We start from the raw sequence: 496,246 nt of genomic DNA on the forward strand, positions 1-496,246 counted from the left end.
CCTTACTTCAGATTACTCTGCAGGAAATACGTTAAAGCATCGGTTCATCAAATCCCAAACTGATTACTAGCAAACAAATCAGTGAATTCGTCGTACCAATCAATGGGTAACAAAATTAAATATTATTCATTTCAAAGTTTTTTTATCTTAATTTTTATTGTCCACAGATTGCCGTGGTATTTTGGATCAGTAATGCTTTTATTTTGCTGTAAGTGGACGCAATCACAGGTTACGTTGAACACAATTGAATCGCGACGACTGTTTTAAAAGCTGTTGCATGGGAATTTCGATTTTGAACCCAAGAGAATCCTGGCTGCGCCCCTGTTTTTGCCTTTCAGTTTTGTCGAAAGTTGAATACATTGAGATATTTGCAGTGTTGGAGCGACAAGTTGATTTGAAAAAATCTCAATAAACAAATTTCCACACTCATGTTTTATTTTCCCTGTTACTGAGTTCACCGGGCCATTTTATTCCCTTCTAAATCCTTCTAAAAAACTTTAACGTAGAGGTAGATTTGTATATGGAAAACAATTTATTCAAAAATTTAATAAAATATGTCAGTCTTAGAATATGACGTCATAAATAGTGCATTTTTGTTCAATAAATTGTCTCACACAATGAGAAAAATGAAACAAAAAATTAAAATAATGAAACCGGATACCCGAAAATATTCGGACGCAAAGTTGAATCGCTCGTTTCACAAGAAAAGAATTTTGAAACAACCCGGATATTCAAAACATATCCTGTACCATATCCGGACTCATTGCAATTCTTTTCTTCTAAAACAAAATGGCGAACATGAGATTCAACTGCGCCTGTATTGGATTTTGTTTAAGACAAGTAACCCACTTTCAGTTTATCTGTCATTCATGTATAACCAAGCTCAATGATGCATGATGTCAGCAACAGTGAATAACAAACTTCGTTGCTATAGCTCCACCAGATGGCGCCAGTCGTATAGTGCTTACTATGATTCAGCGTTACAACGAGTTTCGATTTTTTAAACAATTACTTTATAACAAGACACACCCAATAAACCAATTAGTGAATTTTTAAACATTTGCGAATGATAGAAAAAAATAACTAGGTGCGTGGAACACAAAAACCACTTCATGCACATGACCTTGTCATGATGTACTGGATTGGGTAGAGCAGGAATGCGCAAAGTTTTTTTGCAAGGGCAGCATTGAGAAATTTGCTATGAAATTGTCGAATTGAATGGTGGCTGACATTGTTGAATCGAGGACGAAAAATATAATAAAATGATTTTAATAATTCATAGTTCAGACATTTTAAATAAAGTTTAGGCATGAATCTAAATCTTGTATGTAGTTGTAAGAAGTTTTTACAACTTTCTCCGAGAGCAGAGGGCCACACAAAATTTGTGGCGGCCCACCATCTCTAGGGTAGACTATATGCCAACTGAGATAATCGGTGCTTGAAAAAAGTAGTGTCATTTAAGTATACATGGGTGCTTATCTGAAGCGTTGTTCGGAGAAAAAAGTAAAAATTTCGTGATATAATCTATAATATAAATTATATGCAATACTTTCAATCGACTTAGTTATGTTATGTCTGGTCTAAACAATAATAAATTTAGCAACGAGAAGGCTGATAACGGATACAAATATGATGCTTGATTTGATGCTTCCGGCACTTGAATGGGTTGCTGCTGAATCTGCTGCTGCAGTGGTTGCAGGTGTGATGTCAGCTCCGTTACATCCATCTGAATGAATTTAAAAAAGTTTCAACTTTAAATTGACATTTCATCTTTCTATTTATTTGGATATGGATATCGCAGGTTGAATGTGATGCATGACGTAATAAATTGAGTATTCGATACAGAGTCGGAAAGATTTCTTTCCTTCAAACAATTTTAATTCGTATGTGACTTACTGTTTGTCTAGAACACGTTTAGGAGTGAAGTCGTGATATCTCATAGAAACAATTTTATAGTAAGAGTGACAGCGATGAAATTCAGTGTTTCTCAAACTGTGTGACGCGGCAAACTAGTGCGCCGTGAGAGATTCACAGGTGTGCCGCGGAACTTTTTGGAATCTTAGAATATAAGCTATTCGTTTACGAAATGACCTGTTTTTCAATCATTGTTTCCCAAAAAGTTTGTACGAGTTTTGGCTATACGCTTACAAATACTATTCAATCATCGGTGCAAAAGCCGTCAAATTAATCTTTGCATTGTCATTTGCACAGATTTTTTACTCTGATTGAACTTAAAAGCAAAAAGGAAGCGACTTTTTGGAATTGACGATGAAATGCGGGCGTGATTGGCAACAACGGAACCTTGTTTCAATGTTATTTGTTCCTGAAAACAGGCGCTCCCATCGCATTAACATTTGTAGAATAAATTTGTTTAAAGCTAACTTCATTTTTTTACAATTGTGCCGCAATTTTCGTTTATTTGTCTAGTGCGACACAAGCAAAAAAAGTTTGGTAACCACTGGCTTAAGGCCACGTTTCCCAGCGAGGAAGTAATTTGAATGAGAAGGAAATATTACTTTGTATTTGCGTGTGGCATTACTAGTATTTCATACTTATTTAGTCGATTAAAAAATGAAAAGTTGATTTTACCGAAAACGAAAAACTGTTTAGCTAACATGATCTGTCAAAAAAGATATTCTTTCCGGTTTGAATGATTTTGGATAGGATTCATAATTGTGTGTGCCATTACTAATATTTTATACTTATTTAGTCTTACTGTATTGTATTCAATCTATATTTATGTAGACATTATAAACTATAGAAAATGTTCGGTGCTTCCGTAGTATGTGCACCAAGATGGCGCACAACCTGAACGTGGTATTGTATCAGGTGAGGGTTATAAGGTTGTGCGCCATCTTTATACACAAACCACGGGAGCGTTAAATGTTCAGGGGTCAGCGTACAAATCGCATGTATCACAACCAAATGTTTTGTTATGGATTGAATGACAAAGAAGAATAGAGTTTTAAGCGTAGTAAGGGAGGAATTCAGCGCTTAAAAATAGACCAAGGAACTGAAGGAAGGGGTTTGTCAAAAAAGATTGAGAACCACTGGTTGAAGAGTTGGACTTGTACATGTAGACTATGCCCACTACATTGCATAGGGTGTAATAAACTGTGTAGGTAATGCCGAATCAAAAAAAGTTACATTGATTCCGAGATATAGCAGCTTCCTTGCTCTGATGGAAAGGCGTATAGAAGTATACAAAAAAAAAAATACTAGAACTTACCCTTATTGCAATGGCACGTTTTCGAGGTTACATTATGCTCAGTGGTTGTTTTGCAGCCTGTTGTAGTAGTCGAGTTGCTGTTACATGATCGCGCAACAATCCCTGTAAATAATAATACGACAAATTAAAACAATTGAAGTTTTAGACTAAAATCGAAAGTAATTGTGACATTAAATCAACAATTCGTATGAACAAGAGCCGAAGCTTCAAATGTCTATTCACCGATTCTCAACCTGTAGGCCATGGCCTACTGGTGAGCTATAGAAACATTCTCAAGTGGGTCACAAATTTATAAAATTGCGGTACTCCCGAAGCATGTGACCCAAAATGGCGGACTCCGGAACGTAGTATGTGTACCAGGTTGGGGTTAGGCCATAAGTTCAGGTACAAATACTATGCAAGTCACTTGGCTAGTCCACGAAATTGTAATAGAACTAAAATAAGAAAAATTTGAATGAAATTATGGCCTTAACCTAACCTGGTACACATACTACGTTCCGGTGTCCGCCATCTTGGTTCACATACTTCGAGAGTACAAAATTGCTATGGTCATTGAAACAAGTTCTTTCATTTGCGTCGCAATAGTTAAATTTTTAGTGTAGTAGCAATGAACGATGATGCAGCTTTTTATCATAATTATTAAAGTAAAAGTGTTTATTTTTTGCAAGAGATTCTTGTTTTCACGTAGTTTTTCCATTGCATGAATAATTCAACGGGCCTATATATTTCCAGACCACGAATAAAAAAAGGTTGAGAACCACTGGTCTATGCAGTGAGTATTGAAAATTTCAAAAGCGTTGTTTTATCACTCGTATGCCGTTCAGATTGAAAATGAAACCAGGCTCGGGTTTTATTATTGGACATATTGAATTGTCACCTGGATCGTTTTGTTATTGTCGTCGTTGATTTGTAAAAAAAAGTATTCGTGCCGGTTTGTTTTCATAATTTTAACGATTAGGAATAGTATTTTTCCGTAACGCTTTATAATGGATGTCATAAAATAACCGTTTGGTAAACTGTCGGTTTTATAAGGATAATGTTTTAAGACTTTTATAAGCAATGTGTGAAGCACTTACCCTTCCAAGAATCCCACCGACAAGTCGAGATTGAGCTAGGGCAATTGATGAGTTGAGAAGAAACTAGCTCTCCGGCATCGTTGCAGTTCATACAAATGTAGCATTGAATAGCGTAACCTTAATTACAAGAAATAAAATGAATAAAAAGACAGTATGCACAGATATATGGACACGAACCCCAAAACCGAATTCAAAGCTTGTGCAGTAGCGGGAATCTTCTTCTCTGACATGTGATTACGGATCCGCCACATGGTTGATTACGTTGCGTAATTTTGATTACGTCATCATACAATACTTCGAGGTAAAAAGCGAATTCCATACAAATCACAATTTTTTTTTTTAATATTGAAATTACTAGCGACAACAACAATTTTTACCCCGTAAAAATTTCAAAGCAATTGGTCCAGTATATAAAGAGAGAAGCAAAGTAGAAGAAAGCTGACATCATCAACAATTTAACAAATTTATTCATAGGTCCACTCCGTGAACGAACGATTTAGAAATCGCAAAACACTTGGTTTGCTTCAATATAATAACTTATTTACAGCCTTGTTTGGAGCCAAACAAAAACCATAATAAAAAATAGCAGAAATACGAACCTGTCGCGACGAACATGTAGCACAAGCATGCGATCAAGAAAATCTTCATTTTGAGTGATATCGAAGTTTACAACAGCTTAACAATGAGTAAGTAAATACACTAAAATTAAAGTATAATATTTAAACCAAAGCTACAAAATCATTTGTAAAAGCTATTGAATCATAAATTATTTCATATTGGAAATCGAATGGTAAACGCGTTGCAGAGTTGTTAGCGATGACACATACGATATGCCATGCAGGTTTGCGGACTCAAATTTCAACGACTCCGCTCAAAGCCTGAATCCAAATCATTCACTATTTTTGTCGTCACTTCATCTATACGTTAGCGGTTGATAGAGTCGAAATACTTATATAAACGAGGAAGTCAAAATAAATTTTACTCAATAAAACTAAAATAAAATTCAAACGCTTCAGAGTTGTGAGTTCTCGCCCTTTAATGCATTTTTCAAGACTGCAGCGCTCGAGACTGATTATTTATGAAATTTTGTTGACTCGGACTCGACGCGAACGCTTCAGGGTCGCAGTCTACTGTTGAGGTTTTCGAGTCTTTAGCTCTTTTTTTCGGCAGCGACCACGACGACACGATGGTATGAGTGTGATATCGACAGGCGAAACTGGCCTTTCTATAGGCCCTCAATTATTTTTGCTTTCGCTCTTTCGGTCCAGAAGAGTATCAAAGAAAAAATCCGCACATGACGCTGTAATAATATGAGAGAGCATTACGATATTGCAGTGTTGGTGCGAAACAGAGAAAAAATACTCGTTGCCTGTACTGATATGTGCTTATTTGCTTATATGAAATTCTTTCAAAGACAAAAAGAATGCTGGGCCAATAAACCTGAGATATATCTTGTAAACGAAGGCAGTGGTTCATGCAATCTTCTGAAAATCTCCCGAATTTTTCAAATTCACGACGCATTACGGTTCTATATTACAATTACAAACCATCGCGCCTGGGAAGAAAAATTTAATTGATAAGCATCAATATATGGTGAAGAAAAGGGGAATATATCCACATTTGATCAATGCGATACGCGAGCTTGTGTTTATGGACTTACACGATTATACCGCTGCTGTTTAATAGCTCTGGCTGACTTTTGTACAGTTTTACCTGTCTTCACGCTGTAAAACGTCACTATAAATTTGCATTTATGAATTGCGCATCTAGCTAACTGAACAAAAATTTCACTATGCTAATGTTGTAAAGCAAAGTTTGATTGCAAAACTCGATTGTTACATTTATGCTGACACGTATTTTGTTGATTGATATTTTTGGAAATGCATTTTGGCGATACCAGTGTCATCAGAAGTAGGAAAGCGCTTATTTAATGCGGCCGGATTGTAGTTGAATGCAAAAACAGATGTTACGCGCTTTTGTTATAAACTCTGTGAACATCAAATTTGCATGTAACATGTAAATTAAGGAAATGATTCAGGAATTATCCGGATTAACTGCATTATTAGAAACAGTCGATGAACAGAAAATTGATAATTTGATGAATGAGCAGAGTGACTCAGAACTAGACAATACTTCTTAAATTTAAAGTTAAAGAATTCAATAAAATTTTGCATGTCTTCTTCTACATGCAGTCTTATTTAGTAGACACTAAACCTAAATTTTTCTAAATTCAGTAGTTTTTATTGAATTTTATTCCTATGGGAATCCCATAGGATGGGACAGGTATGGTGGCCCATCGTTGTCGCGCGTAAAATTGAAAAAAATGAAAATAAAAAAAAAATAAAAAACTTAAAATAAAAGTAAATTAAGAAAATAGTTGTGAAAAAACATAAAAAAAATGCAAAAAAAATAAAATGCAAAAAAAATGAAAACGAAAATAAAATAAAAACGGAATAAAAAAAAGCAAAAAAAAAAAATTAAAAAAAAAAAAAACGTGAATAAAAAGAAAATAAAAGGGTTGACAACGAGGCCCGCCTCGTAGCCCATCGTTGTCACGCGTTTTTATTTTGAGAAAATTTGCTTCTGCTTGGGACCAACGTTGTCATGAATATTCCTACGCGCACAAACGGTGTTCCCTGGGTTTCTGACTCACTAGTAGGGCTGGGAATGGTTAACCGGTAAACCAATTTCAGATGGTTAACGGTTATGATTTATTTTAACCGTTAACTGACATCTCAGGTACAAATCATCTTCATACCGTACAATATCGTCAAATATTATTACGTCATTGCAAATTTATCTCTTGCGGCGTTTAATTAAAAAAATATTACTAACTGTGTGGGTAAGGAATCAATATATGTAAAAAATAATGGAAGCACCAAGGTTGCTAATAATAAAAATTTACAATGATAAATTCAGAATCAGTTTTCGGTCGATTTCGAAATATATTGTTCACGATTTCATTGCAAAATCGGATATTCAATGTCATACAACAAGTGTGCAGTTGATGCCGTTTTCTCTATGAAATATATCTCGAAGTAGAATTTGCACATCGAACACTGAAAATTTGTCACATAAATGACGTTTAAGAACGGAATCGGGTTTTCTAAAATATTTCCACATGCCCGAACCACGCTGCCTATCTTTTGCAGCAGAGGAATCATGAAATTAACTCGATTCGTGAATAATTTTGAGCGATACCGGGATAGGAACTCGCGAAATTGCATTATAACCATTGCGACGTAACAAGCTGAAATTATAATTATTACGTCAAACGTCAAGCGGCGTTTACCGGTTAACCGGTTAATTTTACCCGGTTAACGGTTAAAGTGTTTCCCTGAAATTCCCAGCCCTACTCACTACTGATTTTTCTGAGCAATATTCAATAAATTCAAAACGGAAATGTTCTATAAGTTCTTCATGCTACAAGTTCAACTAGAAGTAATATATTTATAATAATGATAAGAGAATATAGAATTAGGTACGAAAGTTCGGGAAATTTGTTTATACGTGTAGAAGGTAATTGAATTGGAGAATGCTGCTCAACTAGCACAGACTTGAATTATAGAAAAGGACTGTGTGCATGAAGTAGCCTAGTTAGACTCGTCCGTCGGCTCTGGCCACTACTGTCTGATCGTTCAACTACGAGGCTGGAAGGCGATTATGGTTAGACCTGATTTCAATGGAATGTGCATGTCGGCATGTGCATACGGTATGACATACCGTGCACTGGGCTGGTAACGTACCGATCCAGACGAATGATAAATCGCGCGGGCTCAACCATTTATTTCAATCCACTCATCGATTCACCATATTCTACTAGACTGGCCGTATCTCCCGCTCGTTTCATGAGTGACTATATGGTGGGTATCGTGTACGATCAGACGGGTATCGGTTTCGCACGAGTGTCCGGCCAACTGAGCATTTAAGCAGCATTCTCCAATTCAACTAACTTCTACACGTAAAAACAAATTTCTCGAATTTTCGTATTCAATTCCCTATTCTCCTGTCATTATTTTATATATATTAATTACTTCTAGTTTAACTTGTATCATGGAGAGTTTATAGAACATTTGCAAATTAAATTTATTGATTATTGCCCAAGAAAATCAGTAATGAGTTAGAAACCCAGGGAAAACCGTTCGTGCGCGTAGGATTATGCATTTTTTCAATTTTTTTTTTTTATCATTTTTTTTATTATTTTTATTTCAAATTTATTTATTTCAAATTTTTTTTGTTTTTTCACAACTATTTTTTTATTTTACTTTTATTTCAAGTTTTTTATTTCATTTTTTAATTTTTTTTTCAATTTTATGCTTGACAATGATGGGCCACCATAGACAGGCATAAATTACTAAAAGATGGTATGAGACAGATAGTTATGTCCTATGGACAAGCACTCCGCAGTGGGTTCCCAGGTGTGCACTGAAGCATTCTGAATTGATAAAAAGGCAATTGTATTGAGTTTGATTCAATATAGCATTTAATATTTAGAATGTAAATTATTTTGTTTTTCCATATCGGCATTTTATAAACTGACACTATTTTGTCAAATATTCTCGACGTCTTTTAACTGGCATTTCTCGCTCGACGTTGTTCTCCGAATTTATAATTCTTTGCGTAAATTGAGAAATCATAAAAGCAGAAATCTTCAAATATTGCTCACACAAACGAAATCATACCACCGACGTTATCTCTCCCCTGACAAGGCAAATGAGTCAATTGTCACAGTTTGAGAATTTTCTTGCTCCCTTAAAACAAATATTTTCATTCAGGAAGTTTGCTTCAAGCGAAGTCGCTAGACTTCAACTAAGCTAGCGTTTCCCAACCGAAGAGAAACTATTTGTAACTTATCAAAAGAGTTATGTATTTGTAGGACCGTTTTCACTGGTAAACGCCATTTTCTGGATATTCAAATACAATTATATTCAAGTTAGGAATTCAACCGTAGTTTCGCATCTCAAAAACTTAGGGGGGGGGGGGGGGGGGGGGGGGTGTTTACCGCCTACAGCGTAGAGTGCGGATAAGTGATAGAAGAAAACTTGAAAGTCTCATTAAATGCTAAACCACCCAAAACTACCGCAATACCCTTCATGTTTATGTGAGGACAGTTATTGTAATAAAAAATTTTATTTGGTCAAAATCACAATGAGAATGCAATAAATAAATAAGCAAAATTGCACAAACATAATTTACAGAAAATTTTACTAAAGTGCATTGTTGTGCGGGGAGTTTGAGGAAATTGAATACACACAATCATATGGCCACCAAGACCTCTAATAAGATTCATATATTTATTCATGTCGCTTATTAACCTTGCATGGCAAATTAACCTAGGCTTGCGGGTAGGGATATACGTTTCAGAATTTCAAATCGATTCGAAGAAATTTAAGAAAAAATGCTTGATTCTATTCAGAAAGAAAAATAGATACCACAAGGCAACTGCACGACACAGCAGCGCTACCGTTATATCGACCGAAAGCGTTTATTATCCTTGCGTTTACAGCTTTCCAAAGCCGTGACACTCCCAGAGTCGTTATATTTCATATTGGTAGCAGCTTTCGAGGGACCAATGGTTTCGCTCAATTTTGTTCGACTACTTAAAATGTTACAAAGTTTCACAAATATTTGGAACGTTCCTTCAAATTATCTACATAATAATATTATAATAAAACATCATTGCTTCATACCGTATGCCTGCGATGCTTGCCTCGTTATCATTGGTTCTTTTAAAATCATGGCGCATACGGTATACTAACTATAGCGATTATAATTTGGATGAATTTTGAAGGTCAATTTTAGAAGAAACAATCGCTATAAATCCGATATTATTTGCAAACATAATTGTATGTGAGTAAATATGTAACTGAGTATAGCTTTATGTAATAAAAAATAAATCTTAGCCGTAATATATTTGGTAGTTGATACATCCATGCAGTGTGTTTTTCTGGTAACTTTCTTAATTCTTCAAGCTCATTATTGTTATTTTATCAAAATTTATACTATATTTCTTCCAAATTTGAGAAAAGTTGACGATAATATGATGATATACTAAATAGAATCAGATTCGGAAATATTCGAATCGAAACATTGTGATTCGAAATTCGATTCGAAAAAAAATATTCGGAACTTACATCCCTACTTGTTGGAAGTGCTGATCATCTCTGATTATTTAAACGTTTGATTGTCGCCCATATACTGGAGCGTAGCCATTAATTCTCATGGGGCTTAGACCGTAACAGACAGCGGGAAAACGTGGATTTCCAAGAGATTTAAGGATCCAAAATGCGTTTCAAGGAGAATGAGAATAAAAGGACACCCCTGCCCCCAGCACAAAAAAAAAATAAAATAAGGATAAATTAGGCCCGAGTATTATTTCTCGCAAAAAAATGAAATAATTGTCTTATTTTCGGAGACAGAGTACATGGACGAGGTGGCGGGCATCGAATTTGTACACGAGGTGTGTACCTGCTATATATACCAGATGTGGGCAAGGTTTTTGAAAAAGTGGGCCAAAAATTTTGCCCGCTTGGATTTACGGGCCGCGTAAGTGTGACGTAAAGAGTTACATTTTATGAAAAATATTTACAGTGTTGCGAAAGAAAAAGTAGGAAACAATAAATTCGAGATAAAACTCAATTTAATCGCAATCTCAACAAATTCCTTGAGCTGTTTTTCATTTGAAACATCAAAATTTAATTTTAGTTTGTGGTTGTGGCAGCATCAGGCGGGACAGATTGAATTACCCAATCACGCGGGCCGAAGTTTGCACATGTCAGCGCTACCATTATAGTCAAACCTGAGGCATACGATTCATAAAAGTTCTGTTCGTCACTATTCAAATTTCTCGATAATATAGGCATATAAATATCACGTCCTTGTTACTGCCATATTTTCTTGCACATCTTCGACGTTATCCTCATTTTTACCTTTATTTTTTCTTTGAAGATACCGTTCGCTCAATTTGGCTTCTACTGCTGTTATGTGAGGTGGAGGGGCCGGCAAGACCCAGAATGCAAGGTACGAATATTAGTCCGTTCCAGAGACCGTATCCAACGACACACACGAATACCTGAATTATAGAAAATTGACTTTGCTATTATAGTATTAATAGTAAACGTTTTAAGCGAGTCGACTGCTAAATGGTAAATGTTTTAACAAGTTTTGAAGCAATCTATAGACCAGGGTTGTGGATTCGGTTTTTGAAATGTTGACATTCTGAACTGAACTTGAAATCCCAACAATTTTAAATAGCACCGTAAAATCAATAAGAAAAACAAGAGAACTATGCTCAAATATATGGACACGTAGAGCCACATAATTTTGATGACGTCATAGCGAAAAAAAGAAATAGCTTCCTGGAGAAAAAATTTTATCTTTAACGACTGAAAATTTCAAAGCAATTGCTCCAGTATTCGACGAGTAAAAGTAACAACCTTCTGGCGACCTCTTCCGTTATTGGGTACTGGAAACTTATATCAATAGATCCATAGGTTGCAGAGAAAAGCTATTTTCCCAAATAACAATAATCAAGACAAAACATTAGTACATTTCGTGCACAATATGAAAAATATTTTTAAATAATTGTATGATTATTTTTAACAGTTAAATTACGCTGGTCGAGAAATTGATTGTGAAGTGGATTGGAAGTTTAAAAGTTTTAGACTGACGTGGGATGCAAAATGTCGGGACAAATTAAACCCATCAATTATGCATTTGTGTGGAGGGTATAACAGCGATGTTGGAGCCTGTGAAGCTTCCTTTTCGTTTTTGATCCAATATGGCTCCGATATTGGAGTTTATCCAACTCCGTGTGATCGTGGCAACTTTGTTAAGTCTTGTGTTCCCCCTCCGTAAAAAAATTGATTCAAGTCCATTTTGTGTGTTTTGAGAGCGATAAGTTGATTTTTTTTTTCGTTTATTTTTTTTTTATGTATTTTAAAATGAATGACTAGAGCAATGTATTTCTTGAGAAAATATAATTTGAAACCTCATTCATCCTTTCTCTTTCACCAGAGGCGAACTTATTTTTCATGAGGCGCCCTCAAAAAATACTCAAAGCGCACTTACACGAAAAAAAATTACTGCCTTCAAATAACACTGAATTTTGTGATCTCTTTAATGTATACATCATGCCATTTGAAGTTTGAAAACACGTTGGCCCAAAGACTGTCAACTATTCTTCCTCACCTTTGCCTGATTTTCCACTCGCTACCCTCGTTAGGGCAGATAAATTAACTCCAGCTCACGAAAGTCCGGCCTTATTTTGTGAACCCTGTCCTACATTAAACCTAAGAGTACTGTAAAATTCCAAATAACAAATATCTCTCTATCTGTGCGTTCATTCTATTATTGTGCTGAAAACTCGAATGTTTTATTGAAATTTGCTTTTTTTAGATGCATTCAATTTATTTTTCTCTCAATTTTATCTAAATTCCAAAAGTCAATAACACAATCGGATCTACACGACAAAAAATTACGTTCTTCATATCAATTTCGATAAACATCGACAGCGATGTTCTATAGCTTTGGCCCATTATGACCGTCATTATCGGCTTTGTTTATTTCCTATTTATTAAGCTTTATTTTTTATTTTCACACGTTATCATATGATATTTCATAAATAAAAAACGTACTAAAATAAAATAGCAGTTTCTTACATACCAATATCAGTTTGTACAGAGGGTTATATGTACGAAAAGACGTAATGAGACAGAAAAAAAGCAAAATCACCAGCGAATTACTGTTGTCCACGGGTGTACGATATTATATATTATTTGTCGGTTGGCCATACAACCAACTTCACACATCTGACTAGATTCCACAGAAAATTAAGTTTTTGCAATGTACGCAACAAGTTATAATTATAAAATTCCGCATCAACAAAATACATTACCGAATAGGGCCACAGTAAATGGCTTGGGAGAGACGGGTCGCGGCCCAGGGCCACATGTTGCACAAATGCGAACTGTAGGACAATACATATATATACCTAGATCAGAAGAGTATTGACGACAGCACAATAAATTAGGAAATTTATTTTTTCCTTGACTGACTTCGATTTACGAATTTACTCCAAGTTAAATGCTTTGAAAAACAGTTGGGCGACAAGAGGAAAGGCCGACATTAGGGCGCTCCAGAAGTGCGTGTACCAATATGGAGGTAACTAATTTCGTTCGCCTACTTTACGTCAAGTTGCGTAAAGAACTGAAACCTATGAGCAGAAGGTATATTTATTTGTCTAGTTTAGGGGAAAGTGGAGAAGGTTGGGACACTTTTTTCTTTTGCATATTTTGAGCCGTTACCTCTGCATATTCACTTAAGTTTGCGAGACTAATGCATAGAGGGGTAAATGTAGTTTTTATTCAGCAACAAAGAAATTCCTTTGCGACACACATCTTACTACCAAAATGCTTTGGAATACGTCTGTCAAGTGTCCCACTGTACCCCACTTGTGGGGCCTATTCGGACAGAATAGTCTGTCGAAATTCAACGAAGTATGCCCTTAAAAATAAGCAATTAATCAGCATAATCGTCTAAAGAACAGGGAGACTTCAAATTTGAAGATTTAATATTTTTAAAATCAATGTTCAACTGAAATACTTCAGATATTTTGGCAAAAAATTTTGCAAACAAATTTGATTATTTCCTTCCTCGAATCTAAATCTGGAAATATTATTGAATCTCGAATATATTCCATTTTGGACCATGGGTCGAAAAAAAACCATAATATTACACAAAATATAACGCATCTCTAGGTCTCTAAGGACTTATTGTATCAAACACTGTCGAATTGTGCCCGGTAGGGCATGTCCCACTAAACCCCGGTCCATTGTCCCCCATAGGAAACAAATATTTTTAGACCATCCCACGGCGGAATTCGGAAGGCACATCCACTCGCCAACGTTATGAATATTTTACAATGCACTATAGCTGATAAATATCTGACGGTGGTTTGTCATGTTGAAAAGGCTAAAGTAGAAAAAGAAAAAAAATGGGATGGTGAAATTTTAGTTTCAACCTCCCAAAACCAATTTCACCCCATATTTCGCGCCGCTCTACCCGTTCGCGGGGACGTTGTAACTCACCAAAGGTCGGATCGAAACATCGAACCGTGGACAGGATTGCGGATATAGTATCAGTGGGAAAGCTGATTTTGAATAGAACTAAAATAAGGAAAGTGGGAATAACATTATGGCAAACCCTAAACTGATACACATACTTCAGGACCGACATAAGAACCCCGATTTGGCTTAAATTGCAAAAGCGCAAGATACCGAGACAAATAAACCAATTATTTAGGTTCAGCTTAGGACGAAAATTGGTTAACAATCACCATATCTAAATAGGTAGGCTACAAATCGAGCGGGTTACCCGGTAACTCAGTATGTTCCATGGATTTTTATTTTAAGGAAGGGGTTGGGAGCAAATTTGCTGATATGTATTCTTGTTATTAATGATAGAAGTATTTGTAACTTATAAAAATGTGTTGACTTATCATCTTCACCGGCATATAAGTTACTTTTTGAATTCAATTTTATTTACGTTAAGAAATAAGGTCAAGTGTCACACCTGAAAATTAATGGAGGGAGAGTGTAAATCAATGCCCGGTGTTAATATCAAAACGGCAATCAAAAATATATCATAAACAAAAATCATTACTATTTGGAAAATACAAAAAATCGATGTCACTTAAAGTTTCAATACCTTTGGTGTAAGAAGTCAATATCGATTTTAAGTAAGTTTATAATCATTGCCATAATAAACGAAAAACACGACTGCTATCGCTTCAGCGAAGTTTGTATTTTAAGTAAATCCTACGTGTATTATCGTGACCCACTAATGCAAGGCCCTTTATAAGCAGCATCTGATATCTAGCGGTATGTAATGGATACTTCCGTAGTATGTGCACCAGTTTAGGGTTAGGCCATAATTTGATTCTGATTTCCCGTGTTTTAGTTTTATTACGAGTTTGGGGACTGTCTGTATTAGCAAAGTGAATATACCCACTGACCATAGGTTTCAATCCCTCTACCTACACAACGTAAAGTAGGCGAGCTCAAATTGTTTCCTTATTGGTATATACACGGCTGGAGCGTCATCTAATGAGCTACTATCATTTGATAGGATCGGAATCATTCTCAAAAAATTACCTAATGAACACAATCTCGGGTGTGTCTAAACTATAATACAGCTATAGCAACGAGGAGACTGATAACCGATCCAACTATAAAGCTTGATTTGATGGATCCGGCGCTTGAAGTGGTTTCTGTAGCAGTTGTAGAGGCGGTATCCATTCTGTTGCATTTATCTAAATAAGTTTGGAAAGTACTATTAATTTCTGAATTATAATAACTAGCTTTTCACGTTCTGCAGCTTAAAGCTTTTGTTTAAATCTTTCCAAGATCAAAGCATTTAAAATCCAAACTCACCTTCTTTGCATATACAGACTTCCCTCATCACATCACCAGCCAACCTTTGTTTGCATCCAGTTTCATTGTGTTTGGAGCAAAACAGACTAACAGTACCTAAAAACGAAGTTGAAGATTGACTTGATATTAGCGTATCGTATTTTAAGGACATTAAGGCCTTCTTCAAATACTTTTTTTTCTCATAAATCGATCGCGCGCTTTATAAGCCTGTGCGCCTAATATATCGATCAATTAGTGGCGCAGCGGTGTGGCTAAGCGTTAGGAATATGCTCGCCACCGCAGTGACCGCACCTCTGATTACGCTGCGTGGGTTCGCAGGTTCGAATCCCATGCGGGGATAGCTATGTGCGAGAGGATTGCTGGACTCCTCGCCGTCTTTGGGTGGTTCAAGTAACTGCTGGTCGGTTACGGCTTCCTTCACCATCAAGTCCATGCTTTCCAAAACAAATAACTAACTAATCCCATACCCGACATGGAATGGTAACCGGACGAGATGCCATGGTTCGCCATATGGTTAAGCCGTTTTATCGGCTTTCCACCTCCCCAGGATAGATATGTAAATCCTATCCTATCTTGGTTTCTAATTCTTTACTGCATACTGTCGAAACCAGCACCGGTTGTACTTAATGCACGTGAACAGCCCTAGTCCGAGCATTTACTGACGGTGCGCATTATGGTCCGTAACATACGGTAACTGATTCATCATTGGACACGAGATGAACATTTTGCAAAAAAATTCTCGTTGTTTTTGGGGTGATTGCTGTTGCCGTGAAAAATCCAGTACTCGGGAGTGGTTGAAATCTTTGAAAGGCTTTCGCTGTTTGATTTACAAAAAATTATTTTTGCCGTTTTTCAGTTAAAATGGGGATCATTTTTATTTCTTTGCAGCAAACTCGGTGCTCGTTAATGACCTCACCGAGCAGACGTCCATAAGTGGTCATTGTATCCAGATACCTGAACATTGCCTTTTTTTTCTTATTCGTATTGCTCAAGATAGCTGAGATATTTGTAAAGTTACATGAAATATTTAGATCAATAAAGTATCTGCGCGATATGAATAAAGTGCACACCATTTTCAGTTTCTTTGGCACATGTAAGGAATTCATCACGGCAGTCCACCACCATAAGAAATGTTGTCAACTTCTTATCGTTGCAATGGGAGCAAACGTAGCACCTGATTGCGTAACCTGGTTAAAAAAAAAAAAAATTTCACGTGTTCCAAATATCATCCTTCTTTCACGGGGAGTAGTGCAACACGAAACAGATGGTTTTGAGATTTGAAGATCAAATAAACTATGCTCGATGCTACAAGAAACAGCAAAAGTAACAATTTTTATCCACAAACCTGTAGTAGCAATCATCAAACATAAACAAGCAACCAATTCCGAATTCATTCCGAGTGATTTTCTTAATTAAAACAACGAAAGTTAACTTGACAAATAAAGTATCAACACCAAAAGTAGGTGCTGTCTTCTTGCTAGCAAGTAGGTCTGTAGGTCTGTAGGTCAAGTAGGTCTGTCTTCTTGCTAGCAAGGCACCGCCTATAATAACTCTAAAATATATAACGGACTTCTACAGTATATAGTTTTTTATTCTGATTCACTCTTCCGTTTGTATATACTATTGAAAAAATCAAAAATTTTGGTGCGACTACTTGTAGAGTTTCGTCAGATCGTAAATGCAAAATACCTCATGAAAGAAGTATTACGTCCATGCGAATAAAATCGACTTGGATAAAATTAGATATGCGAACGGTGTAAATGCTTCCGTGATCATAAGTTATTACAACTCAGCAAAATTGTACATTTCACTTAATCATGTGAACTATATTTTTATACAGTCATAACGCCTTAGCATTGAATAAGGTAATTAACGAATCAGTAACAAAATAGCACTGTAACGGAAATACATAATATTATGATAATTTATACTTTATCTGGTACTTTACTTCAGATTAAGCTGCATGAAATACATTAAACCATAGTTTCATTAATTAAATCACCGTGTGACGACGCAATATAGTAACCTTTCTGTTTTTCAAAATCATCTCTTACTTTTAATAAAATTCAGTTTCAGTTGAACCATGTAGTTCAATTAGTATTGAAAAATAAAAAACGTTTAATTTACTTGCCTGTTGCAGAAATAACTCGAAATAGGCCGTGTTGAAGGACGAGTCAAATGTCGTCAATACTTGATTTAATCCTATTGCAAATTTCAAAATAACGTTGTATGGTTTGGAAAAATATTTAATCTTATTGTCATCACACTCATATTTATCCATTTCACAGTTGTTTATGAAATCAACTATGATTCGATCATCAACTCGAATTGGAATCTGGGAATTCAGTGACTCGACTTGACTTCAAATCGAATTTTGAAATTGCTGCATATAAGAATTGATTCAAAACTGATGGGTATAATATTTATCATGACTCGTACTCTAATTGTGACTCAATTCTGTCCAAATTTTTTGAACTCGGTTGACTTATTACTCGGACAAAATCGCATCAAGCAAAACGTCGAACTTATTGGACACGTTTTAGTGGCCATAATGATCGTTTCAAAATTTTGTTGTTATTGTTATTATTGTTATTTGTCTCCGTCTCCATTTTTAAAAAATCGCTTTTCTCTTCGAATACTGGACCAATTGCTTTGATATTTTCAGTGGTTAAATATGAAATTTTTCTCCAGAAGGCTTTTTACTTTTACTTTTATTTTTTTTCCTTTTTACTTTATTACTTTTTTCTCTCGCTATGACGTCATCAAAATTATTGTCACTGGGTGGCGCCACGTGTCCATATATTTGAGCATAGCTCTCTTGTATTTTATATCCTTCCTTGTCACTTCGTTCACCGGGTCCCTTTATCACTTATTCTCTTTTAAATTCTTCTAGAAAGCTCAGCATAGAGATAGATTTGAATATTGAAAACAATTTATTTCACAATGTAATAATATACCTCAGTCATAAAATATGACGTCATAAATAGTGAATTTTTGTTCAATATATTTTTTACACGAAATAAGAAAAATGAAACATAAAATTGAGACAATGAAACCGGATATCCAAAAATACTCGGTTCTATATCCGGACCAAAAGCTTTGTTCCACAAAGAAAGAATAGCTATATCCGGACTCTTTGCAATACTTTTCTTTTGAAACAAATCGGTGAAACATTAGTTTCAACGTTGCACTAATTTGGTTGAGACAAGTAATTTATATTCAATTTATCTATCGTTCATGTGTAACCAATCATGATCATAAAATAAGTCAACAACAGACAAACGTTTCAGTTTCTTTTCCAAAGCTCCACTAAATGACGTTTGTCACAAAGTTCTTATTATATTCAGTATTTTTTGAAGCATTTCCTTATAACATGTCAAACCCAATAAACCAATTAGACAATTTTTGAAGATTAACAAATTATAAAAAAGAAAACTGCGAGTGACGCAAAAAATGCCCCATGCACCTCGTCAGGACGTAATGAATTAGGTAGTTGTGTAGGCTAGGGGTGGACAAAGTTTTTTTTTTTGCAAGGCCCGCATGGAGAAGTTGAATGTGACGCCACAGCCACTGTGTTTGCATTCGCTTCGAATTTAATGGTGGCTGAAATGGTTGAGTCAAAGACGAAAAAATATCGATATTCATTTTTAACAATACACAGTTTAGGTTTTTCAAATAAAATTTGTATGTAGTTGTCAAAAATTTTCACAATTGTTTCCAGGAGCACGGGGCTCGCGCGAAATGCTTAGCGGCCCGCGCGCCCCAGTTTGCCCATTTCTAGGGTGGACTACAAGTCAAAAAAAATATTCGGGCCTTGAAAAAATTGGTTTTATTGAAAATGTGAATTAGTGCTTATCTAACGCTTTGTTTTGAAAAAAAAGTGAAATTTTGAAAAGTTGAAATTTGAAAATTTGCGATAAAATCTATAATCGGAACCATATGTAATACTTACAATCGACTCAGTTTTGTTATTTTCTGTATAAATTATAATACATTTAGCAACGAGAAGGCTGATAACGGATCCAACTATTTTGCTTGATTTGATGGTTCCAGCGCCTGATGTGGTGGGTTCAGAGGTCAAAGTGGTGGGTTCATTGGTGCCAAATTCTACGAATCCAGCGTTTGATGTGATTAGTTCAGCGATCGAAGTGATTAGTTCAGTAATCGAAGTGGTTGGTTCATTGGTCGAAGTGGTTGGTTCATTGGTCGAAGTGGTGGGTTCATTGGTCGAAGTGGTGGGTCCATTGGTCGAAGTGGTGGGTTCATTGGTCGAAGTGGTTGGTTCATTGGTCGAAGTGGTTGGTTCATTGGTCGAAGTTGTTATTGCAACGGTTGGAGAGTTGGTATCGAGTCCGTTACATCCATCTTAATAAATTTAAAAAAAAAACTATTCACTCCTGAATTTACATTTAATCTTTTTACTTATTTGAATAGGAAGATCGCAGATTCAACCCTATGCATTATGCAGGGAAAGGTAGGGCTGTAGCCATTCCTAGTATCGAATCGAATCGAAGAAAGTATCGAATTACGAGATTTCCAAATATACTTACTCACTTTTTATTTTAAATATCTGCTAGATATAGATTATCATTCATTTGGAACGCGTATGTGTCTTGCTATCGAATAGTTAAAAAAAAATTGCGCTATCGACTAAAAAGGGGGGTCCTATATTGAATTCATTTTAAAAATCCAGGCTAGATCTTATTTTCGGGGAAATACGGTATGTACAATTGATATCCACTTGGTTTTTATGTCTGCATTTCAATTTTCCTATTATTAAGTCTCAATGAAATATTTCAGACATTCAAAATCGGAAAAATGACATTTTGATACATTATTCTGCCAAACCTTCAATTTCATTTTAAAAGACTTAATCTTGCTACTAGCTTCAAAAATATCACATCCTTTCCTCTCGATAATTTTACCTGATTTGTGTTTTTAAACATGATTTGTGATTTTGAATATGGCTCTTAGATGAGACAATTTTACAAGTCGAAAGATATCTTGAAAACTAGCAACCATCGAAAGTTTTTCCTGGGTTAGAAGCATATCGTGTGTACCTTACAACATTCGGCACGGTACACCCCTGGTACACCCTATCGTCGTGGTACACCCTTCAAACTTTTAGGTACTTCCTGGGGTGTACTATACACCCGGTTGATGAGCACTGTTTTAGACTCCCCCAACTTTCTCTCTTGTAAATTCCTGCCTACGACCCAGTAAGTAAGTATCATAATAGTAATAAATAACTAAACAAAATTAGTAATACAACAGACAAATAAAAGGCAAGATTCTTCTCTAAAAACGACAAAATTCGTCTATGGGAAGAAGGTCGCCCTAATAGGTATGTTTTTCATCGCACCCCCTAAACTCGGGTTCAAATCAAAGATCCACCAATGGTTATAATAAACTGGGTAGACTAGGGGGGGGGGGGGGGACCCCTGGCACGTGTGCCCATTTATTCGGCACGCGAGCGAGGCCTCAGAAATGAGATCATTCTCTTTCAGATAAAAAGTTTCGAGGCTCTGATTTATCTGATGAAACTCGGTGTTTGTTCATTCTTATCGTTTGTTAACAATCTGTTATTCATTTAAAATTTTAAACTCTTTTTGTCTTTTCAAGACATATGGCTACAGAGAAATAGATATGACGTAACAGCTGAGTTAGCTCTTGACGAATTGTGACGACACACAGCATTCATTGGAGGTTCATTGCTACGTAATATATAGTTCGTCTGTGCCACCATTTTTCTTCATTTCTGATTGATTTATGAAGTTGTACAGCTCATGTAGGTTAGAGTAACTTGTTAACTTACTGAAATAAATTGATTTCGAAAGAAATATAACCAGTAGTTCGTATATTTCTTTGAAAGTTACAAAATATAATCCCAATGTAAATCTCTATCAACTGTAATGCAGCAGCAGAAGTCTCACTTATATAGAATAAGAAAAGTAATCAAATCTATTTGTCGGGCTGATATTTTCCCGAATAGTGAATCTGTCTGTAGCTTACATGTTTAGAAGGTTTATTATTGTGTATTTTTGCTTTAAAAGTAACAAAGCACTGTTTTTAATTTTGGTCGGCACGCGGAAGAATTCTGTCGTTAAATTTAGCCGATTTGGGCACGCGAGCCGAAAAAGGTTGCCCACCCCTGGGGTAGACAATGTCGAACCGAAGACGTTTCAGTCCTTCCAATTATATACTAGTTTCCTGCCTAGCAGTGGCTACCTCTACAGATCCTTGTGTGGGAAGAAATGCGTAAAAAAGAATGCAAAAGTAATACTTACCCCCTTCGCAAACGCAAACTTCAAAGTTGAGAGATCCGTTAGTGACTGTATTGCAGCCAGTCGTTAAATTGTGGTCGCCACATGTTCGCACAACATACCCTGTAATTAAGGTTTCAAACTAAACAATCAAAGTATCCAAATGAAATTAAACGCAACAGACATTAAATCAACTTAGAGAGTCATAGGAACAGAAGCTCTGAAGGTCTATGTAGACCAGGGGTCGGCAAACTTTTGTCGTTCGCGGCCCAAAATTAAAGGTTGCAAGTCATTGGCGGGCCGCACATATTCGAAGGAATGGCCAATAAATCACATTTTTCAATCAGATTTCAGTTATATTTTAAGCAGTGCGCGAAGAATGATTCTTTTGAACTTTTTCTGCGCTATTAAACCATTTGCACTCAGCATCAACTTTTTTACGTTCTGTTGCCTTTTGTCTAATTATAATCAATTTATAGGCTCATTTAACGAGTGATTTTGAATTATATACTTGTTAGGTTATTTAGTGTTTCAAAACAAATTCTGTTACGTATAGAATATAATTGTCAATACAGTTGTTTTGTTATTATAATCCAGTGAAGCGTGGCGGGCCGGATTATATTGTTCCGTAGTTTGCCGAGCCCTGATCTAGACAGAAGCCGGTGGAAAATCCAAATGCGGTATGTTATGTATGCCGTTTAGATTGACAATTAAACTGGGTTCTGAGTTTTATTATTGGACATATTGAATTAGACATATGTATCGTTTTCCTATCGTTGTTTTGTGAAAAAAGACATTCGTGCTTGTGTTTTGTTACCATAATTTTAATTTGATTTTAGGAAACTGTCGGTTAATCTGTTGAGACTTTCAAACGGAATGTGTATGATGTGTACTTACCACGTGTAGTATTCGTCTGACAAGTTGAGTTAGAGCATTGAATGAGTTGAGAAGCATTGAGCTTTTTGTTATCGCCGCAGTTCTGACACTGGTAGCACATAACCGCGTACCCTGGATTACAAAAAATAAAATGAATAAAAAGCAGTGAACGATTTGTTTGCAGAACACTTGGTTTATTTTAACATGAAAACTTAATTACAGAATTATTCATGACCAAACAAGATAATTTTACGAACCTGTCGCGAAGAACATGTAGCACAAGCATGCAATCAAGAATAATTTCATTTTGAGTAATTTCAAAACAGAACAGTAAGTAATATTACTAAAAATATAACAGAATAGAATAAATCATTAATTACTTTGTATTATAAATCAAATGGTAGATGCGTTGCAGAGTTGCTAGCGAAGAAGAATGCCATGCAGGCTTGTCGACTCAAATTTTACTGACACCGCCCAAAGCCTGAATCTAAATCATTCAATATTTTTGTCGTCGCTTCATACATTAGCGATTGCTTTGAACTTTTCCATCCGTTCGCGTTTAAGTCAATGAGTTTAAGTGTCTTCTGTGATTTTCGAAAATGTTGAAATTATTCATATTATTTAGCTGGATATGGCATTCTTTCTCACGATTTTAGATTCTTTCATTTTTCTATGCAAATAGGATTCAATGACAATATGTTATTATTGTTTTTTGAATAATTGCAAACATCATTTTTAGTTGAAGTGTCTCGAAAACAGAGCCGTACTTCTAAATTTCCCTAAGTCAAAATATCTTACTTATAAAAACGAAGAAGTTGATTTTTTTAAATGAACCTAAAATAAAATTCAAACGAGTTGTGAGTCCTCGATTCATTTTTTTGAGACTGATTGTTTATGAAATTTACTAAACTTGACTTCGGATTTGGAATTTTAAAATTTTCTGAAACTCGGAACATACTCAAGACTTATTTTTAATGAAATCTCCTTATGATTATGACTCGATTTGACTTAGAGCTCACAATCAGTGACTGGACTTGACCTGTGACTTCCTTTTCCTAAACTCGTAATTGACCCGAGACTGACTGTTCATGAAATTCATGGTACTCCCGAAGTATGTGAACCAAGATGACGGACACCGGAACGTAGTATGTGTACCAGGTTAGGGTTAGGCCATGATGTTATTCCAATTTTCCTCATTCCAGGTATATTACTAGTTCGGTACTAACCAAGTGACTCTCGTATAATTTGTACCTGAAATTATGGCCCAACCCTAACCTGGTACACATACGTCTTTTCGGCATCGATCAAGTCGATTCTCTTAGTTGTGATTCCATCAGACAAAACTGGCCTCTTTATAGGCCGTATATTGTATTCGCTTCAGCTGCTTTGGTCTATAAAGATATTGAGTAAAAATTCCGAAAGCTGTAATAATATAACAGAGCATCACGATGTCGCAATGATGGTGCAAAACAAAAATACCCGTTCCCTTTGAGAGACAATTCTAACTATGTGCATGTATGGGATTTTTGCATAGAATTTTTTTTTGCAATTTTTATTTATTTCATTGACAATGATGATATATTTCCGATTTCCAGTCGAAAGATTTGGAAAAAACGATAAACTTTGAAAAACATTTTTTTCTGTACATAAGGATAAGAACAATTTTTCACCAACGATAAGAGAGGCTGTGGTTAGTGAGAACCGTCTTATCGGCTCTCCTCTCCCCCTGGATGAATATATATATAAAAAATTATAAAGACTAGATGATCTAACTGCCGCGGAGTTTTTGCCTTTCACATTTTCAAACGTGACTTTGCATCTATGAATTTCACATCCGGCTAACTGAACAGAAATTTCCCGGCGTTAATGTTGCAAAATAAATTTTTATTGCGCATTTAGAATCCCCAATTGTTACATCTGAGCTAACTCTATAGTTTTCCGATTAATACTTCCTGAATGCAATGATACAGCATAATGTGGACTTTCCATGACTGACAGTAATTGTATTTCATTTCTGTGATGGTCACGATCAGGGGTAGGAAAGGTTTTTGAACCAAAAGCCAATAATTGTGCCCAACTAGACTGGCGGGCCATGTAAGTGTGACGTAACACTTTTGGAACAATATTTGCAGTGTTACAAAAGCAAAAGTTGAAAACAATAAGCCTCGTACCAAAACTAAATTTAATCGCAATCTCAACAAATTCCTTGAACATTGTTTAGCTAAAACCTCAAAATTCGGTTTTAGTATGATTGTGTTAGCTGCGGGCGGGCCAGATTGAATTACCCAACGGATTTGCGGGCACGGGCACGACGTTATTGTGATAACTCTATTGGCAAGCTTCAAAGTCTCATTAAAAGCCAAACCATTCAAAAATACCGCAAAACCCTTGAAGTTTACAAAAAACACAGTTATTGCAATAAAAGTTTTTATTTGGTCAAAATAACAATGCGAATGCAATAAATAGAAAAAGCAAAATTGCACAAAAATAATTTACAGAAAATTCTACCAAAGTGCATTGTTGTGCAGGAAATTTGGGAATATTGACTCACTCACACACCCAGGATCTCCATAAAATTAAGATATTTATTATGTCGTGCGAGAAACGCGCACAATTAAACAGAGTTAAATATTAAAATATTTTATACAATGCTGATTCATGCCTTTCGTTCCGAATCAGGCCCTGTACAAGCTTTCACTGAATATGAGGTTACGTAAAAAGCTATTACTTTTGAAGTGCCTGGGCATTGCCTACTTATTTTTTTACCGTGTTTACCCTAACCCCCCCCCCCCCCTAAAAAAAAATAAGACCGAGTGTTATTTCCGGCAGGAAGATTGAAATAAGACCTTGACCTTGTCTTATTCTCTGAAACAGGTATCTGGACGAGGTGGCGGGCATCGAATTTGGACACGAGATGTGTACCTGCTATACCAGTTTTTTTTGAAAAAGACTATAAAAATTTTGCCCACTTAAGACTTGCGGGCCATGTAAGTGTGACGTAAAAAGTTACATTTTATAAATAATATTCACCGTGTTACGGAAGAAAAAGTGGGAAGCAATAAACTCGAGGCAAAACTCAATTCAATCGCAATCTCAACAAATTCCTTGAGCTATTTTTCATCTAAAACATCAAAATTTGATTTTAGTTTGGTTGTGGCAGCATCAGGCGGGCCAGATTGAATTACCCAACGGGCCGGATTTGGCACGCGGGCCGAAGTTTGCCCATGTCAGTGCTATACCATCATAGTCAAACCTGAGGCATACGCTTCAGAAAATTTAACTTCGTCACTATTCAAATTTCTCTATCATATAAGCATATAAATATCACGTCCTGGTTACTGCCATATTTTCTTGCACATCTTCGACGTTATCATCATTTTTAACTTTATTTTTTCTTTGAAGATGCCGTTCGCTCAATTTAGCTTCTACTGCTGTTATGTGAGGTGGAGGGCCGACAAGGCCCAGAATACAAGGCAGGAATATTAGTCCGTTCCAGAGACCATATCCAACGACACACACGAATACCTGAATCATAGAAAAATTGCCTTTGCTATTATAATATTAATAGTAAACGTTTTAAGCGAGTTGATTGCTGAATAGTAAATGTTTTAACAAAAAGTTTAGAAGCAAGCTATATACCAGGGTTGTGGATTCGGATTTTGAAATGTTGAAATTCTGAACTGAACTTGAAATTTCATGAACCTGAAACGGTCCCAGAAACAACCAATTTTCAATTTTGCAAAAATTTAACTTACAGTGAAAAATACTTTGTAGGAATAAGTATTCGATCCGCTCAGTAACACAAGAGCTAGGAAAGTGCTGAATCCTCCATTGAATACAGCTGGTCCTATCTGACCCAGAGTGACGCGAACTCTCATTCTTTTAGTCCCACGTAGAGTGAGAAACTTATGGGCAACGTGAGCAGCGTAATCGACAGCAAGACCAACTGAGAGCAGGAGTGTGATAATTGTACTGGTTTCAATTGTGAGACCTGTAAATAGTGAATGTGAGCATGTATAAATACAGAAACTTCACCGAGCATCGACTTCCTTGTTAGTTTCCGCAACAACGTCTAATCAGCAGGAATTAACGGTGACGTAAAATATGAAACTTTAGTAATCGATCAGACGCATTTCCAAGCATGTTTGTAATAATTGTAGCTTTTCGTATAGTTTTGACTGTTATTTGCCAGTTTTTATTTTTGTTTCCAAATTTTGGGAATAAATTCAGTTCTTAGAGGAACTTTGTCGAGGTGTTATCTGGATACTCCCGTAGTATGTGTACCAGGTTAGGATTAGGCCATAATTTTATTTCGATTCTCCCTATAAAGTTCTAGTACTCTTCTATTGAGCTCAGGGGCTGTCTGTGTTAGCCAAGTGAATATACACCCTGTCCATAGGTTTCCGTCCCTTTATACAACTTGATGTAAAATAGGCAAAGAAAATTGGTACACATATTTCTGAAGCGCCGTTGTTTGGTTGCAGCAATGTAAAACGACAAGGAAAAGCGATTAAAAAGCGATTTATCATTACGTCAATATATCCCGCCCACCATCAACAACAAAACCATTCTGCAAAACGATCCATTTGTCAACTTTGCATTCAATAACTAACCCACCTGTGAAGTACATGCTTCCGGCAACATCAATAATGGTGAACACAACACATATGACAACCCAGAAACTCATTTGTAGACTCGCTATCATTGGCAATACCATCACAAATACACATAGTAATGTGATACCAAGGTTTCTGTAAACTTCTGATCTGATTATCTTCATGATACTGAATTGGAAGTAGGATCTGCAAATGAAAACGATAGTTGTTACCTTGTTAATTGAACAACAGATGTTATAATAAAACAGAGAATACGCGATCAAATACTATTGTTAATAAACGAGAACGCGACGCTCACATATAAGGACACGAAAGTCCAATAACAACTTACCGCAGTGCCTGTATGTAGCCATAAGCAGGCTTAAGCAGAAATGTGACCGAGCGCTAAACTTGTAAATCAAAACCGAAGACAACCGTGACGTAGCCAGTTAGGCGGGAATAAAAACAAAAAAAAAACATCGATGTAATTGGTGAAATATCGAATCTCACGGGACTAAGAGGAGACTTGATAAATTTCCTAATATCGAGTTGTGACACCATACTTCGGTTCTTGACGTGAATAAAATTGTTTTGAATATCCAGAAAGTTGCTTATATGCCGGCGCAATCAGAAAAATATATAACACATTTTTATTAGTTTCAAATAATTTTATTCTATAAACAAAATGTCTACCACCCCCTGAATTTGAAGACACCCCGCGGCCCCCCTTAAATAGAAAAGATTGGTAACATACTGATGAAAAGGTAGTTAGTCGGTACTTCTGTAGTATGTGAGCCAAGATGGCGGACACCGGAACGTAGTATGTGTACCAGGTTAGAGTTAAGCCATAATTTCAGGTACAAATAATACGGGAGTCACTGAATTAGTCGTCGAACTCTTAATAGAACTAAAATAAGGAAAATTGGAATAAAATTATGGCCTAACTCTAACCTGGTACACATACTACGTTCCGATGTCCGGTATTTTGGTTCACATACTACGGGAGCGCCAGTTAGTCTCGCGTAGCCCCAACTGATAGAAAATGTTAATCACCTATGAAATGGAAATGCAGAGTCGCTGAATCCCACTGAATCACAAACTTCATGCAAACTATCCATGATATCCACATTTTGAACATTTTCTTCAACTGCTATGTGTTGAACGCGGAACCGCGATCCAACAATCTTCCCAAATCGCACTGCAACTTCCTACAAAATATAGGTCATTATTGATAAAGCTGAGTTGGGGTCAAAAGTTAACATGGGCAAACTACGGCCCGCGGGCCAAATCCGGACGGTTGCGTAATTCAATATGGCCCGCCTGATGCTGCCACAATCAAACTAAAACCAAATTTTGAGGTTTTAGATGAAAAATAGTGCAAGGAATTTGTTGAGATTGCGATTAGCTTTAGTTTTGGCACGAGGCTTATTGTCTTCCACTTTCTCTTTCGTGACACTCTAAATATTGTTCATGAAAGGTATTCTTACGTCACACTTACATAGCCCGCCAGTCTAGATGGGAAAATTTTTGGCCGCTGGTCCAAACGAATAACTAGTTAGCTATTCCCATAACGGACATAGTAAGGGAACGAGAGGCCGTAGTTTGACATAAGATTGCTTTTCGTCCCGCGGAATAAATATGAAAATCACATCTTATATGTCATATTCTATCATCACAAGGTGCTGAATATTCCACAAAGTTACAAAGGTTATTTAGAACATGAACTTACACTTGCATAAACTCTTCCTTTTCCAGTTAAATATTCCATGACAGACCCAAAGAACTGCTGGGAGTTAACATAAGCATCGTCTTTGTATATATCGGTTACATTCTTCTCTGTTGACATCCAGTACACGTAGTTCTCAAACCAACTGTATGAAACATTTCGATTTAGTTAAAAAAAAAATAACGTATCTGGCCTAAGGGGTATATAACAGTGATATGATTTAAAATTAAAAAAAAAGGTTTCGACTTTTTTATCGAACTCACTAATAACAGGCCTCTCATTACAGAAAAAAAAAAACATAAGATCACATGCCAATAACAACACGCTTCCTATAGTCGTCATCTGCGTTCCACGTTACCCATTTGTTTCGGTTATCTAACGTCTCAAATTAGGAACTAGAACAGATTCGCTGATTATCAAGATCGTACATGCGAGTTTATGCGAACATGTGGATTCCTACCACTGGTGCATATAAAAAGCTTATTTCATTAGATCTTTGCAGAGGCGGGAACAGAACTTCTCAAAGGGGATGTCCTGAAATTTCTATTTGCCAAGTTTGATTGAAACAGCTAGCGGGTCCAGCTAAGGGGTCGTTGTCTTTCGAGGCGTCCCGATTTGAAGTCACAAAAATATGGTAACCCTGGTTAAGTCCAACTACTTGACCGGCATGCCAAAGCTCCAGCGCCGTAGCCAGGGTTGGTATTGGGGGTAGGAACCCACACCCCACCCATGAGCCTTGAGGGTCTAAAAAGCGTATATTTTTAAAATGTGGTGGGGTGTGGGTTCCTACCCCCAATACCAACCCTGGCTACGGCGCTGGAGCTTTGGCATGCCGGTCAAGTAGTTGGACTTAACCAGGGTTACCATATTTTTGTGACTTCACATCGGGACGCCTCGAAAGACAACGACCCCTTAGCTGTGATTTTGTAACTTCACATTTTCCGATTTTACTACATAGGCCTACATTCCTCCTACATTTAAAGCTGTCTCGGCTAGTCGGCTGTCTTTATTGACCATATTGTTATCGAAATTACATGCGCATATTCTCTGTCCAAATATCGGGTTCAGTTCGAAAAATAGGAAGGAATTTACGTTAACGATACCGGTACAAATAATTCGAACTTAGACTAATTAGTATTGGTTTTACATGCGATACGCTCGCCCTCAATGGGAATCAGCGGGGAACGAACGCATTCACCTTCAGTAAGTAGGCTAGCGCTGCGCTACACAGAAACAACAGTAACGACAACATGTTTGTGTATTATGCTGGAAAAGCAGGACTTTTGGCTAACTTATCGGGACGGCGGGACAAACGCTGAAAAGCGGGACTGTCCCGCCTGAAGCGGGACGTATGGTAAGCCTAGACTTAACCATATTGGGATTGCAGGTTGCATCTAGCGGCTTCAAATCATATTCCCACAATCCCACCTTTTAATTAAGGGTGCAGTAAATTGGATAGAGAACGCCGAACCGTTAAGATTTCGGTCTGTCAAAATATTGTGGCATAAATGACTAGTAGTCGGATGAAAGACATAAGCAACGTGCGGGGTTTGAAATATTATAGATAATGAAATCAGTGGCGATATAATACTCTTAACGTATAGCGCAATTGGGCGTCGTGTTGACAGGAAGTTTGATTTTTAAGTGAAAGAAGAAGTGGGCCAGTCGCTGGAACGGAAGCTCTTAACAGCTTACTATTCCAGGTTACTGCCGTCAAAATTGTTAACAATTGTGGTTTAATCAAATATGTTTAATCAAACATGTGCTGAATAATAAATACCTTGTTAAAGTTGTCGGGTCTATGTTAGTGTTTTTCTTCAATTTTTCGTACAAAATATGAAGTTTTTCTCTTTCTTCATAAAAATCTGCGTCGATGACAAAAATGGCGGCATCTTGCCCCGGAGCAAAGTACTTGTCGTATTCTTTGCCGAATGGAATCAGGTAACTGAAATGAAATTGACTTGAAATTAGGCTGTGAAATCAAGGAGTTAACCAGCATTTGGCAGCATACTAGATAAACATCAATGAAATATCAAAAAACAATGCTCGAATATATATATATATATATATGGAAACGAAGGTTGCGCACCGGGATGGTGTGGTCTTAAATGAGCAGTGGGTTTGATTAAACAATCAACCGACGTGCTGACGTGGTGTCAAAATAAACGAAAACAATCGAAACTTGGATTAAATATTGAGACCAATAGGACTCGGATTATAGTTGAAACAAGAATAAAAAGAATAACCTTCTAGGTCAGATATGACAAACTACGGCCAGCGGTACAAATCAGACCCGTTGGGGAATTCAATCTGGCCCAATTAAAATAAAACCAAAATTTGAATTCAAGAAATTTGTTGAGATTGCGAATAAATTTTGTTTTGGCGCGAGGCTCATTGTTTTCCCCTAATCCTTTGTAACGCTTAAAGGTTGTTTATGGAATGTAAAAAACTTTTTACGTCAAATTTACATGGCCAGACAGCCTAGGTGGGCATTTTTTTTCACCCCCGGTCAAAAATCTAGCTACTTCTTCCATATGTAAATATCGAAAATTAGTCTCCCGTAGCAACGCTCAGAAATCAGTCTCGTCAACTTATGAGCGGTTCCCCGCGACCTTGCTTTGAGAAAATGTTCTTAAACAAGAAAATAGAAATTTCATTTACCTTTCTTGTGGAAGATACCAATCGGGATCGAAGCTGACTTTTAAGAGAGTGAAACCCCATCCCATGAGTGCAGTCAGTCCCAGGGTTGCCAGAATTACTGCGATCTGTACCGGAAACATCTGAACAACTTTTCCGATGACGTCTTCAAAGAACGTTGCAAAGAACTGAAATTTGATGTAAAAAATATTTAGTATTAAAAAAAAATCTAATTTCTCAAATAACATAATAAAAAAACAAAAACCATAAACAAGTTTATTTTCAAAACTTCATAAAGAATTATCAACTTTTATATAAATATAAAAAAGAGAGGTCAAGAGTATTCCAGGAAAATGATTAGATTCTTTTTCATGATACATGGTCCTCGTTCGGAGAACTTCCAATATTCCCTCTGCTCTTATATAAATAAACATACATTTGTTTTTAGTGGTTCCATTACATTTGAACCCACGTACATTTGAACCCGTAATTTGAACCCACGACAATTGCATCTGCATACTATTGTACCTATGGAATTTATTTACGGATATTTGAACCCATACTAACCCTAACCCATGGATTTTAGCACCCTCATATACATTGAACCCGCGGATATACGGGTGCAAATGTATTGGTTCAAAGGTACGGTCACCGTTTTTAGCGCATTTCCATCAGTAATGTTATACGCATGCTTAAATACCAAAAAAAGAAAATAAATAAATGTATTATAGGCAACCAATTAATAAATAAATTACAGTCAATTTACTTTGAATTGAATGTAGTCATGGAGAACGGTACCTAGCGAAGGCTTAGTTAGTGGCACTTACGAGGGCCGGGGCTCAGATTCGTTTAATTTCTGACTAGAAAAAAATAAAAGGAAAAATATTGGCGATTGCGGTCTGACACGGAGTGTTGAGAGTCTTTGAAAGGGGCTGACGGAACTTGAAAGTTTGAGAAGCACTGCCAAGTAGATTCACTTTGTCAGGCTGTGAAATAACGACATTAACTTACTTCTCGTTGGGAACATTCACTTTGCTTGTAATTTTCATCATGTTTGTAGCAACAGGCGAGGCATGCGTCATAATTTTCTTCTCTCCTTCGTTGATCAAGAACGGTGCATGCCAGGAATAATGTGCACTGAATAGTGTGAATACGTTTGTTTAGTTCGTACAAAAATATACAGAAATAAGTTAATTCAAACATATATATGAAAATGTGTGGTGTTTTGCTAAATTTTCTTGTTGTTGTTAGCCTTTATTGTTGTTGTTGTGGCAGCTTTTTCGGTGGGAATAAAAATCCCTCCTTTCGGTAACTAATGGACCAATCAATTTCAAATTTTTAGTATCTAAGGATGGAAATAGTCGCCAGACGGCTATTTCATGTTTATCATATTTATTAATGTACAAAGAGTTGATAATCGCGATCATAATCATTGAAATAATAATCTGACGTATTGAGTGATGGCATAGTGGTTTTAGCGGTATTTTGCCATTTCAGATTACACGTCTCATCTTAAAATCCCATGCCGCCATTTTACCTAGAGTGTAATAAATTAGGCAGTCAAAGTTAAAGCGGAAAAATCCCGGTCTTCCAAAACAAATTGCTCTTAAGATATTGTTAGATGTTAAAAATGCTTGTAGCGGTAGTTATTCTGAGCGAATGTCGCGAATGAGCGTTTCATGAACAGAAAAACAAATGTCTTACTTGTAAAAAGAATAGCAATATAATGCAGACAGCAACATAAATACTGAAGGAAGCAAAGGAACCGAGTTCGCTTGATGACCCAACCGCAAATGCAACAAGATCAGTCACCGATGTCACAGTTATAGAGACTCCTGCAGACTAAAATTAAAACAGATTGATAAATGCAAGAATCGGAGTTTCATCTCGTATAATTCTGAGTGAGCGAGCGTAAGTAACGTACCGAATGTCCTTAGACTTGAAACTGTGAATGCTACATAACTGTATTTAAAAAAAACTTTGGGCATGATGATAGAGTGAATGGATGAGAGCTCACAATCAACCTAGTTTGGTAGAAAGTGATGTTACCGTGGTGATTTCAACAGCATGCTAACTGAAAATTTTAGAAAAGTCATCGTATTTCAAGAAAATCTCCAGTGGAAGCGCAATAATTAACTATTTATTATAAGTGTTACCTTCATATTTAGTATTAAATAAATTGTCTTCGTTTTCGCTAAATATTTAAAAAATGTACGTAGTCTGATTTTGGGGGGAAATTGGAATTTGTATTTATTTGTACAGAGCAGATTTAAATAAAATGCTAACCTTCAATGCATGCCCAGATTTCTTCGCTAACGGCAGTTTTCTAAGATGTGGATCATCGTCAATAGTATTCCAAGATTGAATTAAAATAAACATGTCATCCACTCCTATTCCAATAATGAGAAACGGGGCAACAAGGTGAATAACAGACCATTCGAATCCAAAGGAGGCGGATAAACCAATGCCAGCTCCCATTGACAAACCAGCGGTGACGATTCCCATCATGGCGATGTATGTTCTGAAATACGAAACTATGTATAATTTTTGTTTCGATTTATATTTTATAAGTCTGTCTGTCCAAAGTCGAACCTTACATATTTCGTTCTTTTGAAAATATTAGCTTCTTATATATCATTAGATATCAATGAATGCTTGCACAGGGCATTGTTCGAAGGCGTGAATAATCATCGTATAAAATAACTCACCTGTGTTCTAAGAGCGAAAATTTTCCAGTCATGAGTATGATGTAAACAAAAATGAGGGCAAATCCAGCAAATAATAGAGGCAAATCTTTCCGGTAACCGGTCCCTGCTTCGAGTGACCGACTTCCGCGTGATTCTACGTAGACTGAAAAACCTTCGTATTCGGCGTTTCCCACTTCAATGAAAGCTTTTTCCCAGTCGTCGTCTTTACGTCTGGAATAAGTTGGAATTTATTGCAAAATTTTTTCATTGACATACATTTTACTTACATGTATTTCGTATGGCTTAGTGGTTATATTACGTTGCTTCCAAAAAGTCGTGTCCAACTGTCCCCACATTTTATAGCCCTTCAATCTTTATAGAACACATACACCACTTGTCCCACTTTGCTACACTTGTCTCAAAGTTCCGAGTTAGGGTACATATATATTGGGGCAAATGGTTAAATGTAAGTGAATGGTGTGTGTATGAATTTCGTACAGGTTTATATTACTGCTGATGTTACGGTATCTTTAAAATATTGCCCCACACTTTTCCACACATTAACACACTTGTCCTACCAGTCCCGTACTTGTCCACACATGTAGCACTTGTACCATTGTTCTAAGTTAGGTTAAATAATTATTGTGTTAAAGTAAACATATGAAGTGGAATTCATGCTATTTCTGATTTAGAAGAGATATAACCTTTAGAAACTGATGAAAATCACTATTCAGCTATTTTCGCAATAAATATCATAAACAACAATAAACTAAGCGATTTGTTTTACTTACGACACGACGTAATACATTCTGTGGGCCTTTGCTCCTATGATATCTCCTTTGCCATCTCTTGTAATTCCTCCTGTAAAAGCCACAAGTATCATCAGTGAACTTTTGAATAAATAAAACAAATGTCAAACGGTGTATATTTACGGCATTTTATGTAATATTACTGGTATATTAAAATTTTAACTTTGATAATGGACTTTTCCGTCTTATTGAACTTAAGTATATAAATTTCTGAACTGAACTATAAACAAATAAATAATACAATAGATCCATTTGATATGATAGAAAGTCAGTCAGGTTTTGAAAGTATCAGTTGGTCTCAATAGTTGCACATCAACTTGCGCTCTTAACAAAATGGCGATTCCCTTTTATACTTATTTTTGGAAACGACGCGTCGATGGGAATCTTCTAAACCAGGGGTGTGAAACCTTTAAGACAAAACCTTCTGTTCAAATCCGTGGGTTTCTATTAGAAAATAACTATTTTTTCTGCATCACGAGGTTACCAAATCTAATGTATGGTTTTTTCAGCACCTGAGTCTCACAATTTTAGCGTTCAAAGTGATAAGATGGGGAAGGCATTAAATTTTTTTTCAAGGCTGGAAATAATTCACTGGAAATGGAAGCTGAAAATATAGCACTGGCGAAACGAAATACACAATTTCTTATGTTCTGGAATATTCGTTCTCATATTAGTCAACTTAGAAGATGAGACGAAAACGCTTGATTGAAAATTAAGATGAGATTTATGCCGGTAACTTCATTTTCGCTATGGCACTCGACATTTCGGTGTAGTCTGCCTGCTCTTATCAATCAAAATGGGAAAGCAATTTATCAGTAACCAATCAATAGAAAACGCATCAACATTTAAATAATCAAGCAAACAATTAATCTTTAGTCTCGGGCAGTATGTCAATTAACAGAATCTCAACACAAAAACAGGTATCTGGACCAGAACTTAACTTCAACTCTTTCAGTTTAAAGCCCGAGTTAACGCTCGTGTATTTTTATTTTCCAAGCTTCAACGCCCGAATTCAACAATTCGCCAATATATACTTTTCTTTCTCAAGAATCAACGCTCAAACTCTTCGAATTTGTGTCTTATTATCAATGTATATATTAAAATTAAACGTTTTGTGTGCCAAACAGATCAGATGATACATGGTTTATATACATTAACTGTGAATCTTAATGATGAATTCGGGGGGAGCTGACTTTGATGACCATATGGTCGTATCGCTCTCTCCAGTCTATACCGAATTAACTCGCTTATTTTGTATATATATATTTTGTTGTACCATTGGTTGACGAAATAATAAATCTCTCTCTCTAATACAGAAGGGCCAAATACAAATAACTGGGTGAAACCTCACGCCGCATCTTTATTTAATAATATAAGCTACCTAGTAGTTGCAAGCACAAAAATTTTGGATAGAGATCTTATGACATGCGTTGGTAAAATTAAACTTTCCTAATTTTCGCGAACAGTATGTGAATGACAATTTTTATTTTATTGTCAACAATAACATTACGATTTTTCCACTCACCTATCATCGTAGTTATATCGACTTCATCTCGGAATACTGGACTCACAAGATCGCCGTTGATTTTTTCTTTTATTTCGTCGGTTGTCACCATAGCCAGAGCAGTCTCGTTGAAACTCCAAAACTCAAACAATGAACGTTCCTTACATTGTCCTGCTGACTTTGTGCAAATCTGAGAAAACGTTCTTCCTTTTGTACCGTTGAGGCTTCTGATTCTGAATTTAGATTAAGATCACATTTTTTTTGTTTCCATTTCAAACCTCATTGTCAAAATATGGTTTCGATTAACAAGTTGCGAAGTTCACCTCGACTTTTGACAGGAAAAAGAAGGCGGCGATTCCAAATTTGCGTCTGAACCGATTTGAATAAGTTAATTTTCGATTCGAAATGCCCAGCTCTGGGCGGGAGTCGAATACGATTGTTAGTTTTCACAACACCGAATCAGGATGCTCATCGTCATGTCTTTTATGGACAACAAATGGATACTCCCAAAGTGTGTGAACTAACATGGCGGAAACCGGAACTTAGTATGTGTACCAGGTTAGGGTTAGACCATAATTTCAGGTGCAAATAATACGGGAGTCACTTGGCTAGTCCCCAAACTCGTAATAAAACTAAAATATACGTTCTACTACGTTCCGGTGTCCACCATCTTGGTTCACATACTTCGGGAGTACCAACAAATCACTATGAGCCATTGTTAGGAGGCTCGACTTATTTGCTTAACTGGACTTAAACCCGAGTCACCATTTATTAAAGACTTGAAGTGACTCGAATCATCTAAATAGAATGACTAGGATTCGTCAACTAACTGCCGAACGCGACTCAGTGATTGATTGACTCGACTATTATCCGTGACTCAACCTGACTCGGAATACTTTAACCCGACACTGCTATAAACCACACCAGAACTTACTTTGCGTCAATTTTTGCCATTGCCCTGAACTTATCTTCAGTAAGCAAATTGTCTTCAGCGACAATTAATATTGTTTGATCTCTATCTACAACGGGGAATGTCTGTCTGTATGCAACATATTCCTTTATTATTTGCGCGTCTTCTGGCAAAAATCCACTGCTACCCGTGGGTTGTTCTCGGCGTTGTAAGAGGCCAATGAAAAGAGTTCCTGAGAACATAAAATAAAAGTGTTATAGTTTAGGGCAGGGGTGTGCAACCTTTTTTATTGGCGGGCCAAATACAAGTAACTGGGTGAAGCCGCGGGCCGCACCTTTTTTTAGTTTAGGCCTTCTGGTAGTTGCAAGCACAAAAATTGCCTATATTTGCTATTGATCTTACGGCATTATTAGAGGTTCTTGCAGAAATAGTAGATTTAAAACGCATAAACTTCTGGAGTAACTGCTATTTAAATTTTTTGTCACACCGACTTCAAACGAATGCAGTGAGAAACACGTTTTTGTAATATAAATCGTGTATTTTGCAACAGAATTTTGCTAGCTTGTTTTGCTAATATGACTGGTATGGACTTTGCGACGTAAAAGAATAAATACTCGTTTTGCGGGTACACCATTCGAAATTGTTATTTCTCCGCGAGCCGCACAACTTCTTCTTGCGGGCCGCTTTTGGCAGTTTGCACATCCCTGGTTTAGGGCATTGGTTCTCAATCTTTTAAAGCCACGCCTCATTTTTAGAATTTGTCCAGTTTTGCGCCCCACCTCAAAAATAACTAGCTACAATAAGCTAAAAATATCAGATAGTAAAGCGAAAGTACGTTCAATTCAAAAACACGTTAAAAGACGTGGATGGAAAGAAAATAATGGAATAAGTGAAAATTTTTGAAATGTAAACATCGAAAATAAGGAATCCGATCAGAAATAATGGAAATACTCAATTGGACTCGAGTATTTGATGAATGGTAACAAGTGCACAAGTGGACCCGTATACGTATAACGCAGGGATGCTGTAGCAAGAATAAAGATGACTACATACGACTACAAATTTCTAATACTTAAGATACAGTGAATTTGAAATAATTGAGATACAGCACTCAGTCGAACTGTTTTGAGTCTTGTCTCAATCAGCATTTTGTAGCGTGTAATCCGACATCATATATATATCCATATAGTTTCAGTAGATCTTGGCATTTCAGGGGTCGCCCATATTTTTGCTCAGATTTGAGTTTCCTTCACTTTTGAGTGAGTGCGCGTGGCCTTGCTTTGGGGGATTTTTTAAAAAAAATACTCACCTGTAAGAATCAACGAGAGTAGTATCACCATCTTCGGGTTGCTCCCTACTTGCACTCCCAACCAGTAAAATCCATTTTCCAGTGTCGAAGAAATCGCGTCAGGTATCTTTGCATACCACTTCTTTTTTGTTTCCTCTTTATCTTTCGTGACGTCACCAGTTGATGACGCATTATCCACTACTTTTGACATCGTGATGATGGCGGTATCAGGTGATTTGTCTACTCCGTTTTGTTGATTTTCTTGCTCGGACTCTAGCGCCATCTCGTTTTGGTAAACTTGCGCGTCCTTGATTGAATTCTTTTTCGAGTCATTGTCCCTTTCTTGTCGTTTGAGAATGCCGGCCATAAATATTACAAACATAATGAAGTCGATGAACACCAGGACGACAAACGGCAGAACGAATGCAAATAGAAAAACGTGTAACGTTGACTTGTCTTCAAATGTTAAAGTGTCTCCGTCCGTGGTGTTGACTGTAGGCGTTGGTAATGATTGTGATGTCATTTTGTCATAGCAACCATCTGGCCAATAAATGCGAAGAGTTTCGTTGGCGTAACAAGATGAATCTTTCAATCGATATTCGTCAGGAGAATCGAAACCACAGCAAGAGTACTAGAATGAAGAGAATAATACGTGTTAAATTTTTATTTTATATATAAATAGATGATAATCTTGTCGAATTACCGTTAGCCTGCCAGTATTCAACGTTAGTATGTATTAATTCAGACTTTCATGAGTTTTATTCGCGTTATCATTCCTCGTGGATTAGGTGCAGAAATAGATACGGCATAGGATGGGGGTCCATCAAAAATAAGACTCACAAACAGAGGTCCGCCGCCCAAATAGTTTGGGAAACTCTGCTTAGACAACTGTGCAGGTTACACAACTCTCAAATCTTATGCCCACCACCTTGGGTATCAGTAATACGGCAGGGAAATAAGGAAATGTTAAACAAACGGAAAAGATTCCGGTCAAAAATATTAGCCCCTTATATATCGTTAGGTACTAATCTGTCAATCAATCAAATAAATCGATACGCTAACCTCTAAGACTAAGTAGAAGACTTTTCCAACTTAATGCTTAAAGTTACGATTTTCAAGGCTTAGTTGAAAAGCCTTGCTAGAGGCGAAAAGACACATCGAAGAAATATCCATAAATCGCAATATTGTTGCCCAAAAGATTTTTTTGAATCTAGTACAGTCTTACGTGATTTTGTATCAAGTTTTTCGTTCTCATATCAGCTTCTTTCCAGACTTCGCCAATATATTCTTTTCTGGCATCAGTGGGAATTAATCCCCAGATAAGCAATGCTAGAGCTAAACCGGTGTTAATGATTAGAAACACAGTGACCTGGAAAAAGAGAAATGTCATATAAATTAAATATACAAGAGAATACTATAAAGCGAAATGAATTTGTGTCAAGATGTTAAAATTCTGAGCTGAACACAGACATATATATATTTTGTAGAGTTTCTTCTAACCAAGGTCAGACTATTACGTTCACGATCAGCTAGTTGAATCAAATTTTTCTGTGATTGATTGATATGTCGACCTTCTGAATGAATCGGCAATTTTTTGACTTTGTTTATTTATTTAAATTATAGATACATGACGAAATTTGAGGAAAAACAGTAGTTTATCATTATAACAACGTTGTTACCTCGCTAAGCACTCATTCTTTTTTATTTTTGAGTGAATTCGCGTGACCATAAAAAATATCAGGGATTCAATAAAAATAAGATAAACTTACGAAGATATGATAAAGTCGTTTATGTGCAAATGTAGCAATCAACGCAAGTGTGCATGCCAGAAATGTGATTCCGCCCATTCCTATTAGCCAGTGAGAGAGAGGCTGAAATAAAGGTAAATATTGTTACGACTTAAAATATAGATAATAGGTTATATATATATCTATATAACGGTGCTTCAGAAACCAACACTAACCTGGTACACACACTACGGGAGTACCGCTCAATCAATACCTATATACTATGGCTGCTACTGCAGTGCGAGGTGTACCGTCATATGTCGCTTCATTACCCTTATCAATTGTATATGTAGTGGCGTATCCAGGGTATGGCAACCATGGCTCGTGTAGTGGGAGCCGTTTAGATTGGGGGCGCAAAATGGGTAAAAAGTTTCAATCGCAAAATGTTTCAATAAAATAATTTCAAGTTGGATATAATTTAAACTCGTATTTATTCTTAAATATTAACGTATAAGTTGTTCAATTTTAACCATGGTTGTTAAAAATTTTCAGTCAACGTTCAAGAATGCGACTTTTTCAAACTTTGCCATAGGCGCCATTTAAAGAAGATGCCCCACTGTGTATATGTATCACTATCGTCATAATATATTTGTTTTATAAAATATAATTGACACAATGTACAAGTGATGTTGAAACAACTCCGAACTCAAAAAGGTTATACAAGCAGCCTGACAAGTGTATACCGTAGTTGTTTTAAGATAACGATTACTTTGTAACCGCCATCTTTATTTATCATAACACAATAATATACAAAACGAAATGAAAAATATGATTAGTAATGAGGGCTACCGCGAGTTCGTACATCGACCAAATGTTACCTCGGACAACTTTGGCCTCCTTCACACAGGGAAATAAGTAGAAGTTGAAAACAGTAGAATTATTGATATTTGCTCGCCAAGTGGCGCGTGATCTGGTGTATATATATTTAAAAAAAAACGAAAATTTAATCGACGCCAGACACGGCTAACCCGCCAAGCAAGTCACAAATATATACAAAAATTAACACATCGTTGATCGTTGCGGAGTGCTGGTCTACGCGGCGATGTGACCTAAATCTGGTCTTCCCGAACTGGGAGTCGCGTCCCCACAGAGGCCGCGAAATGAATTTTAACAAGCCATGTTCTAAATAATACACTAACAATATGGTGAGAATGAACAAAATATTACAGATTAAAATTTGTGTAAAAGTGATGCAATATATCTAAACCACTCAAGAATCTGTTATTCCGGAAATAAGGAGATTTTCAGCTTTCTTGGTAACTAAGAAATCGCGCCCAACTTTCTACTAAATCTTAGTATTGTTGGTATTTAGTTTAAAACACAACACTAATTCTATGAATAACACGGTGACTCATTACTACGGTGATAACGTTGCGATGATGTTTACTAATTCAGTTACTGAAGACTAATATTGTTGAAGGTTCCAAGAAACGATAATCATGTAATAACATTAAAACAGGACAGGAGCGGATTAGCTTGTAATTATACTGAGTTGTTAGTGGTAAAAATGGGAGAAAGGCCTGGAAGTTTACATTCAAAGTGAGTATAAAATTCCGTAGACGGTTTGAAAGTGGGTTTGGTTTAAATAAATTTATTACTAGAACAGAAACGACCTAAAGAACGGTCAAATTGCGTCACCCGAGAAATGATTATGACGCCATCACTTTCGTCATAATAATTTTCTTCTTTCATGAGCGTTTATTGCGTCGGATTAGAAGAAATGCTTTAACTAATGAGTTTACAACAGATGAAAATTGTTCCTACTTTCATTACAAACAAGTCTCTCCGTGAGAAACTATTGTAAGAAGTTAATATTTTTTTAGGGAAAGACCGAAATATTTTTCGCAACTAAGCAATTGAAGCAATTCTCATTTTAGAATTTTCTAATCATTACCGAAAAACAATTCTAACATAATGAATCCTGCCTCGATTCCAGGAATAATAGAAATTGAGTTTACAAGATTTCGACCAAGCGCGAAGAATGGAAACATGAAGGAAGACCAACCATGTAAATTGATTAAAACCAATGTTCCGCTTGAGAACAGGTTTCAAATTTTTTTTGCTGTGGTTATTTTAATGCTGACCACGCTTCACGCTTTCAATTTTAAAAACGTACGCTTGATAATTGCACTTTAAGGCAGAGGTGTGAAACCTTTATTACGTGAGGGCCAGATACAAATAACTGGATGAAACCGCGCGCCGCACCTTTACTTAAACATAGGCTCCCCCTGGTCTACTGATAAGATCGTTTGACAAAACAATGAAGGCGTTGCAGATTAAATGTACCGGATTTCTCATTGTCACCATCTCATTCGTGTACCGTATTTCACAGATCAAAAGGCAGACCGGGTAATCAATAATGTGATTAGATTGGGTTTTTGTTCATACACAAGGCGTACCGGACTATAGAACGCAACGGATTTTCATGTATAAAACAATAGTAACGGTACTGGTTTTGAGTGTGAGCAATATAGCATGAATCATTGTCTGAACCGTACATTAGCCGCACCTGACTATAACACGCAAGCGGTAATGGTGCTAGTTTCGAGTGCGAGCAATAAAGCATAAAGCACCATACATTAGGCGCATCGGCTTAAAAGACGCTCGATCGATTTTTGATAGGAAAATAAGATTTAAAGTGCGCTTCATTATCTGTAAAATTCAATAATAAATCAGGTAAGCAATGGCGAAGCAAACGGTATGATCGCGATACACCATTTTGAAATATTATACATAGGAATTCGCGTGCAAACAGCTGAAATAGTAACCTCGTTATTAAATTTCATCAAGTTTAAATTACACAAAAGTATCATATAGGTATCAAATAGGTATTGTGCTCAAATATGCCAAAAATATGCTGTACTCCTGTAGTATTTGTACCAGGTTAGGGTTAGGTCATAATTTTATTCCGATTTTCCTTATTTTTGTTCTATTACGTTTTCGGGAACTGTCCCAAACTGTTTGAGCAGACATATTGAAATAAAATTCTGTTTTTTTCTCTCTGATTTATATCAGATTTCATAACATAAAAAATCTCTAAATATCTTACGTAGAATGAGTCTCTTTCTATTTATTGAATTTTGAACTTTGATTCACCTGATTAAAAAACTTTAGCTAAATACTTTGCGGTGTTATCGATTAGGGTTGCACGTTAATTATCCTGACAGTTCTACCTCACCAGTATTTAAAATGTGATTTTCCACGTCATTTTGAGTTTTATCTCACATTCGAAGTTACATTTTATAAATTATATAACACAAAGCAAGGTCATGTACTCTCGTTTGATTGAAGGAAAGAATTGTAATCCCACTGGCATTCTAAGAGATTCACAAAGATAGGGTTTATCAAACTGTGCGCTCGGTCCTTCAGGGCATGGCTACGCAACTGGATACTCATATATGCACCTGACTGTATATGAAAAGGTTTGTAACCCAATATTAAACAATCTTTTATTTTCTGGAAAGACCGGACCCTATTAGTTCTGAAGTTTTGTATGCAGATCTATTCCTGTCTACGCCTCTGCATCAGAAAATTTGGTTCGAGTAAACACTGAGTTAAGTCTCACATGGCGGATAGTTCGAATCTTTGATGAATGGTGACTGGATCCAACTCGAATGACCCAAGCCTATGTAACCTAGTAGGGTAAAAATCTCTAAACCCCAAGTCTTGAGTAGAGTCAATCAATGAATGTACCGGCCATGATTTTAAACAGTGACCACTCTTATTGTTCTGCCTATGTAACTGAACTGGCTACGGTAACTTTAGGAATTAAATCTTGACCATTTTGGCGTTGTCGTGAGCATCTTGGAGTTAGGGGAGGTAGGGCGCGTAAATTTGTATCTTAATCAATCGGGGGGAGGGGGGCCGCAGGAAATTTCACCGCATGGAAAAATTTGCCGCATGAATAATCACCGCAAGAGCATTTTGATGTAAAACAAGTATTTGTGATCAGAACATTGAGGTTTATAGAGTTAGGGTATGCTCTTAAATAACGAATCTTTAAAAAAAAAAGTTACTTCAAAAACCTAACTGTTTTTATCACAAATATACACTTGTTTTACAACAAAATGCTCTTGCGGCAATTTTTCCTATGCAGCGAAATTTCCTGCGGCGAGACTTCCTGCGGCGAATTTTCTTAGAACCGATGACATTGCTTGATTAGACAAATTTTTATATAATCTCGTTGTTGCGATCACATTCGTTTATTCAAGACCTACGCAACAAAGGTTACATTTACGAACAAAATGCATGAACTTTTATATCTTATATAGGTGATATAACAAATCTTAGATCAAAGAAGCTGAGTTGAATATTTACATTTACAGGTCGCCACGTTTTCGACGAGCCGACCCTACCTGCCCGGCTGCGGTATCACTTGCCTATCAAAATTGCTTCGTTGATGGGACTAGATTTGCAAACTTTGATTCGAGGCTTTTGAGTGATCAGAATAACGTATTTAAATATAAATCACGCAGACTACCGGTACTGTGGTTAGTCATTGAAACCTAGTGCAAATACTTGAGCATAAGTGACGAGAGGCCTTGTGATTAAACCGCCCTATCGACTTTCCTCTCCCCGGGATAAATATACAAATTCAATCTCATCCCAACTCAAGTCGCATTGGCTACCGGTACTGCGATTAGTCATTGACTTCAGCATAAGTAGGCTAATTGGACGAGAGACCGTGGTTGCTATGACGAATAATATTGCAACATTAGTGTCATGTTTATGTTTATCATTTCACAATGCTTATGTTTCCAAAATATCAGCTAATTTAGCGGTGTTTTTTATATAAATCAACGGCCGTAGGAAGGGATGGGCGTTTTCGAATACTTGATGTTTTTAAAAACGAATCCGGAACAGGTATGTAATTGTATGTGATCGTGATCTTTTTATTGTTATGTCCTCCAGACACGTAAATTACTAAAAAAAACATAAAATTCACCACTCCAAACAGTCTCTGAGCGTTCAAACATAATAAGAAATATGTTTCATCAATAACTCACTAGGTAAAAAGAGTCCTATTACAAAAATGCATTTTACAAATATGGCTTAAAAAAAGATGATTCGAAATTTTCGTCTAATTCCAAACCGATTCAAATAATTCACTATTCGATTTGAAATGCCCAGCTCTAGCCATGAGAAGACAACTCAAATTCAGCAAAGAGTTGTCATAAATCCGATTCTCACACCGCAAATTTGTTTGTTGCTTGTTTATATGAAACTGTTAAATATATGTAACAGTTGTCTGATTTGCCTTATCCGGATTTGTACGCTTTATCTTATCAGTATCACAGCTTTTAAGACGTTGAAAAATATTTCTTAGAAAGGATTTACATATTTTTGAGTTGTATGTACGATTGACCTCCATTATCTATATTCTATAGGACCGCATATTGGTTTACCGGGATGCAGAATGTATGACTTGAAAGTCTTACAATAATGCGACTTGCGAAAAGTTTATATAGTTTATCTCTAATACTTGGCAACTTTTGGCGTTATACTTTGAAAAATTTTCAATTCGTTGAAAAAGTTTTCTGTCTAAACTTATTAAATACATTGACCTCAAAACTTTGAAGAAACGATTATTGATAAAATAGGATCTACGATAAAAATACATCCAACATGTCAAATCTTATTCCATATTTAACATTTACGCTATATGGATAAGGGAGTAAACCTGAATTTCAAGAAAGACTGGCTATTGCACGAAGTTATGATTCGTCAATTTTTTGAAAGTAGCTATTCAATGCGATGTCGCGTTGATATTGTTGTACGCATTGGGTCACCAATTCGACGCCGAATTCTTTTCAGTAAAGCGGTACATAACAGGTAAGACGATAGCAATATGAGTGTGTTTTAGTATTATTAAAAAATGTGATTTTTCTTCGGGCTTATTTAAATATTGCTAAAGCCAAGCTCAATTTCTAATATGACATACCCTAATTTCCTTTTGTTTTAATGTTGGGCATATTTGTTCATGTTTAGATGAGTTACATGAGGTTTGCTTAGTGCCACAACTTTCTATGTTTAACACAGGTAAAGATGACCAAAAACTTCAGTTACCATGACTCATCCTATTCTAGAATATTATGATCCTTCGTGTAATATATACGCTTTCACCTCGTGTCAGTGCTTTGTGTAATCTTACATCAATCAATATGCCCTTTAAGTATTCTGATGGAGCAACTGTGATTTTCAAATATTATCTCAAAGCCACTTTCGACTGGTTTATTTATAAAACAAGTTTCTAATGTGAGATCTAAGTCTGTGATAACAAATTTTCGACCAGATTCACGTTTAGACTTCGTGTATATTACATGATATATAACATGAAATAACGATAAAATTCATCAAAAATGTTATCAGTCAAATGAAGGTGACTCATGTAAGTTTTATAATCAAGTGGTTTTTATTGGGAATCCAGTTTTATCATAACAGCATTTATTAGACACGAAATAGACATATATTGCATGAAATATGACATGGTGTGCGGCTAAGGGCAAATGGATGAAATTTTTATTAAAAATGTTATCAGGTGAAATGAAGGTGAATCAACAACCATTTAATTTTTATAATAAAGGGTTTTTAATGGAAAACCGGTTTCATCATCCTGTCATTTACTGGACACAAAATATGAATCGTTTTGATGTTATTTATCGATCTCGATCGGTAAGTATGTTGATAGGTATTTGTCTGTTTGTCTGTTAGACACTTTCGTATGTTACGCGATATCTCACGAAAGCGAGGTTGAATCTGCTCAAAATTTTGCATGTGTATTCATCACATCTCGGACCAGAATCGATTTTGGATGAATTATGTCGTATAATTAGCGAGTTAATATTTAATTGGTAATGGGACACTCGGTGTCGCTATTGAGTCAAAGCGAAACCGCAGATCGCTGTCGGCGGTATTCGATCGATATCTAGTTATGCTGTTGTTGTGAAAAAAAACTCGTTTTTCTCTTTAACTACTGGACCAATTGCTTTCAAATTTTCAGTGGTTAAAGATTGTTGTTGTCGCTAGAAAGCTAATGCATTTATTTATCTCAAAAATATTTGTGGGTTCTATGAGATTCGTTTTTCACTTTGAAGTTTTTTGTGATGACATCATCGAAAGTAAAAATTGTTTGCCGTGGTTTCGTGATCGTCTTAGTGATCTGGTGCTAAGGTACTCTATAAGATTTGATACTACTTCGTGTCCATATATTTGAGCAAAGCCTTATACAATCTTTACGATATGCAATAGCGACCAAAAGAGATTTTTAGGCGTTGGACTAACAATGCGGACATCGCAGGTTAAAAATCTCGTACCGCTGCCACCACTGGTACCGCGGGGCTGTACTGTGATGATGTGTAATTTTCCACCAAACACTCCTAATATTATTCATGGATTGCGGAAAACGAAAGATAATTTAACCATATTGAAAAAAAGCGTTCAGGCAAAATGTATTTTGAGCTGTGGTCATATTGTTACTTATCGATCTTAAGATCGGTAAGTATGTTGATAGGTATTTGTCTGTTTGTTTGTTTGTTTGTTTGCCTGTTAGATACACGCAATATCTCACGAAAGCAAGGTTGAATCTGCTCCAAATTTTGCATGTGCATTCATCATAGTTCGGAACAGAAGCCTATTGATTTTCGATGAATTATGTCGTATAATTAGCGAGTTATTGATTAATTAGTGATGGGACACACAGTGTCACTATGGAGTAAGAGCGCTGTTTTGGGGGATCCCCTAACCTCCGATATATAAGTCTTCGGTCTCCGATCGATAAGTCTTCGGTCTCCAATCGATATTCTCGTTTCAACTTTGATGCGTTACTAAACAGCCCAGCTATGACATAATGATACTAATATTACAATTGTAGCGATGATTGTTGGAAAATAAGATTAAAAAGGCGAGGTTCATGTACTTTCATGTTTGGTTTTGACGTCTTTAAGCCCCGAGGTTGTGGCTAATTTTTTTTTTGGAAGAATCCGACAATTGTCTCGTCAAATATTTGAACCGTCATTTTTGTAGATGTTATCAATGACTGGGATTTCAAAATCGGTTTGTGTCAGCCAGTGTATGTGTGTGTGCTCGTATGTGTGTGTGTGGAGCTGGCTTGAGTTGTTGTCATTTTCTATTTGTGACTGAGAATATTCCCCGACGATTTAAATATATATTTGAACTCGTTGTGTGTGTGTGCGTGTGAAGTTGTTGACTTGTTTTTACTTTTGCTATGCATGACTAAAAATGTTCATCGGTGATTGTCAAACTCGCTATACGAGTACTTGTATGTATGTGTATGTGTGTGTTTATGCGTGTGTGTGTGTGTGTGTGTGTGAAGTTGACTTATTTCGATACTTTTGCTATGCATGACTCAGAATATTCATCGGTGATTATTATTTTTCTACCTGGTATGTAAGTGTGTATGTGTGTGTGCGCGTAAATTTGACTTATTTTGTTACTTTTGTTATGTATGACTGAGAATATTAATCAGTGTTTGTTATTCTTAAACTCGCTATGTGAGTGCGTGTGTGTGTTTGAAGTTGAGTTATTTTGTTACTTTTGATATGCATGACTCAGAATATTCATCAGTGATCATTATTTCTTTCCTTGGTATGTGAGTGCTTATGTATGTATGTGTATGTGCGTGTGTGTAAAGTTGACTTATTTTGTTACTTTTGCTACGCATGACTCAGAATATTCATCAGTGATCATTATTTCCTTCCTTGGTATGTGAGTGTTTTGTATGTGTGTGTGTGAGTGCGTATGTGTATGTGTGTATGCAATAAAGTTGACTTATTTTGATAGTTTTGCTATTCCTGACTCAGAATATTCATCAGTGATTATTATTTTCTCACTCGACATGTGTGTATGTGTATGTGTAAGTAAGTGTGAAGTTGACTTGCATTGTTTATATCTGCTATGCATGACTGAAAATATTAATCAGTGTTTGTTATTTTCAAACTCGCTATGTGAATGCGTATGTGTGTGTGTATGTGTGTGTGGAGTTGGCTCGAAATTTTGTTATTCAATATGTGTGACTCAGAATATTCAACAATGATTGTTATTTTCAAGCTCGATATATGAGTCCGTTTTATGTGTATGACGGGTGAATTACATTCAAATCACAGTGATATGTGTTTATTAAACAATTACAACACTTTAAAGAAAAGCAGAGTTTATTTTTATTTTAAAATCATTAAAATGGAAAAGTATATCTCAAACTCATTCTCAGTCAAACCTAGTCCAATTCACAACTCTTGACGAAACTATTGGTTTTTACCGATATCAATCCGCATAATCTTGAGAAACCGGTATCGTGGGAAACTCAGTTATGCTTTCAAGTTGGTATAAATTTATGATGATTATTTTGAATCATTGAGAGAATAGGTACATGCGGTTTAGCCGATACATTAAAGGAAACATCGAACGAGAGATAAGAAAATTGTCGCACGACCTGGCCCGCTTTGTTAAGTTTACTTCACTTTTATCTCACTGGTTTCGCAGAAATACCTTCATCTTTCTGTTTGTGTACAGGTTGTTTCAGCTCATGTAAATAAATAAGCGTTACCGCGATTTTTATCGTAACGTTTCCAAAAATGCTAACGACACGATACATAAAAATTTCTTGGAAGAACAACGTGGTCCCCACGAGTAAATAAACAATGTTGATTGTCGATATACTTATTACGCGTTTATATAAAGAAAAATGATACAAACTGACTGGCGAGTTCAACTACAAAAAAATATAAAAAGCTCAAAAATCGAAGGGTAGAGTAAGCCTTCAGACAGTGGTTTTGGGGGAAAAAACGCAAAAGAACGATAAGCTGCAGAAACTTTTATTTACATGGTGTTAAAAGTAACACAAAATTAACAGAAGTTAAGATGAAATGCTACTTCAAACATTTAACTACTGACATCTTTTAACAGTATTGAATTACGGCAAAATGCCATTTAAACATTTCATGACTGACACCTTTTAACAGTATTGAATTACGGTGAAATGCCGTTTTAAACATTTCACGACTGACACCTTTTGACAGTATTCAATTACGGTGAAATGCCGTTTTAAACATTTCACGACTGACACCTTTTAACAGTATTGAATTACGGTGAAATACTGTTTTAAACATTTCACGACTGACACCTTTTAACAGTATTCAATTACGGTGAAATGCAATTTAAAACATTTTACGACTGACATCTTTTACCAGTATTAAATTACGAAGAACTTCCATTTAAACATTTCACGACTGACACCTTTTAACAGTTACTTTTTTACCGTTGTCATGACGAAAAATTGAACCTTAATTTTTAACACCCTGTATTGTTGATATAATTTAATTGATCCTTTAGAATTAGATCATGATGGTCCAAATCCATAACGTTAAGTTCATAGAATTTTCAAACCGAACCGAGCATGGCACTGAATGCGTCTGCGATTTGTTGCCATTTGTCGAATTATAATTAAATTATAGGCTCATTAAACGAGTAATTGTGAATTATACTTGTTAGAATATAATGTAATTTAGTCTACACGCGTCTCACAATGAATTGTGTAACGTGAAAAATATAATCGTCAAAACAGCTGTTTTGTTACTATAATTCAGTAAAGCGTCGCGGGCCGGATTACGTTACTCCGCGGGCCAGACCCGGCCCACGGGCCGTAGGTTGCTGACACCTGGCCTAAACGTTCACAAAACAACGCAATGGTGTCCAACTAAAAGCTAGAATGCATGGTATTTCGGAAATTCGGGTGGAAATACCTAGGGGCTCCACCCACCTCCTCAGAAACGAAACTTCTACAAAAATTTTGTGCCATTGCGGTCCCTGAGTAAAGTTACTTTTTTACTCTTGCAGCGTCATATTTGTAAGACAACGAAATAGTTCGAAATATTCTTAACTTCAAAAGCTTATAACTTTCTAACAACTAAGCAAGTAGGGTATTGAGACATTTCAAAGAAAAGCAGATGTGATCGTGAAATCAGAAAATAATATCATATTTTGTACATACATTTGATCAAAATATGTCCTAAATACAACTAAGTTTTCCATGGACATAATGTCATCAAATGAAGATGTTTAAAAATTAAGCAAAAATATGTTATTCAAAACACGCAATAAAACCTTTGCTAACGATTACAAATGATATGACTGTAGTAGAACATCTTAAAATAGAGAGAAACAGCCAGAATAGATAGATTATTTGCAAAACTGTAATCTTATTTACCCCATTGCCATCAAACTATATCTCAGACCGATTCAATAAATTCAGTACACCAAACCTGTACACAAAAAAATTAAATACTTCTTACCCTGAAGGATGCACAGTTTTCCGCAATTTCTTCGACATTTGTTTCACCCATGGTAATGATTGCTAGAGGTATAGTTGCGGTTATGAGGATTGCACCCATATTCTGAATAAATTGTAATAATTAGATTTTTTTGACTTTTTTTTTTTGTACGGATTTCATATAGCACAATAATTTACGTTAACTCTGAAGTATTTCAACGACTTGCGTACTTTTACCATATGACTCTGATCACGAATAAATTGCCTGCCTAGATAAAGCCTTATTGTAAGCAAAACTTGAATAAAACATATCTCAAAAGTTTGGTGAAATGCATTTAATGTCGAACTAAGGGGTTGTGGCATAACTTAGAGCTGGGTTTCCCTAACTGGGGGTCACGATCCCGCAGGTGGGCGCGCAATGGATTTTAGGGTCGCAAAGAGTACACTAATTTCACACAAGTTGTACATTTTTCAGACAATTCAGCAAATGAAACCTATTTTTGCTTTCACAGTCTCGCAGTAGCGTCTATAGTGCTTATTATCATTATGGCCATATTTTATTAGATTTACTACCATTATTACATTCGTTGTTTAACATTATTTCAAATATTACATATAGTCATATATACAAAGGTTTAAAAACATACTATTTGAATGTTTTAGAATCAGTGGTTTTTGAGGGGGCGTGAAGCTGATTAAAATTAAAATATTTGTTAGATTTGATCTTGCCCGCCTTATATGGATATTTACATTTCAAAACTTTTCATTTACTTTATTAATTACGTTCCATTCACGTATTTTCAACATGTTTTTTGTTTAAAACACACTTTACTATCTGTTATTTGTAGCTTATTGTTAGCTAGTTATTTTTGAGGTGGGACGCGAGACTTGACAAGTTCTAAAAAGGGGCCAAAAACGTTTGAGAACCACTGCATTGGATTGTGAAAAGGAATTTGCTTTTCGCGTTCCCCAGCAATTTTGCATTAAATTGACCAGCATTTATGTGCTTGTATTACATGCTATCGTGTTATCTTTGTGTTAGTATTTATATTTCTCATTCAAATCTATATGATACTATAAAAGCTGAAAAATGCCGCTATATTAGGGTTTCGTGAGTTAAAGCTTTTAAAAATGCCACAAAATAATGCAGTACCTCATTAAACGTCGTTATATGTTGAAAAATGAATTTTTGAATGATTATAAGTTTATTATAAGGCGGAAATGTTAGATTACCCATTCTAAATTTTTCAATACAGTAGTCCGAAACCGGTAGAATTGTCATCAAAAGTAAATTAGACGAATTGAATATTAACTAAATGTTTTTAATTATGAAAGTAAAATTGATAATTGATAATTGATTTTTGATCTAAGATAATAAACATAATTGTACTAAACATAGCAATTGAATTTGTATCGTCTGCGTCAGTCAAAGTGACATAATACCACATTCGCTTAAAATTGGTCTTTGATTAGAACTATGTAAATGTTTTTACTTTTATGTTTCGATATCAACAAGCGATAAAGTCTAAAACGTTCTTACTCATTTCATGTTCACGCAGAATTAAGTAATGTCAAGCTACGTACTTTTAGAGAAATTGGCCAGGAGAATTGACTTTCAAACTTGAATCAGGAGTTTATAAACATAAATAAATAATATGATTTAACTTAAAGAAACTCTTAAATCGTGTAGTCTTGTTTATTTTTGGTACAGTATACTTGCATTATACATTGCTTACGGATCTACAAGCGCAAAGGCATATAGGGAGGATAAGTAGACAGTCTTGCTTGACCACAGCAACTGATATTTAATTGAAATATAAATTAATAATTGTTTTTACAATTAATATAATCAATTTCCGTCAAGCTGTGTTTTAATGGATGATTCAAAATCTCACGAAAGAAGTTTTTGATATTTCCAAATAAAGTTTTTTGCTTGAGTTTAATTGTGGAATACTGTACAGAAAAAGTAATAACATGGACAGTAATAAATAATTTTTAAACAAAAAGGAATAAGCTAACTTCAAATAGTAACTTCGTTTTACAAAAGACAGTATACTTTCAGCAATGTGTCTATATTTCCTCTTGTTTTATGTTTCATATGCCACACTTGTTGACATATTTTAGGTAAATTTTGTTTATGGAACAACATGCAGATACGTTGCATGTACTCAAATAAGTCAGTTTCGACCGCCATATAAGCATCAAGTTCATAGGTATTTATATCCACAAAAAATTGAATAGACTCTTTTATATCCATATTATATTTATCATAACAAAAACCCGCGTATAGGATGCTTGTGGTTATGTTTGACATTTAAGGTTTTAAGGTCGATTTTGAAAATGAACTTGATAATTTAATATACAAATACATTTAGATAAACATTCTTTCATAATGGAAAAAGATTTGCGCGTTCATTTAGAGTTCAACGTTCTCGTTAAATTGAATTGCGTTGAGCGTTGAACGAGCGCTCTGTATAAAAAAGCGGTCAAATTTAGACACAGATTTTTGGTGGGTGTTGATTTGGTTGATATAGCGCAACTAACCACGCCTCATTACAAGAAACGGGAATATAAAGTCATTCCATATTTGTATTCATAGTGTTGGCCATCTGCTGCTTGATATTAACGTTTCAGTGTAACTGACCATTCGTATAGCAGTTTATATTATATTTAATTTGTAATATAAAAGGATTAAAATTAATGATTCGTGGTATTTTATTGTGAATTTTCATGACAGGCGAACGAGCAAAGTACAACATTATTTAATCACTATATTCTCATTTGTTGCTCACAAAATAAGAATAGTGATGTAACCCTATAGAATTTGAATATCAAATAAAAAAAAATTGGACGAGACTGCGATTGCATTCGTCACTGCATTCGTCACGGAGCAAAATTCAGATGATAAACAGTTTAAAGACAGAATAGGAAAACATTTTTCAGAATGTGCAAAACCATATTAGCAGCAAATTCACTAAAATGGCATATTCAAATGAAGGGAGGAAAAAATCAATTTAAAAATATCATATTAAATCAAATTACCATGCCAACAAAACTGAAAATAGCTCCCAACTTCCAATCTTGAAAATAGAACTTTCGTTCCATCGCAGACATCGTCATCGCTTTTTGACGCCAAAGCTAGCCGTGTAGGTCGACTGAAACTAAACCAGCAGGATGGTATATCCGACAGCCCTAAAGCTTAATTACAGGTTCAGGTTTCTAGGATAATGAAGCAATGCTCATATACTGTAATTAAGAGAGAAATGTTAGGTTACGTTTTAACATAATTGCACTTCTATGAAAACGTTTTTCGAAGTTGTCTGACTCATATTTTAGTAATAAACAGCCTTAAACTAAATTATATTCGGGATATTCAATAATTGATGAGTTCTCAAATTGGTGCATTGTTTGCTTCAATTTAAAGCCATTTGATACAATCAAATACTTGAATTGTGTTCTATTAAGCCTGTAAATTCAGTCATGTGAACATAATAATATAATAAGTTTGTATATAACTATTTATAAATAGTCAGCTGTTACTATTATTTCACTGGTACACTACGTAAATTAAAAAATGTTCGGTGTAATGGTATATCTTTGTCGGCGCTCCAGAAGTATGTGTACCAATATGGAGGTAACTAATTTTGTTCGCCTACTTTACATCAAGTTATGTAAAGGGACTGAAACCTATGGACAGGGGGTATATTCACTTGGCCTACAGCGACAGTCTCCGAACTCGTAATAGAAATAAAATAAGAAAACTAAAATAAAATTATGGCCTAACCCTAACCTGATACACACCATTTGTCTGTCACCTCGCCCAGACCGAAAAGTAAAACACCCCCGAAAACGATTCATAATTTCCAACAACTTGCAAACACCGAGATTACAAAAATTTCTTTTTCTATTATTTACATTAAAACATATCACAGTTCTACTTCCACGTGGTATATAACAAGGTATCTGCTAAAGTTGACTTAAGTGAAAATTATTATTATATAAGTTAATTTACTAAAAACGAAATCTATTTAACTATACCTCTTATTAAATGAAGATTTACCACCTCTAGTCTGCTACATTTCCGCAATGATTTGTTCTTTTATTGGAAACTATTTTGAATTTTTCGAGAGAATTTTTTGTCGCAAATATGAGAGTTATAAGCACTTTTTTGCGAAATTTTAAAATACCGTTAGAGCTTAAGATGAACATAAGAGTTTCGTAAAGTCGTAAACCGCAACATGACGGATTATATTATGCACAAGCTGATGGAATTTGTGTAAAGTCATAATAATTTTGTATTCAGTTTAGGTCATGGAAAGTCAGTGAATTTTGGATATGAATAAATTACGGTGACATGACAAGAAAGGGTTAGCATATCCTTCATAAGACATACAACGGTACTGCACCAATAAATTATATATATGAATATATAGCGTGCGTATCAAGAAAAGTATTCTAAAACCCTTCTAAACGGCAGACACAAAAGGGCCGGATCAAACACTTCGGTAGGCCGGATCAGGCCCGCGGGTCGTGATTTTCCCACCACGAGTTCCAACTAATTAGCTTAATACTAATCGTAGTAAATAGTAAAAATTTTGTGAATCGATCTCGCCTTATATTGACTTTATATTAGATAACAATCTTAATCTATATTATCAACGAATTTGACACCTATTTGCAGATCATTACAACAATTTATCAACCACAAGTTGCGATATGATCAGTCTTTGCAAAAATCTTTGTGTATTATTACAACAGTAAAAGATCGGTGACTAAACAACCTGCCGATTTGTGTGTTATGCTATCCATACATATTATATTATGTATTTATTGAACACAAAGAGGATTGTCGCCGTTGGGAAAAAAGGAACAAATGGGACTATCATTTTCAAATACTGAAAAAAGATGAAGGAGTATGCTGGAAAGCTATTACCACTTTCTTCAGTCATCCTCCAATTCCCACGGGCCTCTATCGGTAACGTTAGCATTATCCTATTTCATTTCGAACGAACGGTTTACATTTCTGAATTCACTTTCTCAACATTCCTGTTCAACTCTCATTATAAATCGGTCGATGTTTCAATATTACTCCTACATTATTTTTCCAAAAAATTCTATCGTGGTAGATGTACGCATAATTTAGATATTGCTTGCGTGTAAACTTTGTCATACTTTCACTTCTGTATTTTTTAAATATGCGTTTCTTTACGTAAATACGTAAAAAGGTATTCGGTGGCGAAGTATAAAAACAGTACGCGAACTACAAAGTTACATGCCCACTGTTTTGCTGCCATATTTCATCAAAGTTTGAAATACTTATATACTGCGTTGCCTTACAAAAATACGTAAAATCTAATACGTAAAAAATAATATGCGAACCATCATGGCGGACACCGAAACGTAGTATGTGTACCACGTAAGAATTAGGCCATAATTTTAATCCCAGTTTCCTTATTTTAGTTATATCACAAGTTCGTGGACTAGCCGAGTGTCTCCCTGTGCCTGAGATTATGACCTAATCCTAACCTGGTACACATACTACGTTCCGGTGTCCGCCATCTTGGTTCACATATCACAGGAATACCATAAAAACAGTACGCACATCATAAACTATAAAGTTACCAGTGTAATGTTACCATCGAAAATACTGACTGAGTTCACACCGACATAACTGCACCATATTGTCTCTAACTGTGTCGTAGTTCACAAACATACGCGGAAGTGAAGCTATTCTAGCCCACGTATTGTTAATTCGTGATTATACGTCACAACATTATACAAATGACAGGTATACAGGCGTTCAAAAAGTTATGTAATAAATTGGGCTGAGGAATTTTGATTCGCTTCGTGCAACTGACGGTGGGAATATGAAAGTTTATTAAGTGAAAATGAAAGAACATATTCAAATAAAACAAACCTGGTTAAGATATTTTGGGAACTGACTTCATAACAAAATTTTGATTGTAACAGGACTTTATTATCAGTTCGTATATATATACAATAGTATACCAATATTTGTAACTTAAATTAACTTTTTCCGAGCTTTCGATATTTCTAAACCAAGCAGTTATTTACTTTAGGATTCATATAGTAAGTACCATGTCTCAGTCATTCATATAACTTATAATATTCTTTGCGCTGTATTAGCTTATGAATTTACCATGAAAAGCACTTGTGAATACTTTTTTTTTTACAGTATATATACTAATGAATGAGTAAAGTCATTTACTAGTCGGTGCTGGAAATGTTACTCCACAAATTTGCATGGACTGTCAATTGTATCATGTCCTATATCACCTTTAAAAAAGATATTGCACAGTTCCACTGTGACGTGAGTAAGTTCTCACCTACTAAGGTTAGAGTTATAAATAAGTGATAACTAGAAATGAAATTCAAAATTTTAGGAACGGCTCTCTTTTGCGTCAAATTCGTTAACAACGGGTTCCCTCATTTTAGTAAATGTATGTATGTCACTAAGTAAGCATCATTAATATAATACGCTTCACATAAATCTAAGACATAAGTTTCGAAACGCAAAATATATAGCTAGTCGTCAGCTGTGATGCACGAAACCCATTTGCTGCGCCCGTCCAACCTCTAAAACTAAGAACAACGGGGTCGCTCTTGAGCACAACACCCCAAGAACGGTTCTTGCGAACCCACTGTACCCAATCACTGGCGATGACCCTTAGGGATATAAAAATGCACTTTATAGTACCAGCTCAATGCAGATCACACGCTAAAGTGTGTTAGACCCCAAGCTATCATAGTGGATCTCACATTATAGTACTGAACCCATCTCACGCTGAAGTACCGGCTTGTGCACGATATAATAGCAACCAATTACACACTGATTCTCGCATACTGTTAACCTGTTTTTTACGTATCTCATCATAATCTATAGTTTGCTCCGTTAGACGATTTGTCAGTTGTCTTATAAAACCTTCGAATAGTTCAAATTGGGACGGCATCTTCAGTTATAATAATCAGGTACTATTTCAATCAATGCATCAATTAACTGGTATTATATCAATTACGACCATTTGATTTTGAAATCGATCTACACATATTACAAAGTTTAAAATAGAAAATGGAGTTTTCGCCTGTCACGTATAATGCCAAATCTATACTAGGAGATTTAGAAATACTGCACACTAACACAAATGAAATACATTTTTGTCTTCGCAAGGTTTTGTCTGACCGAATTCAGATTTCCCTAGACTGGCAGTTCACAACAATGACAACACATGAACAGTCTCGCAGTACATTATTCATATCCATTTTTAGCATAGCTGGAAAATGCATAGTGGTGCTGTACGAACGTCAGCTATCTTCTGCTTAGTACAATTACCTGTATTGTATCGCTAGAGATGTTGATATTTTATGAGCTGTTTTGCTTCTTTGCTTTACTGTAGATGTGGACAAATAAGTAGCTATTATTGAAGGACTGCAATTTTTCTGCTTCGGTGGCAGCCTGTTGAATAGCCTAGTCGAATTTGTTGAGAGAGGGTGATTGATGGTCATGAGGCTTTAACCCAAGAGATCACAAAACTAACACAGTAAGTTATGAATATCACCAAGTAAAATAAATACGTCATTTTTTTGCAATTTTACAACTTCAATTCCGCAAAGATACATCCATTTTTGATACACCCGTAGTATGTGTACCAGGTTAGGGTTAGGTCATAATTTTATTCCGATTTTTCTTTATTTTAGTTTTATTACGAGTTCGGGGACTTTTGTGTCAGCCAACTTAATATATCCCCTGCCCATAGGTTTCAGTTCATTTACACAACTTGATGTAAAGTAGGCGAACAAAATTTGTTACCTCCATATTGGTACACATACTTCTGGAGAGCCCTATTTACACAACTTCAGCTACACAAGAGATTTGTCAATTTTAACCATAATAGAGATAAAAATACATAGTGGCGCTGTACAAACTTGAAAAAGCTTCTGCTTGCTACAACTACATTTATGCTATCGTTAAACTTTTATTAGCTAGAGTATGACAACATTAATCCCGGCATTATTTATATCAGTAATACCAATTTAATTATGTTATGGGTGTGAATCATATACACGTAGGCTGTCATAATGCGTTATGAAGTTGAATGAAATATTTTAAATGGATATCACAATTATTAGAGGCGGGAAGTATACATAACAACTAACATACAAAACCATCTAACCAGTAACGATCAACCGTTGAACTAATAATCTAATCACTGTTATAATTGAAAAAAAGATTACCGCACAGTTAAACTTTGATCTACATAATATTGAATGATATCAAATTCGTTGAATTCAGTTCTGTGTAATTTAAACCCTTTGATCGTCTTATCGCGGCATACTTCTTATGTTTCATTGTGCTTGCAGTATAGTGCTGTACAGACTTAGAGAAATATATATGAAATGATATAAAAATTTGAAAAATTTAGTTCCATCTAACAAATTTGAGTCTTTGATCATTTTTTCCACTAAATCTTTTAACCTTTTTTGAGAGTTGATAACGTAAATCAAGCTCCATATTTTTAATAAACGCATTGAAACTTTGACGTTCCAATCGATGATGAAGTATTTATGACCAATACGCCGGACAATTTTAATTAATCACGCACGCCACGTCAACTGTGCGTCATTTGATGCCGCTATCGATTTGACAAATTTGCAAAATTACTGAGAAATGCACGTTGCTTTACCAAGAATAAAAAGGCAGATTCATTGTTTCTCTTTAGCAAATATTTTTACCTTACATCAGAGTGGTCCAAGGTTGCTAGATTGAAGGGCCGCATTCCGAGGAGACCTTGCGGGTCGCAGTCGGCATAAACCAAAAGTGATCAAAATACTGCGAGTTTAGTTACTTCAAGTATTTTAATGGACGAGAGTTTACCGCTCTCATCAGCGTATTATTGCCTTACGTTGTTAATTGATACAGATGACCTGACGTGGAAACACGACGTAATAAAATTATTACAACTGTATCTCCGAATAAACTGATACTACAGAGGGTGACCCTAAACAGAACACATCAATGTCATGATTGCTTCTACAAAAATTAATAAAATTCACTAACACTTGAACTTCTGTTTGTGTATGATTATACCCAAAAGCTTCAGTAATCTAGGACGCATTGCAATGAAGTTATGTTATTTCTAGAATATGTCCCGAATGACCGAATTCCTGTTATTTTGAGCTACCTTGCACTAACTGATATTGTCTGACTTCATTTGCACTGTACGTTTTCGGGAGATGTCTATTTTAAAAAATGTTCAGCAACCTAGGACGATTTGCACAAATGTTATGTTCTTTCTAGGATATCTCCCAAATGACCTGGCTTCTGCTAAATACCTTGCTTTTTGAAATTTGGCTACAAAAAGGACAACCGTTGTAACCACAAAACACCTGTGGCATCGGGTTAATATTTCATTATATCAATTACCAACTCTCCGACGATTTAAAACGCCAATTTCCAACGAAACCTGTTACATCGAATACCAAAAGCCGTAAACTTATCCTTTCATTAATTTGAAAATTACACGTTGTTCGTCAGCATAGTAACCATAATTTAAACGCTCGACTACGCTTCTATTGAACTTCTCTATATACAATAAAGGGTGCTCCCGAAGTATGCGAACCAAGATGGCGGACATCGGAACGTAACATGGGTAACAGGTTAGGGTTAGGCGATAATTTCTTTCCAATTTTTCTTATTTTGGTCCTATTATCAGTTCGAAGACTAGCCAAGAGCCTCCCGTAGTATTTATACTTAAAATTATGACCTAACCCTAACCTAGTACACATATTACATTCCGATGTCCGCCATCTTGGTTTGCATACTTCGGGAGCCCCCAATAAAGACTAACTAATTGAAACCCCTACATATTCTCATACAACATAAAGGATTCGTGACAGTATACAACCGACTATATATCGATCAAGTATTTATTATTTATTACGTGCCAGGTGATATAATGTGTTAGGCCAACAAGTGGTTACCTATCACGTCCTTACATCGCAGTGCGTTTATGCAAAATACTTAAAGCATCTGAAAAGGTATATTATCTTCTGAATGACTTGTTACACGGTATATAACAAGATGTAAACAAACTTCCCATTCAAAAGTTGCTTATTTTGAAATGATAATTGCGAAGACGTTTATATACACACCTATTTCCAATTTATGCCTAGTCTATTTTCATACCTTTCTATATATAGCATTAGAAATACAAATTGAAACGTTGTACTTAGTTATATAATGTCCCGAAAGGGATATAGTTCATGCACACACCTTCATTGCTATAATGTGATAGGCCAATAGGTATTTAAAATGGTGTCTGGCCTATGAATGTTTACCACAAGGTGCATATGAATATGTAAACAAAATTTTCATTTATCAAAATTGTTTATTTTAAAATGATAATTGCGAAGATATAAAGAGTTTCAGTTTTGTATACCTATATATGTATTTACCTATTTCTATACTAACTAGTTATATAACTTTTATATATAGAAATGAAATACAAATTTAAACTCTGTACTTGGTTATATAATGTCCCAAAGTTTAATAGTTAAAGCACACACCTACTTTGTTATATAGAAAGAACCAGACAAGACCCCTCCCGATGCAAGCATTCTCTAAAATGTAAGAAGCTACTCTGTTGGTACTCCTGTAGTGTGTGAACTAGGTTAGGGTTAGGCAATAATTTTATTCCGATTTTCCTTATTTTGGTTCTATTACGAATTCGGGACTGTCCGTGTTAGCCATGTGAAAATATCCACTGCCCATAGGTTTCGGTCCCTTTACACAACTTGATGTAAAGTAGGCGAACAAAATTAGTTTCCTCCATATTGGTGCACACACTTCCGGAGCGCCGAAAACATTACCAATCTAAAACCTCGACGACCGAAGGTGGCTCAGCTTATTGGTCAGATTACAGGAAGTTGTATCGAAACTTACCGAAACAGCACAAAATTAAAATTATAATCGGTTGCTACCATTGTATTTTTTTAATTAAACAATACACCTGGCACCTCAATGTGATTTACCTGTACGTAAAACATGAACTGAGGTTATATAATAAGAAAATCTTTTTTCAAAATTGACATAAAGCTTTGGTAATACGATTTTATGTTCAGATTCTAGTTTGAAGCAAATGGCAAATGAGTTTTAATTTCGAGGATTTAAGAAAAAGGGGCGAATTTAAAAATTCGAAAAATTTCCGCTTAAAAATATTACAAAGATATAAATGAATTTCAAGTTGTTTCTGTCATGAATTGAAGCACTATTCATCTAAGCATTCCAAAAAAATACTACAGAAGTTTAAAAACACAAAAATATTTTTTATCATTTTCTCAAACGGGCTTTTTAGAGATTCGCTCTTCAGGGATGAAGTCCCCAGTTTGGTCAAATTCAAGTCAATGATGAATTAGGGAATAAACAATGCAGGCTTACATCGTCATTTCATACTAAGAGACTTAAAATTAAAGCCAAGAATTCTTTCGTTTTGTTACTAAGATTATAACATATTTCGTTCCTACTCAAAAAATTTAATGTGCTCATTACGGACACTTTTCCTGTGATCAAACAATAGTTAACAAGTAATTCGTACTCGGATTATTACGCACTTAACATACCATTGTTCCACAAAAAGTCCTGAGGCAATGAATTAACAATGACGTCGTTTTTCGAATGATAGTTTTTGAATGCAACTTAATTTCGAGAATATTAAAAATTTGGCAAATTTAACTTTATATTAGGGTATTTAATCCAGCTGCTGTATTGTAAAGGTTATCCATAAAGTCTTGAAATTTTTGAAATTCAAAAGAGGGAATTTTTTATCGATACTATATATTGTTTTGGCTCTCACAGATATAATAAATGAAGTAAAAATACTTGAATAATTACTGGTTAAAAAACAACAAACTTGGTTAAAATATATTGAAAACAGACTTCATAACAAAATTGAAATTGTTAAGAGACCTCGTGGTTATTCTGTATATTAAAAATAGGTAAATTCGAGTTCATTTTACAGTAATTAGCATATAGTCACCATCAGTTGCAGCATATGTAACAAGAGTTGAAACAAATTGCTTATTGTCTGGCCTTAGTTTTCAGTGAATGACACCGTCTCGTTGGGCAGTCACATGACTTATGGAGTTTTGCTTAATTTCCTGTTGTGGGTTTCTTTAGGGTTGATGTAGTTATTGTTAAAAATTGCTGATCTTCACCACTAACGGACCAATTGACTCCAAAGTATGTAAGTATTTTAGTATTTAAAGATGAAGGAAGACACTAGCAAGTTATTATTTTAGTTTTGTTTGCTAAACAAAACATTTGGAGGCACGATATTCTAAACTAAATTTTGATGTTTTATTTCAATTCCGTGAAAATTGTTTACATTTAATTCTTGTGTCCATATACTTGAGTGTTGCTATCTTGTTCCCCCGAACATGGCTACAAACGAGCACAAGAATCCATCGATACATGATGGTTTAATAAAGAGGATTAATATTCTGTGCAAAATATTTATCTCTGATTACAACATTTTAAACATAATCGCCGTCGTAGAAATGGCACACCGGTTTGGATAAAGTATGAATTCCGGAATAAACTAAATATGACCGGATAAAACAAAACGCACATTTTGAAATAAAATTTAAATAAACTCGCTTCAACTCGGTAAATCAAGGATTTTGAAACTTGATAGAACGAAAACAAAATGATCGGATGTTAAATGTGGATTATACACAAAATCAGCGAGGATTTAAAAAGGAGGAAAATTCTCAAAACCTTCAGAATCGGATTAAATTGATAAGTTGTGTTGCGGCTCCGTTTTACGAAAGATTTAATTCTTTTATTGTTTACATTTCTTGTCATTACATGATTATGAACTTATCGAAAATATTAGTAAGCAATATTTAAGCTTATTAGTTTACTCGTTAGTCGACATCGCCTCGCCGTGATGGAATTTCAGGTTAGAGAAGTAGTTTCGTGATTCCCACATCCAGTCAAGAAGTAATAACATGTGGCCGTATGTAGTGGGGTATCTAAAGCATTGAATGAATAACTTCGAAACAAAAAACGGAAAAGCTGGATTTGCCATGGAATGAAACTGACTGTCAAATTGTGAAAAAACTAATCGACGATTCTTAAAGAAAATGAAACAAAACTAAATATATACCCCCACCCTTTTTTGGGGGGCAATAAAAAACATTCTCAGTATTATACACAGCATTTTTTCGTACATTGTAACGCTTTTTCGTAGCTTGAAACCCGCTAACTGATAAGATCCAACTCGACAATTAGAGATATTAGACTCCAACTGTTTAAAATTATAGGCTACCTAACCCTATTGCGTGAAGCACAACGTTCCGATGTTTCTATTACTCGCAGCTTTCTACATACTCCATGCAAAAACACAATCACAAGCAAACAAGTACTACATCTGTCGAACATTTGCTATACTGATAATTGGTAATCGCTATAGAGAACGTTCCCTGGTCTGGTCGTGACCTGACCTAAACATGAAAAATAAATGAAGTTACATAACCGCTTGTCAGGCGTGTCAAACGTAGTCTAAGAATACCTTCATGAAATGAATATTCCCAACGTTTAAATAAGTTAATTTATTCATTAGTTTCGTCCACGACAGCACGTGTTAATCTTCCCAGTTCTTATTTATAGACTGCATTCAAATAAGGGCGCTCCAGGAGTATGTATACCAATATGGAACTAATTTTGTTCGCCTACTTTACATCAAGTTGTGTAAAGGGACTGAAACCTATGGGCGGGAGGTATATTCACTTGATTAACATAGACAGTCCCCGAACTCGTAATAAAACCAAAATAAGAAAAATCGGAAAAAATTTATGGCCTAACCCTAACCTGGTACACATACTACGGGAGTACTCAAATAAGCATTAAACAAACGGTATAACTAGTGGCGTATTGGAAGTTTCCACATGAGGTGACCAATATTTAAATATAAGCAACATAGTGACGCCATATTATCAAAATGTGACGTCATAACGACAAAACGTGACATCATATTATAGGTTTAAGTGGCGAGGTTTGCATAACCAAAAGAATTTCCAGTACTAAATATCATAGTGGGTATGCTATGTGTATTCAAAAAAGTAGAGTACTGCAGAAAAACGTTGATCTTCTGCGCAATTCCAAATTTTTCATCATATATATATATATTTAATGGATTCATTCTGATACAAATTACTTTAGAAACTCCCTTTATATATACACCCTCTGGGCCGCTCACACGAAACGAATTTTGTAGCATTTATAGAAATAGACTATTTGCGGCGTTGCATTATCCCAAGCACAATAAACCTAACAAAAAAATTATTCTTATTTTTACGCAGTGCTGTCTTTTTCTGACTCATTTTTAATCTCAAATTTGACCTGTCTCCAACTAACGTTACAACCTTCTGTGCCGCAGATGTAAGTTACCGCAATACGCCCTTTTATGCTAGACAGGGTATATTATCCTTTCACAAGAATAAGAGTTACATAATGTGCCACAATTTGGGTTATGCATAATTTAAGGACATAAATATACAATTGTGTAACACGAAAGAAATGGGTGAAAGGTTCCTGCAATGCGATATCGTTAAAGTAAGCGTAATTCTAGTCTCACACGCACGGGTGTTTCGCTTGAACACATTTGCAAATGTATTTATCTGCTTCATTATGCAATTCATGAATACATTTGTGTTAGTGTGCAGCAGAACTCTTGAATTGCATAATATAGTTTTTTTTTTCTGCTACAGCATCCTTGCATTATACGCATACGGATCAACTAGTGACTAGAGCAAAAGCATTGAGGAAGGATTGGGAGTTAGTCTCGCGCAACCTCAACTGATAGTATTTTTCTGCGTCCGCAATTTTTTTGGTTGTTTGGGGTTAGTAAGGGGGTCAAAATTAAAAAAAAAAAACGACTAAAATAAATTCGTTTTAATTTTTATTGATGTCATTGAGTCGTGGTTACTGACTTCTGGCTATAAGATTAGTTTCCGAAACTTCGCAATCGAGATTAAATCTACCGTTACCAAAAATCGTGTCAACTCGATGTCTTTAAATACCAAAACAACTGCGCTTTTGGCAATCAAAATCTTATCGTTTAGCCTTCGTTGGAGATAATGGATTCTATTTGTACTTTACCACGAAAACGTACTTGGGCAAACATTTCTCAGAACGCAAGTTTGACAGAATTCAAGTTTGTAAAAAATCCTACACGGTAAAAATTTGATAAGTATTACTTTACTTTCGAAGTAATGAAACTATATCTAATATTAAAAATTACCTCTTGTTTACATGACAATTATGGTTACTTGTCTATGGGTTTATTTAAAGCGAACGGATGAAAAAATCATCAAAACTACTTTTAAAATACCTTGTCGTATATTCGAAAGCTTGTCGCTTTCGTCGGACTCTTCTTTCACACACAAAATAAAAACAAAAAAAAAAGAATAAAAAAACTTTTAAATTTGAGCATGGCATTGAAATACAAACAATTGTTTGCCAGCGGAAAACTTTCATCGCAGATAATCAGAATCCCTAACAATATGCACTTTAGTTCATTAAAAGAACGGCAAGGTGTTCCACACAAGAAAAAGCATAAATTGTGAACATTTAACTATCTTAAGTGATTCAAGAGTCTTGCTGCACACTAACACAAATATATTCCTGTAACGTTTCGTCTGACCAAGATCAGATTTCTTCAGACAAGCATAGCAATTGCATGCATATTTAAACAATCAGTGTAAACCTATGGGCGTTACGCATGTTAAATAATCGAAAAAAAAACGCAATGTAGCGTTAACTATTGATTAAAATAGTTGGGTAACGGGAAACTTTCCACTTTGTAGATGATCAGATTCCCTAACAATATTGACTTGACTTGACGTCTATGCAAAATTGAACTCAATGTGTTATTAAATGTAGTTGAATACTTACACGAGCTTAAAAGAAAGAATTCTTTTGTGTAAGATTTCAGAAAATTTCTCAAAACGTTTTGTTGTCACGATCGTGACGAACCATCAGTCACGTTTATCTGTTTGTAATTATCCGTGATAACACTTTACAAGCTCTCAAGTGTTTTTGTATAAAAACGAGTTATGTTAGTTGATCATACAAACAAGTAAGTGGTGTTCGGAGTCTCATTTTTGAAAATTCTAAATCCGATGAATAAATGTTAAGTGCGGTCCATAGAACTTTAACTTTGGGAATTTTAAATTATGGTACAAAGAACATGAATGTCAAATTGTTACTGGCAGGCTTTGGTATAAAATAGAATTCCCACTCATACAAACAAAGCAAGTGGTGTTCGGAATCTATTTAATATAATAATCCTAAATCCGGTGAATAAATTTTTAGTGCGGTTCATGCAGTTCTAGCATTAAGAATTTCAAATTGTGGTATAAATTACGAGAATGTCAAATTGTTACTGGCAGACCTTGGTTGAAGATAGAATTTCCACTCTTGCACACCAAAATGCTTTCGTCCGACGTGCTATATGAAATCAGTTGATTCAGGGTTATCAGCACAAATATAACGATTACTTTGATGAAAAAATAAAATCGGTGATTCGAGTGTATTTCAGTGTTTCTCTATTTGAGGTCTGAGATACCTGAGCAGTAGTTCGAGGGACGCAAGTAAAGATGTACATGAGTGTTTTTCAGTGTTTCTCAAACTGTAGTTTGATACCCTTTTTGGGTCAATGAATCAGTTATAGGTACCATTCGCGAAACCTACATAAATTCAAAGTATATTTAGCGCGGTTTCTTCAATCCCTTGACTGTATTTATTTACATTTATTTGTTTTGTTTGAACGTGGTTCTTAAAATAACAGATGAAAGTTCGTTAAAAGGTAAATTGGTTTAAAAGATTTATTTGTATTGAGGAAACCGACGTCCGACGTGCTTTGATATCAGTTGCACACGGCAATTAACAGTAATATAACGTTACAGTAATACAACATTAATCCTGTAACATTAAAGTTGGTATTCCTAATCATAGTCATATGCTCTGAAATATAATTAAACGGTATGCAAACGGCCCATATTTGAATATACAGAGTGTCCATGAAGTTCCACTTGAAATTTTAATTCTAATTTCGCCATTCATTAATTCATCACTATACAGGGTGTCCATAAAGTCCCTTTACAGTTTCAATTTTGTTATGGAGTCAGTTCTAAATATGTCTTAAACCAGGATTGTTGTTTTTTAATCAGTATATAATTGTTTTAGTATTTTTACTTCATTTAATACATCTGTGAAGGCCAAAACAATATATGATAACGATAAATTCCCTTTTTCCTGAATTATAACTGAACGGTATTCTATCGACTTAGAGTTGAATGTATTACTGATTAGTTATAACATTATATTTAGATTTATTCGGTTTGAATAATGTTTCTAAAACCTAAGACAGCTCACTAACGAAAATATCTTTTGCAAGTGTTTTGAAACCTAATTACGGAAATCAAAACCGTTTTAAAATTTGAATTTAATATACATTTAACTGAATCACTCGATTTACTCAGTTTGAATAAATTTTAAAAACCGTTGTACTCAATTGTATAAATTGTATGTTTTATTGAAACGATAAATTTAATGTTTTAAAAAGTGGATTAATGTGAACTGCAATTTCATTTCCAAATACCCCACACACAAATTTGCAAATGTGTTCAAGCGAAACGTCCGTGCGTGTTATACTAGAATTACGTTTTAAACGATATTGAAGGCAGTTTAACACATTCTAATAAATGTTTTTCGCTTTCACTTTTGAGCTGATGTAACTAAAACCAGTTTCAAATTCAATATTCTAAACATTGCACAACATTCACTGTTGTCATTCTGCGTAATAGTTACCATGCAAATTGATCTAATGCGCGGATATGACAAATAACAAGCGTAGCGAAATTATCTTCTTTCACGGAAAAATTTTCTATGTTAAAATATATGACAAATAGTCAGTAACAACAAGGGCTGACGTAATAATGCGGATACAGATTAACAATCATAACGGCATTATCTGGTCATTATTTTTCTTGTTCCTTTTATACGACACAGTGGTTCTGAAACTTTTTAGGCCGCTGCCCATTTTTAGAATTTGTGAAGTCTGGCGCTCCACCTCAAAAAGTAACTAGCTAACAATAAGCTACAAATAACAGATTGTAATGCGAAAGTATGATTTATTCAAAAAACATGTTGAAAAAACGCGAATGAAACGCAAATATCCAAAATAAAAAGATCCAAATATACAAAATAAGACAGGCAAAATCAAATCTAACAAATATTTTTATTTTGAATTAGCTTCACGCACCCCCAAAAAAATTGCCTACACCCAGTCGTGTGGGGCGCGTCCTATCGTTTGAGAACCATTGCGATAGACCAACGTTACCAAACCGGATAGAAATCCCTTCTCCGGGAGGAGGATTGCCGTTTTCGGGAGGAATTTTGATTTGTGTTTGCTGTAGTATTACTAATATCCTTTATATTATATATTATTTAAACTTTACAAAAAAGGGAGACCTATCTGCGCATGGAAAACTAGTCCCCGAACTCGTAATAGAACTAAAATAAGGAAATCGGAATAAAATTATGTCCCAACCCTATCCTGGTACACGTACTACGGGAGTCTCTCCAATGATATACTTGAAAAAATAAGAATGTTTTGGGAAAACCTTCATCTCGGTTTCGACCTGATCTTTCGGAGTATCAGACCGGATGTTGAACGTGTGGTTCCCAAAGGGGGGCTGGGTGTAGGGGAATCGCCGTTATCGCACACATTCACAAAATAAACATAATTGACTTCATCTTCTATAAATTTTTATACCATCAGAATAACGTAATTATTCGCCATTATGGTAATAATCGCAAAGATACCAAGTTCAACTTAGTTTAAATAAAACAAGACAAGCTAGTGTGAATGTTTACATTTCCTAACGTTGATGTCACAGCGTGATAATTGATTTATTTACAAAATTCCGTATAAGTTTGTGTCGCTTATACAATAAGTATTTTCATATTTATGACACATAACAATGTTCCTGTTATTCACATAATCAAATGCAATTATTCTGAGGACGATTTTACTTTCGAAACTTCCGAACTGACAATCAGAATTACGTTTTTAGTAAAATAAGTGATAATCTCAAGAATATATACTGACATGAAAATTGTTTATTAATAAAAAATAGATTAAATAAACTTCTTATTTTAACACTGAGAGTTTTCACAACCGTTGTCAACGGGTTCTTTAAAAAATTATGGCTCTTTACATATTCCTAGATATGCGTGGTTTCTTGTACATGGCAAGGACGTAGCCAGGATTTTTTAAAGGCGTTGGGCAGGGTGGTCCAAACCCAGGCCCGCGGGCCGCAAGTGGCCCGCCGCTCCATTATCTGTATCCGCGCCGCATTCGGAGCGCAATCAAAATATCGTATTTTAAATTGCTCATAAAATAAATCAGAAAAATCGTTTGACATATTGTTGTTATCACTACTGTGACTGAATTAACTAGTATGATGGCTAGCTGAAGCAACCAGCGAAGTTGAAGTTGTGATGGGCAGTCTAAATTGTTACCTGGATTTCTATCCTTTTGGTTGGGAATATATGCTAACAATATAGGCATGATAGAAAACTAAACATCGGATGCGGATTCCATTAGCCTATAGGGGGCAATGCCTGAAAGCTATGTGTTAACACAATAAAAGTGCTTGTTTTGTATTGAACTGTTCACCTATTCTTGGTACTATTGTGGCCCGCGAACAATGCCAAAATAATTTCGTGGCCCGCGGAGCCCAAAACCTTGGACCAGCCTGGGCTAGGGGGTCTGGCATTTAGCCACTTAGACCGTGCCAGCCAGCGGGTACAATCGGATGCCGGAAAATGTGGGTTTTCATGAGTCTTGAAGGATTAAAACGCGTTTCAAGCTACGGAGAACTATTATTTATGATATACAGAAAAATGCTTTTTTACATTTCAAAAAGTGGAGTCCCGCAAACCCCTCCTCCCTGGTAAATGGCCTTGTTTGGAGCGTAAGGCACAAATAAGCATACTTTATACTGTTGCTTGTGTCGCCCTGATAGACTATTGCATGTCTCTTAGGCCGATCAGTGATTTTTTGTAATTTTCTCTCTCTCTCTCTACTTTACTCGAAAGCGCTAAATCCTGCTTAAAATAAACTTGCATAAAATGACTGGTGAAATTATTGAAGTTATATTATATCAAGTAAACAACATTTAATTGACACACATGCACATTTCAAATTAAAAAAGTGCAACACTGACATGCTGACTGAACAAAACCAAATAACCTTAAAAATAATCAAATCATGAAAGATTAAGGAAATTGAAATTAATCAATAAGGATTACTTGATTGCAGATAGCCGATTCACTTTTTTCGGTGAAGTTACAATTGCCTGTAAATATTATCAATGATTAAACCATTAACTTGAAGAATAATTTCGCCACTTTACACACGTAAGGCAGTCTGGTTTGCGTTTTTAATGCTTAATTTTATGAGTTCACATTTTCGACCAGAACGAGAATCCGTGCAAGCGGTCACGTATGGAAATATCAAATACATCAGTAAAACATGACCCTTTCTGTTTCGACATGTATGGGGACAATTTATTACATTACCTGTGATCAACCTGGGCTCTCCAAGGAAACACAGAGCAGTTGGTTGGGAAGGAGGCATGCTACTAGGCGAAAAACTGATTTTACTTTTCACATGGCAAGAAAACTTCCCGTTCATTCCTCAATAAGGTTATTTTACAGGATGTTTTCACTTTGTTGAGCTTGAAGTGAACATAATGGGATTTGGAATCTGCCAATCAAAATAATATTATGAAAATCACTGGAATGGCAAACAAGGGGGGCCACGAGGGCTAAAAGCCTCTGGCTAGAGGGCCATTAGTCATAAGTAGGGCTGGGCATTTTCGAATACCTGATGATTTCAGAATCGGATCGAATATTTTTTTCGAATCGAATCGAATCTCGAATACTTGGGAGATATATAATTGTATGTAACTTTTTTCTTGTATTTGGTCCTCCAGACACATAAATTACTGGAAACGTAAAATACATCACTCAGACAGATTGCTTAGCGTCCACACACAATAAAAAACACGTTTTCATCAATAACTCAATACAGAAAAGAGTCTTATGTCAGAATTACCTTGAAAAAATATGGCTTCAATAAAAAAAATTAAAAAATTTATCTCGATAATTGGCGGAAAGGAAAAAAACAAGATGGTGGCGATTCGAAATTTCGTTCTGAACCGATTCGAATAATTTACTATTCGATTCGAATATTCGATTCGAAATGCCCAGCCCTAGTCATAGTTTGGGGAGGGGGGCGACCGTAACACACCTTGGGTGATTCCTATTCTTAATCTCAAACTCTAACTTAAATAGCTAACCACATTTGATAATTGTAAAAATATTGGTTTATACACTCACCACACGAGTGCTGGCTCTTCATCACGCCAATTTACAGAAACAACAGAATATGTAATATTTGATTATGTGAAAAAGAGCTAAAATGTCATAACTTCAATTCAATGATTATATAAAATGTAAGAAACGATTTCAATAAAACATAAATGGTGAATCAATATTAAAAATAAGGCACTCAAGTAGTATGTGAACCAAGATGGCGAACGCCGGAACGTAGTATGTGTACCAGGTTAGGGTTAGGCAATAATTTCACGTACAAATAATACGGGAGTCACTTGGCTAGTTCCCGAACTCGTAATAGAACTAAAATAAGGAAAATTGGGATAAAATTATGCCATAACCCTAACCTAGTACACATTCCACGTTCTGGTGTCTGCCATCTTGGTTTACATACTACGGGAGCCACTAAAATAATAATAAAGATAACGAACACTCTTGCTAGAAAATTAAAAAATACTGCAAAGTGTGAAGCTATTGCAAAATGATCGAATAAAACAATTTTGATTAAACAATAAAAGTTTTGTTGCTTGAGTGAATGAAATTATCTTTTCCAAGTACCAGTCGATTCAGGCTGAAGATTGCATGTTGTTCCAATAAAAAATAGTTTCAAAACATATTTTAATATTTATGTTATTATCAAATTTTAAAAAGTGTGTTAAACACTCAGCGTGCAATGGTTATCATAACTCCCAAAATGTGGCAACAGTGAATTATGGCTTTCAGGTAGTGTACATGTTGATTTAGTATATCGTGCATAGGCCGGGCCCAGTGATTTCCCTACCCCCCCCTCCCCCCTCCTAAAATAAAAAGCTAGGGAACATTCTAGGCCCGCACCCGATCAAGCAAAAGTCTTCGCCAGGTACCATTTGTAATGAATACATTGATTTAAAGTAAATTGATTGTGATCTGCTTAATTCTTTGGCCGTAATGCTCTTATTATTGGACACGAAATGAGCCTTTGGATCTTTTTCTTGTTTGTATTTTTCTTCCTGTTGTTGTGAAAAGAATGTATTTTTCGCTGGCAGGTTAATACTTTATTCAGAGCGTCTCTGAGTTGTCACGACCTGAGAGGTTCAATCAGTTCCCGTCCTAATGCAGCTTTGCGTATAGTCACCACAATAAAGTTCGCTGTCTATGATTTGAATTTATTTTACCAAGATGTGACCACTGTATCATGGAATTGCTAGAGAGCGGTGTCGTTGGTAGCTTTGTTCACGTGAACATCTGGTGATGGTCCTCGTATTAAATCGATATAATCTGGATGTGATGGGTCGGCTTGACCGATTTCGTTCTTTAATATTTCTCCTCCGTATGAAATAGGCTCGTCCTAAGAATGAATGATGATGTTTATCACAAGAGTGTTATTGAAGAATGATTTGAAATATATATAGAATGTTTTTATCATTTGTGTTTAACCAGACAGTCTGGCAGACAAACAGGTATAAAATATCAACTTCATGCATTTAAAATTAACTATATATATGGAGAAGCCATTTATATATAAATTTGGGTTTGTTTAAACTTAATTCAGTTGGGTAGATTAAAATGTCGGTGCCACTTGGATATGCAATCTCAATTGCCTAACGTGATCTCAACCGCATACGAGATGCCACTTTGATATGCGTTTCATGCCATAAAGATATTCTCATAGAATTCAGTTCCTAACCCTAAAACTAACTAAATCACTGTGATCACGCAACCGTTGAGATTGCATACCAAAGTAGCACCAAAATATGTTTATTCGTTTTCTGCAACGACTAAAGCCACTGAAACGCAAATCATTTTTTTTTTTCAAAATTTATCTGCCATATGGAGCCCGAAATTTAACCTAAAAGTTTGCTGTTTTATTTAATCCACGGAAAATCTTCTTATATTATATGGAAGCACTTTATTACGCCTGGCTTGTCCGTCGATTTTTGAGCAATCTCAGTGTTCTGATAAGGCCCTTTAATATAGCTACTGATGCGCGATATTCGTTTTCATATATATATATGAGTATTACTTTCTCGTTTACCTGATGAAATGCTATTAGTTGTTCCAATCCAGGATGTCGAATCTGATCGTTACCAAAGAAATGATAACAATTCGGTTCAGAAGCATCGATGAGAAAGTGTTTCACTTTGCATTCATCTCTATAAATTGAAATGAGCGAAGTTTAGGGATTAAATACGTTGGCCGCAAGTTGGTGCTAGAGAATCATTCCTGAAAATTTATTACATTTTTCTCGAAATAAATTCTACCGTTAGTAGGCGGTGGCGGGCAACATTCGAAATATTATTCAAGTATGGTGAATTATCTATATTAAGGTAAAAACAAAAGACCTCAAAATTCCTAGTAATAAGCAGTACATAGATAACATCTTGCAAGGAATAACTTACTTATAACTTAGAGCATAACCCCAGATTTTTTCACTGATTCGAATCAAGAAATCTCCCTGATTTTTGTTTGCTAATAGCGCCTCTGCTTTCACTCTTGGTATCATTCCTAAACAAAATGGTAAAGTTGAATATTATTGTGCTACCGACTCAAAAGATTGATATTTTGATTTAATTTCATGAGAAATCTAACATTCCCAACGTGGGTACTAATCGTAAGATTTTTTGTGATTTATCCTGGACAATAACTATTCCATCATGCAATAAAATACAATTTGGTTGAACAAAATCAATGACGTTACAATTTTGTTTGACCATTTCGTCCCCATGTAATTATCAAATTAAAATCTTTTTTCACTCATCAAATATAATGATTAAATGAAAATGTATTCGGATGGTTGGTGAAATCGAATCAACATACATACAAAGAGTGAAGTAATGCTGTAGAACTAAAAAAAGACCAAAGAAATCGATCTGAAACGTTCTACTCGAGCAACATACCATGGAACCACGTTGGCATTGCATTATTATCGTCAACAGAAGCCAGTATTTCTGCAGTTTGCGTTTCTTTAAACCATTCTTCCACTTCTGAGCGATTAGTCGGTCGACGAGCTCTACCAGACCTGCAAATTATAATTGAAAACAGTTCCTAAATATGCTAAATTTTTTATACTCGAAGACAAAACAGAACCCAGGAATTCGGAACATATTCTAGAGAAAACATAACTTCCGTGCGTCCTTGATTAGTAAAACATTTGGGTACAGTCATACACAAACAGAAGTTCAATTTGTAACATATTCTAGAATCTAGAAAGAACATAATTTTTGTTCAAAGCATCTCAGAATACTGAAGTTCTATTTGGAACATATTAATCACAGAACATAACTTTTGTACAAAGCGTTCCAGATTACTGAACCGTTTGGGTATATAATCATACACAAACAGAGGTTCAATTTGTAACATCTTCTAAAAATAACATAACTTTTGTACAAAGCTTCTTAGATTACTGAACCTTTTGGGTATAGAACCATACACAAACAGATGTTTAATATGGAACATCTTCTAGAAACAACATAACCTCAGTGCAAAGAGTCATAGATTACTAAAAGTTCTGTTGGGTACAATTGTACAAACACAGAAGATCGAATGTTAAATAAATTTTCTTCATTTTCCTGGAAGCGATTAAGACATTTATGGGCCTCCATTTTTTTATGAAGGGTCAACTCTGTGTAAGTTTATATTTTAGATGAATTTTCAACTCATTTCAGCATTACAGTAAAATTGGTACTCTTGTAGTGTGTGTACCAGGTTGGGGTTAGATTAGACCTTACTTTATTCCAATTTTCCTTATTTTAGTTCTATTACGAGTTCGGGGACTGTGTGTTAACCAAGTGAATATACCCAGTGGTGGGATTCAAATTTTTTGTCAGCCGGTTCCATCACACAAATGTCATATTTTCAGTCGGTTCTGTTACAAAAAGTCATGTTTTTTCAGTAATGCTAACCGGTTTGCTGATCTCATATTATTCCGTGAGACGGTTAGATAGAACCGGTGCAAACCGACTGAATCCCATTACTGAATATACCCCCTGCCCCTAGGTTTCATTTCTTTTACACAACATGATGTAAATAAGTTACCTCCATATTGATACACACACTTCTGGAACGCCGTAAAGTTATCCAAGAACCATCGAAACCCCCTACGCTTGTTTTAGGCATGTGAACACGAGTACTCACTTATTTATGTCAATATTTACCAACTGATGCTAGCATCAACCATGGAATAGAATCACTGGTATTCCAGCGTAGTAATTAGAATCTAAAAGGCTTTTGAAAAGAAATATACCCTATTCCTCCAAACACGGATACAGACCAGCAGCCAATGATGTAAATGAAGTTACTATATTCTTGGAAGAACATATCCTCCTCACTATATTAATGAAGGCAAGCATATACTTTGGTGCTGACGTGGTTTGGCTTTAAATTCCTTGGTTTCCGAGGTAATAAAAGCCTTGCTTATAGTAAGTTATATAGGCTACTCACATATTACACGATGAGAACGCGCATCTATAATATGAAACTAAATAGGTATACACAGCGATGGGACTCAAATTTTTTGTCAGTCGGTTCCTTCACAAAATTCATATTTTTCAGCCGGTTCTGTTACAAACAGAACATTGACAGTAACCAGTAATGCTAACCGGTTCGCTGATCTAATAAAATTCCGTGAGACGGTTCTATAGAACCGGTGCGAACCGGCTGAATCCCACTACTGGGTATATATATACTTTGAAGCTAAGTGTTTCAACTCTGAATCACTAATGTAGGCCTTCGCCTGGACTCTTCCAGTACGTTATGTAGCCTACCCACATATAACACCGTAAGTAGGGACATTCCTAATAATATTAAATTGTAGGAAAATCGAACATATATACTTTGACGCTGGATATTTTTGGCTTAAATCGCAGGTTTTCGAAAAACCAAGGGCCTTCATCTTCGTGGCTACTCCAAGTACGATATATATCGACTATGTACGACTATGTAGATATCACTTTGTAATCGAATCCAGTACAACTATAATGACGTTGAAATGCAGAAAAATGTAACATATTTACTTTGGTGCTGGGTGTTTTGGCCTTATATCCGTTGGCTTCGGAGGCAAAGCAGGCCGTCGTGAATTAGGTTTCATTTCTCGTTGACTTCTTCGCCTTTCAAATCGTTTCTTTACGTCTTCTAGTTTTCGTTCTTGTACAATATTCTGTTGAGAAAGACGTTTTATTTGCATACTTGCACGTCGAGCATTCATGGATCTTCGTTTGTCAGCAGCTTTGAAGCGTTGCACTGTGGAATATTAAGTTTTTGTTAGACTTTTCAATTACAATTATTCGACATGTAAATATCTAAATATGTAAACGTCTAGAACAGAGCCACGTTTCCAATTGGAGGCAAATTTTGTCGTTCTTGGGGGAAATTTTGTTTCGTATTCTTTAGTTCTTTAATATTAAAATAAAACTTATTTGTGCATACATTAGAAACTTCTCAAACTGAAAACTTAAACTTGAAAAATCGGTTAATGTGAGAATAAATTTCTACTCTGGATAAAGCTTCTAAAAGGGAAACAATGGTTTTGAAAACTTATTTCAAAAAGAAACGTATTTTATATATTTTGTTGCATCGGGTTATTTTTCGGAATTTTCCGGAATATTGTCATCTATATTTTAGTGCCCTTAACAAGTAAATATTCTTATGTGTTTGATAATACTCATGGATTTATAACTGGACAATAATAGCCGGTATTCGGTCAAATTTATAACATTTCGCATTTTGTACTATGTGAGGCAAAAATGTAATGCATGAGAACTAAACTTACACTGCGTCTCCCATTCTTTGTCACCAAGTTCTTGCTTTGGTAAAGTATCCGCCAGTTCAGCCATGTCTTGAATTTAAAAATAGGTTTGAGGAATTCAAGCAATCGTGATAAAGAACTGGCTATGTACTCATTTGCTTCGACCATTTTTTTAGGTTCATAATATCAAAGTTAGAAAGTTTTACAGGTTTCATTCGAATTTTATTTTCCGTTTCGAAATGCGTTACAATTTCACATTTTCTAGGAATATTACATAAAAATAAAGTATTTTTTATCTATCAAATGGCTTGTAACCTATGCTGAATGTAGATCACAAGCCGTGTCTCAAAATATCGTGCCCTACACTTGCCTCTTGCTCGTTCCACCTGTCCTAAACCATTACCACTGTTATAGCGTTATATATATACATATTTCGGGGCAGTAAAGATATAAGTGAGATTCATACTATTTTTTGGATTCAGATAGATAATACTTTGGGGAGAAGGGTATATGTAGCAATAAGCGTACGAAGTTTATAATATGGCACAAGTAGAACAAATCTGTAACAAGTGTGGGACATGACATTACTGATACACCCCAACAGAAACATATAAATCACGGCGCTCTAGAAGTGTGTGTAACTAATTTTGTTCGCCTACTTTACATCAAGTTGTGTAAAGGGACTAAAACCTATGTGAAGGGGGTATATTCAATTGTCTAACGCAGACAGTCCCCGAACTCGTAACTTAAATGAGGAAAATCGGAATAAGATTATGCCCCAACCCCAACCTGGTACACACACTTCAGGAGTACGTAAATCACATTCCACAATGGCACAAACAAGGTGGTATAACATTTTCTCTTACTTTCATAATCGTCTTCGTCTGAATCAGAATCTTTTGCAATCGGAGTTTTTTTCATAGGCTTCGACAATACCACTGGTTTCTGAGCTGGCGGCGGTTTTCTGGCAGAAGAAGGCGAGGCAGTTGGAGACGTTCTATGGGCTGATGGACTTGAAGATGTCGTAGGTTGGAGTTGTTGAGGTGAAGAACTAAATGATGTTTGCTTCGGAGCCTGTTGAATGTACATTGTTTTATAATAATTGAGCGCGATGTTAAGGGGAACGCTTTTTATTTCAGCGTGCCTGGTCGCATACGTAACGCTTGTCCACCAGTCTTTTCAGTAAAATATTGGAATCGATTGTCAATTTTTATTGAAAGCTTTTGAATGATCAGATAACGGATTACAATGTAAGTCGCATATAGTCTACCGGCCCCGCGTTTAGTCGTTGGGCTGTCGTGTCCATATATTTGAGCATTGCCCTAATATACTATTAAAAAAAGCTTGGGGCGTGGTAAATAAACCTTTCCGGTAAATAAACTTCTCTATACTTGAAGTTATTACCTGATTTGCACGAGGTATTGCCATTGGCCTTGAAGTTGCTTGTGGTGGCGTTATTGGCTGTGGTTTTACCGCTGATACTGGAGGTTTTGCAGGTACCTTAGCGGAGTCGGGTATTGTTCGTTTCGGTTTTACCGGTCTTATTGGTTTCGGAATATTATTGTTTGTATTCTCAGTTTGAATACTTTTTCCGTCAATTTCATTTTTATGGATTTCAGGATTCTTTTTATCCGGAGTTGCAAAATTTTGACTGTGTTTGTTCTTGGCGAATATGATTGCTTGTACTTTCGAAACAGGTGCTTGGTTTTCTTTACGTGTTGATGGAACCCAGTTTTTATTTCTGTAAATAGATTTGAAAAAGTTAAATATTGATGAACTTGGACAATTTATGCACCTTATGTTCTGAATCGTATCAAAAAATTAAACAGTGAACAATCGCGATATGGACACATACAGCCAAAATGAATAATATGCAATCATGCATATACAACCAAATGAATATGTGTAACAGCGGTTGTCAACTGGGGGCCCGTGAATCCCATAGGGACCCAGAGGAACAGTTTAAGGGGGCCACAATGCTAATGGCCATACAAATACAGTCAGTATATACATATACACTATTAACACTTGAATGGCTGTATATGCATATTGAGTGGGTTGTATATGTGTATTTTAATGGCTATGTATGAATATCCTAAAGAAAGTATATGCATGCGGGCTGTATATGCATATTTTTGGCTGCTTATGTATTTTCACCTTACTGAACCCACTTAATTCCAAATTAACTACTGTGGACAGAGCGGCCGTATTTGTCAACTGTGATCAGTTGGATAACGTTAATCATACGCTATGTCAAATTGTGATGAGGTTGGTAACGTGATATACACATACAGCCAAATTTACAGCCAATCAACATACATATACAGTAAACAAAATATGCACCGCCATCCAATGGCACAAATATATACAGCCACCTCTTTATATGTAGACTCTGCATATTAAGTTGACTGAAAGACTGTATACTATATATATATATATATCAAATTGGCTGTATATCCATATGAGTTAGCTAAATATGTATATTTCTGTGTATATATGTATATCACGCTCACTCAAACTCGGACGCTGTGTTGTTACTTCATACAAATTAAGCGTTGCTGAAAAACTGGCTGCATTTGTCCTTTGGGCAAATATCAATCATACACTGCGTTAAATTGTGTGAGTAATTTCAAATTTAATTATGACCATTTCTCATTAGATTAAAAAGTAAATACTCTTATATGAGTCACAGTCATATGCCAACATCGATCAAAATAAAATAAAAATGTTAGTTTTATAGCAAAGCCATGTAAGGTAATTAACTGACATAACGTGTTATATGCGCATAAATCATCAAAGTTATTTATTGACTAATTACTGTTATGCCTATTTGTCTTTGTGTGAGTTGATCCGTATGTACTAACTACAGGGTTACAAAACAAGAATTAAAAAGGCTATAAAAAAGATTTATAGGTTTCGTTGTAAACTGCTTGTCTGAGGAAGTCTGGCTGTGGCCAGACAAATTGTTACAGAATAAAATTTGCGCAAGTGTGATGCCAGATATTCAGATTTCGAACTCTTCAAGAGACGGAATATTTGACGATTATTTTGAAAACCACTTCAATAAAACTATCCTACTTTATCAAACACTAAATTACGATTTCTCAGATTGGTTGTTCGACTCCCAAAGAAGAGCACGGATCCGTTCTCTGTGGTCCATGAGCAAATGGAACAAATATTTCCATAGAACAAAATTTGCAAAAATTTGAAGCTAGATATCTGAACCGCTCAAGAGACGAAAAGTATTCGACGTTTATTTGGCGCATCGAAACACCGTTTTACTTTAGCAAACATTATATACCTGACATGGAAAAACTACGGAACGCGTGCCAAATCCGGCCCGTTGGGTAATTCAATCTGGCCCGCCAAAGGCTGCGACAATCAAACTAAAACCAAATTTTATGTTATAGCTAAAAACAACTCAAGAAATTTGTTGAAATTGAGATTAAATTTAGTTTCGTCACGAGGCTTATTGTTTTCCACTTTTGCATTTGTAAGTATTATTCATAGAATGTAACTTTTCACGCTATACTCACATAGCCCGCCAGTCTAGGTGGGCAAAATTTTTGGCCCCTTGTTTAAATACCTTGCTCACCCCTGGTATATACGAAACTATGATAGTGTGTGCGATGCACATCTCAAACCCGACACGCTACCTCACTCCGCAGGGTGCAATAAATTAGGTATGCTATACCAAACCGGAATGATTTCGTTTCTTCCCAGAATAGTAACTCTTTGCATATTAGAGCTACTTGTACGGAGCCTTGTTCAGAGCGAAATACGTAACATAAGCGTCACATAAAATAGGATGAAAGGTAACAAGCTTTATTTTTTAGCTATATTTTTTGGAAACTCGTTAAAAACAAAACAAAACATTTAATCGAAGAGCAGGAGACCGCAGTGTGCTGAAAGTCTTTGAAAGTTGGCAACGGCTCATGAAAGATAGAACCACGGTACTAGACTTATTATAAAAACATACATGATATACATACCCTATATTTGCCCATATTTCTTCAACAGTTACATCGTTAGGATGTTCCCCCATTACCCATGTCCAAGGCTGGCCATTGCTGTCTTCCAAGATACGAATTTTTGCAGATTCTGAAATATTTAGATATTAATACACAATATTATAAGCTGTGGTTCTCAGCCTTTCATGGCTCATGGGCCTCCTTCCGGAAGGTATCAGCCCCCCTTACTCGTGCCCCCCTTAATATTATTCCTGTAGTATTTAGAGTGTTGTTTCGATTGGTTGATTACAAATCTCATTATGTTTAAACCATTCATGGTACGCAAAGTGAAACACTCTTTGAAAAAATTTATTAATAAGCAATGAAATTAGAAAAACGGGGAGTTGTTTTGTGGAAGGAACTGTAAAAATAGTTCTGCGAGTCATAAAAGGTCGGGAACCACTGCACTAGAGATTCATTCGTGAACGTTAGCTTATGTAAACAGCGATAAAAAAAACATCATTAGGTTTCTATCTTTTTTCTATCTATCCATTCGAAATCGAAATTTTGTAATAAAGTCAATATTATCATATAATATCGGTGTTTGTTCATAATAATACTGTTTATTCCATAATTGCATTGAGTGGGTGGTATATCTATGTTTGGTTAATATACAACTCAATATTGTATATCAGACGTCAACTTTAGATATAAAATCCCCGCTGTCTAGTCGTAAGTGGTGCTTTTATAAACCTCTTTCGATTCGGCTTTTTAATATTTTTAATGTTGAAGATAATATTATCGGTACTCCTGAAGTATGCGCACCAAGATGTCGCATAACCTGAACCCTAACCTGGTACACAACCTGAGTCAAGGTTGTGCGCCATCTTGGTGCGCATACTTCAGGAGGCCCATATAATCTTTACTTTCAGAAATTTATTTTCAAAAATAATGACGAAATTACACGGTTATTACTTAAATAAACCAGGGGGCTCTCAGGGGGTGTTATAAAGTTCGTTAGGAGGTTGACTATTATTGAAGGAGCCCCACAATAAATTTATGAAAATAAAAATATCTATTGGGATTTTTAGACAATGTGATATTTGAATTACAGCCTCGATTTCGAATTTTGTTAATACTTTTATTTGCATCTTTGAACAGTTACAAAATTAACCAAGTTGATATTTGAATTGATCGCGGAGCCCCTAGGTTTCTCCTGGGGCTAAACACTTTGAGAAACAATAACTTAGTTCTTCAACAATATAGGGAACACGTAAATTAAAATATTCGTGAAATTGGCTGCAGAGTATAATAATAAAAATATTCACGTATATAGGCAGCTCCCACTTTAGTATTTTTGACCTCATTTATATGGCTTTCTACCATGATGTAACAAAAAACTTTAGCTCATCTACAAAGAAACTATTTAATTTTAAGACCGCACACAAAGAAAGATGTGGATCAAATAAAACTTCATTTACTTTACTATTTTTTAAATTTACTTGGACAAAGTGGTTTTGTGAGAATTTGGGAGTAAACATCGCGGCGAATATGTGCAATAATAGTTTGAACAAAGAATCACATATAACTAAAATGTAAGAGGATAAGACAGAAAAATATGAAATACTCGACATCATCTAAAATATTATTAGGGAATAATATAGCAATACTCAAATATATGGACACGAAGATTGCCCATCGGTACCGGTACGGTTGTACGGTAAGCCCGAGAGTACCGAATTTTTCTAAGAAGATCCGCGGATAAGCAATGCTGAGAAAAAGGCTTTTACCTACAGTTGAAAACATAACAGAGTTTTTGGTGAAATAATGGGTGAAATAATGAGGAATTTTGAACAATTCGAAGAAAGTTCCTTCTAGCGACCATACTTCGATCTTTAATTATTAAGATTTGAAATTGATTTGCCCAAACAGCATTTTCGCAAAAGATACATTTTTACACTCCCTCTCAAATAACCGCTTCACCGAGAATTAGAGTACCGCAGAATAAGTACAAAATAGCCATTGCTTACTTTCACTTTGATTCGATTTCTTCGCCATCTTCTTTTCAAACTGTTTTTCACTTTCATAATATCGCCGTTTCTGTAAGACACATGTAAAGTAAGCTTTGATAAATAATTTAATTAGGATGAACTGTGTATTTACACCGTGACAATGAGTTCATGAGCATTCAGCATAGAACATTAAAACGTAAAAGATTATGTTCAAGGAGGCGAGAAAACGTAGTGGTTAGACAGGGGTGGGCAAGGTTTTTAGACACAGGGCCAAAAATGTTGCCCACCTAGACTGGCGGGCCATGTGAGTGTAACGAAAAACCTTGTAGAAAACAATAGGCCTCGTGCCAAAACTAAATTTAATCGCAATCACAACAAATTCCTTGAGCTATTTTTATCTGAAACCTCAAAATTAGGTTTAAGATTAGGTAAATCTCAAAAAGCCCATATACCGCATCTTTTGAGTGAAATATTTATAAATTGAACGGCAGACTCACACTTTTCTGGCCCAAGGCCCATGGCCTTGTTCCAAGCAAACTATAAAAAATAAAACTTTTACTAACCTGTTCTTCTCTGATTTTGAAAAATAAAATTTGTTTTTGTTCTTCCGGTAATTCCGCCAATATCTCGGGATCAACGTACATATCTTTGATTATTTGTTTCAACATTTTGCTTTGCTAGTTTATTTACTGATAAAATAAAATTCTGCGAAAATGGAATGTCACTATATTTAACAAAAATTTGTAAAAATATATCTTACTTTTATATTTCTGAACCCTCAGTCTCATCAGACATATAAATCTGTGCCACTAAATTTACATATTGAATCATTAGATTTCGATACCAGCGTAAGGTAGAAAGGAGTCTCTAGCCGAGTCACGAGCCACTCAAGTCGAGTTACCCTTACTGGCGATTAGTTGATGACGAGTCCGAGTAATTCCATTTAGATGACTCGGATTCAGGAGTGTACCCAGGTAAGGGGTATGAGGGGGAGTGCAGCTGCGGGGCGGAATTCCTCTTTTGAAATGTTAAAAGACATTTTTCGGGGCTCCCGAAGTATGCGAACCAAGATGGCGGACATCGGAATGTAATATGTGTACTAGGTTAGGATTAGGCCATAATTTTAGGTATAAATACTACGGGAGGCTCTTGGCTAGTCTTCGAACTGATAATATGACTAAAATAAGGAAAATTGGAAAAAAATTATTGCCTAACCCTAACCTGTTACCCATGTTACGTTCCGATGTCCGCCATCTTGGTTCGCATACTTCGGGAGCACCCATTTTACTGTATCCTACATAACAATTTTTCGTAGCTAAAACGCTGTTAGATGTTCATGGCTCTTGAACTCCGCACCCGCAAGCTGTTAGATCTAATTTGACAATTAGGAATTTTAGACCTCTCACCACCATTTGAAAATTCCTGATACGAACCTGCTCGGAGTCACTACTAGAGTGGGAGGCTTCTTGCAATGAGACTTTCTATTTTAAATGATTCGATTTGAGCTATTTGTAATAAAATTATATTTCAACAGATACTCAATATTATTTATGATCTTCGAAGATATCCATTCAACAGCACGACAGCGGGTACGCTGACCAAAGGGGAAATGCGTTAGCTATACTAACTGAATTAAATCCAAACATTGTAGCTCCTCAAGTCTATGTGATTGTTTAGAGAGCTTTATAAGTAGATGAGCATATATAAGAAAAGTACTAGATAAGAAGACCGGTATGTAAACGAAATTCGTCCTTTCAACGGGTATGCGCCATAAACAGACATAATCAATGCTAGAAAGATACTCATCTACAGTACACCCGATGCAATGTTCAATAAACTGAGCGCTGGTTTAAACTTTTGGGATTTAGAAACTAAATTATTAAAGCCAATAGAGTTGAAACATTAAGCACGGACATACATGAAGATTAGAAAATAAATATATCTTCCTTATGTATATATGATAATTCTATTAGGTTCTATTAATTTTTAATAGATGTTTACACAGTAAACCATTAGTGGTAAAACGAGTGGAATTTTTTTGTAAAAAATCCATAATTCAATTTGCGAAAATTAAAACATAATCTGGTTTATTATGCGTTTGCTTTTTGTATTCGATCTCAGATAATAAAAAAACGATTTAGTATTTTGCCAACCTGCAAAAATATTTCGAAATGCAAGAAGTTTTTTTCGTCGTACCCGCACTGCTTCATACTTTTCGATACTTTGTTCTGAGAAATGTCAGTGATAAATTCTAGGATTAATTCAGTTATTTCAAGAATAAAAAAGAGATATGACGTAGAAATCACGGTAAACTGAATAATTCACGCATATTGATTTCCCTAAATTGTCAAAAACCCGTCTCGAACAGCTATATCCATTCGCATTTAACGAGCATGTTCCAAACAGAATTAACTTTAAAAATATAGGCTCAATATAGGCTACATCTGCTTATAGATAGAACATTGGTACATCGAACTTTAGGTATCGAAATCGACCGAGTACCATTGCCTCGAAACACGAAGCATAGTATTTAGTATGGCACTGTAGTACGGCTTTCTATACCATACCATCGGAGTCCATGATGTGAAACGAGTTATTCTCACAACCAAGGTTGATTGCTGGTCTAAACTAAACGTCGTTGCCCACTTTATATTTAGGCGACAGGTCGGGCTTACTTTTCCCTGAGATAAAAGAAAAATCCTATCTCAAGTTCACATAACTCAAAATATAAATCAGTCGGTGCCGAATACCTAATTGATAACAAAACATATATATATATATGTGATATAAAATTAGACTGACTATTGGTAAAGTTATATAGTAAGTCTTGTAGAATACCTGCGACCCGTTAATCAACTAACTTTACCCATCGTATATATAAAATGCTACTTTATCCCTAGGAAAGGCGCAGTCGTCTGTACGAGATTGAGACGTTTTTTTTCCGGGCATTGAATATAAAAATCTTATGTCCAGTGATGGGATTCAATATTTTAACAATAAACTTTCTTTTTGTATAGAACTCGTTCGCTCGCTCATTTCAAAAAATTTATATATGTATGCGATTACTTAAGCTACATTATCATGACATGTTTACATAATTCTAATATATAGCCTACATACATAACTTTCGAAATGCAAAATATAGGCTAGTCGTCAGCTGTGGTGCACGTTACCCATTTGCTTCCTCGCCGTGTGTGTACGTGTAAAAACAAGAACAGGTTAGTGGATCATGACAACATTCCGAGAACGGGATCGCCCCTGAATCACACCGCTGCCTATGGCTATATGCACTAAACGGAGTGGCCGCTAAACGGGGTGGAAAAACATAAAATTTGTCGAACAGCTATATATTTTTACAAGTGAAGATTTGAAAACGAACTTTGAACGATATCCCACAAGTAAACTCTTTTAAACGCTATGCAAGCTCGGACTTCTTGGTTAAGACACTGCTCTGAAGTGCACGGAATCGTTTTGAGCATCTATAAATGTAATATACCATGTGTCTTTAGAGATCTCCGTAAAAGTTATTCTTATATATATTAAAGGATAACATCACCTTGCTACAGTTTGCTATGTGGAATAACCTTAAAACTGAAACAAATTCTTTTTCGGCGTGGATATGATGTCAATTAGACAATAACAAACACGTAAAAGCGAAAGTCTTTTTGTTTGGTGATAACATTTTATTGATAATTTACAGCTTCGAATGACGCGATACAAAATAGTTTAGTTATAAAGCAATTAATTTTAATGAGCCGTGTTGTATTTTGTTTCACCCCGTAAAAGTATACATTACCGGAGCTGGTACGGTAATTAACATTAGAAAAACATCACGAAAAACTAGGGCGTCATGAAAATTGTGACCGTGCTGCCGTGTTTCCCCGAAAATAAGACAGGGTCTTATTACAATCTTCTTTCGAAAAATAACGCTGCAGCCGAACATTTGCAGCCAATTCTGTCACATAAAACTAGGTTTTTCAACTGTATTGGCTTCGAAAGGCTTACAAATAATTATACTAAACATTTGGTTTCTGCGAGACTAACTATTTGTCCTTCTTTTATGCTTTTGTGCCGATGGACCCGTATGCATATAATACATGGATGCTGTAGCAGGAGTAAGGATAACTATCCTAAGAGATTCAACAGTTTTGCTGCACGCTAACACTATTCTGTCCAACGCCAGACGAAACATTACAGAAATATATTTGTGTTAGTGTGCAACACGACTCTTGAATCACCCATGCAAATATTTATAAGTCCAGATTTCCCGTTACAATTCTACCTTATCCAGTTTCTATTATTTCTCATTCACAGCTCAGAATACACAATTCAGCTCGCATCTACACTTCACTGATTTTCCTTCCCACTCAAGCAGCCATGTTGATGAAATACTTCAAAACAGCGTAACCGTAGACGGCTTGTTTTCACACTTTTTGCGAATACATGTTTGCAGTAATTGTAAAATTTGATAGCTCCGCATGATTGGGTGGCGCCTATATGAGCTCGTGCGTTTCAAGGCGAAAACCATAAAAAGTAGCAAACTTGGAATACGATAAGGGAATGCAAATCAGGAAGTATCCAATACGAATATAATAGCTGAATTTCTATTTAGCATTGCGTTATTTCAAAATTACTTAAAAAAATATAAGCTGAACTCGGTAGCGTATTAGAGGCACTAAACCACGGCCTCCATCACTACAGTTCGATATTATGACGTAACATTTTAAACTATGACGTAACGTTTTGAAATTTCTGTCAAACTCATCGAGAATATACTTAATGGCGTATTCGTCTACACTCAAACCCTGAAAAAGGTGTTCAAGAACCTCGAATAACAAAGGCTTGGATTCATAGGCTCAAAACAAATTAAGGTACAGATTCCCCATAATTAAAAGTTACTTAATTGCAACTTGAAAACGAAAATTGTTTTAATATTACTCTTTCTCACCACATAATTTCATGGCTATAGTAAATAATGGTATCCTACAGCTATTTGCAATGTCGTCCGCAAAATTTCACAGAAAAATAAACAAAAGTCCATATGGCGCCACGCGGACTTTGGCTATGATGAAATTCAGAATAAAGACCGTATGGTATTGGTAACACAAAAGAAATGGAATCTACCTTTTTGGTGGTAATATACCATTTCATGTAACCGTTTGTAGTTGCACGAAAGGCGCAATGCAGCCAGACCTACCGTGAAATATTGTTTACCTTATATGTATATTAAACAGACCTAAAAGAAGTGTATATGTACCGATATGAAGGTAACTAACTTTGTTCGCCTACTTTACATTAAGTTGTGTAAAGGGACTGGTACCTATGGCCAAGGAGTATATTCTCGTAGTAGAATTTAAATAAAGAAAATCGGAATAAAATTATGCCTTAACCCTAACCTGGCACACATACTACGAGAGTACCTAATAAACAATCGATATGCTGAGCTAAATGCCGAAGCAATGAACAGATGGGATTTCTTCATAACGTAGCTCATATGCGAGTGAGGTAAATATTCATTTCGAAGTACACAATCTAAATATGCTAACTTAATAGCTAAATGTAGCAGCAGTAAATGTGTATGTATTCTCTTGCTATACCGTCTATAAGTAATTTTTAGACTTTAAGTTGTTTGCTGCCTTTGCTTTGGAAAACTAACATAAAGAACATCATTTACACTCCTGCCTCCCAAAAATAATTCACTGCCAAAGTTAAGGAAATCTTCCCTATAAGATGTATCAAAATATATATTATAGTAATAAATTACCTATTTGGGCATCACACAAATATTGCCCTTAGGCGTGTAGGTTTGAATAGAATTTATTATCATAAGACAGTGGCATAAATTACATATTTTTTTGACTGTGAGGTTTGGATTGTAGCATGCCAGGCCACAGTATGTGCGTACTTTTTATTCTTTCTGGCATAATTTAAAATCGTTTGTGCGTGAAAGTGTCAAAGCAATATATTTGTCGCCGAAACTTGCTAAGAAATGACGAACCCAAATGCCTCAAACGTGGTACGTAATAGTTACATTGAAGTTTCCCAAGTCATTGACTAACCGTAAGAATGAGCCTCCTTTGTCTATATTTTTTCTTGAGTAGTCTACCATAGAAATCAGCCCTTGAATATCAGGGATTGGGCCTAGGTTGGTGCTCAAGTGTATTCATTGATATAATACTGTAGAAAGATGAAGTCAACGTCATTCAAAAACAATACAGCTTGCGAGTTGGGTTAGCTATCAACGCTATCTCCTCATTCCTAACCCGCAATTATTATTTTTTGCGCTTCATTTATATTGATGGAACTCATAAAACAAACTTTTCTATTGTCTGTCATAGTAGAGTACGAGTGGACCTTGTCCTAACCTGATAAACCATAATATGTGAAATAAAGGCATCGGTGCGTCTCCATAGACTGCGATTGTTTCGCCGTGCCTCGGTTCATTGATTCCCGATGGCGAAGGAGTTCGAATTGTACTAAACTCGTGCTAATTCCGGAACATTTTGAATTTTCAGTCTGTTATTCAGATATATCAGTTCAACTCTTTTCCTACACTAAATTTTGTGCTTTGTTAAATAATACTGACTTCAATTTAACCCCGCAACGTATTCAGCAGTACACACTGAAATGTCTTTATTCTCTCAGAAACATCACTTCAATCACAATCAGTATGACCCCCCATCACCCCCTCCTCTCCCCATCTAACCCGTTTACAAATTCAACCCACTTTTAAAATGTGGTGAACATTATAAGTAAAAGTTTGCTAACTCAAAGTTCGACTACATTGGCAAATAACTATGTCGAGAAATTTGCCGTAAAGTAAACAAATCTCGAGAGCAAGTGTGTGCCTATAGTCGATGCTCGTTTATCGCTTGAACCGTAACATTCCAAGAGTGGCCATTTTCAAATTGTGTCACGAGTTTTGATCTCGCTTAGAAACAGACGACGAAATTTTACAAGTCACGCGTCGCTGTGACGTATTGCTTGTGACTGTGGCGTCACAATTTTTACTATCAATACAACTTTCTCTCGTACTACGTGAGCAAATGATGAATTTTTCGAGTAAATAATTAAATTAATCGAGCCAACAACACGCGAGACTTGCTTATGATCAACTTGTTTGTTTGTATTGAATGAGCGTCATGGTCTTTGATTTATGTTTCTCTGTGAATCGGAAATTTCCCTTCTTATGTGGCTTGAAACTGGTAATTTTACCATAGCTCAAAAAAACATTTACGTACATTGAGAAAAACAATACCCTAATTTTTATGGGTAGTGGAATTCCCTACTCCATAGCCGTTCATCTAATCGTAATGACGTTAAATGCTTCAAGTGGCGCGTAATCCACCATCACAATTCAATACAGTTTTAGTATCTCTCGATATTTCACTGATCTCTCGTAACGTTCATACCGTTAATCAGAGATGAGTTTCCTCAATTTCTGAGATTTGAGCTGATTCTATTAAAAAAATAAAACCTCGAAGCACAACATATCTAAAACTGAGATGTATTTGGAAATTGTATTAGACTAAACATGGCCGTAGTAATGTAGACCCGCACCGATCGAATCCAAAAAATTACGTATTTTAATGTTTGAATTGTAATCAAATTTGTACGCTGATAAACTAAAATAACCCAATCATTAAAAATTGACATATTCACCATTGGCAACATGTTTATTGATGATTTAAGATAATATTTCAATTAAGTATTCATTTGTTGATTCGAAATTTAGCCACTGAAATCGCCTAATTAAATTGTACAAAAGCTGATTGACAATAAAACTCGATTTTTTTCATATTTCCCAATGTTGGAATAGAGTTGGATATATTCCCGCAATCACTATTTGAATATCATCTTTCGCAGATGGTCATTATAGGGAATTGCAAAAAAAGTAGTTCGGGGACTGTCTGTGTTAGTCAAGTGAATATACCATCTGCCCATAGGTTCCAGTCCCTTTATACAACTTGATGTAAAGTAGGCGAACAAAATTAGTTACCTCCATATTGGTACACATACTTCTGGAGCGCTGAAATATTAGTGTCCTTATTTGAAAATTATATTTGTGTGCTAATCTAAGTAAGCTCAAGTTTGATGTTAAATTAAGCATGCACTAACGCATGGGGCATCTTTATTGCTGCACATGTCTTGTATGTTTCAGATTGGTTTGTGCCATTCGGTGGGAACTCTTTGGCGCGAAACTACCATCTTGATAAAAATTCCAATTTGTATGGCTACTTAAACCTTTTATATGCAATATGAAAGATTTTACAAGTTACTAGTTTAAACAGGAATGAAACCCAAATTGCGTGTTTATGGTAGGCTCCAAGGTGGGTAATTCAGTATGGATACAATCAATATTCTCTAGTTTTCTAGCTTTAGGTTATGACGCAATATTCTTGAGTGTTTTGTTGTGTGACGATACCATCGGGTACTCAACAAAAATGTTTTGGGAAATTCCAGCAATTGCTCTTTCGGATTGTTACGGCCTCGAGCAATCCATTCCATAAGGCCGCATGTTTCAATATTAGAATAGTATACTGAGAAACTCTACACCTAGAATTGATACGCCGGTTATTTATTCTCCATACATGACGCTAATAAGCAAATTTTAACATTTTTCGTAGTTGTGTCTCTCAGCATCACCTTGCGGACAATATGTAATCGGACATTTCGCCGTCCCGTTGAAGTACTAGTAATCGTATAATATAATTCCCAGTATGTGCCTGCTGTTCAATAGTTTGTTAAATGCGATACTGCAAGTCCAGGCCCACAATTAAATATAGGCCCACCAGACTTACTGGCTTGGGTTATATTATAATCTCAAATATAGGCACCCTGTATAACTGGTATAGTGGTATAACTATCAGCTGCACTGGCATAAGTATTTCTCTAAGAAAGCATCTTTGCTTGATAACTATTTGTTCCGACGATCGCTCATTGTCGGCGATTAAAAGAATAATAAATCACCTGTGGTCTTCTATGGAAAAAGAAGATTCTGATCCCAGCATACCAAGAGGCACTCTAGCTCTGAGTTCTGACACGGGCAAATTACGGCCCGCGGGCGAAATTTGGCCATTGAGTAATTCAATATGGCCCACTCAATGCTACCTCAAAGTTTGATGTTTAGCTAAAAAAAAATAGCTCAATGAATTTGTTAGATTGCGATTAAACTCAAGTTTTGGCACGAGGCTTATTGCTTTTGCAATACTGTAAATATTCTTCATAAAATGTAACTTTATACGTCACAATTACACGGCCCGCTAGTTCAGTTGGGCCCCATTTTTGACTTCTGGTCCAAAAACCTTGCCCACCACCGCTCTCTAGCTCTCGACTGTATTGAAAACAAAATTTTGAAAAAAAAAGAGACCGATGATGTTATTGAGTGATTTACTTTGTACAAACTCAGAAAACATCTCATTCGGTGTTTAAGTAAACAATCTGGGTTGGTTACGCGCAAGGATATGAATGAAATATATCCTTCGATTACAATTTGGCCCCAGACTTCCAAGTCCATGGAAGTTTAATTGGTACCCCCGTAGTGTTTGTACCAGGTTAGGGTTAGGCCATAATTTTATTTCGATTTTTTCTATTTTAGTTCTGTTACGAGTTGGGGACTGTCTGTGTTAGCCAAATGTTTTCAGTCCTTATACACAACTTGATGTAAAATAGGCGAACGAAATTAGTTACCTTCATATTGGTACACATACTTCTGAAGCGCCGTATAATTAGTCCTGTGTAGCTTCCTTATTAAGGCTATTCATCAAATGTCTATGCTCGATTTTAATAGTTAGAAAGTGAAATTTTAGAGTGGAGATGCCAAATTATCCTCATGTATTCGCACTATATTGTCAACTGCTTGCAAATGATGAATAATTACACGTAATTCATTTGCTTATCAGGTATGGGCCATGGATGGAACATTATTTTGTTTCACGTCTAAGCTTGATCAAACTTCCATAGAAGCACACGTACTATTGACAAATTAAATTTAATGTGATGTTTGATTTGAAATATTGTGATGGGTAATTTCAACATTTTAGCATGTACGGTAATGAACAATAAAATACTTTTCTGCGTTGCTGTGTTTATATATAAGGATGCAGAGTTTCGTTTGTTCATATCGACAATACAGTGAAGTCGAGTGAGAGGTATATAGTCAGATTTGAATATAATTATTTTCTCAACAAACGAAGCCAACGAGAAGTTCTGTTAGAGCTATACGTCGTTCTAAAGATTGGCTGTGATTTATATTTTACCAAGACATGTCGTTATTTCAAAGTCTAAGCGTAACTTTTTTCGTTCTAGCTTATATTCAAAGAAATATGTCTATATATATACGACTTACGAGTTGTTACCGAAGCGCTAGGAAGAGACAGGATACAGTAGTCTGTAACGAGTGTTTATTTTAAATATTACACACAAGTTTTAAACTATAGTTTCTCCCAAGAAATTCCAATTGTGGGATTCATTCCACCTAGCAGCTTTCCTAACTCGAGTGATATGAAAACCTTCGAAAAATCAAATCATGCGTCTCCTTTATAGTTAGAATAGGTTTTCAGTTAGCTTCGTAAATTGACGTTTGCTTGCAACAATGCTGTCTTTGATGCTGGTTTTTATTGGTTTATTTGTAGCCAGCTCTGCTGAAGGATATGGTGACAAATTTGCTCAGAGATTTCCAAAATGGAACAACATTGAAGTCAGGAGTGTAAGTCAGAAAACGTCATATTTCCGTTTGCTTTTTAGGATTTGTTAGAGCTATAGGATATGTTGATGAAAGTAGAGTTGTAAGTCAAGACTTAATTTGGCTAAGGTTTTTTATCTATCGTAATCCAAAACATACCGTGAACCTCACTTCGTATGCTTACTCTAACCATTTGCATAAAGTTTTATTGCGAAAGTCGTCTTCTTTCACTGTACTGCAAAAAATATATTAATGTATAGTTTCAGTAGTTTTTGACACTTCAAAGGTCGTCTGTGACGTTGATCAGAGATTAATCTGCTTTTCTTCTGAGTAGTACGCGTGACTATTTATTTCTCAATAACAAAGCTCGGTCTCAGCTAGTCGCGACTACATTTTGGGCATGGCATGGGTTTAAAACATTAGACACACAGTAGAAAATTATTATAGAAGCCGTGTGTCTGCAAACCAACGAGATTTAAACTTCAACAGCAAGTTGAATCAAGTTCATTACAGATTATAAATTCCGTGTGTGAAATAATAACTGTAATGCGAAGGTGAAATTCAACTCACAATATGGAATTAAAGCTAATCACTTCTGTCTATTTAACGTTTACTGAATGATTCATCTATTTCAGATTACCCAAACATCAGCAGAGGTACGTTGGCCTCTCATTCCATTCGTTGATCATTACAAAGTTTACACCATACAACCAGTAAGTTGCAAATAAATTGTGTCAATTCGAATTGCTGTATAAACATTGTTTATATTTAAAATAGTCATAACAGAGCCAAGGGCTTTTACTGTTGTATCATACGAAAGTCTCAAGCCTGCACTAAGAACATTTTCAGCATTCTGAAATCTTTATATACATCCCGGGTGCAAAAACCGATAAAACAGCCTAATTGTGTGTCAGTAACTTGTTTCAGAAACACCTAACCAGTAATTCGCCCATTACACGAGTAATATTAGAGCGCTGGATGATCTATTTTATGTATATAATTTATATGACATCGCTTAAATTGCTTCCCCCAATAAATCATATCACAGCCCGACAAGCACCTAGACTGCTTCAACCCACAAACTCCATTGCAATCCCATGTGCTTTTGAAAATTAATAAACCCAATACCAATTTTATTTGTGTTTCAGTACAACTCTGACAAGACACCAGAACTTAGAGAATTTGTAACAGCAACGCAAGCGAATAAAAACGAAGGTTACGCTTCGATAAAGATCAGCAGACTACCAACAGGAGAATACGTCAATGTCTATATTACAGATATCTTTGACGAAACATTAGGATACGTCCCGGAGTTGTTCTTTACAAGTAAGATAGGATTTACATATATATATATATATATATATATATCCCGGGGAAGACGAGAGCCGATAAAGCGGCTTGATCATATGGCGTACCACAGCCTCTCGTTAAGTTACCAGAACATGTCGGGTATGCGATTAGATAGCCAGCTATTTGTTTTCAAATGCATGGACATGGTGGAGAAAGCAGTAACTGACCAGCGGTTATGGGAACCATTCTACGGCGGCGAGGAGTCCAGCAATCCTCTCGCACATAATTTCGAACCTGCAAACCCACGTATGCTTATTAAAGGTGCGGTGCCGACCGTATTCCTAACGCTTAGCACGATGCGCCACACCTCCGAGCCCAGGTATACTAAATAAGCTTCATTTGTTCTGTTACGTAATTGTCAGGATGACGAGAGACGTTGCTATGAACAAACGACAACTTAGAAACACAGCTTTTTATATTTAAATCATTTAAATCAGGCTTTTTATCCTTTTGGAACTCCTGATACACTTTCGGCTTATTATCGAACCCCTGTTTAAATTTTTAATGAAAATATTGCAAAAATACGTAGGCAAGCAACATACAGAGTGAACGTACAGACTGGGCAGATTATTGGCTATTGCAAATTAGGCTATGCCTGAGCCACTATGACGTCAAAGACCACCAGCCCAGATCATAAATAATTTTAAATCGTTTAACTAAATAATAAATATGAAATCCATAAAAATTACTATCTCTGAAACCCAATCGATATTGATGCTAAAAATCAATTGGTCCCAACTGTCTCTACTATTTTTTTTTGAGCTCCAGAAGTATGTGTACCAATATGGAGGTAACTCATTTTGTCGTCTACTTCACATCAAATTGTGTTGAGGGACTGAAACCTATGGGCAGGGGGTATGTTCACTAAGCAAACACAGACAGTCCCCGAACTCGTAATAGAACTAAAATAAGGAAAATCGGAATAAAGTTATGGCCTAACCATAACCTGGTACACATACGATGAAAGTACCATTTTTATATATTCTCCATGTTTACAGATTGCCGTGAAGGTTGGAGCAGATGTCCGATCGAAAATCAAAGATACGAATGTCGGTTATCATGCAGGACTCACTGAAAGAAATAAGCTAACAATCGGGCAATATTTCAGAGGCATTTCACTGCAAATGCTCAAAGCAAAGATTTTAAGTCATTCATATATTCATTTCGTATATATATATATATATATATATATATCCATATTATATTTTGTAACGCTTTGAACAAAATACACTTAGTATCACATATATTCGGAATTCTGTTATGTTTGTTTATTGTGAAAATGAATTCATGGCACCAATGCAGAATTGCTAATAGTGTAAGTCATGAGTGTGCGACCTTTAATACAGGATATAGAAATAACTTTGTGAAACCGCGATCTCACCTCAGCATAGATTATCAGTCAAGGGTGGGCACGGTTTTCAGACTAGGGGCCAAAAATTTTACTTACCTAGACTGGCTATGTATGTGTGACGTATCAAGTTACATTTCATGAACAAAACATACAATGTTACAAAAGCATAAGGGGTAAACGATAAACCTCGTACCAGGACTAAATTTGATCACAATCTCATCAAATTCCTTGAGCTATTTTGAATAAAACATCCAAATTTGCGTTTAGTTGGGTTGTGGCGGCATCAGACTGGCCAGATTGAATTGCCTAACTGGCTGGATTTAGCCCGCGGGTTGTATACTTTGCCCATGCCAGGGCTATCTGGTAGTTGCAACACGAAAATTTTGGTTATTGATCTTGTGACATGCGTTGTTTGTACAAACTAGCTGTTAAGACATTGTAACATTGTAAAGTCAGCGACGAGGCATGGATCAGGTTGGATTAGCCATTAATTAAGCAAAATGAGCACGTGCTTAGGGGGAAATTAAATTTTTAAAGTCGAAATTTCAATTGCGCTTCAGTGTGTAATGGAGTAATTAGAGTTGGTATGACGACTCAAACCTCAATATTGTCCCCGTTAAAAATAAATTTTGCTTATTTCCTTAAAAGTATCATTTTAAACCTCTATAAATGTTTGTAGATCTGAGACCCACCACGTGAGAACATAGGATAGGATTTACATATTTATCCCGGGGAGAGGAAAGCCGATATGGCAGCTTAATCATATGGCGAACCACGGCCTCTCGTCCGGTTACCAGGTCGGGTATGGGATTAGTTAGCCAATTATTTGTTTTCGGAAGCATAGACTTCGAGAACTAAGTAAGGTCGATGTGTTATTAAAAAGATTAGTTAACACTGTTCTGCTTAGTGGGGGTACTGCTACTGTACTGGATTTCTGGTACCGGTATTCCTGCATTTAGCCATAAGGAATATCGAACGTCAAGAAGTAACGTTACACTACTACCGTTCTAAATGCTGATATGTATGAAAAACAAATATCGGATTTAGAGGCGAAAAGCGTTTTCTTACTGTATTGAAGTTGCGGGAAATGTTATTTTAAACATTTATCGACTTACGCTTTTTAACAGTAAAACTGTTAAAAAAGCCAGTCGTTTAACGTTCAAACGGCATTTCACAGTATCTTTTATAATTTACTGGTAAATGCTATTTAAAACAGTTTTTAACTAACGCTTTTTAACAGTAATGCTGTTAAAAAAGCCGGTCGTTCAACTCTCGAATGGCATTTTACAGTTACTATTAGAAGTTACGGTTAAATGCTATTTAAAACATTAATTGGCTGACGCTTTTTAACTGTAATACTATTAAAAAGAGCCTTTCGTTTATCTTTCAAATGGCATTTCACAGTTACTATCAGAAGTTACGGTTAAACGCTTTTTAAAAAATTTTTGATTGACGCTTTTCAACAGTATTGCTGTTGAAAAAGTCAGTCGTTCCACTTTTGAATGGCATTTCACAGTTACATTTTAATGTTACGATGAAATGCTATTCAAAACATTTATTGGCTGACGCTTTTTAACAGTAATACTATTGAAAAAAGCTGGTCGTTCAACTTTTGAATGACATTTCACAGTACTTTTTAATGTTACGGTGAAATGCTATTCAAAACATTTATTGGCTGACGTTTTTTAACAGTGATACTATTAAAAAAAGCTGGTCGTTCAACTTTTGAATGACATTTCACAGTTACTATTAGAAGTTACATTTAAATGCTATTTTGAAATTTTTATGATTGACGCTTTTTAACAGTAATGCTGTTAAGAAAAAGCCTGTCATTCAACTTTTGAATAGCATTTCACAGTGACTTTTTAAAGTTACGGTGAAATGCTATTTGAAACATTTATTGGCTGTAGCTTTTTAACAGTAATACTATTAAAAACCGCCAGTCGTTCAATGTTCAAGTGGCATTTTACAGTTACTTCATTTAAGTGTTTAAACGATTTATTGACTAACGCTTTTTAATCGTAATATTAATAAAAATAGCCAGTCGTTCAACGTATGAATAGCATTTCATCGTAACTTCTATACTATAAATATTCGATTTCACTGATGGGGTTAGCTTTGGTTACAACGCGAGACTGACTCTATTTAGTCTTGCTCTATTATTCTGACGTATTTGTAGGCGTATAATAATGTAAGGATGCAGAAGTCAGAGTTGAATTAACCATTAAGCAAAATACAGGTGCATAGGCCACCAATAAAAATGGGGATCACAGAAATTTTCATCGCTGAGTTTTCAATAGTTCCTCAGCGTTCAATGCAAGGATTGGTCTTATTGGTCAGGTGATTCAGACCTTAATATTGGCCCGGTTCAAATAAATTTTGCTTGTTTTTCTTTTCAAAGGAACATCTTCAATGTTTATAGACACTATTTTAAATATATAAATTAATCATAATTTGGCAGGGGGAGCCATAAATTTTCCGAACGCCGGAAAACGAGTGTTTTCATGATTCTTGAGGTTCTAAAAAGCGTTTCAAGCTACGAAAAATTGCTATGTATGATACAGAAAGGTGCTTTCATTTTTTTTACATTTCAAAAAAAAAAGGGGGGGGGGTCCGACCCCCAAAACCATCCCCCTGGCAACGTCATTGTAATTTGGCTCCCAATCGGTAATAAATACTGGAACTTACTTTCAATATCACCTAACACGAAACGCTTGTTAGATTCTTGCTTTTATATTTTATATATATGGCATCAAAGTCTTGAGTGCTTATGGCCTCTAAAGGCCCTGATCCGGCACTGATATAGGCTTCGCAATGCAAAAAATTGAAATTACTCGCGCTTACCAAATTAAATCAAAAACCTACTTCGCGGGCAACACATCGTTGAAAATAGGCACTTCTCCGCGGGCCGCATAGTTTTTCCTTGCAGGCATTTGGCCCATGCACGGGCGTTAGGATGCACACCCTTGGTGTAGCAAACGTACGAGGCACGAGTCAAAAGCACCTAATGGCGAGAATATAGGCAGAAATCTATTTTCATTCGCACCTCGTACAAATTTTTCGAAACTAAATTATAGCAATAATATAGCTTGTTTTTATCAATATAGAAATGAAACAGTTTTGCATGGATGAATTAGACCGCGCATTAATGTCATAGACATGGTCCGTGTGAGCCGTTTATCATATTTACCAACGTCCGTAAAGTTAAATACAAATATTAGTATTACTCACATTACAGAGCGACAGGATTGCATCGTTCATGGCCACAATAAAACCAGCCCTAAAGTACGATTTCATTGTTACATCAGACTTGATTGTTTTATGATAGCGATGGTGTGTCTGCATGCTGCGTGAGTGCGTAAATAATGACGGTAATATCTGTAATGATTCACTTGTATCCGAGTATTCATATTGTTTGTTGATTCACCGAGTACCGGAATGCGTTGTGTCAGTAGACCAAGGCTTCGGTTCAGTACAAGATAGCAATGCTATGCGTTAGAATCATTTTATACTTGTTTTTCCTGCTGTATGCGAGTGGAATAATTGGTGAGTCGTAGTATTATTTATATTCATAAGGGTGTAGTCAAGATATAGTTTGTTGGGGGTTGTTGTGTTATTTGAAAACACTTGGATATGGATTGAGAACACGGTTGGATATGTAACTCTTGCATTGCCAGTTTCTGTGTGCAAATAATCAGGGCCTTTCAATAGGGATGAATGTGGGATATAATTGAATGAGAATAAATGCGAATAATAGTAGAAAAATATGTTTGTGTTTTTTGACCATTGATGGTTTCCCGTGACTTGACTTCAGTTGGCTTCCAGTAGATCAGAGATGTTCAAATGCTAATAGTAATACTGGGATATTGTGCATTAAACAGCAGGTCCTTTCTCCTTGTTTACGTCCTACTTCGGATCCATATGTGACCGCTGCCATTAGAATACTTGAACCAGAGAGTATTAAAATGATAAATAGGAATAAGAATATCTCCTTCCGCTCAATCTAAATCTAATTCAAAAGAGTTAGTTTGTCGTTTATAATGTATTTGTGTCATCAAGCATCTAAAAATTAGTTACACATGCTTAACGTGGTACCAAGTTCACCTTTTATTGATCGGTATTTGGCGACTAAGCCAAACTACTGACGACTATCTTGAAACTTTTATTTTTTGCAGCTGGTAACAGTTCAGAAATGTCGAAAAAAGATGAAAAAGTTTGTCCAGTGAACGATCCGTAAGTCTATTAGGAAGCGAAATAAATTCATATTATTGCACATAATTGAAATTTCATTGTTATTTTCAGGGAGAAAAACGTGAAAGTATACGAAAAGCCTATTGAAAATGCCATTAAAATCATAAAGGTATGGATTTTTGTGAAACTTTTTTTAAAACAGATTAAAAATAACAAAAAAAAATCTTACATTATTTTTTTTCTAGCAGAAAATCTTTTTTACTATCACGTGTGATAAAAAACTAATAAATCCCAAAAAAATAAAAATGAAGGGTGGTAGAGAAAGTTTGGACCTCCTGAAGTATGCGCATCAAAACTCAGGTTGTGTACCAGGTTAGGATTCAGGTACTGCGACATCTTGGTGCGCATACTTCAGGAGTACCGAAAGTTTGCATATACATTCACCACCAAAAGCTAAAAAACGGCATAACAATGTGCAACGGCACTAGAAGTGGGATATTGCGAGCGGTATCAAGCACGATATTATATTAACTGAAGCGAAAAATTATTTACCCGTTTCCAATGAAGTTTGAAGCTGCGAAAAAAATCTTTACAACATTCTTGTCGAATATGAAATGCTAAATCCACTGCACTTGATTACAACCTCACCACTTTAATTCTCTGAATTTTTGATAACCTGTTTTATTGCTAAATACGAAACCTGGCTTAGATCATTAGCATTTTATACTTTCTGCTTCTATAGTCGGATAAAACATCGGCAGAGATAGAATGGAAAGCGATTGAAGGAGCAACAGAATATAGAATACACTATCTGGAAGCGGTAAATCTGTTTGTGATTCTTGTTTCTATTTATCTCTCTGCGCGCTCAAATTGGACTTCAAGAATTGGCGGATGAGTCTTCTGAAACGTCGGTTTGTTGGGAGGACAGTAATCATTTTGATTCGGCATTTCCTGCGTAATTTAACACCATCCTGAATCAGGAAATTTTAAATATACGTTCGCATTTTTATATCCAACGCTCCAACAAATATATACAGCATTTATATTTTTTTCCCCATTTATAGTATATGGTATCACCACTTAAGGGTTCATTTTGTGTTTTCTCTATTTATTGACGTTGTTTTTTCTTACAAACTCCTTTGAACAAACAGTTTTGTATACTCCACCCTTACCCCTGTTACCACACCCACCCACCCGCACCCTAGCACAACTGTCTGTATAAAGAACATTCGTGTGTTTCAGGCCAGTATGGTCTTGTGCATACATCCCGTCTTCGGTATTGATAATTACTAACTCTTTTATATTGATTTTAAGAGCCGAATAAACATACATATGAATAATTTTGCATACATGAAATCTTAAGACGTTTATTTGCTATAGTCTTGTTGTTGTTGTTGTTTGGGTAATTTTTATTGTTCATATATTTGAGCACTACTCTATTTTATGTTTCTAGATGATGGCGGATAAGAAAGCTTATGGTGGACCAATTCTAGGCTGTGCTGAAGCTGGATCAACCATGTCAGCTACCATAAACAACTTGAAGAAAAACCAGGACTATTCAGTTTGGATTCGAGTTGAAAGAGATGGCAAATTATTGGCCATTTTGAACGGGGATAAAATCCCTAAATCTCGCCCGTGAAGTGTATAAACGTTTTTGTCAAAATGGATGTTGTGCATATTAAAGTATATTAAAAACTAGAACATTTTTCTTGGAATTTAAGGGCAATAATTTTTCATATTCAAAAGTCAAATGTCTACATTTTTATGCGCTACCGTTCGAGTGACAGAGGGGGTTTTAATATTCCGTCAACCAAAAAAATACAGTCATCAATAAAATAGCAACCGCAATAAAAATGTTTTTGTATGGACAAGAGGAAGAGATACGACCATACGGTCATCAATGTCAGCTCCCACCATATGCGCTGATGTGATTAAGATACACACAGGAAGATGACTAGTGACAAAAGTTGAACTAGTATGCTACGATAATATATAATGAAACAATGTCTTGATTTGGTCATTAGGAAAATACTGAACTCAGAAGAAGAATATTCCTGCAGCTGTCAGGTCGTTTAGTTCTCAAATTGACCCCGTATATGTTCGCAGGTTGGAAGCGAGAGGATTTCTGCATTCCTCGTCTTTGTAGGGTGGTTCACGTAACCGGTGTTTCTTTCTATAAGAAAGAGAGATAGATAGATTAATTCATCAACCAGAGCACTGCAACAATGAAAATATGCAACATATTCTAATATTGCGGCCAAATCGTACATAAAAAATAATTTTAATTAGTTTGCAAAAATCAACGATCCGTACATTCCTTTATTTATTTTATTTTAATTAAGTTTCGTCATGCACCCATGAGAAATCCAAAGACAAAAGTTTATTTTGAATCTATTGCCGGTATCAACATAAAGGCAATACGAGAACAATGAAAATGCATATTTTTAATATATCGACACTTAATTAAGCTGCCCAACAGATATTTCCCGGAACAAATAAAATAATAAATTTTCCTTTCATTTGACATTCAGTACATGATGAACAAAATGTATGAAAATATACCACGTGACCTAACTTTGATACGCGCGAGTGCATTTGCACATTTTATAAAACGTACGTCTTGCGTTTCAGCCTTAGCGTGTTGATTGATTCAGTTTTTACGTGTTCTCATGTTTTACTTCCCCAGAATCTGAGAATAGAACAGTATTATTTTGATGGGAGATAGACTAATTGTATTTTTATCCTTTGCGGTAGAAGATATAAGTAAATTCAACCGTGTGCAATGTAGGACAATGAGATGTTCAATTTTCAGATTTTATTTTAGAAAACAAGAAAACGTACGGTCAACATTCACCTATCCACCTTTTTAAAGTTACGGTGAAATGCTATTTGAAACATTTGTTGGCTGACGCTTTTTAACAGTAATACTATTAAAAAACGCCAGTCTTTCAATGTTCAAATGGCATTTTACAGTTACTTTATTTAAGTGTTTAAACGATTTATTGACTAACGCTTTTTAATCGTAATATTACTAAAAATAGCCAGTCGTTCAACGTATGAATAGCATTTCATCGTAACTTCTATACTATAAATATTCGTGTTCACTGATGGGGTTAGCTTTGGTTACAACGCGAGACTGACTCTATTTAGTCTTGCTCTATTATTCTGACGTATTTGTAGGCGTATAATACTGTGAGGATGCAGAAGTCAGAGTTGAATTAACCATTAAGCAAAATACAGGTTCATAGGACACCAATGAAAATGGGGATCACAGAAATTTTCATCGCTGAGTTTTCAATAGTTCCTCAGCGTTCAATGCAAGGATTGGTCTTATTGGTCAGGTGATTCAGACCTTAATATTGGCCCGGTTCAAATAAATTTTGCTTGTTTTTCTTTCCAAAGGAACATCTTCAATGTTTATAGACACTATTTTTACAAAATATATAAATTAATCATAATTTGGCAGGGGGAGCCATAAATTTTCCGAACGCCGGAAAACGAGTGTTTTCATGATTCTTGAGGTTCTAAAAAGCGTTTCAAGCTACGAAAAATTGATATGTATGATACAGAAAGGTGCTTTCATTTTTTTTTACATTTCAAAAAAAAAAGGGGGGGGGGGTCCGACCCCCAAAACCATCCCCCTGGCAACGTCATACAGTGTATTTCATGTTGTGTTGTTTCTATTTATTGACGTTGTTTTTTCTTACAAACTCCTTTGAACAAACAGTTTTGTATACTCCACCCTTACCCCTGTTACCAAACCCACCCACCGGCACCCTAGCACAACTGTCTGTATAAAGAACATTCGTGTGTTTCAGGCCAGTATGGTCTTGTGCATACATCCCTTCTTCAGTATTGATAATTACTAACTCTTTTATATTGATTCTACGAGCCGAATAATTATACATACATTGAATGAATATTTTTGCATGCATGAAATCTTAAGACGTTTATTGGACACGAAACGTGCATATGGATCAATTTGCTATAGTCTTGTTGCTGTCGCTTGGGTAATTTTTATTGTTCATATATTTGAGCACGACTCTATTTTATGTTTCTAGATGATGGCGGATAAGAAAGCTCATGGTGGACCAATTCTAGGCTGTGCTGAAGCTGGATCTACAATGTCAGCTACCATAAACAACTTGAAGAAAAACCAGGACTATTCAGTTTGGATTCGAGTTGAAAGAGGTGGCAAATTTTTGGCCATTTTGAACGGGGATAAAACCCCCAAATCCCGCCCATGAAGTGTATAAACCTTTTTGTCAAAATTGATCTTGAGCATATTAAAGTATATTCAAAACTAAAATATTTTTCTTGAGAATTCAAGGCAATAAATATCATATTTAAAAAGTCAAATGTGCAGGCTGCATTTCAGAAAGAGTTTTATTATTTTGTCAACCAAAAAATACAGTCATCAATAAAATAGCAACAGCAATAAAATTGTTTTGTTATGGTCGGGAGGGAGCGATACGATCATACATAGAGGTCAGCTTCCACCATATTCGCTGATGTAAATAAAATTCACCCAGGAAGATGACTACTAACAAAACATGAACTAGTACGATAGTAAACAAGAGAGCTATGCTCAAATATATGGACACGTAGAGTCACATAATTTTGATGACGTCATAGCGAAAAAAAAGTAATAGCCTTCTGGAGAAAATTTTTATCTTTAACCACTAAAAATTTCAAAGCAATTGGTCCAGTATTCGAAGAGAAAAGCGACTTTTTAAAAACGTGTCAAGCGGTACTGAGTTAGCAGTCAGGCAGCATCTTACCTGTACACTGTAGGCCATATACGGTAATTGATCACAGAACAGTTGTTCCCTTGCAAATTTTATGTTATTTACACTTTAGGACAGATAATTGATCACAGAACAATTCTTCCCTTTCAAATTTTATGTTGTTTCCAGTAGACTCTCATCAAAATAAACAAATATAGTAGGCTACAAGTGCTACAACGCTTGCATTACTGCACTGGTAGGACCGTGAAAGAATAAGTTACGGTAATTTCATTGTGGTAAGACACCGGTACCGGCACCAGTACCAGTATCGTACTTACGTACTGAGCTACCAGTACCGGTTAGCAGTCAGCCAGCATCTTACCTGTACACTGTAGGCCATATACGGTAATTGATCACAGAACAGTTGTTCCCTTGCAAATTTTATGTTATTTACACTTTAGGACAGATAATTGATCACAGAACAATTCTTCCCTTTCAAATTTTATGTTGTTTCCAGTAGACTCTCATCAAAATAAACAAATATAGTAGGCTACAAGTGCTACAACGCTTGCATTACTGCACTGGTAGGACCGTGAAAGAATAAGTTACGGTAATTTCATTGTGGTAAGACACCGGTACCGGCACCAGTACCAGTACCGAACCTGTAGGTCTGATATTCCGTTCCGCATACGATAGGCTATAAAACTTGCATTGCAGCATTAGTAATACCGCGGAAGGAATAAGTCAATTTCACTGCGTTACGGCACCGGTATGGCAACTTACCAGTACCGACCTACAGTAGCTGTAGTACTGAGCAAGACAATCGATCGCGAAACCGCTTGAAATAAGTGTAAAACAGTGTTCCCATGAGTAAAAATAAATACCGCGAAATTTTGTATGAAATATCATATCTCATAGGATTCATATAAAATTTAAGAATAAACAAAAGTAATAGCCTTCTAGCGAAAAAATTAATCTTCAACTACTGAAAATTTCAAAGCAATTGGTCCAGTATTCGAAGAGAAAAGCGACTTTTTAAAAACGTGTCAAAGAACAAGAACAACAACAAGAACAAGAACAACAACAACATAATATTGAAACGATCGTTATGTCCACTACGTGTCCAATAATACGACGATGTCTTGATTTGGGTATTAAGGAAATACTAAACTCAGAAGAAGATTATGCGGCTGTCAGGTCGCTTAGTTTTTAAATTTACTCCGCTTGGGTTCGCAGGTTGGAATCCCTTTGAATAATTATGTGCGAAAGGATTTCTCTCCGCCATAGGGTGGTTAAGGTAACCAATGAGCATATACTCATTGCATAGAAGAAGGATAAGTAGTTAGTCTCGCAGAAACCGAATAATACCCCCTAAACGTACATAAAAAGTATTTTTAATTAGTTTATAAGGATCAACAATCCGTACATTAGTTTATTTTTATTTGATGAAGCCGCTTCATCGGCTATTATATACTCTGGAAAACATATCTTTCTTTCGACATTCAGTACAAGATGAACAAAGTGTATGAAAATATACCATGTGACCTAACTTTGATACGCGCGAGTGCATTTGCACATTTTATAAAACGTATGTCTTGCGTTTCAGCGTCGGCGTGTTGATTGATTCAGTTTTTACGCGTTTTCATGTTTTACTTCCCCAGAATCTGAGAATAGAACAGTACCGGTATTATTTCGATGTGAGATAGACTAATTGTATTTTTATGCTTTGCGGGAAAAGGTATAACTGAATTCAACCGTGTGCAATGTCTGAATGTAGGACAGTACAGCAGTAGGATGTTCAGTTTTCAGCTTTTACCGGACGGTACGGTATTTTGGAAAACAAGAAAACGTAAACATTCACCTATCCACCGTACATACAGGCATAGGCCATACTGCCATATACGGTATCATATGAATTTAACAAAGTATCCCATAATCTTATATATCATCATAATCTTAAATCACATTATAAACAGCAATATCAGAATATTGTATGTATTTTAAATTTCAAATTACAGTACTACCGGTACCTGAACTAGTCTACAAATAAAAATTTGGGTCTGGTATAGTTTATTATTACATGTCTGACTTCTAGTTGGCCTGGCTCCACAATTATTGCATATGCCATTTCTAACCCCCACCTGCAGACCTGACTGCATCATCCAAAAATTACGGGTCTAAAATAGTTTAGTACCACAAGTACCGTACTTCTGGTTGACGTAGCATAACGAGATTTGCATATGTTATTCCTAGCCCTGCCTGACTATGTCATCCAAAAATTTATGTTCCAATGGCGTCACAATCACATAGAGCTTGCCAAAGTATAGCTACGATCGCTCGAAACGGCATCTGCATCGGCGATAACGAACTCACTAATGCCAGTGGTCTCTCACATATCGGGATCGCTGGAGGTCTTTATTACGCCACTGTGACGTAATTTTTGGTGACGTAGTCAGGTGGGGGTTAGGATTAACATATGCAAAAATTGTTGATCCGGGCCAACTACTGAACTAGAAGTACATGTGGTACTAAATAGCTAAACTATACCAGACCCTTATGATCATTGCTTCCCAGTACTTCTAATAACTTCTACAATTTTTATATTAGAAAGCTGTAAGTCTAAAAGTTTATGGAAACTTGCTCGTAGGTAGCTAACTTCACTCTGGCTGTCACAAGTTTGTAGAGCGTTGCTCACAACTTGAACCAGCATGGCGTTTCAATATGGAATGCAGCCTCCACCAGGTATGCCACCTGGAATATCACAACCTCCCCCTCCTGCTGGTGGACTTGGTGAGGAACGATTACAGGTTGGTTTTGTTTTTACTTTTTAATTTTTTATAATTTTTACTAATGGTAATACTCTAGTTATGCAAGATGAAGTTTCATGATCAATATATAGTAACATGACCACTATCAGGACGGCACACTATACAAATCGGGTGACATTGTCCCGTTTCAGAAAAACCCATTTTACTGATGATCAAACACCCCTCCTTTGGAAGACGTCTGGACATTGTTGTCCCTCAATATCGGTAATAATGAAGTTGCGCAAAATACTACAAAAAAGCGCAATCTAGTAACGTCATCATTGAATTCCTTGGGAAAAATAATCCGATTTACCGAAGGAAATTTTTTTTTACAGTAGCATTCAAGAGCTTTTAGCAAAAAACGGCAATTTTGGTTATGTGACTGCCACGATTAATTTAGATTATTATTAATGATTCACTTCTATCCAGTGGTGGGATTCAATTTTTTGTCACCCGGTTTCATCACATATTTTTCAGCCGGTTCTGCTACAAAAAGTCATGTTTTTTTCAGTAATGCTAACCGCTTCGCTGATCTCATAAAATTCTGTGAGACGGTTCTATAGAACCGGTGCGAACCGGCTGAATCCCACCACTGCTTGTATCTGAATATTCATATTGTTTGTTGATTCACTGAGTATCGGAATGCGTTGTGTCAGTAGCCCAAGGCTTGGATTTTAAACGAGACAGCATGCTATGCGTTATATATTTTTATACTTGTTTTCCCGCTGTATACCAGTGGAATAATTGGTGATTTGTAGTACTATATTCATAAAGGTGTGGTCAAAATAGTTTAGTAGAAAGCAGCATGCTATGCGTTCGAATATTTTTATATTTGTTCTTCCTGCTGTATACGAGTAGAATAATTGGTGAGTCGTAGTACTATATTTATAAGGGTGTGGTCAAAATATATATATTTTTTTTGGGTTGTTGTGGTTATTTGGAAACATTTTTATTACTTATCGATTTTAATCGGTAAGTATGTTGATAGGTATTTGTCTGTCTGTTTGTTTGTCTGTTAGATGCACGCGATATCTCCCGAAAGCGAGCTTGAATCTGCTCCAGATTTTGCATGTGCATGCATCATATGTCGTACCAGAAGCCTATTGATTTTGGATGAATTATGTAATATAATTAGCGAGTTATTAGTTAATTAGTGATGGGACACAAGGTGTCACTATGGAGTAAGAGCGCTGTTTTGGGGGATCCCCTAACTTTCGATCGATAAGTCTTCGGTCTCTGATCGATATTCTTGTTTATTTGGTTGGATATGTAACTCTTGCATTGCCGGTTTTGTGTAGCTAATTTGGTCTTTAAACACTGTATGACTGGTAGGGATGCGACGAATCCAAAAAGGTTCGGCTCGGCTGAATCCCGAGTATTTGCGCTGGACTCGTGTTCGAGTCCAATACTTTTACATAGCTCCGAAATAAACACCTAAAGTGATGCTGTCGTTCGCGTATATTGGCCGTAAATTAAATATTTTCGTAAAATAAGACTATGTACCGGTAATTCAAAATGTTCCACAGAAACACTATTGCTTACGGGACAATCATCTTTTTTAGTTGGCGCTGATAATGATGAATAAGAATGTGTGATTGTTGATTGCTAAGGCGTATTTTTCTTTCTCTCTATGAAACAGACATGAAACGAATTTTACCGCCGTTATGGGCGCTCAAAAGGAGAGAAGGGTTAAAAGCTAATTTAATCATGACGCATTGAAAGGCAAAATAAAATTTATTAACATTATTTACAACGAATTACGAGTAAGAATTTACCTACGACTACGACTCTCGCTAACAGACGGAAACGATAAATTTGACAAATCTTGTGATATATTTTTTGTTTTCTTTCTGCGCCTATCATATCTTTTAAATTTTTAATTTTGCATAAAGCCGGTCAACTCTGCTTTTTAAATTTGGAGACGTCGAAACAGATTAAGTGAATAATGTATTCTATGGAAATTTCCCGAGATTTTAGGGGAAAATATTATTTTGACCACATAGAAATGTCATTATTGCCGATTCATTTATTAACTATTTAGTATCAGTGTTCTAACTGAAAGATGAGTTACGTAAATACTCAACATTTGAGTATTCATGCGATGACCAATTGGCGGAGCTTTTAATTATTAATATAATATGAAAATAACACGGAAACAATATAAAATTAAAAGCATAAAAGAGTCTACTATCTGCTTCACAAATATTCCATCCCGGGAACAATAATAATAATAATGCTCGCTTAAAATTGAAACAGTAATTTACAAATTGTGATGTGGAGGATCAAATCCTACACAGAAGATAAAAAATTAATTTGTGTCGTTGACTCGTGAATTCACTTCTTGATAACGCTATAACCTCTTCACCGATGTGAACTTCACCGATGTGAATTATGTCCGAAAGATAAAAACTAAACTATGATGTCCGTAAAACATAAGAGTGCTTTAACATATTTTACCAGCATTAACTGGAATGCCGTCGGCGAAACGATCGCGATGACAAAAAATGATCAGCCACTATGACAAAATTATGGAATAAAAAAACGCCGTGTTGTTATGTTAACGAGTTTTCAGTCTTCTAATAAATTTCAGAAATAGTTTTGTCAATATTTCAAAATTCGGTATTCGTTAAATATTAAAAATATTCGAATATTTCGATTGGAAGAAATCGATTTTGCCCACCAATACTAATCATGGCACATGTAAATAAATACTCATTGAATGGCAATAAAAAATCGACTTGATTTAACATCAAATAATAGTTTCGCATTTCATGCATTTGATCGGCGCTACATGCGAGCGTGTGTTTGTTGTACGTATAAACGATTATAACGCCACTGATATCCGCGAGTTGCACTTCTGTCTAAAATTAATTTTCACGATTTTTATTGTTTTATTTCTGAATGTGGGTACCCCCTGGCTACGGAATAATGGTCGATGATTAGAAGATGTTCGAAATAGGACTTGCAAAATATTCACCAACACCGTTAGAGAAAGGGAGGCGACTGGCGAGTTACCCGTAACCGTGAACAACGCATACTTTTTAGTTTATGAAACGCCTTACGTTGTCGTGAATTGCACGTTTGACGTACTCTCTTAATTTCACCGTAAGCAAACCCCCTGCATTATTAAAAAAATCCTGTCTGCGCCCTTAGTTAGATAGTTGGATAAAAGAGAGGAATAGCGAGAGAAAATCGGCTGGACACTCTTCGTGGAAAATTTTTTTTATTTTTATTTAGGTTTTTATAAAATAAAACAATATTGCAATAAATATTATTCATCAATAACAGTTATTCATCATAATAATCACATTATTACAATGATTGTATTACAAGAATTCTCCACTTTTTGTTATGTTGAAACAATTTTTTCTTTTTTCAATGCTAATTCTCTTTCGTTCTCTCGGATCGATTCAATTAATTTCAATAAGTGTTTAAACAATGGCTTTTTTTCTAATTTTACAATTATATAAATAGAATCGCCCTGCAAGTAGGACGCAATTACAAATATGGTCAAAGAAATTTCTACAATAGCCGATTAAACATTCCATCTTGGTGAGGGAGAAATTAATACCACTTTTTGTAAACACCCACTGGTTCAACTGTTCCCAGAATATTGATCAAAAATTACATTAAAAAAAAAAGATGATTGATGTTCTCAACAGATACATTGTAAATAAGTAAACAAATCATTGTCATTAACTAAATGGTTAAACAGTTCAACACCTTTATTATACCATGACTGTATAAAGAATGGCTTTCTTCTATAAACAACTTTTTTGTTGTACCACAGTGGAGGTTATGATAATTAAGTATTTTATCATCAAACAAAGTTTCTTTGCAATGATACAATGATCGTGGCAAAATAGAACGTAAAAGTTGATTTTCTCGTGTAATGCGCCACCAGTCTGCGATTGACTTTTGCGTGACGTATGATGTCCCGGACTCATCATAGACTCAGGCCGAATCCGAGTATCAAATTAAGAGAGATTCGGCCACGAATCCGAGCACGAGTCCGAATCTTGTCGCATCCCTTTATTGACTGGTACTGTATAATAATGAAATGTGAGCAAATAGAAGACATATAAAATAAAATAAGAGTAGACAAGTACGAATATGTTCATTGGCTATAGAATAGACGCATTGTTCCATTCGTAACCGATGCATACAAGACAACAGTTGAGCTGGCTTTCATTTGGTAGGAGATATCCAATCCTAATAGAAATGACTAGTTGGTCACCGCATATTTGTAACATTCTTATAGCTGTCGAAAATTAGTTTCTAGTATTATATTTATTTCTTAAAATTTGTTTCCCGCGTTATCTGATCAGCAAATAATGCCAACTCCAAGTTCGTCTTCTATTATCCAGGCATTATTCTACAGCGAAAACACTCAAATATCTTTTTTGTTACAGCTGGAAACAGTCCAGAAATGTCGGATGAAGATGAAAATTGTCAAACCAGCGACCAGTAAGTAACCGTAATCACGGATCAAAGTAAAATCATATATTTGCACAAAATTGAATTTTTTTTTGTCATGTTCAGGGAGAAAAATGTGAAGGTATATCAAACTTTTATTGAAGATGCTATTAAAATCATAAAGGTATGAATTATTGTGAAAAAATTTTAAAACAGACTCTTACATTATTATTTTTTTCTTGCAAAAAAACTTTTTTACTATTACGTGTGCTAAACTAATGGATCCCGAAGGAATAAAAATAAAAAATAAAGGGGGTTGAGGAAGGTTGCATATACATTCACGACCAAAAGCCAAAAAAACGGCTATGTGCAACGGCGCTAGAAGTGACCATTGCGAGCTGCATCAAGTACGATATTACATTAACTAAAGCGAAAAATTATTTTCCCGTTTCCAATGAAGTTTAAAGCTGCGAAAAACTCTGACTTACAACCAGGGTTGTCCAAAACGAATCGAATATTCGAATGTATTCGAATATCAAAGTATTCGAATACCTTTTCGGCTGATTTTCGAACAATTCCGAATAGTAGCCACTTTTCGCCGTAAACATGGTGTTTCGTTTTACGGGAATCTTCAAACGACTTTTTACGCTGTCTCAGGTATTGTAATGACGATGAAATAGAATCGGCACTTTGATTGTTTATATTCTGTGCGACCGTGTTGCATAGTGTTGCGACACCTTTGCGTGGGTGGACATTGCCGACATTCGTCTACGAGGCTTTTAATTTACAAATCCATTTCCATTACGTCAAAAAAAATTGACAATTACAGTATTTCCCGGCTAATAAGTTGCTGGGTCTTAGGGTCTGCCAATCATGATATTTAATCGCAGGCCGGTTATCGTTACTTTAAAGAGAAACCTGGCCACCAAGATAAAGTGATTTGTGACCCTTTCGTTGTGACAGGAAAACACAGCTGCGAAATAACCCGTGCACGTACAGTGTAGTACGGTACTTATCACATTCCAAAATTATTTCAACATTCGGGTTAATAGTTTGTCCAAAGTGATTGCCGCTTTACAACTTAACTTCACCGCTCAATTATTAAAAAATAGTTAATTCTGTGAGAATGGTTCTACCAATCTAACATGATCTAAACATATAAAATTATTAGCGCATATCAACATAACTGAACAACAGGGACACAATTTTTCTACCCGTCTTATTGGAGGCCTATATGGAAAAACCCCTTTTTTGAGTGCTAAAAATAGACATCGTCCTATTTGCCATGTGGACTTATTAGCCGGGAAATACGGTATTTATAGCCGTCATTGTTACGATATCCAATAAATTGTCGAAGTTGGAAAAACAAGTCGATTTATTAGAAAATAATTTCTGGCAAATAATTTTGATAACGATAGTTAAAAGTATCGATCCTTTACCAGAATGATTTTTTGTTGCGCAAAATAATCCAATCCATGACTGATACCAGCATTTAAAATGTCATGCTGTATTAATTTAATTCTGTTCAACGTTACTCGTGGTTGTATTGACAATCTGTGGACATGAAATGTGGGGTAAACTGACCGATATTATTAAATATTGATTCCTATTTTCATATTGATAAAATATTGAAAGTATTAATACCGAATACCACGGGTATTTGTGCCATGAAATACGTGATAAACTGCCCAATTATTATTAATTTTGGATTCGTATTTACAATATAATAAAACTATTATAATTCTAAAATGCAACGGCGATCTGTGGCCTTAAAATGTGTGGTAAACTGCCCGTTTTACCAACATTTGAGTTATGATAATAGAATTAAATTAACACGGTAAGGCATTCTAAATAGTGGTATCGGTCATGGATTCGAATATTTTGCGCAGCAATTAAATCATCCTAGTAAAAAGTTCATAACTTTTGAATACAAACCAATGGCAATCATTATCCAAATTAGTTCCCAAAAAGCGGGATAAATTATAAATTCTTTTTCCGACTTATGACAATTTTTTCGTGAGTACGAAAATAAGAATCAAAAACTAATTATATTCGGCACATTATCACAGCAATCTGTGGACATAAATTGTGTGGCAAACTCGCGATTAATATTAATTTTTGATTCCTATTTTCGTATTTACAAAATACAACGGCGATCTGTGGACTTAGAATGTGTGGTAAAGTTCCCGAATATAATTAATTTTTGCTCCGTATTTTTGTACTCACGAAAAAATTGTCACGAGTCGGAAAAATAACTCATACTTTATCCCGCTTTTTGTCAAATAATTTGGATAATGGTTGGTATTTAAAAGTATGGGCGTTTTACTAGGATGATTTTGTGTTGTGCAAATATTCAAATCCATCATCGATACCACTATTGCCGTATTATTTTAATTCTGTTAACATGACTCATGGTATATAAAAATATATACTGCAATAATCTGCAAATATGAAATGCCTGGTAATATAGCTAGGTAGTAACTTGTAGATAGCAGTTATTCCATTGCTTATTGTATGGAAATTCCTACATACATTTAGATAAGCTTCAATTAGTGGATTTTATTTTTGAAGTATTCGAAATTTCATATTCGAAAAAAATAATTTCGAATGTATTCGAAATAGTGAACTATTCGGTATTGGCCATCCCTGCTTACAACTTTTTTGTCGAGTATGAAAGTCACTGCGCTTGACTACTATTTCACCACTTCAATTTTTTAAAATAAACTTTTATTGCTAAATACCAAACCTAGCTTAATTGTTGTCATTTTATATTTTCTGCTTCTAGTCTGATGAAACATCGGCAGAAATAGAATGGAAAGCAATTGAAGGAGGAACAGAATATAGAGTATACTATCACGAAACGGTAAATTTCTTTATGTTTCTATTTGTCTATGTGCGCGGGCTCAAATTGGAATTCATGAATTGGCGAATGAGACTTCTGAAACGTTGGTTTGTTGGGAGGACCGTAATCTCTTTGATTTGGCATTTCCTACATAAATTTACACCATTCTTAATTAGGAGCAAGATCTTTACATCTTTAGATCAAACGCTTCAACATATGCACTATTGAAAGATTGAATGAGAATTAACCTAGCTTTTTTGCATACATGAAATTTTAATAAGTTTATTGGAAACAAAATGTGCATATGGATCAATTTGCTATAGTCTTGCTGTTGTTGTTTGGGTAATTTTTATTGTTCATATATTTGACACCACTCTATTTTATGTTTCTAGATGATGGCGGATAAGAAAGCTTATGATGGACCAATTCTAGGCTGTGCTGAAGCTGGATCTACCATGTCAGCTACCATAAACAACTTGCAGAAAAACCAGGACTATTCAGTTTGGATTCAAGTTAAAAGAGATGGCCAATTTTTGGCCAATCTGTTAGGGGATAAAATCCCTAAATCCCGCCCATGAATTGTATGAACTTTCTGTCGAAATTGATGTTGTGCATATTAATAAAGTATATTCAAAACTAGAATATTTTGTGCTATCGATTGGGTTTCTACAAGACCAACTACTTTTCCGTTTTCTTTGCTTTTGCTTTTTCTAGAATATTTTTCTTGAAAATTTAAGGCAATAAACATCATATCTAAAAAGTCAAATGTGTAGGCTACATTTCTTGCGCTACCGCTCGAGTGGCAGAATGAGTTTTATCAATTTGTCAACCAAAAAATACAGTCATCAATAAAATAGCAACCGCAATAAAATTGTTTTGTTATGGTCAGGAGGGAGCGATACGATCATACATGGAGGTCAGCATCCACCATATTCTTTGATGTGAATAAAATTCACACAGGAAGATGACTACTAACAAAACATGAACTAGTACAATAGTAATAATACGACAATGTCTTGATTTGGTTATTAAGGAAATACTAACTCAGAAAAAGATTATGCGACTGTCAGGTCGCTTAGTTTTTAAATTTACTCCGCGTGGGTTCGCAGGTTGGAATCCCTTGGAATAATTATGTGCGAAAGGATTTCTCGTCGCCATAGGGTGGTTAAGGTAACCGATTTTTTTGTATTCTCTAAGAGAGAGGGAAAATGAGGTGTTTAGCCAGAAAACAGAAAAACAATCACTGCAACAATAAAAATATACAACTTACCCCGTAATTTAAGAGTTTTGAATCAGATAAGTTAGTTATTATCACGCTTGCTACAGCATTCTTGCATTATATGCATACGGATCCACCGACACAAAAGCATAGAAGAGGGATAAGTAGTTAGTTTCGCAGAAACCAAATCATACCCCCTAAACTAAATGTACATAAAAAGTAATTTTAGTTAGTTTGCAAAGATCAACAATCTGTACATTAGTTTATTTTTATTTGATGCCTCATTGGCTATTATATTCTCCGGAAAAATTTTATATTTATCTTTCTTCCGACATTCAGTACACTACACGATGAACAAGAGAGCTATGCTCAAATATATGGACATAAAATTTTGATGACGTCATAGCGAAAATTTTTTTTAACTTTAACCACTGAAAATTTCAAAGCAATTGGTCCAGTATACGAAGAGAAAAGCGATTTATTCAAAACGTGTTGCTTGAGACAAATAATAACAATAACAACAAAATTTTGAAACGATCGTTATGTCCACTACGTGTCCAAAAGTGAATGAAAATATACCACGTGACCTAACTTTGACACGCGCGAGTGCATTTGCACATTTTATAAAACGTACGTCTTGCGTTTCAGCGTCGGCGTGTTGATTGATTCAGTTTTTACGCGTTTTCATGTTTTACTTCCCCAGAATCTGAGAATAGAACAGTATTATTTCGATGGGAGACAGGCTAGACTAATTGTATTTTTATCCTTTGCGGTAGAAGTTATGGTGACCGTACATTTGAACCCATAAGAATATCCGCGGGTTCAATCTATATGCGTCTGCTAAAACTGTAAAACCCATTGGGATGGTTAGTATGGGTTCAAATATCCAGAATATCCGCAAAAAAAAATCCCTGATGCAATAGTATGCAGGTGCAATTGTCGTGGGTTTAAATGTACGGGTACCAGAAGTTATAAGTAGGCTATATTCAACCGTGTGCAATGTCAGAATGTAGGACAATAGGATGTTAAATTTTCCGATTTTATTTTGGGAAAAACAAGAAAACGTGAACATTCACCTATCCACTGTAGACTACATACAGACATAGGCCATAATTATACGGTATCTTATGAATTTAACAAAGTATCTCATCATAATCTTAAATCACATTAAAAACAGCAATATCAGAATATTGTATTTTGAAATTCAAACTAGCCTACACAGCTACAGGACTACGGTACCCGTACCTAAACTACAAAACAAAATTCGGGTCTGGTATAGTTTAGTAGTCTATCACATGTCTGACTTCTAGTTGGCCTGGCTCCACAATTATTGCATATGCCATTTCTAACCCCCACCTGACTGCGTCATCCAAAAATTACGGGTCTAATATAGTTTAGTACCACAAGTACTTCTGGTTGACCAGACTGGAATCCATGGCAGGTGCACGCCCGAGGGCGCTAGCGCTCCGCGAAAATGCACGCGAGCGAATTCAATTTTGCACGCCGAAAATTTGCAATTGCTCACCAATGTAAATCGGTTTAAATTGTTTTAAAATCAATAATCCAGTAATATAAAGATGCCAAAATAGTATAACTCCACAATTGTCGACTAATACTAGCTTGCAAAATTTGGTCTGATCGAAAAATGCGAAGCAAAAAAGACCATATCGTGTTGAATGATAGGAATCCCGTGAGAATAGTTATGGACGAAAAGATCGCCTCCGCACCAACGCTGGCCAGGTACGGCTCTGATTTAGCGTATTTTTCATACAATAATTTTACACGAATGTACTGAACAGTACCGGTATTTAAAGTCGAACAAACACTCTCAAAATTAGTGACGGAGTATAAAAATACTGTTTGGGGTCAATGGTCAAACGTCCAATTTTGCTCTAATTTGATGTATTTTTATTAATTCTACGTAAAAACACTCCCAAAATTAATGACAAAGTATGTCCATTTTTCTCTGGTTCAACGTATTTTTTATTCAATAATTTTACGCGGATGTACTGAACACTACCGGTATCCAATATCGCACAAACACTCTCAAAATTAGCGACAAACTGTAGAAAAAATGTTTGGGGTTAAAGGTCAAACGTCCATTTTTGCTCTGATTCAACGTATTTTTTATCCGATACCGGACGGTGATGTATCGAGAGGTATCTAATGTCAAAGTCAGTTGCACGCGGGCGCAGTTGTTTTGCACGCCGTGAGCTATAATTGCAGAGCCATTATATAATGGCTCTGATAATTGCACGCCAGGGATTCTTATTTGCACGCAGGAATTTCTGATTGCACGCCCGATTTCTCGTTCAAAAAGGCCATGAAAACCAGACTGGGTAGTCTATCACATGTCTGACTTCTAGTTGGCCTGGCTCCACAATTATTGCATATGCCATTTCTAACCCCCACCTGACCGCGTCATCCAAAAATTACGGGTCTAATATAGTTTAGTACCACAAGTACTTCTGGTTGACGTAGCATAACGAATTTTGCATATGTTCTTCCTAACCCCTACCTGACTATGTCTTCTAAAACTTTATTCCCAACGACGTCACAATCACATCATACAGTCATAGATCTTGCCAAAGTATAGCTACGACTGTACGATCACTCGAAAGGGCATCTGCATCGACGATAACGAACTCACTAACACCCGTGTTCTCTCGCATATCGGGATTGCTGGAGGTCTTTATTACGCCACTGTGGCGTCGTAGTGACGTAACTTTTGGTGACGTAGTCAGGCAGTACAGCACACAATCCAAATTCCAAGAATTACCCTCCATTTGGCTCAATGAAACAAACACTCTATGTGTCTCACAAATGAGGGGCATCTGGGACCACGTCGGATGCTTCATATCGCGCCATGCTTATCTCAATAATAATTAATCGCAGCCGTCACATGACCAAAATTGCCGTTTTTTGCTAAAAACGTTCGAATAAAATTTTTTTCCTTCGGTAAATCGGATTATTTTTTCCCAAGGATAACAATGATGACGTTACTAGATTGTGCTTTTTTGTAGTATTTTGCGCAAATTCATTATACTGTTTTATTATCGATATTGAGGTACAACAATGTCCAGACGTCTCCCAAAGGAGGTGTGTCTGATCATCTGTAAAATGGGATTGAGGATTGACATATGCAAAAATTGTCGATTCAGGTCAACTAGAAGTGCATGTGGTACTAAACTATACCAGACCCTTATGGCCCTTGCTTCCCAGTACTTCTAATAACTTCTACAATTTTTGTATTAGAAAGCTGTAAGTATAAAAGTTTATGGAAACTTGCTCGTAGGTAGCTAGTTTCACTCGGGCTGTCACAAGTTTGTAGAGCGTTGCTCACAACTTGAACCAGCATGGCGTTTCAATATGGAATGCAACCTCCACCAGGTATGCCACCACCTGGTATGCCACCTGGAATATCACAACCTCCCCCTCCTGCTGGTGGACTCAGTGAGGAACGATTACAGGTTGGTTGTGTTTTTACTTGAATTTTTTATGATTTTTACTGAAGGGAATACTTCAGTTATGCAAGATGAAGTTTCATGATCAATATATTGTAACATGACCACTATGACTGAGCATTTTAGCGTATTTGATGATTTCAAAATCGATTCAATTTTTTTTTTTGGAGGTGAATTTTGGATACCTACTTAATACAACGACTGAGGTATAATACAACGACTTAATTGCATGTTATATTTTTATTGTAATGGAAGATATAGAACCCAACACTCGGTCAGTCCTGCAGTCACATACAATAGGGAACATGTTTCATCAATAACTCAATAGGAAGAATAAAGTCATATGTCAGAATTACATTTCGAAAACATGGCTTCAATAAAAAAATTGAGCAATTCACTAAAATAACAAGATGACGGAGTTTCGAAATTTTCGTCTGAACCGATTCGAATAAATTAATATTCGTTTAGACTCGAATATTCAATTCAAAATGCCCATCCCTTATATCCAGGTTGTTATAAGTATTTTGTTGGAACAAAATTTGGAATTGAAAAATCTGTAAAAAAATTATTGATGAGAGTGTAATGAACAGTGCAACCCCAAACAAAGTAGATTCCAATTTATAATAGTTTCTTACCCGGTTATCTGCCTGTGCAAAGCCTTGTTTGTAGCATAAACAATAATATATCATATAAAAAATAATGTCTGTTTATTGGTTCTAGGAAAAAGCTAGAAAATGGCAACAATTGCAATCAAAACGTTACGCAGAGAAAAGAAAGTTTGGATTTGTCGACCCACAAAAGGAAGACATGCCACCAGAACATGTCAGGAAAATTGTGAAGGATCATGGAGATATGACAAACAGGAAATTTCGCCATGATAAAAGAGTTTATTTGGGGTAAAAATATTTGTTTTTATACTGATGGTTTTAATATATAAGTTGCCAGTCAGTGTTAATTGAAAGTGAATGTTTCTTTCTTTATTTTTCAATTTTTCGTCTTGTAATTATAAAATTCAATTTATGTTTGTTGCACTGGAATGTACTCGATACCTGATATGTAAAAATACTTTGTTTTGAAAATTACGGTATTTAAAATACTGCATTCTTTAATTTTTGCCATCTCTGATTCAGAATATAACTTTTTGATGGTTCCAGCGTATTATATTCTCATAGTCTGAAGAATTCAGTTTCTTATTAAATAACTTATACATTTTCTGATAATTTTTTTCTTATCAATCCAGGGCTCTGAAGTACATGCCTCATGCTGTTCTAAAACTACTTGAGAACATGCCAATGCCTTGGGAACAGATTCGGGATGTTTCCGTCATTTATCACATCACTGGAGCTATTACTTTTGTCAATGAGATTCCATGGGTCATTGAGCCAGCTTATATCGCTCAATGGGGGTAAGATTGTGATATGAAAATTAAATAAAACAAGTTTGTTTAGTGGAAATTGTTATATTAATACAGAAAAAAAACTTATTTATAAATATGTATAATGAGGAAAATGCATTAGGTATCTGAAATATTAGTTTATTTTAAAATAAGCAATAGATATTTTGTTATTACCAGTATACTTTATGCAGGAGTTATTAAATTAGTAATTGTTGTCAATATTAGCGTTGTACTGTGCCTCCCTCCAAAAGAAAAAAAAACGGAACCCAGCTGATAGGGAACATATTCTCGAGAGGCCGTAACTTTTTTGAAAAGCTTTCCAGATTACTAAAACTTTTGGGTACAATCATACTCCGAACTTAGGTGCTGAATAAATATTCTTCATTCTCGTAGGATTTGTTAAAAAAAATTATGAGTTCTATTTTTTGGGCCAATCTATATGTGTGTGAAAATTACTGATGCGTGATGCCTAAATAATTACTTGATTATTATTTTTTTCATTGAAACCAATTCTTTTTACCAGTAATAATAAGTGTGATCAGCTGTGTAGTTATCGGTTTCAATAACTTTATGGATTGAAACATTTGGATTGCCTCAATGTTAAATGTATTTTAGACTTTAGACAGTTTGAATGAAGTAAGCTTATCAAGCAAGCAAAATAAGTGGTGCTTTGCTCGAATATAAACATTTTTCAAGCTTCATATAAATTTTGCATTTAGACTGGTCATAGTAATAAAAAATATTGTCGGGTTACACTGCGGTTCCCAAACTTTTTGTTCGTGTGGCGGCAACTTATCAGGGAAAAAACTCACGGCGCACTCACATGTGAAAAAAGAAAGTGCTTTAAAATAAAACTCAATTTTGTGATCGTCAATATTCAATCATATTTTAGTTATGTTTGATATAATTCTTTTAATTTTTGCAGTGCACTAGGCAACTTGTGCACCTATTGGGAACCACTGTGGTAACACATAATCAGTGTATTATACCGTCTAACTATTTTTCTGTATCTTCTAGTTCAATGTGGATTATGATGCGTCGCGAAAAACGTGATCGTCGTCATTTCAAGAGGATGAGATTTCCTCCTTTTGATGATGAGGAACCTCCTCTTGATTACGCAGATAACGTGCTGGATGTTGATCCTCTTGAAGCTATCCAGCTTGAACTGGATCCGGAAGAAGATTCCTCTGTTTCTGAGTGGTTTTATGATAATAAACCATTGCAGGATGAACCCAAGTAAGGATATTTATATAGTAGAATTTCTTTACCTAAAACTGAAGTATTTTTTCCATTTTAGGGATGTCTGTATACGAATATCTTGATACTCTGAAATTCAGTCTTACAATCAAATTTTATGAGGGAAATCATGATAATTAAATCGACAATGATAATGATACCACGAAAAATGACCAGTGCTGTAAAAGTGACTACTGATTTAGGAGGAGATACTAATTTTGGAAGCACCTGACACTTTCTTGTTTAGTAGTATTGACCCAATTTATACCACCCTTGCTATACCATTGCCCCACTGTCTAAGAATTCAGTCGAAATGAAAATTTACATTTTCTTTTTCTTCCAGATATGTGAATGGAACTTCTTATCGGAAATGGCATCTGTCTCTCCCTATCATGTCTACATTATATCGTCTTGCAAATCAACTTCTCACCGATCTCGTCGATGACAACTATTTTTATTTGTTTGATTTGAAAGCTTTTTTTACATCAAAAGCTCTCAATCAGGCTATTCCTGGAGGACCAAAGTTTGAACCGCTGGTCAGAGATTCAAATTTGCAGTGAGTATAAGTCTCACTTGTCATGCAAGTACTGAAATCGTGTCAAAATCAGAAAACGAGAAGACTTATTGATCGAAAGTTAGGGGATCCCCCAAAACAGCGCCTACTCCCAGTGACACCTTGTGTCCCATCACTAATTAATTAATAACTCACTAATTATACGACATAATTCATCCAAAATCAATAGGCTTCTGGTCCGAGATATGATGAATGCACATGCAAAAGCAGATTCAATCTCGCTTTAGTGAGATATTGCGTGTTTCTTTCTTCGTTTTTTTTTTTTTTTTTTTTTTTATGAACTCTATTTCAAATAGCGTAACTTTGACCATTCATGATTTACGGCCAACGAACTGACTTCCAGACCATATTGATTTGAACTGAATTAGATAGTGGTTCAACAACAGCCAAATGACCCTGCAAAAAAAGGTGTATAATACTATTTCCTGCATATGCGAAAAAAAATTGATTCTCGATGAAAAATCACTAAATAATTGCTTTAAAAAGAGAAATTAACATTTTCTTCTGTGAGTCATATTTTCAAAATTGCAATAGTCAGACAAAATTAATTAAAGCTGTTTCAACTCTGTTGTCAGTTATTACTTATCGATGTTTAGATCGTTAAGTATGTTGATAGGTATTTGTCTGTCTGTCTGTTAGATGCACGCGAGATTGAATCTGCTCCAGATTTTGCATGTCCGTTTATCATATCTCGGACCAGAAGCCTATTGATTTTGGGCGAATTATGTCGTATAATTAGCGAGTTATTAATTAATTAGTGATAGGACACAAGGTGTCACTATGGAGTAAGAGCGCTGTTTTGGGGGATCCCCTAACTTTCGATCGATAAGTCTTCGGTTTCTGACCGATATTCTCGTTTACATTGTTCATACAATTTAAATTACAAAAAGCTGGGCTTTCTGGCTTCCCACTAAGTCTTGAATATTAAGTTTGTTTATAACTAATAATTTATAAACAAATATTTACAATAAATATTTTTATTTTTTAGGGATGAAGATTGGAATGAATTTAATGACATCAACAAAATCATCATCAGACAACAGATAAGAACAGAATACAAGATTGCTTTCCCATACTTGTACAACAATCTACCAAAATTTGTTCATCTAGCATGGTAAGATCTTGAATTATCTCCAGGAAGGGGGAAGGCTACGAGCAGGGCATATCATGTGATGAACTGTCTGTCCACCAGTTTGGTGGAAATGAAATTCACATTCCTGATGCATGGACTCGGTTGGTGGTGGAAAATGTAACAAACCGGCGACCAAGGGAACCCTTACATTGATAATTTTGGTAGAAGTAGTTACCATTATTTTGATCGCAATTGCTGCTAATATTTTTCATACACAATTTTGAATAACTTGCTTTTTTGACAGAAGGTTTATTTGGATTTGATTGGTAAATGAGCAAGGACTTACGACATATTTTCTGATGAAATTGTTGAGCCAGTCAGTAAATGCAAGCATAGAATTTAAAATTGAGATGGAACTGACAGTCCGCAAATTAGGCTGGCCTTATGAAGTGTTGTAGGTGGTTGGGTGGCGGCGCAAAGTAAATATCTTAGGCCCACCAGTTTGCCCAGGGTGTAAATAAGTTAAGTGGGGAATACTGAATTGGAAAGGTTTCGCCTCTGAAGATAGTAGCTCCTTACACATCAGTGACAGCTTTTACTGCACTTTGTTTCGAGTAAAGGTGTAAGCTATCTATTAACCCTTTTTTTCCGCTGTATACAATCGACTTTATGTACCATTTTATAATATGTGATGACCAGTTAACCAAAAGTACAAGGAACACCCCCAATATCTCTTTAAAAAGCTTATTTTCGCGTCTTCCTACTAAAACGCGCCCAAATGACGTAGGCGAAACCGTTCGACCCTACGCGTGTAAGAAGAGAGAAATTTCAAAAAATGTTGAGAGAACGTTTCACACTCTTATCGCTTCGATGAACACGTGTTACAAAGAAACGAAATTCCAAGCGCTCTTCTGAAAGAGAGTTACGTCACCTTTGCAGAAAAACCAGACTCAGCTTCGCAAGCGAAGCGAAACACGAAATAATCAATGATATGTGAGAGCATGTCCACGATAGTTGTCTGGAATCTTTGTTTGTTTATTATGTGCGCGAAATTGTTTCCCGCTCGTTCAAATGACTTATTTTTGAAGTAATGACAAATACTTTCGTGTATCTCTAAGCTTTGAAATACCTACACAAATAAAATTCACTTGGTAGTAAAATAAAAAATTTACAAAAAAACAAAATGTTGACAGATCAAGCACGGATCATAGTTGGATGCTCAAAATGATTTAGTTAGTGCGGAATACTTCACAAAACATGAACATAAACGTAAAATAGTCCGAAAATAACTATTATGACCAAGGATTGTAGTACGAATATATATGTCATACGGAACAAAAGAGTTAATATTTGTGTTTCAGGTACCACACTCCCAATGTTGTCTTCATCAAAACTGAGGATCCAGATCTTCCAGCGTTTTATTTTGATCCGTTGATCAATCCAATATCACATCGAAGTAATATTAAAACATCTGAAGCCGTTATGGAAGAAGATATTGAAGCGTTTGAACTTCCAGAATATGTTCAACCATTATTGCAAGAAAATCCGTTATATACAGACAACACGGCTAATGGCATCGCCCTTCTTTGGGCTCCGAGACCGTTCAATCTGAGATCATCAAGAACGAGGAGAGCTGTTGACGTGCCTTTGGTCAAAACATGGTAAAATTATTTACATGTTACATTTTTATATAAAGATTTCAATATATTAGTACCTATCTACAAAGTGACCTATAAAAAACACAGCCCAGGTCATTTGTAACATATTCTAGGAAGAATAGAACTTTGGTGCAATTTTTTTGAAGTACTGAATCTTTTGGGTACAATCACGCAGAAACAGAAGTTCAAGTGTTGAATGATTTTTTTAATTTTCGTAAACGTAATTATGGGGGCTCTGTTTTTGGGTTACCCTGTATGTAAGGAATGTATTTTTCAAGTTGTATTCTTTGATGAGTTAAAGTGATAATGATTTATTAGCTCATGACATATATTATTTTTAACATTGGAAAATTTCAAATTGGAACACTAATTCAATTATATGAACTAATGAAAAAGCGCCTTTTTGAATATTGTTCAAATCAATTTTGCTCCAAACTAAATTTGCACTTCAAAATGCAGAATTTAAAAGTAATATACATAGGTTTGTCATTCTGTTTTATCAATATTTTTATGTATATTCCCACAACTATGTAGAAGTTCTAAATTTTGCTACTTTTAATTTTTTTTCATCTTCACTCAGGTACAGAGAACATTGCCCAGCTGGTCAACCAGTAAAAGTAAGAGTTTCTTATCAGAAATTGTTGAAATGTTATGTATTGAATGCTCTGAAACATCGGCCACCTAAACCACAGAAAAAGAGGTAAAATTTTACTTAAATCAATTTTTGTTTTCTTTTGCTATGTGCAGAATAGGGAATTGTCAAAATAGGATAATTTAATATTCGAATACATTCCAGAAAAGATATTTTTAGATCAAATATGTTGTAGGCTATACATTTTATTCCAAAACCTGCAGAAATTATTGCGCATTCTTAATGATTTAACTTGTTTTTTTCAGATACTTGTTTCGTTCGTTCAAAGCAACAAAATTTTTCCAATCAACGAAACTTGATTGGGTAGAAGTTGGATTACAGGTTGCAAGACAGGTACGTGGTTGGTTTAATTTAAATTTGATCCAATTTCTATGAATTTTTTGAAAGTGAGTTATGATTGGAACATGATTTTCATAGTTGGACAGCATATAGGATTGCATACTCAAATGGAAAACTGCGCCTTCTTGTCCAGTTAGCAATGCATGTTGGGTATTAGAACAGTTAACTAGTTATTCATTTTCAATGCCTGGGCCCTGGACTTGGTTATGGCAACACATTATTGAGGATAGAATGAATAATAAACGCTTAGTACAAAAAATGTTCAGAGGAATAAATTTTTGCATCATAATTTGTTCAATCTAGGGCAGGGTGGTCCAAACCCTGGCCCACTTCATTATCTGTGGCCCGTGTTGCATTCGGAGAGGAATCAAAAAATAGCACTTCGTGTTGTTTCGTCATAAAATTTACCAAAAAATCTTTTGACATATTGTTGGACCACTAATGTCACTGAATTGACTAGTGTTATGGCTTGCTGAGGCAACTAGCGAAGTTAAACGAGCGAAGTTCTTGGCACTATTGTGGCCCGCGAACAATGCAAAAGTAATTTTCTGGCCCGCGGAGCTGCCAATCTTGGACCACCCTGATCTAGGGCAATAACATATAGAAAAGTCTTATAATCTTTCCGTTATGACATTGCCTACTGACCTACTCAATTTAGGACACCCTTGGTGTGGGGATGGGCATAGCATTTCATACTGAGATTTTTATTCTGCAATGAAAACATAGTTAAATCCAACGCTTTGATTTAATAAATCACTGAAATATTTGTCTTCTAACCAGGGTTACAACATGTTGAATCTTCTTATTCATCGAAAGAATCTTAACTATCTTCATCTGGATTATAATTTCAACTTGAAACCGGTAAAAACATTGACAACCAAGGAACGTAAGAAGTCCCGTTTTGGAAACGCATTCCATTTGTGCAGAGAAGTGCTGCGTCTCACTAAACTAATTGTTGACAGTCATGTCCAATTCAGACTGGGAAATGTCGATAGTTTTCAGGTAAATTAGAATCTAGAATTTTTTTTTGAATTTTAAATAGATTGTGAGGAAGCCTTCAGGATTCAGATTTACTAATTTTTCTTGCATGTTATCTTCTGTAATAACTTTTCTCCGTTATTGTTGAAGTCTCTAATAACAAAATATTTGACTTTCTTACATTTTTTGGTGTTTTTGAATAATTGTTAATAGGGGATCTGTGAGCTCAATTGCATATCAGAGACTCCACAAAAAAAGGTTTAAAAAGCACTGTTCTGACTGGGCCAATGTATCAGAACTTTATACTTGCCAATATTGCTATAATACTAGTTGCAATAGTTTATATCAATTTTACTCCTTTTTACTATTCATTTTGTTCATATCATATTGGAAATCCATATAATTTTGTCTTTTTATCCAGCTTGCCGATCAATTTTAAATATATCAGTTTTACTGTTTTAGTGTTTTCTGTATTGTTTATTTTGTCCATATCATATTGGAAATTAATTTAACTCTACCCCTTTTTCCAGCTTGCGGATGGATTGCAATACGTATTTGCTCATGTTGGACAATTAACAGGAATGTACAGATACAAATATAAACTGATGAGACAAATCAGAATGTGCAAAGATCTGAAGCATGTCATCTATTATCGATTCAATACTGTAAGTTACTGTGAACCATTCTTACTGTATCATTACCTAATGTAAACTTTTGAATAGTCTTGCTCTTGTTTTGAATTTTTAGTTTGGGGTCAAAGTGCACTGCACTAATGTGGTGCTTGGCAGGATACAAAAGCAAGTACATACTAAACCTCGCTTTTTCAGCCAAGATAGTAAGTCAAAATTCCATAACTTGGTATTGGGAGCTGGAGTCAAGTCTAACTTCTTGTCAGTTGAATTTCTCAACTCAATTCCTTCAGTCTTTACTTCTTAATCGTTCTGCGTTGAATGTCTGTTTCCATGCTTCTCTCAGTTCTCATTTTTACTGATATTGCTTATATAACCTTCCACATAATGATTTCTCGATAATTTTCGTAACAATTCGGTTCAGTTTTCTATGAGACCATAATATTCTGATTTCCCTAAAATATTGTCTGATTCTGATTCTTTCTGTTTAGTTTTAGAATAGTAAATCCTTTGATTTTTTCCAACCCAAATTTTATTCAATCAGAAAAGAGAATTAGAGCTGCGACCAAAAATAAAAAAAACTATTCCCACCAAATGGTCGCTGTTATTTTCCCCGACTTTCTCACATAATTTCAGGGTCCAGTTGGCAAAGGTCCAGGATGTGGTTTCTGGGCCCCAGGCTGGAGAGTTTGGATTTTCTTCTTGAGAGGAATCACTCCGTTACTTGAAAGATGGCTCGGTAATCTCTTGGCAAGACAGTTTGAAGGAAGACATTCGAAGGTCAGTATTTGAATTGTTACTAAATATCAGTCTTCTGCCATTTTGTTATTTCCTTAATGTGTCATGTAGCATAATATCATCTCTATGTCAAATTTGCTATAGGTCACAGTTTGATTATAAATGATACAATTTACAGTCATTTTTTTTAAATTTGTGAACACCTATTACTTATCCATATAATCAGGAATGCACAGAACAGCAATAATCAAGAAAGAAGTTTTAGCAGACCATATACATGTCGCACACTTGTACAATGATGATACTGTATTATACCTAGCTAATTATAAATTAATAAAATGTTTGATAGCGAAATTACGTCCAATGCTCGCATGCTCTTTTTAAACTTTATTTGCGAGAACACATATTCTTTTCTTGAATAATATACGCACAATACTAATTGAGAAGATTCAAGCTGTTAGGAGGATTGCATTGACTTGTTGAATACTGTGACTAATTGCCATAATTTACTGGGCACTGCCGTAGTATGTGAACCAAGATGGCGGACACCGGATTGTAGTATATGTTCCAAGTTAGGGTTCGGCCATAATTTCAGGTACAAAGATTACGGAGTCACTTGTCTAGTCTCTGAACTCGTGATAGAACTAAAATATGGGAATGAAATCATGGCCTAATCCTAACCTGGTGCACATACTACGTTCCGGTGTCTGCCATCTTGGTTCACATACTTCAGGTGCACCTTTCCTAATTAATAATATAAATTTCAACACTCATTACTCTTATGCTATTTTTGCATCATTTTTCAGGGAGTAGCAAAGACGGTCACCAAGCAGAGAGTTGAATCCCATTTTGATCTGGAATTGCGAGCTTCAGTCATGCACGACATTATTGACATGATGCCGGAAGGAATAAAGCAAAATAAAGCTAGAACGATTCTGCAACATCTTAGTGAAGCTTGGAGGTGCTGGAAAGCAAACATTCCATGGAAGGTAATACTTGAATAGTGGCTAAATATCAGATTCTGGCTTGGCGATGGGGTGCATCTTGTGTTAGGAAATCGTTGAGACACAGGTTCGAATCCCATGCGGGGTTGATTTTGTGCGAGAGGATTGCTGGACTTCTTTCCGGCATAGGCTGGTTATCATAAACACTTGTCAGTTACGTCTTCCTCCACCATCTGAAAACAAATAACTGGCTGACTAATCTCATACCCGACATGGACTGTTAACCATATGGAGGCCGTGGGTTGTCATATGATTAAGCCGTCTTATCCCCTTTCCTCTATCTGGGAATCATTCTTTTCCTAAGGTTCAAGATATGTGATCATGGAAATTACAGCACCATGGTATATCTCTTGTCTAGAGCCGTGTTAGTAGCAAATGCTTAAATCATCTCATAAAAATTTATCCAACATCTTTATTCACTTTAGGTTCCTGGCCTTCCAACACCAATTGAGAACATGATTCTTCGATACGTGAAAGCGAAAGCTGATTGGTGGACGAATACGGCTCATTACAATCGTGAACGAATCAGACGTGGTGCTACCGTTGACAAAACTGTTTGTAAGAAGAACTTGGGAAGATTAACGAGATTGTATTTAAAAGCTGAGCAAGAAAGACAGCATAACTATTTGAAGGTGAGAAATAATTTCAATTATTTTATTCGATCAGACACAAAGACATTCAAAGGGATTGAATTTTTGAATTTATTTTTTGTTATTTATATCAATTCACAGGGGTGTCTCAAAAATATTGTGTGCCGCTTATCCAAGTTGTATGAATCCCACTTCATATGGTTACTCTCCCTTCTGCCAAAAGCATTATATCTATCCTAATGAAGAACATAGCATGAATTCCACTTAAGCTTGTTTTAACGTTTTTTATCATTGCCAGGCCGCATCATAGCATGAATTCATATGCTTACTATATCTATCCTAACCCATAACATATCATGAATCCCACTTCATATGCTTACTTTAACCATTTGCCCAATAATATATATCTACACTCATATCCAACTCAAAACATAAGGAAATGCAAGACAAGTGGGAATGGTGTGAGATAGGTAGCAAAGAGTGGAACAATTGGGACACGATTTAATGGTTGCACATTATGGCAAGCAGTAGGAATGCCCTGCCATTTTATATTCATGTATTTTCACACTTCTTGAAATTGAGGCTAAAGTCGGCAAAATGTTAGACAACTTAGTTTATTATCGCAACTCTCTCTCACTCCAGGATGGGCCGTACATTACTGCTGAAGAAGCTGTTGCAGTTTACACAACAACAGTGCATTGGTTGGAAAGCAGACGTTTCTCTCCGATTCCTTTTCCACCTCTCAGTTATAAACACGACACCAAGTTGCTTATTTTGGCTTTGGAGAGATTGAAGGAAGCTTACAGGTAAGCGGAGATCTAGTTTTTAGATTATTCTTATAATCCACTATTCTGGCTCTGTAACTTTGCAAGTATTTTCTAAATTAAGTCACATTCAACAAAGAAATTTGGGTACTTCTGTAGTGTGTGTACCAGGTTATTGATTAGGCCATAATTTTATTCCGATTTTCTTTATTTTAGTTTTATTACGAGTTGGGGACTGTCTGTGTTAACCAAGTGAATATACCCCCTGCCCATAGGTTTCAGTACCTTTACACGACTAGGTAAAATAGGCGAACAAAATTAGTTACCTCCGTATTGGTACACACTTCTGGAGTGCCGAAATTCTTACATAAATAGTTTAAAATTTTAAATATGAATTATATAAAAATTACGGAGAACATAACTTGATTAGATTTCTTGTGGTCTATATTTTACAGTTATCAAAGAGCCACTTTTTGTTGTTCACCTTCCTTCTCAAACAATTTGTTTCGCATTATAATAAGTGCAAAATGTGGTGCAGATGTAAACTTTATTCTAAAAAAATTAAATGTTCACATCTATCAATGTGGTGGCAATGGCGAGTATTTTTCCTTGAAATGTTGATGTCAAAAATTGAACATCTTGTTTATAAATAACTTTTTGACTTAAAGTGGCCTATTGAGTTAAATATCTGTAAATGGGTAATATTGAAAAACGAGTTCAACAATTATGAAAAATACTTTTTTTGAAATTTTAAATTTTAATATCGATGATATTATTTTACCTTCCAGTGTCAAAAGTCGTCTGAACCAGTCTCAACGTGAGGAACTTGGATTGATTGAGCAAGCTTATGATAACCCTCACGAAGCTTTATCGAGAATTAAGCGTCATTTACTCACTCAGAGAGCTTTCAAAGAGGTTTGTGTTTTCTATGATAAGTAAATACATACTTAAAGATTATTCTCTAGGAAGAAACATTAATTCCAATTAATGTTGAACTGGTACTGTTATCAGTAAACTTATGATACTTACATTTTTATTTATAAGCGTTATGTGACTATACATGAGGGCCTGATAGCTGTGTGTTAAACTTAACTTGGTTGTCCTTGGAATTTAAATATCTCAAATTTAGTTTTCTGCCTTAGCTATTTTTCTAGAGCCTTGTTTTGGGTGAAGGTGTTTGAAACACCTTATAACTTTGGCGTTTAAAAGATGATATTGTGGCCGAATGGCTAAATACTTTGTACAAAACAAGTTTTATATTTATAGTATTCAATACTGTCAATTACTGTATTCATAATTCTCTATTTTTTCATTCAGTGCGGAATCGAATTTATGGATCTCTACAGCCATCTAGTGCCAGTATATGATGTTGAACCGCTGGAGAAAATCACAGATGCGTATCTCGACCAATATCTTTGGTATGAATCGGACAAGAGACGTTTGTTTCCACCTTGGATCAAGCCTGCTGATACTGAACCACCTCCTCTGCTTACTTATAAATGGTGCCAAGGTAACAATTTTTGAATTTTGGCCTATTTATAATTTATGCAGACTCTACTGTCGGAACATAGGAAGATGCTTGCCACCCTACCTCTAATTACCACGCATTGTCCGCAGATTAGTATCCTGTGGGAAGCACTATTTGAGATCGTAAAGTAGTTCACATATTCCATAGTTTGTAAAGTCTCCACCAAGTGGGGCAACCTAAAATAACTAGACATTGAATTTTTCCCTCATTTGACGTCGACCAGTAATCAAACAGGAGGCAGAGGTTTGCCATATCATTGAGCCATTATTTCGGTCCACTCTGCCCTGGAATAATTAAATTGTAGCCTATTTAGCACATCATTATAGGATAGGATGAAAATTATTTTCTAAATTTTCATTATTTCATTTTCGGACTTAGGACAGACAAACTTATTGAAAAGCACAAAATTAGTTTGACACACAAAACATTTGTCTTGACTCACTCATTGCTCCCGTGTACAAAGATTTACACAATTTTAGATTTACTAGTGTTGCATCGTAGTCGTGTAATTAGTTTGTTTGTATTCTTTCAAGGCATCAACAATCTTCAAGATGTCTGGGAAACAGCGGAAGGTGAATGTGATGTCATGATGGAAACTAGATTTGAAAAATTATATGAAAAGATTGATTTGACTTTGCTTAACAGGTACAATATGGTATTTCTTTTTATTGAATAAATTGTGAATTGTGATTGATTCAATATCTGTAATTGAAATATATACAATATGGAGTGAGAGTTATCCTGTAATTGTGAGAATTTGGTTTTGTTTCAAATCTGAATGTCAATGTGTGCTGTTTCGGACAAGTACCGAAACGTTTGGCTTTTAAGTCCTATCAAGTTTGTATGTCAAAGTACAGGGAAGTTTAGATTTCAGACCATATTATTGCGGGGGAAATGGGTGTAGATGTTGTTTTATGTAGAAGTTTAAAGTATATCAATTCTAAGTGTCTGCACGTGTTGTTTTGGACAAATACTAAGAATGTTTTTAAACCATATGTCTGAGTGTCTGTATGTGATGTCGTGGACAAAAATTAATTTTTTTTATGGCATATTATGTCAGAGTGTCAATATGTGATGTTTTGTACAAATAATAAAAAAAATTTAAGCCATATTATGTCTGAGTGTCTGCATGTCATGTTTTGAAATATAGCAAACACTAACAAGTTTTATTCTTAAATAAATAAAGTCTGCATGTCTGCATATAATGTTCTGGACAAACAACTGTGTAATTAACCCATTTTCCAGGCTTCTCCGTCTGATAGTCGATCACAACATTGCTGATTACATGACGGCAAAGAACAACATTGTCATTAATTACAAGGACATGAACCACACTAATTCATATGGAATCATTCGAGGACTTCAATTCTCATCTTTCATTGTTCAATATTATGGATTAGTCTTGGATTTACTTGTACTTGGTTTACAGGTACAAGAAGGCTATTTGTACTTGGCTGAATCTGAGAGATTTCAATTCTTTCTGTATTGCTTTAACAGCACCGCTACATGTAACAACTACTGCATATTCAGTTGCTTTTTTCAGAGGAATGGCAAAATAAACTTGGCATATGTTATATTTACATTGCAAAATCTAAAAGCTCTCATTCAATCAGAAAGTAGTAGATTCCTATATAACAGAGTTTACTTTTCCAAAGCCATATTAGAGTGAAGGCATGACAAATGCTTCATAAATTTTTTTTTTTATGTTTAAGGTTACCCTTTTTTGTATGAAATGAGTGACATGAGGAAGAATACAAACAAGGCTGTCGTCGTGGCATCTAAAATGATTTCCAATTTTGACCGTTTTTATCCCATTTCACAAGAATGTTGCGGCCTTTTCAAAACCATATTAAATGCTCCCAAATATGCAAATTCGAGTCATTGTAAAAACAACTAAAAAATCTTATCAAACAATGGAAATATGCTTTTATCCGAAGTTAAACAAATGTTTTGATTTACTTTATTTGGTATGACAGTAAGTCTTGTGCTATTTACAATCCGATTCCCTTTTTCCAGAGAGCCAGTGAAGTAGCAGGTCCACCACAAATGCCAAATGATTTCCTGACATTCCAAAACATTGCAACTGAGACTGGACATCCGATACGACTCTACTCAAGATATATTGACAAAATTCATATGTTCTTCAGGTATTGATCTTGATTCCCTTTTTCTGATGTCATTTCATTATTGAGCACGAAGTAAACATTGGATCGCTTTCTGAAATTGTAGTTCTTGTTGTTGTGAAAAATGAAAAAAGCTTTTTTCTATTGGACCAATTAATTTCAAATTTTCTGAGCATAAAGATGAAGGAAGTTGCTTATGGAAGTTGCTGGTGTGCACTGTGCAGCCTCTAAAAGGAGTTTTAAATTTACAGTTAGCTAAATCTGGTACGCGTTATTAATTTCAATCCCTCAGCGTTGCAAAGGATATGCCTGAGTCCAATCAATTAACTAAATATGCCTATAACAGCTAGATTTTGCAAAGCGAACAGCGTGGTGCGGCTCATGGTTTCACCCAGTTATTTGTATCTGGCCCTCCTGTATTAAAGGTTGCACAACCCCTGGCTTAATGGATATGCTTTTATTTTTATTCATATTTCCTATGGTTTCCACCAAAATCAATATATTTCACTCCAAACTTTTCTGGATTCCATAATACAGGAAGAAACCTTCATAGCAATCAAAAAATGCTCTTTTTATGTGCCCAGATTATTTTGATTGTTATTTTGAATAACCCCTTGCCCATAGTTTTTCTTCCCTTTATACAATTTGATGTAAAGTAGACGAACAAAATTAGTTACCTCCATATTGGTACATGCACTTCTGGAGTGCCCAGAAAGAATCACAATTAACAAAAAAATTTATATGAAATCCAGGTTTTCTGCTGAAGAGGCTCGTGATCTCATTCAACGATATTTGACTGAACATCCCGATCCAAACAACGAAAACATTGTTGGTTACAATAATAAGAAATGTTGGCCGAGAGATGCCAGGATGAGACTGATGAAACACGACGTCAATCTGTGAGTAGTAGGAGTATGTGTTTAAGGTGGTTGAAGTCACTGAATGGCTTAACCCTAGAAGGAAGAAGTGGATGAAATTTCTTCCGACAGGTGGTTTGGTGACCCATAGTCAGCAAAACATATGATAAGATAATTGACAAAAGCAATTAAATAAAACTGATCAGGAGGGCTAACAAAACCTCAAGTAAGGTTTGAAACATGCAGATTTTAGATTTAAAGGTGTTGTCAAAAAAGTGGTATGTGTTCCCTTGCCTTAAAATCTAAATCCAAAAATGTTCAGATTTCAAAAATAGAAATTTGGAATCCAAGAATGTTAAAATAATTCAAATACAATCGAACCCATTTATATTTGATATTTCGAAATATTTATTTTAGGAATTTTATAAAAAATTATGAAACCATTCATTAATTTGTGAGTAAAAAATCAAAACCTTAAACTAGAAATGCAGAACCAAAAAAAAAGTTTTTGTTTGACTCTGATTCATTAAAATAATCATCTTTTGGCTTAGTGTTGATAAATTTTTCAGTATTTTTATTGCCATTCCAAACATCTGCTTCATTTTACGAATTGTAGTTTTATATCTATCTTTAATGAATATAATCAACCTATCCTTATACCTTAATACCGGGCAAGGACGTTTTAGCAAATTTTTCGATTTGGTTGTTTCTCTTCTATATTGGTCTGATATCTTGAGCATATCATTGGCTGTTGTCTGTTCTAATTTATATCAATGGTTGAAATCCAAATTGTTGTTGAATGGTAAAACATTTTTCAATGTTTTTATTGCTGGCTGTAAACTTATGCAAATTCTACTTTTTATTCCAGGGGTCGAGCTGTCTTTTGGGATATCAAGAATCGTCTTCCTAGATCTGTTACCACAGTAACATGGGATAGTTCATTTGTTTCAGTTTACAGCAAAGATAATCCAAATCTCCTGTTTAACATGTGCGGATTCGAGTGCAGGATTCTGCCAAAATGTAGAACAACTTTTGAGGAATTCACTCATAAGTGAGTAATTGTTTTACTGAAGAATTGAATTCTATCAGGACATTGCAAATGGGTATGATATTACTTGTTAGTGACTTTGACAAAATTTCGAGTCGGTATTGGCCGTATTGCCCGTATAGTTCAAAATTTTAAAGATAAGCTTGTGCCAAATTCGAATCCAGCTAAATATAATTATGTGCGAGAGGATTGCTGGGCTGGTCAGTTATGGCTTCTTCCCCCATCAAGTCCTTACATTTGAAACGATTATTTGGCTTACTAATCCCATACCCAACATGTACCTTGAGAAAAATTTTGCCTAGGCTCGAATGGCTCATGTTCCTATATTCGTGCATTGTTCCTTGTCTCTCAATAAAACGTTGATATTTTTCCAGGGACGGTGTTTGGAATCTTCAGAATGAAATCACAAAAGAACGAACTGCTCAATGTTTCTTGAGAGTTGACGATGAATCGATGCAAAGATTCCACAACAGAGTTAGACAAATTCTCATGGCTTCTGGTTCAACTACATTTACTAAGGTAAGTGCTGGTTTATTTGAGGTATAGTAGGAGGCAGTGTACAGAGTTTTAACTAGAGGCTGGTCTTATCTTTAAAATCCTCAAAGATGGTTGGGTTCAACATTTCGAGAGTCGTCAGTTTGAACAGAAGTACATTTGAATTTTCATATTGTAGATCAGGGCTACTCAACTGGCGAACCCCGGTCCGAATCCGGACCTTTTGAGTACAAGATTCGGGCCGCACCCAATTCTTTATTTTAGAACATTAGCCCGACTTTTGACATTTCCTTTTATAAAATGACTTTTATAGTTTTGAATATATATGAAAAAAACTAAAACACTATAATAAGCAATTTTGATTAGCTAATAATCATTAGCCGGTCGAGGAAGTGTGCTTTTAGGGATGCCTAAATATAAATTCTGGAAAGACTGGACCCAAATAAGTTTTGTTTGCGGATCTTCGATAAAAATAGTTGAGTAGCCCTATTGTAGATTATCCTATGCCAGCTGGCGCAGAGATATCAAGCTGCCTAGCCCACTGTCAATCCTGGTCTTTGACGTAATGAAGGCTATTTACTCTCAGTGCTTGAATTGCAAGTTTCTATAGAAATTAGTTAAAATTGTTGAGTATTGCCAGAATTGCCTGAGCCATTGGGAGTCCCGTATTCATAATAATTCAAACATCTTACCTGTATAACTTCGTAGATTGTAAACAAATGGAACACTGCTCTCATTGGATTGATGACGTACTTCCGTGAATCTGTCGTAAACACTCAAGAACTCCTCGACCTACTCGTCAAATGTGAGAACAAAATTCAAACTCGAATCAAGATCGGCCTCAACTCAAAAATGCCGAGTAGATTTCCTCCCGTTGTGTTCTACACACCAAAAGAATTGGGAGGTCTCGGAATGTTGTCCATGGGGCATGTATTGATACCACAGTCTGACTTGAGGTGAGGTTTTCTCCGTTTACTCCTTCCTAACATGGGTAATTTGATTCTAAGTTATAAACAAAAGTTGTTATGCCTTTTTTCATTTTTCCTAGTTTTCTTGGACTTTTTCCGATCTGTAAAAAGAATAATGTGCATGAATTTCCAGAAGTGCTCAATGGTTTCATTGTGGATATGCTCCTTTTATTATCTTCTACGACTTGTTGCCAGTATCCATGTAGTAATCTATTTTTCTCACCCCACACAAAATTCCATCATAAAAAAAAATTTAATTATTGCTGTCCTCATGGCAAGGGACGTACTTGTGAGACAGTGGGGTTTTTTATGCAACCGATATAAAGATGTTAACAGACTAAATAACTGGTAAAACAATTAATGATTATAACAAGAGTAGCCTTGTGTTAATAGAACGGATTATTAATCACCGCGAATACGAGTGATGTGTTGGGCATGGAGCCCGAAATTTTTAACTTGTTTGGTCCAATACTATCTCATAGGTTCTCAAAGTGTTCCAGACACATACGGAGCACCAGGGCTTCGTGTGAGAAACCTAAAAACCAAAAGTTTGAAAACTGCTACTTTATATTACATATCTAACTTATACGTTTTGTTCTGCAGATGGTCAAAACAAACTGATGTTGGCATCACCCATTTTCGATCTGGTATGAGTCACGATGAAGACCAGTTGATTCCTAACTTGTACAGGTATATTGTAGTGAAATTTTTTGATTTTTTCAATAGAAGCTCGTCGAAAAAATTGTAAATTAACAGTCTGGGAATGATGTTCCACTTTTATTTGAGCATTGTTGACCTTAGGGATGCCTTTTTTGCATGAAAAAATAAAGTTCAAAATTAATAACGAATTTTTTGGTAAAAAAATCTTCCAGCGTTCAAACAATCATGCTATTGTGTTTTCTGTTGTATATATTTTTTTTGAAGGAAATGTTAGTCATTTATAATTACATATTGTTTGTGGCGGTTAGGTTTTCCTATGCGGTAGCAGGTTGATAGTTCTTAATACGATAATTTAATAACTCCCAATGTAGTTATGAACATCTCGTTATGGAGCATCTTGTCAATCCAGCACGATTTTACCTCAATATTCGTTTTAGGTACATCATGCCATGAATGAATATTTATATAAGCACATGCATCGCTTTTCATGATATAACTTATCTGACTTGATCAGATGAAACATTACAGAAATATATTTTTTTAGTGCACAGCAAACACTTGAGTTACTGATATATTATATTTCTCATTGGTTCTAGGTACATCATGCCATGGGAGAGTGAATTTATTGACTCACAGAGAGTGTGGGCTGAGTACGCACTCAAACGACAAGAAGCAAATGCTCAGAATCGACGTTTAACTCTCGAAGATTTAGAGGACTCGTGGGATCGTGGTATTCCACGTATTAATACTTTGTTTCAGAAAGATCGTCACACACTTGCATATGACAAAGGATGGAGAGTAAGGACTGATTTCAAGCAATATCAGGTATGGGGGTGACTTTATTATAGATAGCGTATACATTATTGATTTAAGTGCTATTTTTTAACAATTGGTGTCTAATCGTATACAAAATAGAGAATTGAAAAAAAAAAATTTTCAATATTGTATTTAAAAAAAAAATCATGCACATTCAATCGGAAAAACAGGAGACTGACCTCTGAGCAAAGTTTGAGTTTGGTTCACTTTTTGCCAAATGCACCAGAAAGTACTTAAGTACATTATGCAGCGATAAATTCCGTTTGTTTCATGAATTGAAGCAGTTTTAGCTAGTCAATAGACAATATCAAAGTATCTTTTATCTTTTAATTATCTTATCCTTAAATGTCAATAAGATAGTTTGTAATTTCATACTTTATTACTTATAGCGGAAACCTTGAATAAATCTCTCCCTATTTCAGGTCTTGAAGCAAAATCCTTTCTGGTGGACTCATCAACGTCACGACGGAAAATTGTGGAATTTAAATAATTATCGAACCGATATGATTCAGGCACTTGGTGGTGTAGAGGGGATTCTAGAACATACTTTGTTTAGAGGTAAAGTATGATAAGTGTTTATTGGTATAAATTAATGTTTTATTGAACACAAACAATACTAAATAACAGAATATAAAGTTAGACATAAGACACATGTTGCCTCTGCTACGCCAAAGTACTGAATGACCTCTGGAGACCAGCATGACAGTATTTATACCCAGGAAGCATGCTTCAGTGGTTTTACCCACAATGCTCTACCATCATGCTGTGCTGTCATTGGTCAGTTAAAGAGTGAGAATAGAATTAAAGTACAGTCTCAGGATGACAATCATCTGGATAAAATGTAAATGAGAACACACAAGTTAACAATAAGTAGCACGAAGTGTTTTACCAGAGCATAGTGGATTATTGATGTTTACTGTTCATTTACTGTTTTATTTAATGTGATCCCCAATGTGGAATATGCAATAAATGAAGAACACCATATGCCTGGGAGTGAATTCCCACATTTTGGACACAAAAGTTGACATATGGATCGTTTCCTAGATTGTTTTTGACAATTCACTGTGACAATGCTCAATGACAAAGCAATGCTCCGGCACATGGGTGTCTCCCTTGGGATTCAAACCTACAAACCCAGCTAATTTAATCAGAGGCATGATAGCAAGGATGTTTAGAACATTTAGCACAGTCCACCACCAATTGTAAAAGTATTCCACATTTGTTCGGACTTGTGTTTTGTAATATACGCGGATTTGGCCTTGTTTGGCCCAATTTCATTCAATTTCAAGTAATATAGATGTATATGATTTTGCTGTTCATAAATATCCAGGATTTTGGCTTATCATGAAAGTAGGAATTTTATTGGTAAAAACGTCATTTATTCATGTTAGTGGGGCCTTCTACTCTAAGAGGTAACTCGATTCATATACACAATGTTGCAACTTTTACAGTCAGTAACTTTGAACTCTTCTGTTCACTACAGGAACATATTTCCCAACATGGGAAGGTTTATTCTGGGAGAAAGCAAGTGGATTTGAAGAATCCATGAAATATAAGAAACTAACAAACGCTCAGAGATCTGGTTTGAATCAAATTCCCAACAGGCGTTTCACTTTATGGTGGTCACCTACGATTAACCGTGCCAATGTAAGTCGAGTATTTGTGCTGAAAAAATGGCCCCTGAAGTAGAGCCAGTCTCGAATCGTCTGAACCGGCAATTCTTGTCTCCAGGTTGCCAGCAATCTCCGCTAAATTTGACAATTTGAAAACAAACATGACTAGTAAAACCGACATTTGCGAGACTTTTTATGTTCTGCTTGAAAAATTTTGATTCCAAAAAAATCTAAATTACTTATCCTAATCTTGGTTTTAAACATCAGAATTCCAAAATTTGTCTTAACTTTGAAATTTAAGAATGCGATTCCAAACACTACAATTGGGGTAGAAAAATTTTATAATTAAATTCCCATATGATGATCATAATGTACAAGACCGTAGAGTTAGGGAAATTCAACTTTGACTCTAGCCATCACGAAAATAACCTGTTAACAAAATTTTTCACTTTGACCCAGAGCAGTTCTGAGTTCATTTCTTAATCAAAACACAGCAATTTGTTACACAACAAAAATTCACTTTTCAGGTTTATGTTGGTTTCCAAGTCCAGTTGGATTTGACAGGAATTTTCATGCATGGAAAGATCCCAACATTAAAGATCTCTCTCATCCAAATCTTCAGAGCTCACTTGTGGCAGAAAGTACATGAGAGTGTTGTGATGGACTTGTGTCAGGTATGCTAATGCAACTTCAGATTATATTTTAATTTTCAAACAATTCCCAATAAATTTTGTTTTGAGGTTTTATGTAAATTTAAATTATGCGAGCGACGACTTTTATTTGCCTTTTGTACTCATCATTTTGGATTGTTGATGCAGATCTCGGGCATTGATATTCGCCACAGGATTTGTGTCAAATGCAATGTCAAGTCTTCAAGCATGCGGCACCAAAACCAATTTGTGTATGGAGCTTTGACAAATTGAATTAGTTTTTGCTCAATCACCGCTTGGTGAGAGCCTTGTTTTGAGAAAAATTAAGACGTCATGCTATGTCAAACTTGAAGTGGTGACATAGTTACTTCTGTTGCAGAGCAGCCGTGTTCACGTTGAATTTTAATAATAAATCTCTATTTTTCTCAGGTTTTTGATCAAGAACTTGATGCCCTTGAAATTGAGACAGTGCAGAAAGAAACAATCCATCCCAGGAAATCATACAAAATGAACAGTTCTTGTGCTGATATTCTGTTATTTGCTGCTTACAAATGGAATGTTTCTAAACCTTCTCTTCTGGCTGATTCTAAGTAAGTTGTTCTGTCAGACTGTGCCTTTTGGGGTCTTTTTATAGGGTGACCCAAATACAACAGAACCCAGGTCATTTGGAACATATTCTAGAGCAGCGGTTCTCAAACTTTTTGGGCCACGCCCCCTTTTTAGAATTTGTCAATTCTCACTTGTCAATGAAAAGTTTTGGAATGCAAATATCCAAAATAAGGCGGGTAAGATCAAATCTAACAAATATTTTTATTTTTTTAATTTGCTTCACGCCCCCTCAATAATTGTCTACGACCCCTTGTGGTGCACACGCCCCACCATTGAGAACCGCTGCTCTACAGAGGACACAACTTTTGTGCAAAGCCTCCTAAATTACTGAAACTTTTGGGTACAATCATACATAAACAAATAAATTTTTTTTATTTTCGTTGAATAAATTGTGAAATTCATAATTCTGATTTTTTCGATCATCATGTGGTGCATGCTTTTTTCTAATCATTCAACACTATAAACAGAGACATGATGGACAGCACTTCCACACAGAAGTATTGGTTGGATATTCAGCTACGTTGGGGAGATTACGACAGCCATGATGTTGAACGTTACGCTCGGGCTAAATTCCTTGACTATACGACAGATAACATGAGTATTTATCCTTCTCCTACTGGACTTCTGATCGCAATTGACTTGGCGTACAATCTACATAGTGCTTATGGAAACTGGTTTCCAGGTTTGTTTATTATTTGTGTGTTGAAGATTGAGTTGAGATCGAATTTATTAGAATTGGAAGTTGAAGTCGAGTTGTAGTTAGAGATATTAAATCAGTGGTTTTTAAACGGTGAAGCTAATTAAAAATAAAAATATTTGTTTGAATTGATCATGCCCATTTTATTTTGGATATTTACATTTCTTATTTTGTCAGCCAGAAAGAACACTAATAAAAATACGATAATAAAATTTTGCTCATTTATTTCTTTATCCTCGTATTTTTGATGTGTTTTTGAGTAATACATACTCTCACCTTACTATCTGTTATTTATAGCTTATTGTTAGCTAGTTAATTTTAGAGTGGGGCGTGAGACAAATTTTAAAAAGGGGGCGTGGTGTAAAAAGTTTGCGAACCACTGTATTAATAGTGATATGAACAGAACTATCGATTTAATAAGCATTCTCAAGCTTTGTAATGCTGGTACATAACTCTGTATGATATGTGCATAAATGTGTGTCATTTCTTCAAAAAAAAAAAAAAAAATCTCCCCAGTTGGGAAACACTGGACTATTCTTCACCTCTGTATTGGAGAGCAAATTGTTCTATTATTTAATATTATTGTGATTCCTTAATTTCAGTTTTCTTGTATTTTCTGATTCAGGTTGCAAACCACTCATTCAACAAGCGATGGGTAAGATCATGAAAGCCAATCCAGCATTGTACGTACTTCGTGAACGAATTCGTAAAGGTTTGCAACTGTATTCCAGCGAACCTACAGAACCTTACTTATCGTCACAAAACTACGGAGAATTGTTCAGCAACCAAATTATCTGGTTCGTTGATGACACTAATGTCTACAGAGTCACCATTCATAAGGTTTGTTTTGATTCTTTCTTATGAAATCTCGAAACAGGGTCTAATGCCACTTTTCTTGGTTAAGATCCACTTCTACTCTTTTTAGTTTGAATATACATTGATTGGCAATAAATCATATATATAGCCACAGCCATATTTTCCTCAGAACACATCTTTTATGTTATCTTAATATTTTTAAGTTGTTTTTGTTAAATCCTGTTTTTGTTAAATCCTTGCTATATGTATAATTTTTTTTTATCATACCTGTAATTCATAATGAATGCAGATACAGTCTCAGGGCAGAGGAATGGGAGCCATGAAATCTCAACGTTTTTTGGAACTGGGGCTAGCATGAATATTGGGGCTTCAGTCCCTAATCATCTAAATTCATTTTTTTTATTTAATTTTTTATCTTAATTCAAACCATCTCCCAACCCTGGTTACTAGAGTGCTTGATGTACTCTGGTCCAGATAGATATACAATTTTGTGGCAAATAATACTATAATATAAGATGCAAGCAATAGGCTTACAGGGTGGAAATTGTGAGTAACTTATTGAGTGGTGCAAAAGATTCAATAGAAATCATACGAGCCTATTTTCAATAGCTGATATCATTGTAATGGAGTAGTTCATAGCTGTTTAAAATTATTTATCATTCTCTCAGACATTTGAAGGAAACTTGACAACTAAGCCAATCAATGGAGCCATCTTTATATTCAATCCAAGAACCGGTCAATTGTTCTTGAAGATTATTCACACTTCCGTATGGGCAGGACAGAAGCGTCTTGGACAGTTGGCAAAATGGAAAACGGGTCAGTAAAATTAATTTTTACAGAAATTATTCAAAATCTGGTAACTAATGCTTCAGTGAGATTGCTTGAAAATGTCTCATGGAAACAAGATGCCTATTTTCTATTTTACTCACATCTTTGCCTTGGACAGGCACAAACTGCAATCTTAACTGGTTTGTCACAGTAGCTCGCACAAATTTATCAGACCCTAGGTGAGGTGGTGGCCATTAAATTTTAAACAGAACTTCACAACGGACCCAAACATTTATGAGGCCCGGATTAAATTATGTGCCAGTGAGTATATTTTTGTTTGAACTTGCGCTAATTTGTTTCTTTATAAATATTATCTTATCATCATCCTTTTAGATTAGAGTTGACGCCATGATAATTTTTTCATATTTTTCCTTTTTTTGATCTATATATATCCACCTGTGTCCTTTCCATATCATGCGCTGATGAAGTTTTTCTGTATAGAAATTCGAAACGTCGGCAAGTTACATCGTTTTGCTAACACCGGTTGTGCTTCATTTATTATCAACATGAGTTTACCTGGTGGCAATCATGCACGAGTAAATTAAAGTTTAGTGGAATTGATCTTCAGCACATTGTAAAGATAGTGGTGTTGCCAGATCTCAGGTCCAATCCCCGCGTCAAGCAACTTTCCAGTGAATGAAATTGGGTAGACTATGTCTAATAACCGAAAACTCCAGTCTTTCCATGAAAGTATATTAATCGGTGCTTGTTTGGGCCAAATCATGTTTTTCTTGAAAATCCTACTCTCGTTAACAGCTGAAGAAGTCGCGGCCTTGATTCGGTCTCTCCCTGTTGAAGAACAGCCAAAGCAAATCATTGTCACAAGAAAAGGAATGTTGGATCCGTTAGAAGTTCATTTACTTGATTTCCCAAATATTGTCATCAAAGGAAGCGAACTACAATTGCCTTTCCAAGCTTGCTTGAAGGTGGGTGTATTATAATTTCATTTTTGGTGATCTCTAATGATTTTTATTGTATTTGTCAGCCAGGGATTTTCAAAGGTGGGGGGGGGGGTCTGAAATTTCTAATTGCCAAATCAGACCGCATTAGTTAGCGGGCCAGAAAATGTGGGTTTTTATGAGGCTCTACGTTCTAAAAAGTGTTTGAGGCTACGAGAAATTGCTAAGTGTGATACGGGGAAAATGCCCCCTTTTTACAATGTCAACCCCCCCATGGTTACGCTTCTGGATTGGGTTATGAAGAATTTTAAACGAAAGAGAACCAGAAGTATAAAGACTAGAATCCGAACTATAAATTTTCATTAAAATAATGATTTGTCACTGAGTTTACCACACATAACGGAGTCCGATAGATAGCCACAAGCCTGTAAAGTCTCTAGTCGACATGTTTTTTATTGTGTCAGGGTCAATCTTCAAAGTCCAACTCTTAGAATTTTTACAGTTGTTATTGATGTCATAATTTTTGATGGAAACTAAACTTTGTGTTTCAGGTTGAGAAACTTGGAGATTTGATTCTGAAAGCAACAGAACCTCAGATGGTTTTGTTCAATCTTTACGACGATTGGTTGAAGACTATTTCTTCATATACTGTGAGTATTATAACAGCCAACAATCAAATTGTAGTTAATTATAATTTATTAACAGTGTTTTGTTATCATTTGAAGTTCTCTCCAAGCTGGGCTTCTTGGGCATAGGCTCCATCAGATTCAATAATTTAGAGATTTATAATTTGAACGCTGTTTCGTCTAATGGTTTGAAGAAGCTTGCCATTTTACCCATTATGTCATCAAGTTTTGTAGTTTTAGTAGCTAGAAGTGCAAATGCATGCCTAGAGTCTTTTTCAGACTAAAGATATGAGATAACGGTTTTAGAAATATTACACCCAGAAAATTCCCCTTTTATTTTATTCCATAGAATATTCCATGCAGACAAAATTGAACCCTAACCTCCATTAAAACCTGTTTTAGACGCCCAATCGAGCCCAATTTTGAATACCCATTTTTTCTAATGTCATACGACCCCCAAAATTTACCCAATATACAATAATTATATACCATTGGAAAGATATTTTAGAGTACTATACGCTAGATGTCACTGGAGGACCGTAAACTAAAACACCTCTTTCAAGAGGTCTCTCGTAACGTCAAAAAATAACAAAAATATTTACACTCTCTCATTCTATCAGCTGTTGGACGTCTATAGCTATTGTAAAGCTGAAATGTGACTATACAGTTGACTGCACATTGGTTTTCTCTTTCATATGATACTAAACGCTTTTCCATAGCGCGCGTCGTTCAATCGTTTTGGAAATTTTCAGTTTGAGAAGTCACCACATCGAATCAGGCCAGGCTAAGCTTGATAGATCGATCGGTTGTTTGTTTGTGCTTTATCGCGTTGAAAGCTTTTGTGAGTCATAATAAAACATTTATTATGAATCATAAAAGCTTATAATCGTCAGACAAGGAGAATTTGCGAGATAAAACGCCTAACTTTTTTTCGGTGAGGCAGCTGCGATCAAACGACTCGATATTTTTATAACTTCCTGACGTTGTGATATGTCCACTCTCCTATGTTATGTAGCATATAAAATGACCTTCAAAATAAGACCTTATCATACTAGCTTTTGTTATTGGTTAGCGCGCAACGCCAAGGTTTATGGAATCATTTTCTTGTTGTGCGACGTTTTTATATCGCAGCAGGAAGTACACGCGTGATATGTAAGCGAAATTTTATCACTTCTAAATGTCATATAAGGTTCATTCTCATATCGTTGTGTGGGGAATAAGATTTCCTTTCAAGCAAGACCATAACAAACATTCCAGACCTCATGGTATACACACAGCATTGCAAAACGTCTGAAACGTCGCGCATGCGTCAGACCGGGAGGATTAGGTTAAAAGACATTTTTAGTTAATTTATTGAATAATTTCTTAGACTAATTTTAGAAGTTTCTGAGTATACTACCTCGGACTTTCTATATCTGTCAAAAACCGAACATCTGCGAATATAAAAACTTTACTTATTCAGCGGTTTTATTCCTCAGGCGTTTTCTCGTTTGATTCTGATTCTACGAGCTCTTCATGTTAATCCCGATCGAACCAAAGTCATTTTGAAACCTGACAAAACAACGATCACAGAACCTCATCATATGTGGCCCTCTCTCGGATTCGATGAATGGATCAAAGTAGAAGTTGCTCTGAAAGATTTGATCTTGGCTGATTACGGAAAGAAAAACAAGTGTGTTTTAAGAACTTTTAACATATAGATGTATAATTACCGAATACTCGTAACAATAACCCGAGAAATACACCAACAGGAATGAGCCCAACTCAAGATAGTACATAGTCACTTCACCTTCATATCTGGTTGGTCATCAGGGGCGCAGCAAACTGGGGAATGTGCGAGGGTGATCCTAGGCTTACAAAATTCACGAAAAGGCTGTTGCATTCATTTCCCTCCTGCAAATACCCAATAGCTGACTTTTGTATGACTGAAGAGCGTTTATTGCGATGTAATTATCGTCGAACACAGGGAAGGGTCAGTGATTAGTTTCAAACTGAACCTTGTACCTTTGGCGCTCTGTTTTAATTCCAGCGTATTCTCCTCCTGTTGAAAAAATTCTGGCTCTGCCCCCTGTGGTTCACGATAAGTCACTTGTAACTGATAACATCACTGATCAAGCTCAGCCCTCAGCATATGGTTTGTCTCCTTTTTAGAATTATTGAGGATTAGTATTACAATGGAATTTCAAAATTAAACACTTCATACCAATTTTAATTTTTGCGAACAATTTTCTGTACTCCTCCATTAAATTTTAGCTAGTGATCCAATTCTTAATACTTTTTTTCTAGTGTAAATGTGGCATCCCTCACCCAGTCTGAGATTCGTGATATTATTCTTGGTATGGAGATCAGTGCTCCATCGCAACAACGACAACAGATTGCAGAAATTGAGAAACAAACTAAAGAACAATCACAATTGACTGCTACTCAGGTAATTAAGTTTTGAATAATACATTTTTAGCAAATTAGCTGTTTTTTTAATTTTGATCAAAGGGGCGAGGGATCTATGGTGATTGATAAAATCAGGGGTTTTCCCATGCACACATATACGAGATCTGAGTTCAATGGCAAATACATAGATGAGAGTCGTCTCAATTGTATGTCGAACCACGACTTCTTGTCTGGTTACCAGTTCATATCTGGCATGTGGAGAGTTAGCTATACTCTCGCATTCAATTGACGGCAAGAAATTCAATTTGCGAAACCACATGAGGTAATCAGATGTGCAATGGCAAGTGTGTTCCAAACCTTTAGCACGATGCGCTAACGGCTGATGCCGCCGAGATATGTGTATGTGCATGTGCGCCTATGTATGCGCTATAAATATTTCTGTACTCCCGTAGTATGTGTGTCAGGTTAGGGTTAGGCTATAATTTAGTTCTATCTTGAGTTCAGGGACCGTCTGTTTTGGCCAAGTGAATATACCCCCTGCCCATAGGTTTCAGTCCCTTTACCAACTTGATGTAAAGTAGGCGAACAAAATTAGTTTCCATTTTGGCACATATACTTCTGGAGCGTCCATATTTTTTCTGTTCTTATGCATTTCTTTTCTAATCTTCCCACCACCATTTTTCCAGACTCGTACTGTCAACAAACATGGAGATGAAATCATCACTTCGACAACATCGAACTACGAGACGCAGACATTCTCTTCCAAAACTGAGTGGAGAGTCCGTGCGATTTCTGCAACTAATCTACATCTGAGAACAAACCATATCTATGTATCTTCTGATGACATTAGAGAAACTGGATTCACTTATATTCTGCCGAAAAATATTCTGAAAAAGTTCATCTGCATTTCTGATCTCCGAGCGCAGGTTCGTTGTCGAGTTCAAAATATTTTGTTGTATGTTCACGACAAGGGTTGGTTGGAATGACAAATGTTAAAATTTTTGAATGAAAAATAAAAAATATTGCTGGTATCAAAGTTTGAAGCAATATTTACCAAAGTATTTGAATAAAACGTTACACTCATAATATAAAATATTTTACCTTTTCCCCCAAAGAAATTTTTCTCAGTTTCGCACTTTCGGTTAAAGCCCGCATTGTGCCTTTGGGGTATTTTGTCATTATTTTTTATTTTTTTATACAACGTTCTAATGTATCTGCTTCAAAGAAGGGTCTGTACAAGCTGATGTTATTATGTAGGTGCCACTATTTTTGGAAGAACTGGAATCTAGTGGCGATCTAGTTAGACCCACCACCTCACTCACGAAGATTCCTGTTTCTTCCAAAATATAGTTGCTAATTTTAATCTTATCAGTCCCTTATAGAGAGCTTTGTTCCGAGCGAAAGGAATGTAAGAAAGTAAGAAGTCACCTTAAAAATGTCGAGTTATGTGAGCCATATATAACTCCACAAATTCATCTCTATTACAAAATTCATAAAAGTTTAAAATCGAAAGCTTTTTAAATTTTTTTTGTGTATCTAAGTTTGAATTAACGTTGTATTTCAGATATCTGGATATCTGTTCGGCATAAGTCCAGCAGATAATCCCCAAGTGAAAGAGATCAGATGCATTGTCATGGTACCACAGTGGGGAACTCACCAAACTGTTCATTTGCCAAACCAACTCCCACAACATGAATATTTGAGGTATGACTTCAGAATGTTTGAATTCAGAAACTTCTTTTTATGTTTTGTATTCGGATGATAAAATAATGGCCAAAACTAGGGGTAGGCAACATCGGGCCGTGGGCCAAATGTGACCCGCAAAGAGAAACCAGCGACCCGCAAATCGAGTTTTTAATTTAGTTTAAATCTGGTACACGCAAGTAATTCAAGCTTATACCGGCATCAAATTTTTTTGTCTATGCCCGTGACGTAACAATGCTTTATTAACAGCTAGCTTGGGCGAAGCGAACAACCCACGCCATAAGATCAATAACCAACATTTTTGCGTCTGCAACTACTAGAGAGCCTAAGTTAAACAAAGGTGTGGGTGTGGCCCCCAGTTCCATCCATTTATTTGTATCTGGCCCTCCTGTATTCAAGGTTGCACACCCCTGGCCTAAAACCATACGTCCTCAAACTGCATTGCTTGATTTTGCAAACCATCGTTGCGGTTGCATACTGCAGATATCATCAACAAAGTTGAAATTTGGTTTTATATACGTTTGGCCATCACACAAAAACGACATCATCCTCCGCGTTGATATCTTTCTGAGCAACAAGAATATTTTTTATGCTGTGTTATCACACTAAACGAGGCTCCTCTCTGAGTGTTTTTTGACTCAGAACTTTGTGATTTGAAATTACCCACTCAATATATTTCTATTTACAGGGAACTTGAACCTTTAGGATGGGTTCACACTCAACCTAACGAATCTCCTCAGCTTTCACCACAAGATGTGACAACTCACGCTAAAATCATGGCTGACAATGTTACTTGGGACGGCGAGAAGACAATCATCATAACGTGCAGGTACCTTGTATTACTATATAAATACTTCTTTAGTTGTTTAATCTACTTTTTTTTTCTGGACACTAAGTGGCCCATGGATTGTTTTGCTATATTATTGTTGTTGAAGTAGTGGTTTTCTTTGTTGTAAAAAAATTGCTTTTTTTTGCAACTAATGAACCCATCAATTTCAAAATTTTAAAGGGTAAAAGTCGCTAAAAGACTTAATTTTGACTTTTGAGAACCTGATATTTCAAAAAGTGTGTCTTTTGTTTGAATTGAATAAAAACACTTTTTATTTGCATGTTTGCATGTTGATCTTTACATCGAACTCATTGCTCAGTAAAGTCCTCATCATACTAGCAGTGAATATTAATATATATAGTCAGGATTTTCATGTCGATATATTTGAAGCATGGTTCTCTTGTAAATACCGCTAATCAGATTTATTTAACAACTGGCGAATGTGCCAATTTTTTTCGAATATTTGTGATTAATAATTATTCTTGTTGATTTTTCACAATCACATTTTACTTATTAATTTACATTTCCCATTGCTTATATTTTGTATATGTGCAATGATAGGATTCAGGGTCGAACCAGTTTTTGTATTTTGCTGCAGTTATGACTGTCGTGTTAATGTAGCTCACATTCTGACATTGGTACTCCCGTAGTGTGTGTAACTTGTTAGGGTTAGACCATAATTTTATTCCGATTTTCCTCATTCAACTCTTTTGTTCCGTATGACGAATATATTCGTATTACCATCCTTGGTCATAATAGTTATTTTCGGACTATTTTACGTTTATGTTCATGTTTTGTGAAGTATTCCGCACTAACTAAATCATTTTGAGCATCCAACTATGATCCGTGCTTGATCTGTCAACATTTTTTTTTTTGTAAATTTTTTATTTTACTACTAAGTGAATTTTATTTATGTAGGTATTTCAAAGCTTAGAGATACACGAAAGTATTTGTCATTACTTCAAAAATAAGTCATTTGAACGAGCGGGAAACAATTTCGCGCACATAATAAACAATCAAAGATTCCAGACAGCTATCGTGGACATGCTCTCACATATCATTGATTATTTCGCGTTTCGCTTGCGAAGCTGAGTCTGGTTTTTCTGCAAAGGTGACGTAACGCTCTTTCAGAAGAGCGCTTGGAATTTCGTTTCTTTGTAACACGTGTTCATCGAAGCGATAAGAGTGTGAATGTTCTCTCAAAATTTTTTGAAAATTCCTCTCTTCTTACCGGTGTAGGGTCGAACTGTTTGTGCCTACGTCATTTGGACGCGTTTTAGTAGGAAGACGCGAAAATAAGCTTTTTAAAGAGATATTGGGCGTGTTCCTTGTACGTTTGGTTAACTGGTCATTACATATTATAAAATGGTACAAAAAGTCGATTGTATACAGCGGAAAAAAAGGGTTAAGTTCTATTACGAGTTTGGTGACTGTCTGTGTTGGCCAAGTGAATATAGGTTTCCGTCCTCCTACACAACTTGATGTAAAGTAGGCAAACAAAATTAGTTACCTCCATATTGGTACAAACATATCTGGAGCGCCCACACATTTTCTGAAATTAGGAAATCTGTTGTTAGTGAGTTTGATACAAAAGAAATCCTGTTCTTGTTATTTTGAACCTCGCTTCCAGCACTGTGTGTATGTATCCTATATGTGACATAACATAATAAAATTGTTCAATTTTCTTCAGTTTCACTCCGGGCTCATGCTCTCTCACTGCCTATAAGCTGACACCAAGTGGTTATGAATGGGGAAGACAAAATACTGATAAAGGAAACAATCCGAAAGGATATCTTCCATCTCACTATGAAAGAGTTCAAATGCTTCTATCTGATAGATTCCTCGGATTTTTCATGGTTCCTGCACAATCGTCATGGAATTATAACTTCATGGGTGAGTGCATTTTTATTTATTTATTTTTGCTGTCTTTTTGTTTGTGATTTTTCTGGTCCGAAGACTCTGGATTAGTGAGGGGCGATCAGGCATAATTGTAGTAATACATGCACAAACGGGTAGAAGCAAACGATTTAGTTTGGAATGTTTGCAGACAAACTTTACCAGGAAAATGTCCACTATAGCCTATAGACATATACATAAAATCAGGGTCACTAAGAATGAATAGAATAAATGATTAAAACTCAAATTTGGGTGAAGTCACTGAATGAATAAACAAAATCTATGATAAATTTGGACTAAAGTCAAATTTGTTATGAATAAACTTTTTGCAAAAAAGGACAATTTTTTTAAAAAAACAGTATTTTGACTTATATAATCCTGAAAATGGATCTTACTAATAATTTAAAATTACGTTTTATCTGATTTCCACAAATATTTCCACAAACATGCGTCTGCGGTGCCATTACTCATACTTTATTACTATTCTGTCTTATCGACTTTCCTCTCCTTTGGAATTAATATGGTAATCCAATCCTTTGATATGGTAAATTTTAACCAACAAAACAACCAAAAACCTCAATGGTCTCAAATACAATTCTCTGGAAATCAATCATTTATAATTTTGTTATCATTTTTCTAAATGACGGTGCAGAGTTTCATACAAAACGACCGTTTTCCACAAATATGCAGCCTGTGGTGTAGTGCTGTCTGTTATACAACAACGGTCTTTTTTATTCAACGCGACTTTGATCGGATTAAGCGATATATCGTCGCTGTATGTGGTTTTGGTTATATTTCTAGCCTTCAGGCCTTATTTCTAAGCTGTATTAAGTGTGTAGTGTCTTGTTACTAAATTTCTGAAAACATGTAATATAAATATGTAATCGCTAAAAGATGAAATGTTTATTATATAAATAAGCTATGTTAGTGTAAAGCTATTGTGTCAAAATAATCTGTGGTCGGGCGTGCTACGGATGCGCCAATTTTAACTGAATGTTCAATAATGTGGTAATTGCGACACGTCACTGACCTTAGGTTGATCGGTAAATATAATAATATAAATTTTAACAAAATGGATGCATATTAATTAATTTGTGAACAAACTAGTCAATTTTGAAGACAATGCTTTCTGATAATTATTATATTATATTAGGGGCCAAAGCCAAAAATTTGTAGCGTACCGTCTATGTATTAATTTTCCCAGTTCGAAATAGCTTTAAAAATAATCTGATGTCAATCTTCCCTTCAATCAATGCTATTTTAATCTCATTAACTATCAATCTTAAACATCGGGAGTTTATGTTAGTTATTTGTCAATATTTATTATTTTCAAGTCTTTTGATTAGTGATTGTGGAATTTTTTTTTTCATTGAATGTGAAAAATAGGCTAAAATGATTCAATGGTAGACGGTAGTTTCTATAATATTATTTAAATAAAAAAAAAATTGTATAATCAATCTTAATTAATGTGATTTGAAGATTTGTTTGGCATCTCTGCTCACCACTCAAACTAGAGTGAAAGAAATTGGTAGAATATGCTTGATCAAGTAGATTTTGGTCTTAGAAAACAAAGTATCTTCCATTCTTCCTACATTAATGATCTTGGTTACAGACAAAACCGTAACCACCGACAATACCTGTTCAGCGAAACTACAACCATCAACTTTTAATTAGATATTCAAACCGTGTAGTGCCGCTTCTTAATAACAGTTTTTTGTTTCCCGCAGCTTTCCTTCCCAAATATAACAGTTTGATTATCTTATTTGTCTTTGATTTTTTTACTGGTTTGAAAAATGAACTTCACTTATTCTGTTCAAAAATTGAATCAAGGAGTTATTCATCAACAGTATATATAGTATAGGTATAAAAACAAATCTTTTTTTTTCATTTCTATAAATTTGTGTTTTTCAGGTGTACGTCACGATCCCAACATGAAGTACGAACTACAACTTGCAAATCCCAAGGAATTTTACCACGAGATTCACAGGCCATCGCATTTCCTTAACTTTGCTTCTGCGGAAGAGGGCGGATGGTCCGCAATGATGGCTGATAGAGAAAATATGTACGAATGAATATTTGAGTTAAAATCTCTCAAAGTCTGCATTGGTAATACTGTTTGCGAAAAAACTTTGATAATTTTTTTTTACAATTTTTCAATTTGAGACTAAGCTGCTGAAATGTATGTTTTGTGTTCCCAAATGTTAAAACTACAAACCATTCCCTGATTATGTATATACACTTAAAAGATTGATTGATATTTCAAAATTTTTTTGTGGAGTACATTTTTTTAAGGAAGTTCAAAATTATGGTAACAAAACGTAAGTATCCGTGTTTCTACAGAGATTCCATTATGAGTTTTTTTACCATCATAATTCTTGGCAATGTTCTATTTGAATACCAATCAATCAAATCTTCTATTATAGGCAGGGATAACCAGAAACGAATAATTTTCATTTAAATACATCCCTGATAAAACTCGACCAAACAATCATGTATTCAAAATAATACTGTACATTTGCAGTGAAATATCCGGCTTTCACTCCTTATAAGGCTGGTTAAATTTGAAATGACAATGTCATTGATTTATGGCGTTATAAATGCCGTAGTTAGTTTTTCAACTTATTTTTCCCAATTATTTAAAAGCAACATCATACTCAGTTACCAAAACTAAGTGAACACACAGAACATGGTTATTAAACATCAAACCGAAGTTTCTGGTATTTAGGTTAGATTCATATAGACGGGAATTTCAGTTACACCAGCATTATTGATATTATCAGTAATATGTACATTGTATTGTGCAATGTACCTGTTATTTGCTTGGAATACTTTCGTGTTCCAACAATTTGTTTCCTTGTCCATCGAAATGCAGTTTTGCCCATTTCTGTTCAAATTGTGTTCAAGAGAACATATGAAATTTTTATCAATCTCTCAATTGTATGGACGAATTTTGCAAAATGTTCTGGTGCCAAGTCATCAAATTGTGTAGTTTTTTGTACATATTGTGTGGAATAAACGAGCACAAAATAAAATTCCTTTGCGGAAAGTAAACAGGCTTAGTCGTATTCACATCAATATTAGGATTGTGTTACATAGTGAAGTGTTTATTGATACATATGCTAATCAGGAAAGTTTAAATAGATCATGGGTTAGGACACCTTGGAGAAAATCGTGTTGTTGTTGCCGATATTAACCATCGGGTTATGACACGATTGTGACTTACTAGAAACCTATAAAATGCCCATCTCTAACACCCTCTACTTTGCGTACCGAACTACTCGCTAGAATCTCGGCGTTTCTCAAACAATATGCCTAGTGTGCCGCAAGAGATTCTAAGTTATGCCGCGACGTTTTTTTTTGAAATTCAGAAAATAAGCTATTCGTATTACACATGGGCATGCATGCAACGGACAAGCTTGTGAAGCTTGCATATCTAGTATATTAGGCTGGTAATAGTATTGCATTTGCCTTATCGTTGTATTAAGAGTATGGTAATTATCACGTTTCATTGTATTGTTATGTCATAATGTATTTGTGAACGAGACGTCCACCTTCCACCATGTTGACTTGCGCGCTTAATTAGACTAACAGGAAAGTAAGTTTTGGCTATCTGCTTACAAATTCTATTTATTGGTGCAAAACCAATCAAAATAATTTGGCCATTTGCATCTTCTTGGCTCTGTGAACACGAATTTTCTGCTATGACTGAAATTAAAAACAAAACAGGCGCACACATCGCATTAACATCTGTAGAATAATTTGTTTAAAGTTAGCTTTATTTTTTACAAGTGTGCCGCAATTTTTTTTTATTTGCTCAGTGCACCGCGAGCAAATGAGTTGGAGAACCACTGTTCTCGATTCTTATCTCGCATGAAAACCGATAATCCCACTGATCCTCATTCCCGATAAATAAAGAAACTACGGTAGTTTTAAATTTGAATTCATTTATTTACACACAATTTTCGTGTTATATGTAAAAAATGGAAGTGCAGTAGCTTTAGTTACACTTGCAAATATTTTGGCAAATAAATAAAAAGTAAGGTAAATATCAGAAATGAGATAGAGCTCGAAAGCTGGACCTGAAACTTTCAGTTTTGATAATATAAACCCCGAAAAATGGCAGATGACGTACACATATATACATGCAAGCTCCGAAGATGCAGAAAATGTACCTGATTTTGAACTCTTATATGTCGAGGTTTATGTTTTGTGATCATTGTTGGTTTCGTGAAGATGAGGAAGCCACACTTGCACTTGCCGCTGATACGAATTATTTGGTCTGTGACGTAAATAGGATATGACAGCCATTGCCGCCATTTGGATTAGGGCGTGAAATTTGAATCGTGGAATGTTTCAATAAAATGATTTCAACGTGGAATTAATTTAAATTTGCATTCTTTATTCGAATGATAACGCACAAGTTTCCGAATTCATTGACGGTCGTTAAAAATTGTCAGTCAATAATCACCGGGGACGCATTTTTAAAATTTACTATGGGCGCCATTTTGAATAGATACGCCACTATGTTTAGTAATATGATACCAATCTGGTTGCGTTTACAAAATCAATATATTATGTCACATGTATTATATATAACGTGTTGTGAACTCTAAAACAATATGAACATTACATGCATCGGTAAACGTTTACTGTGATCCGTCAGTGTGAGGAAATCGGTGTCTCTGAAATGTCATGTCCCACCCGCACCATACATATTTGCAACGCTTTCTCCTCATGTTACGAGTTAGGGATGACTGGAACAAGTGTAGTACGAGGGGGCAAATAGGACAAATGTGTGACAAATTAGAACAAGTGTGCTACGATTGGGACATGTGTGTTACGGGACGACATTACTGAGACAACAACAGCCTCAATCAACAGTCTTTCATGAAACTGGACTTTGCGTAGGCGTAGGAGTGATTATTTTTTTGACTGGTAGTTTTGGAAGAAGTGTTTCGTAATTGCAAGACGACTGTAAACTGACCGACGATCTCCGTTGACAACAATCAATTCACCTTTTTTGTTGATTCGAATGGTTAATACATTCTTGTCACAGTGACGCTATTTTATAGCAAATATTAACATGATTAATCATTTTTTACTGATCATCGTCCTTGACGCAGTATATCAGCCAATGACGTATAAGAGCTAGCCCCACCGGGACGCGATGCCGCAGGCGGAGCCCGCGGTTGAAATAAACTAGTCTCGGGTGTTTCAACGACATCTGGTGTGTATGAGTCGGAACCGGATTCCGGAAAGAAGACTCCCGGATTTTGATTACTACCACCTTGTTGCTGATTTTGATTTGTGTTCCGTGAGTTAGGTCCATCGTTCGTCTGCTCACATCCACAGTTTGAAGATCTCTGTTCAGCGTGTGTAATCAAGCGGCATTCTTCTGCGCAGGGTTGAGAATGTCCGAGTAAGCATTTGTGATAAGTTCCGAACGTGTACAAACGCCCGTCGGCTTCTCCGGGGGCTTTAATCCAAACGTTAGCGTCATGCACCCGAACCGCTTCGAGACGAATACATTTTCCTCGCATCATTGTTTTTCTTCTGAAAATGGCCAAAGCTTCTTCTTTAGTTCGCAATTGTACTGAGCGAAACGTCGTCTTGGTGGGCGCGGGTTGAATCGCTTTTATCGGTACTCTCCCACTTGGCATCGCTAAATCGTTATACCCGTTCCGCCTGAGGCCTCCGTTGTTATTGTTGTTGTGGTTAGCATTTGAAGGCTGATGGTTGTTTGGCTGTGGCTGAGCTATGCTACCAGGTTGGCCACCAAAGTTGACCATACTATTTTGACTGTGGGCTCCGTTATTACGCATATTGTTTATATACTGGTTATAAGCTTCCGGGTTAGTTCCGGGGTCAGGAGGATTTCCACTTGGCATGCGAATGACTTCAGAGCCAGAACCTGGCGGGTTGGTTTGTTGCTGTTGTTGCGTTGGTCGTACTGGCGAAGCTTCTGGTGTCCAACGCTTTTGTCTCGGTGCAAGCTTGATTCCCCAAGACCAGCCAGGAGGCAAACCCTGTGAAATATAGTGAAAATGTAATAAGTTCAGGATTAAGGTATAAGGTTCTAAATGCCGCTGGAATGGCCTTTTCTGTAAAGCAGACATGGGCAAAGTACGGCCCGCGGGCCAGATCAGGCCCGCTGGGTAATTCAATTGGGCCCGCCTGATGCTGCCACAACCAAACTGAAATCAAATTTTAATGCTTCAGCTAAAATAGCTCAAGGAATTTGTAGAGATTGCGGTTAAATTTAGTTCGGCACGAGTCTTATTGTTTTCCACCTCTGCTTTGTAACTCTGTAAATATTGTTTATAAAATGTAACTTTTTACGTCACACTCACATGGCTCGCCAGTCTAAGTGGGCAAAATAAGTGGCCGCTAATTCAAAAACCTTGTCCACCCCTGCTGTAGAGTATGTTATGAACAGAGACGGATGCAACTGCCATTTTGATAGCTCTCAAAGGGCGTTATCAGGCTTTTATATAAACAACAGGTAAGGACAAGAATTAAAATACGATCTGGAATCGAATTTAAACAGTCTCTGCGATAGAAAAGCATTGTTACGTTATAATGGTATTTAATTTAAAACATTTTTAAAAATTGTTCACGCTTTTTATTTTGCCAAATTTTTTGGGGGAAATCGCGACATTTTTTCTTCATTTTATAATTAGTCTGTAAGATTGTCTTTTAAACAATATAGTACTTGTCTAAATATAATATAAGGATCGCGAGATGTGAGGTTTCAAAGTTGCATAACTCGTACGGGATGCCAAAGCCGGAAAAAGGGCTTTCGGGGTCAGAAGACGTTCTCGGGAAAGCCGGAATGCCTGCTTTTAGGGTTCAAAGAGTTAATTCTATTTATGCTAATTCGACAAGTTTATATATATTCATAGTAAGAAGCGTTTATCAGCTGCAATCTATAGCTAGATAATACATGCAGCAGTGTTGCCGCACATCGTCGCAAACTCGAACAACTGCATTCCATTTGGATAAATAACATTTGACACGGGTATGATCTTACGAATATGCATAAATATTTAGCTTATAAAACAGGTCTGAAATAACTTTGGTTTATAGTGTATTCAAAAAGTGGTTTCTTCGTGCAAACATTGGCAGGTACACACCGGCACTGATGATGATGTACTGTGTATTAAAATAACTTATGCAATCTTTTTTGCCGACGATTTCCGAATATCTACTGGGTCGTAACAGAACTTCTAATTTGGTGGCGAGATTTTTTTGTACATTCATTGATTTGCTATCAGTAGAGGTTGCACGAGACTAACTTCGTAAACTGCTTGTCTGAGGAAGTCTGATTTTGATCAGAACAATTGTGTTATAGTGTGCAGCAGGACTCTTGAATTACATGTTATTAATTTGCAATGGAGTTTGAACAAAGGATGCAGTTACATTTACAAATTTGCACATAATCGTTTGCTAAATCTGCAGACTACTAGCAATGGAATTCAAGTAATTTAAAATTGTATTGCCACACGTTGAATATATTCAATCCGGCGCTCCAGAAGTGTGTGTACCAATATGGAGGTAACTAATTTTGTTCGCCTACTTTACATCAAGTTGTGTAAAGGGACGGAAGCCTATGGGCAGGGGGTATATTCACTTGGCCAACACAGACAGTCCCCGAACTCATAATAGAACTAAAATAAGGAAAATCGGAATAAAATTATGGCCTAACCTGGTACACATTCTACGGGAGTAACGAAAAACAGCTTCAAGTTCGTCTCAAAACACAAGCAATTCATTACGATTACTTTATTTTTTATTTGACTTCGGGTTGCACATTATGTGATTATAAACGCATGTAAACCAAGTCAGATTTATTCAAAACTTTACAATTCAAGTTTATTTAGAATAGGATTTGTATATTTATCCCGAGGAAGAGGAAAGCCGATACCACAGCTTAATCATATGGCGAACCACACGGCTTCTCGTGTTGATTTCTGATGCATGGACTTCATTTTAGGGAAAATCGTAACCGAACCTACAAAGATGATAAACGTACAGCAATCTTCCTGCTAGCACAAAATTATACGTCACGCAGTTCGGATTGCACTTTGAACCCGCGCAGGGTAACCAGAAGTGCAATGGCAAACCTATTTTTCAGGCTTAGCACGACGCGCCAACCAAGAAAACTTAAGACATTACTGCTTACAACTCAGCAATACTGTATATTAGCAACAGTAATGACTTACCGATAGTACTCTGGGAGGATCAAAGTAACAACTCTCAATACCGCTGATGCCCTGTCGAGAGAAAGGTCCACCGTTCCTGCTTGTGTCAGTGATGTAGTGAAGTCCGGTCAGACAATGGAGACGCCGAGCCATCAGATTATTGTATGATGTGTTGAAAAAATGAGCCGTGTTGATGGAAAATCCTGGAATCAGAAGAATATAAAATGAATTTAAAACGTTCAATTTTCATTTTATTTCGAGTTCGCGGCTTCCAATTTTATTTTTGATAATACCGTACTAGTATTTAGGATTCATGCGTAACCGCCAAGAATCGTTTTGTAGAAAACTACAAAATATGTTTATATATCACCCGTGGGTTTCCGAAAGAAATTAGGGTTGTGTATTGCTTTAAATTTGTGAAATACTAGAACAGGGGTCACCAAACTTTTTTGACCGCGGGCCGGGTATGACTCAAATTGTGTTGAAACGGGCCGGATGAATATTTTTGTCAATGCAATACAATAAATTCACAAATGTTGGGAATATCGCAGAATATAGATCGAGAACATCCTAGGAAAAAACATTAACAAGATTTCTATATCTAGACAACTATCCTGAGTTTAGCTGTTATCAAAACGTTGATGTCATGAATTAGAAATGTTACAAAATCCGCGGCAAAAAATGTACGCATCACGTCTGCTAAGTACCGTTACGCCGTGTTGAAATACCGCTCATAAAAACGACTGCCTGCTGTAGCTTGGAATTCTATGAAATTTTGACATAATTTAGATAAAATAAACAACTATTATCTGGTATTTGAATTTTTTCATTAGCGCATAAATTTCCCAACATTCGACGCTTTTAAAAATTACGCCCCAGTTATACGTAGTGCAAATTATTGATATTGTCTATGGAAACCAATAAAATTTATATGGACGTGTGTATTTCTTGTCTAACTTGATACTTACCAATTTTTATGAAGTTCGTACAATCAGAACATCGTTAATTATTACCCACAATGAACCACTGTCAAACTATCATGCACAACTCCAGCGTTTATTTGCGACGATCTTTCGGCGGTGTCAATGACCGTTGCCAGAATAAAATCCTGAAATTATCTCAATATACCATAGATGTGACGCACATCGAAAGATTAGTGATTGATATGTGTTATTTTTCCATATTTAGTACAGTTCTTATCAAAAAAGTAATACAATCATTATGGGAAAAATTGGCTGTCGGGCGGTACTAAAATTCCGATATCTCCGTTATTTCTTGACCGTTTATTCCAAACTTGGTATTGTTTTCTATTTTTACTCAGATCTTTCCACTGGAGCAGTTTTTATTTAAATCGGATGAACCTCAATTTTTTTGTAACATACCTACATGAATATCCGCATTAAAGCAGTACAAAAGTTAGTGTGGCTTTTGAAATTGGAGCAGTACGCGTGGGATTACAGTACTGTTAGCACAAAATGCACATTCGACGTTTATTTTAGCACGAAAAACAAACAGTTTCGTCGAAAGCAAGCGCCACGAGTGTACAAGTGTATCGCAGAAAACGTTACGTACTGGTAGCATTCAAAGTCGCAAAAACGAAGTTTTGTTTACAACCACGACTGAAAATCTGTCAGGGTGACAAAAGTGTCTGAGCGGATGCGGAAAGGCCTATTATTACGTCACTTTTCTGCATCTTGCCGATTGGCCAATGTTACGAAATAAAAAAGGACGACGATGTTCGTGAAAATCTTCCTTGGAAAAAAATTTAGCCATTTTTGCGTGTTATTGCGGACCGGATAAAATGACGCCGCGGGCCGGATAAAATGACGTCGCGGGCCGGATCCGGCCCGCGGGCCGTAGTTTGGTGACCCCTGTACTAGAACAATAGGCTGCTCGCAATTCCCGTTTTAAATATTCGGTGATAGATTAAGAAGCGAATCTGCTTTGGATTGTTGCTTAGAGTCTCGTTCGCAAGAAATGTGTATAAATACCTAACAATACACATTCCCGCGACCTCTTGTATAATATCATTTCTCTTTAAGAAACGTCCACCGAAAATATCTTCAATAAAGTTTATCGCTTGATTAACAAAATAATTAATAACTATCAGAATCGCTCAAGCGTTTGGTATTAATTAATTGGTTCCATTCATTCATCATTTTTTATGACTTGAACTCGTGTCAACTTCCTGTTTACGTAATAAAACACTTTTTACGATCGGATGTAAATTAAAATTGTTTGTTTATCTTTGGAGAGTCTTGCGAATATCTGATGAAAGGAAAATATAATTGATTGCGTATCTCCGGAAACCTTGCTATCTTGCTATACGATAGGTTCTTTTCTATAGCACAGGATAGGATTTAATATGATTTACACATTTATCCCGGGGTAGAGGCGACGATAAGACGGCTTAATCATATGGCGAACAACGGCTTCTCGTCCGGTTAGCAGTTCATGTCAGGTATGGGATTAGTTAACCAGTACTCGGAATCATGGACTTGGTGCTTTGATGATAAAGTTTTTCTGTATAGAAAATTCGGAATGTCGGCAAATTACATCGCTTTGCTAACACCGGTTATACTTATATTTCTACTTCGCTTCTGCGATGGTGGATTCTTAAGCATATATATAAGTTATAATGCAAGGATGCTGTAGCAACAATGGAGACAAACTATTCTGAGTGATTCAAGAGTCTTGTTACACACTAACACAAATATATTTCTGTAACGTTTCGTATAGTCAAGGTCAGACTTCCCCGCCTGATATAATTTCAGTTCATAACTCATCTATGATTGTCTGGGAAGTCTAACCTTGGACGAAACTTTACAGAAATAAATTTTTATAAGTGGGCAGTTGGATTTTCACCCAGGTTTTCTAATGATATCACGACTTGACATCATAGTGGGAAAAGGGACGATTGAATCACTTAGAAAAGTGAAACTGTCGTCTTTCAATTTGTTTGTATTTCACAATGAACAAGGTAGCGTAGAGCCGTGGATTAAATTAAACATATAAATTCATTTAATTTATAAAAAATTTACTATTTTTATACTAGTATTTCATAGTGAATTTTTATTTTCACATTCAGATCCGAATCGCAGAACTTCAAAAAAAGTAAGCGTAAAAATAGAAAATGTCGTGTATTATCTGAAATTTTAATCTCAGTGTAAACTCGTTTGTGCCTTTGCGATAGAAATCAAAGTTTACATATCAAATATTGAAACGAGTTATTCCAGTTACACAAAGGTATATATTTCAGGGAACAAAATGCGCTTTGTTGATAATTAGGATAAATTTACATAATTTGAGACGGGGTTTAGATATTTTGAAGCAACCGATCTCGATTACCGCGATATCTTATATAATCGTATTATCGGTACCAAGTCCGCAGAACTTTATAGTTATTTTGGGGATATTTGTATACGACTGTCCACGGATGGCAGATTAACAGAGAAACAAACATTCAGGACTTGGGAGAGCGTAAATGATTTTCAGATAATATTACAAATAAAAATTTTATATATTTTGGTATTTATTCGATTTTATAAAATCAATAAAATTTGGAAAAAAGTCCGCAGAACTTCATAGTAATTTTAAAGATATTTTTATACTTTTTTATACAGTTCTCCACGATAGGCCTATTATTGATGGAACATTCAGGGACTGGTAGGACGTCAATAAATTCAAATGCTTCCGAAAATGAAGTCAAAATTTCGATGTATTTCGCTATATATTTGGTTTTAAAAAAATCAATAAAAACAACATCGACCAATTTGAGGATGACATCATTAAGTATGCCGCAATCAATTCAAGAACATCTCTCTAAATAGTAAAATTCTAAGTACTACTTTCGTTCTCATGTTAAGTACACCAGATACCACATAAGTATTTTCCACTTCTTTACCTCTAAGGCCATCAAGACGCAGTAGAGACTTTGCCATATGTTCCATGTTTTCTCGTGTCTTGAGATAAGCCGCGTTTCCTGCATCGACGTACACCCAAGATCTTGACATCACTCTGTCAAAAATCGATACAAAATTGAGCTAAAAAGTTTTAAATTTCGAATCTTTGATACTCTAAGTTGGTTTTACATTTCTATAAAAACGTACCGCGGTTAAATTTGTAAATTGAGCATTAAATTGATACTTAACGTGAGGATTATATTCTGAGAAAAACACCGATACGCGGAATATGATCTTTGTTTACTCTGATTTCAAATAATTACACGGTAATTAACGTTACTCGAGTGGAATATATCAAGTTTACACTTATGATTTACGTAAAAACGAGCCTCTCAATTTCAAAAGAATCAACTTTCTTGCACTACTTTTTTGGCGCTCCAGAAGTGTGTGTACTAATATGGAGGTAACTATTTTTTTTCGTCAACTTTACATCAAGTTGTGTAAAGGGACTGAAACATATGGGCAGGAGGATATTCACTTGGAAAACACAAACAGTCTCCGAACGCGAAATCTAACTGAAATAAGGAAATTCGGAATATAATTATGGCCTAACCCTAACCTGGTACACACGCTACGGGAGTACCGTTTTTTTTATGTTTTTTAAATCTAATTCGGTTATACAATATAATTCCGATTTCAAGCTGCACGCCGATATGAATACAATAAGGTTTCGGCTTTGTACATGAAAGGAGACGTCAATAAAACGGCTCAATTCAATAGCGAACCACAATTTTCACTTCCATCGGATATGGAAATATTAATTAATTTCTGCTTTTATCGGTTTGGGTAATTTTCAACAAAATTTAAGACCTTTTCAGACTTTTTTAATCGATGATAATAAGGGAATTACATTCACAAATATATGGGGTTCCTATAACGTCTTAGAAATGCAAAGGGAATTTATCGATACCATAATTCTATTGTTTTGTCCCTCACAGAAGTATTAAATGAAGTAAAAATACTCAAACGATTACTGATTAAAAAATCAACAAAAGCTAGTTAAGCTTTATTGAGAACATAACAAAATTTATGGACATCCGTTACAATGAGTACAACGTCACAGATTCAAAACATTCGTAACGTTTATATTCTGTACAATGATGATATTGTATTATATTCGCCAAAAGTCGCTTACTGGTAAAATATATTCTGTAAGCCGATATTGAATTACAAATAGCAACCCAACTATAAATACCCGTCGTGTAGTATTTTTCGGTTACAAAATCAAACTTTCATTTTCATAAATATGAATAACATAATCTCTTTCCACAAAATAGTAAGTTCAGTTATGAGCTTTCATTACATCATAGTCTAACTTCTTTAGATAAAACCAGATATGGCTTAATAAACAGCAATATTCATTTTCATATTAATAGTTGTCGGGGAATAAAACAAAAAATTATCGACACTGTTTTCCCTCGTGCTTTTGTGAACATATATTTAACAAAGCGTAATTGCTATTTGGAGTACACAAACACTTTTAATAAGAATAATAACATGCTACTAAGTTATAATAATCGGATTCGTCGAAATCCAAGCTCATTAAAATGCGACAACTCTCAAAATGAATGTTTATATAAGAATTAATTAAAATTAGTCGCGACAGAGTTACAGATATTCAGCGATAAATATTTATTGCAAGTGTAGCGTTATAATTAAAGGCAATTACAAGCTTCATCTGCGTTTAATAACTGTTGCAATGTTGCCAAATTTTAACAACAGATGCGCGGTTTTCGGTAACGTAAATTAGTCTAAAGCTTGGACGCTCTTTCGTGGAAAACATCACCGCGTGGAATTATTTGAAGTAAGATGCGCTGAAGTTGGTGAAATGAATTGACAATATATATATGAACTGGTATTCAAGAGAAAATCCCAAGTCTGGCTAATATTTTTTTTGCAAATCATCCCGTCACCAAAAGTGTTCCATAAAGTAACATTTGCGTAGATAAAGCTATATAACAACGGCCTGAATCTAAACGAAGAAAATCAATTTGTTATTTTAATAATTGATTAACTTGGTGAAATTAATAAAACTCACTTTATAACTCTCTGTGCCCGTTGGTAGAATTCCTCCTTATATTTATCATTCAGCCATCCATATTGTAGGTTATGTGTATCATAAGAAAACATGAGAAGATCAGGTTCAAGAATTACGATAGATGGAATCGACACAAGGTGTTTCAAATAACTGTTTAGTTTTTTATCGTAATCAGTCCACGTCTCAATCAACGATTTTGGTTGATAATGATTCCACACTTGGATATTTCTGGACAAACTTAAACCTTTACTTGGTCGCATTTTTATCACGATTACTGGAATTTTCGCTTGGCATGCTTCGGCTCTTATCATTGATATCGCCTCCCTGTCAGCGAAATTATCGCCCGTTAACCAATACGAGTTTTTCTGGTAGGTATCCGACGTTTCATGATGTGTGACTACGCGAGTCGCGATCGTGTTGACCCCAAGAGTCGTTTGGTACATGGAAGGGTGATTGTAAGCCCCCAGTTTCGGTTCCGTGCCGTTTATGATTGACTCGCACATCATTTCTGCTTTATCGACTGAAATCGCTCCTTTCGTTTCTTCAATCAGGATTTCATCTTCTTCCGTTTCTGATTTGTTTCCTTCTGTCGCCCCTTCGTGTCCTTGTGTCTGAATCACAACAAATATCACAGCCCCGACAATGATTGCGACAATAACACATAAAGCGAACACGAAACATTTCTTTGACATCGCCATATTGACGGATTAATTTAGACTAGATTGGATTATTCAACGACCTGCTAACAAGAAATAAGATATATAAAGTGTACGTTAATTCAATATATACATCTGTACCCCGTGATGGAATTCAAAATTTTAAGAACACTTTCTCTTTTGTATCAAACTCACTATCAACAGATTTCCTTATTTTAAAATTTTTTTGCATGTTTGATTAACATGAAACGCTGTACATAAATTTAAAACATAACTTTCGAAACGCTGAATATAACGCTAGTTTTCAGCTGTGTACTCGTTTACCATTTTGCGTCAGTCGTCGAACGTCAAAAATAAAACACAAAAATTATTATCACGATATTCCCATGCAGTTCGCGCGAACCCTCTACATTCCACTACTATCCGAATCCCACAAAGATGGAAACGCAATATAAGAGGGTTCTATTTTTTAAATCATTGATTAAAATCATGAATCGACAAAACTAAAGTTGGATCCATAGCTTTGGTGAACAACTACATTTTTAGAAAATTATTTATAAAAAATTAGTATATTTATTAGTCGCTAAAGTGAATAAAATAGAGTTTAGATCTGTAACCAAACATGATGCGCACTTTCGTAACAGTAATACCTTTTAAATATTGCCTGAAGAATTACAATTCATTCATTTGTCTCTACAGCGACTAAAATATTTCAATCGCAGTTACGATTCCAAACTGTCGTGTCGAGCGAGATTATCATAAATTTGCGATGTTATCGCTCTGCATTCGCCCAGGGGTCTGAAGGCGCTCGTTAGCGTCAAATCTTTATTTACTTCGGCTCTTTTTCCTTCGCCGATTTTTACCATTTCTACTTTCTGCGTTAGAAATAACTCTGATAAATAATCTGTCTACAATAATACCCAAAATAAAATAGAGAGTGTTCGCTACTAGTAGTAAGCCTACTTATACATGCACAAAGGGTAAGGGGCAAAATATATAATTCAGCCCTGACAAAGTTTTCCGTATAGACAACAGTGGCTAACCTATATCTAACTATAACAGTAACTGATCGCTTTTTACCAGTTGCGCGTGTATTACTAACACGCGACTTCGTTTTAGGTTTTGTTCGACTGCGACTCATAACGTTATAACATTGATGCCAGATGTAAAACCATCCAACCTCACTCCGGACGACAAACAAAACAAATAACCTTTGATGTAGTGTCGAGACACTATTTATTGGCATTTTATCACATCTTTCTCCGTCATTTACATTTCATTTTCATCAAATACACGAACTCAAGTTGTAATTGGTGTCGTATATTCTTGCTAATGTAGTCGTAATTGACCAGTTAAGTTTTTTATTATCGGGCGTATTCGGGAATCAGTTTGGTCGTGACCTCTAATACTAAGGCCATCAAGCAATTTATTCTGATATTTATCTCTGAATACATCTTGCTAAACAAGTTCAAATTGCCTATTGGCAAAATAAACATGAATTTGATAAATGTGGCAACCATTTTATCACGCGTGTATCCTGTGCGTCGCAGGATACCGTAACGTGACTACGGGTTGCAGCGCCTTGAGGCTGTCAACACTCATGGGCTTATGCAACAACCCGCCTCGCAACTTTTTAAACTAATCATGATTAATTATATATGCATCACAGTAATTTTATTCAGTCTGGTTATTGAGATTTTTTTATACAACACCAATCTCGGACTGAAAGGAGTTACATAATCTATCCGGCAATTAGATCTAGCCATAACGCGATTAATAAATTTAGGAGAAATACCGGTGCAAAATAAAAATTTAAGTCCGTCAACTTCCGTGCATAGCGAATTTTATAAAAAACAATTCAGGTGAACTAATACGTTATTATAATAGTTATTCTTTCGATTACAAGTATATATATAAATTTTCTGTCTCAAACGTATACATTTATCTAAAAATGTTAACTTGCAATAGCTCACTCGAAAAACCTTATTCATTTGGTATGTATTGAATAAACTCTACAGCTAACAGGCTCATTATTGTCGAAGGTAACAATTAACATCCGTAAAGGTAATCGGGATTTCTGGGACTTAATCACTGTTTGAATTGCATTTATTTGTTACGAACTGTTTTTGTTCGAGATCACATATCTTTATCCCTTTCCAAAAAACGTTTAACGTTTCTTTGAATCCAATTCCTATGGAGATTACAAATCTCGTTATCCGGATTATGAGTTGGATAATATAATTGTAACATTCTAAATATATTGTTCAAGTGAAAAGGGCGGTTATAAATAACATTCATTTATCTCTTTATGTTTGCGCACTCTGATAATGATGCAGCATAAGTAGTTATATTTGTACTATGGTCTCGGTTGTTAGAGCTTTATGTTATTGGAACATGTTCGCCATGGCCCTTATTTTATAATTAAGCCGCCTTATCAGGCTTCAATTTCCACAGAATATATGAATCCTTACTTATTTTTCCACTTGACCACACACTGAAATTCAAGTCAAATAGTCAAATAAACAATGAAGCGTTGTTGGAAAAAAATTAAAATTAGTCTTAAAATTAAAAATAGAAACTGACAATAATGGTGAATAATGACAGCGCGGGATGATTTCGATCTTTATAATATAAGAAAAATATACTATTTACTTAAAATGTTAGAAAATTGCAAAGGATTGATTTGGCTCTCACAGATGTATTAAATGAAGTAACATACTCATAATTATTAATTTAAAAACAACAAACCTGGTTATGATATATTGAGAACTGACTTCATAACCAGTGGCGTATCTAGGGTATGGCAGCCATGGCTCGTGCCATGGGCGCCGTTTGGACAGGGGCGCAAAAAAGGAGAAAAGTTTCAATCGTTAAATGTTCCAAAAAAATAATTTCGACTTGGTAATACCTGAAACTCGTAGGTTTACTCAAATAATAACGTAACAAAATTGAAATTGTAAAGGGACTTTATGGACATGCTGTATATATTTAAATCCTAACTTTTTTTTTCATCTGACCACACTCTGGAAGTCAAGTTGAACAGTCAAATAAACGATAAATCGTTTCTAGAAATAGAAAATGAAATAGAGTCTTAAGCAAATTATCAAAGTAAACGATAGAAATCGAGAATAAAGGTAAATACCGACAGCGCGGAATGACTTCAAGCATTGAAATGAATATCTTAAAACAGTGGTTTCTAACTTTTCATGGCTTGTGGCCCTCTTCCGGAGACTTTTAGCACTATTGGCTCGTTGTTTATCATTTCAGTAGTATTCATAGTGTTAGTTTGATTGATAGATTCCAAATCCCATTGTTCCAACAATTCATGCTAAACAAAGTGTAATACCCTGCGAAATACAATCCTATAAAACTAGGACACACAGGGAGAAAATCTAAACATCACTCCCCGCCCCGGTGACTTCCCTACACCCCCTATAGGGGGTAAACAACTACCCTAGTATTTTTAACACCCATCTCCTCTCACCCTAATTTTCAGGTGTGACGCCATACTTTAATGCTCATCTTAAATAAAATTGTATTTGAATATGCAGAAAGTGGCACATATAATTGGACTCCCCCCCCCCCCCCCCTAAAATAAAAAGCTTGGGAACATACTTAGGAAGCCACGGGCCCTGACTTAGAATATAAAGTATAAACCATCGGAAAATGTCAGGATTTCGAACTTTTTCAGAGGGAGTTTTATCATACACTGAATCACACCGAACCTCATAATATATAATGATATAATTATATCAGATAATATGGTGCTGATAATTAAGGGAAAATATCTTACAGCTGTTCGGAAACGGCTGTAATTAATTTCGTAATTTAGCATTCCATTTAAAATGTGGTGATCGGTTTAGGCTCTGTATATTTGTAATATCAAGTATATCTATGAAGTATATTTTTCCCTTATAATAAAATTCCACATTCTCAATAGGTTATATAAATGCCTCTAGAATGGTGAAAACGATGGCCATGAGTGCCAAAAGGGTGCCACGAGCCATAGAAGGTTGAGAACCACTGGTAGAGAGTATTATTCAATATTAAAATTAAGTAGATAATGCAATCTGTATAGTATATAAAACCCAAAATCGCTTTTTTCCCACATCGTAAAGCGAGATTTTTAATTTCTCATTAAATCCTTAACAAAGATAACTATTTTATCACTTTTCAAAGCTGTCATTATATTTTGGAATGCTTTTAATCTGCATTTATATTATACTTTTGTAAGGTAATATCTTACAACTCCCCCGTGAAAAAATTATCCGATAATAACAACACATCGCTAGGTAGCATTTTTCATTTTTCGAATCAAACTCGAATATTTATACAGTTTATAAACTAAAAAACACATAAACAGATCTTTCACATAATTTCCATCCGTTTGAAAATACACATACGCTCAGCTCCCTTGGAATCAAACCTTCTGCCTACTGCCCTATTTATTTATACCCCAATTTTGTTCCTCGGCGGAACACATTCAAATAGAGACAAGACCCTTTTATATCCATCCTCTGTCCTAAACTAATCTAACACTCAATATTACCTGATAACAATAATAGCAACTATAAATCTAGCGACCATCTTCCGACATCAAATTAGTTTAGGCTTAGTAACATCTCAGACAAAGCTGTTCAGTTTCGTCCAATAGTCTTTCTTCCTCGGGGGAATACATTTGAATGAAGACGAGACCCAAATAGCCATCCTCTGTCCTTAACCAACACTCAAACTGGTACTTCCGTAGTATGTGTACCAGGTTACGGTTAGGCCATAATTTTATTCCGATTTTTTTTTATTTCAGTTCTATCACGAGTTCGGGACTGTCCGTGTTAGCCAAGTGAATATTCCCCTGCTCATAAGTTTCAGTCCCGTTGCACAATTCGATGTAAAGTAGGCAAACAAAATTAGTTACCTCCATTTTGGTACACATACTTTTGGAGCGCCCTCAAACCGGAATCAGTATAGTACCATTAATAGCAACTATAAATCTAACGAGCATCTTCTATCATTAAATTAATTTAGGCTTAGTAACCTCGTAGACAAAGCTCTTCAGTTTAACCTATTATCCGTTATTTTGCCTGAGGCTTATTTACGTTGAACGTGAATATTTTGATATCACGCATCCAACGCGTGACGAACAACCGGTAACTCTTTTAATTTGTGAAATTAAAACGTGATTTGATTTCTGAATTTTATTGTGCAATGTACGAATGCGCGTGAACTCGGGGCAAAAATTTCTTGCTGGTTATTTAGTGCTAACCAACTGATAGCGATCTTTTTATGCTGTTGCGAAAGAATAGGTCATAAGACAAAGGTGACACTGCTGATTGATGAATTGATAGTTTTCTTTTGATTTGCTAAATTCCGATAAGAGCATTCGTAAAATAAATAAACCTCAAAACTGAAAAGTTTTTTTTTTACGTTTTAGGCCGCCCTCAGACTTGATTACATCTGAGAAGTGCATGGAATTTTACGCTAGCTTAAGAAGGATGTCTATAATGTTTTATCGAATGAGGGATGACCAAAATATTCTCACCAGTAAAATTAAAACTATTTGGAACGATGGCTGAATTTTTTAGACATATTGCAAAAACTTTCGCATGGAATAGATATACACCAATTATAAAATTGCGGCATCAAAACGCAGTTTCTTTGCAATTATTTACGACCGGTTGCCCTCATCATATACATCATAAATATACCGGACTCCCGCTAACACCAATTGACCACACTATTCGCTGATACCTCGTTTCTCCGATATCTCTGAAATCGGCCGACATCAACACCGAAACTATACCATATTATCATTTTCTGATAATCCATGTGTTACGTAACACTAGGCGATGACGTAGTTTGCCAGATTTCCAGATCATCATATATATATATATGTATATATATATATATATATATATTGAATCAGTTTACTTCTAATTTTTATTAAATACGAGGACTGAAATTGGATTTGCTAAATTGTTGGAATTCATCATCTTGTTGTTGGATGATTGTTTTTGGTATTTTTAATATTGAATAGCATATGGTGAAAATCAGTTTTTGAAAGGGCATGTGTGATGGAAAATGAAAGCATGCTGAGGAAAATGAATCGAATGCTATTTGCTACGGTCATTATTTCAATGTTATGCTTTGAACGAATTGAAGCTGGTATTTAGTTTGTGACGCCAGAGGAAAACGAAACACAAGGTAAAAAAGTTGAATTCACGCAAGACAAATCGAATTGGCTCGTTTCTAGCAAATATGTTCATGAGAAACATGAGAGCAGTTCTCAGACATAGTCGTGCAATGGTACCAGTACGGTAAAACGGTTGGGTTAAACCATGGCTTGACTTATATTTAAAATGAGTAAAATAAAACATATAGCCTGTTAACGGACACAAATATCACTTCCAACAACAACAATCATTCCAACAGCATGCATTTAGCAATGAGATCCATAGGTTCATTTCGTATCCAATAAGTTACAACAAATGACGTAAATAATAGGGAAACATTTCCACTGAGGCAGATAAACAAAAATCCGGTAATGCGTGCCGGAATCATTTAATGAAAAAGGAAATATAAAGCTTGCATAAATAACAGAAAACGAGGGATACTAAAATGAAATATTAACTGTTAACCGAGACGTTTCCTCTTGAGAAAGCCATCTTATACAGAGATAGCATAAATGCTTAAGCAAAATGAATAGAAAGTTATTTTATTCAAGCATTATGGCAACAATATGCTTGGAACTTTTTGTAGCAATTGATGGACTTGGAGGCAAGTTTATGTGGGACATAGACGTGACTGAGGGTAAATATTTAATTAATAAATTTAAATAAATAGTTGAGAGTAGTCGCGCTTACTCTAAGTCAGTGTTTCCCAGCCTATGGGTCGCGACCCGAAACTGGGTTATCTGAAAAACCTGATATTACTAAATTTATTTTCTAGTTGCCTAGATTTTATTGTTTATTTTTTCATTTGGTATGGAAGTGTTGCTCAATAGTAATTATATACATGGGAAGTATCACAGCGTAAAAACTTAGCAGCATTTATTTAATTGGAAAAGGTCTTGTGACTCTATAAATTGTATCGATTATTAAGTCCTACATTTTTTTTTTAGAGCAAGATGACGACGCAGATGTTCTGAAAGATGTAGACGATGCATGGGGTACGTTTTTTTGATTAGACGAGTTCAGGCAATAAGAATCTTTATAAATATTTTTCCACTTCAATTTTGTGTCCTTTCAATATGAAATCGCAATTTCATGTACAGTACATGTTAAACCGCTACAAGTCGTTAAACACTACGTTGTTGTGATTTCTCAGTCAGGTTGATCAGGTGACAAACACTGTACGATTTGGTAACCGTTTGGAGAAGCGTTCCAGTTTGTGCCAAAACCCTGGTGTGTTTTATTAACGCTCCACTCTTGCGCGAAGTTTTTTAGCTTTAGCATACAACGAGAAATAATATCATTACATTTATATTGTATATCAAAAGTCAAATTTTCATTTGAAAGAGTAAGAACAGGGGTATGCAACAGGCGGGTCATTTATATGATTTATTTCAGTGATGCATATATATATTATATATAGTGTGCACTGTGCAGTTGTTTTGATCCGTCCCGCAATTATACGTTCAAAAACATTTCAATAATTATTTTCCGACATGGGTGATATGAACCCGGTAGTGCGTGCATGATTTGTTGAATAAATAAGGAAGTTGGTTCTTCCGGGATTAAAAAAAAGCTGGAATATAGAGACAATTTCATTGCAAATTGGTGATGTATGATTGCATCGTCAACATGGGTTCTCTGTACTATTACGAAAATGTTATTGCATTAGTATGTTTGAATATTATTGACGTACTTAATGGAGAAGATTTGTCGTCATCAGGATGGATAGAAGTAAATCAAGGTAACTTGAACTACAAATTTGGCAGTGGCATTTCGTCTGGTTGGTGAATACTATCAAATCTTGTATAAATCGGAACAAATAGTGAGATTGGAACTTAAAATAAAATTGGGCAGCGAAATAGTTGTGTCGTTGTCTACTCTTAATACGATCAAAACCTATATGTATTGTAGATAAGTGAAATATTTTTATTGTATAATAGCAAACAAATTAAGCAGGACAGGTAGAGCCAGAGTTTAACATTTTTACTTGTATTTATTTCAAATATTTCTGTCAGCCTCATGGAATTCGTTTTTTGTGTGCTTTGACGTCATAAAAATTTGCGCACCTTGTGGCGGTTCCGCGACCGCATATCAGCCAGCACAACTCGTGCTCAGCGAACGTCGGCGGATCTCGTGCTTAGCGAAAGTGGGAAGTTTTTTTTGTGAGGAACGGTAGACTGCGGTACCTGATCTGGTAATATGGAAGTGACTCGGATCAGTTAGTATTTCAATTCACGTTGAAACTGAATCATGAAAAATGGATCATCGTCACAGAACCTGAAAAAGCTATGACAGCCCATGTACCGTTACCCTGATATATGTACCGTACCGGCAAGTTACCGCTTAAGCCGTCTCCATATATCTGAGCATAGCTCTCTTGATGTTTTAGAATTTAAAGTTGAAGATGAAGATGTGTTAACATGGGCAGTTAAACCAGGTAATGCTAGAATAAATCTTGTTAAAACTATTTTCTTGAGTGTGACGGTCATTTTATGATGGTGATATAATCAAATTATGTGTCAATATTTCCTAAAAATGAAATATAAAATCAGAAAGGACAAGTAGCAAAGCATACTGTGATAAATGCAAGCTTACTCAGAGTCTTTTTGAATGAATGCGGTTTGGCTTTGGATTTGTAGAATAGAGAAAAATATCATATGAAATTCAAGGGCTGTCTGAGGAAGTCTGATTTTGGTCAGACGAAACGTTATAGAAATATATTTGTGCTAGTGTGCAGCAGGACTCTTGAATTCCATATTATGGTATTTTAATTCCTGCTACAGCATCCTTGTATTATACGCATACGGGAGTCAGTCAGTCAGTCAGTCAGTCGTTTATTTTTCACCAAAATGAAACATACACGTAATGCGAACAAAAATTAGAGAAAACATAAATAAAGGCATTTCATGGTGAAGGGTGACGCGAAAAAACCAATGTTGGTTATCTAGCAGCGATATCTGTGATAAATGTCTAACTTTGATACAAGTAGAATAGAATAAATCGAACACATTTAAGCAGTGAAGGAAAGAATGTCCAAGAAAATCCAAAACCGTAACAAAAAATGAGACTCCAGGCACAACCAGGGTAACCATGGGCAACAGTATAGTAATATAACAGCAGTCTGACCACAGTCAGCGTCGTGGAACCCTACAAGAATATTGCTTTTGAGGACGCGCGGTATGATAGTGGCCATGTACGCCGGGATACGTAATTAAGGCAGTTAGTTATTAAGAAATATATTTTGAAATATAAGCACATCATGATGGTTACAATTATCTTAAATATGGGAGCAAGTTCAAGAAAGTATTGGCACTGTGGTATGGTTTCCAGAACTGGAGTCCTTGGAAAATTGGATGAAGGAAGTGTTATTGGATGAAAATACAATCCAATTCATGTAAACAGAGAAATGGAAAATTAACAGGTAAATACATCATTCAATTCTATGTTGTGAACTAAGAAATGCAAAAAGTTGAAAATACCAGACAGCACAATTAGAATATAAAATATAGAGACACTAGTTTAAGAACCAAATAACAATTAATATAAACAAGAGAGCAATGCTCAAATATATGGACACGAAAACTATTTGCAATAATTGCATCACGCTGTTAAACCGGCAAATATTTTTTGCATTGATGAAACCGCGACCACCATATTTCATAACATGTTGAACACTATTGAAAAGATTGTAATGCTTCTTTATTAGCATATTGATGTTGTTTACCGCAGAACTGTAATGAAAAAAGGGTAAAAGATGAGCATAAACATTGCAGCTGTGCAAGCGTACAAAAAAATGGAATAAGTTAATTTGACTGCAAATGCAGTAAGAGTAAACATGTAAATAAACTTGATATGATTTGGCACATACCTACATCATTGACTGTACAGTGGTCATATATTTCATTCTCACATCTGCAAATTGCAACAATTTGATTTTTAAAATAGGTGAGTATCGATCAATTTATATTTGATAAAACTGAACAATCACAGCAATATAAAAACAGATGACAAAATGACTTATAGTTTGTCTTTAAACGTGTTCCCATATACCGTAAATGAAATATTATTTACTGCTTAACAAATTTTTGTATGCCTCTTTCAGGACATGATTCCACACATGAATCACATAAAAAACATTTTTAATTAACTTTCAGCCCTGGCCACTTAAACTAATCAAATCCATGCTTCCGAAAACAAATAACTAACTAATCCCATACAGCCATACCAGACTTGGAATGGTACCTTACCGGTAACCGGACAAGGGGCTGTGGTTCGCAATATGGTTAAGCCGTTCTATAGGCTTTCCTCTCCATCGAGATAATTATGTAAATCTTATCCTTTTTGTAAAGTCTCTTCCTCTGCATATTTCTGTATTTACTGATTTATGTACACTAACCTGCTGCACATGTTGAAATTTTTGTGAAGTTTCTTCCTCTGCATACGGTACCATACATATTCATGCAAATGTTGTTTCCAAAAAAATGTAACGAAACAGCGAAAAATTAGAAAGGCATAGCAGCTGTGCAGACATGCTGGCTCATTACAAAAACTTAATTTCAATGCAGGCACACACTCTAAACAAATATAATTAATGCAACTAGTACAGTAATACTGTACTAGTCTACCGATATCGTACCTGTACAGCTGTACCGGTACGTACCGTAACGGACTACGGTACCGGTATCGGTAAGACGGTACGTAAACCTGTAAACGGTACCGGTACGTGCCGTACAGGCCACAGGGACTGTCATAGCTTTCCCAGCTATCGTACCGGTGCCGGTATCACGTTCGCTTAACACGGGAACCACAGTCTACAAATACTGAAATATATGGAAAGGGAACATTGATTGATTGATTGGACACCGAGCGAAACAGTACCGGTAGTTTAACTTAACCTCAAAAACCTTTCGAGTTTATTGAGAAATAAATTGAAATACCAACTGATAACAGTAAATACCGCAGTCAACAAATATATGGTCACCAAGCGAAGCTGTAGTAATAGTCAACTAGCTAAGAAGTTATCGCAAACCGTTGCATTGCTGCATTGCGGGTACCGGTAACCCCAAACATCTCGATTCCCCATAAACAACTCTTAGCGGAGCAAGAATTACGATCGCTTCTCAGTTGATATTAGGGTTGGATTATCCGGATAGCGGTTAACCGGATAACCAAGAGGTATTTTGCTATCTGATATCCGGATATTATTGTGACGGTTAACCGGATAATGAAGAAGTATAAATAATGCATATGCGCATTAGCGATTTTTATATTTTTTGTTGAGTGGCGACTGACATCTCCCAGAGCATATAATAACAACTTTTCCCACTCTAATCTGCCTATATTTTAGCCATCCGTAGAATGATGGAGTGAACTTCACTATTACATCACAAAACACGCAGAACAAATGTGAATATTGCGCTTATTAGAAGAGCTCATTTGCTTTATAAAGTTAGATTTGAACTGGAGGTACAGTTTAAGCAAGACTAACTTAAACGAATTCAGTTGAAAAGCATTGGTTGGGTGGGTGTGAGTGTTGCTTTTTCGTCGGGTGTGGCTTTTAGTTGTTGCGTGTATTGAAGGAACGCATTTCATCATGATGTAAACCAGTTTGAATTTTGAGGACTTATTTCACAACACTTCCGATTCCATGTAATCTGTGTAGCATTTCAAAATTTTGAGTACCAAATGTTATGTGCTTGCTTTTAACTTTGGTATATATGTATTTTCAAATTTCCATGTATCAACCGAATCAATAGATATACCAGCCGAAATAAATCTATTCTAAACTAATTGAACTTAAAAGCTTAAAGAAATGGTCATCGTGAGTTTGCGACACCAAAATTTAGTACGAGTCAAAATTGAAAGAAAATATGCTCAAGACACAAAAAAAACTTCTAAAAAATTTAACAATAAAAAAAAGAATAATATAAATTTTGACAAAGGATTCGAATATGAGAAAATGACTTAGCAGTCGAGGGAAAGACAATTAGGACACAGTATTTAAAAAAATGTTTCATTATATTATTCAGCTGTACTTCTGTACGATTACAGAGCTCAAATTTTTATTTATTGACACATGCAAATGCACAATCATTTTTATTCGAGCTAAATAATACCTATGTACGTATTTACAATAGAACTGTGTGGTGGTTTTTAGTCAATTCGCCGCAAAAATCTTGTGAAATCGGTTCTCTGAAGTTAGCAGAAACTATCCGGTTAACCGGATAGTTAAAATACGAAATACCCGGATATATCCGTTATCCGGATAGTATGAATTATAGGTATCCGAACTAACCCTAGTTGATATGTCTTCGCGCAATCGCCACAAGGTGTCACTATTTTTTATTCTGATCACTTCTTTGAACACAAAATACGAATCTCTCGAAGTCCACAGGAAATTTTAAAATAAATAAAAGTAATAGCCTTCTGGAGAAAATTTTTATCTTCAACCACTGAAAATTTCAAAGCAATTGGTCCAGTATTCGAAGAGAAAAGCGACTTTTTAAAAACGTGTCAAAGAACAAGAACAACAACAACATAATATTGAAACGATCGTTATGTCCTCTTCGTGTCCAATAAATCAATATTAATTCAGAGAGCAGGATCACTAAATCAAAAAGACCCTTACTAGCGCGAGTCACTAGCGCCTCTACTGATAGTTATACAGAAAAATAGTTGGAAGTGATTAACAGGTGTCAATAGTTCAATGCTATTGAAGACTCGTCTCGCCTAATTTTTTTGTAGTGCCGAAAGAGCGTTTTTTTTATGACTGATAAAGTTATTGGATTTGAAATGTCCAGTACCTAAAGACAGTTAGACTGCCAGGCTTAGGCTATAGTGCTTTGAATATATATTTAGGCATTTCTCTCTTGTTTCTATATTTTTTATTGTTTGGGAAACTGCCGAGCTTCGGTTTCATAAGCTCCTTTCAACCATGTTGTTGTAGAACTAGTCAGTACGAATAACGTAAATCTCGTGAAAAATTCTGCGTCGTTGTCAATGAGCAACTCCGGTAATGCGTACAGGAGGATTTGGTGACTTAGAAAGGAAATGAAATTCATGCAAATAGCAGAATACGTAAAAGAAAGTACAGAAATATGAATAGCGAACAGCTAATACAGATAGCTATAGACTACAGAGATAGTTTTCAAGCAAAATGATTTTGAAATTATTGTTTATGAGTATTGTGGTAGCGGTATGTCTGAAACCCGATGGAGCCGAAGTTTTGGCTGGAGACCAATTTTGGAATTTGATATCGGGAGAAGAAGCTCCAGGTGAAACAATTCATTTTCTTTACAGAAGTGTTACTTTCTGTTTTGCTATGAATATATTTTTCGTTTTACAATAGTTGTACCATTTGCGCATGGTTACAAAGGCACGAATGTTTTGAATTTTTTTTTTTGAGATATTTGTGATTTTAATATTTTGGTACATTTGTAGCGAGGGCGAGGTATTTGTTTTTGTTTGATTTTGTCTAAGAGTTAATTTCGATACGCTAGCGTGTATGTGCTAATTATAATATCACAATATATGAATTTTCAATCTTTTTGGTGTAGCCCTTATGAAAAAATCCAGATGCTCGCGAAACGCCCTTCTCATAGTTTAATTGTGTTATATAGAATTATTGTCTATATAAAAGCAAATATAGACTTTTGGAGTTAGATGTGCAATGTGTATACAACGGTGGTCGGCAAACTTCATGGGACAATTATGCACATTGACAGTAACGTCCGGGCCACATTTATTCCAGCATTGCGCATGGTCACCACTCACAAGCATTCCATAATTGCATGCATTGAAAAAGGGGTTGTTTGGGGGACACAAAAAATTTCTTCAGAGCTGCATTGGCTCGCGGGCAGCAGTTTGCCGACCCCTGCTATACAGACAAATTTCATCGTAGCAATGTCTGTTGTTTGTCTGTATGTACCAACTTCCAAGGTTCCGCCAGTTCACATTCAAATCCGAAAGCTTCGCTTGACATTCGATACCAATAACATAAGTTTCTGGCAAGCATTTGTTGAAAAATTAGATCAAATGACGTAAATCTTTTTCGTTGTAGCTGGTGAGAATTTCGGGTAATGCGTACAGGAATCGGTAACTTAGGAAGGATATGAAATTTGTATAAATAACAGAAAAAATGTGAAGTACAGAAATATGAATCGTTGCGAAAGCAAGCTAGATTACAGAGATACATGGTTTATAAAAAAAATGACTTCGAAATTGTTGTCTGCGAGTATTATTGTAGCAATATGCCTAAATATTCATGGAGCCCAAGTTTTGACTGGATTCCAATTTTGGGACTTGAGTGCGACAGAAGAAGAACAGGGTAAAACATCTTCTTTTTTCTACGGGAGTTGTGTTGTTTGAATATGTTTTGCTTTTGATATGTTCCCATTTATATGAAGGTGTTTAAAATATTTAAGTATAATATTTGCACAAGGTCAAAAAGAACACGAATACGAAACTGAGAAATACTTTTACGGTATATTTCTGATTTTGAATATCTTTGGTAGATTAGTTAATTAGACTGAATTTTCACTGGATTCCCGATTTGCTAAATTGTCGTTCTTGCCGGATTGACTGGAGCGGGTTATTTTTTTTTTTCTTGTAAAAATCGACTTTGACACCTCATCAACCAAAGATAGAATTCTCGATTCTCTTACTCCCGTTATCACACTTTGACAAAATTCAGAGAAAAAGTTTTATGGAATATGCTTCCAAAGCGAAAAAATCAGCGCAAAAACTGTTATCTAGTTTCTATCAAACATGTTGTTTTGAATTAATTGGTACAAATGACGTAAATCCTGTGAAAACTTTTCCGTCGTTGTTGATGAGCAACTCCGGAAATGCGCCGGGGATTTGGTGACTTAGAGAAGGAAATGAAATTTGTACAAATAGCAGAAAAATTTAGCTGCTGCCTGAGAGATGTTATTGTAAGAGAGTCCTTGACGGTTTGAGTATGAGTACAGTAACTAAAGCCTTGGCTAATTTGGTGCTTGTGATTCTAATTGAAAACGACAGGAAGGCACAGGCTGCTGAACCATTTGGTAATAGTTTAATATTTTATTGTAATATTAGTCATATAGTAAACTATATTTGGGTGAGCGAACACGTACTACTTCTTTTAACAAAATCTTCCTCTCGAATCTGTACGATTTAAACCTTACTTGATGTTTTGTTCGCTCTCCCCATTCAATATTCAGTTTTATTTATTTTGTTTTTATCGATTATTTTATCGTCTATTATGCTGATTATGTAGTCGAAATAAACCTATACTTATAATTAGATATATATTTATATGTTCATTGAATATTCTCGGCGACAACCCTGGGCTGCTAAGTTGAGTTGAACTTTTTATTACGTTCGAAATTTTAGGAGAAGATTTCCAAAATAACTAAAACTAATTTTACACAACAATTATTTGCGACGCTTAATGATTCAAAACTTATACATCTTTAAATTTTTTTCGGAGATTAATTCCTCCCCGGTCATTTTTTTTTGAATCAAGAAAGTTATAGGATTGGCGCAACGTGTTAAGACAAGCTTTAAGCTTAGCAAGCTTCCTAATCGCATCGCTGATTCCTTTGGGCGATCTCGAATCCAGTCAGTAGAGATGATAGCTAACAACCCGTTGCCAAAGCTTGATTAACTCAACCACTGGTCTATTATGAATTCTTTCACCAAAATCATACATCTGAATGGGTAGACTAATTGACATTGTTATACCTGACCTTGTTAGGAAATGGGACAGGGCGTAACGGGAACGGTCGGAGATATAAATGAAATATCCTATTCCAATTAATTATTTTACAAAATATTACGATAAATTATTCATTTTGTAGCAGGAACTGGAAACGCTGAACTTGAAGTATGGGCGCCAGGTAAAATTATATTAACATTTGCTTAATTACTTTTACGATTAAATATTTGAGTGTCAACATAGAATATTGCCAAATTGATTCTTATGAATATATATATTCTAAAATGGTAAGTTTTTGTTTGCAAATGACATTCGGAAATTGCATTCCTGCTATGCATAAGTACAGTATTGCGCTATTTATCATTATAGATTATAGAACAACCGGTACAACAAAACTACTAGCTGGCTTCTACCAAACATGTTGATGCACATTTGGTTAATGCAAATTAAATATGTATCTGAGAATCGCCATCTGGTTTATATTGTTGGATATTTATGAAACTGCTGAGATTCGGTTTCATGAGTAGATTTAGTACGCACAAATGACGTTAATCTAGTGAAAACCTTTTCCGTCGTTGTTAATGAGCAACTCCGGTAGTGCGTGTACAGGATTTGTCGAAGGGAATGAAATTTGCACAAATTTCAGAAAAAACGTGAAAGTTCAGAAACGAAATGAACAGTTAACTGTTGAGAAAGCTATGCAGGGCTACTCAACTATTTTTATCGAAGGTCCGCAAACAAAACTTCAAAATTATTTGGGTCCGGTCTTTCCAGAAATGATATTTCGGCATCCTTAAACGAGCACTTCCTCGACCGACTAATGATAAGTAGCAAATTAAAATTGTTTATTATGGTGTTATAGTTCTTTTCGTATATATTCAAAACTATGAAAGTCATTTTATAATAGGAAATTCAAAAAGTGGGGCTAATGATCCAAAATAAATAATTAGGTGCGGTCCAAATCCAATACTCGAAAGGTCCGGATTGGGACCGCGGTCCGCCAGTTGAGTAGCCCTGCTATAGGGTACAGTGATACAAAGTTTATATGTAAAATGATTTCGAAATTGTTATCTGCGAGATTTATTGTAGCAATATGCCTGAACATTAATAGAGCCGAAGTTTTGGTTGGAGCCCAGAAATTTGGGAATTCTCGTTGGGAAGATACTACAGGATAAAACTCTTATCCACATAGTTGCGGTGCTGAATTTAACTTTTGTTTTGTTTCAATTTTGCTTACTAAAACGTCAAAGTTTTAACTAATCAAACTATACGGAATTACACAAAGCAGTGTTACTCACAACTTTTTTTTATGGGAAACGAGTTGATGAAAAATTATTAAAAACTGATAACTTCACACTTAGTACCTAATTCCTAAGCATTATGATGTTAATGTTTTATTGTCGGAATATTATTGCAATGATATGTTGTAATATTGTTGTTGTGATGCCGGGACAATGGGACGAAGCAGACCCAGACTTACCCATAGGTAAATTGGTAAAGTAGGAAATAAAATATTGGACGTGGTGTTGTTAAAATGCTGTTGTTGTTGCTATTCTTGGTATTGATTGAAATAACTAGATTCCGTCATGAAGTAAAACTCTAATTTCAGTTTGTATTAAATCCTTATCGCATTTTTGCCAGCATTGCGAAAATTGTACGCGTGAGTAGATTTTTTGCTGAAAAATGTTCTGTCGATGATATCAACCGGTAGTACGCACAGGATTTATCGAAAGGACATGAAACTTTACGGAATTACACAACCCGGTTTTAGTGAATCAGTATAAAAGTCATGAGTTGATAAAAAATTCATATTACTGATATGAAGATACCTAATTTCTAGAGCAATATGATGTTAATGTTGTGTTGTAAAAATATCTTTGCAATAATATGTTTGAATATTGCTGTTGTGAACTCCGAATGGAAAATAGCAGGCATCGATATACCGCCAGGTGAATTTATAAAGATGAAAAAACTTTTGATTTTCATTATTGTTGTTTCACTCTGATATACGAATTGGACGCTAAACGATTCTGTTCTCAATGTTGCAAAAACTTGGTTGCAACATTTCGAACCCAAGCAAATTTTTAAAGTTTAATGTTCGATAAAGCAAAAATATTTCCTGTTGTCAAGTAAATGTTAAACGATTACAAATTAACCAACATCGCTGTACCTTTGTATTAGAAAAATTGAATAAAATAAATATTAACTATTTTGTATCCAGCAGGAGCGGCAGCATGGGCGAATGCGTTGTCTGGAACTGACGATTTTGATTACCTTTCACAAATAGCAAAAATACAATACGGCTCACCGCTAGATGTCGCCCTACAAAATCTCCGCACAGAAGGAATGAAACTTACACAAGTAGACCTAGTAGAATTGATATTGTCAACATCAACAGGTATAGGATGTTGTTTTTCTGTTTCTTAAATTATCTTAATTTATTTTTGCTCCGTTATGAATGTAAAACTGCTAAGGTAATCTACTAACTATCAGAAATTACAAACGTAATTATTAAAACCCCATTCTAAACTATAAGAGGGCTATGCTCAAATATATGGACACGTAGCGCCACCTAATGGCAATAATTTTGATGACGTCATAGCGAAAAAAAAAGTAATAGCCTTGTGGAGAAAAATTTTATCTTTAACCACTGAAAATTTCAAAGCAATTGGTCCAGTATTCGAAGAGAAAAGCGATTTTTTAATGATAATGACGAAAGAAAATAACAATAACAACAAAATTTTGAAACGATCGTTATGGCCACTAAACGTGTCCAATAACGTGAGATCTACCCCAAGCTGGTACATTAGCGTTGTACCATAGAGATCTAGCGCACAATAGCGTGAAATCTATTGCACTAGAGGTCTACCGCTGCACTTTCGATCCCTAGTGCATATCCCTTATTTTTATACATTTGATTAATAAGCGTTTTATAGCATGGGTCTGATCCTTTATGTTCCCCAGCTTTTTGTTTCAGTGGTGTTTCCAAATTTACGGGGTGGTAGATATTTTGTTATTAGTGATAAAACTATTTGTAACTCACAAAATTTTGTTATGTATTTGACTTATCATCTTCAGTAGAATATGAGCCACTTTCCAGGGTATTCATATACAATTTATTTACGTTAAAAATTTAAGTATGGTGTCACACCTAAAAATTTTAGGGGGGAGGGGAGCGGGGTTATTGTAGGGAAATTACTGGTCTGACTTAAACTTTATCTCTGCACTCTACTAGGCATCTGCATTTGCCGGTAGATTTCATGCCATAGTAGCATCAACTTTTAATGGCATTTTATATTGGGCAGTTTGGATAACGAATGTTTCACGAAATTGAAGATTGACAACTTTTTTACTTATTTCATCAAGGCCAGTGGTTTTGGAACTTACAGAAAAATCATTTACAAATAACTGGGTGAAACCGCGGGTCGTAATAGGCATAGATAATAAATGGGACTGCGTTATAGAATTTGCAGCGCAAAATCGCAAAGATATTGGAATCACCCACACATACCAGATTAAACTCAATTAAAAACTATTTTTGTGGGCCACACATCATTCAAAATCGGCACTTCTCCACGGGCCACACAATTTTTCCTTGCGGGCTGCATTTGGCCTGCAGATTGCACACCCCTGATCTAGGTTGTCTTATATTACAGTGAACGATATGATTACTCAGAAGCAAAACATGGTTGAATACTCTACTGCTCTAAGGAACTTCAATTGCGTTCACTTCCCTTGCAAATATGATGGAAATTGTGAGCTTATACCACTCATTGATTTCTCCGACAAATTAAAAGAAAGCCTGAAGATACAGACTATGAACGAAATCAGCATCATTATGGGACAGGCTGAATTTTTTAACTTTTATAAAGAATTTGGAAGCACTGACCTTGGAACGCCCGAGGGCATTGAGACTGTTGTACATGCCTATTTATGGGATACTTCAGACACCATCAACCCTATGTTACTTAATATGCTGGCTTACACAGTTTCACCATGGATCAGCGACGACTGGATGCCAGAACTTGAAATTGATTGGAACACGAATGCATGGAAGCTTATAAATTTCATCGAGTTGTTCATAGCTCAAAAGATCATTGCAATGAGTTTGTCGGATTTGGCAAGATATGAAAGTATTGAAACGGTTGCAGCGATGTATCAACTCGTAGGAAAAGCTATTCGTTGTTCCTGTGCTCTGGGATTTGGAGGAACACATTGTGAATTTTGTGTACTTACTGATGCTTCTTTAATAGCAGATAATGAATTTGAATATCATGGAATCAAACCGATTAGTGCTAAAGTTGGTTGATAAAATATGTTATAGCTGTTGGCCTGTTATAACTACGTAAATAAAACTTATCCCCCCAACAACAGACATTTTATATTCCAATTTGTGTTGTAATATGTTGTATCAGTTATTACTACATAAATAAACTCTATCTAAACGTAATAAATGCAATATTTTAATTCTTTGTTCAATAAAATAACAGTTGGGGTTACGCGAGACCAACTTATTTCCTCAATGCTTTTGCGCAAGTGGATCCGTATCCGTATAACGCAAGGATGCTGTCGCATTAGCAAGATTAAAAATGACTATTCTGTTAATTCAAGATTTTTTGCTACACACTAGCACACCGGTTCTCAACCAGTGGGTCATGGCCCACACCTGGGCCACAGAAGAATTTTTAGGCGGGCCATAAACCTATCAAAACACTGATTGAATGACGATGCTGTTTTTTGCTACTGAGTGCTAATGCTCATTTCTATCATTAGAGTGGAAGTGTCTATCTTTGCGAAAATGATTTTTTTTTTTGTAGTTTCTCCCTTGCGTAAGAAAGTGAAAGTGCCACAGATTTTTGTTGTGCAACAAAATTGGGTCACGAAAAAAAAAGATAGAGAACCACTGCAATAGCACAAATTTATATCTGTGACGTTTCGTCAGACCCCAAAAGACATCTGTGCTAATGCACAGCAACACTCTTGAAAGAAATACCTTGAATAACATAGTATATGAAGCATGGTCGGATCGGATCATTGCCAAGCGATAAAATATGAATGGCATGACGCCATGAAAGCAACCACATCTTAGCGTTCCATAAACCTCATCTCAGAACTGTGAAAATATTTCAGAGAGTGTCAGCGACATCTAAGACCAGCCAGCCAGCTGTGAGTAAATTTTGAATAACGTCCATGACTAATGTTGATTTGTTTTGTGACAAGTTCTACAAGTCCGGGAAGAAATTTGATGCCCAATGTAAGGAAATACCATACCATCTCTTCACTCCAGCTGTACTCCTCACAAACTTTTTGCCGTATTAAATGTTAAGTTATGCACTTCCAAAGTGCGCAGAGTCTTGTCGAGTTTGGCATTCGTTTCATTTTACGCCTGCGCAGATCAATTTCTATTACCTAGTTTCATATGTGTATCGTTGACTTCTAAAAAATGAAGTATGATGTTGTTGGACTTGAACATCAGGTAGAAATAACAAGCAATCTCATAATTAAATTCTGCCAGTGGAACTAAATCATGGAGAATATCAAAAAGTTTGTTTAATTTGTTTCGAAAGAAAATGGAATGTTGTTTGGCATATTCAGAGCACTATACATTCATTTTAACTGCATTTTATGTTATCTAGTTTCCTATCTGAACTGATATTATAGGCTACATTGAAACAATTAAATGACCAGTGACACCCTATACTTAAGACTAAAACTGTGCGTACAGATTGAAAACGTATTGGGATACGCGATTCTCGTCACACTATTTGTATAAATTGTTTATAGAAGTTTTCATCATCAACTGAATGAAAGATATTTCGAAAGGCTTTCTATTAGTTCGTATATGTTCCAAGAAGACTTTTCGATTCACAAAAACAAAACAAAATAGATTCCTGAAGTGTGCTACACTAATTTGGATTATGAGAAGTAGTATATATAAAACGTTACCTAGTAATTCGCTTTCACACACCCAACCATAGTTACATAACATGTTTTTCGAACAAAACAAAATTAAAGTATAAAATATATTTTGTTGCGATAAATTTTATTCACGTAGTTCCAACAGCCGTAACATATTTTATCAACCAACTCTAGCACCAATCGGTTTGATTCCATGATATTCAAATTCATTATCTGCTATGATGGAATCATCGGTAAGAACACAAAATTCACAATGTGTTCCTCCAAATCCTAGAGCACAAGAACAACGAATAGATTTCCCAACTAGATCATACATCGCTGCAACCGTTTCAACACTTTCATATCTTGCCAAATCTGACAAACTCATTGCGATGATCTTTTGAGCGATGAACAACTCGATGAAATTTATAAGTTTCCACGCATTTGGGCTCCAATCTAATTCAATTACTGGCATCCATCCATCGTTGATCCATAATGACATTGTGTAACCCTGACCACTAAGTCTAACATTGTTACTATTGACAGAAGTAGCCCATATATAGTCATTTACAACATTCTCTATAGCTGCAGGATCAGCGACAACGGTTCCAGACAAACTGTTGAAAAATGATTGAAAATCACTCAGTCTCATGGCCATACTGATTTCGTTGAAAACTTGACCTCTCAGTGATTCTTTTAATTCATCAGAGAAATCAATGAGTGGTATAAGCTCACAATTCCCATCATATTTGCAAGGGAAGTGAACGCAATTGAAGTTTCGTAGATTGGTAGAGTACACAACCACCTTTTGCTTCTGAGTAATCATATCAACTGTAAAGTAAGGCAGATGAGACAGGTCATAAGAAGACAAGATCAAGAAAACAATAATGTTCATTTTGAAAACAATTTTCATCAAAATTTACGTATGGAACATCAATAAATTTTTACTTTATTGTATGATGGTTTACAATTTATAATATTTATTATATATTATATTTATTTATACGAGCTATTGCTTTATGGGTTAAGACTTAATCATATAGAAATATATACTCAATAATTACAGATGTAATGATAATTAGTTTTAATATGTGGCAACTATGGGTTAGGTTCAAAGGTCATTTTAGAGTTGTCTAGAAATTCCCGCTCTCAGATAGCGTGGTGTGTGCTTCTGTGTCCGACATGATCTGCGTATGATGCTTTGATTACCCAGTACAAGTTTTTGCAATACAACATCCTGACTTGTTAATCAGTCTGTCAGTGCTTTTAGAAGAAGAATCACACAACCCAGCGATGCATGAGAACAATCTTGGGCATCCAGATGTGTGTGAACTAATGTTATATGGAGATAACTAATTTTGTTCGCCTACTTAACATCAAGTTATGTAGAGGGACTGAAGCCTATAGGCAGAGGGTATATTCAATTGACTAACACAGACAATCCCCGAACTCGTAATAGAACTAGAATAAGGAAATTCGGAATGAAATTATGGCCTAACCTGATACATTTACTACGGGAATGCACAATCCTGGGGTCTGGTATAGTTTAGTACCACATGTACTTCTAGTTGACCTGGCTCAACAATTTTTGCATATGTCAATCCTAACCCCCACCTGACTACGTCACCGAAAAATTACGTCATTTCGACGTCACAGTGGCGTAATAAGGTCCACCGAAGTATGCGGAAGGTCGTCCAAAACGCGCAGACGATCACCCGAAATCAAACAATCAATTTCTCCCGTTTTCTCGTCACAACGATCACGATAGGAGAGAGATCGCCGGCTTTAGCAAGTTTGTTATCGGCGGCGCAGATGTCATTTCGGGCGATATTAATTATACTTTGGCAATCCCTATGACGTGATGGGGACGTCGTAGTGACTTAATTTTTGTATGGCATAGTCAGGCGGGGGTTAGGAATAGCATATGCAAAATTTGTTATGCTACGCCCACCGGAAGTACTTGTGGTACTAAACTATACTAGACCCCAATCTTGTGTGTGCATACCTGTTGATGAGAACAAGAGCATGTCAATTAAATTCATTTCTGAAAGTTGTGTGCCTTCTGTGCGAAGATTTGTCAGAGCTTCATTTAAAGGTGAGCCATATTGTATTGCTGCTATTTGTTGAGCATAAGTCAAATCAGCAGCTGCTCCTAGCTTCTTGCTCCAGTCGTCCGGCACAGCAGGGGCTGCTGAAATAAATAGTAAATATGGTAATTTGCTTTTATTTTTAAACATAAAATAGCTAAGAGATCACTTCATTTATTCATCTAAGTATCAGAACGTATCACTGGGCGGACAAAATTTTTCCGTGCTGGCAATATTTAGAACTTTTAGTTGCCGGTCTAGGTCAGTTTTGAAAAGAGCTAACAACTCTAATGCACAGATTTATAGAGCAAATGGAGCCATAACCGGTTACCGACTAAGTTGTTCCCGCAAAATGGCAAGGACTACGGCATTCATTTCACATGTAATTGTTCTCTGCAGGATTTGAACCCGCGAATTTTTTATGTTTACTTGGCGGTGCGATCTATATTGCAAACGCAATATTGAGTATTTTTATATGGGTTGATCTTCTGTATGTTTTGACATACATCCTAAATATTACAAGTTGCAATAGAAAATTTTACCTAACTTCAACAGGCTCCGCTCTAATTTTAGGTGTAAAATATAAGAATCTTTATTTAAAATTGTAATCATGTATATGTTGGCATGTTTATTTTCGTCTATTTTATTGAATGCACCCAGGTCTCGGTAAATTAAGTTACCTTCACATGATCATGTTCTCAGTTAAAATGCAATAATAGCCGTACGTATTTGCGGTTTTTCTATCATCGTATATGCCATATGGTATATTAAACAAGAGAACATTGCAAAAATATATGAACACAAAGGCCAACACTAAATATCTTGCACAAAATTTCCCCAAAAATCATGTCCTGTAGGACGCGGTAACTGCGGAAGGCCTGCAGTAACGGCACACGGACTGTTCTGGCCTTCAATGTCCTGTGACGATGATGATTCGTGCGTTCAGTCTCAATATTGAACGGAATATCAAATGTTTCAAATCACAACTGTAGTATCAAATCTTTTACTGATTTACGCTGAGCGCGATATCCGCTGATTGCGATGGCGAAACCGACACACGGTGCGTAATTTTTAATTTGGATGACGTCATTACACAAAATTTCAAAGCGATAAACGAATTAAACGGAGCCCAGAGAAATTTTTAAAATAAGTAAAAGCAATAGCCTTCTAGCGACAACAACAATCTTTATTAAACGAATATTTCAAAACAAATGGCCCAATAGTTCAGGAATTTTTTTTCACAACCACTAGCTAAGAAGGAAGAATTCTAATACCAATATAAGGTACTCCCGTAGTATGTGAACCAATATGGCGGACACCAGAACGTAGTATGTGTACCAGGTTAGGGTTAGGCCATCATTTTATTTCAATTTTCCATTTTTTAGTTCTATTACGAGTTCGGGAACTAGCCTAGTGGCTCCCGTAGTATTATACCTGAAATTGTGGCCTAACCCTAACCTGGTACACATACTACGTTCTAGTGTCCGCCATCTTGGTTCACATACTACGGGAATAACTAATATAATAACAGAACGATCCACAGGTTCACTTCGTGCCAAACAAGAGAACAACGCGCAAATATATGGATACGGCGATATCGGGACCGTTACAAACACACGCCATTCGGTAAGCACAAGTTACCCGGTGCGATGGCACAGTGTTTTGTTCATGACGTGTATTAATCCGGGAAAGATTATGATTCACTGAAGAGGATATTTTAAAAATATATACGGTAAGTTATAAGCCACAGCATTCTAGTGAGCACTTTCATAATTAGATCTTGAAAAGTAGAAACTAATAGGTCCAGTTAATAAGAATCATACATTGTAGAAAGTCTATGCATGTCACTTTCTTACATACATAGTTCATTTTCTCGTGATTTACGTTTGTTATGTAATAAAATTTTACTGAACAATCAATTTTTTCTGTAATCACCACATAAGAACCGCAGCCACGATTTTGTTTTTGAAATCGAGTTTGTATAAAGTATTGTCATGATCTTCTTTTGAGTATTGTCTCACATACTGAAATTGATTTAAAAGTCATTGTCCGATTTTACATTGTTTCTCATTTTATTGTGTTCTTTTGACTGTTTTTGCCAGACGGGCACGTACTTGTACGTTTTTAACTCTTTTATTAAGTTATGCCCGTATTCCAGGTCGTCTGCATTTTGTTTGTCCGTTTGTTGTTGTTTTGTTTCTTTCAGAGTGACCAAAATAAATTGATTGATTGTCTCAATAACAACAGCACGAACAACAACGATTAATATGCCCGTGCAAAAGTATATTGGTTCAATTTTAATTTCCTATATTAGACTGGTATAGCTCTGAAGTCTGAGTGATTTTTTCGTTCTTTAATATTTTTTGTGAATTTTATGTCCAGCGCGAGTTTTTCTAGTGTTTATTAGAAGCCTTCTGTAGTATTACCTGCTGCTTCTTCCCATCCTCCGAATGTTCCTCCTTGTTCAGCTAGAAAGATAATTTTTATGGTAATTTGAGAAATTGCCGTTTGAATTCGTAATTTCTCTTTATATCGGAGAGATGAAAGGCCGATAAAACGATCTACCGTCCTGCCAAGCCTGGTATGGGAATGAGAAATTGATATATAGCCTAAGACCAAAAGCATATTTTTGGTAGGACTCTTTTGCTTTCGAACAAGCCCCAACACAATCGGCCCCTGATAACTAACGACGCGTTAGTAGCTACTAATATTTGGAAGGAGCGGAATTTTTCTGTTTCGGCAATGCTAACTCTATTCATTGTACCCAAGGCGGTGTGGTCGACACGCGATTTGAACCCGGAATTTTATCCTGTAATGTCAGCTAAGTTAGGCCTAACGCGCTACACAATTTACACAGGATTCCAACACGCGAACCTAAATATTATCTTTGAATATTAATTTATATTACAAATGCAACATTTTACCAAACGGAGCTGCCGCCTTTACCATTCTATCATTTGTGTTTAGAATCACTATCAGTAACGTTTCAAGAAGATAAATTACCAAACTCATTTTCAAACCATCAAATAAAACCTCTAAGTCGTAGGGTCTACAATGACATTTGATCAGGAGATCGCAAATTTATATCGAAAAATTCTCTATTCCTGTGCGTATGCCTTATTCATAACTTCTCTTGTATATCCCGCTTACGTCACGAGTGAATTTCTCTTTTCCGGTGTGTCGAAATATTCAACTCAAATTATTAGTTGCAATTTTTGGTTGATTTGCGCGAACAGAATCAGGTATTTTGCCATGAAAATAGATTTAACAAAAGAACATTGTGCAGATACATAGACAATTTTTCAAAAAAATGAATGGAGCTTTATTATTGTTACCTGCTGGTGCCCCCTCTAATACAAGTCCTCCGACTGCCCCTGCTAAAGCGATAAGGTATTATGATAGTTAGAACATTTTTCATTGATAAAAGATTATATATTATTTGTTTCTGGATAACCCAGGTCAGGTATGGTGGTCAAGATACACTAACTTAGACTGGAAACCCGTAACCGACTAGTGAACAATTCATTTGAACTCGAAAATAGGACTTAATATATAATATTCCAATATTTTTCATTGATAAAAGATTATATATTATTTGTTTCTGGATAACCCAGGTCAGGTATGGTGGTCAAGATACACTAACTTAGACTGGAAACCCGTAACCGACTAGTGAACAATTCATCCGAACTCGAAAATAGGACTTAATATATAATATTCCAATATATTTACAACATGCGAATCCGAGTATTATATCTGAATAATAATTTATATTACAATGAATGCAACATATTACTGAACGGAGCTGCCGCCTCCACCATTCCATCTTTCGTAATTAGAATCCCAAATAAAAACGATACAAGGATTTTGGTTACTGAACTCATATTTAAGCCGCCTAACGACTTCTCCACAATAATATTTGATCATAAGCTCCCAAATTGATATCACAAACATCTCAAACCTATACGTCATTCATATTAATCATAATTTCTCTTGCAAATCCCGTTTCCGTGCCTAGTAGATTCAGCTTTTCCGGTAAATCAACGCCTTTAAACTCATATTTATTGTTTGCAATCTGTGGTTTTAAAGATCGGGAAAAAAAAACATTTTGCACGACTCGAGAATTAGTCTCATCACATCCGTTATTTTCCAATAAAAGTAAACCCAACAACAGAACAATGCACAGGGGAATTAGCCTATTGGGTAGCCATTGCCATTGCGGTCCTTTGAAAAAATAATGCCTCCTTACATATTATTAACAGCTTGCACATGGCCTGATTCGGTGCGGAAGGCGTAAAAACGTCGTATATGAAAAGCACGTCAGCCGTGTGCGAAGCGTGCTCCGTTGGTGGAGAATCCTCGTTCTGACGCAACTTTTTTTTGTAATTGGCAAGATTCAGCGTGACGACCGACTATAATTTAGGGTGAATGCAGATGAGATTTGAAACACTATAAAATTGTAGATCTCAAGAGACTGTACCATATGTAAATATTGGAATTTGAATCCGATTGATACGTAGTTTAAGAGAAAAACACTTTTATTTCAATTTCAACAGCAACACAATGAACAATCATATTTAGCGAAACTAACTATAGGCCCATTTTCTGCCTTTGTGGAATATTTTCCTTCTGCTTCCCTAGTTTCGGGCAAAGCAATTTTGTTTGGAAATTATTATATCATCGTGCAAATTTCATAATTATTATTCCGCAACTGCAGGAAAGCATATTGTACTTACTGGCCAATGCTCTAAGTCCGGCGCCTGCCTCTGCTACCTCGATAACTTATGGTATTATACAAAGTTGTCACTGAGAAATTTTTTATATTTCTTCCAAAGAGATGGATTCCAGATTGGGCATGGAATAAACTAACTAGATAATTCTCACAGATCATGGACAGTGGCAAAATCCGTAACTGATTAGTTGGTACTTAATCCAACCGTCGACTCAAAAAAGTTTTATACTTAACTCGCAATTAATTGTGCCCACGGAATTTGTTCAAAAGTAATAAGGGGTGACATTGTGCGAGTGTTTTGAATGTTTAGGTTTAGGACGATATGCCATTGAAAGACTTTACTGGAAAACAATTAAATTTTTATCATACTATAAAGGTGTATTATACTTTGTCGGACCAAAAGGCCTTATACACGTATATTTCTAGGTTTGAATACTGCTCGTTTACAACTACTGCTTGAAAATCTAACTTTATTTAATTATTTGCCAAAAACGCACTATATACTAATTTTGTTCACTTTAATACAGAAGGAAAATCTTTTTCTACAAATTCAGCGAAAGTAGACATGACATATTTAACTCCAATCCAGGTTTTCAAGTTAAATCTAAAATCTCTTATAACGTATCGTTACCAAATTAATACACTCATACATATATTACCAACGAGGTTTGCCGACTCTGCCACGCTACTTTCTGTAATTGTCATCGCAAGTAATAACATTATCACGATTTTAGAACATAACGTTACTGTACTCATACTTTGGCGGTCAAATAGCTACAATAGTATCTAAGAAAGCCGACAAGTGTTAGTATCAAACTTTAAATGTATGTAGCTACTGTTATTATACTTGAACCAGCAATATCTCTCTGCAATATTACAAGGTAGCCGCTAGAAAAACCGAAAATTTGTCAAGCAGCTATTTTTTTTCACAAAGAATAACTTTCACAAAGCTTTTCAAAGGGATGGGTTATATTCCGCTCATAGATGCTCAAAATATTGTCCGTGGACTTCAGAGCAGTGTCTTAACCTAGAAGTCCGAGCTTGTTTAGCGTTTTGAAAGTTTATTTGCGGGATATCGTTCCAATTCAACCTAGACCTATATACGCATTTTATTCGTGATCTCATCTGATCTTGAAATTTTATGCCTTCCTAGCAACCACCCTGCATATGCTCAAAAAAGCAGATTTTATGAATATTTCAATTCTAACGCGCCATACATATTACTCATAATTTCTCTTGCATATTCCGATTCCATCCTAATCGCACTTCCCAAAAATCGACATCAACTTAAAAATAATTGCATATTTTAATTGCATAATTTGCAATTTTTGGATAAAAAAATCAACTATTTTAAAAAATTTCGGGTATCATAAATAGTCTAATCATATGATATTAAACCATACTCCCACCAACTTCTGCTTAATACATAACCCATCTGAAACAATTTTGAGCAAAGGCGTGGAAATATATATCCCATCATTTTTTTATTTTTCATCTACCGTATTCTATTTTTCATCCCTTTTTTATAGCATCACTGAAGAATGGGTGAATGGCAATATACATTGCACATTATTTATTTTAAACCAGAGCTTTTTAGACCGCGCGCCCGTTTTAGAATTTGTTAAGTCTCGCGCCCCATCTCAGAAATAGCTATATATATATACCAATGAGCTACAAATAACAGATTGTAAGACGGAAGTATGCGACATTCAAAAAACACGTTGAAAATATTTAGATGGAACCTGAATAGTAAAATAAGTTTTGAAATGTAAATATCCAAAATAAGGCGGACAACATCAAATCTAACAATTATTTTTATTTTTTCATTAGCTTCACGCCCTCTCAAAAACGCGTCCCATCGTTTGAGAACCACTGAACTATAACTAATTTTATTTCAAGACGATGACTCTCCTTACAATATCATCATTTTAAAGTACAGTCACTCTCTAATATTTGTTTTAAATTGCAGCAAAAATTAAACATTATTGGTGTCACCTGCTAGTCCTGCCCCGCCGAATCCCAGTGCTATGGCAGTATCGCCCGCATGTGCTTCTAATGTCGCCGCATCTTCCGTTTCTAAAACGATATGCACACACATTAATCTACAACTTCAATTCTTTGAGTGGCTCACAATACCCTGCATCACACTATCTAAATCTTCCATCGACCAAATTTTTAACAATGGTAAGAAAGTAAATCACCTAGCTTTTCTTCTAGCTAGTCTGTGAACCAAATTATCCCCCCGCAAGGTACAACATAAATATTCAAAAATGCCAATGCAACAACATTCGAAAAATTCAATAGAAACTTCATGTTTCTGATCGCATTATTCAACACCTATTCACAGTAAAACTCTCCTTATATTTTATCTGTTTTGTTTCCGGAAAGTCTCTCCACTTCCCTATTTATTCAACCAATCCTGCACGCATTGCCGGGTTCATATCACCAGCACGTCATAAAGTATTCATAGAAATATTTTTGACATAAAAAGCGAGGTTTTATGGTAACGACTATTCGTGAAAGTTGCTTGCTCGCCAGTATGATTTGCTCGCCATCATATTGCTAACTGAACTTCGTAGCCTCGAGTTGGGTTGCACGAGAGTAACTCCCTATCCTTCCTCTACGCCTTTATGCTAGTGTATCCGTATGTGTATACTGCAAGGATGATAAACATGATTATTCTATCCAACTTAAGAGTGCAGCACGACTAGGGCTGGGCATTTCGAATCGAATATGAAATTATTCGAATCGGTTCAGAGCAAAATTTCGAATTGCCGCCATCTTGTTTTTTCTTCCCGCCAATGGTCGAGCAAAATTTCTAATTTTTTTTTCTTGGAGCCATATTTTTTCAACGCAATTCTGACATATGACTCTTTTCTGTTGTGAGTTATTGAGAAAAACGTGTTTTTATTGTGTGTGAACGCTCAGCAATCTGCCTGAGTGATGTATACTATGTTTTCAGTAATTTATGTGTCTGGAGGACCTAACACAATAAAAGAGTTACATACAATTTTATATCTCCAAATATTCGAGATTCGATTCGAAAAAAATTATTCGATTCGATTCTGAAATCATCAGGTATTCGAAAATGCCCAGCCCTAAGCACGACTCTTTAATAGGATAGAATAAACTTCACAGGTTTGCAAATACGATCCACCCAATGAACTGCAAATTACGTGCAAAAATTTATCCGTGGTTGTCATCACCATTGTAATTCACTCATTCGGTGGTCGTTTAGGGCCTTGGGATTTTTTGTACAAAGCCCCGCAAAAACAAAACACCCCTGACAACACTCAAAATAAGAAAAATACCAATTATTCAGAAAATGTTAGGAATGCAAATTCCGCTAATAAAATTCAAATCGGTCATAACCCCAACTGGATAATTAATAATTTTTAATTTGTTATTTATAAACGTCGCGTTTTTTATTTTATTTCGTCAAATCTCACATTCTTGCATTAGTGGCGGTGGCTTTGTACAAAAGATCCCAGTCTTGTCTCTTTCTCTATACATCACTAATGTTTAAGTAGTTAGCTATTTTTAAATTAGCCATAAACTGCAAATCCGGCGTCAGTCGGCATTTACTGGTGTCTTATGCATCACTGTGATTTTATACTTCTTCAGTGTAACTATTGGCTCTTTAGTAAATTTGCTCAGATATATACGTGTATTCCTTACTTCTGATTGGGCTAGCAAGATCTTGTTTTGGCCAACCTTTTTAAAAAATAAATTGTGAAAAGCATTATATTTGGCTAACTGTCCGCAAGGTTTATTCGGTTTAACATGCGCAACAACAAGAACATGAATAATAATCAATTGTTATGCAAACAATCCATATTTCCAAATTGGGTCTAAAACTATGATTGTCTTACAGCTCACTTTTTATTTTTACTTTCCTGGTCATCATTGCATGATTCCGCACAAATATTTATTCGGAATAAAACGAAGTAACATACATATTAGTAATACCTGGGTTAACCACAAATTTCCAAACTTCTACCTCTACCCCTTGAGCTGTTAAAACAAAAATTACTTGAGGCGATATAGAAAATCTCCATTGAAATGGGAATTTTCATGATTATCTTGAAGAGGTTGAAAGGCGATTTGGACAAACGAGAATCATGCCATATCGTCTGGCTAGCCGCCAGAAACAAGACAGTAAATTGATTTACCTCGGTTTATCATCAATTCAAACTAACCAAGTATTCATCTGAAACTACGACAAAGCTTATGCCTAATATATATTACCTTGTGCTGCCGATTTCACATCAAATCCTGTGACAGCTAAAACGAGATATATTTATTTAAGTAATTCCTTAAGTTTATTTCCCAATGCCCAAGGAGTAAATTTACCCGATATTGAGAACATCTGACTTACATTAATTAACACTCACTCCATTAGAATATGAAAAATATATGAAGAAACATTCACCTACCTGCCCAACTAAGACCAGCGTTTGCTGCAAATAATGTAGAAACCATACATAAAACACTCATTATACCAAGTAAAGTGTTTTCCAGTGCCATATTCTTGTTCCTTCAGTGACTGTGCGCAAATGAAAAAGTAAAATCAGCAATAATGCTATGAATGGGCACGTTTTAAAGTTCGTAATATCTTCCGGTTTCTTTTAAACGCATTTCCGGGTAAAACTAAATTGCAACTCACGTGAGAAAGTATCCGAAAGAACAACCCCATATCCTCATCGGTATTTTCAGCATTACCGCTAATATATAATTTCATGACCAAAATCAATTTGTTCTATTGTTTGAAACGAAAACTTCTCCAACCGCCACTAAACACTTGACGCGTTTTTCACGCGAGTGTGGCCGATTTGTCCGACGTGAAATACGCACTGCGGTGATTTTTTGAATAACAATCAAAATGGTGTGGAGACGCCGGGGATCGAACCCGGGGCCTCGCGCATGCAAAGCGCGCGCTCTACCACTGAGCTACGTCCCCAACGAGGTAACTCGTATGGATTATTCCATGTGATAGTTATCGTTATCATTGTTATTTCTTCTGTGATGATGGATCAATCGAATTTGGACTACTTACTATTAAAACCAGTAAAATTAAATGAAAAAATACACTGGTTGAAAGTACGCAAAAGACAATTTGAATGAACAACATCAACCAAAAGAGCGTGCAGATGCTGAGGATCGAACCCGGGGCCTCGCGCATGCAGAGCGCGCGCTCTGAGCTACATCAAAATAAAGTGAATGAGAATATTCCGTATGCGGTCAGTAGCATTCATTGAATAACGAACGGTAGGCAAAATCGACTGGTTGAAAGTCCGCGATAGGGCAATCTGAATGGATGAAGACAACCAAAAGAGCGTGGAGACGCCGGGGATCGAACCCGGGGCCTCGCGCATGCAAAGCGCGCGCTCTACCACTGAGCTACGTCCCCAACGGTACATCGTGCCCTGGTTATTTATTATAACAAAATCCTAAGCCACTTGTGATCACTTTTGTGTTGATAGATAGTGGGAATAAACTATTGTTCGGATCGCTGGTATTGCTACCTACGTTCCATCTAAGCTAGTCGTTTTCAACCGGTTCCAATTTGGCTATTGTACAGATACCGATGGAAATTTCCACTTCGACTATTTATTACAATTTACTTTATGTTTTGATTACATTAGACCAGTGGTTCCCAAACTGTTGGTCGCGACCCCGTCCGAAGATTTTCCGGGGTCGCCTAATTTATGCGCACACAAGTGAATAGAATTTGAAAGTTGGAAAGTGAAATTTGTGCTGGATGGCAGGTACCGTGAAAGTGCCTAACTTCGGATTTTTTAGCAATAACTCGACCATTGATTGTTCAAAATTGCTCGGTCAATTTTTCATGTGGTACTCAACCTTGTATCAGTGTAGCCGCCTGGTTTATAGCTGTGGGGTCGCGAGTATCTGTAGGCTTTAATTTTATAAAAATTGAGGTTGCGAAAAAAAGTTTGAGAACCACTGCATCAGACGACTACGCCACTATAGCTTTGTACCATTTAGTTTTCAAATAAAATGACCTTGTTTTTCTTCTTGGCCAATTTGATCGCGTTTAAGATCTGCCCCAGCAAGTACGACAATCATATTTAAACATACTAATGCAATGACATTGGTGAAATAGAACAGAAAACCCATGTCTCTGATATAATCATATATATACCACCTATTCACAATGGAATATTCTTTAAATCTTGGTTGTTTTGTTTGGCCCCGGAAGGTCTCACTTCCTTACATATTTAACCAATCCTGTACGCACTGCCGGGTTCATAAGAACTACGTCAGAACGTATTTATGGAAATATTTCTGAGTGGAGACGAGTGCACTTGAGTGGGTAACTCAACTTTCGTAATAATGTTGCATATACGGGGGATGATAACCTTGCAAATACAATACTTTTGACCAGTGGTTCTCAAACGGTGAGGCGCGACAATTTTGGAGAGAGCGTGAAGCTAATTGAAACTATTTGCTAGATTTGATCTTGCTCGCCTTATTTGTTTCTAAAACTTTTTCTTTATTTCAATATTTACATTCCATCCGCGTATTTTCAACGCGCTTTTTGATTAAAACATACTTCCCTTCGCCTTACTCTCTGTTACTTGTAGTTTATTGTTAAGTAGCTTGTTAGCTATAGTTTCAAAAGTGGGCGCGAGACTTGACAAATTCTAAACAGGGGGCGCGGAATAAAGTTTGTGAACCACTGCTTTTGACTATATTAACAATTACTTTGCTGTGTCATTTGTTCATGTTAGAAGTATACGAATATACTATGATAATGCTCACAAACTTAGAGTCGGACTGGCGGTGTCTACGTTACAAAATGATATTGACCATCACGTATATTTATTTACGTCTTGTGTAAAACATCATTTATAATTTTGGCAATTTTCTTGAGTTTTCGTCCTATGCAGGTTTTGTGCGATTTTTATTATAGTTGAAAATGAATCATCCTAAATAACCGGTTAACGAAAACTGTGTGTCTGTATATAAGGATCAAAACCTATAAGGATCAACATTTGTATTTCATTGAACTGGTAGAATAGAAATCTTTCTGCTGTGATTCAGAAGGTAATGGAAACTAAACTTAAAAACACCAAAAGTAATGTAGTATAGGCTGAAATAGTTCTCAATGTTCGTTGTGCTATAGGGCTATATCGGCAAATATCAAATATATGGTTATTAATTTTTTTTTAACAGATATAAAAGAAAAAAATATGACGTCGAATCGGTGCATTGATTCTTAACTAGTATATTACCCTGTCCTCAGCATTGATACTTAATTAAGTTGACCAATTCCATGAAATGGAAAGATGCCATTTCAACGAAGACAATATTAAGCGCCATACAACAAATTATACGTTATAAAGTACAAACTGCATTTGTTGGTTTTATGTGCGAAAGTTGCAAAATACGTTGTTCCTCGTTATTCATTTCCTTTTGAAAACAAACGTTTTGTGCGGATATATTCACGATAGTATCACGTGAGTAACTTGAAACCGTGTCCGGAAATTTTGCCGTAGGAAACTTCGCCGCAGGAAATTTCGCCGCATAGGAAAAATCGCAAGAGCATTTTGCTGTAAAACAAGTATTTGTGATTAAACAGTTAGGTTTATAGGGTTAGGGTATGCTGTTAAATAACGAATCTTTTTTTAAATAAGGCCATTTTTCATACGGCGAATTTTCCTAGAACCACTTGAAACTTATAAAATGTAAAATTTGCTGTGACGGTCTGAATTGCGACTCGGGATTTTGAGACAGGAACTCAATATCAAGACGCAACTCAATTTGACTTATGACTTGAGATTGTGGTCAAATTGGCACTCATCTAGCCAATGTTGATATTTTGAACCGCTCGCATGCCTTTTTCAAAGATAACGTACTATAATTTTTCTATGTTGCGTACGCTTGAAACCTAACAAAAGTCAATAAATGTATTACATCAAAATCTCTATTTTTTCACAAAATATTTACAGTATTCCTTACCTTATATAGCAATGTTCAGTTCAAAAGAAAATAATATACTTTACAATATAAAAATTGGATTATTATGCAACTGCTGCAATTCCATGGAACAGAAATTCATATTCCAAAACTGAAATCTTTTTATTTAAAATACAAAACTGACAATGAACGCCTCCAAATTCATCAAAACATAAACAATGAATAAACTTTGATGCTATTTCATCCAATTTATCGACCGACTTTACCATCTCGTATTCAACCAACGCTGTTTTGCTATCTCGAACAAGGCGCTGAGCTACGAGTAATTGAATATACTTAAGAGCGATCTGGACGCTTTCATTTTTATCAGAATACTCTAGAAACACTCCATCGTCAGCCCACGCTGATTCGGTGTTAACTGAATGATCTGATGGAGTAAAGTAAGCATCTAACACGTTGTTCAGATTAGAATACATTTCTGCAACTTCGCTAGTACCATCATTGATGCGATTCTTTATTTGATCTACATTGTATTTCACGTTTTCTTTCATTTCCGCTTTTTGTTCAGGTGAAAAGTATATCGAAAATACTATCGGCTTGCATTGTCCGTTATACTTGCATGGAAAATGGGCGCAGAAAAAACTGGTGAACGCGGTAGAGTATAAATTGATTCCGGTTTGGATCTCGTTCAATTCGGCTATGAAAAAAATAGGAAAACCTTATTTATGAGAGTTATTAGCAGTGGTGCATTTCTAAATTTTAGGAATGGGTTCTCAAAATTTTGTATCGAACTCGTTAACATAAGTTCTCTCATTTCTGCAAAATGTATGCAGGTCACTGCGTGAGCATCAATAACATGACATGAAACGCCGAATATAACGCATTTGCTGTGGTCGTTTGAAAGAAGGCTGAATTAGCTGAATAACGCGGAATTCCGAGAACGGGTGGTAGGGACACTGCTGTAGTAAGTTAAGCTTTTTTTTGTGGTCTTGTATAACAGCAAAAATGTGTGGTTATTTCGTTACCTGGAACATTAGTAAGCTATAAATTGGTTCTTGAAATTGGCTGATATGATCTTTATTTTTTTTGTAAGATTTTGTAGTGTTAGTGACATAAAATCCTCAATTTTTCCAAATATTAGGTCCACCCAGAAGCATGTGTACCAAGATGGCACACATACTGAACACAGTAAGTATACCAGGGTAGGGTTCAGGTTGTGCGACATCTTGGTACACATACTTTAGGACCACCGATCCTCTTCATCCTCGTTCAATAAATGCAAATCGTAACTTACCCAGCGGCTGTGGAGCACTGAGGAGATCTTCTAAATTAATATCATATATCCTATTTGCTTCATCTTGAAGATCTAAGTGTGCTTTTTTCACTGGGAATTCTAAAAGTGTTGATGCTTCATCATGTAGATCGCCGAGTACGACTAGTTCGTCTGGTGTAACATCATGTACACAAAAAAAAAATAGTACTTTTCTAATCTAAAAATTATTCTTTATTAAGAAAACATATTTTCCGATACTCACCCGAATATGTCCGGGAAACATCTCCGGCATGAGCACGAAAGAAGAATATAGCAGCTAATAGTACGGTTCCTGATGCCATTTCGACACAACCAATGATAAGCTCCATAACATGAATGATCGTTAAAGTACAATTCTGCAATTCTAGCTCATATGTAAGGAAGTTGCAAAATACGTTGTCATTAGTAACACATTTCCTCGTAAAAGGAAACGTTTCGGTAGTCTGAATCATGACGATACATAGCTCAGGTACCAGTTCAAATCGTATATATATATTGGATTGATTGATCAGTCAGTTAACCGTTCCAGATGTATAGGCTTGGTTTGTATAGAAAGTCATTTACGACTGGTTGTTATGTTCACAACCTTGGAATAAATAAGGAATTAAACATGATCGTTGCCTTAAAATATTATTTATTACAAATTCAATTCGTCTAACATTCATGCATGTCGCTGGCGCCTATTATTTGCCTATTTTTTAGACCGAAACTCAGAAACTGTCCTCATTTAGGCCGTATCTTCCATTTGACAATTTCCTGATCCCGTTCAAATACGTCTTTACTTAATATGCGCATCTCCTAATTTCTCCAAGTAGGCTACCTATAAAACTATTCTAAACACTTAAATTGATATACGCCTTCATCTGACAGTTTTATTCTTTATCTTGTTATAGGTATTGTATAACATACATTCAATGCGATACTTACTCCCGTAGTATGTGTACCAAGTTGGGGTTAGGCCATAATTTTATTCCGATTTTTTCTTTATTTTTGTTCTATTACGAGTTCGGGGACTGTCTGTGTTAGCCAAGTGGATATACCTAGCGTCCATAGGTTTCAGTCCCTTTACACAACTTGATGTTAAGTAGGCAAACAAAATTAGTTACCTCCATATTGGTACACACACTTCTGGAGCGCCAATCCAATAACCTAAATCCCTGCGGTAAATGTTCATAAGATTTACTATCCAAATGACGTCAGCAGATATTTAGTCATAATTATACCAATGTTTGAGAAAAGAAGAAATCGCCTCACGTCCTCAAATCACAAAAGACAAATACTAAACGATTTTATTAAATTTTATTTTCACTCTGTATGTAATAAAGCACAATCGTACATCAATAAAGCAATAAAATTGTATGAGAGACGACTTTTATCATATTAACAAATTATTTCAGCACTTTATAAGCTCAAACATAACTATACATACCTAAAACAGGCAGAATAATAAAACCAAGAAAGGTTTAGCATGCAATATTTTATATATAAATGTATACATAATGCTAAAATGACTTTAATAAGAAAACGCTCAACAAATCAAAAAAGAAAAAGTTCTAAATGAGTCTTTATACTGAATTCTACTAATTGAACTTTTTCTTTAGAAGTCCAATAAAAGATAGAAATCCATCGAATTGTTGAATGTACAGTTTAAATAATTTCACGTTTTTTTGACTCTGTTACGAAAAGTATTTTGGAAGTTTAAATGTTGTGAAGCTGTTTGTTTTGGTTATTTAGAAAGAATATCCATAATAGCTCATTATACTGATTACACATAAATTCTAGCAAATATACTGAAATATTATCATAGTATGTACTATCGTACTATAAAAGAATTATTCAGAGATACATGCAGAGATTGGCATAAGTCTATAAATTTCTTTCTGATCACAGGCTGCAAGTCTTGAAACTAATTTATTTCTTATGAAACACGAATACCCTCTATTCTTTTTCAATAATGAGGTTTGCTTCTGATGTAGCTGAACCGACCGTATTTTCAGCAACAATCTGAAATTTAATGATTTCTGAATTATTAAAATTTTTTTTACGAGACGAAATAAAAGAAAATCCCCATGAGCGAAACTAAAGGCAAGCGCTCAAATGCCCATGCTAGAGTTATTGATAAATTGGTATAATTTGATTGAAGTAACAATAAAGAATGATGCTGTTTTCGGAAACTGAGTGGTAAATTTTCATTTTGATTTAAAAATCGGTTCCTATTTTACGGAAAGAATTTTTTGTTTACTTTGTGATTTTTCCCTTGCATGAGAAAGTTAATGTGCCACAAAATTTTTTGTGCAACAAAAGTGGGCCACGAGCGAAAAAGCTTTAGAACCACTGCGGTAGCATGATGCACCAACCACCATGCGTCACTGTTTTATAACATAGGTTACCTTATAAACTCCAGCATCTGATGGTTTTGTACACTTGATGACTAGACGACACAATCCAATAACATTTTCTTTAAAGTAATTACAGTTTTCACTGATATTTTTATTATCTTTGTACCACCTGAAAAACAATAAATGATTTAGATTACAAATATTCAAACGAAAAATAAAATCGTTTATTAATATGCTATGAATTTTCTTACGTTATGGAAGGCTGTGGCTTTCCTCCAATAGAACAACTGAGAGTAACTTTTACTCCTTCTGGTACGACTCTTGCCTTTAACGGCACAGTGATAGATGGTGGTTTTCTCAGATCTTTTTCGTCATACTTCATTTCTTCAATTTGTACTTTGGCTAACGCAGAATGAGATAGATATTGATAGTAAAGTTAATGAGCTTAAATATTCAGCATGTCGCCGATGTGGCACATCGTGCTGAGCATTTGGAATGCGCTCCCCCGATTACCATGTGTGGGTTCGCAGATTCGAATCCAATGCGGGGATAATTATGTGCGGGAGGGTGGCTGGAATCATCGTTGCAGCGCGGTTCACGTAACTGCTGTAACGTTACTGCTTCCTGTTCATGCGTCTGAAAATTAAGTATCAGGCTCACAGATCCCAAACCCGACATGGGCAGGTAACTAGACGAGAGGCGTGGTTCGCCATATGATTATGTCGTCTTATAGGCTTTCCTCTTCCCCGGGATAAATATGTAAATCCTATCCTATCTATATAAATCATCTCACCGACAGCTTGCTTGATATAAATCACAGTCTTGCATTCAAGGGGATCGCTTCTTCCAATTTCGTTCTCAGCATGGACACGGAAATAGTAGGATCGAGATTTTTCCAAATTATCAACAACGTACTCGCATCTCTGAACGTTTTGAGCAACTGTCTGCCAATCTCTGAAACATATCGGGTTGTAATTGGAAAAATAAAGGTAAAAGATGATAATATTTTACGAGCATGAAACGGGTTTTCAAATCCAAATGAATAGTAAGTCACTGATATAAGTCCGTTATTTGTATAAATAAAACTGGGGTTTAGAAAAGTCGTTCCCCACTTGTCCCAAAGTTGTTACGCTTTTATCTAGTTTAAGCACACTTATCCCATATTGCTAAACTTGCCTAGTGTAGATATATACCGTAGGGAAAAGGGGTAAAGTAAGTATATATATCGATTGGGTTCCATGCTATGTGCCTGGTTAGGATAGATATAATACTTTGGCGGAAATTAAAGACATTCATATGAAGTGAGATTGAAACAATTGGGACACGTTTGAGTGTATCAAATATATAGAGTTCAAGTCCGTATATTAATAACAAATATCTGGCTAAATATTCTCATACCTTATATGGACTGGTAACCGACGTGAACTACTGGTCTTATCGAATTTACTCTCCCCCCCCCAAAAAAATAGAACAATCCTATCATATTATTATTTTATCAGTATTATTTATTCGCATAAGTATTTAAAAAAATTGTACATAACTTATGAAGGAAAAATATTGAAATTGAATGATACAATAACACCTCTATATTATATGACATTGTGCTTACATTCTAACACCTCCTGAGTCCGGTGTGATGGGTTCCGAAACGAATGCGAGCCAAAAAGATCGGTGCGTTGAGCTCCGTCTGATGGGGACGCAAAATTAAACAAATCTTATGTTGAAAATAGAAAATAATTTTAGTATTACGAGTAAAAACTACCGTACCTTCCTCTAGCCTCGCGTCGTTGTATCACATATCCTTTTATCGGTTTTCCTCCGTCGTATTTTGGTTTTCCCCATCTTAATGTGATCGCCGAATCAGTCTCGTTGGAGACCTTCAAAGGACCGGTTGGTGGAGTTGGAGAATCTATGAAAGAAAAGAATTAAAAACGAGGTATTCCTGATATTAAAAGTAGATCCTGGCGAAGTGAATGGGCTATTTTCAGAAAATTTGCTCAAACATGTTCACGAGCACTCACTCATACGTGAAGAAAATCATTTAGTGACCGAGCAAACGTACGAGCAACTGAAAGAGCTGCAGAAACTGCAAAGAATCTACACTTCCTACCGTAATGTGGGGAATTACCTGAATTATCAACAACATTTTAAAATCCGACATTTATGTTTTACTCTAATCGAATAAACGGCGGATAAATTTGTTTTGTTTGCTGCTACCTATTATTAATTTATAGCAGTGTTGGGTACAAGTCCCTACACCCCGAGTTGCGACTTACGTCGACTGGCGTGAGTGAATTTATTCTTTCAATATCAATCAGTACACACCCATCATTGAATATAACTTACCGAAAACTTTGACTGGTACTTTCAATGTGTCAGATCCCGAAGTATTGGTGAGTGTAACCGAGTAGATGCCAGAATGATATCCTCTTGCATGTCTGATGATCAGTTGATCTATTCCGATAGAACTGATGATTTCACAAGTTACATCAATTTCCTCTCCGTCCTTTTTCCAGACTATCTGAGGCCTAGGCCTTCCCTGGATAAGAAGAATTATTTATATTTAATTGTATATTTATGGATTTACCGATTCTATAAGTGGAATATTATTCAATTTTTAACGTTTTGTATCAAAAACTATTGTCTTTCATAATTCTCGCCATTAAAAAATGACCTTTGTTATAGATTTGACGATTGTTTCGCAAAATTCTGTTGTTTTTCGATTTTAAAAGTAATTTCGAATTCCGAATAGCAATTAATATGAATTTCGAATACTCAAAATGCAAGCATTTTTCAAATCTATTATTTTATGTGCTAAATTTGAACTGAAACTTTATATGAGTTATGATTACAGATTGCAAACTTGAATTCTTAGAAAGTACCACGTATTTCAAATTTGTTAATACAAAGTTGAAACCTATGGTCGACTTATAAATTTGCAAAAATCACGATAACAAAAAATGTACGCTTTCACAAATCAACTTTAAATTTCCCAGACTACTTAATAGCATTCTAACTACATACTCAAATGTGCTATTACTGTCACTATTAGCCATACGCATATCTCCAAAATCACTAACCATGCACTTACATGGTATGGAACATTGATTCTGATTGTGCTTCCTGCGTTGATTTGGAATCCATCTCTCACACATGCTTCCAGTTCAGGCGTCATCTTGAAAGTTGGAGCCACTGAAACAAAACATAAATGAGTTGACAATCAAGGATAAGTTTCGAAGAGTAAATGAAAAGAGAGCAGTTCGTTGATAGTGAAACAATTCGTCCAGTATCTCGAAATAAATATACGGGACATCAATCAAAACATTGATCTAAATAGCTATATACATTTTTAAGCGCTCTTGTTCCTGCCGTCCACTAAGGGTTTGCAAGCAGTGTGAGGGCGATTAAAGTATTATATGTATTCTGAACTAGAAAATAGCATAAATTCCACTGCATATGCTTACTTTGATCATTTGCCCACAATAAATTATACCTACCCCAATTCAGAACAATAACACAAGTGGGCACTATATTTTTAGGATCCCTGTGTAGCGTTTATTTATTTTACATTTGTTTTACATCGTTTCACAGACGCACAAAGTAAAAATACAAAAATAAAAACTTACTCATTACTTCCACAGCTGTCATGACACCTTTGTAGTAATAGTACCGGCTTCTTGCGCCTCGATTCACAGATCTCATTCGAACATTGTATGAAGCTCCCTCTCTCAAACCTCTCAGTACACACGACGTTCCCATGATTGCTCCGTCTGTCCACAGTTGCCAGTTATTCGAATTTTCCTGTGTACGTTTCATTACATTTATTGGGCACGAAGACTACATATGGATAATTCTTTAGTACTCCCATAGTGTGTGTACCAGGTTTGGGTTAGGCCATAATTTTATTCCGATTTTTCTTATTTTAGTTCCATTACGAGTTCGGGACTGTCTATGATATCCAAGTAAATACCCACTGGCCATAGGTTTTAGTCCCTTTACACAACTTGATGTAAAGCAGGCGAACAAAATTAGTTACCTCCATACTGGTACTCACACTTCTGGAGCGCCAATTTTTCTAAATTTTTGTTGTTTGGGAAATATCTGTCTTTTGATTTCAATGACGTTTTTAAGGAGTTTCACATCCTCACTCCAACTGAGCTTTGAATGAAAAACTATCAAAATTATTTATTATGATTGAGTCGCCATAAAGTTAGTTTCAAATCAACATTCCAACAGAAATAATATTTTTGTTATATAGAATTTCGTTCGAACTCCTATTATTTTTATGATGCATTTTTACATCTTCAATCCGAAAAAAGTTGTAGAAAAGCAGTCTGAATTTGTAAATATTTTTTACCACAAAGTTCATTTTATATGGTTGCTCTAACCATTTTCATAAATGGACATTCCCCATTCTCAAAAACGTACTTATTCCTATTTGCACAAACGTACCTCTTTGATCTCAATCTCATATCCAAGAAGGTCTGCACCGCCATGTTGTTCAGTTCCTTTCCAAGCTAATGTAAGTGATGAATTGGAGGAGTCAATCAGTTCCAAATCTGAAGGCTCCCCGGGTGCATCGACAGGCGTGCGAGCTGGGAAAGGTTTGGAAGGTGCACTGGGCAGACCCTCTCCTGCAGAGTTAACTGCGATAATGCGGAACTCGTATTCAGTTTCAAATCGGAGTCCGGTGGCCTGGATTTTACAATAAATAGTTTCAATTGATTTTAAAAAAAAAAAAAAATTCTGGATAATTGATCCTAGTTATTACCGACTGGTTTGTTTGTACACACTTGCTCTTAACATGGCCCTAAAAAAGCATGCTGCAAATCCCTTAAACTTCACCTAGTAAATTTTGTTAAAACTATACAAAATATGGCTTGAGGTTAGGGTTAGGCTAAAATTTTAGCTTAGTCGAATATTCATTCATTCCATGAATAATCATTTGTTGATCTGAATCAGCGTTGTAAGTGTAGCTGCTTGAAGACCCTCACGACTCACAGAATTAAAATTGATCTTTTTTGTTTGCTCTATATTTTCCCATATTATTCGTGATGTATTCATTGTGTTGACAAATAACTGATGGTTGATTGACGAGATTTCCCATTGTTGGAACTCACCACATTAGAAATTTGAGCCCAGGGTTGTTAATTTGAAACGCCGACATAATTACCGCCTTTATAGTCAATTAATATTTCACCTTATATGTTTGTCCTTCCCATGGTTTATCATGGTTACATCTACTCCACGTATTCTGTCCTTTCTTTCTTTTCTCAACGTAATAACCTTTAACCTCGCTACCACCGTCGTCTTCAACCTGCAAAGAAAGATATAAAGTACGAAAAACTTCATACAGAATAGCTATGAATATATTCATACACGCACTTATTTTTCATAGCAATGCATGAACAGGCTCAAAACTCTGTCCTAATTATGCATTTCCAATTTCATATAGAGTATCACCGTACTTTCCACTCATTGTATAAGTTGTGAACCTATTTCGAAAGTCCAGTTTGACAATCATCACAGCCTTGTCGAGCAGGTGGACATGGTGTATGAAGCAGAGATATGAACATAATTAAACTCTAACCAAGAGTGTTGATAGACTTGGGTAACCATTCAACAAAGACTTGAGGTGACTCGGACATGTCCTCGAATAACCGCCAGTGAGACTTAACGCAGTGATTACCTCGACTTCGGACTCGAGCTCGACTTCGGACTCAACTCGAGCTCGACTTCGGACTCAACTCGAGCGCGACTTCGGACTCAACTCGAGCTCGACTTCGAACTCAACTCGAGATCGACTTTGGACCCAATTCTTCGAGAGGCGTGATTTGGGACATCATTCAATACCGCCAACCACTAAACCATTACGCTGATAAATTACAAATTGAGCTATTCACAACTTACCCCCTTCCATGAAATAGTGATGGAGTCGTCAGTTGCTGTATCGAGATCAATATCTCCTTTAATCTTGGAAGGTGCATCTGGTTTACATGGAAAACAATGAAGAGTTGTGAAATACCAAAAAGTTTCAGTTTTAGTAAGGCTTTCTTTTCAAAAAGTTCAGTTATACTGGTCGGTCGCTAAAAGAGCAGAAAATATGAAGGTCAGACGAGATCACGAATAAAATGCGTGTTCACTCATTTCTTTCTCGATACGTTTTATTTCTTTTAAGTTTTAGGTTGATACATTTTATTTAGGTTCTATTCGATTTCTGTAATATTCTGTTTAAAACATATGCCTTTGACATACTTTGTAAAAGGTATTCTTTGTAAAAATAAACAGCTGTTTGACAAAATTTCTGGCGACCATCTTGTATTAGGCTTTTTATGATCGTAATTATTTGAAATTCCAAAGCTGAATTGAACAAACCATCAAATTATCTATTAAACTTAATGCAACCTTAAAAGTTCTGCCTCAACAGAGCGCGAGTTTCATGGATCACTATTTAGTGTTTCATTGGATGTTGAAAAACGAACAGACAAAGTATTTATACATATTGAAGGGAATGAAAAATTTCAAAATATACAGATGGAGGGATGAATTGAAAAAGAATTGAAAATCACTATATTACACCATTTTGTGTTTTTAATGCACAAATGAGGTCCGAGCCACTTACGGGAAGCCAGAATCGATCCAGATTGCAACCGGATATTAAAATTTACCATATTCCCACAGCAATACTATAACTCACCAAATGGATCTTTAACCACCACTGGTTCGGATTCCAAAGAATCACTTTCGCCAAGACTATTGACAGCACGTACTCGGAATCTGTATGTTTTACCACTTGGTATATTCTTCGCTTTGAAACTCGTGTCTGTAGGATTGGAAGTTCTGCCAACTAAAAAGCAAGATAATTGGTTACGAAGTGACCAAATGTTTCGTTATAACAACTCGTTTATTGTTGTTGTTGTGGATAATGATTTTGTTGTGGTTGGGGCGGCTTTATTAGTGCGATAAAACGCTTTTCTCCGTAACTAATGGAACGATCAATTCCAAATTGTAGGTACTTATGAATGGAAGGAGTCATTTTATTCGAAATTTTTCGAGTTCGAGAAGATCCTATATTTCACCCATAATTTCGCTGTTTTTTTTTGATTTATGGGAATTTTGCGAACTCATTGCTTAGCGACAGTTGAGTTGCATATGCTGCAGGTACTGGTAAGTAGAGTCATTGGGTACTCTCGTAGTGTGTGTACCAGGTTAAGGTTAGGCCATGATTTTATTCCGATTTTCCTTATTTTAGTTCTATTACGAGTTCGGGGACTGTCTGTGTTAGCCAAGTGCCCCCAGCCCATATGCTTCCGCTACTTTATACAACTTGATGTAAAGTAGGCGAACAAAATTAGTTACCGGTACCTCCATATTGGTACACACACTTCTGGAGCGCCAGTTATTGTACATCCGTGTCAATATATTTGAGCATTTCTCTCTCCTTAGATTTTATTTATAAAACAGCATAATTAATTAATTAGCAAAATTCGTTACCTGATGTCCAGTTCTTTTTTCCTTCTTCTCTTTTCTCGATAATGTAGTGACCTATTTTTTCTCCGCCATCGTCCTCTGGAGCAGTCCAAGATACTGTTACTCCTTTGGATGAGATGTCAGAGAAATGAATCGGACCCGAAGGTGACTCCGGCTTGTCTGAGTAAATAAGATAAATGGTAGAATGCTTATAATCGATATTATTTTACTCGAATCTACTGGCATGAATCGCTGAACGCGGCTTTGTTCAATCTGTGAAAACCATGGTTTTGACTATATTTTAGGTTCAGAAGTGTCGGAAATGGGGAAAATACTAGCCCGATACTTATGGGCCTTGCCTTTGCCACTAGTCCTAATATGGGCAAACTATGGCCCGCGGGCCAAATCCAGCCCGTTGGGTAATTCAATCTGGCCCGCCTGATGCTGCCACAACCAAACTAAAACCAAATTTTAATGTTTTAGCGCTAAAAAAATAGCTCAAGGAATTTGTTGAGATTACGATAAAAATTAATTTACACAAGGCTTATTATTTTTCATTTTTACAACAACTCACCAACAACCAGAACATTTATCGGAACTTCAACTTCTCCAGCTTCGTTTTTTAGTTTGACGACATATTTTCCAGAATCGTTTCTCTCGCAATTATGAATCACAAGTTGAGCGTTTTCTGCGTCGCTCACGTCTCTCATAACTCTCTTGTTGTCCTCTGTGTGAAGAGATTTTTATTGGTTATAAATTGTTGTATTACTAGTACGTAGGTCGTAGGTGACAATGACGTTTGTCTGACCGACTCATTTTGAATGGACTCTGGTTCCATTTGATTGCGACATCTCATATTTAGATGATACCTGGGACGCACCAGTATCTCACTGGTTCCAGTCCAAGTTAGGTATGATAATAAATAGCTATTTCAATGTTACAGATACAAGAATTTGAATGGCAACTGTAGTCGTAATTCATATCGTTATGTATATAATAGAAATCCAATGCAATTTGCATTACCATCCTCCTAAAGATTCGAACCTGCGACTTTGAGATAAAGAGAGCAATGAGCAGCTCAATAGCACATACGACAGGGTGGTCCAAGTTTGCAAGATGGAAGGGCTGCAAATAATTTTGAAAAGGTCTTGCGGGTCTCAGCCCGAAAAACCCAAACTTGATCAAAATACCGCGAGTTTAGGTACTTTAAGAATAGTAAAGATGCGGCCCGCGTGCCCGGGATTGGACCACCCTGGCAGAAGATATTGACTTTGAAATAACAACACGAAATCGCATATTTTATGACACAACTTTACATCTTCTAATCCCATATTAAAATTTACCTTTCACGGGTTCGCCATCTTTCGTGTAGGTTACAGTCGGGGGAGGTTGTCCAGAAACTGGAACCTTGATTCGTCCAGTCTGTCCAGCTTTCACTCTGATCGGAGTCTTAGCAAGTTGTTCCAGAATTTTAGGATCAATTTTTGGTGGTGCTAAAAAGATTTTTAGTTGAAACGATGTCGGGAAAATTTCGATATTAAAACTTTCAGCTGACAGTCTATAAAAAACGACATTATAAAAAGAATCGAGTTACGCGGAAAACTCATCGCGGGATTAATATTTCTGACTGAAGTGTTGTTGGTACCACGAAAACTATTAAAAGTCTTGCAGCCAATTTTATATTTAAACATCCCACTTGAAAGTTGCATTTCAATAACGTTTAGGACTTCCTGAAGAACTTATTGAAAGACCACATTCTAAATTACCTAGGTAAAAGTCGCCTATTTATCACACACTGTTTTTTATGGTAAGATACTCCATGAATTATGCGACGATTCAATAATTGAGCTAACACCCTCGCCGTTGCATACTCGGTTATAAAAACCCGAAATTTCTAGTATTCGTCAACAGAATGAACTTACAAACTGCGGCACCGCAAGTAACTGGTGCTGAAGATACAGGTTCGCTGAGTCCTCTGTTGTTCTTTGCTTTGACTCGGAACACGTATGTTTCTCCCGGGGCACACTGGCCAGCTGTGAAACTCGTGGTTCCTGGTTTTGTGTCACCAATCTAAAAGTAAAATGAAGGAATTATATATTATGCCCCTAATTTACGTAACATTTTAAACGTTACATGAGAGAAAGACACAAATATACGAAAACGTTGCTGTCAGATTTTTATGAGCGTACGATGGTATTTGAGCGCCCGATTTTCAAAATCAAACAATAAAATACGGGCATGATAGCGCAGTTTTGTGTAACTGTATGTTTAACTTTATATGTTTTCAATTAGGAAGCGATTGGTCTTGCTGTTACATATGGAAAATTTATTTTTGTCCCACAGACAACAACAAGACTAACTATGTTAGAGTTGCAAAATCGGAATCTCACGTACGAAATTGGATAAGTCATGCCAAACTGGGAAAATATGAAATTGTCAAAGCATAGTGTCTCTCTACGTAAATTTTGCTGTTTTTCCAAAATCGTGTTCACAGCAGTATATTTCACAAATAAGATAAAAGGATTTTCTTACTTTTTCCCATTTATCTTTCCCAGCGACAGATCTTTCGATTTCATATCCAGTAATTGGTTGATTTCCGGTATCTTCTGGTTCTTTCCAAGACATTTTGACCTCTTTGGGAGAAACTTTATCGATACTGACAGTAGCACCTTCCTTGAAAGCGGGAACGTCTGAAAATGGAACAAAATTACAGGAAAATTGGGAATCTCCGAAATAAAACTAATGTATTGTATGTTTATGGAATTGTCTTTTTAAACTTTGTCAGCTTTAACGTTACAAATAAATTAGCTGTGAAAGATTGAATGAACTGTATGTATGGACACATTTTTGAATACCTGATGATTTCAGAATCGAATATTTTTTCGAATAGAATCGAATCTCGAATACCTAATAGTATGCAACTTTTTTATATTAATTGGTCCTATTAACACATGAACTACTGAAAACAGAGAATAAATCACTCAAACAGATTGCTGAGCGATGTGTCAGAATTGCGTTGAAAAAATATGGCTAAAAAAATTGAGGAATTCACCTCGACCATTGGCGGTAAGAAAAAAAAAACAAGATGGCGGCGATTCGAAATGCCCATCCTAAGTGACGACACCCGTAGTATATGGTGTGATAAAGCTTCATTTCTTGGTTTACTTTCCGATCTATATAAGGTCTGTACTTTAAGATATTTATTTATATTGCCCAAAATAACAATTCAAAAACATGAAATTATGACAAAAGAACAGTAATTGTTTCTCATATCGTGGTACTCAAATGTACGTTTTGCGGTTGCTTTCGTGTATTAATCGTGTATTACGTTGCTTATCGTGTATTAAAAATGTCGTCTCCCACTTGTCAAGTGGGTCACGTGAGACAAGTGGGACAAGAGGGGCATGTGGGACATGTTGGACAAGTGGGATACGACATTTTCGAGACACTGGTTGCTTTTAAGATGATCTTTTGTTTTCTATTTAGTATACGCATGAAAGCGCAAAATATTTAGTTTTTCTATTTCCTATAACTCTGAATATCCTACCATTGACAACGATCTTTGTTTTGACGACAACTCCGCCAACATTATTGAAGATATGAGCTTCGTATTCCCCGTTATCACTGCGTTGACATTTTGTGATTTTCAAAGTAACGTCCTTGGTTGTTGAATCTTTTTTTGCTCTGTGATGCTAAAATTCGTAACGAGGTGAAATTTTAGATGCCCGTTTCCTTGATTGTGATTTTTTTTTTCGGGATTTTCAGCCATATCCACATGTAGCAAATAACTAATACAGGAGGCCAAATACGAAATGCGCCTAATTCTGCTTTGAATTTTTGAAACAAATCTTTCATGACTTAAATAAATTTGGAGTCGGTATTAGCATTACGGTTCAATAAGCACCTCTATAGAAAGACAGAAACACGAGATCCTAAATTTTATCAAATAATATTGAATATGGATGAACATATTCAGATGCCAAAATCTTCATTCCATGCACCTTGCACGGTAAGTCGATTAACTATCTTCATACCCGCCCTGGGCGACAGAGTCGAGGTTTGTTTATCGTAGAATTAAATCGTATTATCAGCTTTCCTTTCCACGAGATGAGAATAAAAAATCTTTATCTTTCTCACCTTAACTGGAAGAATTTCTTCGCCATCATGCATCCACGAAGCACTAGGTGGCGGGTTTCCGTCAACAGGAATCTTAATCGTTGCTGTTTCTCCTGCGTTAACTACTATCGGAGTTTTGGCCAGTTGATCAATGATCTGGATTTTGAATAAATTTGAAGTTAGAAATTTCATGATTTGTAGTCAAATATAAAGGTTGCGGAGTTTGACTATATTTTATTTCCATGAAGTTCGAAAATTTCACAGAGATCAAAATGCACATCCAATTGTTGTCTAGTCTAGTTGAACCAAGCATTTTGCCATTGTGATATAAAGATTTTGTTTCCAAAACTTGGGTAATACAATGATCCACCCAAGCAGTTACTTTCTGATCTTTCACAATTCACTAGCTCTCTACGTCTAAGGACCTGCTTGTTATAGCCTCGTTCAGACAGTAAGAGAGATAAGCGGTGTGCAGCCTCAAAAAAATTTAGCTCATAATGAATTGAAACTAATCAAAAGTTGGATAAAATACAAATACAGTCTCCACTGTATTGAATTTAGCCTCTTCAAGTTTCACGGTCTCACTGATGCCTAGGATTGTTTCTCATCATGAGGCACAGGAATTGTGAGAAATTTTTCCTTATTTCAATCCTGAACACTAGGTTGCGTTCTAGGAAAAAAGTCTTTTGCAATATCTATTTTCCGTAGTCGTGCCAGTCTTTTGATACCATTTAATTGTATAAGCGCAGTAGGTTCATATTCGGTTAAATGGAATGACTTCTTATCCAATATTAATGCAATAAAGTCAAAGCAACAAAGACATAATCTATTTGTAATCGTTTTTTTAGTGTTACTGGTCTTGCCGCACATTGAATCGCACAATATCACTTCATGTTCCGAGTTGGATGATAGCAACAGTTATTACCTACATGTCCTACAGCAAGAACTCGACTTTAGAGAGGATTGTTTTTCTAAGTAGGTGTGACTATGCTTGGAGCAAATTTTCATAAAACAAACATCCAGCTAATAATTTCCATAAAAAAACAACAGTAAAACAAAATATCGTACTTTCTGATCAATCTTTGGTGGTTGATCCGGCTCAATCGGTGTAATCTTGTCAGATTCCAGTGGTTCGCTCTCTCCTTCTGAATTTGAGGATTTCACTCTGAACTTGTGAGCTTTGCCTGTTGCAAGTCCAGTAGCCTTGAAAGATGTTTTGTCTGGTTTGACTTTTGCAATCTTTTTCCATTGATTGGTACCTTCGACTGAAGTCAGAAATTAGGTTTTTAATTCGAAAATGAAATAGTATAAAATTGGTACTGCCGTCGTGTAGTTCAGGTCCATAATTTCATTCCTATTTTCCTTATTTCATAATTTCATTCCGATTTTCTTTATTTTAAAATTCTAAAAAAAGGGTTCGCGGCTCAATAAGTTTGAGAATCACGGATCTAATCAAAATAGTCAATCAGTTTTAAATTCTGAATTAAAACCAAAGTAAATATTGTTCTTACCTTGAGCTTCAATGATGTAGTCATCGACAGGGACGTCCAGATTGACAGGCGGTTCCCAAGACATGGTGACAGCGCTTTTCTCAATATCTGAAAACTTGATTTCTCCGGATGGTGAGTTCGGTTTGTCTGTCAAGTTTATTAATTGATTAAAATTATCATTGAAAACAAGAAAGTAATGCTTGAATATTTGAAGACGAATTACTAATGTCAGACCAGTGGATCACACGAAGAAATGAAAAAGTTCGAACTCACCTACGATTCTGACAGGAATTGCTACTGTGATGTCACCATTTTCATTTTGAATTTTGACTTCATATTCTCCACTGTCAGATATCTTGCAAGCTTGCACTTCAACAATTGCTTCTTTACTCGTGTTATGCATATGAAATCGACCACGTTCTTCCAAAGTAACACGCCCGTTTGTCCAGGACACGCTTTATGAGTAAAACAATTTCTTAGCAATTAATACATTTTTGAAAGTTTATTTTATCTATCGAAATGTACTTGAATATATGATTCAGTGGCGTAAACGCCGGATTTCATTGAACATTTAAAAATTGTGGAAATTTGTGACGTCATAATGCGATTGTCATATTTTGTATTTTAAACAATATTAATATTTACTGTGACGTCATATTTGATATCAATACAATATGGCGTCATGATAAATTTATCATAGTTTGTGAAAGAATTATGACATCATAAAACAAAATTGTAGTTATAAGCGAGTATACCTGGTGAAAATTTAAGTTTTAAAACAAGTTATGAAGCTCGATGGTGTAATAAAATCTAATTGTATCAGTAAACACTACTTCGCAACACACGTTCCTAATCGCGAGGGAGTCATCGGTACGCTAGTAATTGAAAATTATAAATAATAGTAGTTCTTACTTCATTGGATCTTTAGCAATTATTGGAACAACGATCTTTGCTTTCGTTCCAGCCTTGAATTTCAATGGATTTTTCCTCACGTTCTCAAGGAACTTTTTGTCGACAGAGGGTGGATCTAGAAGAAGAATTTATAGGTTGAAATCGACACTTTTCGGCGCTCCCGAAGTGTGTGTACCAATATGGAGCTAACTAATTTTGTTTGCCTATTTTACATCAAGTTGTGTAAAGGGACTGAAACCTATGGGCAGGGGGTATATTCACTTGACTAACATAACCAGTCCCCGAACTCGTAATGAAACTAAAATAAGGTAAATCGGTAAAATTCTGAGTTTGAGGTGGAACCGTATTCCAGGAATGACTTACACATCTGAATCACTGAAGTTACACACTTAACTGTGCTTTGCCCAAGTCAGTGGTTCCCAAACGGTGAGGCGTCCCCACACGGGACAATTTTCGGAGGGAGCGTAAAACTAATTAGAAATAAAAATATCTGTTAGATTTTATCTTGCCCGCCTTATTTTGGATATCTACATTTCTTGATTGTTTTGAGATTGCGATAACATTCATATATTTTCAACATGTTTTTTGAATAAAACATAATTTCGTCTTACTGTTCGTTATTTGTAGCTTATTGTTAGCTAGGTATTTTTGACGCGATACTTGACAAATTCAAAAAAGGGGGCGCGGCTTAAAAAGTTTAAAAACCACTGGCATAAGTAACTAAACTATTATCACTATGATAAAATCCAACTTACTTGTACAAGCAAGGTTTGCAGCCTGTTTCACACCACGAACTTGGAAGCTGTAATTTCCTTCATCGTTGAAATCGATGTTTTTCACAACAAGAATAAACTTTCCTCGGACTTGCTTGAGTTCGTACTTGTCTTTCGACGGCTAAATAACACAAACACATAAGAATACAGAATATTGAAACGCCGTACTACAAGAATGTATTACTAAACACTAGAGTTGCTCTCGATTTTATTGTAAAACGGTATATTCAATGCCATACAACCAATGCGCAGTTGATGCTGTTTTACTTTATGATATTATTAGAGAATTTATACATCGAACACTGAAATTTTGTCACATAAATGACATTTAACAACGGATTCGGGTTTTAATAAAATACTTCCATATGTCCAAAGCACGCTGCATATCTATCTGCATATGTATAAATTGTGTTTTCTTTAAAATAGGAATAAATAAGATGAAATCACTATTTTTAGAGAAAATTTTATGGTAAAGTGGGAAAAGTAAAACCGTACCTATTTAGAATGTTTAAAGTAGAAACAAAATACCGAGAAGTGATTTCTAAACTGTTGTCTGCCAAACTATACTCATAAAAATCATATCGTATAGGTTAAATGTTATTGAGCTAATAATAATTAATCAGTTTTGATGGTTAATGTCTGTGTTTTAATAGAAAAATATGTCTTATTATCGCACGTAATACGTTAATTTTGAACTCGAACCCCGGACAAGACCGATTAAAAAGCTTGTATTGCCTTGTGACATACTGTATCACGAGTTGGTACTAATATGTTATTGTCATTCCATATGACTCTCGTACAATGATATTAAGTAGTATGTGTTCCAGGTTAGGGTTAGGCCATAATTTTACTCCGATTTTCCTTTTTTCAGTTCTATTACGAGTTCGGGGACTGTCTGTGTTAGCCAAGTGGGTATACCTCCTGCTCATAGGTTTCAGTCCCTTTACACAACTTGATTTAGAATAGGCGAACAAAATCAGTTACTTCCATATTGGTACACATACTTCTGAAGCACCATTATTTCAACTAGATGTACAGGGAAGGCCAAAGTTGGTTGAATATTATTGAAATTATTTATTAATCTTTAACTAGAGGTCATCCACGATTACTGAAAGCTTTACCGAATGAAATAATGACCATTAGTGACCAGTCCCTCGGGATTAATTTGGCTCAAAAATCTCTTTCTCGAGACATTGTTAATTCCTTTGCTTGGAAGCTGGATTAAATATGGTGCCATGTTCTACTATGAGCTCATCACATATGCGTACTGCCTATAAATGCGTAAAAAAGTGTCGATTTCATCTTAATTTTCAAACGACTGTTGTATTACACGTCCTCAATTGCTAGAGTACAAAATGTTTGTGAAAGTCAGAATATGGCTATCCATTGTATTCTCACATACCTAGGTTGTTCATTGCGGTGTGGTATAAAAAAAAATCGCCGATTTAACTAAAATTTGAAAGAAATTACTGTAACGGGCGAGGATTGCGTCATGCGTTCCTATAAGAAAAAAAGGTTTGTCATATTAAGACTAGGGTTAACCATATAATGAGGTTGATGAATGCGAAAGTGGTAACTTCGTACGAAAGTCGGTCTTATGCGTTTTCGAGTCGTAACTTGCTTTGAGCAAATATTCGTATAAAAAGTTAGATAAAAGCCCACACTTACGATTAAAAAATACTAATATTTTGGATTTACGTTGCAATATTTATACTGCACGTTAAGGAGTTATAAATGTTATTTTTATAATTTAAGCTATATCTGTTATGCAACTACTTGGTATTCAGACGTTTCAGACCAAATAGGCTCCAAGGCGGAGATATGTTTCCGCTCCGAGGCCTATGTGGGCCAAAACGTCTGGCCCGAAAAGTCCGTGGGCAAAACGTCTGCGAGTCAACTACACTCTACCTTAATTTCTTTGTCATCCTTGAACCATTTGACATTTTTCTGATCAATATCGTCAATTTCACATGAAAATTCAGCTTTTTCTCCAGTACGACATTTCACGTCTTCCATCTTCTTTAGGACCTTGATTGGTTTTTCTGTGAAAACAATGAAAAACGATTTCTTACAATAAAGTGAATATGGATAAACTTTCGTCGTTAAAATAAAAATAAAAAATCAAAGGACAGCTGGGTGCGAAAAAGTACGTTGTGCACTCCCCTTGTTAAATATCAGTCGCTCTTGCTCTTAATGTCAGAAAACCCAAACCACACTTGGTTTTGTTTGTCAGATGTTAATAACGCTAGATCAGATTCAGTGGTCAATCTACATGTTCTCTGATATCTATATATACTTATATTTCGATTATGTTATGATTACTCACGGCCTTGTTTAGAGCAAGTCTATATCACTGTATCTTGTACGAAAACAATGAAATATTACCACAGCTGCTTGCCTATTGCCCCATTTAGAGCAGAGCTGTAAAACATTATTAAAATAGTAGCATAAATACCGTTGACGTTCAATGTTGCACTTGAAGCGCTGTCTCCAACTTTCACTTCGACTTTTGCTCCGTTATCAGCTAGTGTGACGTTATCAATGAATAGTGAGTGCTTATCTCCAGAATGAGTGATTTTGTACCTGAAGAAAAGGTGATCAATAGTTTCAATAAAATCTGTGAATTCGGAGGGTTGATTTTGGTGGACTCGAAGTGGACCTAGGTGAAATTTACGGCAGAAGCTCGGAACGCATTTGATTGACTAAGTAGGCAAACAATAAAGGCTTTCACTCGCTAAAGTTTTTGTTTTCAAAAATTGATTTCCTCGGAGTTCGTAGCTAGTGTCGGAATAAAAATTTATTTAAACAGCTCGGACTCGAGAGTCAATCTTACCCCGGTTTCGGGTGCAAAATTTCTCTCGACTCTAAAGTCCTGCTTATGCTTTTATCCTTGTGTGGTATAGGTTCATCAACTTGCGACATTGCTAAAAAAAATGCCGCCTTGTTCAATTTTAAATATCGATCCAAATGTGACCAAATTGGGGTCTATAGGTTTGTAAAGATCGCCCCATTTTTTAAGAAACACTTGATTTTTAGTATTGTCTTGAAGGAAAAAAAGTATGATATATTATAAGAATATATATTTCTATGTGCGAAGTAGAGTATGATATCCCTAAATTGAGTTGAATACAGATCAATCCTGTACGAGTGTACGATATTACGATACTCTACCAGAATTCCTAATGAATGATTGAGTTCTAAATGAACCTATTACACGCACAACCAAGTATGGGCCTATGTAGATCTTTGTACTAAGCGAAATCGTAACATCTTGCGTTAAATAAATTTCGTACTGGTTCCAAACTCTGTTTATTCACAAAATATAAACTAATTTGAGATGCCGTAAAAATTTCGTTAGAATACCAAATATTAAAATCCCAACGCCATTTGTATTCATTTCATTCTGTTCAATCGATATTTTATTTACTATCAAATTCAAGTAATATTAGAAATACAAAAAGAAACTAGCAGTCAATATTCACACCGCAATGATATACAGGCAATGCGGACAACAGCTGAAACGCAGTGAATGGGAATTCTTCTGGGATTTCATCCGCTCGATCAACCAATAAAATACGAGTCAATCGAGTGACACATAGAATTTCATTGCCTAGTTTTGATTCAACATAGAACATAAAAGTTGATTCAAGTTTGCTTTTGGGAGCTCACGAAGTATGTGCACCAAGATGGCGCACAACCTGAACACAGTATGTGTACTGTACCAGGTTAGAGTTCAGGTTGTGCGCCATCTTGATGCACATACTTCGGGAGCGCCTGATTTTGTTATGCAGATATTGTAATATTTTTTGTTAGACATATTGTTAAATTTTCATTACTGCAGTTAAACAGTTTTTGCTAATTATACTGAAGTGCTTCATTATTTCCTACTATTCATATTGAATACAAAAACGAAAAACGAAAATATTATTAAATAACTTAAAACGCTTCCTAACGACCACTGTTTGAATTGTGTTGGATATGATTTTTAACAAAATGTAGTATTTTTATCATTTTGCATCGCTTAGTCGGAAGTGTTTTATATTTACTATTTACATGAAAAAACAAATGTGAAATTAAATTTTCATTTGCGCACTTCAAACTTTTTGCTAAAGATTGCTTAAATTGAATATGGTATTTTCCATAATGCATTTTTTTTGTTACACACCGCTTAAATTAGTTTGAAATGCTTGATTATATATAGGCTATTTACAATGAACAACGAATGGAAAATAAAACATCTCGTGTGCTTAGCAAGGTTTTTGTAAAAAACCGCCCTTACAATCATACTGAATGTTAGGAACCTCGCTTCTTTATTTTTGATTCTATACGTACATAACAATTTGATATTCCTATTTGAGCTCTGCTTATGACCGTTGGTGGAATTATATAGGGTGCCCATAAAGTCTCAATTTTTTTTAAAAAATGCAAAAGAAATTTATCGATACCATATACTGTTCTGGCCCTCACAGATGTATTAAATGAAGTAAAAATACTGATTAGAAACAACAAACCTGGTTAAGATGTATTGAGAACAAAATTGAAATTGTGAAGGGACTTTATGGACACCCTGTATTATATGTTGAATATGGTTGTAAAAGCAAAGTCTCCTGATTGACTTTAATCAATATAAATTTCAGTCAACGGATTTTGATTCGTTTGTAAAAGAATTCTTGGCGAGTGTATATTTTCAAAGATACGCAAAGTTTCTATGAGGACTTAGGATGATCGCAGTTTTATAAAATCTGATAAAGATATTCGCCTAAAAATGAGCTCTGATATAGTGACAAAAGTGATTTCATTGTTTTAGCAAGATCACGTAATTTTCCCAAACAATGTAATGCCAAGAATAATTGCACTGCGATTTGCCAATACAAATGTATTCTGATATACTGAGTGTCTATAAAGTCCTTTTCACAATTTCAATTTCGTTATAAAGTCGGTTTTCATTATATCTCAACCAAGTTTGTTGTTTTCAATCCGTAATTGTTTAAGTATTTTTACCTCATTTAATACATCTATGAGGGCCAAAACAATATACGGCATCGATAAATTCCATTAGGAAAATTAAAAAATGTTAATACTTTATGGGCACCCTGTACTTTTGCGGTATTATGCGAGTTTCTCAATGCAATTAACATTTTAATTTACAATTCACAAAATTTCTGATGTACCTTCCTCCTTTAGTCACAAGTTTTCCGTTAACGAACCACTGAGCTTCAACGTCTTTCGAACTGACTGAGCATTCGAACATTGCAGTACTTCTCTCTTTCACCTCGGTGTCAGATAGCCTGTTACGGAATCGAACTGGTGCGGCTGTGCAGAAAATATAAAATTAAAGATTGTAAAATACATTTTTATTGGATTTACACAATTTTCTTCGCTCCATATTTGTACTGGACAAGCAGGATTGAATACGAACGCATCTACTGTGTACTGGAAAATGCATGGTAAGAATAGTAGCAGGCAACGAGAAACATGAAGGCGCAGCATTGCTTCATCGTCTAACTCATAGAATAGGATACAATTTAATATTTATCCTTGGGGGAGAGAAAAACCGATAAGGCGGCTCAATAATATGGCGAACCACGATCTCTAGTCCGGTTACCAGTCTATGCCGGGTATAGAATTATAGTTGGGTATTCAAACTAGCATAAAAGATTAAGAAATAAAGAATAAGTATTTTACAGCCGGTAAATTAAATAATTTAATTAGTGTACTCCAAAATTTATTATTTTCAATATCTTACATTGTACTGTCAGAGTGGCTGATGACGTGATCTCTCCAACTTTCGCAGTATATTTCGCTTGGTCTTCTTTCTTCAGTTCCATAAGAATCAACCTAAAATATTTTTTATTCAATATTTGATATTTAAAATATTTAATATTTTTGACTTAACCAAAAGATAGCATAAATGTAAAAATGTGTTCTAAATTGGATGAGAAGAAATCGGAGGGTCTTGTCTAATGGAATATTTGGGTGGAGACATTCTTAATACTGCGTGCGGTCAGTACATACCAGAATTTCCGACAACCTAAAATATTTAGTTACATTTAATCTTTTTGACTCGACCATATTTTAAACCATGGAAATAAAGTTTCCAAATGGATCAGAAGGACTCAGTGGGATAAGGGAATATTGATGGCGCTCCAGAAGTGTGTGTACCAATATGGAGATAACTAATTTTGTTCGCCTACTTTACACATCAAGTTGTGTAAAAGGACTGAAAACCTATTGACAGGGGGTATATTCACTTGGTTAACACAGACAGTCAACGAACTCATAATAGTACTAAAATAAGGAAAATAGAAATAAAATTATGGCCTAGCCGTAACCTGGTACACACACTCCGGGAGTACCATATTGATATGAAGACATACTGAATACTGTGTGAGGCAATTAAATACCATAACCTCTTCCACCTCCAAAATTCTAAATTTCAGCGAATCGTTCAAAATATTTGAAATACATGAAATATGCAAAACTTGAAACAGGGATTTGTCGAATTTAAATTTCGTGGGATTTTACATAAATTTTTTTTCCGCTGAAAACAGGAATACTAAAATTTTGATTTGTCAATTATTGAAAAAACTATACCCAAAATACTATTTCTATAAATTTTAGTTTAAATGAACATACTTATGTACTCTTCCCTCACTGACAGCTTGTAATCTGTCCAGACCACCACCGAATTTAATTTCTTTGCCATCTTTGAGCCAGGTAACCTTCAGATTACGACGAGTCACTGTGCATTCGAATACACATCTTCCCTTGATTGTACATTTCTGGCTGACAAGTTGACTTTCGAAACCGAGAGGTCGTTCTAAGGAGATATGAGATAATTTATCGTCCATTTGTTTTATCGAGAATCGTTATATACGATGCCCATAAAATCTTGGAATTTTTGCAATTTGCAACGGGAATTTATAGATAAAATATATAGTCTTAGCCCGCACAGATGTATTAAACGGAGTTAAAATAGTTAAGCAATTACTGATTAAGAAACAACAAACCTGATTAAGATATATTGAGAACTGACTTCATAACAAAATTGAATAGTAAAGGGACACCAGGGCCAAAACAATATATGGTATCGATAAATTCCCTTTGCAATTTTTAAAGGTGAGATTATTGATTGAGTGTTTCGGTCACTCAAACACTAATCAGTGTAATTATTGAATAAAGGGGTTCTTGACAGTTTACAGAAAAGCATAATAAATAGTTGGATGGCGCTTGCCGTCACATACAAAAAACAGGTCGTCATAAATATCCCAAGAGGCAGAGATTCAAAATACGTGAATCAAACGGTAAATATTAGTCGTTTTATTGTAAGCTCTAAGGTAGCTCTGTGAATGAATGCAACTTCTTATAGGTAGCCTATCATAAAGTGCAAGAACATGCCATAGTGTAGTTGAGGTGCTGTATTAAATCATCTATTCAACCCCTTAAATCAGAGGTGTGCAACCTTCAATAGTAGAGGGCCACCTAGATTTTAGTGGATGAAAACGCGGGTCGCATCTTTAATTAAGGTTTTCTAGAAATTTTGATTATTTATCTTTTGACATGCGTTGTTGGCTTCGCATAAGCTAGCTGTTAGGACATTGTAACGTCATAGACATAGATAATAAATTGGACTCGGGTATATGCGTTGCAACGCAAAGAGATTGGAATTACAAAAACTTGTTTCGCGGGCGCACATTATTCGAAATTGGCACTTCTCTACCGGCCGCGTAAGTTTTCCTTAAAGGCCGCATTTGGTCCGCAGGCTGCACATCCTGTATTTAATGGTTTTTCCAAGTTTTTCGCTAATGTATTTAGGTCATTATCGCTGTTATAACACTCTCCAGTAACTAAACTAGGCATTCACATACATATATAAATATATATACAGTATATATAAATGATAGTGTTATGGTACCTTTGATAGTAAGATTAGCGTTAAATTTCTCATTTCCAACTTCCAAAGTGTAAGTTCCTGCGTCTTCAGGTCTGACATTTCGAATAATAAGTTGAAACACATTTCCAACTCTTCGCAGTTCATGACGTCTTTCGTCACCTGGAATTTGAACAAATTCGCCGTCCTTCAACCACCTGGAGAAACAAATGAAATGGTTTGTGTGCATGTAACCAATTACGTTCCTTCCCGAATAAGTATATTTTTAATTATCGGTGTCTGTTTGTACAAGAGGCTTGTTTTGATTTGAAGGTGTGAAAACGAAGATGAAATATAGGCTGTCTTTACCGAGAGAATTGTCGTGAAAATAGCTAATGAAATTCTGTTAAAAATATTCAAAGACTTTAATTATTCAGAACAGATCAGACCAGCGATTATAAAAGATTTCAGTAGCTAGGATATTTTAACTATTGGGAGACTTCGGGAATTAAAGTAATGGCAAGTATTTTACCGATTATATCGACTTTAGGTATGGAGGTCATGGAACCATATGCCAAACTTCGCATTACCATACGAAATCAAATGTATATCAGATAGAATAATTTGTTTATTATTACTCATGAATTATTTTGTAAAATTGTCTTTATTTTGGACAAACCTGATGCCACATCTGTACACTATATACGGCGGTGAAACTTTATAATTTTGATTCGAAGAAAGCTTCTGAATAATCACATAACAAATGTTTTTGCCCCCCAATTTATTACTCCATGGGTGAGGCAAGGGCATGGGGTTTTTAACCTGAGATGTTTTATCTGTGATGTCAACACAGTTTAGTATATCAGTAGAGGTTAGGCGAGACTAACACCCAATCCTTCCTCAATGCCTTAGTGCTATTGGATCCGTATAATGCGAGGATGCTGTAGCAGGAATAAATATACTATACTATGCAATCTAAAAGTCGTGCTGCACACTAACACAAATATATAGGTTACTGCTATATTACATAAGTCATTGGACGTTCGTGCTGATCTATTTTTGCATTGCTCTCTTTTTTGCATGAGATGGCATACAGTTAGTTTTCGATATCGCATGAGGTTGCCTGATCACTGAACATCTAGTTCAATCTGAAGATTGAACTCTGAACTAGTGTGATAACTAATATACCAGTACTTGCATACTTGGAGCCAGGTTTGTAAACCGATAATAAAATTGTGGGTTTGTTAGAAATTAGAAAGAGTTTCTGAGCAGACCAAAAAAACTTGAAGATTGTCTCTTTGTAAAGTAGACGGCCTCGTGTCATTGTGAAAGATGATCAAGAGATTTCGATGAATATAAAAAACTTCAGGCTGAGGTAGCTTGCATATAATATGGCTACTCTGTAGTGGTATGACAATCTTGGCTTGAATACTCAGATCATGCTTCTAAGCCGATACGGCAATTATTAGGTGTTTGCAATGCTTCAGGTTTGAGTTTTTTAGTAAATAAAAATAATCTTTGAGGTTGTACCTCTTTAAAATAGACGATTTCGTGTTTTCGTGAAAAATAGATTAAGGGATTATATTCTACTGGCTAAGCTTAACCACTGGTAAGAACTTGCCGCATATGCATAGCGCATAATCATACCGAAGTTGTCTGTCTGGAGCGACGTTCTCCATGTGGATTTCGAAGACAGCTGTTCCTTCGTCATTTACGGTCACGTGACGCAGCCCTCGCAGTATTTTACAAGCTTCGAATTCAGGGGCGGGGTCTGCTTCACGCTTCACTGCTTTCAACTTGTGGAGAATGTGCCTGTAACGAGAGTTGAGAAAATTGTAATTCTGTATAGCAACCAGCTTATTTACTTTAATGCTCTTTATTGGTCGAAAAGTGTATATAATTTGTTGATAAATTGTTCTCGAGCAAGGAATTTGAGGAAAAATCGCTTTTCCTAAAAAGTAATGGATCACCTCGTGAACCTTTCGTCAGACTAGTCTGACGCCGACGAAGCTCACCGCTCAGCTGCGGCTTTACTAGTACCAATGTAAATTGCTGTGGCTGTGGGAAGACATCTGTAATTAATTTTTGAGGCTCTGGGAAGGTCAGGTAAAGGATTCCAGCGTAATCACACTGGTATGCCGTTTGCAGTTATACTTTCGTGTCTATATATTTGAGCATTGCTGTTAGCTCGCGCTGTTAGTTAGGCAGGGATACTCAACTATTTTTATCAAAGATCCGTATACAAAAATTTCAAATTACTGGAGTCAGGTATTTGCACAAAATATATATTTCACAGCGCGAGTTGTTGAGTAGCATTGGCCTATGTTACCGTGGTTAATAGTTCGAGCTCCGTGTCTTCAATCTGAGATTTGCTCTCTTGTTGTTAGCAATAAAAGAAATAAATTTGATTTTGTTTTTATCTATGATCACCTGAAGTCATAGAAACCATGTTGCATACAAATTCTCTCATAATCTCTCGGTTCTGCTTTCTTCAAAATTTCTAAAACCTCCTTTTCTAATTCTTCTTGAGTCTTCTTTACTTTTGATTTCTTTTCTCTGTGGAAAAGCATGATGTCAATAACCATGAAACACAGGCAAAGATATTATTATTCTATGCAGTGATTCTCAAACAATTTCGCGTTTTTTTAAAACTTTTCATTTATTTCATTATTTACGTTTCATCCACGTATTTTCAACGTGTTTTTTGAATGAAACACAGTTTCAAGGGCGCGGCTTAAAAAGTTTGAGAACCACCGATTGGCGTTGAGTACGATATTGAATTCTGGAACTTCCTGAAGTATGCGCACCAAGATGGCGCACAACCTGAACTCAGGTTGTGTACCAGGTTAGGGTTTAGGTTGTGCGACATCTTGGTGCGCATACTTCCGGAGTACCGAATTCTGTCGACTTTTTCAACAACAATCTTAATTTTCAAGCTCACTCTCCGGATAGTTAGAAAACTCTGCTCCGGAGCCTTATTGTGTATTTCAGGTCGGACATTTCGGACAAGCCGTTGTCGCAAGGATGGCTGAAGAAGTTAGAATATGATCTAACGAAATCTCACAAATATATGGTATTCCGAGGAAACCGATTATTCTTATTAATTAATTTACATAATTTCATAAAATGGTTTTACGTTTTCTTGAGATTGATTTTGAATCCTTCTTCCTTTACTTTACGTGCAACCCTGATATTGAATAACGCTGTTACTTCACCGTAGTCATTCATCGCTACTACCTTGTGCTTGCCGACATCTGTTGGTCTTGCGGCCTAAAATGATCATAAATTGAGTTATCGGCAGAGAAATATCATTCAGTTATTTGCAGATTATCATTTGGTAAAAATAATGTCTAAGTAGTAAATAAAATTAGTGTATATATATGGTGTTCATGAAGTCTTGAAAAAAATTTAAAATTGAAAGGGAATTCATTAATACCATATTGTTTTGGCCCTCACAGATGTATTAAATGAAGTAAAAGACCTAAACAATTACTGATTAAAAACAACAAAACTTGGTTGAGACATATTGATAACTTACTTCATAACAGAATTGAAAATGGTAAAGAGACTTTATGGACATCCTGTATGTTTGAAAGATGATAGGATACAAACAATCAAACTATAGTTTTCTTACATACCCAATTGTCAAGATGGATTTAATTTATGTGAAATTCTTGGGATTGAATTCAGCATTCATCAGTATAAGAACAGATTAAGTTCCATTTTTCAGAAATTAAAATTAATAGCATTAAGAATTCGATAACATCAAACGGATATATATGGAAATACAGCGTGGTCGTTAGATTAGCAGAAGAATTGCAGGTCGGATAAAATCACAAATAAATGCGTATAGGTATATAGGTTGGATTGGAACGATATCCCACAAAATAACCTTCAAATCGCTACACGAGCTTGGACTTGGGCGAGGTTAAGACAGGTTTCTAAAGTGCACGGACGACATTTTTAAGCATCTATGAGCGTAATAAAAAATAAATATTCTATCAAAAAACTTTGTAAAATTTATTCATTGTAGAAATAAATAGTTTCTAGAGACCACCTTATAGTTCTATATATGTTCTAATTTCTAAAAAGATATCCGACAGTATTAAAAGTTTGGAGACTGCCGTGATTCTCTGTTCAGCTCCTGTGAAAGGCTTTTATTAGTACAATTTGGTGTGTTATTGACGATAACCGAAAAGGCCATAAAGTTTTCCAATCTCTCAAGATACAGGGTATCCTTCAAGTTTCTTTACAATTTCAATTTTGTTATGAAGTCAGTTCTCAATATATCTTAGCCAGGTTTGTTGTTTTTTAATCAGTAATTGCTCAAGTAATTTTCCTTTGTTTTAATATTATCTGTGAGGACCAATATATGGTATCGATAAATTCCTATTTCAATTTTGAAAAATGTTAAGATTTTATGTACACACTATAATTATATCGTTTGTTACCTTGATGGTCATAGTGTATGTCGATGTACTTGGATCTCCTTTGACAATATATCTTCCTCCATCATCTATAGATAACCAGTTGCCTTTCCTCCAGACTACTTTAGGGTTGGGATTTCCTTCTATCTTCACGCGAACTTCGATTTTTTCACCTTGAAAATAGAACAGAATAGCGTCACGCTAATAACCGAATTGCGTAAGTCATTTTTGGCGGTTTTGAGTTTTTTTTATAAAATAGGTACTTATGTAATGCTGCGCACCTGTCTGTTAACTCAGATTTTATTTTATGAATTCCGAAATCCATAAAAATAGAGATTTTGTATGATATGCAAATTTGTTCAATTGTTTCGTCATAATGAATTATCATTGTTAACGCGAGACTATTGTGACGTCACAAAGGCAAAATAACCTCGTCGAAGGATTTTCGAGTTTTTGCATCTCAGATTCTAGCTTAGCGCTTATAAATTTCAATTTATACTACAGTATAGGAAGGCGTGCACTTGTGATATTCACTGTTTGAGTTCAATTTACCTTGGTTGGCTTTTATATAAGGCTACATTGCTATTTTATTCTTAATATTTAACTTTAGTCTTATTTCAGTGGATGTGCAGAGCGTGTTATATTGATGAAATAAATATTTTCAAACATAAAAAATAACGTAATTAAAACAGATTAGCTATTTTGGGGATTAGACATCGTATATACTAAGAATTACATTCGTTTTTGGATTGTTTGGTTTTCAGGACTGGTACATATAGTCAAGTTGCAAATTGCGTATGTCCCCTAGTCATAGACACATTTCTGCCTAAGTCACAGTGCGCCATTATGACGTCCCATGATTGCGTCATACAAATTAACTTAAATCCGGCTACGATCAGAAAATTGAACCATGGCAAATTATTGACTCTCAATGGCATAGCAATATCATTAGGAAGTTTTTTACGCTTTTCTCAAAACTGCTGAAAATGATTTACGCAATTCGGTTATTAGCGTGACGATAGTTTATCGTGTTTTCATCATGTATAAATGTCGCCATGTCTCAAAACTTGCAAAAAAAATAAATATTATCTATGCTTCCAGCCTAGGTTAACCAGGTATACTTGCTTTTTGAAACACGGATTTGATTCTGGGCGCTTCAAAGTGGATATGGATATATGGAGGTAACTAATTTTGTTAGCCTACTTCACATCAAGTTGTGTAAAGGGACAGAAGCCCTGGACAGGGGGTATATTCACTTGGCTAACACAGAACGTCCCCGAACTCGTAATATAACAAAAATAAAGAAAATTGAAATAAAATTACGGCCTAATCCTAACCTGGTACACATACTACGGGATTACTGATTTTGAACATTACATCGAGGAGTTTCTTGCAACATCATGGAAGATACGACTTGGGAACTACTTGGGCGTTCGATCATCTTTTATTGGAGAAAACCTGAATATTGCTAAAACTTCAGTGAAATGATACTTTTAAATACATTGCAATTTTCACAGTAACATCAGCATTACAAAACGATGATTTTTAATCCAATTTTTGAACATTTTAGTTTTACCCATCATTCGAAATACAAAACTAACGCAATTTTTCAGTGGTATAATAACAGTGACAGGACAAGGATTGCAACTCAGACGGAACATTCAAATTTGTACACCGTGCAGTTGGTTTGCTTATTGAATTCTGCGTACTTATGTTCCCGAGTTGTTGATCCGATCGTCAACTAATTCGATTGGGTACAGCAGGGGTCGTAATGTGGCTACTGGCGAATGAGGTCTCATCCAGATATTTGCAAATACCGATTTAAATGCAGTTTAACCTTGTGTTCCACGTCACGAAGTGTTTCATCATGCTTACACGGGGTTCCGCAAGAGTGTTTCGGGGTCGGGCAGAACCCTGCTGGCTAGGAAAATTAGCTTGGCGAAAAATTGATTGAATCCATCAGGTTCTCATGCCTGCCAAGTCGATGTCTGTGTCTGCTTTGACAAAACGACGCTTTGGCGTAAAAACAAATTGTTTTATACTATCTTTTGAAAACTTCGTGGAAGTATCATGCGCTCATTCGTTACCTCGTTGCTAGGGCTGGGCACTTCGAATCGATTCGAATAGTAAATTATTCGAATCGGTTTAGAGCAGAATTTTGAATCGCCGCCATCTTGTTTTTGTTCTTTCCGCCAATGGTCGAGGTGAATTACCCAGTTTTTTTTTATTGAAACCATATTTTTTCAATGCAATTTTGACATATGACAAGTTTGTGTAGTAGTGTTTCTTATTGTGTGTGAACGCACCGCAATCTGTCTGAGTGACGTATTCTATGTTTTTAGTAATTCATTTGTTGACAGGACCAATTACAATAAAAAAAAAGTCGCATACAATTACATATCTCCCATTGACCCAAGTATTCGAGATTCGATTCAATTCGAAAAAAAAATATTCGATTCGATTCTGAAATCATCAGGTATTCAAAACTCTCCAGCCCTACTCACTGCTTCCCCATCAATTTAATATAGATTTCAACTCGTTGCAAGAATTCCAGTTGAAAGATCAAATTTAATTTCAGAATAAAGCGCACAAAAGGTTATACATAGTTTAAGGCTTCCGACTTTGCGCTTGGCGAACTTGCATAAATATGTCAATAACCGTGATTCGTTGCACCCTAATGACACATGAAGCTACAAATCAACAGATGTGCATTAAGCTGTCACAGCGAGGGAAGCTTTATTGTGATTGTCCTTGGGGATCTTTTATACAAAGCCCCCGACACTAATGCAAAAATGTGAGATTTGAGAAAAACATCCCCGGCACGTTTTAATTAAAATAACAACTAGTAATTATCCAGTTAGGTTTAGGAATGTTTGGAAACGTGAATTTCCAACGTAATCTGCATTTCTCGCCCTAACTGGGTAATTACTCATTTTGTTTTGAGCGGTGGCGGTGGCCGTATATTTTTGAAAAATATGAATTTAAAACAAATCTGTTGCTTCGAAGAAATTGTGTTTTTATTTTCAGTGATATTTTAGTTTGCTGCGATTTGTCATATGCAAACACAGGTAACCAAAAGACGCGTGAAATTACACTTTATCAGTACTTTTTTGTCACATGGAAATAAATCTGATCACACACACTTCAACGTTTCCTTGCGAAAAAGCTGGGCTGGTAATTCGTTCACCCTACCTTCCTCGCCTCCGGTGTCGACGGGTTCCAAGGTAAAACTGGGCATACATTCGCCCTCCTCAACCGGCGGCTTAAATTCCTTCTTCAATAGTTTACTCATCCTGGCGATTTCTTCTCACCCACTGGTAAATCCAAATCCGTAACGTTAGGTAATTGGTATTATTTGGCTGTGAAAGCCGATTTAGATAACGACTGTGATTAGAAAAATTGTTTTGGTGTTATATAAGAAAAAGACTCGGTGCCGGTGTTTTAGAGCAGTGGTTCTCAAACTTTTCAAGCCGCGCTCCCTTATTAGAATTTGTCAAGTCTCTTGCCCCACCTCAAAGTTAACTAGCTTACAGTAAGCTACAAATAACAGTTCGTGAAGTGAAAATATGTTTAAATTCAAAAAACATGTTGAAAATACGTGGATTGAACATAAATATCCAAAATAAAGAAATGTAAATATCCATAATAACGCGGGCAAGATCAAATCTGACAAAAAAATGTTATTTTTGATTAGCTTCACGCCCTCTCAAAAAATTGTCTACGCCCCACCGTTTATTAAGAACCACCGTTCTATAGTAACTACTGCGGTCTACATCCAGGTGATTCAAAATTCTAAGAGCAGGCTCTCATTTCTATCAACTCATTAACAAAAGGCTTCCTCATTCAGAAAACCACGGCTAACTTGATTATTACGGCATTCCGAAAGCGGTCACCTTCCCGAACCCCTTGATTCCCACCTCCATGCGTGATCTACATGCACATTTCCGGTAAATAACTTGTGATCCAAACGCAGGGACAATGTACACGCCAATCAGCAACAAACTAGAAAGTCACAAAATATTCATTTTATCTTTCTACTTGGCCCGATTGGCTTGAAACCAACGGAAACTAGATTGAACTAGATCTACGCCTAGTGTAGATTGGGTTTCTGTACACACATAACATACTGCATCGGCACTAAAGATTTTATTTCCTACCAAGGGCGTAGTCAGCCAAAAATTGGAGGGAATGCAGTTTTAGTTGCTACGACGAGTTGCTCGCTCATTTTGCTTCGAACAAGGCCAGGTAATCAGCGACTGATATCTAAAGTTGTCTTAAAGAAATTCTCCACAGACTCATTGTGCTGTCGGAATTATTCAGCTATACATGCGTGCAATCTCATATATCTCAGTCGTTTCGTTTGCATTAATGGTTGATAGCAAGCCGCACAGCGTCGGGTTGATTACTAGCAAATCTATCACGAATGGAGGTGAATAGTGTCGAATAAGACGTACGAGTTTGTGTATCGCTGCGAATGCCGCAAAATCGCTTTTCAAAAGGAACATACTTCGAAAATTTTGGGAAAACGCTGGCTGCACCTGTGATCTCAATTATGGAATAGAATCTCTGTTGTTGGAAGGACATGTTTCACAACATAATATTATTCACACCGCAAAGGCAGCTAATTGTATCATCGCCAAGGACCAATGGCGTCATTGCAGATTTTTTTCCGTTGCGGTTTTAGTGGTAGACGAGCGGTAATCCTTATGGCCGCATCCAAGGGAGATATTTGGGCGTGTGCCAACTTATATAACAGTTTCTAATTGGGCATTTCACTGATGTGTTTTAATGCCTGGTATATTAGAGATTACTGTTTACAGCAGTTGTTCTTAAACAAGGGGGGTCAATTTGTTGCGAAGCGTGAAGCTATTTCAAAAATAATTTTTTTTGTTAGATTTCATCTTTGCTGCCCTATTCTGGACATTTACATCCAGATCTGTTACTACTATCTGTCTTGTCTACTACCTGTTATTTGTAGCTTATTGAAAGCTAGTTATTTTTGAGATGGGCGCGAGACTTAATATATATATATATATTAAAAGACTATTTACTTCTTACGAGCGAATAATAAAACGAAATTTGAATAAGCTCTTTCATAATAATCTTGTAAGCTACTCCTGCTAAACTGCATGTCGTCATGTTCTCTCCCGCGAGTGTCGGTGACGTCGTGTTATCCGTCGCCTGCGCAGCCGACCGCCATTTCCTTATAAGGCGCCGCAAGAGAGAGATTGGCGTTCAATGCAACACGGGAGCAACCGGCGTTTGTCTTGTGCGTTATCCTGAATGTAGAGTATCACGTAACGTTACAAAAGACATATTATGATGACATAGTGAACTAAGATACGTAATCAAAATGTTCTCGATATATTTCTTTTTCACAACTGAGTATTAAAACTTATCTTAAATTCTATCAATTGCTCCAAATATATATATCGATGTGCAATATTCTAAAACAAGATAGTTTTTGCTAGAATTACAGACGATATGTATTGTTAGCTTTCCAAACAATTATTTTGTATGTAATTCCCGGCATGTCAGTGTTATTTGCTCTTTCAGAATAGGGCGTGGGACCGTCGTTTTTCTCATCTCACAGCACTATATAAGATCGGGTAGTAAAAGCAGGTATTAAATAGGAAATAAATTGAATTAGTTCTTGTCCAATCTTGTACATTAGACGCTAAATTTTCGCGAGGTTACTATTTTTATATTTTTCCTCGCTAATTTTCTTTGATTCTGTGCAATTTAGTTTTTGCCCAACCTCTTTGCAAACATATTGGAAAATTAATAGTGAGGCAAATAGCAGCATAGTACAAAAATCGACATTGGTATGATGACATTATTTTCGTGACATAGGATTAAAATTGTAGTAAATTACTTTGAAATATTCTTAACTGCGCTGAAGCCTTAATTTTTCTACTGAACCCAGCCTTTCTGCTAAATTATATACTCTCTTACATTATTAAATCCGTAATAGTTGATGCTTCATCAACTATCTTTCTGTCGACTATCTCATAGACTACCCAATGTCCCATTGGCAGAAGAACAGATAGTTATTCGCGGATCTACAGTCAACATTTAGTAATGTATCACGCATCTCGTATGAGTCTCAAGGGAACAAAACTGACAAAAATAAATATCTGTATGCCGGCAGGAATCGCACGCATCATCTATGCCATATTACTTAATAAATGAAACTCGTAGGCGGGTAGCAATGTCTTAAAAGCGCGATTCAAGCAACTTACTCATATGATCAAAGACTCTCATGTTACAAAAATCAGCTTGGATCTTTTTTACAAAGCCCCCGTCAACAAATGAACACCACGGCCAACGCTCAAAAAAAGAAAATTTATCCAGTTAGGATCATGGTTAGAAATGCATATTGCGCCGGAAATCCAAATTTTCAAATCATTTCTAATCCCAACTGAATAATTACTAATTTTCTATTTTAAAACGTGGCTTGTTTTACTCAAATTTCGCCTTTTTGCATCAGTGGCAGGGGTACAAAAGATGTATCTGTGATCCACCAGGTTTTCATTAATGACTTACGAGTATTAGTATTTCATGTTTTCTGGTACCATGACGTTTTATTACAGCCCTGAGTTTTTTTTAAGTGTTTTTAAAATAAAGTTACTCTTCAATCTATTGGCGCGATTAGCGTATACGACTCAATTTTTATGACAGTGTCTCCGTTACAAGAAAAAAAATCGTATTTCAATATAGTTATAAAATACAGTTTTTAAAAACGACAAAACCACAAAAGAATTTTTTTTGAAACAAAAAATGCATCCTCACAACGGCAAATAAAAATTATAAGTCAAAAATTTTCTCTATATTTACATTAGTATAATCGCAAGATTTTTCGAATCTTAACGTAAGTCATCAAATGCTGAACATATATCTTGAAGTATAATAACTTATTCGAATCTTATATATCAAATATATGAGTAAAATTTGATAATCTAACTGAAAGTGCAAATCTTTTTTACCTATGATCTTTAATGTCTGTTTTTGGTGAATCTAAATCGGAAGTTTGTAACTAGTTTTCAGGTATTATACCAGCCAAAAGTACTTAAAATAGTTTAATGAATGGTATTCGGTTTGACTCTAAACCCAAAGATACTCGATATTGGCCCGAACTATTCTTAGAGTGTGACCTCTATATTGTCCATCGTGTCATCGTCAATTAAGTGATCCAGTTGATGACAGATTCGGGTTGAACGTCGAACCGACTCTTACAAACGGTTGATTTACATTATCTGTGATTCGACGCTCGCCGCCGTCGGACATCAACTGGTTTTCAGTACTCCTCGTTGTTTGGTTTTGATCAATTTCTATTGGTTCATTCTGGATGGCACTGATGACCTCTTTTTCGCGACTTAAGTTTGGTTCATTTTCGTAGCCAGTGATTGGTTGATTTTGGTCAGCGTTGATGACTTCTTTTTCATGACTTGTGATTGGTTCATTCACATGACCACTGATTGGTTGGTTTTGGTTAGCGTTGATGACTTCTTCTTCATGACTTGTGATTGGTTGATTTTCGTGGCCACTGATTGGTTGATTTTCAGGACTTGAAGTTTCGTTCTCATTGTCGTTATTACGATCGCCAATATCGGCTAAATATCTTTCCTTGAGACTGAGTCAAAAAAAAATGTAAAAGAATAAAATGTCTAAAATTTTATGGACGTCTTATTCAACAATATAGAATAGGTGTAAAATAAAGAAATCTTGGAAATGGTGAATATGCTTGGTGAATTGGAAAAAAAAAACTGCTGAATGGTAGCTACATTACTTGGCGACCTCAGCTGAGCTCCGAGTTTGCTGAAATCATTGGCATGTAAGTGTTACGAAACTAAGTGTACTCATACATCATAAAAAAAAGTGTTTCTGTGAGTTTTGGATAAAATATTGTATAAAACTCAAAGGAAAATTAAAATAATATAAACGTGACAGCTGTATAGCGACTTTTTTTTTCATCTTTACTTATGAGTCGATTTTAAATTTGTTGCCGAAAAAGAGCTATTTTTCCTAAAAACAGCAACAATAATTTAAACTGATCAAGAAGTCCATTTTGTGTCCAATAAATCTACAATTTTTAAACTTCGCCAATGACCGTTGTACAGTGATAGCAACGTGTGACCTTGTTTGTCAACAAAATATTTTATTACTGTCCGCTTCCCATGGGAAATCAAGTATACCGGTTGTTTATTACAATTCAATATGGTTCATAAGATCAATCTATGACGTAATAAACTCAGCTAAACTTTGAGTATGACGTCATATTATATTAATTGAGCATGTTTTTTGAATTATGACACCACCGTACTCGTATAGTGACGTCATCGTAACCACAGTGACGCGTGTGTAAGGAACTTGGATTAGTGAAAACATACGAAACGATCTTTTATAGCTGACAAATACGTAATTATAGTTTTAAAATGGAATACGTAGTGGAATCGGAACTTTCAGTATCTTTAATTGGATAAATCATTAAGAAGCAAAAAAAAACACGATTTTGAGAGTTAATCACAATGCGTGGACCACTCATGTCCCTGTGAGAAAAATTAATAGACACATGACATGCAAGGTTCGGTGTCTCATTGCTCCCTTTTGCCAGAATGTTCGGTAATCCCATAGTATGTGTACCAGGTTAGATTAGGCCATAACTTTTTTCCGTTCCATTACGAGTTCGGGGAATGTTTGTGTTAGCCAAGTGAATATACCCCCCTGGCCATAGGTTTCAGTCCCTTTACACAACTTGATGCAAAGTAGGCGAACAAAATTAGTTACCTTCATATTGGTGCACATACTTCTGGAGCGCCGAATGTTCAAGACGACCATATATATATCCACCTTTATTTCTGAATATTCAACAAACAAACTTTTGTTAATATTTACCTCTGTAAAAACTTCTTTAGTGCCTCGCCTTCTAATACTGAACTGCGAGATGCTTGAAGCAGCCTGGTTGCAAGTCTGGCAAAACAAAATCCAATTCATGCGAAATGTCGAATATACTTAGATAAAAGACAATTATTTACTGTAATATACTTATTGTAGATTCAAATATACTCTAGATCAGTGGTTGTCAAAATTATTAAGCCGCGCCCTTTTTTAGAAAGAATTTGTCAAGTCTCGCGTCCCACCTCAAAAATAACTAGCTAACAATAAGCTACAAATAACAGATAGTAAGGGGAAAATATGTTTTATTCAAAAAACCGCGTTGAAAATATGTGCTTCACGCCCCCTTAAAAAATTGTCTACGCCCCCTTGTGGGGCACACCCCACCGTTTGAAAACCGCTGTTCAACATTTTATAGTTACATAGTTCATGCAAAATATTACCACCTATATATTGCTTTTTCTTTCTTTTGCTGTTGAGCAACTACTAAGTCCGTTTCCTCATTACTTTCTTGAATTGATCTGGCAACATCTCGTGCACGAGTGATCAAAGATGGCGGGAAATTGAATAACTCAGCAAGCTGGAGACCTTGAATCAACAAAATCATAAATTTAAATGCTTTTTAAATTTTTAGTCACCCTAAGTCACGAACTCTGGTCTCGCAGTTTTTGATAGCGATAAAGCTGGAGGTCTTGGTATATGAATTCAAAATTTAATTCCAATTCTTTAGGGATTTCATCCAAGTACATTCGACTTTTATAAATAGCATAGCTCATATATGGCCAATGATTATCACAATGTTTGGGAGGGGTCACAATGTTTGTCGCAAAACTGATTTGACTTTCCCTTTACAAGAAAACTCTCCGGTCTTCCTAGTTTTATTTCTTGACAAGGTTATTTCACAGGGTGTTTCCCCTTTATTAAGCATGAATTGTTTGAACCCAATGCGATTCGGAGTCTAGCAGTAAAAATAACACTATAATTACCACTGCAATGACAGACAGGGAGCCATGAGTGCTAAAATCGTCCCGAAGAAGGTCACGGCAATAAAAGGTTGGGAACCATTGTTATAAAATGTTGACGTGGCAGTGGTACGCTAGAAATTTCTGAAACCTGGATACACATTTGGTTGCATCGAAACCTCTGCTGAGTTGAGAATATAGACCAGGGTGGTCCAAACCCAGGCCCGCGGGCTACATGTGGCCCGCCGCCGCTGCATTACCTGTAACCCGCGTATGTTCGGAGAGTAATCAATAAATCGCATTTCGTGTTGTTTCGTAATAAAATTAATCAGAAAAATGTTTTGACATATTCTTACATCACTAATGTCACTGAATTGACGAGTGTTATGGCTAGCCGAGGCAAATAGCGAAGTTGAATGATGTGCTTGGCAGTCCAAATTATTATTTGGCTTCCTTTTTTTGGTCGGGTATCTATGCTAACAATACAGGCATTATAAAAAACTAAAAATCGAATGCGGATTCTATTAGCCGGGGATGGCTATGTATGATACCTATTTGTTTGCACAATAAAAGTGTTTGTTTTGTATTGTACAGTTTACCTATTCTAGGCACTATTGTGGCCAGCGAACAATGAAAAAATAAATTTGTGGCTCGCGGAGCTAACAACCTTGGACCACCCTGATATAGACCAAATAGTGTGAAAGTGGGAAAAGCCCTATAAAGAATTCGACAACATTAAAGTTAGTATTATCTGCATTAGTTTGCATCTGCATAAAATCTTACCGTAATGTTTCTCTCTTGTATGCCCCCGAGATAAAACATAAGTATATATTACTTTATGAAGACTTCCATGAACTGTGGTCACGTGATCAATCTGAAATATAAAAAAGTAAATTAGAAACAGGGCATTCCAAACAGTGTGTCACATTTATAACTATGTAAAAATGACTATTTTGTAGTAGACATTTAATTTTTCAGCCATAAAAGCACAACACGCCGTTTAGTATGTGAGAATATTCTTGGGTCGCGAGATTTTACAAAATTTATTTTTTAAAAATTTGGATCGCTTGAAAGAAAGGTTGGAAACAAATGAAATACTAGAGTTAGACCATTGGGATGACATAATACATTTACATTAACCAATCTTCAACGCAGTTGGACCTCCTGAAGTATGCGCACCAAGATGGCGAACAACCTTAACTCAGGTTGTGTACCAGGTTAGGGTTCAGGTTATGCGACATCTTGGTGCGCATACTTCAGGAGTACCACATTTACATTATTCAATCTTTTTGAATAAGCCATAGGCGTTTGAAACAACACATTATCTAGCCAGGCTGTAGGTAGAGCTTAAATGATTTCAATACAGAATAAATCCTAATATGTTTTCTCTCTGTCACCTTGAAATGAAAATTTTCAACGTTTGGATAAATTTTTTCCAGTCGACACAATTCCAAGAAATGGGTCGCAAACAGAGTGAACGCCTGGAAAAGAATTGAAACCAAAAAAATTTACAAAAAGAATCATTTTCTAACTGTTGCATGCGCCAATAAAAATCTCAGAAAATGATTTTAGTTTTACTGGGGAAGGGAAGTCGTGGGGACCAAAACTGGTTATAGAGCACCCAAGGTTCTAACGACTAATATAATTCAACAAATTGGGAAAAGTTTTAAAATCACTGTTATTGATATGAACCATATGTACCATATGAATTTTGCGAATTAGCTCACTTACATCGATTATTAGAGATCAATATTAGAGATCCCCAAGTATTGAGTGAGGAAATCGTAACAAGAATTAACGTGATGAGAATAACATTTATAAAAAAATGAATAGAATTTATGGACAAAAAGTCTTGACGTTAACCAGAAAAATTGGTTTCCAAAAACGACTATTTTTTAGCGTTTTCTATACTTTACTTTAGCCAGCCTACTCTAAAAAATAAAGATCAGCATAGGCATACTTCATTTTAAATAAAAGCAATACAACTGACAAATATACAATGTAATATGGCAGTCTGGTTGTTTTCAACAAAAAAGGCCATTCAAATATTGATCGATATCTGCATTTCTACCTCTAACCTATCTTACCTTTTGACTTAATAAAAACTCAGAAATTGCCCAACATAGTCCAACACCTTCCTCACTCGACGTTCCTCGACCTAATTCATCAATGATAACAAGACTATTGCCTGTCACATTCTGGATTATATAGTTGATCTGAAATTGTAGGATAGTAATATATAAAACCATCACAGTGTTCAAACCACATGTCACCAGAATGGAACACATTGAGTATGTTATGCCGACCACAAATATCCCGGTCATCGCATTAAATTGTAGTTCTCTGACTTCCTTTTTAAATGTTTCCGTAACATTGTCAAATCAGCAAAAGTGAAGAATTTGTATTTGAAGAAATATAATTTCTGGGGTCAAAGGTCGCGGAAACACCCATTAGTAATAATTCATGTTGAGCTTTGTTTACAGCAAAATAGTATGATTTAATATGCCGAGTCGACTATACTAAATACAGGAATATGCTAATACAAATAATAAAATGCTATCACACTATTGCATAGTAGAAAGTCAGAATATTGTAAGGATATTTACCACAATCAGACATCGTTAGTAAATAAAATAATTTTCATAGATCGTGCGATCGTTCTTAGATTAGTTACCTAACATACTGTGCGACACAAATAAGGTTGCAAGACATAACCACAGTATTGCCAACGATATTTCTTCCAAGATAAGCTCACTACATATCAGTGACTGCTTGCACAAAGCCTTGTTCTCAATAGAAAATGTGAGAAAACGTAAAAAACAAACCTCTTTCATTTCCACCATAAAAGTAGATGAATTCGTTTCAATATCATCGTCACTACCAACTCTTGAAAATATTTGATCTGACAATCTGAATGATGCGTATTCCGCTGGCACGAAGGACCCGATCTGAGCCATAATCTAGGTATAGAGAAGAAGGCAAGGACTTCAAATCAAAAATGTAAATCAAGTCCCACCGCCGCATAAATTTGCATCGGTACTAATAAGACGGTGGTACGCGACCATTATAAAACGGGGCGCGCGAATCGATCGGTAATTTTAAAGAGAAGAGGAAAAAAAAACTAAGAAACACTGACGTAATGGTTGACGATCTACTAATCTAAACAATTCGGGAAACGACAATACAAATGATCTCAGGTAAACATCGAGACGAATTCCCAAACTGAAATTTCGAATTCTCTCACAAAATTTGATCTCACGAACTATCACGGCTCACATTTGTTAAAACGTGATATCAACCGCTTGACTCTAAAAGCCAGTTTATCTGTCTATGCCCAAGATATTTTTTTGAACATTGAAATTAACAGACCCAACATTACATGCACAACGTTTCACACGTTCAAGTTTTACATTCCCGTCTCGGTCAAACCTTTCATTGTGAGCAAATTACAGAGGTGGGCATGATAACCTATTGCTTGGAAGTGGTATCACAGGTAACACATTTCTTGTTCAGTTCATTACCAAGCACCCCCCGACCCTCATGTACGGTGACCGTACATTTGAACCCACGTACATTTGAACCCATGTACATTTGAACCCATGCGTATATCCACGGGTTCAATCTATATGCGGGTGCTAAAACCCATGGGTTAGGGTTAGTATGAGTTCAACTATCCGAAAAACAAAAAAAATTCTATATGTGCAATAGAATGTAGATACAATTGTCATGGGTTCAAGTGTACGTGGGTTCAAATGTAATGAAACCCTCATGTACTTATAGTGGTTGTTCGTTCGTTCAAAGTTTGTAGCGAATGTGCCAACCATCTCACCTGTAAAAGTGCAACTTGCTTCAAATACGTAGATTTCCCGCTCATGTTAGGTCCAGTTATAATATTGAAGTTCGTTTCATCAGAGGCATAGATATTGTTTGGGATTGGTTTCTCTCGTTTCATAATTTTCTCCAACACTGGATGTCGCCCTTGCTTCACTGCCAGAGTGTCCGTGAACTCGGGTCGCACTGGAATATGGAAGAAATTGTTTTTGCCGGTCTATGAATTTTGGCTCCGACTCGTTTAAAAATATTCTCCGATGCTGACGGCGAGAGCAAGCCTACTTCAACAGAATATAACGAATGCTTAATGAACTGGATGATTTTCAGGTTTTAGTAGGAAGTTTGAACTTATTTTACCACCATTAATAAACTGAAAGTCCCACTCGCAACTCCGGATTATTTTAGAATACGACTCCGAAAACCAACTCAAGCAGCGTCACCGCCGAGTCGAGTCCGTGTCATAGTACCGTGTTTCCCCAAAAATAAGGCCTAGCCTGAATTTTAAAAATAATTTTAATATATGCCGTTTCCTTAAAATAAAACCTAGTCATATTTTGTATATTTAAAATTCTCTACTTTGTAATTTTGTTTCGATAAATGAAAATAAAAGACATCCCCCAACAATAAGCCCTCGTGTTATTTTTAGAAAGAAAATTGAAATAAGTCTTATTTTCGGGGAAACAAAAACAACAGTTGAGTGAATAAATATGTGCCACTATGACGCAGTGAAACTTTCATTGTGATGAAATATAGTCAAATAGAACAATTCAAAACTAAAATTATCCTATATTGAATAAATAGCAACAACGCTACTTACCGTATTCTGTAGTAGAAGCAATATGTGCAAACGACACCAACATATCCAACGTAGAAATTGTCTCAGATAAATTGTATAGACAACCTATGGAATCACGAATCTCGGTTAACATGTCAGATACGACTCTGAAAAGGAAATTTTTGGGATATCCATTTTTTATTTGACATTTGTGATTGTGACGATAAATAATAACACTGGTAATTCTTTATAGTTGGAAGAAAATTAATATGCAATAAATAGTTTGTATAGATTTTAGGTTAGTGGTTCTTTAACGCCAGTCCCCCGACCGATAGCTAGTAGTATATGTACCAGGTTAGGGTTGGGCCATAATTTTGTTCCGATTTTTCTTATTTTAGTTCTATTACGAGTTTGGGGACCGCCTGTGTTAGCCAAGTGAATGTATGCCCTGCCCTTAGGTTTCAGTCCGTTTATACAGCTTGATGTAAAGTAGGCGAACAAAATTAGTTACTTCACTATTGGTACAAACACTTTTGGAGCGCCAGAAAAAGTACATATCAGTCCGAAAAAAGCGACATCTTACTCATTCGCCATCGCGTAAATACTTTTGACAGCTTGATTTACTCTTTCGTTCATACATATCATATCGCTTGTTGTACAACTCAAAGTTTTCTTGCTTTTAGAAACCTAATAAAAAAGAAAAGAGTAGGTATATATAACAGTGCTGAACTTGATGGACGGCTCCTCTTCTTTTAAGTGAGTACGTTTTCATTCCATGTTGAGATTGGCATATATTGAAAAGAGGTGTAAAATATTTGTAGGCCGTAAATCTTCAAGTTAATTGTCAAATTATTCAGGAATTAGGAGCAACAATGTTATTTATGACTATATCTATACCAAGATAAAATAACCAAAATGTAAGATAAGGTATAATATATTTTCAAATATACAGGGTGGTCGCTAGAAATACCGAAAATTTTTCAAACAGCTATTCATTTTTACAAAGAATAACTTATGGCGTATGTTATATCACAAATAATACTACAGAAATCAAATAGAACCTAAATAGTATCAACCTAAAACAACGTAGAACCTAGAAAAAAAATAAAAACGTATCGAAGAAGAAAAGAGTAAGCACGCATTTTATTCGTGCTCTCGCCTGACCTTTTAATTCTCTGCTTCTTCAGCGACCACCCTGTTTATTGAAAATACGTTTATGTATGGAGTAATAAAAACTTACAAAAATGGGCAAACTGTGTAATATTAATACTTAAAAGAAATGACGATAGCAGTAGCACACTAAAAAAAAACAAGAGAGCTACGCCCAAATATATGGACACGTCTGTTCGCAGTACAGTACGGTTTACCGTACCGTCAGATCACAGTCTACAAATATATTCACACCAAGCGAAGCAGTACAGTAGGACACAAAATGGCGTCCGATGTCCGCAGAACGTTTAATGACGTCATAGCAAACAAAAACAAATCTCACAGAGCTAACAGAAATATTTAAAATGAATAAAAGTAATAGCCTTCTGGGGAAAAATTTTATCTTCAACCACTGAAAATTTCAAATCCATTGGTCCAGTATTCGAAGAGAAAAGCGGTTTTTTAATATAATATTTAGAGTGTTATTCTGTGTCAATCAACAAGAACAACATAATATTGAAACGATCGTTATGTCCACTACGTGTCCAACAAGTACATATTTTTGGCATCTAATAAGGAGAATTTTGACAGAAGAAATTATGTTTTCTTTTATTCAGATTGGTGTTTGGAAAAGGAAACATAACAGAATGAACATATAGGCGTGTGCCAGCTGTTCTAATAAAATTAATCAAACAAAATTTTCATACTTTTATGAACGAAGAAGGTAACTCAGGACATCCACCGCGATCTGACAAAGTCATTTGTATGAAGAAACCACGCGACGCGTTATAAGCGCATTTGATTGGTAGATTATGTTTTTCAGCAAGTTGTGTGATCGCTTCTGTTATGAACAAATGCAATTTAAAATCTTACTTCGCAGCCTATTTGAGAACCAAAGACTGCAGTATGAAAGAAAATACACAGTAATTCAAGTATCGAGACAAGAACTCCAACCAGAAGTGTATGTTTTGCTTTGCTATTGACTTCAGGCAAATATTTATTTAACCCGGCCAAATAATTATGGGTATTAAGTCTTAGTCAGGATGAAACAGGTATCATTTGAGACTTAAGTTGGAGTCCTGTCAATTTCATGTTTGCTAATCAGAAGCCATCGAAAACGCTAATAAAATAAGAATTATTTGACTTGAGCCAAGTCGCTCTAGAATCTAGATAACCCTTTTAGCAGTACTTAAGAGTTATTTGGAATTTTCCATAGTTACTCAATTCAGAGTCAATTCGTGCCTTCTAAAAATCTGACTTGGGAATCCTACCCTGAAGAGTCTCAGTTCAGCACAACTTGCAATTAATATTAAAACGTATCAATTTTTACCCAAATAAAATAAAACATTTTGAAGGTTTGCTGTTACCGGGTACGTCTCGTAATCAATGGTCGGCCCAATGGATGCATCTGATATTATTATACCTAAACTGGTATCTAAACATGGTGTCACGGATACTGTAAGTTGGTGTGTAAGCACGCACAACTGTATTGCTATTGCAGATTTTAGTATGTGAACCAAGATGGCGGCTACCGGAAAGTAGTATGTAGACCAGGTTAGGATTAGACCATAATTTCAGGTACAAATACTAAAATAAGGAAAATTGGAATAAAGTTATGGCCTAACCTGGTACACATACTACGTTTCGGTGTTCGCCATCTTGGTTTACATACCACGGGAGCGCCGTGCTAAGCACATGAAACCTAAAGGTCACCTATAGACAAGATCGGACACGAGTCAAAGTTCACTATATTACAGCTACCATAAGACTACGCTATTTTATCATCTCCACTCTCCCTGCATAAACACTAGAGCCTATATCAAACCATTAATGTCTTCAATAAGTTCAGAAAACGTTCGTCTTGCAGCATCAAGTAATCCATTGATTCCCTCCTTCACTGCAAAACACTTCTGAGTTTTCATGTTTAAATTTCCTTTCTGATATTGAGCTCCTTCTCTTATAACACTCAGTATTTTGTCTAATATCGTTCCTGGTGTACAAGGGGTTAATTTTTACTAGACTAAAAAGTAAAACTGTAGACTAATAGAGCAATGCTCAAATATACAGACGCGCATCACCACTTAAGACACTGTGCAAACTGCGGCCCACGAGGAAAAATTGTGCCGCCTGCGGGGAAGCTCCAATTCTGAATGGCGTGATGCCCGCGAAACAAGTTTTTAATTTAGTTCAATCTGGTACGTGCAAGTAATTCAAATCTCTTTGCATTGCCAGACCTAGTTCAATAACTACCTATGTCTATGACGTCATAATTCCCCAAAAGCAAGCTTGTGCGAACAACACATGTCATAAGATCAATATCCAAAATTTTCACGTAAAAGCCTATGTTATATAAAGGTGCCACCAGCGGTTTTCCCCATTTAGTTGTATGTAATACTATTCCGCGGCTAGCATACAAAATAAAATTGCAAAATAAAAAATGCTACGCTATGACTATTCTAATATAATTTATTACCAAATCTAGTGTCTTTCATTGTCGCATGATAAGCTTGAAACAGTTCAGAACGAGCATTTGAAAGTGTTTCCTGCGAAAAAATAGACCAACTAGTGTGTTAAAAAGGTAACACAAAACTTAATCCTAAAAGTTAAAAAAGTAACACAAAGTTTAATTATAAAGGTTAAAATAATGGATGGATGTATGAGTCAAATTTGTTCATGCAAAGCTAGCACAGCTAATTACCACGGTACGTTTAGGTGTTGTCGTACTTTAGGCATTTCACGACCCAACATGTGATGCGGGTATTAAATAACTCATTCCTGACCTCTAGTGCCGGAACAAGTTGTAATATATGTTTCAGAAGAATACAACTTGTAATCTTATTCTCTGCTGTTCGTTCTGTTTCTTGTTTTGGTATTTGAACTAGAGACGAGAGTAAATGATCCAAATCAACATCGAAGCGATCAAGACATGCTTTTAATCTGTATAGGATTGAGTAAGTATTTCTTCAAAACAACAATTATAATTCTAAGTCCAAGTAGTAATACTGATGAGAGGTGAGAAGTCCATCAGAGAAAAAAAGAATTCTCATATTTACCCCGCGGAGAGGATAGCCGATAAGACGACTTAATCATATGGCAAACCACTCTCTATCGTCCGGTTGATTACCAGTCGAGTGTCGGATATGTGATTAGGTAAACAGATATTCGTTTCAGATACAGGAACATGATGGTGGAAAGAGACGTCACCGACATGCGGTACAATTGCATGCATGCTTTTAATTCTAAGGACGATGCGCCAGCATAAATCACCCATGAAGTAATATCGACACAGATACACCTACTTTAATATAATCATTACGTTGTTGTAACACTTTTCATATGTACCCATAGAATAGATCTTTCTCATCTGTAAGTTCTTGAACACAGTCATGCCTTGATGTGATTGTTTCAAGGTCATTAGGAGGTTGAAGAATATTACTTCTTAGCATTCTAGCGCCTCCAGCGGTTCTAGTATGATTCAAAACTCCGAACAGAGTCTCTTCGCTCCTGCAACATAGAGACCATAGAAGAATTATAGAATCGGTTTTCAAACTTTCATGCTTCTTGACCCCCGTGTCATATTAATTTCAAAGACGACTGTGCTCCTCTAAAAAAATACCTCGTTTCTCGTTTAATATTAAAACAGTCAACAAACGAAAACGAAACAATAAATGTATTATAATCAAATAATAACTAATTGCAGTAAATTTTATTATCTTGTTTACTCCTAGTGGGTGAAAGTAGAATTTACTCCCAATTTTTGTTTTTCAAATGCCTATAATCCGAATGGTAAAAAGGGGGCTCTAAAAAACAATTGACGGAGGATTGAGGATGTTGATGCCCAGAAACTTGAGTTGAGTTCACACAACTACAAATAAAGCACGTAACAATGCTACCTTTTATTAATTACCAACAAACGGGTAGTCTGTCCGTAGTGAGACTATCTATGTGACATATGGGAACACTTTCAAGTAGCATTTGATTTTCGTGTCAATATATTAGAGCAGATACGATTAGGGCCAGATACAAATGACTTGGTGAAACTGCTGGCCGCACGCACCTTCATTCAACATAGTTTTCTAGTAGTTGCAACAACAAGTTTAATTATTGATCTTATGATATGCGTTGTTTGCTTCGCATAAGTCTGATTATAGGACGTAAGCCAGGGGTCGGCAACCTTTTGTTGCTTGCGGGCCAATATTAAGGTTGCAAGTCATTGGCGGGCCGCACATATTTTTAAAATGTTGAAAAACCAAACGGATCATACTTTTTATAATAAAAATCAAGCAGTGAAACATTTCTCGAATAGAATATAGATTTATTGCCTCATTGCATCTCATAAAATTCCATTTAAATATTTTCAGCGCCATTGAACCCTTTGCACTTAGCATCAACTTTTCTGCTTTTTGTTGCCATTTACTCAATTGTAATAATTTATATGCTCATTGAACGAGTAATTGTGAAATATATAATTGTTAGGTTATAATATAATTTAGTCTTAAGAATATATTTGTCAAAACGGATGTTTTGATACTATGATTTAGTGAAGCGTCGCGGGCCGGCCCGCGGGCCGTAGGTTACCGACCCCTGACGTAGGCATATGCTCTGCAACGCAAAGGAATTGGAATTACTTGCACGTACCAGATTATCCTAAATTAAAAACTCGTTTCGCGGCCGCACACTATTTAATTGGCACTTCTCCGTGGGCCGCACAATTTTTTCTTGTGAGCCGCAGGTCGCAGTAAATAATGTTAAAAATAAACGTAAACTTACTTTGGATTTTTCAAGTTAATCACAAGTTCCAATGCTGAGGCAGTGCTTGCATCTACAAGTGTTGTCTGCTCACTTCCCTTGAAGACGATACTCAACGAAAAATTAGCAAATAATGTGTTTTGTATAAATTCAACATACTTCACCAAAGCTGCTGTGGCCGCTAGACAGTAGTACCTAAAATTAAAATTTGAATATTGCTAATTTAACGCCAGTTCAACCATTCCTTAAAACTGTGTAGTCAAGAAACTATAGTGTTGAAAAAAATAAATCCATAAGATTTTTCGATCGAATATTTTCACCAACTTTTATAATTTTTATTTTAACTTACGAATGTCAAATCAGTGTTACCACGAAACAGCATGAAGCAAAATAATCATAGGGTGAATATCGTGTCTCGTAGAAGCTGAAGAAAATGAGAGCAATAGCCTTACTAGCGACTTCTTCAGTCAACAAGTGCTAAAAATTCGAATTCGATTGACCCGGTAGTTTCAGAGAAAAGAGAATATTACCACAAAGAACACCAACAATCATGCATTCCTACAAGTAAAGACTATCAACAAGAATCAGGCAAAAAAGCCTTATAATTTGTGTTCAATAAGATGTGTTCAAGTCGGGAAAACTCACTTTCCATTTACGTCCATTTCCACAGAATTACGTTCTTTAACACACAATTGCTTTATATAATCGAGACCTTTTCCTTCATTGAAATAATGTCGTTGAACTGTGGTAATGTTGCAATTCTAAATTGAAAAATGAAATATAAACATACGTAAAAAACCATTAAGCTACAATGGTCGAAACTACCAAAAACAAGGTGTTGAGTGTTTGAATATTAGTGATTTTTTTGCTATAGCCTTGTTCGGATCGAAGATTTGAAAATATGTCGCAAATGTCAATCCCTCAGCCGGAGTAGCAAGTATTCATTTTCATAAAATCTATACGGGTAAAATTCAGAGCTTTTGCAAGTCGAAATATTTTCAAACTGAAGCGGCATATGAAGATGTGTTTCAGTCAAGGTTTTTGTCAACCTAGAGACACGATTAGAAGTTTTTAAATTGCTCGAAATTCAAAGACTGATGATATTTTTTCCACAGCTTCCGTTGATGTGAAAATTATTTGCTGACAAAAATTATGACCCGCCCACATACACGATTTATGTATTTTGTTAATAACTAAGAAATGCTAATATCTGCCGAGACGAAGTGGGCGTGTTGACCTTATTACCAGGTTCACGATTTTAAATTCAAACTCAATGATCCTCACAGGCACCCGAAAGTGAGTGGCTTATAAAAAAAATAATGCAAACCTGAAAATTGTCCGAAACAACTCTGAATATTTTGACTTTATTTCCAGCATCGCACATTGTGCTTGGAAAAATAACTTCGATCGGAGAGAGTAGGTGAAGTCGAGTTATAGTTTTCACGTAAGTTTGAGAATCAGAAAATTGAGATAGTTGCAAAACTGGATGGCGTAAATCAATGGAAGCCATTCCAATCTCTCCTCTGTGAAAATATTTTGAGTGTCATTTTAGCGAAATTTGAAAAGCAAGCATTTTAGAAACAAAATTGAAAATTTCAGTAATTCGAGTCTGAATCGGAGTTGAATGTTCTCATTGGAGTCGGATCCGGAAATTACCACACGAAGACAATTTTCTTCTTCACGCGGTGTCGGTATTGGATTATAAATTTCTCCGACTCCCGCATCCATGGTTATTATCGGTACAACATTCACAATCTCTTCTTCATATAAATATACATACATATTTAGGCAAAATAATTCGCTTAAAGCAAGGTCAGAAGTTCAGAAGTAATACCGATTCATATCTGAGCAAATTTAAGGGCTTACACTGAGAATAACTGGTCACGTTTTGGACACAGAATTCATCAAAAGAAACGATACTAAAATTTTCGATAGATTGAAATGATAAACAAACGGGTTTCTAAAGTTCTTTCTGAAGTTATATAAAAATATACAAAATCACGATACTTTGCCAATCCTCTCCCTTCCACTATCGCTACGATATTCGATGACTCTGTGATCCTAGGTGTGTCTGTTACGTCTGATCTGGCACTACGCGGTGTTCGCCTGCTGTGTCCTGGTGTTATTGGCGTACTTGAGCTGTTGCCAATACCCCAATTAGTTATGAATTAATTTAAAGTTAGGAAAAATTTATTCGTTGGCTTGGGTAAGCTACTGTACGCTTCAAAGTAGAAACTCAGTTGTCAGAGTAAAGTTTCTTATGAAGAAAATATATATATATAAAAAAAAGATTTTAATAAAGACTATGAAATGATAAAATAATGGGTAACAGATTTACAAGTTGTAAGCCATTGGGTTTTTCAGATCTTTGAGTTTGGATTAAAATTCAATCCATCGCACCCGTGGAACAGCTTGTTGTAAGTTGTCAATTCGACTCAATTGTTATGAAAGAAGTTCATTTTTACAGAGATTTAAATACGGTATAACAAATTGGATTAGCGTTTGTTGTTCTGCATTTTCAATTTCACGGGCTCAAGACTTCGAGTCAAAACTATAATTGATATTTAGACTGAAAAAAGCGTCTGGAGAACTATGTTTTGGGAAGTTGAACTAGGAGTCAATTTTTTGACATCCCAGAGTCGGAGCCGGATTCGGGTTTCAAATTGCAAGGAGTCGAAGTTTAGAATGAAATAATATAATTTAACCTGGAAGCCCCAGACAAAGTAGAATCAACAGCTCTAGGTGTTGTGTGTGAGCTGCTCCTTCCTGGTGTTAACTTTGGGGTTTTGCGAGGCGCTCGCCCCGTCGGAAGCTGGAAAACTTCAAAAAATATTTTAAATTCATGCAATTTTCAATCAAGTACAGAAAAGGGAAGAAATAAAATGAATTAAAAATGGTCAAGCCATACAAGCGGTTTTATACTGCACGTGAGCTTTAAATAGGCTACGTCATTTTTCTATATATTCGATTTGCACTCAAAAAATTTCAGTCCAAAAAATGAAATCCATCCATTTGGTATAATTCTAGCGAAAGGGTGGTTAATCCTACAAATTAGTATATGTCACGAAACGGCAAAATTCAATACCGGCCAATTCAGCCGTAAATATGCCGTTATTACTTCATCTACCTCATGTATGTGCTCAAGAAACCCAGATCTCCAGAATGAAAGACCCTGTTTTGGTCTTGTTCTATAAAAAGGGGAGTTTGCACTACAAATTAGTATTTGAACTGGAATTGGGACTGCAACCTTAACATACCGTGGGATGAATCGCTGCTTGTGCTTGGCCTCGACAATGCTGTATTCTTTGTATTCTTTGGTGTTCGCATACATTCTTTCACACGTAAAGTCGAGTTTTCCGCGGACGCAAATAGTGTATCAGAGTTTGATGTCTTTTCCGTACTTCTGCCTCTCTGCTCGCCAGCGATCGAACTGATACCAGATATGTTTGCAACAGTGGCAATAGAAGAGTCATGGCCTGAAAATATTATTATGCCGTTTGTAAAATTCCACGTATAAAATTACGAATATCTTTTTTGGGTGCTAAAGATTTACAAGAAATTAAATTTCAATTGAATTGGCTTTTTGAAAACACACGCCCCCTAAATATAAACGATGCTTGTACAAGTTTTGTCTTAATCCTGAACAAAATTGCAAAATAACATAAGCGATAAACTCATGTTAGAATAAAATGTACTTTGTTTATGCTGGACCGAGACCAACCAGACTAGACCCTAATATAGCCTACAACGAACAACAATACCAGTCTATTCTAGTCTGCTCAGTATACAGGTACATTATAGGCTAGTTCCGTTGTCAACGTTTGATCAGTAAAATTTTACTTGGACGAACTTGCTGGTTCCAGACATTCTGTTGCCTTGACATCAAAGGAGACCGTACGTCGTCACTCAGAGGTGAAGCATCAAAAATACCGGTAAAATTCCCCGATGTATTACCCTTACTTCTCTGCTGATGAGATGTAACACTGAGCTCATTTGCGCTACTACTTGAAAAATACGATGTATTTGGTGATTCAAGTAAGCCATACTTGTACTTTGGTTTCCTTGAATTATCGTAATTCGCCATTACGCCATCGCCATCAGGGAAATTTCAACTCACTGAAACTGTCTCGACGTAAACCAAAGCAAGAACGTCGTCTGCGTCGATTCGACCTTTCGTTCCGGTTGAGCACATTACTGACCCCTTCGTTCACATTTTAAAGGAAGTGTAAGGAGTCGCTTAGTATAAATAAATTTACATTTTAGCAGTCGACACGGAAACCAAAGAGTGTACAAAATGCTAACAAATATGTCAGTGTACCAGAGTGTACATATATTGTCGAAAAAAACAAATTAATGTGGAAAGTGTTTGATCATATGACAAACGCTGGTCGTTCGTCTGGCAACGAGACCTAAGTCGAGTAGTATTAAAATAGTTTACACCTGGCAGAAAGGATCGATACTACTTGAGTTGTTTGTCGGTTCCTTGCAACTATCGCAAATAAAGCCGCCACTACCTTTCATATAAAATTGCTATTGGATTTCATTCTATATTATTCACCGGATGTGCGTTATGAATGAAAATCTTGAAAACGGAAATAGGCTTTGGAACTATGCTTTTAACGGGGTTTTTATCAAACTCGCATACCCTTCCACTTTAATTACAAAGTTTTTTCTAAATCTCAATTCTTGCTATACAGTCACTTCACAATTTTCCCAAAAATTGACATTTTGGAGACATACTAATGAAGATATATATATGCACGTATAATAAAAAGTTACCCAACAGATACCACGGCAAGAAACTAAAATGTGAATAACAATTTACAATAAAGTCAATAAAAACACTCTTCAATACTAAGTTGGAGAAACACACAGCTTGTCAATACACACGGAAGCATCGTCTGGACATTGAGAGCAGGAGTATCCCACCAAATATGGCAAAATTTCAATTCCACCTTCGTAACTGAAAATAAATTATTATAATGAATAAAAATACCGACAATTAAATAAATAAGAGGCAACAATAAAGCAATGCTCAAATTTATAGACAAGAAGCTCAAATGACTGACCGCGGTACCGGTAGCCTGCCCATGTGACGGACAACTGGACAAGGCAAAGTTACAAACTTTGGACTACTGCCTCCAATTTGAACAATGTGACTCCAACGTTTTAAATATGCTTTGATTCTTGCAGCGGTTATGTGTTATGTTTTGAAACTCATGCTATTCGTGCCACAGACTATTACACTTACTATTCATTTCCTGCAGGTCCGTAGATACAAGCAACCAATGTCGACCCATATCCTCCTTCAATATCCCTGTTGATATAAAAATTTAGGTCGCGTCATGGAACATTCTAGGATACTCCCGAAGTATGTGAACCAAGACGGAGGACACCGGAACGTAGTATGTGTACCAGGTTAGGGTTAGGGCATCATTTTATTTCAATTTTTCTTATTTTAGTTCTATTACGAGTTCGGGGACTAGCCAGGTGACTCCCGTAGAATTTGTATCTGAAATTATGGCCTAGCCCTAACATGGTTCACATACTACGTTCCGGTGTACGCCATTATAGTTCACATACTTCGGAAGTACCATTGAAGCCTGTGTTACTTGGATTCAAGACCGTGAATATTATAGTCACAATGAATGAAAATCGAATAACAGGCAGTGAATTTCGTATTTACTTGAGATTAGTTAGATGACTAGTAGTCTACATGGGTAACAAAAACTTGCCTGCATTGCGCTATTGCACATCCAATTTGTCTTGTATTCGCCCATACAATCTGTTTGTAGTGACCACACTGTCGTCCGGAGCATGTTGGATACCCCGTTATATTGTAAAATTCGCACTGAAAAGTATACGTGTACATACGTCACGCCTGCAATTGGGGCTTCAACAATATATGTTATATCTATTCATAACACCAGCCGGAGTGAGTGTCTTTCCCTACTTGGGTGGAAAGATTTCAAATTTTTCACTAGAACTGAAAAGCATACAAGATCATATGTTATATTTTCTTTCAAATAGGGCCGGAGATATATATATGCGTCATTAAATCTATCTTCATCACACTATTCAAGGCTAGTAGCCTACCCTACTACGGTAGAATTTTACGACACAGAAAGATTTTTAACCTTATACTGGAAAGTACGGAAATGAACTAAGTAGACAGAAAAAATTTAAAATTGGGATAGTACCCGACACAATTGTATTTATTTATTTCATTGTATTTATGTTACTGCTAAGTTGGCTTCCAGTCGCAGGTTTCGACAAATATTAGACATTTTCAAAGTTGAGGAATGCTGGTGCTCCACGAAATGCCCTTATACCATTTTTGCTGATTGATTTTTGCCAGGCTTTATCATGAATACTTCAAATATGGGATATTAATACCATACCTCGCTATACCAGTCTGACGTGACCTTAGTCGGAATTTCACTAAACCAATACTGGTTTCCCGCGTAAACATTTTCTCCGAGAGCTGCCCACTGGGATGTTCTCATTGCAGGATAGGTATGATAAACAGAACATTTTCTGAAACAGGAATATGGGGATTTTATGGATTAAAATAAAATGTTTGAATAGTGCAAACGATGTTTACATCATTACATATCGTCACGCTAATAACCAAATTGCGTAAGTCATTTTTAGCAGTTTTGAGAAAAACGTAAAAAACTTCCTAATGATATTGTTATGCCATTGAGAGTCAATAATTTGCCTTAGTTCAATTTTTTGATCGTCGTCGGACTTAAGTTAATTTGTATTTAAGTGACGTCATAATGGCGCACTGTGACTTGAGCAGAAATGTTTCTATGTATTGGGGACATACGCAATTTTGCAACTTTACCATATGCACTAGTCCTGAAAACTAAACATTCGAAAAACGAATGTAATTCTCAGTATCTACAATGTCTAATCCCCAAAATAGCTAATCAGTTTCAAGTACATTACTTTTTATGTTCAAAAATATATATTTCATCAATATAACACGTTCTGCACACCCACCGAAATAAGACTAAGATTAAATATAAAGAATAAAACAGCCATGCACCCAATATACAAGCCAACCAAGGTGAATTGGACTCGGAGTGCACGTCTTTCTATACCAGTGTTTCCCAACCCGAGTCCGCGGTCTCAAATGAGTCCGCGGAACGATTGAATGAGTCCGCAACGAGCCAGAAATTCACTAAGGGCCGCAAACGTTTTTGTGAAATTTAACCATCAGCCAAGTTACGATTTACGTTAGAATTTACATAAGACATAAAAATCAAGTTTATTCACATAACATTAATCGAGTCATGAATTACTGGATACTGAGTAGGGCTGGGCATATATTCGAATATTCAAATATTAGAATAGCAATTTACTATTCGAAAATTTGGTAACACGTGACGCAACAGGTCACTTGCGCGTCGCTTAATCAACGATTGGATTTCACAACTCACTTGCGGATATCCGACGAAACACGAGTCGGCACACTCGTGGATAGATACCTAAGTGGTGTTTCTCGCGAGTTTGAACAACGAGAAATAATTTTTTCTTTGTAGTTGTCCATAGTGGCGACCTAAATTTTCTAAATTTAAAGGCGCAATACAAAATACTAAAAATAGAAGAACGGAGAACATCATAGGTTTTGTTTTATGATGGCCCGCGGTCGATTAAAAACGCGTTTTAAGACATTGTAAATTCGGGTGTTATCTTGCCGTGGCAATTTAAAGAAGAAATGCTTTAATCTTGTCATATGTCGACGCAACCGCGAGTGACTACGAACACAATTAAATTAAAATAGAAAGACATTTTAAATTCTCGTCGTTGTCACGGATTGAATATTGTGCGACAGAAAAGGCCATTTATACGCTAAAAAGTCGACTCTTTTAACAAACGCGTAATTGCGGCAAATTTCCGATTTTGAAATTCGTTAAAATTCTGTTGTTTTTGGTTTTATTACTTCTTCACACAGAGTACGGCTGCAATAAACGCACGTTGAGTCCGCAAAGGTTTTCGCCGGTGAGAAAATAGTCCGCGACCAAAAAAGGTTGGGAAACGCTGTTCTATACTGTAGTATAAATTCAAATTAATACGCGCTAAGCTAGAATCCGAGATGCAAAAACTCGAACAATAGTCATGTGGTAGCAATGATAATTAATTATGACGAAACAATTGCACAAATGTGCATGTCATACTAAATCTCCATTTTTATGGGTTTCGGAATTCTTAAAATAAAATCTGAGTTAACAGACAGGTGCGCAGCATTACATAAATACCTATTTTATAAAAAAACTCAAAATCGCCAAAAATGACTTACGCAATTCGGTTATTAGCGTGACGATATGTTTACTTCATTTCCAATAAGTGCACAGAAGTGTCTTGATAACTTTTCAGAACTTGGTAAATGAAAAAGTCGATACAAAACGATCACTTTTTATTTATTTTTTATGTGAACCGGTATTTCGCCAAAATTTTGCTGTTTAATTTATTTCATGACGACACTTTTCACAACATATGGGTACACTTTTATATGAATAGTCTATGCATTTAAACATTGCTCATTGTCTTCAATTAACGAGTGATGAAAATGTTTGTGAGACAGTTTTCTGAAAGTCAGATTTAATTTAGAACCATTGTTACAGCTGATGTGATCGGGGTTGTTTAGTGAGTTTGGCAGGTTTTTATTTGAATCAGAGTTGTATTTTTTTTAAATCGTCGGAATCAGGGGAACGAATTCCAGATATTCTACGGTGATAATCGTGTTAAAATGCTTTGCAGAAACTCAGAATATATTACGTTGACCAAGCGTCATTTCTAGCCTTGTACGTCTTATGTTTGATATTATCAAAATTTTATTTATTCAAGATTTTGGAGCTGAAGTCAGAGTCAAAATTCTCACCAACTGAGAGCCTAGATCCGGAGTCGATTGTAAATCTCCAAAACTATAGCCTGGTTCAGACTTGCAGTTTTATGCAATTCAGTAGCGTAAGCTTAACGCAGGGCTGTGCAACCCGCGGGCCAGATGAGGCCCACAAGAAAAAATTGCGCGGCCCGCGGAGAAGTGTCATTTTTGAATGGTGTGCAATTGAAACAAGTTTTTAATTTAATTTAATCTAGTAGCCTTTGTGCAAAGCAAACAACGCATGTCATAAGATCAAAAACAAACATTTTGAGCCTGCAACTACTAGCAAACCTATGTTAAATAAAGGTGTCGCCCGCAGGTTGAACCAGGTATTTGTATCAAACCTTTCTGTATTAAAGGTTGCACACCCCTGGCGCAAAGCAATCATATATGTCTTAGATATTTAGTTTTAAAAAGTTCAGAATTAAGAAATTTTCATTACTACGGACCTCACGAACTCGAAAGCCTTTTCAGCAATCTCGTCGCTCCAATATAGTTGTCGCATATTCGATGCCACTGGTTGAACATCTTTTCTATGCTGATTGTGAGCTTGAACAAATTCATTTTGTATGTATTCTGGTAGCGGATAGAAACTGTACAAATAGCTACCTGGATTCCCTGTTGAAAAATAGAAAGCTTCTGATATTTGATAGCCAATCAAAATTGTAAACTATAGTACTTGATTATTTTTTTTACTTGATAGTGTCAATAAACTCTACTGACGAATTCCTGATTCTACTTAATTTTTCTTTCTTCTGGTTTTAAACTACCTATTAAATTATTTAGTGATTTATTCCGTCATCAATTATTTAAAATTGATTAGTCCTGTGTCTGCGAAAAAAGTGATATTTCACAATAAAAACCCCAATAGGAACAACATATTTAAAAAGCACTTTGCGACCAACGAATATTTTTTGTGTTGAGTTCGGATTTTTTTTATAAATTTGCCGGTGTACGTTTATGTATAGAACCATCCAAAATAATAATACTAAAATAAATTTAAAAAAGCGATATTTGTAAAAAAACAATATATCAATTATAACAATTATAAAAAAAACTTACCATGGGCGATACTCCAATAAACAGACATACATATTAGCAAAATTTTCGCCGCTTGTTGAATAAAAGCCACATGCATCGTTGCAAATTTTGCTAATTATGAGCGACTTCAACCTCCATTTAAATCCATTTGATTGAATGATTTGATAGTATTGCTTCCTGGAAATGTCAAGTTCAATAAATAAAATCATTATTTCAAACCATGAGCATTCAACAATGGGGCGAAGCATAACCTATCATGTCTAGCTAAAGTTCATATATGATCGTTAAAGGTCCGATAATAACGAAAATATGCATGTGGCTGTGCTAGCTGTGAAGTTGAATGATGTGGCAAATAAAAAAAATTTGAACTTTATACTCAATTGCCATATTATTGACTCGGTCAAAATTGTTTTTATAAAGGATATTATTAGGAAATATGGTGGCTAGTTGAACTTTGTAAAGGGTTCAGAGCAGGATATTTTGGCGTTTTATATAGAGATTGACAAACAAAGCATGGAGTGTATGCAGTTGAAGAACTACCTGGTTTTGTATCTATTCCACCTCCAAGATAATCAACTTCAATGACACATTGGCGTAACATACACAAAACGAAAATATTGGTCAGAAATCGAAGACTTATCGATCGAAAAACAGAAACTGCGATTTCGATTCATCCGCTCTAACTCCACAGCGACACCGTGTGTCCCATCACTAATGACTTTATACCTGTCTAATTATACGACATAACGGTTCTCACGAACCCGTTCTTAGAATTTCGTGACAAATCAGCGAATCCAAGCCAACTGATTAACAGAATTCTTCATTTACAAAATGATGGTTACAGTCATGTTTATTTTACAAGCAGCTAGCAAAAATAGCATTCTATATTGAAATTGAACACACAATTTTACTAGAGAAAGGAAGCCGCGGGCAATCAGAATTGGACTATCAAGCAGGTACACCCAAAGTTCTAATATCTAATGTTCTATAAATCTAACATATGGTGGGGAATTTTAGTTTTCGTAATACTGTTGCCATTGGCCAGTATGGATTTGGAGGCTAATCAGTCAGCATGGGGTTTCTGTTAAGTCGTTTTTGTCATCACATTCCGTATTGAATTGTAGTTGTTACGTAATTTTTTCAGTGAAGTGGATGTGATTATGTGCCGATTGAAATTCTATTTTTTCTATTAGTTACTGTAAAGAGCCTAATCCAGAGTTAATGTGTGAATGGAAAATTTCATAGTTTATTAGAGTGTAAGTATTTAGTGATTATTTAGAGCAATGTGTAAACAAACGTCACCATATCTGCTATAACCACTGAAACAACGGCTCAGTCACATGTGAAATGTTGATAAAGGCGTATGCACTTGCAGATCATACATACAATCCATTCTTTGCAACTTTCGAAACATCTCTCGTGCGTACATTTGTTCAACAACTTTGAGTGCATGTCATCCAAGTTGACATTATGACATCACATTTAATTTTTATTTATTGTGATGCTGGGAAAGCGATGCATTAGAGCAGGGGTCTCAAACTCAATTTACCTAGACTCAATTTACCACTGGACGCAGAGTGTGGGTGGATCAGGTTTTCGAATCTTTAAATATTTTATTTTTTTCATTCGAGCATTTCATCGATGGACAGTGATGCCTCACCACATGGAAAACATGGTCACAATGTATCAATTTAAATCGAAGCGTTAGTGATTGTGACGTCGTATTAATTATGCGAACTGAGCTAAATGACTTGCGGGCCACATCAACATTAAACTTTCACACCAAGGCGGGTGCCACAAACTATAGTCCTGTGGGGCGCCACTGGCCCGCGGGTTTGAGACCCCTGCACTAGAGTAATTTCCTCAAGTTTATGAGATTCTCAAAATATTAGAGCAAGTCACAGAGATTTATTTTAGGATATTCGTCTGAATACGGGAAATTCTGCAATATATAATGCAAAATGAAAATTATACAATAATGACAATTTAAACAATTTAGTCTGATTAGATAAATATTCATAATATCGTATTGAGGAATTAGTAATAAAAAAATAAACCTATTTTAACAGCATATAACACGCCTCACATCCTTTTGTGATATGAACTGGAAAAAAACGACCAATCAGAAATAGCCATAGCCTATGAGAAAGAAATTTGCTTTAAACGAGTAAGAAGTGAACATAAGCAACACGAAGACAGCAGAGTGGTCATATCTGAGAAACATCAAACAACAAAAAAGGCTTTCTAGGCTTTTGATACAAATTTCAAACAATTTTGCCCCGGAATAAGCAAGTGAGAACCGAATTTAATAAATTCATTGGAATGCTGAAAATCGTTTATTAGCCGTCAATTCCACGTCAGGAACTCTTTGGAACATATAATCCAGAAGTTTCGTCAAGCAATCTGTGGACGTCCTTACTAGCTTTTCTTCGTTTACGGTGTTTTTCAAAAAGTCAATCGGAATATTCTTCAGGCGAAGTTTGCAAAAAAGAAGGGCAAATGTCTCATGTCGACCTTTTGGATCTGCTGATGCCCAACGACTTATTGCACGGTATAGCGTAGTGTCAGTGGTGTATCTGCGACTTTTGAAATACGTTTCCATGTCTTTATCCCGTAGTCTCGTGAAGTCTTTTTGCTTAGAAATACTAAGCAGGTTTTCCATAATATATAAATCCACCGCCTCATGTATTTTACGGTAATCAAATTTTATGGCTGACGATTTTATGAAGAACCAGTTGCCCGGGGTAAATCTCACTGAAAAGGGGGGTGGATAAAACTGGTCGGAAAATATTTCAGGAAAAACGTCCACTCTTCGATCATCTCCATGTTGTAACCATCGTAGTAAGTCCTCAAAAACATTGCTGTAATTTGAAGCGATAAGTTGTTTGATGTAACTTTTGAAGTTTTGTTCAGATATTTTCAAATACTCGGGGGATGATGCAACTCTTTTGAAGTTTTCAACAATAAGACCATCAATATCTTTTTCGGCCTTTTGATTTTCACATGCATTTGCTAGATATTTAGCAAACAGAAAATCCGATCCAGAAAATTTCTTATGATATTGGGTAAATACAAGTGCTTTTCTCGCAAAATTAGGTCGACATGTCCTGCACGATTGAATGTGGCTGTTTATCCAAATGACATCTTGAAAGTGGGTAAACGTGGTCTTTGAGATGTCGAATGCATCAAAAGCTTTGCAAATGTCATCTTCGTTCTCTCCACTTTGCAATGATGCCCATTTAGATAAAAATAACCAAGTTGACTTTGAGTCGCGTGTAGACACCTGGTACATGCCCACTAGTTGTGCGATGTCTTTGCTATTTAAAATCTGTATTTCGTCTCTTTCCGCAAGCATTGGTATATGCATAACAATTATTGAATCGCACTTATTTTCAAGCGCTTTTGAGTAAAACTTTGCCTGCATTTTTACCTGAACACACGTCAAATTATCTACATTTTCCATGAGATAATCGATGCATAATTCTGTTAACTCTTGCATTAGCCACATATGGGAAATTTGTAGAACGTCCAATATACAAAACATATTGAGCTCTATCTTCCTGCGATACATGAAGTCGATGCATTTATCGACACCCTTCACGTTCACATCTTTCAACTCACAATAATTTTCTTCGGCTTCAGACATTGGATTTTCAAACATCTTCCTAAAGAACACTGATTGTGCGCTCAGAATGACTCGATGGACTTTGTACGCTCGATTCTTCACTCCCATGGTAAAGTCGCAATACTTTTCTCTCTCAAAAGGCACTGCTGATTTTGATTGGTACATCTTTAGAAACTGAGGACGGTTCTCTTTTTAGTTTATTAAAAAATAATAGTAAGTTATCGGAAATCTACAAAGAATATAAAATTACTTTGCAGTACTTTAATGGCTAGAAATGCGGCGCTCCAAAAGTATGTGTACCAAAATGGAGGTGACTGATGTTGTTCGGCTACTCTACTTCAAGTTGTGTATAAAGGGACTGAAACCTATTGGCAGGATATCTTCACTTGGCTAACTCAGACAGTCCCCGACTCATACATAATAAAACTAAAATAGGGAAAATCGAAATAAAATCATGGCCTAACCCTAACTTGGTACACACACTACGGGAGTGCCGGAAATGCTTTGAATACATACATTATCTGTGATGCATGTCCTCACAGCGGTCGTCTACCGTCTAGATTCGAGAACAAGGCTGCAGATGACGTAATCAAGAACGCGTATAAAGTAATATCAAAAAAAAAGCATAATAATCATTATTTTAAATATGATAACGATCAGCGCAATGGTGTGCTCTCCTGTACCCAGTGGTGGGATTCAAATTTTTTTGTCAGCCGGTTACTTAACAAAAATCATATTTATCAGCCGGTTCTGTTTCAAAGAGAACATTGACAGTAACCAGTAATGCTAACCGGTTCGCTGATCTCATAAAATTCCATGAGACGGTTCTATAAAACCGGTGCGAACCGGCTGAATCCAGCCATTGCCTGTATACCTATGTATTCAAATGATAATGCATATGATCATTACTATATACCTACGATATGACAAAGATAACTAACTAGTGACATTGGGTAGACTACCAAAGTCACGAGAGAATATTAGGGCCTTTTTGACCTGGGATATAATATCATGAAAAGACAGACAGGGAGATTGATCAGACTACAGCGGATATTAGATAAAAAAAAAAAAAAGAATAGAGTAAATTCTTTAATATCTCTGACGAAGAGGTGCTATTCCTAAAACTTAGAAACTGTCCACGTGTGATGTGGTATACGCATCTAGCTATTAATGTGCATTTGCAATCAATTAATCTTACACAAAACCCTAAAATGAAGCATTAGGGGTGGGACGAGTACGGTATTAAAGGATTTGGAGGTTAGACAAATCCTCCGAGTCGGTGACGTCTCAATGAAACTATCTAACATAAGTTCCTGATTATGCTGCAACAATGCGGTCATCAACGTCAATCAAGTCGTATTTCATGCCAAGCGGTGCTGCGAGTAGTTGTTGAACTGGAATAAGATTTAGAAATTATTCCGGGCGAGAGAAAAGCCGTCATAAGGCGAACCCCATGGGGGGAATGCATTCCACATAACTCCAGCTTTTGTGGGGAAAAACTTGGCACAAAATCTTACGTCTGGAGAATCAACTGACAATTCACAACTGAGGCTCACTGCTAATCGAAGTTTTAAATATTCAAACTATAACCCAGATAAGATATATCTAAATGATTATTAATCCAGAGATTCTTACAAATCTCACTTCTCCTGTTTCCGACGAGCCTGTCTACGCGATACGAGTAATTTTCTAAATAGTACGTTGTGTTACATCGAGAATCGCATTCACTTGATTTTTGTAGTGACATAAACACTGCGTCCGTTTAACTTGTGTAGTAATTTATTTGTTATTGTTGCCGCCGTAATTTTCCTTGATTGACAGTGTGCGTCTACACACTTTATTACGAAACAATTGAGAGAAAAATCTTCTAATAACATCAATAAGAACAACAGCATAATAACAAAACGATCCATAGGTCCACACCGTGCCCAATAACTACAGCAATTCAGAATCAATATGGCACTCTTAGTTTACTGCTGAATCCTTTTGCTCATTTAGAAAATTAATAAACTTATATATAAATGGCTGCCTCAAAAATTGCGAGTCTCACGTTTCACGTAGTTCACGTTGTTAATGGTGAATATGGCTTTGGCATTTTACCAGGTCAGCCAGCGACAACCAAAATTTATTTGCCCTTTCTTGCCGGAATGAATTATAATTGTTACACTATTTATTATATTTATTACTTATCGATCTTGATCGGTAAGTATGTTGATAGGTATTTGTCTGTTTGTTCGTTTGTATGTTTGTTTGTCTGTTAGATACACGCGATATCCCACGGAAGCGAGTCTAAATCTGCTCCAAATTTTACATGTGCATTCATCATATCTCGGACCAAGAGCCTATTGATTTTGGATGAATTATGTCGTATACTTAGCGAGTTATTAATTAATTAGTGATGAAACACATGGTGTCGCTATGGAGTAAAAGCGGATGAATCGAAACCGCAGTTTCTGTCTTGGGGATCCGCTAACTTCCGATCGAAAAGTCTTCGGTCTCCGAACAATATTCTCGTTTTGACAAACGACTTGCCTGATTGACAAATTGGATTGCAAATTTTGTTGAATAAGTATTTCCCAAGTACATTACGTCAAACAATATAATCTCGTTCGAGTATCCTTGTGGCACCTGACACATACGGATACGAAGTAGAAAGTAAACAAGGAGAAAGGACTTTTAGTTCAGTACACAATAACCTAGCTAGTACACCCTATATTGGCACCTTTGATCAATACTTGACGTATTGAATGGTTATTGTTGCGCCATTTTACACTATTTGTTTCAATATTTGAGCCATTTCATTTGTTGGGAACGACTTGCCTGATTGATAAATTGAATTGCAAATTTTGTTGAATAGTAATTTCCCAACTATATTACGTCAAACAATATACGTCAGTTTCCTCTCGAAATTTGCTTGTCATGCAATGTTTTGTAAACAAACTCTCGTTGGGAAACTAGTTTGGATAAGGCTTGTTATTTGCTAGTTCCCTCTACCTGTATGTACTGAAGAATAAGTGTTCAATACGCTCAAAAATGTCGGCAATAGCTATTGTGATCTGCCTTATGATGCTACTTAGCGTAGATAACTTTGCTTTGGCATTGAATTCTTTAGGAACTTGTAGTCTTGTTTGTGACGATACATTGCCTCCGTTTATCCCTATAACGAACGCCGTAGTGGGGGCACCAGGGAAAGCTGGGCCAGAAGGCCCCAGAGGATTGCCCGGTCTACAAGGACCTAGGGGTCCGACCGGCCACCCTGGACAAAATTGTGACTGCTCCGGTTACCAACGTCTTTCGAACCAGATTGCCGAACTGCAAGCAGCAAACAGAAAACTTACAACAGGTAAAAACATGTCCTATTTCTCTTTCCCTACATTTTGTTATGCAAAATTGCCGTGTTAAATGCGTGTTTATGTAGTGTGTTTATTGTAGGCCAGAATGACTGATTATTTGATTAAAACGGTTGCAGCTTTTTCCCTATCCTCCAAAACAGCTTATATATTGGCTTAGGACCATAGGTGGACAAGGTTTTTGGACCATGGGCCACAAATTTTGCCCACCTAAACTGGCGGACCATCGGGCCATGTACGTGTAACGCAAAAATTTATATTTTATGAACTATATTTACAGCGTTACAAAGCAAAAGTGGAAAACAATTAGCCTTGTGCCAAAACTAAAATTAATCGCAATCTCAACAAATTCATTGCGCTATTTTTCAACTAGAACATCGAATTTTAGTTTGGTTGTGGCAACACCAGGCAGACCATATTGAATTGCCCAACGGGCCGGATTTGACCCGCTGGTCGTAGATTGCCCATGTCAGGCTTAGACTGACTCCTAGATTCTTTTATATACAGAAGTATTTATGCTGAATGGATGGTACAAATCTAGCAACGGTCTGTGGTACAAAAGATTCAAGGAACAAAAAAATTACAGTGGCGCAAAAACTTTTTGTGCACGTTACGGTGGGCGTCTGGCAGCGGTCGGGATGAGGAATGCAAACGTTCGAAAGTTAGTGATATTGATTCATTATTGCTTAGGCTGTAGCAACATTTTTTCATGTAGTTGAAACCTAAATTTTGTGAAGCAAAGACATTCATAAGAGATATGTAAAAAATTGGTTGCTCCTGAAGTATGCGCACCAAGATGTCGCACAACCTGAACTCTGACCGGGTACACAACCTGAGTTCAGGTTGTGCGCCATCTTGGTGCGCATACCTCAGGAGGTCCAAAAATTTTAATTTGTTGTTGCTTATACTGTCAAATGAACAAAAAATTATTAAACTGAAATGATTAATGAAATATTTGAACCTATTTTTATGAGATATTTGACAGCCACTGATACCCAACAAGCTGTTACGTTGTAGTTGTGTCAGACATCGGTTCATCCTAGCTTGATAACACCTTGGATGGGATGGCGAGTGGGATTCCTCCATTCCACACATGGAACCAATATACTTAGATCATGATATCGTTTCTTACGAAAAATATTTCACCATTTCAGTGACGTCATCAATAAATTAGTCATACCCAGGGGTACTCGAACTTGGATAGGTTTGGACGACCTTGCAAATCACAACATATGGCTATGGATCGACGGGGTTGTTTCTACCAGACAAAACACAGCATGGAGAAAAAATGAACCAAATCATTCGCACGAACATTGCGGCCACATCGACTTCGATTGGACGGTGGTCGACAATCAGTGCCATCTTCTGATGGATATTCTGTGCGAAAAAGAACAATAATCGACTGTATGAGTTTGACCTAATCAATGTAAGAATAGAATAATCTCTTTGCACGAAACACTAAGTATATATATTAGTAAGTTTTCATTAGCTCATATCTTAACTTCAGACAGGACGTCACAAAATACAACTAAATCAAACGTTGGTTTAGGTCATTTAGGACAAGGTTTTCGGACCAGGGGCCAAACATTTTGCCCACCTAGACTGGCGGGCCATGTAAGCGTGACGTAAAAAGTTACATTTTATGAACATAATTTTATTTACAGTGTTACACAAGAAAAAATGGAAAAAAATAAGTCTTGTACCAAAACTAAATTCAATCGCAATCTCAACATATTTATTGGGCAATTTTTTCAGCAAAATCACTAAAATTTGTTTTTAGCTAAATTTAATTACCCAACGGGCCGGATTTGGCCCGCGGGTCATAGTTTGCCCATGTCAAGTTTAGTTGCAGTGAGAATCCATTATTAATTGTTTGATTTTGAGAAATATATTGTTTTGTCTGAAGAATTCAGACTATGATATGTTAAAAGCTCACTATTACTCGTGTTATTTCGTGGAAAGAGATTATGTTATTTTTATTCATCACTTTAATTCTATCTCGTTCAAGCATCCCTGTGGCAACAAAAACATAACCACCCGAAACAAACAAGGAGAAAGGACTTGCAGTTCAAAACACGACATACTAGTACTCTCCTAATAAATTTAGGTGTGTACTATAGATGGGGTATCGTGTACTGAACTGCAAGTCCTTTTTCCTTGTTTATTTCTATTTCGGATCCTTATGTGTCAGTTGCCACAACGACGAGATAGTATTATAAAGATAAACAAGAATAACATAATCTCTCTCCACAAAATGGCAAGTATGTTATTTAGCTTTCGTGTGATCATAGTCGAACTTCTTCAGACAAAAACCAGATATGGCTTAATAAACAGCGAACTATTTTGTGGAAAGAGATTATGTTATTCTTATTTGATAAATTTAGTTGACGTTTTGGATTCGACAGTATGTCATGTTCCTGATTTTTATTTACTCATATTAAGAAATCACTTATCAATACACTCATTGCAAATTATTGTGCTTTGTTTGTTTTGTGTGTAAAAACAAAGAGAATCAAGACATCTCAGCTCAAAAATCTCGGTTTCAATTTCAAATTAGGTACTCCCGAAGTATGCGTACCAGATTAGGGTTAGGCCATAATTGTATTCCGAATTTCCTTGTTTTGGTTCTATTACGAGCTCGGGGACCGGCAGTGTTAGCAAAGTGAATATACCCCTGTCCATAGGTTTCAGTCCCTTAACACAACTTGATGTAAAGTAGGCGAACAAAATTAGTTACCTACATATTGGTACTCGCACTTCTGGAGCGCCTCAAATTATGCGTCCGTTGCCTTACCTACAATGTAATAAATCTGGGTGCTTGTGCAATGCTATGCCAGTGTCATTCCAAATAGATCAATGTTTCCACATTGGTGATTGCTTACCTAGAGCCATCTCAAGAGCGATAGTGAATCCCCACCCCCACAAAAAAATAAAGATGGATATATATGTGGTAGACTAAATCGCAATCTCGAATCTTTTTCATGTAAATTTCAATACAACTGGGGGTGCTCCCGAAGTATTCGTACCAAGATGGCGCACAACCTGAACATAGTATGTGTACCAGGTTGGGATGTTCAGGTTGTGCGTCATCTTGTTACGAATACTTCCGGAGTGCCAAACAAGGCAAGTTAGGCAAAACTGATCAAGAATTAGGTATTTTACAATGAACAAAAGAAGTCTATATTATTGTTTTTTCACCTGGCGACTTTTAAAAGAAGTTTTTATCCGACTCATGGTAGGTTTCAATAAATATGTGTATGGTTGAAATTGAACCAGGGTTTGGAAGTTCAACTTGACAAGCTTATAAATAGACGGTGCTTACCAAGATGGTGCACAACCTGAACATAGTATGTGCACCAGGTTAGAGTTATCAGGTTGTGCGTCATCGGATGCACATACTTCTGTAGCGTCAAATAGACACAAGGATAACTGTGATCATCATTGCCACTTCTACTGTGATATATAGACTTATAAATGAAGCATAAGAATTCTGTTGATGCCAAATATAGGCCACAAAAGAATGGGTTGAAAACATTGATCTACGACCTGCCTTTTTTGGTCAAAATGATCATGCGCTTGTATATTTGTTACAATTTTTGCTCACTCATTCATAATATACGACGAAACAAATGACAATCAATCCCAATGATACCATTTGCGCACCATCATCTTTATCGTTCTACTATCTACGTTAATTAAGTGTGCGGTTCGGTACTCTCGAAGTATGTGACACAAGATGGCGGACAGCGGAACGCAGTATGTGTACCAGGTTAGGCCATAATTTTATTCCAATTTTCCTAATTTAGTTCTATTACGAGTTCGGGACTAGCCAAGTGACTCCCGTAATATTTGTGGCTGAAATTATGGCCTAACCCTAACCTGGTACACATACTACGTTCCGGTGTCCGCCATCTTGGTTCGGGAGTACATTCGATTCTGTACAAAAATGAACGCCATTTTTTTAATTTATTCAATCATCCGCATTCTTCGCAAATCACTAATTCCACAAAAATACTCCTGACATGCATTATATTAAAATCATTTTATTATGTTATCATGGACACAAAATATATTTAAAAACCCAATGGTTTATTTTTAAACGAAGAACGAATTTTTGATATTCCATATCACAGATAAAAGTTTAAAAACAGACAACTTAAACACAAACTTTCAATGATCTACTCAAAATAAACTGAATTTAATTGTAAAGTGTGTGTTATAGTAGATTTATTTTCGGCGTTGAAATCGAAGTCGTTTTATTAAACTGATCAAATTTGGCGCCAAAAATTTGAACCGGAATCAGAATTTGTAACTATTCTATTTATGAAACAAGATCGAAATTTTAATAACTTTGACAGAACTTAGTAGGCTATAAGTTTAATTTCAGCTTTGGATGAACTGTAAATAGAATTTAAGAGACAGAGATTCACACTCAGTCGCATTTTTAATGCCAACACAGTAAAAGACCGACGCGCTACTACTTTTGCCTTGGGCACAACATTGGTAATAATTTAATATGCAAAGACTAGAAATCCCGTTGAAACTTGAGTGACATTGTAAATAGTGTCGCACTTTGGTAACATGTATAATTTATCAAATAAAATATCGTTTTTTCTATAGAAGTTTTTAAACCCGGGTCATAAGTTAAGTCGCCATATGGGTCATTCGAGTGCCGAGTCGAGTCAATCACTGAGACGAGTCATTTCATTGAGAGGATATCGAGTCACTTTTTTGATAAATGGAGTCAAGAGCTCAAAATGATTTGAGTTATAGACTCGAGCGTCTCCATTACAATTTGTGAAATTGCCTCAGGTAAGGACAGAAATAGTCGCCATCATTTTAAATTTATGTTTACTATAAAGCATTCCTCAAGACCAAAATCAAGAACAAAATTTTTTGTCCCAAAATTACAATCTCATAAATGCATCAAATTTAAAGAAATTAGCTATTGACTACAGCAGTATTGTCAGATCAAGTATATGGATAAAAGGCAGGAAAATAGTAATTAACTTGAAAGAGACAATTTCGTCTAAAAACATTGAAATTCTAAGCGATTGGGGTGATAGTGAAAGATAAGAGCAATTTTTGTCTAAACGACACCAAATTTTAAAACATGTTTAACGTGGATCGGATTCTACGACGCTTTCGATGAGGGCACATAAAAGAGCCACTGCTATGTAATAATTTCTAATGTTCTTACAAAATTTAGTGAGAGAAACATCTCACATATGATGTTGAATTGTGAATAGTTAAATAATGCTCAAAATATATTACCTAAAATATATCTAATCTACAAATAATAAGCGGAAGCAGGGAATATAAAAATATAGAGGCTCTTTCAGTGACAAGACAACTTCGCGACGAGGACGTGGAAGTTATATTAGTTTCACAAGAAGTATTTCCAGAACACGGTGTTGTAGATTGGTCTGAAAAAAAAAAGAAATTATTCAACGTGTATACAGGCTATATGATTAAAAATGCCATATATTGTGTGTTTATATTGTTGTTATACAGGGTGTCCATAAAGTCCAATTACAATTTCAATTTTGTACGCTTCTGTAGTATGTGAAACAAGATGGCGGACACCTGAATATAGTATGTGTACCAGGTTAGAGTTAGGCCATATTTTAGTTCCAACTTACTTTATTTTAGTCTATTACGAAACTAGGGGACTAGCCAAGTGACTCCCGTAGTATTTCTACCTGAAATTATGGCCTAACCCTAACTTGGTACACATACTACGTCCCGGTGTCCACCATCTTGGTTCACATACTCCGGGAGTACCGAATAAAGGATGCCGACTAGTGATAATGCAAAATAGCCTAATCGGAAAAGATTCCAAAAATCGTCTCGCACATACTCGAAATTGCGAATTATGGCAGGGTAATCGCGGTGCGATGACCGAATGGAACTTGTAAACTAATATATAAAAACGACCGGGTCTCAACTCGAAAAGCAATATTTAATGTTTTTGAACAATTTTCTTTGACTTCGAACTTCAGATCGAAAACGAACGAAAATTAAACACAAACAGCCCGGTCCATGAACAATTCTTATTCCCAGGTTAGCAGAAAATCGCTCGGTAAAATAGAAAATGTGCCGAAAAACGTACAACAAAATCTTGCAGAAGCAGTGAAAAACTACCAAGACCGTGAAAAATACCAAAAAAACGTGCAGAAACCGTGAAAAATCACCAAAACCCGTGCACAAAAACACTAAAAACCGTGAAAAAAACACCAAAAACCTTGCAAGACGTGCAAAAGCCGCAAATAAACACCAAAAAACTTGCAAAAATCGTCGAGTAAAGCATTTGATTTATTTATGTTATAATATCGCAAGTTACACATTTCAGGTATATATCCCGTCCCGAGGGTACAATGACATTAGTAGGCAACGCCGAGCCGTAAAGTTAAGCGTCCTATGAAAATAAATTTCAAAAAAAATAAAAAGAAAACTTCCAAACTGTTACTATTCTTCTTACATGTTGCATTCATCTCCTTTGAAGTTGAAGTTATTCCAGTTGTTAGCAGGGTTGTGAAGACACTCGTAAATCCAGAAGTTATCTCAGTTGCAAAGTTAGTCGTTAAAACACTCGTCAATTCAGCAGTAGGTAGTTCAGTTGCAACGTTAGTCGTTAATTCAGCTATTTCACTCGTTAAAGAAGTTGTTAATTCAGTAGTCAATAGAGTTTCATAAGGTGTCGTACGCTCAACAGTCGTAGCTTCCGTCGCTGTACTTGTGACAAGATCTCGATCTGTATTTGTATATAACCGATAGCCTGAGTTTTGGCAATGCTTTTTCAAAATATTTGCTTAAACTCAAATCTATAGAACCTTGTTAAGTACACATTATTGATCGCATTAAGAATATGTAGATGAGCTCTGGTCTTTGCCTATAAGTACTGTTTTTGTATTTATTAAAAAAACTGTAAAGTGTAGTTTACTTTTTACAATCATTCATAAAATGAAACGCCGAAGTATTGTTGTATTTTAAAATCAATACGGACGTCATTTTGTTTATTACTTATGACTCGTCACACTCCACCCTTGGCCATGTATACAAATTAATTGTCTTTTTCAACGTTGAGCCAAGAACACACACATTACAACATAGTCATTTAAATTGCCTCCTCCGTACAGAGCATATATATAGAGTCTGCCAAATTTGACCAAAGGCTCAATTTTTAGGGCAGCTAGCTACAGAAAATGTAAACAACTAATCAAGTGCAATTGTCATGTAAAGAGTAGTTAATCAATCTATAGTCTACAACAGGGCTACTCAACTATTTTTACCAAAGATCCGCATACAAAACTTCAAAAATATTTGGGTCCGTTCTTTTCAGAATTTATATTTCGGCACCTTAAACGCGCACTTCCTCGACCGGCTAATGAATATTATCTAATCAAAATTGCTTATTATGATGTTACAGTATTTTTCATATAAATTCAAAACTCTAAAAGTCATTTTATAAAAGGAAACTCAAAAAGTGGGGCTAATGATCTAAAATAAAGAATTAGGTGCGGTCCGAATCAATTACTCGAAAATTTCGGACCGCGGTCCGCCAGTTGAGTAGCCCTAGTCTACAGGAAAAGTGATGATAAACGTGCAAAGTTTTGTTAAATAAATTCTACTACACGAAAACAAATAGCAAACAGAAAAAGACAGAAAAATAAGACTGTAATTAAACAGTTACCTATTTCGTTCATTACAGTTGTCGCCATTTCGGTAGCTAACAGAGTCGTCGTTTCTTGAACTGTTGTGATCTCCACTGTTGTAGGTGCCACTGTCGTTGTAGTGAAAGGAACATCTCTTTCTGTATTATTGCATAGCTTATCTATACACAGATCCTCTGTTCCACATTGGCTACATGGTGTTCCACTGATGTATGGACGAAACGCTGCACCTCCTGCCAATCTAATAATGTAAATAACTGATTAAATACACGATTACCAGCCTGGGAGAATTCCTTCCCAGAGGAAATTTGTCGCTCTAGGAGAGAAGTTTTACTTGTATTTGCTGTAGTATTACCAATATTTTTATTAGTCATTTATTATTATTAATATAATAGTCTTGTATATAACTAATTAAACTGTACAAAAGCGCGACTTGCGCATAATACTAGCTATAAGGGGATCAATTGAAGGTTGAATAAAGGGCGTTCCAGAAGTGTGTGTACCAATATGGAGGTAACTAATTTTGTTCGCCTACTTTAATCAAGTTGTGTAAAGGGACTGAAACGTATGGGCAAGGGGTATATTCAATTGGCAGTCCTCACAGACAGTCCCCGAACTCGTAATAGAACTAAAATAAGGAAAATCGAAATAAAATTATGGCCTAACCCTAACCTGGCACACACACTACGGCAGTACCCATATAAAAATTCGACTTACACTTTATTTCCACCAGGACCGTAATTACAGCTGACAAATGTAGATCCATGTCCATATGTGATATCACTAAAAACAAGAGAGCAATGCTCAAATATATGAACACTTTAACTAGAGCGAAGCAGTCCTTACCTTTGACGCTACCGGTACCCTCAAACAATTTCCGAGTTTCGCGTAGCAGGAATTTATAGTATAAAACCGATTAACCAGTGTTCCCATGGATAAAATAATACAGCGAAATTTTGGACGAAATATCAGATTTCACGCGAAATTCAAAAATAAATAAAAGTAACAGCCTTCTGGCAAAAGAATCAATTTTTAACCACTGAAAATTTCAAAATAATTAGTCCAGTATTCGAAGAGAAAAGCGATTTTCAATGATAATGATGACAAATAACAAGAGAGCAATGCTCAAACATATGGACACGTTTCACGCTACCGGTACCCTCCAAAAATTTCCGAATTTTCAGTAGCATAAATTTTGTAGGATCAAAACGTACAGCCAGTCATAGCGCGAACTAAAATCCGTGTTACCATGGATAAAAATAATACAGCGGAATTTTAGACGAAATATCAAATTTCATGTAATTCATACGAAATTTAGAAATAAATGAAAGTTCTAGAGAAAAATTCAATCTTCAACCACTGAAAATTTCAAAGCAATTGGTCCAGTAATCAATGAGAAAAGCGGTTTTTATTATCGATGAAATCATGTGTCAAAGAATAACAAAAAAAAGAAGATTGCCAGCATAAAATGCAATAGGATATTTATGTCCACTAAGCACTAACGTGTCCAACAACAACTTTTGTTACATTCTAGAACTTAGGACTTATAAAAAGGTTCAGCCCTTTTGAATTTTGTGTAGCTTCTTCCAAAAAATAACATGATAGCTGTGTGTTAACCAATTCTTGCTTATTTGGGGCCTTGTTGAGTAAAGTTCAAGACTTCATAACAAAATAGGTACGTTGAGTGACAGAATCAAAAATTCAATATTTCGACTAATCTCTCGAAAACATTTCATGCTAATCGGCTTGCGGACATGGTTTCATCATTTTTAGGCGTCAAATATTAACTTACCAGAAGACTGACGATTAGCGCGGTACGGAAACTCAAAGAAAAATAATAAAGACAGTCTAAAGTCAAGTCTAACCTGCATTGGGCTATTGCACATCCAACTTTATAAGTTTCCGCCCAAACGATTTGTGTGTAATGCCCACACTGTTCTCCAGACTGGCAGCCAGTGGTTGTATAATTGTAAAAAATATCCTAAAGAAAATAAGTATTCGATACAGAGTTATTTTGAAAAACAACTTCGAATCGCCGTGTGACTAAAACTAGATCTTGACTCCAGATCCGCACTCGGGTGTTCATTTCAAACTTGACTTCAGGGGTATACAACTCAAATATGGATACGTGCCAATAAAACACAAACCAACAAACTTCAATAAAATATAAAACGGGAATATCGGCCGGAGACCGAGGTCTCATCGATCGAAAGTTAGGGGATCCCCCAAAACAGAAACTGCGGTTTCGATTCATCCGCTCGTACTCCACAGCGACACCGTGTGTTCAATCCCTAATTAATCGATAACTCGCTAATTATACGACATAATTCATCCAAAATTAATAGGCTTCTGGTCCGAAATATGATGAATGCACATGTAAAATTTGGAGCAAATTCAACGCTTTCGTGAGATATCGCGTATGTCTAACAGACAGACAAATACGTATCAACATACTTTTACCGATCAAGATCGATAAACGAGAATATCGGTCAAAGACCGAAGACTTATCGATCGAAAGTTAGGGGATCCCCAAAACAGCGCTCTTACTCCATAGTGACACCTTGTGTCCCATCACTAATTAATTAATACCTCGCTAATTATACGACATAATTTGCTCAAATCAATAGGCTTTTGTTCCGAGATATGATGAATGCACATGCAAAATCTGGAGCAGATTCAATTTCTCTTTCGCGAGATATCGCGTGCATCTAACAGACATACACACAGACAGACAGACAAATACCTATCAACATATATACCGAATAAAATCGATAAGTAATAAGAACACGACACCGCTGAGCCGAACTTCGTTCAACCTGGTATATTGGAAACGCAAGCAAAGAAATCAACAGATAGCTTCACCCACCTCATCATACCAAAGTTTGGTTAGACCATCGTTTGCCATTAATTCGTGGAAATAATACTGCGATCCAGCGTAAAGATTTTCGCCTGCGTAAGAAAAGAAGCTCGTCTGTAGTTTACTGACGCTGGAATGTTGGTACGTGCAAGTTCTGTTAAAGTGAATAACTAACGTTAAATAACAAATAACAACAACAAGAATTAAACGGAACAATCCATGGGTCCACTTTGTGTACAAAAATGAAAAGATTAGATCAGGGTGGTCCAAGGTTGTCGGCTCCGCGGGCCACAATAATGCCAAGAATAGGTAAACAGTGCAATACAAAACAAGCACTTTTATTGTGCAAACACATAGTTATCAGGCACAGCCATTCTAGGCTAATAGAAGTCGCATTCTATATTGCCTATATTGCCTATATTGTTAGCATATATTCCCGACCAAAAAGTTAGAAAACCAGATAACAATTTAGACTGACAAGCACATTATTTACCTTCGCTAGTTGCCTCAGCTAGCCATAACACTAGTCAATTCAGTGACATTAGTAACGACAATATGTCAAAAGATTTTTCTGATTAATTTCATGACGAAACCACACTAAATGCGATTTTTTGATTACTCTCCGAATGTGACGCGGGCCACAGATAATGAAGCGGCGGGCCACAGATAATGAAGCGGCGGGCCACATGTGTCCCGCGGGCCTGGGACCGGACCACCCTGGATTAGATAACAGCTCAGCCAGACTAGTACAGCAAAAAGAATAACGCACGCCATGGGGCCATCTTTAAACGGAGGAAACGGTGTCAAACCGAATTACAGTCGATTGCTTAAAATTGAAGCCATAATTACAGAACTGCTGATTCCTGGGAACAATTTCAACTAAAATCGAATAAGTTCTAAAAGTTTGACACCCTCCATCTTCGAACAGAGATCAATGATCTGCGGGAACCAACAGAAATGAAAACACTTATTAGATTAGAGAGGGTCGAATCTTTTCATATTGATGTACTCCACCAATATATGTTAAATAAGGGGAGATAAGGCGATTCATTTTAAACAGCAACTACACGACAGCGATTCATTTAAAACAGCGACTGCCACAACAGCGACATCACTTCCCTTATTAAATCCAAGGCTTACGTACCAGCCAGTCCACCCCGCCCCCGCCACCCCATATTATGCGGTCGCCATTATGACAGTCGCTCACTTGATTAAGTCGCTATCCGGCCTGGGTACAAACGATTACTATTCCATACTATTATCAAAAGATAAAATATTACTTACTTCACCACGCTTTCAGCTAATTCAGCAAGCTCGTCATCCCAGGTCATCAGTCTCATGTCTGCGGCCTCGGGATTGTCCACCTGCCGCCGAAAGTGGTTATGAGCGTCGACCCATTGTTGCTCGTGTTCCTGTTCCATGGGTGATATATACAAAAAATCCGAGGGCCCGCCTATAAAAGTACGGTAAGATTTAGTCAGATTTTCAAGATGATGCAATGATCAAATAGCCTCGTTAATAAAGCATAAAAAGATGAAGTAATCTTATTGAAGTCATAATATTGAATTGTTATTGGACACAAAATGGACGGCTAGACGTCTATTACTTTAATTTATTTTAAAAATTGTTATGGGTTTTCAAATTCAAAATGTTTGCTGATGACATCATCAAAATTTATAATTGCGCACCGTATGACTGTTTCGCGATCGCAATTCAGCGATCTGGTGGTCAGACTACTAGTACTTCAAAAGATTTGATACTATTTCGTTTTGGACTCTGTGTCCACATATTCAAGCATTGCTATCTTGATTTTATGTATTTTCGAAACTTGCTGATTTTGATTGAATTGCGCCACCAAGCGGATAATCTGGTAATAAGTGGCTTGGTAGCTAAGATACCTGTAACATGACATTCGCACCATGAAACTACTTGTTTCGTTGGGACCTAGGCACGATATTTCTCAGTATATATCTCTGCGAATCGCGGTGACTAATAAAAATAAGTTTATGACATGTTCGGGCTTTTCCGTATCTCATATTATTTCGTTTTATTTAAAGTGACGTCACACACTGGTACATGAAACACCGGGTAATTGATTTAACAAATGTCTTTAGTGATGTCAACGGAACCATGACGTAATATTATTTCAATTATTAATTCCGACTACGATTTAGAATTATGTAAAGCTTCAATGTAGTACAAATGCGTCATATTCACACGGCGGATGGGACAAACATTACATAAAAGAGAGAAAATTACCATTTCTGTACTATACATTAAAATTTAATACTTTAATACCATAGATTATAATATTGAGAATAATTCTTGTCACAGGGCTTTAACTATCATATACAGTAATTCTGTTTTATGTTTTCCATATCATGAATACGAAGTACTAAAGTATAATTATGTCTGAATATTTAATCCTCATAGAAAATATATCAAGCCCCAAATTCACAGATAATCCATAATAAGTCTATAATATTCTGTTATATTATGAATGGGACTTAAATTCTTTCAAAAACAATTTCTTCGTATTGTTTTATTTCATGAGTAACGCACTGTGACATAGGCTACCATAGTCGCCGCCATTTTTATTAACGTTATATTCACACGTTCAGATACCGACAGGCTTGTCCATGGGAATGTGATCCCTATTGGAATCCCATGGGAAACGTCCCATGAGATGGGATTGAACAGCACACAGTATTTCCCATAAAATAGTTCTGATTTTTTTAAGTTAACGAAGTCAAGAAATTTTGTCGTTTTACATGTCTTTTTGTACATGTAGTCCTATTTAGTGGACGCTATACCTAATTTCAACAATTTTTTTTTTGAATTGTATTGCAATGGGAATCCCATGAGATTGGACGAAAAAATATGTCCCAAGGACAAGCTTCGTTACCAACAAGTGAGTTTTCAACTTTCACAATTTTTGTTGCTTATTTTAAATTGGTAAAATTGTAAAACAGTAAAAGATTACGCCAAAGATTTATGTATCGTAAAAGGGTGCATTACAACATCAGCCATCAATATAAAATATCAAATTTTATCATATACTGCTCTTGGCAGCTCAATAACTCCCGGTACAGGTACAGGCCATTCAAAGTAAACGATGATTGAGAATGACATGCCAATTACTTTCCCAACTGTGTCAAAAATAGCCGACAAATTCCCAACGTCAAGGGTAATTCATTTGATTGTTCTTTGTATAATTTATGAGCTATGATTTCCTGGGCATAATATTATTACTCGCAACACCATTCAAGAACTAGTCAAACGATCCAATCATTTCTGAATTATTTCCGTCATCTCAGAGAACCGCTGGTGCGCTTATTGAGTGGTGCCAGATGATAAAGAATGACAATATGTTATCCCAGTATTCAATCGACGCCAAAATGGTTTTATCTATTTAAATAGAAACTGCTTGCATGCTGCATATATGTTCTCGTTTTTAAATTGTGCCATGAATAATAGTTGCCGACGGGTTGCACCCAAACATCACTAGTCACTACAATCGGGTTTACTGTAATTTATGCCTACGAGATTAAACTTCGCTTATCATGTTTGGTTGGGCTATTTCTTTTAGCAGATCCAGCTCTATCAAAAGACGCTGAAAACAACAATTCCTAGGAATTGATTCTAGTGCGAGTTTTGTTTATGCTATCTGTCCTGACGGATAATTTTTACCGTCATCAGCCTTTTATACGATTTTTAATGACCTTGTTGCGTTTTATTATCTTCGATGTTGGTGGCGTTTGGCCAACGGCAAGCTTACTGATAATTATTTGCTAATCGTGGCCAAGTGCAAACTATCCATAATCGACCAACCGGTTTAGTGGTTTATCGTATGTTCACGTATGGAAAAATAAATTTATGATAATTTCTAAAAATCAATATGTCTATTATTCGTAGTCTTGACGCCACCAGTTTCGTCGCTGGCGTATATACTTAAACGCAGACCTCATATTTGTATAGATAAATATATAGTTTCTTCCAGAAACTCTACTCAACGTATCTATAAGATATTGGTTTAAGATTATTTGCGGACAAACTTCTCCTAAAATTTGGCATCGCTAATTTAGTCAATAACATGCATTTGAACACAGACTTCATATTTATATAGATAAATAAATGTATATATAAGTTTTATCTAAAAACTCTACTTAACGTATCTAAAAGATATTGGTTTATGATTATCTGCGGCAAACTTTATCTTTTAATAGGATGCGGTATACATTTTGTTCTCAAGTACTTACGCTTCCAGTAATTTTGGTGAATTCTTATGTCAACATCATTTCTTATGCTTTCCTGGAGATTCGTGTCGGCTAATATTCACACCCCCTCACGTCTTTGGCGCCAAAGTTTTGAGATTTTAGATCGAGATAAAATCTCTCTCCGCCTGTGGTCGCTTGTAAAGTATTTTTTACTACTATTTTTTGACGTTTACAAGTAAATTTTGGTCAAAGCCACTTTTACCAGCCATTGTTCTAAATAGGGGTCCTGTAAAAGCAATCGCTGACAGGCAACGAGCAATCTTAGAGGGGACGAATCTTTTCGGAATGACATTGCTAACCCAATTTATTACATCCTTGGTTGTAAAAAATTACCATAATTTATCTCTGACTGGAAATAAATTAGACTTTTGTTGAAAGTTTAAAAATCACTCACCTTCAATCGAGATTGGTCCAAGGATGACTAGCAACAAACCGTTCGCCAAAATGGTGGAAATCATTTCTTATTTTCCAACGAAACACATAAATAAGTTAACTACAATAAAACTACTGTTAAAATATTTGATAAGATAAATTATAATTATATACCAATTCTCTTGCGGTTCATTATTGTGCAATTGATATTTGTGTTACATGCCGGATACTAAATGTAGGCTACTATATATTATATCTTTTATATTTATATAAAGTGTGATCAATATTTGTTCTGTACGAAATGCATTGCAAAAGTGCAAAATGAAAACGAAATGCAAAGTGCTTATGGTATATATATATAATATAAATCCTATGACAACAAGTTTTGAATATTTCATACAGCAGTCAATAGTTGATTTTTTAATTGTTTAATCACTAACGTGGGTTCCATTTATACCGTGTCTCCCCTAAAATAAGACCGGGTCTTATTCTGATTTTCTTTCGAAAAATAACACCAGGGCTTATTTTGGGGGATGTCTTTTATTTTCATTTATCAAAAATAAAAATACACAAAAGAGAATTACGACATTTTTAAAAATTACAAAATATGAATTATTAATTAAAAACGTGTAGGAGAGATTTCTTGCTATCGACTAGGCCAAAAACAAATTTGCGCTATCGACTAGGTCTTATTTTGAGGGGTTGACGTATATTAAAATCATTCTTGAAATTCAGGTTAGATCTTATTTTCGGGGAAACACGGTATTACCGATTCTAAATAGATCACCGGCTCCTTTAACTGAATGCATTGGCGTTATATAAATGCATTACACATATGCTCTGCATATTTTGACACCAGAGCATATAAAAACAAAATTTCATACTACTTGCACTGGGACAATCTGGCTCGATTCTGGCAACTGTTATTTCAAAACTGAGTCGATATTTTAAAATTAGGCTACATAAGGGGATTTCCCGCTTGACATTCAAACCACGGACATGCAGTCACGTTAACGGTTTCGGCACTCTACTTCCATCCGCTTTCGAAGATAAAAGTCACTATGAATGTTCGTTGTTGTTTACGAATCCCAGCAATGCAACGAACGCATGTTACATTAAAATATTGCTTGATAAATCATACTTAATAGCGTACGAGCGCAAGTAAGGAGTTTCATCAGTGACTAATTTAAATGGAAAAGATATTCCGGAGCCTGTTAATCTGACACAGCGATACGATATGGCAGGGTTTCTTTTTTTCTCTCGATTGCCCCTGGAAAGTATCAAAATTTAAATTTGCACTTACTAACTTTGTATATATACTGACTATTTCATTTTTTTGTTGAGTGAAACATGAAAAAGGTGTTTAATGTGATAGCCTATTCCATAACGAAACCATGGTAACTCGTATTGCGCAACACAGAACCGTTCGTGCTAGCAACATTGCAATTTGTTATGTGGTTAATGACCACATTCAGTCTGTACTTTTTTCCTCTCCCCAATAAACCCTAAATATACATTTTGAGAATTCATAGCCGGGAATTTATATTATATACTTATAAACTTCATACCGGGTTGACGTACGGCACTGTACTTTATTGCTAAAAATATAGTTAAATGAAACTCAACTGTTACATATAATTATGAAACACCGTACGGTACTTAATTTTACTAGCGCCAGCTAAAACTGAAATTGTTACATTACTGGAAACGCAATTTCAATTGACCAACGAGCTTCCGATGAGAAGTTACTTATGGACACAAGATCAATTCATACAGCAGTAACGTTGGAATGCGGCAACGCTTTCAGAATCTTTTCTGCTGTGCAGTGTTGCCATAATTTGATTTGTATGGCCAGTCAACCGTGCTTTTCAATGCAAATCGAATTCATTTCCACGCAACGCGTGTTAAAATTGCCGAATCGGGACTTTGTCTTATACATTGACAGTCAGCATTGTAGTCATTTTACCTAGAATTGTTCTCTTATTTATTTACTATATAACATAGCTAACGTTATACCCTGAGATGGTTAAATGATGCTGACTGCTAGAATTTCAAACCTTATGGATTATTTTTGAAAACGAACCAATGTGAAGAGAACCACAGGAACTGACACTTCATTCAAGTATTTTGTGAAGTAAGAATTATCTAATTGCGGCTTTCAGGTAAATATTTCCCCCTCTCACACTGATAACAACGTACCGTTAGCAAGTAACCTTGTCACAATACCGGTACCAAGCAGAAAAGGCAACTTTTAATACAGCTAGAAGATAAAACTTATATAATATAAATTACTTTATACGGTATTGTATGTATCCTGTGGAGGTTTATTAAAAATGTCCATTAATTTGATGGGCTTCGTCAAATGTCAGACTTGCTCACCAGAAAATCCAACGCTAAAAGGCATGCGGCAATCATAAAAAGTTGAATAATTCAATGAGAGGATCTTTCGATTTGCATTATATTACCAGTGAGCGTACCTAAAGCATGTTATAAACACATCGATTACGAAAATAAAATTGTACCAAGGGAAAATACCACTCACTTACGCGATTAATCCTGGGCAACCTTTAACATTTGTGAAGATTACCAACACCTATAATCTGCTCTGTCGCTAACTCTCTAGTGTTGTTTAATCCCCGACTAGAGCTATATTGCAAATCGTTACAGCTTTCAAACCCAAACATACGATGAATCTTCTAGCCAAAACGCGCATACTATCCTCTGACTGCCTTACATTGTATTCAAGATTTGCCCAAACTTACAGACCTAATATTGAACTGTACAACTTCCTATTTATCACGTTTTTAAAATAAACAATTTTTAAATACATCATTTCTTGCGTTTGAGCTTACAATCAATGGGCTTCCGTTTCCACAACTCTCGCCCGAGTCTGAACAGAAGTGGCAGATCGGGTTAAAGGGTCAACGCTAGGTAAAACAAAATAAACTGTTTAAAAATCGGTTTGATCGCGCGCATACTGTTTGGTAAATTGTCCATTTCCCACCTATTATATTCACTATACAACTTAATTAAATTTCATATCTCGCGATTAATTCGCAAATTTAACGCTCGGCTCAACAAATTACTTGTCTACGTCGAATTGTTTTTATGCACAAGATTGCTCAAATCATTGTCATAACAGCACTCGTAACAGTAGTAATAGAATTGTAGCCAACTATGTCGCTGAAAGCTATATACTGTATATGTTTATACTCGCGACTACCTCGTCGGAAATGCCTCGTTGCAAATGCAAAGTATTGAGACGATTTAGCCTAGCACTGGCAGTAGAACTGTAATTCCACAAAGTGAAACACCTTGGGAAAAGCTGTAATGTTAAATGTCGCCCCTCACTTTTCACACAACATCAATTCTCAGTACTATGAAAAAAATGCTTGCAGCGCACAGTGAATGAAACGCATTCTGTATTATTTCCGCATACACTACCACTGAGGACAATCCGAGTCGAGAACGGTATTTCTGATGTGAACTTTGGTATATATACATATCGCGAAAATATCTATTTTTAATGTAACCATTTTCCCACAAAAAGAGGTAAAAGCAAATTACGTATACACTGTAGCCAAAACAAGTATTTTCCGCTGTGAGCGATCATATATATATCCCAGACTGAATTGGGGTTTTGGAGTCATTACCGTGTGACGGCAACACATCAGAATTTCGATGAAAAATAATAAATCAAGTGCAGAGAGTTACCAGGAAGTTAAACTACTATTTTACACTACAATATAATGCTAACGTATCACGGTACTGAAGCACAGGTTATTCAAGTTCTTGGCATTTTATCTGTTTTTGCTCAATTAAATTTACTATGTACATTTCACGTTATTTTAGTGAATAATGTGACACATGCCGAAACTTTGAAAATTACAGACTATTTTCTCTACATTTATCAAATACTGTATTTAGATACCCTCCTCGTCTGTTACAAAATCCCACAGTGCCGTTAAAACTATTTGTAACGTATAAAAATGTGTCATGTATTCGACTGACACTCTTCACCGGCATATACCCCATTTTCTGGATATTCAAATACAATTATAGTCAAGTTAGAAATTAAACTTTGGTGTCATACCTCAAAATTAGAGGAGTTGTTTGAACCCATACTAACCCTAACCCATGGGTTTTAGCACCCGCTTATAGATTGAACCTGCAGATATACACATGGGTTCAAATGTACGTGGGTTCAAATGTACGGTTACCCTTATGCTATGCAGATATTTTTCACAACCAGAAGTGAGTGCTCTGTTTCATTTTATTCGAAAACTGATATTGCGTCATATTGCGAAGACGTGACCCAGAACACAAGCATTATCAAAGTAATTCTACGAAATCTACGTGTGTTATTTTCAGCAATAAACTAAAATACCCGCTAAACAAAATTACGTTTTGCAGTATTTAGCATCTGGCACACACTGAATCATGCTAAAACGTACATAAAAAGAGGAAATGTTGGTTAAAAGGTTGAATTGCCTTAAAATTTTAGGTATTTTATGGTATTTTTAAAATTACAGCTGGTAAATTGATACATCTGCCTCAATCACGACTTCGTAATTGTAGTTGTCAACAGCGTGGAATCAAATTCTCCGGCGGCGCCATTTCATAAGGTCACATGCTGCAAAGCTGACTGGTAATATATGGCCGAGCTTATTAAAGCCACGCGATGTGCGGTGCTTGTATGGCATACTGTATTTCATTTCTGTCTGCGAATGTTGTTTTTTGTTGTCCCTAAACATTAAAATTGACGCCCACGTGTGTAACGTTGTTATAAATGGAAAACACATGTATAGTGTGTCGTTATATCAATTGCAAAATGTTATTAAAGTTCAGGTCAGATCTAAAAGCATAAATAAACCAGACAAAATAGTTGACGCCCGTTGCTAGGATGACTAATTGTCTCGAACTCAATCGTCTTTGAGCTTTGTTGTACAAGAAAAAAACAAGTATCATGTTGCAATGTATCAATTGCAAAATATTTTTAAAGATCAGATATAAAAAGAAATAATACCGGCATAATATTTGACGCCTAAGACTTAGTGTATAACGGTTTTCAAATATATTATTGCTGCATGTTACCATAGGTATTTATAATATTATTGTTGTACAATGAAGAACCCACATCACGTCGCAATGATTTAATTACGAAATATTGGTTCAGTTTTCAAAGAATGAATAGATTCGGGATACGATACGAATACCTCCTTTTGTTTTATCAACTTTGTATTTTATCCTATTATCTGTTGGGATTTTCTCGAAAGCAGGTCATGAACGCTCCACTCAGAAGTACTTGGTTCTAAAATTATTGTACAGATGTGGCAATAGAATTAAATACATGGATACCAAACCAATATCAGTGTTGGTATTGTATTTGTTAACATGATTTTAAAGTAATTGCTTCACCACAGCTAGGGATGCCACTTTTAGATTTACGAATCGATTCGAATCGCATCTTTTTCGAATCAGATTTACGCGATTCGGAAAAAGAGAGTGATTTTCCGAAAAAAATAAACATTGAACGTTTGTTAATGTTGTTTTCGGCGGCGTTAAATCTGCCGAATGCGTTTATGCGGCACTCCAAATAACACCAAATTACGGGACGGAAAAAAATGAAAATTAATTTTTCGTGATTACCTTTTTCACTTATCTGCCGTCATTTGTTTCAAGTTTAGCACAACACAAGACTTTTACAAGATATGTTGCGTAATTTTCCCCAAACTGCGAGTTCAGTTTTCCACTAATCTATTATGCGCGAATTTAAATGAATCGTATACCCGAAAATTCGTGATAATTTTGATGAAAATTTTCAACCGTACACCTGCGCTGCGACTAAGTTATGGTACACCAGACACGATGAGCTTAAGAATCAGCCAATATTCAATTTTGATTAAAATTTAATTTAAACTTTGTTCTGAGTGAAATAATTCGCGTACATTTGAAGAGAACTATTACTGAATGAGTTCATCGGCCGGCAATGTTAATTGACAATCATGTTTCTCATCCTAAAATATATATTTATTTATTTTTGCGTTTGTGGGGCTTCCACTCGAGTGGCGGTAAACGAAATCAGGGAGACATAATGTAATAGTACATATACGTTTTATCAGCTGTTACATAAAAAAGTAGTATTTTATTTTTAATTTTGTTAGGGCGATACAAGCGGGAATGAATCGTTTCGGATTATTTCTAGCAAATATCATAACGGACAGGTGGGAGTAGATATTACTTGAGGAATGGCAACTTGTGCACTGTTTTACATCAACACGTGTCAGATTTTATACCAGACCAAGCATACTGTGCGAATGTCGTCTTACTTTAGCCCCAGCGACCATGTTTGATCGAGATACAGCGCCGACCAATTATCGCTCGTCAGCGCGGCGTCATTATGCACATTTGGGCTTTTTGAATTACGAAATTAAACGTAGTCCATGATAGTAATCAAGCCCGAGTTTGTCAATAACGCTGTTAGCCACTAATAATATTGTCTCTAATATTTAAGGAAATTTTTGTTCGCAATCGTAGTCGGTTCAACGATTGTTTTTTCTCGAAATTAATTAATTTAATCGTGGTTAATTTTATCGTCTTATTCTCGTCTTATTCTTATCTTAAGCATATTCTCGTAAGCATTTCCCATTTATAGCAATTCAGATGCAATTGGAATGTTTTTTTCGTATTACTCTATGCTGCTCGCATAAATATAAAATATTGTACTAAAAGTTTGAAGATAAAAAATCTGTAATAAGGCCGGCCTTTATTCAAAATAACAAGAAGTGAAATACCATAGTCACATAGATACTGTTGTGGGACAGAGGAAAGCAGTGCTGTTACTGTGTTTATGACATAACAGTACAACTGTTCCCTACTTATTTTGTAATATAAATTCCATCAAATTGCCTTAGCCCTGATACAAGAAGTACTACTGCATGTGTAAATCTACACAATAATAACCCGGTATTGAAAGACTCACAGATAAGTTGATAACACAGATAAGCAAGATTTCATCAATGCATTTATTGGTGATATATATGACACCTAGATCTTTTTTAATATGATGGAAATAAGTGTTGGGTATTTACTGAAAAACTCTTTATCATCCTCGCTGTCTACTAGCATATTCCATTTTCAAGTTTTCTCTGCTAGATTTGAGCTTTTCTGTGGATTTGAGCAAATATACGCATGCAATAAAAAAAAAAGCTTAATGGAATCAGAATCGGAAAGATTCGAGTCGAAAATGTTTGATTCGAGATTCGATTCGAAAAAAATGTATCCAGAAGTGGCAACCCTAACCACAGCCAAACATTGACAATAAATTTATGGCAAATTTGATTTGAGAAAATATATATTTGGGCCTAGGTCGTTTAAATCAAATCAATCCGACAATGTTAATTTGATTAACGCAAGGCCACGCGCTCCCATAAGTAAAGAAGACTGATATCTTATGGAAGTTACGGAAGATCACTGAAGTACCAAGAGCCTCTGGATCAGTACTCTCATAATATGCGTACCAGGTTAGGGTTAGGCCATAATTTTATTCTGATTTTTCTTATTTTAGTTCTATTACGAGTTCGGGGATTGTCTGTGTTAGCCAACTGAATATACCCTTTTGGTTTCAGTCCTTTTACACAACTTGATTTAAATTAGGTGAACAAAATTAGTTACCTCCCCATTGGTACACATACTTATTGAGCACCAAATTATGGTCGTTGAATTCCAGGTTAGAATGTGAGTATTGACGCGAGCCTCGAAGCAATGTAATTTGAAATATGGATATTATACAGAGGGTAGTGAATTCCACATGACTGAAGTTCATGGAGAACACTTTTGAGCCTAAGATGGCTGAAAATATGGATGTTTCCTCGGCCCTTGACCCCGGAAAAATACTCCCTATACTTTACTATTGCACATATTTGGTTGCTTATTTGCGCGAGTTCTAGAGAGTTGACACTCACAAACTTATTTACTTATATGCTTGACCATTATTTTTATTAAAATAAACAACCTCCGCTTATACGTATTGATAGCTCAAGAGCTGCCAGCAAACGGTTCGAGAACGTGATAAATCGCTTAGGTTTCCGTTTTTTTACAAGTAATTTTTCTTTATTTGTTTAACAGCGATATCCACTAACGTAGCAATGCTACGCGGAAGTAAGGTTTATCTGAGGTTGCATGGGGGACGTACTCAATCTGCATCATCGTCCTGTCATAAATGCGTTCATGACTTCCTTGAATTATGCAGCTATGAAAATAAATTTTGTGCATAGCATCCTATAAATACAAATGAATCAAAAACGACCATATTGTATAACATAATTTTTGTTCCCAAGGTACAGAGCTCTCCATAATATACCTCATACATGTCCAAAAAATGCAACAAAAATATTTTTTTCAAATTATACTTTTAGACCATTTTGTTTAAACATCTAAACCAGGAGTATGCAAACTGCGGCCTGCGGGCTAAATGCGGCCCACAAGGAAAAATTGTGTGTCCCGCGAAACGAGTTTTTAATTAATTTAGTTTAATCTGGTACGTACAAGTGATCCCAATCTTTTTGCGTTGCAAAGCATATATCTGAGTCCAGTTTATTATCTATGCCTAGAAAGTTACAACAGCTAGCTTGTGCAAAGCGAACAGCGCATGTCATAAGATCAATAACCAGAATTGTTGTGCCTACAACTACTAGAACGCCCATGTTAAATAGCTGCGGCCCGCGGTTCACCCAGTTATTTGTATCTTGCCCTCCTGTATTAAAGGTTACACCCCCTTATCTAAACTGTACATTATAAACGTTGATCATTCTAGAGGTCAAATGTGTTTTCTCACCTCCGCACCCTGCACAATACTTCGCATAAGTAGTTATAAATAGTTGATAAGATTATATAGTACACAGTGACCAAAAACCAGAACGCAGGTAATTTGTAGCATATTCTATTCTAGATAATTTAGAGCACGGTTTCTCAGCTAGTGGGCCATGGCCCACTCCCTGTTGGGCCACAAAAAGATTCTCAGGTGAGCCACAAATCTATTCAAAATTGTTAGACTCATTGATATATTGGTTAAATTTGATTGTATGAAAATGCTGTTTTTGCTACTAAATGGTAATATAGAAGTGCCTATCTTTGCGAATAGAATTTTCAGTATTTTTTGGAGTTTCTCCCATGCGTGAGAAAGTTAATGGGTCGCAGATTTTTTTGTGCAACGAAAGTGGGTCACGAGATAAAAAAAAAAGGCAGAAAACCCCTAATTTAGAGAGATGGTAACTTTTGTGCAAACCGTTTTTTTGGGCCGCCTTGTATTTTTGGTAATGCATAATTTCAGAAACCAATAGTATGGCACGAACATACACGGCGGTCCAGACATAGGTAAACAGTTATTAGTAATATTTACTTGTTAATAATTGATACCGTACCTTTTGGCCACCCTATATTTAGCATATTGTCAAATTTTTGCATTTGTGTATATTCGTGAACAAACGAAGGAAGTGAATAAGTCGGTACTTTCTCAACCTTTCAATAGACAGGGCTAAACAATGTCAATCCTTTTATTTAATGGGCACGACGGAAAGATAAAAGGCCACCTGATGTGATGAACCTATTAGGGCGAATGTTAGGTTCAAATGAGCACAATTCTCGGCCGTTTTAAATACAGACTGAAAACAATTGAACACATTAGTAAAGAACAAGTCTTTACGCGAATACAAACACTCTTTCAAACATGGCAGCGCAATTGGTACGATAAACCATTCCTTCACCTAACTATTACGTGGGATAAAATGTGCTCTTAAACAGATTTCTTTCTGCCTAATAACAGATATAATAATTTGCACCAAATGCCAAATTTAATTCAAAATATTTGCTTTAGTTTATGAAGTTACATCTAATTGTTAGTTAATAACTTTTTCCCAGTTGAAAAAAAAGCATTATTTGAAACGAATTTTCAGTAATAATAAAAAGAATATTACGATATACCATTTCAAATTATAATAAATAATTTAATCGTTTAATGTTGCCAGATACCAACTAATTTAGTTCAACAATTATGCAGCGATCGCAGATTAATCCACGAGTCATAAGCGGCTATTTAAAAGTACGGCTGAGTTTAAACTAACGTCGTGACGTTATGCGTTACGCAACAGAATTTGTGACTCACCTGATACCTAACGAGAGACGACGCATAAATCACGTATGCCTCACGTTTGGGACAATAAATATTCACTGCACTCAGGTCGATTATACTGACTTGACGGAAGCTAGAGATATTTAAACGAGTCTAATTTCAAGGTTTTAATTGGTCTATATGGAGAAATTGATACGACAACAAAAGAGAAAAATTTGACATCGGCATGAGTTAAAGTCACCATTCATACTTCCGCGCACTGACCTGAAAGAGTACAAAACTCAGAACAAATGGTATCCAGCATTCAGTAATACTTAGCATATGAAAAGCTGGTAAAATCACACAACAAAATTTATATTTTTTTGCTTTTCAACTGTTTCGCATTTAATTTTGTTGAAAAAGATCTTGACTGGGTGAGTGCCGGAATAAGATGCGTCTTCAAGTCCGTCTGATGGCTATGTACCGTAGATTTAGATTTTAGATAGATGTAATGTAGCTATACCACTAAAAATTTTACTTTATGTAGACATTCAGGAAATGACTTTTGTCAGCATTAAAGAGAATGAGAACGTGCAAACAGGCTGAAGGCATGCGACAGATAGTTATTTGAGGGCGGAAGTTATCACAAACTCATACGCTATGACGCAATCGCGCTAGCCAATCAGACAAAACACAATGGTTGAGCAATGAATGTAGTTGGCGCCATCCTATCATGAATAGTTTACTAATAAACGTGAATATATAAATGAAGATAAAAATATTTCTTTTGGGATTAACAAGAATATGAAATAACTTGAGGAACACATCGCCGGAAAAACCATATTTTATGAAAAGATACATCTATGAATAAGAGAGATGCCTAATGTACTTAGATCAGGTTGTAGTCGGCGCACGTAACAATAGGTGCAGAATTTGAGAATACGATTAGTGTGGTCTGTTTTTTGCAAAGAAGAGGATGGTTAATGTACAACATGACGAAATCTCTTTGCTCACGGATCACGTAAAAAGCCTTTTAAAATTTGGCGCGCCCAAAGACTTGAGCTTTATGGGACGGCTTCGCATTTCGTTGTAATGAGACCTGTTTGCGAAAGAAAGACGGATGATAACTTAACGAAGTATATGAGGAATAAAAAATAACGATCCTGCTCGTATTGATGTTTTTGATGTTTAGAGCCTTGTTCAAATAAAACATTAAAAACTTTATAACAATTCTTCTTATACGTTTCTAACTTTAATCGCTTCACCTGGTATACGGTATTTATTTTTTATTCGGTGTTTGCACTCGTGCCAAGCACAAATATTTGTTGTATAATTAAGTGTTTGTCGGTGATAGAGAATGACGCCAAATCGCAAATATTATCAAACCTTGTTGTCAAGTTATATATGCTATACAGCCGTCGTGAAGAGTCATTCATAAAAAATTACATTATAAAATTTGGGACCTCCAGAAGTATGCGCATCAAGATGGCGCACAACCTGAACATAGTATGTGTGTACCGGTTAGAATTCAGGTTTTGCGACATCTTGGTGCCCATACTTTTGGAGTACCAAAATTTGTCATGTGACCAAAATCCCATACGAAATTTAACACTATACTGGATTAGTCAGTGGAGTGAATAATGGGTCATGCTTAGCAAACGAGAGTTTCATGAATTCACGTTGTTTTGCTCCGAGCACACAAGACCTCGTGCAAGCATCCAACGATATGTAAGTAGGTACTACAGAGTGGTCGCTGGAGAAGCGGAAAATAGTTTGAAGGTCAGAAGATCACTTATAAAATGCGTACAAGTATAGGTTGAATTGGAACGATATTCCACAATTTAACCTTTTAAGTGCTACACTAGCTTGGACTTCTAGGTTAAGACACTGCTCTGAAATGCGCGGACGACATTTTGAGCATCTACAAGTGGAATATAACATATGCCCTTAAAAAACTTTGTAAAAGTTATTTTTTGTAAAAATAAATAGCTGTTAGACAAATTTTCTGTTCTTAAGTACACAATTTGTTTGCTAAAACAAGCAGCATTGTATGAGCTATATTTAAGTAAATATCCTCAAAGCACGATCTCGATCCATCAGGTAAAGCAGAAACAGTACCGGTAAACGTGATGCAAGCCACCGACAACGTATTAACGATGTCTAACGCTTATTAGTAGTTCTTAACACAAAACTTCAAGCAGTTTTAGGATAGGATTTACATATTTACAGCACGATTGCAGATGCAGTAAAATTCCGGATTCCGGACAGTTGAGCGTTTTTTTTTTTGAATTTTTCATGGACGCAAAATTTAACCCTAAATTCCGGACGGTATGGCAACCCTAGTCTACGCTGTCAGGGAAACGGTAGCTAGGCGGCAACTTTACCTGATTACCCTTGCTGGGTATGGTTGTTGATAGCAGCTAATACCAATAAACTATTCACAAACAAAAATAGGTGTAGCTTTTATATGTAAATACCACTGTTAAATTCTTCCAAGAGACAGATTCAAAATATCCATATCTATAGGATATTTGCATAATATCGTTGCTTGAAATGGTAAAACGTTTATTATTTTTGCATCGCGAAAGCTCAATGTAAATCCTATGCAAGAGTGAAAATGCAAAAGTGCAGCAATGCCAGCCAGCTAATGAAACTCCCACACTCATAATGACTTCTATTTCCGCGTGGTTGAAGTCGACGTTTATTTTTATGATAACGTCACATTGAGGTATATCTAGACGCTTTATGTATAATACTATTTAGTAGCCGCCGGATATGTCACGTACGTAGCATTTTGGAAGGGTACTCCCGTAGTGTGTGCACCAGGTTAGGGTTAGGTCATATTTCTATTCCGATTTTCCTCATTTTAGTTCTATTATGAGTTCGAAGACTGTCTGTGTTAGCCAAGTGAATATACTCCCTGCCCATAGGTTTCAGTCCCTCAATACAACCTGATGTAAAATTAGTTACCTCCATATTGCTGCATTGGTACACTTCTGGAGTGCCTTAGACTCTCTTTTGTCTATTTAGTTAATGTTAATTCAGAATTACTGCTACAGTATATACTTATTTAAAATAATGGATGTCGCCATTTTGATGAGCAGTTTGTTCCTGGCAATATTTGTTCCACTAAACGTTGAAGGTAAGCTGTTTTTAAGCCAATAAAATGATTTACTTCAGGAGTGTGTAACCTGAAAATCGCGGGACAAATGTGGCCCACAAGGAAAAATTGTGGGGCCCGCGGAGAAGTGCCGATTTCGAATGACCCGCGAAACTTATCATATTCAGTTTAATGTGATACGTGCGATCTGGCCCTCGTGTATTAGAAGTTGCACACCCCTGAATATCTGAATTTAATTTAGTAGTCATCTCGAAATTTATCAAGTAAAGCGATTAAACGTGATGCGGCGTGAGTTAATCATATGTGGAACATCCACAGATAATATATTTATAAGCACTTTTTGTACATTGGAAATGGTAGTTCGGAGGCCACAGAAGATTTGTCTGCGGGCTTCATTTGGCTCGCGGGCCTTAGTATGCTCGGGCACATAATTTCAGGGTAGTCAGAGGTGCGATGGCGAGCGTATTCTTAACGCTTAGCATGATGCGCCAGCCACCGAGTCGAGTTCTTTCTATTAATTATACATCTTATAAATGTATATAATGTGTCTGAATAAATGTATTCTTATCATCGATGATACAAAATTACCCCCTGTTATGATTTTCATTCTATTGTATATTCAGCGTCCGATTTTCTATACCATTCACCCATGGAGGCTACTCATAAACAGCAATGGGTCGATTCTCATAACTATTACCGCCGGAATGTTAGCAATCCTGAAGCCGCAAATATGAGACTGATGACCTGGGATGACGAACTTGCAGCCTTTGCTGAAGATGTAGTGAAGTAAGTTTGATATTATGATTTATGTTACTTTAGTGTACATTCGTGCAACAAACTATGATTGTTGCCAATGAATATGATAAAGTGCTTTTATTTCCGCATAATCAAGCTCATTTTCCACCACGGCACCGGAGTCCAACAAAATGTTTGGCTATGGCGATGCGCGCATAAAAAATACTACGCATATTTGTGAATCAATCATTATTATGACGCCTACTCGCGCCATTTACTCCAAACTAACGATATCTTAGAGAGGATCTTCACAGAGTTATGTCGCTGTCGAACATATCCAAGCAAAAATTCATCTCATTAGTTTGAAATTCGTCGGACTTTCAGTCAATCTTTAAAAAGTAAGCAATAAAGCGTTGAAAAAGACGTTCGAGTTTGTGTGCGGAACCGGTCCCCATATCGGTAGCCAATCTGGCCCAAATAAATACTCGCCCCTTCTTCGTCATGTTTCATTTTTTTCTTTTCTAAACTTTTTTCAAGTCAAGTTTATTTTTTCCAACCAGTAAAAAATATCACAGTCATAAATTACGGCAAAAGGATAACAGTTTTATTGGGGAAAGAAAGTCGCGGGGAACCAAACTGGTTATCGAGCAGCGACACCCATAGTTCTAATACCTTATTACAAAAGTATGAATCCAAGAGTTTTCAAACTACTATACTTTATATTTTCAACCACAGAACATGCAATGTCCAGCATACTGTTTCCAGTGATCTAAGAACAAGCGTTTTTTCATACATCGGGGAAAATCTTTATGCTGGAGAATCATATTATTTTAATGAAATGATGGGAAAAAACGGAATAGTGAAACTTTGGTATGACGAGGTAATGTACGCTTATTTTTTAGGTGACACTGAGTAGATGATATATAGGGTGTCCATAAAGTCTTAAAAAATTTCAAATGCAAAGGGCATTTTATCGATACCATATACTGTTTGGCCCTCACAGATGTATTAAATTAGGAACAAATACTTGAACAATTACTGATAAAACAACAAACCTGGTTAAGATATATTTAGAACTGACTTCATAACGGAATTGAAATTGTAAAGGAACGTTATGGTCAGCATAATCATTTCGTTTTGAGTTAACGAAACCTTTAGTATTGTTAATTTTATTTATCGACATCGATCCCGGAACGAAGGGAATTCGTATTGAACTCTGACCTCACAACGCGCCAATAAATCCACTGTATGTACAGGTACAGCAGGCTGGCTGATTCAATGACAAAGGTTAGGGGTTTCAATACTTGGCATTATGATATATTCAGGATATATTTGATCAGTTTATTTTTTCAAATAAAAAAAATTAAATTTTTTAAAAATCTCACTACCATCGACAATCCCGGTAACCATGGAGTTCTGAGTTCTGGACCAAGTTCTGAGGCGGTCTCCCAGTGTGCCATTGTGATAGTACAAAAGTGTATTAAAGAAATTATTTTTTGGCATTATCATCTCTGCAAAAGTGTTATTTCGATTCGATATAATGTACTTATTTTTATTTTTAGATCAAGTACTATGACTATGTAACCGCTAGTTGTCAGTCTGGACAACAATGTGGGCATTACACTCAAATCGTTTGGGCAGAAACATACAAGGTTGGATGTGCGATAGGACAATGCAAGTTAGTAACTTCGTTTTACGAAATAGAATGCTTATCGGTGATTTTTAGTTATTCAAATCATACGCGCCCGTTCTTGACATTTCATTCATATGTACCGGTATATATTTCTTTTGGCTCTCACAAATGTATTAAATGATGTGAAAAACTCAAACAATTACTGCTTGAAAAACAACAAATCCTGTTGAGATATATTTAGAACTGACTTCATAACAAAATTGAAATTGTGAAGGACTTTATGGACATATACTTCCAAATGTTACGTTTGATTTTAACAGGTTTGCCGGTCCATAAGGAAAGTAAATTTTCGGTGCTACTATTACGTGAGGTATTCCCATATTAGCGTCCGATCTACTTCAAACTAGTACTGTAGCGCAAGAGCGTAGCCAGCTCAAAATTTGAAGGGAAAAGGGGGGGGGGGGGTTGTATTATGACGTAATACGACGCTCACTCGTGTTTTTTTACTTTTTGAACCCATTTCTAGATTTGTGCCCGACTCTTCAGGTTGAAGCTGTTGTGTAATGTCAATATGACTACAAACGTGGGGGTGTAGTCGATTTCCTTGATTAATATCCCACTTAAATTTTCTATTTAGAAACATCGGAGGCGGATATGGATCCCGCCTTGTCAGTTGCAATTATGGACCTGGTGGCAATAAAGTGTAAGTTTAATTGACGTATATTTACCTGTTAATATGAAATGCACTAAATTAATCAACTTCTCTCAATAATTACGAGCCGAATACAGTGGCGACGATATGCTACGAATGACTTTGTAACCTTTTGATAAAATAGCAGAGACTAAGTTTAAATCACGTATTGACAATATGGGAGGATAATATATAAGTAAGAAATTCATGGCGCTCCGGAAGTGTGTATACCAATATGGAGGTAACTAATTTTGTTCGCCTACTTTACATCAAATTGTGTGAAGGGACTGAAACCTATGGGCAGGGGGTATGTTTACTTGACTAATCTAGACAGTCCCGAACTCGTAACAGAACTAAAATAGGGGGAAAAGGAATCAAATTCTGGCCTAACCCTAAAACCTGTTACACGCACTACGGACGTCCCAAATTTATGAAACAGAACTGGGAGTTAATATTTAAATAACTTTTCTCTTTAAAATCAATTAGCGTTAGTCAAATTTGACTTTAAGATAAGATTAAGCCAATCATCCGGTCTCAAGCCTAAATCGAGTCATTAAGGTCGAGGTTATACATGCATACATTCAGCAAACGCAGTACGAAAAGTACTATCCGAATCATTGTAAGAGTCAAGGATGTGTAGTCGAAATAAAATTTATTTTTAAACTCACTTGATTTCATAGTGGATGCTTGAGTCAAAATTAAACTCGCCGGAGTTGGGAATCGGATACGAAGTTGGGCAAAAAGATTAATCTTAATTAAATTGGCACGCCATCCAAGACCCCACTATAACATAAGTTGAAATAATGTTAATAATCTGGTATACTTCGACGACCAACACCGCCTCTCGCAGATTGGCAAGCTATAAAATCATGGACACTCACAAAAATTCAAACATTTTATTTTTTGAAGAGGTTTTCAGATAATAGCACAATATTTATTATTATTTAAAACTTTCAAAATCTATTGTTCTATCTTAAATCTATATTCTTTATATCATTAGATTGGCAGGCGGCAGTGCTTTCAAACCATACATCAAAGGCACACCATGTAGCCAATGTGAGACAGGGGATCTGTGTATAGATCAACTATGCAATAATACAGCTAGAGATGTTCCTTTCACAATTGCGACAACAAGTAAGACAATTTTGTTCTATTTTAATGAGGTATTTTAACCTTCTCAAAAATATTTCGGCCCATTGTTAGGACAATTTATTGCGCTGAAATATGGCCCTTTTACGTGTGATTATTGTCGTCAAGTATTGCCTCCATATACAAATATTTTCATCTCAACATGTACAAATTTAAAGTACGCGTTTGGAAATTTATTCAATTATTCGCCTTTCTGACTTTGAGTCTCAGATTTCCCTACACTTCATATTTTCAAAAGTTAAAGAAAGATTTGATTCACTTCTGAATTCATAAAATATTTATATTAATAATGGACTATATCCATGACAAACCTGGGTAGTCATAAATGAGTGGGCAATACTAAAATACAGGTGCAGAAAATATCGTCACTACTGGTAAACTAGGTGATACAACCCACGATGGTATACCTACAATTTACTCGACAACACAATTGATTGAGACGGTTCCAACTTCAAATACTACAAGTAACTTACCCTAAGATTAAAGCTTGATTGTCTTTAATACATGAATTCGAGTTTGCTGATTACGAGTCGCATTTGATTTAACTAGTGGTTCCCAAACGACGGGGCGCGCCCTACAAGCAAGACGTATACAATTCTTCTTGGGGGGCTAATTAAAATTGAAAATATTTGTTAGATTTGATCTTGCCCGCCTTAGGATATTTACATTTCTTTATTGTTTAAAATGTTGTTGTGACAAATTTAGGTTTTTCGAATAAAACATACTGGCGACTTACAATCTGTTATTTGTAGCTTATTGTTAGCTAGTTATTTTCAAGGTGGGGCGCGAGACTTAAATAATTCTTAAAAGGTGCGTGGCTTAAAAGGTTTGGGAACCACTAGATTGAAATATTATGAGAGATTGATAAGTGTTGACCATCGACAAGCTATGTAGACTACGTGAGGATTAATTATACGCAGACACTGTGTGGATGCGGTGGGCTACTTATTAAAGTTTTAAACACAACTATTATGACATCATACTCTGAAATCTTGGGTTGAAACACACCACCGAGACAGAAAGATGCCGGTGCTTTCGAACAATTAGTAGTGGTCGCCTGTTGGTGCTCTTGAGTTGAAGTCTGCCATTTTTGCATCCATGGACTTGAGGTCGGAGTTAAATTCTCTCGAAATTTATCTAACCCCGTTGTGGAGTCGGAGCTTTATATTTAACAAAGTCGATTGTAAACTTTCAACCGCTAAATGGACTATTCTTTTACTAGTAATTAAAGAGATAGCTTTTTTTAAACCTATTTCGGATTCAAAATTTTGGTAAACCATTAGCCCGGATCAGAAACCGTATTCGGCAAATTAACTGCTCGGAGTTTCTTCAAATACACTGTGTATAACTGCGAGATACTATGTATCATATGCCCGAGATTATGTTTTTTCTAAAACTACCATCAGCGTTAAAATCTGATTCATTTTTCAGTGGTGACCAGCACGGAAGGTAACAATGGAACGGTAACTTCATCTACCAATCGTGTTGAAGCATCCCAGACCAGAATTCTGATGATATACTTGTTTCTCGCCGCCTGTTCCAGCAAAATGTTTTATCCTTAAACTTTACTGTTCCTTGCATTTTTGAGATAATTCACATGCAGTCTTCCATTTTGTATGCCTTATGCCTGTTTTAAGCTGCTGCTAGTAGACGATTTTCACTCCCAGAAATGTTTTTCTTCACCTTACTATTGAAAAAAAATTTTTACGTTATTTTTCAGAGCTTTTGCTCATACCAGGCTGTTGATCTCAAACCGCAGAAATATACGTTATTTCATTTACTAAGGTAAAGCCTTTGCTGAAATTGCCTTTCGTGAACTGTAAACAGCTTGTAACAAACATTGTCTGATCTAAAACGAAAATATTGCTAATATAAAAATTGAGAGTAATATGATTACTAATATTGTAATATGTTCAACTTTTTAAAACTTTAGCATTATTTTGCCTATTACTCAATTTTACAACGGCCTCGCCAATTTGTGCTGCTGGTTGCTGTTTGTAAATTTCCACGACCCTTGACCCCAGGAAGTTTTTTCATTTACCTTACTATTGCAAAAAATTCTTTTGTAGTGCATTTTCAAGTTTGAAAGTATCGATATCAAATATCGGGCTATTTCATCGCAGCATTTTTATTTCATTTTTAATATGTTTAGCATACCTGACTTTCATTTATTAAGGTAAAGCCTCCGCTGGAATTGCTTTTTGTGAACTGTAAAAAACATCGTCTACTAACACAAAATTCAAACATTTACTTTTAGTTTCTAATATAAAAACTGACCACAATATAAAACTAATATTGTGATAGGTTGAGCTTTTCATGACTTTACCTAATTTTACAACGGCCACACCGATTTGTGCTGCTTGTTGTAAATTTCCATGACCCTTGACCCCAGGAAGGTTTTCCCTTTACCTTACTATTGAAAAAAAATTACGCAGCTTTTGGAGTGCTTTCGCGAGTTTCAAACGTACCGATAGATGATACCGAACGAGTCACAGCATTTTATCTTATTCTTCATGCTTTTATACCGTAAAAGGACATGTTGCCTAATTGCCTTGTTTTTTAAAAAGCAACACCTTCCTTTGTTGGGGTAAAAGCATTTGCATAAAACTGTGAAGAGCTTTCAAAAAGCATCGTCTAGGACGAAATTTTTATTTAAATTTTTATTATATAAATTAATCATAATATAACTGCTATTATTGTAACGTGTTGATTGATGTATCTATATTTAATGATTTATTGCTAATTCGCCGAGTCAGGCCCCGCCCACAACTGCAACGTCTATTTGTGCTTTTTGTAGGCGAATTCCGCGAGCTTCGGCCTCCAAAAAATTTTCTCTATACCCTACCACTGTATAATTATAATATAACTGCTAGTATTGTAACATGTTGATTGATTTTTTTTATATTCAATAATTAGTTGCTAATTCGCCAAGTTTGGCCCCGCCCATTGGTGGGATTCAGATGATTTGTCAGCCAGTTCCATCACAAAAGTCATATTTTTCGGCCGGTTCTGTTACAAAAAGACATATCTTTTTAGCAAATAAACTGATCATTTTTATTTAATACCTAACTAACATTTCAAAATAATGGTTAAGCATCATAATGTCAAAATTACCATCAAAATGTTTGATGATGTTGGGGATTGTCTACATTGCTGCTCGTTGATAATGAACCTAAAAACCTGAAGGTAAACATTTTGAAAAAAAAAACACATTAGCTACTGGATCTTAAAAATCGGTGTGTCAGATAAGGTGCAAAAATCCATTGACAGTATCCAGTAATGCTAACCGGTTTGATGATCTTATAAAATTCCGTAAGACGGTTCTATAGAACCGGTGCGAACCGACTGAATCCCACCATTGGCCCCACCCACAACTGCAACGTCTATTTGTGCTTCTTGTAGACGAATTGCGCGACCCTTGGCTCCAGAAAAGTTTTCTCTATTATAGCTTGTTATTGTAAAATGTTTATTCCTTTTTGAGTGTTTTTGTGAATTTGCGTTTAACAACATGGTTTACATGTTCGTAACCATCATTTTGATTCCTAATATTTACCAGTTTAAATGTCACTCAAAAGCACTGATTGCTAGTTTATCGCATGTTTTTCGAAACTAAATCGTGATTACCGCAACTCAAGTAAATTCTTCAGAAGACAAAATATTCATGGAGTTGTTTGATTTATACCTAAAATTCAAAGCACCGCTTAAAAATTGACCAATAATTAGTAAAACAACAAAAACGGGCCAATGTTTAAACAATGTCTGAGCGACGGTACGTCACCATTGACATCTTGCTTATTGGCTAAGGTTAAGGAACTGGTAAGAAAGTTGATACTTAGGGAAGTCATCCTTTGGTTCCAACATTTTCGTTGATAATACAGACAACCCAAGTCTTTAAAATGGTATCAATATGACAGGTCTTATCCCGGGAATTAAGAATGCCGATGCGGCATTAATTCTATCTTTGTGATCATATTTAAAATTGTAATCATTCTGCATCATTTGAGCACCATTTTAGATTCTAAATCATAAATAAGATAACTTTTTTGATTAAATACACAATATTATATATACTCGTAACTTACTTTATCCATTATGTATTGGTTTTACGTCTGGAGTTTCGATGATGAGAGAAATTGGAAAGGTACCAAAATCCCAATCGGAGATAGCTGGATCTGAGGTTGTTGTTTGATCAAATGGCGCTTTGTCAAATTCTAATCAATAAGTCTGTGAACTAGGTGTGAGATATACGTTGTCCTCGCAACACTTTTAGGCCAAATTTGGGAAATCACAGTCGTTTAGGTTAAAATAAGTATAGGATTTTGCTCAACTAAGACACGTGGACTTTGTGATAAACCCGCCTCTAATTAGGGATGATGTGCTTTGGAATAGGAAATACAAATAAATAATTCGTCCCTGTTAGATATATTAGATTTAGAAGGATGCACAATCGCCCTATTGTATGCAAGAAACAGTTAATGTTTGTTTGGCAGTCAATATTTTTATTTGATCGCAAAAAACTTCCAATTGGACACATTTTTTTATGTTACGATTTTAAATTCATCGGCGAAGGCAACCCTTTGTATACGAATAAAATGCGCTCCTGTAGTATGTGCAACAAGATGGCGGACACCTGAACATAGTATGTGTACCAGGTTAGGGTTAGACTATATTTTAATTCGGTTTTCCTTATTTTAGTTCTATTACGAGTTCGGGGACTGCTTGTGTTGGCCAAGTGAATATACCCCTTGCTCATAGGTTTTCGTCCCTTTACACAACTTGGTTGGCGAACAAAATTAGTTACCTCCATATTGGTACACATACTTCTGGAGCGCCCTAATTTGACACGAATTTCGTCACGCATATTATTCATCGTCGAAAGAGACCCTGTGTTTACGAATAAAGATTATTTTCATTCAACATGAAGCACAAAGTCTCATCTTGTTTTCCATACAAGATTTTTCGGTATTGGTAGTCCTGTTATAATTTGTAGTTTCCCTTGTCTTAATGAAATCAAGGGCCAGACAGGTCGATTAAAAAACGTTCGAAAAGTATATAAATGTCTTTTTTCGGCTGGATTACTGGAATTGTAAAACGATAAAATTCCCTTTTCATAGTCTAGAAAGAGTCCAATTCTCATGATTTTTGAGCTGTTAGCGATGTGACTTGCAACAAAGATGTATTCCTTTCGTCCTTTATGCATTGCTGAAAACCTTAAGATAAAAATGTGAAATTATTGAAGTGACTATAGAAAAACGGACGCTTCAGAAGTGTGTGTACCAATATGGAAGTAACTAATTTTGTTCGCTTACTTTACATCAAGTTGTGTGAAGGGACTGAAACCTATGGGCAGGGGGTATATTCACTTGACTAACGCAGACAGTCCCCAAACTCGTAATACCACAAAAATAAGAAAGATCGAAATAAAATTATAGCCTAACTGACCCTAACCTGGTACACACACTACGTATCCTTATTTCTACCAGAATTTGGCCTCTGCAACCCATTTAGCACAGAACCTCGCAATAGCAAAGGTCAGCCTGGGTTGGAACAACTAACCTGTCGGGGTATGTGAGGCACAATGCCCAGCTGTTGTGCTCGTCGGCCAATGTCTTGGTGCCTTGCATATGTTTATAACCAACTCCCAGTCTGTACTCCATACTGCGATTCACGGACACTTCCCAATATTGTTTTCCCTGTAATAAACAAAAAAAAGCTTTCTTATTGTTTTGTGTCTCAGTTTAGTTTTTGCCAATGTGGTTGTCAGATCAGAAGACCCAAGATTCCGGATTGGTTATTTATTGAAAACAACAAGTCGACACTTCGAATAGCAGAAGCACCAGACACAACTAAAAAGCGGCCGACCTCCAGCCCAAGGACCGAGGAAGACAACGAGAAATATAGTTCTCCTGCAGGTGTAGTGAGAGGTCGAAGTCTTATAATAAACGCATCGAACATGGGGTCAACGGATATGGGATGTCTTACTATGAGCTATTTTAATCGTCAACTTATAATATATCTTTGAAGTAATGTGCCAATGCTATCAGTTGAAATCCCTATCGCACAAAAAATCAAATGTAATAGCATGTAGCGCGTCAGTGCTCTTATTTTTACTTTTAGTTGGAAGTTCGGTTCCTTGCTTTAGCATGTTTAAAAAGCAATGAATTAGGATAGGCACCCACATTAATAACACTGAAGAATCATTGGCACTCAATCGATCAAACAAGAATTTAGTACTTTTATTCAGTTTTCCAAATTGTTTCTTGGTGATATTATGCCTGGCAAATCGTATTCAAACGGGTTGTATAAAATCTCCGAACGCTGGGCTTGTTGTCCTTAAACTTTTATCTATTTTACCTGAGTTATAGAAGTGTCGGATAGGACGGTTGCAAACTGTGTGCGACGAAGACGCATCGCAGCAACACCGGGATATGGATGAGAGTTGTTCATCGTTGAACCGTGAGTAGGAGGGTGAATATGAATTGGTTGGTTCTGAGCAACAGAGCTTCTAGCCGACCCAACGTATTCCACTATAGTACAATTCGGAGAAATTCGAAGAGCGATTCCAGCAGTTGTGACGTCGAGTTTGAAGCACAGTTTTTTCTTTTTTCTGTAAGAATTTATTTAGTTGGAAATGTAAGGATAGAACGATGATATGTTTAAACGAGAGGGCTACGCTCAAATTAATAGACACGTAGCGCCACCCAGTGGAAAATCCGAATGACGTCAGTACACATAAAAAAACATTCCCCTGCAGCTCACCGGATTATTTGAGACAAAATAAAAGTAATAGCCTTCTAGCGAAAAATTTAATCTTCAAGCACTGAAAATTTTAAAGCTATTGGTCCAGTAATCAAAGCGAAAAGCGACTTTTAAAAAATGTGCCAAAGAAAAAGAATAAAAAGAGGAAGAGTGCCAGCATAAAATGCAAAACGATCATTATGTCCACCGACGTATCCAATAAACAAGACAGAAATGCATAAATATATGATATGGCCCCCGCAATGCTAGGGAATTTGGGCTAAATGACGAATTTTACCGAATGTCATATGAAGGTGTGCCCGTGGAACAACGAGAAAAAGTGGGTTTGATATACCGAGTCTTCGTAAGACTCATAAAAAATTAATAAAGCGAATGTAAACTCGAAATAATAAAAGTGATAGCCTTCTGGTGACTCAGATTTAAGTGAGGCAGTTGGAAGTTTGAAATTAATCAGTTGCGGTTGAGTTTTGCTGAACTGCTGCAAATTCAGCTTGAAGATTGATTACATTTTATAATCGTATCATAATTTGAATAAATCATTGTCAAAATTAGGAAGTTAAAATATTAGCGGTCTTTGTTTAGCGTTTCCTCCTTCAGGATAAGCGTTATAAGCAATGTTATTTCTCCTTATTTAAGAACATAGCGGGTTATTTCGTCTCTCAATAAAGTATGATAGTTCTTTGGTTCAATTTCACAGTAAAACTTGAATAAATTCATAATTTCACTGAAATCAATTCACCCACCTTGATGAGTCATTAGCTGCATTCACACCAGGAGTAACTCCACTACTGGACGAATCTTCATCGTTGAGCAAACGGATTTTGTCAATTTCTTCTTGTAATTTATGCAAGTCAACACTGACTCTGGGACTTACTATTACTGGTGATAAACATGAGGTGTGAGATGCCGGTGACCCAGGACCGAGATTTCTGATGAAATAAAAAATTATTATATTATTTGAGGTGAGAATAGAAAACCTAACCAACAAGCTGAAACAAGGGCGCTCCAGAAGTGTGTGCACCAATATGGAGGTAACTAATTTTGTTCGCCGACTTTACATCAAGTTGTGTAAAGGGACTGAAACCTATGGGCAGGGAGTATATTCACTTGGCTAACACAGACAGTCCCCGAACTCGTAATAGAACTAAAATAAGCAAAATCGAAATAAAATTATGCCCTAACCTTAACCTGGTACACACACTACGAGAGAAGCAAAAATAGTCATAGAAATTTGAATGTATGATATACTCCGTAAAACGTAAAAAATCAAAAACAACGATTTTGTGAGTACTATTGTTTTATTGGGCCTCTTTTTCAGGTAAATATTACATTGGGTGTATAATACGTTTTTTAAACTCTTTTCAAGTCTCTGTACAACGTATTGGCTGGAAAATTTATTAAACCCTCGGCAGGGGCGTAATCCGAGGTTTGCGGGACAGAAACCACCCCTCTCCCCTTTTGAAATACAAAAAATAAAATAAAATTATGTGTCATAAATAGTAATTTCCGCTAGCTGTTAAATTTTATAACCCATTTTATACTAAAAGTATTTACTTAAATTTTCGCTTGGCGAAATTTTTACTTGTTTTCATGAAATTTCCGAACTGAATTGTTTAAACTTTTGCGTCAGTCAGTTTTCACTTTTATCTCTATCGCCTTAAATAAATCGATAGGTGGCTCACGGAGCCACAGTCGTTCGTGACTCTTTTTATAAGTAATATTTTTACGTTAAGTCGCATGGAAGACACTGACTAGTAGAAAAAATGCATGGAAAATTGTTCACGTTATATTCACAGAAGCGAAATATGGCATCGCGAAATTTTTCTTCAAAAAATGTACATTTTTAATTAGTATATCCATAAGTCAATGTCACGCACTCTGATAACTAGAAAGGTATTGTGAGGTGATAAGTCACTCTTACGTGTCGCGTTTATTTTGTTTTCCACAATACATCGGTTTCAAGATCTATTGTTTTCGTATCCCACCGACTGTTTTGACTTCAATTTCTTTTTTGGCCAGAAAGGCATGAAGTTTCCGCAAGAACGATAAAGGGCTTTTGAGACTTCTTGAGAAGAAATCAAGTGGAATTTCGTAACTAAAGCCCCATCTAACGCACGATGATCCTTCTATAGTAACCATCCCTTATGCGACTGAAATTACGACTTGGGCGAAAATAAAACCTGCCTAATCGTGGATATCAAATCTAGTTTATAGCTGACCAACCATGGCTGAGCTATTCGTTCAATACAAGTCGTAAACATTCCCTACTTTCTGTTTAAGAAATGACACTCCATGGTTAATATAAACCCATTGTTTTCACACTGACTGGGATTTAAAACTCTTTCCGTGGGGATGTGCAGTCAACCATCAACCTTTAATTAAACTTATGCTTGATTAACAAAAGATTCCAAATCTATTACGTGCTACTGGTATAGCCGCATTTTACACAGCCTTTGCACAGGATTCGAAGTATTGCTATCAAGATAATTATAAGTGATTCAAGAGTCTTGCTAAACACGTAATCTTGCAGAAAGACACTTGACTTACTTGGGATAGTATTCTTCACTTTTGCTACAGCACGCTTACATTATATGCATACTGAACCAGCGCCGCAAAAGAATAGAAAAGGGATAAATATATTCGGTCCCACAGACACCCAATCGCAAGCGCAAAGAAATTATATTTTAATACAAGGTTTTATATACCCTTTACTTTACTCTCCGCGCCGCGCTGGATAAAAAGCCACTTTACCGTTTGGAAAGACGGGAAACTTTCTGGTCGACATTGCCTTCCAAATTTATTAATTTAATAACGGCTGGGAACAGAATTTAAACCAGAAATTTTTACCCTACAATGCCTACATAATACACTTCTATGCCATCGCGTCCAACTCAAAATGACTTTTGTTTAAAAACAATCACAACTGAAACAGCTGAAAGTCTCTTATTACTCGTTTTTTCCCTGAATGTTTGACATGAAGATATGCTTATAAGCATAGTTAAAATGGTGTATAACATTTATTTGACTCCGCAGAGCAACGTTTAACTGTCAAATAAAAAAGTACGCTTCGTCATGGCAACTAAATTCAGTAACAAATACTGAACGTGAATTTTCTTATTTCATTCACCTATGAAAACAAAACACACTTACATGGTATCCGGACTGAGCGACGAAAATTCCTGTGAACAAAAATTAAAATAAGAGTTTCTGTATTCTATAAAATGCGTTCACTTTCATTTTTAAATCTGGTAACACAGGTGTGAACAGTCAAGAAGAGAAAGCCAATAAGATAGCTTAATAATAAGGCAAAATCAGTAATTGTATCCATATTGGCTTTAGTGGTGGAGGAAGCCATAAGCGACTAGCGGATGCATGAACCACCTACCGACGACGAGGAATCTAGCAATCCACTCGCCGTTGATTAGGTTAAGTTAATCTTATAGGCTTTTCTCTTCCTGGGAAAATATGAAAATTCTATCCTAATCCTAAAATTCATTTGTAGATAATATGTTATTATACGACATGATACAACTCCGAAAATGCAATATTTCAATTAATTATGAAAATAAAGACTCTATTAGCTATACATCAAACAGTGACTACTTGTACACGGCATTGTTCAGAGTGAAAAGCATATGAATAGGGTAAATTCTGATGAACTCTAATGAGTGATTGAAAAAGGGGACGGATTAAAATTTAGGTATGCTACCGTGTTTCTGAAAGAGCAGTCAATTTCTTTTTGTATAAAATTTCAGTGAGTAGTCCGGTAGTCAAAATGTTGGACTTAGCAATATGTTGGCATTGTAAGTCGAGTTTAGCGTTGGCTGCCTGTACAAAGCTTTGTTTGGACTGAAAGATGTATAAAAACGTTAGAATCTGAGAAATTTACCAATGAATGTCTTACTTCAAACATTTTCACATCATCCGTTGTCTTCAAAACTGCATCAATTTGTCCCCAACATGTTTCCTGGCGAGATTGAAGACGATACAATGATCCGAGTCTATCTTGTCTTGCTTTATCAAGAGCGGACATGATTTCGTCTTCCTTCTCGTGAAGTCTGTCGATAACTTTTTCAAACTGACTTTTGATTTTCTTTCTTACTTCTTCCGAGTTTGACTAAAGTGGGAATGCGATATAAGTGGTTAGAAATTGAGAAAAACTATGGTAATTGATAGTTGCTAAAACTATCTGATAATGTGAATATTTTAACGACTTTGGTTACATTGAAAGTATTCATTTTTTCCAAATATGTTTGAACTTCGTGAAAAAAGCTCCCTTCCTATAAATTTCCGTTTATAATAACTTATAGCATATTTTTAAACCTGAAGTGACCGTCAAAATTGAGAGAGCAGCACGAAAACGTTGGGCCATGGGATAATATCACAAAACGAGTGAATACAGGGTAAACCGAGAAAGTACAAATTAAGCTGCATGTTCGTAGCCTTGTTTAAGACAATTGTACTTAAATCATCAATATCATAGCAATAATAATAAGCTAATAATGAGCGCTAGGGGAAATTTTTAGTCAAATGGTAGCGAGGAAGAAAAACAGGAAAATTCCCCTACAAAACCCTAAGAGCAATGGGTTACAAGTCTATAATCCCGTAAAATAACTGCGATTACAATACTTTTGATATTTTCCGATGTCATGAATAAAAACACATTGTGTTTACATTGTACCCGTTAGCGCGATGAGAGCGTGTGGCTTCAATTACTTAACCCCACTTGATGCTCAACTACTGACCAATTGACAAGTTGTTAGAGGCGGAAAATCAATGAATTGCTATCGTGTGTATTTATTTTAAATAATGACCACTATCATAACAAAAAATGTTTGAAGTTAAAATAGAAATGGCGCTTCAGAAGTATGTGTACCAATATGGAGGTAACTAATTTTGTTCGCCTACTTTACATCAAGTTGTGTAAAGAGACTGAAACCTATGGGCAGGGGGTATATTCACTCGGCTAACACAGGCAGTCCCCGACCTCGTAATAGAACTAAAATAAAGAACATCCGAATTAAATTGACCCTAACCTGGTACACATACTATGGGAGTACCAGCGGACATGGAACGTTATTTGTGATTTACCTCCATCTTTTTCCTTCGCCCTCTCATTTGGGAAATGCTTCCTTCAATTGCTCGCTTCTGTTCCGCCATTTTTACCTGAAAGTAAGGACATCATAAGCTGAATATTCAAAATCATTTGAACCCAAATATGAATTATAAATAAAAGTAGCTTATTTTTAAAGCCTAACTCAGTTGAAATATTTTTGTGCCAGGAAAAAATGCCACCATTTTTTGTCTAATTCTGAAAACAACAACAAAATGACAATTGATTGATTATAAAAGGATTTTGGACTCGCTTACTGATTATAAAAAAAAGTGGTATAATTAATTGCTGAAACTCAAATGGCGTCGTATTGAGTGTTAAAATTTAACCCCGTTCAGAATACATGAGCTTAACTATACTTAAAGATATTTAAATAAAATTCAACACCGATGCTAGACAACTCACGCACTGAGCTCACCAATATATGCTCATTTATAAACAATGTAATAAAATTAACAAATTAAAATAATTATATACTTATTTGCTCGGCAACAAACTTTAAAATTGTATCTCGGTCGGCTTGAAAACTACTCGCAAATCTATATTTTAGTTTCTACTATTTTCTTTCTTACTCGTATTAAATTAACAGCTGACGCTAGAGGTATAACATCATGTTCCTTATGTCGTTCGAAGGCACATTTGTAACAGACAGCTTGAACACAAATCCGACAAAACAAAACAGCATCCAACTTTTCACCAGAATTCCGACCGTCATGATTTCGGCAGATAGTCGTCATGTACCTTGGTGTTTCCTGTTAGAATTAATTAAAAATAAGATGAGACGAAGTAAAACATGCTGCATTTCAGATAGACGGTGATCGTACATTTGAACCCACGTACATTGAACCTATACATTTGCACCCGTATATCCGCGGGTTCAATCTATATGAGGGTGCTGAAACCCATGGGTTAGGGTCAGTATGGGTTCAAATATCCGTAAAACAAAAACAAAAATTCCATAGGTGCAATAGTATGCAGATGCAATTGTCGTGGGTTCAAATTACGGGTTCAAATGTACGTGGGTTCAAATGTAATGGAACCCAGATAGACGTGTGTGTTTTTGTCTTATAGATTTTTGGGATATTGTCAATGTAATTCTGTTAGCGTGGCCGATCACGGGGATGGCGAGCCACTGACACACAAAGAGGCAATGTGTTATAGGACAAGTGTGACCGAACCTCTTAAGTCTAACTGACTAGCAGTATTTGACGTATTTATACTGACAATGTCATAATAATAATGTAACTATCGCGTAATTGTAATACCCCAAGTGCATTTGCAAGGTTCTATAAACGAGAGCAATTTGTTGCTACGTGCTACGTTTTCGCGAGAGTGTTTCACACTATCAATGTATTATTGTCTGTGTTGTTGCACAAGATGTAGAGATATGGTTCAAGTCTGTGTCAATATAAAAATTGGAAATAAAAAAGTTATGGAGAGAAGATAGACTTTTACAATTAGCATAAACAAAACTACACATTTGCTAAGTTCAGTAAAGCGGAAAAACGGACCTTCAGAAGTATGTGCACTAAAATGGCGCACAACCTGAATTGTAGTAGTATACAATAGTAGTGGTATCAAGTTGGTTCAGGTTGGCCGCCATCTTGGTGCCCATACTTCGGGAACGCCCGACGGACCGACAAACTGCAGTCACCTTATTCGGGGCTTCGTCTTTTGAGCTTTCGTACTCTCCACTGATTCTTTCTTCTATAGCGAAAGTAACATCATCAAGTCCGTTTGCGGCAGCATGTAAACTTGATTGTCTATCCAACCCTTTCGCACCCTCGTCAGCGTCGGTTGAATTCTTGGATTTTGAAGACTTCGACATCGATTTTCGGTGACTATGTCTCTTTCGTTCGAAGCGATGCGAGTCCTTTCCACTATCACTGTCTGACTCCGGCAATATTTCCATTTTTCCTGGGAAAACTGTACGAGATGTTCTTTTAATACCAGGTGGTAGTCCATTCTCCCTTGGCGTAATTTTGTTGTCACACTTTGCTACTTCACCATTTAGTGTGTCTTTACTTGATCGTCGCCGCACATTCCCATTTTGCTTTAAATCCAACGAGGGTACAGGTGATTTTTGCTCACAAATTTTTGTTTGGGGCGCTGGATTTTCGTTGGAATGTTTTATAACTCCATTTGGAGTCATTCCCGTCCCATTTTCGGCCTTCGGGGCTGATGGTGAATAGGAATTACGAGTCGGAATAGTCTCCACCGTTGGATTTATGCTTTGTAACATACGATTTGACTTTGAATCAAGTAGTTGTTCTAATAGTGAGTTTGCCCGATCCGAAGGTTTTAGTACTACATCTGTAATATAGAATGAAAATATTTTTATACTCATAAACCTGAGTAAAAAATGGGTCTGCACAAACTTAATCGAATTTACACAAGTAATATTATTATTAAAATAGCGATTGGTGGTCGTCTGTAAAATATATATGTGACACAGAAAATGACAAAAATTAGTTTTTTTATTTAAGGTTAGAAATTCTCTTCTTGTAACTAAATGAAACGACAAATTAAATCAAAACTGCTTAAATAGGAACGTGTTGTTAGTAAATTAGTAGAGCGGACACAATTCGAAAAAAAATTGACAATAACGGAAATGTTTCTCGAAATTTCCCGAAATATGAGCTCTACTAGATGTTACCAAACTTTCTAATCTCACGACAAATTTACTTTCTGTAATACAAATCACGACTTATTGATAGAAAACATAATGTTAGTAACATTAAAGTACGACAAATGAAAGTAATATTAATATATATATTATAATATTCACACATATCGACGCGATACGCTTGCTTGTTTTAGTCCAAATAAACGAAATGTGACTGTCTTGCTTCACCCTCGACGTGAACTTTTACATAATTAGTCATTTTATATGAAGTTCTAAACGGGGGCAGACAAGAAGTATTTTTTGGGAAATGTTTCGATAGTTCGCGACATACTCAAAATATCAGAAGCACAATTTGGGAACTATTGTTCTGAACTAATGAATATGACTTGTCATATTTTGTGCAAAAACCCTCTGTTATACTGCAATCAAAATTCAGATTTATAGAACTAGGTTGTCCTATTTAAAGGTTACCAAAACATTAGCCAATTTATAACCTCGATGTGACACTTATAAACTAATTTTTTAAATGAAACTATTTAAACAGATATAATACAATGCAGCTACAATTTAATAATTACAAATGAAGAAGATTGTTAGATGATGTGATGACATTTGCGATCGGCAAACTGTGACAAAATGAATGAAGTTCGGTGACACCCTGAGATACTGGCAACTACCTTCCGTTAAATCTTGACCTTTGGCCTGTACATGACATTTTTTCGGACTTTCGTTCACCACTGCCGGAAGTGCCGGTTTCTGCTGAACAGCGTGCAAGCTATTCTCGCTGCTGACGTTGTGCCCCAGGATGCTAGAGCTGCTTACGTTATTCGAAGAATGTAAATTCTTTATGCTTCTATAGGAAGCTGTTCTCTCGTTGTTGTGATAATTGGAGTTTTCTTTCCAGAGATATTGCTTTCTATTACCAGGAGAATTCTCGTAATATTTCGGCGGAATAATACCGTTAGGTGTTTCACTCTTCTTCGTCGACGATATACGCCTGGTTCTAGTAACGCCACGTTGCTTGGTCTGAGTATCGTTCAGTTGATATTTAGGCTTTTTCAATCCGCTAAACTGTTTCTTATTAACGTTTTTCGAATTGACTTTTTCCTTTTTAATTTCCGTATTTTTATCCATCAGATAAAAGCACTCAGGTTTACATCACATTATCCGTAGTTGTCCTGGTATTAAAGTGGTTATCCTATTGATAGAAACGAAATAAACAAGCATTTATAAACGTACTGTAACAAAATGCATCGTATTATCCACACATACCGTAGCTATATTTTGCAACAGGCTGCATTGACGCTATTGGCTTATATCGTGAAGCATTCTGCAAACTATACAAATTTTACTCTTGTGCTCATATGCATTAAGTTCAAATGAATACGGTGTTGTAATTACAAGTCAGTTCTAGTAATATTACTGATCATTTTAATTATATATATAAACGAATAAAAAATATACTTAATCTATCAATGAAAAGCACTCGACATTTCAATAACCCTGATGTTTTATAAATTGAGGTCATCGGCGATTGTCCAACATATGCTGCTGACGCCACTTACTAAGATCAAAATATAAAATTAATTATTAAATTAAATGAGATTTAAAAACCCTCTCGGTAATTTAAAACACCGTCATTGAATATTTTAAAGTTGTTGACATATGATGCTACATTGTATGTTTACGCAAGTAATATTTCAGCGTTGTTCAATATTTTTTAATCAACTATTTATTCGATCTATACAAAAATCGATTATTTCACGATGTAATGAAGAGCCCTTAACTTTTCATACAATATATCCCATCCGAAGGTTTCATTCAAACATCGTCGGAGTTTTTACTACTGAATCTAGTAAGTTTATGCATCTGGAAACAAATAACTGGCTGACTAATCCGATACCCAACATGGGCTGGTAACGGGATGAGAGGCCGTGGTTCGTCATATGACTAAGCCGTTTTGTCGGCTCTCCTATCTCCCGGGGTAAATATGTAAATCCTATCCTAGTATCTTTCCTGTCACTATAACTAAAATAAAATAATCTTTCACCCACTATGAAATACATCACGTTGTCTCCGTAAATCATTTTAACACACAACACAGCGCATCTAAAAATGAAAAACCATTTTTTCTAACTCAATTCCGATACTGTGAAAGCGTAATCACTCAGACAATAGACTTATAGTTTTTAGTAAGAACAAGACCAGGCGGAAAACCAACATAAAATTTTATCTCCCACAACCGCGGATGGATCGACGAAACCATTCACATGTTTTCAAGGGTACTTATGTAACAAAGTAAATACAAGCGCGAGGAAATTTCTGTTTAGAAAGAATTGTTCTTTGGAAAGTGATTCTGATGAGCATACCAACGCCATGTGCTGGTCGATGACACATTGGGAACCGCTATACAAGGATATCAAGGAAAACAAAAACACGTTGCTCAACAAGTGAGGGGGCGTGATTCAATCAAGTCTGATATACTGTTATACCAAGTTTAATTAAAAAAAAAACTTGTTCAGAATGTGGTATTTGACAGACCAACGCCCTTTCATTTGAACGAACAATCAATAACATAGTTAACTTTGATTTTAAACATAAGAACTTGTATTGTGAAGTTCTCTACATTTTAAGTACTTCCCATTCGAAATATATATTTCTGGTTGATGTCAGAATAATTACGTTGTTCCCAAAAATTTCAGAAAAACAATGCATAGCGGCGTTTTCTACAAAGCTTTATTTTCTGCTCACTTTATTTACTGTACTCTAATAGTACATCATTTGCAAAGCAAATGTCAATTTCAAATATTCCGGTGAGCTGCATGGGATTCGTTTTTTTGTGTGCTATGACGTCATCAAAATTTGCCACTATGTGGTGCCACGTGTCCATATATTTGAGCATAGCTCTCTTGTTGCTTTTGTAACACTGTAAATATTGTTCATAAGATGTAACTTTAACGTCACACTTACATGGCCCGCCAGTCTAGATGGGAAAAATTCCTGGCCTCTGCTTCAAAAACCTGCGGGGAGATTGCTGGACTTCTCGCCGCCGTAGAGTGGTTCACGTAACCGCTGGTCGGTTACGGCTTCCTCTACCATCAAGTCCATGCTTCCGAAAACAAATAACTGGCTAACTTATCCCATACCCGACCTGGACTGATAACCGGACGAGAGGCAGTGTTTCGCCATATGATTAAGCCGTCTTATCGGCTCTCCTCTCACCGGGATAAATATGTAAATCTTTTTCGGCAGCGAGTGTTCTTTAATCCATATATTTGTAGGAAAAGCACATACACGTCTCACATTTTAATTTGAATTTATAAGATATTGCCCGATGTCACATCGTGTTTTTGTTTTATTGTGTTTTGACTGTTTTGGGGGGACGGGCACGTACTTGTACGTATTTGACTTTATTATTAGGTTATGCCCGTCCTTCAGGTCCTCTGTATTTTGTTTGCCCTTTGTTTGTTGTTGTTTTGTTTTTTGTTTGTATCAGAGTGACCAAATAAAATTGATTGATTGATTCCTATCCTTGCCCAGTTTAGCATGAATCGAATGAACATCTCAAATTGTTTCCTGGTGACTATTTATATAGAGACAACTGTTAACCCACTAGATCTCTAAAAAGCTTATTACCGTGGCGTGGATATTTGATTCGAAGTTTCTGTCAGTACTGGTACCGGTATGTCCCGATCAACAGCCCCATTTAGTGGATGCCTTGAAGTTCTGGCTTGATTGACAGTTGCCGGTATTGTTTCATTTTCGTCTTCAAGCCGGGGTTCGATTTTCACAGTCTCATATCGAAAATCAAACTTCTATACAGCCGTTGTGACAGCATAAACTTGATCTGGTGAGTACAGTAGTATTACTTTTGTCATTACGATTATCACTGTATCAAAATATGCAATAGCAGAATAGTCCTGTAGTGTTTCAGCTGCAGTCTTGGGTTTTGAACCAGACAATTTCAAGAATTCTGATTCTCTAGGCTATATTGCTTGGTCGCTTAAAATAAGTTTTTAATGGATTAGGAAAACTGGGCTATACCGGTATTGAATAAGCCTAAAAGCTAGTATGAGTACTCTACTAGTATCCTAACTTGGTAGCTACTGGTACCGCAACTTTTATTGAACTTAAATTAGCAGTATCAACAAGTACAACTGAAGTTATTGCAGTAGACTAGGTACGGTACCGTACCTACCAGTATTAGGTTGAGATAGGATTTTCATATTTATCCCTGAAAGCAAAAGAGCGGACAGTATGGTACAGCTTGATCATATTGCAGCCGGTAGCCAGCTGAATACGGTAGCTACCGGTACCGTACATGAACCACTCTTCGACGGCAAGTCCAGCAATTCTGTCACACATAGACTACATACATATTCCCGAATCCCTCACTGGATTCGATCCTGTCAACCAGCGCCAAGTAACTGGTTCTAATGCTCAGCACAATGCATCAACGGCCGAGATGACATTTTTCGGCCTATTTAGTGCCACAGTTATTACAGTATTATGTCATATGTAGGCCCCGAGACCTGAAGACTCCTACCGGTATCTGTTAGTTCCGTAGAGATTATTTCATTTACTTTTTTTCAACATGCTTGCGAAGTGTTTTATGGACTAAAATGGCATTAAAGTTTACTTCAGCATCATTCATGAACTCAACTCTTGGTAAAATATTGCAAAATATCGTTTGTAAATGTTTTTTGTCTCGACTATATAATTCCCAAGTTCTTGTCACACATTTTATCCTTGATCATTTATCCTTGTCCGAAAGACAACTTTGACTGTGTCACTGTGAAATCACCACAAATTACTGATTATTGTATTAGATGTATACTGGTATAGCATGGTTGATATCATAATGTAAAAATGTTGTAGCCGTTATAAGCCTAGTTTTCATTTTATTCATTGAAAAATAAATATTTGTAGTATCGAGGCAGCATGCATTGTCAAGTTGTACAGTTTGTTTATATCTTCAAATTCATTTATGTTTATATCAAATTTTTTTTATAAATTTCGATTTTATTCCAAACTAGAATCTTTTTTGAAATATTCCTACTATATTTACATGACTAGGTCCATCAACACTACTGAGCACGCAAGACACACAGAAAAATGGATATCATTCGACCACCATTGTACCACATACATCAGGTTCCACGACCTATGTTGACCAACCCAACAATAGTACATTTGTTAGTATTATCGAGACTACACTTCCCACAAATCTGCCGCCACAAGGATCGTCATTAGTTCTTCTGTATGTTTTTCTTCCGGTCATTATTATACTGTTGTTTGGAGGAGCTGTTTTAGCGTTCAAATATTCAAAAAGAAGATCTGGGTAATTTTTATTTCAACCTATTTTGTAAATTGATCCAGAAACAAATACCAACTGTTGATTTGTATCTGTATGGGAGAAGAATTTCTTATTTCAAACTCACAGAGTAAAAATTTTCTAAATTTGAAGCTGGATTTGCGTAGATATAGCAGAAAAGGTTTACAAATATCAGGTAATTGGGCGCTCCAGAAGTATGTGTATGAATATAGAGGTAACTAATTTTGTTCGCCTACTTAACATCATGTTGTGTAAAGGGACTGAAACCTATGGACAAGGGAGGATATTCACGTGGCTAACAAAGACAGTCCCCGAACTCGTTATAGAACTAAAATAAGAAAAATCTGAATAAAATTATGCCCTAACCCTAACCTGGTACACACACTATGGGAGTACCAAAATTTCCTTGATGTAACGGAAAAGGTTTACTCATATCAAAGTCAATTTTGTTATTCTGATGTTCTTTTTCTAATTTGGGGTTTGTGCATGCTGTCAGACAGTGACGTAGCCATGGGTGTGGTTTTGGGGGTTGGAATTGGAACCCCCCTCTTTTGAAATGTAACTGTATCATACGAAGCAATTTTTCGTAACATAAAATGCTTTTAGGCCGTCAAGACTCTTGGAAATCACCCAGGTTTTCCGTACTCGCAAGCTTTTAGAGTCTAACTTGGCAATTAGAATTCCAGAACCCCCCTCCCCCCTCGAAAATTCCTCGCTACGCCCCTGTTGTTGGATGGTCGGGTGGAATTTTTTTAGCTTATCAGGCTTGGGTTTACCCTTAACTCTTTTGTTCCGTATGACATATATATTCGTACTACCATCCTTGGTCATAATAGTTATTTTCGGACTATTTTACGTTTATGTTCATGTTTTGTGAAGTATTCCGCACTAACTAAATCATTTTGAGCATCCAAATATGATCCGTGCTTGATCTGTTAACATTTTGTTTTTTTGTAAATTTTTTATTTTACTACTAAGTGAATTTTATTTGTGTAGGTATTACAAAGCTTAGAGATACACGAAAGTATTTGTCATTACTTCAAAAATAAGTCATTTGAACGAGCGGGAAACAATTTCGCGCACATAATAAACAAAGATTTCAGACAACTATCGTGGACATGCTCTCACTTATCATTGAATATTTCGCGTTTCGCTTCGCTTGCGAAGCTGAGTCTGGTTTTTCTGCAAAGGTGACGTAACTCTCTTTCAGAAGAGCGCTTGGAATTTCGTTTCTTTGTAACACGTGTTCATCGAAGCGATAAGAGTGTGAAACGTTCTCTCAAAATTTTTTGAAATTTCTCTCTTCTCACACCCGTAGGGTCGAACGGTTTTGCCTACGTCATTTGGGCGCGTTTTAGTAGGAAGACGCGAAAATAAGCTTTTTAAAGAGATATTGGGGATGTTCCTTGTACGTTTGGTTAACTGGTCATTACATATTATAAAATGGTACATAAAGTCGATTGTATACAGCGGAAAAAAAGGGTTAAGTAGTGAAGTTTTTAGTACGATTAATATTTACCCATCTCTTTATTATATTACTATTATCAAGATATCTCTTAAATGTGATTAATATATTTCCCATTCTCTGCAGAGTGAAAAGACTGCGACGCCAACTCGTACCACTGAGACAATATGATGTGAACACTGATGTGGAACAAGATGATAATTTGCTCGAAGTTAAGGTAAAATTTCAGTAATATTGTTAAGTATACATACAGTAGGCTAGGATGTATAGTTGGTGAACTTTTCTTACAAGGCATGTCTGTCATATCTAATATGAATTGGATAGTTTCATCGTGTTCATCAGTTCATGCATTTACTGTACAGCAGTATAGTTTCAGTTCTACCTGATTCACAATATTTGAATGCAGGATTAGGCTATGTTAAAGATTGTTACTGTACAGGCAGGCAGTCACACAGTATGTTTTTTTTGTAATATTAACATTCGCATAGAAAATTCTGGTTCCAAATTGTACTCTACATGGTACAGTGTAACTACCGTAAATATTGAAAACAATAATTCTGCACTGGGATTTATCATAATTTGGTACTCCTGTAGTGTGTGTACTAGATTAGGGTTGGGGTTGTATTCCGATTTTCCTTATTTTAAGTTCTATTACGACTTCGGGGACTGTCTGTGTGAGCCAAGTGAATATACCCCCTGCCCATAGGTTTCAATTCCTTTACACAACTTGGTATAAAATAAGGCGAACAAAATAAGTTACCTCCATATTGGTACTCACACTTCCGGAGCGCCAAAAATTTTGCAGAAACTTGCTTCCATATTCTTAAATAATCGTATATTTCACTGATACCAGATAATAGGTTGGGTTGATCATTATTATTGGCGTTACAGAAGTTACTGTAACTTATCGCGATTTGTTGGCTATTCATTCAATATAATCTCCATCCCCTTCAATTTGTTCATTGATTAGAAATCCCATAGGATCGAAGCATTGTATATTGATCTCTGTATATATCGACCAATTGGACAATATGACATTCTTTGTCAAAATCAATACTGCATTTTTCACTGTTTTGGAGATATGTCTTGAGGTGCAAATGTTAGGCAAATGCTAAATAGCTGCATAATGACGATTTTCAGTCTGTGGAATTTTAAACTATATAATTTTACTTAATAATTAGTATGAGAATTCACCAGATATTTGTTCCAGATGCATGTACATGTTGATTCAACATAACACAGTATTCCTAAACTGCGGTTATACATGTCGCACATCCGTGTCTTAGGCCAGTAAGGTCTTGAACATGTAAACCCTCTCTGTTAAACTGTTTACGGTAATTATAGACTTAAAAGTCTACACTTCAAACAAGGCTCGCGACAAGCAGCCAATGAAAAGTAAAAAGCTAGTAATCTTAGAAGGGTTTTGACCTGTCACTTGCCAACCTATCAGCTTCAACACTACAGCCCAGCTGTTTTCGGATGAGGGTAACCTCAATGAAACATTCAAGTGGGTTCCAGGAATGCCTGTGCGCTGTGTAGTTTAATCATCTTTTCTTGTCTGGATTGTATAAACTATGAATATATACAGAAAAAATCGTAATCCTGGCAATTACCTTTAAAGTGTAGCAACTTTGATATTAGTGGCAATCCTAATGTGTTTAATTATAGTTAGTTCATATTATCAGATTTGACTGTAATTTACCGGCGAAACACTAGGTTGCCACCGAATCCTGGTTGGAAAACAATGTTCTCATCACCTAACTAAAACATTCTTGTAAAGTGTCAATTTAGTCGGAGCAGTTTATTATGGGATTTGTATTTTAAAAAGGGTACTCCTGATCCTGAAGTATGTGCACCAAGATGTCGCATAACCTGAACCCTGACCTGGTACACAACTTGAGTTCAGGTTGTGCGCCATCTTGGTGCGCATACTTCAGGAGGTCTTTACTAAGTAACATATATTATGTATTCAAATTTCCAGATGACTGAACCATGCTGCAACGATCCACTCCTTGCCTTCAAACCAAATGAAAGACCCAACAATCTGGATGTTTAGGGGGCAAGCCTTTTACACAACGATCATAAAAACAAATGTGGTGCAGAGCAAAATATTTCATGGCTGGATTTTTTGGGCTGAACTAATGAGAACTTCCATTTTATTTATCATTTGTATAGTCTAAATATATTTGTTTCGTACATTTCATGTTGGCAGTAATAAAATTTTCTTGATACCGAAACTGGAGTGGATGCTACCAAACACGCCAAAATTCCTTGTTCAATTAATTCTTGAAAAATGAAGGGAGCAGATCTTGGTTATAGACGGGGCTGCCATAACGTCCTTGATACTTATTTCTAAGAAACGTCCTTATTTTGACATTTGTACTTATTTTTTTTTCATGTTAGGCATAGAGGTTCTATTATCACGCACTTAGATTGGTAAATTCGAATGATTGATTCGCTAGAAATGATATTAGAACCTCACTGATTGCTACGCGCACTCATGACATAACAGCAAATTAATTGCCACAATGACAAAACGATAACCTACCGACAATGAATAAGTTTGTGCAACTTGAATCAAAATACACATTAGAAGTGAGATGGAACGGATAGACTGCTGGAGCGAATATTTTCTAGTGCAAAGTATGATTAGACACGGGTCGCACCGGCATGAATACATTTTGTTTATTTCATTCTTCGTTATCTAAATATTATGTTTCCCCTGATGTCCTTATTTTGGGGTTCGTATTGATGACAGCCCTGGTTATAGAGAAAACATTTCCATTTCAGTAGCAGGGACATATTTCAAACTGTCATTTCCGCCAGTAGCGTTTTACCCCTAGCCGAAGGGATTGGTTGCAACTTCTCGAAGTTTAGCATACTGGCAGTGGCAGTTATTCGATGGATTTTCGACCTCTCATGGAGGAGTTACCACGCAATAGGTTCAGACTAAGTATTTCTCATCGGTAACTAACTTCTTTGTGTGTGACTCCTGGTCGGCTATCATTTCGACAATGGAAATGGTTGCCCGTTTGTGAAGGTTGGGAAAGCCACAAGTCAAGTTAATTTTTTCCAACGAGCAAAAAAATAATCGCATACAGCGTTCAGAAAGAGAGAGATAATCATACAATTTTACTGAGGAAGGAAAGTCGCGAGGAGCCAAAGCTGGTTATCGAGCAATGACACCCAAGGCTCTAATGTCTAATTAAAAGATTGAGAATTTTATTTACGGAACTACCGTCATTGTTGGTGAGCACCGTGTTATTTTTGAAATATATAATAATAATATTATTATTAATATATAATATATTATTTCTGAAATATATAACTAATATATATCTAGAGAGGTTCCCGTACATTTGAACTCACGACAATTGCACCTGCATACTATTGCACCTACAGGGAGTCCTCGGGTTACGACGGCCGCGACTTACGATGTTTCGAGGTTACAAACGCACTTTACGAACATATAAAGATATAAAAGATAATACTGTACTGTAATATCTAAGCCTATAAACTGGATCATTGTGATCAAGAAAATCAGTGCTCTGGGCTCATTGGTTTTCGTTATTTACATCGTAAATGACGTGACCAATTGCGAACTATTACGATCATGAACGAATAATCACTAAACTTTAGTCGCATGGTACAGTACTGTAAACAGTTTCAGTGATACTTTACGTCATTTTGGTTGTTTAAGCCGGTTTTTTCGTAACTTGTTTGATCGTTTTTTTTTTTACTTTTGCCCTTTGTTATGGACTCAAAGCAAAAAAAGATGTTACTGAAGTTAGGAAAAGAAAGGCCATCAGCATGAAAGTGAAATCAGACATTATTAAGCGATCTAAAAACGGTGAAACACCAGCGAACATTGGTAGGTTGCTTGACCTTAGTCGTTCGACTGTGGCTACAATTCTTAAAGATAAAGAGCGCATCATTGAACATGTGAAAGGATCTTTGTGACGATTATTTGTACATTTTATTAGTGTACATTAGTGTACCATACTTACAGTACGATGTGTATAGAGTGATTCATGCACTGTACCACTGTACAGTATAATGTTTCGACTTACACTGAAATTCGGGTTACACCGAGTCTCAGTAACGGAACTGCGTCGTAAGTCGAGGACTCTCTGTATAGGTATTTTTTGTTCTACGGATATTTGAACCCATATTAACCCTAACCCATGGGTTTTAGCACCCACATATAGATTGAACCCGCGGATATACACATGGGTTCAAATGTACGGTCACCATCTAGAGATTGTCTTCAAGAGCCATCACACCGCAGACATACCGAAGATATTCAACTGGTTGTCGATTAGCATTTACTATATACGGTAATTACAGAAGCTTGTGGCATTTCCGTGATGCCCACAACTTCGCTCAGAGTTGAGTTGAGTTCTTTTCACTCCTGGCTGAGTGCGCGTGACCTTCAGCAAATTATCTTAAAAACAAATTTACCCAAACGTGACAATTTGCGTGCCGGTATCGAAACCTGACACTACGTTAATATTTGTCACATGTGCAAGTGATGCAAATATATATCTCTACGCAAATTAAAGCCGCCTACTTGAATAACTTTTTATCAGTCACTCTACGTCACAGACATCATTGGTTTCTGAGTGAATCATCTAAAACCAATCAACAACTACGCTTTCTTCATAATGGCGACAGTTGTAGGGTAATTGTTGTGGTAACAGGTAACATAAACAATAAGAATTAATGTTTTTCCTCGCAATACTGGTGCAGTATTTCTGCTGGGGTAGCCATTTCATCGATTCAACGCAAATATACATATATATATACATTACGAATTAGTACCAAGCGTGACTTTTGCAGTTATGTAATGATGGTGGATAATGTTTCCCATGCTTATAGTTAGTCAGACTACACATATCGTACGAAAATGACTAAACCAAAAGTACCCACGGCCTAAGAATTTGTATATATATACTCACTTCACATATCGAGTATGTAAAACATATCGAGGACAACTTCTCAAAGTTTTATGCTTATTTTTCAAATTCAAAATGGTCCTAACGGTACAAATACAACTCGGAATATTTATTTTTGGTAAGTAAAAGCTTGAAATGTGATTTTTTCACGTTTTCGACATGTCGGATGAAACAGATTGTTTGTTGCTAATGAATGATCAACAAAGCAAGTTTTAGAAGTTAGGAAAACCCATTGCTGTCCGATGTCATAATGCTGTATGGAATATATAGATAGGGAGGTTAAACCCTATTATGAAAAGCAAACAGCAGATTTTGCTAAAGTTGGCGGACATTTCATTTTTGTAAGTTGATAAATTTGTTTTTATTGCAGTTCTTTTCTCCGATACTAATGGTTGCTCGGTGCCAGGCGAAAAAGAGTTTGAATCAAATTCTGGCAACATAGTTTTTGATCGAAAACAACCGTACCAGTACGAGAACTGTGAATGGGTCTTTCCGACTTCCGTTGAAGATCATAACACCGTACTTGTGGTCCTGTACAACAATGTAGAGATAAAACGAACATTCGGGCAGAGGTGCACTGGAGAAATATGGTTGCAACATAAAGGAAGCTCCTCTTTATCATGTAATTTGCATTTTAAGTATATTAGTTATAGGTGATACATTTATAGGTCATACAGTTATAGGTGATGTTAGAAAAGTAACAACGTGGCATAGGGTATGCGTAGCTTTATCGACCACTATATGGTGCAACAACAATGCTGTAAGCTAAAAATTGAACAAACTACTCAAGATACAAGGGTTGTTTGTTTTTAAAACTAAAAAAATAGTATTTTTACGAGCCAGAATCGATTTCGATTTTACAGTAATCGGTAACTTATTTCTCCACCATACAGCAAATATATTGTACACGCACGGAGTACTTCGGCATAAAATATTATTAGTGTATACTATAGAAAATATTCATGGCTGTTGTAAAAGTTAGAATGTCATGAAATGCTACTTTATCACATGAAGGCACGGTGAAAATATTTTACGTTGTGAAATTTTTGATTTGAATATTTCATTTGCAGACATGCTAAAAGGGGATCGATGTGGCTCAATTAAAAACGTATGTCACATTTACTGGAAATCTTCTTCGCGATGTCGATATGATAAGATTTTGAGACAAATAACAAGAAAATATCCTGACTGTTCTGTATGGCTGACAACAGACGAGAAGCCTGTGAATAAAATACGATTTCGCAGCGAATACAGATCCGAAATAAACTTCAATATTTCATTTGAAATTTTAACCTGCGCGGAAAAGACCAAAGTGGGTGAGTAATTTCCTTACTGCTGTATATAAAATCGCCACAATCTTTTGTTGTGTCATAGTATTAAGCTGCCAAAGTTATTCATTCACATATTATCATGAAGTTGAATTGGGTTAGTCTAGCTAGGAATTCTAAGAAATCACTGATTTACTCTAATCATCAAAGTGAGCATTCCAATAATCGTAAACATAATATGCTCACCTGATATATCGATGTAACAAACTATAGATATATGTGGTGTGGTCTATGATCGTTATACAGTAATTTCTGGACGGATAAGTCCATGGAAATTGCCAATTCTTTCTGATAGCATAATATATTGAATGTAGCTTTATTATCTATATTTCAGGTCCTGAAGAGGTAACGGACAGAGGGATCTCGCGGGTGACGGAGACATCACAATTTTCCACGCCGTCGATATTTTCGAGCACGCTTGAAGAAGGTAATCGATTTTTTTAATCTAGTCGATAGCAAGAAATCTCTCCTACACGTTTTAAATGATTATGTTTAGCAGTATTTTTCATATACGTGTCATTTATAAGCAAATGAATATCGGTATCATATTTTGTATATTTGAAAAACTCGTAATCCTTTACTTTGTAACTTCTTTTCGATAAATGAAAATAAAAGACATCCCCCCAAAATAAGCCCTAGTGTTATTTTCGGAAGAAAAATGAAATAAGACCCTGTATTTTATTCGGGGAAACACGATAACTATTATGGTGTCATGTGATCAAGATATTATACGCGCATTTGTGTACAGTTCTCAGAATTGGGGCGTTTTGGATCTATGGTTAGCACATTGGAAGATGTTGGCGATCAATTAGAAATCCTGTCTAGCTCAAGTCTTTGTAATCTTAAATCTAAACAAATTAGAAAAAGCTATTTAGACCTGACGAATCCCGGTCTCAAAATCTAGCGGATTCCAAGGCTGATTATTGCTCAAATTCAAATGTATGCTGCGAAAATCAGTAGACTGTTTGGATAGGGAAAATTTGCGAAACCGCTATAAAATAATTTTAAGACAATTTAGTGTTTACCGTATATATATGTCAATAGCTAATAGGACGTCCTATTGTGGGATTTTTTTACCACTGAAGGTATGGTTTCATCTAAAAAATGGTTATTTTTAAAAATCAATACTTATATTGATTTCACAACTGCCAGGCAGATTCAGATATTCGTCAAATACAGATAAATGAATATATATACATCTCAATTGGAAAAACAGAGATAACATCGATTAGTACAATTTTAGACCATCCGTCTCTATTCCCAAATTATAAAAAAATAATGAAATAAGAGCACTATGTGGTTTGAATCACTTTAATAATTCAACTTCATAATGTTTTCTTCAGAAGCAACATCATATAATACAGTCACCTTTGACTCACAGAAAAGTAAGAATTTGAGGTCATCGCACCGGACATTAGCAATCTTGGTATCGCTGTTATCTTTCTGTCTACTTGTTGCGAGTGGAATAATTCTGTGGCTGTATTTCAGGTATGTTATGGTGTTTTATATTACATTAAACTAATCGATGAAATATTAATTTTTCGCGACTCTGGGTCAGTTTTATTGCGCGGAAACCGCGAGACCAATAGATTTGAAGAATAGTGCCTATAGATAAATCATGGGTTATGTTACGATTGTAAATAAGAATTCTTTCTAACGCCGGATTTCCTTCGTGAATAAATAAACACGAAGAGGAGAACAATAAAACGTATCATATTTAAAATAGCAGACATTCGCTTCGAACGAGGCTTTGGCCTTCGATATGGAGAAATCCCGAATTCGTCGTTTCACTCAACCAATTTATTACGCCCGGAGTCGTGGGATGTAGCCTACGTGGAGTAATACCTTAAAATCTTTAAACTGTAATTCAGTTTTTTTGTGATCATATTGAGAAAAAAATGATTTTTATTTTATTTCATTAAGACAAAAAAGAATTCTACAGAAAAGTGACGCAACCACAAGCCGATACAACAAAACAGCCAAACGTGATGATTACGCGTCTTCAGAATTCGGTCATCCGAATGTAACGTACACTGGGGACCAGAATGAAACTGCGGAAACAGTTTACAATGAATTATATGGGCAGAATTTTGTCGGACCTGATCAAGACGAACCAACCTATTCAGTAGTGGACAAAGGCAGATCACTTAAATGAATATTGTGATGTCATTGTGAGAGAATTCCTCGTTATCGCAGTGTGGTTCACAAAATTATTGATCGGCTACGGATTCTCTTCTCATTGACGTCCAATGGTTAGCTTAGCAATGATTAAATGGGTATAGCTATTACATACTTTACCTGGAATGTTACCTGACCGTTGTCAGCCATGTGATTAAGCCGTCGTATATGATTTCCTTTGACCCCGGAAGTAGAAAAATCCTAACGTAATCTCGGCGTTAAATGCACATTGTCAAGCAGGGTCAAAGTTGTGCAAAAGTTAGAACTAGCTATGACTCCTAGTTGAAAAACTTTGACTGCAACTCCGAGTTGAGAAATTTTTGAATCCGACTTTGACTGTCGACAACAGCCTTAAACTCCGAGGAAATTAATTTCTGACAAAAACTTCAGCCTATACCAGCTATCTTCAAGAACGACGCGAAGTAAACTGAATGATTGTAGAGTTAATATAAAAAAAATTGACTTTTTTACCAGCTTTGAAAGTCTGAAACCCCGACTTCATAGAGTGTAGAAATGCGACTCCCACTCTAGTAAGAACATGCCAAACTCAGACTCCGCTGACCTGGAGGTAATTAATTAATCCCAATGACAGACATTTTTAACTCAAAGACTTGAATTAGATTCATTAATGGCAAATTCAAGACTTACTATCGTCAATGAAATTCCATTAAAATTCAAGCAATGCTTATTTGCTTAATTCAAGCTAAAATGCTAAATCGACACACCCTGTTACAACTTCTTTAAATAAAATTTGATTTCTAAGTGTAGTAGTTTAGGGTTCAGGCTGAGCCCGTTTCTAACCTCATCAACACTTAATCGTTACACAAAAGGGAAAATGTCAATCTTTGTGAGTGCCTCTAGGGCATTTGGCCGTCAAGGATTTACACACTAACAAATCTCTCTTAATTAAAGCAATTACCTCGAAAACATTTAAGAGAATAATTGTTATCGAAACCTATTTTAAAATTTAATATGGAATTACATTCGCAAATTAGTTGTTTATGTTGACTGGGGAAAATAATTGTTTTTCCAATCAACGTAGGAGTTCATCCATGTGTCCGCCGGTTGAAAACAATGGCCAAGGTAAGATAGTCATGTAAACCAATATATAGGGTGTCCATAAAGTCTTAAAATGGGAATTTGTCGATACCATATATTGTTTTGGCCCTCACAGATGTATTAAATGAAGTAAAAATACTTGAACAATTCCTGACAACAAACAAACCTGGTTAAAATATATTGAGAATTGTGACTTCATAACAAAATTGGAATTGTAAAGGGGCTTTATGGACACCCATATAAGTCGGTATTAGTTTTACCTGTCGAGCTGGGATCGGATTGGAAATGAGCAAACAAAATGACATCTATTTTTCAAGGTTTTGTATATTCTGTACTGTATAGTTAGGCGAACGGGCACATTATCGAGTCATAACACATCGAAAGTACATGTGTTTAAAAAAAAAACAAGCCTAATATTTACCGATTTTCCTAACCACGAATGTTCATCGCACCGTTCTCTGTTCAATGCTATATGGTTTGTATGCAGGGGTAGGATTCAGCCGGTTCGCACCGGTTGTATAGAATCGTCTCACGTAATTTTATTAGATCAGTGAACCGGTTAGCATTACTGGTTACTATCAATGTCATTTTAAGTAACAGAACCGGATTAAAAATATGGCTTTCGTGATGGGACCGGCTGACAAAAAATTTGAATCTCACCACTGTTTGTACATATATTGAGAGCGTGGGCCATATACATATGTACATACACCGAGGGTCCGAGTCCCTAAATCATAAAAATAAAAGACAAAAAGGGAGAGAAAAATCAGCACGTCGTGGCATGTATACAAAAGTATTGTATCCTCGAACTTCGTCAAAATCTTTTAATTGCCGTCCCTTACATTACACAGCCGGAGGGTAAATTAAGTTTATTTTTGTGTCCGCGTCGTGACAGGCGCCGCATTAGTATTAATTTGCCTTCGAGTTAAGGATACGGAATATAGATCAAGTTAAGCGCGATTATTTCGAATTTTATGTCTGTTCAAAACCACGTTGTCCAACAGGGGAAAAATTTTGTCGTTTTTGTGGAGGAAATTTGGCTTTTTATTTTTCTGTAATATTACCAAGATTCTTTAGTTCTTTATTTTTAATGTAATACTTGTTCAAGGACAAATTATAAACCACTTAAACTGTACAAAAGCGTGAGTGCGACTTTTGCATAACATTAGCAAAGGATCCATTAAAGATTGAATAAATAAAATAGTTTTTATGCAAAGTGAGGAAGAAATAAAGAGTTCCAAAATGGCAAACCACTGGTTTAGAACAATCGAAAAATGAGACAATTGAATAGTAATACCAGATATTCAAATTTGAATACAGTTTAAAATAAAACAGTAGAACTACTAAAAGAGAATATTATGAACATAATTTAGGCAAGGGTTCAAATAGCACACCGTCCGTCCTCCTTTTTGAAGAGAGAGAAAGTGTTAGTACAATTCATCCCGTCAAGACTGATTTTGATCGCTTCACCAGGGAGCTATTATTCTGTAACCCCAAATTGTGCCCTCCAATGTGATAAAGATATATGGTCCAAGCCAAACGTTAGAAGAAGCACTTGTAGACACCGCAAAAAACATGGGGTAGGTTTGCGTTTCGAATTAATGGCGGAACATGCAAATGTTATTCCTACAGCGAGCCAGATCACAACGCTTAGGCTAAATAATATTACAATAACTCCGCTCTTTACGAGATTCTAGACAAGATGCACCGATGTATAGATAGATTTCGTTAACGAATCGGGTATGAAAAGAAAAGTTGTTGTTGAACTACCTTTAATTGCTTCAAATCGATTCGCTTCCCGGAACGTGCGACGGCGACGCAAAATACTTTCATGGAAGTCGATTGTTACGTGACAAGAATACGCCAGTTTGTTTATACTATTGTAAACAACGGACGAAAACGTTGTACGGTTGTTCAAAATATAAACAAATAGTGATAAATCAGAGAATAGAAAGTTATTGTTAGAAAGGCATGCATAGCATGGTGGTATAATTAGAAAAACAAAACATTATCTCGTCAGTTCAAATGCACTATTATGGTTTTAAATGATTAGAGAGCTGGACTATACCAACGGTGGGCAAACCGGGGCTGGCAGAAGTTTTTGTGCGGCTCTTCTGGCTGGCAATATTTATTTATATATTATCCAAATTTAACTAAGAGAAACTGTAGCGTTACAATTTTTTTTCCAATAAGCGGTTGAAGAATATATACTTCGCAATATTGTTATTATACGTTTGTGTAAAGTTCTTTTCAGTTCACGACATTCTAATATTATTAATTTCAAAAATTATGCGGCTCTCACATATTTCTGACTTGTTGCTTGCCCACCCCTGGACTATACTATGCACCAAATTGGACCAGTTTCGTCAGGGGTTATCAAACTTGTGTTATGGGGCTCGTGAATAGGTTGACTATTATTTACCGAGCCGCACAATAAATTTATAAAAATAAAATTTATTGTTACTTACTGATTAATGTTCCGAAATATATTAAAATTACTTTATTTAATGACTCGGATGTATTTATTGTTTCTTTATACAGTTACAAAAATTAGCCAAGTCCGTATTTTAGGAAGTAAACGGATAGCTCGCGGAGACCCCAACTCAACCCTGGGCTTCGTATGGAGCACTTCGAAAACCTGTGGGTAGCTAGGCTAGGGTATATGCATAGCGTCTAATAGCCATATCGCATTTCATCACCCCGAAGATACATGTAGATATATATATCTTCACAGCTTACATCATTTTAGCGATCAGACTTTCCTAGTATTTCGAAAGAATTATTTATTTATCAGAATTTTTATTTGTATAAACTTTCAGTTCAATAAATTAGATGACATAGCGTATAAGGTTGTGAACGTGATGGACAAGTTCCTAATTCTAATAAGTCTTGGAATTTGTTGGGGTTGTTATTGCAAGATTCAAGCACAAACGCCAGGTAAGTGAATATCTCATTAGAAGATAATGAATTATATAAAAGGGATTCACTTTGATACGGAAATAACACATTTAATTAGGTTTAAATGGAAATGAATATGGGGCTGTTTATTCTGTGTTAAAAGTATAAATAATCGTTAAAAATATGCAACGATAAGTTGTGTGGAAATCGATCGTTGAATTGCAAAAATGCGTTTCTTAAAGCACATACCATGTTTATCCAAAAATAAGTCCTAGCTTGAAAATAAGACCTAGCCTGAATTTTAAAATGATTTAATAAAAGCCTTCCCCTTAAAATGAAACCTATAGCCGATAGCGCAGTTTTTTTTTTACTCAGTCGGTAGCAAGATATCTCCCCAAAAGTTTTGAATGGTTGGTCATTTTTAAATAATCTATGTTTAGCAGATATTTTCTTAAATAAAAACGTGTTATTCACAAGTGAATGGATATCATTTTTCATATTCTGTATATTTGAAAATCATGTAATTTGGTTTTTGATAAAATGAGACTTATCTTATTTTCGGGAAAACACGGTAGCAGTAGCAGGTTAGTCACTGCTATTTACGAGCTTTATTTGGAATAAAGATGCGATGCCCATCGAAAAATTTGCTGGATACACTGCTCCTTGAAACTATTAAACACCTCATTAAACATATAGAATCTACCTCATTTGGTTAAATATGATATCCGCCTTTTTTAGAAAATTTGGAACTCTTGTTGTTGACGGTGGCATCCGAGGAAAGCGATGGATACAAAAGATTTATGAGTGCAGCAAACTATTTGAACCTTAATGTTGTGGTGAGTGAGTTGGAATAGAAAATATTACAGTAATATTCCTTTACACTACATAATACAAATCGCGAACAAGAGATAGACTCTATTCTGAGAATTGTTATTTTCAATTATAGGCTAAATATTGGAGTCATATTTCTCTTGGTTGACTAGCTATACTGGGATGGAATATCTTGGATGCGGTCGTACACTGAACGATGTTTCGAAGGACTTTGAAATGTGTATAGAACAAAAAAATAACTGCGAAAGCTAATACATTTACCTACAGATATGTACTACCTCCTACTGTAACGTGAAGTCTACCGCCGAATGCCCCCTACCCACGTACCATGTGTCTACCGCGTTCCGACGGGACCTGGCCGTATTGTAATTAGATGTTCAATTATCTACCGAAGTCATTTATTAGATATATATGCACATATTAGGTGTTTATTGCTTTATTAGAATAAGTTATAAAAATGAATGCAAAGGTAAGCTATAATAATAACTTGGGGCAGATCTCACTGTTTTGTACAGTAATATAGTATAGGCCACGCTATGGCAGCAGCAAACACGAGATCCAATTTAAAAACCAATGGTTAAATTACACATCAACAAACGATGGCCACTTGGAAATGTCGAATATAATTTTACTGTTTTAGGTTCTAGGTATGAATGGACAGTGTTCTTCTGGAAAAGAAGTTCAATGCCTTGCAGCTGAATCCAATCAGATGTTCGACTTAATTGAGAAAGCACTGAAGAAATACAAAGACGACGAAAACTTGGTCGTGATGTTTACTGAAAAGTAAGTTAGCTTCTTAGATTACAACAAATGTTCAACACTACTAAACAATTTCCGCGGCAACGGTAACAGCTGCATTTCCGACTAGACTTTACCCAAGTTAAATGAGGGTGGCCAGATTATCTTCATATAATCTAACAAGAGAGCAATGCTCAAATATATGAACATGGCGCTACCGGTACCCTCAAAAAATTTCCGAATTTCGCGTAGCAAGAATTTACAGGATTAAACCGGACATTCAGTGTTTCCATAATAAAAGTAATAGCCTTCTGGCAAAAAATCAATCTTTAACTACTGAAAATTCCAAAGCAATTGGTCTAGTATTCGAAGAGAAAAGCGATTATTTAATGAATATGATGACGAATAACAATAACAACAACATAATATTGAAACGATCGGTATGTCCACTAACGTGTCCAATAACTTCTTAAAAAATAGCTCTTCCTCGTCATTTTCTACAAGAAGCGTATATCCATGTAACGTAAATATATACGTTTTAATGTCTAGAAGTTACAAGTTTAATAAAAAGCTCGGGCGTACGGTAACATTAAGAAATATATATATATATATCCTGGAAAGTCCCCAAAATATGTACTATTTCCCCAGGTATAGCGTATTTTTCCCATAGTATTTGTCCAAACCGTGTCTACTACCCCATATCGCCAATATTGACAATGCATGTTTTTCTTAAATTAAATTTAGTTTATTATCTCCATTTAGTGAGAATACGATCCTTGCGAAAGGGAAAGATAAAATTCTGGAAAAGTTTTTAACGATGAATTCAAGAATTGTATTTTCCTCTGAGAGCACGCCACCAGAACAAGACAATGTAAGTAGAGAAGTCTTGGGACAATGTATCATTAAATTACGCGGTGATGCCGTTGAAAGCATTATTTCTGTAACAAGAAATCGATGCACAAATATTTGGACACGAAGCTCAAAGCGAAGCAGTAGTCTATCTTACATTTTACAGTACCGGTACTGCAAAAATATTCCGACTTTCGCGTAGCACGAGAGAGGTCGAAGAACCGCTGCAAATAATTTATATTAATTTTGAAGAGATCACAGAGCCCACAGAAAGTTTTTGAAATTATTGAAGGCAATAGCATTCTAGCAAAAAATACAATGTTAACCATTGAAAATTTCAAAGGAATTGGTCCAGTAGTCAATGAGAAAAGAAATGCTTTCATCACACTAAGGATTAAAATATCAACAAAAACAATAATAACAAAACGATCCGTAGGTCCAATTCTTGTCCAATAAAGGAGCAATGCCCAAAGATATGGCCACGGAAGCCAAAACAAAGTAGTATTGAATTTTTTTCATTTCGTGCCCAAAAAGTCACACATCTAATACTGTTATGTTGTCAAGTGTACTCTTCTCGTTGTGAGTAATAGATAATAGTGAGATAACAGCCGATTCGCACCGGTTCTATAGAACCGTCTCGCGGAATTTTATGAGATCAGCGAACCGGTTACCATTACTGGTTACTGTCAATGTTGTGGATGCAACAGAACCGGCTGAAAAATATACCTTTTGGGAATGAACCGGCAGACAAAAAATTTAAATCCCACCACTGGTAATAGATACCAACATATTCGGAATCAGGGTGATCGTAAATTTCATATTCACATTTCATATTCAAATGGCCCAAAATTTTAACTATAAATGATACTGACATACCACACATGGTTTTTAATCATTTTCATTATCTCAAATGCCTATATATATATATATATACTTATAACTACGGTAATTAATTTTGGAAAAAGAACTTGAATGTAAAAAATAAATTAAAATACTTGTGGAGCGGTGCCGCATTCCGGAATTTATTTCTATGCAAATAAAATTTGACTATTCGTTAAACAGAGCGATGTACTTCCGATAAAAATAGGAGATTATTACATATCGAAGAGTGGCATGATCGGATATGCAAAAGAAATGTGGACACTTGCCAGTCAATGGAAATCCTCGGAAGAAGAGGAAGAACAGCGATACTTAACGTTGTTATATGGGAATTCCAAATCTAAGGTATAATGATAGAATATACTGATTTATATAAAAAGCGAAATTGTGAGAGTTAGGCGGTAATAACGAAGTGAGACGATTTAAAATCGGGGCTTATCTTCAAAAATACGTATATTCATATTCCTTGAGGCTTAACATTACAAAGCTTGGCAGGTTTTGTGTATAAAAGTACTGCCGTATGGCAGTAGGTTAAAACACTATTGGTACAATGGGATCGAAAATTATTGCTAAAATCAACCGTTTTGGGAATTGATATAACCAAAACTTATTTCTATAACAAATTTCTGAGTCCACCAAATGTGAGTTCACTGAATGGGTACTCCCGTAGTATGTGCCAGGTTAGAGTTAGGCCATAATTTTATTCCGATTTTCCTTATTTTAGTTCTATCACGAGTCAGAGACTGTCTGTGTTAGCCAAGTGAATATACCCCTTGCCCATACGTATCAGTCCCTTTATACAAATTAATGTAAAGTAGGCGAACAAAATTAGTTATCTCCATATTGGTACACATACTTCTGGAGCGCCACTGAATGTATTGTAAAACATCGTATTCTAGCATTGCAATTCTTGAACCAAATTTAACAGAATATTGGCAAGGTAAAGCTCTCGTATATGGAGTTATTCCATATGGCCCTTTTTAGTTACGAAGTATAAAAAACATATTGCTTTTGTATTTTTAGAAAAAATGGAACGCAACTTTAGACACCGAAAGAGAGATTTTCAATAATATGATAACAGTTGACGGTGAGTGTTTGCTTAAGACGTGGTATAGGGAGGAAAGTCCACAACGCTAAGCTCGCTTCTGACATATGATATCCCATACACATCATCAGTGTTATAGAGGCCCGAGTCATCTAATCGAGAGACTCGTCCAACCATTCATCGAAGTTGCAAGTTGTCGTTCACCATTCGATTCGAAATGCCCAGCCCTAGTCATTAGTCAAACGAGTCGTGTAATCTGAATCACGACTGGCGGGTGAGTCTCACTGGCGGTTAGTTGAGGACAAGTCTGAGTCATTAAAATTAGTTTTATTGTGATGGGTCCTTTGGACATATAAATCAGTGAAAACACTCAATCTATCACTCAGACAGTTCGTTAAGTGTTCACACACAATGAGAAGCATGTTTCATCAATAACTCTCACACTAAACTCACTCGGAAGAAAAAAGTCATATGTTAGAAATGCATTTTCAAAATTTGACATAAAATAAAAATGAGAGTGAAACTGCCTCTTCTGCTTTATTATATTTTTGTTGTTTACAATTGGAAGTGCTGGTGTTACATACGTTCACCTATTTTACCCCAAATTCCCATCGACCAGCGGGCGAACAAAAAAAATGGCAGCAATTCGAAATTCCCGTTTGAATCGATTCGAATACATTCAAAACAGCTACATATCTTTCAAGTATTCCAGATTCCAATAAAAAAAAGTATTCGATTTGATTCTGTAATCATCAAATATTTGGAAATGACACATATATCGATGTCCCAGTCCTATTAGTGACCCGGGGTTTAGGAACTTGTAACGAACATCGCTGTCTATTGTTCTTATACTATAAATTGCTATAAATAGTATGCAAATTTTTGTCCATATCTGAGAAGTTTTGGTAACTGCAATCAAAAAGTAAAGTCAAACTGATAAGGGGGTCATTGAGTAGTCTTACTGCATAAGCTATTAACATAATTGTATTGTAGTGATGGATATGAGAGTATAAAATCGAAGGGCGCTCCCGTAGTATGTGCAACAAGATGGCGGACATCTGAACATAGTATGTGTATCAGATTAGGGTTAGGCCATAATTTTATTCTGATTTTCTTTATATTCTATTACGAGTTCGGAGACTATAGCCAAGTGACGCCCGTGGTATTTGTACCTGAAATTATGGTCTAATCCTAATCTGATACACATACTACGTTCCGGTGTCCGCCATCTTGTTGCACATACTACGGGAGTACCAATATGAGTGCATTCCCACGAATGTTTCAAATTGATTTCTGTTTCAGAGGAGAATGATACGTCAATTGAAGGCGAATCTGATGCACTTATCGTTTCTTATAAGAATGAAACGTTCCCCATCGTCACTCAGGGCACCGGAAAAGCAAAGGTACGAAATAGCAAATGAAATCAGAGTATCCGTACCAAGATGACGCAAAACCTGAACAAATCTAACCTGGTATACACATACTATGTTCAGGTTGTGCGACATCTTGGTACGAATACTTCGAGATCACCAATTTTTATATGCGATGTATCAGTCAGTCAGTCAATCACGTTATTACACGTACGTAACACGTTATTCACTGCTAACGCGGCTTATGTACGACCATCTATTACTGTGCAAGGAGCTCATATGGATGGGATTTACATATTTATCCCGAGGAAGAAGAAAGCCAATAAGCCGTAACCGACCAGCGGTTACGTGAACCACCCTGCGGCGGTGAAGAGTCTGGCAATCTTCTCGCATATGAATATTACCCACGGGATTCAAACCTGCGAACCCTCGCATGGTAATCAGAGATGCGGTGGCGAGCGTATTTTTAACGCTTACCACAATTCGTCACATCTCCGCCGATGGGTATGGTTTGAAACGACGGGGCTTTCCCGGTTTTGCATCCCTTGCCGGTGGTATTCCACCTTGGGTGGGGTGGTGAGGATGGGGGCCCGGTTTTATCTATATCGTTGTAAGATAAGAATAAAAAAAAATTGTTTAATGTTTTTACGAGATTTAATGGCACATTGCATACAAAAATGGCGAAAAATAAGAACATGATCGAAGTGAAAAATTTTAAGATATATAAATATATACAATAATTTATTGTTTTTATATGATGATGCGTGTTTATTTTTTATGATTAGTGATGAATAATCCTGTAACTGTACTTATCAACTGTGTTTTATATATTAATTATCTAATTAACAAAAAAATTGAACACGAGATTTCTAACCTACACGATGCCAACTTAGTTCAGCCCAATGGTTTAACCACAAGGTGGTCATCGCTATCACGAGAAAACATTAAAAAAGTTATGATGATAATTTATTCAGTATAAAGTCAGCTACAAGTCGATTGTTAATTTGTAATCTAAATTCTAAAACACGGATGTATATTTTTAGCAATACAATTTAGAGGAGATAATTCACAAATAAGAAGCAATTGACCATTTTGTTACAATAAACATATCTTAGTATAGAGTAGTAAAAATTTATAGAAACTCCAAGTCAAAAATTCAGATAAGTGATCATTTGGAACGAACTTTCGGGCTTACTTTGCTGGCATATAAATCAAAATAACTTCTCAACTCGTGGTCTTCGTGGTCAACATTTTTCAATTTGAAAAATATCTTATAAACTACTAATATATTAATATTAAATATATTTGAAATACAGTATATTCAAGCTACCAACTATATTTTACAGGCTCATATCAATCATCTTGGTAACTACATTCCAAACGGAATGAATTTGAAGGAAGGAATTTGCTTAATTTGTCAGCAAGATCTGCTTGTGCTCGATTTCACATCAAAGGTTTGTGATTTCGTTTACCCTGATTAGGGAATTCAGAGGGTCGCGATTTTAGAGGGTGACCCATGACAGGTGATAGATCTTAACGGTCATTGAGTTGATAGATGAGCATTTATATATCATGCGCCAGCTACACTCGGCAGAGAAGGGGGTTAGGGGCGGATCCCCCCACACATTGCTACATCACCCCCATACATATTTCCATAGCTTGAAACGCATTTTAGATCCTCAAGGCTCTCGAAAACCCGGGTTTCAAAAAACGTTCTACGACCTTCCAGCTGTTACGGTCGGAATTGGCAGTTAGAAATTTCCGCCCCTCCCCCCATTTGAAAATTCCTGGGTACGCCTCTGAGACTTGTCTCTCAGCCATGGGTGTGAGCCGTAACGTTTTGTTGGAACTGGGTCCAAGATTACCAGCATAATAGATGGAACTGATGCCGAATCTATCTGAAATGTATGTAACTTCATTTCCTAAAAATCAAAACATTAAAATGAGTTTTTAGCTTAACTTATAATTCTAAATGTACAGCGCGTATTTTTCAGCAAATAGAAATAAACTAATGATTACTGGTCATATTACAGGAAACGACACCACACGTTTTACTTGCCATATTTGTGGTAAAAGGATCTCCTTTCATCGAGGATTTCTTCAAAAAAATTGTCAATCTGGATTACGACAAATCAAGAATATCATTGTATATTCATTCAATGGTATGTTATTGTAGAGAATATAGGTTGTCCATAAGGTCTTGGAATTTTTTTAAATTGCAAAGGGAATTTATTGATACCATATATATCGTTCTGGCCCTTACAGATGTACTGAATGAAGTAAAATTACTTAAACAATTACTGATTGAAAAACAACAAACCTGGTTAAAATATATCGAGAACTGACTTCATAACAAAATTGAAATTGTGAAGGGACTTATTGACACACTGTATATATATTTGTCTATTTTTTGAATATGCAAACGGACAAAAAACGTATATATCGATAATATGGGAAATAAATGCTGAACCCTGATCTCGAACGAAGAACATTTCCCTTCGTTCTTAAATACATTAAAAAAAAAAGTAATTGTATTTACATCACTATGCGTCCACAGATTTATTTTGTTTAATTTTCGAAAGTACTTTTACTCACCTCTCTCCAAGCAGTCAATTATACGTTATGTATTGAAAAGGCTGTACTATCATCCGTTTGGCACATCTCACCTAAATGTATACCGCACGGCGAGAGATTAGACCTAGGTTATTTGGACCGCTTTAGTCTTAGATGCTGGTATAGTTAGACGCTTCTTGCAACACTTTATTGCAGAGAATAGATTGTTGTATAATTCTTCATTTTACTCAGGAACAAGATAATGAACGTTGGGTATCGAGATTTTTACTTCGGAACAGAGATTTGTACAAATCTGTTGTCTCAGTTGGGTACCATGACAACAAAGACGAATGGACTCAACGGAATTTGGCAGTGTAAGTTGTCCCACTGTATTTCATTTTTTTCTGTAATATGTCATAGTACAATATACATTGATATTGGATATGTACCGTTTTGCTATGTACTTGCGTGGGCCTCAATGGCAGTAGTTTTTAACCAACGCCCTAGGGTTCCGCCGATGCCGTCCAGAAGTTCCGCGAGTTTACCTTCGCTTCCTAGATTCTATATTGGTATATGTATGTTGTTCAAATCTGATTTGCCAGTATTAGTTTTATTTTCATATATAATCAAAGTTAATATAGGCATCCTGCATTGGGCGCTTTCTCCATCCTTTGGAAGGTTTCATCGTAGTTCCACTCCACAAATAAGGTTGAGAAACCACTGGCCTACAGGTTGAGGTCGCAAGTTAAAAATAGAAAGCAAGTTTTAATATCATACCCCTCTCACAGTGTGTTAAATATCAGGCTCTATGGCGAACGGTGTTAAAGTTTTAAACTTTTTAATTATACAATACGATTTTTACCGTAATACAGTACGAAAGAAAAGTATTAAAATTTATTCAAATATTCGTACCTGTTTTGATAACGGAACATTGAAAAAAAAAGAGCGATGCTTTAAACTAAACCGTGGCGCCATATTACAATTTTATTGCGCAGAAGCGTCATTGAGCAACCAAACATTAACACCATGCATAATCATGCACAATTATCTTTAGAAAACATTGCTTAAAGATCAATTGCGACTACTTTTTTAATGTTGATTCTTTGGTACAAATTACTAATACAAGCACTCTCAAATTTCTCATGGAAAAAGACAGGCAGGTGAGTCCATTGTTCATGTACAAAATTTTATAGCTGACATTGGCAAACTCCGGCCCACAACACAACTCCGGCCCCTTGAGTGATTCAATATGGCCTGCTGGATGCTGCCATAAATTTCTCTTTTTAACCAAATTTTCAATGAACTATATAGTTGTTGTTGTTATTAAAATCAGTATTGTTTAATAGGCTTGTTAGATAATGGTCGTAGTCTGTATAAGTTGTATTTTAGATTGCCCCAGACTTTCATGTTATGTGGACGTTAACAAAACTTTACGTTTTCTCGCTCACTCGATTCGAAGGCGTACTTCTCACACCTCTTTTCTTCTCAAGCGCAGTCTCGAGTTTCAATTTAGTGCCGAAGTTTTGTTAACGTCCCCATAACGTTCTTCTTTGTTCACCCATTCTTACCATTCTGTTTATAAAATGCGATTTTTTAAGCCACACTTAGATGGCCCGCCAGTCTAGGTGGGCAAAAGTTTTGGCCCTTGGTTCAAAACCTTTGCCCACGCCTGCTTTATAGTCTTGAGTTCAGGACCCAATCACTTGGATTCTAACATGTAAATACGTTTATTCAGTTCATAGCACCTGTTGTGAAAAAGTATAGACGGTACTGGTCTAATTTCTGGGGAGCGGTCAAAAGAAACGGTTTCTACAAAAAATCTAGAGATTATGATCTCATCGTTGATGCCGAAATAAGGTAGGTTAACTGCAAAGTATGTTCCTGTTATGATTTTTGTGATAACAAACCGGTTGTTATTACTGAATTAACCAAATAAACTGAAAAGCTCAGAAACAGCTCAAACTCAAAACTCAAATGGAGGTTGTTCCAAATTAGAAAAAAAAGGTTCCGGTAGTAAAGAGAGTTTCAACTTACAAAAGTGTTGACACAATCTCAGGCTCGGCTTCGAAAAAATAAAATTTTGATCTAGAAGTCTATGGCCTGGAAGGCCATTTGCTGCCTCATTTAAAAGTTGGAATACTGAGTTTTGAATATCAGAATATCCGAATCCGGAGTCTATGAAAATATGACTCCGGTATCAGCTCCAACACCACGAGAAAATGCAAGGCTTCCATTGCATTTAAAATAACGTTGGTTGTCTAAATTCTATTAGCTTCATTTTATTGCGGTGAAAAATATAAACGCAATTGAATTAGTTTTCGGCCTCGGCGGTGCAGATTCATATTACAGTCACATTCCTCTCCGGGCTGTTTTTATATTTTAGAAACTTTCAATACCACCTATTTGAACTGTGCGATATTTTCTCATGCATTAAACACCGCTCATTTCCATCACGCGTGCATCATAATAGAATAGGATTTTCATATTTATTCTGGAGGGAGGGGAAAACCGTTAAGATAGCTTAATCATATGGCAAACAACAGACTCTCGCCCGGTTACAAGTCCATGTCGGCAGTGGTGGGATTCAATTTTTTTGCCAGCCGGTTCCATCGCAAAAGTCATATTTTTCAGCCGGTTCTGTTACAAACAGAACATTGACAGTAACCAGTTATTTTAACCGGTTCGCTGATCTCATAAAATTCCGTGAGGCGGTTCTATAGAACCGGTGCGAACCGGCTGATGCATGGACTCGATGATCGAGGAAGCCGTAACTGACCAGCGGTTACGTGAACCATCTAACTCTGTTAACCTATTTCTCTGTCTTTCAGGGGAATTTGGAACGTTCCTTATATAGATTCGATCTATTTGATAAAAGCTTCAACGCTCAGAAATTTGGCGAAAAGGGAACCAACGATTTACGGCGATGGCACGATGCTAGATTATGACAACGACCCATTCGATGCAGCAATGTGCTTTTGCCATAATATCCGAGAACAGGTAAGAACCGATAAATATTTCTGAAACTATCGTTACTTATAAATTTTACAGGATAAAGGTTCAAAATATGTTCACGAAGCTGGTAGCTAGCTAGCTGAGCACCAACTATCAAAATTTGACCAAATAATATCCTATGAAGCAGCATTTAGTGCAGTAGCAGCGTAAAAAGGAGACATTTTCGTCCAAACAACCACAATAAATATCAAATATTTATGTTAAATAAAAATAGCAAATTTTTACGGGCAAATCATTTTACAATTCGCTAATTCGCGAAATAAACGCATATATTTTTGTATAGGTAAAGTTGTACTGGGGTCAAAGGTCGATAAGTCCATTAGGAGGGCGTAAAGAAATTAAGGGGTTAAGTTGCTCATGTTGATTTAACACTTTTGGTATATTTTGGTATTCCAACAACAAACACTGTCACTACATTCAGAACGTTTTTATGTACATCACAAATGAAGTAGAATTTGGAAGATTGATGGCCGAGAGAAGTGCGGAGAATGTTAAAGATGATGACGACGACGATGACGATGATGATGACGACGACGATGACGACAAAAAAGATAAAATAGGCAAAATTAAACATAAACTTCATCCAGACCTATGGGAGATAAAAAGAAACAGACAGGTGATTCAGAATCTATAATTTGGAGTTTTCGCGATGCGTGTTTTCAGCATATATTTGTTGTCAATTATGTCAGTTTGACTAAATGAGTTGACTAGTTTTTAAGCAATCCTGTCGCACAAAATTCTTCCCCAACTTGCTTCGGACCCGCGTGGGGTAATCAGAGGTGAGTACTTGGCACAGGAAACCTTCCCAGCATTTTCGTTAAATCCTCATTAAATACCTCCTGTTCTGGAACATTTTGTTCTGCCCTCCCTCTGCACATAACTATTCTATTTAATGAATCTTTTTCTATAGTGTTTTGTACAAGTCGCACTCCCATTCAAGTAGTTTATTATGTGTTCATGAATAAGTGATATAGTAATAATAAAAAACTGAAGAATATTAGTAATTCTACAGCGAATACAAGCAAAATTCCCGCCGTGGATGGAAATTTTTTTTCTCGTTGAAAAACGTTAGCTCAGCAGGATGCGCAAACCGATGAGAACCGCAGGTTACGATTGGTCAATCAATTGACCAATAGGATCAATTTTTTTTAAAACGAAAATTCACTGTGTAGGTTGAACTCGATACCAATTTTCTGGGATGTGAAATCTTTAATATAACTGGGATACAAATAACTTGGTGAAAGCGCGGGCGCACCTTTATTCAACATGGGCTTTCTAGTAGTTGTAGGCACAAAAATTTTGGTTATCGATCTCATGACATGCGTTGTTCGCTTCGCATTAGTTCTTGCAGTGCAAAGAGATTGGAATTATTCGCACGTACTATATATAATTAACTAAATTAAAAACTCGTTTCGCAGGCAGACCATTCAAAATTGGCACTTCTCCGCGGTCGCACAATTTTTCCTAGTGCACCGCATTTGGCCCGCGTGCCGCTGGTTTCACACCCCTGCCTTGTTTTATTTTTCAAGAATAACAATAGCTACCCAATTTTGCAGGAATGGGAAGAGAAATATGTTCACCCTGATTTCCATAAAGTTCTTGATCCAGACACAGAGGTTCTTCAGCCTTGTCCTGATGTCTATGTCTTTCCTCTGCTATCTGAGGTGTTGTCTGACCAGCTGATTGAGACTGTCGAAGAAGCTAATATCTGGTCAAGTGGGAAAAATGAGGTATAATTGTATTTGCTGAAGTGCAATGTATTACTTATTGGGCGCTCCAGAAGTATTTGCACCTGATGTCGCACAACCTGATAACCCTAGACTGGTACACATACTATGTTCAGGTTGTGCGTCATCTTAGTACACATACCAATCATTGTTATACCTTGTAAATTTGTCAAGTCGCAGTTTGATTTGAATACCTGTAACCAGGTCAAACAGTCTAGTCTTAGATCAATGGTCCTCAAACAATGGAGCGCGCCAGGGACGTACGCAAGGCGTGGAGCTAAATAAAAATATTCGTTAGATTTGATCTGCCCGTCTTATTTTAGATATTTACATTTATTTTGGATTTTTACGTTCCATCCACGTAATTTCAACGTGTTTTACAAATAAAATTTTCACCTCACTATCTGTTATTTATAGCTTATTGTTAGCTAGTTATTTTTGAGGTGGGGCGCGAGATTTGACAAATTCTAAAAAAGACTTGAAATGTTTGAGAACCACTGGTCTAGATTAAAATCGTTACTCTCCTTAGGATTTCAACCCATTTAAATCAGACTATACAGCCAACTACTTCGAGCCAGTAGAAACAAACGAGCGCATCGCGCATTCTTCTGCTTGATATAACTATCCTTTGTTATTAGTTAAAATTTAATTTTCACTTCTCAAATGCAGTAATTTTAAATTGACCCTATTAACACCATTTTTCTTTGTAGGATCCAAGAGTTCAAGGCGGGTATGAAAACGTACCTACAATTGATGTCCGCATGGATCAGCTTGGTTTTCATAAAGAATGGCTGTATTTTATGAATAAATACCCTAAGAAAGTCCTCAAGAAAGTTTTTCCAGGATATGGTGCCGATGTAAGTAAAACATGGCCTTAAATCCAAGTTATACTCGTATTTTACGAGATACATTTTATCTGATTCAAGAGCTCAGACGAAACGTTATCTAACAGTTGGTAACCATTGGTTATGTGCATGCTATCGCTTTTCTTGTCATGGTTGAAACGTACTTGTTTGAAGATGTCAGAACTGGGTCAGACAAAACGTTAGTCTCAAATCAAATAGAATTGTCATCTTCTTTCTTGCTATTTAACATCCTATACGCATGCAAATCGACATGCATAAAAGCATAAAGCAAAGAATGGTAGTTAATCTCGGGTAACCCCGATTGAAAATGGGACAAATTATGGCGCTCTGGAAGTATTCGTACCAAGATGACGCCCAAACTGAACAACCTTAACCTGATAAACATACTATGTTCAGGTTATGCGCCATCTTGGTACAAACACTTCTGGAGCACCCAAATTTTTGCTGCAAAATTTTACCGTTTACATCGCTATTGAGTTCCTGGCTACCAAATACTTCGACTCTGTTTCCTAGTCGAAAAATTTGACTTTCGAACCCACTTTCCAAGTCTGTGATGAGAAAATTTTAATCACAAAATGTTGCAATCTACGAGTATTGTTTCAGTTAAAAATTAAGACTTGTAGTTGGGACTTTTTGTTAGTTCGAAATTCGAACTCCGACCCGGAAATGTCGCTATGTCGTATTTGGCTCACACACGCCGTTGAAAAAAAACGCTTTAAACACCAAATAAGTTTTTCTCAAAAATCTGATATGCTTAATGTTTGGATCAGGTAGTGCTTTATTGCATATACTTGAAACGAGTACCGGTTGTGTCTGATGCGCCCTATGTATGGACAAAATCAGATATCCAAATCTGAGCAATTTATTGACGGGTGCATCTTATATTCAGTAAAATACGCTAACTATTTCTCAAGACTCCAGTTGATTTTTAACGCGTTCGCGTAGTCCCCGCCACACTTACTTCACTAATAACACGAACAAATGACCGAGCTGACAGCGGTAACTTCCCACCCAAGCTCTTTCATTCATTTACTCGATTCTGCATTTTTGCTTCTTGTAAGCCTGCTCATCGGGGAATACCTTCTTAACCACCAGCGGATCGAATCATAATTTCATATAATCTGCAGTACGCGATGTTGGTCGTTTAACTGCCAAAGCCACGCTCATCAATAATAGAGCAGTACTCCGACAATCGATATTTTCGGCCTTACAAATGTTCAATTGCATACTTGAACCATGGGTGTCGCTGCTTGATAAACAACTTCCCTACCCCGCGTCTTCTATTCTCAAGTAAATTATGTGTTCAATTTTATTCTTTAGAATTTCGCATATATACTACTATTTTACTGGATGGCAAAAAAAGAAACGTGAATAGTCATATTCCAAGAATTTTTTTTATTTTTTATTCCAGGGGTATTCTAGAACGATGTTCATTGTACGATACAAACCTACAGAACAACCTCAGCTGGCACCCCATCACGACCATGCAACATGGACAATAAATATAGCACTTAATACACAGAAGATAGACTACGAGGTAAAATTCTAATGTTGCGTAGCAATTTTATGGGAGCATTTTTTTGGTTCTCGGACCTGCTACTTGCTGTTCTTATCTTCTTGACCGAATCTGCAGAATATATAGTCGGTCTAACTAAACCAATTCCAGAACATTCACGGAGACAAATGCTATCTTATTCTAATGCCATTGATAGCCTTGTACATACACTCTCTATGGTTAACATTCAGACAATATGGAATTTGATATGCCCCTTACAAATCAATCCTGCATATAATATTTTTTCACTTCATTTTAGGGAGGCGGAGCAAGATTTCTCAGATATAACTGTTCAGTTACTGACCTTCCCAAAGGCTGGGGAATTCTACATCCGGGTAGATTGACACATTATCACGAAGGACTTCCTACAACTAAAGGAACGAGATACATTCTCGTCAATTTCATGGATCCGTGATATAACGGAAAATACTTGGCATTGGTGCCAATTTTTTTCATATCCTCGATATTGGCGTATGAATGTACAATTGTATAATGTCTAATAGTTGTGCAATTTACTTTGATTTTTGTTACTATATCATAGAGAAATATTGCAATATTTACAAGATGGATGATATTTTGTCTAAGCGGAGGTTTTGTTTGTCATTTCACAACTTTCTACAAAATACAATCATCAAAATAAAAATTGGCATGGTACTGAATTTGCAGATTTTATCAGGACATATATATATATTAGAAACGGCGGGGCTCCCGAAGTATGCGAACCAAGATGGCGGACATCGGAATGTAATATGTGTACTAGGTTAGGGTTAGGCTATAATTTTAGGTATAAATACTACGGGAGACTCTTGGCTAGTTTTCGAACTGATAATATGACTGAAATAGGGAAAATTGGAAAAAAATTATCGCCTAACCCTAACCTGTTACCCATGTTACGTTCCGATGTCCGCCATCTTGGTTCGCATACTTCGGGAGCACCGAAACGGCAAAGAAGAAACGCCGCGGGCAGAATGACGCGTTATTTTTCTTTGTAAGCAAGTATGTAATATGTATTCATCACCATGTGAAAAGTGAAGACACATTTACAAACAGAAGCAAAACATTATTCACGTGTGAAGGGAATCACAGAAAACCTCAAGAGGTTATCTAGTTGTGACACCCTATGACGTACCAATGTTATTAAAAGATGAACAATAAACAATATGAACAATAAAAAAACTACATTAGGCGATTGTTTATAGTGGGAAGTTATATAGTGGGTATTTGAAGTGGGTATGGTGGGTAGTATAGTATAGTGGGTATTGGAAGTTTTTGCTAGACTAGGTGTAAAATGGAAAAACCGCGTCAGTGAGAGGAGGTATGCATTGAGCTTGGACAAAACTGCATCAACTAAAAACAATATCGGTGGCCGGATAGGTCCGATGTGCTTGCATAATTTATATGGTCATTATCGAATTGAGGCAATATTTTTTATACGACCCGTATGTATGCTTTTCTCTCCAAACAAGGTCCTAACAAGAAACCAAAAGTATCGCACAAGCTCGTACCCAGAATCTCCATCTTCAAAAGTAAATTCAAAGCTTCCGCACGAAAAAGTTTCGGCGAAGTATGTAACTATGAACGGAGAAGCGTCCGTCATGATTGTTCTGAGCATTTCGCAATCGAATGGGGTTGGATGCAGTGGCGTATCTAGGGTGTGGCAGCCATGGCTCATGCCATGGGCGCCGTTTGAACAGGGGCAGAAAAACGACGAAAAGTATTAATCAAAAAAGTTTCAATAATAATTTTAAATAGGGAGTAACCGAAACTCGTATTTTTATTCAAATAATAACGTACAAATATCTCAATTCAATAATAGTCATTATAAATTGTTAAACAACTATCAAGAAGACGCATTTTTAGACTTTGACATGTGCGCCATTTTGCGTAGATACGCCACTGGTTGGATGTATGTTTATTGCCTCAAAGTGGTCCACTCAATTAGCCATCCAACCACGTTTACGTATCTGGAATGTTGAACTATTCTCCTCTTTCTAAACTCGAACTGGAATAGTCAAATTGCGATGGTGAGGGCTTTGCAATTGGTTTATATTTTAATATTAAAACTTTAATCTGAGCTTAATATTCACAAATGATATGGAAATTTAGTTGATACATTTTTCGATAGCAAACGATCGAGTCATGGTACCACAGTCCGCGTTTAAGTGTCCCCTTTATATTGCTCCGTAATGTCTGATTGACACAATCTTCCGCATTTCCCATACCATCGATATTTTAAGTTTTTAACAAGTTCATGTTCACACCGAAACTTGTCGAAACCTTCAATGAAAGGTGTTGCAGCCATTGATAGATGGCGTCAATGAGCTCGCTTGCCGTTCTGCATCATTGATCTCAGTCATAGTAATGAGAAAGTAAACAAAGTTGCCAGGTCGCTAACTGGTTAATTCCAAAGTGACTATCACTTTGGTTAATTCATAACATTCAGTATTTAGTCTTTGTTTTGGCGGTGCCAGGGTTCAGCAATATATCCCCTGAGCTTGAGACCTACTCAGAAAGACAAGGGTAAGAATAAGTTGTATAGTCGGAGTTTATTTAACTCCCTGAATGGCATAAAAGGCGATGAAAATATTTTTGTAACATTCAGTATTTAGTCTTTGTTTTGGCGGTGCCAGGGTTCAGCAATATATCCCCTGAGCTTGAGACCTACGAATATAGTCGGAGTTTATTTAACTCCCTGAATAGCATAAAGGCGATGAAAATATTTTTGATAAGTTAATTTCTTTGAATTTTTAGTTTTTTTTATTATTCGCGGTACCGGTAATTTTGCTGTTGCTGAGCGAATTTAGACGAATGGTACCGGTACCGGTAGGTTGTGGGTTGTGTGATAAAAATAGGATAGGATAGGATTTACATATTTATCCCGGGGGAGAGGAAAGCCGATAAGACGGCTTATCCCTATGGCGAACCACGGCCTCTCGTCCGGTTACCATTCCAAGTCGGGTATGGGATTAGTTATATTGTTTGTTTTCGGAAGCATGGACTTGGTGGTGGAGGAAGCCGTAACCGACCAGCGGTTACGTGAACCACCCAACGACGGCGAGGAGTCCAGCAATCCTCTCGCACATAACCATCCTTGCATGGGATTCGAACCCGCGAACCCACGCAGAGTGATTAGAGGTGCGGTGGCGAGCGTATTCCTAACGCTTAGCCCGTTGAGCCACACCGCCGCGCCGAACTTAGAACTTACAATACAGCCAAAACCTACCTGTACCTCTCGATCGGTTAATTTTTTCAACAATATTTCTAGGTTACCGTACCGTACCACGGTACCGGTACCGTATTGTAGTTTCTGAGTTTGTGAATTGTTCGCGATCACAAACTGCTGAACTGACTAAACGATTCTAGTCAATATTTATTCTGTGAAAATTTCAATGTTAGTTGTATATATTCATATAACTGTATAAACTAAATAAATGGATAAGTCTAAGTAATTTTTTCGAAATTTATTGAAGATAAATACCGGTACCGGTACCGGTACCGTAAAACCGGCTAACTTCGGATGCCTTGTAACTTCGGATGAAATTTTCAATCATTCATATCTCAACTAAATTTCGTCGTATTGCGCTTCTGTCGGTTTCTATAGTAAGGCCTTACATATCTGAATCTGACGTAGCCTCCAATCGCTCGATTTGATTTTTTATCATTCAAAAAATCATATTTTACCAAAAAAATGACACCGTTTTTTCGAGCGGCTCAAATCGTGACTTCTACAGACGCTACCTTCGTCAAATCACCGCCAAGCGCTAGAGAGCGTACACAATGTATACAAAAAAATACAGTGATCACAAGGTGTCGTACGAGATTCGAGTGAAATCGATTATTTTGATTTAAAAATTACATCAAAATATCGACGTTTTGATGATTACGTACAGCGTGACGTCAACGACGCAAATCCCGTTCTCTCTCTTCGTAGCCGACGTCACTTTGCGTAGCTCGTGCGTTACTCGCTGCGACATTTGAACGCCAGACATCGCGGCGCCCAGTTTTGTGAAATTTAAAAATTATGCTTATCCATGATCCTAGTCAATAAATCCTACAAAACATCACTATCGTCTCAGTCATATGTTGTTTATTTAAAAATATGGGTATGCATACGCTTAATGCATATGAAATTTGTCGATTTTTGTTTTTGCATACTTCCTCCGACACCGATAGATACCGTAGCAATTGGTAATACGTTAGGCCTGAAACATGTATCTATACGATCATAATGATTAGATATGTCTGTAGATTAGATATGTCGGCAGATGATAATAATATCGTTAACAGGTGAGCGTAGAACTCTACATACATGCACACAGCAGGAGGTTGCAGTTTTTATCCGTTTATTGTCATTTGACTTTATTAAGTGAAACGAAAGCGAGGATCGAAAGTCACACCGGGCAGGAACCTCTGCCGAGCCGATCAACGGGGAGCTCTGAGAAAATCAGAAAATATGAAAAGTGATAATCAAGACGAAACCTGCTCTGCTTGTGGATTATGGAATGATCCAAATGGAAGTACGGAAATTGAGGTGGAATGGGTCGGTTGCGAAAGCTGCAGCGAAACACATTGGTTCCACAAGAACTGTTGCAAAGACCCGTCTAACCCATGTGGAAATGATTACAATTCTTGATTTTGCCAGCGTTTCCTTCAATTCATCTGTTTATTTTTAACTGTCGAATTTTTGTTCATACCTTACTTGTTCCATATTGCTTTTTGATTTCAATTTTTACTTTTGCCAGTGTTTCATTCGATTCATCCGTTTATTTTTAATTGTCTAATTTTTGTTCATTCTTTACTTGTTCCATATTGCATTTCAATTTCAACCTACACCAGTGTTAGGTACTTTCAATTCTTCCGTTTTTTTTTTTGTTAATCCTTTTCTTGCATTGAAAATAAACGATCATAAAAGAACGAACTAGCATTTTGCAATAAATTAGGAGTAGTTAGTGAAATATATACGAGTTATAATAAAGGACACAAGAATAAATAGTTAAGCTTCGCGAAGCGGCAAGAGTAACGTCACGTAGTAACGTCACGTACAAACGTCAGTATTCAACACGCAGGACAGGTCGTGGCGGCGTAAGGTCTATTCAGCGACGTTGTCACGCGTCATTGCTTACGCAGACATTTCTCTCTCACGACGAGTTGACGCAAAGAGAAAAGTGGCCATCCGAAGTTAGATAATTTTAGAATAGACGAATAAAGACAATAATTTCAATGAAAAAAGGCTTTGATGGATATGGAACCGACTTTATCAAGACGAGAATAGCCACAATGTATTATATTCCAAATTTGGCTTCAGTTGAACAACATGCGGCGGAGATATTGTTCAAAATATAGTGAAATCATCCGAAGTTAGCCGGTTTTACGGTACTGGATATTCTTAAAAACTAATTGAACCTGATACAGCTGTACAGTGATATCACTGCATTACAATATTGTTTTAAGGATTTGGACATGTCAATTTAAGTTTCCGTTTTACTAATAAATAATTGTTTGCTATAAGATTTTCGTGTCTCATGTAGTTTCGTACCTATCATACTTCTAGTGGGCGTAGCATAACAATTTTTCCATGTGTTAATCCTAACCCTCACCTGACTACGCTATCCAAAAATTACGTCACTACGACGTCACAGTGACCTAATAAAGCCCTTCCAATTATACGAACTGTCATCCAAGACGCGCAGACGAGTACCAGAAATCGAACAGCTATTTTTCTCTTGATGACGTTAGTCAGTTATTTATTGTTGAAGCTGATGTCATTTCGGGAGATCGTATGTATATTTGGCATGCTCTATGACGTGATTGTGATGTCGTAGTGACGTAATCATATCGCGCCATGCTTGTCTCAATAATAATCGAAATTAATCATGGCTATCGCGTTACCAAAATTGCCGTTTTTTCCTAAAAACTCTCGAATGCCACGGTGAAAATTTTTTTCCCTCGGTAAATCGGATTATTTTTTCCCGAGGAATTCGATGATCACGTTTTTAGAATGCGCTTCTTCCTTTGTATGATTTCGCAACTTTATTATACTGTATTTTTACTGATATTGAGGGACAATGATGTCCAGACGTCTCCCAGAGGAGGGGTGTAGGATTATCGGTAAAATGGTTTTCGAGACAATGTCGATCGATCTGTATAGTGTGCCGTACGGTTCTAGTTGGCTTGGCATAACCATTTTTGCATATGTGATTCCTAACCCCCGCTTGACTACGTCATACCGTATACGTAAACCGTCTCTCAAACGAGCGGTTTGTACTGTTATAATATAATAATGGAATCAAGGGTTTCTTGGTTCTTTCAATGGTTTATTGGAATCGTTCTGATATATATACTACACTGATTTATACTATTTATATTTATCATCTCAATTTGTTTATGACAGTTGATGTTTTAAAAATACCATGGTATAATAAGAAATGTTATGTTCGGCTTAATGGGGAACTGTATGACATGGGCAAAAGGGGAAAGCGAGAGAAAGTGTGTGACCCTGCTTGCTGTTGGTCTTGATAATGCAGGAAAGACGACAACCGTTCATGGGGTCAAAGGTGAAGCAAACACGGATGTTGCACCAACAATGGGATTTTCCTCCGTGGATTTACGCTCTGGAAAATTTAATATAAAAATTTTTGATCTCGGTGGGGGAGCTAAGATACGCGATATATGGCATAATTACATGGCTGAAGCTCATGGAATAATTTTTGTCGTTGATTCAGCGGATGTAGAAAGAATGGAGGAATGTAGGGAAATATTTGATAACCTTATTTCTGATAATCGATTGTGTGGAAAACCGGTTTTAATACTTGCAAATAAGCAAGATAAACCTCAAGCGATGGATGAATTGGATATATGTAATCGACTAAATCTTGATGAAGTCGTTAATCGCAATGAATCTTTTTCCAAAGTTGTGCTCTGCTCTGCGTTACCAATGTCAGGTCGAAAGAAGATTCGGAAACCGAAATTAGATCGTGGAATTAAGTCTGGTTTTGTGTGGCTTTTAGATGTAATAGGGAAAGATTTTAATGTTCTTCAAGAGAGAATTACAAAAGATGTTGAAGAACAAAAGATACGCGAAGGAGAAGAGAGACGTTTGAGAATTGAACGTGTAACACGGATTCGGGAGGAACGTGAAAGACTTCAAAATGAAAACGCTGATGCTTCAGGCGATCGTCCTAGACCAGAAGGAATTTCTTACCAAGAATTGCCAAATGATTCATCACCGACAACTGTGGTTACACCAAGACAAGATGTTGCTCAAAATCTATCTTCTACGCATGCAACATCTGGACTCGGCGGTTTTCTCATGGATGACGACTCGGATGATGATGAAGTCGTAACTGCCGTACAAAGTGCTCGCTCAGACGTGACGGCTGTCAATTTACCTGGAGCTGTTGTAACCAGTACTGTTTTCTCTGAAACAGCAAATCAGCAAAATCAGATTTCTTCTGAATTTGATGATGGAAATGGTGACAATGATGGTAACGGGGCAATGGATAATCCACGGTCACTTAGTGCGGCCAGTTTACGAGATATTGTCAGAGACGTCCCCACTCCAGTTTATGAAGTATCCCAGGAATCGCTAAAGGACAGTACAACTACGACGCCAGTTCTTAAGCATAAATCTATTGTTGAAATGCAAGGAAATAATGATACTGGAAGTACTGGGAGTCCAGATCTTGAAAAAATAACAAAGAAAAAGAAAAAAAAGCGGAAAAAGAAGAATAAAATTGACCCTGGCGCGGAAGAAATCATATCAGAACACTCTTTCCAATCCGGTTCTATCCCAGGAAGGTTGACCCCTATTAAAAACGTATCAGAATTGGGAGGTAATGGGTTAGGAAAATTGCCTCCTCTGAGAAATCTTCCTAATTTTGATTCTGATGTTGAAGTTTGAAATAGCACTTTTATCAAAGCTGCGGTATTGAGCATATAAGTATATATACATATTATTGTCTGATGTAAGCAATCCCTCACATTAGAGGAAAAATTACTATATTGTAATTTGCTTGGCTAAAAATGTTAGCCATTCCACGCTGAGAAAATTTTATTTTGAATCACCTTAATATTTTACTAGAATTTAACTATCCACTAGAAATTCTTTTGCATATCATTTTCACTGCAATCAAGATGTTATTAATATATCATACAAATCGTAATAGCATATGTAACTCAATTCAATTTCCCATAGAATTTTTATCAGCGAAGTACCTATATACCCATTACAGAAAATCTATTTTAAATTATGAATTTCATTTCAGAGGGTGTACGGGTTCAATGTTTGATCTAATTTGGGATTTATTTTACTGTAATATACTTTGATGTATCGGCATATCTGGTACAATAAACTAGTCCTTTGCTGTATATTTTTGCTGCTATGCCCTTTAGATAATATTCAAGTAAAATCTGACCACAATGTTTTTCTCAATCACAGAAAACTCTAAATGTAGAGAAAGTGAAAAGGACCAACTCTCCAACCGATACTTTTTTGCTCGCTTGAATTAGGGTTGGGTTACATAGGAATTGAAACAGGGACAGAATCAAATTTATTTTAAAAATCTTGGAGTCCATACCTTTTTTTTACTTAATTACCAAGACCATTATTTTTCAATGTGACACTCGTTTATGTGTAGCAGCGGTTCCACACTGGGGGCCCAGTGCACTTGGAGGGGCCCACCATACTAGGCACAGAATTGATTTTACTGTGATTTTGTTTACCTACTTTTCCATGTATGAGAAATTTCCTGATTCTCCCCAGTTTCATTACCTGAAACGGTTAAATCCAGTCACAAGGTGTTTTTGCTGCCATGTGTGTATGAATCGTTTGATCATAATAATGGTTAACAGAGAACCACCGAGCATTGATGTATAGTCTGTTTTACTGCCTTCATGGTTGATTCTATTTTTATCATATGATGAGTCTTGATGATCATCAAATTGGTGGTCTGTTCTTTGTCATTGATTATTTTATCCAACAATTATGATCAAAAAATCAATTTGTTTGCGGTTGGATTTTTAGACTGACTGATGTGTTTGCCGATAAGTATCTGTGCTCAAAATAAGACTCTAGGCAAGCAACAACTTAAACATAGCAAGCACATGGAAATCTGGACTGTTCAGTTTATTATGGCTTGTTATGATGCCTTATTTAAACCTCAACTGTAATTAAGACCTTTGTTTAAGAGCTGAGCCCCTGAGACCTAAAAAAGCTGCAATTTTTGTAAAGCTCAGAATCTCAATACACCAGCATTGATGAAACAATTTATTACTCACTAGGTGTTGTAGTTGTCACGGGGCCTTATTAACCCATAGTTTTCAACCTTCTCACACAACACAAATTTGTGTTAAAATGAGGTGTAACCGCACCTTAAAGTAAATTCATTATTTGTATGTAGTAGGAGCTTATTGTACATCAGTCATAAGTGGATGTTTATACATAGCGTTGTTGAAAAAAAAAGAATGAAAAATCATAGTTTAAAAATGTGGACATAGACTAGCTATTTCATCAATGTTCAAGTTTCTTAAAGTGTTCTACAATGCTTTAATTCATATAGCCTACAATTCTATTTGCTCCTCTGAAAAATGTGGATGCGGACTGACTAATTTTTTCTCTATTTATGTTTGTTAAATCTTTTTGCGATGCTCCAATTCATATCTCTGAGAAATGAGCGATCGAATGTTATTCATATTACATTTTTATCCGGTACATTTATAAGTAATCAAACATAGTATTGAACGTTCTATTTGCTTCTCTGAAAAATGTGGATGCGGACTGACTAATTTTTTCTCTATTTATGTTTGTTAAATCTTTTTGCGATGCTCCAATTCATATCTCTGAGAAATGAGCGATCGAATGTTATTCATATTACATTTTTATCCGGTACATTCATAAGTAATCAAACATAGTATTGAACGTCATCTTCTAATTCATCACCCCTTGTCTGGTACATGTACATTCACCATTGCTACATGGCAAGTAGGCAAGGAAGTATCATCATATTATTCCTAGTATAACAAACCCATTTAATCTGCACGTTATTTACAATGGGAAATTTTTCACAGATAATTATGCAATTGAAATACAGTATTTATCTTTTTCTGTATTTGGTGCTCCTGTATTTTCATGTTTCATTCTTTATTACTGGTTTTAGCGTTTTGTTCAGTTTTATAGTTCAATGTTTTTTAGTATTTCTATGGAAATTGTGTTTTATTGTATTGGCTAATAAATGATATTTTTGTTAGTAATTCTTGCATGATATTATACTATGGTATGGAAAGATAGGGACGTAAACAGACATGGAAACGTCAAAGCCAATCATTTATTTTGTGGAAAAGGGTTTATACAAAGCAAGATTGAATCATCTCACAGCTCTTGCTGAAAAATCAAACTTCTTGAAAGTCAATAAAAATTACAGGTAAAATAATGATCTTTGTGGGGTGTTTTAGAATTTTGGCACATTCCAAACAAGTCTGTCAAAATGAGCCATTACTGATATGTAGGGAGGTGGTATGTTTTTGGAACTACAGAAGTCTTTCTTGTCTGAGAATATAGGCTACCCACTGAAATGGGTGGCAATACTACGTATAAGGAGTTTTGCTACTTCTAAGGCCCAGGCCATTGCTTTATTTTCGGGGTGGTCATGGTTAACTTTGGCTAACCACTACTGGCACGCTTGGTATAAATAAACTGTTGTGTTCAAAAGAACTGTTTGGTTAGTACTCTAGTGTAGGCATATTTTTCATGTTGAAGCTATAAATAAATGATAAGCCAGAGGATAAAAGGTTTATCATATCCCAGTTTATTACATTGCTTTTGAGGTAGTTGACCGTAAGCTAGAATATAAAACAGGACCATGGGTCAGTTTGGGATGTTTTTATTGATAATGGAACTTATTTACTCTCTTTAATCAGACGTCTTTGCTGGGGTGGAAACTTTGAATGCTTCTTGGAGTTCGGAGCTTAAGGCGAAGTTCAATTTTTTTTTTCAGAATTTTGTCATGTCAAATGTAAATTCCCCAACTTCATCAATACAGTCGTACAAATCTCTTCCAAGTCTAAGCAACCATTTGATCATTGTGATAAATGAACTCTTTTCATTATCAATCATTCATATTTCATTTCTATCTAGTAATCAAGTCACACATGTTCTTGCGCAAGATTGCACCAAACTTCAAGTTTTACAATTTTTAAAGAAAGTAAAGAAGTTGAAACCAGATGAGTTGAGCTGGGAAAATCAGAAATTTGTTAATATCTCATGGTTTACATCATGCATGAAAGAAAAGGAACTCGTTCCTGTTTTGGAAACACATCTGTTGAAAGATGAGGTTCGTCTTTATCTAATATTATTGGAAGTATCTTGTGATTAACTATTACAGTATCACAAAGTAATGTGCCACATCATTTAAGGTAGTATCTCACATGCCCACAGCTAAAAACAAGAGCTTTATTGACAATATTCTGATCTGAAGCAATATTTCTTGTGTTGAACAATGTTATGTTTTCAAGTATCCTGCTTAAAATGTGTGTGCTAGTGTACGCCTTATTTTATGGTTTGTAATATTCATGATTTATTGGTGTATTAATATTATCTTAAAGTATTATCACTTTACTCATCACTGTACTTTACAAGGATGAAAATATTGGAGTTCCCTCCAAGAAACTCAAATTAGAAGAGAAGATACCAATGTATGCTTGCCAGAGATCATCACCTCTAAATCACAAGAATAAAATATTCACCGTAAGAACATTAATATCAAGTACCGTAAATGCATCTAAAACAAATTATAGGCTGACTAATTCCATACCCGACATGGACTGGTAACCGGATGAGAGGCCATGGTTCTCCATATGATTAAGCCTTCCTATTAACTTTCCTCCCCTGATAAATAAGTAAATCCTATATTTTCCCACTCAGATGTATATTACACACTCTGTAATTTCAGAAATGTTTTTCAGCATTGATTTCATTGAATTATACATGCGTATTAAACACAGAGAAACATGGTATATCAATTACTTTTTCACTTTAAAATGATTTGATAGCTTCAATCTAATTATTTCAGATAATTAAATAAATTGGTTATGTATTGTGCTTTTATTGGGTTATTATCCCATTATTCCATGATCTTCTTTAGATAAACATCATTGAATATTAACTACCATTAATTATTTAAATCTAGGATGCGTTGGAGGTTTTAGAAGAACACGCACTGTACCGAGGAGATCAAAATGCTGATGCAAGGTCGTTGGCTTTTCGACGAGGTTCATCTACGTTGAAATCACTCAAGCATAAAATTTCACACATCAACGATTTGAAAAATCTACCTCATATTGATATTGGTGGCAGCTCAAAACCTGGACATTGTAAAAGAGTTATAATTGTCAGTTTTCTAACTACACTATATCACCATCAATATGCCCAATATGTGTAATGCCCAATTAGTTAGGGATTAATTAATTATTTAAATTTTAAACCAACTAATGGGATTCTTTCTTCCATCTCCTATTAAAACTATCTGACTTAATTAATAGTATCATATTATATGCTTTGGATATAATGCTAGATGTTGATTCACATCTTGAAATTTATCACATTTATTGGCACTTTGTCAACTGTGATAAAATGATTTTTGTTATCTGACTGTTTTTTTATTCTAATTTGAAAGAATACCTGCATTTACTCTGTTGATATGTGTTTAATAATCAAGAATCTACATTTAAATACAATAGTTTGCCTTTTAGAATGAGGACAAAACACATTTGATAGTAATGGCTGTGTTAGCCAAGTGAATATACCCAGTAGTGGGATTCAGCTGGTTCGCACCGGTTCTATAGAACCCTCTCACGGAAATTTATGAGATTAGCGAACCGGTTAGCATTACTGGTTTCTGTCAATGACTTTGTAACAGAACCGACTGAAAAGTATGACTTCTGTGAAGGAACCGGCTGACAAAAAATATGAATCCCATCGCTGAATATACCCCCTGCCCATAGGTTTCAGCCCTTCTACATAACTTTATGTAAAATAGTCAAACAAAAATTAGCTATTTCCATATTGGTACACATACTTCTGAAGTGCCCAATAGTTTCCAATTTTCATCACAGAATGCATATCTATAGCATTATCTTAAGAAATATTTTTCATTTCTTCAAAGTATTTCACTCTATCTTTATGAGTTATATTTCCCTTCTCTAATCAGGATATTCTAGCAAATGGCCATTCTACAGAAGTTGAAGAAGTAACGAGCAATGAATTCTATCAAACAATGAAATTATTTTGCGGAATTTTTGGTGTCGGACCTCAAACTGCAAGAAAATGGTTTTACGATTTAAAGTTACGAACACTTGATGATGTCAAAAATTGCTCATCAATATCACTGAATCGAGATCAGAGTTATGGTGGGCTTTGCACTTTCTATTTTCATCTCAATTGTAGCTCATTTTCAAGAGAATAATGTTCGGTACGTAGTATGTGTAACAAGATGGTGGACACTGGAACATAGTATGTGTACCCGGATAGGGTTAGGCCATAATTTCAGGTTCAAATACTACGGGAGTCACTTGGCTAGTCCCTGAACTCGTAATAGAACTAAAATAAGGAAAATTAGAATAAAATTATGGCCTAACCCTAACCTGGTACACATACTATGTTCAGATGTCCGCCATCTTGTAGCACATACTACGGGAGCGCCTCATGTTCAGCTTAGTGTTTGCAAATTTTCTGAAATAAATCATGTTGAAACTACATTTTTATTAAAATATGAGCTCGACAATTTTTTTAAACATTAGAATACGAAAAATTATTTGCACAAGTGTTTTTATCTGTACGTCCTCCCACTGCACATGTCTCGTATCAAGCTCTCATTTATAGGTTTATATTCTGGACCTTTCTGTCGTTACACAACTTCATTAATCTGTTTAATTCTTTGTTTTCTATATTCACCAGGTTTAGAATATTATGAAGATTTAAATTCACCTCTGCCATTATTGGATGCAAAACGAATAGAAAATCACATAAGAGAAGTTGCAACTAGCATACAAGAAGGTAAGAATAGAAATGCATTCTAGAATTAAATTAAAAATGACCTGTCATAGGAAAAGAACCAGAATCTTTCTTTTTGAAATAGCTCAGCTATACCATACCATATAGCGATACCATATATTGTTTCGGCCCTCACAGATATATTGAATTAAGTAAAGATACCTAAACAATTACTGACTAAAATACAACAAACCTGGTTAAGATATACTGAGAACTGACTTCATATTAAAATTAAAATTTACAAAGGGACCTCATATAACACATTGCTTTTCGGATAAGGACATTTGTATCCACAAGTAAATTGGGGCAGCTTTAATGTGAATCAAATGATCTTATGAGCACTGCATCTTGTGATAGTTAATTGAGATGGGAGCGATTTAATATTCTGATTGTTTGAGCAGTATTTTCGCTCTGAACAAGGCTCTGCACTACCAGTCACTGATATGCAAGGAGCTACTGTATTGGGATGGACCGTAATCTTCCCGGTTCGGCAGTGCCTACCCTAGAAGGCATTCTGGAAGTAAATTCAAAATAGATAAAATCTGTTGAAATAAAAAAAATAAAAATCTTTATTTTGATTTGGCATTTTCTACATACGGGTCTTTAACATGAACTTGGGATTTTCAACCCGCCAGCCACTTGTCCATAAACTACTTTATATAATGCTGACTGGTATTGGAAGATTTCTGTAAGTTTGCAGAACTATGTGTAGGAAGCTCTGATATGAATCAAATAATCTTATTCAAATCACAACTCATGATAGATATGTGAGATGGAAACAATTCAATATCAAAATTGATTTAAATTAAATTATTTCTGCATTTTCACTCCAAACTAGGCCCTGTACAAGCTGATGTTTACTGTATTTGTAATGAGCTACTGTTTTCAAGATGATCGGATTATTCTGGTTTCACCATAGCCTCAACCCATTTATTATATATACCCTGGGTAGGCATGGAGCTTGGATCTGGAACATATTTGTAGAAATGCTGACAATTCGGTACTCCCGTAGTGTGTGTACCAGGTTAGAGTTAGGCCATAATTTTATTCCGATTTTCCTTATTTTAGTTCTATTACGAGTTCGGGACTGTCTGTGTTAGCCAAGTGAATATACCCCCTGCCCATAGGTTTCAGTCGCTTTACACAACTTGATGTAAAGTGAGCGAACAAAATTAGTTACCTCCATATTGGTATACACACTTCTGGAGCGCCAACATTTCTGTATATTGTCCGAATGTATCTTTGTTTTTAGGCATTGAAGTAATTTTAGTTGGAGGTTTTCGACGAGGAAAACAAGTAGGACACGACATTGATTTATTAATCACTCATCCTGAAGACGGAAAAGAAAAAATTTTGCATAAAATATTGGACAAATTAAAGGTTGGGTATTTAGGTAGAGCTTTCATTCTTGACATTTTTATATTGCATAGCATAAAACCTGGTTTTGGCTTACAAAATGTGCTTTTTTCTTCATTTTGTTATAGAATTTCTCACAACTAAGCTCTTGACAAAAAGCTAAGCCTCAGCATACTCTTTATCAAAAGACTGGGACGACATGTCTGGTTTGCCATTACATACCTAACTATTACCACCTTGGGAGTGTTGGCGGGCATAAACTTCACCCACAAAGCGATTACACCCACCCACCAAATGAGCCATTCCAATAAAATGTTGTATAATGTTGACATGTTGTATCCAGATGTAGATTCCTCAGTTTAATTCAATTACTTGTATTTTTCAATATTCATTAATTATCACAATCCAAATGAGTATTTATTCGCATTCTGTTCTGAACTAAAATCAGGCATATGACAAGGGTAACCTTTTTATCAACTTAATATGAGCCATAGTTTACAGCAGTCTATGCTATCGCTCTATTTATTTTTAGCTTGTTGTACAATTTGATATAAAAAGTTTAATCAAATTATCTCAGTATATGAGTTGTCTTATGTTGAAGTGAGATATTTCTCAAACTGGTTACAAATCACACATTCGGAATGGATCATGATGATCTGGTATTAGTCTATTTTTCTTTATATAAAAGAGCAAACATGATCGAAAAACTAATCAATATAAGTTCAACTCCACACCAATAAACGATCAACTCGAATGAGGAATAAGTAATACGTTCAAAATTGTTCATTTTTATATTCCAGGATGAATTTGTTTACACTGATAAAAAAGCAGGAACAACAGAAAACCCATATCATGCTGCTAAAGTAACTGCTACCTCTCAAAGCACCACAGATCATTTCGAAAAATGTTATGGGATATTTAAAGTTGATAAAACCGATAAAGGTATGGAAGTAGAATTTTATAGAAAATGTTGGAGTCAGTCATCCAGTAGTTTAATTTTCACCAAAATAAAAATATGCTTGATGCGAACAAAAACTAGGAAAAAAGGCCATTAAAATGGCATTTTACGGAGAAGGGTGATGCAGAAACCCAATGATGGTTATCGAGCAGCGACACCTGTTTTAAAAGTCTAACTTTGATACAGGTTGCATCATAGAAGGAAATCGAATAAATGTGTGTAATTAAAAAGATTTCAAAAACCAAATGGAAGGGGTCAAGGGGGCATATATTGGTATATCTGTACTTACTTGTATCAATATATGTTTGCTGCTTTTTATCACTATCAGAAATCATCAAATAACCATTCCAAATTTCAGTGTGTGAGAGTGTATGCCCTCCGGCAAGTGGGGGTATGCTATAAATTGTAACAAATATAAGCATTTTTTTATTATTGGGGAAGGAATTTTGCATCTCAAAACGATTTAATGATATGGTCACAGACTTTTGTCTGATTACTCAGAAATGTGTCCATGCTTGTGTAACTAATCCCATACCCGACATGAAATGGTAAATGGACGAGAGGCTGTGGTTCGCCATAGGGTTAAGCTGTCTTATCAGTTTTCCTCTCTCCGGGGGTAAATTTGTAAATCATATCCTATCCATGTGATGACAAGCGTTTTTTAAGTCGTATATCATCGTTCATCCTCAAGTTTATCCACAGAAACTTATATTTCCATTATTCATGGGTATTGAAATTAACTTTTTTCAGCTGCAGGTGAAAATCATAAAAGAACTTGGACAGCTCGCAGGGTGGATTTGATAGTTGTACCTTATTCTCAGTTTCCATTTGCTGTGCTTGGATGGACAGGATCAAAGGTCAGTAATATTGTTACATTTGCTTTATACAATGAGATTTGAAAGAGAGTGAGAGATTTAATATTCTGACAACTAAAATGCAGTCATAGTACCGTAATAGTAATAATATAAATGGGAAAAAGAAGCCCAAGGTTTTTAGTATATACGTGAAGGGGCTATATTAAATTAATCTGCATCGAAGTAAACTCCCAGCGTATTTGACTTGAGCTCAAAATTCACAGATTCAATTCATTTTAGCCCCAATCTTGACTTAGAATCTGGCTATGAAATTCGAAACCGACGAGCTTAAAGCTCTCTGAAAAGCTGATACGCCCATACGCTTCTAAGGACTCCTTGTGTCAAACTGTTTGTCAATATAATCTGGTGTAATTGATAATTCATAACAACTTTGATGGAATTTCCTGAAATTGCGGCAGTTCACTTTCATGCATTTTCATTTCAGCACTTTGAGAGAGAAATACGAAGATACTCAAAATCAGAAAAGCAAATAGTGTTGACAAGTCATGGAATGTATACACTGGAAGGGGTGAGTTGAGTGTAAACATACTATTGGATAAGTATGGAATAGTAGCATGTGTTAGATTGCCAAGTACAAAATTAGGCGCTCCAGATGTGTGTGTACCAATACGGAAGTAACTAATTTTGTTCGCCTACTTTACATCAAGTTGTGTAAAGGGACTGAAACCTATGGGCAGGGGTTTATATTCACTTGGCTAACACAGACAGTCTCCGAACTTGTTATAGAACTGAAATAAGGTAAATTGGAATACAATTATAACCTAACCCTAACCTGGTACACATACCACGGGAGTACCCAAAATTATATTAACCATATCAGGTTATCCCTTTTCTGCATAATTTCTTCCCGCTCTAGACTCATAGTCATCATATTGTAAGAAGTCGGATGGTAAAATATTACCTGATAAAGCCAGTATTAACCGGTTGTTGATATCATGCTGAAGGATAAATAATGAAAATGCTTTCCTAGTTCATTGGTTATAGGTTTTCCTATTCCCAAAGACGAGTATTTAAATATGACCTTTTTTCGTCATTTCTTAATCTTTCAGTGTTAATTTTTTTTTTTTATTTATTTTTTATTTAGAAGCAAAACATACCAGCATCGAGTGAAAAGGAGATTTTCGAGTTATTGGGTTTGGAATATCAAGATCCTGAGGATAGAAATTGTTGACTGCAGCTCGGGATATGGGGTTTGCTGTTTTGTGGGTTCCGGTGTCTTGGCGGGAGTAAGGCCCGCGTCAAATTCCTTTTAAGGATAGAAATTTTGGACTTAAATGTATAGGTTTGAAATTACAAATTTCAAAATTCAGATGTCCGTGTCCATAAGCCTCAACCGTATTTAGTGAAAAGTCGAAGTCGAATAACACATATTTGTCGCAACAGGGGCGAGTCAAATTTTTTTGCTGCCTGGGGCAAGTTTTTGATAATGATGGCCCTTTGCTGACTCTTCATCACGACAATCATTCACACGAGATCATACACACAATGTCAGCTTTTACATAAATAAAAACACCCGCGCCCGCCCCTGACCGGCACCTAGTGTCATTTTTGAATGATCCCGATGGAACGTTCATCTACTCTACAGTTCGGGTTAAATATTGTCAAACCAAATGCCTGACAACAGGAATTCGCTTTGCCATTATGGTTCTGCCAATTCGAGTCTCCGGCTCTATACCGAGCCTATGCCACTATGCAGTATTTCGTAATTTTTAATCGTATTTAGTAATTGCTTTACAATGATAATAAATGTTGGCACAATTCAGTACGAGTTTTCTAATTTGGATGGGCCTTCTGGGAAAGTTTACACTCTGATATCGATGATATGTTTAGTACCATTGTGTGTGTGAATCAATTTAATATAAAAGGTGAGTGAACACTAACACTCTTTTTTGGCAAAACCTTTCAACCTGAATTCTGCACGGTATGAACCTCGCTCAAGGTTTTGTTTACTCTCCCGATTCTATAGTCAGTTTCTTATCAATTATTTTATCGTCTGCTATGCTGATTATGGGTCTAAATAAACGAATACCATATTGTTCGGATATCGTTTCGATTAACCGTATTAGGGTCGCTTGGGAACATTTCACGTCCTCCAGCTGCATGATTCCCCCGTGGTATCTGATATGGGTACTCATCCGTAACCCCAAAATATTTCTCTAATATTATTACGGATTTTTTTTTTGCTATTTTGGCTATATATATAGTAAATAACCTTCCGATTACCATTATGTGTGGCGTTCGAATTATCAACTTCATGCAATTTTCGTGTGCTGAAATAAAATTTGACATTAACGTTAGACATTAAAATAAGTCATTAACAAATCTAAAGCCTATTTCACAGCGAACGCCAGCTGATCGACCACCACCGATATCTACCGTATTTCCCCGAAAATAAGACCCACCCCTTAAAATGTGACCTAGTCGATAGCGCGAAGTTATTTTTTAATCGATGCAAGAAATCTCCCTTACACGTTTCAATGATTGGTCATTTTTGAATAATCTATGTTTAGCAGTTTTTTAAATAAAAACCTGTTATTTAAAAGTAAATAAATATCGGTTTTCGTATTTTGTATATTTGGAAATCTCGTAATTCCCCACTTTGTAAGTTTGTTTTTGATAAATGAGAATAAGACATTCCCCAAAAATAAACATTAGTGTTATTCTTCGAAAGAAAATTGAAATAAGACTGTCTTATTTTCGGTGAAGCACGATAAAACGTGCATAGTTTTGCTTAATCGAAAACTGAATTCCTCTATTTCTCCATACCTGATTAATCATAAACCTTCAGAATGGAATTGTTTGATAGATCACAGATGCCGTGGTTTCATAGAACGAGAGAGAATATACTAAAAGTATTACGCAAAAAACATTGAGTTTTGTATAAAAGGGTCGACAGGTTGTGGAACGAATCAGTCAAGTTAAAGTATATTTTGAATCAACAAAAGGGCCAACGCGATTTGTGAGCTGTTTTTGGACAGGTAATTGTAAAGCATACGAGAAAATAGGTTATTGGCGCTAAATTAGACTGTCACTGGTATGTATGAGAACAGGATTATATCTGGGGAATTCAGAATTCCGTCTGATAATATATATCGCTGTGGAATTGTGAAGTTTTGCCGTTGAGACGTGGTTTGCATTTTTCGATGTCACACCTTGGTTTAACCTTATGACCCCCATCAAAAGTTACGATTTACTCTATGAAATGTTATTATGTACAGTGCACCAATATAAATCTTACAACAATGTTATTACAGCATAACGGTGCCGGTTTATTGGTAACTTTATGCACCATAAAGTAAAGTTAGACGGAAGTTTATGAATTCCGTGTCATGAGAACAGACGTAGCCATGGACACAAGCTTGACTACCGGTAACCTGAGTGTGAAAGTACAAAACTACAGATTACTGTCTGTCATTCTGCTCCCCGGGGCAAACATAGTTAAGATGTCAACAAGTCTAAGATATGCAGCCTTACGTGTCAGACACATGTTTAAATAGGATTTACATATTTATTCCGGGGTAGAGGAAATCCGATCATACGGCGAACTACGGCCTCTCGTCCATTTACCAGTCCGTGTCGGGTATGGGATTAGTTAGCCAGTTATTTGATTTCGGAAGCATGGACTTGAAATCTTCTCAAATGTCAATGCTACGGCTGTCCCTCCAAACAAGTCCCGTACATTTTATCCCCGACCATATGACTACGATTAACCGTGCTTCGCGCCGTTCTCGATAAGTTGTATATAGTCAACACGAATCTAGAAGACGAGATTGCCAACTGGTGAGTATTTTCTGATTTTTTACCATAGTCGTCGTGGCAATGTTGCGCGATAACAATTCGCTGCGCTCCAGAAGTATGTGTACCAATATGCAGGTGATAATTTTTTTTGTCTGCTATACATCAAGTTGTGTAAAGGGACTGAAACCTATGGACACGGGGTATATTCACTTGCCTAACACAAACAGTCCTCGAACTCGTAATAGAACTAAAATAAGGAAAATCGAAATAAAATTATGGTCGAACCCTAACCAGGTACACACACTACGGGAGTGCACAATTCGCAAATTGTATTGAAGTTGCCAGAAGTGTTGTGCCAATATGGTGGTAACTAATTTTGTTCGCCTATTTTAAATCAAGTTGTGTAAAAAGACTGAAACCTATGGGCAGGGGGTATATTTACTTGGCTATCACAGACAGGTCCCGAACTCGTAATAGAACCAAAATAAGGAAAATCGGAATAAAATTATGGCTTAACCCTAACCTGGTACACATACTACGGGAGTACTAGAACTCGAGTTGTGTCATTGACTTGAGCTTTTACAACACTGCTATGAACAGTCGAGGGATCGAATCGAGTACCTCTACACATCAGTGGACCATATGCATATGCTAATCCAACATCATTAGCAAATGCGTCAAACAAATCGAATCTGGGTTTGCTTTTATGTTTGTCTGTTTGGTTTTGTTACCTAACGAGGGCCAGTAGTTCTAATAACTTCGTTGAGTGTTCTCACACAATTCCACTCCGACGTGTGTAGTCCATTCATGAATTATCATATTACACCAGGGTCGTAATTAGATACAGCTTGAAGGCTAAGTGCTTGTCTATAGGTTGAAAACAAAGAATGTATTGAATCTTGTATGTTTGTGTTCTTCCTACAAATAATAAACAAAACAAAAAACGGTTTTTCGTTTCCCTGAAAAACCAACGGAAATAAATATTGCTCTTAGCAAATTATAGGCCTAACTGTAAATTAGCGATAGACACCCTGATGGGGCGACTCTCCAATGAAATATGTGTGGCCTTTGAACTAGTAATGGCCCGAGTTAGAATAATGCTTGCCCAATAGAAAAATAAACCCAATTTTGATCTATTCATATAGTGTACAACAAAATCCATGATATTTACGTTTCTTTTTAACAGTATTAGGGCAATTCAAGCGTAAATCTACCTTGAAACTTTGGCTAAATGCCGAGGGCAATGTATTATACATATATTTACAATAGAGGTACTATACATCAAAGAATATGTTACTTACCACAGATTGTAGATTAGATAATCCCGCTCTAAGTATTGTAATTTTTCTTCCACATCCGCTTTGATGGGTGGTTTGCAGAAGAATTTATTTTTATTGCTCATATCATGTTGTTTACATAAATCATTGTGTTGCCAGCCCATCTGGTGTAGATTATTTTTCTTATGATAGAAGACTTTTATTGACTAATATGTGAATATGATTAAATGTTCAATTTTAGTTTAATGCATGTCCCAAGGTTATTTTGTGTGGTCTTGCATGATAGACAATTGCAAATCTAACCGCATTTTTTGATTACATGATTCTTTTTTTATTCTAATGGGCAATACAAAGTGATTCGACTCTGGGACTTCCGGACTAGTTAATTTAGGTATTTTTGTTTGTGTTAGTAAAATAAGCAAATAAAGTTTTGTATAAAAGAAGGAAAATGAGTATAAATGAAAGCGTTTATTCGAGTTTATTCGAGCTTTGTCATATCACTTCATATTTTATTTTATTAACCTCACACGTGATCGGGGGTTAGTGGAATTTGGCGGGAAATTTAAATTTACGTAATCCACCAATCAGGCGCAATATAAGTGAGTGCCATTCAATTATTTTGTGCAAATTCATTAATAACAGTTCTGTAGTCACCAAGTTGAAAGATTCCCCAATTCTATAATAGGTGATTTTTATTCTTTCTAAGTCAGCTGCCAATTACTGGATTATAGTGTGTGAATTTCAATCTAAATTCTTCATCGCTAGATTTATCAATGACATTTCAAATTAGTACGAAAATCTCAACCATAATTTTCGGAAAAGTACCGTGGTTAGATACATCTCACGGCGAGATCCCCAAATCTTACAGGAATCTAGCTTTCTATCAGTAAATGTGAGGTATATTTTGCGTTTAAAAGTGAGCGCTTAGTATCTAGAAAAAATGATTTTGTAAGGAATTTACATAGAATATCGTAAAATTGAAAATTATACCAACAATAAATAAAAAATAAATAAATGCAAATTCCATTTCTGACACGGGTCAGAATTTTTCGTAAAACTTCATAGTAGTTCTTAGATTTAGTATCGGTTGATTAAACGAATGGGATAAATATTCTATTTCCAAACTTGGGACAACACTACGATCGACTTCTGAAACGGTCCAGTGACGTCATTCAGCAGACAAGTTAAGTAGAAATGATTGACGAACCGGCTAAAGCGAGGATTAAACAACAATATAATATAGTCTACCTCAAATGTCAAGCACAACGCTGTGCGATATACGCGCCCTCTACTTGACTCGATGACAATGATTATTTCAAAGTCGGATTTGCAACGGAATTATTAATTTAGATTTTGACGGTGGACGCAATGGCTTATCATCAATAATCCTTTCAAATGAACCAACCGAGATGGATGAAAATGCGCGCTGGTATAGCTTCGTCAGCGGATGAAATATGCCGAGAGACTCTATAAGGTAATATTAGATATCAGTGGCTAATTTCATCTGCTTGTTCGGAGCAAAAACCGCGAGTAAGCGTAGTATCTCATTACGTCATATTACAAAAAAATTGTCACCCCCCTCCCCCCCCCCCCAATAAAATTTTTTTTGACTGGCTACGTTCATAATCGAGAGACCTAGATTTCGTCTACTTTTAACAAAAAGGTATATTGAAGCGTTAAATTACTATCTTCCGTCTCATTCGTGTCACTGTCACTGTGTGAATTCTCCACCATGGCCATATTCAGAGCAAACTACTAGTAAATAGAGCATGCCTGCTTTTTGTACGCTGAAGCAAATGAACCTCGGCGTTATGGAAATTGCATTTTCATCGTGAATATTATGAGAAAACAAAATATTCAGGGCAGGGATATCCATTCCAAACACTTCAACCAGCATCAACTTTTTAAAAAGAATCAAATCTTGTAGAAAATAATAAAAGTCTTGGGGCCATTAGGCGGTGGGTGATTTCGCGGTAATGGAGTCTGGCCACCATGCATTTAGAAAGTCGAGGTCAGGGCTATTATCCGCGCCCGATCGTTAAGTCGACAATTATGCTTGTGTTAATCCCAGTAAGATTAGAAATTAGGATTCCTTGAGCTTTTAACGAGCGGCAATGACTCGGATGGGTTAAGAAAACAAACAACCTCAAAATACAAACATATATGCCATTGAAGTGGAAGGAATTTAAAGTATACTTGTAGGTATTTAGCTTTGGTAAACAATCATAATGTTGACAAAACTGTAATATCAGTGTCTTTACGGTGTACAGTAAACATTCCATGGACTTAAAACAAGACTCATTATTTCACGCTTTTGGGTAAAATTACCTAGAACTTTGCTTTGTTGTGCTAGGTAGTTTAAAGGCTTTTAATATAATGATATGCACGCTTGTACTTTACTTTTATTGTGTACTATTATGCTGAGTGATTTTAAACGCTTAAATATAGTGATATCCGCGCTTAAACTTGCGGCTTAAAGGTTTCCGTAAATTGACACGGCACTAATGGTTTTTTAGTCCCACCTCGTCATTTGTGGATTCGTAAATAGAGTGAGACATTCTTGTGGTTGCTATATTTGTATAAATAGTCAATTTGCTGAACCTGATACGTTCTGACATAACGAGGATCGCAAAAATGGAAAAATAAATTGTCGACTTTAATGCTGAAAAGTGAAAATATTTAAAGTATAATTCAGCATTTTATTTGTGCGCTCCAGAAGTGTGTGTACCAACATGGAGGTAACTAATTTCGTTCGCCTACTTTACATCAAGTTGTGTAAAGGGACTGAAACCTATGGACAGTGGGTGTATTCACTTGGCCAACACAGACAGTTCCCGAACTCGTAATAGAACTAAAATTATGGCCTAACCTTAACCTGGTACACACACAATGGGAGTATCTTTTATTTAGTATAATCTATGGATCGTTAACTCGCGAGAAGAAAATTAATGCGAAATATGATATGATATGATTGTCCATGATTAATATGTAATTGCGTTGTCGAAGGGGATTTGTGCAATCGCTTGAATTTAATTCTGCATAAACTTGATTAAAGAGTTTACGGCTTCGCTACGCTCTTGGTCCAAGCAACGCTCTAAAAAATGTCGCTTTTTCGTGTGGAGCTATGCTGTTTTTTTCAACGATACAGTCCAATACTGTCTGCCCAATTTATTTTCTCCCTGGTGTTAACCGCGTTTCAAGAAATATTCAAGGATAGAATTGATAGTCAAATATGTAACAAATGAGCCCCATGCAAGACCGTGAAATAATTTGATAATTATGATGATAATGTTATGGGGTTAAAAATAAATTTATAAAAATCAATTTCCGCTTGCGTTGAGGGCTGTAATTTTAAATTTCATTATATGACAATTCCAGAGTAATCCGTGCCATGCACTATCAAAATTTGGTATACCCAAAGTATGTGAACCAAGATAGAGGACACCGGAACGTAGTATGTGTACCAGGTTAAGGTTGGCCATAATTTTATTCCGATTTTCCTCATTTTAGTTCTATTACGGGTTCGGGACTAGCCAAGCGACTCCCGTAATATTTGTATAATATTTGAAACTATGGCCTAACTTTAACCTGGTACACATACTACGTTTCGGTGTCCGCCATCTTGGTTCACATACTTCGCGAGTACCCAAAATTTATACGAGTAGAATTGTTACAATTAATACTAAGCAGCTGTTTAAATGTTTTTTTCTCAGAATATTTTTATGAGTTTACTAGAATTTACAGAAGTCAAAGGTCATGCTTGTGCCGACGATAATATATGTTTGCATTTTAACGTTTGTATCCGCAGCTGATAAAGAACAAAAATCGGCTTATTATTCTGAAGAATATTACAATTATTATGGTAAGAAAACATTAACATACTTCTGGAATAGTTTGATATAGCGGTTTCCAACCGGGGACCCGTGCCCCCTTCACGGCGGCCACTGAGCAGATAAAGGGGAGGCCATAATGCTGGGCGCAAAACTGATTTAACTTTTCCCTCTGCAAGAAAACTCCCCGTTTCTTCTACCTACACTCATTGCTTATTTCACTTTGTTGAGCACGAATTGTTTGAACATAATGCGTTTGGGTATCTACAAATAAAAATAACACTATAAATACCACAGGAATGGTAAACAGGGCATGGGTGCTAAAAGCCTCCGCGAGGGGGTCACGAGCCAAAAACGGTTGAGAACCACTGGTTTAATTGAAGTAAAATTAATCGATCGTAGCATTCCTGTAATGGACTGTTTGTCAAAAGCTTTATCTACAGCCGAAATACTGAAACTTGCAAACAGTTTATTCCAGTTGCAACTAAAGTACAGTACATCGCCATAGGCAAGCCTTTACGCACACCAGTTTCTTATAAACATATGTGGTACATATTATAAATGTGGTCTCTTCCATCAGTCTATTTAACGGGGTGATGTCTTTCGTGGATTAACCTTGTAAAGAAACTTTGTAAATGTCGCGAATTCTACTTTTGAAACCTACGCTGATCATTTTTCCAAAGCTTAATACCTACACTAATATCTTCATCCCGAAGTTGAGAGTCGTAATAGATTGTAAATATTTCCCGACTTTGGGGCCCTGGTTTACTGTAACCCAGAGTGTGACGCGATATTTGGGTCAAACAATACACTGACCAGGTTCCTAATCCATTCTTACTTTTATCAGACGAAGAGTATGATGACATGCAGCTTAACTCAACTGAAACAGTCAAAGATTCACAAGGTGAACACTTCTTTTATTCGGATCGTCCCCAATTACAAAGCAAATTGGAATAATTTATTGTTGCCAGATCCTATGTAGAAAAGGGTTATTTTGTATAAATTTTTTGCTTTATTGTGTCTATTTGTTTGTGGTAAACTGGTAAGGTAATATAAGAACGATTTGACAGATTGAGTGAAATTGCGCATGAATGCTAAGTTGGGCATAAACCACGTCAGAATGTTAAAAATGCAAAATGCACTTCTTATGGCTGGAATCCTTTTCTCCTTTGTGGGTGTCGACGATAGATAACTCTGCTTCTCGCGTTAACCTCTGATACTCTGTGTGGTTTCGCATCCCGTACGGGGATGGTTATGTGCGAGAGGATTGCTGGACTCCTCGGCTTCCTGCACTACAAATTCCATGCTTCCAAAAAACAAATAACTATAATAATTTCACACCCGACATGGAATGGTAACCAGACGAGAGGCCGTGGTTCGCCATATGGTTAGGCCGTCTTATCGGCTTTCCTCTCCCTGGGATAAATATGTAAATCCTGTCCTAAGAATCAAATTTCATCTAGAAAGATGAAAGGTAAAGTAACGTCACGCGCATTTACTCAAAATAAAGGAAACAGATCTCTGAGCAAGTTACGAGCGACTAGTGAATTGTCACGAGCTGCTGAAAATATAAAGAATTGTAGCGCTGTATTACGTCTCAGTGTTTTTGCAAGCTTTTTGGGTTTTTATTCATGGGTTTTGACCGTTTTTGCAAGGTTTTTAGTTTTTTTTGTACTGTTTTTTGACGTTTTTTCTCAATTTTTTTTCGTGGGTTTTCACTGTTTTTCTGTATAACTAACTCTACATGCGGCTGATTAATAAACAAATACTAGATTAATAAGCCAATACTACATTAATAAATATTTTAATGATTGTATTTTTTCATTAACTGTCAATTTGTGCTTACTTGCAGTTGAAGGTGATACCGGCACAGACACTACGGTGGAGCCGCCAACCATACTGATAGCAGATGCGAAAGGTAACTGTTTTATCCCGACCATCGTAGTGACGTGTCACGACTCACGAGCAAGGTTCCCTCTAAGGTGCGCAATTGCGCAGTTCCACCAGACCATTTGTACAGTAAAATCTCGTTCTCGCGCAATTGCAACATTACGTTTGGATCGGCATATTTTCTAGCTTGAATGATATTGAAAATATGATGAATCGGAGCCGTGAATTACGATTTAGTAAATACCGATTTAAAAAAAAAATACCGATTGGGTTTCAATTGCAATGTATAACTAACTGTACATACCACTGATTAATAGGCAAATACTAGTTTATAAAATATTTCCATGCTTGGATTTTATCTTCAACTTCAATTTGTGCTTACTCGCAGTTGATGATTCCACCGACACAGACAATACGGTGGAGCCGCCAACAATATTGATAGCAGATGCCAAAGGTAAATGTTTCATCCCGACCACAATAATTCACTATTACCGAACCGAGCTATACAGTTACCCAGAATAGGGTTCGAAGTTTAAACAAGAATTGTGTTTGGTTTTGCCAAGGGTTCTTGAAAAATAGCTCGGAAAGTTGAAAAAATAAATAAATATTCGAAATTCGCCGTATAACGGTTATCCCAGCATTCGGCATGTGGAACAAAACCATTTTTTCCATTTCATGGAATTATTCAACCACTATTTTCCATGGGTTACATTTAATACTTTTTTTAAAAACAGATTGGTTCCATCGTCCAGTGGCTATCGCTCGGAGGCGGAAACGTGAATCCATAATTTTGCCCAATTTTCCCAACAGTATTAACCCCGCTCATGAACCAGCGCTCTGGGACATATAATTTAACGTGACCTGCCTCAAGCTTTTACCCAAATCTAACTGTTCGGTATAGGAAATAACGGTCCCCGAACTCGTTAACAGAACTATTAATAAAAAGGAAAAATTGGAATAAAATTATGGCCTAACCCTAACATGGTACACATACTATGTTTCGGTGTTCGCCATCTTGGTTCACATACTACGGGAATACCCATATTTTTAAGACTGATTGATGTACTTTTAGTCCCAATACATTACTAATTGGATTCACCAATAATCATTGTTGCCAGACTCGTTAATTTAAGCCGATGCAAAACAACGTTGCTAATTCATCTTGTTAACTGATAGTATAGGAGATTTCTGGTACCGATAATACAGGCCAGGTGGAATGAAACTCAATTGTGGTTACTTGATGGAGTCGTGTGTCTTCACTTAAAAGACTTTTTTGTTTTGTAACTTATTAGCGGTTATAAATGCAAAATGTTCTTGTCAAATGAAAATGTTGCCGTGAAACTTTTAGAAAGAAATATCATTTTCTCAATACGCTAATCTTACACTATACAAAGGTGCAAGTTTTACCGTGGTTTTCGGGTCGAGACGTCAGTTTGAATTATTGTTAAGTAAAAATACAGATTTTTGAAAATTATTGGCATTTGCCAAAGTTTAATCTTCACAGCTTCAATTATTCACATTATTGAGGTTAGGTCCTCGTTTGGGCTAAGGATTCTGACAGTCGGGGCTTCAAAAATACATCAACTTTATCAGTTGTGCTTTATCCTTATGAAACATCTTATCATTTTATACGTTCTGAAATTTCAAGACGCTCCAGCCATCTTTGCAGGAAAGATACTTTTAAAATGAGAGCCCAAAAATTGTATTGTAGTACTGGACACTTTATGGAAAATGATTAAAAATTATAATGTGGAAAAACAACGCAGGCCTCCTAATGATAGACGTAACATTTGAATGCAATTTATATAATTTTGGCAAGCAGCCAACATATAAACACAAATATTCCATTATAATTAGCATTAAAATTTAGTATTGCAGTCTCGTTCAGAAAGTATTAAAAAAATTAGGGTACTCCCGTAGTATATGTACCAGGTTAGTGGTAGGTCATAATTTTATTCCGATCCGATTTTCCTTATTTTAGTTCTATTACGAGTTCGGGGACTGTCTGTGTTAGCCAAATGAATATACCTCCTGCCTATAGGCTTCTGTCCCTTTACACAACTTGATGTAAAATGGGCGAACAAAAGTAGTTACCCACATATTGGTACACACACTTCTGGAGCGCCAAAATTAGACCGCCGAAAATAAAACAACGAGATCTAAATGCAACAATTCAATGTCATACATATCATTTTGGCCATGGCAAGCACCCGAACACACACAATATTAAGCTCATTCGTATTAACAATAAACCATTTTATCATTTCTTCAGACACAGAATTTCGTGGTCGAGTTTCATGTTCGACTACGCAGATGACCTTGGAAATCGATAAAACTTTGCTTCCAGCAGGACTTGGATTCAGAGATTCAATTTCCGAAGATTTGGTAACGGTAGGACTTGATTTTATATTTAAAATTTTATAAAAATTATATTCCTACAAAATTCCGAATAATACGTATATAATACGAATATATAGACTTAAGGAGGTAAGATGTATACTAGTATATAACCGGAATACTGAATAAAAGATTATAATGATATTCAACGCTAGGACTTTTGTTGGCGCTCCAGAAGTGTGTGTACCAATGTTGAGGTAACTAATTTTGTTCGCCTACTTTAAATCAAGGTTTGTAAAGAGACGGAAGCGTATGGGCAAGGGGTATATTTACTTGGCTAACACAGACAATCCCTGAACTCGTAATAGAACTTAAAAAAGGAAAATTGGAATAAAATTGTACCCTCATCCTAACCTGGCACACACACTACGGGAGTACCATTTTGTTAACGTTTAAATTTTTAAGTAAATAATATTCTTAAAAAATGACCGATATTTCATACCAGATTTTGAAATACGGAGGTTAGAGGAGTGCTAGTAACTATATTACTGAATATGTCCTTCGACAAGTAAAAATGATATTCAAGGGTAGGGCTGTGATTTAAGTCTCAAATTTTTAATTTTTTTATTTTATAATTTATATTTTTTATTTCTAAATAGTTATTATAATTAAGATGGATGCTAGTAACTGAAATACCTAACATGGCTTCCCACATATAAATAATAATATAAAGGGTGTCCATGAAGTCCCTTTACAATTTCAATTTTGTTATGAAGTCAGTTCTCAATATATTTTAACCAGGTGTGTTTTTAATCAGTAATTGCTCAAGTATTTTTACTTCATTTTTCAATACATCTGTGAAGACCAAAACAATATATGGTATACGATAAATTCCCTTTGCACTTTTAAATTTTTTTATGAACACCCTATAAAACAAAATTATTTTTGGTAGCGTATGTTAGGAAGGGTATTTGAAATATATTAAAACCACCTAGCAAGAATTACTGGCAAATTCAGGTAATTTAAACCAATTTTCGCAAAGTATCTTGCGCTTCGTGGTAAGTGGTATAAATCAGGGGTGTGCAATCTTTAATAGAGGACGGCCACATTCAAATACCTGAGGGAAACCGCGGGGCGCACCTTTATTTAACATAGGCTTCGAAGAATTTGCAAGCACAAAATTTTTGGATATTTATCTTCACGACACGCGTTGTTCGCTTTGCACAAGAGCATTTTAACGTATTGGGATTACTCGCACGTACCAGATTAAACTTAATTAAAAACTCGTTCCCCGGGGGACACAATTCAAAAGTAGCACGTCTCTGCGGGCCGCACAATTTTTCCTTGTATGCGCATTTGGCCCGCGGGCCGCATGTAGCACACTCGTGCTATGGATTACTAAAACGTTTGGGTACAAACATGCACAATCAGGAGAAATTCGAGTGTTGAATACTTTTTTTTTCATTTTCGTAACGTAATTAGAAAATATTAATAAATTTAGGGGGTTCTGTTCTTGGTAAGCCTCAAATAATGCTTACGGATTTGCCAGTGCTAAAATCCTAATTAGCCTTCTTGAAAATCAATTGTGCTCAATAACGAGAAACGCTTTCTAAAGTTTCAGATCATAAATTTTTTACAACATTTCAATGAAAACACAAAAAAGATCTCTATTATAGTATTGTATATACATAAAAGACCTCAAAAACCATTCGTCTGAGCCAATGTTATTTTTGGAGTTTCTTGAGTGTCATTTCAAAATACTTGCGAAACGTTAATGGACTTGGCACTTTGGTGACGTAACCATTTTCGTCAGACGTACCATCATCCGCATGAATAAAATTTGTTGGCAAACAAACGAAAGAAAACCCGCAACTGTCAGACAAATGTGCATTACACAAGCGAAGTAATTCAATTTAACCACAATGGCAAAATACAATCAATGACTCATTGGTGACATCACTTCAGTAATTCATTTTCAGAAAACAAATATTTTACATTTATATACACATTAGGGCGTGAAAGAGAGGGAGTTGAGGAGTGGGTAAAACAAGGCACAAAAATACCTCCATTTGGTATGTAAGACATCCCTCGCCATTATCTGAATGATGCAAAGATTCAGGCACTCGGCAATCCTTTTTTGATTTTTACGCCATAGATTGACATTGGATAATCGATACCCCCGTAGTGTGTGTACCAGGTTAGGGTTAGGCCATAATTTTATTCAGATTTTTCCTATTTTAGTTCTCTCACGAGTACGGGGCTGTTTGTGTTAGCCAAGTGAATATCCACCTGCCCATAGATTTCAGTCCTTTCACACAGCTTGATGTAAAGTAGGCAAACAAAATTAGTTACCTCTATATCGGTACACATACTTCTGGAGCGACGGATAATCAGAGTTAAACTTATTCACTTTCCCCACGTGCGTCCAGGAAATCTTACAGAACAGTTTGCAACTTAATTACGGTAAAAGTGTAGCTAATTACCGAAAGAGAATTGAACCTATATACTGAAAACACTATTTTAGTGAGAAAATTGAAAATTGAGGTAATGTGTTCTATATGATGCATTCATTTTTGTATGTATACATATAAACATTGGGGTTTCACCATTTCATTATTTAGTAAACAGTGACTGACATAACTGAGAACTTGAAACTTGACCATTTCCGAATATACCAAGGTTATATTTCACAGTGCCAAAACTGAGGTAAACTATTATTATAAATTATCCTACCGAGTTTTAAAAAACCTTGGAGTCCCAAAGTTGAAGTGACCTATTATAAAAAAGCAATTGAAATACTGATCGGTTGGCGTAAAGATAAAAAAACAAAATACCAGCTGGAAACTCAGATAAATGATTTTGACTAATAAAATTCAAAAAACTAGATTTTTTGAGTACCGGTATGTAATTTCCAACAAGACTAAGAGACGACGCAATCTATATGTTTCGTAAGTGTAATCAATTTAAAAGCATACTTCTCATCCCAAAATTTATTTATTTATTTTTGGGCCGAGTTAGATATTGTATCAACCTGATTTAAACTTGACTTGTGGGCCACTTCAAACTTCCTTTACAACATTGTCTGTCAACACATTTTTTTGATCATACCGGCGCTTCATGGTGCCAGATTTTTTTATGTTTTCGAGATTAGTTCAATCACTTGTCCGCCACAACATGTATTCCCTGGGTGGTAAACCGATCGTATCCACAAAGAAATAAAAGTATAATTTGAAAATAACGTAGTGATTTTAGATCTAAATTTAAAAGTTACGGCAAAAAGTTGTTTGTTTTTAGAAAAAGAGAACGCTTTTATAACCGCATGTGGCAACGTAACTTGGCATATATCAAAGTTCGATGTAAGCTTTCTATTGTTAGCGATTATTTATGCGGTTTGCATTAAGTCAAAGTGATGGGTAATTTACGAAAAATATCTGCTTTCACCCTCCGGTTAATCTGATTTGATGAAGTACAAGTTTGCGGGCTTAAGCTTAGTATATACCACAGTTATTTACGGCCATGCATAATGTATTTTCGAGCTTATGATGTATTTTGCTGTGTATGGTCTGACATGCGGTTTTATACGTAAATATAATAACTTGTTTGAAGTTTATTTGATGTCTGTCTCAAATATTCTCACGGGAATTGCAAGTTTCTAAATCAGAAATTTGATGACAGAAAACACATGTTTGAAGTTTGCACAAGAGAACACATTTTGAGAGTCATTTATTTTTGCTAAATGCTGGGGATAACTATAAATAGTAAATCACGCAAGAAAAAGGATGTCGCCCTGCCGCGAGTTCTGGCTTGCTAAAAAATTAGAAAGCCTTCTACTCTTTATTCATACTTAATTAAAACGCTATAAAAATAGATGCATCAATACATTAGTATGATATTCTGGGCTTATGGAATTTCGGGAGTCGATTTAACCGATGTTCGAAATTATGTCATAAAATAGCGCCGCAGAACGCGTCGAAGAATTTTATTTCATTAATGTGATGTAATGTCAAATGACAATGTTTATTAACAAGGATAGATTATTAAATGACGTCATAATTGTGTAATACGTCATTGTTAATGGTATTCGATATTCGATAACTCGATATTCTGGGCTCTACTGGAACTTCGGGAGCCGATTTGACCTATGTTCGAAATTATGTCATAAAATTGAGTCAAAAATTGCGCCGCAGAACTCTTCGAAGAATTTTATTTCATTAATGTGATGTAATGTCAAATGACAATGTTTATTAACAGGGATAGATTATTAAATGATGTCATAATTGTGTAATACGTCATTGTTAATGAAAATTATTATTATAGAGAACTCGACCATTTTTGAAGTATATCGGAATAAGTATCAAGCAGTTATGGTGAGATTGAATTGGCCTGTTATACATTAAGCCAATTACGGTATATTTATTTCAAACACTCAGAATTTGCATAAGGATTTCGATGTCAAATTTTGAAGTGACGGGTTTATTACTAAATTTGGTTACTATATCTGTGGTAAGACTAAATTTGAGTTTTGTGTTAAAAAAAATACTTGTTAATATCTATTTAAAACTGGTTTGAAAATATTATAAAAATAGAAATAAAGTTCGTTCAATTTCTTGACAAATATAAACCGTTTAGTGCTTTTGTATGCCTATATCAGGGCATCACCAAATGGAATCGTTAAAGAAAAATAGCGTTGCTTGACCGCCTATTTATTCAAAGTTACGGATTCCGAGATTTCGTAACGATAAAGAATTACCCATAGCTTCCGAACAAAAACACGCTACGCCCACTCAGTGTCTGAAAACTTGGAAGGTAACGGTGAAAGTTGAAAATTCAAAAGTTGAATATTTCACACTCCAATTTCTTTTGTGCATTAATCTTAATATTTTCGATTCATGTCGCGATGAGTCATAGCAATCGATGACACAATACATAACAGAATCACTTCGTGCATCTTAATTAGTTGGGAACGTTTCCATGGTTACGCGCGCGAAAGTGATGTATTCAAAATATTGCAAATTTATCAAACTAACGACGTGGTTTATTGATAAGACACTCAAATATAACTCATACGCATAACTTACATTGTTTGGATGGATGAAATACTTTCATTAGCAGCTGTGAATTCTTATTTCTCAAGGTCGCAACAAGATAATGTCAAGTTTAGGGACTTGAGTGACACGGAGATAGCAGATAAAAGTCCGCTTTAGGCTATCAGCGGTATATTCAACTATATTGATTGAGTAGCGCATGATTGCCACAAGGTATATTCATGTCGAAGATAAATAAAGCACAACCGGTGTTAGCGAAACCATGTAATTTGCCGAAGTTCCCATATCATGTCCTGATGAAATTTTTCTGAATAGAAATTCTAAAAAAGTCAGCAAATTACATCGTTTTGCTAACACCGGTTGTGCTTTATTTACCGGTATCTCCGATATATGGATTGGGATCGGGACGATAATTTTACAATTACAACTTCCCCGACATATATTACCTAACTACTAAAAATATATAGTGCTATCGCGAACTTCAATCAGTTTTTAACCCGCCAATATAGTGAATTTTAATTCCATGCAAAAAACAACGTTCCAACGTATACAATTTTCAGTGTTCAGCTTTAAATGCAGTCGATGTTTAATAAGCAATTGATTAACGTTAAAATCTTGATTGAAGCTTTTACTGGAAGCGAACCCGGAAAATTTCAAAAAGGTTGCTTGATCCTACTCCGTGTAAGGTAGTGCATACCCAAAACAAAAAAAATGATACTGAATAAAACCTCGCGTATTAATTTTTTTTCATACAGAAGTATGCAAATGAATCAGGCGTGTTACGAATACGACGATGTCTCACTCATATAGATACCATACATGTACTTTGTATAAGAATGGCTATTGGAATCTTCTTGACGTCCCTACATCAGTCTAATTAAGTTGTTGTGGCGCAGGGCGCTTTTTAATTCACTTACAAATTAGACGTTGTCGAGTAATCTGAGATGAAAGCAAACCTCAATGGCGGGCTTTACACACATTACTTCGACAATGTATAGACTGCAGATTAGGCAACTTTTTAATTTGGTTGTGAGATTCTCTTATGGGAAATTAATAACATCGTTCATGAACTTGACAGATTTAATAATTCTGAGGTTTGTTAATAAATACGGGATCAAATTAAAATCATTTTAAACAAATGAGCAATGCTCAAATATATGAACACAAATGTCGCACATTTGTAACCGTATGATAACGCTTTGAAGCAGGGGTGTGCAAACTGTGGCCCGCGAGCCAAATGCGGCCCACAAGGAAAATTTTGGGGCCCTCGAAACGAGTTTTAAATTTAGTTTGATCTGAAACGTGCTAGTAATTCCAAGTCTATATCTCAGTTCAATTTTTATTTATGTCTATGACGTTACAATATCCTAACAGCTAGCTTGTGCGAAGCGGACAGAGCATATCATGAAATCAATAACCAGAATTTTTGTGCCTGCTAGAGAGCCTATGTTAAATGAAGTTGCGACCCGCGGTTTCACCCAATCATTTGTATATAGCCCTCCTGTATCAAAGGTTGCACAGCCCTGCTTTGATGACCGAGACTGCTGAAAAGATCGACTGACAAACGTGATCAATAAGATCAAGAGTAGCGGAATAAAGCTGCAAAATTTTTGCTAAAACATCGTGCATTAATTGTTATAAACAATTTTCGTTTTTTTTGCGCAAATTAGTTAAAAGGTCCGAATGATTTAAATGAACAATTAAACCCACAGAAGAGATATTTCAACAACGCATTACAGAAAAATAATCTGATGTTGACTACATGTTACACATACTAAAAACGTGTTCATTATGAGTGTTGAGTAGAAGTCTCTGAATTCCGAGTCGCAAGTCAAGTCGAGTCAGGGGACATCCGAGTCTCAGGTCGATGTAACTCGTTTATTTGATGAATGGTGACCTAGGTAGGGCTGGGCATTTTCGAATACCTGATGATTTCAGAATCGAATCGAATACTTCTTCGGATCTAATCGAAACTCGAATACTTGGGTAATATGAAATTGTATGTAACTTTCTTATTGTATTAGGTCCTCCAGGCACATTAATTACTGAAAACATAGAATACATCACTCAGGCAGATTGCTGAGCGTTCACACACAATAAAAAAAAAGCGTTTTCATTGGTACCTCACTACAGAAAATAGTCATAGGTCAGAATTGCGTTGAAAAAATATGGCTTCAATAAAAATTTACTTCGACCATTGGCGGAAAGAAAAAAAAACAAGATGGCGGCGATTCGAAATTTTGCTCTGAATCGATTCGAATAATTTTATATTCGATTCGTTTCGAAATGCCCATCCCTAGACGTAGGCGTATCCAAGGGGCCTGGGGGACATGCTATTGTTGAACGATTTACTAAAACCCGGACATTTCCTGACTTGCTATCAATAATCCTTTCACCAGACGAACCAACGTCTGTAGAGTGATTCTTTATGATATTTTGGAAATTAGTGGTTACGTTTATCTGGCTTTGTTCGAAGCAAAACACATGAATAAGCGTTGTATTCCGTCATTATACACCCCCTCAGAAAAAAAAATTGACTCCTGAATAGTGACTCGAGTCGAGTCATTGAGTTAAGCTTCCCCAACATAAATTATTATACACAAATATCGTGACTTTACGATATTTTTTCCAGGTGCCAATAACACGATTGTTGTTTTCTTCAAACAAGCGCGTATGCGGTTAGCGTGTGACACTAACTTGTTCCTTATCATTGCATCAAATATTTTAACCACATGCTTTATACCCGCAGTCTTGCAGACACTGCGTCACAGACTATATCAGATTTTAAAATGAGTCAAATGTCTGAAATCATACTTTGAGGGCGGGTATTAAAAGTTTAATATTCAGACGGTTTCCATCAAGAAAACCATGGCATTAGTAATAATCCACTTTTGTCATTCATAACAATAACGTAAGAATATTATATTTATTTATGAGACATGCAAATTGTTTTCAAATAAGTTTTGGTTTCTATTAATAACTATGCGTTAGTTCCTTTGAAAATACAGTTTGAGATGGGCGGTTATATGTGTCGTTGTGGTCGGAGTCTTATTTTCAAATTACCGGAGTCAAGATTTTGATAGACCGGGGTCGGAATCCGACTCGGAGTTTCAAACTTCCAAAATTTTGGTTTGTCAAGATTTTTTTGGCTCGGATTCAGAATTCAATTTGGGAGTCAATTTTAAGAACTTATTGTTGGAGTCAAATTTTTGATTTACCTCGAGTCGGAATCCGACTTGGAGTTTAAATTTCATCACGGATTCGGAAGCTAGAGCTGGAGTCAGTTTTTAAAACCTAGAGTCGGGAGTCGGAGTCAAACCTCTGATATATCCGGTTCGAAGTTTCAAAAATAAAAAATTTTGAAATCTGCAGTTCGAAGTCGAGGTTTGGGTGGAATATGATTTAGACATAAATAACACGCGTCAGTGGCCATCAAACTTTTACACGCTTCTATTACTCAAAAGCACAAATTGCATCTTTCGACTAATTTCAAAAAAAATAAATCGCTACTTTAAATTTGCCAGTTTAGAAAGACTAATAAACAAACAGACTTGGCTTCGAAATAACCTTTCGAAACAATGAGTAGTGTTCCGCGGATTATTTTATAACAATTGATTTTTTTGAGCTTAAACATGATTACTTTTGACACCTTGGAATCGAGAAAACACAACACAATCACTTTAAACCACTTCAGAGATTTACTTCCCACGTACAAAAGTTTCATTTTCTATCGGTTTAACCCTGCTAGAACGCTTAATGATAAACGATTATTAAGTTTGTAATCTGTACCGGCAACAATGCATGAATCAAGACATATCTCGGGAATTATATTAATACCTGACATGTAAACCAGCTTATTATATCATTATTTGAATATAGCAAGTTGTATAATGTACGTTCGAATGCCATTCTTCCATGGAATCTTTTCGGCAAAAACCACTTATTTCCAGTGTTTTGTGAGAGTCAGTGACACAAAGCTGGTTATCAAGCAGCAAAACCCAAGGTTCGAATATCTAATTAAACATTTGTAAGTTCCAACATTTCGATTTTCGGAGTACTGTTATTATTGATGAGCGGGGCTTAGGTAGTTAAACAACCAACGCGTAATACAAATTACCTAATATCTGCCAAGGTAAATGTTGTTGATAATAGACACAGCATCAAATCTTCTTTTGACTTCCAAATAGCGACTCGAAACAGCGGCAACTTGACTTTACTTGTGGCTCGACACTCGACACACTTTATTAGTTGGGAGTCGGACGTAATTCAAGATTTGGATGACCCTTGATTCGATTCATTGAGGGATTTCACTAAACACTTATTACTGCTCATTTTATGATATGTACCTTTTGGATGGTTGAATAAGAGGAAAATGCTCATATATCTGGGCGACCAAACAGTCGTACTTACTCACGCGACAACTCGATTAGTTCCTAATCTTTTAAGATTTGTACAATTTGAGTTCAAACATTTGGCCCCGAGAAGCCATCAAAATTCTAAAACCTCAAAAAAAGTTATATAATTTTCCAGGGGGCCGTTCCATCTTTTGTTAGGGAAAATTTGAAAGAGATTACTCTATTAATTGAAGGTAAATACAATATTTTATAATAATTGATATTTTATACTTTACTCCCACAGCAGGCATGCTTTCTATTTGTGTCCAATGAAGTACTCGGTAAGGTGATTAATTTTCTCATGTGGGGCAAACCGCTGTTTTGATATTGAGTTTGAACAGACATAGTTAGTTGTTAAAATGAACCTCTAAAAGTTGATTCATTTGTAATATCGTTTGATCAATTTGATTCCACAAGTTCACAGACGTTCATTGTAATATAGTTAAATTGCTTTTCCTCATACTCTAAAGTATTTTAAAAACTACAAAACACCTCTCTTGAGATGTGTATCTGTGATTGATTACTTCTGAAAGAATATTTGACTTTGACTAAATTTGTTGTTGTTTGGGTTCTAATTATTCCCAATTATTCTCGCTTTTTGCTTCACTCACTCAATCTTATTCTTGTGTAACTATTTTTTCGTTTGCAATCTTCCGTTTGTTTACATTAGGTTATAGGACAGAGGTGACAATGTTTTCGGGCCATTGGCCAAAAGTGTACAAATACTACGGAAGTCACTTGACTAGTCCGGGAACTCGTGATAGATCTTAAATAAGGAAAATTGTAATAACATCATGGCCTAACCTGGTACACATACTACGTTCCGTTGTCCGCCATCTTGGTTCACTAACTTCAGGAGCACAAATTAACGTATAAACGGAAATGCATGACACCATGATCATGTTTCAGAAAAGGGGACAAACGTATACTATTTAAACTTCTGTATAATTCTGTCTAATTTGTTCATTTTTTTCCTATTTTCAGAAGGGGAACTCCGAGCCAATACCATGCATTCGTATCATCCATAACAAAACGCATTACATTTATAATGTTTCTCTCGACTGCCAACGCGCGGTTGGAAAACTTGACTTCGTGGAGTCTACAATTTACACTCATGAATTTATCCTTAATGATATTAGAACGAAGAAATCAAAAAGAGAATCAATGTAAAGTATTATTTTGTTCACAATATTATTTGTATAGTTGAAATCTTACCAATTCTACTGTTTTGGAATTTCTTCTTTGTTCGGTATTTCCAGGTAGCTAGAGTCGGTGTTCAGCATGTTTTCGCCGGAGTGGAGTCGTATTTTAAAATCCCCAGAGTCGGAATTTTGAATTTACCGAATTTGGAAATCGAAAAATATTGTTAATTTTACGTGTTTAAGAGTCTATCAAAGAGGCTCGCGCATGCGTCAAAGTTTTCGTTATCAAAATTTGATTTTCTCGAAGTTAGCGTCGGAGTCGAAATTTTTTACAATCTGTAGTCTGGAGCCTGAGCCAAATTTATTTTCAACGAGTCGATTGTGAATTTTCTTCGGAACTATTTCCTTCGGTCATTCTTTAGATCGGTAAGTATGTTGATAGGTACTTGTCTGTTTGTCTGTCTGTTCGTCTGTCTGTTTGTCTGTCTGTTCGTCTGTCTGTTTGTCTGTCTGTTTGTCTGTCTGTCTGTCTGTTTGTCTGTCTGTTTGTCTGTCTGTCTGTCTGTCTGTCTGTCTGTCTGTCTGTCTGTCTGTCTGTCTGTCTGTCTGTCTGTCTGTCTGTCTGTCTGTCTGTTAGATGCACGCGATATCTCACGAAGGCGTGGTTGAATCTGCTCCAAATTTGCATGTGCATTCATCATATCTCGTACCAGAAGCCTATCGATTTTGGATGAATTATATCGTATAATTATCAATTATAGTTATCAATTAATTAGTGATGTGACACGCGGTGTCACTATAGAGTCATGAATCGAAACCGCAGTTTCGTTCGATAAGTCTTCGGTCTCCGACCGATATTCTCGTTTTATAATCTTCACATCAGTGATGGGATTCAAAATTTCAAAAACGTTTTCTCTTTTATACCGAACTCTTTTAACAACATTTCCCCATTTCAAAAAAGTATTTTGAACTTGCATCCCCATAACAACTGCACGTCATATGACCTGATGTATGTCACTGCGTAAGCCACATTAACATGACAAGCTTTACATAACTCTATAATACATACCTTTCGGAACGCCAATAGCGCCAGTCCTTATTCCGCCACTGCTGCACATGATATTTGATTTAAACAAGCTTGCTAAGCTCCCCCTCTTTCTCACTGTCCCTTTATTCATCTCTATTTTTCTTCTTTGCATACTGTTTACGCGTGCCCTCATAAAATATTCAAAATAAACATTTCTTATTTCTATTTTTCAGTCAAGCTTACTCAGTGATTATAGACTGCGAGACTCCACTTTCAAAATCAACTCCACAGAAATGGTTTCCTCAGTATCGAATATTTGAACACAGACAAGGCAGTGATTGTTCAGTGGAAACATGTCCGCATGAAGATTTGTGTTTGCCCAGTGAAAATATAAAAGGATATTTCTGCAGTTGTCCTCAATTGGAAAAGAGTTGCGGTGGGTATAGTAGTTGTTCATTTTAAACAGGCGCGTTTTCTACAGTTTAAATCTCGTGATATGGGATAATTATGTGACAGAGAATTGCAGGACTCCTCGCCGTCGTAGGGTGGTTCTCGTGATCGCTGGTAGATTGAGGCTTCCTCCACCATCCGGTCAATGCGCCTGAAACAAATAACTGGCTAACTAATGCCATACATGACATGTACTGGTAACCTGGCGAGAGTCCGGGTCCTCCATAATATTTAGAAGTCTTACTGTCCTTTCTCTCTTCTCTGAATATTTATGAAAATGTAAACGATTTAACTTCTCGTTTTTTTTTGACCGCGAGACTAGACCGAACGTAATTTTAATCCGGTACCTAATCTAAACGCGGAACCTTGTTTATTTCGAACTCTGATGTAAATTCCGAAGTATTAAGTGACGCATATTGTATTAAATGGAGAAGACCCCCCAAACACTTGTATGTTCATTCCACATTAAATGTCGTGAAACCTGTTTGTTTCTTTTAGTTTGCCCTGACGATTTCTACGGATGTTCGTTTGGCGATGGAATATCAACTTCTGAAAGCGTGATATGCGTAAGAAATGAACAACTCTGTGATACAAGATATGATTGCCCTCTGCAAGTGAGTCAGAAAATACTATATATAGTCCGGATGGATAAACGGCATGGGGGCCGTAGTACATCATATGATTCGCAATTCTGCAATTTATTGTAAATAACATCACTCAACTCTCAAAGAATCATTACTAAAACAAGAGAGCAATGCACAGATTCATAAACAGGAAGATAAAATTAATACCGAAATATTTGTTAAAAAATATACAGAATGTCATATGAAGGTGCGCTCGAATTACCAAATAAACGACAAAACTTGGGGTTACATGTGGTCTCATAATTGAATACAGTAAATAAAAGTAATATAAAAATAAAAGTGAAGCCCCAGGCGATGCCATGGTTGGTACTAAAATTTGAAATTGTTCGATTAATTTGTTGCAGAGAAAAGCTACAACAAGAATATAAACCACCCTAAACAATTATACAAATCGATCATCGGGGCCACTTTATGCACCAAGAAAAATTCTAGCACAAACATGCTATTATTACAGAGGGTAATGCTGTGTATAGTTAGTTGGACAAACGTATAATGTTATTCCAGGATGATGAGAACTGCGGAGATGTATGGAAAGATTGGGGTCCTTGGTCACAATGCAGCGCCTCTTGTGGCGAAGGAACTCAAATGCGACAACGTTCGTGTGCCTACGTGTTCAAACAAGATCCGTCAAGGTATTTGAGTTAATAGAAAATTTGGATGATCCAAAAACCACTGGATTACCAATTAGTCCATATTAAGAACATTGTACCACAATTGCTCCCAATAGTTATTTTTCGCTTCACCTCCATGCCATGCGTAACGTGCCTTGCATAAAATATACTTATGAGGTCAAACTATATACATATGCATCCGGCCAAATATATATATATACAGCCAATGTAATTTACATATATAGCCAACTAAATATGCACATACAGCCAACCCATTCAAGTCCTCCCATTAGAATCATAAGCATGTACAACCGTGAGCTTAATATCACAGATATCCTATTCTTTGACTCCGTTGATTCGTCGTTCCTTGACTTTCTTATGTGGACCATAAGTTTTAAATTCATACTGTAGATTTATTGCTCAACAATTTAAAAAAATATTCAGACACAGCAAAGAATGCTCAAATTCAACTTCAACAGAGCAAGACGTTCGCTCTTGTAATAGCAAAAGCTGTTCTTCTGTTGAATGTGGAAGCCAAGAAATGACGATTGAGATTCCCCTAGAATTTGGGATGACCCAAGAATCTGTGAAAGAGAGGATGCATCTGACTAAAGTAGAAGATGAGGAAGGATGTGAACCAGTAGTTAATTCAACCCATGTTAGGTTCACAATCCCGTTGCACAAATGCGGTACAACAAACTGGGTAGGTACCAAAAGAGAGCAACACGTTTATTTTTGTTGTATTTCGTGTAATTTTAAATCCTCAGATAATTTTTTTTAATTTTGTGTGCTTAACCCTAAATTTTTATTTTCCAATGGATACTTTTTGTATATATTATTGTGTGTATCTCTATTCCTTTCTTGACTCGCCGAATTAGACTGATTACCGGACCTGGGGGCCTTTGTCACCATGTGATTAGTAGATATCGTTATCTTATCGACTTTCTCATCCTGTTTATAAATATAAAAGTTCTATATTTATATCGAAATTATTCGTCACTCTCGCCTATTTTAGTCTATTACGAGTTTGGGGACTGTCTGTGTTAGCCAAGTTAATATACCCTCTGCCCATAGGCTTCTGTTCCTTTACACAACTTGATGTAAAATAGGCGAACAAAATTAGTTAACTCCATATTGATACACACATTTCTGGGTGCCTATTATTCTATTTCTCGTTTCAGGTTGATGGTGACATAATATTTTATTCCAATGAAGTTGAATACGGTTTACAAGACCAGGAATCGTCAATAATTGTGCGGGAATTAGGGCATTCCTATACGGCAAAATGTCAATATAAACGTCGACAAACCGTTTCTATGCAACGGCTTGGAGCGGATACAAGTTTTCATGAAGTTGCATCTTTAAAATTTGAGGAAATCACCGCAGGACGAAATGGAGAAGCATTAAGACTGGACGTGATTACACATTACTCGTCTGGTGATGGCGAATTTGAATACAGAATGGATATATTCGAAGGTTGGGGGTTTGTTTTTATTCGAAGGTAGAAGACCAAGTTTTTTATTAAATAGTTAACTTTCTAGACGGATCTACTCTGTCAGTGCAACACGCCATCGAAAAATGTCAGGCGTATACAATATGGGACTACGGGCGACCACTGGACGCTTATATAATAGTGCATAACTGTGATCAAATATTTTATCTGAATTACACAATTCATCGCTACAAACGTATATTTGACCTAAAAATGATGCAATGTTGTACATGCGTATAATGTTTCACCGTATTCGCTCAGAACAAGGTTTTTATGAGCACCAAACCAGCTAGTGGGATTTGAAGAGCCATGATCTTCTCTTTAACATGATTAACCTTAACTTCTTATGCTCCATAAGTGATCCTTGTTCAAGCAATAGACTGACAAACGCTCAAACTCTAGATCTGTCACGGGTAAACTATGGCCCGCGGGCCAAATCCGGCCCGTTGGATAATTCAATCTGGCCCGACTGATGCTGCCACACCCGAACTAAACCCAAATTTTGACGATTCAGCTAAAAAAAAAGCTGAAGAAATTTGTTGAGATAGCGATTAAATTTAGTTTTGGTACGAAACTTATTGTTTTCCACGTTTGCTTTTGTAACACTGTAGATATTGTTTACAAAATGTAACTTATTAGGTTACCTTTACATGGGCCGCCAGTTTAGGTGGGCAAATGCCCATCTAGACTCTAGATTCTAGTCTTTATTCCAGTCTTTATTCTAGAATGCCCCCGTGATTCAGTCATTCTAGCAATTTATATTTTATATACAAAACCACGTATTTTCTCATGTAGATTCATCTTACACGACGTCATACAAAAATGAAGATTATCCGCTCGAGAAAAAGTTAGGAGAAAGGTTGTTCATTGGTGTCAATTTTAAAAGTCAGGATGAAGATTTACATGTTTTTATTGAAAGATGTTGGGCAACGTCATCAGATGAAAACAAAGCTAGTTATGACGATGCAATGTACTTGTTTATTAATGGAGGGTAAGTGATAAAATACGAACGCGTATTCTCTTTCTTATTTTAATAAATAAAATGATATATAGACAATATCTTATTGACTCAAATATACCCTGGGGCATTTTTGTCCCAACCTTTTATGTCTTGTGGCCCCCTTTCGAAGGAGTTTTACCACTCATGGCCCCCCTGTTTGTAATTACAGTAGTATGTATAGTGTTAATTTTATTGGTAGATTCAGAATCCCATTAGGTTCCTACAATTCATGCTCAACAAGGTGAAAACACCCAGTAAAATAACCTTATCAAGCAATGAAACTGGGGAGAACGGAGAGTTTTTTCTATGTAAAGGGAAAGTAAAGTTAGTTTTGCGCCCAGCATTGTCGCCCCCCTCCGACTGCTCTGTAAACCCCTTGGAGTGCAGGGTTGGGAATCGCTGCCCTGGAGCTTGTGTTCGTATAGCTTGAAGAGTTAGAGGGTAAATAGTTTGTCAATGCTTATAAAGACGCACTTTTTAAATGAATTGAGCGCTGTACAACACAGTTATTATGAGAATGACAACTGTATTAATTTTCCATATAATTATAAATTTATTAGTCAGGTGTTATGTGGAGTACAAACTGTATAATTTTGCATTATTCTCAATTTAAACAGCGAGAATTCAATATCATTTGCACATGTAAACGTATAGTAAGTCCTCGGCTATATTTGATCTGTGAAACTTATACTAATTTTATTTTAAAGTTTAGATATTTTAATTAAATGAACACTAAATTTTTCTATTTTATTAGGGATTACTCTGCTTTGATCGTGGCATACCGCAATATTGATTAGAGTACTTGGTATGTTGTCACTCAAAGTCTCATTTATTTTTTAATTTTTGCTGATACCAAATTTTCCGGTACTCCCGCAGTGTGCGTACCAGGTTAGGGTAGGCCATAATTTTATTCCGACTGTCCTTGTTTAGTTTTATTACGAGTTCAGGGACTGTCCCTTTACACAACTTGATGTAAAGTAAGCGAATAAAATTAGTTACACTCATATTGGTATTAACACTTTTGTACTCCGTTTGTTTCTTACAGATGTCCCACTGACAATACTGTTCAATTTCATAACGACGATGATTCGCCATTTTCTGACCGATATTCGATCGAAACATTCAAGTTCAACGATGCACAATTCTGGTACATCTACTTCCGATGTGACGTCATACTATGTGACGCAAGCGAAAATGATCCCGCGTGTCAGCGTAATTGTGTTGGGGTAAGTGTATATTTGTATAATGTCGCGATGTCTTAGGTTAAAGCGGCAGACGTGAATATGTTGGTATCGTTTAAAGATATCTGCTTCGAATTTCATTCTCATCACTCTACCCAGGGTATAAATACCCAGGGTATTGGTTGAGCATCTTCCGGTGTCCCCAAAATAGTAGCTCCGACACAGCGGCAGCTTGAACTGAGACTCGTTAGTGATAAATGGTAGTGTCTGACGCATGAAATTGGTTAAGCAACGCACAAACGTGAAGCTTCCGGTCCGATGCCCCCAAAGCTGTAGATAATTATTCAGCGACAGATTGTACTGAGACTTGTTGATAGTGTCTGACGCAAGTCGGTTACCGCAATAATATTTACTAATGCAAGAGTCATCTTTGTGAAAATTACACAGAAAGCCGTTGTAATAATTTGAAACTAATTTCCCTTGGCAACAAGATTCGATACAAAAAAACTATTATAAGAATAATCTTGAAAATTTCTAATAAATAATAATTTGGATTATTGAAAGTCAAATTTTTTAAGTTTTCGAATCACTTCACATTCATAAATAACGCTATACATTGTATTCGTAATTACTTACTCAGGAAAGCGAAGGAAGATCTACATTTAAACGACGAAAACGAGCAGCGAATTATAAAGAACATACTTATAGGCAAGTCATGCAAGGACCGATAGTTGTGTTGAACGAAAATGATGTCATCGACCCTCAACAACGATGGAGGTCAAAGACGAGCGTTGGATCAGTGGAACATAAAATTATAACCAAAGAGGAAGGTAAGAATATCGAAATATGTGTCTATATTAGAATGTTGGCCCCCCTGTTTGTCATTAATTTGTATGTATAGTGTTAATTTTATTGGTAGATTCCATATCCCATTAGGTTCCAACAATTCATGCTCAACAAGATGAAAACACCCAGCAGTGAAGTAACCTTGTCAAGCAATGTAACTGGGAAGAACGGGGAGTTTTCTTGTAAAGGGAAAAGTTAGTTTTGCGCTCACCATTGTGGCCCCCTCTGACTATTCTGGCCAATATTTCCGCTCGGCTAATTAGTCAGTTTCATGTTTCGAAACACAACTAATTTTTGTATTTAACACTATGGAGAATTGGCTCACAAGGTTAAGCGAGGCGGGTTGATTAACGCTCGTTATTCAAGTTCACTCAAGCAATGAAGCAGGCTCTCGACTAGAACTAAAAAAAGGTTGCAAGTCATATTTGATACGCTAGAGTCCATATACTGTACATATATGAGCTTATCTTCATAGAAGAGATAACAGTAGATAGGATTTGTCATGACACTATGCACACATTATGTATCGACATCATTGTTGTGGGAAGACGTAAGCGTGAACGCAGATGCATGATTCCTCGCAGATAATGTTTCCTACGTGAATTAAAACTTGGTCTCCCGAGCAAGACCCATCACATCGGTGAGGGGGCAAATAGGTAACAACTTCTGGGAAACTGTATTTACTTTTGAGCGTAATTCGCGATGATATGGTTACGTATCGCAGTCTCTGAATATTATTCTCAATGTTGCACTAAATATGCAATATACTTGTTTTATAGGAACCCGAATTCGGTTTATTGATCAACAACCACGTGACAAGAAAAACGTTTGGGAATCACCGTATATCGCTGCTGGAATAGTCGGAAGCATTTGTCTTGCTATAGGAATCGTTTTGGGAGTAATACTAAGAAAGAAGAGCACACCTACTACAAGCAAAGAAGTGCATTTATAAAACTTTCAATGTGCGCCTCTTAGACCAACTGGGAAATTACAGGCAAACGACTGATAAGTTTTAAGCATTTTCGACAGAGTCGCAAATCGATATTCAAATCCAAAGTTTCTACATTTTTGGACTACACTATGCCCTACTCTGGATTACCCTATGGACATTTTGTGTAAAAAATTGGAATTAATACAGTTCCCCATTACACCGAGTACCGAGATACCTGACGACCTGCTGTAAAAAATAAAATAACACGAAAATGGTACATGAATAACTTGTTTAGTGGTATGAGAGTCACAAAATATAGTACTGCCGTAGTATGTGTACCAGGTTAGGGTTAGGCTTCAATTTTATTCCGAATTTCCTTGTTTTTAGTTGTAATACGAGTTCGGCGACTGTCTGTGTTGGCCAAGTGAACATAACCCCTGCCCATAGGTCTCCGTCTCTTTACACAACTTGATGTAAAATAGGCTAACAAAATTAGTTGCATCCATGTTGGTACACATATTTCTGAAGCGCCCGAAATAATACATAAACATACATAGCATAATCCATAGTCACATATGCGCTTTGAATAATTGAGTATTTTATAATTAAGAATTAAGTAATCAAGTATTTTCTCGAGAGATACTTGAATATGAGGGAGATTCTAAGAAAAACCTAAATCGTTCTACTGTTTTATTTAATCGGAACTTCAAATTTATCTCTTGTTCAAAATTTGATTATGTTCCTTCGTTATTGCATGTTTCACAAATTTGCATTTTGCACTATGATATTTTACTGCCTTACTTTTTATATAAACTTGTGTAAATACGTTTTCAATATTTTATTGCTTTAATAGCATCATGAGATGTAACTGAGAATGGCGAATATTGTAAAAAAAACGGGGAAAACTAATTTGAAGTGAATGTGCTTATTCGCGATGTAAAAGCTAAAAGACTAATTTTTTTTGTTAGAAATGTGAATAAATAAACTTTTCACGAAAAAGTATTGAGAACATCAGACGGGACTATTGTCTTGTCAGGTGTAATGTAATGAAAACGGGGTTCGTCCTCATAAAATTAAAAAAAAAAAGTTTTGTTGTGATACTAAAGACTACTGCAACATGTGATTATATTTTTCGTTAGTCCATACCTAAAATTATGGATGCTGCTTATAACGTACATAACCAGAATAAGATGATAATTCGGCTCAATCATATAATGAATTCGGTCTATTGTCCAGTTATCAGCACATGCCGAATATGAGAACAGTTAAAATGTAAGTTATTTGTTGAGATGTATGGGCTTGATCGCGCCAATTAATTAAGTGCATTAATATTCATTACCAGATAACATACCAGCAATGGATAGGAGTAAACGCAAAATACAAAATCGATTCACATATGGGTAGGGTCTCGATTCAGGCGGCACAGTCCCACATTTTCCAATGTCTTGTCCCGGCGCCTCGACCGGTCAACCAAAAGTCACGCTTTGGCGTTCAGCCAGTCAGCACTCAGCATAGTACACGAACATTACCAATTAGTATGTTCTCGACACTGTTGTTGCTACGTACCGTACTTACTGATGTGTGGTTTTGTTTTGTTCCGTTGTTTTCGGCCAACATTGTTGGACACTTGTTTTATTTGTTACGTGTAAGCCTCGTACGCCAAAAGGGTGCTTAGCGTTAACGTAAATTTCTTTCTATTTTCGAACTCAAATCGATATTTAGACAGGCAGTGCATGAGCTCTCTATGACAGTATGGTCCGGTATGGTTTTAAATGTAGGCCCTGTAGTAAAATCGGTAAATTTGAAGTTGAAAAAATCACAGCTATGGTCTTTGGAGGCGTCCCGCTTTGAGGTCACAAAAATATGGTAACCCTACATAAGGGTAATATTTACACGAGTGGATAATGTGCAGCCCAAAACTGTATCCAAAAATTTGTATTCATTCAAATATAGAAACAAACAAAAATAGGAAGGTAAAATTAATTTAATAATTGAAACAAAACCGAAGCACCGAATGATGTCGAATCATAATTAGGGTTACCATATTTTTTTTTTGATATCAAAGCGGGACGCCTCCTGTAACTTTACAGTTTACGATTTTACTACATGGGCCTACATTTGAGCTATCCCGGCTGTATTCATTGACCATATCGTCATCGAGAGTTCATGCGCATACTCTCTGTCTAAATATCGGATTCAATTCGAAAAATAGAAAGGAATAGACGCTAACGATACAAATGATCCGAATTTAGAATATTTTATGTACAGCAAATAGGATAAAGAATAATGAAATAGTCTGTCGTTTTCAAGCATTGAAATTTACTTATTCGCCCAAGCATGCTTTTCTGTGCATAACACCTTTAAAAACACGTTGTTCAATGTTACATTCACGTGAACGTCCGAACAGGACAAATTAGAATTGATTTTACATGTGATACGTTCGCTAACAATGTTATCGGGAAACAACGAAACAAACAAAACAACGCATTCACCTTCAGTAAGTACGCTAGCGTTGCGCTACACAGCAACGGGAACAAATTCGTGTATTATGATGCATGGCTGAACGCAAAAGCGGGACTTTTGGCTGACTTGTCGGGACGGCGGGACAAACGCAAAAAAGCGGGACTGTCCCGCCCAAAGCGGGACGTATGGTAAGCCTAATCATAATGCAAAATCCATACTTCCTCCAACTCGACCTATCATTAACCTTTAACCCTGTAATCGTTGAAGTGTGCAAAAGTAAACAGATTGCCGCATCTTGCTGAATCATCTTTGGTTTGCTTTACTTGCGGCTAGGAAATCAGCTGAGTATGTCACTTCGCGTTGCTAATTTAGCTACCAAAATGATCAGGTGCCCGCCAGAAGTAATATTACGTCCATTGGCGAGGGGAGATCATGTCCAACGAAGGCTTTTAACGCAAGAGAATGTTGCTTCTACAATGAAAAGGTTAGTCTGTTAGTGAATACTGGAATATGTACGGTAATGGTATCGTACCGGTATCTGTCTGACTGAGAATGTGATTTTTTTTGTAAAACTGCATTCACAATCAGACTTCACTGCTTTAGACTGCTTTTTCACTTATTGACATGCTATGCAATCAATTATGTTTCAAATTGCTGAATTGTGATCTGACAAAGTAGTGAGATTAGGAAATAGCCGTTTTGAATTTTAATACCATGTTCGCACAATTTCAATTGATTCTGTTGTCACTAAATGATCTCACTTTATGCTTGTTTCAAACAGGTTTTATCGCACTGCTGTCTGCACAGAACTTAAGAAACCTATGATCATTTCACAAAAGGAATCAGAAGATGTCGATTTGGATCAGGTCTTGTTTTCAATTCTTTCAATTTGTCTGGGATAAATATGGAAATCTTCTAATCATAATTTTCCTCTTACTGTAGATCAGTGATTCTCAAGCAGTGAGGCGAAGAACAATTTTTTAAGAGGACATGAAGCTAATTAAAAATGAAAATATTTCTTAGATTTTATCTTGCCCGTCTTATTTTGGATATTCACATATCTTTATTGTTTACATTTCTTTATTATGTTACTTTATGTACACATATTTTCAAAGAGTTTTTCGAATAAAACATACTTTTGCGTTACTATCTGTTATTTGTAGCTTACTGTTATCTAGTTATTTTTTGAGGTTGGGCTCGAGACTTGACTAATTCTAAAATGGGGGCGCGGCTTAAAAGGTTTGAGAACCCCTGCTGTAAATAGTTAATTTTATATATTTCTTGAGATATCTTCCTATGTCAAAAAATAGAACTCTAACATTCTTTGTATATTATCAGGTCCGAATAAAAGTTGAGGCAGCAGCTGTAAACTTTGGTGACATCTTGACTGTTGAAGGAACTTATCAAGAGAAAATAGAACCTCCTTTTACACCAGGAAATGAGTTCTCTGGTTGGTAATATCTAGGAAGTGATTTATGATTTTGGAGTATGAACAATTCACTGCTGCAGTCTAGAGACTGAAGCATGATTTTGCAACGACTAGTTTCTATTTTAAGTTTTTTTTTCAGGGTGAAGCTGTATTTGTATATTTAATGATTGATTCTCTGTATTACTGCATTACTGCAATTTCATATGCTGTTGATAAAGTAGCATTTATTATTTATATTCCGGGAGTAAATGTGACTGTCTGGTTTAATTGTAAGGTGAATTATGGCCTCTCACTCTATTACCAGTCCAGGTCAATATAGGATTAGTTTGAGTATTTTCCGAGTGAGCATTGTGACAGGAATGTATTCACATTGATAAAAATGTTGTGTCCTAAAACAACAGGTATTGTAACAGAAGTCGGTCCCGAAGCTAAAAGAATTAAACCTGGAACAAGGGTTTGTGGAATGAGTTATGGTAACGCATATGCTGAAGAAATTATTGTCAATGAAGGGGTAAGATATATTGAGAAATGGCTGTTGGGGGGGGGCTGACTGTGATGATCAGAGAATCAAATTGCTTCCCCCCAGTCTATACCAAAAAACTTTGCATAGGTTGTTGTATATTTTTATTATTGTTGCAATGCTCATTTTTTCTGGTTGACGAAATAATAAATCTCTTTCTCTATTGAAGTTAAATATCTTGAAATATATATAGACTTCTCTAAAATGCTTTCCACATCAAATTTTCTGCCTGTGAACGGCTTCATGTCCCGTACAATTGATATTTCATAATATCCTCTGTAAATACTGATAGCCTTGCCTGGAGTAAATTATCAGATAAAATACAGAATATGATCAACCATTTTTACTTGATCTCATAATTTTGTAAAAAACACCATATAGGATGAAGTTTGGAACGAATATACACAAGGTAGCATATTTATGCAATATCTCATATGATTGAGGTCATATATAACATCTCAATATGTATTAGTGCAACTGTAATTTTTTAGCACTGTGAACAGTCATCTTATTCATTGCTACTATATGCTTGCATTATTTAGTAATCTCATTTACCACCTTTCACTTGCAAATATATAAATACGATTTTTGCCTGACCTTCAATTTTTTATTTTTCATATAGGCAGTGTTTGAAATTCCTGATGAAATGAGTTACGCAAGTGCAGCTGGCTTTGTTGTTTCTTATGCAACAGCTATACTGGCTCTTGAAAAGAAAGGAAGAATAAAGAGAGGGTGGGTTTGGACAATTTTTTTTTAAATACAAATAATCACCGCCATGCTTGTACAATTTATTCTATATTCAAGTTAAGATTACATGTTTTTTGCTTGTACAGGATCATTTTGAATCAAAGTCTTGTTTCGTATATTTTTTTAGCCTACTCTTGTATGTGTTTCCTATTTGTGTGTATGAGTATTTGATAAAAGTACAAGTGAAAAAAGCTTCTCTTTTTTTTCTAATTTTATTAATGCCCTATGGTTGTGTATTGTGTACGAGTGTGTATGATTTGATTTAATAGTTTTAGGTGAGTGAACACGTACCACTTCTTTTTGGCAATATCTTCCATCTCATATTCCGTATGTTTTAAACCTTATCCAAGGTTTTGTTTACTCTCCTGATTTCATAATCAGTTTTTATATATTTGTTTTTATCAACCGTTTTATCGGTGTTTATGCTGATTATGGAGTCGGAATAAACTTATCTTATCTAAAATGTGCTTGAATCCGTGACTGGTCACTACTTATTTGAAAGCACCTGCAAAATTCATCAATTATTGAATGAATGTAGCACACGTAAGAGCTTCCCAACACTTAACACAATGTGCCAACAGGCGCTTCATCAAAATCACAGAGATTGCAATCGAGGAGTAACAACTGGCAATAAAGCTAGTTGCTCCTGCATTATTCTAATTGACTATAATAATAAATATAAATTTGATGATAAAGATTTTTATTTTCTTACATACCCAGGGAGTCGATACTCATTACAGCAGCTGCAGGAGCAGTAGGGTTGGCTGCTTTAGATCTCGCGAAGAATGTTTATGGAGCAGAAGTATTTTGTGCCGCGGGTGGAGAAGAAAAATGTCAATTTTTGAGACAAAAAGGATCAACTGCTATAGACTACAAGTAAGTTTAGGATTCCCAAAATGATGATTAAGGTTGCTCCCAAAGTATCCATACCAAGATGGCACACAACCTGCACATAATATGTGTACTAGGTTAGGTTTTTTCAGGTTGTGCATCATCTTAGTACGAGTACCTCCGGAGCGCCGAATAAAATGCATATTTTCCTTTCAAGATGAAATTCAATAAAAAGTAGTGAGTCAAAAAAGAGTCAAAATTCCTTTAGTTATGTGCCTGGGTATGTGTATAAATACCCAATTCTATGCTCCAAACCTGCAATAACAAGTGGTGCTCCCAGAAGTATGTGCACCAAGATGGCAGACACCGGAACTTCGTATGTGTACCAGGTTAGGGTTGGCCCATAATTTTAGTTCTATTCGAGTTCGAGGAGTGAGCCAAGTGACTCCCGTAGAATTCGTGCCTAAAATTATGGCCCAATCCTAACCTGGTACACATACGACGTTCCGGTGTTCGCCATCTTGGTGCACATACTTCTGGAGTACTTAACAGGCATCATGGAAAATTGACAGGGAGCTGTAATACTTTGCCCTTGTTTTGTTTCCAGTTCGGGTGAAATGTGGGAATTTCCAAATATTCAATATTTACAGCAGCCATTTAGTGGCAAAGTTGTTTGCAGTGGTATGGGAACATTTTTAATTATTGCATTTCTTTTACTTGTTAGATTTATTTTATGCTTGGACATACCAAATCTTTCTGATTGTTCAACCTATCAGGGAGTTTGACTCACTATTTCAGTAACACACATCATCCCACAATCACCACTTTTATCATATTTATGAAAACATATTCTGTTTACAGGAAAGAAAACATTCGTACAATCGTCAAATCCATCAAACCACGAGGAGTTGATCTTGTGTTTGAAGTTGTGGGAGGAGATGTTTTTAAAGATTGTTTTAGAAGGTTTGAAATTTTATTGACGAAATTGTGTTTTGATTCCTGCTGGTGTTATCCTAATCTGGTTGGTATCCTAATCTTGGTTGTTGCCTTCACTATTTTCGAATGATAGGATTTATATGAGAGGTTTCTATTTTGAAAGGACCGATATCGTTCCAATTGGGATTGCGAACCCTAATTTGGCACTCCAGAAGTATATGCACCAATATGGAGGTAACTAATATTGTTCGCCTACTTTACATCAAATTGTGCAAAGGGACGGAAACCTATGGGCAGGGGGTATATTCACTTGGCTAACATAGACAGTTCCCGAACTTGTAATAGAACTAAAATAGGGAAAATCGGAATGAAATTATGTCCTAACCCTAACCTGGTACACACTCTGGGAGTACCCCTAATCTATTACATCGAAGTTGAGAGGTTGACTATGAGATTTGAACTCAAAATCTGTGATGCGTCAATCTAGTCCTGGTCCTTGAAGTAAATTCGGTTTTCATTTTAGGGTAGTCCACAATAAAATGGAGTTTTTATTGGTGGCCACAGTAACTTTACCGCAGGATGAATAGGTATGCCTATATTCAAAGACTTTAGTTATATAGAATTCATTTCTGCATATTTATTTCTGAGAACGTAAATGAGTGTATTTTATAACTATTTGCGATTTCTATTAAAAAGCCTAATCTATTGGAAAAGTGTAGTCTTGAAAAGTGTAGTTTTTAACAACGCTATCTTGAAAATCAACAACTTTTAGGTGGGTACTCAACAATTGTTTTTCGTAACAACCTCAATGTCCCAATTTAGTAAATTGAAATACAATTAGAGTCAATTGCCAAGACAATAATCATGGGATCATATGTTTTATTTCCAGTATGGCACCAGATGGAAGGCTTCTTATAATAGGATTTGCATCAGGAAAGCATCCAATGATACCAGCAAATCATACTTTGGTCAAAAATGTATCGGTCATTGGAATTTATTGGGGAAGCTATAGAGGAATTGACCCACAATTATTCATGTGAGTTTTCTTAGATGTATTTCAGTTGCTGCTGCACATTTGTTTGAGATACGGGCAAACTGAGCTGGAACCAAAGTGATTCCGAGCCCCATTGTCTCAAGAGGGTGATATGATATACATATACATGTACTACTTACTGATCAAGAAAAGTCAAGAAGTTTCGTTATGTGGGATACCAAGTAAAATCTGTGGGCTTTGCACAATTAAATCATAGCCTTGCTGAGTTCGGGTTCTCCATCTGTTCCACTCTTCATAATTTCATTTACTGTATACAGTGTAACGCTTCGTATGACAAATTATATCTATCCTAACCTTGAACATACTATGAATTTTACCGTACTTCATTTGACCCACAATATATAACTACTCAACTCAGAACAGTTTGTAACAAGCGTAGTTAAATGGCACAATTACAAGCGGGACACAACAGTGTTGAGATGCCGCACATTACATATAAATAAAAAAGCTTGATGGTGACAAAAAATCTGGCAAGTTTTCATGTTAAATAGTTCTGACAACATCAAACTTTAATATTTGTCTTTCTAGGTGGACAATTACTGAAGTATTTAAACATTTCAAAGCTGGAAAACTCAAACCTCATGTTGATAAGACATTTAAATTAGAACAGGTAACCATTTATTTATATCAGGACTTACAAGCAGGGATGTCCAAATGTTGAGATACATTGACATTTGCCAATTTTAGCTGTGAATTCACTCCTTTAATTATTTTCAATGTCGTCCACAATGATCTGTATGTTATTCTGGCTGAAGGTATAGTTTTGAGAGCAAAAAAAATGCTCATTGGTGTCTGCGTTGGCACGAGACTTATTAATATTTGAGTTGAGAGATACTTTTGAGTTAGGTAGAAGGGACGCAGTTTCGTTACAAGATTTGTAACTCTTCTGGCATCTCTAGCTCCTGCTGAAGTTCTTTTACCTCTTTATTTCCCTACTAGTAAACATTTGGCTTTTAGATGTGTTTTCTTGGAGACTCAAACCGGTCAGATATTACATTCCTCCCTTGACATAAATTAGAATGTGCTATCCTTAATTTCAGGTGAATGAGGCTTTTGAATATATCAGAGCAAGGAAAAATATCGGCAAAGTTGTATTAGAAATGACTTGAATCTTATCACGAAGGTTTACAGCCTAAATTGAATAACGTGATTCTACAACAAGAATTTATTATACCACTAATTTTTAATACTCTTCATGTAACAGACCCAGAGATTTTCGGGGATAAAAACTATCATTTACCAAATTTTTCATGACATTTTACTGTGCAATTTTCTACTTTTAATCATTCAATAATCCTTGCTATATTATATAAATATGTGCTTGGCAACCAATCACACAAATCAAATATAGAAAGTTACTATTGTTAAGTTCTGAGATCTTTGTCATCCCTTAGTTAGTAGTCAAGTTTAAAGAGCTATCTCTCTGTATTCCTCCTTGTTGAAACGATCTATACGAGTATTTTCGTAAGTTTCATGTTCTTGTCTAGCCGGCGATATAAAAGCCTGGCATATGAATCGTAATGGGATATGCGCCGCTTCCAACCTATCCTACCAGGATTGGACTCTCAATGAATGTAACATGATCGTTTGTTTAGTCACACTGAATCTGGTAATACCTGAATGAGTTTCTGTTATTGAAGCATCGCCTCTCCCTAGTTTTGTTTGATCTGGCCTTGCTGTCTAGGGGTCAGTCTCAACCACAGTGATAAGTTGGTCAGATCATTTCAAATGAGAGAGATACCAGTCAATAGTCATATTATTGACAGCTTCTTTACATTCTTGTTTAAAGCAGTTTTTGAACACCCCATAAAAAAAACAATGGTAACTGCTAACTAGCTATTCTGTAATGCAGTGGTGCCCAACCTCTTATGACTTGCCTGTTTTTCATTCCAGTGGTATTATGATTAGTAGATTCCAAATCTCATTATTTTCAAACAATTCTTGACCAAAAAAGTGAAAACTACCCGTGAAATAACCTTATCGAGCAATGAATCGAGGAAGAACAGAGTTTTTTGTTAATTGAAAAGTAGAATCAGTTTACACCTAGCATCTGGCACCAGGTTGGTTACGGCTGCTATGATGACTATTGTTGCTTTCTCGGCCCAAAGGTATTTTTTCTAGGAGTGTAGAAAAACTGATGTGACTGGTAGTAAGGTATTGAATTATATTTAGGTTGCATAGAAAATTAAATTTGATCATAAAGTAGTATAAAATAGATATTTGACATATTTAATCTATTGGATTGCATTTAAATATTGAATAAATTTAACTGGGATATGCCCGTAAAGGTCATAATCCCAGAATAATTCTAAAAACCCCTATTTTGTAGCATTAGCATCTCGATCTCTAATAAGGAAATTAGGTAGCTATTGACAATGGAGAATTATTAAAATGGAACAGAAATGCTATCTTAAAATTTCAAGCCAATTACATACAGTCTATATTTAAGAGCATATTTTGAATAAATAGAAAATTGGAAAGAAACAGATTTAAGAGAATATAGTAACAAATTGACAAAATGATTTTTTATAATTTTGCTTTCGTCTGTTCCCATGACCATTTGGGAAAGTTATCATGTTTCGGAATCCTTATGAAATTAGTGTAAAGACTCTGAGCACCATCAACTTTCAGACTTTCACCGGTTATATACGCTGCAGCCGGAGAAAGAAGGAAACACACTGCTGCCGATATTTCTTCAGGCTTTCCAAGACGTCCAGTCGGTTGAAGTTGTAACGCTTCATCAAAGATCGCAGGGTCAGCATAATTCGCCACAGCTGTTTCGGAATAAATTGTACCGGGTGCAACTGAGTTGATTCTTACCCCACTTCCTGCCCATTCCAAAGATAGCGTTTTTGTTAGGTTATCCACACCAGCCCTTGCAGCACTACTGTGAGCCATAAAAGTATATCCTTTCCACATGTCGGTGATAATATTGACTATTGAGCCACCATGTTCCTGCATCCAAGTTAAATATGCATGCTTGCAACAGTAAAAAGTTCCTGTTAAATTGGTTTCCACTACAGCATGCCAACCTTTAGCAGTTATGTTTTCAGCTCCGCTGAGAAATTGACCTCCTCCATTATTTATTAAATAATCAATTTTGCCATATTTTTCAATCGTACTTGTCATAAGGTTAATGACGTCACCCTCACTGCGAATGTTACACTTCGTTGTGGAAATCCTCCCTTTCATTTGCGGGTCTTCCTGCATCTTTTTCGCTGCTGCTTTTAACTTCTCTTCATTTCTTGAAGCAATTACAATGTCGCATCCAAGGTGGCATAGTTCCTGTGCAATTGCGGCACCGATACCCGTGGCACCACCAGTGACAATCGCGACCTTTCCAGAAAACAAATTTGGTGCAAATATACTACGGATTGACATTTTTTTAACAACCTGTTTGAATAATTTTGAACAAAAATTAGAATTTGTAAAAATTAAAATGAAAATTTGATTACAAAAGTATAACGAGTATCATTTGATTACAAAATATAACGCCTAGATTTTTATTATTCAAACTCATAAATCAAAAAAGTATTTTCAAATAATTTCCAACCAATGTCATTCATTGGTATAAAACTCTGTTTTACATTGAACTATTACTCTGAACCTTGAGTTGAGATTCGAGTCACAAGCCATACAAACCGAGTCATTCATTGAGTTTAATTGTTTCTGAGCCATTTCATTTAAATGACTAGTTGAAAAAGAGGGTCATTGAAAAATGGTGACTCAAGTCAATAGTCTCCCAAACACTGCGTATAAGTAATATTAGTCAGACTTTTGATAAAACTTAGGTTAAATGCACATCAACTTTTTGCCATACACAGTATAGCACAGTTCTCCGATTCCAAGATGTGCCAACATTTAGTTCAATAAAACAAACACTCTATTTGTCTCTGAAACGAGGGCGCCTGACACGATGGCAGATCGCACAATGCTTCTCTCGATAATAACCTAAATTGATCACAGCTGTCACATGACCGAAATTGACTTTTTTTGCTAAACATTTTTTTTCCGAAGAATCCAATGCTGGCGTTTTTAGAATTGCGCTTCCTTCTAGTTTATTGCGCAGTGCCAGTTTGCTGATTTTTACAGATATGGAGGCCCAGACTGTCTCGTAAAGGATTTGCTTGCACTTACTGTTATATTTGTAAGGGGCTGTTATGGAATCGGAGAACTGTGCCGTACTAGATATATTTTAAGTAATATCAATTTTATTTAAACATTCCTGAGACAAAAGCACCCTTTCTAAAAATAATTGTCAACAAATGTGTGGAATAAATTACACAGATTGAGTAATATAATGCACTCTTGATTTATATTAGTGCTGATATACAGACTTAGCTATAAAAGGTATCAGGACTTAGGATCGACATCCCATGACCAAGCCGGTAGTTTGTCATGCTTTGGAATTTCTATAAAGTTTTTATAAAGACTTCCAGCAGCATCGACTTTTAGGGTCTCGCCAGAAATATATGCTGCCGCGGGAGACAGTAGAAAACAGACAGCAGCAGAAATTTCTTCAGGTGTGCCGGACCTCGCGGATGGTTGATTATCAATTGCTTTATCAAACATAGTTGGGTCTTTGTAATTTGCACGAGCAGTCGGCGAATAGATTATGCCCGGGGCTACAGAGTTTATCCTTACTCCATGACTGGCCCATTCCAAGGATAAAGTTTTTGTTAAATTAACAACTCCGGCTCTTGCAGCTGATGTATGAGCCATATAAGGCATACCCTTCCACATATCTGCAGTAATGTTAACAATAGCACCCCCATGGTCTTTCATTGTAGTCAGATAAGAATGTTTACAACAGTAAAATGTCCCAGTCAAGTTTGTTTCAATAACAGCATGCCAGCCCTTTTCTGTCAGCTTTTCTGCTTTGCTTACAAATTGACCACCACCATTGTTAACTAGAAAATCAATTTTACCAAATATTTTCATGGTCTTTTTCATCAAATTTTCAACTTCGTTTTCTTTTCTAATGTTGCATTGAGTAGATATCACTTTTCCAGACAATTTATCATTTTTTTGCATCTCCTCTTCAGCAGTTTTTAATCGTTCGGCATTTCTCGATGCAATCATAACATTGCACCCCAAAAATGAGAGTTCATGGGCAATTGCCGCTCCAATGCCTGTGGCACCACCAGTAACGATTGCAACATTATTTGCAAATAAATTTGGCTTGAATACACTTTTGATCGAAAGCATAATTAATACAGTAATTTGGCGCACATTAGCTGCTTCTCATTGCATCGTACCGTACGGTAGGCTACCTAAATAAGTAATAAACCGCTTTGTAATAAGCAACCAAAAAGGACGGAAGAATAAGGAGCCCTTTCGCGCTACCTCGCGATGTCTGTCAACGAGCAAGAAATAAGTAAGGCGATATGGACTCGTTTAGGTGATCTATTAAAATGTAACGCAGCACAAACACACAATTAAGGAATATTTCGCAAAAAAAAAACACAATATATGCCATGAAGCGGAAAAAGATTCCCATTCAGCCAATCAAAATTTTGGTGAAATATACCGTTGTCGATCATGATATTCTGATCGTGATTTGCTCATGTAACTCATTTTGAATTCTGGTCGACCGATCATGATCCCACAAACTTGACAATGACTCCTTACGGTTACAAAAGAAGTTTTTCGCTGCAGACCCACAAATATCTGGCCCGTGTCATCTCTTTGCTAAGCTGTTAATAAAAGGTAATTGCTAATGGCGCGGCGGTGTGGCTCAACGGGCTAAGCGTTAACCTCTAACTACTCTGCGTGGGTTCGCAGGTTCGAATCCCATGCAGGGATGGTTATGTGCGAGAGGATTGCTGGACTCCTCGCCGTCGTTGAGTGGTTCACGTAACCGCTGGTCGGTTACGACTTCCTTCACCACCAAGTCCATGCTTCCGAAAACAAACAATACAGTAAATCTAATTCTATACCCGACTTGGAATGGTAACCGGGCGAGAGGCCGTGGATCGCCATATGGATAAGCCGTCTTATCGGCTTTCCTCTCCTCCGGAATAAATATGTAAATCCTATCCTATCCTATGAAAAGAGAGTACGATCATAGTAGTTATCTCGGTTACGATTTCGCGTTAGTGAAGAAAAATTTGAGCAACTGCCGCAATGCGTTGTTTTGAGACCCTAACCATTTGTTCTATGAAGCCCCATCAACTGAAGCAACATATTTTAAAGATCTATTATCAGTGTGATAAAAAAAAATCGCAGCATTTTCATAATATAAGCAAGCCACGCGAAAAAGATGAGATTCGACAGTATGGGACAATTTCGGATAAGTTTGAAGACGATATACTGCGTCCTATGCAGTTGTCTCGCGATTGACAATGACAAATGAATGTTCTCGCGGGGTTTTAGCGTCTGCACCAATTGCAAGCCTTTATTAAAAATTTCTTACCACTTATTATTGACGGGAAAATAATTCTTTTTAAGGGAGATTTTGTGGGGAATCAAATCTCAGCTTAAATCGGAAGTGGGAAATTAAGATAAAAAGGTTTGCTGTTTAGTGCAAATACATATACCTACATAGGTCCTATGTGGATAACCGACTGAAATTTGGAGCACAGTTTTAGTATGTACAGAAGAGCATCTATTAAATCCTATCTAATTCCAAAATCCGAATTGAACTGGCTAGTTCGTGGCTCGCATTGGATTTAATAGTTATTTGGTAGAATTTCTATCCCCAGGGAGAACGAATACAAATTTTCCACGCAGATGAATTTTTACCAAATGCATGGTGGGCTAAATGTGGGTTAATAGGTAATAAATGAATTGATTAAAAATAAATGTCATGCCCACACTGCATATTATAACGTTAAATATTTTTTGTAATGCCCAGTGGTGAACGTAATCATCTATTTTGAGAGAATATACTGTATATGTTTTTTACGACGTATAGCCTAAAGTCTTATTGAAAGTTCTTAAGCTCCATGAAATGAATTCAAAGTTTAAGCGGATCGTTTGATTTCGATAGAAAATCATATGAGTATATTTCATTCGGTAATCAATTCATAGAAGATATCTTTGTTTAAAAGGTTAATTCGAAGAGTTACAAGTCGTCACTTGAAACTTGCTGCACGAACAGCAAATATGCGATTGCTGCCTCTATTTTAGGAAATGTCGTTCAAATAAATGGATAGAAAACCGTCACGAGTGTGAATTTAAAACATTTAAACTGTTACCATAACTTTGGTTTATGTTTTTATCACGTCATTGGCATTTCCACAACAATGAAAAGAACACCTTTTTCACATTAGAGTTTTACGTCGTTGTTCGCTGACGACTTTCCTCGTCACCGCGAGACTTCCCCGTGATTACCGGAGCGATCACAGTCGTCTATAAATTCGGATTTTATCTACCACGAGTATCATTTAAAAACAACTCTCGTTCGCTTGATGTTCTACCGGTTAGAAGACAAGATGATGAGAATAACAATCGTCGTTCTCCTGTGTCTGGCATTGGCGGTGAATTGCCAAGTTGCAAATAAGCAGAAACCGCGAAAGAAATTTTTAAGTAAGACTTTTGTTTTCTAAAATGACATTGCCCGAATGTAAATCAGCATATTAGAATAACGTCGAGGATTGTATTCTCGTACCTTTCACGAAACATTTATTGAATTCGCGCAATATGGACGAAATATATCTGGCTACGTCTATGCATTCATCTTAAAACGTGAATTTCTTGTTGTTTCGTATAAATAACAGGTGTTGTGTTTCAAACTGCTGAAATGATACCCTTTTCAACTTGCCAAATGTTGTTAGTCATTCGAGAACAATTTACAGTGCATTTCTTCATTATTTTAATCTGGTCGAGCCAATACCCGATACCGACATCGCTTTGATAAGCGGGTAAATAATGTAATGGGTTTCATGTCCAAGTTTATTTTCATTGAAAGGAAATTGAGCAATAGTTTCACATCAGAATATTTTTTAAAAGAATTGATTTAATAATTACTTCTTCGTGTTCGCTGTTTCTGACTTTCCTAATATTTTCTATATAACATTTAGTAGAAGATAATTTTGTCATGTATTTTTTATGCAATCCCCTTATTTACAAGGTGGACGACCTCACTTCGAGAAAAAGGTCGCTATGTTGCATTTAATATCCCGTGATTCCATTCCATAATCAACCGCGATAAAAACACTTCTTCTCTATAAATTTTAATACTCAACCAGTAAAATTTGTTTTTTAAAATTGTAGACGTATCAAAATGATGTGTCAAATTTTCTATTTATTTCTGCTATCCGACTGTGATTAGCCTAAAGGCTTGCCATATTCTTGTATCAGATTCACTCTCTATATGTTGAACAACAAACCAAGGGTTTATAGCGCGCCATCACTGACTTGCTAATATCAGTGAATCGGTATTTAATTGTGAAAAATACCTGACCTTTTGCCGAAGTGGTTTACGCCTGAACTTTAGTTGATAGGTGTATTTACGTAAACTAATAAATTTTAATTTACAAATATGGAGTAGCCGATAAAATTAAACAACGCATAATTGCCACCTCTAACACCTTCGTACCTTCCGTAAATAGGCAACACAAAAAACCACTCGAATTAATTTTAAAAATGGACAATTTCATTGCGAAATTTACAAATCTTTTTTATCGTAATTAATTGCGCGTTAGTGGCTACTTACGACAATACTTTTGAATTCCGTAACTTACCTAAAATTTGAGAAATGTTATTCAAGCGAATTGCGACCACAAGAATTATTCACGATAGTACCAAGGCTTCCTTCTCGTCAGCAGTTTTCCGTCTCGTATTTGATTTAAGCTTTATTAAACTATGTGAGTGAGCGTAATCTATATTTAATTGGTTTGGTGTTTTAATATTTCAAACCGCCCAATTATTCGCAATACGGGGCGTGGCTCCGTGGGGCACGGGAGCAGCCGTCCCGGGTAGCACGTTGTAGAATTAAGTTTGTTGCGAATTTTGATAATTTTCATATAATAATACGAACATTTCACTGTTACTTGACTCGTCATTTATTTATTCTTGTGTAGCCTATAACAACATCTATATTTTGTTTATCTTCCAAATTAATTTTGAATAAGGGGCATCATTATCAGAAACTCGCCCACCTGCCGCGGGCAGTAGAAAAGTAGGCCACGCTCCTGGACGTAACGAATCAAATCTCGAAAAAAAAAAGCTAACAACAATTTTTTGATTCGGCGCGGTTACCAACTATTTGCACCTGGTTGGAGTTGGTCAGCATGGCTTGGCTACCCCCACATTACTCGAGATATCTAATAGTTTAGGGGCAAACACCTATACATAACTTGTCCTGTTCTGATTTAGTGAGTCAGTCGCGGCCTCGACCACTGCATTCATTCGTTTATTTCCACGACTGTAATGCAGCGGCGTTCTCTCTTTATGACGTCAAACAAAGATAAAAATAGTACAATAATCGGGATTATCGCAACAACAACAATCGATAAGGACATGTTAGTCTCCTTCGATTAACTTAAATTTTAATTATCTTGCACATATCATGGTGAAAAAATCCCAAATAAATCAAACTTTTTGTAAACTTATAGTAAGATAATTTATCTTAAATATTGCGTTTTGCTGCGATACTTTTGTTTCTCAATTTGTTTGAAAAAACATGGATTAGTGTTTTGCATACAATTCTTGACATTCAAATCGAAACGGGCTCGGTGGATTAGTTGCACTTTAAATTATTTTTCTGCATGCTTACTGTGTGATCACCAATATGCACAGACAATATTGTATACAACACTTAGCATCGCGACGGTATGTGACACTTGATGCTCCCGAGGGTAAAAGTTCAACATTTGATGACGTGAATCTAGAGATCGTTTTGACAAGTCGTTGTTATTCAAATTTTGTTATTGAGACAAAAAATACCCCTTTATATACTTGCAAAATAAATGAAAATAAATGATTCAAAATTCAGTACTGAAAGATGAAATTTATCCTAGAAAGTTGTTATTTTATACGTAATTCTTCTTACGCCTCACGCACTCCTTTTATATTTCAAATGTATTTTTATTACATTGCTTGGAATGAGAGATATATTACGATTGCAAACCAAATATAGTCCCTGTATTCGAAGCGAATGACCGGTTAATTTCCATACTCGAAATTGACTGGTAACTGGACGAGGATCCATGGTTCGTTATATGATCAAGCCGTCTTGTTGGGTTTCCTTTCCTCTGTCTGCGATAAATAGTAAAACCTTATCTTATCCTCGCCTACGTCATAAATATTTGTAAATGATAAATATAACATGGCATTATCATGTTAAGTATATTTATATTTTATTCCTTGTACTTATTATACATTTACGGATTAGTTACATATCATTGTGACTAAAGGTCATGCTCATGACGTCAAGCATAAAAAGATTTGCCACGATTACATGTAGATGTCTCTACCGGTATCATTGACCAAATCAAGAATGAGATTACCATTATGTCAAGTGGATTGTTGTCATGATATGACGCGTTAAAATTAGATGTACTTTTGAATTTAAATTGGGGTATAAATTTACCTATTTTGCTGATTTATAACATTTTGCTCTGACTATGAAATAACTTGGTCTGTTTGAGAAATTCCAAACAAGCATAAACAAATATTGCATTATAAAAGTATGTAGGCGGTATATCATCTGCCGGAAAAAAACTATAAAATAGCTTTACGACTGGTTTTGATTGCGTTACCGGTTACAAACTCATTTCTGCCTTTACGGAAGGTTCATGTTTAAATCTTTTAAAGAAGCCCACGTGCGAGAGGTATTCCGAACTATTCATTTTCCTGAACTGCTATTTCAAATTTGAAATTTCATTCCGTGTGGTGATTTAGCAAAAACTCCCTTGCAAAACGGACACCCTTCGATCAAAGCACCCGCCTCGTTTTTTTTTTTCATCTTCTAAAGGTCATAAGCGAACGAACCCTTCATAATGGATCATGTACCCTAGGCGTTTCTAATTTTGAAACAACAAAAAAAACGAGAAACAAACCGCTTCCGTTCAGGCAAATTATTGTCTAGTCACGGAGTCATCATTTGACCGCCACCAAGTTTATCTACTGCGTCAATGTACCGTATTCACTTACGAATTCCTACAATAAAACAAACTACATAATAATATGTCTACTTTTTCAATTCAGAGTTTGTTTGGTTTGTATCGCGTGGCATAAATTTCAACGCGTCTCCAAATTTACATTTAAAAAATATGTCGTGTTTGTGATAAAAATCCATGGTATTTTATCGTTCAATCTTTGGTTGACAAGCTAACATGCTATACTGTAATTAAGCGGTGCTAACTACACGTCAGTTGAATTGCTTGACACAAACAAATCACGAAGTGACAACTTGAACTCCCGTAAAAGCAATTGATTTTATTTCGCGATAAGCATAGACATTGACAATTGAACTTACCTGATTTCTTTTTAGGCGGCACCAACACTAATTAATACAATTAGTGATTTCCGAGTCCTGACGTGATTCAAATATCTGTTTGTACAAGCAATGAATTTTTGTTGATGCGGTTCTACCCGCTCGCTATTTACACTGCAAACCGATTGCTTAAATGATCTTTGTTATTCAGTGAATAATTGAGTATAAGAAAAAGTGTTGAAATAGCAGTCAAATAGAATTCCAGTGAAAAAGCCCCCCCCCCCCCCAAAAAAAAGATACAAATTGTGAACGTCCTACCTTGGAGAGGCTCACGCCGAAAGAGATCGCGATAAGAAATTAACGCGCCAAAGTGGTCAGGACTGAGCGGCCATGTTACCGTTGCCAGTTTATTACATATGCAACAGACTAACATTGCGTGTGTGAGAAAGTTGTGTTGCAGCTGCTACATAAATGCCTTGGGCCGACACTATCGACTGCGACTTCCTTCTGCCAATAGCACACTCTTTTATGAATTCTCGGAAGCCAGCGGTTTGTACTACCGTTACGTCTCAATCTGATTATAACTTTTTATTTGTACCCTTGTCAGGTTGCAATGCCAACAATATAAAGAAAGCAAAGTGCGCTTTTGGCAAAAATGGTAACGGATGTATTCCGAAAGTCAGAAAAATCAATTATGATCAATATGATGTCAAACCAACATGGTTTAAAATTACTTGGGACGCAGTTGCTTCGGCAAAATGTTATTACCTGGAACTTTTCACTGGTTCAACTGGCATCGTGTACAAGACAAGATCATGCATCAGGGGAAATACGTACAAGGTAGACTACTTATGCTAACTCTATTTTACTCTAATTCCATTATGTGAATATATAACAAAAAGATATTTGGGAACTTTTGTACAAATCCCCAGTCACTAATGCAAAATGAGAGATTTGTGAAAAACGATTTAAAAATTTGGATTTACAGCGCAATCTACATTCGTAACCCAAACCCTTACTGGATAATTACTAATTTTCTTACTTTGAGCGTTGGTGGGACTTTGTACAAAAGATCCGATGTTTTTTACGAATAATTTACCCAATGTTTTCGTTTCCGGAAAATCCGAAATTCCGAACTTTACATTTTTTGATCCATATTTCAGATGACTGGACTAGAACCTTGGACAGTCTACGAAGTTCAACTTAGTGTAGTCAATAGGGCTTGTAGAAGAGGCAGACCAAGTCCGCCAGTCAGAATAAAGACTTACTGGGCACCAACGGAACCCACAACGGTAAGAGATGAGTAAATATGAAAACTCGAAATATGAAAAGCTTTTATCTCTACTGATTTCTGGCAACGATTCTGACATTTTTAGAGAGCGCCAAGACCAACTTACTCACCAACGGCAGGAAGATGTGGGGCGGGATATTTCACATGCCGTTCCAAAAAGAAGCAGTGCATCCCAAGCAAAAAATGGTGCGACAGGAAAATCCAATGCGACGATGGTAGCGACGAAAGAAGATGCCCTGGTGAGTTGGTTTCCTACGCGACGTTGCTTTACTTCAGAGTGTACCAGGTTAGGGTTGGGCCATAGTTTTATTCCGATTTTGCTTATTTTAGTTCTATTACGAGATCGGGGACTGTCTGTGTCAGCCAAGTGAATATATATACCCTATACGTTTCCGTCCCGTTACACAACTTGATGTAAAGTAGGCGAAAAAAATTAGTTACCTCCATATTGGCACACATACTTCTAAAGCGCCCTTCAAATATATATAGGCCCCTGCATAATACCTATCTTTTTTTCTCGAAGGTGGATGCCCTGAATTAGATTTGAAGTTCAAAAATGGAAACTTCTCCTGTTCAAGATGGGGATCTCCTGGAAGTTACTGTTTCTTCGATTGTGATCCTTTTTACGTTAGAGATGGAAAACGATACACCTCATGTAGCAGACAAAGTAAAAGATGGACAAACCCAATCCCAACGTGCAGATGTAAGTACTTATAGATTTACATCAGCAGTTTATAATATTATTCACTGCAAAGCATATGACCGTTTCTCATTGCCAAAAACAGTGCGGGTACATTTGGTCGGTTCTGTTTTCCACTGCGCATAAAAATTCTATTTGCAATTGTTATTAGAACATTACCAAAACATTCGCTTGTGATACGCGCCACTTGCACTCTTACTTTTTTACATTTTGTTTGCATGTGTGGATATACATATGCATAACAATAATAAGCTACTCCTAAAGTATGCGCACAAAGATGTCAGCCTAACCTGGTACATAACCTGAGTTCAGGTTGTGCGCCATATTGGTGCGCATACTTCGGGAGGTCCAATAATAATAATGAGTTCGACATATTAGTAATAATACACGTACATTAAAGTCGATTTCAACCCCGGGAACATTCAAATTCCTTCTTGGGGAGAATTCTCCCCCGATTGGAAAACGTCGTGTTATACCTTCAAATAAAAATATTTTTTAAGTTCAAGAAATCCTAATCTTGTTTTTCAAAGTTCATTTTAGTTTTTCACGAACGCTAATCTACCTATAAATGGAGACATAATTTATTATCGCGGCATCAAAAACGTGTTAGTCGGTTTACATGTTATTTTCTTCTACATACTTTACATTTATCCTGTTTTCTCCAGGGTAAATGTTTATTATGAATTGTCATTAATCCGCTCCATATATTGTTTACAATACATCCAGGTTTATTGTCTGATATTTACCATTAATTTAATAATAAACTCAAACGTGTGGGATTAACATAGTACTGTGATGTTTTGAGCAAAGCACGTTCCAAAATACAACAAACAGTCTAGACATCTTTAGCCACATAAAAAAATGGAGAAAATGCGTTTACACAGTTAAATTATTAATTGTAGTATAAACGATTTTTGTCTTTTTTCGACATCGATGTTTGAAATTGCGCGAACGACTACGGAAATTGCATTCTAATAAGATGAAAACTTTTTATTCTTTCGTCACTATGCATAAAAACTACTTTATCCATTTAATTTTTGAACCTCCTGAAGTATGCGCACCAATATGGCGCACAACCTGAAGGTAGTATGTGTGTACCTATAAGGATTCAGGTTGTACGACATCTTGGTGCGCATACTACTGGAGCACTGATTTTCAATGCTTGGTTAACAGGTGTCATGCGCAAGTATGTATCTCTATTTCGCACAACTATATAATCGAATTGATGTCAAGTTCCCCTATTTAACAAGTGTGTTGCGTTCGGCGAGATCCAGATTGTACCGTTCGAGATGGTGGACCCCCCCCCCCCTCTAAAAAAGAAAAAAAAATTAGTATACCGGTTCCCTCATATCAAATTTTATGGTAGTTAAAATTAAAAATATGATAATATTTCAATGTATACGTTCTGCGGCTCGAACTGCATGTTATTATGGAATAGCGCTATTCAATATTACGCTTAAAGGGCAAAATAGTTTATTGATAATCTCTTATCAAATAAATATACTAGATATGGCGACAGGTACGGGCTTGTTTTACATGAAAATATTAAATACTGATTCACTCGCAACAAACAACTCATAAACAGCTTATCAATTACATAAAACGTATTATGTATACTATATTTTCTATATTAACACTCATAGAACAACAATATTCATAAGGCAATCTTGAAAATTTTCAATTTTTTTTATTTTTTTTATGTATAATAATATGAAATAGATTCAGTGGTGCAGTAGACACAATAACAGTATATGTTTACAGCAGTGGTTCTCAAACTTTTTAAGCCGCGCGCCCCCTTTTTTAAAATTGGTCAAGTCAAGTCTCAACCTCTAAAATAACTAGCTAACAATAAACTACAAATAACAGATAGTAAGGCGGAAGTATGTTTTATTCAAAAAACACGCTGGAAATACGTGAATGGAACGTGAATATCTAAAAATAAGGCGTGCAAGATCAAATCTAACATAATATTCATATTTTTAATTAGATTCACGTCCCCTCAAAAATGGCCGCGCCCGCCGTTTGAGAACCACTGGCATTGAGGAAGGATTGGGAGTTAGTCTCGCGCAACATCTAGTAATAGTCAAATGGGCAATTCCTTAATATCTTTACCTGCTGTATTTCCAAATTTCAGTGAAGTACACACGGATTCTCAAAGTTCTTCCGGAAGAAACAACATCTACAAGCGTAACACTACAATGGGAGCCAGTCGGTGAAGCGATACAATATTCATTCCAAGCTATAGAGCAATTGTCAATAGACCATACTGATATGGAATTTGTGGTATGTTTAGTTATGCTTTTGGATATTTGAACCTTGGGTGTCGCTGCTCGATAACCAGCTTTGGTTCCCCGCGACTTCCATTTCCCAGTAAAACTGTGTAATTCATCATTTTTTTTCTGTGTTCTATTGTTTCTTATTTTCGGTTTGGAAAAAATGACCTTGACAACATCTCTTTTTTAATCTCGTACGAAAGATTGACTCTTTTCTGCCACCTAATGTCCATTCAGTTAATAACAACGCATATCTCAGCAGCTAATGGACTAGTCGTTTTCAAATTTTCAGTATTAATGATGGTTGAAATTGCCAGAAAGCTATTACTTTCAATTTTGTCGCTGAGTCCTATATACTCGTATGCGACCCGATATTCTCCCAAAATTTCGCTGTTTCATTTGAATTCTTTGCAACACTTTTAAATGACAATAGGAGCACTGTTATTTAACATTAGACCGTCTTTTTTTATATTTGATCAATGCCACTACTAGATTTCAAAATCAGGAGATGCATTAAATTAAGTACATATAATGGCTCCAAACTAGTGGTTCTCACGACGTGGCCCGCGTAACGATTGAAACTGGCTTGCTGAACTTGAATGAAATAGTACTACACTTTGTGTTTTTACATTTTTGCGTTCTAGATATCGCCATTTGTTACGTCATTATCACATGTGTATGTTCGTAACAATTCAATTGTACCGGTATCTTAATTATACGTTCTGTGCCGCTGTCGGCCAGTTGTGGGCGCCCCCCTATCCTTCCGCTTCTAATTTTGGCCCCCGATTAATTAACCTTGGGAACCACTTCTCTAGAGTCTATCTAGACCAATCCAGATAAATCACAGAAATGGTAGATGGACGTAGTACTCTGAGCATGATCAATATTGGATCCTCAAATGGCCCGGGGCCCAACCTCAACGGGGTACGCGGTAGCGAGAAGCTTTTGCCTATGGTCTTCAATAAGTCAAGTCAAGTTTTTTTTTTCCAACCAGTAAAAAGCAAAAAACACGAGACTAGACTGATTTTTTGCTACGAACTCTCATATTGTTACAAACTCGTTACGTGGTACTGAGAAGTTTCGAGTTCTGGTTTTCAATCCTTGTCTGATTTCGTGGCACGAACTCTCATTGTGACAAATTGTTGAATCATATAATAGTGAACTTAAAAACCCCAAATTCCAGATTGTCCCAGACGTTCAGGTCTTCGGGCCTTAGATTAAAGCATTGTTACAACTACTATTCATTAATCAGCTAATATTATACTATTCAGTAGTTTTAAGCTTAAAAATTCTCATTTTTAGAAAACTGAAATTGTAAATGCTACCGAATGCTGTAAAACTACGATCACTGGCTTGAAGCCTGGTGTGGAATACCGGGCATCTATGTGGGCGATGGACAGAGACGGCGAAAGAGGAATGGAGTCGTTGCCAGTATACTTTAAATCTGGTAAGAATCCATCAATATTATTTCAATACTGAGTATTCCCGTAGTGTGTCTACCAGGTTAGGGCCATACTTTAATTCCGATTTTCCTTATTTTAGTTTTTAGCCAAGTAAATATACCCCCTACCCATAGGTTTCATTACTATCACACAACTTGATGTAAAGTAGGCGAACAAAATGAGTTACCTCCATATTGGTACACATACTTCTGAAGCGCCCGAAAACAACTGTACATTCAAAACGTTTAATTTCACGAAAATTGCTATGTATGATCCAGAAAGATGCTTTTATTTTTTTTTCACATTTAAAAAAAAAAGGGGGGGGGGGGGGTCCGACCCCCAAAACCACCCCACTGGCTACGCCCCTGCATTTTGATGATATATTTTTCTATACAAACGATAATAATACACAATTTATTTATCATCTTCTGCGTAAACGTTCTAACAGCGAGTTTTATATTTTAGTGGCACCACCCACGATCCATATCAAGTCCGGATGAAAAAAATTTAAAAGGATTTTTGTTCTTAGATTTCGAGAATAAGCTGCTTATTTAACTTTGTGTCTGAATGCTTTGCTTGGCAGCTTTTATTTAAACTTTTAATATTGTTGCATTCTGATCATGTTTAAATTTTTATCAAATTTTCAGAGTTTCTGAGATTAAAAATATATTTGTTTATTTGTATCAGATCGTAATGAAATATAAATAAAAGTTTGTCCACTGGAATATTGCAATGTTTATTGTACTATATAGCAGGGCTACTCATCTGGCGGACCGCGGTCCGAATCCGGACCTTTCGAGTATTGGATTTGGACCGCACCTAATTATTTATTTTGGATCATTAGCCCCACTTTTTGAATTTCCTATATTATAAAATGACTTTCATAGTTTTGAATATATACGAAAAGAACCATAACATCATAATAAACAATTTTAATTTGCTACTAATCATCAGTCGGTCGAGGAAGTGCTCGTTCAAGGATGCCGAAATATCATTTCTGGAAAGACCGGACCCAAATAATTTTGAAGTTTTGTTTGCGGACCTTCGATAAAAATAGTTGAGTAGCCCTGCTATAAAGTATCAATTACATAATTGGAGGCAAAAAATTCAATTTTGAAATTTTGGCAGTGATGATAATTTGAATCCCGAGTCCCTGGTTTGCCACAAGCTGAAATCGTTTACGAGTCCCATACCAAAATTTAAATATCGCCAACACAACGATCGATTATTGAGAAGTTGATACTAATAAACCCTACAAAATGCTTAACCAAATAAGGGTACACAAACGAAATAACATAATTCAAAGTCAAAGTTTTATGAATATGGGAAACGCAGTGAGGCTCCATCTCGAATCAGACCGTCCGTTACTTGGCAGTGTTGATTAGGCTTCAAGATTTGCGCCGGCCGAAAGTTTTTCGCGTTAGCACTTCAGTCACAACCTATCTATCGGTATTCTATCTTAAACTCGCGATGAGGTTACAAGCAACAGTTATAAAAAAATGTAGAGTTTATTGGTATATTACTTCTGGTGAATAGAATTTCTATTTCGTGTGAATAGAATAGGATTTACTTATTTATCCCGGGAAAGGCGTTAAGACGTTAACCATAAGGTGAACCACGGCCTCTCGTCCGGTTACCAGTCCATGTCGGGTATGGGATTAGTCAGTTATTTGTTTTCGGACTCATGGACTTCATTGATGTAAAACTGGTTGATGTGAAGGTCAGAAAAACACATACGTTACTTGACATTTTCAAAATAAACGGAAAAATATGCAATACTGTTTACAGACTTGGATGAAAAAATTCTTCGGAACCACGTAAACATAGCACACAAATTACAGAATTAAATCTTCAATATTACAATAGCTAACTCAGCGATTCATAGATATTACAAGCTTATTTTCAATATCAAATAATCAAGCATGAATGAGCAAACCACGACCTCGCAATTGTATCAGATTTAGGTCGCCAGTTTGTAAACAAATGAGACAAACAAGTCAGTTAATTGCGACGTCTTTTAACTAACAATTTGTATCGGCCATACTTACGACAAACTAATTCAACATTGTCACCATTTACGCAACGCAAAGGAAAAATATTTTGTCAGCGACAATTGAATTTAGCTTGTGACACGTATGAAAAGTGTAATGCTAATATAGGTGAATTTTTCAGAATTTGAACAGTTTTGCAACATTACGCCAGTGAAGCATGTTTTATGAATGAACTGATTTTAATGTAGATATGGGTAAACTTACAGCAAAACGCCAGTTATATAGTTTGAAATGTTGACAGTGAGATTTTAAATTGTCATTGCGCAATGTAACCCCACAGCATACATAGCTACTCATATTATCAACCTGAGATTGGCCCATAGCAAACGAAGCCTCCATTGACCGAGTTTGTCTGAATCATGGTTACAGTTGCTTGAAATGCGTGATTGCAAAATTTGATTCGCTTGACTGATTGTCATATTGCTTTGAGCTATATTTTGCAGTTCAGCTGTTTGTAATGATGCGAAAGCTCAATTACTCAAGTCTACCTAGCTTATTTCGCAACAACAAATGAGATTAAAATGAAAATGGATAGAAATATGAACAGGAAGAGGTGAATGGATATGGGGGACAGGAGAGAAAAAGAGACATCAAGCATTTTGCAATCCATGTAGTTGTTCCATGTCTTTCATTCCTCATTGCAGTATAATAAACAAGGAAAAAATAAAAATCCGTTAACCAGTCCAAATTAGTAACAAAATGAGGTAAGTCCTGTTGTATTTCCCAAATTGAATCAAATGGAACAATATCTTTGAGCACATACTAACGTCAGAGTTATGCAAAGATTGCGTAATGCATGCATACTGTACTTTGTAAACAAATCAAATTTTGTTTTATTATGTCTTGTAAATCAAGCGCTGAATGTAACTATTCCACTATTTCAACATACTACATTGACAAATATTTCAAAATATCACTATTATGTTTGGTATATTTGGACTATTGATTCTTATTGCTGTGAATGCCGAAGTTCTCTTCGCAGAGTACCCGGCGTGTGGTGAGTATCTTATAATATATATATAGTTTAGTATAATCAGAATTATCGTCAAACCTTCTGTTTGATTTCTTAACCATTTTGTCTACATATGCTCAAAGCTCCTGTCGAATATGATTCAAGACCTTTTAAGCCTCGATATATATACCTACCTAATGACTTTATCCACTTTGTTATTATAGTGATGTTTCCTTTAAATTACCGAAATAACATTTCAAGATAGCCACAGGTCCGTTCGAGTAGGTTTAGATGGATATTTCACCTCCCTCAGGTAATTCAGGGTTCGTTCGGGTAATTAAAGGGAGTGACGAATACGCAGAAAATGGAAATGAATTAAGACATTACTTGAGTTACAGGCATAATGTACACCGGGTTCACTATTAAGCTTTTTAAAGACAGTTATAATAATCCCATTTAGGTAGTCTTGACGATGAAATAACTGAGGCTGGGTTGGAAGAAAACATAGACGGTCATGTAACCCGATTATTGAAACTGAGAAATTCGAATGGCGGGTGGGCAAATACTCCAGAAGTCTTTCTCAGTATACAATTAACTGAGCCTGAGTCCTTTTCAAACTTGGATAAAAGTATAAGAAGGATGGAAGAGGAAATCCAAGATGGGATATCGAGGTAATGTAAAATTATACTCGAATAAAACAGTGTCCAAAGTCGAATGTTGCTCACTCCATTCCCACTCAAACAAAAATGGTGAATAAAACCTAGTTCAACAAAAACGAATGTGGTGTAAATATTTATAGAAAAAAAAAAAAAAAAACAGGACAACACAATAACCATATTACGCACTTTTAGAAATTTCACAGCTTTATCGCTATTTACAATATATTTTCCTGTGCTCTGCAAGATTCTAAATGTGATGCTGTGTACTAAAGCTTGAAATAACTTTGTATTTCGGGCCATAAATTCTCCGCAGAGTCAAATTTCCAAGTCAGATAAAGTGATTACTTTGCTCAAAGTGCAGAATGATCTTTGTATTAAAATGTTCAATAAATATAAAGTCCATTGCAGCATTACCATCGGAGAATTGGCTCAATACATGTTGGCAGTAAAGTCCGCTTGCAAGAATACCAGCAGTTTTGGCGAAGTGAATCTAAAGAAGAAATTACTGAAAAAACTTAAGGGAGAATTCTATCGCAACGGTAATGAATGTTTTCGAAATATTAGCCTAGTTCATTTCATACCTTCCCATATCATCATTACATTTAGTTTTCGAAGTTTAAACGAAACAATTGCAATAGATTGAAAAATATATTACAAACAGGCATTCAACTTTCAACTCCTGAGGATGGATGGTATGGTGTCTTTCTTGCAACTGAAGCATATTGTGTTAGCCAGGCACAGTCGCCAGGAGACGAGTTTATTCATCGAATCTTACATGCACAAAATAGAGATGGAAGCTTTGGAAACTCGGCATCAATAGGTAATTTTTATTCAATTTATAGAATTCCTTCGCGCTTTTAATGCAGCTGTTGGGGATACCACAACGACATACATTTATCAGATAATTCAAAGTTTAGTCTGTCCTATATTCAACATTACTTTTTTACATTTCATGCAATAGGAAATTTGTGCTTGATAACTTGTTTCGGCGAATATTTTCATGTTTATTATGATATTTTTAAACAGTACGTTATTTCTTCAATTAAAATAGCTATTCTTTTTTATTTTAAGATCACACTACTAGGGCTATGATGGCTTTGCTTTGTTTGTCAAGAATAAATGCAATTTCCTCAACTCAGCGTGAACAAGTGAAGAATTCTTTAAATCTGGCAACCCAGTTCTTAAGGTCAAAGATCACGACGGAAAGAGACGATGTTTGGTTCGGCGACAAGTACGCGACTCCTGCTGGTGTGCTAGCGATAAAAGAACATACGGAGTGGGCAGATAATGCCTGGCGATGCAGGTAAACTGAAATATTGAAAATAACTATGTTTCTTCATCCAATTTCCAGTCATTTACATAAAATGTGTGAATCAGACTTGATGCACCAAGTAACTGTTCGCACTCCAATCCGCAATCTTCAGTGACTTCGCTCGGAATCTATCTTCTTTGCTCTTGAGCAAGTGCTCGTGACCTTGCGTTATCCTTGTCCGAAAGTAGACCAGATTATTCGGCGCTATAGAAGTATTCGTAACAAGATGACGCACAATCTGACCTGGTAAAATACTAGGTCCAGGTTATGCGTCATCTTGGTACGAATACTTCGGGAGCACCGATTATTCTCATTTCTCATCCCTAATGGATTTACGACGGTAAACTTGTCTTCCAAATAGTACAAAAGAAGACAATAAAATTATTTCAATCAAATTAATCATAGGTTTTCATCAGGTAGAAATCCCGACAAAATGGGCTTAGTATGATTTGATTGTTTCTGCTTGTAAAGAAAGTGGTCACGACCATAAATATTCAAAATCCCATATTGTGTTTTACTCGCTCTTTCAATTATTGGACACGAAATGTGTACGAAACATTGGATCATTTGTACAAAGCCACCACCAAAAGAACACCCCCGCCAACGCTTGAAATAGGTAAATTAGTAATTATCCAGTTGGGCCCTGGAATGCAGAATCACTCCTAACACCAACTGGATAATTACTGATTCGTTATTTAAAAACGTAGCGGAGGAGTTTTTCCCAAAAACTCACACTTTTGCATTAGTGACGGGGGCTTTGTACGAAAGATCCGAAACATTTTGCTAAATTGTTGTTGTCGAAATAAATCGCTTTTTTTGCAAAAACTGGAACATATATGGAAGCACTTTTTGACCTTCGTGAATTTGGATTGTTGCTCTCACGTTCCGTCTATCAATCGTTACATTTGCATTGCCGTGTATGATTTTGTGGGTTCATTGGACCTATGGATCGTTTGGGTATTTTTGTTGTCGTTCTCATTTGTTATCTACATCATTATAAAATCATTATATTTTTCTGGGTTGAAGATTGATGTGTTTGCCAGAAGGCTATTATTTTTATTTATTTCAAATATACCGGTGAGCTGCATGAGATTCGTTTATTGTGTGTGCTATGACGTCATTCGAATTTGCCACTATGTGGCGCCATGTGTTCATATACTTGAGCATGTTGTCACTCTTGTTTGTAAAGTAACGACAGAGCAATCAAAATGAACTCATTTACATTCATTTCTTTAGACTTATGATGAGAAGTTTAAATCGTCAGCATAGCGATACAGAAGGAGAATCTGCAATATCGCAAAGACTACTCGCATTAAAAGGAGTCAGCTATTTATCGATGTTGAATGTCGATTACAGCTGTAGCAATTCAGGTAGGTCGAATCGGTAATTTTCAGACTGTCATTATGCGAAGACTCTTAACGGTTGTGGCTCCTTACTCTTCAATACCTACCTTTGCTAGTTATGAAAACATAGCTAATTTGGGTAACGCCGAGTCAGACGGACCCTGATTATGGCCATAGCATATTGACTACCTTTCCTCGTGATATCAAAGTTCTGTTTCGTACCAAATGTATCGTTTTGCTAAGTTATTGAGCTTGCCATGAAAAATCACTTTTCTCAACAACGAAAAGACCATTCGGTTTTTAACTTCCAGTAATTAAAGTCGCTGGGAGGCCATTACTTTCGCAAGGGATATTTCACTGTTTATTTCGATATACGGGTACACACACCAACATGTACTCCTCGCTACAATTCTTTCAAATTTTTGTTCCGGAACACCTACACTTTTCATCTCGCTTCACAGAACACAAAGTAATTAGAATGTGAAATTGTGTAATGTATTTACTCTTTAGTCTTTATATAAACTTGCGCACCCAGTTTATCACGACATCTTTTGAGGCTTCCAGTTTTACGCCAACGATCCAGGGGTTTGCTGTAAACTTGACGATTAAAAAATTAGGTCGACGGTTAACAAAATATAACGGTTAAAGAAACGACATTCTTTTCAGACTCGCAAGAGACCTGTCTTCCGCCAGGTGTGGGGCAATTTACGACCCAAAGTCTCCGAAGTAGGCCTTCGACCAAAATCGCCATCGCGATCAATTCAGTGGCAATTTTGAACCCTGTACCGTGGTGCACCCGTAGAAGCACACGAAACAGCAGTGTTTCGCGGAACACAGTTTGAGAAACGATGTATTAGACAATTAACTTTCATATATATGTCCATATATTTGAGCATATCCCTCATCTTTAACTCATTCTTGTCCAAATTAGCTGGAGTATCCTATTTTAGGCCGCGTGTATCGGAGGATTTTTGAACTAATTGTGTATTCTTGCATTTTTTCCCAGAAGGAACAATACAGGACAATACCATAGAGACAAGTCTTGGGGAAGATCCTTCTCCTATTCATTGTAGTCAGGAAGAAAACGGCCAATCAAATTTTCTATTCTCAAAACCAGCAATCGATATTGATATCGCGATCCAATCTTATATTTTACCAAATGTCATCACTGAAAATTTGGATGCAAAAGTTGTGACTCTTCGTGACGTCATAAAAGGCAAAACTCTACTTGAATTATTGACAACAGCACAGTGCCGTGGCTTGCTAACGTGAGTATGATAGTTACTCAATTTACGGTCGCTTAATTTCTCACAGGAGATTTTATTTTAAAACTGGCGAGCTCGTGAAAAAAGTCTGCTTGGTAGATTAACTAATGTACTTTAGTCACTAAAAACCAATTCAACCAAACAGATAAAAAAGTAGAAAAAGCAAACAGGAACATGTTCATCGGAATAAAATTTTTGCATTTTTTTTTAGTTTTGGTGCTTGTCGGGCAGGTTGACAAATTTGATATTTTTCGTTATTTTCCATATTTTCAAAAACATAAATAAAACATGCGCTTTATCAAACTGAAATGATTTTTAAAGGCGGGAGAACGTGATATTTTGTGACGGAATCTGAATCCGGAATTTAGCTGTTCTGCAAATATCAAGAGAATACTGTTTCTTGGTCTCGGTCTGTTGTGACGATAACTTTTAAGATGGGGCTGCTGCGGAATTGTATTTCTAATCGTCCAATGCTAAATGGATTGTTTGATTTAATTTTTCCGCGTGGGAAGGCGTTCAAATGATAAATGTCTACATGTCGATAAATGTCTGAACATGAATTCAGTTGCTCGTTTCGGGTAAAATTTAATTATCGCAATCGAAATCGTCTAAAAATAAATTGTTCTATTTTATCAGTTTCAAATCGGAGAAAACCGGATGGGGAGAATACATCACTGCAATCGACGGAAAGCAAGCAAACAGCGAAAATAAAGAATATTGGTCAATTCAGAGGAATGGCGAGAGTCTCGATGTCGGAATAAACCAGTTTAAACCGGCTCATTCTGATTATATTTTGTTCAAACTTAAAAAATGGTCTTAAGAATACATGCATTGATCAGTAGTATTTTGTATACATTGAGCAGTGTTATTTTTAAATACGTTGTTGTTTGTTAATATAATTTCAAGGTAACCACTGATGGCTCTAATCTAAAATCGTATATTCCCCGAATAAAGATATTGCAATATACCTTATAATTGTTTTTAGTTATTGAGTTGTTATTATTGTAATACTGGGATCAAGACTGCTACTTCGTCAACCTACTCGATTTGTAATAAACAACATGCAATAATGACTTTCAATTGTACTCTACCGGCGTTTCCATAGCGGGATATTTATTATAAATTTGCAAAAATCAGCATTTTGGATATTTGCATTCATCCAGAGAACAGTATCAGCACCAAAACTATTATTAACGTACACTTAATCCAACTTTAATATTCCTTTGGCACCCTACCCAACTTTAAAATAGTTTATAGTTTGTGAGCCCGATATTGATATTCTATATATATTTTTATGGATTGCACAAGAGGTGCTTAACTTATGGCAAGTTATTAAAATTACCTTTTACCGGTAATTTATCTTGGCGATCAGCTCACGTACTATTGTTAAAAGGTTTTCGCCCAGCTGTTCTTTCTGGGATGTTTACACTTCCGCCATATAATTAAACGCCTCATCATATGACTGCTATCCAGGTACTTAAACAAACATAGATGTCTCACAAAAAGAAGAAAATAGCGCTCAGCAGAACAAGTTTGCTAAGAAGCAATCACCTTACGTGCAAATTGGTTCGACGCAAAAAGTGGAATGTGGTTCTCATTTACACTGTTTTTTTTTCTCTATAACGTTGACAATCGTATCCGGTTCACGAATATCATGCGGTGTCTCCCTGGCCTTTTGGACTTGAGGTGACACTGTCACACGTCCACCGTATATGTATTAAACCGATAAGTTTTTGTTGTATTTTACTTTATATAGATCATTTATGTATGACCTATAGATAGTCATGTTATTACCGTTCCTACGTTATCAGATACTTATTTTTTCGACACGACGTTCAGGTACAGGAAGATTGGTGAATCTCTCATACCGCGTTTCCTTGAAAATAAGACTTAGCCTGAATTTTGAAAATTATTTTAACATATGCCCCCCCCCTTAAAATGAGACTATTTATGGTCATTGACAGGAAATCTTTCCTCGCGGGGCTTACCTGTCTGGGTCAATAAAGCTGCTCGCTGACAAGACTAATACTTCAAATCTCTTTAAAACTTTCAAGGACGGTTGAGACTATTTAAAGGTAAGAAAGAATATTTTGTTTGTTTTTATGAGCTATCTTTTAGTATAACCATCAATTTTGGTAAAATGAAAGAATTTCATATGGAAAAATGAGAAAAAAGGGCGGATTTGGTATCGTCACCAATCACCATCAAGGCACTCTCCAGCCGAACTTCTCGCCGTGTAACCAACTTGAAAGTTTATTGCATCCAAAATTTTAAAATCAAAAAATTTAGGTATTTTGAATACAATTTCATTTTATTAACGAGAGGGAGAGGAGAGGGTTCTACGACAATGTACTAGAACGATCCATTGCCGGGTCCTCTAGAATAATTTGTAAAACCAAATATCGCAAGCGCAAATATCCCGGGGAATGCATTACCTGAACCAAATGAACTATCCGTTACTTTCAGAACGTGCAACCGGACTAAATTCCCAAACTCTTTATATTGTCTGAGTTTTTTTCACAACATTAAAATTACAAATTTTGTCGCTTCAGAAGTATGTGTACCAATATGGAGGTAACTAATGTTGTCAGCAGAACTTTAAAATAAGAGAAATCGGAATAAAATTATCGAACTCTAACCTGGTACACATACTACGGGAATACCCAAAATTTTGAATTTCATATTTGAGTTTAATAATTAAATTTAACAATTTAGACGTCAACATGCAGATTAAAACTTGTACTATTCTGTTATTGGTCGTGCTGTTGGCAATTTCTTTTGAGATGGGATCCTGCAATCCTAATAATAACAACAACAATAACAACAACAACAATAATAACAAGAATAAGAATAAGAAGAAAAGCTCGAACAAGGGCGACTCAGACAATGGGTAATATTTTAAATGAGTTTGAAATTTAATATTTTACATGTAGACCGATACCCTCGTTTTCAACGGGGAATGATATAAATCCTATCATAGACTTAGATATAAAAACGTCGGAATCCCCTCCGTTGTAGATGTTGTTTGCAAATATGGCTAGCTCCAATTACCCAACCATCAAAACTTAGTTATAATCGACAGTCATGGGTTCACTTTTGGCGATTTCGGACACGAAATGGACCTATAAATTGTCTTGTTGTTGTTTGTATTCTTCATTTCAAGCAGATGATCTAAATCAGTGGTTCTCAACCTTTTTCAGTTCGCGGACCGGTAAAATTTCAAAACAAATTTCGCGGACCGGCGGACCTTCAAAATTGATTAGGCATGAATCAACCGAACAGTTTTAACCGTAACATTGCCTTTATTTTATGAGAAAAATGTCAATACAGAAACTCAAAATCCTTATTATGGGGTCATAACAGACTAGTTTTGACATCATTGAACCAAAGGTGTCTTACAATAAGCATAGCCTGTATCATCGTTTAAATCAGGTTGCCGCCGATGTAAGTATATTCTTCCTTATCGTACCGCACTTGTTTTGCCGAAGGGTGCCATTAATTAAACAAGTTTCAGGATTTTTCTTACTCAAAACGTCTCTCTGGTATATCGGATAAATATTCCTGTTGAAATCGTATGACTTTGGTATAGATACAAACTTGGCGGTAGGTGTACGCAATAGAAGTGAAAGTCAAAGCAAGAATTTTCACTTACATTTTTGAAAATATAATTCCGGCAGCTTATGCGGCTGTCAGAACGCAACGTTCTGGCGTAGTTTCGCGGCGATGCAAGGGGTATTTCAAAAAAAAAACAAAAAACACGCCCTTGTTTTAAAACAGGGTGTTTTTTAGAATTGCTAAAAAACAAAACCCTAGCTCTGTGCTATCAAACTACTCCGGTATGATGTTAGCCGCCGTTATGAGGCCATAGACTTAACGAACATCCAACCGTTCAGGGTTTGAAATGGGCAGAGGACCTCTCACCAAGTTTGGTTGTTAGACGAATACCGGTCTACGAATCAATAAGAGTTAAAAAAATTAATCATAAAACTAACGGACATGACTTCAATACATTGTATTTTGCAATTTGCTTATAGCAAATTATTATTGGAAAAATATTTGGCGGACCGGCAGCAAAGTTGCCGCGGACCGGCACCGGTCCGCGGACCGGCGGTTGAGAACCAATGATCTAAAGGACTTTATAAATGTCAGTCAAATTTTATTTCACGTTTCATCGTTTGATTACAATGCAATATTTTCAACTTAAAGCTAAATTTGTAATTAATTTTAATTCTAATTAATTTATTCCCAAATATATTTTCCATCAGGTTTGAAGATGCCGTTGCCGAATTTATGGATGAATTACAGGAAATGGTGAGTTAAACAGTGCCGCATTGGCTTCACTGTATGTTATCGAAAATTAGAATAAATATTAAATACAAAAGAGCGATTCTTAAATATATGGACACGAAAACCAAAACGAAGTAGTACGAGTATGCAATCTGTCACAGTAGACATTCCCTTACCGCGGCCTCCACGACTTCGCCTGACCACCAGATCTCTAACGCGGAACCTCCACAAGGTGCGCAATATTTGAATTTGATTACGTCATCGCACACAAAAAACGAATCCCTGTATGCCCACCGAAATTTTTGAAATAAATTGATATAGTAGTAGAAAATTCAATTCGTTTTCGATTCCTTTGCTCTGACTCAATAGCGAAACCGCATGTCCCATCACTAATTAATCAATAACTCGCTAATTATACGACATAATTCATCCAAAATCAATAGGCTTCTGGCCCGAGATATATGATTGTACATCCAAACAAAAAGTAGATTCAACCTCGCTTTCGTGAGATATCGCGTAACTTACGAAAGTGAAACAAACAGACAAATACCTATCAACATACTTACCGATCGAGATCGATAAGTAATTAAAGTGTTCCCTTTAATTAAAATAAAACAAAAGATTTTTGGTGACATACCATAGGGCTATGAGAAAGCCACACTAGCAACACGAATAAACACAACAATTCAGGGAAACGTTCCATATCTAGACATTACATGTCAGATAACTTTTAATTCTCTTGCAGATGGACATGGAGATGCTTGATGAAGAATAGAATCAAGTTTGAGCTGTGAATAAGAGATTTGTGAACACAAACATCAATTCACCTTTATTATTCAGTGTAATTTACGATAACGAGTTTAAGATTAAAAAACATTTTTAATCGAATTAAACTTTTTATTGTGGTAATGCGTTTTGTGTTATATAATAGTAAACTGTCAAGAACAGCATTAAATTATCAGATGCGAGGGGGCATCTGACATGCGAGAAGAATTGGCGAGAGGAAACGGTAGATGTTACCCGAGCGATTCTCGGTAATTAAATAACGTAGTATGTGTACCAGGTTAGGGTTAGGCCATAAATTTATTCCGTTTTTCTTTATTTTAGTTAAATTACGAGTTCGGGGACTGTCTGTGTTAGTCAAGTGGATAGACCCCCTGCCCATAGGTGTCAGCCCCTACACAACTTGATGTAAAGTAGCTAATCCGTAAGCTTTGTCAACAAAAATAGCTGTTGCATTTTTTCTCCTGTTTTGTTACTTTTGGTTTTGAATTAGGGGAGCAGAAAAAAAGATAATTTGATAACGATTTAAAGATTACATGTAACGTAGGCTACTATATGCATGTGGTAACATCATGGGAAGGACAGCATCAAATTAAAGGATGCCCCTCACTTGCAAAAAGAATTGACGAGAAAGAAAGGTAGTTGTTACCCTCGCATTGACTTCCTAATTTATATCCGTGTATTGGCTAATCAGCAAGAACGCAGTGAAAATATGAATCGCTATTTATACGGCATAATCATGACCAGAGGTAGAATGTGTATATTCAAAATACCATGAGTAACGTTTGTAATCTGGTAACGTTAAGTGATAGAAAAATTAAGTTCAAAGAGTATTGGTGTAAACACGGTTGTTAAAATAAAGGTTTTGGCGTCTTGAGATATCGAAGAATTATCCTTTTTTAATTTCAAGATTAGAATAATTATGCTATTTCAGTTTTTGATCAAATGCAAAACCTTGACAATTTGCAATAACACAGTGCATCATATCTCTGATATATTATTTACAGCTGAGATAACTGTTAATAAATTTTATTTCGGTTAAAAACGGTGAATTTATAATCAGCAAATTATTATTTCTGAAAATAAATCTAATCCGCGTTGAGATTGCAAGTAAAGTGCTAAACTAAAGACAAGTACAAATGCAAATTTACAGAGTTATGGAGAACAAATGTTTTTAAACTAAGCTCATCTGAGTGTTTGTCAGATTTAATTTTTAAACAATTTGTATCGGTCCATTACATTTATTAAATCTGAAAATTGGTAAGCACTTTGTGTTTGTGTCTTATGCTCAATGATTCATATCACGAGCACTTTTCTCGGGTAGGTTGTAAATCTTGCAGATTACCTGATTTTAAGTGTTCGTGAAAATTGTGTGCTGTCAAGTCAGTTAACGTCATATGCGGTATAATTAAGTTTGGTGACATGTAAGCTTATTAAAGATTGCGATCAGTTTAACGTCTTCCATACACATAAAAGAATACTCTAAACACATTTTCATAGACCGGACTAAAAAAAATAACCGAAAGTGACAAGGGTTCTATATTTATCTCGGTATAAATTTAAACAACTCATTTCTATCGCTCGGAGTGTTTATTGAAATGAAAATCCTTTCATTTAGGCATTTAAGTTTATTAAAGATCTGTTTATGCGGATGTAAAAATGGCGGATCAGATAACGTCTTCAATATATACATAAAAACAAGTACACACTAAACATACAAACAGCACTTAGAAACGTTACAGTAATGAGGGATGAAGGCCTCTTACTTATCTCGGTCATATAAATTCTTTCTTGGCAAAATTTGTCATTAATATTATTGGTTGAAAGCTGGATTTTTTTTCACAAAACTGTTCACCTGGAAATAGTTGATTTTGTTCAGTGTTCATTATATACATCAGAATTGTTTCTGATGGTCGTCAGAGCTCTATTCTATTCAAAAATCCTTTTCCCAATCCTGGAAGTGAAAAGAACTTATATATAAAGTTTTTTATAATTCTCTTTATCGTGAATACTTTTTTTTTGAATTAAAAATACTTGACGCGAGTTGAAAAGTGCAGGCAACGTCTGATCAGCTGTTGCTATCAAAGTGCTACATATAATGATCCAAAATTTTAATTCATGATTAAACTAGGTTCGAACGGTACATGCAGGTCAGATCGTATGCCAACAAATTACAAAAGTTAGAATCCGCGGATCCCAGAGGTAGTTATAGTGTTATTTCGATTGGTAGATTCCAAATCCCATCATGATCAATCAACTCATGCACAAGAAAATGAAACCACTCAGTGGAATAACTCATATCCCGGAACGAAATTATATTAAAAGTGCCAGTAATTATTAAAAAATTTCTACCAATTATTATCTTATTTCCTTATTTGATGGTCTGGGATCTTGTCATATTTTGTGTATGCTTAAATATTCATTTTATGTAAGATTGTCTTATCAGAAATAAAAACGCAGTCATAAAGCTTATCTTTAAATGTACATTACACATGCAGTGTTTTGACACACATATAGGTAGCAAGTTATATTAGTATATATATAGTTATACATATAGTTATATTGGGCGATACACAGCTTTTTTTTTATTAAAGAACGCCGAAATATGCGTTATGATGGAATAGGTTGAATAATTTCTCTCGTTTTCAATGTGATGTGGTCAGTAAGCTATACTCGTATAAAAAAGTCGTATATTGGCGAGAGCATTGCATTTCGCTTTGGACTTAGTTCGCTCTCTTATCTTGCAAACATATTATTTATTGTCAGATGTCAGAGTCGGCACTTTTATTAAATTTGAGCAGAATTTGAAAATAGAATTTAGGTGACTACGTTTAAATAGGTTTTATTTTTTTCATGTACCATAAACTACCTCTATTGAAGGTCGCCTTATTTAAGTTCTTCAGAAAAAGCAAAATACACGTGTATGGGCGGTAGGCTATTACACTTTCAAAATATTAGCTTGCTAATTTATAGTACTTTTTAGAACTTTATTCCTATTTTCCATCTGAACACTATTAGAACTGTTTACAACAAGATGATACTGAAAATATTTGTTATAGTCTTTCTAATGGCGGAAGTTCGAGCTTGTTTATGGGAAAATATGCGGGAATTCGTTCCTTCAGAATTCTTCGCTAAATTCGATAAAGAGGCATGTATACATATATATATATATATTGTAAATAGAATATAGTAACAAAAAAGTGAAGTAATCTTATACATCACAGGTTTCTCAAAGTGAGGCATTGAAATTTGCTTTCTGCAAAGATAAAAACTTTGTTTACGGCAAATATCCTAAATGCGCACCGCTCAGGTAATCATTTAATTATTCAATTTTTATTCAGATTTTGACAGATGATGCTAAAAGATGGATGTTAAAATAGAAAAATAAATAGTACGTTTATTTTGAAAAACAAGCGCTTTGACGGATAGCTTGCAATAAAAATATTAAATCTAAGATTAGATTAGATTGTGTATGTGACAGGTCCAACAAGTTTTATAATTTTTTTCTGTACGTTCAATACAATTGTTGCTGGTTCACCTGATGACTTAGACTTCAATATTCCCCGGTATCAAAACATCAATTAAAGGAAGAAATTTTTCCTGTGTCAGAAATTAAACTATCTCACCATCGTATATTCTATTTTTCGACAGTTATTCATCAGGACCAGATGAAGTGTGCCAAATAGAGAAAGAAACAGGTAAGAAAACGAATTGCAAAGACAGAAAATGCTCTTACATTGTTCGTTATGGATCGACTAAATACAACAAAATAGTTGAACTGTACAGACCGATCAAAATTGTCACGAAGGAATGCAGGTAACTTTTTCTACGTAAAATGTTCTTTCTTGTCCTTTATTCAGCTTATGCATGATAACAAATTCAAATCATCTTATATATACATGATATGTAAAATAAACACGAGTCGTACTTTCAATAAAAATATCACACGACCATGAATAAACATAGTATTATTGATTTTTGAGTGTATCGATTTGTAAGTTTCAAACGACTAGTAAATCCGGGCGTACAATTCCTGAGAAATATTAAGAGATTTCAATTTGAATCATCTTCCTAACAGCATTTTTTTTTTATAGAAATAGTAATAATGAGACAGAAAACTATTTTTTTAATTATTTTGGAGGAATCGCTTTGCCAGGTAGTTAAAAAATCCGGGAATGTCTAATATGCATCAGAAAGTTGTTCTCGGATGTTTTATTTATTTTTTATATTTCAAGTTGTTTCTACAAATACATAAATTTAGTATAAATTGACTGATACATTTAAAAAAATCTTTCATTCTTCAAGGCCTTATCAAAATTCGTGTGGCCAGCTGGGCAAATATTACAATTCAAATAATATTATGCCAGAACTTTATCCCAATTTCGAATTTTATCCGCGTGGAACCACAAATAGAAGATCCGAATGCGAATGTCAGACTATTTGGTGCGTTGGTGAAACGTTGACAATCTACAAAGAGAAAGGAAGATTGTACAAAGGAAATGTATCAATTAAGGTAAAGAAATATCCTAACTGTAAATTATTTGAATATTTTATTTTTTATTGTAAGTTTGAAATATTTCAGTAAGAGTATGTAAAAGTGAGTTCAGTTGTATGCAAAAATGTGTATTTCTAACATTTACGACAGTCGTTTTTGCTAATTTTCATTGTATTAGTTTTTCTGCAAGAATTTCACAATTTTGGGTCAACACGTAGTTCATAAGATTGAATGCCAATAGTGATTTCTAAAATGATATTCCTTTAAAAACTAAAAAATAAATTGTACGCACTCAACGTAGAATATTTGATATCTTTCATCTGTGCATTATACTTGCAGAAACCATGCAAATGCGATTGCAGAAAAAAAGTGACCAGATCAACTTATAATGGATAAGCAAACAAGGGGGAATGTTGCCGATATGTTGAATTGTTCATTGTTAAAATTATGTTTAATAAATGAATGTATGAAAGAATGAGTTTGTTTGAATGAATAAAATGTATAAATAAAAAGTCCTATTGCTTTTTAAGAGCCAGATTGTTTTCCATCCCCAATCGAGTTTTGTATCATTTGTAGAAATAGTTATGAATATATAGTTGCAATCGCCATACGGAAAATGTTTTCTGTGGGCTATTCGACATTTGTACAAGAACGTAATGTCGAATCCGTCACCAATGTTCATTATGTCGACAATCTCAGTAGGCAATGACGTTTTCTCAGAAATGTCGAATCTCGCATCACTGTCTAATCAGTTATTCGTGTCGACTCGGCTGACAGAATCGCCATCGCAGGCAATAACATGTGCAAGAAGGACGAGTTACACGATTTTAGTTTGGTAAGACTACATCAAATCTGGTGAAGTCATTACAATAATAAAATGATTAAGCTGACCTATTTTTAATCCCCCAATTGTTTGGAAGGCAAAAAGTGAAATTTGATGGGTTACTTGATTAAGCTAATAGCTTTGAAATAACGTGGAAACGTTTTCTTCTTCGACTCGTCTCTTCCTTACGGGTTAAAATTGGTTCACCACAAATATGTAGTACGACAGCGCAGTGAAATTATGAATTTTCAGCAAGTCGGCATTGACATGAGTTGTCAAGTTAAAATATGACGTTAGTAACACTTGTTAGCTTATAATCATAACTGGTAAACAAAATTCAGTACAGGTAAAGTATTGATGTAAATAAAATTTTTTAAAAAAGTTTTTGACGTGTAAAGATATAAAATATTTTGGTTTCAAATCCCCAGAATTTTCAAATTTCAAGATGAAAATGATTACGAAATGGAATTAGAAGTAGAGTGCAAATGCTAATAGAAATGGATATGAAGATGAAGAATATATATTTTCAAACGAAAATTATTCTAGATTTTTTTCAGTTAAATTTTTCAACAATGGGTATCGGTTCATTACATTTACCAAATATGAAAACTAAGATTTCGTTATATATCTATTAAGTATGATAGTTCTATTTTGTGCTCTGAAGCATGCGATGCATACATTAATTACAGTTTATGCGATTTTATTTCTTTAGTCTTATACGTATTGATCCATATCAGATGTATTTTTGTTCGGGGCATTTTGTAAAAAGTAATACTTGTAGATCACCAGGGTTTTAGTGTTAATGAGAACTGCCACGTTACTGAGCGTTGCACAGCTTGTCACATCATATCTCCCTAGGATACGCGAGCAAATGTGTTTACTATGTTCCGTTTGCAATGACTACATAAATCCAAAGTAAATTGACTGTGATTTGGTTAACTTCTTGACTGTAATGCATTTATTTTTGTTTGTTGTCTTTTTTATTATTGAATGTATCGCATAAAATACCCGTCTCTCTTATCTTGTTGACCCAGACGGGTCGCTTTATCAAAATTCTGTGACGAGACTATTTTATTTACAGAATAATGATAATTTTGTGGTTAATCCTTTCGTTGATTTTATTTTAAAAGTATTTTCCTATCAGGATGATAGATTTCGTTGCCGACCTTTTGGACGAGATGCATGAAATGGTGAGTAGAAACTCTAGAATCCATTCGAGGCGCACAACCTGAACTCGTGGCCTCTAGAATCCACTCGAATCACCATTTAATTCTCCAATGATTAGAGACTTAACTCATTGATTGACTCGATTTCGAACTAAGACACTAGACTCGGATCTCGACTTGGCTTGCAACTCGGAGTTCAAGGAGTTCATTCTACCCAACATTGTAAAATACTAATCGTGTCTGCTTCATCTTAATTCCATTGAAGATTATTAATCTGAAGCATGGTTGATTCTCAGCCCTACAAGCTTCTAGAGCTGTGGTTCTTAAAATTTTTAAACCGCGCCCCATTTTCGAAATTGACAAGTCTCTCGCCCACATCAAAAATAACTAGCTAATAATAAGCTACAAATAACAGATATCCAGGCGAAAGTATATTTTATGTCGGAAACACGCTGAAAATACGTCGATGGAATCGCAATCTCTAAACCAGCGTTCCCAACCTTTTTTGGTCGCGGACTATTTTCTCACCGGCGAAAAAACCTTTGCGGACTCAAGGTGCGTTTATTGCAACCGTACTCTTTGTGAAGAAGCAATAAAACCAAACACAACAGAAATTCAACGAATTTCAAAATCGGAAACTCGCCTCAGTTACGCGTTTGTTAAAAGAGCCGACTTTTTATGGTGTATAATGGACTTTTCTGTCGCAAAATATTCAATCCATGACAACGACGAGAATTTAAAATGTCTGTTCTCTTTTAATTCAATTGTGTTCATGGTAACTCGCGGTTGCGTGACTTGCGTCGACTTACGCCAAGATGAAAGCATCTCTTCTTTAAAATTCCACGGCCATCTTCGAACATAATAATGAGAGAATATATTGCGCGATTATAATCGGCTTTGATACATATTATTTGCGATCTTGAGAATTTGTTATCGCCGTTAGAAAAAATCCTACTATCTGCTATAAATTCCCAGAATGTACAACATAATTTAGTATTTATAAAAAATATATTTAAAGTATATTAGTAAATCAAAAATACATATTCATCGCCTTAAAATTCTCGCGAACAACTTCTGAAGTAATCGTCGCGTATACGTCACTCGTTGAAAGAGCCGACTTATCAATGATTTGCGGTTGTGTTGACTAAATAAGAGCAGTACTACTCAGAAAATACCATGACAATCCGTGGACACCAAAATGCGTGGTAAAGTGCCCGAATAGTTTTTTAATTAAATTTTGCGATTTGCAATGTCTAAAAAAAGCGTCTTTAATCGGTCGCGGACCGCTTTTCAATTTAGAACATTTGCGTTGCCACCATTTACACCTACCAGAAAAAAAAAAAATATTCCTGCTCGTTCGAACTCGCGAGAAACACCCGTTATATACGTATTTATCGAAGCGTTTACAGACTCTTGTTTTCGTCGAAGATCCGCAAGAGAGTTGTGAAATCCAATCTTTTGATAAAACGACTCGCAAGTGACCTGTCGCGCCCTTGTTACCAAATTTTCGTATATTGCTATTCTAATAGTTGAATATGCGATTATATGCCCAGCCCTACTCAGTAACCGGTAATTATTGACTTGATTAATGTTATGTGAATAAACTGGCTTTTTATGTTTTATGTAAATTCTAACGTAAATCGTAACTTGGCTGATAGTTAATTAAGTTTCGCAAAAGCAAAAACGTTTGCGGCCCGCAGTGAATTTCTGGCTCGTTGCGGACTCATTCAATTCAAACGCTCTGCGGACTCATTTGAGACCGCGGACTCGGGTTGGGAAACACTGCTCTAAACAATAAAGAAATGTAAATATCCAAAATAAGACGGGCAAGATCAAATCTAGCAATAAATTTTATTTTCAATTGGCTGCTCACCCTTCAAACAATTGTCTATACGCCCACCGTTTGAGAACCACTGTTTGAGACCACTGTTTGAGAACCACCGTTTGAGAACCACTGTTCTATAGGTCATAAATTTCACTTGCGGTATGAGATATTGGATCTATGCAACCCCGCTAAAAGGACTTTTCTCAAAAGCCTATTGTCTACATTTATTTAATTCACTGTTTAGTGAAAGTATAAAACATCTAATAAAATTGAGTAAGAAGGCTTTACTTTTATGCTTAATTCGTCATATGTCAAAGCTAAACTGATCATAGCAAGGAAATTTTATATGCTGTTGTAACTAAAACTATTTTTTTTTCTTGCAGAGAAAAAGGCTTAATGAAGAATAGCATCAAGTTCGAGCAGCCTGTGAATAAGAGATTTGTGAACACAAACATGAAATCACTTATATTATTCAGAGTAATTTGCGGTAATGAATTCAAAGGTTGAACATTTTTAACCGCAATAAACTTTTTATCGTGTAAATGTTACTTCATATAGTATTTGGTTGTGTTTGATTGAGAGGAGACTGGTGTGTTCTGTAGTTGTTGTTTTAAATACCACTTAAAGTAAACACGCATAAGTTTCATATAGATTTATCCATTTCACCCTCCTTTATTTACTTTCGGGTACGTGGAAAAACAAATTGAAAGCGACAATTGATTTTGGGAATTTGGTTCATATTGGATACAGATAGCTGAAGCAATTGAAAGTTATCTTCTCTTGTGTACACAGAAAAATATGGCGGTTGTCGAATATCCTTATTTCCTGTTACCGTGTTGTGTCCTTAGAAATTTTGCAACAGACCATATTCTCAGGTTTCCGCACAGACTTGCTAGAAGTAGAGGGTGTAAGCTATTACATGGAACTTCCTCGCTATAATGACCAACAGGTGTCTAGATTGACAGCCAAACGTGGCAATCACGACTTCACATAATAACACGATTCACCCGCCTATATGATAGGATAATAGGTTCTATGGTCCTTTGACTGGATATTTCCATTCCCACCGGCTAGCGATAATTGGGTACTCCTGAAGTATGCGCGCCAAGATGTCGCATAACCGTGTCGTGAGTTCAGGTTGTGCGCCATCTTGGTGCGTATACTTCAGGAGGTCCTGTGCAATAACTTTACATTTTTTACGAGTCGATTGTCCGTGATTAAGATAATGAGAGAACATGATCTTACTTTTTAGCGGAGGATTGGACAAAAGATGATTAAATATTATTTATTTAAATCATATGTACCAAATTTCTGCGAGGCCACCTTGTACGAATCCAGATATAAAAATTCCAAGCCTTTTTTCAAGTCTGTTATTTAACGTATCGTAAACTCATTCGCCCACGCCATCGCGGATATAAAACTCTGAATGCAGAAAGGTGTGTGGTGTGAAGCCTCACTCGACGTAACCAGTATGCTCCCCCAGATTTTCATTTTAGGGGGTTGGGGTAGGGATTCCAAATCTAGGGGGAGATCTAGGTAGATATTTTGATATTAGTGATAAAAAATGGCGCTCCAGTATGTGAACCAAGATGGCGGACATCGGAACATAGAATATGTACCAAGTTAGGGTTAGGCCATAATTTCATTCCAATTTTAGTTATATTACGAGTGCGGGGACCATCCAAGTGAGGAGGTAATGGTAGAGAAATAACTGGACGGCCTGGTATTTAATTCAAAAAAAATGTATCTAACAACTTGATATTCAAAGAAATTTATTCCACCTGCAATGGTATTCCAAACGGCAAATTGTCAGTGGTAATTCGTTATATATAGCGTTTCAACGTTTTTGGAATTTTGTGATTTAAATCTAGAATTACCCGAGTTGGCGATTTTCTTCGTTTTGAAAACGAATATTTATCTCCCTCCCGTGGAAGAATTTCTCACAAATTTCTGAACCGCAGAGACGCCCGTCCTACAGAGCTTCAATTTTCAGTATGTTCCAAAATACGAGAACTTTTATTAATAATATAGTAGATATAACGACTCAGTTGTACTCCCGGCATTTTCCCCATAAAATAAACTTTCCTCCCTTTATATATACGTGTTTCCCCGAAAATAAGATCTACCCCGAAAATAAAATCATGCATATAAGTCGATAGCAGTTAAATCTCTCCTTCACGTTTTAAATAATTCATAAAATATGGTTTGCAGCTATTCCGAATAAAAACTTGGTATTTATGGGTAAATGTATTTCGGTTTTCATATTTTGTATATTTGAAAATCTCGTAACTTTCTATGTTGTAATTTTGTTTTTGATAACTGAAAATATGAGACATCAACCGAAAATAAGCGCTGGTGTTACTTTTCGGAACAAAACTGAAATAAAACTGGGACACGATAGAATAAATATGAAAAGTGCCTATTTTTCTTCTTTTCAATACTAGTAGTTGTAGTTTTATCTCAACCGTCATCATAAATATTCGATATCGATATTGTCACCGTATGCAGGTATGGTATTTCGCATAGACAACCGTTACCAAAGTCTTTGTATGAATGCATCATACTTTGAACAGTCTTATCACATTATAATCATGAAAATAGGCTTTTCTTTCTTTTTCGTCATCACATTCGAGATGATATTCAATACACCACTCTTTAGTCACCGGAGCATGACACACCCACATTTTCACTAGATGGCGATGTGCGAAAAGGTGGGGTTTACTCAGTGGGCTGCATTTTTGGGGTAACAATACGTCTCGGGTCCCGCTTTTTTGGTGCGATTTTTTTAGTTTCATGTACCCTGTATAAGGATAGGGATAGGTCTATATACAGATATCAGGATATAGAGAAAACTGTTCGGAAATATCTCTCGAATTCTCTCTTTGCTCTTCGTTAGTTGAAGTTGTTAGTTGGGATCTAAAGACTGAAAGAAGAACACACCGTACCGGTAACTAGGGGTATGTATATGAAGAAGGACACACCGTAACTCCCAAATAACGTCAAACAAAAGTATGATGTGAAAATAATGCCCAAATTTTCATTTTATTCCAAATACCAGAACGGTATCAAAAGTCAGAAAGTCGGTCTCTAGCGGCTAACCCTATTTCTGAATTTGGCATTGGAACATACCGGTACCTGCTTCTGCTGTTCTGTGCTTAGTTCAGTATTTGAAAATTGAGTGGGTTTGATTTTAACGAAGCACGTCTGTCAAAAATTTCATTTTGTGCCAGACAGATTTTTTTTAGAAATCATAAAAATCTCATATCACATTTCTGTTTGACGTTATTCAAGCAGTTTTTCAGCAGCAAGTTTCAAGCAATCCCATTTTTTGATGTTATTTAACTGTTTAAGGAGTCATGTCGTTCATTTCGCCAGACCCGAAGTTAGATATTTCAACTTTCTGTCTGAGATTAAGATTTTGGGTCTCAGCTAGTTTCGTACCTAACGTACTTATAATGGGCGTAATATAACAAATTTTGCACGTGTCAATCCTAACCCATCAACTACACCATCCAAAAATTAATGAATTATACGAACAGTCATCTAAGAACGGCAGACGAGCATCCGAAATCGAACAGCTATTTCTCTCGTTTTCTTGTCGCGACCATGATCCCAATATGAGAGAGAATGATGATGTTAGTCAGCTTTTTATCAGCGGCGTTGATGCCATTTCGGGCGATTGTACGTCTATTCTGCAAGCTTTATGATAAGATTGTGACGTCGTGGTGACGTAATTTTAGACGACGTAGTCAGATGGGGGTTAGGATTGACATATCAAAAAATAGTTACGCTACGTCCACTAGAAAAACGATATAGGTACAAAACTACAAGAGACCCAAGATTTTTATACTGCTGTAGTGCTGTACTGATAGGCTGCTGATGTACGCTGGTTATAGTTTGAGACTGTAAACCATGATAATAATGACCTTTTGTGAATTTTGAAAAGAAAAATAACCAAACATGTTCGCTAAGTCTTTAGCCAGCAAAAAATATAAAAAATAATTTAGGATTTTACGCAATAACACGATAACATTCAATATTTATGTGCATATTCAATAACAACGTTAAAAGTTGTAAAAATACTGAATTAATTAATAAAAGGACGAAGTACTGAAGTAATGTTTTTCTAAAAAAAGTTGGTTTGGCGCGGAAGGCAATTCGTTTAGTTGAAATCAAACCTACCCAATATTCAACTGAGCAGTTATGACTCATGCCAAATAGGGTAGTCTATAGGGTTCCATTACATTTGAACCCACGTACATTTGAACCCATGACAATTGCACCTGTATGCTATTTCACCTATGAAATTTTTTTTGTTTCACGGATAGTTAAACCCATACTAACCCTAACCCATGGGTTTTAGCACCCGCATATAGATTGAACCCGTGGATATACGCATGGGTTCAAATGTACATGGGTTCAAATGTACGGTCACCGTCTATAGCGTTCTGGGCGAGACAGACTTTGAGAATGACTAAAAAAATTTGGCTGTATTTTTATATCATATTTTTGTTTCGCAATATTCAAGCAGTTGTCTAATCTGCTTCTAACTTAAATTTTATGATTAGTAGCTTTGATTCAGATATCAAATTATACTATTATTTCGTATGTTTATTAAGTTGTGGCCAAGTTTATACCCAATTGAGTTTCAGTCAACGGTTAAATCGTTATTCCCTGGGTTAGGATGACATCAAATTTTATTAAAGTGGACTCTTTTTTTTATCTTGTGTACAGTCTACTGGTTCTCACTTGGTAAATTTTATGTTTAATTGTGTTTCAGACATCTACCAACATGTTGTGACATTTTTGTGTACAAAGTTAAACTAATAATTAATGAAATGGATAAATCATCCTTAGGCTCTGCTGGGTCTTCTCCAGCTGGGAATTTAATTCAAGTAAAAAGCAAATTTCTAGCTGAATTTCGACGATTTCATCTTGATCCAGAACAAGACAAATTTCAAGATTTACATCAAAGAATCGAATCACTTCATCAAATTCATCACGTCGATTTTATTGTGACTTACACCGACCCACTTCATGGTGATTTGTTGCCAATAAATAACGATGAAAATTTTGCAAAAGCGAAAAAAACGTCAAATACTTTGCTAAGACTGTATATTCACAAACGAGAGACTTTTAACTTACAAAATGGTTTTGGCCAATCAACTGTTAGAAAAAAGAAAGGAAAAAAATTACCACCAATTATAAGTTATCCAGAAGATTTTCGTCCGGTTTCCGCAATCATCGATGTGGATATTCTACCAGAAACCTTACGTCGGGTGAGGCTTCATAAGCATGGTTCAGACAAGCCATTAGGGTTTTATATCCGCGACGGTGTGAGCTTACGTATGACGAATAACGGACTTGAAAAAGTGCCTGGAATTTTTATATCTAGATTAGTACAAGGTGGTCTGGCAGAAATGACTGGTTTATTAGCAGTCAATGATGAAGTCTTAGAAGTAAACAGCATCGAAGTGATGGGGAAAACGTTAGATCAGGTCACAGACATGATGGTGGCGAATAGTTCTAATTTGATTATCACCGTCAAGCCTGCAAGTATGAGAAATGCAGTCGCAGGGATAAAGCCGCCTTCTCGGGCTCGTTCTTACGACGATATTCCACGACATAGGCATGAAGAAGAATCCGACGATGATCAGGATGTTGTAAAAGATATCACTCCTGCATCGAAGCATGACCAAAAACCAAAAAGCAACAGTGCACGACATCAAAACGAAAAGATTTATTCAATAAATACGACCCAACAAGGCAAAGAGCACTCTTCTCCTCAATCTGTACCTAATAAAACTGAAGCTTCAAATTCTACGCAACCGTCTCCAAAAAAGTCGCCGAGAGTTGGGCACAAACATGGTAGAGACTCAGTAAAGGCTAAACGTAGAAGCCAAATTAACACTCAAAATGATCTGACATTGTAGGTATTTGCATCGCCGTATCATCCCATGTTATTTTGGGTAAATGTTTTGCCAAAACGGCTTTTTGCAATTTTTCCATTTTATTATGTTTATTATGATTATAATCCATAGGTAGCACGGATTCACTTACTTATACCAGTAATTTATTGGTTACATATATGTGTGGGAATAATTACAAAAAACCTAATTTTTGATCAATCATAAAAATTAATTGATTGGCTTTTTCAAAAATTCGAATTTCACTGAAAAATAGTTTTTCTCACGGTACATTCCCAGCAAATTATTAACTATAAGCCCAGTGTGCTCGCAATTAGGATGCAGATTGTATCATGCGTTGTGTGATTGAACATTTGAGGTTGACTTAAAAAATCATCAAGATGTATTATCAGCTTGAAAATAATTGCATAAACTGAGTATTCGCGATTATCCTCAACCAAATATTACAATTTGAAGTTGTCTTCACTCTTACTACAGCATTAGGATTAGGAGGAAGATGAGTAGTTGGTCCCACAGAAACCCAATAAATAGTAAATAATGGACAATACGAAATGATTTTGAAGAATTGATACAATCGTGTAGCGTCGTGTGTGGACTCTTTTAAATCTTTGTTGCTTCCCATTCCACAGTTGATAAATCCATAAGAGTGCGTTTTTTCTCTTTAAATTATTTGTAGTTTTTTTTTCAATTATCTTGACAAATATGGAATTCCACTTTATTATATTGTTTTGTAGGTGCTGAATTATCTATTCAAAGTGTTGTTATTCCTCTATAGACGTTTTGGCCAATATTTTATTCTACCAATTTTACTTAATTATCAAAATATATCACTCAATTTAAGCAAATAGGAGTTCCTCAAATCTCGGTTTATGAGCTCTATTTCAACCCCTGCTCATGCTAGATTTGCTGCTCAGATCTGGCGCTCCAGAAGTATGTGTACCAATATGGAGGTAACTAATTTTGTTCGCCTACTTTACATCAAGTTGTGTAAAGGGACTGAAACTTATGGTAAGGGGTATATTCACTTGGCTAACACAAACCGTCCCCGAACTCGTAATCGAACTAATAAAAGAAAAATCGGAATAAAATTATAGCCTAACCCCAACCTGGTACACATACTATGGGAGTATCCAGATCTGTTGTTGTCAAAATTGTACTTCAAAATTAAATATCAAATTTTTTGGTTATAATTACCTTTCATAATTTTGTTATGTTGTTTCATTCGGTTTTTCTTCTTTTATTCCATTTTAATCATGGAAATTATAATAATAGTTTGGCTAAAGATTAATTGATTAAAATTTAGATTAAGCGTTGAGACAAAAAATTTCATAATCAAATTTCAAGTACCGGTATATTTTGGAAAAAAAGCTTTCATGTCAAATTTGAAGTATATTTCTAAATATTGACTCCCTCAACATGAATCATCATTAATGCAAGATTATTGAGAGTGGTAAAATGTATAATTCCACATTAGCTAAAAATTATTTATCATTATTAGTGATTACAAAAAAAAGTAATTCAAACCTAATTAGCCGTTTGTTATCTACCTCAGTCATTAGCATTTTATTTTTCAAACAAATTGGAAAATTGCATTAAGTAAATAGGATTGCGTAGTGATTTAATAGTATTACATTATTATAATTCTGTGTGACCTTTATAAGCAAGTTTCACATGATAGTTGCACATGTGTGTTGTATAAGCATGTGATCAGGTCTCTTAATTGAGTTTTCTAAATGACATCCATCTTTTATAAAGTAATGGGTGCTCCAGATTCCAGAAGTATGTGTACCAATATGGGGGTAACTAATTTTGTTGGCCTACTTTACATCCAGGGACTGAAACCTATGGGCAGGGGGAATATTCGCTTGGCTAGCACAGACAGTCCCCAAACTCGTAATAGAACTAAAAGAAGGAAAATCTGAATAAAATCATGGCCTAGTCATAACTTGGTACACACTACGGGAGTACCAAATCATGTGCAGAGGTTGTATAAGAATTGTGGATTAGACAATAACAATTTTTACCAAATTTACGGACAGATCTGTCATGGTATGTCAAAATTTTGCTCAATTCATTATTGTGCTCGCGATTTCTTGGACATTTCTCAAAGTTTGTGTAAACCAACTATAGATATATGTTGGTGGCCAATGCCAAACTGATTACAGTTCTTTGAATATACAAATTGATATATATTCCAGGCAAATCATGTGTATATCTAAATTTTGACATAAGTTATATCAAATCGAAAATGGCAAATTTGTCAATAAAAGCAATCAGATAAATAAATTTTTGAAAAATTAAGGATTTCAAATCTTATTTTTATCCAAAGTTTTCTGTCTACATAAAGATTCTTGAAACTAATATAATTTTTATTTGTTCAAAAATATTCAAAACAAAGACTTATTAGCTTCAATAATCATGATTTTTGAGTGACTATAGATGTGAAAACCTTGCTTTACTAACATATTTGATAGTAAGTATGACAATATGTTAAAGTTACAGTAAAACGCCTGTCTCAAGTGAATATTGATTTTTTTTGCCACTAATATTAGCCTGCTTTTTCGTTGCATTCTCAAACATTTTTTTTTTGTTTATTTGTGATGAAAATTACTTTATCTATATTAGTATTGAGAATGCTCTCATTTCTATTAACATTAACTATTATTTGTTCATTAGGAAAATAGAGTGGTTTGAATATTGTTTAATTAACAGAAGTTTAAAAATTTTCAGCAAATTTATTTCCTGTAAGTTTTTGTTTTTCCCAATATTCCCTGACAGATATGACTTGAATCATTTCAGGTCTCCAGTCAACTACCATCTGCTAGTATTTGTATTACAAGAAATACCTATATCACAGCAGTAGAACCAAATCAACTTTGAAGTCACATTTTGAAGTGTTGAAAAAATGGCAGATTTTCATATCCTTGAAGCCAAACCTAAAATTGAGCGTATGGCATTACCTAAAATCAAAACCAAAATGGCCCATAATGACAGAAGATAAAAATTTTAATACCTATTTTAGGTTTTGGTTATTTTCCAAGTATCACAGTTTTAGTTGTTCTAATTCTTTTAGGGTCACAATAAGTCTATATATCCATTTTCTTGATCGAAATGTTGGTCACATCACACGAACCTTTGCGAACCCAAAGTCCCACCACTGGCAACAGAGTACATTACAATCCTAATAATGTTTCAATCTGATATGCAGTCAGTGGTCTGGCTTGCAAACATCACCCCTCAATGCAGATCAAACTTACCCACTGGTTAGACCCCGTCTTTAGACAGTTCTTGAAACGCTTGTTAGTAATAAATTTTCATTACCATATCTCCAGTTTTGTCATTTTCACCAATATCATGTCACCTGTTATGGTACTTTTTATACGTAGGACTGAAAATAATTATATTTTCTGCTAATATTGTTTATTATTATTATTACTACTATTATACATAATGAAATTTTTATTTAAACAAAAAACGTATTCTGCTGTAAAGTTTTTCTTATTGTATCATTGATTAACACTATTATGGTACTGACAAATGATTGATGCACGCCAATTTTGTTCATATCTTAGTAAAAATTAACATAATAATTTGAAAAAGCACTCAAATGATATGTTTAAAATGATCTTATTAACTGGGAACATATCAGCTTTAATTTGAAATCTATTGAGGGATTGCTTCTTAGGAAAAAAAATCTGTTTCTGTACAAATTCCCACTGTTAAATTTTTGAGGTGCTATCGTCTAACGGTTTACCCGAGCCACAAGTAATATATCAATCATGATAGATTTCTGGAATGGTATCACTTGTCTGGATTTCATATTGTAGTGTTCACCATCTTCACATATTCTGTCTATTTATATGAGAACAACATTTTTAGTTCAGTTTGAATATTCCAAACCGTGTCATTGTGCAAAAAAATTCACGAATGTAAAATGTCATGGAGAGAAGCCTTTCAAATTTGTGAATCATCAAATTATCGTTCTTTAAATAAGAATTTTCATTCAAATTTATTTTGTTGGACCACACTTAGCTTAAAAACAGCCAATACGATTCATGTTTTCATGTTTCCAAATCCATTGATAGTCACATTTTGATGCTTAGACAAATTCAGTCCAAATGAAGTTTGTAATTTTCTGTATTAGAAAAAAAGCATTCTTGGTATATACAGTAATAAGCCAAAATTGTTTGCTTTGAAATAGGCCTACAGAATAGGTCCATTTAGATTATTTGAAATTCATTAAAAGTTGAAATCCGAATTCTATAATATCATTAATTAGGGTATGGGTTTTCCTGATTTTTGATATCCAAACATTGCTATGGTATTCAGCACATTTTTGAATTGTAGTTCATATCATTGCATAAGAAAAGTCTGAAATAGTCTGATTTTTATTGGCTAAAACAGCCTTCTAGAATTCACTTTAGATTTTCATTCTCGCATATATAAATTGTGTAATTCTGATGCATTTATAATTTGTTACCTACATCTATAATTGTGATTTTTCCTGTATATGACTAGAAAATTCAATCTACTCATTGTGCCTTCTCATGTGTGTGAACATTTCCAGTCTTAAAATTCCTCTTACAGTATGTATTTTTTCGAGGCCACTTTGGTCTGCGATCTCACTTGCTTAACATGATCTCAACCGCATACCAAATTGGTATTTGCCACTTTGGTATGTGTTTAATCTCATGAAGACACTCTCGCATAATTCAGTTCCTAACTAAAATCGCTTAGAGGACATAACACAGAAGAACCCCTTTTTCTTATAGCAAGTTCACAACAATCTACTGAAAATGGAAATTGGTAATAACCACAAAAGTGCTAAAACCTACCCTGGAATATAGTGATATTTTGCAGTATGAAAACTATGGGATCAGCTGAACTGAATATCCTTCTGAAAGTAGATAACTTTATCTACCCCACAACCTTCGTAAGGCATATTAATTCACTCCACATAGGATATGTAGATTTTTGAGCAAAATTTGATTTAATGTTTTAGTTAGACATAGCCTGAAGTGCCTTGCATGCTGTCTGTTCTGCAAAATGGTTGAGATGAAATTTTTCATATTATAAATTAACCCTACAAATTGCATTTAGACTATCATATCAAGCATTAGCGAGAGCAAAGGCAATTTTTTTTGTCCAATTTAGAAATATTTAGAATTTGTTCCCAATTGGAGTAGATAATATATGTATTGTTCAAAGTTTTAGGATTTGCACCATATTCATTTGTAGTTGCCACCAGATTTCTGATGCTGCAAGTCAGTATTACTTGCAAGAGCCCATCTATTTATCTTAAAAATATGTTCCAACTATGTATAAGAGTGGAATCCTAATTTTTTCTGTATAACTGTCCTCATTTCTATGAAATTCCCGGATAACCCTGATTATAAAATTACAACTTTTTCCGTGAATAAGAATTTTCAAAGTACTGGCTATTCTTGTTCCTATTCATCATGATCAGATTTTATTTTATAGATAATCCAATCCGATGTTGATCGGCAATGAATATGTTTCATTATTATTGTTTACTTTTCTGTATTTTATTCCGTCTTGAAATAAATTTTTCGCACTTGTATATATAAAGGTGTTTCTGTGGTACTGACATTTTAACAAACTTCACATCCTTCCAAGTCAAGAACCTTGTAAGCATTTGTTTTGGTACTTGAATATGGTAATTTGAATGACATACCGGTAGGTACAAAGAAGATGACAACACAGGATAGAAAGTTTCAACGAGGTTTAGTAATGTGACATAATTACACAGGCAATTGCAACTTGTGTGACAAAGAATATAGATGAAAAACAGATGAAATACTCTCTAATGGGGAATTAAGCTAGTGAGCATTGTGATGATGAACGACTGTGCGGGATTAGTGGAAATACAAATAAAATTGTGATGAACGCGACTACATCTTAGCCAACCCACCTCCTTCCAAATGATATCGTTCAACCATCCTAAGGCATGTTATGATTCGTACCGAAACCAAGACTGATTTCTCACAGAGCGATCACAAATTTTCTATGCATAACTGCCGGTAAATGTGGTGAAAATTCCATCGATCTTGATCCGCTTTCGCGGTCGATTACGTGATGGTAACCCGCGGTGCGTATCAAAAGTTAAGATGCGAGAAATTCCAGCAAGATTGTACGCGAAGTTCACACACGTCGAGCGATTGTAACATCAACAATCCCTTGTATATAGTACCGGCGAGTACAGTATTAGCGCGATCGCGAATACGAGCGACGTGGACCAATGACTAGGAATTTAAAATTCGAATTTTTATTTTTTTAGTATAAAATCATACATTGGTAACTTTTTTTAAAACTGTGAACCGTGACATATATGAAATATGGCTCGACGGTGTGATGCATCGTGCTAAGCACTATATATATACTGGCTATATCATCCCGCGGGTTTTAATTGTGTTCCAGAGGGCTCTTTTTAACAATACCCAGGCGCAGATTGAATCGCGCAGTAATAGCTCACGTATAGATTGGTATTTTATCTGAAGGGGTATTCGAAGGACAATGTGCAACGTAACATTCCATGAACAATCGGTGAACTCAAAACTGCAATTACAGGAACAAAACGAAAAATTTCCATAGAGGAGTACGTATTGATTATTTTGCGCAACCGATGCACGTCTGTTTTTAAATCCTAGTAGATGATTTTATATAAAGAAAGTCCGCCACCTTGGTTCATGTATTTCGGGAGTACCGAATATTTCCCGATTTAAATTTCGATACTAATATGAGTCGTTCCGCCACGCAGAGACTTATTTGCAAAGCATAGAACCGTTTTAAGTAGTAGGCAATGGGGTGAGTGAAGGTGCAAAAATTGATCAAACATTACCATGCATAATGTGAGAATTGTTGCCATTCGTTAATATTATCTCGTTTGTACATCGAGATAAATCCAGCGGCCAGATTGGAATGCATTTGCTTTGCCAATTTTTACCATCCACTAGAAGAGTACTGGATGTCCATAAAGTCCCGTTGCAGTTTCAATTTTGTAATGAAGTCAGATATCAACCATTTTTTATTTATTTTTTTTATCAGTATTTTTTACTTCGTTTAGTGAATCTGTGAGGGCCAAAACAATATACGGTATCGATAAATTCCCTTTGCAATTTTTAAAGAAAATCAAGACTTTAGGGACACCCTAAATTACCTTTTGTGCTTTCCTACTAAATGCATCTAAAACAATGAATCGCATTATAATTGCTGTCACTTATGTAAAGTTCATGACACGCTGTATCATACATTTGCTTCAAGTAATATCAACCAACGAAATACGGGTCAGCATAAAAGTAACAGTTGGGTTTTTAACTGCGCAATAAAAATTTCCTTTGCCACATCAGCACCGGGAATTTTTTTAGCAAACCAGATGTGCAATTTATAGGTGTATATTTACAGTGACGTATTTGTAACACCGAAAGGTCGTCAGTAATATCAACAAAAAGCCGCCGCAAATAATACGGACATTCAAATTGAACCCACGCCAAAACGAACCTCAATCCATTAAATTCCCCAGCGAGGGAAAATACAGGAAATAATACTTTACATTTAATGTTTTCCCACTTTCACTATTCAGTAAATCAATATTATTGAGATACAGGTACTCCAGTAACCAGGTTAGTACCATAATTTTATTCCGATTTTCCTTATTTTTGTTCTATTACGCGTTCGGGGACTGTCCGTGTTAGCCAAGTGAATATACCCCCTGCCCATGGGCTTCCATCCCTTGAGACGATTTGATGTAAAGTAGGCGAACAAAACTATTTCCCTCCATATTGGTACACACACTTCTGGAGCGCCGAGATACGTACATGAATAATATTGATTGAACAAAAGGCAACATGGTTTTTATGCATATTCATGAAGGAATAGGAAGTTCCAAAAAAGGCGAAGGAGGAAATATAAAAAAAAGTTTGGGAACCACCGCTAGAGTGATTGAAACGTTGGACTAAATTGTGTTAGTATCGCACATTAATGCGCAATTTACTCATGGTATAATATATTTGGCGGACAATGCCTCCCAAAATATAGTAGCCCCCATCCTTATGTATGATTTGTCCTTTAATTTAGGGGGGCCTGATTAAAATAACTGGGTGACACCACGGTCCGCACCTTAACGTCTAGTAGTTGCGAACACAAAAATTTTGGCTATTGATCTTGTGACATGCGTTGTTTTCACAAGCTAGCTGTTAAGGCATTGTAAAGTCAACGGCATAAATAAGTAATTGGATTCAAGTATAGTCTTCGCAATTCAAAGGGGTTGGAATTACATCAAATAAAAATTAAAAACTCGTTTCGTGGGCCACACATCATTCAAAATTGGCACTTCTCCGCGGGACTCCAATTTTTTCTTGGGGCCTCATTCGGGCCGCAGGTTACACACCCCTGCTTCTATTTACAGAAAAATTAAACAAAATGTACACAAAAAGTCAGAATTGTGTATCGAATAACACAAGAAAAATTGCAAAATAAAAATGGAATGGAATACGCAAATAGTCAAGAGTGGACATCAATTTACGTCATATCTTGTTACATCAATTCTCTCTTCACAAGCAACATGTCAGTCAACATAACGGGAATTTTGTTTCTTTGTCACACCACCAATGTGACATTGTGATGCTCTCATATTATTACAGCGTTTTTTTCGAAATTTTAATTTCAAAATTTTTTAGGTTTGAAAGAGCGGTAGCAAAAATAACAGACGGTCTATAAAAAGGCCAGTTTGTCTGTTTAAATCACAACTAAGACACCGTATCGTCGTGGCTGTGACCGAAAAAAAATGTTGCAGACTCGAAAAAAAAAACATCAGACTGCGAAGACTTACAACTCTGAAGCGTGTGAATTTTTTTTTAGTTTCAACTGGAAAAATCTATTTTGACTCGTTTTTGTAAGTATGATATTCCGACCGTAGAAGTTTCAAATACGGCTCCGTTTTCGAGTCGCTCAATTAAAAATTATTTAATGCAATTGAAGGAAAATTTATCGAATATGCCTTTATTTATTTAATTTATTGAATATGCATATAATTCATAATATGGGTGAGCGTTTTTGGATCAGAGGCCACCCACCCAGGCCATTTAAGTGTGAAGTTTCAGTTTATGAACAATATTCACAGTGTTACAAAGCATACAAAGAAATCGATAAGCCTCGTAGCAAAACTAAATTTAATCGCAATTTCAACAACTTTCTTGTGCTATTTTTGAGCTAATACATCCAAATTTGGTTTTAGTTTGGGTTGTGGCAGCACGAAACGGGCCAGATTGAATTACCTAGAAGGCCGGATTTGGCCCGCGGGTCGTAGTTTGCCCGTGTCAGGTATAGATGAAGAAACGACAAAATAGTGAATGATTTAGATTCAAGCTTTAGGCAGGGTCGGGCGTTGAAATTTGAGTTCACAAACATGTAATACCATGCCTCATGACCGGGGCTGGGAATTTTCGAATACCTGACGATTCCAGAATCGAATCGAATAATTTTTTCGAAACGAATCTCGAATACTTGTGAGATATGGAATTGTAGGTAATTTTCTTACTGTATTAGGTCCTACAGACACATAAATAACTGAAAACATAGAATACATTACACACAATAAAAATACGTTTACATCAACTCACTTGTGTTGAAATTATATGGCTTCAATAAAAAATAGAGAAATTTACCTCGACCATTGGCGAAAAGAACCAAAAAACAAGATGACGACGATTCAAAATTTTGCTCTGAACTGATTCGAATAATTCACTATTCGATTCGAAATGCCCAGTCCCAATTATGGCAAACAATTCGGCAACGCGTCTATCCTTTCAATTCCAATATGAAATTGTTTTTTGATTTGATAGTTCACAAACTATTTTGTAGCTTTGGTTTTGATATATACTTTCATTTTTATTTTAGTAAAATTACTTATTCAGCAAAATTACTTATTGTCACGTCGTTGCAAACTTCGGAGTCACTCAAAATGAAGTTATTCTTGACTGCGTGCTTGTGCTACTTGTTCGTCGAGACAGGTTCGAAATCAGATATTTTTAATATTGTTTTTTTTTTTAATTTATTTTTTACATTCATTCCAAAAAATAACGAAAGTGTCGGAAAAAAAAATTAAACACACGTTTTTACTGGGGAAGGGATGCCGCGGGGCATCGGGACTGGTTATCGAGCAGCGACACCCAAGGTTTAACATCTAATTAAAGTTCTAATGATGGAAATTAAGTTTCTAAAATACTGTTATTATATGTGAGTAGGCTTTTGGCAGCTGACCCACTAGACAGCAAACCAAGTGTTTTGAATTTTTTATTTTATTTCATTTTATCCCTTGTAATCCAGGTTACGCCGTTATGTGCTACGATTGTCAGGACTGTGGCGATGCCACAAAGTTGACTGATGATCAACTCCTGAGATGCCCTGGCACAGTTTGTGACAAGACTTCTGAAAATGGTAAGTGCTTTACATCATACACATTGCTTACGAAAGTCTCAAAACATTATTTTTAATAAACTGAAAGTTTCTCAAACGGATATTTCAGGACATCTTTGTTAAAGAGGGATTAAAGAAAAATACTATCTCTGACCAAATTTAAATTGTCATAACAATAAATCAGTACGAATGTCTTTTTTAGGTACTTTCGTAGTATGTGAACCAAAATGGCGGACGCCGAAACGTAGTATGCGTTCCAGGTTAGAGTTAGACCATAATATTATTCCAATTTTCCTTATTTTAGTATTATTACGAGTTCGGGGTCTAGCCAAGTGACTTCTGTAGTATTTATACCTGAAATCATAGTCTAACCCTAACTTGCTACACACTCTACATTTCGGTGTCCGCCATCTTGGTTCACATACTACGTAAGTACCCCTTTTTTAGCCAACTTAAACCAACGATGACAACAACAAAACGATAAATATGTCTAATTCAATATGTCCAATAATAAAACTCCAAACCTAGTATAATTTATTAATTTTCAATCTAAACGGCATACTGATGATAAAATAATGCTCTTGGAATTTCGACCGTCTACTTCCTGGATAGACATTCAAAGCTTTGGCTCAGTTTAAGTACTTGATTGTTTAATAAAACCTTCTTTATACAGGTGTTGTTGTGCGAACATGTGCCGGCGTTTCGCCTGTTCTTGGCTGCCATAACACCGATACTCATGGTGCAACCAAAGAAACTTGCACTTGCGTTGGGAGTAAGTTATATTATTCTTTTTGGTATATTCGCTGTATGTAAACCAAGATGGCGGACACCGGAATGTAGTATGTGTACCAGGTTAGGGTTCGGCCATAATTTTATTCCAATTTTAGTTTTATTACGAGTACAGGGACTAGCCGAGTGACTCTCGTAGTATTTGTACCTGAAATTATGGCCTAACCCTGACCTGGTACACATAGTACTTCCGGTGTCCGCCATCTAGATTTGTATACTACAGGAGTACCCTTTTAATCTCTTTATCTCTGTCAATCTCCATAAGGTTATTCACGCCTTCACTCCAAAAACGCTCGATTAGACAGACAGTCACTACGTACGAATAACGTCGTTCGTGGGGACGGAATAGATTCAGATTCTGTATTGAATACTCAATACTTAGACCAGGGGAGGGCAAGGTTTATGGACCAGAGGCCAAAAATTGTGTCCACATTTACTGGCGGGCCATGTAAGTGTGACGTAAAAAATTACATTTTATGAACAATATTTACAATGTTACAAAGATAAATCTAGAAAACAAGAAGCCTCGTGCCAAAACTAAATTTAATCGCGATTTCAACAAATTCCTTGAACTATTTTTTAGCTGAAACATCAAAATTTGGTTTTAGTTTGGCTATGGTAGCATCAGGCGAACCAGATTGAATTTTGAAACGGGCCCAATTTGGCCCGCGGGCCGAAGTTTGATATGTCAGCCTTGGACGATAGACGTGTTGAACCTGAGATCTATTCCTCGCGATGCAAGCATAATTTAAACAAACAGAAAATGATGATACTTTGAGACAAAGTATTAATATTTTTCTGAATGTTTTTGTTTTTAAATTTATTCAGATAAATGCAACGGAGCTGGAACCGTGAAATCAAGCATCATAGTTGGATCCGTTATCAGCCTCCTCGTTGCTAAATTCATTGTTTAGACCAGAAATAACAAAATTATATCTTATGTTGATTGAAAGGATTGTATATATATTATTTGCACTTTATCCTGGAATTTTTACCCTTTCGCCAGAATAAAGATTCAGTCAGATGGACCCATTCATTTAACCAGAGCCAGAGGTGTGCTACCTTCAATACAAGCGGGTCAGATACAAATGACTATGTGAAACCGCGGACCGCACCCTTATTTGACATAAGCCCCTAAAACAAAAATCTGGGAAACATGCTGAATGGGGGTGAGATGAAAAAAGTCCATCAAACAGCTGTTATATATTTATAATTCATATTATGGGAATTGTTGTGATTCGTTAATATCAAAGTCACCCATCTTGTCACGACGTGATCCGCTTATCCAGGGATTTCTAAAATTTTTTGCATGAAGGGCTTATAATTTCATTGACGACAAGGGTGTGTCATGATTTGTACAAGGGAAAACCAGGGTGTCCATAGTCTCTTTAATTTTGTTATGAAGTCAGTTTTCGATAAACCTTAACGAGGTTTGTTATATTTTTCCATTAATTGTTTAGGTATTTTTACTTTATTTAATACATTTGTGAGGACCTAAACAATATATCGATAAATTTCTTTTGCAATTTTGAAAAATTCCAAGACTTTGTCGGGTATATATCAAGCAAATATTCCAACAGTTTCATAGGGATTGTTGGTGAACTCGACGAATTTGAACTGTGGACCATCATTTTATTTATCCAGACGTAACAACTTCATCGCATTATATTTGCTGTCAGTTATAGAAAGCCTACAGTACGCTGTATTCTTCTAAGCCTTTCAAAAAGTATCAGACTAAAAACAAATGTGAAGGAAGGCGAGTGAGAAGATTCTCGTCTACTCGAAGCTCACGTAGTGACTGCAAAAGTATCAATCAAAGAATAAGGGCCAGACAATTGGGCTTTTGACTACAATAATAAATTTCTTTGCAACATCAGCATCAAACTTTTTTTTTCAGCAAGCCAGCTGCTCACTTTATAGCTATGTATTTATAGAGACGTTTGACAATGTAATAGACGAAAAAAACTCTGTGGTAGTTAGGTCATCTTGGGTGTCATATAATGTGGTTAATGACTGTGTCCGCCTGTGTCCTAAGACTCCGACAAGCGGTGAAATCTTCAATGAGCGCGTTTTGTAAAGACCGCATTCGCATCAATGAGCGCGTTTTCGCATAAAACCCAATATAACTCGCCGATTGCTAAATGGTAGAACTGGGCACTACGTTGGAGTCGCGGATGACAAAAGCAAATTCAATCTAAGTGCATAAGTTGACCGTCCGTGATCACATAATTCACCAAAAATGCGACAAATTCTCAAATTGAAAGTAGTTTAATATTTTGTATATTTTATCGTTACCAAAATGTATATTATAATTCCACCTAAATAAGATAAATTTATTTATAACGGAAAGATTAACCGTCGAATTGGTGTAGAGCTTTATGTGGTAATGGGTGTAGCTTTATGGGTACTCCCGTAGTGTGCGTATCAGGTTAGGGTTGGGCCATTATTTTTTTCCCATTTCTCTTATTTTAGTTCTATTACGAGTTCGGGGACTGTCTTTGTTAGCCAAGTGAATATACCCCCTGCCCATAACGGAAAGATTAACCGTCGAATGGGTGTAGAGCTTTATGTGGTAATGGGTGTAGCTTTATGGGTACTCCCGTAGTGTGCGTATCAGGTTAGGGTTGGGCCATTATTTTTTTCCCATTTCTCTTATTTTAGTTCTATTACGAGTTCGGGGACTGTCTTTGTTAGCCAAGTGAATATACCCCCTGCCCATATGTTTCAGTCCCTTTACACAACTAGATGTAAAGTAGTCGGAACAATATTAGTTACCTCCATATTGGTACACATACTTCTAGAGCGATAATAAGATTTGAAAGTGAAAAATTTCGTTAACATGGTCCCACAATTGTTTTATTGTGAACGGCTCGAGTAAGACACGTTGGCTGGCGCTCCAGAAGTGTGTGTACCAATATGGAGGTAACTAATTTTGTTCGTCTTCTTTACATCAAGTTGTGTAAAGGGACTGAAACCTATGGGCAGGGGCAGGGGCGGACTAAGCCCCTTTGGTGCCCTAAGCACTGGAGACTTTGGTGCCCCCATATGTGTCTTTCAAAATACATATAATTAAGTGTATTATCTATCAAAAATACTCACAATCAACAGTAAAAAAATACAACTTCTACGAACATTTTTAGGTTTTCTTACAATTTTTTGACTGTGAAATTTTGCTCATATTCCCAAAACTAATCTTATTCTTACATAACACATCTTTTACATTAAATAATGAACAACACAGAATTTTGAAAAGATGAAATTGAAATAAAACAATACCAACAGTAAGGAAGCAAAAGATGTTTTTCGGTACATTTACTTGAATTTGATTCTGATAAATTTTCTCATATTATCAAAACAAGTCTCCCTCCATACTAGATACTACACCACTGACATTACAAAGGCACCACTAACATTTGAAAAGACAGAAGTCTTTCACTTACTTTTGAAAAGTTTTTTCCTAATTTTTTTTAGCTGCAAAGTCTTTGATTAGATCCTCAAAACTAAGCTTATGTAACACATCTGCCTCTATACTCAACAGAGATGAAGCATCCAGCCTGTCTTGTTTCATAGTTGTTCTGTAGGGGTTTTTAATATACTTCAGCTGAGAAAATGAACGTTATGCTGAACAATTTGTGATCATTAATACTTAATAGTCTAGTCCAGTGGTTCCCAAACTTTTTTGACCATCGCCCCCCCTACACTAGTTTATACAACTTCATCGCCATCGAGTTTTTATATTATATCTGAAATTACCCAGTTCACTGATGGAAAGGCGATTTCGTTGTTATGATAGCAATAGAAGCATGGCTCAAAAATCCTTTTCTTCATAATAATAGGTCGGAAATGAACGATTCCAGGGTTCTACCTCCTCCAAAACCGCTGTGTACTCTTGCCTTATAGCATTTCACTCCCTAAATTCACCCCATTTCACATTAAAATAATGAAAACAAAGTTAATTTTCCCAAAGTTATAATAATGATTTTCGTACATCTCATCATTCCTACAGCCTGATGACCTGCACTAATATACTTCGGTAAAATTCATCCCCGATTCCTCACCCTACCACGGCCTCCAGTCCGATCACCAGTCCATAGAATTATTCAGCTGTTTGATTTTGGATTCATGGACTCGGATGTGGAAGAAATTGTGACCGACTGTCGACTACGGCCCAGGGGTCGGCAAATTTTATGTCGCTCGCGAGACAAAATTTAGAATTGCTAGTCTTTTGCGGGTCGCTTATATTTTTAAAAGTTAAAAACGGAACAGCGCGCGAAAACTGCGACAATTCGTGAACTCAATGACATTGGCCAATCAGCAAGATGAAAAAATAAACGTAACAAATTCCCCCCTATTCGCATCCGCTCAGACAGACTTTCAGACGTGGTCGTGAACATTTCTCATTTCCTCGTTTTTGGATTATATTCGTTAGTTTTTAGTTGTTTTTCGGAAATTTAAATATAAATCATATACGTCAATGATTACTTTGTCTTCCTATGAGTTTCATTTTAAATACAGTAATCAAAAATTGGTGTAGAAATAGCTGTGATAGACTAGGTTAAAAAATTTTAGCGGTACTTTTAAAAAACAGATTGTTGAATGATATGAATTATGATGATAGTTTGAAACAAATACCCCATTTTACACGGCCATCAACTCGCAAAACCACTCTTAAAATAAGCATTGAAAATTTTAAAATGGTAAAGTATAGGAAGAATTTTCCGCGGTCAAAGGTCGGGGATAGGTCCATTCGGTGAATCGTCCCGGGCCAGATTTTTTTATTCCGGCCGTATTTTGCCAACCACTGGGATACGCAAACTCCAGTACCTTACTGCGGAGACGAGTCCAGCAATCCTTTCGCGTGTGATAATCGACAACGAGATTCAAGCCTGCGAATGCACACAGAGTACAGAATTAAGTGCACTGTGCGCCGAGCAAAAAAAGGTTTCGCGAAATCGCCCCCTTCGACTTTTTCGCCCCTCTCTGTATCGTTATCGCCCACCGAGGGGCGATATCGCCCACTTTGGGAATCACTGGCTAGTCTACCTTACCAGAAAACTCCCCAACTTCGCTGACCTCTAGATCGCTGAAATGCGATCGCGGAACCGCCACATAGTGCGCCATTTTTAATTTTGATGATGTCGCCACACCAAACTTTCGACAAGTAAGTTTCAGTGTTCATCACTAATTAGGGTTACCATATTTTTGTGACTTCAAATCGGGACGCCTCAAAAGACAACATTTTGTAACTTCACATTTTCCGATTTTATTACATAGGCCTACATTCCTACATTTAAAGCTGTCCCGGCTGTTTTTATTGACCATATTGTTATTGGTATTTTATGCGCATATTCTCTGTCCAAATATCGGGCTCAGTTCGAAAAATAGGAAGGAATTGACGTTAACGATACCGGTACAAATAATTCGAATTTAGACTAATTAGTATTGGTTTTACATGCGATACGTCTGCCATCAATGGGAAACAGCGGGAAACGAACGCATTCACCTTCAGTAAGCAGGCTAGCGCTGCGCTTCACAGAAACAACAGTAACGAGAACATGTTTGTGTATCATGCTGGAAAAGCGGGACTTTTGGCTGACTTATCGGGACGGCGGGACAAAACGCTGAAAAGCGGGACTGTCCCGCCTAAAGCGGGACGTATGGTAAGCCTATCACTAATGTGTCTTTCCCCGAGCATCAACCTCCTTGTTGACTTCAAGTAATTGGCCAATCAGCAAGATGCAAAAAGTGACGTAACAATGCACCCTTTTCGCATCCGCTCAGACACTTTTCTCACTCAGACAGATTTTCAGGCATGGTTGTAAACATTACCTCGTTTTCGCGTTTTTTAACTCTATTCATTAGTTTTCAGTTGTGTTTCGGAAATTTGAGTATAAATCAGGTAATTAAATGATCACCATGTCTTTTTATAAGTTTTAATTCAATTGCAGTAATGAAAAATTGGTGTAAAAATAGCTGTGGTAGACTAGGCTAAAATTCCTTACCGGTACTTATAAAAAGGTGATTATTGTACGCGATGAAACATAATGATAGTTTCAACAAAAACCCCATTTTACAGGGGCCAACTCGCGAAACCACTGCTAAAATAAGCCCCGGAAATTTTGCAATGGTAAAGTATAAGAAGAATTTTTCGGGAGTCAAAGGTCGGGGAAAGGTCCATTGATGTACACGATTTTTTAAAAATAAAGGTCGCAAACCTCCAAACATTAATCGAGAAGCTTAATATGATGCTTGAGGAAAAGAAAATACGAACAAGTCTGAGTTGTCTGACCAACTCGTAATATTTTATTAAACACCGATGAACTATTGAAAATTCTGTTATAAAAATTTCTGTGGTGCCCCCCTTTGCATGGTGCCCTAAGCACGTGCTTATATTGTTTACTGGTTAATCCGCCCCTGGGCAGGGGGTATATTCACTTGGCTAACACAGACAGTCCCCGGTTGGTCATCGTTATATCAGTGAGGATTCGTAGCAGAATTTCTAGTCATATTGTTGGTATCGACTGGCCTTTGAAACCACTGGTTATATAGTTCATGCCATCATTCATACTCATGAGGTTCGTAGAGCGGCAGCATTTTGTCAGGCTCTTAATATTATTGCACGCGAAATGGACCCATGTACCATTTTGTTAAATTCTTGTTATTATTTGTAATCTTTTCGATACACTTTCCCTTCTCCTTGTTGTGAAAAAAAAATCATTCTTTTAGGTAATTTCTGGACCAGTTGCTTTAACATTTCCAGTGGTTAGAGCCTGTTGTTGTCGCTAGAAGGATTTCTTTTATTTTATATGGAATATATTTACGGCTCCAAAACATTATATATAAATATAAAAGGAATCATGTTCATTCATAACTATGCCGAGTGATTCGCTTCCGTTATCCAGTTGCACAATGATCATTCCTTTTTATGGGGACTAGATTTGGATACGTATTTGAAAAAACCCTTCACAACTAAATGAAACCAGTAAACGTTCAATGTATCGATGAAAACTCCAACTCCATAGAAAGCCACAACAAGGCCGCTGTGTAACCTGAAATAAAGGAAGAAATGAAGGTGATTTATGTGATGATTTGCGTCTTAAAATCTGGCAACGCATTATACAGTCACGACATTCGACCCTGCTGACGTATAATGTTCGTCCTTGAATAGCATGGTGATTTGATTTGAAAGTCATTCTTTGGTCCGTGTTGCTTTAAGACTCTCAGTTGACGTTTAAGCCAATAAAAGCCTATAGTGTACGAGCTTGTTTATGTTTGTGTTTGGTTCATCTCATGTATGAGGTGAATCTTTAAGATGAAATTCAACCAAAATCAACGAAAAGCGTGAATTTGTTTTTTAAAGTATAAGAAAATGAAATGGATAATTTCTTATTCACATTTTCCTATATTCAGGGTTCAGATCGAATTACTTGGCCGTAATTTGACTTTTGCAGAAGTAATAAAATTCCCATTCGTGATTGTCGATATTTTACAATCAACCGTTACTTTAATAAGTTTACACCAGACGAGCGTTTCTCAAACTGTATTCCGCGGAACACTGCCGTGAGCTTCCTCGAAATGTTCCGAGCGACATGAATCGAGACTGCGTTAAATCGGTCGCCATGGCAATCTCGGCCGCAATTCGGCGACTCTGTATGAAGAAACGTAAATAACCAAAAAAGGCGGGCAAGATCAAATATTTTTATTTTTAATTAGCTTCACGCCCCCTCAAAAAATTGTTTACCCCCTTTTGTTGGGCGTGCCCCACTCTTTAAAAACCACTGGCCCATGTACTTGTTTACCTAATATCCCAAGAAAAACGTTTGTCTCGTCATAAAGCTCCATTAAATAACTCACCTTTCATATCCTTCTCCATAACTAGCGGATACTATTGCGTAATAATATATTGGCATGACTGCAATTCTTCCGAGGAAAAAAGTTATCATAAATAAAGTTCCGTTTATCACATATAATCTTGTTTCTTTCATATCAAGTTTTGCTAGAACGTACCTGAAATACAAAATATCAATGATAATTGACTTTCTATAGAATGATTACCATTCATCGCCGTGATGAAGTTGTAAGTCATACGCTTGGCAGATTCACCTCGCCTTTGTTTAGTAGAGGGTTGGTCTGCGACCCAGCCCGTCTCAATTAGTTATAGCTACATGGCTCACTTAGGGATAATTTCATAGGAGTTACAATTTCGCCCGGTACTTATTTCGTACAATTAATTTTCCATCTTATTTCGTGAGAATTTGCCATGTCTCTACCTGTTATATCCTACAAATCGTCATTTCAATTCCAGAAAAATAGCATAAATGGAGTATTGTTTGTTCATAATTACAATTTTTCTAAATTTGACTGAGATCCTCCTAACCTTAACAGACAGAGTATTGATATCTAATTTGAAAGGCGTTCAGGAGTTTGTAATAAATTCTAATGAAATCATTAGGAATCGAAACGACAGCGATTGTAACTAGAGCTCGACCGATATCACTTTTTGTCACCGATACCGATAACGATATATCGGCCAACTAGTGACCGATAACCGATATTGACATACCGATATCTACAACTCGAACCCGCAGTAATTACAAATAGAAAGAAACATTCAGTTTCATTCAATCAAAAGTTTATGTTGAAAAATAAAGCAGTCCTACACAGTGCTTGCATCATTAATAAAAGTTTCGCAGCAAATAATAAGAACATACATTAATGCACAAGAGAAAAAAGGCAGTGAGTAAAAAGCTTATATAGGTCCATTTTGATCCATACAGTAGTAGGTGGGAGTAACCTTGCACATAATTTACGGATTTACGGAATTGTTTGGAGTTACGGAAGGGAAGTTACAAATTACGTAAAGTCGTAATTATTGGTCGAGCGCTTTCACGTTTGAAACGTGCTCCTTCCAAGCAGTCAATTCCGTCGATTGTTAAAAATCAAAGTTTAACAAGTAGAAGAAGTTAGAGTTCCGGTATTCGCAGCCGTTTTGAGCCGGCATGACGCGTTGCCACCCCGTTTGAGCGTTTGGTTTCACGGTCAAAACGATATTATTATAAGCGTTATCACCGTAACGCAATTAGCACCGACAGACTTTTTTGTCTTCACGATTTGGTATCTTTTTTATTTGGCGCTGATAATGATAAATAAGAATGTGTGATAGTTGATTGTAATTCCGGAAGGCGTATTTTTCTTTCTCTCCGTGAAACAGACATGAAACGAATTTTACCGCCGCTATAAGCGCTCAAAAGGAGAGGAGGCTAGGCTACTTTCTTTTCCCGACTCAATCACTTTTATTAATACAAATCACAGCGCATTAAAAAACAAAATAGCATTTATTAGCATTAATTTACAACAAGTTACGGGTAAGAATTTATCGCTGGCTAAATAATTATTATTTGATTTAAATTTATCGCAAATAATGTTATAACATTTAGGCCGCGAAATGATTTGATATAAAATGGAGCTTGGTAATCGGAATATCGTCAATAATTCAGCATCAATAATTATTATAAAATGCTAACTAGGTAGCAAAGTCGGATAATGTAAAAAAACGGAGCAATAACAAGTCTTCGTCGCGAGGCAAGCGCAGGTATAATCAAACGAGAAAATACGCTTGTCGTTGATTAATAACTTAGAAACCCGAAATTTTTATTCAATACGAAAGTCGGTTTTAAAAAAGGCAACTATCGTTTCATAAATATCCGTATACCATTATCTGTAATGATAAAATTGATCGCATAAAATTGGGACGGTTAATTTGCGAACGTGGTAAAGGAAAATCAAAGCAAACACAATTAAACAAGATAAAAATCAGAATAAATTTAATTTGAATTCACTCCTTGGTATTTGTCTTTAACATCTGTCGCCGGCGTGTAGTACTGTCGGTAATATGAAAACCAAACTTCGATTCGGAAAAGAAGTGGATTCGAATGGTTTTTATGATAGGTTTAAACGTGTGAAAAAATATCGCAATTACGGGGTCACTACGTAATCAATTTTTCCGTAATTACGGAATTGATTTTTGTCGATTACGTGCAAGCCTAGTGGGGATGCAAGATATTCGAAGGCGAGGATTTTGCGTTGCACGAAGAGAGAAATATAGAAGAGAACTCTCTGTTCATTGAAAGGCAAAATGAGAGAAGCGTAAAAAAGGAAAACGCTCGGCCGCAGATATTTCCCGGGGAAAAATACTCATTTTTTAGAACGTGGAAAAGCGACCAACGCTGATATATATCGGCCAGATATATCGGCCGGTTGGGCCGATATGATATATCGGCCAACACGCAATATCGGTCGAGCTCTAATTGTAACCTGTATATAATGGTGTTGCTTCGGAAGGTACTCCTGTAGTATGCTAACCAAGTTGGCGGACACAGGAACGCAGTATGTGTACTAGGTTAGGGTTAGGCCATAATATTATTCCAATTTTAGTTCTATTACGAGTTCGGGGACTAGCCAATTGACTCCCGTAGTATTTGTACCTGAAATTATGGCATATAGTCTGGTACACATACTACGTTCCGGTGTCCGCCATCTTGGTTAACATACCACGGGAGTACCCTTTGGAAAGCAAACAACTGATTGCAAAATAATATAAAAAAATTTAGTCATTACCTTCCATTGAAAAAAGGTGCAGAAAATTCATTCAACGTTCGTATACACATATGGAATGCAAATACCTTCCAAGTCTATAAATGAAATGAATTTGTAATTGTTTATAATCACAATCTCTTAACTAATATCTATGCTGGAAATGTACGTCAGGGAGAAACACTCCATACAACGCGTTACAGTGGATATTGACTGGATGACTTAACGTAAAATTACTTTGACATAATCGCCAATCATTAGCAGCTAGTAATGACTGGAGCTAAATAACCAAAATAAACTAATGTACGCCAAGTGCTCTTACCGTAATTACAAAAAGAGCCAATAAGCAACACGCATGATGAGCTAAAAATGTATTCCTTCCCGGATATCCAGGCGTTAAGATGGCCGCAATGGCGTCTAATTAAAATAAACAAAAACAGGTGAGTATATTGACAAACTAACTCCATCATGTAACAACTAATATAAAATTAATGAAAACAGCTGAAAAGTGAAATTGAACATAACCAAATGATGTGTTGGGTGTCCATAAAGTATAAAAAAAATTGCAAAGGGAATTTATCGATACCATAATATTGTTTTGGGCCTCACAGATGTATTAAATGAAGTTAACATACTTAAACAATTACTGATTAAAAAATAACAAACTTGGTTAAGATATATTGAGAACTGACTTCATAACGAAATTGAAATTTTAAAGTGACTTTATGGACACCCTGTGATATCCATAATCACCATTTAAATAACCTCCTTCTAAATCTAACATATCCACTATCATATATACACAGACAGCGGGTCCGGTATCTCTTCGAAATATAAGACGAACCTTCTTAGATAAATATTCGAAAAGCATGTGTCGTACATGCGTGGCTTTTCCATAATAAATCAAACTAGAAATATTTCGACTCACCAGCGATAAAATATCCACTCTGTATCGACGCTAGTACTTGAACATGATGGTTGTTAGACCTGAAAATAATACGTTTGTTTTATTCTCATAAAAGGTTGGAGCGAAGCGTGGAATTCAAAAACCAAACCTACAAGTGCACTTGACAAATGTCGCGGTTGATCTGATTGGTTATATCATGGCATAAGGACCGGCCACAATCCACTGCAATCTAACCGACCAGCAATTACGTGAACCACTCTGCGGCGACGAGGAGTCCAGCTATGTGCTAGCTAGAGAGGCCGTGGTTCGCCATATCATTAAGTCGTCTTATCGGCTTTCCTCTTCCCTGGGATAAATATGTAAACCCTAACCTATGTGGGCGGCAGTGGGTGGGCTCCGCACTCCCGTAGGCCCCTCGCTTATATTATGAGTAAGTTTAACAAATTAAATCAAATCAAATTTAACCATTATGAATTATAATAATATATGTTAGCGTATTTATTCCGCATAAGTACGGCTAATACAGTAAAGTACCGTAACTTTAAATGGGATCTTGTACTTGCTTAAAAGATAATAAATGGCGAAAGTATAATTTTTAGGTATTATAATCTTATCTCTTCCAACAATGGGCCCAGCGCAACCCGCTTCGCATAGGCCCCACTGTTCTCTGCAATATCCCGAAGGTTGCAATAGGAATATCCCAATGGCCTTCTGCGTCAAGAACTATCGATGTGCTGCTATATTATAGACAGCGGTTTTGTTCTTAATCTTAGCTACACAAGAGGTGTGTTGCTCACATAAGAAAATCTCACCAGAAAATATCTTCATGTAAATTGTCCATAAGTAAAATATACAACGCAACAGCAGTGGCAAACACTCCATTTATACCCGACACAAATCTGAAAATAAGGTTATTTTATATATCTATAGTTTTGCACGGACCGATAATTTTCGGACCGTTCATTTAAGATCAATGCCTATATCATGATGGGCTCATAGATGGGTACTCCTGAAGTATGTGAACCAAGATGGCGGTCACCGGATGATAGATAGAACTAAAATTGGAATAAAATTATGTCCTAACCCTAACCTGGTACACATACTAAGTTCCGGTATCCGCCATCTTGGTTCACATACTTCCGGAGTACCCATAAATGTCCGATTTAATGGCATCGAATAAATATCGCTATTAATCTGCCGCCATATTGACATGGCAATTGCAAGGTTAAACAACATATGGCCCGAGATTTCATTCGGAAATAATACAATCTCATAATTTAAATAAGGAAAATTTCCCACAAATCACCTCACGCCAGTCTTGGGCCAAAACAATGTCTCCATTATATGGTAAAATGTCCACATATAACAGTTTTTTTTATTAATTTGCACGGACTGCCGAGCAGTTTCAACTCGTTGGAACAGTTAAAAAAAAATGTTTATTTATTTGCCAGCGGATATTAAATGTCGAACGACATGACTCAACAAATTTATCTTCCATCAACGAGAATAAATTATGTTAAAACAAATTTATATAGTATTACAAACTTACGAATTGGCAATCATTAACTTGTCTCCTTTTGGAAGTAAATTTTTAGATTTTGGCAAAAGTAATTCACATAACAGCGGCGTAACATATTGAATAACAATAAAATATAAAAATGTTGAAACTGCCGAAATTTGTAGATAAGTTGTATAATCTGCTATCATTTCGCCAATTTATCTGAAAAATAAATTTATTGATTATACGGAACGAAATGCATGGCAAAAGCGAAAAGCTCGTACGTCGTGTGATAAATAGTTGCATCTACATTACCTGAAATAGCCGACGCAATTCCGCATATTTCAGATGAATGGTCTGGGTTAAACCATACTTATTGAATCACATCATTAATCGGCGCTCCAGAAGTGTGTGTACCAATTTGGAGGTAACTACTTTTGTTCGCCTACGGGTATGTGAAGGGAATGGGACCTATGGGCAGGCGGTATATTCACTTGGCTAACACATACAGTCCCCGAACCATGAACTCGTAATAGAACTAAAATAAAGAAAATCAGAATAAAATTATGGCCTAACCCTAACCTGGTACACATACTACGGTCTCGGTTAAACCACACTTCATCAAATCGATATTCTTCTACACTATAGTCTGTCCCGTAATAAAAATATAATTTTCAACCCATTCATTAAAAAAGTTAATGAATTCCTGTACTATATTAACATCATTTCTCTATCGTCAGAACTATCATCAGGTAGGGTTGTTTAAAAAAAGGAACAAAACAGAGCTTTCCAAGTTAGATAAGACAAATCTCAAAGCCATCTTACGAAATCTAAATGCTAAAATCTAGCCTCCTCTCTTATATACATGCATTTATATGAAGTAATCCTATCGAGATCGATACCACACTTAGATCTATCAGTGAATTCATTAAGTTAAACAAATAACGCGCATACCATTCATAAGGCGGATATGAAAGTATGACACACAGCGAATGAATATAGCATACGTTACCATTCTCTATTTAATACAACGTAAACGGATTGCATAGAATTTTACATTAGAACGAAAATTACATCGACTAATTTTGCTCGATTATCACGCTAGCTCGCTAACGAACATGTAACTGTCTGGACCAATACTATACGAAGAAAATTTATCTGTAGGCACATACTGATGCTTCATAATGCATAGTGATTTAATATGTTATCCACCACAAAAAGGCGGTTATCATTTGATTCGTGAGTTCCGGCAATAAACGTTATGCTGATGTCTAATCTAACCATACTTTTGCCTGCATGAGCAACTATTACTCACTGTCGTTTCAAAACATCTCGAAAAACCAGTATTCGATGCCATGCCATCTAGAGACGTATTATACAATTCCCATCCAAATGTAGATTATTTATTTACACAATTGAGTGGTTAGCAATGTTCAGTGTTTACACAAGGACATTGGCTATTGGAAAGCAACTGGCTTAAAGTCGAATAAAGTACACAAATAAGTACAAGACAGTTCCACTGCAATTAAACAATATCGACTTCTATCCAAGTCTGGTCTTCACTTGAACGACATATCAAGTACGTGAATTGAAATTTTACCGGATAAAAAAATATATGTGTATATTTTGTCGCTCGGAAAATTCAACGCAAAATTAGAAGTTGAAACTAATATCTGATAAACCATAATCAAATACTGTCTGTGTAAACTAGAAATGCTACTATCCTTGATCAGCCGACTGAATTCCCAAAAGACATTCAGACATAGTATTCGTCTATGTGCGACGATTCGTTTTGGTTGTTTGTAACGCTTGAGTAGCTTCGAGGAACACATTACGTAAGGTGCGTTAAGCAGAAAAATGTGCTGTTTTTTATTGTAAAAGCGTCTGAAGCGTCGAGTTACATAAATAACGAGAGTTATGGAAGTTCTTAGACAGTTTTATAAGCTTTGTGTCTAAAGAGTTATACCTAACATCAAACTGACGGTATTTTACCATATTCATAGTGGGAACAGAGACAGACATGTATCGATAATTAATTAATTAAATTTATTGATTCGAATAATAAATACTTGGCAGCAAATAAATTTAATTTTAATCTATACTTCGTGAACAATTCTCCAAATTGGTCAATTGGTATTTTTTTCGAGCCTAATTCAAATATAATTCGGACTAATGCTGGCTCTAATTGTCGACTTATCTTAAGAACAGACTTTTGGGAAGTTTATGAGAACGGTGGCCAATAAATATCTGTAAAAATATCGTCAATATTGAAGATTTGACAATACTTTTTTAATATGTAGGTCAGAGCAGAGCGGTGGAGTCGGACACTCTATATCCAACTACGAATGTATTATAATCGATTATGTTAGGTATGAAATGAGATCTTTTGTGGAAAGCACCCGTCACTAATGCAAAATGCAAAAAAGTGAGATTTGAGAAATTACTCGCCCTAAACCTAACTGAATAATTACTATTTTTTTCATTTGAAGCGGTGGCAAGGCTTTTGTTTGACGGGGCTTTGCACAGAAGATCCTTGAAACCTGTAACTACAAGAATGTAATATATATATATATTATGCCTTTTTTATTTTTTCAAGTTTAGTAGGACTAAATTGAGTCTGATTACCGACAAGCAGTATTATTAAGTTTCGACTTAACACTATAAAACACCTATACAGAATGTTCATAAATTTCCTTTACAATTTCAATTTTGTTATGAAGTCAATTCTCAATATATCTTAACCAGGTTTGTTGTTTTTTGAATGGTAATTGTTCAAGTATTTTTATTCCATTTAATACATCTGTGAGGGCTAAAACAATATATTATATCGATAAATTCCCTTTGCAATTTCAAAAAATTTTAAGACTTTATGGACACCTTATATATTTGCAAGAATAATCTAACTAAATTGCTTTATTTCACTAATAAAATGACTCACTATATACTCACATAATAAAATTAACCATGGCAACTTTTTAGAAATTTACCGAACGTAGTTTGCGCTTCTTTGCCCCCCAAATATAATGTATATGTTAAGCGCCGATTTTATGGCACAAACGACGCCTCGTATATGTCATGAATTGATTTTGTATTAAATTTCCTAAGATCGTGTTGCCAACCTAACACTCGAAAGATATTGACAAAGATTGCTGAAACAACTTTTCTGCTGACTTAGACTTTTTCGTTAGCTGCATTTTCCTTCGCAATTATCTATTCAATACCGTGTTTCCTCTAAAATGAGACCTAGACTGGAAATACGAGCCTAGTCTGAATTTTATAAATGATGTTAATATATGCACTCTCCTTAAAAAAATACGTACGTGGTATTTATATCTAAATGGATATCGGTTTTCATATTTTGTATATTTGAAAACCTCGTGATTATCTACTTTGTAATTTTGTTCTTGATAAATGAAAGTAAAATACCCCCCCCCCCTGAACTCCTTTGCTTTTCCTCTTCTCAAAAATCAATGTAACATCTAACACCCCACCCGAGACCTCCAAATGAGAAGAACTATCGCATATTACATATGGAGGCAAACAAAATTCGTCACATTCAATGATTAAACCACGTCGTGAAAGTGACATTGGTTTGAAGATCATGTGACAAATAGAATAAGTGTCGATTGCTTCCTCGCCAACGCATTATATTTCAAAGTGTCAATAGATGGAAGAAACTTTGCGCGATTTTCGTACAATAGCACAGATTGATTGATAATACGTATGGGAAATGGCTCTAACAGCAGGTGTCGCAACTTGCACATTGCGGGCCACATTAAAATAAACCACCAATGAACATTTAGTTCATTCAGCTGAAATAACAAACATCTGTGAACTAATCATGATCATAAAGTGAGATATGTCAAAGACTATATGAACATAGAGCAGCGGTTCCCAACCCGGGGCCTGTACCCACCAAAGGGGCCACAGAGCGGTAGGTGGGGGCCACAATTCTAGATATAAAACTGATTACCCTTTACAAGAAAACTCCCCGTTCTTCCTAGTTTCATAGCTGGCTAAGGGTATTTCACAGGGTGTTTACACTTCGTTGAGCATGAATTGTTTGAACATGATGTGTTTTGGAATCTACCGATCAAACTAACACTAACGATAGACAGGGGGCCATTAGTGCTGAAAGCCACCTGAAGCGAGTCATGAGCCAAAAAAAATTGAGGACCACTGACATAGAGAGTCAATGTAAGTTAAGTGTTATTTGATTTGGACTTATTCTACGCAATGTATAGACGGTTTCAAAAACTTTTGAGGAAAACATTTATACTATACACTAGTTAGTGTCATGCCGACATGTCTTACCTGTTTATAACGAGTTTCCATATGTACATCTATAACAAGATGACCGTACATTTGAACCCACGTACATTTGAACCCATGTGTATATCCGCGGGTTCAATCTATATGCGGGTGCTGAAACCCATGGGTTAGGGTTAGTATGGGTTCAAATATCCGTAAAACAGAAAACAAAAAAATTTCTATAGGTACAATAGTATGCAGATGCAATTGTTGTGAGTTCAAATGTACGGGAACCCTATAACAAAGCTCAAGACAAGTATACGAGGTGCGGCTAAAATGAAACGGGACTGACGTCACAGATTGCGCAACACGATTAACCATCGGTAATCAACACTTTTGCAGTGTGGCGTAATATGTGTTCTTCGTTTAACAGCTGTTTTGACACAATATCGCAATTATTTTTGCTTTTCAGGATCCATAAGTGAATGTGATAAATTTCTTGTTGAAAGAAAAATGCTGTGCGAGGTCTGATTGAGTTTTTTGGCGATAGGGGGTTCAATTGCAGAATGACGATTGAGCAAAGAATTAACATTAAATTTTGTGTCAAACTTGGAAAAATGCATGTCAACTCGGCATGCATTCAATCGTTGAGCTTTCTGCTCCTCAGTCAACTCAAGAGCCTTTGGCATTATTTTGGCACACACCTTTCGCATTCCCAAAGTGTCAACCAAAATGGTGCGGACCGTTTCTTTGTCCATCCCAATTTCGTTGGCAATGACGCGAATTGTTAAGTGACGGTCACTGCGAACCAACTGCCAAACCTTTTCGATGTTGGTATCAGTAGTGGAAGTGCAAGGCCTCCCTGACCTCGGATCATCCTCCACATCCTCCCTGTCTTCCACAAATCGCTTGTGCCATTCAAAAACTCTTGTTCTGGACATGGAAGAATGTACATAAACATCACGCAACATCTGCAAAGTCTCAGTCGCCGTTTTTCCAAGTTTGACACAAAATTCAATGTTAATTCTTTGCTCAGTCGTCATTCTTTAATTGAACCCCCTATCGCCAAAAAACTCAATCAGACCTCGCACAGCATTTTTTTTCAACAAGAAATTTATCACATTCACTTATGGATCCTGAAAAGCAAAAATAATTGCGATATTGTGTCAAAACAGCTGTTAAACAAAGAACACATATTACGCCACACTGCAAAAGTGTTGATTACCGATGGTTAATCGTGTTGCGCAATCTGTGACGTCCCCACCTGCCTTTCGCCATTTATTGCCCCCTGAATGAAGTTAAGAATGAGTTTGGGACTTTTAGTCCACCATTACAATTAAAGCGCAGAATACTAACTAACCGATTGCCGTTGCGCTCATGGTTCCGTCCATGTGCGCGAATATTCTCGGTATAATCTCATAGAAATATACTTCCATGAGCACAATTTAACGCCGTTCAAAAACAATACTTTACATTTGAAATTGGGGGCTTCCGAAGTATTCGTACCAAGATGGCGCAGAACCTGAAAATAGTATGGGTAACAGAATTAAGGTTGTGCGTCATCTTGATACGGATATTTCCGGAGCGCTTGAAATCGTCCCTGAACCTTTGCGCACTTTTGCTTCCCATACGTCTTTTCCTGTCGTAAACGATCGCATACCTCCATATCTCAATTCGGATATTCTATTCGTTATAGACATCTGAACAATAGAAACGTATTGGGTATGACGTTTATCAAATTGGACGTTGTTGGTAGGAATGGGACGAGTCCGGCATTACAGAGATTCGACGAATCCGAGTAATAGATCAAGGACTCGAATCGAATCCTCCGAGTCCGTGACGTCACAATGTAGAAGTAGAAAAACTCGGATTCGATTTCGAGTCCACGTCGTTTTTACCGAGTCTATAATCAACTTCGCTTTTACTAATTTACGGCTATGTTTGTAATTTTACCCCTATAAATCTCACTACATACGTTAACTAGTTGAAATTCAAGGTTAGATATGTAACAATATCACTCGTGTGTATTATAAACACTCCTAATAAAAACGACGACAGATATCCAGATAATATAACGCAAGTTAAAAACTATTGATAGCTTATAACAATGATGAGCCAGTCGCCTTCAAACTATCTATCTTTTTTGGTATACATGTGGTACACAATAAAATATGTGTCAGCGCAATATTTCTGAGTTTTCGATTCGCGTGAATAAATATGAAACATGCGCAGGATCAACCCATGAGGGAATCTCATCGATACCTCTTTTAAATCGTGTTTATTCCGTGCAATCCTTTCTTTAAAATAAAAGCAATGGAAAGCATGGAGCGTTTTAGAACGTTTACATGAACTACTAAATTGCAATCATTGTATTGACGACGAGTGGCATCTCTCTACCATTTGCGCACGCCACATAGTAAATTTAAGGCTAGAAATATCTGGAATTATGGGGAATCATTGTAGTCAAAAGCTTTTTATTTTTCATATTGACATGTGAGAATTTATAAATAGCCGCCCAGAATTGACGCAAGGTGATGGGCTGGAAATCCAGTTTACAGCCAAGGCGCACATTGACCCACGTTTACGTTTGTATTAGGGTCGCCAAAAAAAAATAAAAATATATTTTTAAATTGATTCAACAGCCATCTGCGGAACCATTAGGCAAAAAATATGAGCTACGACGCATTTTTGTGAGCGCGCGATGCTGTAATATGGTCAAAAACGTGTTTTTCTACTTTTACATTGTGACGTCACGGACTCGGAGGATTCGATTCGAGTCCTTGACCTATTACTCGGATTCGTCGAATCTCTGTAATGCCGGACTCGTCCCATCCCTAGTTGTTGGTCGAGCAAATCGCTGTACAAAGCCCCCGCCAACGATTAAATAAGAAAATTAGTATTTATCCAGTTAGGTCTTGGGAATGCAGGTGGCACTGGAAATTCATATTTTCAAATAATTTCTAACTAATTTGTTATTTTGAAACGCGCCGTGAGTGTTTTTCGCTAATCTCACATTTTTGCATTGATGGCGGGGCTTTGTACAAAAGATACTATTCGTTTATTTTTCGATTAAATGACCCTTAAGAACACACGGGACCAAGTATCCAGTTGCAGCTACTTTCACTCGGCAAGCCACTCGAGCAAGCAACTCGAAGCGTACGTGACAAAATGTGTCCATTCGAGCGTGCGGTATCGCACGTACGCAAAGTCTGACTGTTTACGATAGAAACCCTAAACCAGACCACTCGAATATACTACATTCTAATTTCTCTACACAAGCGCATTTAAAAATGTTTTTATTGCCGAAAGAGAGAGAGCTGTATATAGTGTGTTGTATAAGCGCAGGAAATGTTTTTTTTTGCATCGTGAACTGAATATTGATACCTTTGGGTATGGTTTTCTATGAAGGTAGTTTGAGATTTTGGTGTGACAACAAGTATCGAAAAGATGCTCAGAAGCTGCTAGACGGTTTTTTAATTTGCCAGTCGAATCTGACCATTATGTACTAAAGCTTTCCTAGTTTCAGTAAACGCGAAGAGAGTTTTAGGTAGGTACGTTTTCCATGAATGTAGACTGTGACATCGATATTACGAGCAAGTATCAAAAATAGGCTTAGAGGCTCAGAAACTGCTAGTTACCTGACAAACGATTAGTCTACCAAATCAGATACTGCTAGACGGTTTTTCAATTTGCCAGTCGAATCTAGTCTACCAAATCAGATACTGCTAGACGGTTTTTCAATTTGCCAGTCGAATCTAACCTTTATGTACCAAAGCTTTCCTAGTTTCAGTCTACGTGTGAGTTTTAGGTACGTTTTCTATGAATGTAATTTGTGACATCGATATTACGAGTAAGTAGCAGAAAGATGCTCAGAGGCTCAGAAACTGCTAGTTCCTTCAACAAACGATTAGTCTACCAAACTTTCAGAGTGACCGAAAGGGCAAAGGCAAAAATGTAAAATGCCGTATGTAAAGTGCTTTTGTTAACAGCATATAAATATTTTAGTGACACTGTTAGCTCTGACTCTACGGTACTTTAAAGCATAGGCTTCTGATTCAAAAGGTTGTTCATTACCTTTGCGCATTCTTGTTTATATATATCGCAAATTTTTGTGGCGTTGGGTTACAAAGAATTAAGTAAACACTGTGTTTTTGGAGATATGGGCAATAAACGTCAATGGCGGGTCTCTATCGCTGTTGTGTTGATAGTAATTTACGAGTTATAAAGATATAAACGGCGCATCTGGCCATTTATGACTAAACATTCAAATATACCATGCAAGTTCTTTACCCATAATTATTACCATGTTTTTTTTTTGGTCTTGGTAGTGCAAATTCTGAATACATTCAGTGATATAAAAAGTTGGCAACGTTGATTAGCGAAGTATTATTATGAATGAGAGAGCCCATATTGGGCTTTAAATGAGAATTAACGATTTCTGTTTAATTGGAGGTATTCCCATAGTGTGTTTACCAGGTTAGGGTCAGGCCGCAATTTTATTCCGATTTTCCTTATTTTAGTTCTACTACGAGATCGGGGACTGTCTGTATTAGCCAAGTGAATATACCCCCTGCACATAGGTTTCAGTCCCTGTATATAATTTGATGTAAAGTAGGGGAACAAAATTAGTTACCTCCATATATATATTGGTACAGGGACATCTGGAGCGCCTGATTGAATGCTTGCACGACAATCTGCTGTCTGATAGTTACAAAATCGGAAATACTGTAGACCTAAAACTTCTTCTAGGGAAACTCGGCAAAGTCAGTAATTTAGAAACAGTTACAGTTGGAAACTAATTTCCGTCGCCATGGATTATTCAATTTACTTTAATGGACACGAAGCGTAACTATGTGCCGTTTTACTAAATTGTTGTCGTTGTTATTCTTGTTGTTGAGGTTTGAAAGAATGCTTTTTGCCACAACTAATCGACCAAACGAAATAAAGTGGTCAGTACCGATTTGTTTTCAAGTAACCATAACGTCATTTGATTCCCAGCTTACTTGTTAATTGCATAATAGAAGAATACTTTGCCTGTGCCTTCCATTATGGCTGAAACACAGCAAGAACAAGTCGAAGAAGTATTCAGCGTTTTAATATGCGTCGATAAAAGTGAAAATTCAGAACATGCTTTTGATTACTACATACAACATCTTAATAAACCGAACCATAACGTTGTCATAGCCTACGTGGCCGAAATGACATTTCCAGTGGAATACCTATTCGCGGGTGCTGGCGGGAGATTTCCAATGCCAGTAGGAATCGGCCCATCGCCCGCTGTAGCACAAGAGCTTATTGAAAACGAACAAAAGAAGAAAAAGAGCATTGAATCAAAATACAAGAAAAAATGTGAAAAATTGGGAATCAATTTTGAATTTAAAATACTGGTAGAAGTCCAAGGAGGTATTGGTGCTTCTTTAGTAGAAGAAGCGAAAACACGTGGAACGAATCTCATTATAATCGGCAGCAGAGGACAAGGACTGGTACGAAGAACGATACTTGGCTCGGTCAGCGACTACGTTTTACACCACAGTCACGCTCCAACATTAATTTGCCCAAAACAAGAATGAAATCAATTTCAAAATATTCATAAATATTGCAGACAATGCCCAATATGTGTCTCTCAGCGGTATCAACTATTTTGTTCCAAAATTTTGCAAGACGTAGTACCAGGGGGACTGACTCCCTTAGTGTGTGTACCATGTTAGAGTTAGGTCATAATTTTATTCCGATTTTAGTTCTATTACGAGTCGGGGACTGTCTGTGTTAGCCAAGTAAATATACCCCATGCCCATAGGTTTCAGTCCCTTTACACAACTGGATGTAAAGTAAGTGAACAAAATTAGTTAATTTCCTATTATTTTATCATTCATTTTATCATATTAATCATTTATTTTACGAACTGATTTACTAATCTATTAGAAAGGTCTTGTACACACCAAAATATTCGTTTTAAAAAATTTTATTTTTTCGTAGCTGGTGTCGGGGTACAATTTTTTTCAACCGGCTGACGAAATCGATAGTAATTTTTTCCGTAATCCACGGTCCTAACTAGTGCACGCAAAACGTGCATCCGACGTTAGATTAGGAGAGTGTCATACATTGTCTTATCGACTTCTCGCGTCATATACCGGTACTTTTGCTTTATTAAACATCGTATATTGCATGCATTAATATGTAAGTCCAACCAACTATTTACACTGCATGGTGATTATCTATGTTGTGATATAGTTCCGTTGAATTCCGTAATATCGAAACTCAAGATTCACTCACACTCTCGTCATCGTAAATCCGAATTCACGTACTGATAAAAGTATTTATTGAATTAGTGAACAAGTTATATCCACCCCAACACAACCAAATACCTGGCTAACTAATCCCATGCCCGTTATAGACTAGTAACCAGTAGTGGGATTCAGCCGGTTCGCACCGGTTCTATAGAACCGTCTCACGGAATTTTATGAGATCAGCGAACCGGTTAGCATTACATGACTTTTTGTAACAGAACCGCCTGGAAATATGACATTTGTATGATGGAACCGGCTGACAAAAAATTCGAATCCCACCACTGCTAGTAACCGAACAAGAGGCCGTGGTTCGCCACATGAAAATCCTATGTCGCCTTTGCGAATGAAGAAGTAGCCTACATGTTTCTTCAATATTGCTACCTCAATCTGGGAATGGTTTTTATTGTTGTTTGTTACTTTGTGCCTCATTTTCATTTTTTCTGTCAAGTATCTTCAAAATAAAATAAAACATCGATAATGTGCTGTTACACATTGTATTTTACATAACGATATAAAAAAAATACGTGAAAAAAGTAGAACGAAATGCCCAGGATTGAAGCAAAATATGCGCAGCAATGCTAGAATATAAAATAAACTAATTTATAAATGAATATACGTAAAGAGACCAATTAATATCAACTGAGCGAAGTCGATATTCGGATGCTAATGATTACCTTCGAAACACGCGCTTGCTTGTTGTAAATTATTTAGATATTTAGTCAGCTGAGTATTTTTGGGCACGGAATGTACAAATGGATCGTTGTTGTTGTTGTTCTTGATCAGGCTCAATGGGATTTTTTTTGTGTGCGATGACGTCATCAACATTGTAAAAATTGCGTACTTTCTTACGGTAGTATACTGTGACAGATTGTATATCTGTGCTACTTCGTTTTGGCCTTCTCCCATGTATTTATGCATCGCTCTCTTGTTCACACAAAGTCCGATGGTTTGAATTACTGTAATATCAAACCGGTACTTCCGTAGTGGCCATAATTTTAACCCAATTATCCTTATTTTAGTTCTATTACGAGTTCGGCGACTGTCTGTGTTAGCCAAGTGAATATACCTCCTGTCCATAGGTTTCAGTCCCATTACACAACTTGATGTAAAGTAAGCGAACAAAATTAGTTACCTTCATATCGGTACACATGCACACACTTCTGGAGCGTCATCAAACCATCGTCAGATACGTTTTTTTTACTTTGATGCAAAACGTGAGAAAGATAAAAGATAATCGGAAACGAGTCATCAGCAGATTACATGTTAACATCTGTTCATTTTTCACAGCATCAGAACACGCATACTTTCGACTAACTTTTGCTTCGAAGACATTATTGTTAATTATTATGTGCGGTGTGTCGTGTCACTGTTTAGGCCAGGTTAGGAAATTTTGAACTAAGTTATATGATAAGAGAATTTTAAAATTGTTGGTCCCCTCCTCACTACATGGTAATTGGAGTTGTTGAGTGAGGTTCAGTTCTCGTGAGTGAGTGAGAATCAATAGATTTATAGTTCTCGGAAAATTATTGATATCATATATACGAATAATGTAATACTACACAACAGAAAAACAGGCAAAAGACAGGGGGGCAGACAAAATCTAAAAAATAGATGAAGAACGAGGAATTACCCATAGAAATATGTCAACTGTAAATCTGCTCAAAGCGAAGTCACATACACTAGGTACACACACTCAGAAGTGAAGACGGGCGACTCATCTCAGAGTAAAGTTGTAGGCGAATGCTGTAACGCCAAGATCTACTAACTCACCAATACAACACACGTAGGCACGCGCTTGTGGCAAAGGGAATGAAAACAAAATATTTAGCTGACTATCCTTGATTTAGTAGCCATATCAAACAGTATAAATAATTTAAATTACAGTTCAGCTTCAAAATAAAAAGGCCAAAAGTGTTCGGCCGTTAGGTAATGCCACGCGCTTTGTGAATTCACACAAACAAAACAGCAATATATATGCTACGGAGGCCAAAACGAAGTAGTATCAAGGCTTTTGCATTACCGTTAGTCTGACCGCCAGATCATTGCGATGTGATCACAGAACCACGGTACGCAATTTAAAATTTTGATGATGTCATCACATAAAACTTCGAAGTGAAAAACGAATCCCATAGAGTTCACAGATATTTTTGAATTAAATAAAAAGTATAAGCCTTCAGCTTACAACAACAAGCTTTTACCACTAGATATTTTAAAACAATTGACCCAGTAGTTAATTAGAAAAGTGATTTTTTCACAACAACAACAAGGAAATGAGGAATACCAACAACAACAACAATATAACAGCAAAACGATTTTAGGTCCACTCCATAATGAAGTTAGGTGTCAGGTTATGTCGTTCGTAGTTTCACAGTAGGCCAAATGGTGACACTTTGATGGCGTTGTGTAACAAAAAAGGTCGTTTCCGCTTCACTTCGCGCCTTTTCATTTTACTTTTGTAACATGCCATTGGCGTTAATTTTTAATGCTTGCATGAGCACGCAGTCAGTCGTCAGTTTATTCGTTAGAGAATCAACACATTCAGCGCAGTCAATAATGAAAATATAGAGGAAAACATTAAACAGGTGTTTCGCATTATAACAAACAGAGCACGTCGCTTATGAAAATACTTCGATACTCCCGAAGTATGTGAACTAAGATGGAGGACATCGGAACTTAGTATGTGTACCAGGTTCGGGTTAGGCTATAATTTCAGGTACTAATACTACGGAATTCACTTGGCTAGTCCCCGAATTCCTAATAGAACTGAAATAAGGAAAATTGGGATAAAATCATGGCCTAACCCTCCTGGTACACATGCTACGTTCCGGTGTCCGCCGTCTTGGTTCACATACTTCGGGAGTACCGAAACCTTTTGGCTTGAAATTGTCTGGTTTATATAATGAAAGTAATGGAGGGAGGGCCCTTCCGTCCATAAAATTTCACCTAATTGTATGCGTGCTAGTAAAATTATCTTGTTTAAATAATTTGAGATGACGTTTTAATTGTTACCAGGTTGAGTCAATATTTTATTTTTGAGTATAAAATTTACTCCGACTAATTCTTTGTTATGACCCGACGACAATGCAAAAACGTGAAATATGAACAAGATTGGTAACTTTTAGGTTGTTTCAATTGATTAGCGTAAGCTCGAAAACTTGCTTTAACATTTAGTGATAATTTTCAGCTTTTACAAGTTTGCTCTTCAGTCGAGCTGGACTTGTCACACAACTTATTATTATCGCAATTTAAGATTTGGAGAACACTTTGGATGCATGTTTTGTAAGGTTTTTGTTAGTTTTTCGCGGGTTTTGCAATGTTTTTGGTGTTTTTTCACATTTT

The 496,246-nt window shown here is 35.9% G+C and overlaps 34 protein-coding genes, 1 long non-coding RNA gene, 2 other non-coding genes and 1 pseudogene across 49 annotated transcripts; 20 read left to right on the plus strand and 18 right to left on the minus strand.

The window, feature by feature from the left end:
* Positions 1–513: 513 nt before the first annotated feature.
* On the minus strand, positions 514–5,037 carry LOC120348458 (uncharacterized). The gene is made up of 4 exons (XM_039418580.2): positions 4,905–5,037; positions 4,306–4,422; positions 3,230–3,331; positions 514–1,726 (listed from the first exon to the last, which is right to left on the minus strand). The coding sequence occupies exons 1-4, from the start codon at positions 4,951–4,953 to the stop codon at positions 1,581–1,583; spliced, it is 414 nt and encodes a 137-aa protein (XP_039274514.2). The 5' UTR covers positions 4,954–5,037; the 3' UTR covers positions 514–1,580.
* A 10,443-nt stretch (positions 5,038–15,480) lies between these two features.
* On the minus strand, positions 15,481–17,216 carry LOC120347637 (uncharacterized). Its single transcript, XM_039417687.2, has 4 exons — positions 17,083–17,216; positions 16,808–16,924; positions 15,738–15,833; positions 15,481–15,616 (listed from the first exon to the last, which is right to left on the minus strand). Exons 1-4 carry the CDS (start codon positions 17,129–17,131, stop codon positions 15,489–15,491), a joined length of 390 nt encoding a protein of 129 aa, XP_039273621.2. The 5' UTR covers positions 17,132–17,216; the 3' UTR covers positions 15,481–15,488.
* A 2,377-nt stretch (positions 17,217–19,593) lies between these two features.
* LOC120347629 (uncharacterized) lies at positions 19,594–23,209 on the minus strand. Its single transcript, XM_039417676.2, has 4 exons — positions 23,134–23,209; positions 22,898–23,008; positions 22,025–22,123; positions 19,594–20,102 (listed from the first exon to the last, which is right to left on the minus strand). The coding sequence occupies exons 1-4, from the start codon at positions 23,180–23,182 to the stop codon at positions 19,594–19,596; spliced, it is 768 nt and encodes a 255-aa protein (XP_039273610.2). The 5' UTR covers positions 23,183–23,209.
* Positions 23,210–25,286: 2,077 nt separating this feature from the next.
* On the minus strand, positions 25,287–55,345 carry LOC120347617 (patched domain-containing protein 3-like). The gene is made up of 19 exons (XM_039417667.2): positions 55,146–55,345; positions 52,126–52,227; positions 40,802–40,903; positions 40,258–40,401; positions 39,054–39,663; positions 37,769–37,976; positions 36,856–37,067; positions 35,313–35,382; positions 34,543–34,752; positions 34,121–34,355; positions 33,539–33,676; positions 32,846–32,971; positions 31,859–32,022; positions 30,978–31,142; positions 29,201–29,342; positions 28,525–28,679; positions 27,494–27,678; positions 26,632–26,867; positions 25,287–26,401 (listed from the first exon to the last, which is right to left on the minus strand). Exons 1-19 carry the CDS (start codon positions 55,221–55,223, stop codon positions 26,201–26,203), a joined length of 3,483 nt encoding a protein of 1,160 aa, XP_039273601.2. The 5' UTR covers positions 55,224–55,345; the 3' UTR covers positions 25,287–26,200.
* An 18,869-nt stretch (positions 55,346–74,214) lies between these two features.
* Positions 74,215–85,979, minus strand: LOC120343590 (SH2 domain-containing protein 4A-like). The gene is made up of 11 exons (XM_039412802.2): positions 85,838–85,979; positions 85,293–85,362; positions 83,305–83,413; positions 80,717–81,053; positions 80,179–80,386; positions 79,337–79,402; positions 78,582–78,807; positions 76,467–76,588; positions 75,969–76,074; positions 75,605–75,722; positions 74,215–74,917 (listed from the first exon to the last, which is right to left on the minus strand). The coding sequence occupies exons 1-11, from the start codon at positions 85,940–85,942 to the stop codon at positions 74,774–74,776; spliced, it is 1,611 nt and encodes a 536-aa protein (XP_039268736.2). The 5' UTR covers positions 85,943–85,979; the 3' UTR covers positions 74,215–74,773.
* Positions 85,980–95,798: 9,819 nt separating this feature from the next.
* On the plus strand, positions 95,799–98,552 carry LOC120344590 (uncharacterized). The gene is made up of 4 exons (XM_039413889.2): positions 95,799–95,982; positions 96,594–96,671; positions 97,107–97,284; positions 98,307–98,552. The coding sequence occupies exons 1-4, from the start codon at positions 95,869–95,871 to the stop codon at positions 98,381–98,383; spliced, it is 447 nt and encodes a 148-aa protein (XP_039269823.2). The 5' UTR covers positions 95,799–95,868; the 3' UTR covers positions 98,384–98,552.
* A 3,503-nt stretch (positions 98,553–102,055) lies between these two features.
* On the plus strand, positions 102,056–107,209 carry LOC120347925 (uncharacterized). 2 transcript variants are annotated; one of them, XM_078116716.1, is made up of 5 exons: positions 102,056–102,205; positions 102,835–102,892; positions 102,962–103,019; positions 103,593–103,670; positions 106,912–107,209. In XM_078116716.1, the coding sequence occupies exons 1-5, from the start codon at positions 102,145–102,147 to the stop codon at positions 107,095–107,097; spliced, it is 441 nt and encodes a 146-aa protein (XP_077972842.1). In that variant the 5' UTR covers positions 102,056–102,144; the 3' UTR covers positions 107,098–107,209. The 2 variants fall into 2 exon arrangements, with proteins under 2 accessions (XP_077972842.1, XP_039273974.2); XM_039418040.2 differs by lacking the exon at positions 106,912–107,209 and adding an exon at positions 104,304–104,685 and having other exon boundaries at positions 102,058–102,205.
* A 3,041-nt stretch (positions 107,210–110,250) lies between these two features.
* On the plus strand, positions 110,251–118,325 carry LOC144428064 (uncharacterized). Its single transcript, XM_078116724.1, has 5 exons — positions 110,251–110,384; positions 114,797–114,851; positions 114,927–114,984; positions 117,586–117,663; positions 118,035–118,325. Exons 2-5 carry the CDS (start codon positions 114,814–114,816, stop codon positions 118,218–118,220), a joined length of 360 nt encoding a protein of 119 aa, XP_077972850.1. The 5' UTR covers positions 110,251–110,384; positions 114,797–114,813; the 3' UTR covers positions 118,221–118,325.
* A 3,768-nt stretch (positions 118,326–122,093) lies between these two features.
* On the plus strand, positions 122,094–159,059 carry LOC120337743 (pre-mRNA-processing-splicing factor 8). Its single transcript, XM_078116731.1, has 42 exons — positions 122,094–122,331; positions 123,046–123,221; positions 123,566–123,730; positions 124,739–124,957; positions 125,301–125,513; positions 126,520–126,645; positions 127,965–128,264; positions 128,842–128,961; positions 129,159–129,246; positions 130,033–130,254; positions 130,761–130,895; positions 131,496–131,639; positions 132,404–132,586; positions 133,027–133,233; positions 133,834–133,997; positions 134,744–134,870; positions 135,273–135,465; positions 136,017–136,128; positions 136,729–136,912; positions 137,500–137,630; positions 138,359–138,505; positions 139,332–139,514; positions 139,886–140,030; positions 140,715–140,962; positions 141,578–141,664; positions 142,231–142,459; positions 142,873–143,008; positions 143,934–144,097; positions 144,591–144,737; positions 145,143–145,303; positions 145,790–146,004; positions 146,645–146,859; positions 147,504–147,651; positions 148,420–148,589; positions 149,114–149,212; positions 150,667–150,860; positions 151,475–151,616; positions 152,263–152,502; positions 153,141–153,280; positions 153,969–154,109; positions 155,800–156,002; positions 157,917–159,059. Exons 1-42 carry the CDS (start codon positions 122,218–122,220, stop codon positions 158,075–158,077), a joined length of 7,038 nt encoding a protein of 2,345 aa, XP_077972857.1. The 5' UTR covers positions 122,094–122,217; the 3' UTR covers positions 158,078–159,059.
* Positions 159,060–159,932: 873 nt separating this feature from the next.
* LOC120346095 (uncharacterized) lies at positions 159,933–170,953 on the minus strand. Its single transcript, XM_039415750.2, has 4 exons — positions 170,207–170,953; positions 168,111–168,223; positions 164,228–164,409; positions 159,933–162,031 (listed from the first exon to the last, which is right to left on the minus strand). The coding sequence occupies exons 1-4, from the start codon at positions 170,902–170,904 to the stop codon at positions 161,111–161,113; spliced, it is 1,914 nt and encodes a 637-aa protein (XP_039271684.2). The 5' UTR covers positions 170,905–170,953; the 3' UTR covers positions 159,933–161,110.
* A 6,547-nt stretch (positions 170,954–177,500) lies between these two features.
* LOC120346798 (uncharacterized) lies at positions 177,501–191,354 on the plus strand. 6 transcript variants are annotated; one of them, XM_039416661.2, is made up of 4 exons: positions 177,501–177,669; positions 177,980–178,027; positions 188,957–189,130; positions 190,389–191,352. In XM_039416661.2, exons 1-4 carry the CDS (start codon positions 177,558–177,560, stop codon positions 191,039–191,041), a joined length of 987 nt encoding a protein of 328 aa, XP_039272595.2. In that variant the 5' UTR covers positions 177,501–177,557; the 3' UTR covers positions 191,042–191,352. The 6 variants fall into 6 exon arrangements, with proteins under 6 accessions (XP_039272595.2, XP_077970351.1, XP_077970361.1 ...); XM_078114225.1 differs by lacking the exons at positions 177,501–177,669; positions 177,980–178,027 and adding exons at positions 178,656–178,773; positions 179,422–179,469 and having other exon boundaries at positions 188,954–189,130; positions 190,389–191,354; XM_078114235.1 differs by lacking the exons at positions 177,501–177,669; positions 177,980–178,027 and adding an exon at positions 184,195–184,306 and having other exon boundaries at positions 188,954–189,130; positions 190,389–191,351.
* A 1,419-nt stretch (positions 191,355–192,773) lies between these two features.
* LOC120341482 (uncharacterized) lies at positions 192,774–197,666 on the minus strand. The gene is made up of 4 exons (XM_078114381.1): positions 197,642–197,666; positions 197,144–197,185; positions 194,636–194,821; positions 192,774–193,461 (listed from the first exon to the last, which is right to left on the minus strand). The coding sequence occupies exons 1-4, from the start codon at positions 197,664–197,666 to the stop codon at positions 192,812–192,814; spliced, it is 903 nt and encodes a 300-aa protein (XP_077970507.1). The 3' UTR covers positions 192,774–192,811.
* A 6,668-nt stretch (positions 197,667–204,334) lies between these two features.
* Trnaa-ugc (transfer RNA alanine (anticodon UGC)) lies at positions 204,335–204,406 on the minus strand. Its single transcript has one exon. It is a non-coding gene; the product is annotated as a tRNA-Ala (tRNA).
* A 378-nt stretch (positions 204,407–204,784) lies between these two features.
* Trnaa-ugc (transfer RNA alanine (anticodon UGC)) lies at positions 204,785–204,856 on the minus strand. The gene has a single exon. It is a non-coding gene; the product is annotated as a tRNA-Ala (tRNA).
* Positions 204,857–207,491: 2,635 nt separating this feature from the next.
* Positions 207,492–209,151, minus strand: LOC144425096 (uncharacterized). The gene is made up of 3 exons (XM_078114393.1): positions 208,923–209,151; positions 208,682–208,831; positions 207,492–208,084 (listed from the first exon to the last, which is right to left on the minus strand). The coding sequence occupies exons 1-3, from the start codon at positions 209,149–209,151 to the stop codon at positions 207,492–207,494; spliced, it is 972 nt and encodes a 323-aa protein (XP_077970519.1).
* Positions 209,152–210,609: 1,458 nt separating this feature from the next.
* Positions 210,610–241,476, minus strand: LOC120348631 (twitchin-like). The gene is made up of 35 exons (XM_039418800.2): positions 241,289–241,476; positions 238,121–238,269; positions 236,806–236,939; positions 236,100–236,225; positions 235,317–235,481; positions 233,715–233,887; positions 232,436–232,619; positions 231,546–231,637; positions 230,971–231,112; positions 228,255–228,382; positions 227,708–227,841; positions 225,782–225,920; positions 225,027–225,141; positions 224,388–224,569; positions 224,136–224,261; positions 223,693–223,889; positions 222,646–222,780; positions 222,056–222,200; positions 221,041–221,198; positions 220,431–220,578; positions 219,852–220,001; positions 219,083–219,235; positions 218,533–218,688; positions 217,736–217,885; positions 216,949–217,025; positions 216,239–216,355; positions 215,491–215,733; positions 214,665–214,839; positions 214,130–214,230; positions 213,385–213,577; positions 212,806–212,947; positions 211,832–211,992; positions 211,290–211,440; positions 211,090–211,207; positions 210,610–210,703 (listed from the first exon to the last, which is right to left on the minus strand). The coding sequence occupies exons 1-35, from the start codon at positions 241,386–241,388 to the stop codon at positions 210,638–210,640; spliced, it is 5,025 nt and encodes a 1,674-aa protein (XP_039274734.2). The 5' UTR covers positions 241,389–241,476; the 3' UTR covers positions 210,610–210,637.
* A 2,825-nt stretch (positions 241,477–244,301) lies between these two features.
* Positions 244,302–262,594, minus strand: LOC120344196 (mutS protein homolog 4-like). The gene is made up of 22 exons (XM_078116747.1): positions 262,298–262,594; positions 261,715–261,933; positions 261,163–261,277; positions 260,465–260,596; positions 259,785–259,980; positions 259,103–259,218; positions 258,479–258,652; positions 257,051–257,212; positions 256,489–256,645; positions 256,182–256,251; positions 255,534–255,698; positions 254,416–254,549; positions 253,143–253,246; positions 252,602–252,726; positions 251,783–251,970; positions 250,779–250,913; positions 250,041–250,169; positions 249,351–249,434; positions 248,737–248,827; positions 247,438–247,579; positions 246,992–247,066; positions 244,302–245,729 (listed from the first exon to the last, which is right to left on the minus strand). The coding sequence occupies exons 1-22, from the start codon at positions 262,539–262,541 to the stop codon at positions 245,276–245,278; spliced, it is 3,411 nt and encodes a 1,136-aa protein (XP_077972873.1). The 5' UTR covers positions 262,542–262,594; the 3' UTR covers positions 244,302–245,275.
* Positions 262,595–263,200: 606 nt separating this feature from the next.
* On the minus strand, positions 263,201–269,535 carry LOC120348370 (GLIPR1-like protein 1). The gene is made up of 7 exons (XM_078116761.1): positions 268,932–269,535; positions 268,413–268,568; positions 267,800–267,968; positions 264,859–264,994; positions 264,193–264,308; positions 263,709–263,774; positions 263,201–263,420 (listed from the first exon to the last, which is right to left on the minus strand). Exons 2-7 carry the CDS (start codon positions 268,486–268,488, stop codon positions 263,312–263,314), a joined length of 672 nt encoding a protein of 223 aa, XP_077972887.1. The 5' UTR covers positions 268,489–268,568; positions 268,932–269,535; the 3' UTR covers positions 263,201–263,311.
* Positions 269,536–274,909: 5,374 nt separating this feature from the next.
* Positions 274,910–277,840, plus strand: LOC120348262 (perlucin-like protein). Its single transcript, XM_039418373.2, has 3 exons — positions 274,910–275,359; positions 275,874–276,027; positions 276,521–277,840. Exons 1-3 carry the CDS (start codon positions 275,050–275,052, stop codon positions 276,762–276,764), a joined length of 708 nt encoding a protein of 235 aa, XP_039274307.2. The 5' UTR covers positions 274,910–275,049; the 3' UTR covers positions 276,765–277,840.
* A 1,614-nt stretch (positions 277,841–279,454) lies between these two features.
* On the minus strand, positions 279,455–483,401 carry LOC120325375 (GLIPR1-like protein 1). Of its 2 annotated transcripts, XM_039391482.2 has the most exons (9): positions 483,392–483,401; positions 290,568–290,681; positions 287,181–287,349; positions 285,906–286,050; positions 284,905–285,020; positions 283,757–283,822; positions 283,060–283,280; positions 281,848–282,120; positions 279,455–280,792 (listed from the first exon to the last, which is right to left on the minus strand). In XM_039391482.2, the coding sequence occupies exons 2-9, from the start codon at positions 290,629–290,631 to the stop codon at positions 280,641–280,643; spliced, it is 1,206 nt and encodes a 401-aa protein (XP_039247416.2). In that variant the 5' UTR covers positions 290,632–290,681; positions 483,392–483,401; the 3' UTR covers positions 279,455–280,640. The 2 variants fall into 2 exon arrangements, with proteins under 2 accessions (XP_039247416.2, XP_039247417.2); XM_039391483.2 differs by lacking the exon at positions 281,848–282,120.
* Positions 303,640–312,052, plus strand: LOC120348659 (GLIPR1-like protein 1). Of its 2 annotated transcripts, XM_039418849.2 has the most exons (8): positions 303,640–303,795; positions 304,398–304,560; positions 305,245–305,389; positions 306,072–306,187; positions 306,780–306,845; positions 307,834–307,967; positions 308,333–308,446; positions 309,414–312,052. In XM_039418849.2, the coding sequence occupies exons 1-8, from the start codon at positions 303,687–303,689 to the stop codon at positions 309,542–309,544; spliced, it is 978 nt and encodes a 325-aa protein (XP_039274783.2). In that variant the 5' UTR covers positions 303,640–303,686; the 3' UTR covers positions 309,545–312,052. The 2 variants fall into 2 exon arrangements, with proteins under 2 accessions (XP_039274783.2, XP_039274785.2); XM_039418851.2 differs by lacking the exon at positions 308,333–308,446.
* LOC120341475 (uncharacterized) lies at positions 312,621–323,744 on the minus strand. Its single transcript, XM_039409990.2, has 10 exons — positions 323,158–323,744; positions 321,509–322,167; positions 320,427–320,606; positions 319,833–319,907; positions 318,646–318,858; positions 317,892–317,920; positions 315,485–315,670; positions 314,337–314,589; positions 313,539–313,675; positions 312,621–313,192 (listed from the first exon to the last, which is right to left on the minus strand). The coding sequence occupies exons 1-10, from the start codon at positions 323,612–323,614 to the stop codon at positions 312,916–312,918; spliced, it is 2,466 nt and encodes an 821-aa protein (XP_039265924.2). The 5' UTR covers positions 323,615–323,744; the 3' UTR covers positions 312,621–312,915.
* On the plus strand, positions 326,182–331,517 carry LOC120344362 (uncharacterized). Its single transcript, XM_039413556.2, has 5 exons — positions 326,182–326,330; positions 327,087–327,148; positions 327,557–327,821; positions 329,407–329,497; positions 331,262–331,517. The coding sequence occupies exons 2-5, from the start codon at positions 327,103–327,105 to the stop codon at positions 331,334–331,336; spliced, it is 477 nt and encodes a 158-aa protein (XP_039269490.2). The 5' UTR covers positions 326,182–326,330; positions 327,087–327,102; the 3' UTR covers positions 331,337–331,517.
* Positions 332,972–340,223, plus strand: LOC120345999 (uncharacterized). Of its 2 annotated transcripts, none has more exons than XM_078117282.1 (6): positions 332,972–333,151; positions 334,606–334,857; positions 335,306–335,551; positions 335,898–335,990; positions 336,907–337,051; positions 337,487–340,223. In XM_078117282.1, exons 1-6 carry the CDS (start codon positions 333,091–333,093, stop codon positions 337,716–337,718), a joined length of 1,029 nt encoding a protein of 342 aa, XP_077973408.1. In that variant the 5' UTR covers positions 332,972–333,090; the 3' UTR covers positions 337,719–340,223. The 2 variants fall into 2 exon arrangements, with proteins under 2 accessions (XP_077973408.1, XP_039271562.2); XM_039415628.2 differs by lacking the exon at positions 332,972–333,151 and adding an exon at positions 333,983–334,353 and having other exon boundaries at positions 337,487–340,221.
* LOC120348346 (procollagen-lysine,2-oxoglutarate 5-dioxygenase 1-like) lies at positions 341,584–357,824 on the plus strand. The gene is made up of 18 exons (XM_039418464.2): positions 341,584–341,737; positions 342,437–342,534; positions 343,170–343,312; positions 344,030–344,138; positions 345,179–345,340; positions 346,019–346,082; positions 347,343–347,443; positions 348,757–348,864; positions 349,444–349,572; positions 350,216–350,337; positions 351,018–351,123; positions 351,699–351,820; positions 352,792–352,960; positions 353,397–353,591; positions 354,532–354,705; positions 355,413–355,559; positions 356,980–357,105; positions 357,383–357,824. The coding sequence occupies exons 1-18, from the start codon at positions 341,662–341,664 to the stop codon at positions 357,536–357,538; spliced, it is 2,307 nt and encodes a 768-aa protein (XP_039274398.2). The 5' UTR covers positions 341,584–341,661; the 3' UTR covers positions 357,539–357,824.
* LOC120340220 (uncharacterized) lies at positions 363,495–367,371 on the plus strand. The gene has a single exon (XM_039408519.2). The coding sequence runs from the start codon at positions 363,554–363,556 to the stop codon at positions 365,021–365,023; it is 1,470 nt and encodes a 489-aa protein (XP_039264453.2). The 5' UTR covers positions 363,495–363,553; the 3' UTR covers positions 365,024–367,371.
* On the plus strand, positions 367,401–377,005 carry LOC120340205 (DNA-directed DNA/RNA polymerase mu-like). The gene is made up of 11 exons (XM_039408499.2): positions 367,401–367,541; positions 368,255–368,450; positions 368,756–368,863; positions 369,306–369,506; positions 370,326–370,524; positions 371,072–371,170; positions 372,420–372,547; positions 373,324–373,465; positions 374,232–374,338; positions 374,781–374,864; positions 375,441–377,005. The coding sequence occupies exons 1-11, from the start codon at positions 367,423–367,425 to the stop codon at positions 375,525–375,527; spliced, it is 1,470 nt and encodes a 489-aa protein (XP_039264433.2). The 5' UTR covers positions 367,401–367,422; the 3' UTR covers positions 375,528–377,005.
* On the plus strand, positions 383,089–407,278 carry LOC120346120 (uncharacterized). The gene is made up of 15 exons (XM_039415782.2): positions 383,089–383,233; positions 384,049–384,105; positions 385,054–385,119; positions 385,480–385,545; positions 387,364–387,482; positions 397,852–398,033; positions 399,270–399,472; positions 399,985–400,100; positions 400,635–400,762; positions 401,186–401,444; positions 401,923–402,217; positions 403,029–403,224; positions 404,279–404,459; positions 405,055–405,244; positions 406,040–407,278. The coding sequence occupies exons 1-15, from the start codon at positions 383,128–383,130 to the stop codon at positions 406,210–406,212; spliced, it is 2,337 nt and encodes a 778-aa protein (XP_039271716.2). The 5' UTR covers positions 383,089–383,127; the 3' UTR covers positions 406,213–407,278.
* On the plus strand, positions 408,809–415,539 carry LOC120344807 (quinone oxidoreductase-like protein 2 homolog). The gene is made up of 10 exons (XM_039414121.2): positions 408,809–409,138; positions 409,436–409,520; positions 409,993–410,104; positions 410,485–410,594; positions 411,226–411,335; positions 412,071–412,226; positions 413,043–413,144; positions 414,007–414,153; positions 414,700–414,781; positions 415,212–415,539. Exons 1-10 carry the CDS (start codon positions 409,002–409,004, stop codon positions 415,278–415,280), a joined length of 1,110 nt encoding a protein of 369 aa, XP_039270055.2. The 5' UTR covers positions 408,809–409,001; the 3' UTR covers positions 415,281–415,539.
* LOC120344827 (peroxisomal trans-2-enoyl-CoA reductase-like) lies at positions 416,224–417,591 on the minus strand. The gene has a single exon (XM_039414143.2). It carries the CDS (start codon positions 417,550–417,552, stop codon positions 416,698–416,700), a length of 855 nt encoding a protein of 284 aa, XP_039270077.2. The 5' UTR covers positions 417,553–417,591; the 3' UTR covers positions 416,224–416,697.
* LOC120344818 (peroxisomal trans-2-enoyl-CoA reductase pseudogene) lies at positions 417,720–419,834 on the minus strand (annotated as a pseudogene).
* Positions 421,545–431,985, plus strand: LOC120348670 (uncharacterized). Its single transcript, XM_039418871.2, has 8 exons — positions 421,545–421,701; positions 426,162–426,394; positions 426,718–426,846; positions 426,931–427,084; positions 427,369–427,548; positions 429,680–429,828; positions 431,121–431,265; positions 431,726–431,985. Exons 1-8 carry the CDS (start codon positions 421,584–421,586, stop codon positions 431,758–431,760), a joined length of 1,143 nt encoding a protein of 380 aa, XP_039274805.2. The 5' UTR covers positions 421,545–421,583; the 3' UTR covers positions 431,761–431,985.
* Positions 434,142–439,915, plus strand: LOC120343915 (transcobalamin-1-like). Of its 2 annotated transcripts, none has more exons than XM_039412960.2 (8): positions 434,142–434,308; positions 434,724–434,934; positions 435,331–435,461; positions 435,584–435,742; positions 435,994–436,225; positions 437,471–437,604; positions 438,587–438,845; positions 439,479–439,915. In XM_039412960.2, exons 1-8 carry the CDS (start codon positions 434,233–434,235, stop codon positions 439,660–439,662), a joined length of 1,386 nt encoding a protein of 461 aa, XP_039268894.2. In that variant the 5' UTR covers positions 434,142–434,232; the 3' UTR covers positions 439,663–439,915. The 2 variants fall into 2 exon arrangements, with proteins under 2 accessions (XP_039268894.2, XP_039268883.2); XM_039412949.2 differs by having other exon boundaries at positions 434,143–434,308; positions 438,584–438,845.
* Positions 440,787–444,038, plus strand: LOC120346165 (uncharacterized). The gene is made up of 4 exons (XR_013478105.1): positions 440,787–440,917; positions 441,558–441,732; positions 443,108–443,153; positions 443,875–444,038. It is a non-coding gene; the product is annotated as an uncharacterized LOC120346165 (long non-coding RNA).
* On the plus strand, positions 446,399–448,863 carry LOC120348494 (uncharacterized). The gene is made up of 5 exons (XM_039418629.2): positions 446,399–447,060; positions 447,137–447,222; positions 447,564–447,728; positions 448,218–448,425; positions 448,747–448,863. The coding sequence occupies exons 1-5, from the start codon at positions 446,947–446,949 to the stop codon at positions 448,801–448,803; spliced, it is 630 nt and encodes a 209-aa protein (XP_039274563.2). The 5' UTR covers positions 446,399–446,946; the 3' UTR covers positions 448,804–448,863.
* Positions 456,984–463,737, plus strand: LOC120338427 (partitioning defective 6 homolog beta-like). Its single transcript, XM_039406441.2, has one exon. The coding sequence runs from the start codon at positions 457,060–457,062 to the stop codon at positions 458,152–458,154; it is 1,095 nt and encodes a 364-aa protein (XP_039262375.2). The 5' UTR covers positions 456,984–457,059; the 3' UTR covers positions 458,155–463,737.
* On the plus strand, positions 466,756–471,350 carry LOC120348411 (uncharacterized). 3 transcript variants are annotated; one of them, XM_078116850.1, is made up of 5 exons: positions 466,832–467,059; positions 468,064–468,176; positions 468,493–468,603; positions 469,256–469,354; positions 470,200–471,350. In XM_078116850.1, exons 2-5 carry the CDS (start codon positions 468,128–468,130, stop codon positions 470,283–470,285), a joined length of 345 nt encoding a protein of 114 aa, XP_077972976.1. In that variant the 5' UTR covers positions 466,832–467,059; positions 468,064–468,127; the 3' UTR covers positions 470,286–471,350. The 3 variants fall into 3 exon arrangements, with proteins under 3 accessions (XP_077972974.1, XP_077972976.1, XP_039274457.2); XM_039418523.2 differs by having other exon boundaries at positions 466,832–468,176; XM_078116848.1 differs by lacking the exon at positions 470,200–471,350 and having other exon boundaries at positions 466,756–468,176; positions 469,256–470,181.
* LOC120348410 (TLC domain-containing protein 4-B-like) lies at positions 476,009–482,874 on the minus strand. The gene is made up of 8 exons (XM_039418522.2): positions 482,685–482,874; positions 482,421–482,591; positions 481,684–481,770; positions 480,893–480,951; positions 480,287–480,381; positions 479,989–480,062; positions 477,226–477,378; positions 476,009–476,420 (listed from the first exon to the last, which is right to left on the minus strand). The coding sequence occupies exons 2-8, from the start codon at positions 482,576–482,578 to the stop codon at positions 476,285–476,287; spliced, it is 762 nt and encodes a 253-aa protein (XP_039274456.2). The 5' UTR covers positions 482,579–482,591; positions 482,685–482,874; the 3' UTR covers positions 476,009–476,284.
* Positions 483,402–496,246: the final 12,845 nt, after the last annotated feature.

This window comes from Styela clava, chromosome 1, assembly GCF_964204865.1.
Source record: "Styela clava chromosome 1, kaStyClav1.hap1.2, whole genome shotgun sequence".
NCBI classification, from domain to species: domain Eukaryota; kingdom Metazoa; phylum Chordata; class Ascidiacea; order Stolidobranchia; family Styelidae; genus Styela; species Styela clava.

Coding starts and splice junctions, on each gene's coding strand:
- LOC120338427 (XM_039406441.2), top strand. CDS start 457,060: ATGGATAAATCATCCTTAGGCTCTGCTGGGTCTTCTCCAGCTGGGAAT.
- LOC120346798 (XM_078114225.1), top strand. CDS start 178,662: ATGGGTTCTCTGTACTATTACGAAAATGTTATTGCATTAGTATGTTTG. Junction 179,470..188,953: donor AACATGGGCAGTTAAACCAG/GTAATGCTAGAA, acceptor TTTTGTATCCAG/CAGGAGCGGCAGCATGGGCG. Junction 189,131..190,388: donor GATATTGTCAACATCAACAG/GTATAGGATGTT, acceptor CTTATATTACAG/TGAACGATATGATTACTCAG.
- LOC120340205 (XM_039408499.2), top strand. CDS start 367,423: ATGGAAACGTCAAAGCCAATCATTTATTTTGTGGAAAAGGGTTTATAC. Junction 369,507..370,325: donor ATTGTAAAAGAGTTATAATT/GTCAGTTTTCTA, acceptor TTCTCTAATCAG/GATATTCTAGCAAATGGCCA. Junction 373,466..374,231: donor AGTTGATAAAACCGATAAAG/GTATGGAAGTAG, acceptor AACTTTTTTCAG/CTGCAGGTGAAAATCATAAA.
- LOC120344362 (XM_039413556.2), top strand. CDS start 327,103: ATGGCATTAAAGTTTACTTCAGCATCATTCATGAACTCAACTCTTG. Junction 327,149..327,556: donor ATTCATGAACTCAACTCTTG/GTAAAATATTGC, acceptor TTACATGACTAG/GTCCATCAACACTACTGAGC. Junction 327,822..329,406: donor TATTCAAAAAGAAGATCTGG/GTAATTTTTATT, acceptor CATTCTCTGCAG/AGTGAAAAGACTGCGACGCC.
- LOC120325375 (XM_039391482.2), bottom strand. CDS start 290,631: ATGATTTCCACCATTTTGGCGAACGGTTTGTTGCTAGTCATCCTTGGA. Junction 283,823..284,904: donor TGTGCAATAGCCCAATGCAG/GTTAGACTTGAC, acceptor TCTTGTTTTTAG/TGATATCACATATGGACATG. Junction 282,121..283,059: donor AACTGTAATGAACGAAATAG/GTAACTGTTTAA, acceptor ATACAAATACAG/ATCGAGATCTTGTCACAAGT.
- LOC120348659 (XM_039418849.2), top strand. CDS start 303,687: ATGTTAATTCAGAATTACTGCTACAGTATATACTTATTTAAAATAATG. Junction 304,561..305,244: donor TTTGCTGAAGATGTAGTGAA/GTAAGTTTGATA, acceptor TTTCAACCACAG/AACATGCAATGTCCAGCATA. Junction 306,846..307,833: donor GGACCTGGTGGCAATAAAGT/GTAAGTTTAATT, acceptor TTATATCATTAG/ATTGGCAGGCGGCAGTGCTT.
- LOC144428064 (XM_078116724.1), top strand. CDS start 114,814: ATGTCGGATGAAGATGAAAATTGTCAAACCAGCGACCA. Junction 114,852..114,926: donor AATTGTCAAACCAGCGACCA/GTAAGTAACCGT, acceptor TGTCATGTTCAG/GGAGAAAAATGTGAAGGTAT. Junction 114,985..117,585: donor ATGCTATTAAAATCATAAAG/GTATGAATTATT, acceptor TTCTGCTTCTAG/TCTGATGAAACATCGGCAGA.
- LOC120337743 (XM_078116731.1), top strand. CDS start 122,218: ATGGCGTTTCAATATGGAATGCAACCTCCACCAGGTATGCCACCACCT. Junction 138,506..139,331: donor ATGAAACACGACGTCAATCT/GTGAGTAGTAGG, acceptor TTTTTATTCCAG/GGGTCGAGCTGTCTTTTGGG. Junction 152,503..153,140: donor TTTCTGATCTCCGAGCGCAG/GTTCGTTGTCGA, acceptor GTTGTATTTCAG/ATATCTGGATATCTGTTCGG.
- LOC120347629 (XM_039417676.2), bottom strand. CDS start 23,182: ATGAAATTATTCTTGATTGCATGCTTGTGCTACATGTTCTTCGCGACA. Junction 23,009..23,133: donor CTACATGTTCTTCGCGACAG/GTTCGTAAAATT, acceptor TTTGTAATCCAG/GGTACGCGGTTATGTGCTAC. Junction 20,103..22,024: donor AGTTTGCGTTTGCGAAGGGG/GTAAGTATTACT, acceptor AAATTTATTAAG/ATGGATGTAACGGACTCGAT.
- LOC120341482 (XM_078114381.1), bottom strand. CDS start 197,666: ATGGTAAAGGCGGCAGCTCCGTTTG. Junction 194,822..197,143: donor AGGATGGGAAGAAGCAGCAG/GTAATACTACAG, acceptor TATTTATTTCAG/CAGCCCCTGCTGTGCCGGAC. Junction 193,462..194,635: donor GCTCTTGTTCTCATCAACAG/GTATGCACACAC, acceptor CTTACTTTACAG/TTGATATGATTACTCAGAAG.
- LOC120347925 (XM_078116716.1), top strand. CDS start 102,145: ATGCTATGCGTTAGAATCATTTTATACTTGTTTTTCCTGCTGTATGCG. Junction 102,206..102,834: donor GTATGCGAGTGGAATAATTG/GTGAGTCGTAGT, acceptor TATTTTTTGCAG/CTGGTAACAGTTCAGAAATG. Junction 103,020..103,592: donor ATGCCATTAAAATCATAAAG/GTATGGATTTTT, acceptor CTGCTTCTATAG/TCGGATAAAACATCGGCAGA.
- LOC120348262 (XM_039418373.2), top strand. CDS start 275,050: ATGTCGGCAATAGCTATTGTGATCTGCCTTATGATGCTACTTAGCGTA. Junction 275,360..275,873: donor AAACAGAAAACTTACAACAG/GTAAAAACATGT, acceptor TTTTATATACAG/AAGTATTTATGCTGAATGGA. Junction 276,028..276,520: donor AGGAATGCAAACGTTCGAAA/GTTAGTGATATT, acceptor TCACCATTTCAG/TGACGTCATCAATAAATTAG.
- LOC120348494 (XM_039418629.2), top strand. CDS start 446,947: ATGATACTGAAAATATTTGTTATAGTCTTTCTAATGGCGGAAGTTCGA. Junction 447,061..447,136: donor TCGCTAAATTCGATAAAGAG/GCATGTATACAT, acceptor TATACATCACAG/GTTTCTCAAAGTGAGGCATT. Junction 447,223..447,563: donor CCTAAATGCGCACCGCTCAG/GTAATCATTTAA, acceptor ATTTTTCGACAG/TTATTCATCAGGACCAGATG.
- LOC120345999 (XM_078117282.1), top strand. CDS start 333,091: ATGAAAGTGAAATCAGACATTATTAAGCGATCTAAAAACGGTGAAACA. Junction 335,552..335,897: donor CGCGGAAAAGACCAAAGTGG/GTGAGTAATTTC, acceptor TCTATATTTCAG/GTCCTGAAGAGGTAACGGAC. Junction 337,052..337,486: donor ATTCTGTGGCTGTATTTCAG/GTATGTTATGGT, acceptor TATTTCATTAAG/ACAAAAAAGAATTCTACAGA.
- LOC120341475 (XM_039409990.2), bottom strand. CDS start 323,614: ATGGATAAAAATACGGAAATTAAAAAGGAAAAAGTCAATTCGAAAAAC. Junction 320,607..321,508: donor AAGACGAAGCCCCGAATAAG/GTGACTGCAGTT, acceptor TAATTCTAACAG/GAAACACCAAGGTACATGAC. Junction 319,908..320,426: donor CAGCTGTTAATTTAATACGA/GTAAGAAAGAAA, acceptor CCTTACTTTCAG/GTAAAAATGGCGGAACAGAA.
- LOC120347637 (XM_039417687.2), bottom strand. CDS start 17,131: ATGAATTCGGAATTGGTTGCTTGTTTATGTTTGATGATTGCTACTACA. Junction 15,834..16,807: donor TGCCAAAGAAACTGAAAATG/GTGTGCACTTTA, acceptor CTTCGTTTTTAG/GTACTGTTAGTCTGTTTTGC. Junction 15,617..15,737: donor AGTCTGTATATGCAAAGAAG/GTGAGTTTGGAT, acceptor AAACTTATTTAG/ATAAATGCAACAGAATGGAT.
- LOC120348631 (XM_039418800.2), bottom strand. CDS start 241,388: ATGAGTAAACTATTGAAGAAGGAATTTAAGCCGCCGGTTGAGGAGGGC. Junction 225,921..227,707: donor AGGATGACAAAGAAATTAAG/GTAGAGTGTAGT, acceptor TGTGTTATTTAG/CCGTCGAAAGACAAGTACGA. Junction 220,002..220,430: donor TACTTGCGGTGCCGCAGTTT/GTAAGTTCATTC, acceptor AAATCTTTTTAG/CACCACCAAAAATTGATCCT.
- LOC120344196 (XM_078116747.1), bottom strand. CDS start 262,541: ATGGCGAATTACGATAATTCAAGGAAACCAAAGTACAAGTATGGCTTA. Junction 253,247..254,415: donor TACCTTCTTCGTTCATAAAA/GTATGAAAATTT, acceptor CTTTTTTATTAG/GTTTCTAAAAGCAAGAAAAC. Junction 248,828..249,350: donor TTGAAAATTTTCATTTCAAG/GTGACAGAGAGA, acceptor TTTATATTTCAG/ATTGATCACGTGACCACAGT.
- LOC120344827 (XM_039414143.2), bottom strand. CDS start 417,552: ATGTCAATCCGTAGTATATTTGCACCAAATTTGTTTTCTGGAAAGGTC.
- LOC120346120 (XM_039415782.2), top strand. CDS start 383,128: ATGCTTGTGCCGACGATAATATATGTTTGCATTTTAACGTTTGTATCC. Junction 399,473..399,984: donor TCAATTGGAAAAGAGTTGCG/GTGGGTATAGTA, acceptor TGTTTCTTTTAG/TTTGCCCTGACGATTTCTAC. Junction 405,245..406,039: donor AATTATAACCAAAGAGGAAG/GTAAGAATATCG, acceptor CTTGTTTTATAG/GAACCCGAATTCGGTTTATT.
- LOC120348346 (XM_039418464.2), top strand. CDS start 341,662: ATGGACAAGTTCCTAATTCTAATAAGTCTTGGAATTTGTTGGGGTTGT. Junction 345,341..346,018: donor ATGGGAATTCCAAATCTAAG/GTATAATGATAG, acceptor TTGTATTTTTAG/AAAAAATGGAACGCAACTTT. Junction 351,821..352,791: donor ATCGTTGATGCCGAAATAAG/GTAGGTTAACTG, acceptor TCTGTCTTTCAG/GGGAATTTGGAACGTTCCTT.
- LOC120348411 (XM_039418523.2), top strand. CDS start 467,984: ATGAAATTGTTTTTTGATTTGATAGTTCACAAACTATTTTGTAGCTTT. Junction 468,177..468,492: donor CTACTTGTTCGTCGAGACAG/GTTCGAAATCAG, acceptor CTTGTAATCCAG/GTTACGCCGTTATGTGCTAC. Junction 469,355..470,199: donor AACTTGCACTTGCGTTGGGA/GTAAGTTATATT, acceptor AAATTTATTCAG/ATAAATGCAACGGAGCTGGA.
- LOC120344807 (XM_039414121.2), top strand. CDS start 409,002: ATGTCACTTCGCGTTGCTAATTTAGCTACCAAAATGATCAGGTGCCCG. Junction 409,139..409,435: donor GTTGCTTCTACAATGAAAAG/GTTAGTCTGTTA, acceptor TGTTTCAAACAG/GTTTTATCGCACTGCTGTCT. Junction 409,521..409,992: donor AAGATGTCGATTTGGATCAG/GTCTTGTTTTCA, acceptor GTATATTATCAG/GTCCGAATAAAAGTTGAGGC.
- LOC120348458 (XM_039418580.2), bottom strand. CDS start 4,953: ATGAAGATTTTCTTGATCGCATGCTTGTGCTACATGTTCGTCGCGACA. Junction 4,423..4,904: donor CTACATGTTCGTCGCGACAG/GTTCGTATTTCT, acceptor CTTGTAATTAAG/GTTACGCTATTCAATGCTAC. Junction 3,332..4,305: donor TCGGTGGGATTCTTGGAAGG/GTAAGTGCTTCA, acceptor TATTATTTACAG/GGATTGTTGCGCGATCATGT.
- LOC144425096 (XM_078114393.1), bottom strand. CDS start 209,151: ATGATTCAGACTACCGAAACGTTTCCTTTTACGAGGAAATGTGTTACT. Junction 208,832..208,922: donor TGTTTCCCGGACATATTCGG/GTGAGTATCGGA, acceptor ATGTTACACCAG/ACGAACTAGTCGTACTCGGC. Junction 208,085..208,681: donor CAGTGCTCCACAGCCGCTGG/GTAAGTTACGAT, acceptor TTTTTTTCATAG/CCGAATTGAACGAGATCCAA.
- LOC120348370 (XM_078116761.1), bottom strand. CDS start 268,488: ATGCATGTGGCTTTTATTCAACAAGCGGCGAAAATTTTGCTAATATGT. Junction 264,309..264,858: donor CGTCAGACTGGTATAGCGAG/GTATGGTATTAA, acceptor TATACTTTTCAG/TGCGAATTTTACAATATAAC. Junction 263,421..263,708: donor GGACCTGCAGGAAATGAATA/GTAAGTGTAATA, acceptor ATTTATTTTCAG/TTACGAAGGTGGAATTGAAA.
- LOC120343915 (XM_039412949.2), top strand. CDS start 434,233: ATGTTTGGTATATTTGGACTATTGATTCTTATTGCTGTGAATGCCGAA. Junction 434,309..434,723: donor CGCAGAGTACCCGGCGTGTG/GTGAGTATCTTA, acceptor AATCCCATTTAG/GTAGTCTTGACGATGAAATA. Junction 437,605..438,583: donor TTACAGCTGTAGCAATTCAG/GTAGGTCGAATC, acceptor ATTTTTTCCCAG/AAGGAACAATACAGGACAAT.
- LOC120347617 (XM_039417667.2), bottom strand. CDS start 55,223: ATGACGATGTCTGCGATGGAACGAAAGTTCTATTTTCAAGATTGGAAG. Junction 40,904..52,125: donor AAAACTGTGCATCCTTCAGG/GTAAGAAGTATT, acceptor CCTTTATTTCAG/CCTCTCTCTCACTGGCTAAT. Junction 39,664..40,257: donor AAAACTTGATACAAAATCAC/GTAAGACTGTAC, acceptor TCTTCATTCTAG/TACTCTTGCTGTGGTTTCGA.
- LOC120343590 (XM_039412802.2), bottom strand. CDS start 85,942: ATGTTGAAACAAATAATCAAAGATATGTACGTTGATCCCGAGATATTG. Junction 81,054..83,304: donor GAAATATGGGCAAATATAGG/GTATGTATATCA, acceptor ATCTATTTACAG/AAATAAAAACTGGGTTCCAT. Junction 79,403..80,178: donor AGACGAAGACGATTATGAAA/GTAAGAGAAAAT, acceptor TTTAAATTCAAG/ACATGGCTGAACTGGCGGAT.
- LOC120348410 (XM_039418522.2), bottom strand. CDS start 482,578: ATGATAGCAGATTATACAACTTATCTACAAATTTCGGCAGTTTCAACA. Junction 477,379..479,988: donor GCACCTTTTTTCAATGGAAG/GTAATGACTAAA, acceptor TTTGTATTTCAG/GTACGTTCTAGCAAAACTTG. Junction 476,421..477,225: donor TATGGAGAAGGATATGAAAG/GTGAGTTATTTA, acceptor CCTTTATTTCAG/GTTACACAGCGGCCTTGTTG.
- LOC120348670 (XM_039418871.2), top strand. CDS start 421,584: ATGTTCTACCGGTTAGAAGACAAGATGATGAGAATAACAATCGTCGTT. Junction 427,085..427,368: donor CGACGAAAGAAGATGCCCTG/GTGAGTTGGTTT, acceptor TTTTTCTCGAAG/GTGGATGCCCTGAATTAGAT. Junction 429,829..431,120: donor ATACTGATATGGAATTTGTG/GTATGTTTAGTT, acceptor TCTCATTTTTAG/AAAACTGAAATTGTAAATGC.
- LOC120340220 (XM_039408519.2), top strand. CDS start 363,554: ATGTTCGGCTTAATGGGGAACTGTATGACATGGGCAAAAGGGGAAAGC.
- LOC120346095 (XM_039415750.2), bottom strand. CDS start 170,904: ATGGCGATGTCAAAGAAATGTTTCGTGTTCGCTTTATGTGTTATTGTC. Junction 164,410..168,110: donor GCGTCTTGATGGCCTTAGAG/GTAAAGAAGTGG, acceptor TTCTGATTCCAG/GATTTTCCATCAACACGGCT. Junction 162,032..164,227: donor ATCCTCCCAGAGTACTATCG/GTAAGTCATTAC, acceptor TATATTTCACAG/GGTTTGCCTCCTGGCTGGTC.
- LOC120344590 (XM_039413889.2), top strand. CDS start 95,869: ATGCTGTCTTTGATGCTGGTTTTTATTGGTTTATTTGTAGCCAGCTCT. Junction 95,983..96,593: donor ACAACATTGAAGTCAGGAGT/GTAAGTCAGAAA, acceptor CATCTATTTCAG/ATTACCCAAACATCAGCAGA. Junction 97,285..98,306: donor CCCGGAGTTGTTCTTTACAA/GTAAGATAGGAT, acceptor CCATGTTTACAG/ATTGCCGTGAAGGTTGGAGC.